Source organism: Tetrao urogallus (genome assembly GCF_951394365.1).
Source record: "Tetrao urogallus genome assembly, chromosome: 3".
NCBI classification, from domain to species: Eukaryota; Metazoa; Chordata; class Aves; order Galliformes; family Phasianidae; genus Tetrao; species Tetrao urogallus.
The window spans coordinates 89,448,945-90,025,660 of record NC_136815.1 but is presented as its reverse complement, the minus strand read 5'-3'; the positions used below and the strand labels follow the sequence as shown (position 1 = coordinate 90,025,660).

Genomic DNA, 576,716 nt, shown 5'->3' with positions numbered 1-576,716 from the left:
TTCAAGGCACTTTTGGCATAATTTTTTTGCTGTGAGTTCAGTTTTGCAGGAAGTAAAAGCTACTTTGGAAATACTGAACTCTGCTTTAGAACCTTCAAAATTTCAGATGGTACACTAGCTGTACAAGTGAGAATTAGTCAGCTTAGACCTTCAGTTACTTTAAGCCCTCTTTCCTACTGTGTTTATGGGAGCAATTCTGCAATTTCGTTTACATACATAAGGATCTGAATTATGAATGGTGAATGGTTGAAATACTGAATGCTGTGAGGAAAATCTTCCATCACAAAGAAAAGTAGGCAAAGGAAGCATGGTATATGTACACAGCTTACACAAAATTCAGCTATTCTGAGTAAGCAACGTATGCAAAGTTATGGGATGTTTTATGCTGTTGCTAAGTGAGCAGGGAGAAAAACATAATGAAGAGGAATATTGACATAAAGTGGATTTGCAAAGACCTAGAGATTTGGGAGAAGTTTCCCAGTCTTGTAAGCTATTTTAGGGGTCTTACTGTGTCCTTCTCCCACTAAATGGAGAGTTAGTGAAACCCCACTGCATTCTGTCAGTATTGGCCAATAAACTCTCCATATCGCTCATGTAAGCATTATAAATTTGGGATAGTGCAAAGCTTCATAGAAAGTTAGAGATCAGTAAAAGCCATACAGAGTTTTTAGAAGACGTCTATTTTCCAGCTCTGGCCAAGTTAAGGTGTGAACACCATCAGAGGAACAGCCACTCTGCAGCCATGCAGCTCCTGAAAGCCTTGGAAAGTGTTGCTAATAGCATGAAGGTTGGGACAGCATAGGCAGCAAGAATCACAAAAACATGAGGAGAGAAATCAGAGATACGTAAGAGCAACCACTTATCCATCAGTAAGAAAAGTACAACAGCAAATGGGGAAACTGGGATAACTTGGTCCTCTTGAAGCACAATGAACCTTTTTGCAGTTTTTGGACAGTATCCTTGATGTGCATTTCAGTATTTTTTTGTTGTTGTTGTTATTATAATATATAGGACTTGAAATGGAAAAAATTTAGAAGGAGCCGATCCTTTTTCAGGAAATTAGTGTAAGAACCGAATTATGCTGAAAAAGAAACAAACAAGCCAAAACAAAACAGGATTTTACCTTTCTTAGGTGAGATTTCTGGTCATAGCCAGCGTTGGGCCTGGTTTTTGACCAATTTCATATGAAAAAAAATAGCCATCCAAAACCTTTGCCAAACTTCAAAAGCCAGAAAAAGTAATGAGTATCTCACTGAAACTCTATCTTACTGCCGTTAAGAGATGGTCACTGTTTTTTGAAGATAAAAGTAAACATTTAAATAGTTGGAGTGATGGCTTGAAGGACAGCAGGGACACCACAGAGATAAATAACTTGTCTCTTCTTTTGTGCTCTTATTAATTATCTAACATAGACAGTAAAGGACATATCAAAGGAAGTTCCAGATATATTAAACTGAGGGCAATTACTAATAAAAAAAAAGGAAAATAGGAAAGAATTCAACCTGATAAAGCACGTAGGGACAAAATGAGAAGATAAGATACAATTTATGGAATAAAACTCAATTAAAACTAAAAAGCTGTTCTAATTCACAAGGGGAAAGAATAACCCAAGATGTGCACAATCAAGCCTGCAAAGAAATTTCATATAAACAATGTTAGGGGACAGTTTTTTGTAACATAGGATAGCGAAACAAAGAAGCCAGAGCAGCATTTAATGAAACTGGAGTATGTAGGCATAATCTTTTCAAAGCCCCATGTGGGACAGTCTGTTCATTTCTGTATCAAATAAAAAAGAATCTGATAAATTCAGAGCAGCAAAGGTACTCATTGAGGTGAAAAGTAAGTTTGACTTATAAGGATGAATGAAAAGACTTAAAAACCTGTAGTTAGATCAAGAGATGAGAAAAAAAGGAAGAGTCTTGAAACGCATTACATTACAGACATTCTTGGGAACAAGCTGGCTGGGCTGGTTAGCAGGGCTTTAAACTATATATTTAGACTGGGGAGAGGGGTGCACCGGGTAACACAGAAAGCTGTAGGAAGGGTTCCTCCAAGAAGGCAGTGAGGCCAGTAGCTGAGCTGAAGTGCCGCTGTACCACTGTATGTAAATTAACAGGAGTTAGAAACTGCGGCGCAATTGGGAAAGTATGACCTAATTGCTGTCACGGAAACATGGTGGGATGAATACCTGATTGAGGACTCCAGGCTTTTCAGAAGGGATAGACAGAGTAGGGAACTTCTCTTCTTCACACTCATCCAGCCACTCATCCCCAAGCCTGCAGCGCTGCCTGGGGTTGTTGTGCCCAAAGTGCAGCACCTGGCACTTGGCCTTGTTGAACCTCATCCCATTCACCTCAGCCCAGCAATCCAGTTTATCTAAACCCCTCTGCAGGGCCTCCTTGCCCTCAGGCAGATCAACACCACCTCCCAGCTTGGTGTCATCTGCAAACTTACTGAGGGTGCACTCAATGCCCTCATCTAGCTCATCAGTAAAGATATTAAACAAGATGGCCCCAGTGCCAACCCCTGGGGGACACCACTTGTAACGGGCCACCAGCCTGACTTCACTCCATTCACCACGACCCGCTGGGCACGGCCCTCAGCCAGTTCCTTGCCCAAAGAAGGGTAGACCTGTCCAGGCCACGGGCAGACAGTTTCCCCAGAAGAAGCCTTTGAGGACCATGTCAAAGGCTGTGCTGAAGTCCAGGCAGCCTACATGGACAGCCTTTCCCTCATCTACCAGACTGGTCACCCAGTCGTAGAAGGAGATGAGGTTGGTCAGGCACAACCTGCCTTTCATGAACCCGTGCTGGCTGGGCCTGATCCCCTGCATGCCACGCACCTGCCGTGTGATCTCACCTGAGATGATTTGCTCCATAACTTTCCCTGGTACTGAGGTCAGGCTAACAGGCCTGTAGTTCCCCAGATGCTCCTAATGGCCCTTTTTGTAGATGGAAGTCACATCAGCAAGCCTCCAATTCTCTGGGACCTCTCCAGATAACCAGGAGCGCTGCTAGATGGCCAAGAGGGGCTCAGCAATCAGCCCTACCAGCTCCCTCAGCACCTGAGGGAGGAGCCTGTCCAGTCCCATGGACCTGTGGCAGTCCAGATGGAGGAGGAGCTCTCTGACTGTCTCTGCCTGAATCGCCAAGGGTGCATTCTGCGTAGCATCCCAGACTTCCAGATCAGGGTGTGAAGTGCCCTGAGGATAACTATCTGCCTATTAAAGCAGGTGTAAAGAAGGTGTTGAGGACTTCAGCCTTCTTATCTTCAGTGATCACATTCCCTGCTGCATCAAGTAATGGAAATTTTCCTTGGTTCTTCTCTTACCGTTGATGTATTTGTAAAAGGATTTCTTATTCTCTTTTACTGAGGTGGCCAATCTGAGTTCAAGTTGGGCTTTTGCCCTCCTAATTTCCTCCCTGCATACCTTAGCAACTTCCTTGTAATCTCCCCAAGTAGCCTGCCCCTTCTTCCAGAGGACAGACTCTTTTTTTCTTCCAGAGTCTCAACAACAGTTCCAGATTCATCCACACTGGTCTTCTTCCCCTACAGCTTGCCTTATGGCATGCAGGAACAGCCTGTTCTTGGCCCTTTAAGATTTTCATCTTGAGGAGCGCCCAGGCTTCCCAGGCTTCCTGGACCCCTTTACCCTTAAGGAACAACTCCCAAGGGACCCCTGCAACAAGCACCCTGAACAGAAGGGCATCAAGCTGTGAGAGTGAGTCCAGAGGAGGGTCACAAAGATGATCAGAGGGCCGGAGCACCTCCGCTATGAGGACAGGCTAACAGAACTTGGGGCTCTTCAGCCTGCAGAAGAGAAGGCTCTGGGGGCACCTTATAGCTGCCTGCCTGAAAGGGGCCTACAGGAAAGCTGGGGAGGGACTTTTTATGAGGGCATATAATGACAGGACAAGGAGAAATGGTTTTAAAATAGTAGATTTAGACTAGATATTGGGGAGAAATTCTTTACTGTGCAGGTCGTAAGAAATAGGTTCCCTAGCGAGGTTGTGGATGCCTCCAGGGAGGGGGCCAGGCTGGATGGAGCTCTGAGCAACCTGGTCTAGAGGAGGTGTCCCTGCCTGCAGCAGGGGGTTGGAACTAGATGAGCTTAAAGGTTCCTTCCAACCCAAACCTTTCTATGCTGATTCTGTGATTATCTGCTTGCCATTGAAGCTTCCTGTTGAAGCTTAGTGGGATGGAATTATTCTCTCACAAGTGCAGGGTTTGCTAATCAGCAGCTGTCCAAGCTTCCTGTTTTTCCTGCACTCCTGTGGCAAAATGTCTCCTGAAGCACCTGCTGCTTGCTAGCAAGCTGAGAACAGTCCAGGATAGGTGGTGGAAGTTTGCACAGCTCTAGCTCTTTCATCCCTCTTGGGGAAAGGAACATCTGTAAAGACTAAAAAGGCTCTTGTTGGATGCTTCTTACCCACACTGCTGCCCCCTTTAGAGTTGTGATTGCACCAGGAGCTGTCAGAGCTCGTCCCAGTTCAGGTGACCTTCCCCAGGCTTGTTGTAGTTTGCCTCCCCTCTAGCTGCACAAGCTTCAAACTTTACATAATTTGGCTGGTTAAAGGTGCTCCCCTTAATTTTCCAGGCAGCCCGAGCTGCTGTTGCTGCTGCAGCACACTTAGAGGCCCTGCAGCAACCTCAAAGTTGGAGTTATCATCCATGGAGTGAGTAAAAAAAAGCTCACCCATGCCTTCTTGGGTTTTGAATTGGCCACTTAGATATTCAGCAGAGCAAAAATAAAAATGATCCCTCTAGATTCGCCTAGGGATGAGGAAACGTGTCCTGCTTTTTTTAGGTACTTTTTGAGTGGTCCTGTGATGGAGCTGGTGATCCTTGTGGGTCCCTTCCAACTCAGGATATTCTGTAATTCTGATTAGAATTACAAATTTAAGAAGCTAAGAGTAACACTACAACTCAGTTAGCTGGCAGTACTAAAATGTCTTCATGTTGATGAGCAGTTAAGCAGTGCAGCATAAAAAGTGAGCTTGTGGGAGGTAATGCTCACCACTGATTCAAGGGGATACTTTCCCTCAAATCCTGGGCTAGCATTTCAATACCAGCTCTGTGGTAAAAGAGTATCTGCCCATTAGCACAGAAAACCCTGACTCACATACAGTGTACTTCACCACACAGTTTCTGTTTTCCTAAAACTACTTCTCTGTTGTTATTGCTAAGGATATTGTGTTATTCATTAAACCTTTTATTAGCGTGCTGCTGGCTTTCACTGTCTAACAGCACCCACTGTGTTAATGATCAGTGTAATGTTGAATATTCACTGTGGGAAATAATGTGCATAATACATGCAGAAGGACAATCGAATGGGCATTTTAATCTACTAGTTTATTCTTCCACTGCTATTTAAAAGTCAATATCATTGAGGGAAATTGCCAAGGCATCATCTTACGAGGAATCTTGCCTTTGAAGAGATTTAAAGGAGCAATGAAAAGTGGAGAGAGCATTAAAAGTAAAGCAGTACTTACATTAAACTCTCCCAGATCCAATTACACTATTTGCAGGTAGATAGATGTGTCAGGCAATGCATTTTAACACTGGCACTGAACATCTTCCAGCTTCATTTACTGAATGAAATAAATTGCAGTGACCTTTCAACATTTTTTTTAATATAAGCCTGAATCAAAATCCAAACCTAAACACCTCCAAATGCTGAGGCATTAGGATCTGATAGACAGATTAGGTAGGTAGACAGGGATAAGTTTAGGTATTTGTGGAGGAGGAAGTAGAAGTCTTGTAGTGCATTACAGCGTGCGTAATCATAATATCTGGATGGAAAGAAATACATTTGAACAGGAGAGAATTACTAACTGAGGCAATAAACAATAATGAAGAAATGCGTGGGAAAGCAATGAAGTTTTCCAGGTATTGGAAAAGGCACTGTGTGGGGCATGAGCCACTGGGCTACAGCTAGGTGCTGGCATTCACAGAAGGGAAGCACCAGGTGAGATACAGACCAGCTGAATATCAGCAGGGCCCACATCAGGGGTAGCTGCTTAAGCAGGTTTGCTGCACGGTGAGAAGCTTGAAAGCAACAGCCGTGGCTGGACTGGATGCTTGAAAAGTCAGCTTATTCAGTAAGGGAAAGAGGAGGGACATCTCCCCTCAAACCCTTTACAATTCTGCCTTTGCAAATATGTACCATAAGCATGTCTGTGCAAACAGCCACATTAATTACATAATTCACACTGCATGAACTACATAGAGAAGTTATCACAGGGGCATTGTCTGAATCCAGATGTATCGCTTTGGGAGCACCCCTTCCTCTTCTTGGCTTTATGATACTGGGCAGAAGCTGCGAGCAGACCCTAAAATGTGAGCAAATCAAAGTGATCACAGAAAACCACGTTCTACCAAAACCACAGGATGGGAACTGCGGAATCACAGCCTGAACCTCTGATTGAGCACCTGAGGCGAGCCACGAGTCAGCCCTGGGAGCACAGGTGAAGGCAATGCTCTTGTGCTACTGGAAGGGATGGAGCCTGGCTGCACCTCTCCAAAACCCCATTGAAGAGCTGAGTATGAGGAGGGCAGGATCTTTTTTGGAGATCGCTCCTCTTGGAGCCTTCTCAGCGAGCCCAGGACAAGGGTAAGCTTTCCACCTGTTCTTCTTTGGTGTGATAACCTGTTTAGCCTAACTTCCCTGTACGTTTCTTAATCATAACATCTGTATATTCATTGATTACACAACCACAGAAGCCAGAAATGTGTGGCTGTGACATTGAGAGAGTAAAGCAGAAGATTAGCAACTGTTGTAAAAAAAAAAAAAACCAAAAAACTCCACCCTTAAAAGCTATCACAGAACTACAGAATCACAGAATGGTTTGTGTTGGAAGAGATCTTGTAGATCACCCAGCTTCTACCCCTGTGCTATGGGCAGGGACAGCTCCACCAGGCCAGTCTGCCCAAAGCCCTGGCTTTGAACATCTCCAGCAATGGGGCAACCACAACTTGGAGCAGCGCATGCCAGTGCCTCACCAGCCTCCTAGCAAAAAAATAATTTTCTCTTAACATCTAATCTAAATCTCTCTTAGTTTAAGGCCATTGCCAGTTGTCCTATCACTATGCTCCCTGACAAAGAATTGTTCCCCAGCTTTCCTGTAGGCTGTGTTCAATGACTGGAAGACTGCTATCAGGTCTATCCTGAGACTTCTCCATGCTGAACAAGCCCAGCTCAACTTTTTTTTTTCTTTCTGGTTAAGGTGTTCCAGCCCTCTGATATTCCCAGTGGCTTTCTATGCACCCGCTCCAACAGCTCTGTTTTTCTTCTGCTGGAGATTCCTACTGCTCCAGCTGGGGCCTCATGAGGGCAGAGTAGAGACAATCACCTGCCTCATGCTGCAGGGCAGCACTGTTCTGGCACAGAAAGGGATACTGTCACTCTTCCAGGATGAAAGCACACACTATTGACTCGTGTCAAGCTTTTCATCCGCCAGAACCCCCAAGTTATTCTCCACAGGACTGCTCTCAGTCTGCTCATCACTCAGCCTGTGTCCATGCTTGAAGTTTCCCCAATCCAGGTGCAGGACCTTGCATTTAACCTTCACGAATCTCATTCAATTCCTGTGGGTCCACCACTCATGCCTCTCAAGGGCCCTCTGGATGGTGTCTCTTCAGAGTACTGAAAGCACTACTTGACATGAACGACACAGTTCCTCATTTATTGGGAGGAAAGGATTTCTTGAGCATCATGTGATGTCACTCCAGCAAAATATTCCAAGGAACAACAAGAGGCTTTTTGTGATTTCCTCTAAGTATATAAACAACTAAAAAATATATAGCAAATCTGTTCGGCAGTAGCAGTGAGTAAAAATTAGTGTATCACTGGTAACAACACTACATTTTTAAGAAAGTTTCTACAATTTCTTTGTGTACTGTTGGATATGAACTCTGCCTATGAATACATATATGCAAATTGGTAAGGAAAGACACCAGCACAAGCTTTTCCTTTGGTATGACATCTGTAGGCAGCCCGTGGAAGGGGTGACCCTCAAGCCAGCCAAAGCAGCCGGGGGCAAAGCTGTCAGCGTGCAGATTGCACAGCCACACTGGTGACACTAGAGAAGGCTCCCAGCTCCCAGCTCCCAGCTCCCACTCCGAGATGGAGCTCGGAGGGAGGAGGACCGGGCTTTCCTCCTCATCTCCTCACGCAAGGTTTCTGCCTTGGATTTCAGCACCCTCGCAGCACGCTGTGGTGCCCGTGCAGCTCCGGGTAGCCCTGCCAATGCAGGCCCGGGAACCCTGGGGAGGGGAGCACCTGGCTTTACAAGGCCCCCTCTGTAAAGCGCGCGTTTCACGGCGACCAAGGAAAGACCCACGGTGTTTGGGGATGGGGTTGGGGTTTATTGGGTATAGGGAAAGGGTAATAGGGAAAGTGGCGACGCCTTTAACAGTGTCACCGTGAGCGTCGCCAACAGTGAAAGGTGGTCCTCGTTGAGCTGTTGGGTGACACTTAGTGGATGTCTGGCTCCAGAATCTCACTGCTGCTGGATCTCTCGTGGTCCTCGTCGACGTGCCTGATCACGACTCTCCGGACCTGAGGAGTTCAGTGTAAAGCTCAGTAGTTTTGTGAGCGCAGAGACACGCAGCGCAACGCTGCCAGTCTCTCTGCAGTACGAGAGAGTGGTTCTGCTAATGCAGGTCTAGAGAGAGCAGGCTCCTGGTCCCTGTGATGTAACTGCAGCCCTTGTGGCCAGTCCCGATCTGGGGTAGCCTGCTGTGGGGCTGACTGACCAGGCACTGAGTCAGGCGGTGGCTGAGACTTCGGCCCGGGCAGATACAGGCTGTGGGAGCGAGGTGCTCGGGGCTCTGTATTCTGGGAGGAGAGGGAGGGACTCCGGGTGGAGAACGGAGGGCCGCCAGACACTGGCCGACACCTCAGAGCCTTCCGCCTGCAGCTGCCTGAGCTGCACTGGGAGCCTTCGTCCCCAGCGCCCGCTGGCTGGGTGTCTGTGCGGAGGTCTCCAGCTCCACCGCCAGCCGCTCTCCCTCCCACAGGCCCAAGAGGGTCTTCCCTTGGCTTGCTACGGCTAGCTGTGACACGCTGCTTACGGGAGCCCACTTACCACTCTGCGTGACGCCTTCTCTGGCTTTGGTCCAGCAGGGGGTGCAGGTCTGTGCTCCGCTCCTGGCAGATGGAGGAGGCCAGGCGCGTGTGTGGATGGCCGACTCCACCACAGCACTGCAAGCTCACTGTAGGCACAGAGCGGGAGGGAGTGTGAGCACAGGGAGACCGGCCTCTGGCTGGGGCTCCCAAGCTTGGTGCCTGCCACCACTGCTGCAGGTGGCCGTGCCGAGAGCCCGCGTCCAGGAAAGGCCCCTCTTTTGCCCTGGTGCTGCAGGGGGTGGGAGAAGGGCAGTGTGGGAGAGCAAGCTGCCTGTCTGGAGAGCTTTACCTCTGGAGCCGGTCCTGCAGATCCTTCTCTGCGTCTCTCCGGCCCTGCTGCTCGCGGGACACCTGCCCCACAATGAGCTTCACCACCTCCCGCAGGGCCTCATCTGTCCTTGAAGAAAGCTTCCTGCAACAGCGAGCACAAAATCCGTCTCACTCTTCAGCCGTGACGCCCCTGCCTCTTTCTTCACCCAGTCTGTTCCGCGCGTGGCCCCACTTGGCCCCACAGCCACTCTGACGCAGGACGACTTCCACGCGTGGGCTGCCTTGGGCTCCAGAGAGGCTCGTGGCATCGGGCCCTAACCACGACCGTATCCACGGCCTCAGAGCTCTCAGGGCGCTGCGTGCGGCACCACGACTCAAAAGCTGGCTTCCCTGATCCACAGCACAGGTGACTCACCACCCCCCTGCCCCTGGCCTCGGGTGCAGTTGCTGCACGCTTACCGTTTAGGCAAAGCAGCGCTGTCCCAGAAGACTGCGCGCGGCTCTTCCTCGGCCTCTTCCTGCTTCCCCATCAGCCTCTCCCTCAGGCTGGGGGTGGAGCTGGAACTCTCTGTCTCGCTCCCAGACAGAGAGATTGAGTATTCTTCCTCGGTGACAGAGGTTTCCTGCATAGGAAAAGACACTCAGCGCTGTGGTGCTGCTTCCCAGCATGCAGCTCCCCGCAAGACCATTCCAGTGGGGACTGCAGTGGGGCAGGAAAAGAATCAGGAGAGGGACCTCAGCACGCTCTTGAGGCCATGTCTCAGCGTGACCAGGGCTTTGTTACAGCGCCCTGTTGGGTCCTCTTGCTCACAAAAGGCAGCGGTCCCCCACCCAGCGCTGCTGCACCAACACTACTGCTCTGGCCCAGGTGCCAGAGGCACCATGCAGTCTCAGCTCCCCTGGATGGGAAAGTGCTGCTGCTTTCTTGCAGGGATGCAAAGTACCTGGGCCGCTGGCAGCTCCACTTCTTCCGGCTCAGCTTCCGTGTCCTTCTCTTGCGACTTTTGCTGCTTGCCTTTTTCTGCTTTCTTCCCTTGCAACATTTGCTGCTGCTTTTTCTGCGTCACTTTTGGAAATTTCTTCTCCTGCACCTCCTTCTCCTGCTTCACCTCCTTCACCGGCTTCACTGGTTTCACCGGCTTCACTGGCTTCACCTCCTTCACCGGCTTCACCTCCTTCACCTTTTTCGCCTCCCTCTCCTTCCTCACGTTCTTCCCCTTCTCCTCCTCCTTCCTCACATTCTGCCCCTTCACCACCTTTCCTTTCTTGGTCTCTAGAGCCTCTGCTTCGAGGTCGGCCTAAATGCAACAACAGGCAACGTTAGTCTCTGTGGAGGCTGAGGGCTTTCCCCTCCTGACTCCATTTCACCCTCTACCTCCCGCCTTTCTGGTCTGCTGCCAGGCTCCTGCGGACTCGACTGAAGAGCCCTTCTGCAACAGCCAGGAAAATAAACAACCGCTAAAGGGCTAAAGGCAGTCTGGCAGCTGGCAGTTCTAGACAAGCAGTCAGGAACATCCCCAGATCAGCTCCTGGGGTGGCTTTCGGGAGGCTAACGGCAGTGAACAGCTTATTCCCAAACGCCCTCGCTACTGATCTCTCTTCAAGCGAGGTGTCACGTGAACGCGCAGCAAAGAGCGCTGTGAGAGTCAGTGATGCTCTTCTACAGTTCACTAAGACAAATGTGCTGCAGCAGTCTGTGCCACGTACCATTCTCTTCTTCTCCCTCGCTATGGCAAAGAAGTCCACCATCCTGGGACCCACCAGAGGAACTACTTTCTCTTGCTCTTCCTTTTCTGGCAAGGATCTCCTCGGGATGGCCGGTAGCTGCCTGTAAAGACACGGTGGGGAGAGTTGACAGGAGGGCAGGAGGTGCTGGGTCTGCGTTGCGTGCTTGAACGTGTTTCAGCAGCCTCCTCAGCAAAAAAAGTCTGCAAGAGCCCCCAAATGACTGAGCTGGTCTCTACCACTTCCCTTGGAGACCTGGGAACAGCCTGCGGCGCTGACAGCAGCCCGCAAACACGCTCACTCCTGCTCAAACGCTCCTAGGAAAGGAACACCCTCATCCCTTCCCGGGGCGTTTCCTGTCCCTTTGGGCACCGGGCTCGGCAAACAGAAAGGCCCGGTTCGCTTCCATCTGAAGGGAAGCAAGAAAGTCTCTGCGCTCTCGCGAGGAGCACTTGCCATTAGTTACCCAGCTCAGAAGGGATGCTACGGGGCGTTGGTCATGCAGAGCTGCTTGAATCCATACAGCCTCTGGATCCGGGAGAAACTTCGCTCCCACGCAGGCAAGAGCGTGGCACCGCCCGCATTTCTTTGGCCAGGAGTCTCACCTGGTGCGAGGCTCTTTCTCCTCGGCTGCCTGGTCTCTGCCCCGCATTCCAGTCAGTGCCGGTAACCTCTTTGGAGGAAGCGCTGCACGATGAAGGAGGCGCGTCTCGCAAAGGTCCCCTGGAAAGAGGAAAGGGGAAAACTTCAGAACAGCTGTGCTTCTGGCACGGTTTTGGTCCGACTCCTCATGGCTGTGGGGCAACGCTGTTCCCTGGGGAACGCTACCTGAGGCCTTCATCTGGTCTGTGTGTTGAAATGGGGGAGGCCCTGGCAGTTGCCGGTGGTCTCAAAGAGCCATCGTGGGGAGGGGACTCGTTTAGCACAAGAGGAGCTGGCTCTTTCATCTCTTGATGCACGTCCCACGCACACAGCTTTGCTACTGGGGCGTGCTCACACCAGAGGAATTGCTTTTGAGACATCGGAGAATACGAAGGCAAGCGAGGGGAGGGATTTCCAGGGCTGGCAGGACAGGCAGCCGAGTGGAGGCCACTGGGAAAGTGTCCTCTGCTGGGATGATCCCCGTGGCCACTTGTGATGGAGGGCTGCCCCGAGAACTCTCTTCGCAATGGATCACTCAGGCTTTCCCATAACGGTACAAAGAGTCACCGGAAGCGTCTCATGCTCTTCCGGGCGCCCTGTGGTAAGGTCAGCTCTAACCGCCTCCAGACGAGGAGGAAGGCAAACACAGAGTCCCCCGATGGCAACCCACGGGTCCCTCACCTTTCCTGCCTCTTGCCCAGCCTTGCCCACGTCTGGTCTTCACGTGGTACTTCAGGTCCACCTTTGCTGTGTCGGGCGTTTCAAGTTCGATCTCGTGCGTGTACCTGGAAGAGGAAGCAGCGGGCTGAAGGAAGGGCAACGCTTCCCCTCGCAGCGTGACCCAATAGCGGAGCGACAGAGACAGAACGCAGAGACGCTGTAAGGCCACGCTTCCCAGAGCAGCTCATTCTGGAGAACCGTACCAGGATCTCCAGCGCCTGGAGGGGCAGGTGAGGCCCGTCGGTACGTGCCAGTGTTCTTCTGTCCTTGCTGTGAGAGCAGATGAGCTCCCAGCCAATTCCCCTGCCTGCTCCAGAGGAGGAAATATTCCCCTCTCGCTCAGAACAGACCGGTTGCTCCCCACCCAGTTATACCCAACAGCCCTTTTTGCTCTCTTCTTGCCCTGCGAGTTTCTTGCAGATTAACGTCCTTGCAGCTCTGAAGGCTCAACTCCACGCCCCCCGCCCGCACCTCTTTTGGGTGGCACTGCGCAGCAGCGACGGTACGAGACAGAGCTCTGCGGAAGCCCACCACGCTCGAGCTCCCGTCTGCACAACCATCTGTTCCTCCTCCAGCCCTTGGGTCCTTAGCGATACCCACTCTCATTTGCCGGACAAAAGAAGCCCAGGGAAAACCAGAAGGAAGACTGGCCTAAATGCCCCCCCAGTTTCGACTCTGGCACGGACGCAAAACGTCACTTTGCCACGCCACGCTCCTCCAAATGCCACCCAACTGAACTAGAGCGAGCGGGGAGTTCCCTGCCCACTTTTCAGGCCTCTCAGCACCGCAAAGTACCGTGGCGAGTACCATCTCACTCAGGCGCGGGTGGCAGGAGCAAGCATACTCACATTGGAAAGACAGTAACGTGTCCGGAAGCCGTTAGGGAAGCCGCGCAGGCATTGCGTGAGATGACCGCCTTGCTCATTTCTGGCATCTGCAATCAGAACGGAAACAGACGATGGGAGGTGGGGACACTGGCAACGGCTGGCAGCTCCAGTCTCTCTCAGCCCAACACGACGAGAGCCGCCACAGGGAAGGGTCCGGGCCTCAGCAAGCCTTGCTGTGCCTGTGCCTCTGCTCCGTGCTCTGAGCTGGGGCTGAGCAGCGACGCGCACTGTTTGTCCCTTGACAAAAAGCGAGGCCTTTTGAGGGCGCGTATCCCGGCGCAGAGCCGGGCCACCTCACGTACAGGAAGAGCTCTCCAGAGCCCGCTTTCCCGCACACCGCCAGGAGCCCGGGTGGCTGGAGAAGCATGGCACGCCAGGAGAAAGCAGTCCCCTCGTCCCCGGAAGGCGTTTCAGAAGAATCAGAGGTAGTGCTGGGAAATCGCAAGACCTACCCCAAGAAGAGCCTGCAGCGCCTCGGCAGTCCCACTGAGCTTCCCCAGGAAGTCCTCGTAGAACTTCATCTGGACACGCTTCCCTTCGATCAGCAGCATGCCAACATCCCACCAAACGAAGGCAACGTTCTGCCTCTTCCCTATGCAGGCGCTGAACTGGCAGACGGTCCTTTGCACGCAAAGCCGCGCCGCGCCTTCAGAGATGCCGGTTTCCGAGGCTATCTCATCATAAGGAAGTTGCTGATACTCGTCGTGTCCTGGAGAAGCGAGAGGAGAGGAGCGTGAGCACCTGGGGAGCCATGGGCAGGCCACGCTCAAAAGGCAGCAGCTTCCAGGCCCTCGGGCAACGCACTGCTGTTCTGTAGTCTTTGAGACTGGGAGGCGGAACCACTGGTACGTCTCTGTGGAGACGCTGAGACGCGGAGCCGACGAGACCGGAATGAAACCTGCTGCTGAAGCAGCTGAAGGAGTGTGCTGTTACCCTCTGCCGCCATTTGCAATGGCAGTCTGTCACACTGTCCCCACCAGAGTGCCAGGGCAGGCTCCTCTGTCAGACCCCACTCTTCCTACCTGCAGCGTCTATGTAGTCGTATCGGAGGTCGTGGTCCTGCGCAAGAGCCTTTGCCAGATGAAACACGGGTCTGTCAACAAGAACCACACTGTTCTGCTGGTTGACCACGTGCTCTCTGACAACGGTGAAAGCGCCCAGTTCAGGAATGCTCACAGCCTGAAAGAGGAGAAAGGGCGGATCAGAAGAAGTCGTGCAGGGAATGACGGAAGACTGTTTCCCTCTCGCCCCTCCTCCCCGTGAAGAACCAGAGAGCGCCGTCTTCTGGCTCATAAAGACACAAGCGGGGCTCCCAAACTTGCAGTCACCCCCACAGGATCCCTCTGACTCTGCCGGCAGAGGAAGGAAGCACGCAGGCCCAGAAAATGCCCAGCCCTCTTTCCATCATTAGGCCTGGAGCCCCTGGCATTTCAGAGCTGACGGTGCAGCCAGCCTGCGGCCCCCGTCTCGCATCGCGGTGCCCCTCTGGGGCGCGGGTCCTGCTTCCACGGAGGGCAAGAATAGCTGCGCTCCGTGGCAAATGGGCTCTCGGGGCTGAATCAACCGCGAGAGGGAGGAAGGGAGTAGGAGGCAAGTCCCACCTGGTAGAGAGCCAGCTGTCGGCCGAGGTAATAGGATGTGCTGAACCAAAACTTAGCGAGCTCTGCAAAACAAAAGGAAAGACACGTCATGCTCCCAGGCGGCCACCTCCAAACCCTTCAGCACGCCCAATTCCCGCCACAGGAACGGCGCGCTGCTGAGCCTTCCGAGCCATTCGGTTCCGCCGGCGGCTTCTGCTCGCAGATCCCCGGGAAGGCAGGGGCCAGGCCGGGAGCAGAAGCCAGCAGTCGCGCCCGCCCGAGCGCTCCTCGGGCCCCCGGGCTGCCAAGGCAGCCGCCTTCGCGCCGCAACCCGCCCTGCTCAGCCGTCCCCGCCTCCCTCCCTCCCTCCCTCAGCAGCAGGGCTTCCACACGTGCGCTCAGAGCTGTCACCGGCCCGACAACACGCGCGCCGCCGGGCCCGAAGGCCTTACCAGACTTGCGGATCTTCTCCGCAGTCGGAGTCGAGCGGGGTCTCGAGAAGAGGGAGTTCGCCATCTTCCTTCCCCCCCTCGCCGCAGGTCAACGACCGCGGCGGGCGGGCGGCCGGCCGGCCAAACGGCCCTCCTCCTCAGCCCTTCGCCCCTGCCCTCCTGCTTCTCTCTGCCTACTGCTCCTCACGGAACGGCGGATCCTCCAGAGCACGGCGGCGAGATCAGCTCCTCGGCGAGCGCCCGGAGCCTCGTCGGCCTCTCTGGCAAATGGGGGGTCGGCGAGCTTCGAGGCGGCGCTCACCGCTGCGACGCGCGCCGTGCCATTGTGAGCTCAGGCCGCGTCACAGAGGGGCTGCCGCGCCGTGCCGTCAGAGCGGGCTCCGGGCAGGGACGCCTTCTGGGAGCGGGCCTGCGGCAAGCGGGCTCTCCTGAGCGGGAGAGCGGCGAGCTGCTGGAACGGGCTGCCCGCCCGGAGAGGCTGCGGGCAGAGGCCCCGTCCGGCCCCGGAGGCGTTCGAGGCCGGCTCGGAGGCGGCCCGCTCCGCCGTGACATGGGGAGGTCGGCGGAGATCCGCGATCCTCGGGGCGCCTTCCGAGCCGGGCCGTTCTGCGCTTCCGCGGGCCTCCCGGCGCTGCGTCGCGACCGACGGGGCCTTCGCCTGGGCGCGAAGGGGCTCGCCCCGCGCTCCTCGCTCGCTCCGCGTCCTCGGACCGAAACGCCGGGCCGGAACCGCCGACGGCTTCTGGCCGCCCTCCCGCGACTCCTCCCGCCTTCGCCTGGGACTCGGACGCGGCGGGCGGAGGGCGGAGGGCGGAGGGCGGGCGGGCCCCGGTGGCGGCCCGCGGGAGCGGAGCCCCGCGGCTTCCCCGCGTCGGATCGGAGCAGCCCAGGCGGCTCTGGCGCGAGGACGCGGGGGGGAGGGCGCGGCGCGGCGCGGCCTCTCGTTCCGGCGACGGGTCGCGTGCTTTGGAGCCGCGGGCCGAGCGCGGCCCTGCCCGGAGCCGAGGCTGCAGCGCCTGAGGCGCGGACTCAGGTGTGACCGATCCTCAGCGTCTGCTGCCAGTGCTCACGTCACTTCTGTACCTTCACGGCTGTTCTGTTCCTGGCTTTGCCATCCGCCCCTACACCTTTCCCAGCCGCCCTTAGGCGCCAACAGAGCGTTCCGCAAACGCCCTTCAGGCCTTCGTGCGGGCGCTCATCCACTCACAGCCGCTCGCTCTTCTTCCTCGGCTGTCCTCGGTTCTCGGGCCGTTTAGCTTGCTCCACAGCTGCTGCTCCGAACGGTTCTCCTTGTCTTCCCACGGTTCCCCCCCTTCTGTTTATTTGCAAACTGCAACATAATAACACCAATTATCTTGCTAAAATAATGGGTGTAACTCAATCGAGCCCTCGACTGACAGTACTCTGATCGTGAGAAAGGAGGCAAGGCAAACACAGCATAATGACAAGAAACACTGCCAGCCCACTGAAAACAACACACGTTTGGCTGCAACCTGGAAATAAATCCCTGAGGGTCCCGTTCTGTGTAACTGGTTAGGAAAAGGTCTTCAACTTTTGCATATTCTGATGGATTCCCATTCTGAACGATCACTAAAGGTGGATGGGAAAGTTGCAGGAACAGAACACTTGTGAGGGTGCAGAAGTGACGTGAGCACTGGTAACGCACGATGAGGATGCATCAAATCCCGTTTAACTCACATTCGATCCACTACTGAAATAAAAGAAGCACACAGCAACCTAGATAACGCCTAAGAATTCCAATTCTTGAGACCGCATTGACAACACAGGGAAATCACCCGCTACATCACACCATTACTGACGTTGTTATGTGCAATGCAACACACGTTACAAAGCAGTGCCAGCAAGTAAGAAGCAGACAATCCCAGTCCTAAGGGATGATGCTACTTTCTGCCTTGAGAGGAGGACGAGCACATCGTGCTGGAACCCACGTGGGGCCAGTCCCTGTGGAAGCACAAGCATATCCACGAGCCCAAGCTATCAGCGGACAGGGACCTTCCCAGCAGCGCGGGGCCGTGCTCCGAACGTTGACCATTGGCCGTTCCTCGAGCACTGGGCAGGCCCCGAAATGACGATCCACACCAGTTGCATCTGTGTGGTGACGACTCAAAACATTCAGCGCAAGCAAAGCCTTGCATAATCTTTCTCGTGGCGCGTGTCCCGTATTCCCCTTCTTTGTTCATTACGAACGGACTGCAGCGTTTGATGAGTGTGCTCGATGATAGCTTGTGCAGCGGGAGAACGAGGGATGCCTGCAATGCGCCGAATTCCCACAGAAGAGTGTGGGAAAGCAGCTTTGCGTTCCCTTTGCTGAAGGAACCGGAGGCCAGGTTTCAAGATTGCTGAAAAAACGGTTTCGTAGAAAGGATAACAACGAAAATTATCCTTGTTAGCCCGTGTCCACCAACTTCATCATATATTTGCCTGTGGCCCAAGACAATTCCTCTTCCTTCATTCAGGGCGTTCTTATCTTGCGCAGTCCTAAGCTGATGACCAGCTATTCTGCCTTCCACATTGTCAAGACAACATGAGTGCCAAGCAAGGCACCAAGGCCAGTAGAGAGGATGGAGAAATGGGTAAGCAAATTTTCCAACGTTTTCTGCCAATCCTGTGTACGTGGCCCCTTCGTATCAATGCCTTTGCTGTTTCCTGAGCTTCTGACCTCAGCAACTAGCAGAAGAATTAACTGAACGTGTGATATCCATGCTGTTCTTTCTGCTTCTTGCGGGTGTAATACGCTGTCCTTGCTGTTTCTTGCAGAAATCATCCTTTGTTGAAATTAAATAGCGCCATCATAACCCCACGTACTGGAACTGCAACAGTTCACCCTGGCGTCCTGGTGGACGACAGGTCGGCCGTGAGCCAGCAGTGTGCCCTTGTGGCCAAGAGGGCCAATGGCATCCTGGGGTGCATTAGAAAGAGCGTGGGCAGCAGGTCGAGGGAGGTGATCCTCCCCCTCTACTCTGCCCTGGTGAGGCCTCATCTGGAGCACTGCGTCCAGTTCTGGGCTCCCCAGTACAAAAAGGACAGGGATCTCTTGGAAAGAGTCCAGCGGAGGGCCACAAAGATGGCGAGGGGCCTGGAGCATCTCCCTGTGGAGAAAGGCTGAGTGCACTGGGTCTGTTCAGCCTTGAGAAAAGGAGACCGAGAGGGGACCTGATCCAGGCCTATCAGTATCTAAGGTGTGGGGGGTAGAATGGCGAGGCCGGACTCTTTTCAGTGGTGAGTGGAGACAGGACAAGGGGAAACGGCCGGAAACTGCAGCATAGGAAGTGCCGCAGCAATGTGCACAAGAACTTCTTTAGGTGAGGTGACGGAGCGCTGGAACAGGCTGCCCAGGGAGGCTGTGGATTCTCCTTCTCTGGAGATGTTCAAGACCTGCCTGGATGCCAACCTGTGCGACCTGCTGTAGGGAACCTGCTTTGGCAGGGGGTTGGACTCCATGATCTCTGGAGGTCCCTTCCAACCCCTACAATTCTGTGATGCTGTGATTCTGTGTGATTCACGCCACCCACGTGATGACAGAAGCAGCAATAGCAAACCTGTCAGAAGTCACGGAAGCGGGGCACGGGATGGGTTTGGCTTGATCTTCTAGAGCTGGGGTGGAAAATCAGTGTCTAGCAAATGGAAGGAAGTAAGGTCAGGTGACAGCAGTGAACTACAGACACGCTGTTCACCTCTGTAGGAGAAATATTCACGTGGGCAGAGCTCACCTGGAGTTGAAGGGGGCCCGTACTGTGGGAGACAGGTATCAAAAAGTGTGTTTTAAAATACGTCCGTAGCGGGAGGAAGATGAGATTTTTGTCTGAGTTACTGGAAAACACACGCAAGACGGGAAACAGCAGCCCAAAGAGGATTGACAGGATGCTGTCTCAGAACTGACTGAGAGCTGTTGAGCCGTTAAGCCTGGGCTCAGAAAGCCCCACTGGCTGAGCACGTCACCTTTTGAGCACAGGCATTCCTGGCTTCAGCCGTGGATCTGCCAGCAATGGCAAGGGGCAGGATGTGGAAGGGGCCGCCCTCAAGCCAGCCAAAGCAGCCGGGGGCAAAGCTGTCAGCGTGCAGATTGCACAGCCACACTGGTGACACTAGAGAAGGCTCCCAGCTCCCAGCTCCCAGCTCCCACTCCGAGATGGAGCTCGGAGGGAGGAGGACCGGGCTTTCCTCCTCATCTCCTCACGCAAGGTTTCTGCCTTGGATTTCAGCACCCTCGCAGCACGCTGTGGTGCCCGTGCAGCTCCGGGTAGCCCTGCCAATGCAGGCCCGGGAACCCTGGGGAGGGGAGCACCTGGCTTTACAAGGCCCCCTCTGTAAAGCGCGCGTTTCACGGCGACCAAGGAAAGACCCACGGTGTTTGGGGATGGGGTTGGGGTTTATTGGGTATAGGGAAAGGGTAATAGGGAAAGTGGCGACGCCTTTAACAGTGTCACCGTGAGCGTCGCCAACAGTGAAAGGTGGTCCTCGTTGAGCTGTTGGGTGACACTTAGTGGATGTCTGGCTCCAGAATCTCACTGCTGCTGGATCTCTCGTGGTCCTCGTCGACGTGCCTGATCACGACTCTCCGGACCTGAGGAGTTCAGTGTAAAGCTCAGTAGTTTTGTGAGCGCAGAGACACGCAGCGCAACGCTGCCAGTCTCTCTGCAGTACGAGAGAGTGGTTCTGCTAATGCAGGTCTAGAGAGAGCAGGCTCCTGGTCCCTGTGATGTAACTGCAGCCCTTGTGGCCAGTCCCGATCTGGGGTAGCCTGCTGTGGGGCTGACTGACCAGGCACTGAGTCAGGCGGTGGCTGAGACTTCGGCCCGGGCAGATACAGGCTGTGGGAGCGAGGTGCTCGGGGCTCTGTATTCTGGGAGGAGAGGGAGGGACTCCGGGTGGAGAACGGAGGGCCGCCAGACACTGGCCGACACCTCAGAGCCTTCCGCCTGCAGCTGCCTGAGCTGCACTGGGAGCCTTCGTCCCCAGCGCCCGCTGGCTGGGTGTCTGTGCGGAGGTCTCCAGCTCCACCGCCAGCCGCTCTCCCTCCCACAGGCCCAAGAGGGTCTTCCCTTGGCTTGCTACGGCTAGCTGTGACACGCTGCTTACGGGAGCCCACTTACCACTCTGCGTGACGCCTTCTCTGGCTTTGGTCCAGCAGGGGGTGCAGGTCTGTGCTCCGCTCCTGGCAGATGGAGGAGGCCAGGCGCGTGTGTGGATGGCCGACTCCACCACAGCACTGCAAGCTCACTGTAGGCACAGAGCGGGAGGGAGTGTGAGCACAGGGAGACCGGCCTCTGGCTGGGGCTCCCAAGCTTGGTGCCTGCCACCACTGCTGCAGGTGGCCGTGCCGAGAGCCCGCGTCCAGGAAAGGCCCCTCTTTTGCCCTGGTGCTGCAGGGGGTGGGAGAAGGGCAGTGTGGGAGAGCAAGCTGCCTGTCTGGAGAGCTTTACCTCTGGAGCCGGTCCTGCAGATCCTTCTCTGCGTCTCTCCGGCCCTGCTGCTCGCGGGACACCTGCCCCACAATGAGCTTCACCACCTCCCGCAGGGCCTCATCTGTCCTTGAAGAAAGCTTCCTGCAACAGCGAGCACAAAATCCGTCTCACTCTTCAGCCGTGACGCCCCTGCCTCTTTCTTCACCCAGTCTGTTCCGCGCGTGGCCCCACTTGGCCCCACAGCCACTCTGACGCAGGACGACTTCCACGCGTGGGCTGCCTTGGGCTCCAGAGAGGCTCGTGGCATCGGGCCCTAACCACGACCGTATCCACGGCCTCAGAGCTCTCAGGGCGCTGCGTGCGGCACCACGACTCAAAAGCTGGCTTCCCTGATCCACAGCACAGGTGACTCACCACCCCCCTGCCCCTGGCCTCGGGTGCAGTTGCTGCACGCTTACCGTTTAGGCAAAGCAGCGCTGTCCCAGAAGACTGCGCGCGGCTCTTCCTCGGCCTCTTCCTGCTTCCCCATCAGCCTCTCCCTCAGGCTGGGGGTGGAGCTGGAACTCTCTGTCTCGCTCCCAGACAGAGAGATTGAGTATTCTTCCTCGGTGACAGAGGTTTCCTGCATAGGAAAAGACACTCAGCGCTGTGGTGCTGCTTCCCAGCATGCAGCTCCCCGCAAGACCATTCCAGTGGGGACTGCAGTGGGGCAGGAAAAGAATCAGGAGAGGGACCTCAGCACGCTCTTGAGGCCATGTCTCAGCGTGACCAGGGCTTTGTTACAGCGCCCTGTTGGGTCCTCTTGCTCACAAAAGGCAGCGGTCCCCCACCCAGCGCTGCTGCACCAACACTACTGCTCTGGCCCGGGTGCCAGAGGCACCATGCAGTCTCTGCTCCCCTGGATGGGAAAGTGCTGCTGCTTTCTTGCAGGGATGCAAAGTACCTGGGCCGCTGGCAGCTCCACTTCTTCCGGCTCAGCTTCCGTGTCCTTCTCTTGCGACTTTTGCTGCTTGCCTTTTTCTGCTTTCTTCCCTTGCAACATTTGCTGCTGCTTTTTCTGCGTCACTTTTGGAAATTTCTTCTCCTGCACCTCCTTCTCCTGCTTCACCTCCTTCACCGGCTTCACTGGTTTCACCGGCTTCACTGGCTTCACCTCCTTCACCGGCTTCACCTCCTTCACCTTTTTCGCCTCCCTCTCCTTCCTCACGTTCTTCCCCTTCTCCTCCTCCTTCCTCACATTCTGCCCCTTCACCACCTTTCCTTTCTTGGTCTCTAGAGCCTCTGCTTCGAGGTCGGCCTAAATGCAACAACAGGCAACGTTAGTCTCTGTGGAGGCTGAGGGCTTTCCCCTCCTGACTCCATTTCACCCTCTACCTCCCGCCTTTCTGGTCTGCTGCCAGGCTCCTGCGGACTCGACTGAAGAGCCCTTCTGCAACAGCCAGGAAAATAAACAACCGCTAAAGGGCTAAAGGCAGTCTGGCAGCTGGCAGTTCTAGACAAGCAGTCAGGAACATCCCCAGATCAGCTCCTGGGGTGGCTTTCGGGAGGCTAACGGCAGTGAACAGCTTATTCCCAAACGCCCTTGCTACTGATCTCTCTTCAAGCGAGGTGTCACGTGAACGCGCAGCAAAGAGCGCTGTGAGAGTCAGTGATGCTCTTCTACAGTTCACTAAGACAAATGTGCTGCAGCAGTCTGTGCCACGTACCATTCTCTTCTTCTCCCTCGCTATGGCAAAGAAGTCCACCATCCTGGGACCCACCAGAGGAACTACTTTCTCTTGCTCTTCCTTTTCTGGCAAGGATCTCCTCGGGATGGCCGGTAGCTGCCTGTAAAGACACGGTGGGGAGAGTTGACAGGAGGGCAGGAGGTGCTGGGTCTGCGTTGCGTGCTTGAACGTGTTTCAGCAGCCTCCTCAGCAAAAAAAGTCTGCAAGAGCCCCCAAATGACTGAGCTGGTCTCTACCACTTCCCTTGGAGACCTGGGAACAGCCTGCGGCGCTGACAGCAGCCCGCAAACACGCTCACTCCTGCTCAAACGCTCCTAGGAAAGGAACACCCTCATCCCTTCCCGGGGCGTTTCCTGTCCCTTTGGGCACCGGGCTCGGCAAACAGAAAGGCCGGGTTCGCTTCCATCTGAAGGGAAGCAAGAAAGTCTCTGCGCTCTCGCGAGGAGCACTTGCCATTAGTTACCCAGCTCAGAAGGGATGCTACGGGGCGTTGGTCATGCAGAGCTGCTTGAATCCATACAGCCTCTGGATCCGGGAGAAACTTCGCTCCCACGCAGGCAAGAGCGTGGCACCGCCCGCATTTCTTTGGCCAGGAGTCTCACCTGGTGCGAGGCTCTTTCTCCTCGGCTGCCTGGTCTCTGCCCCGCATTCCAGTCAGTGCCGGTAACCTCTTTGGAGGAAGCGCTGCGCGATGAAGGAGGCGCGTCTCGCAAAGGTCCCCTGGAAAGAGGAAAGGGGAAAACTTCAGAACAGCTGTGCTTCTGGCACGGTTTTGGTCCGACTCCTCATGGCTGTGGGGCAACGCTGTTCCCTGGGGAACGCTACCTGAGGCCTTCATCTGGTCTGTGTGTTGAAATGGGGGAGGCCCTGGCAGTTGCCGGTGGTCTCAAAGAGCCATCGTGGGGAGGGGACTCGTTTAGCACAAGAGGAGCTGGCTCTTTCATCTCTTGATGCACGTCCCACGCACACAGCTTTGCTACTGGGGCGTGCTCACACCAGAGGAATTGCTTTTGAGACATCGGAGAATACGAAGGCAAGCGAGGGGAGGGATTTCCAGGGCTGGCAGGACAGGCAGCCGAGTGGAGGCCACTGGGAAAGTGTCCTCTGCTGGGATGATCCCCGTGGCCACTTGTGATGGAGGGCTGCCCCGAGAACTCTCTTCGCAATGGATCACTCAGGCTTTCCCATAACGGTACAAAGAGTCACCGGAAGCGTCTCATGCTCTTCCGGGCGCCCTGTGGTAAGGTCAGCTCTAACCGCCTCCAGACGAGGAGGAAGGCAAACACAGAGTCCCCCGATGGCAACCCACGGGTCCCTCACCTTTCCTGCCTCTTGCCCAGCCTTGCCCACGTCTGGTCTTCACGTGGTACTTCAGGTCCACCTTTGCTGTGTCGGGCGTTTCAAGTTCGATCTCGTGCGTGTACCTGGAAGAGGAAGCAGCGGGCTGAAGGAAGGGCAACGCTTCCCCTCGCAGCGTGACCCAATAGCGGAGCGACAGAGACAGAACGCAGAGACGCTGTAAGGCCACGCTTCCCAGAGCAGCTCATTCTGGAGAACCGTACCAGGATCTCCAGCGCCTGGAGGGGCAGGTGAGGCCCGTCGGTACGTGCCAGTGTTCTTCTGTCCTTGCTGTGAGAGCAGATGAGCTCCCAGCCAATTCCCCTGCCTGCTCCAGAGGAGGAAATATTCCCCTCTCGCTCAGAACAGACCGGTTGCTCCCCACCCAGTTATACCCAACAGCCCTTTTTGCTCTCTCCTTGCCCTGCGAGTTTCTTGCAGATTAACGTCCTCGCAGCTCTGAAGGCTCAACTCCACGCCCCCCGCCCGCACCTCTTTTGGGTGGCACTGCGCAGCAGCGACGGTACGAGACAGAGCTCTGCGGAAGCCCACCACGCTCGAGCTCCCGTCTGCACAACCATCTGTTCCTCCTCCAGCCCTTGGGTCCTTAGCGATACCCACTCTCATTTGCCGGACAAAAGAAGCCCAGGGAAAACCAGAAGGAAGACTGGCCTAAATGCCCCCCCAGTTTCGACTCTGGCACGGACGCAAAACGTCACTTTGCCACGCCACGCTCCTCCAAATGCCACCCAACTGAACTAGAGCGAGCGGGGAGTTCCCTGCCCACTTTTCAGGCCTCTCAGCACCGCAAAGTACCGTGGCGAGTACCATCTCACTCAGGCGCGGGTGGCAGGAGCAAGCATACTCACATTGGAAAGACAGTAACGTGTCCGGAAGCCGTTAGGGAAGCCGCGCAGGCATTGCGTGAGATGACCGCCTTGCTCATTTCTGGCATCTGCAATCAGAACGGAAACAGACGATGGGAGGTGGGGACACTGGCAACGGCTGGCAGCTCCAGTCTCTCTCAGCCCAACACGACGAGAGCCGCCACAGGGAAGGGTCCGGGCCTCAGCAAGCCTTGCTGTGCCTGTGCCTCTGCTCCGTGCTCTGAGCTGGGGCTGAGCAGCGACGCGCACCGTTTGTCCCTTGACAAAAAGCGAGGCCTTTTGAGGGGCGCGTATCCCGGCGCAGAGCCGGGCCACCTCACGTACAGGAAGAGCTCTCCAGAGCCCGCTTTCCCGCACACCGCCAGGAGCCCGGGTGGCTGGAGAAGCATGGCACGCCAGGAGAAAGCAGTCCCCTCGTCCCGGAAGGCGTTTCAGAAGATCAGAGGTAGTGCTGGGAAATCGCAAGACCTACCCCAAGAAGAGCCTGCAGCGCCTCGGCAGTCCCACTGAGCTTCCCCAGGAAGTCCTCGTAGAACTTCATCTGGACACGCTTCCCTTCGATCAGCAGCATGCCAACATCCCACCAAACGAAGGCAACGTTCTGCCTCTTCCTATGCAGGCGCTGAACTGGCAGACGGTCCTTTGCACGCAAAGCCGCGCCGCGCCTTCAGAGATGCCGGTTTCCGAGGCTATCTCATCATAAGGAAGTTGCTGATACTCGTCGTGTCCTGGAGAAGCGAGAGGAGAGGAGCGTGAGCACCTGGGGAGCCATGGGCAGGCCACGCTCAAAAGGCAGCAGCTTCCAGGCCCTCGGGCAACGCACTGCTGTTCTGTAGTCTTTGAGACTGGGAGGCGGAACCACTGGTACGTCTCTGTGGAGACGCTGAGACGCGGAGCCGACGAGACCGGAATGAAACCTGCTGCTGAAGCAGCTGAAGGAGTGTGCTGTTACCCTCTGCCGCCATTTGCAATGGCAGTCTGTCACACTGTCCCCACCAGAGTGCCAGGGCAGGCTCCTCTGTCAGACCCCACTCTTCCTACCTGCAGCGTCTATGTAGTCGTATCGGAGGTCGTGGTCCTGCGCAAGAGCCTTTGCCAGATGAAACACGGGTCTGTCAACAAGAACCACACTGTTCTGCTGGTTGACCACGTGCTCTCTGACAACGGTGAAAGCGCCCAGTTCAGGAATGCTCACAGCCTGAAAGAGGAGAAAGGGCGGATCAGAAGAAGTCGTGCAGGGAATGACGGAAGACTGTTTCCCTCTCGCCCCTCCTCCCCGTGAAGAACCAGAGAGCGCCGTCTTCTGGCTCATAAAGACACAAGCGGGGCTCCCAAACTTGCAGTCACCCCCACAGGATCCCTCTGACTCTGCCGGCAGAGGAAGGAAGCACGCAGGCCCAGAAAATGCCCAGCCCTCTTTCCATCATTAGGCCTGGAGCCCCTGGCATTTCAGAGCTGACGGTGCAGCCAGCCTGCGGCCCCCGTCTCGCATCGCGGTGCCCCTCTGGGGCGCGGGTCCTGCTTCCACGGAGGGCAAGAATAGCTGCGCTCCGTGGCAAATGGGCTCTCGGGGCTGAATCAACCGCGAGAGGGAGGAAGGGAGTAGGAGGCAAGTCCCACCTGGTAGAGAGCCAGCTGTCGGCCGAGGTAATAGGATGTGCTGAACCAAAACTTAGCGAGCTCTGCAAAACAAAAGGAAAGACACGTCATGCTCCCAGGCGGCCACCTCCAAACCCTTCAGCACGCCCAATTCCCGCCACAGGAACGGCGCGCTGCTGAGCCTTCCGAGCCATTCGGTTCCGCCGGCGGCTTCTGCTCGCAGATCCCCGGGAAGGCAGGGGCCAGGCCGGGAGCAGAAGCCAGCAGTCGCGCCCGCCCGAGCGCTCCTCGGGCCCCCGGGCTGCCAAGGCAGCCGCCTTCGCGCCGCAACCCGCCCTGCTCAGCCGTCCCCGCCTCCCTCCCTCCCTCCCTCAGCAGCAGGGCTTCCACACGTGCGCTCAGAGCTGTCACCGGCCCGACAACACGCGCGCCGCCGGGCCCGAAGGCCTTACCAGACTTGCGGATCTTCTCCGCAGTCGGAGTCGAGCGGGGTCTCGAGAAGAGGGAGTTCGCCATCTTCCTTCCCCCCCTCGCCGCAGGTCAACGACCGCGGCGGGCGGGCGGCCGGCCGGCCAAACGGCCCTCCTCCTCAGCCCTTCGCCCCTGCCCTCCTGCTTCTCTCTGCCTACTGCTCCTCACGGAACGGCGGATCCTCCAGAGCACGGCGGCGAGATCAGCTCCTCGGCGAGCGCCCGGAGCCTCGTCGGCCTCTCTGGCAAATGGGGGGTCGGCGAGCTTCGAGGCGGCGCTCACCGCTGCGACGCGCGCCGTGCCATTGTGAGCTCAGGCCGCGTCACAGAGGGGCTGCCGCGCCGTGCCGTCAGAGCGGGCTCCGGGCAGGGACGCCTTCTGGGAGCGGGCCTGCGGCAAGCGGGCTCTCCTGAGCGGGAGAGCGGCGAGCTGCTGGAACGGGCTGCCCGCCCGGAGAGGCTGCGGGCAGAGGCCCCGTCCGGCCCCGGAGGCGTTCGAGGCCGGCTCGGAGGCGGCCCGCTCCGCCGTGACATGGGGAGGTCGGCGGAGATCCGCGATCCTCGGGGCGCCTTCCGAGCCGGGCCGTTCTGCGCTTCCGCGGGCCTCCCGGCGCTGCGTCGCGACCGACGGGGCCTTCGCCTGGGCGCGAAGGGGCTCGCCCCGCGCTCCTCGCTCGCTCCGCGTCCTCGGACCGAAACGCCGGGCCGGAACCGCCGACGGCTTCTGGCCGCCCTCCCGCGACTCCTCCCGCCTTCGCCTGGGACTCGGACGCGGCGGGCGGAGGGCGGAGGGCGGAGGGCGGGCGGGCCCCGGTGGCGGCCCGCGGGAGCGGAGCCCCGCGGCTTCCCCGCGTCGGATCGGAGCAGCCCAGGCGGCTCTGGCGCGAGGACGCGGGGGGGAGGGCGCGGCGCGGCGCGGCCTCTCGTTCCGGCGACGGGTCGCGTGCTTTGGAGCCGCGGGCCGAGCGCGGCCCTGCCCGGAGCCGAGGCTGCAGCGCCTGAGGCGCGGACTCAGGTGTGACCGATCCTCAGCGTCTGCTGCCAGTGCTCACGTCACTTCTGTACCTTCACGGCTGTTCTGTTCCTGGCTTTGCCATCCGCCCCTACACCTTTCCCAGCCGCCCTTAGGCGCCAACAGAGCGTTCCGCAAACGCCCTTCAGGCCTTCGTGCGGGCGCTCATCCACTCACAGCCGCTCGCTCTTCTTCCTCGGCTGTCCTCGGTTCTCGGGCCGTTTAGCTTGCTCCACAGCTGCTGCTCCGAACGGTTCTCCTTGTCTTCCCACGGTTCCCCCCCTTCTGTTTATTTGCAAACTGCAACATAATAACACCAATTATCTTGCTAAAATAATGGGTGTAACTCAATCGAGCCCTCGACTGACAGTACTCTGATCGTGAGAAAGGAGGCAAGGCAAACACAGCATAATGACAAGAAACACTGCCAGCCCACTGAAAACAACACACGTTTGGCTGCAACCTGGAAATAAATCCCTGAGGGTCCCGTTCTGTGTAACTGGTTAGGAAAAGGTCTTCAACTTTTGCATATTCTGATGGATTCCCATTCTGAACGATCACTAAAGGTGGATGGGAAAGTTGCAGGAACAGAACACTTGTGAGGGTGCAGAAGTGACGTGAGCACTGGTAACGCACGATGAGGATGCATCAAATCCCGTTTAACTCACATTCGATCCACTACTGAAATAAAAGAAGCACACAGCAACCTAGATAACGCCTAAGAATTCCAATTCTTGAGACCGCATTGACAACACAGGGAAATCACCCGCTACATCACACCATTACCTGACGTTGTTATGTGCAATGCAACACACGTTACAAAGCAGTGCCAGCAAGTAAGAAGCAGACAATCCCAGTCCTAAGGGATGATGCTACTTTCTGCCTTGAGAGGAGGACGAGCACATCGTGCTGGAACCCACGTGGGGCCAGTCCCTGTGGAAGCACAAGCATATCCACGAGCCCAAGCTATCAGCGGACAGGGACCTTCCAGCAGCGCGGGGCCGTGCTCCGAACGTTGACCATTGGCCGTTCCTCGAGCACTGGGCAGGCCCCGAAATGACGATCCACACCAGTTGCATCTGTGTGGTGACGACTCAAAACATTCAGCGCAAGCAAAGCCTTGCATAATCTTTCTCGTGGCGCGTGTCCCGTATTCCCCTTCTTTGTTCATTACGAACGGACTGCAGCGTTTGATGAGTGTGCTCGATGATAGCTTGTGCAGCGGGAGAACGAGGGATGCCTGCAATGCGCCGAATTCCCACAGAAGAGTGTGGGAAAGCAGCTTTGCGTTCCCTTTGCTGAAGGAACCGGAGGCCAGGTTTCAAGATTGCTGAAAAAACGGTTTCGTAGAAAGGATAACAACGAAAATTATCCTTGTTAGCCCGTGTCCACCAACTTCATCATATATTTGCCTGTGGCCCAAGACAATTCCTCTTCCTTCATTCAGGGCGTTCTTATCTTGCGCAGTCCTAAGCTGATGACCAGCTATTCTGCCTTCCACATTGTCAAGACAACATGAGTGCCAAGCAAGGCACCAAGGCCAGTAGAGAGGATGGAGAAATGGGTAAGCAAATTTTCCAACGTTTTCTGCCAATCCTGTGTACGTGGCCCCTTCGTATCAATGCCTTTGCTGTTTCCTGAGCTTCTGACCTCAGCAACTAGCAGAAGAATTAACTGAACGTGTGATATCCATGCTGTTCTTTCTGCTTCTTGCGGGTGTAATACGCTGTCCTTGCTGTTTCTTGCAGAAATCATCCTTTGTTGAAATTAAATAGCGCCATCATAACCCCACGTACTGGAACTGCAACAGTTCACCCTGGCGTCCTGGTGGACGACAGGTCGGCCGTGAGCCAGCAGTGTGCCCTTGTGGCCAAGAGGGCCAATGGCATCCTGGGGTGCATTAGAAAGAGCGTGGGCAGCAGGTCGAGGGAGGTGATCCTCCCCCTCTACTCTGCCCTGGTGAGGCCTCATCTGGAGCACTGCGTCCAGTTCTGGGCTCCCCAGTACAAAAAGGACAGGGATCTCTTGGAAAGAGTCCAGTGGAGGGGCACAAAGATGGCGAGGGGCCTGGAGCATCTCCCTGTGGAGAAAGGCTGAGTGCACTGGGTCTGTTCAGCCTTGAGAAAAGGAGACCGAGAGGGGACCTGATCCAGGCCTATCAGTATCTAAGGTGTGGGGGGTAGAATGGCGAGGCCGGACTCTTTTCAGTGGTGAGTGGAGACAGGACAAGGGGAAACGGCCGGAAACTGCAGCATAGGAAGTGCCGCAGCAATGTGCACAAGAACTTCTTTAGGTGAGGTGACGGAGCGCTGGAACAGGCTGCCCAGGGAGGCTGTGGATTCTCCTTCTCTGGAGATGTTCAAGACCTGCCTGGATGCCAACCTGTGCGACCTGCTGTAGGGAACCTGCTTTGGCAGGGGGTTGGACTCCATGATCTCTGGAGGTCCCTTCCAACCCCTACAATTCTGTGATGCTGTGATTCTGTGTGATTCACGCCACCCACGTGATGACAGAAGCAGCAATAGCAAACCTGTCAGAAGTCACGGAAGCGGGGCACGGGATGGGTTTGGCTTGATCTTCTAGAGCTGGGGTGGAAAATCAGTGTCTAGCAAATGGAAGGAAGTAAGGTCAGGTGACAGCAGTGAACTACAGACACGCTGTTCACCTCTGTAGGAGAAATATTCACGTGGGCAGAGCTCACCTGGAGTTGAAGGGGGCCCGTACTGTGGGAGACAGGTATCAAAAAGTGTGTTTTAAAATACGTCCGTAGCGGGAGGAAGATGAGATTTTTGTCTGAGTTACTGGAAAACACACGCAAGACGGGAAACAGCAGCCCAAAGAGGATTGACAGGATGCTGTCTCAGAACTGACTGAGAGCTGTTGAGCTGTTAAGCCTGGGCTCAGAAAGCCCCACTGGCTGAGCACGTCACCTTTTGAGCACAGGCATTCCTGGCTTCAGCCGTGGATCTGCCAGCAATGGCAAGGGGCAGGATGTGGAAGGGGCCGCCCTCAAGCCAGCCAAAGCAGCCGGGGGCAAAGCTGTCAGCGTGCAGATTGCACAGCCACACTGGTGACACTAGAGAAGGCTCCCAGCTCCCAGCTCCCAGCTCCCACTCCGAGATGGAGCTCGGAGGGAGGAGGACCGGGCTTTCCTCCTCATCTCCTCACGCAAGGTTTCTGCCTTGGATTTCAGCACCCTCGCAGCACGCTGTGGTGCCCGTGCAGCTCCGGGTAGCCCTGCCAATGCAGGCCCGGGAACCCTGGGGAGGGGAGCACCTGGCTTTACAAGGCCCCCTCTGTAAAGCGCGCGTTTCACGGCGACCAAGGAAAGACCCACGGTGTTTGGGGATGGGGTTGGGGTTTATTGGGTATAGGGAAAGGGTAATAGGGAAAGTGGCGACGCCTTTAACAGTGTCACCGTGAGCGTCGCCAACAGTGAAAGGTGGTCCTCGTTGAGCTGTTGGGTGACACTTAGTGGATGTCTGGCTCCAGAATCTCACTGCTGCTGGATCTCTCGTGGTCCTCGTCGACGTGCCTGATCACGACTCTCCGGACCTGAGGAGTTCAGTGTAAAGCTCAGTAGTTTTGTGAGCGCAGAGACACGCAGCGCAACGCTGCCAGTCTCTCTGCAGTACGAGAGAGTGGTTCTGCTAATGCAGGTCTAGAGAGAGCAGGCTCCTGGTCCCTGTGATGTAACTGCAGCCCTTGTGGCCAGTCCCGATCTGGGGTAGCCTGCTGTGGGGCTGACTGACCAGGCACTGAGTCAGGCGGTGGCTGAGACTTCGGCCCGGGCAGATACAGGCTGTGGGAGCGAGGTGCTCGGGGCTCTGTATTCTGGGAGGAGAGGGAGGGACTCCGGGTGGAGAACGGAGGGCCGCCAGACACTGGCCGACACCTCAGAGCCTTCCGCCTGCAGCTGCCTGAGCTGCACTGGGAGCCTTCGTCCCCAGCGCCCGCTGGCTGGGTGTCTGTGCGGAGGTCTCCAGCTCCACCGCCAGCCGCTCTCCCTCCCACAGGCCCAAGAGGGTCTTCCCTTGGCTTGCTACGGCTAGCTGTGACACGCTGCTTACGGGAGCCCACTTACCACTCTGCGTGACGCCTTCTCTGGCTTTGGTCCAGCAGGGGGTGCAGGTCTGTGCTCCGCTCCTGGCAGATGGAGGAGGCCAGGCGCGTGTGTGGATGGCCGACTCCACCACAGCACTGCAAGCTCACTGTAGGCACAGAGCGGGAGGGAGTGTGAGCACAGGGAGACCGGCCTCTGGCTGGGGCTCCCAAGCTTGGTGCCTGCCACCACTGCTGCAGGTGGCCGTGCCGAGAGCCCGCGTCCAGGAAAGGCCCCTCTTTTGCCCTGGTGCTGCAGGGGGTGGGAGAAGGGCAGTGTGGGAGAGCAAGCTGCCTGTCTGGAGAGCTTTACCTCTGGAGCCGGTCCTGCAGATCCTTCTCTGCGTCTCTCCGGCCCTGCTGCTCGCGGGACACCTGCCCCACAATGAGCTTCACCACCTCCCGCAGGGCCTCATCTGTCCTTGAAGAAAGCTTCCTGCAACAGCGAGCACAAAATCCGTCTCACTCTTCAGCCGTGACGCCCCTGCCTCTTTCTTCACCCAGTCTGTTCCGCGCGTGGCCCCACTTGGCCCCACAGCCACTCTGACGCAGGACGACTTCCACGCGTGGGCTGCCTTGGGCTCCAGAGAGGCTCGTGGCATCGGGCCCTAACCACGACCGTATCCACGGCCTCAGAGCTCTCAGGGCGCTGCGTGCGGCACCACGACTCAAAAGCTGGCTTCCCTGATCCACAGCACAGGTGACTCACCACCCCCCTGCCCCTGGCCTCGGGTGCAGTTGCTGCACGCTTACCGTTTAGGCAAAGCAGCGCTGTCCCAGAAGACTGCGCGCGGCTCTTCCTCGGCCTCTTCCTGCTTCCCCATCAGCCTCTCCCTCAGGCTGGGGGTGGAGCTGGAACTCTCTGTCTCGCTCCCAGACAGAGAGATTGAGTATTCTTCCTCGGTGACAGAGGTTTCCTGCATAGGAAAAGACACTCAGCGCTGTGGTGCTGCTTCCCAGCATGCAGCTCCCCGCAAGACCATTCCAGTGGGGACTGCAGTGGGGCAGGAAAAGAATCAGGAGAGGGACCTCAGCACGCTCTTGAGGCCATGTCTCAGCGTGACCAGGGCTTTGTTACAGCGCCCTGTTGGGTCCTCTTGCTCACAAAAGGCAGCGGTCCCCCACCCAGCGCTGCTGCACCAACACTACTGCTCTGGCCCGGGTGCCAGAGGCACCATGCAGTCTCAGCTCCCCTGGATGGGAAAGTGCTGCTGCTTTCTTGCAGGGATGCAAAGTACCTGGGCCGCTGGCAGCTCCACTTCTTCCGGCTCAGCTTCCGTGTCCTTCTCTTGCGACTTTTGCTGCTTGCCTTTTTCTGCTTTCTTCCCTTGCAACATTTGCTGCTGCTTTTTCTGCGTCACTTTTGGAAATTTCTTCTCCTGCACCTCCTTCTCCTGCTTCACCTCCTTCACCGGCTTCACTGGTTTCACCGGCTTCACTGGCTTCACCTCCTTCACCGGCTTCACCTCCTTCACCTTTTTCGCCTCCCTCTCCTTCCTCACGTTCTTCCCCTTCTCCTCCTCCTTCCTCACATTCTGCCCCTTCACCACCTTTCCTTTCTTGGTCTCTAGAGCCTCTGCTTCGAGGTCGGCCTAAATGCAACAACAGGCAACGTTAGTCTCTGTGGAGGCTGAGGGCTTTCCCCTCCTGACTCCATTTCACCCTCTACCTCCCGCCTTTCTGGTCTGCTGCCAGGCTCCTGCGGACTCGACTGAAGAGCCCTTCTGCAACAGCCAGGAAAATAAACAACCGCTAAAGGGCTAAAGGCAGTCTGGCAGCTGGCAGTTCTAGACAAGCAGTCAGGAACATCCCCAGATCAGCTCCTGGGGTGGCTTTCGGGAGGCTAACGGCAGTGAACAGCTTATTCCCAAACGCCCTCGCTACTGATCTCTCTTCAAGCGAGGTGTCACGTGAACGCGCAGCAAAGAGCGCTGTGAGAGTCAGCGATGCTCTTCTACAGTTCACTAAGACAAATGTGCTGCAGCAGTCTGTGCCACGTACCATTCTCTTCTTCTCCCTCGCTATGGCAAAGAAGTCCACCATCCTGGGACCCACCAGAGGAACTACTTTCTCTTGCTCTTCCTTTTCTGGCAAGGATCTCCTCGGGATGGCCGGTAGCTGCCTGTAAAGACACGGTGGGGAGAGTTGACAGGAGGGCAGGAGGTGCTGGGTCTGCGTTGCGTGCTTGAACGTGTTTCAGCAGCCTCCTCAGCAAAAAAAGTCTGCAAGAGCCCCCAAATGACTGAGCTGGTCTCTACCACTTCCCTTGGAGACCTGGGAACAGTGACAGCAGCCCGCAAACACGCTCACTCCTGCTCAAACGCTCCTAGGAAAGGAACACCCTCATCCCTTCCCGGGGCGTTTCCTGTCCCTTTGGGCACCGGGCTCGGCAAACAGAAAGGCCGGGTTCGCTTCCATCTGAAGGGAAGCAAGAAAGTCTCTGCGCTCTCGCGAGGAGCACTTGCCATTAGTTACCCAGCTCAGAAGGGATGCTACGGGGCGTTGGTCATGCAGAGCTGCTTGAATCCATACAGCCTCTGGATCCGGGAGAAACTTCGCTCCCACGCAGGCAAGAGCGTGGCACCGCCCGCACTTCTTTGGCCAGGAGTCTCACCTGGTGCGAGGCTCTTTCTCCTCGGCTGCCTGGTCTCTGCCCCGCATTCCAGTCAGTGCCGGTAACCTCTTTGGAGGAAGCGCTGCGCGATGAAGGAGGCGCGTCTCGCAAAGGTCCCCTGGAAAGAGGAAAGGGGAAAACTTCAGAACAGCTGTGCTTCTGGCACGGTTTTGGTCCGACTCCTCATGGCTGTGGGGCAACGCTGTTCCCTGGGGAACGCTACCTGAGGCCTTCATCTGGTCTGTGTGTTGAAATGGGGGAGGCCCTGGCAGTTGCCGGTGGTCTCAAAGAGCCATCGTGGGGAGGGGACTCGTTTAGCACAAGAGGAGCTGGCTCTTTCATCTCTTGATGCACGTCCCACGCACACAGCTTTGCTACTGGGGCGTGCTCACACCAGAGGAATTGCTTTTGAGACATCGGAGAATACGAAGGCAAGCGAGGGGAGGGATTTCCAGGGCTGGCAGGACAGGCAGCCGAGTGGAGGCCACTGGGAAAGTGTCCTCTGCTGGGATGATCCCCGTGGCCACTTGTGATGGAGGGCTGCCCCGAGAACTCTCTTCGCAATGGATCACTCAGGCTTTCCCATAACGGTACAAAGAGTCACCGGAAGCGTCTCATGCTCTTCCGGGCGCCCTGTGGTAAGGTCAGCTCTAACCGCCTCCAGACGAGGAGGAAGGCAAACACAGAGTCCCCCGATGGCAACCCACGGGTCCCTCACCTTTCCTGCCTCTTGCCCAGCCTTGCCCACGTCTGGTCTTCACGTGGTACTTCAGGTCCACCTTTGCTGTGTCGGGCGTTTCAAGTTCGATCTCGTGCGTGTACCTGGAAGAGGAAGCAGCGGGCTGAAGGAAGGGCAACGCTTCCCCTCGCAGCGTGACCCAATAGCGGAGCGACAGAGACAGAACGCAGAGACGCTGTAAGGCCACGCTTCCCAGAGCAGCTCATTCTGGAGAACCGTACCAGGATCTCCAGCGCCTGGAGGGGCAGGTGAGGCCCGTCGGTACGTGCCAGTGTTCTTCTGTCCTTGCTGTGAGAGCAGATGAGCTCCCAGCCAATTCCCCTGCCTGCTCCAGAGGAGGAAATATTCCCCTCTCGCTCAGAACAGACCGGTTGCTCCCCACCCAGTTATACCCAACAGCCCTTTTTGCTCTCTCCTTGCCCTGCGAGTTTCTTGCAGATTAACGTCCTTGCAGCTCTGAAGGCTCAACTCCACGCCCCCCGCCCGCACCTCTTTTGGGTGGCACTGCGCAGCAGCGACGGTACGAGACAGAGCTCTGCGGAAGCCCACCACGCTCGAGCTCCCGTCTGCACAACCATCTGTTCCTCCTCCAGCCCTTGGGTCCTTAGCGATACCCACTCTCATTTGCCGGACAAAAGAAGCCCAGGGAAAACCAGAAGGAAGACTGGCCTAAATGCCCCCCCAGTTTCGACTCTGGCACGGACGCAAAACGTCACTTTGCCACGCCACGCTCCTCCAAATGCCACCCAACTGAACTAGAGCGAGCGGGGAGTTCCCTGCCCACTTTTCAGGCCTCTCAGCACCGCAAAGTACCGTGGCGAGTACCATCTCACTCAGGCGCGGGTGGCAGGAGCAAGCATACTCACATTGGAAAGACAGTAACGTGTCCGGAAGCCGTTAGGGAAGCCGCGCAGGCATTGCGTGAGATGACCGCCTTGCTCATTTCTGGCATCTGCAATCAGAACGGAAACAGACGATGGGAGGTGGGGACACTGGCAACGGCTGGCAGCTCCAGTCTCTCTCAGCCCAACACGACGAGAGCCGCCACAGGGAAGGGTCCGGGCCTCAGCAAGCCTTGCTGTGCCTGTGCCTCTGCTCCGTGCTCTGAGCTGGGGCTGAGCAGCGACGCGCACTGTTTGTCCCTTGACAAAAAGCGAGGCCTTTTGAGGGCGCGTATCCCGGCGCAGAGCCGGGCCACCTCACGTACAGGAAGAGCTCTCCAGAGCCCGCTTTCCCGCACACCGCCAGGAGCCCGGGTGGCTGGAGAAGCATGGCACGCCAGGAGAAAGCAGTCCCCTCGTCCCCGGAAGGCGTTTCAGAAGAATCAGAGGTAGTGCTGGGAAATCGCAAGACCTACCCCAAGAAGAGCCTGCAGCGCCTCGGCAGTCCCACTGAGCTTCCCCAGGAAGTCCTCGTAGAACTTCATCTGGACACGCTTCCCTTCGATCAGCAGCATGCCAACATCCCACCAAACGAAGGCAACGTTCTGCCTCTTCCCTATGCAGGCGCTGAACTGGCAGACGGTCCTTTGCACGCAAAGCCGCGCCGCGCCTTCAGAGATGCCGGTTTCCGAGGCTATCTCATCATAAGGAAGTTGCTGATACTCGTCGTGTCCTGGAGAAGCGAGAGGAGAGGAGCGTGAGCACCTGGGGAGCCATGGGCAGGCCACGCTCAAAAGGCAGCAGCTTCCAGGCCCTCGGGCAACGCACTGCTGTTCTGTAGTCTTTGAGACTGGGAGGCGGAACCACTGGTACGTCTCTGTGGAGACGCTGAGACGCGGAGCCGACGAGACCGGAATGAAACCTGCTGCTGAAGCAGCTGAAGGAGTGTGCTGTTACCCTCTGCCGCCATTTGCAATGGCAGTCTGTCACACTGTCCCCACCAGAGTGCCAGGGCAGGCTCCTCTGTCAGACCCCACTCTTCCTACCTGCAGCGTCTATGTAGTCGTATCGGAGGTCGTGGTCCTGCGCAAGAGCCTTTGCCAGATGAAACACGGGTCTGTCAACAAGAACCACACTGTTCTGCTGGTTGACCACGTGCTCTCTGACAACGGTGAAAGCGCCCAGTTCAGGAATGCTCACAGCCTGAAAGAGGAGAAAGGGCGGATCAGAAGAAGTCGTGCAGGGAATGACGGAAGACTGTTTCCCTCTCGCCCCTCCTCCCCGTGAAGAACCAGAGAGCGCCGTCTTCTGGCTCATAAAGACACAAGCGGGGCTCCCAAACTTGCAGTCACCCCCACAGGATCCCTCTGACTCTGCCGGCAGAGGAAGGAAGCACGCAGGCCCAGAAAATGCCCAGCCCTCTTTCCATCATTAGGCCTGGAGCCCCTGGCATTTCAGAGCTGACGGTGCAGCCAGCCTGCGGCCCCCGTCTCGCATCGCGGTGCCCCTCTGGGGCGCGGGTCCTGCTTCCACGGAGGGCAAGAATAGCTGCGCTCCGTGGCAAATGGGCTCTCGGGGCTGAATCAACCGCGAGAGGGAGGAAGGGAGTAGGAGGCAAGTCCCACCTGGTAGAGAGCCAGCTGTCGGCCGAGGTAATAGGATGTGCTGAACCAAAACTTAGCGAGCTCTGCAAAACAAAAGGAAAGACACGTCATGCTCCCAGGCGGCCACCTCCAAACCCTTCAGCACGCCCAATTCCCGCCACAGGAACGGCGCGCTGCTGAGCCTTCCGAGCCATTCGGTTCCGCCGGCGGCTTCTGCTCGCAGATCCCCGGGAAGGCAGGGGCCAGGCCGGGAGCAGAAGCCAGCAGTCGCGCCCGCCCGAGCGCTCCTCGGGCCCCCGGGCTGCCAAGGCAGCCGCCTTCGCGCCGCAACCCGCCCTGCTCAGCCGTCCCCGCCTCCCTCCCTCCCTCCCTCAGCAGCAGGGCTTCCACACGTGCGCTCAGAGCTGTCACCGGCCCGACAACACGCGCGCCGCCGGGCCCGAAGGCCTTACCAGACTTGCGGATCTTCTCCGCAGTCGGAGTCGAGCGGGGTCTCGAGAAGAGGGAGTTCGCCATCTTCCTTCCCCCCCTCGCCGCAGGTCAACGACCGCGGCGGGCGGGCGGCCGGCCGGCCAAACGGCCCTCCTCCTCAGCCCTTCGCCCCTGCCCTCCTGCTTCTCTCTGCCTACTGCTCCTCACGGAACGGCGGATCCTCCAGAGCACGGCGGCGAGATCAGCTCCTCGGCGAGCGCCCGGAGCCTCGTCGGCCTCTCTGGCAAATGGGGGGTCGGCGAGCTTCGAGGCGGCGCTCACCGCTGCGACGCGCGCCGTGCCATTGTGAGCTCAGGCCGCGTCACAGAGGGGCTGCCGCGCCGTGCCGTCAGAGCGGGCTCCGGGCAGGGACGCCTTCTGGGAGCGGGCCTGCGGCAAGCGGGCTCTCCTGAGCGGGAGAGCGGCGAGCTGCTGGAACGGGCTGCCCGCCCGGAGAGGCTGCGGGCAGAGGCCCCGTCCGGCCCCGGAGGCGTTCGAGGCCGGCTCGGAGGCGGCCCGCTCCGCCGTGACATGGGGAGGTCGGCGGAGATCCGCGATCCTCGGGGCGCCTTCCGAGCCGGGCCGTTCTGCGCTTCCGCGGGCCTCCCGGCGCTGCGTCGCGACCGACGGGGCCTTCGCCTGGGCGCGAAGGGGCTCGCCCCGCGCTCCTCGCTCGCTCCGCGTCCTCGGACCGAAACGCCGGGCCGGAACCGCCGACGGCTTCTGGCCGCCCTCCCGCGACTCCTCCCGCCTTCGCCTGGGACTCGGACGCGGCGGGCGGAGGGCGGAGGGCGGAGGGCGGGCGGGCCCCGGTGGCGGCCCGCGGGAGCGGAGCCCCGCGGCTTCCCCGCGTCGGATCGGAGCAGCCCAGGCGGCTCTGGCGCGAGGACGCGGGGGGGAGGGCGCGGCGCGGCGCGGCCTCTCGTTCCGGCGACGGGTCGCGTGCTTTGGAGCCGCGGGCCGAGCGCGGCCCTGCCCGGAGCCGAGGCTGCAGCGCCTGAGGCGCGGACTCAGGTGTGACCGATCCTCAGCGTCTGCTGCCAGTGCTCACGTCACTTCTGTACCTTCACGGCTGTTCTGTTCCTGGCTTTGCCATCCGCCCCTACACCTTTCCCAGCCGCCCTTAGGCGCCAACAGAGCGTTCCGCAAACGCCCTTCAGGCCTTCGTGCGGGCGCTCATCCACTCACAGCCGCTCGCTCTTCTTCCTCGGCTGTCCTCGGTTCTCGGGCCGTTTAGCTTGCTCCACAGCTGCTGCTCCGAACGGTTCTCCTTGTCTTCCCACGGTTCCCCCCCTTCTGTTTATTTGCAAACTGCAACATAATAACACCAATTATCTTGCTAAAATAATGGGTGTAACTCAATCGAGCCCTCGACTGACAGTACTCTGATCGTGAGAAAGGAGGCAAGGCAAACACAGCATAATGACAAGAAACACTGCCAGCCCACTGAAAACAACACACGTTTGGCTGCAACCTGGAAATAAATCCCTGAGGGTCCCGTTCTGTGTAACTGGTTAGGAAAAGGTCTTCAACTTTTGCATATTCTGATGGATTCCCATTCTGAACGATCACTAAAGGTGGATGGGAAAGTTGCAGGAACAGAACACTTGTGAGGGTGCAGAAGTGACGTGAGCACTGGTAACGCACGATGAGGATGCATCAAATCCCGTTTAACTCACATTCGATCCACTACTGAAATAAAAGAAGCACACAGCAACCTAGATAACGCCTAAGAATTCCAATTCTTGAGACCGCATTGACAACACAGGGAAATCACCCGCTACATCACACCATTACTGACGTTGTTATGTGCAATGCAACACACGTTACAAAGCAGTGCCAGCAAGTAAGAAGCAGACAATCCCAGTCCTAAGGGATGATGCTACTTTCTGCCTTGAGAGGAGGACGAGCACATCGTGCTGGAACCCACGTGGGGCCAGTCCCTGTGGAAGCACAAGCATATCCACGAGCCCAAGCTATCAGCGGACAGGGACCTTCCCAGCAGCGCGGGGCCGTGCTCCGAACGTTGACCATTGGCCGTTCCTCGAGCACTGGGCAGGCCCCGAAATGACGATCCACACCAGTTGCATCTGTGTGGTGACGACTCAAAACATTCAGCGCAAGCAAAGCCTTGCATAATCTTTCTCGTGGCGCGTGTCCCGTATTCCCCTTCTTTGTTCATTACGAACGGACTGCAGCGTTTGATGAGTGTGCTCGATGATAGCTTGTGCAGCGGGAGAACGAGGGATGCCTGCAATGCGCCGAATTCCCACAGAAGAGTGTGGGAAAGCAGCTTTGCGTTCCCTTTGCTGAAGGAACCGGAGGCCAGGTTTCAAGATTGCTGAAAAAACGGTTTCGTAGAAAGGATAACAACGAAAATTATCCTTGTTAGCCCGTGTCCACCAACTTCATCATATATTTGCCTGTGGCCCAAGACAATTCCTCTTCCTTCATTCAGGGCGTTCTTATCTTGCGCAGTCCTAAGCTGATGACCAGCTATTCTGCCTTCCACATTGTCAAGACAACATGAGTGCCAAGCAAGGCACCAAGGCCAGTAGAGAGGATGGAGAAATGGGTAAGCAAATTTTCCAACGTTTTCTGCCAATCCTGTGTACGTGGCCCCTTCGTATCAATGCCTTTGCTGTTTCCTGAGCTTCTGACCTCAGCAACTAGCAGAAGAATTAACTGAACGTGTGATATCCATGCTGTTCTTTCTGCTTCTTGCGGGTGTAATACGCTGTCCTTGCTGTTTCTTGCAGAAATCATCCTTTGTTGAAATTAAATAGCGCCATCATAACCCCACGTACTGGAACTGCAACAGTTCACCCTGGCGTCCTGGTGGACGACAGGTCGGCCGTGAGCCAGCAGTGTGCCCTTGTGGCCAAGAGGGCCAATGGCATCCTGGGGTGCATTAGAAAGAGCGTGGGCAGCAGGTCGAGGGAGGTGATCCTCCCCCTCTACTCTGCCCTGGTGAGGCCTCATCTGGAGCACTGCGTCCAGTTCTGGGCTCCCCAGTACAAAAAGGACAGGGATCTCTTGGAAAGAGTCCAGTGGAGGGGCACAAAGATGGCGAGGGGCCTGGAGCATCTCCCTGTGGAGAAAGGCTGAGTGCACTGGGTCTGTTCAGCCTTGAGAAAAGGAGACCGAGAGGGGACCTGATCCAGGCCTATCAGTATCTAAGGTGTGGGGGGTAGAATGGCGAGGCCGGACTCTTTTCAGTGGTGAGTGGAGACAGGACAAGGGGAAACGGCCGGAAACTGCAGCATAGGAAGTGCCGCAGCAATGTGCACAAGAACTTCTTTAGGTGAGGTGACGGAGCGCTGGAACAGGCTGCCCAGGGAGGCTGTGGATTCTCCTTCTCTGGAGATGTTCAAGACCTGCCTGGATGCCAACCTGTGCGACCTGCTGTAGGGAACCTGCTTTGGCAGGGGGTTGGACTCCATGATCTCTGGAGGTCCCTTCCAACCCCTACAATTCTGTGATGCTGTGATTCTGTGTGATTCACGCCACCCACGTGATGACAGAAGCAGCAATAGCAAACCTGTCAGAAGTCACGGAAGCGGGGCACGGGATGGGTTTGGCTTGATCTTCTAGAGCTGGGGTGGAAAATCAGTGTCTAGCAAATGGAAGGAAGTAAGGTCAGGTGACAGCAGTGAACTACAGACACGCTGTTCACCTCTGTAGGAGAAATATTCACGTGGGCAGAGCTCACCTGGAGTTGAAGGGGGCCCGTACTGTGGGAGACAGGTATCAAAAAGTGTGTTTTAAAATACGTCCGTAGCGGGAGGAAGATGAGATTTTTGTCTGAGTTACTGGAAAACACACGCAAGACGGGAAACAGCAGCCCAAAGAGGATTGACAGGATGCTGTCTCAGAACTGACTGAGAGCTGTTGAGCCGTTAAGCCTGGGCTCAGAAAGCCCCACTGGCTGAGCACGTCACCTTTTGAGCACAGGCATTCCTGGCTTCAGCCGTGGATCTGCCAGCAATGGCAAGGGGCAGGATGTGGAAGGGGCCGCCCTCAAGCCAGCCAAAGCAGCCGGGGGCAAAGCTGTCAGCGTGCAGATTGCACAGCCACACTGGTGACACTAGAGAAGGCTCCCAGCTCCCAGCTCCCACTCCGAGATGGAGCTCGGAGGGAGGAGGACCGGGCTTTCCTCCTCATCTCCTCACGCAAGGTTTCTGCCTTGGATTTCAGCACCCTCGCAGCACGCTGTGGTGCCCGTGCAGCTCCGGGTAGCCCTGCCAATGCAGGCCCGGGAACCCTGGGGAGGGGAGCACCTGGCTTTACAAGGCCCCCTCTGTAAAGCGCGCGTTTCACGGCGACCAAGGAAAGACCCACGGTGTTTGGGGATGGGGTTGGGGTTTATTGGGTATAGGGAAAGGGTAATAGGGAAAGTGGCGACGCCTTTAACAGTGTCACCGTGAGCGTCGCCAACAGTGAAAGGTGGTCCTCGTTGAGCTGTTGGGTGACACTTAGTGGATGTCTGGCTCCAGAATCTCACTGCTGCTGGATCTCTCGTGGTCCTCGTCGACGTGCCTGATCACGACTCTCCGGACCTGAGGAGTTCAGTGTAAAGCTCAGTAGTTTTGTGAGCGCAGAGACACGCAGCGCAACGCTGCCAGTCTCTCTGCAGTACGAGAGAGTGGTTCTGCTAATGCAGGTCTAGAGAGAGCAGGCTCCTGGTCCCTGTGATGTAACTGCAGCCCTTGTGGCCAGTCCCGATCTGGGGTAGCCTGCTGTGGGGCTGACTGACCAGGCACTGAGTCAGGCGGTGGCTGAGACTTCGGCCCGGGCAGATACAGGCTGTGGGAGCGAGGTGCTCGGGGCTCTGTATTCTGGGAGGAGAGGGAGGGACTCCGGGTGGAGAACGGAGGGCCGCCAGACACTGGCCGACACCTCAGAGCCTTCCGCCTGCAGCTGCCTGAGCTGCACTGGGAGCCTTCGTCCCCAGCGCCCGCTGGCTGGGTGTCTGTGCGGAGGTCTCCAGCTCCACCGCCAGCCGCTCTCCCTCCCACAGGCCCAAGAGGGTCTTCCCTTGGCTTGCTACGGCTAGCTGTGACACGCTGCTTACGGGAGCCCACTTACCACTCTGCGTGACGCCTTCTCTGGCTTTGGTCCAGCAGGGGGTGCAGGTCTGTGCTCCGCTCCTGGCAGATGGAGGAGGCCAGGCGCGTGTGTGGATGGCCGACTCCACCACAGCACTGCAAGCTCACTGTAGGCACAGAGCGGGAGGGAGTGTGAGCACAGGGAGACCGGCCTCTGGCTGGGGCTCCCAAGCTTGGTGCCTGCCACCACTGCTGCAGGTGGCCGTGCCGAGAGCCCGCGTCCAGGAAAGGCCCCTCTTTTGCCCTGGTGCTGCAGGGGGTGGGAGAAGGGCAGTGTGGGAGAGCAAGCTGCCTGTCTGGAGAGCTTTACCTCTGGAGCCGGTCCTGCAGATCCTTCTCTGCGTCTCTCCGGCCCTGCTGCTCGCGGGACACCTGCCCCACAATGAGCTTCACCACCTCCCGCAGGGCCTCATCTGTCCTTGAAGAAAGCTTCCTGCAACAGCGAGCACAAAATCCGTCTCACTCTTCAGCCGTGACGCCCCTGCCTCTTTCTTCACCCAGTCTGTTCCGCGCGTGGCCCCACTTGGCCCCACAGCCACTCTGACGCAGGACGACTTCCACGCGTGGGCTGCCTTGGGCTCCAGAGAGGCTCGTGGCATCGGGCCCTAACCACGACCGTATCCACGGCCTCAGAGCTCTCAGGGCGCTGCGTGCGGCACCACGACTCAAAAGCTGGCTTCCCTGATCCACAGCACAGGTGACTCACCACCCCCCTGCCCCTGGCCTCGGGTGCAGTTGCTGCACGCTTACCGTTTAGGCAAAGCAGCGCTGTCCCAGAAGACTGCGCGCGGCTCTTCCTCGGCCTCTTCCTGCTTCCCCATCAGCCTCTCCCTCAGGCTGGGGGTGGAGCTGGAACTCTCTGTCTCGCTCCCAGACAGAGAGATTGAGTATTCTTCCTCGGTGACAGAGGTTTCCTGCATAGGAAAAGACACTCAGCGCTGTGGTGCTGCTTCCCAGCATGCAGCTCCCCGCAAGACCATTCCAGTGGGGACTGCAGTGGGGCAGGAAAAGAATCAGGAGAGGGACCTCAGCACGCTCTTGAGGCCATGTCTCAGCGTGACCAGGGCTTTGTTACAGCGCCCTGTTGGGTCCTCTTGCTCACAAAAGGCAGCGGTCCCCCACCCAGCGCTGCTGCACCAACACTACTGCTCTGGCCCGGGTGCCAGAGGCACCATGCAGTCTCTGCTCCCCTGGATGGGAAAGTGCTGCTGCTTTCTTGCAGGGATGCAAAGTACCTGGGCCGCTGGCAGCTCCACTTCTTCCGGCTCAGCTTCCGTGTCCTTCTCTTGCGACTTTTGCTGCTTGCCTTTTTCTGCTTTCTTCCCTTGCAACATTTGCTGCTGCTTTTTCTGCGTCACTTTTGGAAATTTCTTCTCCTGCACCTCCTTCTCCTGCTTCACCTCCTTCACCGGCTTCACTGGTTTCACCGGCTTCACTGGCTTCACCTCCTTCACCGGCTTCACCTCCTTCACCTTTTTCGCCTCCCTCTCCTTCCTCACGTTCTTCCCCTTCTCCTCCTCCTTCCTCACATTCTGCCCCTTCACCACCTTTCCTTTCTTGGTCTCTAGAGCCTCTGCTTCGAGGTCGGCCTAAATGCAACAACAGGCAACGTTAGTCTCTGTGGAGGCTGAGGGCTTTCCCCTCCTGACTCCATTTCACCCTCTACCTCCCGCCTTTCTGGTCTGCTGCCAGGCTCCTGCGGACTCGACTGAAGAGCCCTTCTGCAACAGCCAGGAAAATAAACAACCGCTAAAGGGCTAAAGGCAGTCTGGCAGCTGGCAGTTCTAGACAAGCAGTCAGGAACATCCCCAGATCAGCTCCTGGGGTGGCTTTCGGGAGGCTAACGGCAGTGAACAGCTTATTCCCAAACGCCCTCGCTACTGATCTCTCTTCAAGCGAGGTGTCACGTGAACGCGCAGCAAAGAGCGCTGTGAGAGTCAGCGATGCTCTTCTACAGTTCACTAAGACAAATGTGCTGCAGCAGTCTGTGCCACGTACCATTCTCTTCTTCTCCCTCGCTATGGCAAAGAAGTCCACCATCCTGGGACCCACCAGAGGAACTACTTTCTCTTGCTCTTCCTTTTCTGGCAAGGATCTCCTCGGGATGGCCGGTAGCTGCCTGTAAAGACACGGTGGGGAGAGTTGACAGGAGGGCAGGAGGTGCTGGGTCTGCGTTGCGTGCTTGAACGTGTTTCAGCAGCCTCCTCAGCAAAAAAAGTCTGCAAGAGCCCCCAAATGACTGAGCTGGTCTCTACCACTTCCCTTGGAGACCTGGGAACAGCCTGCGGCGCTGACAGCAGCCCGCAAACACGCTCACTCCTGCTCAAACGCTCCTAGGAAAGGAACACCCTCATCCCTTCCCGGGGCGTTTCCTGTCCCTTTGGGCACCGGGCTCGGCAAACAGAAAGGCCCGGTTCGCTTCCATCTGAAGGGAAGCAAGAAAGTCTCTGCGCTCTCGCGAGGAGCACTTGCCATTAGTTACCCAGCTCAGAAGGGATGCTACGGGGCGTTGGTCATGCAGAGCTGCTTGAATCCATACAGCCTCTGGATCCGGGAGAAACTTCGCTCCCACGCAGGCAAGAGCGTGGCACCGCCCGCATTTCTTTGGCCAGGAGTCTCACCTGGTGCGAGGCTCTTTCTCCTCGGCTGCCTGGTCTCTGCCCCGCATTCCAGTCAGTGCCGGTAACCTCTTTGGAGGAAGCGCTGCACGATGAAGGAGGCGCGTCTCGCAAAGGTCCCCTGGAAAGAGGAAAGGGGAAAACTTCAGAACAGCTGTGCTTCTGGCACGGTTTTGGTCCGACTCCTCATGGCTGTGGGGCAACGCTGTTCCCTGGGGAACGCTACCTGAGGCCTTCATCTGGTCTGTGTGTTGAAATGGGGGAGGCCCTGGCAGTTGCCGGTGGTCTCAAAGAGCCATCGTGGGGAGGGGACTCGTTTAGCACAAGAGGAGCTGGCTCTTTCATCTCTTGATGCACGTCCCACGCACACAGCTTTGCTACTGGGGCGTGCTCACACCAGAGGAATTGCTTTTGAGACATCGGAGAATACGAAGGCAAGCGAGGGGAGGGATTTCCAGGGCTGGCAGGACAGGCAGCCGAGTGGAGGCCACTGGGAAAGTGTCCTCTGCTGGGATGATCCCCGTGGCCACTTGTGATGGAGGGCTGCCCCGAGAACTCTCTTCGCAATGGATCACTCAGGCTTTCCCATAACGGTACAAAGAGTCACCGGAAGCGTCTCATGCTCTTCCGGGCGCCCTGTGGTAAGGTCAGCTCTAACCGCCTCCAGACGAGGAGGAAGGCAAACACAGAGTCCCCCGATGGCAACCCACGGGTCCCTCACCTTTCCTGCCTCTTGCCCAGCCTTGCCCACGTCTGGTCTTCACGTGGTACTTCAGGTCCACCTTTGCTGTGTCGGGCGTTTCAAGTTCGATCTCGTGCGTGTACCTGGAAGAGGAAGCAGCGGGCTGAAGGAAGGGCAACGCTTCCCCTCGCAGCGTGACCCAATAGCGGAGCGACAGAGACAGAACGCAGAGACGCTGTAAGGCCACGCTTCCCAGAGCAGCTCATTCTGGAGAACCGTACCAGGATCTCCAGCGCCTGGAGGGGCAGGTGAGGCCCGTCGGTACGTGCCAGTGTTCTTCTGTCCTTGCTGTGAGAGCAGATGAGCTCCCAGCCAATTCCCCTGCCTGCTCCAGAGGAGGAAATATTCCCCTCTCGCTCAGAACAGACCGGTTGCTCCCCACCCAGTTATACCCAACAGCCCTTTTTGCTCTCTCCTTGCCCTGCGAGTTTCTTGCAGATTAACGTCCTCGCAGCTCTGAAGGCTCAACTCCACGCCCCCCGCCCGCACCTCTTTTGGGTGGCACTGCGCAGCAGCGACGGTACGAGACAGAGCTCTGCGGAAGCCCACCACGCTCGAGCTCCCGTCTGCACAACCATCTGTTCCTCCTCCAGCCCTTGGGTCCTTAGCGATACCCACTCTCATTTGCCGGACAAAAGAAGCCCAGGGAAAACCAGAAGGAAGACTGGCCTAAATGCCCCCCCAGTTTCGACTCTGGCACGGACGCAAAACGTCACTTTGCCACGCCACGCTCCTCCAAATGCCACCCAACTGAACTAGAGCGAGCGGGGAGTTCCCTGCCCACTTTTCAGGCCTCTCAGCACCGCAAAGTACCGTGGCGAGTACCATCTCTCTCAGGCGCGGGTGGCAGGAGCAAGCATACTCACATTGGAAAGACAGTAACGTGTCCGGAAGCCGTTAGGGAAGCCGCGCAGGCATTGCGTGAGATGACCGCCTTGCTCATTTCTGGCATCTGCAATCAGAACGGAAACAGACGATGGGAGGTGGGGACACTGGCAACGGCTGGCAGCTCCAGTCTCTCTCAGCCCAACACGACGAGAGCCGCCACAGGGAAGGGTCCGGGCCTCAGCAAGCCTTGCTGTGCCTGTGCCTCTGCTCCGTGCTCTGAGCTGGGGCTGAGCAGCGACGCGCACCGTTTGTCCCTTGACAAAAAGCGAGGCCTTTTGAGGGCGCGTATCCCGGCGCAGAGCCGGGCCACCTCACGTACAGGAAGAGCTCTCCAGAGCCCGCTTTCCCGCACACCGCCAGGAGCCCGGGTGGCTGGAGAAGCATGGCACGCCAGGAGAAAGCAGTCCCCTCGTCCCCGGAAGGCGTTTCAGAAGAATCAGAGGTAGTGCTGGGAAATCGCAAGACCTACCCCAAGAAGAGCCTGCAGCGCCTCGGCAGTCCCACTGAGCTTCCCCAGGAAGTCTTCGTAGAACTTCATCTGGACACGCTTCCCTTCGATCAGCAGCATGCCAACATCCCACCAAACGAAGGCAACGTTCTGCCTCTTCCCTATGCAGGCGCTGAACTGGCAGACGGTCCTTTGCACGCAAAGCCGCGCCGCGCCTTCAGAGATGCCGGTTTCCGAGGCTATCTCATCATAAGGAAGTTGCTGATACTCGTCGTGTCCTGGAGAAGCGAGAGGAGAGGAGCGTGAGCACCTGGGGAGCCATGGGCAGGCCACGCTCAAAAGGCAGCAGCTTCCAGGCCCTCGGGCAACGCACTGCTGTTCTGTAGTCTTTGAGACTGGGAGGCGGAACCACTGGTACGTCTCTGTGGAGACGCTGAGACGCGGAGCCGACGAGACCGGAATGAAACCTGCTGCTGAAGCAGCTGAAGGAGTGTGCTGTTACCCTCTGCCGCCATTTGCAATGGCAGTCTGTCACACTGTCCCCACCAGAGTGCCAGGGCAGGCTCCTCTGTCAGACCCCACTCTTCCTACCTGCAGCGTCTATGTAGTCGTATCGGAGGTCGTGGTCCTGCGCAAGAGCCTTTGCCAGATGAAACACGGGTCTGTCAACAAGAACCACACTGTTCTGCTGGTTGACCACGTGCTCTCTGACAACGGTGAAAGCGCCCAGTTCAGGAATGCTCACAGCCTGAAAGAGGAGAAAGGGCGGATCAGAAGAAGTCGTGCAGGGAATGACGGAAGACTGTTTCCCTCTCGCCCCTCCTCCCCGTGAAGAACCAGAGAGCGCCGTCTTCTGGCTCATAAAGACACAAGCGGGGCTCCCAAACTTGCAGTCACCCCCACAGGATCCCTCTGACTCTGCCGGCAGAGGAAGGAAGCACGCAGGCCCAGAAAATGCCCAGCCCTCTTTCCATCATTAGGCCTGGAGCCCCTGGCATTTCAGAGCTGACGGTGCAGCCAGCCTGCGGCCCCCGTCTCGCATCGCGGTGCCCCTCTGGGGCGCGGGTCCTGCTTCCACGGAGGGCAAGAATAGCTGCGCTCCGTGGCAAATGGGCTCTCGGGGCTGAATCAACCGCGAGAGGGAGGAAGGGAGTAGGAGGCAAGTCCCACCTGGTAGAGAGCCAGCTGTCGGCCGAGGTAATAGGATGTGCTGAACCAAAACTTAGCGAGCTCTGCAAAACAAAAGGAAAGACACGTCATGCTCCCAGGCGGCCACCTCCAAACCCTTCAGCACGCCCAATTCCCGCCACAGGAACGGCGCGCTGCTGAGCCTTCCGAGCCATTCGGTTCCGCCGGCGGCTTCTGCTCGCAGATCCCCGGGAAGGCAGGGGCCAGGCCGGGAGCAGAAGCCAGCAGTCGCGCCCGCCCGAGCGCTCCTCGGGCCCCCGGGCTGCCAAGGCAGCCGCCTTCGCGCCGCAACCCGCCCTGCTCAGCCGTCCCCGCCTCCCTCCCTCCCTCCCTCAGCAGCAGGGCTTCCACACGTGCGCTCAGAGCTGTCACCGGCCCGACAACACGCGCGCCGCCGGGCCCGAAGGCCTTACCAGACTTGCGGATCTTCTCCGCAGTCGGAGTCGAGCGGGGTCTCGAGAAGAGGGAGTTCGCCATCTTCCTTCCCCCCCTCGCCGCAGGTCAACGACCGCGGCGGGCGGGCGGCCGGCCGGCCAAACGGCCCTCCTCCTCAGCCCTTCGCCCCTGCCCTCCTGCTTCTCTCTGCCTACTGCTCCTCACGGAACGGCGGATCCTCCAGAGCACGGCGGCGAGATCAGCTCCTCGGCGAGCGCCCGGAGCCTCGTCGGCCTCTCTGGCAAATGGGGGGTCGGCGAGCTTCGAGGCGGCGCTCACCGCTGCGACGCGCGCCGTGCCATTGTGAGCTCAGGCCGCGTCACAGAGGGGCTGCCGCGCCGTGCCGTCAGAGCGGGCTCCGGGCAGGGACGCCTTCTGGGAGCGGGCCTGCGGCAAGCGGGCTCTCCTGAGCGGGAGAGCGGCGAGCTGCTGGAACGGGCTGCCCGCCCGGAGAGGCTGCGGGCAGAGGCCCCGTCCGGCCCCGGAGGCGTTCGAGGCCGGCTCGGAGGCGGCCCGCTCCGCCGTGACATGGGGAGGTCGGCGGAGATCCGCGATCCTCGGGGCGCCTTCCGAGCCGGGCCGTTCTGCGCTTCCGCGGGCCTCCCGGCGCTGCGTCGCGACCGACGGGGCCTTCGCCTGGGCGCGAAGGGGCTCGCCCCGCGCTCCTCGCTCGCTCCGCGTCCTCGGACCGAAACGCCGGGCCGGAACCGCCGACGGCTTCTGGCCGCCCTCCCGCGACTCCTCCCGCCTTCGCCTGGGACTCGGACGCGGCGGGCGGAGGGCGGAGGGCGGAGGGCGGGCGGGCCCCGGTGGCGGCCCGCGGGAGCGGAGCCCCGCGGCTTCCCCGCGTCGGATCGGAGCAGCCCAGGCGGCTCTGGCGCGAGGACGCGGGGGGGAGGGCGCGGCGCGGCGCGGCCTCTCGTTCCGGCGACGGGTCGCGTGCTTTGGAGCCGCGGGCCGAGCGCGGCCCTGCCCGGAGCCGAGGCTGCAGCGCCTGAGGCGCGGACTCAGGTGTGACCGATCCTCAGCGTCTGCTGCCAGTGCTCACGTCACTTCTGTACCTTCACGGCTGTTCTGTTCCTGGCTTTGCCATCCGCCCCTACACCTTTCCCAGCCGCCCTTAGGCGCCAACAGAGCGTTCCGCAAACGCCCTTCAGGCCTTCGTGCGGGCGCTCATCCACTCACAGCCGCTCGCTCTTCTTCCTCGGCTGTCCTCGGTTCTCGGGCCGTTTAGCTTGCTCCACAGCTGCTGCTCCGAACGGTTCTCCTTGTCTTCCCACGGTTCCCCCCCTTCTGTTTATTTGCAAACTGCAACATAATAACACCAATTATCTTGCTAAAATAATGGGTGTAACTCAATCGAGCCCTCGACTGACAGTACTCTGATCGTGAGAAAGGAGGCAAGGCAAACACAGCATAATGACAAGAAACACTGCCAGCCCACTGAAAACAACACACGTTTGGCTGCAACCTGGAAATAAATCCCTGAGGGTCCCGTTCTGTGTAACTGGTTAGGAAAAGGTCTTCAACTTTTGCATATTCTGATGGATTCCCATTCTGAACGATCACTAAAGGTGGATGGGAAAGTTGCAGGAACAGAACACTTGTGAGGGTGCAGAAGTGACGTGAGCACTGGTAACGCACGATGAGGATGCATCAAATCCCGTTTAACTCACATTCGATCCACTACTGAAATAAAAGAAGCACACAGCAACCTAGATAACGCCTAAGAATTCCAATTCTTGAGACCGCATTGACAACACAGGGAAATCACCCGCTACATCACACCATTACTGACGTTGTTATGTGCAATGCAACACACGTTACAAAGCAGTGCCAGCAAGTAAGAAGCAGACAATCCCAGTCCTAAGGGATGATGCTACTTTCTGCCTTGAGAGGAGGACGAGCACATCGTGCTGGAACCCACGTGGGGCCAGTCCCTGTGGAAGCACAAGCATATCCACGAGCCCAAGCTATCAGCGGACAGGGACCTTCCCAGCAGCGCGGGGCCGTGCTCCGAACGTTGACCATTGGCCGTTCCTCGAGCACTGGGCAGGCCCCGAAATGACGATCCACACCAGTTGCATCTGTGTGGTGACGACTCAAAACATTCAGCGCAAGCAAAGCCTTGCATAATCTTTCTCGTGGCGCGTGTCCCGTATTCCCCTTCTTTGTTCATTACGAACGGACTGCAGCGTTTGATGAGTGTGCTCGATGATAGCTTGTGCAGCGGGAGAACGAGGGATGCCTGCAATGCGCCGAATTCCCACAGAAGAGTGTGGGAAAGCAGCTTTGCGTTCCCTTTGCTGAAGGAACCGGAGGCCAGGTTTCAAGATTGCTGAAAAAACGGTTTCGTAGAAAGGATAACAACGAAAATTATCCTTGTTAGCCCGTGTCCACCAACTTCATCATATATTTGCCTGTGGCCCAAGACAATTCCTCTTCCTTCATTCAGGGCGTTCTTATCTTGCGCAGTCCTAAGCTGATGACCAGCTATTCTGCCTTCCACATTGTCAAGACAACATGAGTGCCAAGCAAGGCACCAAGGCCAGTAGAGAGGATGGAGAAATGGGTAAGCAAATTTTCCAACGTTTTCTGCCAATCCTGTGTACGTGGCCCCTTCGTATCAATGCCTTTGCTGTTTCCTGAGCTTCTGACCTCAGCAACTAGCAGAAGAATTAACTGAACGTGTGATATCCATGCTGTTCTTTCTGCTTCTTGCGGGTGTAATACGCTGTCCTTGCTGTTTCTTGCAGAAATCATCCTTTGTTGAAATTAAATAGCGCCATCATAACCCCACGTACTGGAACTGCAACAGTTCACCCTGGCGTCCTGGTGGACGACAGGTCGGCCGTGAGCCAGCAGTGTGCCCTTGTGGCCAAGAGGGCCAATGGCATCCTGGGGTGCATTAGAAAGAGCGTGGGCAGCAGGTCGAGGGAGGTGATCCTCCCCCTCTACTCTGCCCTGGTGAGGCCTCATCTGGAGCACTGCGTCCAGTTCTGGGCTCCCCAGTACAAAAAGGACAGGGATCTCTTGGAAAGAGTCCAGTGGAGGGGCACAAAGATGGCGAGGGGCCTGGAGCATCTCCCTGTGGAGAAAGGCTGAGTGCACTGGGTCTGTTCAGCCTTGAGAAAAGGAGACCGAGAGGGGACCTGATCCAGGCCTATCAGTATCTAAGGTGTGGGGGGTAGAATGGCGAGGCCGGACTCTTTTCAGTGGTGAGTGGAGACAGGACAAGGGGAAACGGCCGGAAACTGCAGCATAGGAAGTGCCGCAGCAATGTGCACAAGAACTTCTTTAGGTGAGGTGACGGAGCGCTGGAACAGGCTGCCCAGGGAGGCTGTGGATTCTCCTTCTCTGGAGATGTTCAAGACCTGCCTGGATGCCAACCTGTGCGACCTGCTGTAGGGAACCTGCTTTGGCAGGGGGTTGGACTCCATGATCTCTGGAGGTCCCTTCCAACCCCTACAATTCTGTGATGCTGTGATTCTGTGTGATTCACGCCACCCACGTGATGACAGAAGCAGCAATAGCAAACCTGTCAGAAGTCACGGAAGCGGGGCACGGGATGGGTTTGGCTTGATCTTCTAGAGCTGGGGTGGAAAATCAGTGTCTAGCAAATGGAAGGAAGTAAGGTCAGGTGACAGCAGTGAACTACAGACACGCTGTTCACCTCTGTAGGAGAAATATTCACGTGGGCAGAGCTCACCTGGAGTTGAAGGGGGCCCGTACTGTGGGAGACAGGTATCAAAAAGTGTGTTTTAAAATACGTCCGTAGCGGGAGGAAGATGAGATTTTTGTCTGAGTTACTGGAAAACACACGCAAGACGGGAAACAGCAGCCCAAAGAGGATTGACAGGATGCTGTCTCAGAACTGACTGAGAGCTGTTGAGCCGTTAAGCCTGGGCTCAGAAAGCCCCACTGGCTGAGCACGTCACCTTTTGAGCACAGGCATTCCTGGCTTCAGCCGTGGATCTGCCAGCAATGGCAAGGGGCAGGATGTGGAAGGGGCCGCCCTCAAGCCAGCCAAAGCAGCCGGGGGCAAAGCTGTCAGCGTGCAGATTGCACAGCCACACTGGTGACACTAGAGAAGGCTCCCAGCTCCCAGCTCCCACTCCGAGATGGAGCTCGGAGGGAGGAGGACCGGGCTTTCCTCCTCATCTCCTCACGCAAGGTTTCTGCCTTGGATTTCAGCACCCTCGCAGCACGCTGTGGTGCCCGTGCAGCTCCGGGTAGCCCTGCCAATGCAGGCCCGGGAACCCTGGGGAGGGGAGCACCTGGCTTTACAAGGCCCCCTCTGTAAAGCGCGCGTTTCACGGCGACCAAGGAAAGACCCACGGTGTTTGGGGATGGGGTTGGGGTTTATTGGGTATAGGGAAAGGGTAATAGGGAAAGTGGCGACGCCTTTAACAGTGTCACCGTGAGCGTCGCCAACAGTGAAAGGTGGTCCTCGTTGAGCTGTTGGGTGACACTTAGTGGATGTCTGGCTCCAGAATCTCACTGCTGCTGGATCTCTCGTGGTCCTCGTCGACGTGCCTGATCACGACTCTCCGGACCTGAGGAGTTCAGTGTAAAGCTCAGTAGTTTTGTGAGCGCAGAGACACGCAGCGCAACGCTGCCAGTCTCTCTGCAGTACGAGAGAGTGTTCTGCTAATGCAGGTCTAGAGAGAGCAGGCTCCTGGTCCCTGTGATGTAACTGCAGCCCTTGTGGCCAGTCCCGATCTGGGTAGCCTGCTGTGGGGCTGACTGACCAGGCACTGAGTCAGGCGGTGGCTGAGACTTCGGCCCGGGCAGATACAGGCTGTGGGAGCGAGGTGCTCGGGCTCTGTATTCTGGGAGGAGAGGGAGGGACTCCGGGTGGAGAACGGAGGGCCGCCAGACACTGGCCGACACCTCAGAGCCTTCCGCCTGCAGCTGCCTGAGCTGCACTGGGAGCCTTCGTCCCCAGCGCCCGCTGGCTGGGTGTCTGTGCGGAGGTCTCCAGCTCCACCGCCAGCCGCTCTCCCTCCCACAGGCCCAAGAGGGTCTTCCCTTGGCTTGCTACGGCTAGCTGTGACACGCTGCTTACGGGAGCCCACTTACCACTCTGCGTGACGCCTTCTCTGGCTTTGGTCCAGCAGGGGGTGCAGGTCTGTGCTCCGCTCCTGGCAGATGGAGGAGGCCAGGCGCGTGTGTGGATGGCCGACTCCACCACAGCACTGCAAGCTCACTGTAGGCACAGAGGCGGGAGGGAGTGTGAGCACAGGGAGACCGGCCTCTGGCTGGGCTCCCAAGCTTGGTGCCTGCCACCACTGCTGCAGGTGGCCGTGCCGAGAGCCCGCGTCCAGGAAAGGCCCCTCTTTTGCCCTGGTGCTGCAGGGGGTGGGAGAAGGGCAGTGTGGGAGAGCAAGCTGCCTGTCTGGAGAGCTTTACCTCTGGAGCCGGTCCTGCAGATCCTTCTCTGCGTCTCTCCGGCCCTGCTGCTCGCGGGACACCTGCCCCACAATGAGCTTCACCACCTCCCGCAGGGCCTCATCTGTCCTTGAAGAAAGCTTCCTGCAACAGCGAGCACAAAATCCGTCTCACTCTTCAGCCGTGACGCCCCTGCCTCTTTCTTCACCCAGTCTGTTCCGCGCGTGGCCCCACTTGGCCCCACAGCCACTCTGACGCAGGACGACTTCCACGCGTGGGCTGCCTTGGGCTCCAGAGAGGCTCGTGGCATCGGGCCCTAACCACGACCGTATCCACGGCCTCAGAGCTCTCAGGGCGCTGCGTGCGGCACCACGACTCAAAAGCTGGCTTCCCTGATCCACAGCACAGGTGACTCACCACCCCCCTGCCCCTGGCCTCGGGTGCAGTTGCTGCACGCTTACCGTTTAGGCAAAGCAGCGCTGTCCCAGAAGACTGCGCGCGGCTCTTCCTCGGCCTCTTCCTGCTTCCCCATCAGCCTCTCCCTCAGGCTGGGGGTGGAGCTGGAACTCTCTGTCTCGCTCCCAGACAGAGAGATTGAGTATTCTTCCTCGGTGACAGAGGTTTCCTGCATAGGAAAAGACACTCAGCGCTGTGGTGCTGCTTCCCAGCATGCAGCTCCCCGCAAGACCATTCCAGTGGGGACTGCAGTGGGGCAGGAAAAGAATCAGGAGAGGGACCTCAGCACGCTCTTGAGGCCATGTCTCAGCGTGACCAGGGCTTTGTTACAGCGCCCTGTTGGGTCCTCTTGCTCACAAAAGGCAGCGGTCCCCCACCCAGCGCTGCTGCACCAACACTACTGCTCTGGCCCAGGTGCCAGAGGCACCATGCAGTCTCAGCTCCCCTGGATGGGAAAGTGCTGCTGCTTTCTTGCAGGGATGCAAAGTACCTGGGCCGCTGGCAGCTCCACTTCTTCCGGCTCAGCTTCCGTGTCCTTCTCTTGCGACTTTTGCTGCTTGCCTTTTTCTGCTTTCTTCCCTTGCAACATTTGCTGCTGCTTTTTCTGCGTCACTTTTGGAAATTTCTTCTCCTGCACCTCCTTCTCCTGCTTCACCTCCTTCACCGGCTTCACTGGTTTCACCGGCTTCACTGGCTTCACCTCCTTCACCGGCTTCACCTCCTTCACCTTTTTCGCCTCCCTCTCCTTCCTCACGTTCTTCCCCTTCTCCTCCTCCTTCCTCACATTCTGCCCCTTCACCACCTTTCCTTTCTTGGTCTCTAGAGCCTCTGCTTCGAGGTCGGCCTAAATGCAACAACAGGCAACGTTAGTCTCTGTGGAGGCTGAGGGCTTTCCCTCCTGACTCCATTTCACCCTCTACCTCCCGCCTTTCTGGTCTGCTGCCAGGCTCCTGCGGACTCGACTGAAGAGCCCTTCTGCAACAGCCAGGAAAATAAACAACCGCTAAAGGGCTAAAGGCAGTCTGGCAGCTGGCAGTTCTAGACAAGCAGTCAGGAACATCCCCAGATCAGCTCCTGGGGTGGCTTTCGGGAGGCTAACGGCAGTGAACAGCTTATTCCCAAACGCCCTCGCTACTGATCTCTCTTCAAGCGAGGTGTCACGTGAACGCGCAGCAAAGAGCGCTGTGAGAGTCAGCGATGCTCTTCTACAGTTCACTAAGACAAATGTGCTGCAGCAGTCTGTGCCACGTACCATTCTCTTCTTCTCCCTCGCTATGGCAAAGAAGTCCACCATCCTGGGACCCACCAGAGGAACTACTTTCTCTTGCTCTTCCTTTTCTGGCAAGGATCTCCTCGGGATGGCCGGTAGCTGCCTGTAAAGACACGGTGGGGAGAGTTGACAGGAGGGCAGGAGGTGCTGGGTCTGCGTTGCGTGCTTGAACGTGTTTCAGCAGCCTCCTCAGCAAAAAAAGTCTGCAAGAGCCCCCAAATGACTGAGCTGGTCTCTACCACTTCCCTTGGAGACCTGGGAACAGTGACAGCAGCCCGCAAACACGCTCACTCCTGCTCAAACGCTCCTAGGAAAGGAACACCCTCATCCCTTCCCGGGGCGTTTCCTGTCCCTTTGGGCACCGGGCTCGGCAAACAGAAAGGCCGGGTTCGCTTCCATCTGAAGGGAAGCAAGAAAGTCTCTGCGCTCTCGCGAGGAGCACTTGCCATTAGTTACCCAGCTCAGAAGGGATGCTACGGGGCGTTGGTCATGCAGAGCTGCTTGAATCCATACAGCCTCTGGATCCGGGAGAAACTTCGCTCCCACGCAGGCAAGAGCGTGGCACCGCCCGCACTTCTTTGGCCAGGAGTCTCACCTGGTGCGAGGCTCTTTCTCCTCGGCTGCCTGGTCTCTGCCCCGCATTCCAGTCAGTGCCGGTAACCTCTTTGGAGGAAGCGCTGCGCGATGAAGGAGGCGCGTCTCGCAAAGGTCCCCTGGAAAGAGGAAAGGGGAAAACTTCAGAACAGCTGTGCTTCTGGCACGGTTTTGGTCCGACTCCTCATGGCTGTGGGGCAACGCTGTTCCCTGGGGAACGCTACCTGAGGCCTTCATCTGGTCTGTGTGTTGAAATGGGGGAGGCCCTGGCAGTTGCCGGTGGTCTCAAAGAGCCATCGTGGGGAGGGGACTCGTTTAGCACAAGAGGAGCTGGCTCTTTCATCTCTTGATGCACGTCCCACGCACACAGCTTTGCTACTGGGGCGTGCTCACACCAGAGGAATTGCTTTTGAGACATCGGAGAATACGAAGGCAAGCGAGGGGAGGGATTTCCAGGGCTGGCAGGACAGGCAGCCGAGTGGAGGCCACTGGGAAAGTGTCCTCTGCTGGGATGATCCCCGTGGCCACTTGTGATGGAGGGCTGCCCCGAGAACTCTCTTCGCAATGGATCACTCAGGCTTTCCCATAACGGTACAAAGAGTCACCGGAAGCGTCTCATGCTCTTCCGGGCGCCCTGTGGTAAGGTCAGCTCTAACCGCCTCCAGACGAGGAGGAAGGCAAACACAGAGTCCCCCGATGGCAACCCACGGGTCCCTCACCTTTCCTGCCTCTTGCCCAGCCTTGCCCACGTCTGGTCTTCACGTGGTACTTCAGGTCCACCTTTGCTGTGTCGGGCGTTTCAAGTTCGATCTCGTGCGTGTACCTGGAAGAGGAAGCAGCGGGCTGAAGGAAGGGCAACGCTTCCCCTCGCAGCGTGACCCAATAGCGGAGCGACAGAGACAGAACGCAGAGACGCTGTAAGGCCACGCTTCCCAGAGCAGCTCATTCTGGAGAACCGTACCAGGATCTCCAGCGCCTGGAGGGGCAGGTGAGGCCCGTCGGTACGTGCCAGTGTTCTTCTGTCCTTGCTGTGAGAGCAGATGAGCTCCCAGCCAATTCCCCTGCCTGCTCCAGAGGAGGAAATATTCCCCTCTCGCTCAGAACAGACCGGTTGCTCCCCACCCAGTTATACCCAACAGCCCTTTTTGCTCTCTCCTTGCCCTGCGAGTTTCTTGCAGATTAACGTCCTTGCAGCTCTGAAGGCTCAACTCCACGCCCCCCGCCCGCACCTCTTTTGGGTGGCACTGCGCAGCAGCGACGGTACGAGACAGAGCTCTGCGGAAGCCCACCACGCTCGAGCTCCCGTCTGCACAACCATCTGTTCCTCCTCCAGCCCTTGGGTCCTTAGCGATACCCACTCTCATTTGCCGGACAAAAGAAGCCCAGGGAAAACCAGAAGGAAGACTGGCCTAAATGCCCCCCCAGTTTCGACTCTGGCACGGACGCAAAACGTCACTTTGCCACGCCACGCTCCTCCAAATGCCACCCAACTGAACTAGAGCGAGCGGGGAGTTCCCTGCCCACTTTTCAGGCCTCTCAGCACCGCAAAGTACCGTGGCGAGTACCATCTCACTCAGGCGCGGGTGGCAGGAGCAAGCATACTCACATTGGAAAGACAGTAACGTGTCCGGAAGCCGTTAGGGAAGCCGCGCAGGCATTGCGTGAGATGACCGCCTTGCTCATTTCTGGCATCTGCAATCAGAACGGAAACAGACGATGGGAGGTGGGGACACTGGCAACGGCTGGCAGCTCCAGTCTCTCTCAGCCCAACACGACGAGAGCCGCCACAGGGAAGGGTCCGGGCCTCAGCAAGCCTTGCTGTGCCTGTGCCTCTGCTCCGTGCTCTGAGCTGGGGCTGAGCAGTGACGCGCACCGTTTGTCCCTTGACAAAAAGCGAGGCCTTTTGAGGGCGCGTATCCCGGCGCAGAGCCGGGCCACCTCACGTACAGGAAGAGCTCTCCAGAGCCCGCTTTCCCGCACACCGCCAGGAGCCCGGGTGGCTGGAGAAGCATGGCACGCCAGGAGAAAGCAGTCCCCTCGTCCCCGGAAGGCGTTTCAGAAGAATCAGAGGTAGTGCTGGGAAATCGCAAGACCTACCCCAAGAAGAGCCTGCAGCGCCTCGGCAGTCCCACTGAGCTTCCCCAGGAAGTCCTCGTAGAACTTCATCTGGACACGCTTCCCTTCGATCAGCAGCATGCCAACATCCCACCAAACGAAGGCAACGTTCTGCCTCTTCCCTATGCAGGCGCTGAACTGGCAGACGGTCCTTTGCACGCAAAGCCGCGCCGCGCCTTCAGAGATGCCGGTTTCCGAGGCTATCTCATCATAAGGAAGTTGCTGATACTCGTCGTGTCCTGGAGAAGCGAGAGGAGAGGAGCGTGAGCACCTGGGGAGCCATGGGCAGGCCACGCTCAAAAGGCAGCAGCTTCCAGGCCCTCGGGCAACGCACTGCTGTTCTGTAGTCTTTGAGACTGGGAGGCGGAACCACTGGTACGTCTCTGTGGAGACGCTGAGACGCGGAGCCGACGAGACCGGAATGAAACCTGCTGCTGAAGCAGCTGAAGGAGTGTGCTGTTACCCTCTGCCGCCATTTGCAATGGCAGTCTGTCACACTGTCCCCACCAGAGTGCCAGGGCAGGCTCCTCTGTCAGACCCCACTCTTCCTACCTGCAGCGTCTATGTAGTCGTATCGGAGGTCGTGGTCCTGCGCAAGAGCCTTTGCCAGATGAAACACGGGTCTGTCAACAAGAACCACACTGTTCTGCTGGTTGACCACGTGCTCTCTGACAACGGTGAAAGCGCCCAGTTCAGGAATGCTCACAGCCTGAAAGAGGAGAAAGGGCGGATCAGAAGAAGTCGTGCAGGGAATGACGGAAGACTGTTTCCCTCTCGCCCCTCCTCCCCGTGAAGAACCAGAGAGCGCCGTCTTCTGGCTCATAAAGACACAAGCGGGGCTCCCAAACTTGCAGTCACCCCCACAGGATCCCTCTGACTCTGCCGGCAGAGGAAGGAAGCACGCAGGCCCAGAAAATGCCCAGCCCTCTTTCCATCATTAGGCCTGGAGCCCCTGGCATTTCAGAGCTGACGGTGCAGCCAGCCTGCGGCCCCCGTCTCGCATCGCGGTGCCCCTCTGGGGCGCGGGTCCTGCTTCCACGGAGGGCAAGAATAGCTGCGCTCCGTGGCAAATGGGCTCTCGGGGCTGAATCAACCGCGAGAGGGAGGAAGGGAGTAGGAGGCAAGTCCCACCTGGTAGAGAGCCAGCTGTCGGCCGAGGTAATAGGATGTGCTGAACCAAAACTTAGCGAGCTCTGCAAAACAAAAGGAAAGACACGTCATGCTCCCAGGCGGCCACCTCCAAACCCTTCAGCACGCCCAATTCCCGCCACAGGAACGGCGCGCTGCTGAGCCTTCCGAGCCATTCGGTTCCGCCGGCGGCTTCTGCTCGCAGATCCCCGGGAAGGCAGGGGCCAGGCCGGGAGCAGAAGCCAGCAGTCGCGCCCGCCCGAGCGCTCCTCGGGCCCCCGGGCTGCCAAGGCAGCCGCCTTCGCGCCGCAACCCGCCCTGCTCAGCCGTCCCCGCCTCCCTCCCTCCCTCCCTCAGCAGCAGGGCTTCCACACGTGCGCTCAGAGCTGTCACCGGCCCGACAACACGCGCGCCGCCGGGCCCGAAGGCCTTACCAGACTTGCGGATCTTCTCCGCAGTCGGAGTCGAGCGGGGTCTCGAGAAGAGGGAGTTCGCCATCTTCCTTCCCCCCCTCGCCGCAGGTCAACGACCGCGGCGGGCGGGCGGCCGGCCGGCCAAACGGCCCTCCTCCTCAGCCCTTCGCCCCTGCCCTCCTGCTTCTCTCTGCCTACTGCTCCTCACGGAACGGCGGATCCTCCAGAGCACGGCGGCGAGATCAGCTCCTCGGCGAGCGCCCGGAGCCTCGTCGGCCTCTCTGGCAAATGGGGGGTCGGCGAGCTTCGAGGCGGCGCTCACCGCTGCGACGCGCGCCGTGCCATTGTGAGCTCAGGCCGCGTCACAGAGGGGCTGCCGCGCCGTGCCGTCAGAGCGGGCTCCGGGCAGGGACGCCTTCTGGGAGCGGGCCTGCGGCAAGCGGGCTCTCCTGAGCGGGAGAGCGGCGAGCTGCTGGAACGGGCTGCCCGCCCGGAGAGGCTGCGGGCAGAGGCCCCGTCCGGCCCCGGAGGCGTTCGAGGCCGGCTCGGAGGCGGCCCGCTCCGCCGTGACATGGGGAGGTCGGCGGAGATCCGCGATCCTCGGGGCGCCTTCCGAGCCGGGCCGTTCTGCGCTTCCGCGGGCCTCCCGGCGCTGCGTCGCGACCGACGGGGCCTTCGCCTGGGCGCGAAGGGGCTCGCCCCGCGCTCCTCGCTCGCTCCGCGTCCTCGGACCGAAACGCCGGGCCGGAACCGCCGACGGCTTCTGGCCGCCCTCCCGCGACTCCTCCCGCCTTCGCCTGGGACTCGGACGCGGCGGGCGGAGGGCGGAGGGCGGAGGGCGGGCGGGCCCCGGTGGCGGCCCGCGGGAGCGGAGCCCCGCGGCTTCCCCGCGTCGGATCGGAGCAGCCCAGGCGGCTCTGGCGCGAGGACGCGGGGGGGAGGGCGCGGCGCGGCGCGGCCTCTCGTTCCGGCGACGGGTCGCGTGCTTTGGAGCCGCGGGCCGAGCGCGGCCCTGCCCGGAGCCGAGGCTGCAGCGCCTGAGGCGCGGACTCAGGTGTGACCGATCCTCAGCGTCTGCTGCCAGTGCTCACGTCACTTCTGTACCTTCACGGCTGTTCTGTTCCTGGCTTTGCCATCCGCCCCTACACCTTTCCCAGCCGCCCTTAGGCGCCAACAGAGCGTTCCGCAAACGCCCTTCAGGCCTTCGTGCGGGCGCTCATCCACTCACAGCCGCTCGCTCTTCTTCCTCGGCTGTCCTCGGTTCTCGGGCCGTTTAGCTTGCTCCACAGCTGCTGCTCCGAACGGTTCTCCTTGTCTTCCCACGGTTCCCCCCCTTCTGTTTATTTGCAAACTGCAACATAATAACACCAATTATCTTGCTAAAATAATGGGTGTAACTCAATCGAGCCCTCGACTGACAGTACTCTGATCGTGAGAAAGGAGGCAAGGCAAACACAGCATAATGACAAGAAACACTGCCAGCCCACTGAAAACAACACACGTTTGGCTGCAACCTGGAAATAAATCCCTGAGGGTCCCGTTCTGTGTAACTGGTTAGGAAAAGGTCTTCAACTTTTGCATATTCTGATGGATTCCCATTCTGAACGATCACTAAAGGTGGATGGGAAAGTTGCAGGAACAGAACACTTGTGAGGGTGCAGAAGTGACGTGAGCACTGGTAACGCACGATGAGGATGCATCAAATCCCGTTTAACTCACATTCGATCCACTACTGAAATAAAAGAAGCACACAGCAACCTAGATAACGCCTAAGAATTCCAATTCTTGAGACCGCATTGACAACACAGGGAAATCACCCGCTACATCACACCATTACTGACGTTGTTATGTGCAATGCAACACACGTTACAAAGCAGTGCCAGCAAGTAAGAAGCAGACAATCCCAGTCCTAAGGGATGATGCTACTTTCTGCCTTGAGAGGAGGACGAGCACATCGTGCTGGAACCCACGTGGGGCCAGTCCCTGTGGAAGCACAAGCATATCCACGAGCCCAAGCTATCAGCGGACAGGGACCTTCCCAGCAGCGCGGGGCCGTGCTCCGAACGTTGACCATTGGCCGTTCCTCGAGCACTGGGCAGGCCCCGAAATGACGATCCACACCAGTTGCATCTGTGTGGTGACGACTCAAAACATTCAGCGCAAGCAAAGCCTTGCATAATCTTTCTCGTGGCGCGTGTCCCGTATTCCCCTTCTTTGTTCATTACGAACGGACTGCAGCGTTTGATGAGTGTGCTCGATGATAGCTTGTGCAGCGGGAGAACGAGGGATGCCTGCAATGCGCCGAATTCCCACAGAAGAGTGTGGGAAAGCAGCTTTGCGTTCCCTTTGCTGAAGGAACCGGAGGCCAGGTTTCAAGATTGCTGAAAAAACGGTTTCGTAGAAAGGATAACAACGAAAATTATCCTTGTTAGCCCGTGTCCACCAACTTCATCATATATTTGCCTGTGGCCCAAGACAATTCCTCTTCCTTCATTCAGGGCGTTCTTATCTTGCGCAGTCCTAAGCTGATGACCAGCTATTCTGCCTTCCACATTGTCAAGACAACATGAGTGCCAAGCAAGGCACCAAGGCCAGTAGAGAGGATGGAGAAATGGGTAAGCAAATTTTCCAACGTTTTCTGCCAATCCTGTGTACGTGGCCCCTTCGTATCAATGCCTTTGCTGTTTCCTGAGCTTCTGACCTCAGCAACTAGCAGAAGAATTAACTGAACGTGTGATATCCATGCTGTTCTTTCTGCTTCTTGCGGGTGTAATACGCTGTCCTTGCTGTTTCTTGCAGAAATCATCCTTTGTTGAAATTAAATAGCGCCATCATAACCCCACGTACTGGAACTGCAACAGTTCACCCTGGCGTCCTGGTGGACGACAGGTCGGCCGTGAGCCAGCAGTGTGCCCTTGTGGCCAAGAGGGCCAATGGCATCCTGGGGTGCATTAGAAAGAGCGTGGGCAGCAGGTCGAGGGAGGTGATCCTCCCCCTCTACTCTGCCCTGGTGAGGCCTCATCTGGAGCACTGCGTCCAGTTCTGGGCTCCCCAGTACAAAAAGGACAGGGATCTCTTGGAAAGAGTCCAGTGGAGGGGCACAAAGATGGCGAGGGGCCTGGAGCATCTCCCTGTGGAGAAAGGCTGAGTGCACTGGGTCTGTTCAGCCTTGAGAAAAGGAGACCGAGAGGGGACCTGATCCAGGCCTATCAGTATCTAAGGTGTGGGGGGTAGAATGGCGAGGCCGGACTCTTTTCAGTGGTGAGTGGAGACAGGACAAGGGGAAACGGCCGGAAACTGCAGCATAGGAAGTGCCGCAGCAATGTGCACAAGAACTTCTTTAGGTGAGGTGACGGAGCGCTGGAACAGGCTGCCCAGGGAGGCTGTGGATTCTCCTTCTCTGGAGATGTTCAAGACCTGCCTGGATGCCAACCTGTGCGACCTGCTGTAGGGAACCTGCTTTGGCAGGGGGTTGGACTCCATGATCTCTGGAGGTCCCTTCCAACCCCTACAATTCTGTGATGCTGTGATTCTGTGTGATTCACGCCACCCACGTGATGACAGAAGCAGCAATAGCAAACCTGTCAGAAGTCACGGAAGCGGGGCACGGGATGGGTTTGGCTTGATCTTCTAGAGCTGGGGTGGAAAATCAGTGTCTAGCAAATGGAAGGAAGTAAGGTCAGGTGACAGCAGTGAACTACAGACACGCTGTTCACCTCTGTAGGAGAAATATTCACGTGGGCAGAGCTCACCTGGAGTTGAAGGGGGCCCGTACTGTGGGAGACAGGTATCAAAAAGTGTGTTTTAAAATACGTCTGTAGCGGGAGGAAGATGAGATTTTTGTCTGAGTTACTGGAAAACACACGCAAGACGGGAAACAGCAGCCCAAAGAGGATTGACAGGATGCTGTCTCAGAACTGACTGAGAGCTGTTGAGCCGTTAAGCCTGGGCTCAGAAAGCCCCACTGGCTGAGCACGTCACCTTTTGAGCACAGGCATTCCTGGCTTCAGCCGTGGATCTGCCAGCAATGGCAAGGGGCAGGATGTGGAAGGGGCCGCCCTCAAGCCAGCCAAAGCAGCCGGGGGCAAAGCTGTCAGCGTGCAGATTGCACAGCCACACTGGTGACACTAGAGAAGGCTCCCAGCTCCCAGCTCCCAGCTCCCACTCCGAGATGGAGCTCGGAGGGAGGAGGACCGGGCTTTCCTCCTCATCTCCTCACGCAAGGTTTCTGCCTTGGATTTCAGCACCCTCGCAGCACGCTGTGGTGCCCGTGCAGCTCCGGGTAGCCCTGCCAATGCAGGCCCGGGAACCCTGGGGAGGGGAGCACCTGGCTTTACAAGGCCCCCTCTGTAAAGCGCGCGTTTCACGGCGACCAAGGAAAGACCCACGGTGTTTGGGGATGGGGTTGGGGTTTATTGGGTATAGGGAAAGGGTAATAGGGAAAGTGGCGACGCCTTTAACAGTGTCACCGTGAGCGTCGCCAACAGTGAAAGGTGGTCCTCGTTGAGCTGTTGGGTGACACTTAGTGGATGTCTGGCTCCAGAATCTCACTGCTGCTGGATCTCTCGTGGTCCTCGTCGACGTGCCTGATCACGACTCTCCGGACCTGAGGAGTTCAGTGTAAAGCTCAGTAGTTTTGTGAGCGCAGAGACACGCAGCGCAACGCTGCCAGTCTCTCTGCAGTACGAGAGAGTGGTTCTGCTAATGCAGGTCTAGAGAGAGCAGGCTCCTGGTCCCTGTGATGTAACTGCAGCCCTTGTGGCCAGTCCCGATCTGGGGTAGCCTGCTGTGGGGCTGACTGACCAGGCACTGAGTCAGGCGGTGGCTGAGACTTCGGCCCGGGCAGATACAGGCTGTGGGAGCGAGGTGCTCGGGGCTCTGTATTCTGGGAGGAGAGGGAGGGACTCCGGGTGGAGAACGGAGGGCCGCCAGACACTGGCCGACACCTCAGAGCCTTCCGCCTGCAGCTGCCTGAGCTGCACTGGGAGCCTTCGTCCCCAGCGCCCGCTGGCTGGGTGTCTGTGCGGAGGTCTCCAGCTCCACCGCCAGCCGCTCTCCCTCCCACAGGCCCAAGAGGGTCTTCCCTTGGCTTGCTACGGCTAGCTGTGACACGCTGCTTACGGGAGCCCACTTACCACTCTGCGTGACGCCTTCTCTGGCTTTGGTCCAGCAGGGGGTGCAGGTCTGTGCTCCGCTCCTGGCAGATGGAGGAGGCCAGGCGCGTGTGTGGATGGCCGACTCCACCACAGCACTGCAAGCTCACTGTAGGCACAGAGCGGGAGGGAGTGTGAGCACAGGGAGACCGGCCTCTGGCTGGGGCTCCCAAGCTTGGTGCCTGCCACCACTGCTGCAGGTGGCCGTGCCGAGAGCCCGCGTCCAGGAAAGGCCCCTCTTTTGCCCTGGTGCTGCAGGGGGTGGGAGAAGGGCAGTGTGGGAGAGCAAGCTGCCTGTCTGGAGAGCTTTACCTCTGGAGCCGGTCCTGCAGATCCTTCTCTGCGTCTCTCCGGCCCTGCTGCTCGCGGGACACCTGCCCCACAATGAGCTTCACCACCTCCCGCAGGGCCTCATCTGTCCTTGAAGAAAGCTTCCTGCAACAGCGAGCACAAAATCCGTCTCACTCTTCAGCCGTGACGCCCCTGCCTCTTTCTTCACCCAGTCTGTTCCGCGCGTGGCCCCACTTGGCCCCACAGCCACTCTGACGCAGGACGACTTCCACGCGTGGGCTGCCTTGGGCTCCAGAGAGGCTCGTGGCATCGGGCCCTAACCACGACCGTATCCACGGCCTCAGAGCTCTCAGGGCGCTGCGTGCGGCACCACGACTCAAAAGCTGGCTTCCCTGATCCACAGCACAGGTGACTCACCACCCCCCTGCCCCTGGCCTCGGGTGCAGTTGCTGCACGCTTACCGTTTAGGCAAAGCAGCGCTGTCCCAGAAGACTGCGCGCGGCTCTTCCTCGGCCTCTTCCTGCTTCCCCATCAGCCTCTCCCTCAGGCTGGGGGTGGAGCTGGAACTCTCTGTCTCGCTCCCAGACAGAGAGATTGAGTATTCTTCCTCGGTGACAGAGGTTTCCTGCATAGGAAAAGACACTCAGCGCTGTGGTGCTGCTTCCCAGCATGCAGCTCCCCGCAAGACCATTCCAGTGGGGACTGCAGTGGGGCAGGAAAAGAATCAGGAGAGGGACCTCAGCACGCTCTTGAGGCCATGTCTCAGCGTGACCAGGGCTTTGTTACAGCGCCCTGTTGGGTCCTCTTGCTCACAAAAGGCAGCGGTCCCCCACCCAGCGCTGCTGCACCAACACTACTGCTCTGGCCCGGGTGCCAGAGGCACCATGCAGTCTCAGCTCCCCTGGATGGGAAAGTGCTGCTGCTTTCTTGCAGGGATGCAAAGTACCTGGGCCGCTGGCAGCTCCACTTCTTCCGGCTCAGCTTCCGTGTCCTTCTCTTGCGACTTTTGCTGCTTGCCTTTTTCTGCTTTCTTCCCTTGCAACATTTGCTGCTGCTTTTTCTGCGTCACTTTTGGAAATTTCTTCTCCTGCACCTCCTTCTCCTGCTTCACCTCCTTCACCGGCTTCACTGGTTTCACCGGCTTCACTGGCTTCACCTCCTTCACCGGCTTCACCTCCTTCACCTTTTTCGCCTCCCTCTCCTTCCTCACGTTCTTCCCCTTCTCCTCCTCCTTCCTCACATTCTGCCCCTTCACCACCTTTCCTTTCTTGGTCTCTAGAGCCTCTGCTTCGAGGTCGGCCTAAATGCAACAACAGGCAACGTTAGTCTCTGTGGAGGCTGAGGGCTTTCCCCTCCTGACTCCATTTCACCCTCTACCTCCCGCCTTTCTGGTCTGCTGCCAGGCTCCTGCGGACTCGACTGAAGAGCCCTTCTGCAACAGCCAGGAAAATAAACAACCGCTAAAGGGCTAAAGGCAGTCTGGCAGCTGGCAGTTCTAGACAAGCAGTCAGGAACATCCCCAGATCAGCTCCTGGGGTGGCTTTCGGGAGGCTAACGGCAGTGAACAGCTTATTCCCAAACGCCCTCGCTACTGATCTCTCTTCAAGCGAGGTGTCACGTGAACGCGCAGCAAAGAGCGCTGTGAGAGTCAGCGATGCTCTTCTACAGTTCACTAAGACAAATGTGCTGCAGCAGTCTGTGCCACGTACCATTCTCTTCTTCTCCCTCGCTATGGCAAAGAAGTCCACCATCCTGGGACCCACCAGAGGAACTACTTTCTCTTGCTCTTCCTTTTCTGGCAAGGATCTCCTCGGGATGGCCGGTAGCTGCCTGTAAAGACACGGTGGGGAGAGTTGACAGGAGGGCAGGAGGTGCTGGGTCTGCGTTGCGTGCTTGAACGTGTTTCAGCAGCCTCCTCAGCAAAAAAAGTCTGCAAGAGCCCCCAAATGACTGAGCTGGTCTCTACCACTTCCCTTGGAGACCTGGGAACAGTGACAGCAGCCCGCAAACACGCTCACTCCTGCTCAAACGCTCCTAGGAAAGGAACACCCTCATCCCTTCCCGGGGCGTTTCCTGTCCCTTTGGGCACCGGGCTCGGCAAACAGAAAGGCCGGGTTCGCTTCCATCTGAAGGGAAGCAAGAAAGTCTCTGCGCTCTCGCGAGGAGCACTTGCCATTAGTTACCCAGCTCAGAAGGGATGCTACGGGGCGTTGGTCATGCAGAGCTGCTTGAATCCATACAGCCTCTGGATCCGGGAGAAACTTCGCTCCCACGCAGGCAAGAGCGTGGCACCGCCCGCACTTCTTTGGCCAGGAGTCTCACCTGGTGCGAGGCTCTTTCTCCTCGGCTGCCTGGTCTCTGCCCCGCATTCCAGTCAGTGCCGGTAACCTCTTTGGAGGAAGCGCTGCGCGATGAAGGAGGCGCGTCTCGCAAAGGTCCCCTGGAAAGAGGAAAGGGGAAAACTTCAGAACAGCTGTGCTTCTGGCACGGTTTTGGTCCGACTCCTCATGGCTGTGGGGCAACGCTGTTCCCTGGGGAACGCTACCTGAGGCCTTCATCTGGTCTGTGTGTTGAAATGGGGGAGGCCCTGGCAGTTGCCGGTGGTCTCAAAGAGCCATCGTGGGGAGGGGACTCGTTTAGCACAAGAGGAGCTGGCTCTTTCATCTCTTGATGCACGTCCCACGCACACAGCTTTGCTACTGGGGCGTGCTCACACCAGAGGAATTGCTTTTGAGACATCGGAGAATACGAAGGCAAGCGAGGGGAGGGATTTCCAGGGCTGGCAGGACAGGCAGCCGAGTGGAGGCCACTGGGAAAGTGTCCTCTGCTGGGATGATCCCCGTGGCCACTTGTGATGGAGGGCTGCCCCGAGAACTCTCTTCGCAATGGATCACTCAGGCTTTCCCATAACGGTACAAAGAGTCACCGGAAGCGTCTCATGCTCTTCCGGGCGCCCTGTGGTAAGGTCAGCTCTAACCGCCTCCAGACGAGGAGGAAGGCAAACACAGAGTCCCCCGATGGCAACCCACGGGTCCCTCACCTTTCCTGCCTCTTGCCCAGCCTTGCCCACGTCTGGTCTTCACGTGGTACTTCAGGTCCACCTTTGCTGTGTCGGGCGTTTCAAGTTCGATCTCGTGCGTGTACCTGGAAGAGGAAGCAGCGGGCTGAAGGAAGGGCAACGCTTCCCCTCGCAGCGTGACCCAATAGCGGAGCGACAGAGACAGAACGCAGAGACGCTGTAAGGCCACGCTTCCCAGAGCAGCTCATTCTGGAGAACCGTACCAGGATCTCCAGCGCCTGGAGGGGCAGGTGAGGCCCGTCGGTACGTGCCAGTGTTCTTCTGTCCTTGCTGTGAGAGCAGATGAGCTCCCAGCCAATTCCCCTGCCTGCTCCAGAGGAGGAAATATTCCCCTCTCGCTCAGAACAGACCGGTTGCTCCCCACCCAGTTATACCCAACAGCCCTTTTTGCTCTCTCCTTGCCCTGCGAGTTTCTTGCAGATTAACGTCCTTGCAGCTCTGAAGGCTCAACTCCACGCCCCCCGCCCGCACCTCTTTTGGGTGGCACTGCGCAGCAGCGACGGTACGAGACAGAGCTCTGCGGAAGCCCACCACGCTCGAGCTCCCGTCTGCACAACCATCTGTTCCTCCTCCAGCCCTTGGGTCCTTAGCGATACCCACTCTCATTTGCCGGACAAAAGAAGCCCAGGGAAAACCAGAAGGAAGACTGGCCTAAATGCCCCCCCAGTTTCGACTCTGGCACGGACGCAAAACGTCACTTTGCCACGCCACGCTCCTCCAAATGCCACCCAACTGAACTAGAGCGAGCGGGGAGTTCCCTGCCCACTTTTCAGGCCTCTCAGCACCGCAAAGTACCGTGGCGAGTACCATCTCACTCAGGCGCGGGTGGCAGGAGCAAGCATACTCACATTGGAAAGACAGTAACGTGTCCGGAAGCCGTTAGGGAAGCCGCGCAGGCATTGCGTGAGATGACCGCCTTGCTCATTTCTGGCATCTGCAATCAGAACGGAAACAGACGATGGGAGGTGGGGACACTGGCAACGGCTGGCAGCTCCAGTCTCTCTCAGCCCAACACGACGAGAGCCGCCACAGGGAAGGGTCCGGGCCTCAGCAAGCCTTGCTGTGCCTGCGCCTCTGCTCCGTGCTCTGAGCTGGGGCTGAGCAGTGACGCGCACCGTTTGTCCCTTGACAAAAAGCGAGGCCTTTTGAGGGCGCGTATCCCGGCGCAGAGCCGGGCCACCTCACGTACAGGAAGAGCTCTCCAGAGCCCGCTTTCCCGCACACCGCCAGGAGCCCGGGTGGCTGGAGAAGCATGGCACGCCAGGAGAAAGCAGTCCCCTCGTCCCCGGAAGGCGTTTCAGAAGAATCAGAGGTAGTGCTGGGAAATCGCAAGACCTACCCCAAGAAGAGCCTGCAGCGCCTCGGCAGTCCCACTGAGCTTCCCCAGGAAGTCCTCGTAGAACTTCATCTGGACACGCTTCCCTTCGATCAGCAGCATGCCAACATCCCACCAAACGAAGGCAACGTTCTGCCTCTTCCCTATGCAGGCGCTGAACTGGCAGACGGTCCTTTGCACGCAAAGCCGCGCCGCGCCTTCAGAGATGCCGGTTTCCGAGGCTATCTCATCATAAGGAAGTTGCTGATACTCGTCGTGTCCTGGAGAAGCGAGAGGAGAGGAGCGTGAGCACCTGGGGAGCCATGGGCAGGCCACGCTCAAAAGGCAGCAGCTTCCAGGCCCTCGGGCAACGCACTGCTGTTCTGTAGTCTTTGAGACTGGGAGGCGGAACCACTGGTACGTCTCTGTGGAGACGCTGAGACGCGGAGCCGACGAGACCGGAATGAAACCTGCTGCTGAAGCAGCTGAAGGAGTGTGCTGTTACCCTCTGCCGCCATTTGCAATGGCAGTCTGTCACACTGTCCCCACCAGAGTGCCAGGGCAGGCTCCTCTGTCAGACCCCACTCTTCCTACCTGCAGCGTCTATGTAGTCGTATCGGAGGTCGTGGTCCTGCGCAAGAGCCTTTGCCAGATGAAACACGGGTCTGTCAACAAGAACCACACTGTTCTGCTGGTTGACCACGTGCTCTCTGACAACGGTGAAAGCGCCCAGTTCAGGAATGCTCACAGCCTGAAAGAGGAGAAAGGGCGGATCAGAAGAAGTCGTGCAGGGAATGACGGAAGACTGTTTCCCTCTCGCCCCTCCTCCCCGTGAAGAACCAGAGAGCGCCGTCTTCTGGCTCATAAAGACACAAGCGGGGCTCCCAAACTTGCAGTCACCCCCACAGGATCCCTCTGACTCTGCCGGCAGAGGAAGGAAGCACGCAGGCCCAGAAAATGCCCAGCCCTCTTTCCATCATTAGGCCTGGAGCCCCTGGCATTTCAGAGCTGACGGTGCAGCCAGCCTGCGGCCCCCGTCTCGCATCGCGGTGCCCCTCTGGGGCGCGGGTCCTGCTTCCACGGAGGGCAAGAATAGCTGCGCTCCGTGGCAAATGGGCTCTCGGGGCTGAATCAACCGCGAGAGGGAGGAAGGGAGTAGGAGGCAAGTCCCACCTGGTAGAGAGCCAGCTGTCGGCCGAGGTAATAGGATGTGCTGAACCAAAACTTAGCGAGCTCTGCAAAACAAAAGGAAAGACACGTCATGCTCCCAGGCGGCCACCTCCAAACCCTTCAGCACGCCCAATTCCCGCCACAGGAACGGCGCGCTGCTGAGCCTTCCGAGCCATTCGGTTCCGCCGGCGGCTTCTGCTCGCAGATCCCCGGGAAGGCAGGGGCCAGGCCGGGAGCAGAAGCCAGCAGTCGCGCCCGCCCGAGCGCTCCTCGGGCCCCCGGGCTGCCAAGGCAGCCGCCTTCGCGCCGCAACCCGCCCTGCTCAGCCGTCCCCGCCTCCCTCCCTCCCTCCCTCAGCAGCAGGGCTTCCACACGTGCGCTCAGAGCTGTCACCGGCCCGACAACACGCGCGCCGCCGGGCCCGAAGGCCTTACCAGACTTGCGGATCTTCTCCGCAGTCGGAGTCGAGCGGGGTCTCGAGAAGAGGGAGTTCGCCATCTTCCTTCCCCCCCTCGCCGCAGGTCAACGACCGCGGCGGGCGGGCGGCCGGCCGGCCAAACGGCCCTCCTCCTCAGCCCTTCGCCCCTGCCCTCCTGCTTCTCTCTGCCTACTGCTCCTCACGGAACGGCGGATCCTCCAGAGCACGGCGGCGAGATCAGCTCCTCGGCGAGCGCCCGGAGCCTCGTCGGCCTCTCTGGCAAATGGGGGGTCGGCGAGCTTCGAGGCGGCGCTCACCGCTGCGACGCGCGCCGTGCCATTGTGAGCTCAGGCCGCGTCACAGAGGGGCTGCCGCGCCGTGCCGTCAGAGCGGGCTCCGGGCAGGGACGCCTTCTGGGAGCGGGCCTGCGGCAAGCGGGCTCTCCTGAGCGGGAGAGCGGCGAGCTGCTGGAACGGGCTGCCCGCCCGGAGAGGCTGCGGGCAGAGGCCCCGTCCGGCCCCGGAGGCGTTCGAGGCCGGCTCGGAGGCGGCCCGCTCCGCCGTGACATGGGGAGGTCGGCGGAGATCCGCGATCCTCGGGGCGCCTTCCGAGCCGGGCCGTTCTGCGCTTCCGCGGGCCTCCCGGCGCTGCGTCGCGACCGACGGGGCCTTCGCCTGGGCGCGAAGGGGCTCGCCCCGCGCTCCTCGCTCGCTCCGCGTCCTCGGACCGAAACGCCGGGCCGGAACCGCCGACGGCTTCTGGCCGCCCTCCCGCGACTCCTCCCGCCTTCGCCTGGGACTCGGACGCGGCGGGCGGAGGGCGGAGGGCGGAGGGCGGGCGGGCCCCGGTGGCGGCCCGCGGGAGCGGAGCCCCGCGGCTTCCCCGCGTCGGATCGGAGCAGCCCAGGCGGCTCTGGCGCGAGGACGCGGGGGGGAGGGCGCGGCGCGGCGCGGCCTCTCGTTCCGGCGACGGGTCGCGTGCTTTGGAGCCGCGGGCCGAGCGCGGCCCTGCCCGGAGCCGAGGCTGCAGCGCCTGAGGCGCGGACTCAGGTGTGACCGATCCTCAGCGTCTGCTGCCAGTGCTCACGTCACTTCTGTACCTTCACGGCTGTTCTGTTCCTGGCTTTGCCATCCGCCCCTACACCTTTCCCAGCCGCCCTTAGGCGCCAACAGAGCGTTCCGCAAACGCCCTTCAGGCCTTCGTGCGGGCGCTCATCCACTCACAGCCGCTCGCTCTTCTTCCTCGGCTGTCCTCGGTTCTCGGGCCGTTTAGCTTGCTCCACAGCTGCTGCTCCGAACGGTTCTCCTTGTCTTCCCACGGTTCCCCCCCTTCTGTTTATTTGCAAACTGCAACATAATAACACCAATTATCTTGCTAAAATAATGGGTGTAACTCAATCGAGCCCTCGACTGACAGTACTCTGATCGTGAGAAAGGAGGCAAGGCAAACACAGCATAATGACAAGAAACACTGCCAGCCCACTGAAAACAACACACGTTTGGCTGCAACCTGGAAATAAATCCCTGAGGGTCCCGTTCTGTGTAACTGGTTAGGAAAAGGTCTTCAACTTTTGCATATTCTGATGGATTCCCATTCTGAACGATCACTAAAGGTGGATGGGAAAGTTGCAGGAACAGAACACTTGTGAGGGTGCAGAAGTGACGTGAGCACTGGTAACGCACGATGAGGATGCATCAAATCCTGTTTAACTCACATTCGATCCACTACTGAAATAAAAGAAGCACACAGCAACCTAGATAACGCCTAAGAATTCCAATTCTTGAGACCGCATTGACAACACAGGGAAATCACCCGCTACATCACACCATTACTGACGTTGTTATGTGCAATGCAACACACGTTACAAAGCAATGCCAGCAAGTAAGAAGCAGACAATCCCAGTCCTAAGGGATGATGCTACTTTCTGCCTTGAGAGGAGGACGAGCACATCGTGCTGGAACCCACGTGGGGCCAGTCCCTGTGGAAGCACAAGCATATCCACGAGCCCAAGCTATCAGCGGACAGGGACCTTCCCAGCAGCGCGGGGCCGTGCTCCGAACGTTGACCATTGGCCGTTCCTCGAGCACTGGGCAGGCCCCGAAATGACGATCCACACCAGTTGCATCTGTGTGGTGACGACTCAAAACATTCAGCGCAAGCAAAGCCTTGCATAATCTTTCTCGTGGCGCGTGTCCCGTATTCCCCTTCTTTGTTCATTACGAACGGACTGCAGCGTTTGATGAGTGTGCTCGATGATAGCTTGTGCAGCGGGAGAACGAGGGATGCCTGCAATGCGCCGAATTCCCACAGAAGAGTGTGGGAAAGCAGCTTTGCGTTCCCTTTGCTGAAGGAACTGGGGGCCAGGTTTCAAGATTGCTGAAAAAACGGTTTCGTAGAAAGGATAACAACGAAAATTATCCTTGTTAGCCCGTGTCCACCAACTTCATCATATATTTGCCTGTGGCCCAAGACAATGGGTGCGTGCGGCAAGGGGTCGGAGATTCGTGCTGGAGCTGAAAGATGGAGCCTGTGATGCAGAGCCATGTTGAAGCAGTCCTTGTAGAGGTGTAGCATGTAGGAAGCCCGTGCAAACTCCATTCAGGCAGGGAGAGACTGCATGTGGAGCGTGCATAGGGAAAGACAGTGACTGTGAGTAGTGGCAGAGAGAAGCTATCATGGATTAACACAACGTTCTCCCCTGCACAACTTGGGTATAGAACATAAGGAAGGATTGATTGTAGAAAGATGTTTTCAGTTTGCTTTCAGTTGACACTGCTCAAGTCTGCTGTCAATATGCAATAAAACATGTAAATCTCACTGCTCTGAGTCTGTTCTTCCCATGACGGTAACTGATGAGTGACACCCTATCTGTTTAAACCTCAGATCCATTTTTCATTGTTTTTTTCCCCCTTCTCCTTTGAAAATGCAGAATGAGAAGAGCAGAGTGGAGTCCAGCTTCGCACCCATATGAAACCACCAGAAGAACCTTTCAGTAACAAGATTGCTCTGAGTGTTTTGGTACTAGAGTGGGAAATTGTTGCCATGACTGTCTTGCTTTCTCCCTTCCTCCTCTGCTTTGACAGGGAGCAACTTGGTGCAATCACAGCAGTGCTCTGTCTTACACAAACACACGCACCTGCTGCACAGAGGGCATGGGGCTGTAACCCCAGGTCACCAATGTGGTTCTGGCACAGTTCATGCCAGCTTCCACTGGACAATCATGGCACAAGCGCTGCCCACTTGCTTTGCTGTAATTAGTGAGATGGCAGTCCTGGGCTTGGCAGGAATTAAGAAATGTAGAAGATATGACAGGCATTATTTTACAGGCCTGAGTAACTCACGCTGTAACCCTTCCAAGCAAATGTGCTGATTCAGGGTCCATTGAAGTATCCCTCAGCAGTAACAGTAATTACAGTAGTAAGGGGGTGGCACCAGTGGGATGGTCCTGCAGGACCTGCCTCTGAGCCCTAGGGGCCTGCAAACAGCCCCACCAGCTGCTGCCTTATGAAGACATCTCCTAGGTTCAAGACACTCGGTGTTGATTATCAGCAAAAGAAAAAATAACGTTTTGTCTGCCCACGTGTCCGATCTTCCTCCTGTCATGAACTTTGCTGCTTGCATTACAGGTGCCTCTTGCCTTGAGGGACTTCATACAGCCCTCTGTGCAGGTTGGAAAAGTGACTGTGCTTAGTGCAGAAGTAGGCAGCAAAGTCGGTGCTGTGAGGGGCAGGCTGCAGCACAGGAGCCTTGGACCAGATCTGTTGGTAGGGCTGCTCATTTTCACGCTGAGAGGGGTCCCTGCATGATGCACCATGAGCTGGTCTCACAATCCTGAAAAGGCCATTGCAGTCCCCCCATGATTCTGAGCCTCGCTTCCTCTGCACTTCAGTTTCTCCTCTGTGAGCAACAGCAACTTCCTCCTCAGCAGTGAGCCTGTTCAGGGCTCCTCTGGCACTTAGTGCCCCACGAAGAGTGGCAGAAGGAAGGAGTGTGAAGCTGGCAAGGGGACACTCACATCCAGGGATTTGCCTGCAGTGGGCTTAAGATCCTGCCTGGGCTCACAGCCCTTGCTGCATTGTGATTTTTTAGTGAAATAAGTGGCTAGAGGAAATGGAATAAAATATAAATCAATTATGCTGTTCAAAGTCAGTCACTAAATTAATCCAATTACACTGCAGCAATCTTTGCTTAATGCCTAGAAGCTAAGAAAAGATTGTTAAAGCAGTGGTTTGGGAAATTAGTTAATCACAACAGTAACCAACAATGGAAGATGCTGGAGAGGGAGTAAGGGGGAGGAAAAGGACGCCTTATTATTCATCCTTCAAGTGAAGTGCTCAGCTATTAAAGGATGGAGCACCTGAGCTTACCAAACTGTGCTGGCTGCAGGTCTCGACAAAGAAGAACTCAGAACTCACTGATTGTTCTTTACTTTGGAAACCTTACAGCACTGTTATTATGGAATCCCAGCTCTCAATAACCGCGTTTGTCTTTTCACCCACACAATCTCTCTGCCTCTCTCAAGTAGGTTGCCAGAAACCTATTTTATGTTTTCAAAATTAAGGCTTCAAATCAACTTGGCAACACAGCTCATCTTCAGGATGCTGGTATTTTTAATACAAGCGGACACGTCGTACTTCCAGGTTGGGCTTGAGACGCTCGAGGAGTTGCAGGTGTAAACAGGAATAAACTCTTGCTTTAGTTAGTCAGCTCGTCTGCACAACAGCTGAAGGGCTGAACTTGGAACTTCTGAAGGCATATTGAATTACGTAAGATGGGACATGGAAGATGTTTTAAAACATGAGGTCCACAGTGCCTGAGTAAAGGGTAGCGAATATGAGTGTGTACTTGGCTCACTGCCCACGACAAGCTTTGCTCTGAGCCTGTTTCTCCAGTGGTCTTTACAGAGGCAAAGCTTGACTTAAATCATGAGGGACACTCGTGAATTTTGTGAGTAACTCATATTCATGCCTTATGTATTGTCATCATCAGTACTTGGCTTGGCTTGCATGCCTCTAAACCCAAGTATCTCTGAAATTTAGTCTAGTTGTTCTGTTCTGTTTGCTTGCTTGCTTTGTGTTACTGGTTTTCTTTTTTCTTTTTCTTTTTAAAATTTTTAATTTATAAAGCTGCTGGAAAACTGGTACATCCACCAGTGCCTGGTCTCCCGTATCAGAACATAAAGAATATATTTATAAGATCCTCTGCTCTGAAAAGGCATAATATATTTTCTGAAGCAGGGTGCCCACTCCTTAACACTGGAAGAACCCGTTCCCAACACTGCATCCCACATGCTGCTCAGAAGTTTTTCCTTTGAGCTGTGCTGAGATTTCACAAAAGGAGTCTCATTTCAATCCAGCTGAGAAATCCCATAGTTTACACCTTTTTGCCTAACTGCCTGGACTAACAGTTGTAGATTCTCATATTTGAAATTGCAAATAAAAGCTCACGAAGCCATGAACTGAGCTTTAAAAATCACCAGGTGTACTTGTTGCTGCTGTGCAGCCAAGACATAGTTTCTGTTTCACAGCTTGAAGGAGAATGGAAAAAGTTACCATTTTCCTGAAGTATAAATGGAAATCCTTATAGATACTGGACTGCAGGAACTACAGTTGTGGATGGAAAAAAAGAGGTGGTAACAGCAGGGGTTGTAGGAAAACCACATTGCAAGTTGTGCAGCCATGTTCACAGATACAAATATATGTTGATTAACTAAATACCTTCAAACAGAACCTAGCAAACATCAAAACACAGGAGCTAAAAGCATTAAATCATTAATTTCATATCAGAAGTTTGAGCAATGAAGGCATTTTCTCCTTTGTGTTCCCATGGTCTCAAAAAGCTGCACGCTTCCACAGTGACACCGTGGAGGATCAGGAATGAGCTCCAGCTCTCGTTGCTTCTCCAGAAAGCTGCACACAGCAGCTCCCAGGGTGTCAGCCAGCCTCCCCTGCTGCAGGCCCAGGGCTCATGGCAAGTGGCCTGGACCAGAGCTGTGCTTACAAACCCACGGCATCGTGCAGCACGAGGAATATGCAAAATACAGCAAGCAGTGGGGGGAACCTTCAAAACCAACCCATTTTATAGAGCTGATAGCGAGAGCTGGATTTCAGAGGCGGGCATTCAGAGAGCAGCCTGCAGCTCATACTGATAGTGCGGACTCGTTTCACTCAAACCCCCGCAGGGATCTGAGCACAGGGGCTGTCAGTAGGTCCCTGCTCTGGCAGCACTCAGAGGCTGCTCCAGGTCAGGTGCTGGAGGTAAAAGAGCTGCTGCCCAGTCACAACCCACACCTCTCCCACATGGTTTCTGATGTCAGCACGTGCTGTGTTACAGAAAAACAGCATGGCCAGGGGTGGCTCTTTGAGCATCTTTAATCTTTGGTATTCACCTGCTGAACCGCAGTTACAGGGCGTTTGGGTTGTCCTCCAGCATCACTGCAGCCTGGACACAAGTACAAGTGACTTGACGTGCCTCATCAGAGACCTAGCTTGGCTAAAAGAAGGATGTGGCACTGAGGCATGTGAAACCTATTAACTGAGTAAGCAAAGAGCAGCTGAAGACAGCAGGCAATACTGTAACGAGGAAAAATATGTAAGATGGAGAGAAAATGAGAATTAGTGACTTATTCCTCAGCACTTCCACTGCAGCCATTTCTGCCTTAGCCTCAAAGTTGTCAAACGCAGACAGTTAAGATAAAAGTCATGTAAGGTCACATCTGCAATTAACTGCTGCTGTGCACCGGTTTGCACCCATTCACTGCAGGGAGAACACGTATGAGCTGAGTTGGTCTCCTGTAATAGAGCAAATTAGCGGCCTCTGCTGGATGGCCTGTAATGGCTCAAGTAATTTAGGCAGTAGCAGATGCTGGGTCAACACCAGCTCAATGAACAGCAGCCACCTCCTTTGTGTGAATATAAATCCAGCCTTAAGCCTCCCTGGCGTAACTCCTATCCTGCTGCTTGTTGACTGGAAAGCCTCTGGGGGAACCAGGGCACTGCTGCCTGCCGGGTCCCACAGTGATCCCTGGGTGGGGTCCAATAGAACCTGCATTCAAGGACAGAAAGGAAGAAACAGAGAAATAAAATGAAGCATTTTTCATACGGTATTTGATGTTGAGAAAAATAAAGCTTTTACTTTGGACTGTAAGTGTAAGATCAAGAGGCAATGCCAAATTTTTAAAGCATTTATTTCACTCATGTACACGTGGAGCTCTCTGAGGATGAAACATATCCACTTTATTAAAACAGAGACCTTCCCAAGGGCCATTTATATTGGCACTAACTGACACACATAATACTTTTGTCCTGAAAAGGTCATACATCTCCATAGCGGTAGATCTGAAAATATAAAAAGCTTTTATGACTTTTTGCTGCACTCCTTGCCAAGAAGTATTGGCACCTGGTCTGCAGGCAGCATGAGGAGGAGGAGGCTGCCTCCAGGCTGTGCTGCTGACAGTTGATAATAGCGGCAGTAGGCTGTGCTTTGGTGAGAACAGCTTGCCTGTTGTGAAAGAGCAACAACATCCAGATCTGGCAGATGAGGCAGGCAGATACTCCTGTGGGCTTAGAGATGCTGGTCTTCTTTGACAAAGGGGCAGGGAACATAGCCGTAGGAAGGACTTCTTGCTCTTGAGAGCACAGACCTGTTGCAGTGATTCACGTTTGTCAGGACTTTCTGTGGCAGGCACAGAAGGAGCACAGGAGAGATGTTACATTGCTCAAGTCCCGCAGCAAACTCAGTGCAGGACAGATGTTTTGTCACAACATGACTTCGCAGCGCACTTGCTTTCTATCGGCTATGGTGAGAGTTTGGCTCTGGGGGAGAGCAGTGGGAAGGTGGGTAATTAGGCCGACCTGCAGCAGGGTGCATCGGGAAGAAAACTCCTTCCATTTATTTTTTTCAGACTCCTGATGAGACACACTGGCTCACAGAGGACAGCCCAATGGGAGAGGGCAGCTCATAACAAGCTGTGGATGCAGATGTCCATCTCACAGAGGTGGCAGCAAAATGCAGTCACACGAACACAGGTTAACTAACATCAGCTTCACCTTTAAAGCGCCTCCAAACCTGTCCAACGGCTAAATTGTTCCATCTTCTTCTGGGGATGGAGATTCTCAGAATGTGCCTGTGTCTACAGAATGAGGTTCCTTATCTTTTTAGGGAACGGAATTAGGAAAGAGAGTGGAAAGAATAAAGAATTCATTACAGGGAAATCATCTTCTGCCAAGAAAGCTCTTTCTCATGGAAATCAGTCACCACCCATCAGTGTGGCAGCATAGGCTCTTCGGGCCTGAAAACTATGAAGTGAGTTTAAAAAGTGGGTGGGTTTAAAAAGTGCTGGGGCATTTCAGCAATGCAGGGTAATGCAGTCACATCAGAACTGTCCTCTGTTGCACAAGCACTGTACAGAATCTATGTCAAAATCAGCCTCCACCTTGACAAGTAAATGGTTTTAATGCTCAGAGTGTGTGAACAACCCCATCACTGGGCCTGGGATCAGGTCACAGGTCGTCTCTGCTCCTCCAGTAAGGACAGAAAGTACCACAGACTGCAGAAGGGATAATTGGCTGTACTGGAAGCAGCATTTATGCAAAGTAGGGCCACGGCTTTTAGCCCATTTCTGCTCCTTCACAGCTGTAGCAGTTCTGAACTCCAAGTGCTTGGCAAACTTCTCAAACCTTGTTCTCATACAGAGATCTCAACTGGCCCAAAAAACTCACCACATGTGTTAAAATCCACATAATATTTTCTCTTTAGTAGAAATGTGCTGGGGAGGATCAGTCACCAGTCACATAGTAAAGGGGATCACTATAAGAGCCTGAATAGAGCCAACCCAAGGCAAACATTCATCTCGTAACGAAAAACTGGAAGGCAAAATGGAAGGAATAAATGTTAGATCTAAAATGCAGAGAAAACTCTTCTTCCCAACTAGACACCGTGGTCTCAGAAATGGCAATCTCACTGGGTAGAGAGGAGATATAAACAACTGAGACATTAGGATGTTAGGATGGAGTCCTAAAAGAAGACAGAGTAATGCAGTGGCTCTTACTGAGAAGTAAAAAAAAAAAAGAAAAAGTTTCTTAATATGAAACAGGTTCTGTGTTACATACCATAAAGCACTTACCTTAATGCTTAGGGGGGGTGGAGATTTCTCCAGTACAGTGCTTAGTTCTGGGCTGGGAAGACAGTGGGCTTCTGGCAAGCATTTATACAAACCTTCAGCTGAGAGAAACCCCAGGGTGAGGATTACACCTGCCTTGTACCTCCTCTGTCTTGGTCGGCATGGAACAGTTAAGGGCATTGTGTGATGTTTGCAGCAGAAATCCTGCTCTTTGTGCTCATTCTTTTTCCCTTGCACACCTTCTCGCGGATCATGAAAAAAATCTTACTGTGAAGGGGGCCTGAGCAGTGGAACAGGCTGCACACAGGCTGTGGAGTCTTTGTCACTAGAGACCCAAAATCTGCCTGGATATGAGCCTAGGAGCGACATGCTCCAGGTTGGAGCAGGCAAAGCTCAAAGGTCCCTTTCCCAACTCAGCCATTCTGTGATTCTGTTCATTTCTCTGTTATGTGCATGTATTGATGACAACAGATTCAGACTTTGTCCTTTGAGGAGAAAGATTACTGGGGGACGTGTGATCCCACTGGAGATCCAGGAAGGCAGCTGGCCTAGCTCTTGGAAAGAATGACCACACAGCTACTGGGAATAAGCCTGCTGGAGGATGGAAGCCCAGAGCAGAAGTGAGTTTCTCCATTTATGATTAAGAGCTGTATGACAATGAAGAATAAAGATATTCCCCTCTCCATGAGAGCATTCACACCTAGCCTAAAGAATATTATAGGATAGGATAGGATAGGATAGGATAGGATAGGATAGGATAGGATAGGATAGGATAGGATAGGATAGGATAGGATGGGATAGGATAGGACATAATGGAATGAAAGAGGAGAGGAGAGGAGAGGAGAGGAGAGGAGAGGAGAGGAGAGGAGAGGAGAGGAGAGGAGAGGAGAGGAGAGGAGAGGAGAGGAGAGGAGAGGAGAGGAGAGGAGAGGAGAGGAGAGGAGAGGAGAGGAGAGGAGAGGAGAGGAGAGGAGAGGAGAGGAGAGGAGAGGAGAGGAGAGGAGAGGGGAAGGGAGGGGAGGGGAGGGGAGGGGAGGGGAGGGGATGGGAGCAGAATAATAGTTATATTAGAAGGAGGCTACAAAGATCAACTGCTGGAGCCCAACTGCTGACCACTTCAGAGATAACCAGAAGTTGAAGCACATTCACGAGTTCACTGTCCAAATGTCTCTTGAACACTGTACACATGGGAAATCAACCAGCCCTCTAGGAAGCCTATTCCAGTGTCTGATCACACTCATGGTACAGAAATGTTTCCCAGGGCCCAGACTGATCCTCCCCTGGTGTAGCCATGTGCTACTCCCAACTTGCCATTGGTGCCCAGGAGCAGAGCCTGGCATTTCTCTCTGCTTCCCCTCCTCAGGAATCTGTAGAAGCAGTAGTTTCCTTTGTTTGCACTGTTGTTGCTATTGTTCATACATACGAAATAAAGACGGTGTAAGTCAATTAAAACAACTGTAGGAGCTATCTGCCCACCTGGAAGAAACAGAGACTTACCTAGATTGGGTTTGTGAAGTCCCAAGCATTTCAGAAGTGAATGTGTGTGCAACAGGTGGAGCAATGAGGTCTCCATCCTTCTGTTGCTTCTGAGCAGGAGCACCATACCTGCATGGCCATGCCTGAGAAATGTGTTGGTACCTACTGGGCTCATTCTTGGGGAACACAAGGCTGGGCCAGGAGCTGGGAGAGCAGCAGTACACCATGATGAGGAGGATACGTTCCTGGAGCTGTGCTTGTTTTGACATGTAGGTCTCTTTCTGATGTTTCAATGAGGAGAACAGTGAGGTGATGTGACAAGAAGAGGTGCTGTATATGGTGCTGTGTATGCTACGTGTCCTTTTAGAGTGCTTTAGATGAGGAGATGAAAGGCTGGTATAATCAAAACAACAGGGTAAATTAATAATATATGAGCAAGAAGAAAGATCACATTAGAGAGTGTGCAGAATGAAAACAAATAGCCAGCTCAGGCTCAGTACAAGCACAAAACAACAGCAGAAGATGGTATTGGATAGGAAAAACAAATATTGAAAGCTTTCATGCAGGTAGTGGGGGCTGGGATTTAATGGATCTAGACAGTGATGGGAGAATGTTACTTCAGTGACAGAGCTGGGCACACCATGGCGAGCATTCACTGAAGGCAACAAATGGAAGAGAGAAGCCAACACAAGACATGGAGTAGCCTAGAGGGCACAGATAAACTGGAATTGGACAAGGAGAGGAAGGAGGACTTGGGAGTAGCTGAGGAGAGAAGCACAATAAATAATGCACGGCTCTCCTTGTCCTTTTTAGCTTCCACATCATGTAAACATGCCTTTGTATGTATGCTAATAATTTGATTGACAGGCTTAGCTGCCAGGGAAAATTTCTACTAAGAAAAACCGTTTTTAAGAACTTCTATCTGCACTTTTGCTTTTTAGTTAGAAACGGTTCACAGATATTTTTATTCTGGTTAAATCTGATTTAGTAATTCGTAGGAGAATTCTTGGGCTGAATTTTCAGCTGCATGAAAAGATGCAATTTCTTAACAGGACCACTATAAAATCACTCTCTGACCTGTCATCTACTGCAGCGTTCACTGTAGTAAAATTAGGCAGAGCTGAGAAATGTTTAGGTACAGCTCCAAGTTTGTGTGTATGGATTTTCACGCTCGTAAGACAGTCCGCTCTTTTACAAGCGTTAGTGCCAAGAAGGAAACATGAGACTCCCACCCTCTGCAAAGGATGTTACTATTTTGCACCAAGAAGACTCCAGGGCCCACTCCACACATGCACAAAACCCAAGGCTGGAGGTATTTGCGTGCTTAGTGTTCCTCACATCTCAGGGCTAAGTGACACCGTTCCCTCACCTTCCCCTTCATGCACACACGCACAGAGAAAAGCTTGGCCACTACCCAGTGCTTTTTGCTTTTATGACAGGTCCGCTACCTACCCCCACACAGAGCCGTGCTGTCTTTCCAATCTCTTAAGAAGTGCTTAGGGCAAATAGAGAAAGAAAAACCCTTGGTCTTTAAACTGAAGTGACTGCTCTTCCCTGTTCTTAAACAACTGTGAGACCTCAGGGGCTATGCGCTGTAGTCAGCAGGAATAGCATGCACTGAGAGAACTTAGTGAAGTGAGGTGCACTGCGTACCTCTTCAGTGCTCCCTCCTGTCCTGGTGCCCCTTCAGAAAGCAGCACAGCAGTAAGTGCCACAGCCTGACTAGGAGTCCAGGTTTGGAGTCTGCCCTGAGAGCTGTTCCTGTGGGTCTGAGTTTTGGGTCTGCTCCAAAGCCCTTCCTGACAGCAGGTCCTTGCTGGTGCATCGATACGTATGGTAGTAAGAAGTCAGGAGATGTGGCTCATTTAATGAAGAGTTAAAAGGTGTTTCACAAAGCACGTTTCTGGTGTTTCCTAGGATGCTCCTGCATCCCAAAGAAGTGGAGGTGAGCAACAATTTCATAAACCAAGACTTCCTGCTGCAAGGTTAGCCACAGCATTCCACTCACATCTACTCAATTTTCAGGTTCCATTTCTCTCCTCTGCCTGTGCAGAGATAGGGTCTAATGACTAGGGTACCAGAAATCCAAATGAGCACAGTTCTACTTTCAAACAAAAAGCAGGCCGAACGCCTCCTGCAGCGCCTCCCACAAGCCCCCATACAAGGTCCCCCAACACCGCGAGGATCAGAAAACAGGGGTTTTTAGAGCTACGTGAATAATTAGTGTCCAATTAAGAATCGTCTGTGACGGGGCAGGAACTGCCCAGCTGCAATCCCAGCAGTGTGATAGTGCTCCCTGAGGCCAGTGCATGCAGTGCTCACTGCAGGCTTTGGCTAAGCCCTCGCAGCAGAGCTGTCTTTGTGGGTAGCTGACCCCTGGATGGATGCACTGCTCCAAGTTGGGAGGAGAGCCCTCACGTGGTGTTTACACACAAGGCCACACGGTACTGGGTTTAGCAGAGGGCTGACTGCTTTCTCTTGCCCAGACACATCTGATATGAGTTAAATCAAAAGTGGAAGGCACTAAATAAAACCAGGAACAGGATACAGCCTTTCACACCAAAAAGCTTTTCAAACTTTGCGTGTATGGAATCACTCCACTCAGTACTAAGAGACAGCTGTCTGCAAGGAACGTGGCATCCAGCAAGCAGCTTAAGCCAATATAGAACATTGCTCAAGCCATAGCAATCTACCCATTTTTCTTTGCTGGCTATTTACAGTCAGAGCTGTCTGACTGACAGAGATCATCAGCCAGAATAATTCCCTGCTGCAATTCATACTGTGAAATCATTTGCAGCATCACACCGACCTGAAAACTTGCCATTATTTCATATTATTTCAACTGTACTTAACTTGAGAAAACACTGAAAGGACCCACAAACACTGACATTTCACTGCTTCATTGCAAGGATGCTCGTCCTCTTCTACACGAGGAGGCTGCACTGTATTTTGACTTCCTTTGTTGCACTTTTCTTTAGCCTTTTCTAAAGGCTATTTATTATTTATTTATAAATTATTATATATTATTTATTTTGTTACGCAGTTCAGTCTCTTGGAGAAGTGCTGCTTGTTTTCATGGACAGCTCTAGAAAGCACATCACTGCAGAATTCAGTTATGTGGTACCTGTAGAGATGTCCTGTAAGGTCAGTATTTTCTTATTGAGAACATTGTATCACAGATGATGGCATTGCATTCTGAATGGAAAAGCAGTAATAACAGTAATAACTGGAGACGATTCTCCTGTTTTCTCACTCTTCCTTTTACTGCTGTTACTTACAAACTAGCCAGTTCTTTCTATAGCACCTGAGTACTAAAATCTTCTCTGATTTTACTGTTAGGTGGCAAACCTAAACATTCCTGCACTAGAAAGTAATTTTAACCACAACATCTGAATTAATGAGTCTTCTTTCGTTAATGTGCTTTGGAAGAATCTCAGTCTGCAGTTGGTGGCAACTGAGAATAAATGTTAGTTCTAGCCTCAGAAATTCAATACTGCAGCAGTAATCAGTATCTTCATAGGTCAGCTAAGGAGAGAAGAGAAAATGTGTATTTGGGAATGAAATAGCTCACACACTTCACACTTCAGTGTTTCTCTTCCCTTGCACAGTTAACTGCCTGAATCTCTAACTCTGCAGTTGTTCTCAAAGTTTTTTCACTGTTTTCATGCAGAGAAAAGGAAAAACAAGATGGAAAGATGCTCTACGTTTGACAGAAGCAAACAAACAGTTGTTGCAGACTTCCATGATACAGCAAAGGGAACCAAAATCTACAAAATGAATTTTTATTAAATGAAAGAAAATCTGTTTTGTGGGTCAAATATGAAATAGAATATACAAAAACTTTACATCAGATCTCTTTTCAAAGAAATTAAATCCTATCTAGACTGAAGTAGCACTCGTTCTTCCCAAGAACAACACAAATGGATGAATATGCTTCTTACGGCAGGACAGGATCACACAGTTTGCTGTGCTAAATTTCTGCTTACAGAGAAGAAAAGTTAAAAATCTAAACGGTGTCCCTAAAGAATCCAACTACTCCACAAAGCAACTTAAAAACATGACCTCTGATCATCATCTCAGAAGCAAATGACAAGTGAGTCAAGTGCAGAGTTCACAAAGCTTGCATATGATGTTCTCTGTTTCTATACAAATATAGACTGTTTTTTTTTTTTTTTTAAATTTTAAATTTTAAAAATCCTTTTATATTTGATAGCATTTATTTGTGGAAAAGGATGATCAGTTCATCAGGTTCCTGCTGTACCACTCAAGCAATTCCATTTAGTTTACCTCATCCTGCTTTTTAGGATCGTTACCAATAAACCACAGACTGCAGCGTTTTGAAAAGTTGCTGTATGCTGAAACACAAATCTCTGTATCACCGTCCTGTATACGGAGGTTCTGCAGAGCTCATAACATGTCTTTGGCATAGCACACCAAGTCCCATTTAATACTTTTTTTTTGCTTAAAAAAGTATATTTTCCTTTAGTAAAACACCTTAAAAACATCTATTTCTGATTTTGTAAAATAATGTGTCACCTCTTGTGTTGCTTTGCAAAATATACACACACGTTTTGGAAAAACATTGAGCACTGACATAAGGGACTCATCTGAAGTCTGATCTGCTTATGAGAAGTAAAATAGAATTAGAAATTCCATCTTCTGCGTGAATGTCACATGAAGTCATTCAGTTCAGCTTCAAGTGCTGCTGCCATTTCGTCTGCTTCAGAACTGCTTCCTTCCTCATCTTCATTGCTGGATTCTTTACTGGATTCACTGGCAGCATCGTCTTCATCCAGTTTGCGCTTGTGGCCCCTGGAGGACACAGAGACAAAGCCCACGAATCAAGAATCAAGGCATCTGACTGCTTGTAACACAGACCACCATTCTTGGTCAAAAAGAAAAAAACTAGGCCTAAGGACTCACGTTTTTTGAGCTCCAGACAAAAAAGAAAAGCACTTACTTTCGCGTGGACAAACTACTGCCCCCACCGTTGTTAACTGCTGTTGTTTCGTTCCAGCTGTGGGTGCAAAGTGCTGTTAATTTCATTTCTCCCATTCCTCTGAACAAGGAATGAAAACAAAGTTTAAAACAGTAAAAAAAAAAAACAAAAAACAATTACTTTAACTTCTTCTCACATAACAAAAGAAAATGCAAGTCTGCCATGAGAATGAGAAACTATCAGAATTCACTGTATTTTACCATATGATTATGAAATATCTAAGTACCTCCTAAGTTTGTGAAGATTAACTTAACTGCTCAACCACTCTCACTGCACAGCTGCTCAACTTGCGTGCTTCATTCTTCCTTGCTACGTCTCTCTGAAGCAGCACTGGGGGTCTGAACACCTTTCTGCATGTCTCCAGAGAATGAGCCACACTGCACAGGGAGGCTGTGGATTCTCCTTCTCTGGAGATGTTCAAGACCTGCCTGGATGCCGACCTGTGCGACCTGCTGTAGGGAACCTGCTTTGGCAGGGGGTTGGACTCGATGACCTCTGCAGGTCCCTTCCAACCCCTACAGTTCTGTGATGCTGTGAAGCTGATGTGCACCATGCTCTGCCAGAAGAATCACATTCCTGGTTGTGAAAGATCTCCAAGGAAAATCTAACACCTCAACTGGGACAAAGCCATAAGCAGAAGAATTTGGATCTGTGGAACCCTAAAATCCCTTCTTCTCTTTGCCAAAACAGAATTTTATATCAGACATATACTTCTGGCAAAAATAAAGTCGAGATCTTGTACAGAATTCAAAATGAGCTGTAGAAATACCTCCAAAAATTACTCCTTGATCATTTGATCAAATTTCAGACAAATTTGCTCAAAGTGGGTCTCTCTTAAATGTCCCTTCCAACATTAGGTAAGGTTTCATTACGAGGAGAATGCATCCACTTGCTAGAATGAAAAATCAACAAAGTATCTTCAGCAAAAAAATGTAATGATTTAGCAAGGGCCGCTTTGTTTCTAAGAGTACAGACAAGTACCACATAGCAAGAAAGATCTTTGATAATTCTGACTTGAAATACGCATACCTAAAATAGACTGATAAAAAGATTAAAAGTCAAACTCATGAGCTTCCAAGCAAAACTGGAATACAAAGCAATTTCTACGCACACACAGACGTTCTTCTTGTCATTCTTCCAGAGCCATTAGCTCTCAGAAGACCAGACTACTTGCTACCTGTTGGCCGGCTCAGTGACACCTGACCTTCCTCGTTTCACCTGACGGATCAGGGTGTGATGTCAGCAGTGGGTCTGAATCAAAATGCAGGAGAACAGCACTGTGTTCTCTGCCTTTCAATTATGGGTTCCACTGGGCCCAAAAGATACGCTGCTGCTGATTACTGCTTACTTCCTCACAGTGATGTTAGATTTATTTTTCCTTCTGTACAGGGAAGGAAACAGGAACAAGTTTGCAGATGACACAAAACTTGAGGGGCAGCTGAGATACCAGAGTCATGGTACCAGCCAGGGGGACTCAGGCTGAAGAACGGGGCTGACAGGAAGCTCCTGGAGTTACAAGAAAAGGTGCAGAACCCTACACGTAGGGAGGGACAGCCCAGGCATCAGACGTGCTGGGAGAGGGGCAGCTGGAAAGCAGCTTGGCAGGAAAGCACCTGGAGGGGCTGGTGGCACTGGCACGGAGCACTGCCCTCCTTACAGACTCTCAGAAGCTGTCTGGACATGATGCTGGGCAGCTTGCTGTAGGTGGTCCTGCTTGGAGCATGGAGTTGGACCAGGTGACTTCCAGAGAGCCCTTCTGACTTCATTCAATCTGTCACTCTGTGCTTTTGTGAGTGATAACCCTGCGAGGTGAGGCTGAAGCCCTGGTTTTCAATCTGGTGTCTGAATTCTTAAGGAAAAATGGGTTGAGGTGAAAGCACTTCCTGCGTATTTTGCTATCTGAACTAAAATGTGCCAAGGGAGTTATGGGGCACTGAGTGCAGCTTAATACACAGGGAAAAGCAGCCTCTCAGGCATTGCAGTTATTTCTATGGATCCTACATTACAGCCCTGTATTAGTGCACAGCTCAGATGAAGAAGCAGCCAGAGTAAAGACGCTCAGTTGAAAGAAATCTTAGTGTATTTCCATTAAATGTTATGTAAACGTATGGGGTTTGTGTTTTACCTGTTTACATCATGATGATTTCAGCCTTGAGAGATACCACACAGTTCAGTTTTAGTCACTAATTACACTACTAGCTGGAGAAAAGCTAACTGCTGAATAAAGAAAGCTGAGTCTTACTCTGCAAAATCAGAAAATGTTACTGTTGAACATGTAGTGAATTAGAAATACATGCTTGGTGCTAAGTGAGCAGTAAGATAAATAAAAACCCAGGAGGAATCTATAGGACAACGTTTGCAGTAGAAAACAATCACATTTATAACATTTCAGCTATGGAAACTGATTGAACCGGCTGAAAAATAGAATTCAGTCTGACAGCACATACTGCAAGTCTGCAGGTATCCAACCCAATACCAAAGGAGCTGCAGGAAAACATCCAGTAACTCACTGCTAGTTCATTGCTCCTAAAAGCGAGGAGCTGCTTACTGAATAACCAAGTCAGAAGCCAGCAGGAAATGCAGCAACACCCCTTCCACTTAAATTTACTCCAGAGCAAATACATTTCAGGGAGGACAATCAACAAAAGGCAGCGGCCTGAAATGCTCAGGGTGACTTGGCAATTCAAGAACGGGGTGCCCGTCTACAAAAAGTCCTTCCAGAAAACCTTAAGGGAAAGTCCTGACGTGTTCCCCCCTCTCACCCAGCTGTATTAAGCAGCACCTTCTGAAATACAAAAAACCAAATGCCATCTGTTTTGTCACTTCTTGTTCTTTTGAAACAGAACAGCAGCTCTATTCTGCCCTAGACTTCTCCACTTAACAGAAAAAAATGTTAAAAAACCCAAAGAACACACAGGTACATGTTAATCCTCTGCTATAAAAAAGGAACAGTCTGAATGCTGCTTTTATTAAGATACAAAAACCTTTTGCTGTTTGTGTACTGTAAACTGCATCCTTGTGCATCCTAAGGATTTATATGCATGTACAGTGAAAACACATGCAGAGCTAACTCAGATAGAAATGTGGAAGGAGGACATCAGTGGAACAATGCTGCATTTTTTACTTGGGCCTTCAGAAGACTGGTAGCAGACTAATCATTACTGTCTTAAGAGAAAAACAGTATTTTCCCATATTTGTTAACAGAATAAACAATTTCAAACACGCATTCAAATTTTATGCCCACTCCTTGGTATTTCTAGTTTCTGTGACATGCTGCATAACAATTCTGAGTGGAAAAGTGATGCACATAAAGAATCCCTTCTCCATATTTAGGGAGAACGATCCAGCAGCACGTTACAGGCTTCCATCAGCCTCATTTGCATTTTTAAAGGTAATTTTGCTTGCCTGGTATTAATAGAATAACTGAGTGTCATTAACTTCATCGACAGACAAACTGTCCATAAGACTTACAGCTGTAAATACCTGACAGCTCTGTGACTAATTTGTACCATTTACATTTCCAATGCATTACACATTTATCTGTTGTAACAACCAGTCCTAGGAACCCCATCAGCTCATGTCATCCTAGCCTACAGCTTTCCTTCTCACAGCCAAGTTCATCTCAAAGTTCTTGAAGCCATAATTCTAAAGCCTCTTCACTTTTTAAACCATATCAAAAGAAGCTTTTTTTTTTTTTCATCTGAGACTTTTTTATCTTTTTCATATCTGGGATGGGGAAATCATTTAAAAAAAAAAAAAAGAACTGCATTGTAGAAAAGCATTTAAATGAATTATCAACATACTGAAATAAAATTTGGCTGTAATTTGTGATGATATTAAAACAAGAAGCAGTTGCAGTTGTACATACATAGAAGTTACCTACAGAAAAAATCTACAGAATGCTGGTGAGAAATTTACTTGGTGATATTGCAAATGCAGAGACAGGAACAGAAGACAAAACTAAGTTGTAATAGGGCATGGTACGTGTATGTGAAAAATCAACCAGGAAAAAGTCTTCAAAATAAACACTTGCTTACTCCATCTATGAAAATGATCACTAAAATATGATTGCAAAATAGAACTACAGGTCAAACAAAAACTCCTCTTTCATCATTTAATTAGCAAATTTAGTTCTCTGAAAGAGCCACAGAGAACAAAGCAGTGAAAAGTAGTCTAGTGTCAGTTGCTTCTTCCCCTCCATGTCTGTTGTTTGTAATTTGTAGCTGAAAAAGAATAATGCTGGATTTTTTTCTTTATTACTGAAAAGCAGATTTTATCAGGTCTGTTTTGCATCCCAGTGGCATCCTTTTAAGAAATACAATGCAATATAAAAATAGAAACATCTAACAAGCAACACGAATGGAAGGGTAATGAAACCCTTACTTTCAATAAAACCAAAGAGAATCTTTTTTCTGTACCTTGTTTCAAACAACTGTAAAAGAGGTCATACCATAGAACCACAGAATGACTTGGGTTGGAAGGGACCAACCACAAATCTACAGCTAGTATTTAAATAAGTCATCACTTACACTCTTAAACTCCAAATGCCCACATCTTCCACTCCTACTTTGCTAAGCAGTGAACTTCTCAATCACTGACATGCAATTACAGCCCAGGCAGTATTGCTGTAAGATTGACTATGCTGCCCAGGCATGCTTCTGAAATGCAGCATGAAAGGTCTGTCCTGGTTTCTGCACACACACGGTCCAGTGTTCTGCAAATTCCTGTAACACCAAGAAGGTGATGCCAAGTCCTGAGAAGAGACGGGAGTCTGACTGCCGCTCTGACTTCCACTTGGAGAAATGTATTTAGGTACCATGAACTGGAACTCATCTCAGCAAAACTGCTCTTTAACCAATTTTGAGGATGCCAGTCCAGTGCCTGCCTAACAAGATGAGAGGATGTGAGAGCTGAGAACATGTTAATTGAAAATCAATGCTGTGGGCATTAATATATTACATAGGGCAGGCGAGATGATTACGCTTTCATTCAGATGTTCCAAGTTGTGCTTGAAATAGCTATTTCTTGACATGAGACACATCATGTTTTATGCATGGTTGGTAAAGTAGTAAGCAATTGCCTACAGCAGACCTATAAAACCTAAGGCTCAGGTACAACCTGAGGCAATTTATCTCGTGCACCTGTGCAAGCATACTGAACTGTCCTGGCACAGCAGGCTGCCAAGCACATGGCTGAGCACAGTGAGCAGTGTCAGCTCCATTTTCACAGACTGGAGCCTATGTCTGTACCTCACCCTAATGCTATCACAGCAAAGACAACGCTTAGCAACACAGGAAAAATATTTCATGAACTCTTCCAGCATTCTCTGCAGCACTACATGATGAACCAGCCATCTGACACAGAGAGAAAAGCACAGAAGGCGTTTATCGCATAGCGCCGGGGTGCAAGAAGGAATCGTGGAGTCGGATCTCACCCAACACCACTCTGTCAGTGCTGCTCACAAAGATGTTAGAGGAAGCCCACCAATTCCAACCAACAGCTGGATGACTTTGAACTTACCAACAGTGCACTGTGATCCAATTCACTGCTGTTGTAGCAATCCCAGAGGTAAAAAAAACTATTCTGAAAACTTCTAAAACTGTTTTAACAGCAGCTTTCCAGATCTGTGAAATACACATGCTAATGTATGCCTGAAACGAAGCTCTTAAAGACAGAAAATCATAGAGAGTATAAAAGAATTTCAGGAATTATAATGATACATCAGTCGGAAGACTTTGTAAATTTCACTAATATTGTCCATTGGCATGGCAGTATTTTCAGGATAGTTGGGCCAATCTAGGAAAATCTAGTAACTCCCCCTCCACTGAAAATCGTTATTTCTTAACAATTTAATGTTTGTTCAGGTTATTTAACACACTGAACTAATAATAATAATTACACTGAATAAAGCAAAACTGGAAAGCTGGATCTACAGTTTTGCTCACGCTGTGAAATCAGAGATGAGTAAACTATACCTATTCTCCATTATTTCATTAACTCCAAATTACTTGAAAATGATTCACGCAGTTGTTATAAGGAAATGATATAAAACTCACAATGTGGATTATTTCTTCCAAAGACAAACAAAAGCTTTCTATCATGTTAGTAGCCCTCGTCATTACTTTGCAGAAGACAACAGAAAATTAAATACCCTGCTAAGTATGTGGAAAGCAGATTGCTACGTGACACTGCTGAGATGGAAAATGCTCCAATGCATTCTGGCGTGTAATCTCTCAATTTTATTCTAAAGTAACAGAAGCAGAATGATCTGTTCACTTTTCCTGAACAACCTCTTTCTAGACTGACTGCATTTGAAATGAAACCTCCCAACAGCACATCAGTCAACATATGAGTACTTTAAAAAATTGAAGCAGACCTTTGTTATTTGATCCGAGTTCTCTCCCCAGCTTTATCTAGTTTACAAACATTACTGTTCTGACAACAAATGTAATCGACTTGTGCTGCTAAACTAGTACTGGAAGTAGTCTATATGCTTGCACAATTATATAAAGCCCAGAGTCTTGTGCCACTCCAAGTTTCGTCACAGGAAACACTGAAGGAGGCAGGCAGTGAGGTCTCACAGTGTGATGAAGAATAGCCCTGCATGTTTATCTCTAATGATTAGAGATCTAAATGTGAGCGACTGCTTTTAAAAAAGGTAGCATAGAATAAAGACAAAAAATTGGAAAAAAGTGTGAGATGTTTGAGCAAATGAGAATGTCCAGAAGCGTACACTGAAATATACATTTTTATATGAAAAAGCACCTGATTCCTCTGGGGAAATAAAACGTCCTTCATTTTTTGTTTTCAAAGCAACACACTGAATATGAGGTGGAATACTTGTATCAATGTAATAGAGAACACCTTAAGTTTAAAGATCAAATAATGCGAAGTCATGGTTAGAATTCTCCTTTCCTGTGATCTCACTTGGGTTTGTTCTGCCACCCAGACACTGAGGAGGAAACAAATTAGGTACCATTTGGCATCTGAATAACTAAACTCCTAACAGCTTACGACTCAGCAACTTGCACTAACCAAGGCCACTGGAAGCAGGATTTGGTGCCATTGGCTTAAATAATCATTTTGTGGATTTCATAAAAACTGAATAATGGTGTAGAGTTTTGTTAATTGAGGTTATATTGTAAATGTCAATTGAGGTTAATTAAACCTTAAGTTATATCTCAAGCAGCTGATTTTTTTTCCTGTACTTTGAAAAAAGTTCAATTATTACTGCTGTATCTCTATGGAGAGATAGGAACAACTTTGGGACGCAAAGATATTTTGAAGGGAGCATGGGAAATGCCTCTCTGTAAAAGAAATCTCTGCACAGAAGAAAAACGTGAAAAAGAGGAAGAAAACACTCTTCAAATGCACATGAAGTGACTGTTTACTCCTGTAAGAAGAATCACAACAGTTTCCTTTGTATCTGACACGTTAAGTTCTATTTGAAAAATAGAGATGGACAAGCAGAAAATAAATGGCAGCTTACCTGCTTGACTGAGCTGAATTTTTGTTGCTTGCAATTGCTAAATCTAAGTTTGTATTCCTTTTCTCACTGATTCAGCAGCTTTTTAAATTAGATATTCACAAATTACTTTAACATGTATGTTACTATGCATATGTTATGGGCGAAACTAGTTTACAGAGAATGCTAAGATGATTTTGTCAAGGTTTTTAACTCTAATTTTTACTTTCACTTTGTTTGTCATCGTTTTAAACAAATTACTGAGTTTAAATTGCAAATAGCTAAACACTGCATTAGTTTAGAATGTTCATTCAATAAATGATGGCTCAAGGACATCAACTAAAGATAACACAAAACACATTACCCACTCTGTATGGATAACGGAGCCATCTCAATGGGTGCACAGAAAAAACTTAAAATGTTGCACTCGGTCCAAGGGAGGAACACATGCATGCTCCCACCATGTAAGTATTCTGCTTCATGAAATGAAGATCCATTTCTACTAGCTTGCTCCTGATAAGAAAGGGAATCCTTCATTCTCCACATGACTGACACTGGACAGTCCTGAATTTATTGTGTCTGCTGCCTGCCTAGCAGTGTGGTGAACCAGTTAATTTCTCCAACAGCAACAGAGCACAAGTTACCCACTTTTGCTATGTCAGAGTTAGCAGTTAGTTTTCAATGAGTAGGTCAGCTTAAGTACTTACTTATGTAGATGCTGCACCATTAGAGCTGTTACAAGTTGATGTTAGGGATGTGAGAGTGACAGTGCCTGGCAATGAGCTGCTAGACTTGTTCTTTGCTATCATCCTACTGGAATGCTTGTTCAACGAGTAGTTCTGTTTCTTTATCAGAAAAAAATCTATCACCCCCAAGGGCAAGGTATGCTGCAGACTACTCAACACTTTCCTTCCCCCCATCTCTTCCTCACTCAAATTTACCTGCGCTGCCACATAATTTTTGCTTTATTTATTGACAGAAGTTTCACGCAATAAATCTTTTCTCCCTGTAATAAAATTCATTTGGGAAGATTTTGTTTTGGAGATAAAACAGCCGTGAAATACAAAGCTACAAAACATGGATCCTAGAAAATAATTTATCCCCATTAAAAGTTATATTTAAAGTTAACATATTACTTCAGACATTCCTTCAAGATGTTTTAGAAAAGCCAGTAAATTACAAGATGAAAGGCAGAAAGTCAATATACAGTGGAAAAAAATTTAAACATAAATTTGTTAAAAACTTGGGCTAGAAATTGTTGGCTTTCCATAAAAAAAAAAAAAAAAAAAAAAAAAAAAAAAAAAAAAAGAGGGAAGCAGTGCCAAAGCTTGTTTTACAAATATAAATAAATTGCATTAAAATTGTAGAAGAGCTGCATCACTTTTCCATCATTTTTTAAAGACCTGTTTAAATGATATACACAGCCATCCATCAGTTAGATAAACAGCCATTGTCAGTTTGCTGATGGTACAAAGCTGGAAGGAGTGGCTGGCACACCAGAAGGCTGTACTGCCATGCAGCGAGATCTAGGCAGGCAGAATTGGTACAGAGGAACTTTCTGAGGTTCAACAAGGACAAATGCAGAGTCCTACACTTGTGGAGGAAGAACTGCATGCATCAGTACAGGACAGGGAATGATCTGCTGGCCTCTACTCTGTCCTGGTGAGATCAATTCCTGAAAAAAGACAGGGATCTTCCAGAGAGTCCAGTGGAGGACCAGAAAGAGGCATGGAGCATCTCCAGTACGAGGAGAAGCTGAGAGACCTGGGACTCTTGAGTCTGGAGAAAAGAAAGCTGAGAGGGGACCTCATCAGTGTTCATAAATATCTTAAGTGAGAGTCAGATGGACAGGGTCAGGTTCTTTTCAGTGACAGGACAAGGGGTGATGGGCAAAAACTGGAACACAGGAAGTTCCATACAAATGAGCTGCCCAAGGAGATTATGGAGTCTCTTTTTCTAGAGATATTCATATCTCCACTGGTTGCTTTCCTGTGCAACCTACTGAAGGAATGTGCTTTAGCAGGGAAGGTTGGGATGATGATCTCCAGAGGTCCCTTCCAGCCCCTAAGATTCTCTGTGATTCTGTGATATGCTACACCTTTTAGCCACTTTGTTATCCATCTTTAACTGTGCAATAATAAGAAACTTTACGTGTATTAAATCTGTATCTCTACACTACGGGGTCACTGACCATCAAAAATTCAATCTGGTTCAAAAAGCATACGCTAGCCTATCTGCCAAATCCAATCACACAACAGATACACAACTGTATCAGTTGCTTTTATACTAGCTGCCACATGATAAACTACCCAGTAAGCAGATCACAGCTCTGCAGACTAACAATACTTCATCCCATATATAGTCTACAACTTTCTTCTGTCAATATTTCTACAATACTTATTATTAAATATATTCAATATGTACCTTCTGTTGTGCAACTGCAATTTTTTATTGTGCTGTCCAGAAACTCAGATCCACTGTACTGTTCATCTGCAGCCTGCCCATGATTCTAGAGAAGATGTCAGCAGTAGAAAATGCTTCGTATTTATGTAGGTCACTCTGAAAGTAATGCCTCCTATCTACTTCCATGGAAGCTACAACAGATACAAAGAGCACAATAACACTATTTGTGAGAGCAATTTCTCAGCTACAAAACGCTGGTTTTCAACAGTCACCACTATTAGTTATGCATTTTTGCAGCCATAAACACGAGCCTGCATGCCATGCTTGTAAAATTCCACACAGCAGAGGCGACCCACTGTCACTGTTGCCACTGTTGAAATGCAGCACCCACTGCCTCGCTATGCTCACATGCATTGTTTGGTCTCCATAAATGTTCAGTAAGCACACATGAATATCAATGGATGCCATTTCTTCCACATGGAAGAATTAAATAACATACTTTTGTTTCATCTGCATTTCCATGTTGGAAGCCATTTTGTCAGAATGCCACTCTGCTGCCATCTGTCACAAGACAAAAGCATGTAATGGAATACTGATGGGAAGCTTCAACCTCTACTGCCATACCACTAACAGATGCCTCTGACATCATGGGCCAACATAACAAAATAGGAGGCATTACTTTCAGAGCAGTCCTTGTATTATCAATCCAGAGCAAGAAGTTTCTGCTGAGCTTTGCCTTATGAGTGCAGTGGTGCCAGCCACAGCTGCACAGGAATATGATTAGCAAGTTACATGGATATACAGACACATGCAAGAGGAATATGCACAGTTACTTCTCCACACTCTAAGCCCTGTTAATTCTACTGAGAGAGCCTCATACTTCAAAAATAAGTTAACAAAAGTTGGGACTGCAACAAATTGTCCCCTTTCTAGGGCTCCTCTAGAACAAGACAATAGCACTGGAACAGACTAGAGAAAGGTCTGACATGCTAACCAAACAGGGCTTGACTGGAGGGGAGACCGGATATTTGCCTCTATGTGACTACGGAAATAAAGTGGCTTTGCAGAGCCTCTCTAAATGGTGAGTAGTATACAGCTGAACCGTCTGAAGCAAGGGCTCAGTACTTTGTGCTACTGCTCATCTCTTCTAGTCACTCTACCTGCCCAGCAATGGCAGAGGTAGAGGAGCCTGGACCACGCAGTAAGGTTTTGCGAGCAGTTCTGGTTCCTTCAGCTCAGTTTTTCCGCTGTTGGTTAACACCTGGAGCCCTAAAAGTCTTCTTATCAGACTTTCAGATGTTATCACTTCAAGGCAAAGACACAGATGCCTGATGTGAACTACAGTATCAGTAGATACATCTATCTTTCAATTTCTGTTGACTACATATGCAGGCTCTACAGCTTGTGTGCCTAACATAAACACAAACGTGTTTTCAGGAGATCTGGTTTATCTGATGGGTTATTTAAAACTGTCGTCTATTAAATTCTCTTTCTATACAGATATTTCCTAGGATAGCTAAAGGCACACTCAAGCCACACCAGCAAGTCTGAGAAGTGGCAAAATAAGTCTCTGAAAGGGAGATGTGAAATTCTGACTCTGAAAGTAAAGAGGAAATCCTTCTGTACGGTGCGGTGGCAATATGCACAAGACACATGGCAAAAGATACTTTTCCCACTGGGACATCTTCTGTGAAATGGGTACTTACAACATCCATACTGTGCTTTTCACATGCTGAGCTGATAAAAATGCACGGGCAATTTCCCACAGTCAGCTTGACACAATGTACTTATCAAGAACACTCACATTTTATACAAAATTTGATCTTTTCCAAATGGAAAAACCTACCAGGAGTTCAGATGATGGATGAAGAGCTCACAAGTGGAGTGACCTAACCATCTTTATTTGTTTTGTATCCCTTGCATTAAGAAGCAGCACTGCCCTTCCTCCATCAGTGTTCTCAGCACAGGCTTCAAGCAACCCTTTTAATTGTTGATATACACTGCTGCTTTGCAGCCATTACAGACTTGCAGAAGTCAAGATTTATGTGCATTAGTTGTTGTGTGAAATACACTTTTTTTTTCTCCTTAATAGCAGTTTACAATGAAAGATTTAAAATCTTTCCTAATAGTTGTTAATGTACTTCTTGGTTTCCTTATTCTCAAGAGATATTTAAATATCCATATATTTTACTAAGGGAAAACTTCAATTGTTTAACAGCTTATGAACTGTACTGAAGATTCACTGATGGGAAAGACTCTGATTAAATTACTGCATGGCATATACTAGGCAATCCATCAGAGACTTCATGTCAGCTTTCTCACTGGTATGTAAATTGAAGCAGCACGTTACCAGCTTTCCTCACCCTGAACTTCTACTTCTTTATCCCTCACCATTCCTTTCAAGTCACAGTTGCAAAAGAGTACTAATATCTATAGATGGCTGAAATGGGGGTGGTGGTAATAAGAAGTGCTTAAATATTCACCAGTACTGGGGGAGCTGTTTCACTGATGAGAATGGGAACAGGGTATTAGGGCTGATTGCTCCTGTGGAGAAGCAGAAGCAACTCTAATTCCAAAACAATTCGATACCTAGAGCTTTTTACGTGAATTAAATCCTGCCAAAGAAAGGAATTGGAACCGCTCCCTGCTTGTAGCACAAGTGCTCTGAATTATAAGATAGAGCGAAATGGTTTTCCTACTGTTCCCCTCATGGGGAACACTAAGAACACAGGATGGGTTTTAAGGACTGGTCAGAAAAAAACACTTTGCTTCAGAAGAAAAGGTGACATTTCTTAAGCATATAGCAGATGTTCACTGCCCTTGTCCTCCTCCCCAGCATGCCTCATCAGCTGCCTTTAGCTGTTCACCGAGCAGCATGTTTTTTTCAAGTTGTTCCAGCAAAGCTGAGTTGGAGCTGCAAATAATACAAGGTGGCAGAACAGTACACATCCTTAAAGCACATCCTTAAGCAGCTAAAGCTGGGAATTCTTCACTCATTTCTTAGTTACTTGCAGCCCTAATTTCTGCAAATATAATTTGTGCTTTTGGAACTTTTTTGATCCACATAAGATATCAGAAGCACATCTCTCAGCTGGGCTACAGAGCCAGTTATCCCATGGGATACTCTAAACAAAGCAACAGACAAGAATCTTAAGAAGCAGCACTACATATCAAGAACTCCCCCATCTGGGAGCTCAGACTGTGTCAACATCCAGCTCCTGTTTCCCTGGGTTGGGGCTACGCTGGGATCTCATCAGCACAGGCCTGACTCCTCTTTCTTTCACCTCTTTTACAGGTTTTAAAGACTTACCCTGGGCTCTTCTGCCTCCCAGGTACCAACACTCCTTTCTTTCAACTCTGACCTCAGCAATGCTCATTTTACAGTCGACTTAACAGTGATATGCTACGAGGCAAACAAACATTTGCTCCTGATTCTGAGACAAACTCATCTTTACCCCAGAAGCACAAGAAAAACAGAGCTAGATAAAAAGTTCACTTAATTTTTCTCCCCTCTCATTAGTCTAGAATGCATCTTAAGCTCAATCTTGAGGTCCTGGGATCAATCCTCCCACTGCAGAAACACTGCTTTCAGTGCTTTGCACTTTCTTCTTCAACTGGTCACACAATCAGAAAAGAATCCTCTGCTACAAGGCCCATCTTTCTACTCTGCCCTTTCTCTCTGATTTTGTGAATCTCTCTCACTTTTCAGGCCTCACTGTTTCTAAAAGGACAGTAACAAATACTTGATTTCTATAGTTGGCTTCTAAGAATGCCAGCTGTTGCAGCCTATTGTTCTTGCAGATGTAAAATTATTTCTCCTCAGGTTCTAGACTCCATTGTCCCAGGGTAAAAGCTATTAGTTAATGGCCCTGTAGTGATGGAAGGCAATGACTGCAGAAAGATTTCTACTTCAAATGCGGTGAAGCATTAAGGACAAATCAATTTAATTACTTCACACACAACTCCTAAGTTATACCGACACACACCAAATCATTACAGGTGGTAAGTCAGAAAAAGGAATGTTTAAGAACGAGATTCCTATATAGACTTTAGTATTCATTAGGACGTTTGACAAATAAAACAAGGTAAATGCTCTTATGCTTGATGGCCTACATTACAGTTCCAAACTTCTGCTGCTGCAGACTAGAGAAAAAGAGCTATGTTAGATTTCAGTGCATTTTGCAAACGCCAGCACACTTCTTATAGAATGTATAAGTGAAGCCTATTTAGCGTTAAAGCAGTCAAGAAAATAAAGATCTTTTGTGACAACACTTCCCTAATTTTAGCAATATGTAGAAGACTTCTAATCACCTGTGCAGGCATTGCAACAGAGAGTAAAAGAAGTCAAAGCACACGGTCGTTCTAATCAGTCTGTATTTCAAAGCGTTTTGGAAGTTCCCACCTGACGTAGTCCAACACACAGACAAAGCAGTGATTTCAAATAGCTGTATGAAAAGTATTGCTGTGTGGTTTACAAGTCCTTTAGCAATTCACAGTGATTTGAACTCTTTGCATTGAGGACAGAAATGTGAAGATACCGCAGAATCACGTTAAAATACCTCACACAAGTTCAAATCACTACTCTTCAGCTTTTTTATTGAATAGTTTAAAAATGTTTAGAGAACTGTAATAACTTACACTGGTCCTAATGTAAGATTAAGTAGATTTGGAATTTAGGTCATCGTTAAGTGGGGAAAACCTTGCTTATTATACCACCAAATGCTAGAGAAACTTGGCAAAAGTAACATCATATCCATATGGAGAGAGAACTACTTTGAAAAAAAAAAATCCCAGAAAAATAAGAAAAGCTTTAAGAAAAATCCTACTGCTGTTTAAATTGGATAGGTTTGATTTGGAAAAAAAAAACAAAAAAACAACCAAACAAAAAAACCAACTATTTTAATATTATGTTACTTATTATGTTATTTACATCACAATGTTAATGAGGAACAATGTAAATTCAATTGCTTAGGAATACTATGTACGAATAGTAGTTGAGATGCTCTCTCCAAGAAGAACCACCCTGGGAGAAGCTACCAAAACTGAGTGACATACAGCCAGTCTCCTTAAACTTCAGCTATGGTACAGCCATATAAGATTTCTGGGGGGAAAAAAAAGTACTAGTGATAATACTGAACTTTATAACATCATCACTGACCGCAGAATAATAATTAACAGCACATTCCCATAGTAATTACATTCTCCAGTCACAATTATTATTAGGCTACAAGCACCTGTGAAGGCCTAGGAAGCATTAATGCTGTGTGCTAAGCAGCACAGCCAGCTGTCACAGGTCAGGTGCTGTGCAGTAATGTGTAAATCACATCCACGAGTCACTTATTACAATGTAACTACACCATTGTACAGTTTCTGGAATTGCCCATCTACACTTTTCAAATGCTCTGCTTTTACACAACCAAAGCTGTAGGGCAGTTCCACAGTATAATCAAACTACTTGTTCTGTGCATTAATTCTGCACTAAGGTTTGCTTGGAAGAACCAGAGAACTTTTAGACTGTACAGCTGGTTTTCTAAGGGCCTTAAGGAGAATGAACATCTCTATTTTAGTGGTGAAAAAAACCTCTATGGAAACTCAGCAGCCTGACACTTCTTGCAAACATGCATAAGGTGTGCATTTAGGAAATAGAGAAGCAGGAGACCCGTTTCAGTCTCTTGATCTAAATGTGAAGCAGCACCTTGGTTAATTTTAGCTCGAGTTAATAGTCTAAATGTAATAGTATAAATGTGTGAAAGTTTACACTCTTACTGTTCTGAAACTTTTTCTTATCCAGTTAATGATCTGATGCTTTCCAAAATGCATGTTCCTCTTTAATTAACAGATATTGTGCTGGGCTTTTGAAATAACTCATCAGTTAGCAGCTCAGAGTATTTCAGAATCTGTAAGCAGCACGTCCTTCTGTGATTTCCCAAGGCAGACTTTCTATCTCTTAAGCTACTTATCAGCAAAGTGTGCTTGCAGTCTTGGAACAAAGACTTTTAGCTTAAACAGTTGAATAAGTACACGTTTGTTTCTCGACTGTCTGTGTCTCTCAACATGTAACTAGGTGTATCTACATTTCTCAATAACCTTTCAGTATTATCTTTAGTCTGAGAATCAGTAATTTCTACATGGAACTACTTTATGAAGCAAATAAATCAGGCTAAGAAAAGAAAAAAGAAAGAGACTTGTAGAACGTTAGCAAAAAATACAGTTAGGAGATATACACACACGTAAAATGTTTCTCCATTTTGACATGGTTGGTAACAAGTGCAATAACTGAAAACTAGAATTTCTGAAATTGCTGAGTTATTTCTAATTTATAGCTTATATATATATATTTATAGCTTATATATAAGCTTTACTCATATGCAATGACTTTTTTGTGACACAGAATTATCATTCAAATGCATTTTTGTTGAATGTTAAGATTCAAAAAAGTTGAGTGCCACGTCACAGAAGCATCACAGCACAGACAGTGACATTTCAGAGGGCTAGTCATACATATACATAATTTGCATTGTTCTGATGCTATCTTACTTCCTAAGTAAGTATCTACATTTAAAGATTCGCCCGCTTTCCACACGATTAGTATGCTTTGTGCAAAGGAGAAAAGAAATATATGAGTATGAGCAGCATTTACCTCTGGATAAGTTGTAGCTTGCCATCTCCTTTTAAAAGCATTGTATTTCTTCCTTGAAAACTGGTTGGAGAAACCTGATATACTTTAGAGGAATTAAAACTAGATGATGAAAAAGGGGCTTGGTGGACAGCAAGCTGAACATGAGTCACCACTGTACCCTTGAAGCTGTCTTTGCTGTGTATCCTGGGCTGTGTTAAGCAAAATATTTACCAGCAGATTGAGGGAAGTGATCCTTCCCCTTTGCTCAGCAGTGGTAAAGCCACAGCAGTACTGTGTCCAGCTTTAGGGCCACCGGTTCAACAGAGATGCAGACATACTGGAGAGTCCAACAATAGGCCACACAGCCAACAAAAGCACGGCAGTATCTCTCTACAGTGTGCTGAAAGGCGGCGACAGCTGCATCTACAAGGAGTCTTGGGGATGATTTTATGTAGTACGTACATCTCTGAAAGGAAGGTGCAGCGAGGATGGAGCCAGGCTCTTCTCAGTGGTGACCAATAACAAGACAGAAAGGAATCAAAACAAACTAGAACACAGGAGGCTTCATCTGAACACCAGGAAGCACTTCTGTATGGTGTGAGCGACTGAGTACTGACACACAGGTTGCCCACAGAGGTGGCAGAGTCTCCCATACTTGGCGAAGCCCAAAGCTATCTGGAGATGGTCATGGACAGCTTGCTGTAGGTAGCCCTGCTTGGGCAGGGGGTAACGGACTACAAGGCCTCTGGAGTAGTTTCAGAAGTCTGTCCTCAACTGGAATTTGGGAAGTCAAGCAGAAGCAGGGCTACCTGCAAAATTCTGGAAGTGAGAAAGTTTTTTCAGAGGCTCACGAAAGCTTCTGGAACAAAGTCCTACAGAAATTATGGAATACAAACTTCCACCAGCTTTCTTTCCAAGTGAAACATCCCCTTTGCTCGCCTGGGCTTCTTTAGGATCTCTCTAGTTTCATACCTACATTTCTGTACGTAGACAAAACAGATTTTCAAACAGGAACACACAGTACTACATCACTGAAAATACCAAGCAGAACTACAACAACGCAGTGACAGAACTGAATAAATTGATCAATACATGTTCATCTTTCTGACTTTTTTAATACTGCAGCATTCAAAAAATTACTCACGGATCTAAAACTGAAGATAATACGAATTGCCTTGCCCTTGGTCCCTGTTCTGGTCTTTCATGAAATCTTAAGCCACTGTGAGAGTCACCAGAGAGGCACACAGAAAAAAACCACAAACCTCACTGTAAATGTCACAAGCAAGAAGTATTGTCTGTCTAAAACCCAAACCTAACTTTTTAGTAAAGATCCAAATTCTAGATCCCATCTGATTTGGGGCTAAAAATCGAATGCACCTTTGACAAAGTCAGATAGGTTTTTAAGATTACATCATACACAAGCCTAATATGTATGAAATAATGAAGACAACATTTTACTCAAACAATATCTCAGGATAAGTGAATGCTTATACAATTACAAATAGCTTGTCTGAAAGCGTAACTGAAAATAAAACCATGTTTTGTACATCAAACTTCACATCAAAACTTCTGCTAGGCTGCTTGTTTTCCCAGGTAAACAAGGACTTATCTAAAAGTGAATTCTCTATAAAACATGGCAGCTTTTCTGGAAAGTTGGGGACTGGGTCACCTTTAAGTCTTTTTGAAGACTGCAAACGTGGTTCAGATAGACAGCAAATTTTCTAATGTCCATGTAATTTACTCTATGTAACTGGATGCTTTATGGCTAATAATTCTATCATTTTCTGAATACAGAGCATATTTTATTTATGCTACAAGTATTATTTTGTCTATGCTAAATCAAAATTAAGAAAAATAAACAGAAATAACATGCTTACATGCTTGAAAGACATTTCATTTAGAAAAATACTGTCTGCCTGTCCATCTAAATACTTTACAGTTTGTACTTTTCATTGCTTTAGGATCCCATAAAGAAAATATAGTAGGCAAGCTTCATTTCAGAACTGCAAAGCACTTAACTTCAGTCAGCTACAAGGTTAAAGAGGGTAATGCTATGGCATATTTTCAAGCACAAAGATTTGGGGTATATTTGATGCTGATGTTTTTGATACAACAAATTCTTACAAACAATATATTGCAGGGGTAAAGCCAATTGTAGTATCACAGAAAACAAAGCTATGAGGCCAGCTGTAAACCCTTCTAACCTCAACTTACGATTCAGATTCACTTCTTCAACTCTCTCTCACTATTTTCTTAACATCCAAATGCACATTGTGCTCCAACGTGATTAGTGAGCAGATGGAAACACAACTGTAATGTAATGTGCAACATAACTAAATTTGTAGTAGGTAGATTTTTAATAACAGCTTGAAAATTTAGGTCATTAAATTCATTAACAAGCTCGAAGATATGAATGTCTCATCTACGTAATTGAGTGCTCATGTAAAAAACTAACTGATGCATACATTTCACTATGCAGCTGATCTTACCATTCACCAGTGACACTTTTACAATTTAAGTAATTTCCCACGTGAAATGTTAAAATAGAGTGGTGTACTGCAATGTGTCAACATTTAAATGACCAAAAAGAAATACAACGCCACGGTCTTTGATGTAAGAGACTACCAGAAATGATAAAATTGGGTAAAACACTGAACACACAGCAAAGCTTAAGTAGAATATCTGAGTTGATTTACTTACAGTTGCCCTGTTGACACTGTATGTACTGAAGAAATTCATTCAGCACTGATGCATATGAGCCTTATGACTGATTAAAGGCAGAAATAGCATTTTATCCTGGACTAGCTCTAATCTCATCGTGCGGCTTGAACATTCATTAGCGGCTTGAACAGAGCATGGAAGTTCTTGCAGCTAAATCCCAGCCTACATTCACGTAAAGGAACTGATTCATGTACTATATGGCCTCCCTGGGATGTGCACCAAACCATGGCAAGCACTGACAATCTCAAGAGTAGCTCCAAAGACACACTACTTCTGATCTGAGCTTAACAGCAACGTAGACAGAACCCTTAAGTGCCAGAGCGCACTGCTGCCTGCTCCTCCTAAGGGCTGTGTGCCACATACACACACATGGCTGCTTCCATTTTCACTTCTTTCAAACATTTACCATCACGTGTGCTAGTTTCCTCTGCAGGATGTTTCTGAAGAAATTTGAAAGAAATCATGTCCCTACACAACTCTAGTACTACTGGTTTACTCCATGACAGTTCTGTACACTGTCCTTGTTAACCCTTGTTGTGACTTACACCACTTTGGAAGTGGTTTGAGGTCATCCAAGCATAAAATGAAAGATGGCTAAGAGCTCCACGGAGAAAAGAACCTGCATTTCATTCAGTCCCTCACAAGAAGGTGGCTATTTTACGCAGGTTGCTTCTATTTATTTCCATGGAAACGACAACAAAGAGCACAGTAACATTGATAGAGCAAATTCTCAGCTACAAAACATGATTTTTTCCATGTAGTCATCACCATTAACTATGCACTGCAACCAGCAAAGAACAAAAGCCTGCATGCAATGCTTGTAAAAATCTGCACCAGTGCAGGTGACCCACTATTTCCCAGTTGCTGTGACAGTGTCATTGCTGGGCAAGTGTTGCCCACACAGCAGACATTACTTTCAGAACAGTCCTCATAATTTTCTGAAGAAAACAATATTTTTATATTATACTTGATTATAATACATGTTGGCAATGATCCTAGGACACTTGGAATATGGATTATTACATTGATGAAATCACAGTTGAACACGTGATGTGGTAGCATATAGAATATCCAAATTCTGCATAGTACAAGTGAAAGCAGATGAAGGAGCAGCAACAAAACTTTTCCTTTTTGGAGATGGATGACATTTGGAGCATTTAAAACTATGAATTACTGATTTCTAGACTTGTCCACGAGAGCTTTTCTATATGAGGTCATAAAACTTAATTACTTTAAACGAGGAATAGAATAGAAAAATTCTTTACCATAGCAGCAGAGAAAAAAATAAAAGCTAAAACTGGAGGATGCACAGATCTGCTGTGAAGGTTTAAGATATTAATGGAAAGATAACTTCTCTCTAAAAACCAAACAGATTCGGATAGCTCGTATCTCAGAAATCCCCTTATGGAACAGTTTGCAATTAGATAGTGTGTAATAGCAAATAAGGAGGAAAAATATTTTTCACTGAGAACTTTGAGTTGTTTTTTTTTTAAACTAGTGTTATCCACTCGGACTTACTGGAAAGAAATGCTTAGTTTCAACATCCTTTTACAAAACTACTGTCTTTTTTATGGCAAGTCACACACTGACTTCTATTTGTTGAGATTAATTATTTCAAATTTTTAATTTTTGTTTTAAAACACAAATTAATGCTCCTTCAGCAATCAGTTTAGTCAGGCATGCCTGACTTTTTATTGACAAAAAGCTTTAATTTCAAATAAAACAACACACGAAAAATATCACCACACATTTATGCACCTTACACCTTGTCTACTTCTCTACTTTCAGCATCTTGTCATCCACCTGCAGGTTTATGAAGGTGTTGAAAACCCCTCCTCTGTACCTTTACTTATTACTGGCAAAAAACAATGCTCCAACCCCGCTACCCCCCCCCCCCCCCCCCCCCAAAAATAGTATTACATACCTATTTCTCAAACCAGCATTTTCAGAAGATCTAGATAACCCCTTAGATGTGACGTACCATAGGTATTCTTCCTAGTTTTTTTTTGGTGAATGGAAAAAGGGAAACATTACTCCCATTTTAAAGAAAGATAGGAAGGAAGACCCAGGAAACTCCAGGCTGGTGAGCTTCACCTCTGTGCTTGGGAAGATCATGGAACAGATCCCTCCTGGATGTTATGTTAAGGCAAACGTGACAGAAGGAGTTGATGTGAGAGAGCTAGCATGGCTTCACCAAGGGCAGGTTGTGCCTGACCAATCTAGTAGCCTTCTATATGGAGTGACAGCATCAGTGGACAAAGGAAAAACAACTGATGTTGTCTACCCTAGTTTCTGTAAAGCCTCTGATATGGTCCCATACCACATTCTTATTTCTAAATTGCAGAGGTATGGATTTAAAGAGTTGATAACTCACAGGAATTGGTTGGATGGTTGCAGCCAGAGGGTTACAGTCTATAGATCTGTGTCCGGGTGGAGATCAGTAATGAATAGTGTTCGCCAGGAATCTGTCTTGGGATCAGAGCTCTTCAATATGTTTACCAATGACACAGACAGTGGGATTTAGTGCACTCTCAGCAAGCGTGCTGTTAATGCTGAGTGGTGCAGCTGATTAAACAGAAGGAATTATAGAGTTTTTTGAGTTAGAAGGGGCCTTTAAAGGTCATCTAGAATCTAACTCTCCTGCAATGAACGAGGACATCTACAGCTAGATCAGGTTGCTCAGAGCCTGGTCCAGCCTGATCTTGAATGCCTCCAAGGACAGGGCACCCAACACCTCTGTGGGCAACCTGTTCCAGTGCCTCACCATCCCTACTATAAAAAACACTTCTTCCATATGTGCAATGTTAATCTCCCCTCTTTTAGCTGGAAATTGCTTCCCACTGTCCTATTACCAAAGACCCTGCTAAAGAGTGTGTCTTCTTTCTTATAGCCCCCCTACAGATACTGAAAAGCCACTATCAGGATGCCATGGAGCTTCTCCAGGCTGAACAGCCCCAGCTCTTTCAACCTGTCCTTGCAGGGGAGGTGTGTTCCATTCTTTGGATCACTTCTGTGGCTCTCCTCTGGACACGTTCTAATAGCTCCATGTCCAGGTGAGGTTACACCAGTACAGACTAGAGGGGCAGGATCACCTCCCTCGACCTGCTGGCCACACTTTTTCTGATACAGTCCAGGATACGATTGGTTTTCTGGACTGTGAGGGCACACTGCTGCCTCATGTCCAGCTTGCCATTCACCAGTACCCCCAAGTCCTTTTCTGCAGAACTGTACTCCATCCTTAGATCCCCCAGCTTGCACTAATAGGTAGGGTTGTCACAACCCAGATGAAAGACCTCGCACATGGATTTACTGAACCTCATGAGGTTTCACAGCATCACAGAATTGTAGGGGTTGGAAGGGACCTCCAGAGATCATTGAGTCCAACCCCCCCTGCCAAAGCAGATTCCCTACACCACTGTTTACCTGACGATTACAATTTGATGATTACAAGCCTGTCAAGGTCTCTCTGAATGACATCCCATTTCTTGGGTATGTCAACCATACCACAAAGCTTGGTGTTATCCACAAACTTGCTGAGAGTGCACTTGATCCCAGTGTCAGCATCACTCATGCAGACGTCTAAGAGCACAAAGAAGGGACCTGGTCAGGCTTGAAAAGTGGGCCCTTGAGAACCTAATGAGATTCAACAAGGCCAAGTGCAGGATGTTGCCTTTGGGTTGGGGCAATCCCACATATATGTACAAACCGAGAGAAGAACTCATTGCGAGCAGCCCTGTGGAGAAGGATTTGAGGGTTCTGGTGAATGAAAAGCTTGGCATGAGCCAAGAACACGCCTTCAGCCTAGAAGACCAGATCCTGGGCTGCACCAAAAGAGGGGTGGCCAGCAGTGTGAGAGAGGTGATTGTCCTGCTCTGCTCTGTCTTCACGAAGCCCCATCTGAAGTACTGGGAATATACCTGGGGCCCCCGGCACAAGAAAGGTACAGAGCTGTTGGAGCAGGACCAGAGGATGGCCACAAAGATGATCAGAGGGCTGGAGCACCTCTCCTACAAAGGGTTGTGGGAGCTGGGCTTGTTCAGCCTGGAGAAAGCAAGGCTCTGGGGAGTTCTCAATGTGGCCCTTCCAGTACATGAAAGGAACTCATAAGCAAGACAGAGACTGACTTTCTACGTGTTTTGACAGTGATAGAACAAGAGAAAATGGTTTTCAATTAAAAGAGGGGAGAATTAGGTTAGATGTTAGGAAGAAGTTCTTTACTCAGAGGGTGGTGAGGCACTGGAACAGGCTGCCCAGGGAAGCTGTGAATGCCCCAACCTTGGAGGTGTCCAAAGCCAGGCTGGATGGGGTCCTGGACAGCCTGATCTAGTGGATGGTAACTCTGCCCATGGCAGGGGTGCCTGAAACTAAATCATCTTTGAAGTCTTCTCCAACCAAAGTGATTCTGTGACTTCTTGAAGAGAAAAACTCCTCTACTTTTACAAGGCACTCATTGTAGCAGATTGGAAATCTACTTTAATACTGAAAAAAAAGCAGAAAAAACTAATATTTGTCAAAAGAAGACTTCCAGAGAATACTGCTTTTTTGTTACCAAAAGTTTGTAGGAAGATTATGAACAACACAGCACAGCTAATTTGGTATAATCTTTTCTCATAAATCAGTTTTGAATCCTTTGTAAAGAGATTTATGAAGCATTACAAATCCTTTTGTGTGTCTAACAAAGAAAGGAGAAATGAATGAGGTAAGTATAAGACATAGTCCAGGCAGGACTACCAAGCAGAATATTGTTACTATTTTACAAATACTGTTATTGCAAATATGAGCGTGTAAAAGAGCCACATGATTCAATCTCGAAGGACAAAGAGATTTTTTTAATTATTTTTTCATAGAACTTACAATCAGTGTAGTAGCTTTGAAATAGCAGAGTATTAAAACCTTTAACAAAAGCCTTTAACAAGCCTTTTTAAAGCCTTTAACAAAGACTATTTTCAAACTAATTTCTGTATGCATTTATTTTAGATAACTTCAGAAGATTTGAAAGCATACCCAGTTTGGGCAAACTGCCTCAGCACATACATTTTAGAAAGAGAAAATAAAGGGAATATTAAGTAGCAAGATCATTCATCATTTCCATGGTGTGTGTGTATGGGGGGGAATTCTATAAATTGGGCATGGAAATATGCATTTAACTCACTAAGCCACCTGAAATTTCAATCTGAAGACAGAATACATCACTGACTTTCACCAAGTTTGTGTTCTTCATACTCCTTAAAAAACAAACACACACCAAAACAAACCTAGAAACAAACGAGAAAAAGCAAAACAGTTTTTCTGCCCAGATAAGGAAAAAAGGTGCAGAACAAAACCATACTTTAAACAGAAGTGCACAGAGCTCTAAAAACAGCCAGAGGCTGATTACTGCCTGAGTAGGTGGCAGGGATAGCACAGGGATGCAGTGACTCAGGGGGATCTTTATGCCATCAACTCCCGCCATTGAGCCCAACAGACCTATTCAGAGTGAAAATTTTAGATAACTCTGCTCAAGATCTTTTTTAGACGACAGATATTTCCTAGTAGAAGAATGGAGGAATATTAGGCTGGCAAAGAAATTCCTGTAATCTGCTCCCAAAGGACGCACTCCTTTGCCTTCCTTAACTAAATTACTTGCCCTTACTAAGGCTTTCCTAGAACACAATGTATATTTTCTGTTATGAGACTACAAGAGCAGTGAGTGGTCAAGATATAACTTGTCTTCCCAGCCAGGTATAATAAAAAATCCTTACATTTCTTCTTGTTGCTACAGAAGCAATGAGTAGTTTTGCTCTGACAGTATAATCTAACTCCACGGTGAAAAATACACCCAAGGGTTATTTTGAGTTCACTTCTGTCCCAGCCTTCTCCTCTGAGAAATACCCAGATTCACGCACTGCCTGCAGCTGACACTCTTCAGGGTAAAATTCACACTAGATCTCCCATTTTTCTCCAGTAATCAGAAGGGAGAGATTAAGAAGACAGATTAAAAAACCTTAAATCACAGAATCCTGGAATCACAGAATGGCCTGGGTTGCAAAGGAGCTCCATGCTCACCCAGTTCCAACTCCCTGCTGTGTGCAGGTCACCAACCAGCAGCCCAGGCTGCCCAGAGCCACATCCAGCCTGGCCTTGAATGCCTGCAGGGATGGGGCATCCACAGCCTCCTTGGGCAACCTGTGCCAGTGCCTCAGCACCTCTGGGGGAAAAACTTCCTCCTAATATCCAACCTAAACCTCCCCTGTCTCAGTTTAAAACCATTCCCCTTGTCCTATCACTGTCCACCCTTGTAAATGGCTGTCCTCCCTCCTGTTTCTATGCTCCCTTCAAGTACTGGAAGGCCACATGAGGTCTCCCCACAACGAGTTTTGGCATAACAGCATTTTGTAAGAAAAGACAGAAGTGCTTTACCTCATTACTGAGGAGACAAAACTCCTCAATCATTCTTGTTACACTGCTGCGGTACTAAAGAATTAAGCATACACAGAAAGATCAGATGTAAGAAACCACTGACATGAAAAACCGAAGAAAAGCTTTAAGTGAGTTAAATCCAGAGAACAATCCTTCAAACTGATCTGGATTAGCAAACTGCAACACTGCTTACAGTTGCAATTGAAACATGAACAATTCTATACAGTTGCTGGTAAGAACACAGAATAAGTTTTCCTAAGTATATTTGTGGTTAAATGGCATCCTTAAAAGAAAGAAAAAAGTACCTAGTTTGGAGAGAGTGAGTGGGGTAGAGAACAGAAGTATGCTGCTAGGAGGAAATTTTAAGACTAGAATTTGCAGCTCGATTCTTTCTTCCATTTAAAAAAGAATTCTGCACTCACAATCATAAAATGAATCCAGTATAACTGATTTTGACAGTGATTTTCTAGACATTTTTAATTACTTTCCAAAACTGTTGAAACCCTCCTGCTAAAAAAAGAAAATAATTTTCAAATAAATGAGTAAATACACACCAATAAAGCAACCCACCAGTATATACTGGAGTTTTATCATAAAGATCTCTAATTAAAATCACTTAAAGGTTTGGACAGTATTTCACTCCAATCAATTCTACTTTCCACAGAATAGAAGGACTAAAAAACACACATCTTTGATTCACAGGCCATGGCCACCCATTGCCTGAGATCTAGTACCCTAAAATCAAGGGTAACCAAATAATTCTTTTCAAATAATGGTACCCCACCATCTGATCCACTTGCCCCTCCTTTTTTCTTTATAGAACGTTTTCCCCTCAGCTTAAGTGGGGAAACCATTCTTACTGAACTCTTCCAGAAGCAAAGAAGTGTGAGGTGTGGAGCAAATCTAAAAGTGTTTCAGCTCGAGCAGTTTGTCTGTCAAAGACACAAGCCACTGCAGTGGAGTTATGTAAGAAAGAATCATTGGGCAATTCAGTGTCACTGATTCTAACTGAAAATATTTACCTGAAGACCACTTCTGAAAAGAAAAATTCTTCAATCAAAGTCCGAAGTCTCCCTTCTGTCCACTTTGCCTTTTAAATCTTTTAAGGTAGGTCTGGAAGGACCAGAAATCTAACATGCTAGTAGGTATGACTGTATCATGATCTCTAGTTGATACAACTGCAAAGAGTTTGGACAGGTATTTCAGGTCTTTGTATCAAATGAAAAAAATACTGTAACAGGCTGAAGTTAAATAATTATGCAGCAATCCTCCACTATCTACCTCCTCACATTACTCAAATTCATCATAACAAGACATAATTGCATGCAGACCAAGAAATATTTTGACAGTTTTATAGCTGTAGTATTTTACTACAAGCCTAATTAAGGATAAGTAAGATTATTATTCCGAGAACAGTAGTCAAAAATAGTGTGAATAGCTGGGGTGAGGACAGTGATACCGTGCTCACCCTAGAAAACACTTATTACCCACAGCATTGATTTTGTCACGTAGAAATTTTGAATAACATAAGAGCTTTCAAGTAAAAATATTCCCAAATGGAAGCAATGTTTACAGTGCATATTCATTCAATACTGAACATTAAGTACAGAAACAAATCATGTTTTGCATGCCCAGAGAGGCCTCTTCCTTCTTAGTCTTCACAATTACTTCCAAACAGAAGTGACCTTAAAACTCTGCAGAACATCCTGCTTATGTGAAAAGAATAAGATACACTGCCAGTGAGAGCACTTGTTTTAGAAGCTGATCCTGGATTTCAGTCTGGAATGTTTCATTGCATTTTCTAGAAAAAAGACTACATGAAGCTGCGGTAACTTTTAATTGCCTGTATCCACTACATACAAAGAATGTTTACTTCATAACTGTTAAAAATGCATTCATTCCTGTAAATGTCCTCTTCGCTTGTCTGAATGATGAGAACTACTGTTATACTGGTGTAGGGAACCTGCTTTGGCAGGGGGGTTGGACTCGATGATCTCTGGAGGTCCCTTCCAACCCCTACAATTCTGTGATTCTGTGATATTAATTTGTGCCACAAGGAAGCACGCATTATCTTCCAGGTGGGCACACACACAGTGCAATACACACCTGTGTCGAAGAAGGTGGTAGAAGTTTCAATTCTTGATAACTGAAAATATCCTTTTGAATTTCTGCTCTTAACAGAAGCACTCCACTGACTCAAAACACACTAGTTCACACGTTGCATTACCAGCATCAGTTAAGTTTGAAGCCAGAAAAGTACCTGTGATATGCTTGAGAAACTTTTGAGCAATGTTTTTCATTACATAAAAAGTATTAACTGTTTTCTCATTACCTGAAACATGTTTTCTTCTTCTAGTTTTTGAAGTCTTCAGAAAATCAGACTGATCATGCTAGTAACTACATACACAAACCTGGCTGTTCTGTGTAAAATGAAAAGCTTTCCCAACAACTTTAAACTTTAGAAATACAACTACCTACAAAATTGGAGCCTTAGCATATAGAAGCACATGTTTCCTCTGCTTGCCCTACCTTACCAATAGGAATTCCCAGGAAAATACAGCCAAAATGACAAGCACTAACAGTGTAAATTTTCCAAGTGAATCAACACTCCTGATAATGAGGAGAGGAGGTGGTTGCTTATCAGGGATCTTCAATTCTGTACAGCTTAGGACTGCATTTGTTTTTGTTTTTTTGTTTTGTTTTTTTTTTCTTTCCCTACTCAGTGACTACACCTTGCTTTCAGTGGTGGGTTTGGTGAGGAACCTTCTTAAAATGGATTAACGATCAGTGTGCCTTGTAGCATTCAAGTATGGAAACGGCATTTCTTTACCAAACTATAGCAAGGAACAGTAGCAATGAATATTTTGCTTGATTGTGGATGCATGATCTCACTGGCAGCATCAACAAATGGGCTGTATTTGCTTCCTGAAGCTTTCCAGCTCCCTTAATTCCATGCAGAGAATTCAAGGCATTGAAATAAGCTTCAAAACTCAGACTAATTCACAAGCGTCTGACTGAAATGTTGTTTTTGCAATGCAAAGACAGATGTAACAACAGCTTGGTGGGAACACATTTTTTAAGCTGAAACATTTTCCTCCATAATCCCACAGCCATTGCCATGAAAGGCCAACAGCCAAAAAAAGTGTAGTCTTAAAAATTCACTGATTGACCCAACTCCAATACTTAATTGCACTTCTCAAAGTGGGAAATCTGAACGCAAAACTTACAAAAGGACTTACCTATTAGGTGTGACTAAACTCAATTCTGCAAGAAAAAATTGTTGTTCAGAACCACCACACACCAAAAAGATTCAGGTTAGATGTCTGAAGGAATATAAATGAGAGCAAAACAACGTTGAATTTTGCTTTCAACAAGATGTTCCTATTACCTACAATGGGGAATAATTGCTTACTTTATGCTTAATTCTAGAGAGAGAGAATCCTAATGTTTTCTTGAACGTTCAAGAGTTGACAGAAGACAGGAGTACTGATTTTCATTTTGCAGTTACCTGCCCCTTTAAATAAAAATCTAGGGCAAAGAAGCAATTAAAGATCATTCTTAAAAGTTAATATTATCCTTTTGTGTATCTCAGCAGGCAGGTTCTTTATCAAACTGCCTGATGATTAAGTGAGCTACGCTGATGCAGCAAATGATACAGGAGGCAAGAAAAGATGAACTGAAGGCACAAATATTTAAAAATTCATATCTTTTCCATATCATAAAGATTAAACCAACACTATATGCATCATTCAGAGAAGGATTCTGGAAGACTATACAGTGTAGTAACACTAAGACTTCACTCAATTCAGTGAGTTACACAGATGATAAAAACACAAGACTCACATTCCTTGGCAAAATGTTTAAAATCCCACAATTTGTCAACTACATTTGAGACGTGCTGTTGAAAATACCTTAATTTTCAACAAGGTCTACACCATATGCTAATAACAGTTAGTCCTATAAAGCATTTTGAATAGAAATAGAGCATTAAAAGAAAATAAATCAGAGAAGTATGAATTACTAACATAAGGATTACTGTCTGAGAAGCACTGATATGTGGAAGCTTAAGACCAAAGACTGTAAAAGTAGAATGCCTCCAGAGTGGGAGCTGAAAGAAAGTTATAGGAACAGCAGCAAATACACTGGCTCAATTAGCATGAGATGTGTCAAACAAGACTTTTTAGAAGAGTTTGCAGGAAATTTTTTTGGCAGCAAGAAAGAAAGCAGAAGTGTCATTTCCATCTTCTAGCACAGTGGCTATTAAAAGAAACTGCTTTTATAGTTGGAAAAAGAAATCACATAAAAGAAGCAAAGACATTCTGAAGGAAGTGCAAAAAAAACCCTTTCCTTTTAGAAATCTAGACTCTTGGAAATACTTCAGATGACTACCATGCTAGCTAGCAAGTAACTTAAAATACATACGTCACTCCAGAAGTAATGCTTCCTATTTATTGTCATGGAAACTACAGCAGATACAAAAGAGTACAATCATGCTATTTGAGAGAGCAAATTCTAAGCTACAGAACATTTTTTCAGCATAGTCACCATCATTAGCTGTGCAATTTTGCCATTCTTGAACAACGGCATGCATGCTGCACTGTACAATTCTGCACCAGCAGAGGTGACCCACAGTTGCTGTCAACACTGCAGAAACACACCACCCACCAGCTCCCTGTGCTCACATCCATCGTTTGGTCTCCATAAATGTTCAGCAAGTACTGATGAATGCCAATTGGTGCCCTTTTTTCTGCATGGAGGCATTCAGGGACATGCCTTTGCTTCTTACATGCCAGATGCCATGTTGTCAGACTGTCCCTCTGCTGCCACCTGCTGCATTGCCACAGATTGTAACAGAATACTTATGGAAAGGTTCAACCTGTGGTGCCACGCTGCTAACACTCACCTCTGATCTCACGGGTCAAAATAATAACATAGGAGATTACTTTCAAGACAGCCCTTACACTTTTTTCCTGAATTGTAACATAGGCACAGAAACTCATAATCTATATGCAAAATAGAAGAAAGCATTTCAGAAAATAAACTACTCTCAAAGCATAAAAAGTACCTTTTCAGATACTTGATCCTTAGAAGCATATTTTCACTATCAGTCAGGAATATCAGCTACTCTGGACTGATGCAAAAATTACCAGCAAGAAATTTTGCTAAAGGAAACATTTCACTGATGTATGCTTCTATAAAGGAAGCTTAATTTTTGCAAGAAAACAATGTTGCTAATGAATCAGATATTGCTTCTGGTTATTAGATTTCTTCTATTTAGTTATCATACTTCCCTCTTAAGAAAAAAAAAAAAAAAAAAAAAAAGCATGTTCCAAATGCACAAAGTAGTGAATCTTCTATTCCAAAACCGAGTCAGCAGAACAATTAGACTTCACAGATGTTTTACAGAAGCTGAAATTACTTGAAGGAAACACTGCAGAAACACAGGACCTGGTACCGTGATTTGACAACAACCAGAAGTTTTTAAAAAAGACACGGCACAAAGCTCCTGATAATGAACTGAGAAATCACAGGATCAACCTAGGTTTGAAGAGACCTTCAGATTATCAAGTCCAAGCATTAACCTGATCTCCTGAGTCTCATCACTGAACCACAGCTCTTGGGACCACCTCAGTGAGCGTATTACAAACGGTCTGATGCATGCTGAGTCTAAATAAGATCAGCTGCTTCATTGAAGCTTTTCATTAACTATTTCCAAAATCTTAGTAGCACCAGTAGGAAGGCAAGCACATGGCAACAATTGTATTTGCTGTTCAGGGCATCACTTCCCATTGCAGATTTCCAGAATCTAGAAACTAAACCAGGCAAAAATCTCACCATACACGTTTCACTTGGCAAGTTTTCTTAACAAGACTGTTTCACACTCCTGTCCATTCTACCAAATATATTCTTCTGACATTGCTTGCTGAAGTCAGGCACCTGTCTGCTTCAACAAACAGTGGATCAAAGCTCTAAAAGCAGTTCCTCTATTCCAGAATACCTTCTACAAGCAACAGCTCAGAATAACACAAACTGCATAAAGATCAGGAAGATTTAAGAATAAAAACTCATTTACCTCACTTTGATTTTCTAAATAAAAGTAACTTGAAGATGTGTTTTATTGCTATGCAGTTCATAATTGCAAGAGGCAGATCAAACATGACTGATATGAGCTATGTTATTTTTAAATCAGACAATATGACTGCTTGGTCTATGCAGTATCCCTTTAACATGACATTTGTGAGATAAATGCAAGCATTTCATTGACTTATCTAAGAAGCAGGGACTAAAAGAAAACAAAAATCACCCCATTTGGAATCAATATGAGAACTTTCGATGTGTCCTATGAGTCAGGGAAACTGTAATGATATTCTGTAGATTTCCAGACCAAAGCCTAGCTAATGCCAGTCTAATAATAATAATAGAAGGGCTAGATTTCTATACTAAAATGCTACAATCTCCATGTCAGTAACTACTGACAAGGTATAAGTGGAGCATTACTTACAAGAGATCTACAGTCTCTGCAGGCTGCATCTCTTGTAGGAACAAGATGAGCTACAATATGGAAGTACTGGATCATGGAAAATATTTTTCTTCATTTAAAAATATAATTTTTATTTTATATATTCTGGAGACATCAATAGCTAAAATATGAACACAAGAGCGATCACGGGAGATGTGAAATAAAAAGCCAGTTCAAGGCCTTTAAATAATTGGGAATAGTTGGTACTGGCCCCTACAACATGAACCCTTTGTTTACTTAACATGGCAAGAGGTAACGGTGCTCATAGCAACAAATAAGTTGCAACTCCAGGCTATGTAACTGAGCAGAAAAAAATGAAAATTACAGCCTTGCACCCCAAGGACACCAGTTTTCAGAACAGAAGTTTTAAGCTTTCCAGAACTTGCATAGTGCTTCATTTTTAGCCAGGAGGTAGTATTTCTGTGTAGTGGACTAAGCTCTTGGGGGTTTTAATCTTACTCTATAACAACCATTTTTACATTATCCCTCTTGCACAGTATATCATTAGCACCTACAACACCAATTGACCATGAAGACATCAATGCAAAACTTAAAACTAAAAATGTAACTAGGATGACAGAATCATGCAGTATTTCCTGACTTGTAGACACTGAGTCAGCATCTGAACTTGCACTTTGCGCATATGTTTGCTAGCATTCCATTCAGGTTCAATCTTGGATGCAACTTAACAAAATGACAGTGGTCTTCTTAAAAAGCAGAAAGGTCAAAAATAGAAAACCTACATAGGAAGCCTCTCAAAGACTTTATTCTAGCAGCAACACTACTAGATACACACACGGCTCTGCACTGTTTTGAGTGCAGAAGCGTATCCACGCTCACATACAAGCTGTCCTAAGTACAGCAGAAGTTAATTACAAATGTACTTGCTCTTTGTAAAGCAAACATGAGGAAAAGTATTAGAAAATAATCCTTAGCATGTTCTTTTCTTTTCTTTCCAGATAAATTAACAGAGATATGCCACCAAGTCTTGCTACTTCAAACGGTGTTCTAAAAACATTTGTTGTTGGATTGTCTTTCTTCTTCCAAACTCAACTCAGGAGGCAATTTATTACAATTCCAATTTAACTATATGAAATGGACTGAACTTTTATACCTTTCTTATGCCTAACAGACTTTTTTTTTTTTTAAACAATGTTCTAATGAACATTGTTTATGAATAATGAACATTAGCAATATCAATGATGAGCTAAATGGTTTGTGCAAATTTCCCCACGTAGCTCATTTTCCGAGAACCCCTGACACAGCGCAACCAAAACTTCCTGACGAGTACTGCTGTAACAAATTATGTGGTATTTTTCTGTTTCTCTCACATATCATTTGCGTGGTAGAACATAACTGAAACTCATGACTAGCTCTTATTGTGTGGAATCCAATAACTTTTACTTGGATTGTGATGCTTGCTTTGATCTGTAAGCCAATGCCTCTGATTTATCACTGGATCACAAAAATCAAAATAATATAAATCACTTAAGTCCTAACCTGAACAGTTTTTACAAGGTTTAATAAAAATGGACAAAGTGAATTCCTACTTGAAATTAATGTCCGCTTTGTATCCATAAATGATTGCTTGCTTGAAACCTATGGAATTTATTCTTAAGCCAAAGAAATCTACCCACAGACAATAGTGAGCAAAGTCTCTACATTACCCATTTTACCCACCAGTAAGGAAAGCTATTAGTTTATGCCAGCTATTCGGTTTCAATAAACAACTAGAAACAATTGTAAGTGAGCAGAAAAACTTCAGTGCACATCTAAGTCATGTTTGCATTTTTAGTGCTTGGTGGTACAGGATGACAACCCTGCAGTTCTAAATTATAACTAGCATGACCTTCCATCTTATATTGTCCTCTCTGCATTGTTTTTCTCTGTGTTCTTAGGCTTAAAAACTTGAGAGACTGCAGACTGAGAACCATTAAACAATGTAGTTAAAATAGACACTTAATTATCAAGTTTCGGTTCACCTGCAAATTGGCTGACAGTCATTAGTCAACAATCTATAGTGGGACATACAAATCATTCTTGCAAAAGAGACTAGTAGGTTTAATTTAGTTTTTAAGGGACTAAAGCATAAAATCATCTTAACCTCATTTTTATCAATTTCCCATTGAAAAACTCTCCATAATGCAGAACTAAAAAAATAGTTTCTCAAACTGTTGGGAAAAAAAACCCTCACTCAAAGTAACACTGCAGATTACACTGTCTAACATCCGATTCGAGATTATGACTACTTAAAAATTGGCACAGTTTAGCAATCTTCAGTTCTTTCAAAACAGATGAGACTCTGGTTTTCAACAGATAGTTATTACGACCATTTGGTTTAACCAATCCCAAAACACTGCAGAAACAAGCATGACAATTTCACATACTTACAAAAAAAAAGTTAGCTACAAACTAAGGTTGACAACAAAGACTACGAGGTCAAGAAACATACTGAATAATGCTGGAACACAATGAAACATCATCAACACTTCTCTTTATGTTTGACGAACTCATACCTGGGTACACTGCCTGTTAAGCTTTTTTCACTTGATGATGATGATAATGATGACGACGATGACCGAGGTCTCGGATCCGTTTTCACTCCTGTAGCCTCTGTTGCACTAATCTGAGGTTTTTCACCTTTCTCTTCTGGCTTTTTTTTTTCACTATCACTTTCATCACTGCCTTCTCCTAAGATGTCATCAACCTGCCAAAGAGCAAAGAGTCAGTGTATCCTCTAACAGGCTTTAATATAGTCAATATTACGTAATTATTAGACAGTTAAGTAAACATTAAGAGTATGCTTCCAGTTGTCTTGACTTTCTCCATGAAAATTCAAATTAAACACAAGCACACAAGTACCTTAAAGGCAACTTCTGAAACAGCTCCAGTAGCATTCTATTCAAATCAAATATATTTAGTCTGTTTAACTTGACAGATACATCTATATTCACATGCAGGATTCAGTCTTAATTATAGTAACACTGAAGCTGTAAATAAGAAGCATAATATGGAAAAAACGTTGTCTTTTATCCACAAAATGGATAGTATTCTGTAGTCACAGCATGTATTTATATGCCTAACACAAGTGCTTCTTTAAGACTCTGGCTAACAACTATGCACATACTTATCTATTTAGGAATATCTGGAAGTAACTTCAAAAAAGTGCATTTCTAAATATCTCACTATGAATGGAATTAAATGCAAAGAATCCTGCTGTAACCTATTTGTCTGCTCATGCTAATTAATAAAGGCAAGTCTATGAAAACATTTAGCCACTTCATTGAGCAGTTGTTTCCTTTTCTGAAAACTCAGCACAAGATTTCAGACTCTCTCCAAATCACATCCATTAGCTCCATCACGTCCAGAACTAGTGAAATTAACACTAAAAGCAAATCATGCTCATGATCTGATCATGAGACGCCGAGCTTCTCTTTTAGTCAGCGTGAACGCTGACTTCAGAAAAAGATGAAAACGTGAGAAAATGTGTGAGGATCCCACAGGAAAACATGGAAAGAAGCTGAGTGTACTTATCTATGGATATTATTATTTTACAGAAAGCAGTTTCTCCCTCAGCCTAAGTTGAAATATCTCTCTCGGTTCTCACTAATGCCATACCTGCTTTATCAAGACAAAAAACTCCATATATGAACATGCTCAGAAAGAGTTTACATTGGTTTGTAATGGATAATTCCAAAAGGCAAATGAAGGCTGAGAAATAAGAAGGCAAAAAAAAAAAAAAAAGCGAACTCTTGCAAATGCTCTACTGCAAATATTGCAGAATTAAATGAAATAATTTTTCATGGAAAAATCTCAAGAGACATCTTGCAAGCAAGGAGGGAGAGAAAACAGGAAATACAGAATTTTGTTAATAGCCAAAAGAAAATGCTGTTTCTTTTTCCAGCATTCAGACCCCTGACAAACAGATGGATTTGGGGGTTTATCATCTTTCCACAAGGTGTAGTCACAGCTGCTCCTACCTGACTGTTGTAATGCTGCTCAAGTTGACAACAAACTGGTTTTAAAAGTCTGTGCTATGCTTAGATAAAGTGAGTTTCAAACAAAGTAATTGGTTAGATTCTCAGATCAACAGTTGGTTTTCCATTGGTATTACAGTTTCTGGGATGAGATCAGAGGAACACACCTTTACTAAGAAGGCAACCAGTGTACTAACATCCAGCAACTGACAGTGAGAGGACAGCAGAGATGTACAGCTCTGAACAAACTACTTTCCAGCAAGACCAGTATTTAAAACTGCAGACCTTCATTACTAAAGCAGTGTTTTTCCAGAAAGATGTTTGTCACAGATGTTTCACAAACTGACATTGTATATTTATATAAAATACTTTGTACAAATGACTTAGCCAAACTAGCACTCCAGCTATTGCTATGTCTTTTTTATTTCACACTTCACAAGGATGACATTTCTTGCAAGTCAAGAACATCACTTAATCTGTAGAAGCAGTAAGTTACACTAACTTTCATGTCGTATTTCACTGAAAAGCATTTAAAAATGCACGTGTGAGCTACATAAATACAGCCAATTTTGAAAAATGACTGCTTATGAAAATAATCAGTAAGGGATGATCCTTAGAAGCCACTCAAATTAGGATGGCATCCAAACTGCACACTTAAGTAATGTAACGAAACAGCCAACTGTGCTAAAAAAAATATCAGGACAACCATTTTCATCTTTCAGAATTCTTATTCTGAAAAGAGATTGAAGCCCTTCATTCAAAGAAATCGATAGGCTAAAAAAACCCCAAACATTAATATTTAAGAGACACATATCTAGCTTCTGCTGCACTGCATTTATTTTACTGCTCTTCCAATGAACTGAATAACAGAGTCTCGATGTTTCTGGTCAGGCTAGTGTGTCTACAATTCAAACATGACCTGAAACGATTTCTTGTAGAGTATCTCAAACTGTACATACATAATTGAGATATGATAGGACAGAAGTGTTAAAAAGAAGTTATAAAATGTACATGATGTCTTTTATTATTAGTTTTTGAGTATCTTGAGTTATATTGCTAGCATCCTGCAACTCCAGCATACTCAGAAGTATCCCTAAGAATCAAACAAATTCAGTGTTCAGGGCTGCTTTGGCTTTTTTGTTTTTTTTTTTAATACAAAACATGTTTTGGGATTGGTATCTCCTTAACATCTGAGTGATCCGTATGAAGATGAATTATTTGTTACAAAATGGAAAGAATTAGCTGTTTGCACTTACACATTATTTCTGAACTACAGGACACAAACTGCACAGTGTAGTTAAGTATACTGTATGTGGTTTGTAAATTTTCAAGCAAATCTGCGTAACAGACAGAAAATGCAGATGGTGGCTTTTAATTCTATCATCATTTATTTCTAAAGCATCTGAAGCCACATTTGCAACACAGCTAGCCCTGAGACACACGCATCTTCAAAATGCTGCTGATCATCCTAGTTTTGCCAGAATGAGCACTTCTATTAGCACTTGTATTTCTCTTCAGAGCACAGAGGCAATGCTGCCAAAAGACGTTCTTCCCCTGGAGAAACAGTGAATTATGTGGAACAGTTTGGCCTGCTCTGTGGAATATGAGAAGTCTCCCTAGAGGACAGATGGCTTGTTTTCATACACCCTCATAATTCTTCATTTGATCCCATTATCTTTCCAACCCTTCCTTTACTTCCAAGATCCCATTCTGCTTTATCCCAAACTATGTTCTTTTAGCAGGACAGTGAACTTTTAATACCTATTTCACATTAAACGCAATAGAAATCAGGAGCCTATTAGGAACTTTAACGCAGTAGTAGAAATGAGAAGCAACAGAAATGAGATGGGGGAAAAGTAACATCAAATAACTGCAAATTCCAAGCAGTACTTCTGCGCCTACGAGATCAATGGTAAATGATAGCAGAGGGCTGTAAATCAAACCAGACAGAACAACAGTTCCATCTTCTAGCAGTTGGGAGTTGAACTTCTTACTGTGGTAGCACAGAGCTATGAAAACAAAACTTCTAAATACTAATACTTAAAACTTGAGCAAAATCAGGTGTTGGTTAAATAACTTCTTTCTGAATAAATTGTCTATGATGACTCCCTACTTTAATGTTGAGATGCCTTCTACTAGAATTCAGTATTAGTCTAATTTTTACATACACTTTTAAATACACTTTTTACATACACATCAGTTTGTTGCATTTTACACTTGATAAAAAAGGCTGAGTTTTACAATCTCTCTTTCAATGTATCTTTTTAATTTCTAGTGAAGACAGTAGCAAAATAGAAGCATAACAACACTGAAGGGTCAAGGAAATGAGAAGGAAGCATAAAGACAGAATTCTACTAAAATTCCAAAGGCAAAGAAAGCTCTTACAGAAAAAGAAATAATATCAGAAGCTGGCTGCAGTTATTTTTATGGTTATAGGCAAACACTTCTATTCACACAGCAAAAAAATCTGAAGCAGAATCCTTAGGGTATTTATGATAAGCTTTCAGAGTAACCAATTAGCTATGAAGTAAGAAAACCAAAGCGAGGCAGAGCTATTTTATCTCTGCCCTCAATACAGTCATATTCTAGGAAGATCCAAACCCAGCAGGACGGGTAGTTTCAAAAATCCACACATCAGAGCTATCAGAAAGACTGGTTTTGTAGGTAACTATGGAAGCTGCAAATAGCAGGACAGTTAATCACAAGCTTTGAATGGTCTGTTACTTCCTTGCAATGCTGCATCTCCATAAAACTCAGCAAAAATAAAGGAAAACAAAACCTGAGAAGACAACAAATGTGCCTGGGTGACTCACTCACTGCTCAGTAAAATTTTTTGACAATCAAAGCAGAACTCTACAATCAAGTCAGAATTAGATGAGTAGCAAAAGAATGTAAGTTTGTTCAGTAAAATAATAATAATAATAATAATACTTTCTACCACAGTTTATCTGGTCATGGAGTTAAGGCAGTAGTTTCAGAACCAATCTGCAAGGTGATTCACAGCAAGAAGTGGATCAGTTGCGAAAGACCAAACAAAACAGCACCTAAAGTGCAAATATCAAATCACAGTCGAAAACTGGGGAAAAAAAGGACTAGTTCATCAGAAAATAGGAGAGAAATTTGAAGAAAAAGAAGTTACAATTTCTGCAGGCAAGTAAAAGGACTAGATGCAGAGAAAAATGATTAGAAGAAATGACTGACTGCCCTCACTACAACTTCTACAGCATAAAAGCTGTACCTTCTGAAGAAGGAACTGGAAAAGTACTGCAATAGCAGAGATAAAAATGTATAAAGTTCTCTACAAGTTTATAAATACATGAATATACATTATAATCCACACATATAATATTCCCATATATAACATCTACATATATTATATAGATGCATATACAGAGATAATAAAAATATTCTGTATATAAATACCTCCATAAAATATTTGTATAATTTTACGTAGCACATAACTTATGATGTCTTTCACAGGGAGCTGGAGGGAAGGTGGAATCTCACTACTTAGAGTTTGGATGAATGAATAGTACAAGTAAAAAAAAAATAATGTGGTAAACACAAAAACCAGAAAAAAGGTTTATTTATAATTTTATCACAATAAATTGAGCACTGGATCAAACAATACCTCATATGAAATAATCACTTTATCAATGAAGGGATTAGGAGAGGGAAGAAAAAAATAGTGATGACAGGCTTTGAGTGCTAAAACTAAGATTAGTGTTCCAGACAGAAAACAGCACCGACCAGAAATTGCCTACCAGAAATAACAGCATAAAGGACTGGAACAAAAAGAAAGGAAACGTGTATAAAGCAGAATTCTTGACAATCAGCATACAAGGACAGTACAAGAGAATCTAAAAAAACACCAGCTCAAAAACTGTTGATTTTCAAACTGAAAGCTATAAAAAAAAAAAAAAAAATCAGCGTTGATAGTCTGGCTTTCTACACAAAGTTATTTTAAAAATGGAACTGTATTTTATTTATATTGTTTTCTTGATATAAATTATAATTGCTATAAGAACCAAGAGTAGGAATAACATATAATAGTTTTATTTCTTTCAATTATTCATTCGGTCACCTTTGTAAGCTGAGATTCAGACGTTATACTTGTCTGCAAAACAAATGAAGTCCACAACATAAAACAAAACCAGCTTCTTTGCTAGCAAATGAGAATAAAACATTTCACTGTGCCTTTCTAATACAACAGCATTAACAATAACCAAGACTCCACCCATTACTGCTGTGTTCTTCTGCAGCAGAAGTACTTGAAAAGCAATCATCTTTCTCAAATTGTGTTATGTAAAATGTATCTTATCTTTTCTAAACATCCTGTGGCACATTTGGAAAGGAGTTGCACTCAGGGATCCTCATGGGTCCCTTCCAGCTTCAGACACTGCGTGACTCCATGATATTTCTGTGAGGGAGGTGTTCCCTTTTTTCTCTATCCACAGACAGCTCTTCTGGTTTAGGGAGCAACCAGATTTCTGACTTGCATAAAAAGTCAGACCTTTACACTAGAACAGAAGTATATCTGTAATGAGTGCTTCCTGCTCGCTGTGATGTGGAATTCTGCGTATCCAATGTTACTGATCTGCAAACACAACAATTAGCAGCCTCTAGTAAAGTCTACCAGTTACAGTATGAAAAAAGCAATTGTGAGGAAAAAAGCTTTAAGCCTTGGCTCTTCACTGAGAACAGCTGCTATAATCAAATTTGAGTCTCCTGAAAAGAATCATTCCTCACTTAGAACACTAAAGGAACTTCCTTCTTATTAGTGAACAGCTTTTCAGTTCCATAAGGTTGCTCTCCACTGTACAGCTTACTTTTGCAACATCGCATTCATTTTTCATCCATTATCACCTTATCCTGTCATTAAACAAAGTACAAATGTAGTAAGATATGGTCAACTAAGATCCCTCCCTTCTCTGCAAGTTTACATGGAAGGCCACATAAAACTTCCTAGAAGAGATGGAGACCTCATGACTGAGCTACTTTGACATACTCTACGGCACTTGTATGATTTAGCAGCAAGATGTTAAACACAAAAAAGATTAGCATCACAAATTTATTCCAAATATGTTAGCTAACATTAGTTATTTTTTTTTTGTTTATAAAAAACTTCTTGATTTGTAATTTTTGTTTCACCTAATGGAATAGCTTCTTATGTATATTCTTATCAACACTTATTTGCCATTTATGAACAATTACTTGAGAATCAGGCCATTACCTTCCATACCTTTAAGAACATCTAGTAAGACTTCTAAGATGCAGTGAGAAAAGATACTATGACATGATGCATGTGCATAATTACTCTTTCCTACAACACAATGAAAGTGTGTATTAGGAGATCTGGACTTGCACTTTGAAAGAAAATATTTTGTTCTGTAAAAACATCCCTATGTCACTCCTCAGTACATGAGATTTAAGGGATAACATGCACTGCACGTCAGTCTCATTTCTTCTGGGCAATCATAGAAAATATAAGAACCATTAGCAAGTTCTTTCTTTGGCATCACAGTGTTTTCTCATTTCAAATTTCTGACGATTTCTAGTCACACACTACACACATGGGTTCAATGCTCCTTGGTCTCTTTGTGTACAGATTTTCTCCTCTGTCACAATTAACATGAGCTCATTCAGAAGGTGGTGAATCAGTAAAATAACAAACAACAAAAAAGCAGTCTTGCTTACTGATATCATATGTGATTTGATGTTTCTATTTAAATCTACCCCGCATAACGAAAATTTTAGTATTAACCTGTTTTTAATAAAGTATGTTGGAATGCTTCATGTTTGAATATCATACCTGGCAGCTCTATTATAATCAACAAGGGCAGCTCCAAAAGTAACCTATTTTATTATGCTGGCCTATAACAGCAGAGGCAGACGTTGGTGGTATAGCAGTAAAGGTTGAATCTTCCCACCAATATTCCATAACATTTTGTTTCTGTGTTGCCTCCTCCTTGGAGACTTCAATGGTGAGGCTAGACCAGAGCCCGAGCAACCTGACCAAGCTGTGGATGCCCCTGTTCATTTCAGGGGAGTTGCACCAGATGACCTTTTAAAGGTCCCTTCCAACTGTAAGGACTCTATGATTTTATGAGGGATGGTAGCAGAAGGGCAGTCTGCCAAAATAGCACATAGCTTGGAAGTGTGTATGAAACAAAGGTGTGCCACTGAATTCATCCATGCAGGAAAAATGCACCCACTGACATTCATTAATGCTTGCTGAACATTTATTGAGACGAGTGAATGCTGCCACAGTGAGACAGTGGGCGATGCATTTCAGCAGTGGTGACACGGACACACAGGACAGGCCACTTCCTGGACAGCCATGCACATCTTTATGAGCACTCTCTTGTTCACTGCTGGTGAAAATGGTGGTGACTGCTGAAAAACTGCTTTGTAGCTGAAAATATGCTCTATCAAGTAATGCTATTGTGTTCTATCAGTTGTAATTTATACACCTTCGCTTCAGAGACACTTGTCAAGAAGTTTAGGTGGTCTTGAATTCATGTTCCTTGTTCTTTCAGGTTAATATGCTTTTTGTTTAATGCTTACCAGTTGTCATCTATTGTATAACACAAAAGTACCAAATAATCTTGCATTCAAATTTCTAATATTTGTCTTGCAAAGCTACAGATACTTTAAAAGACAGACCAGTGGTCTGCAAAGTAAAAAACCACACCATCAGAAAAGTTTTATTTTGTTTTAAGCATAAATGGTTTATGTGGAAAAACTAAAAACTGAGTTTTCTTTGACTATCACCCAGAATTCTCATTATTAATAAAATCAGTATTGTTAAGACACTCCACCAACAGTGTACAAGTGACATTTAAATGCTATTAAGTGCAAGCACCAGGAAGCTTTTGCCTTGAACAACACAGTCTGACAGATGGAACAAAAATAAGTGGCAAGAGACACTAATTAAATCTCCAAAAACCATTTCCTTCTGTAGACATCATAGTATTCTCACAGAAATTAGATTAACTGGGCAGCAATACAAACTATCTATAGAACCCATATAAGCATACTGCTCTCTGTTGAACTGCAGTATACTTAAGTCCTTTACTTTGAAACACACTCTAAATCTTCCCCCTGCTCCCCAAAGAAAAGGTTTTTCTTCTCTTAGTACAATTTATAAAGGATGCAAACTCTCTGTACATCTGGTTGTGATAGGAGAAAGACCTCAAGCCCACACTCCATTGTCCAGCTGTCATACACAGTTACTTCTTACAGCATTTCACTTATATAAAATAAGTTGCTATTCTGCTTCTCTAAGTTTGCAGATATTTTTCTCTAATTGCATCCAAAGCAAGTGCTTACGCTGACAATTTAAAACAATCTGAAGATTCCTCAAACTACCACAGAACTTGAGAATATCATCCTTCCTCTTATTACAAATATGATATAACTTATTCAAACAACTTTGAATAGATTGCTTCTAGTTTTTTCTTTTTCTTTTTTTTTTTTTTTAAGCTCCGGATATGCTTTGAGAACAGACAGATAGGCTGTTGTTTAAGAGAGATAGTACAGGCACAGAGACGAAGTGATCAGAATTCCCTTTCTAAGTATAGATACTGAACCCTCTTGCAGCACTTGGAACAGATCCCACTGCAACTGAACAGAGCAGAATGGCTGGGTAGCAGCTCTACTGAAAAGGCCCTGGGTGACAGCAAACTAAACTAGGGTCAGCAGTACCTTAGCAGCAAGGAAGGATAACAACCACCTCTGTTCTTGAGCCTAGGACTTACACACAAAACAGTAAAAATAGTAACTGACACCATGACATTCTTAGCTATGAAAAACTTACAGCAGTTATTCCTTGAATTACTAACATATGACCATACTTCAAAATGCAGCCTTCTCTTTTACCTGTCTACACTTTTCTCTCCATTCCCTCCCAGTGTGTGTAGGCCTATTTAAGATGTGGGCAGAAACTAGCTGCTGAATAGTTATGTAGAAAAAGGAGGAGTGGTCCTGTCACAGACCACATTTCTTCCCGCTTTAAGTGTAAAACTCAAGAGACAGAACGAACATAATTGGTTCATGCTCTTAACAGCCTAGAACTCTTTGCCAAAACGATTTTTCTGGTATTCTAGCATTCTGTATGCCCAGTTCCCACTACTTCTCTCATAACATTGCCTTATGACTTAATAGAAATCACTATCTTTTTTCAGTCCAAATGTTTTTCTTTCTTAAAACACTACCCCTATTTGTACCATCTTTGTATTTCCTTTCCTCCAAATGTTTTCACCAAGAAAAAGGAGAAACAGTTTCTCACATAATGGATTTTCTGAACTGCTACTACACTGGAATCAGTGCACAAGAAGAAGGAGCTAAATTGGAGAAAATACTTTAGCTTTTGCTTTAGCACATATTCTCAGAGGGTTTACAGAAAATATAAGCATTTCAAAAGTAATGATCAGAACTTGAAGTATTTATACCACAGATGCAATTTTCAGTTTTTGATGTCATATTTGAGCTGTTTTTCAAACTCTCAGATAGAAAGCAAAAGACTACTGCGCTAGCTTTCCAAAAGGGAAACATTTTAAAGTCCTCTAACATTTTACTGATGACTCTCCAAGCACACTTAAGAAGTCTAATAGGAGTTCAGTTTGCTCAAAGGCTTAGGGACATAAAACTTTCTAAAACACTGTTCCAGTAAAAGTTCCCTTGATAATTCTCACAATGAACATACCAAATTAACTTAGACCACACATTCACTTGATCTATTCAGAATAAACACCTGTTCTCAGTTTAAGATTTTTTTTTTTTTTACAATCTTAATTCCAGCTTTGTATTATTCTATAAAGCAAAGTTCTTCTCCCCTTTATCTTACTTTTTAAATATCACCGAAGGTCATTCTAGAACTATTTGAAATGATTTTTTTCTTTTACTGACACTGTGCATTTTTCTGTAAAAACTCTAGTTTGAATCTTCATTGGCTCTACGCCTTGCTTTAATACTGCAAGCTTTCTTCTACTAGCACAGTATCAACCATTAAACTTCATAAAACTTTCACTCCTGATCTGACACTTGAATGTCATTTCAAATAATGTTATCAAGATCATGAATTTACACCATTTTTAGAGGGAAGCAGGGCACTGAAGTTTCACTTCACCTTCACAATTTCAGAAGTCGTATTTGCTTTTTCTTACAAAGCCAAATAAAAACACAAATTACTGGATGAAAACTGGACACTGAAAAGGAGGTTTCCTTTATCCCAAGATTCTTCTGCTCCCATCGATAACATCACTGAGGATCAAGCTGAAACTACACATTTAACAAGTAAGTATAAAGTTTAAATCTAGGTACAGATGTCCTGGCCTTGCAAGAAGACCTTCAGAAGCAAGTATGACAATCAGTTTCAGCATCCTGCAGCTAGACTGATTCTCTGGTGAACAGGTAACCTCAGTGATATTAACAGCTCATTTATTTACCTTTGAGTATCTTTTTAAGGTGGGCTACTGCCTAGCTACACCAGGCTACCCTGTCCCTTTTCGCTTTATGTCTACAGAGGCACCCATGCCAGAACAGTATATGAGACGAGACGTAGAATGTAGATAAGGATCTCTATTAAATGTACAGCCACAACTTGAATAGTGGAACGACTTTGGACAACGACTTGGAAACCTATGGTTAGGAGTGTTATCATATGCTTGTGACCAATTTAATTTAACTGATGGATCAAACCATCTGCTTTTATTGTATCTTACTGGTATTATCAGTAGATTACATTAAACATAGTTCAATTTGTGTCCCTGAGTAACCTTCCAATTTTTTCCACAATTGTTAATCTTAAAACAAAAATCCTGCAGTAGAACAAAAGAACCATGCTTTAGTAACCTTCCTGACTTAAAGCTTAGGCAAAACCTTGGAAGAAAGAGTTGATGAGCAAACCCACAAGTAATACAGTCCCTAGCAAAAATTCCACATTTTCTTTGTGTATAAAGCAGCATTATCTAAATATGAAGAGATCAGAAAATCTAGAGAAACACCTGTTGATGCCAGAAGGGTAGGAAATGGAGCAACACCAATATACTCTTATCCCAGGCAACAGAAAGAACTGGTAAAATCCAGAACTGACTACAACTGTTAAAAGTAGCAGAAGTAGATACTTCAGGGATCTCAGCCTGCTGCGAACAGGCACTAGAAGAGCACCCATCTCATAAACCTTTATAAGTAACTGGGGAAAAAGGTCATACCACATCTGCACACAATCTGCCAATATGCAATAAAAAAGCTTCATTTTACAGTTCCACAAGTCTCTTCCATCCCTCAAGCTATTAGCTAGGGCGTAGTTCTGCCAGAAGTCATAATACTTCTCTTATTCCTAAGTACTTACCAAGAGACATGCAAAACTAGACTAGTGATCTTGACTTTTATTAATAAAAATGATCTAATTTACTAACAAAAGAATACTTGTGAAAGGATTTTAAATACGATTAAAAAATGACATGAAGTTAGAAATCTTACCATATTATTAAAACAACACCTTGCAATTTGAGAGGGCACACTGCCTAAACCCTGAGTTGTTTCTTTTGATGTATCTCAATGCCAAAGGAAGTAGCCAGCAGCAAGATGCTAATGAAGTGCTGAGAGCAGCACAGTAACATTATCAATGAATCATCCCTAGTACTCGTGGATGGTAAGCTAGATATGAGCCAGAAATGTGCCCTTGCAGCCCAGAAAGCCAACTGTATCATGGGATAAATCAAGAGAAGTGTGGCCAGCTGGCCAAGGGAGGTGATCCTGTCTATCTCTATGCTGGTGAGGCCTCACCTGAAGTACTGCATTCAGATGTGGAGACCTCAGTGCAGAAAAGAATATGGACCTGCTGGAGGGCATCCAGAGGCGGGCCACAAAAATGATCCAAGAGATGGAGCACCGCCCCTGCAAGGACAGGTTGAAAGAGCTGGGGCTGTTCAGCCTAGAGAAGAGAAGGCTCCATGGCAACCTGATAGCAGCCTTTCAGTACCTGAAGAGAGGCTGTAAGAAAGGAAGGGACAGACTCTTTAACAGGGTCTTTGGTAACATGACAGTGGGAAGCAATTTCCAGCTAAAAGAGGGAAGATTAACATTGCACATAAGGAAGAAGTTTTTTTACAATAAGGATGGTGAGGCACTGGAACAGGTTGCCTAGGGACGTGTTAGGTGCCACATCCCTGAGACATTCACACACAGTCAGACTGGATCAGGCTCTGAGCAACCTGATCTAGCTGCAGACGTCCTGTCATTGCAGGGGAGTTGGACTACACCACCTTTAAAGGTCCTCTCCAACTCTAAGAATTCTATGATTCTATACTGCTTCTGAGCTCCAATCTTGGTTTTATTATGTTACAAAAAAGAATGGACATCTGTGAATAAATGTAAAGAAGTGTTAAAAAAAAAAGTGTAAAACCACCATTCTGCCCACTCTTGCTTCCACCATTTGCTTGCTCAAAGCAAGCTTTCTCTGCACAGAAGCTTCATTTTGTATCAACTTTCTGATCCTCAAAATATGTTCAAGTCCCTTCTTGACAGCACTTATTATTGTACAATTCCACCAAGAAACACAAAACAAACAAAAAAAATCCACAGACAATTATCACATCTCTCTCACAGAGTTTATACCCTCACACATTCTGTAGAGGACAGTGCCCAAACTTAACAAGCAATGGGTTTCCTAGATAACAAAGACTAAGATTAAGTGCAATCTCTCCAGTGGATATCATGTTGCTTGACACAGAGGTCAATAATTTTAACCTAAGTTTAGCATAAGCATTACCAGACATCAGCTGGTAGTAACAAACATTTGGGAAAACTATTTCTGAACTGGCTTAACTGGAAACTCAGAGAAGATGGCAAAGCCAAGACAGTTTTGAAATGGTTTCTGTTGAACTAGGCAACGTGACTGCAAACAGATTAAAGTGTGTATCTTAATCTGCACGACTAAAGCGTGAGGCTTTTAAACAAAGTAGTAAGCAACACAAGCACTGTACAAGCGCCCTGCATAGCCAGACCACTCATTCCATGAGTAATTTTGGAGATTAATAACAAAAATAAAATACTTTAAAAAAAAAATAAAACAACAACAATACAAAGCACAACAAAAGATAATCCCAGGCACTAAAACGTGGTTGGTTTTACAAGAGGCCAGTTCCATATGAAGCCAATGATTATCAGGTGGGGTTTGAGATTATAGCTGTGTTGCAGTAGGCCAGCTGTATCCAGCCTTCAATACTTCTGTGATGAAGCAAGTTTGATGCTGGAGCACTAAAATATCTGAGACAGGCAGCTGTCTGTGCTCATCACAGACAGCAGTATCATCATGCTTTCTATGAGGAGCGAGTGATAATATTGCCTACAGCTCAAACCCTGGCAAAGAAATAGTAAGTAAGCTCACATACAAAGAAACCAGAACTACGGAGATTAACAATTACATTCTCTCAAAATAAAAATTTAATACTGCTGTAGTAGACAGTTTTAGCAGCATGGCTATTCTGGTAATTATTCCTTTTGTGAGTGTATCACAGCAGGGATTTTTTTGCTGCCATCAGTTGGGGGGCTCCAGTTCATCAGCTTTTCGTAATTATGTTGAAGTTGTACTCAGAGTAAAAATATTCCTGGTAGTGCTGACCCAGTAGCTCCCTACTTGCAGGTGCTACACCATCATAGACAGAGCTGAGTGGCTGTACTCACTGCTTGCTGAAGATGGCAGCAGACAAGAGTTTAGACTCTACCAAAGTGAAAGAAAGCTATTTTGCCTCAAAGATGTACTAGAAATGAGCAACTTAAATTATGCATATTTTCAATTTAAAAGTAGGTCATCTTATGACAATCTATTGAGAACTGCGGACTAAACACTAATGGTACAAACTGTTGCTTAATGCAGATAACAGTATCTAGAAATAACCCAGTCTTTATGTCACCAAAGCGGACCTGCATTTTTATAACCCCAGAATTCCAAACTAATTACAGCTCTAGATAATTACAGCAGACCAGCACTGTGCATGTTTCTAAAGATTCTTCAAAGCACTTAGCATATATGCTGCTATACTGCATCTTTTTTTTTTTTCTTTCTGTTGAAATACAAATATTAGAGTACCTTTTGATAAAACAAAAACAGGTAGGAAAGAGTAGTCCAGGATTAGACCAAGACTTGTGCGGGCAAGTTTAAATATCATTCACAGATAACAGTGGCTAGAATTCAAGTGTAAAAACATGCTAAGATGTGCGATGAGGCTGTAAGGCTGTATACACAGAAAGCTCAGAATTATGTTAGGGACAGCTTGAAAATTGTTTTACATGGCTCAGTCAACTCGTTTTTAACTATGTCAAATTAGTGTTGACAGCCTAGATGTGTTTGATTTAGAACATGGAGGTAGATGCATATGTCAAAATGAGGTTATTGAGCTGCATTTAGAAACATTTTGCCCCATTTTCAGTGCACAAGCAGAGCTGAAGGCGGCTTATGGTTTTCTTCATTAGGGCTAAACACAGAAAGTTGCAGATATCTCACATACTATCAGTGTTGCTCAGAAAAAAAAAAAAAAAAAAAAAATCAACATATAGAAATGCTTTCTTCTTTATACAACATTCAAATACATTCTAGAGGTGGAGAATTTATAGATCTAGTTTCTAGTTCAGCTGAATTAACATTAGAATAAAGCATTTACTGCACAACAGGCATATTTTAGAAGTCAGCAAGAGAAGTTATATATGCAAAAAATACAAAGAGGTTGGATTTGATCTTATTTGCAAGATAATTTTTAGCAGAAGTGCTAGAATGGTATCACATAAAAGAAAAACGAAACATTTCTCAGTACATCATGAGAAAATCCTCTAAAATCCCAACATTACTTGCAAAAATAATAATAATAAAATAATTGTAGAAGAAAGGAATCTGAACAAACTGTTGATTACATCAGAAGAAGTATGAAGACGACAGCTGAAACACCTTTATTGGGAAATAATTACCTTGAGTGCTGTGTTCAGTTTCGGGCCCCTTGCTACAAGAAGGACACTGAGACCCTGGAGAGTGTGCAGAGAAGGGCAATGAAACTGGTGAGGGGTCTGGGGCACAAGGCTTATGAGGAGCAGCTGAGGGAGCTGGGATTGTTCAGTCTGGAGAAGAGGAGGCTCAGGGGAGACCTCACTGCACTCTGCAACTTCCTGAAGGGAGGCTGTGATGAAGAGGGGTTTGGCCTCTTCTCCCAGGCAACAAACAGGACCCGAGGAAACGGCCGCAAAGTTGTACCAGAGGATGTTTAGGTTAGACATGAGGAAGAACTTTTTCTCTCAGACAGTGGTCAGGCACTGGAATGGCTGCCCAGGGAGGTGGGGGGGTCACTGTACCCGGCAGTGCTCAAGAGGCGTCTGGATGAGGAGCTACGAGATCTGGTTTAGTGCTTGTGGTAGTAATGGTGATAGGAGGATTGAGCTAGGTGATCTTGTAGGTCCTTTCCAACCTTGTGATTCTATGATTTTATAAATCCAATTAATCACTGACTGATTGTCAATGGAATAAACGGGGAAATCCAGACACAACCCTTACTACTCTATGTTTTATCTGATTCCTGAAAGAAGGCTAACTCTGAAGTAGGCATAGATGCTTCTTTAGTTGATGTCCATTTAGTACAGCCCATAAGTAATCACTGCTGTAGCATAAATTTTAATTATCTAAGCTACCTGCTATCTGAATATAACAGAAGTGAATCAGCCTCAGTCATAATTTATCTACATTTTCTCCTAACAATGGCTCAATCAGTGAAGAATCTGAGTAATCCTATTCATTTCACGCAAGACTGTGCGTAACAGGCAACTTCTTAAGTATCATCTAGCTTTTCCTCACATATAGGTAGTTACAATTTTTTAGCTACAAAACAAATGTCATAAATTGTCATCTGAATGTGACAACAGGTTCAAGTGTTTGTTTTTCCCCCCCCCAACGGTAAATAAAAAAATCAAAATGAAAATAAGATGTGAAAGTACACAAGAAACAATGAAACCGAGCTTGAACAATGTTTTTCTAGGCAACCTGAGTAGAGAAGCAGATGAGGTAAGAAAAAAAAAGTAGTTATCTACTTGAGGCAATAATGAAACAGGTAATAACTTATCACCAAAATGGGAAGGAGGACTAAGTAAAATATAACATCAAAAGACAAAAAAGAAAAATCCATCCCCTTACTTGAATCTGCCACATTTAGGGCAAATTTGTGCCACTATGTTCTCTTAATAAACATAAAGGCTATCAGAGAACTGGTTTAATGCAAGTAGTGGGAAAACAAAGGCTCTGCAGACAAATGCTTCACACGCTGATACTTAATTTAAATTTCACTAGCTTTTTCTACACTGCATTTTCAGTGTTATTTTAATTACCCGACAGTCAGTCTCAATGCTTCTGATCAGGATGATGTACCTCCTACCTGACCACGACCAATATTGATTTTTTAAGAATAAATATGACATCTTCTGCAATTGAAGAAAAAAAATCATGATCTTATTGGAACTGCTTCCACTTTCAGTGAAAATAAGTTACTTAAAGCAAAATAAAATGTAGAAACAAATTCTGATATACAGCTTCCTTTAAATGTTTCACTTTCTCCTCCAGTGCAGTAAACTCTTTCAACTCTACACTTAGGATTCTTGCTGCTGAGCTGTTAAAAGTAGTACCGGGCAACTTTAATCAGTTTTTGCTGCTAATCAGGTAAAACACGGCTGAATAAATTGCTTAAATGTTATTTACCTCTAACATTAGAAACAAGTGAATATCAAAACCCTATGCAGGCGAAAGCAGTAAGAATACCCTCCATATTTTACAACAGCTTTAGGTTACGTTCATTACAGTACAAATTAAGGTTTCTTGGTGCATCTGTCAGCCACCTCTCAACAGCAAGTACTCGTGAACATAAATAGTAGCAGGTCACAGATTCCTAGCATCACAGCCTTACTATTTCTCTACAGAAAACTAACCACGGAGCGAGGAAAATTACGTTATTGGTTAGGTCTTACTGGTCTAAGCCAACTGTAATTAAAGTGCTTCACACTGAAAATGAGAAGTTGATTGGATGGGAAAACTAGAGATTCTCCAGCTTCCATGCTACTTTGCATGAGAAGCTGTTCAGAGCACCACAGCTGGGATGGATGAGAGCAAAGGACACAAAGGAAACGTGATAAGGGCTGCAAACAACAAAGAAAGCAAAGGACTAGGAAATAACAAGGCCTATGAAGGTTATATACCAGAGTTATCTTACTACCTTCCCTCTGCTTATTGCTCAAAATACTTTGGTAATTGCTTCCCTACCGGCTGCTACTACCTTGTAAGTTTTTGATAAACAATAGCATATTTATCTTTGATACTTTTTCATATGTATATTTTCACCCATAGCTTTTCTTTTTTATAGTTTTACTTTTTTCCTCCCTGAAGTGCAAGTAGTCCACATCTTTTGAAGCATACCTTAAATAAAGGGCCAAGACGCTGTATGACTGCTGAATTACTGACAACAGTAAGTGCGCGCAATCATATGCTTTTAATTCCAAAAAATGCTATAGTATTTAGGAAGAGATTGCTATCCAAATTTATTATCTCTATGATTTATGGTATTTTAAGAAGTAGTATCATATGAAATTCTGTTTGAGAAACTAACTGTGGAAATTCAAGGAAGTGTTAATGTACAATGCAGTGCCCAAGCCAGCCACATGCAGCTTCTATTTTGCACCAGGGAACACATCCATTGTATCAAATTAGTATTTTTAAACTAATCAAGAGGATACCACTTACACAGATAATAACTATCAGTAAAAAGAACAAGAAAAACACTGCCTCTTAATGCACTGCATAACGTAGTCACTCAGAATACAAAACTGATATTCAGGAATACAACTGTACTTACAACAACACTCAGTAAAGTAGAGCTCTTTCCAGCTCTCTACCAACTCTTACCCTTTCAAATGCACCTCAAATCAACAGAATGATACTGAGGCAAAAGAAGTTTGGTAAATCCCACTAAGAAAAATCAACTGCCTACTTAGATCCACTGATTCACAGAGCATACCTTTGCAATGTGGTCACTTTGCAGCTGCTAAATACATATCCTGACAGATGGTAGGAATCAGTACAGCTCTAAGTGAGAGATGAGAAAGCTGGAGGTCTGACTGGTATCAAATTGATTTCCTCTCTTCCCTTCTCCCAAGTCCCAGAGAGGGTTTTAAACCAGCAAAATATTTTACATTACAAAGGCAGATGGTGACACTTGACAAGACACAGATGCTGCTTTCAAACACTGACAAAAGAGGGTAATAAATATAAAAGCATAATGAACATACAACTAGTAGATTACATGTACGCAGAAGTTCCAGGACATTAGTAATCCCAGGCCATGTTGGATGAAAAGTCCCTGCAAGATGCAATTAGAAATGTTTCTACCATGAAGCTTTCCTTACTCAGCTTTCCACTGGTGACACCCATTTTGGATATCTACCTAAGATGCTCCCCTTCTGACCTCAAGTGCTGACAGTGACAGATTAAACATTCACAGCTGGCTGCTTTTTGCTGTCATCTCCAGTCTACCACAGATTTGTCGTCGGCAGGCAGGAGCATTGCAGCGACTTACAGGGAGTGACTGTAAGTGACAGCATACTGCAAGGACAGTGACCGTAGTCAGAAGCTTTCACCTACCCTAGAAGAGAGATTACAACTCCACAATCACACCAAATAGATACAAGGAACAGTTCTGTACCTCCATGACAGGACAGATACATCTTTGTTCTCTGGCAAAAAAGAGGTCTGCAAAGTCACTTAAACTGAATCATAGGACACAAGAAGTAGTCTCACTTGCACCAGAGAAGGTTTAGATTTGAACACCAGCAATTTTCTTCACTGAGCGGGCAGCTGAGCACAGGAACAGTTGTCTGCAACATTTACTTTTCAATAGTCAATGAAAGGAATAGTGGATATCTCCATTGGAAATGGCAACGTTAGTTTTATGGAAAAAAAAGCAACACACAGGAACAGGTATTACAGGCAAGAGATACTTCTAGCTATTTGCTATAGATTGCAGTTAATCATTTGTAAGCCTCTTCAAACACAGTCTTGAATTCTTGCCCTTGAGTGAAACTGCAGTGTATCAGCATACCAAGTACAGACCAATATCAGTACCATTTTTTACAAAGCAATTGTTTGCAAATAACATAGCTACTTATTTAGAAATAAAACTTTCTCCCAACTTATAAATAATTATGAGGCCTGCTGTGAAAGTAACGCCCCCCATTTTATTATGTTGCTCCATGACACCAGAGGTGGATGTTGGTGGGATGGTTGGTGGGATGGCAGTAGAGGCTGAACCTCCTCGCCGATATTCCATTACATTTTGTTGCTGTGATGGCAACAGAGGGGCTGAATTCCTCCATGTGGGACAAAAATTGCACTCACTGATATTTTTCAACATTTGCAGAACATTTGTGGAGACCGAACAGTGGATGGGAGCACTGTGAGGCAGTAGTTGGTGCACTTCAGCAGTGCTGACAGGAGGTCACCTGCACTGGCGCAGATGTTTGAGTACAGCATGCAGGCTTTTGTTCATTGCTGGCAGCAATGCATAGTTAATGGTGATACCTATGCTGAAAAATAGTGTTTTGTAGGTGAGAATTTACTCTATCAAACAGTGTTATTTCACTCTTTGTATCAGCAGTAGTTTCCATGGAAATAAATAGGAGACATTACTTTTTGAACAACTTACGTATAAATAAACTAAATTATTCCCTAGCAAAGAGGGAACAGCAGTGAGACAAAAGCATTTGTGCATAGCTAGCATAAGATAAGAAAGAGGGAAAATTTTTTCCAATGGAAGTATCAGCATTAACATGCTTTTTATTTCTCAAGCGTGGACTCTCTGAGTATGCACCATGATTGGACATTATCCCTTTGCATAGCAATCCTAGCACATTTAACTCTCCTGTTCTTGCACTTCTCTAATACTCAAGCAGCCTCCCATGCAGTGGCAAAAGAAGCTACTGCTGGATACAGCCTTCCAGATCTTTGACACCAACAAAGGTGCAAAAGACTGAGTGATTCCAAAACTGGTGTCCAACAGCTGGAATGCTTATTCCCTTTGACTTGATGTCCAGAGTACAGCCTGCACAAAACACTAAAAGAACAAAAAAAACACAAAGGCAAATGTTTGTGATAGATGTCTACCTGGGGAAATTCTTTCTTCTGTAATACTGTTTCAATAGGTTAATGATAGAAAGTGATTTAATTTAGAAATAATTATAATTAAACCCCATTTATTGGCTTCCATCTTGAAATACCTGAACAAATATTTCTTGTGTGACTACGTGCAAATTCTGTATTGCTTTTACCTGTGTGGCTTTTTCAGAGATTTTTTCAAAGTAAAAAGCAAGATTTTTTTGTAAGAAATCAAACTCAAAGCAGTTGCGTTACATGGCTTTTTACATCCACAGTGACAGCATAAACCCCTGCATTCCCTACCTCATTTTATTGAGAATAAATCCCAGTGACTATATTTAAAAGACATCTTTTGACCTAGTAAAAATCCTTATCTAATTTTGCCAGGGAATTCAGGAGAAAAAAACCTGAGGATGCAGTTACAAATACAGAGCAAGCTCTGAAGTTGTGGCCTCACGGCTCATTCCCAGTTTTTCCTATCCACAGCCTGCTGCTGGCATTAGTGCTCATGCTGCTGCAATGGCAAGTTATCTCAGGAAGCTGACAATGACAAAGATTAACCTTGAAAGTCATCTCTTCAGACCAGACCAGCTCCCAGAACTGGCTTACAGTGTGGTCCTGTAATCAGCGGTGGCTCAGGGGCAGGAACACAGCAACTGAGATTTGGCTTACACTACAGCAAAGCCACACAGGAAGGATCTGTTTTAATCCTTCCTAGACCACATATGATCCTCAACATACCATTTCTCAGTCCTAGCCTTGCTGTTTTAAAGCAAGCTATCAGTGCTGTGACAGAAATGTACTCCCCTACTCCCCCATGGTGGTTTGGCAAGCAGCTGATGGCACAGCCATTACATCACTGCAACAGCCAAAAATGGTCCGAAAGCATCTTTATGGCAGGGAGCAGAAATATCACACTTCAGTGACCTTATTGCCAAAAAAAATCTTATTTTTTTTTTTTTATAACAAATTTTGACAAAGATTGGAGTCGACAGAGCCATCTGTGGAAAACAGTTACAGCATTATCAGAGTGAACTGAACACTAATAGGAAATTCCTGTTAAGCTTATTTTCACTTCAGTTGATGATGTTCTTGAATCTCTTGGTTTGTTCCACTAAGTTTCTAGATTTTATAGACTATGCACATACTTCTCTTTTGCATAAGAGGTACTTCCGTGACACCACAGAAATACATTTTATTACTTAAATTACATTTCTTCCTCATGATTACATTATCTTCAGCAGGATGAGGGTAATGATCTCAAGGCCACATTAGTCTCCCCTGACCTCTCTAGTCAGCTTTCAGGAGATAACCTGCAGACACTACCATGTTCAATTTAACCTTGTCGTGATCTGTGCCCTCCTTCCATGTCAGTGCTGATATTTGATTCCTGGTCAAAACACACAGGGGAGCCAACACAACAGGAACACATCCTCCCCATCAAACAAAGCCAAGACGTACACTCCTGCCAAAGCCAAATGAAAAGTTTCTTCTGATTCAGCTGCTTGAAGATCAGAGAACTGTAAGTGTTTCAATAAAGACAGAGTGGGAACATAAACTGGTGGAAGAGAAATCTTTTGGCAGCATCTGTAATCTCAAATCACATTTCTGAACCAAAGCTAAGTCAGCTATGAAAACAATCTACTGAAAATGAGGCTTCTTTTTTCCAAATTTCATCCAGTCTAGTTTTCCAAATATGCAGTTCAAGTAAAAGCATAATTCAAAGAAATAAATCATCATAATTTAAGATGCAGAATACTTAGAAAAAACACTAATTTATTTGGCAATTCCTTTCTGTAGCAACAGAAGCATAATCAATCATAAAACAGCGGCAGAATATTCTACCAAGATCCCTGAGGAGTATCTTTTAAAGCAAAATACTTATTGAACTAATTATGAGAAACATGTACATTTCCTTTTGGATCAGTTAATACACTGCATACAACAGCAGTTCACAAGCACCTTCCAAAAGCCACACCACACTATTCAAAGACTACCCAGAAACAACAAATTGCTGTAAGTATCACTGAAAACACAGAAGAAAATAATAGATAGGTTTAGAGACTGGGTACCATGACAAAACAATATACTGTTTCTTGTGAAAGCCTTATGTCTAATGGGCAACATACTTCAGAACAAAAGCCATGAGAAATGAGAAGCTGTTAACTTCGAGAGTTACTACATAGAGTTAAAAGCTTGCATTGATAGGAAACTCAGAGCAGATCAGAGAGGAAGAAAGTCACTGGACATGAGCTTGAACTTCAGCTTGAATCTAGGACCTAAGAACAGCACATCTCAAGGTTATGATAAGCAGTAAATAAACCTTTTTTTTTTTCCTTGACAAAATGCGCAGTTTCCTTCTCACACTTCTATTTTCTGAAAGTAACACTCAAAACCTACTACGGCTGGAATCTCATACACAACTTACTGCCAGAAGTTGGTAAGTTACACATGCTTGCATCCACAACTTGTGACTGAGCTGGGCTCAGAGAGGAACATTCAAGATTAGATTTACTATGAACCTACGCACAGTGTAATGAATTCATGAGAACGTAGCATGCTACCATACCGTCCCCCCTGCTCTGTCTCGTTTAGTATTAGAAGAAAGTGGCTCATTTGAAATAAGTGCAAAGATAACTGCAAAATAAGCAGCTAGTAGAGGTCTACAATGAATTGCAAACAATGTATTTTGGCTTGAAAGAAGTACAGTTATTTCTTTAACAGAAAGCTCCCATCATCTCCAGAATGACAAAAGCTTTTTAGCAGTGCTGAAATTACACATCTATGGATGAATGAGGCCACATCCTCTCCCTTGGCGCTCTGACATTCTGTACAGCCTGTGCTCTTTATAGCCACAGACCTGTATTCTTCCATCCAGCCCTAATTTGGTCCAAATTATTTGAAGATGTACTTTAAAGTGACACCTAACAAAGCTTAACACACAGCAAATACAAAGCTGCACTAAAACAAAGATCCGCTTTCATGCTTGAGAAGTCATTCCCTGAACTGGATTTTGCCTTGCAGAATGTAATTCCTATTTTAAACTGTATCTCAGTCTGCTACAGCTTTTATTTCAGGTTACTGTAGAGGCATACAAGGTCAGTTCACATACATGCATAATTTAATGGAAATTAAGAAGTTAAGTATAACTAACAGTCATTGTTAGAAACACGTCACAGTTAGTTCAGCTCACCTCTTTATCCATACTCTCTAAATCCTCTTTACATAGGGTGTACAGGGGCATTGTCTCAGACATACTTGGCTGGCGTTTTCGCTTAGATGGACCAGGTTGCTCTTCATTTTCAGTCACTGGTAGGTCTTCTTCAAAGATCTGCTGCTGGTGTGGTTGAACAACTCTGAAAAATTTCAGGGGTCTCACATAAGACTTACTTGATTTATAATTTGTCTAGAATAAAATCCTATATACAGTTTATGACTGAATATGTATGACTTCATTTAAAAGGCTTTGACGTTCATCAACTCAGTAGAAAGAAAGATCAAGTCTTTCAAAATACTGCTGCTTTTATTTTCAGCCCTATAGGTTAAGGTCTTATTTTGACACGATACTTACTCTGGTTTTCCCACTGTTTTTGTAAACACCAAACCTTTCCTGTAATTTAGAACTTTATTAGCTGGAGATGTGTTGCCCTCAAAAGTTCAAGGTTGGTACTCAAAACGTGTCCTTTGTTTGACATGTTTATCATTTACGAAACAATTCTTACATTCCTTTCTTGTATTTGTCCTGATCCTACGTTGTGTTTGTATTCTTTAGTCTTAAATTACACTTTTCTAGTTCTCAACCTCTCAGACAAGAAATCTGCAGGTAGAAACCTCATTTCTGTGGCCTCAATCTTCAAATACTTCCCAGATGCTAAAACTATATAAGATGCAAAACAGACCGTATTCTGTTTGGGTTTGTGTATTTAGACAAATCAGTACTTTCAACTTGAATAACATAATCTCCTTAGTTACTGTATTTAACCATATACACAGGTAGAAAAGTGACAGAATGCATAAAAGAATAACTTCATGGGAATTGCTATATGATGGTAATAAAATGCTTGACAATAACTAGAACAGCAGCAGACATCCATCTTTCTGAGCTAACTTTTCTCCTCCATTACTACCTAGCTAATTAAGACTCGCAGAAGCTACAACTGCTATGCAGAACTTTTATGGGCAGATATCGAGTTTATCACCACACTAACCTCCAGAAACACATCACAGCAGCTCAGGACACCCCAGGGTCACATTTGAAAGATCTCACAGTCAGAAAGAGCTCCTGTGTCACAAATTCTTTACGCAAGCTAAAAGATCGTATGTGAGGAGAGCAATTAGCAAAGTTTAAAAGCAGCTGTATATCTGAAATCTCAAGCTGTTTTGAGCTGTAGCCACCAGGTGTGACACCAGTATCAAGCTGTGCATGACAGAGATGGCAATTCAGGAAGGATATAGCACAGTACCTGCTGGCAGGTTTCAGTGCAGCACGGCTGCTCATTATCAAGCTTGTGTTTCCATGCTGTAGAGCTGTTTCTTGAACAACAGCTCTATGCAAAAAACAAAAATTCCACCCCACAACCAAATATGCCTTAAAATTATGTAAATTCAGATACATGAGGTTCTAGAAAAACCATTTATCTTATCATGAATTTAACAGCTTCACGAGAACGCCATATAAACATGAAGATTTCTTTCTACATCAGTATTCCATGAAGCCTGAAGCTGTTGATAGAACTCCTTTAGAGGATTTGTATTTCCTAAATAATATGCCTCCTTCCTGCCAATGCCCACGGACAGGTACAGGATATATGAATTCATATTTTAAACTGGGGCGGAGGACAACACGATGACTTAAGTCAATTGCTTTTTTGCCATGAACTGCATTGCGTGCTACAGAAGATGCACAACTCAACACTACTCAGCACCACAGAACAATTGGTGTCCTTGCATTTTGTTTCTTGAATATACTAGAATTTCCTATGAGGGAAAAAAACTGACTTAGATGTTATGTAAATAAGTGAACCAAACTTTTTCTCCTGTTAAATACAATTTAACAGCTGCATCTCTCCCCCTCAACTAAAACTTTCCATTTAAGACTACATACATTTTTGGTATTAGGTTCCTCTGCCTGGGCAATCCTTTTCATTCTTAAGAGGAAAAGAAGTAAAATAAAAATAGTATACCACTCTATTTCCCAAGAGGGTCTTTAACAATATGCCTCCTGTATCTTTTTAATAGCTACCCTAGCCAAGAGAAAGGTAGTGATGCTCTTCACATTGCTTGTAAAGCAGTGAACGGAAAAATGGAAGATACGAGCCTCTTACCCAACTGTATTAACATGGCAAGTTTGACTATGTCAAGCATTATATACTTGGATTATATGCTGCATGCAGGCAGCCAAGTAGATTTTTTTTTAGATTAGAAAAAAACTCATCTATTTAAGAACACAGAATCGTACCGATGACAGAACTCCTTCTGCAGTATCTGCATCACTGTATTCTTGTTTATATACCTTGAATATTTTGGAGAACATCGCCCTCACCTCAAATGTTGGTAAAAGCAGGTACTATTTAGCATCTTTACTGAATGAAATCTGATACTAGATTTCAAGATCTATGCAAAGCAGTAACATGCAGCAATAATACAAGTCCCAGATTAGTCTTGGAAGACTCCACCACTGGTTAAAACAGTCAAGAATCCATTGTACACACATGGATTAGCTGTAAATAATGGTTATTAGCAGCTTCTAAATACTTGTCAGATTTTTCCATTATTTTCCAACAGCTACCAGGTAAGAAATACTACACGAAGTACTTCAAAAGGCAATACAAAACAATGACCTCTTTGAGGTTTGTGACAAGCATTTAGATTTTATCAAACACATTTATCAAGATTTGCTTTTTCATTTGTTATATAAATTGTAATTAAAGAACATACAAATACAGGAATTTACATTTCTTACCAGATTAGATTTATGAGCACTTTTTCAGAAGTAAATATGCATGTATTTAAGCCTATATCGGTTAGTTGGTACTTGCTCATCTTACAGGTAGAGCTACATACACGTGTATGAGAAGTCTATGAGAAGGCTGAGTTCAACACTTGTGGAAATGATCAGCATCTTAATATTCCCACTGATAGAGCACTGAGGCCAAGAATTGTTGTGAAAAGGTTAAAAAAAAAATAATATTGACATCCCATTCACTCAATTTGGTACTTCATGTTTTTGTTGTCAAGATTGATATCATTAGTTAAGAAAAACTGTAATACTGAGCATGTAAGTTAGACATGAAATGTTGTAACTTGAAATTTTTTCACTTTAATCTAGTCCAAGAAGCCACCTGCATTTCTTCTCATGGATAACACTAAATTACACACCTCACCAGTTGTCACCATTTCAGTACTTTCCATACTTCTGACAGAATACTGTTCATATTCTGAAAGTGCAAACTGGGACACACATGTGTTGATAAAGCTCTTACACTAGTTATTAAAAAAAAAAAAAAAAAAAGCACCCTTGCTGCTCTCCAACAGGAAAAAGAGATCAATTGCCACCTATCAGGAACAATCAAGAAGCATCCCACTAATTTCCAGTACAGCCACAAATTCTTTGCTGTCCTTCTACTTCGACTGCAACAGCCATGACAAAAAGCAGGTATTTACACCTCATAGAACTGAGCAGCGTCCATATCTACATCTAGAACACAAAATGCCAAATAAGTTACAAGAGTCATGTGTAGTTCACTGGTGTTGATTTCACTATAAAGTCTGTAGATATTTCAACCTGTCATATCCCACTTTAAATTAATTTCTTTGTGGAATTCAAGTTGAGCAAGAATGTTGAATCCAAAATTAAAAAACAAGAACTGGCACAGTTAGGAAATTCCATTCAGATAATTCAGAGCACTTCTTAGTTAGCAGTCTTGCAACTAATTATTTCCAAAACTATTCTTAGAGTAAAAGACAAAAATATTACTGTTATGTGTGACTACTATTTATTTCTACAATAGCTTCACTGCATGCCAGAAGGACTGTTGTTGCCTGTTGTCTGAAATTGAGAATCCATTGAAGTTTTTAGAAGTTAACAGAGAACGTTACTGCAGGCTTTAACCGCACACCTATGACAGAAGCAGCTGAAAGTATTAATTCAGAAACTCGTATCTGCAGCATTAGAACAAAACAGCACAAAGTCTGTGATGATACAAGATACGCTGCCCTCTATCTAAAGGTAACTGCTCTAACATCACCTCTGTGAAATATTACACTAAGGTTCTCAGAACCCTGAATACTTTGAGGATGCAGTGAGATAGCATCTCCTTCCCACTCCCTTGTTTTATTTCATTTCAGCAGTTTTTAGTGTCAGATCATCTAGTTCATCAACTAGATCATCTAGTTCCAGCCCCCTGCTATAGGTGGGACGCCTCTGTCTACATCCTCAAAGTATTCAGGGTTCTGAGAAACTGAACTAAGATAACAGTTGATTTTTAAGGTTCTTTCAAACTCCAGATATCTCAGAATTCTGTTCTCCCATAAAAGGATTAAATGAAAAACCTCTGTGTTAAAGAGAAAAGGAATATGCATGGACATAACTTTTCTTTTAAGTTGTTGACAAACATAGAATGAGCACCAAGGCCTTTACTTTATAAAGTGATTATTAATATCAGTGTAAGCCATCTTAGAAGCATCATGACAACTATAAACACATACAGCCTTATTGACAGTATTTCTACACAACCTCCTTTCCACAAGAACTGGCAAACAAAAGCCAGAAGCTTTTCTGGATACATACTCAGTATGTCTACATACATGATGTCCTTTGCAGATGACACGAAACTGGCAAGAAGTGCTGATCTGCCCAGGGAAAGAAAGGCCCTACAGAGGGATCTGGACAGGTTGGACTGCTGGGCTGAGCCCAATGGGGTGAAGTTCAACAAGACCAAGTGCCTTTTGTCCTGTGCTTCGGATACAACAACCCCATGCAATGCTACAAGCTTGGGGCAGAGCGGCTGTTAGACTGTAGAGGAAATGGACCTGAGAGCATTGGTCAGTGCTTTGCTGAACATGATCCAGCAGTGTGCCCAGGTAGTCAAGAACCCCAACGTCATCCTGGTTTGTACCAAAACAGTGTAGCCAGCAGGAGCATGAAAACAATCATCCCTCTGTACTCTGCTCTGGTGATGCCGCACATTGTGTACTGTGCTCGGTTTTGGGCTCCTCGCTACAAGAAAGGCTCTGAGACCCTGAAGCATGTCCAGGGGAAGGCAGCAAAGCTGGTGAGGGGTCTGGAGCACAAATCTGATGAAGAGTGGCTGAGGGAGCTGGGATTGTTCAGTCTGGATAAGAGGAGGCTCAGGGGAGACATTATTGCTCTCTACAACTTCCTGAAGGGAGGCTGTGGTGAGGTGGGAGTTGGCCTCTTCCTACATAACTAGTGATAGACCTAGAGGGAATAGCCTTAAGTTGCACAAGGGGAGATTCAGGTTGGACGTCAGGAATAACTTCTCCAAAAGAGTGGTCAGGTGCAGGAACAGACTGCCCGGGGAGATGGTGCAGTCACCAACCCTGGTGACATTCAAGAGATGTTTATATGTTGTATTGAGGAACATGGTTTAGTGGGAAGTACTGGTGATAGTTGGGTGGCCAGACTGAATCATATACAGGAGGTCTTTTCTAATCTTAGTGATTCTATAATTCTTCTTCCTGTTCATTTAACATACTGTAGTGAAATAAAATATAGACTTCAAAGACAGTTGGAAAAGAGCTGAAAACATGATGCGTCTCCACAAACTACAGACTGAAAAAGCCCCTTGTGTTCCCAGAAACAATATAAAAATGTCTATAAAAACATGAACAGAAAAACACCAACCAAATAGGCCAAAATAATTTAGCTACAGGTATTGAAAGAAAAAAAAAAAAAGCTATTCTACTGCACAAAATCTTTAGAAATGATACACCTCAAAAGGCATGGGGTAGAGAACTTTGCATTAATGATTGTATTTTTGTAGTTGATTAACTGAATTGCTTTCTAGCAACTGTTTTACTCTGATCACACCGTGAAAAGGAATGTTCATCACATTTTGCAAAGATAAGTGCTTGGCCTACAGCCAGATACTTCTTTACCACTGGTGTCAAGAAGAAATACTGAACTGTCAGCATTCCAGAAAATAAGGCGTCTTACACAGGTACTCAGGAATACATTTCGAATATTTTATGCATCCATAAGAAAGAAATGTTTTTGTTGCTTAACCAAACCCACACGTTTTGAGAAAGTCTAGAAGCTAGCCTTACACTTCAGGCCTCCTCCTGCTACCAGTGTCTTGATTTAGTGCTGCTAGGATTACTAACTAGTACTTAGTCTATGGCTATACTAAATAATACTCAATTAACTACAATCTTCTACCACTTACATTCTTCAGAACAGACATCTATGACATCTACAAGAATTATTAGACAAGGAAGAAAATTTTTTTTTTTTTTTTTTACCAACAAAAGCCAAATCCCATGAGATATATTTCACAGAGAAAAAAAATCTTCCTCTCCCCAGTCCTCCCCCAAACACACAGCACACAAGCTACACACTGCATTTATTTATTACAGTTTCTACGTACCTGTATGAAGCACAAAAAGCACCTACAATTCTAGGATCCTGATTTTGCTTCAGTTGACTACTCTTTCTTTCATTTCCTTCAGCTAATTACTTAAACAGTCCACCCTTTTTAGAAAGCAGAAAACTGAAGCAAAGATAACCATGTGATCAACAGCAAAGATAATCAAATTTCCTACAACATCTGAAAATACAGTTGAAGTGACTCATAGCTATGCTTTATGTACCTGAAGGATGAGTGTTCACCATGGACAGGTAAGGTGATGGGAGGAGCTGGAGACTGGATGTACATAGACTGGCCAGATGTTTGAGAGCCTCCTTTCCTGATTAGCTTTCCAGTGTTAGGATCATAAAGTCGAACTTCAGGACCAGGTTGAGACTTGGGATGGATGGGTGTTGGGTGAAACAGAGCTGTCTGAAATGTGCTGTGGGTATCAGGAAACGTGGCAGGGCTATTTTCTCTGTTGGATGAAATATAAAAAAAAAATTGCTTTAAATTTAAATGGACTACCTAAGGAAAATGTAAGAAGTGTGCATTCCTTCTTGCCTGTGGGAGGGGAAAAAACAACCAATGCCTTGGAAAACATCTGAGGAAACATTCCCTTCCCCACCTTCCCCCCCAGTTAAAGTCTCACTGAATACACAAAAAAGCAAGACAATTTCATACTTATGTTATTAAAAATATAAACTGAAATGTTGTCTTAAAGTTACTGAAATCGCTTCCGTGTGGAAACAACTACACTATCAGAATAACAATCTGCACATATGTAACAAAGAAAAAAGCATACTGTGTCATATCTTAGCATTTGCACTTCAACACGGCTCTGAGACAAAATAAACAAGCAGCATTAATTTGCAAATTCCCCAAATTCATTTGTTAAAATATTAAACCACATCTGATCGCTCTGCTGCATTTTGTAACATTTTAGAAGGATTAACAGAAATACGCAGATAAGTCTGCAGGAATAACTTACAGCAAACTATCCAACCAAGATTGAGTACCACAAGAAAAGGAAGCAAATCGACTCATTAGGAATAAACAACATCAGATAAATCATTTAGATAAATGTGCAACTCACTGAAGTTTTAGGGGAAAACATACAAAGTTAAGATATATTTTACTTGAAACAAAGTGGGAAAAATTATCATCATGTGTCCATGAAATGGAAAAATAAAATCAGAAAAGGCATAGAGTGGCTTAGTTAGGATATATTAATGATCATCCAGTTCCAACCCCCCTCGCAGGGGGGTTGGCAGGGTTGCCAACCATTAGATCAGGCTTCCCAGAATCCCATCCAACCCTGCCTTGAATGCCTCCTGGAATGGGGCATCCACAACCTTCTCTGGGCAACCTGTTCCTGTAACTCATTACCTTCTGAGTAAAAATAAAGAAATAATAAATAAAAGAAAGTTACCTAACATCTAACCCAAATCTGCCCTCTTTCAGCTTACAGCCATTCCTCCTTGTCCTTTCTGTATCAAACTGCATAAGCAGTCAGCCCCCTCCTGTTTGTAAGCTCCGTTCAAGAACTAGAAGGCCACAATGAGATCTCCCCAGAGTCTTCTTTTCTCCAACCTAAACAAGCCCAGCTCCCTCAATCTTTCTTCATACAAAAAGCACTCCAACTCTTTGATACCTTTGTGGCCCTCCTTCTCACCCAATCTAGCAGCTCTTTTTCCTCTACTCAGCTCCCCAGGCTTGGCCACATGACTCCAGACAGCGCTTACAAGGACAAGGCAAACGGGGATTGTCGTCTCTCCCTGCTGGCCGCTCCTTTTTTGATGCAGCCCAGGATGCTGTTGGCTAAAATGAGTAGAGAGTCCTACATTCTCCTACCTAGACATAAAAAAAACTACGCAAGCAAGTTGCTATCCAGATTACTGGCAGTTACTACTAGTTTTCTAGTAGAAATAATCTCTGAATTTGATTAAATAAGTTAATAGTACTTTTTAAAAACAAATGTTCTAGTCAAGCACACATTTGCAGTTAATCTCCCATCTGATAAGTGACCTTATGCTCAGTGTTTCTGCTTTTGCTGTCTTTCGTATATACGAGGTGATTACACAAGCACACTTTACCCTCATAAAGGAAATCTCTCACTTGCTCAAGTCATTCAATCACACTTCAAGGGAAGGTCCTTCGATAGGCTTGCAAGCTGCTATTAGTGCAAGTTTATCTAAACAGACCAAATGGAGAAGCTGAAGCTAGCTCTACAGTACATGCTGCAAGTTATTTTAGCCCTGTCACTTTCCCCACTAGGTCTGCCCTTTGGCTTCCTCTGCATTAGTATAGCTTTTCACTGTTCCTTCTATTTGGTGGCATTCAAGTGCATGCGTAATTTTTAACCCCTTCTCCTTCAACATACCGCATTATCTCCAAACTTCTCGTTCTTTACTACCTTTCTTCCAGTTTTAGCTATCTTCACATATTCCCCCTTTACGTTTTTCTCCCCCCATCCTCACCTTGTCTCTCTCCTTTTCTTCTTTACTAAGCGTCAGGAAAAAAATGCAATACTTTACCAATTTCTCATGTTATGGGAGTGTACAATAGATGTTATTTCTTGATTTATCAGCATGAATGCTCCCAAACCTTGGTGCATTCCTTATGTTACATGAGCGAGCTAACAAGGTCAACTGCTCCAGCTGAAGTAGCCAACAAAAACTACTGAAGAAACCAAGAGCACAACTGATTTCTCCTGCTAGTCACTGGACTGCCTCTCATTAGTAATTTTCAGTTTAAGCATCATAGAAATAGACAAAAACAGTTTTCATAAACTTGTAAGCATTATACAGTATACTGGGCTTATCAGAAACTGGTCTGCATAATGTTTTCATACTCTGCTCCCTCAAATTTGCATTTACCTGTGTGTTTTGATGTAGTCATCCTTCAAGGGAAACAGCTGTTCCTCAACCTTGTCCCAGCGCTCCAAGCAGCTCCACAACCAGTCAGGGTTTACAACATGGAGGTCTTTGCAGTCCTGAGCTTGTCGTACTTTTTCTGTGCCTATTATGAAGTTAAATGTAACATTACCATATTCCTGGGTATATACACAAGACAGTTTTAAGTACAAACTGGTTTATGAAAAACATTTCTTGCCAACAATAATAAGTAAATAAAAAACAAAATCTCTAAGAAAACAGTTCTAACTAGTACAAGTGAGCCTCTGCACCACATATGACGCAGTCCAACTCAATCTGCATGGGAAACTGGCACAATGGAAGTACTCCAAAATTAATTTGTACAGAAAGTTTCTACACTTCTACGTTAACTAAATAAACAACCTAAAGTTTTGCCTTACATTTCCTTCACTTGTATTTGTCAGATCCAAGCAGCAACGGCTCTTCAACACGGTTAAAGACTAGGAATAACTTACCACACTTATGCAAGGTCCCCCTACACCTACCTTTGTATGGTGCAACACACTGCCATTTAACAGCCATCCACCTACCCCATCTATTTTACAGAAACATGGTCAAAGCAGACAAGTAGATTATTTAGTGCCAGAGAGGAACAACAAACACAAAGTTTGTTGGCTAGCAGAAAGTCCATACGAAACTATTCGCAGTGCAGCACGTAAGCAACAACCCATCACAAATTCCATCCTCCAGACAAGCCACCATAAAAGAAACTCTATAATGTTGCAACACATCTTTGCCAAGAAGCTTCAGAACCAGTGAGTAAAAACAAGCCAATAAAATAAAAGGTGAAATTGACCCTGAAGTCTGGCTGTCAAAACATATCAAGAATGCATTTCTTCCTTACATTTGACTAGGTGGAAGACAGACAAATAAATAAATGAACGAACAGCAGTATTTGTTTCATATTTATGTCTACAGTAGGACTTCTGGAGATAAAGTTATAAAACTTGCTAAGAAGTTGTTAAATATAAGCTACATAGAAAAAAACAACCATGATTCTGACCTGCTGTGTGCCTCAATTGTAGCACCATTACACTACAGAGGGTATTACAGTTGAGAATCTTAGGATTTCAGAGACCTATATAAGATGAACAAAGATGCAAGACAAGAGCTATTACAGAAATTGTACTGAAATCAGGTTCATAAACATAAAAATTTCAAGAAAAACAACAAAACCAAGACACTTATTTCAAGTTTAGGTGTTTGTGCCTGGCTTCAATACTGAATCAAATATTAGACATGACTAGCCATGCTGTTCTTCATATAACAACTCTGGAGCTGACAGAACACGGTGTACATAGGTCACTCCAAAAGTAATGCTTCTTATTAATTTCCAGAGAAACTACAACAGATAAAAAAAGTGGGATAACACTACCTGAGTGAGCAAATTCTCAGCTACAAAACACTACTATTCAACATAGTGACCACCAATAGCTATGCATTTTCATCAGCCACGAACAAGAACCTGCATGCCATCTCATAGAACTCCACACGGCTGTCCTGAACCGTTACTTGTCTTTCGTGTCACTGTCACCATTGTTGAAACACAACACACCACCCACTGCCTCACTGCGCTCACATCCACTTGTTTGGTCTCCAAAACATTCAGCAAACATCCATGACTTTTTTCTGTGTGGAGGAATTAAATTGCACACCTCTGCTTCATATGCACTTCCATCTCAGATGCCACTTTGTCAGACTGCTCCTCAGCTGCCATCTGTCACACGGCCACAAAACACAATGGTGAAAAGATCCAACCTCTACTGCCCTACCACCAACATCCACTTCTGCTGTTGTAAGGACAGGCTGTAGCAGACATAGCTGCTTTAAATCAGTTTCTGATCACCCAAGAAAGGTACAGGTCACAATCTGGTAATAAAGAAGGAATTCTTACCCCTTTCCAAGAATCAGGGCTTGCCTAACACGCCAAAGAAGGCAATCTCTGAATAGAGATGCTTCTCTTGTGCATGCCAGCCCTTTAATGAGGTTAGGGAGGCATAGGCCCAAGGTCCATCCCTTCCAGTCACAGAGGTGAGTTGCTTCCACCTGCGCTCCCAGGGCCAGCTATACCCCTTCATGAGGTACTCAATCACTGGTTCAGGCCATGACCTAACAGTTTCCATTGGACACAATAAATAGGAGGCATTATCTTCAGAGCAACCCTTGCAGAATAGCAACAAGTGCAATTTCTGTAATAAGCATACAGAATAGTTAACCAGAGCTGTGATGAACATGGATCATGCTTGGAACATCTAAATAAAAGCTTTTCTGCTTCTGTTGCACATCTACTTCTCCAACTCAAGATACTGCTGCTGCTTTTGAACTGCATCAGAAGGAACCAAAATATAACCACGAAACACTTAACAGATAAAATGAGGTGAAGGTGTATATGAGAAGACATCTTCCTCGAGATATCCCTAAAGCTGAACTTTCTGTATTGCCAGCCATTTCATCTTTTTGCCCTTTGCATACACGTATACATTTCACATTTGTGCATATCGGATCATTTCACGTTGGACATAGCTACTGAGGTTCTGCATCAATTTCTCCTCTAGTCAATAGGATTGTAATGAAACAAACCATTTTCCAGTGCTGGGTTAAGGTGCACTTGGTGACGTGAATAGCACTGTGTAACCACACCAACTCCCTATACCCAGAAGTCTTACCTTTCTCAGCACTGTAACTTGCAGTTCTTCTGCTTCCTCCCTATTTTTGAAGGGCAGCTGCCTATTGCAGCATACTGGAAATAGCATCAAGTAATACGACTGTCATCTCACAGGCTGTCTTCTATTTCTAGATGACATCTTGAGAAATCAAGATTTCATAGATATAAGGCTCTTTGCACAAGATTTGATGGAACACCAAATTTAACTGATAGAAGAAATAGTACTGCAATATTTAATATCCTTGCCCTGTCTTCCCCTCTCTCACCAGTGTAACTTTCTGTTTTGGAAGCTTATCAAGGAGAAACAATTAGTCCAGAAAAAGGATTTTAATGTAAATAATAGTAATTCTGATGCATCTATAATATCTGAATCATCCAGCTGGCTAAAAATCAGAGAATTTTTGTTTCCTGGACAATCTTTTGCATTATTTTCCTTTATTCATCTTTCTTTACGTCAAATTCCAATCTAAAATCGTTCCAAAAAATTGTCAAGAAGGACTTTCCACACAAAGCAGCTAGGGTTTAAATTTATTACATCTACCCCCTATGGATACAGCTGGAAGCACTTAATATTAGTAAAAGATTTTCAATCCTGGAGAAGGAACTAACCAATGCTACTACTGAACTTGCAAACAAAAGGTTAAAAATCAAACACAAAAAAGCCACAATGAAGCAACAATAGAAGAACGCGAAAACCCCACCAAAAACCCCATCAACCACCTCCTACTAAATCTATTATTAATTGATCAACACCCTCAACGCTGCAATGAACTTCTACAGACATTCTTCACAAGACAGTTTTATTATAGCACTTTACTTGGGCTTATCCAAAGTATGAAGGCACTTAAGCACAGAAGACAAATGAGACTTTGGCTGCATGTTTATGAAGCCCAAGAAATGTTATACGGTGTACTTGGCCACGTCCTCATTACCAAACAGCACAGCCCAGCAGAGCAGAACAGAAGCTGGAGGAAAGATGTGCACCTCATCAGCTTTCATGGACCTTTGCTTTGGCTTAGCTCTGCTTTGTCCCAGAGACCAAATACCTTTGAATGTTCATTCATTTGCACTTTCTAATTCAATTTCATCCTAAAGTAATTGAGCGTGCAAGCTTGAGACTGCTCCAGGGTTAGCCAAAGTACACTTCAGAATTCACTCTCAGAAGACCCCTCAAATTGTAACATTAGGAAGTCAGCGTACCCTGAGGGCAGCTTATATAACCAGGTGATCAGTTGGCAGCTTTCTCTGTTCTCTCAGCATCTCCAAGCTAGTCTCAGCCATAAGCATTAAGAAGATAGATGAGGACGAATAAAAGGAGATACGGTCATATGGCAAATGACATTTTAAACAACCTTAACATATACTAAGCCACCAAGAATAATGAACTGATTCCCAAATAGCTTTCAAAACATGGGAAGAGGCAGAAAATGAAATGTAATTTAAAAAAAGAAAAGTTAAGGGCCCAGACTGAAGTATACCCATTTCTACGTAAGAGAGGGATTTTCAAATGACCTGAATAGCTTTTACCTTCTTCAACAGCAAAAACTTAGCTTAAAAATCAACTACAGTATCTTCCATTTGTTCAGGAAGCAACATACATAGGTCACTCTGAAAGTAATGCCTCTTATCTTCTTCCATGGAAACTACAACAGATACAAAGACTGGAATAACACTAGAGCAAATTCTCACACACCACAGCTATTTGCTTTTGCCAGCAATGAAGAACAGCCTGCATGCTGTGTTCAGAAAACTCTGCACCAGAGCAGGTGACCTGCTGACACACATTAACTACTGCCTCGCTGTGCTCACATCCAGTTTGATCCCCATAAACATTCCACAAGTGTTGATGAATGCCAGTGGGTGCTACTTTTCCCCCACACTGAGGAATTGGGGGACACACCTTTGCTTCATGCACACTTCCACGCCAGATGCCACTTTGTCAGAGTGCCCCTCTGCTGCCATCTGTCACGCAGCAACGACGTGCAATGGAATACTGTCAGGAACGTTCAACCCCTACTGCCATCCCACCAACATCTGCCTCTGATGTTGTAGGCCAACATAATAAACAGGAGGCATTACTTTCGGAGCAGCCTTCATAACAAGATTTATGAAACATTGCAGCAAATGGTTAGCCAAGTGTGTGTGTGTGTGGCTATACCTAATTATGCAGTGCTGTTCACTGTTGCTCAGATCAAAGAACAGATGTTTTACAAAAATGAAATAAGATTTATGTGGCATATAAATAGAGCGGGAAGAATTACATGGTAGCCTTTTCTCAGTCACTCAGATTTAGGAAAGCTGATTAGATGGCCAGTAATCCAGGCAGACAGCATTTTCCTCCCTATCTAAGAGAAAATTAAGACTCTGTTTTCTAGTTAAGAATGAGGATTTATTCATTTTTTAGAATCTGAAGTATCTGTACTGGAAAGAAACAAACTGCCTGTTTGCAGAAAAACAGACAATCACACACATACTCAAACAAATTTAAACTATTCACTGCAGCAGGCTGCAAGGACACTGTAAATACAACCCCAAATAGCAACTATTTGCTTTGCAGATGGAGCAATTAGTTGTGCTATGTTCACAGGTGGGGAAACCTTCCCTCAACCCTCCCAGTCTTGGGGGTGCACTGTTTCACACTGATTTCCCCTTCCTATTTTGTTCGATAAGTCCTTCCTCTGTTCATCACTCTCAAGCTAGCACTGCTTACCCCCACAAGTGCTGAACATGCCATCTTACACGCTCAACTAAAGAGCAGTCATCACGTAGCTTAACTTTCTTGGTCTGAGTGCTGTCTGCCATTCTCAGTAGCATCATGCAGAAACACCACGCTGACAGCTATGCTTCAACATCACCTTCCATGGCCGGTGCAGGGTGGTGCTGGTGGAGAACAACTCGTCTAGTTTCAGCACTGAAGGCACAGGCTTGCAAGTAACACTACAGAAGGAACGTGCTCCCCTCCACCATTTCACAAGCAATTAGATAGGAAGCAGAGTTTCAGACATTTCTATTTGCGTGGCTTACCTGCAGCAAATAAAGACTTGCCTGATTTGCCTTCTAACCACACAAGAATCAGTATGAAAATTACATTGACAGCTGAATTATCACAACTCCAACTCAGAGGACACAATTTATATCCTTAAAATCTGATTAAATTTCAGAGATTCCCTCATGAAATCAGGATACAGCAAAAAAAAAAAAAAAAAAAAAAAAAAAAAAAAAAAACCAAAAGAAAACACCTCCAATCCAAACAAATGTGAGGGGGTCTTCAGTTGAAAAAAAGGAATGAACTTCTCCCACACAACAGCAAAGCCACACACAGTGAAAATCTTACATGAAAAAGAAATAAATAGGAGAATATAGTTCTGTCACTCTAAATATCCCTATCTCACAGCCATTGTTACAGCAATAATTAAGAGTGCTGATGACAGATGACAATAGCCTTGCCTGTCAGGCAGAAAAGACCTCCAAGTTATACTTGCTTTGAATTGATGCAATTACTTTTCCTTAGTAAAGATGCAGGTCAGCTTCCAAATACTAACAATAAATGTTTTTCAGCCCAACAATTCACGAGTGGCATTACTCCTGCTATTTCTAGCTTTAATTCACTTGCAATATTTGAATGTATTTTCCTGTTTTAAATACCAAGAGCAACAACAACAACACAAGAACATCCTATAAGAGAGTCTGGGTCTTGGCATGAAGTCAGAAAATATGAACTGCTCAGTGAAAAATAATAATAGCTTTGATTCAAATACTCTAAAAATAATACACTGAAAATCTAAAGATAAGATAGTTTATACTAAGATCTACATCAGTGGACCATCACTAAGAATGTGCAGGCAGCAAAGAATTTGCTTAAGCCCCCTCTCCCCAAAATAGAACACAAAATGTCTCTCTACATGTAATACTGCTCCCCAGCCCCAACCTGCTGGATGCCTCAAAGACAAAAACCATTTTCAACTACTTCTCATTTTCTCTTGCTGTGCATCTTAACCTAATCTCAAGTAACAGCTTTTCCTCCAGAGATGTGGGGAACAGGGGATGGTGTTGGATTCATGCACATTTATCCTAACAGCCTGACACATCACATAATAGTTGCACACTACGTACAGCCATATTCAGGAACCACCTAGTGCAGGTCACACTGATGTCTCTTCTTGCTGCAGTTTTGCTAAACAAAGTTTTGATAAAGCCTTCCTAAATAAAAAATGTTTTGTCACAAGAGCTCCATATGGAGATAACCAATATGAAGTAGGTTTACACTAACCTTGCAAAGACACTTTGTTGTTTAGAATAATGTATCAAAAACAGCTTATTAGCATATCGCATTATACTGATGATCATCTGTGCAGTTCTACTTTTAGATCCCATGTTTTTGATCACTAGATACTCAGATCCAGTGCAACTTCTAAGGTGAACAATAAGGGATACTTTTGTGTCCTCCGGTGAAAGGACACAAAAATTTAGACTGGAAGCAAGCCATGGCCTCTTAGTTCCTCCAGTGAAGCTCACCAATAGCACTTCCTTATCTATTAGAACAATGTAAAAATAGTTGGCTTTGTAAAATAATTAACAATGCAGAAATACTAACGTAAAGCTCTCATATCTGTTAATGACAAAAACATGCAGATTACAGGACTGACAGGGTATCACCAGATTCCAGCCTCTTCAGATAACTTTTATTCTATACTAAATGAAACAACCATGTCAGGTTAAATCTGAGAAATAGAGAAGGAAGTCATCACTACAGCATTAGAGCAAGATCACTAATATTTGTAACAGAGAAAAGTTCATAAAGCTTTTACTCAACATACCTTAGAGTCAAAAACCTGGTATCATCAGCTCTTAACCAAGACGACATGAAATGCTACATAAGTAATTTAGAGGGTCTCCCTTTCAACAAATCACAATCAAAAAGCAGAAAAAAAAAAAAAAGATGTTAAAGAATGTCTCACCCAACTCACAATTTAACATCAATTCTTTCATTTAAATCCTAATCCCTTTTGCATTAAAGTCTGTAGCTTATACAAAAACAGCCCACAGAAATGAATGAGTTGTCACAGAGAAAAAAGCTGATAGAAAACTTGACTTTTTTTTTTTTTAAACCTACCTGTCCTTGCTGCAATGAGATGCGTTGCTTTGTCAGGATCATCAGCACTCAGTACCAGATTCTTAACAATTTTAGCTCCAAGTGCTGTAGCATGATAGTGTTCCCGTGTTTTTTCAATGGGGAAGTTTGTTGGGTAGAGTCCACTGAAGATAATGGTTACATCTGCCAACACTTTACTTTTCAGTTCCGGTACAATTTTTCTGATGTCTGGAATTTCCTCTATCTCCTTTTTCAAGTATTTATCATACTTGGTGTAATAATCAGTGTGAACCCGCACAAGGATCTCTTCGAGATGCATTAAATGGTCATCATCATCTGTATCATCCTCCTCCTCCTCTTCCTCCATACTCTGGTCTAAGGACTCACCCATTGTAATTCCAGACTGTTCGCTATTCTGAGACTCAGTTTCAGCTTCTTTCTTGTCTGCACACCCATTTCCCAAATCACAAACGCTCTCCTGTTCACTTTCTTCTTGAGCATCAGTATCAGTTTTGTCAAGAATATTTTCACTCGGTAGAGATCGTGTCCCCTCAGAATGATTCACCTGACCATCTTTTTTCTCACTCACATCAGTGCAACTCCCTTGATGTGGATTTTCGTCCTGCAGAGGTTGTTTGGATTTCTTCCAGCTTCTCTTTTCCTCATTCTCACTATCTGATACAGAAGTAGATGACTTTCTGGTATCCAATCCACCTTCGCTCTCACTGTCACTAGACAGTTCAAAGTCCAAATCACTCGTTTTCTCTTGAGTTTGCTGTTTCTCTAACACCGTCCTATCTACTTGTTCAGAAGAAATCTGAGATTCTTTAGTACGTGACAAATTGTTAGTGACCTCACTGTCTGTTTTGTCATCAGTGCTGTCACTTAGAGAGTCCTGAGTGTTAACTTTACCATGAGAGCTCAAATCACACCCAGGTGTTTCACTGCTTACAGAAGTGTTTCCATTTGCAGGGCACACGTCCTTTGTAGCTTTCTTGAGACCGTTGTTTTGTTCTTCTATACAGGTAGCATTCTTCACTTCATCGGCATCCTTTGCTAATGTCACTGCTGAATCCTGTGCCTCTGCCTTAGCAGAGTGGTTTACTAAGACACACAAAAGAAAGAAACAACATATACATGTTTTCTCAGTACGGAGAACTAAACTTTTCAAGGCTGCAAAGATATTTCAGGAGTCAACTGCTACTAGAATTAACACACTTCACCTTTCTAAAGAAGCTGTGTAAGATTATTATGACTTATGATCAGTACAATTAAAAAGTAATTCATCAAATTTGCAAGCACAAAAAGGGCGTATGTTGTAGCATGACTTTCATACTACATACTACATACATACTACTATCTCAGAAGAAATTAAGCTACTGAAGAAAAAAACCCACTACACTTCACAAGGCCCTAACCCAGAACCTCAACAAGAATTCCCTCTATAAATTTCCATCACTTTTATAGATTTCCTAATTTTCATAAGCAAAATATCTGCATGTTTAGAGTTCAAAAGAGATACATGTTTTAGCTAGACAAACATACTGATCAAGGCTCATTTGAGATGTTGCTGGAACACAAGCAAGTATAACGAACTCAGAACAGAAAAAGCTTTAGGATATGTCTTCATAAGATATCTGTAGACAAAGGGAGATAAAGAAACTGTAGGTGTTCAAACAGTGCACTCAGATATTGATCAGGAATGAATAGGAACGAGTGACTAGGACAAAATCATAAATCATCCTAATTTGTCCCACTTTTGAGTGCACGTCCCTGCTGCCCTGTACCTAGAGATACCAGTCAAAAAAAGACCCCATGTCCTGATTCAGCATGAATAACATAACTGTTTCCATGTTGGATATTTCAAGCTTAATGGGGGGAAGCTTAAGGGGAAAAAACGTTATCATATTAAATAATAATAATACACACACAAAAAACAAAACAAAAAATCCCTTGGCTGAACTAGATAAAAGCAACACCATTTCTTATTGTATTGCCTTTCAAATACTTGCCCCCCACCCCAAAGAATAGCAGCAGCTCTTCAGCTGTATCAACCAAAACGCTACCACTAAAGCTCCGCTCCTGTTCAGTGTCTCACCAAAAGGGAACTATTAAGAAACAGTCCAGTTTTACAGAGCTACTTCCATATGTGCTTCAAGAGCACTGTGTCAGCTGCAATAGCCTAAGATCACTCACCTGAGTGCCACAGTGATAGCACTGAAATAAACACAATCAATCGCATTTGAAAAATAAAACAAAAGAATTATGAATAATTACTTTTCTTCTTCATTTGAATTTCTCTTGATCCAGGAGGTGCATTAATATCACCTATCCCCTGAAAGTATACGTATTTCTTCACGGTTATCAAGTTGGGTGCAAACTTCCAGACATCCTCCCTGTCATCAATGATACAAACCATGGAATCCCCACATGGGAAGAGATCTCTAAGAAACAGAAGAGTTGAAATAGTTAAAATGAATTCAGTTTAGAAATCGACACTATTGCTGAACTTTTTGTTTATTATAGGTATGTCTACAAGATGTGGACAAACTCACAAAAAAAAAAAAGACAGCTATATTAAAATTACAAAATCTAGAATACAGTATTTAAACTAAAGTTAATTAAAAAGGGAAGGCCTGTTCTGAAATCCTTATCCCATAGGCCAGAAGCAAGAACTACCAAGTTTCAGCAAGAACAAAACATCACAAAGTTTGTCTAGTTTTCACATTTTACACTGATTAAAAAAAACAACACCACCACTTATAATCCACCTGGATTATAAGTAAGAAAAAGACATAAATACACTTTTAAAGAAAGTAGACTTATTCAAGCCAAGACAAAGCCAGCAGTATTAGTATTTATATCAACCAGTCAGTGCAGTAATCAAGACACATGCATATGAAAACACCAAGAAAAGAGAAAAGCTTCTCATCTGCTATGCTCTGATGAGGAGCACACAGTTATTTTTAATATAGCTTTATGAAAAACCAAAAATCCATTCTCTGTTCTCTGGGAAAAAAAAAAAGTCCTTATCACATTATAAAGAATATCAGGATAAAATCTGAGGTTGGACTAGAGTATGAATTCAAAGAATATGAATTTAAAAAAAAAAGAAATAGCCCTCCACCACTGCACAACAGAAGCTTCCAACACGTACAGCACTTCTGAAAGCCTGAATATTAAGTGTACATAACTGAACTAAGAATACTGAGGTATTCCACTATTCTTCAATGCAAGTCATTACACAAGGCCACAACAAAAAAAACTGAGATAAAGCTACCGCGAGAATACAAACTGTGAGAGAAAAATAACATCATTGGTTCACATCCTTGCTTTTCCATCACCACAGAACACAAACAGATGAAATGCTGCGATATCTAACATCTCAGTCTTACTGAGGCAGAGTTGATATTTGAGAGGCAGGTAAGGATTAAGAACATGTTGACTACAGAGGAAGTACATTTTATCAAACTGACAGCATTGCCTCTTTGTCCTGTTTTGTTTAATGCAGATACTCACATACATACCTAAGATTCCCAGTTTTAGAAAATGGATCAATACATTCATCCCTTGATAATATTCGATGGGAAAAAAGCTTCTTTTCAGGATCCAAAAATCCTTTTGAAAGAAGAGAGTAGAAGATTAACACTTGAGATATGTGGTCCTTTTAGATGTTCCATATAATTCAGCTATTCTAATCTGTGCAACAGCAGTTTAATAAAGAGACAATTTTGAGATAAGAAATACTATAGGAGTTAAGGCTACATACAGCAAATCAGATTTGTAAGGAATGCAGTGGGATTCATTTAAAAAAAAAAAAATCCATCTCGCTTTCCTTCAACACAGCAACAAATCTGATATCAAAACAACTAGATTTGTGACATCCAAACAGATCAGGCTGAAAAACACAGTGGTGATAGATGCACGTTCTTGCAACTTACATTTATATCTCTACAGGTGATTCTTTAACACTAAATGCTTTCCTCAGCTCATTATGCCTAGGGACTGCAAAGAAGTCTCACAAGAGTCGGCAAGGCGCTGCAATACTTTAGCACAGCAGGCAGCTGATGGGACCATTCCAGCCGGAGCTCTTGCATTTGTAGGTTTTAAGTTTTACCTCTAACACTACTTCAGTACTTTCACACAGAACGAGTGGGTCCTATGATTCTCTGAAATATTTATGCTCAGTTGCAGTTACAAGTCTGACTACACTCTTATAGGGGGAAAAACAAAAAAAAGGGAAAAAAGAAATAGGAGAAGCTGTGCTAGCTGACTTTAAAGCAAGACAAAATACCATTATTTAGGAAAATAGTGACTTTGGTGTACAAACACACATGCACATGCTTCTGAACCTATCCTCAGTAATGAAGTTGGTCTTCATGAACAGATGTCACAGCTACATAATTGCATGCTAACCTGAATCTGCAATCTCATCAAATTTGCTCAACTTCTCACTATTCGTATGAATAATACAAGGCACTAAATACTTAGTGGTTTTGTTTTTTATTAAGACTTTATTCTAGTTAAGTTGTGGCCATCTTCTAGACAGAAGAAGAGTTCAAAATGACTACTGACTCTAAAGACCCACACTAATTTTCTTTCAAGGAGCTCAGATTTTTACAGAAGGAATGTTCTTTTTTTGTTTTTAACCATGGGGAAAAAAAAAAATCCAGCTCCCAGGCATATGTTCAGTTGGGTCTTCTAAAACAGAGGGTACAAATAAAAAAAATAATAAAAACATCAGTAGTCACTTCTACAGTGTTGATGTGTATGTATTACTGTGTAATTGGAATAACTTAAAACCCATAAAAGCAAGAAAATTCCGAGTTAAGGACAGAGGTTCAACCTTAACTCACCCGGCTATGCTTAAGAATTGCTGCAAATCGTAGCATCATCCCCTGTAGTGAGACCCTTGCAGTACCTAGGCATAATGAATTGAGAGAATTAGCTACAGAGATTTATTGCTGTACACACAGATACTTTGACAAACTACATAAGCTGTCACACAAGTTGCTCTTTCTCCAAACCAGCATCTCTTCTACTAATGACCCGAACACAGAGGGACTCTACAGTGCATTGGACTGTACTGCTTATATGGCAAAACCCAAATCAGGCATTTAGTTGCACTGCTGTCTAGCTAGAACTGTTCAGAAAAGAGTAAATTAAGTTGAAACAGCCCAAACACGTAAGTCCTGACTGTTGGGGATTACCCATGAAGTGGTGTTCTAAAGCTATTCCAGGGACCTTTAATGAAAATTCTACAATTTCTTTTTTTTTCTTCCCTCTCCTAATAATTCACTGACAATACAGAAAATATTGTTAACCAGTGATGCTCCAGAGTTGGGCCTTCCAGAACGAATGTATCTGAATAGCAGTAAGATAAAACAGTACTGGCCTTGTAAAGAACTTCTTTATATGATTCATTATTTGCTTGATGTCGCTTACCAAATAAATTCAAAGTAATAAACACAATCTTAATTTTGTTAGGTTTCAGGGAAAAATCACAAAGCTAATCTAAATCTAGTCCAATCACCCACCTACCACCAATGCTGCCCACTGAACCACGTTCCTTAGCAGCACATTAACATGTTCCTTGAAAACCTCTAGGGATGGTGACTCCTCCACCACCCAGGGCAGCTCGTTCCAGTGCCTGATCACTTTTTCACAGAAGTTTTTCCTAACATCCAACCCAATCTTCCCTGGTGCAACTTGAGGCCATTCCCTCTAGTCCTATCATGAGTTACATGGCAGAAGAGGCTGAACCCCTCCCTGGCTTGCCACAACCTCCCCCTCATACAGATCAACACTAGAGATACTAAAGAAGACAGGCACCAACACCAACCCCTGGAAAACACCATCTGTGACTGACTGCCAGCTGGATATAACTCCATTCATTAGGTACCAACTGGTCAAAATAATAACGAAGAAAAATACTACAAAATCTTTTAGATTAGAAACCCCAAAACTATTTCATTAGCATACAAGAAACCCCTGTGCGAGTGTGCCAAATTAAGAACGGGTTAGTGATAAATGACTTGAGCAGGTAGAAACCATATCTGCAAATATCAGCTAAGTCCACCCAGCAGGTAACAGTCATCTACTTTCCACCTGAGGGAAAAGCACTCCAGGATGTGGAAGCAGCAGCTCAAAGTCCACGGATTTCATACAAGGAAAATAATATAGGATGTATATGGAGAAGCTGAGAAAGCATAGAGGAATCTCACAAAAAGATTCCTGGCATTTTATTAGAAGCCCTTTCCTTATGTAACGTGGGATAACGGTTAAAAACAAACACGCACCCCATCTAGCGCTTCCTGTGAGAAATGCCTTAACCGATACTGCCCCCAGGTGGTGTGTGTGTGCAATAACACATCGCCACAGCACCTTGCTCATAGGAGGGCAGCACGGGCTTAAGGTCGACCAACACTCTTCTACTTCTCCCCATACCAACGTGTTTCAGCAGAAACGACCATCATCACTGCAAAAATCCTCTGTTGTTTTGAATGATTTGATGAGATTAGACAGACGCAGGTAACATACAGAAGCCTGGAAATGTCTGAAAGCAGCAATACATGCATTTGCTCATTTTGTGGCTAACTTCTCTATGGAACAGATGGAACAGCTCAAGTATGGCAACCACAGAGATGTTTGCCACACTGTAAGCATCAGTCTGTGACAGCATGGGGACTGCAGGGTGATCCAAATTTTAGCTCAGAGATGAAAATAAGCAAAAACAGAACCACGTTCAGATAAGAGCAATCACCATTACTACCTCTACAGCTCCTCCTCCTCCCTTGCTCAGAAGGGTATTTGCTGTATAACTTCTGACTATTTGGTATTCATCTTCAGAGCTTAGGCCAAGGAAAAGTTTTGGCACAAAATCCAACTCAAGAAGGTAGGCCACCCACTTCCCTTATGTCAGGTATCCAGATGCAGTATGTAAGTACTCAGTATACAAGAAGTTCTGTTTTGCTATAGGAAATAACCACACTCTAAGGAAGAGAGCAGGGTAAAATAACAAAAAAAGCACTGCACGTTAGCAGTACAGAGCATGTACTCCAATAGTGAGACTGACAAAGCCTTAGGAAGAACTTCAAACAGTGCTGTCAATATTGAATAATGTGGACATTTGGACACGTCTCTCCTGGAATTTATTTTGAGGGGATAACAAATAGCTGTCACTTTTCAATAACAGAAATATCTTGTCAGTACAAGTATTTCTTATGGCACATTAAACACACATATAGCCCTCAGTTTATACAATTCCTTATGAGAACTATGACAGATAACTAGAATAGTTCTGCTTTGAAATCTTCCTTTCTTGATAAGAAATAGTTGCTTTTCATTTATACCATTTATCAAGGCAATCACAGCAACATGACAAAAAAGTGGAAGACAACGAGGGTGAATGGGGTAAGCTAGGTAACATGGAAGAGCAGCAAACAGTTTGACACGTGGAGACACAGCCTGAACATTCTTAATGACATTGCATTACACTTACAGGCTATTAACAGAGGGAAATCTGTTAATCTGTCAAGGAATGCTATGGAATGGAGTAAAAGCTTTTTTTCCCCCCCAATTAAAAAAAAAATAGTTTAAAATGATCACACCCCTGCCATTCATTACCTTAACTTGTGATGGAATCAGGTGGGTTAACTTTTAAGCATGTAGGAACAATACACATTTCACACAATGACCCACACCACAGCCTACTACTGCTAAAAGCTTTAGAATTTCAATGCTGATTTTACAGTTACAAGGAGAAAACATTTACAAGTTTTTGAGAATAATGCATTAAAATACTGTCAGATCTGTGCTTTTCTCTCTAGAAAGTAGGTATCAGGACACAACACAGAACACAGAATTGCTTTTAATTTATATAGCAGACAAACTTCCTCAGGTGAAGGCAAACAGTAAATTTCTTTTCCTCCACAGGAGATCCACACTGTGGATTTTCATAGATAAACATCTAAAGCAGCAGTTCCATCTAGAGCTATCTGTCTACCTACCTATTTCTCTAGATCTTTTAGATGTTGGAGATCACTGTTAGAGCTCATCTGTGTGATTTCTTAATTAAATAGGAAGGCAATAGTTGCCACGCCACAATCTGATCCCTTAACTTTTCAGGGAAGCAAAAAAAAAAAAAAAAAAAAAAAAACAACAAAAAACAATACCACCACCACACATCAGATATGAGAAAAAAGGGACTGCTGCTAAAATTACAGGCTGTACACACACAGCACCTAAATTCTAAGATGAGAATTCTGCTTACAGGAGCACACATGAGTTATTTTGTGCGAAACTAAAGAACAAATAGTTGAAAACAATCACCAAAAGAAAATAAGTCATGTGAGCATTAAGTCAGATCACTGAGCCATTGCTAAACATAATACACTACTCACCTGCAATTGTATGTGCATAAAGTCTGCTGCCAAATGTGAAAACATGCAGCTCATACAGCTTGGCAATTTTTTCCAGGAATTCCTTACAGTGAGGACGCAAACGAGTGTGCAGCATAGGCTCACCTCGACCTAACTGAAAATGAAATATGCCCTGGAAGAAAAAGCACGTTTTATGTTATCAAACTGCCAAACAGTAATGCCAGCATTCAAAAAGTACCCTCTCCCATCTCTTCCACTATTTTAATTCATACAAGTAGGCTAAAACAAGTTTTTACCACAAAGGTTATGTGGAGGAAAAAAAAACCAAACATCTCCTAACCACGTATTCAGTCTGTGAGCTGTAGAGGAAGAAAGGCTCACATTAAAAATAACTACCTGAATATTTTTTTGCTCAAAGTAACTGGAATGTAAAACTGAAAAGAAACACAAATGAGGAAAAGCTATCACTTTAAACAGAGATGGGAGAAAAAGGAGTATTTCACAGAACATGTTCCTCACATTTTTTTATTATTCTTCAGTTAGTTTTATCTATTTAACCACACAGCGTTTTTATTATTATTGCTCTTGTTATTTTTCATTTTGTTTTAGAAGAGCCATCATTTAAATATTCTTAGAAATATTTCTGTCATGACTCTGGTTTGGAAGTTAACACCAAACACATACCTTATTAGACATCTGCTGGCAGTGCTGCTCTGTAGTATGGATCAGTGTCTGATCCAAATCTACCATAAGCACTAGTTTCCGATTTCTGTGTAGTCGTTGTTGATCTTCTCTTCCCAGCTGTTCAGCTTGCTGTAACAAAGCATTCATAGAGTAAGCTTAGTTTGCAATAAATGAACTAGGGTTACTGGCCTCTGTATACTGTGAACCTGAGAAGAAATGCTGCGATAAACTAGCTGCAAAGGCATTAACACGTAGTAACACTGACCAGATGGCAGCCAAGTCAGCAACTTTTCCTATAGAAAAGAAATATATATCCCTAATATCTATGCTGATCTATGTGACAAGAGCAACTTATAATCTATAAACTCAGAACAACATTCATCTACATACATAACAAACATCCATCTAATCATTTGAAGACCAGAACTGAGTTCTGAGGTACACAAATAAGAAGTTCATCAGTAGTTCTGAAAATCTGACTACTATGTTCAGCAATTTCGTATCAATTAAATATAAAACAGTTGACAACATTGTTGAATATTAAATTAAAGCTGCTAATGACAGAAGCCATCATAACTCTCGATGTAGCCTAAAGAACAAATCATCAGACACATTTGGATTATTTAGTTCTATGCAGCTCTATTATGAACCCTATGCAAAACCTTCTCGTTCCTGTAATTGGAGCTGAAGTCTGCTTCTTTTCTGTGTATTTGTAACCACTCAAAGCATTGTGCTCACGTTAGCCACTTGTAATGGTAAGCTGCAGTACCACCAGACAGTAACCTAGAAGTAAAGTAGAATATTCTGAAGAAGCAGGGGTCAAACACAAACTGCCCTTTGAAACACTCCTCTGCAATGAGGATGGTTTCTAGCTGCTTTCTACTCCACACTTCTTCTCACTGGCATGTTTTGAGGAGTTACAAAAAAAACAAAACACAAAGAGAGCAAGCATCAACAAAGTAAAGAAATAAAAGTAAACCATGAATTTGCTAGGAAAGATTAATAGGATATTTATTTTTAAAATAATCATGCCTTTTTCTCTAAATAATCTAAATGTTGAACAAGCACATTTTGGTAATTCATCTAAGTGGAACCTTTGAAAAGGTAAGGAAGTAAATTTAAGATGGAGGTAAGACGTAAAGAACGTGTCTTGACTACATCTCTTGGGCCCAATTTCAGGGCTCCTGACTGACCATGGTGAAGCTAGGTTTCACAGACACTGCAAACACACAGTAGTAACAACTGAACTTTTGACAAACTGTCAGTTTTCTGACACACAAACACTTAAGTAACGTATTTCCTACGTACTATCACACAAGCATCATATTCTCAGCACACAGGCCTAAAAGAAATACTATAAAAGCTGATACAATCAATCTGCATAAGCACAAAAACCTCTAGGCTACTGATGTTCATCATCAAACGTCCCCTTACACTTTATGTAAGAATGATGAAGAAAATAATTATATAATTAATAAGCTATAATTCAACTTTCCAGCTGTTAACCTAAAATGAAGGTTAGGAACATGGAAAGAAGAATTATACTTACCTCAGAGCTCACTTTCAGTTCTGGGACACTATGAACCATAGACACAGTTGCTGTGGATAATGGTACATTCTGTTTTCCATTCTTGCTTCGAATCCTAACCACAAAGAGAAAAGAGGCATCAGAAGAGAGCAAAAGTGAAGTGAATTAAAAGTTGAGCAGTAAAGCCTGCAGTACTGAAGCAGTCACATTCAGAACACTGAATGATTAAGAGCAGTTTTGCCTCATCAGTAATTTCAGGTTACTGTTAATGCAAGTTACTGAACAAAATGTATAAATGTATCAAAGAAGCTCTCCATGTAAACCTTGCAGAAGAATTCAATGTAACTAGTTGTTCCGTACAGCCATACATAAAGACACCAAGGTGAAGAAAGCGTCTACACATTGATCAATGTGATGAGTTATAAGTTGTTAGCTACCAAACCATTCACCCTTAGAACTTATTTTCCCTTTTTGCAAACGCCTAGCACACAATTACCTACTCTTGCAAGCTGGACTACGAAATAAATCTATGCAAACCATATACAAAGTTACTCTGTGTGTAGCAGAGCAACTTACACCTGACTGCTGCTTCAAAAGAAGAGCCACAGACCACGGAGTTGGTGCCCCTATTTATGTATGCACATACTATACACACAAACTCAAAATCATGTATGTAAGAGGATATGTGTGATGAGTACATCTACACACAGGCATGTACAAGTACGAAGTTCCTTAAAACAGACCAACCAACTCCACACTGTTTCAGCATTCCTAGCTTGCAGCAAACAAATTTGTTGTGAACAACCATTTTTTAAGACTTATTTCTGACTCATCAACATTAGAAAAATCACTGCACAAACTCAGTGCTGCGTGACACACGCATCTTTTGATTCTTTTATGTACCTCTCTCCAATCAGGGACAAAGTTTTCTATCTACAGCCAAAGTTAAACTTTGTCCAGTTTTCATTTCATGAGAACGCAGCACCAAGTAATTTACACAAGTTCCCAAGAAAAAAAGAGTATTCTTCATCTGTGCTGGGGCCTTTAAGCAGTGACAAAGAAACAAGTCACATACAGACGTGTTTCTACAGTACTGCAGCATTTGGAAGCACTACCTGAATCCAGGGAAGAGAGAGTTATCACTTGGTCCACTCAAACAAGCAAAGAAATTGTGTAATGGAAAGGATGCACTGCTGGTTAACACCTAGCAGGCTGCTGGTGAACTGTCTGTACTGGCTTCTCTTCAACCAAAAAAAAGCAATGATGCTTTTAAACTGCCTTGTGATGTAGGCTCAGATCTAATGCCTCATTCCAAAGGTGTAAGAAATTCTGTGTAAAATAAAGATGCTCTCTGATGCAGACTATATTGAGAAAACTGAATACACCAAAAAACCCAAATTTGTACAGATTTTCATGAAATAATAGCAACATTTAGACATTACTATATTTCAGCCTTAATTCAAGTATTCCTTCAGGGCAGGAAAAGTCTTATTTGCTATTATCCTAACTTCATGTTAGGTTTGCTTTGTGCCAAGTACTTGTCTATAAAATATCAACAATCAAGCTTTCATTTAAAGTTACATCCTACCACTATCTGGGCTACGTAATCTCTAAGACTTCCAATATTCAATGTATTTATTCTGGTTTATGGTATACTGCTCAAAAATAATCCCTAATGATGACAATGAATTAAAAAGAAACCCCAGTATTTCCTTCCGAAGGGAATGAGCACTCAATGTTCATTTATAAAATGTTATACCAGTCTACCATTCAGTTCATTTTTGAAAACAGATGCTGAATCAGTAATTTGCATAAGAAACATTCTCTTTACCAACTGTACAAGAAACGAGAGAACAAAGGAGAAGAAAATCAAATTCTGAACTTGCTTTTTTGGCCTAAGGCTTAAATTCCCTTAGTTCCACGGCAGAGTATTTCATAAAAAATTGAAAACAATTCTAAAGCCTTAAGTTAAAAGCACTAAAGATAAGCTAGCTCCCTTTCAGACACACTGCAAATGAAGAAAGGTGACATGAATTATACTGATCCTTTCCCACTGTTATTTACACCTGCACAGATGAAATTCTCATGTTTATATCATGGTCAACACAACTTCTGCCTCTCAGCTCCCCTGTTACAGACATACAAAAAGCAAAGCACACACAACAAGGACAATTTACACCTTTACATTTACACTCTTGACGTTTTCTCCTTAAGATAGTAAGCTTCCCTACATTCATCTTCACCAAAAGAGAGAAAATACGCAGTTGACAGAGTTGTAGATGAGCACCACAGCTGTACCTCAAGTACCACATGGCCTCTTATTGGCTTGCATCCCAAGTTATGAATCTCTGTAATAGTTACAAGTCAATATAGTTCCAAACAATGCATCTGTGACCACAGCAACGTAGAAATAGGTCACATATTTGAAAATCTGCTTCAGGTTAACAAAACAAGTGCCTTGTGTAAACAATGAATTATAGCAGCCTGCAACAATGGCACAGCCCTTGCCAATTTCTTTGAACACTGACTTTATCCATGAGAAACACCAGTTTTTGCCTATGAATGCCAATTTCTCACTTAAGAAATACACTTCTTAATATAATGACACTACTAATGATGTGACTGTGAAACAACATGCTCAGGTCACTCAATTTAAAGCAAGAATTTCACTAGATAGTCCAAACTTTTTTTTTTTTCCCTTTTTAAAAAGAGTGCTTTATGCTGAGATTTGAAAATTAAGTTGCCCTGTCTATGCTAGGCAGAGTGAACACTGTCCTCTCTCCCTACTAGTTACTACTCCAACTTCACAGGTGTACTTACAGATATGATTCACAACTACCAAGGATCAGAACATAGAAGCAAAGCAAATGACAGAAGGAATGTGAATTCCTAATCACAAGCAAGGATAAGCTCAAAAGAAAGCAAATTGTAATACTTACTGAGTCAAGTCCTGGCCACATTCTGCACACAAACCTTTCATAACCACCGGATGGCTACATCCTTCCAGTCTCACCAAGACACCCCTGGAAAAGAGATAAAAGCATCCAATTTATTGCACGTTGATTTCAGATACCTAGATTACTGATTGAAAACTGAAAGCCAGATACGTGCTTTTGGCCTCAGCGCAGGAAAAAAGGGACAGAAGCCTTCTTTGTACAGAAACAGGTTATACTCAGCTAGATATAACTGCCCATTTATGTACTACTGAAAATCAAATACATAAATGTTTCTATACTGATTTCATCCTGGTTTGTGATTTTCTTGTGCCATGGAAGAACATGAATTATTTCAGCCTTTTCACAGAAGTGTTTTGCTGTGCTTCTTTTACTCTCTCAAGTACTCCTATTTCCTTCAACAGAGTTTAGAAGAAGTCCTAAGGATTAAGCGTAACAGTCACATTTAGTTCAGATACCACAAAGCTTCTCCAACTGCATGACCCCTGCTGTTGCATCCCTCTAATTTTTCAAAAACACAGAACAAGGAAAAAAAAAAAAAAAAAGCCAGTCCAGTTCTATAACCAACTTCTGAGTGAAAGTGTCTTCTCTTTGGTTTCAAATGTGCATTGCAGCAAGACAGCAGCACCATGAAAGAAACCTTCATCTTTGTTCACATCTCTGGCTCATAAATTTAAGTACTGTGCATTTGAAAGTTACAATAATTCTCCTTTTCAACAACACATGCAATGGCTTGCTTCCACTGTGCTGCAAGTCTCCTAGTGACCAGGACTGACAACTGCTAACAAAACTGCAGTTGTTGCACATACTGGGATTTCTCCCCCATCTGTGGAAACTAGATTCAGATCAGGTGTACTTAAATAAAAGCTTTCATATGCCATCCTGCTGCTATTGCTTTCATTTACAAAAGGGCAGATCAGATCCTTCCACACTGGGGCCCATCATCTGCTTGGCAATTATATCTTGTCTTCCTCTGCAACCATTTAGGACCTCTGTTCTTCAAATAGTGTATATATTTCATAGAACACAAGCAGTCAGTGGATCTTCACAAGAAGACAAAAAGAGTGATCCTTCATTATAGGCAACTTTTTTTTATTGCTCACTCAGCTCTCCTCTCATCTCCCCAAATACACACTCCTTCATTTGACTCACCCTCCCTTCTCCTCACTTTTACAAACAGGTTTGCCTCGCTCTCCTTTACCTTGGTTCATCTCTGAAGTTCCTTCTTCATCTGCCTTACTCAGGCTCCTGGCTCACACTAAGGAGCAAGCCAGAACTGCTCATCTTTACCTACACTGTATTCACTGCACGAACCTGAGGTTACACAGACACTGGAACAGTCCAAGAAAACCCTTCAAAATCAACTAAAGACTCAGAAACGTGCATGAAAGTTTACAATGACCAACTATATTGTAACTCAGTGCCCATTTAATTGTTTTCAATAGCCTGGTGGTCACTTCATGCAACCTTGGAAAGCAGAAGCATCTTCAGGCATTCTCTACCTTGCATCTGACCTAACATCATCAAGGGGCTGGTATAATCCTGAGCTAAGGTGTGATATAAATTAGGACATGCAAAAGTTTCTGTTTATGTTAAACTTATGATCTCAGAGGAAGGATTCTCATTAAAAAAAAATTGGGACTTCTAAATTACTCATAGATACTTTTTCCTAAGCATCACCTCCCTAACTTGTCACATACTCAACGACACCACTAATAACCAGTTTTGTTCTTGCACATGTAAACACGACCAGAACATATAATTTTCTGATGCTCACTAGAGTTCAAAAGCACCTGACAGCAATCTAAGCCAAAGGACAGAGAAAGAACTCTGGAGCACCAGCAAACTTGTCAGCACTGTACAACTGAGCTGAGCAAACTTCCAAGCACAGCTGCCAGGATCTGAAGCAGACTTCTCCCAGAGGAAAACAAATGCAAACCAACAACATATACTAATTGCTGAAAGAAGGCCTGAACTCTACTCAAGCACATTGAAACACTTCACCCACTTACGTTTTAGTGCGTATTGTAAATGTACATTAAAAAGTAGATTTGCTACAATCATACTGTGGAACTCAAAGTGGCTTTTGTGAATCTCAGATCCAGAAACATTCCCTTTACTGTTTAGCTGCTGATTCTCAAAATATAAGAGCCAAGATCCAAGTTGATTATCAGATGTTAGCGCTCTGAACAGAAGTCTGCATATTTGTCTTAAATGGCTGCCCACACCAAAGAGCTTTGGGTTCTTTTATCATCCAACTCATGTCAGAAACCTGCTAAAAGAAAAGAGCTGCTCCCTACTTCACTTCTGCAGGAGAAATTAATCCCCTCTACATTCAAATACATTCTATTGCTGGCAGTATTAACAGCACCTTACTTTTTCTTCAGAGAACTTCTTCAGGAACCACTTGGTGATAAGCAGAATCCACGAGCTCATTAAGCAATAATTCTCAAAGGAAAACTGTCAGAGAAAATACAGTCCCCTTCCAAAAAGCCTTTTTTCCAGATCTGCAGAGTTGAGACAGTTAGCGAGCAAACCAGGCACTGGGGAGAGCAACTAGGCTGTGAATGGCACATGTTTTATGTGTGATAGGGTGAGAGGGGCTAGGTCACTCCAATAGCACCCAGATAACTGAAGGATTGCAACAAGGCACCAATATGGACTGTGCACACTATTACATATATATATATATATATATATACACACACACACACATATATACACACACACATATATACACACATCTATACAATGACTGAAGTGATTCTGTGAAATAAGGAAACTCACTCTAGGATCTTATTCACATTCTTCCCAGGTGTGTTTGTAAATCAGAAACAGACACTAAATGTGCAACAGCAACAACATTTTATTTGCGTTGCAATAATCATGGTCAGGGACAAACATTTACTAATGGCATCAGGATGCAAAGGACAGCCCTGAGGCCATCGCTGCTCTCAAGCACTCCCAAACTTACACATCTTGTCTATTTCTAAAATAAGCCTTTTAAAAGTACCTGTTTTCTCACGCTGCTGATTGAAAAAGCATGGTGGAAGGAAAGCTTTCATGAAATTCGATATCAGCATTTTGCTCTCATTAACAGAGGAAGTCAATGCCAGTACTAATCCTAAGGCCTGGTCATTAGTGTTAACTCAAAAACATGCCAAGTCCGTAATGAATGCAACCATGGTTATACTTCCAGGTAGGTTAATTTCAACGGGAAAGTCAGAGTAGAAGATTGTCTCATCTGTGATCCAATTTGCCACGTCTCAGTTGCAACAGTTCACTGAAGCAAGGCGACTACAAACAAAAAACACCCTCCTAAAGTTTTTTTGTATCAGCCTTTCCAGCATAATCACACATTTCCAGCAATGAAAAACAAAGGCAGCAAGGCCACTGAGGGGAAAAGATGACAGTGTTGCAAGCGTTTATAGAAAATGGCTAATAGCCACGGAGGATGCAGGCAGCATCAGCAACTCACCCCACAGAACAGCCTCCTTACAGTAGAGAGGTCACTGCCATTAGCATTTATCTTGCCTTTTTGTTCAGTGCTAGCTGAACACCTCCATGCCAGGGAAATCAAGTCATGGCTCTGTCTTGATAGTCCTTTTAATTGTGTTAAGTCTTTCCAAAGGAACCAAGCAATACCACAGTACTTACAGTGTGATCTGTCAGATATACAAATGGAAAAACTGACTGCTCGTATGCCATAAAGCTACTGCCTCCTGCTTGCATGTCACTTACATAAATGAAGAGCCCAAAAAATTGTGCATTCCTCAGATCATTTTAGGATAAAGAAATACCACAACAGTCATAAACAACCCCCAAGTTGTCACAGCTGTCACTTAAAGCTGCTGACCTCAATTTGACACCGTATGACTTAACACTGAACAGCACAAGATGCAAAGTTGCACTACTACAGCAAAATAAGGTTCCTACAAACTAAAAGCCTCTGCCCCTACCAGTTTTGCAGCATGCTCAAGAGATTATCATCAAGTAATTGTCAATAGGTAAAAATGAAAACATGCTAGGTTTGTGATTATTAACACCCAGCACAATTGAATCATCCAACCAATCTCCACCACATAGTTGTGAACAGTATTTTAGCCGTCATTTGACAAGATTGGCAAACAAGCAAAATCTCATTCAACTCGAAGCCTGCTTCTGCAGGTTAATTTACCCACAATTTCTGCAAAAGTGATGTTTTTAACTTACACCAGAGCACCACTTTGTGGTGTGCGGCTGCAGCATTTAGAACCACCTCAAAGGGCCCTAAAGCCCAACTTACTGTAACAACCAACCACAGCTTCTGTTATACAGGACTCTAGTTTCATAGCACCAATTTTTCAAAGCCCTAATCACCTTGAAGGTGAAGGATCGCCATGAAGGATTAATTCCTTAGATATTTAACTATGAAATTAAAAAAAACAAAAACAAAAACACAAAACTCTCAAAAATATCTGCCAGGAAGCAGGCAGAGTCCTTGAATAACTCATGAAAAATACCATGGATGAGAAGTACAGTTTTCTTGAACCACAGACTGACAGACTTTCACGTCAGTTACCCAGCAACATCAAGTCACAGATGAACTGCTGCAAAGCCAAGCAGTAAGGGCTCGGGCTTACCCATCTCTGATCCCTTCAGATTCTTTTGAGGCACATTCCTTCTCAAGCTCTCCACTCCTGTAGGTAAAGGCACACTGGGCAGCCTGGTCAGGTGGTTGGTGACCCTGCACATAGCAGGGGGTTGAAACTAGATGATCATAGTGGTTCAACTCAGGCCACTCTGTGACTCTATGATATTGCACCAACACAGCAGATTTCTTACAATCCCTCCAACTCTGCGCTTGTTAATAAAGACTGTTACATTATCTTCCAACTTCCAGCCACTTTCTCCATTCAGAGATCACATTTAAGCTATGTTCCCTCCATCCACTAGAAGTAACCTACACAGCATACTGCAGAGTTCTATGCTGTATCATATGAAGTGGAAAAATTCCTTCTGGATGTAGGCAACACCAGTGAATGACATCTTGTACAAATCAACCAGCATCAGCCCAGACACCCTGAATCTTTCAGCACCATCAGATAACTAAAGTAAAAGTCTCTTCCCATTGTGCTGGAACATATCCACAATGACAGCACAAAACAGCCTCATGAGCCATCTCACTGCTGGCCCACGGGATTCCACACGTGCTGACAAAATCCTTGAGCTCAAGTAAGATAACCAGCTCACAGCAAAAGCTCTGACAATGGGAAATACACCAGTTTGGGAGAAATTCGGTAAGCATAAAAGCAATTCATCACTAAAGACAATTACACAATATGTAGTAAGGGAGATATGCAACCTCATTACTGTTATTTCTTGATTTCACCTTATAATTTAAACCCTCCAACACCTACAACCACTTTGATCTGACCAAAATGCCAGCTACTGCTGAAATTATGTGCTCCCTTTCCCACATTGCCTTCCTACTGAGGCAACCAAGTTAGATGAAGGTATTGGACAGTCCAGATTATTTAGCAGAAGGTTGGGTGGGAAGGATGAAAAGCAGGAGATCAGGCCAGCTTCCGCTACACGGCTTCCAGCACCCAGATAGGTGAAAGCTGGAGGCATATTCCTTCCAGCCAGCTCTCCTGTAAGTTGGAAGCAATCACAAAACCCAGATGCAGGGAAGCCTCACTGAAGAGAAAGACACACACAAGGCTTCTACAGCCACACTACACTGCCTCGCCTCTCTATCAGTGACTTCTGAACTTGATGTCTGATTCCAACCAAACCCTGCCGAGCAGGCTGATTCATTCCCCCTGATAACGAAAAACCTGGAAGTTTGGGGAAAACAAATGGTCACATAAAGAATAGAGAACTCAATCCTCTCACAGGGTACTCAACCCTTCCACACAGCTACCTGTAACAGGTGCTTTTAGGTGCCAGAGAACTAGGAAGAGAAGAAGAAAGCAATGAAGGAATGAAAATCAGTTGGAGCTTGAATCCTTTTCAATATCAAATTCAAACACCCGATAGATACATTAAGAGCAGCTTTCTTAGCATCAGCACTCAGAATATGAAGGGGAAAAAACAAGCACAGGAAACAGGCTGGAAAGATGGATACCATCACTTATAAAAACAGAATGCATCCAAATATAAAAAGGAAGTAGGTAAGAGATACAGTAAATAGGGATTTCTAGGTATTATTCAACATTCCTCAGTATTTGGCAACTTCTGCAGACTCTAAAAAGCTCATTAAATATTCAACAGGACACTGTGAAAACATCTGTGTTTAAGTGAAACAGCAAGTTGTTTTTTCAGTATTTTACTACAACAGTCACCACTTCAAAACCTGTAACTGATCAGTGCTTCATTCCTCTCCAAGACTCCAAGATGAAAGGTACTGAGGTCCAGCTTAAACGTCTGCCTCATCTTGGGTGGTAAATGAACCCTGAGGCTCTGTGACAATAGATAAACAAACGGTGATATTGTAGATAAAAACCAACCAAGTAACAACACAATCTACAGTGTTAGAGAACTCACGCCCATCTCTTAGAAAATAAGCTCTGACTGGAATCCAGGCACATTAAGACTTTGATTACAACTCTCAGCTATTTTACGCTCTGTAAAAGAATTCAAGTTTTAGCTACTACAGCTATTTAAGACAGAAAGGTATTTAACCTAAACGTACAGGGAATAAATCTTTTGGAAGATTCTGCATGAACAACGCAAGAGAATTTCAGCAGTTGATCCCATCATTAGAACCCCAAAGAGGACAACTTAATCCTAGAAACACTTCACGTAAATATTAACATAAAACAAAATATGGTCCCAGTCCAGAATCCTAACACACCAGTCACAGCTTTGAAACAATTAACTCTGATGACTAACTAGCATTAATTATACACAGAGCAGCGCGGCAGTTCATGAAATTTTACTTGTTGCTTCTGCCACCCATGAAAATTTTGCTTTGTTAACATCAAAGACCTTCCATTACCTGCTTGCTGTCATCCCTGCTATTTACAGTCCTAGCAGGTCATACTCAGTCAGCCCTGGCTTGGCATTTGATTGCCCACGTATGCCAGCATAAGCAACATCCACCTCCTGCTTGCCCCAGGCTGCAATCTTCACCCCAGCCACCCCCTCCCTGCCGCCCTCTGCACACCAATCCAGCAGGCTGGAGCAAGGGATGGGTACTGCTGAAGAATCAAGCAGCAGCTTCCTCCTGTAGCATCCAGGTGAGTCATTTCAGCAGCTTCTGCCAGTGCAATACACACCAAGGCCTTCAGGGAAGGCCATACAGAATGAAAGGGAGGATTGCTAAAGCCACTGCCTATGCCAAGAAGTAGGAAATGAAGCTACAAGAAAACTGAGTGCTGCACGTGGCATGTTATTTTCATACCCTGGAAGATTTTTATCTGAGCCCATATGCGATTAAAACAAAAAATACAACCAACCATGAGCAGGCATTAGAAACACATCTTAACAGAAAACATTACTGTAAAAAAGTTAGCCAAAATGACAATGTAGAAACTTACAGCAAGTCACATTATTTATCCTCAAAAAGATTTAAGCAATTTACATTCTCACGTTCTAATTAAAGTAAAAAGATTTGAACTAGAACTAGTATGCCTACAGTGTTTATGTGACTGGCAAATATTTGCACATATCTTCAGTTTACAGAGAATTAGGGGTTAAACTGGCCAAGCCCACTTTTCTCAAAGCAGCAAATGGCACCTAGGATCCTGGATAGCTTGGATTGGGAATGGGACAAGAGACAAGCGAACCCTCTGGAGACAATGAAAAAGTTTCAGCTGCGTTACTACGTTACCTACAGCAGCTATTACTATAATTTAGTCAACTACTATTACGTGCAACTACTACATATAGCCAACTACTTTCATGTGCAAATATTGCTGATAGATGGTGAAATGTTTTTACTTTCATTCCACAAAATGGGAAGCTACAGGCAAGAGATAAAATGCTTGCTAACATATCTTATAAGTTACCGAACACACGCAGTTATGTCTGCAAATGCTGACCAGCCCTACTCCCTTCACGTCATGCTTTTTCTACCTCTTCATTTGAATTTTTCTTCTACATTTACCCAAAAACATTGCAGTGTGTAAGAAACCATGCTGAAAATTCAGAACTCCAGAACAGTTCAGCAAAGGTCAGTACTAACAACTAACTGTTATCAGTTTAAGACAAGTATTTTCAGAAGCTAGGGACAACAGTAATAAAAAACAGTATTCATTTTCTGTTTCAAAGCAAGCGCTTGCTTATTATAATCAAGTGAATCAAAATTAAACAAATCAACACAAGAACTGCCTAAGAATTGGTGCATTCAAGTCCAAAGTTCTTACCACATAAAGCTGAACCTGAAACGCTGCTATACCACAGCCAGTATATTTTTAATTCACATTGGGTTTCATTTTCTCCCTCAACTTCTTAGTTAAAAATACAAAACAACACAAAACTTCACCTCTCAGTCCACACAAATGCTATCAAGACGAATTTCATCTCACATACACTATTTTAAAATTTTAGTGTGCTATTTTTACACACGTTTTTATTCTATTTTATTCCTAGCATTTGTAGCACGTCGCTCTGAACCAGACACCAGGAGATCGTTCACCTTACACCAGATGTAGCAGCTGAATGCTGATGTAGCATAACAGAATGACACAATCTTATCTCAGAAAGAATAATGCTTTCTGTAGCAGGAAAAATACAGCTTCACCTCCTTTGCATTATCTTCTATCACCAATAAAGTTATTGTTCTTTTTCCCGAAGCTTTGAGAGCATCTCTTCACACAGATGTTGCCTATGTGCTGGTGATTTTTCAATCAAGAAAGTTTAGGCCCAGCTGCACCCACCCAGCAACCAAGAGAGCTGCAATAAAAGAAAATAACTTGTTGTCCTAAAACAGAGGAAGTAGAGGGTTTCGATGGTTTCCTGTCAAGAAAAAAGAAACTGCTTGAAGTTTAGGGTAGCAAGCTCTTAGCCCAGTTCAACCTAGAAATCTGAGAAGCCGTATCTAGCTGTTGGCATTTAGGAAATTAAAAGTTGACCAATACGCAATCTTACAAAGACAGAGCCATAGTTAAACTAGAAAGCCTCTCTCGTTTAACCCCCTGCCCTTCTTAAAGTTTGAATTACAGCATTTGGTTGATACTTGTGAAGCTTTACACACTGACACACACATAAGGTTAACAGCATTTAGGCTCCTGATGGTATCTGCACCGTGCCCAGCAACTACAACAGTTTGCTGCAGCACTTTGCTAGTCACATCTTTCTCATCAAGCAGTAACTTGTCCCGGTGGTGTCAGAGTTTTATGCTGCCTTACGGCCGAGCCGCCAAACTCAAGCACGCTATTTCTGGGTAGGTTTGAAGCTCAGAGCCGCTTTCACGGCACCCCGCAACGAAGACGTGCGGCTCTCGCGCGCGGAGTCGGCGCAGAACGGCTCCGTTTGGAACACCGGGTTCGAAACAACGCGGCGCGTCCCGAGCTCCCACAGGTGCCTCGACACAGGACTCCGAGAGCCCGCCAGCACCGGGCGGAAGAAGCCCCGCTTCACGCTGCGGACGAGGCGGCACAGCTCCCGACAAACACCTGCAGCCCGCGGCTCCCGCCGGCACCACCCCGCTCCAAGGCGCCGCGCACTCACCCGGGCGCGATGACCTGTCCGGGCCGCGCGCACAGCTCCCGCACGACGCCGGGCCGTTCCGCCTTCAGCTTGCGCTCGGTGCCGGAGCGCTGGGGCCGGGGGCCGGCGCCGGAACCCTGCGAGGCCGTGGCGGGACGCGGGGCGGGCGGCAGCGGGGCGCAGAGCGCCAGCACCGACCCGATCTGCACCGCAGCCCCCACCGACACCTTCCACTCCAGCAACCGCAGCGGCCGCGGGCCCGGCGCCCGGATCTCCGCGATCGGCCCCGCGGAGCCCTCCGCCGCGCTCCCGCCGCCCCTCTCGGCCGGTCCCTCCATCCCGCCGGGGCGGGTCGCTATGGCGACACCCGCGCCGCCGCCGCCGCCGGCCTGGCAGTGGGCCGCGGCCTGCCGCTGCGGGGCACGGGGCGCCACAACAGCCGCCGCCACCGGTGCCGACCCCACTGCGCAGGCGCGACACGCCGCGCGCCCGGCCGGGCTTAAAGGCACAGCCGCGCGGCTCCGCGGGAGCGAGAACGGGGGAAGAGGAGGGGGCGGGGAGAGCCCGCGCCACGCCCCGTCCCTGCTTCAAAGACGTTTCCGGGTCGGCGAGCGCCCTCTCGCGGTCTGGCTGCCTATCCGCGCCACCGCCGCCGCTGAGGGGCGGGCTGCGCGAGCGGGGCGGGCTGGGGGTTGCGGTTCTACTTTCGGGTCGGACGCTGCTGTGAACCTGACGATAATACTGTTAGTAGTGACCAGATAGACGGAAGTTCTTGAATTAAAGTTCCCGTGCGTCTTTTATCAGCTCCTCACCCACACGCATAACGACACGCTGTGGGATAACGTGTTTTCTACACTTCTCTCGTGCGGGAGAGCTGACAGGAGCAGCTTTTTGGGATGCTTTGAGGTAACAGAATCAGAGAATCACCAAGGTTGGAAACGACCTACAAAATCACCAATAGTTCTCACTAAACCACGTCCCTCAACTCAATACCTAAATGTTCCTTGAACGCATGTGATGTGATGGAAGAGGCTGCTGACTGTATCGTCCTCCACTCATTTGTTACAGAGGTTGGAAGGTCTTTATAAATGAGATGAGATAATTTTTAATGTTGACGTGACTGCTGTAAAGTTGTGTCATTAGAGGTGAGCTGTTTTCCTTCTGCCTTACTGTTCCTTCCTTTACAACGCTAGGCAATTCTTACTATAGGATGACTGGTAGTGTCCCTCTATAATCAATGTTGTTACTTCCTAATATAAAACAAAAATTATCAGCACTGAAGATACATATCCACATCATATATGTGTACATGTCATACATAAAAACTGAATTTTACATCACCAGTGGATGGCAGTGAGGCCAGTAGACTTGATGTAGCTCACCCAGTAGCTCCACCAGCAAGTTCTGGCTTGCAGCATTTCCTCTCACTTCTTGTCTGGCCAAGGCTTTTAGCTCGAATCCAAGCTTCTTCCTTTTGGGGTGGATTATTAACGTTCTGCTCCAGGGTGAGCAGGCCAAGGACAGCCTGACGGCAGCTCTCCCATTAAGGAGTGCAAAGAAAAGGAGAGATCCTCGAAGAGCAGGAGAATTGATGAGGAACTTCCCTTTTGCTAAAACCTTTGTAGACCTCTTAGTCCAGAAAATCCCTATAATGCCAAGTGTGTTAATCATGATGGTGAGGAGAAGACTGAAACAGTAGTTGAGGTGGGAATCTTTGGAGATCATTAATCCTGCTCCTCTAGCTCAAAGCAGGAAGACTGGCAGGTTGCTCGGGGGCATGTCCAGATGGATTTTGAGAATCTCCGAGGATGGAGACTCCACAGCCACTCTGGGATACTTTTTCCAATGTTCAATCACCCTGGCAGTGAAAAAAGCTGTACATCTGTCTGTGTTCATTGCCTCTTGTCTTGGCAGAGGGCACCACTGACATGAATCTGCCTTTGTTTACCAATCTCTCTCTTCACCCATAAACACAACCTCGATGATCCCTCTGGAATCTTCTGCACGTTGAGCAGTCTCAGCTCTCTCAACCTCTTCTGATGTGACAGATGCTCCAAACCTTTTAACAAATACTGTTTATGGCCTTTGCAGCAGGTGCTCCAGCATGTCTATGTCAGTAGACATACTCTTGTACCAGCACACTGTGTCTGATGGGGCATAACAGGATGTTTACCTCCCTTAATCTGTTGGCAGTGGTCTTCCTAATGCAGCCCAAGATGCTGTTGCCTCTTTTGCTGCAAAAGCACATTTGCTGGTACACGGTCAGCTTGGTGTCTACCAGGTCACCAGTGCCTTTACTGCAGAACTGCTTTAAAGAGCTTTAAAGAGCTGCCTGTCCCAGTTCCAGCCTTGGGTCAGGACTTGGCATTTCCTTTTCTTGAACTTCCTTATCTTGAATGTAACGAAGTTCCTGCCTGCTGATTTTTTCAGTTTGTCAAAATCCCATGGACTGCCACGCAGTATGCAACTATCTGGCCTCCCACCCGCTCCTCCCAGCGTTCTATCATCTGCAAAACTGCTGAATCATCACCAAGATCAGTAGTATTTGCCACAGTATTGGCCCCTGAGCAAATTACCAGTGAATGGGTAACTACTGACAGGACCCTCATAGCATAATACGAAGCAGTAGGGACTAGATTCATATTCATGCAATGCTTTTTTCCTGCCATAAGAAATAACCTGTGTAGGGAAACCAGAAAGTACTGTAAATTATCTCCAGACTCCCTGAGCACAATCTTGCCCTGTATTTCACAATGACCTCTGTTAAACAAACTATGTTTACTGGTACTGAATGACCTCTTACTGTATGTGGATATGAGAATCTTAGCAGTGGAACAGAACCAAAGCATAAAAATGATATGGCTTTGTTTGTTCTGCAAATATTTCAGCCCTTTGATTACTTTGCTTTCCTTTTGCTGGCTAATCTCCCACACCTAATACATATTTAAGGTCATGCAGCTTTCTGAATACGTGTCATTTTTTCAAAGCTGGCCTACCACACACAGCTTTATTATATTTTGACATAATATTTATCCAATCCATCCTCCTTGGATGGACAAGGATAGAAAATATTCGATCCTTCACTGACAGGCTTGATGCATGTAAGAATTTAGAGACTTCTAAGTCTTACAATGCATAGCTACACAGGGCTACAGTGGTGGCATTATAGGCAAGGAGCGAAGTAAGAAGAACTTACCTTATCTTGCCAGCTCTGATACTGCTAACTCTCACCTTTGAACAAAGTGTGTGTGTGTCCTGCACCTTATACGTTAGTGTCAGTCTCAGAAAGCTTTTGCAGTCTCTCGTTTCATGGAAACTATTTTGTTATTTTCTTTGCACCTGTAATTGTGCAGGAAGAAATCTCAGCTGGGAGAATAACAAATGAAATCTACATTGTTCCTGCTTACTTTCAATGCATGGAGACAAAACTTTACAGAATGAGTGCACTCATCAATCCTAGATAGGTGCAAGTTAAAATCTGGGATGACGGGTAATGAGAACATTAAGGGAAGAACTTGCAGTTCTCTTAAGTAAGTATAATGCTAAGGAATACGCTGTGTTAAAATGCTTGACTTCATGTCTGGTAATACCAGATGGCTTCCATCAAGAAGCAGATGTTTTTCCCAGCCTTCTCTTCAAAAAGGTCATCAGAATTTAACCAGTGATGTTAAGTAAAGTAAATGCTATGGATATCAACTTCATATAACTGCTTGAGTGAAAGCACCAGGGTGCTAAATATAGTTCTGTGGGGAAGCGTTTCTTAGAAGTGGTAGATGAAGAATTTTGAAAATATGTGCCTAACTTCTAGGAAGGCAGAGGAGAAATGCTGCAGTTCGTTTACTTAAGTTAGAAATATGCTTAGGTAAAGATCTCTTAAAATATGTTACCCCACCGTGAGTGTTGCGGCTTTAATGAATATTCAGAATGCTTCTTAAAGATGACTTGGCTGAGTATTTTCGTACTCAGACTGATGATTTTAATGCTGTAAGCCTGTCTCAGCATATTTAAACAATGTTAGTATCTGTTCCACAGTAATTGTAGGGGGCTATAGAATGTAAGGTAGACAAAGTCCTGAAGTCTTCAAGCAGCTTGCTGAAGTCTGCAAATGGAAAAGAGCCACAGAACAGACAGCATATATCTCAGTGCTGCCACGAAAGCTGTGGGATGGTTGGTGGCAGGATGTGGCAGCAGCTCACTGGGGATACAGCAACCTCCCTCCTGTCCAAAGGTTGGGTGTGCAGCTGTGATGCAGGTTGTCTGAGCAAAGTCACTCACTCTCACTAATCCCCTCCAGCTGGGGATTTGCAGCAGCAAGCTGCCCTGGTGCTAGACAACCCCATTGCCAATTACATGATGTAATCTTATAGTGAGAGCTGCATTTGGACTACTCAGGAGCTGCACAGAAGTTGTTACAGATCAGCCGGTCCCTATAGCAGGGGTTTTATAGTAATGTACATGTCGTTTCTAGGTGCAAGAAGTCTGTGAGATGGTATTACCTTTAGATATTTCAAAAAAATTTGGAGACATTTAAAAGCTGTTGCAGCACTTCTGTGTTGTACACACGCAGGTACCTCACTGCAGCCATTGTGATAACCAGTCAGTTGGAAAAGTGAAATAACCTTATCTTATTTTTGAGGTTTTCCAGTAGGAAGTGAAGCTTTAACCTCCTCAGAAGCCTGTAAGACTAAGCATCACAAGCCAGAGCATTTTTTGCTATGTGTAAGCACCCCGTCTAGTAGAGGTTTGGGTAGTTTCCATTGTGGCAATCCTTTCCTGTTTCTAGATTCTTGAATGCTCAGCCAAGGACCTTCTGCCAGGTTTTCTGCTGGCTTTTGCAGATGCAACTAAGGGAATGAATTTAACACAGAGAATACAATAAAATACACATCTGGTGCTTGATCTCACTCTCAGCAAACAATTACAAATATTGTTAACTGCCTTCAAAAGGAGACAATTCAAATTCTTAGCATCACAATAATCAATTAGCAGGCAGCTTAAATGTTTACTTTCACCAACTTTTACATCACCTGGTTCTTTGCATTGGAAAATGCAGTCTTCACTCTCTGATATTCCTGGCAAATATCTTTGGCAAAGCTCTATGCTCTTCAATGGAAATATAGCAGAGACTAATTTAGCTTCTCAATTTTTGTTTTTCTTGGGCAAACTGAAAGAAAAGGATATAAAAAAGAAATAGTCTGTGAAAGTTACTTTTTCCTCACTGCTCCTTCTCTACAAGAGGAGTTAGTTTTGCACTGATGGATGTTCAGATTTACGTTTTCAGAAGTGTATATATTTTTGCATGGGTATTTTTGTGTGTCAGTGTACAAACAGGACAAACAGGATCAAAACAGCTCATCCATATAAGATTGACGCATACGCACCTACGTGAGTGTGGCTACTCATGAAGCCCCAGCATAGATGCATCCTTTGGGTCATATTCTTGAAATCTCTTCAGGTAGTTGTCTATACTCTTAAAGTAAATCACTATTTACTTTGTTGGGCCTGCTCCCATGGTTCATTGGCAAGTCAGTCATCTTGAAGCTCACATATTTTTGAAATATATGACTTTGAAATGTGAACCAGCACTTCTCCCTGTCCTGACTGGGGATACGTACAGCTGCACATCCCTTCCCTCCTTTGCAGAAGGAAAATAAGCCTAGGCATTTTCTCACTGATTCATTTGGGAGAAAAATGAACAGTAGTTAATAGCAGGGATTCCTGTGCCATTGCAACAGAAGTTAATTCAAGCTCTTCAACCAGAAAGGCCAGACAATTTGTCAGAAAGCTGAAGCTCTGTGTGACTACACAGCCTCAGAACAACTGTGTCCAGCCTGTGCCTGTAGGCTCCCAGGCCCCAATGGGCTATTAAAAAAGGCACTTTGCTGCCCAGTAATCTATAGGTGTGAATGTTTTAGGCCCCCCACCTCCACAATGTTCAGAGATGTTAAGCAGTGAGCAATTGAAAAGATCTGCCATCAAGAAAAGAAGCTCTGCCCTTCTTCACAGGGGAGTCAACTCTTTGAAAGGGTAGCTAACAGCAGGACAAGGGGAAATGGCTTTAAGCTGAGGGAGAGAAGATTGAGGTTGGATGTCAGGGGGAAGTTCTTTACTATGAGAGTGGTGAGGTGCTGGAATGGGCTGCCCAGACAGGTTATGGATGCCCTGTCCATCCCTGGAGGTGTTCAGGGCCAGTTGGATGGGGCCCTGGGCAGCCTGGGCTGGTATTGAACGTGGAGGTTGGTGGCCCTGCATATGGCAGGGGTTGGGGATTCATGATCCTTGAGGTCCCTTCCAAGCTGGGCCATTTTGTGATTCTGTGATTTTGTGATTCTGTGATTTTGTGATGCTGTGAAATGTTTATGTGGCTTTTTACCCTTCTGTTCCCTTTCAAACCACTGCCACGCGTCTTCAGCCGAACGAAAAACCTGTGTCGGACACCCTTGTAGACAGGCAGGTGGCAGCAGTGCGACCGATAGGGTCAGCGCTGAGCTCCGTCCCCGCGAGGTGGCACGGCAGGGCTGTTGTTAGGGTCGCTATTGCATCGTCTCATCTGTAGGTGCCTTCCAGCCAAGTGATGCGGTGCTCCTTAAGAGAGTTGGACATACTAAGAATAATGTCTCTTGGTTATTACAGAGGGTGGGAGGGTGGGGAAAGTAACCCTGCTTACAGCAACAGGGAAGGATCTACTGAGCTGGGAAATTAGAAGTATACTGTTTCATCACAAGGAATGGGTAAAATTTAACAGGTAAAATCAAAATCAGTTCAAAAGAGGAGCGAAGGTGATAGGTTTGTGCTCACGGTGGATCAAGCAAAGTTCAGGAAAAGTGAAAACGAAGGGCAAAGAGGAAGAAGATGTGTGCAGTGATCTTTAATCGAAAAGAAAAATCATAGCACTGCAAAAGAGATGAACCAGTCAGAAGTGATCAAGATCAGAGCTGCTGATAGAAGTGATACCAAAAATCATTTAGTTTGGATCCTGCTGAGAAAGGATGTGCCTGGTGACAGAACAGCCTCAAGCAGGTGAGAATGAGGTGAGGAAAACACCATTTCTTTTCAAAGCAGAGATGAAGCACATCCAAAAGAGAAGGGGGAAGATGGTGCAGCCATCAAAGAGGACATGCCACATACTGTGTTGGTGTGGTAGCTTTGTAAGTTGATCATACAAACCATACATTAGGGCAGTAATACTAGGTGTAGGTATCTGAGCTGGTGAAAGTGGAGTTCCGTGCACATTAAAAAGAAATCCAGAAACAACTTGGGTGCCCGCACAAAATGAGGATTAAGTCCTTCTTCCAGCTTTATCTGAAAACCTACGTGGTGCTGAGATTTTCCTTTTTCATTATTTCATAAATATCTTACAGGGAAAAGATTTTTATATTCTGTTCTCTTAATGAGAAATGTCCTGAAGAAAATCTCCTGAGAACGAAGAAGCCACAGTATCCTGGGCTATTCCGTCACTTAGTTTTTGGACAGATGTGTGTACTATATGCATTTCAGTCCGACAAAAAGACCTCTGTCTTAGAGATGGAAATGAATAGGATATCTGTCTGCTGCAGAGCGAAGATGATGTTCAGTATACTAAATTTGCGTTTCTTATAGTATCAAAATCACGACTTATTAGAAAAACAAGCCTGAAATGTGAATGCACATGCCAGAACCATCCTCACATAGAGTTCAATTACAATTGAGACTTTCTGGTAAACATTTTAGTTTTCAGCTGCATATTTTGCACGCTATTTGCATGAAGTGTTTCCCTCGTTGGCTGACTTCATGCCCTTTTGGCTTGTCCTTTTTTTTGTCTTTTTAAGCCTGTGGTGATTCACTGGAAAAAAATCCATTTAGCCAGCGAGCAGGAATTTATGACCTATTTACAAGTGAACTTCACCATACTATTAGTAGGCCCAGACCAGCCTCAGGAGCAGTCCCCAGACTACCTTTCAGCTGACTGTCAGTTCCCAGTGGTTCCCAAGGGCTCAGCTCCAGGCCACTTACCTTGCCTGGCCTGCCGTGCCACGGGTGGTATTATTCACCTATACGGTTTTCTCTTCCTTTGGCCAAAGAACCCATATTCTCAGGGTTGGACAGCACATCTTCTGAAAGGTCTCAAGGAGACACTGCATGCAAAAGAGCTGAACGCTGGGACACCACCAAACTCTGCCTGGCTTAGCAGCAAGCAGAAGGAGCCCTTAGAGTGCTGCAGTATCCAGAAGCTGCTCACAGCAATCTCTCGTAGCTCAGGAAGGCTGTAATTACAGCAAAGGTGGCAAGGCCCATGAGGCGCTGCTTGTGAGCAACGCATACAACAGGCGAAGTATGCCATCTTGCCAGCATTTCCCCCTGCCTCTTCTAGAGAGTGAGGTGCTGAGTGCCATCACTGCAGAGCTGGTATTCTGAGCTGCTGCCAGCTGTGCCACACAGCCTCCAGATTTCTCAGAGAACAACCTGCCATCCGCCAGCGGGACAAACTCATACTCTCCCGACTTTCTCCACAGGATGGCAGTGCGAGATTTTGATTTTTAGCGTCTGCTGACGGCGTGTACGTGCATGCCTTGTGCGTGTGACAGCACAGTTAGGCTGAAAATTAAAAACAGTAGTGCTATTTTCCATTTTGAAAACAAAGATGCAGTAGCTTCCTTTGAAATAGAACTGAATTATGAAAACAAAGAGCCAATAAGAAAGCAATGCTACTGCTGAGCTAAGGTGTTGCCACAAACACAGTTCAGAAATGCACCGCAGCTTTGTTTCTATGCTGACGTATACATGTGTATATATATATATAGAGGGAGAGATATACATACACTTTTCAGTATAAAATTCATATTGAAAAGATGATGTATTCCAAATGGCCTCTGAATTCAGGGAGCTAGTGTTCCAAAATGGTCTCTTTGGCCTGCCGTGCTAGTGCGCACTCACTGCCGGTGCAGTCCCAAAGCTGCAAGCGGTTGCCAGATCTGTCCAGCCCTCCTCCTCTGACCCTAGCGATACACCTCCATTTTCCTTTTGCAAGGCAAACCAGGGCCTTCGATTGATTTGAAAACACAGCTGAAAAAAACAAACAGCATTCAATGGGAGTTGGTGCCCCGAGTTGTGGCATGGGCACTGGGAGGCAGCGGTGGCCCAGGCCCTTCTGCTTCAGCCACACCTGGTTTGTGACAGCAGGGCTGGAAGGAACTCTGGGGCACAGCCTTGCTGCTGGGCTGGTAATTAAACCCACCTGCCAGTGCAGGTGCTGTTTGCTGGTGTGGCAATCACAGCAAAATGTTGATGGCATAACATTCCCTGTGACACTTTTGTCAGGATGCAGTGCCGTAAAATATCACTGGGTCTATATGAATGCCAAGGGCAACGAAGGTTTTAATCAAAGTATTCTGCTTTGAACTACTGCCAAAGCACACCCCCATACTCAGTTTTTTAGTGATAAATAAATAGTGAATTGCACCAACTGCACAGATAAATCTGTACAAAAAGATTATGCAGATGAGCTCCAAGAGTTTGAATGCCACACTGACATCTTCCATAATTTCTCAGATTTTATGAGATGTATGTCACCAAAAATATTTCATAGCTTAACAGAAGTGTTGAGAATATGAACTCACTGGCTTAAAAAACATGAAGACACAGTTAATTTTTAAATCCATCATCTTTAGGGCAAAGCTTTGAATGCTAAGTATCCAACTTGTGATTTTTTAATGCTAAAGACTGCCTGCCCTGTGTTTTTATTCTTGGTCCACCATCCTGGTGGCTGAGGGATGAGGTGTGTTTGGATCTCAGTTTGAAGGCAGGCAGGTGAAGGCATTTTCAGCTCGGGATTCTGTTGAGCAATATCTCCAGAAGGGACTACCAGTGGTGTGGGCAATGCTATCTTATTTGCTCAGACTGTTGTTGGAGGAATATAGTTTGAGATTTTGTTTTGATGTTAAAGGACTCTTCAAATGGCAGCTATCTGTCAGTGCTGTTGCTTTTTTAAAGCTTCTGTACATGTGTTAAGTGGTCCCAGTAGCCCACTGAGGGATAAACAAAGCACACAGTTCAGCAGTGCTGTTTGAGGTGCAACAATAGCTCCACATAAATGCAGCAGGGTAGCACTTCTGATTTTTCCCCTTCCCTATAATGGGCAGCTTTATGTTTCAAACAGCTTCTTGGATGACTGATATAATCTTGCTGTCTCTGCTACCAGCCTGTTGTAGTGGGAGTGTACACTGGAAGACTTAATGGAGGAAAAATTCATTCTCCATATCTAGTAATACCTAGCAGGTTTACCTATATCTGAGAGATGTGCTTTTAACACTGTCAGTCTTGCCCTTTACCTCATGGGTGTCCAACCTTTTGGCTCTACTGGACCACATTAAGTGAAGAGGAATTGTCTTGGGCTGCATATAAAATACATAATAAAGGTAGTGTAGTTAAGCAAAAAAAGTTTTTTTTTTTTTTCTTTTGTCTTTTTCTTTCTTTTTTTTCCCACATGACATTCCTTACTCTCTATCTCTTCTAATGGCGTAGTGGTAACTGAAAGAAATCTTTGGTGGGACAGCTAATACTCTCATATGTTTCAAGCTGCCGTTTTTCAAAACAGAGACACTGCAGTCTCACAACCAGATAGACCCCAAATGTCACGCAGCCTGGAAAGATCTAAATTTTGTGAAAAATTTGTGGCACATGGAAATGGTGATGTTTTATATTTCCAGTAACAAACGGCAGGGCTGGCTGCAGGCAGCGAATGCGCAAGGATACAGGGAGCATTGCTTCCTGCAATGTGTGACCCACTGCACGAATCCACTACTGCGGGATGGTGAAGATTTGTGGGGTGCTGAATGGGGGAATGGAGGGCAGGAGGGTTGGGGCAGCCTCCTTGTAAATCACCATTAGGATGGAGATCCCACCAGGCTTCATGTCCTGCAAGCACATAATGCAAGCAGTTATTCTTCCTCTGCACAGTTTTCAATGAAACAGAGTGCAGATTGGTGGTGCAGGTTTGGGGCTGCAGCATGGCTACCAGCAGCACAGCACAGATGACAGCACTGGAACCCCAGGTCAGAAGGGTGCAGGCAGTGAGAGAGAAGGCAAACACTGCAACTAGAAGGATATCTGACTTTGATTTTGTGAAACCAATGCATCAGGCTAGTTTGATAGAAGTGGTTGCCATTCTCAGTGAGTTCTCAAGGTGTGTGTCAGAGATTTTTGGTGAAACTTTTCTCTTCCTGTACTTCATCCTTGAAAGCTGTTGATCACAGTTGTGCATGCTGCCAAAAAGTGACAACATGAATAAGGCATGATTCTGAAGCAAAATATATTTTTCTCTGGTAAGACAGAGCTTATACAAGTCTGGTAAAGAGACGTGGTCAGTGTTATTGATTTTGAGTTGAATATCTGACTTCAACTGTATACACATCATTTGAAAATTTGCAGGTAGTGTATTTATGTCAACTGAAAATGGAGTAGCAAATATAAAAAAAAAAAAAAAAAAAAGATAATTTTTTCAGCAGTCTTGAAACATATTCTCAAATTCCTTTATCAAAAGGGAAAGCACAGCTGTATGTTTTTTTGTTTTTCACATGACTGTTTAGCTGATATATCAAAATACATGAAATTATCTGTTGTATGTTGAGTTAGCACTGCAGTGTACCCTTCCCTCGTCCTCTTTTCAGCTGAGAAGGGTTGGACATGCCTGCTCTAATGCTTTAATGACTTGAGCTGAAGCTGAGCTGTCCCTCTTGGAAGGGGAGGGTGCTACAGCAGGCATGATTTTGCCTTTTCATCCACATGGATGCATTTCACAGTGCATTTCTCCCAGTGCTTTCCTTTGGCAGTGGCAACTAGGGGCTGAGGAGGTGAGGGGAAGTGGAACTGAAAATGAGCGAAGGGAAAAGGAAAACGGAAAGGAGGAAGAAAGAGAAAGGTGGAGGGCAGAAAACCTTGAGGAAATGGAGACTTTAGATACTGACTGAAGACGTACGGCAGTGCAGAGGGTTCTCAAAAAGAGACAATCATCAAAGAGCAACAGATCAAGTGGTATTGCTTGTGCACAGGCACATGCTCACACATGTCAGAAGGGACAGAAAATGGATGTAAGAAGGGGGGAGGCTATCACACACAGAAAGAGGCAGGGTTGAGCCTTCTGTGGCCATCTTGGTTACAAGAAGACCCCGGTGCCTCTCTTCAGCATCCAGGGAAGATGATGGTTTAGCACCAGGGCTCTGGAGGCCTCTGTCCTGGAGCTCCCATCCGCTGCAGCACCAATGTGGAGAATCAGGAGGGCTGAGCTGTGTATCTGTGGAAGCCAGGCAGGGCCAAGAATAAAACCCAGTTTTTCTGTGCCTCAGCTCTATCCATACAGCCATTGCTTCCCCACGCAATAATCTGACATTACAGAATGTATGGTGATGCAAAGCCACAAAGAAACTAAATTCAGAGAGTAGTGGGTGTATGAGTTGCATGCAATGTTTCCCTTTCACTGCAAATTTCTCGTTTGCTGTTATTTTTGCATGGGGCTGTGACTGAATTCCCATAAAGTGGTCTCCCACACCTCAGGCAGTTATTAGAGAAAGAGGCAGTCACCAGAGTGATCTGCGCCTGGAAATTAGAGAGAGAGGGACACAGAGCAGGCATTTGAGAAAGAGACTGCAGCATGGGAAGGGATATATGAACCACTCCGACACAATTCAGTTGTTAGGCAAATGATTAAAGCTAAAAAGGAGAAAAAATGAACTGCTTCCCCGGTTGTATATATAAGCTGGACGTTTGTGGAGAGCGAGTGAGTGCAGTGGTTATCAACAATAAAGGAGTAATAAAAAGATAAGATCTTTGCATTCCAATTAAAAGAAAAATTGTTGCCACAGAATCAGATGTTTTCCCTGGCAAAGAGGCAAAGAATTTCTCTAAAGGCAAGAGACAAATACCTACCTCTTCTGTTTTATCAAGTATTAACCCAAAGGCCTCTGATAGTAGAGGGCAGAGAAGCAACATAGGAATTTCTATTGCAGATGAGAAAACATTCTTTTTTTCTGAGCACAAATCTGAAGAAAGATTGAACCAATGAATCAGTGGGGTGAAAGGAAGGAAACCAACTTATTAGGAGATTAACACTGGGTAAACTTAAGAGCAAGATAGCTTTTCTGAGCAGCAGTGTTAGAAATTAAGGAAGCAAATATCAGCCTTGCTTCCCCTTCCTGCCACCCCCACATTAGCCACATTTTTGCAAAACATACCATGATGCATGTGCTAATTCAATGGTGAGGCTTACTTCTGTGATAATAGCTTTTCTTACTGAGACTTGCAAAGCTTCAAACCAATGAAAAACAAGTATCAGGATAAATGATCCAATGGCAAGTTGGCAATATTAAGCCTCTAGTGGACATACATACAAGTGCTTCAGTTAATGAAACAAAAGCAGGTTTGTATTTTCTTTGCCATTTTTTTCAAAATTGCTCTAAAGAAATTAGTGATGCTGAGGGTTTAGCACACAGTGTCCCAAGAATTTGAAAAGACACGCTCAGGTTGTGCTCTCTCTCTCACTGCCAGGCAGAAAGATCATCAGAGAGAAAGTTGGTTTCACTGACTAACCTTAAGGAGTCATTATGAAGATTGCTGCTTTGTACAGAGTTAAGAAGTGTCACTGATTCAGCTCCTACTAACGATATCACTAAAATTTCAGACATTATTTGGAAGAGAGAAGTGCTTCATGAAACCAAATATAATTTTTAGATCTGATTGTTGGTTGATATTTTTCAAGTCTGTTTTCAACGGAAAGTTGAGCTTCCCATGTCTCTTCCACGAGCAAGTTTCCCATCCAGGCTTCAGCCCCCACTGTGCTTTGCTCATTGCATGACAGCCATCCAGTAAATGGGAGGAATGGTCTGACAGGGACACTTGCTCAGGCAGGTGGTGATTCTGACCTTTAATGAGATACTGCAGTCACATTTATAGATCTCAGATTTGGAGTCACCATTCCTCTGATTAAAGATGACAGTTTTTCTGTGGGAAATTCCTTTTCCAAATTTTCTGGCCAGAACTTATGTTTGTCAGTCTCCTGATTCCAAAGCCTCATCTCCAGCACTTTCCTTTCCGTTGACAATCCAGTAATAGCTTCATTCCCTTCCCTATCATTGGCTCATCTTTCTTCTTATGTGCAAGTGCAAGTAGATCAACTGAAACATGTATATCTTGTCTCCTTCCAATAGCAATCTGATTCTTTACATTAACCTTAAATTTCAAACATACTGAGGAAAAAGATAAGAGGTTTTTGTAGCCATCATTTGTTTCAGTACTAGAATTCAACTGAAGTTCATTACATCCCTCACTTTAACATTATAAAATAAATATTTTAACAGCATTTGGAAAAAACAGAGATTAGCAAGTGAACAGACTTTCCTAATAAATATTCACAGGCTCTAATCTGTAAGCATATGTTAAGTACAGTGTCTTAGAAGTGCTTCAGCAGGTGTTTATTCTGTAATAAATGTAAAAAGGTATATATACTTGTTTGTGTGTGTGTATATATAAATATATATACATATACAAATCCAGCTGTTTTTCCAGACAAAGATTTCTCATGTAGGTACCCAAATGGTGTCTTTCACTCATTGCTTGTGGTCAGCCAGAATGATAAATGCATCCTTAGTAGCAAGACGACAGTAACATCCTCATGCCAGGGGAATGCCCAGAACTGCATTAATAGATGTCAGTTGCATATTGATGTTGCATGCGTTTCACGAGGAATGTCTTTTTAAAAGCAGGTTTCCAGTACTGCATAAAGTATTTGACCAAGTAACTTTTTACTCGGTTGTTAAGGATCTTGTAAAACACCAAGGCTCACCTTAAAATAGGCTGAAAGGAAAACTTGCCACGGGTGTCTGCTAACCTAGGTAATTCTAATTTAGTCCTAACTTGGAGCCCTCACAGCCTGACTCAGCCTCCTGGATTTGGGACTTGCAGTCAGCTGAATGCGACCATCTCAACCACACAGTTTCAGATGTTTGATTGCAGTAGGGTGTTGAATAGGTCTTGTAGTCTAGGTGGCTGCCTGGATGAGTAGGCTACTTGCTAATATGGGATAAATCTTTCATCCTCTCTTGTGAGGTGTGTTCTACTTAATAATTAAGTACTTACTTGAGAAGGTGTTTGAACTCTGACCTCGACTATATTTCCTAACTAGTGTCTGGAGAGTTAGGGCATCTCCTCTCTCCTTGCTCTCTTCCCTCTACTTTCATTTCTGGTTCACTGGTAGTTAATAATTTATATGAAATGGAACATTTCCAACAGCAAATATGGAAAGAAACCAACCCCCTGTACTGATATCACCCACGAGTTATGCCACTAATTAAAGATTTGAGAGAAAGAGTTTGAATGCAAGAGCTATCTTTAGGTGGACCAGAGCTGGTATCAACAACTTTTGCTTGAGTTCAACTTGATACTTTTTGGGTCCGTCCTCCTCTGCCAGCTCCCTCACTCTACCAAACTCTGTTCTATATACTGAATACTGGGGAAAATGAGAGAGACTGAGCTATAATAAAATCTATTAGAACAAAATTATCCCAAAAAGGAATGTTCATATACATACTGCAACTGAGTTGACTTTCCATAATCTTTGAAAAAAAAATTCATCTGCACTCTTCAGTTCATTTTAAATGTTATGCTTCCCTGGTTATTTTCATTAACCTAATTTTGATTTTAAAGTAGTGCTTTTAAATATTAAAAGTTCATGGTTTCCCTTCTCTTCTTCCACCCCCCTACCTTTTTTGTTTAGCATAAATGCTAGCAGAACAAAATGCACACTCAGACTTTACTCATCCATGTGCTGTAAATATTCTGTACTATGTTAAGTACAAAAACAGTCAGCTACCTGGTACTCTGGAAACATGGCTTCAGCCAACAGAACTGTGATGCACCAACAATCAGCAAGAACTCTGTCCTGATGAGTAACGGGACAGATTTGTCATTGTCTTCTCCCAGGGAAGTATTTACAGATGTACTCTACTTTGAGAAACAATTATGCATCATATGTTTTTGCACACAGGCACATTTTCCTGAACAATATGGGAAAGATAAACTTTTGAATGAAAAAAAAAAAAAAAAAGAGAAGTTCAGATTAATCACGCTTATTTTCAGCTTGCTTTAAATGTGCTGTTTCCTTTTTATCTTTTAATAGTTTTCTATGTGGTTGCTGAAACAACTTTGTGAGAGAAGCAACAATATTCACACGAGGAAAGTCCCTGGTGTTTTTTAAACACCATTTTATTAAGGGTTGTTTCTTTTTCAGTTAAAGAAAGAAAGCTTTAACGAGCTCATCACTCATAGACAACTCTTATCATCACAATGACAGTTTAAGTTTTAAGAAGAGTATCTGAAATGACTGTCTTGAATTAGTCTATGGAAGTGCTGAAAGTGGTTTGAGAAGGTGCATTCTGAAAGAAGCATTATTATAGGCAGATGAGATAGGTCAGAAATTGCATTCATCAGACAAGGAGATCATCTGTGCAAATCACAGATGATTCTACGATTCATAGAATGGTTTGGGTTGGAATGGACCTTTAAGCTCACCTAGTTCCAACCCCAAGGTTGTCCAAGGTAGGGACACTTTCTTTTTCAAGGAGATGTATTCACAACATTGCAGTAAGGCCACCGTAATTACTGAAATGTTAGTCATGGTAGACAAATGTCCCAACAGTGCAGACACGCACATATAAGATCCCAGTTAGGAACTTTTACAAAGTCTCTGCAATGTTCAGAGAATATTTTGGAAATTTAAAATCTATCAAACCTTGCTTCCTTCAGAGAGGACACAGTATCAGATTATTTAAAGTATGCCTTTTTTTTTTTTTTTACTGTAGAAATCATAGCCAGGTTTGCAGGTACTATTTCTTTCATTTGAAATAAAGTGCCAGAATGTATATAATTTGAGAAGTAACTGAACTAGACATTTTGTCATCATTTTTGCGGGCTTTGTTTGCAGACCAAGGTGTAGCACAGAAGAGCTAATCATTGGGATAACTCTGACAGACAATTTTTGACTAAGTGAACAGCAGATGTTTTAGGTGCCTTGTGATGCCACTCTTAGATATTGATAACTGGATTGCATCAGTTAGCCAGGCTGGAGTGCAGCCATTTCTCTCTTTACCTTTCTGGAAGATCAAGCAGCTGAATTCAACCAGACAAATCTGGGAAATGGATTAAAGACAAGGAAGTCTAATGTCATCTATATGATGGCTTCATTCCTCTCATAAGTGGTTTGACTCAAGGAGATTTCCAGCATTTGAGACAGCATTTTTCATCTCATTTGATCTATCTACCGACTAAATACAGTTAGAAATTTCACATATAGTCAGATAGTACTTTTTCAACTTAAGCATTTTGGAAGATATGCCTCAATTCCAGATTTATATCACATGGATTCAAATCTAGTAGTGCTGTGAAGTCGTGATTGCTGTAATGCACTGTGTGCTGAGCTGCCTTTGCAGACCACAACAGTGTGGCTGGATGGCAGCGTGCAGCACCTCTGGCTGTGAATCAGCAATGTGGCACAGCTCAGAAAGCTATGCTAACTAGCTGCCACTCTGATTGTTGCTAGCCAACGCAGTTCATGACCACTTCAGCATGAAAAACTGAAAATAATACTGGGCAAATGTGTGGCATTGCCTGTTGACCTGTGTCTTGCTGCGGTGATTAAGATCTGCTCAGTTGAAAGGCAATCCAGCCCTGGTACCCTGAGAAGACACAGTCTGAAGCCACCCAGATGACTTCCAATGATATTTAACTGTGTTTTTAACACATACATATACAAGCAGACAGATTCCTTTCTCCTTCCCTGTGGAGCATTTGTAACTAGAGGTGTAGAGCTGTTGTTTTAAGCATCCTCTGGAAAGAGTTTGTCTACCTGGAAGTATAGAATAAATACGTGATTGTTCTGCTTAATGAACTAGGTTGTTTTTTTCCTTTAAATTTTTGTTTTAAATTATGTTTAGCTATGCATTCGGAGGCCTTTGCTCCTGAATCTTTTATTTCCTTGCAGAGATAATTAGCCCTGATTGGTCCCTTTTGTTTCTATTATGAATAAGAAGCACCAAGGCTCAGAGCATGGAGTGTTACGTGATGATTACGCAGTGTCTTTGCAACACGGGAGAAAAAGCACAGACTCCTAATGGGACAGCTGATCCCAAGACACAGTGCTATGTGGGGCAGAGGAGCACAGTGCTAACTCAAGTGACAGCAAATAACTGTATGCATTTTGATACTTTGGCTAAACACAGGGCTCTGAACAGCGAAGCATACACAGCCATGCTTTCCCTTTTGATAAAGGAATGTGAGAAAAGGACGTGAGCACAGTGAGGCAGTGGGTGGTGAGTTTCAGCAGTGGTGACAGTAGATCATCACCACTGGTGCGGATGTTTATGAGCACCACGTGCAGGCTCTTGTTCATGGCTGGAGAAAATGCACAGCTAATGGTGGTGACTGTGTTGAAAAATAGTGTTCTGTAGGTGAGACTTTTTCTCTATCAAATAGTGCTACTGTGCTCTTTGTTGTAGTTTCCATGGAAATAAATAGGAGGTATTACTTTCAAAGCATCTTCTGTATATGCAGCCCAAGATGACTCTACTCACAGCGGCCCAGGCAAGCCAAAAGGTTGGACACCCATGTTGTAGCATTTTGTTTTCTTGATTTTCCCTCAGGCCATACTCTATTGCCACTTTCCGTGGGCCTGACTCTTGTGGTTCAGCCTCTCTTCAGCATGGCTGTAGTTAGCAGTTGGCTGAACACCCAGTACTACCACTTTGTTTCATAGCTTTCCCATCAGCGAATGACAGTTATAAATCTGTTTTGTTAGTTTTTTCTTTTCCCCGGGTGCCTGCCTGACACTGGAAACCCAGCCTTTGAATCAGTAAGGTTTTTATCTATATTTTTAAAATTCGCATTCCTAAAAATAATAAACCACCACAAAACAGCATTTCTGAGCATGACTGTCCCAGCTGCCATGCTCTGGCCAAGGAGACTGGGCATAAGCAACAGACTGAGCTGAGTACTCATAATGTGGCAGCAATGGGAGATGCATGTTACTTCATGTGCATGGCAAATCAATCTCCTAGAGCATTTCTAGCAACTGAAAAATTTTACAGCTCATAGATCTTTGAAGTGTAAATGGAACAATCATCATCTCATCTCAGATTTCTCCTACTTTGTGTTGCATTTATTCAACTTATGTTGAAGTTGAATATTCATTTATTGTTAGGACGTTATGTCCAGTCTCTAGTGTGCAGAGATCTCCATGCACCAGTGCTCCTTGCCAGCTGTCCCTACCTCAGTTTCAGAAGACTGTTCCAGACATAAGCGTCTGTTGGTAAGCCATCCTTGAGCTGGGACAGTGGTTTCCATTGGGTGTATGCTAACCATAAAGTAACTTGCCTTCACGTGGCAAAGACAACTCTTTTCCTGTGGCACATGTGCACTGCCAACTGAGGTGGTGCAGTTTAAGTTCGCCTCTCCTCTTGCTTCCCATGTTTACTGCTCCTCATCTGAGTGTCAATATTGACAATATGAGGGCTCCGTATCTGCTTCAGCACAAAAGAACACCACAGCTGAACAATATCATATCATTAATAATTTCCAGATAGTATTTTCCAGTGATGAAGTACACATGACTCACCTGCTGGACCATCAAAATGCCTGGAGAGGTTAGATTAAAACATAGGTAAGATAGCATCAGCATTAGGTGATTAGATAAGCAATAATTACTGAGTTAATGAAAGCAATAATTCCCATACGAAGGGAACAAAATGGGCTGCATACCTCTTCTATTCTGCATAACCTCATCCACCCAAGTGACTTTTCTTTGCACTATCTGTGTTAAGTGTGGGGGTTGGGAAAGGGAAATGTTCAACTTGCTCTTCCTTCCAGCCCAAGTAGAGGTAGATACAAGATGTTGTAAAGAGGAAAAGATCCCAAACAATGTTAAGCCTGCAGCACATCCAAGCACTCCAATGACACTAGGAAATTCAGATGCCTATTCTAGAATGTTGTTGTCTCCTATTTTAGCTCCCCCACCACTTCCACACAAAACATGTTCACATATTAGAGTTCCTGCCTTCCTTTTCCTGGAGCAAAGGTCAATGTCAGGTCTTTTCTCATAGGATTGTCTGTACAGTCCCTGTGGAGTGCCTGAGCTGTTGCCTCACTCCTCTTCTATTTCTCTCATCTTCAGCAGACAAGTTACTCTCCTCCCTTCCTCTTTTTCCTGGTGTTTTTCCAATATCCTAGTTTCACTGTTCATGACTCTTCATAATGTGAAATTTCAGAGTATATGAGGATAGCAGTCCTTTTACATATATTTCTGAGTGTCCTTACACTGAAAAAGTGAATCTCATTTGTGAGTGTTGGTGTGAAAAACATAAATGCAATTTCCTGAAGTTTTGCATGAGACATGTGGGAACAACAATGTACCTTTCACATCCTGCCAACTTGACTTCATAAGGTCCTGGAGAATACAGACTCCAGGGACTACTGATAGCCAACTTGTTATTCTATTTAGCTAAACCTTTCCATGGGCAGGTCTTCTCTGTATTGGAATATGTAAATGTCACTCTCTCTACCAATGGCCTACATCTTAAGTAGACCCTTTATGAAGCAGATTCACTAGATCCAATCCTTACTTTGGGACAGCCAGTTCTGTAGGAGTTGTAAAGCAGAGTGATAATGCTAATTCCTGAATGGATTACCTCTCATTGAGAGGGCCTAATAACTTTAACTAAAGCTTTTCCCCTTCACATATGTATGGGAACTGTTGAGTCATGGCCTGGACTACTGATTGAGCACCTGGGGAAAGGATATGGTCAGCCCTGGGAGCACAGGTGAAGGCAACTCACCTGTGCAACCCAAAGGGTGGAGCCTGATTGCACCTCTCTTAGACTTCATTTAAGGGCTGACTGCCACTGGGGAAGGGTTTCTTCCTGAAGATTACTCCTTGGTGAAGGTTTTCCCTGTAAACTTAGAATCTTCTGATACAGCTGAGCAGTATCCTTTTTTTTTCCTTCTTTCATTAGTACCTTTCTATTGTGCCCATTCTTTTGTCATCACACTTTTGTTCTAACGCCTTTTCCATTGTATTGATCTGTCTAATTGCTACAACTAATATCAAAAACCAAAATTTATTGGTTGCTAGTTGAGCACTGCCCAAGCATAGCCTGCTGAAGGAGAGAGGTCATGTGTGACCAGAGAAAGAGATGGAGTGTAGGTCTGGTAGCTGCCCTCTTGTCGGTAACATGCAGGCCAGATAAGGACGTAGCTATGTCTCTGTCACTCCCCTACCCTTATCTATTCCTAACAATATGCAGCCTAGTTCTCACATCAAAGATTTGAGCTATGGCTGGAAGTTGTCAAGGAAAAGAGAAAGTGTAGCTTTTGGCAAAGGCTCAGAGCCCATGCAAGTGTGTGATGATTAGCATAGAAACAATTCTTCGCATTTTTGGGACCTGAAAACAAGGCCTTAAGAAACTAATGGATGTTTATCTGCTTTTCTGCAAAGTCATGTTTTTTTCCATGCCTCTTCTTGTATCTTAGTTTACATACCTTGTAACTGTTTGACATCCCTACCCCCTTTCTCCCACCCTTGCTTATCATGGCAAACCATGTGTAAAAGCAGTATGAATCAGGACAGCTTTTGGAACTCCCTTCAGCCAGACTGAGACACTCCTGCTTGTAAGCTTCCCCTTCACTGAATACCCCATCATGCAATGGCTGTGTTGACAACAAAGGTCATATACCCTTACATACCCTAATTTATCTCCCCCTGTATGGAATACTGATTAGTCATATTCTAATACATTGTTTGCATAGAATACATGTTTCCTTAGAATGCATAGCTCACGTGTAACAGCTTGCTCAGAATATATCTAATAAATTGTTGTGGTGCACCTGGTCTGTGTCAATGAAGTGTGCCGTAGTCGCTGTCTTCCAGCTGGGTAACGTAAACCAGGGAACAGAGTGGGACATTAGGTATGGAAATCTGCTGTTCTAAGCAATGCCGGAGTTAAATGAAAAGAAATAATTTCTACTTCATGTTGTACCTACCTACTGTGTGTGTCCTCCCCTTACCTCTCCCTGGTTTGGAGTAAAAATTTTTGTATCATCATTGTTAGGTAGGCGACCTTATTATCCTTACATCACAGAATGAATGAAATGAGGCAGAAGGAGGTTTGAGGCTACTTTTACACTTTTTATTCTACATCTATGCTAACTGCATAACATGCAATAATTTCTTAGAGAAAATAATAATAAACTTGTCCACTGTCCATTTCTTACTCCAGCATGACTGGCACAGCTTAGCTTGTATCCTTACAGGTGCTGAGAGTCTTCAGACAAAACAGGCTGGACACTTTCAAATCAGTTATTGGGAACGGTTCCTAGACTTTGTTTATATCCAAAATATGTCTATGAATTGTTTGGGAGAATGTTATTTGGCCCAGGTCAAAATGTGCCACAAGGAACCTCACAGTGTGCCTTGACCCATAGTTTATCAGTACACACGTCATCAGAGGATCTTATGTAGGTGCTTGCAACAACTACACTGCAGAGCATGGCTTGCAGTACTGTTCTTCGCTCTTAGTATCATCTCTTGCTTTTGTGAAAACTACCTCTTGCCTTTTTTGCCTCTGTTCCTGCCTCTCCTGCTCTTTCAACCTACATAGGATGTGGTGGCATTGCAGGCAGGCCTCTAGAGCAAACAAGCATGTTACTATGCTGCTGTCTTACTTCTGACAAGGCAAAGAGATTGGCAATGATTTGGCATTTTGCAGCTATTTTTAACGTTTGTATTATGGTTAACTGCAGTTTTTGTTTAAAGGACTAGACTCTATCATCAGTGCAGTCTTGAGGTGATATCTGTATGTAGTGCTCTGCTGAAAGCAACAAGGCAAGATACTGCTCATCGTTAGAAAGGACAGCAGATTCTGGCCATGAAGTTTATTACTGTAGTGGAAAATAAAACCATGGACAAAATTCAATGATAAATTGATGCACCAGACCTCTGCCATGATCTCTGCAAAAGGCTCAAATCTGAGCAACTGGAAACTGGTGCAACTACGTGCTGAATGAATAGGAGTCCTGCAGCACTGTATTATAAGGGAGTTGAATATCCTTCATTACGTAAAGTATGCATACTTCATTTGTATAAGGTGGGCCAAATTAATCTGCAGCTCAGTTGTACCCTATGCATTCAAGTCCCTTGGTTTATTAATTAGTCCCAGAGCTAAGTATCTTTCCATCCCTCTATCAGCGTTGTAGGAGCAAGATTTTAATTCATTTTGATGCAACACAACAAATTGCTTTCTACAATTTAGGCCCCTACTTATTTTGTAAAAGTCAGTGGCCTTTGGTGAACAGAGGAGAAGAACCAACATTAGTGGAATATTATTTTCCAAAAAAGCTTTGTCTAAAAAAAGATGCACATTTTGACACACAGTTCATCTACTGCTGTGAGAAACACACAAGTCTGTAAAGTGTGAACCTTTTCTGAATGCCTGTTGTAAGCAGCTGGACCATTAGTAGCAATATGCTACTGGAACACAAACAATCATGTGTGTCTATCCTGCAAAACAGAACTTGCTATGCTTCTTTACTGTCTTGTCACCTCAAGATTAGGCTTCTGCAATATGCTTTGCTCTTGAGATCATTTAGATCCTGTAGTGAGCCCGTAATGCAACAGTCACAAATTAATGGGAGTTTAGGCTGGCAGCACGTGATGCCAGCAGTCTACAAGCTGTGCTGGCTGCTTCTGGGACTCAGGGCGCTCAGCTTTACAACTGTGGATGTGGGATTTCTCCTCAAAGCGCTGCTAGGAAGCCGTCAGCAGAGGCATCTGGGTGGGAGCTCAGTGGGCAGCAGAAGCTGCCACAGTGCACACATGGCAAGAGCCGCCCAGGCTTAGCAGGCCAGTGCACAGAGTTGCCAGGTGTGCTGCTAAGGCCATATGGCTTTTTTCTTGAGAATTTGATGAAAGGTGATCTGAGGGATGGATTGGCTTTCTCTTTTATCAACTAATTGCAGAATTTAGTATAGGTGTGCCTCATTTCTCTGAGCTCTATAAACAAGCCTGCAATAGCCAAAGGAGATCAGAACAAGTCTGCAGTCAGCACTTGATCTGTGGGCTCACTGTAATTGCAGGCTTGACATACCTGCCTAAGTGAAACCTTTGTTTTACCTTACAAAGTACTGAAGAGCAAATCTAATTACTGTGCTTCCGTGAAGAATGTCTGTATCAAATCAAGGGGACACAGGAGACAAGCACTGAGTGCTTGTTCCAAGCTTCCAAGACTATGGAAACAAAGAACTAAAGCTAGTTAACGTAAAGTCCAGTAATAATGCCAAGCTTTCTCTGAGGCACAAGAAATGGCTGAACACTCCAGCATCTGTATGCTGGAAGTAAGTGAATTGTGTAAGTGACCCCAGCTACATTACTGGATTTTACCATCCACAGTGTTAATAGAAAATGCATTCATGCGTATTACTGAAAGAAAGCCATGAATATGAAGTAGCAGTAGAGTTAAAAACAATTCTCAAGTTATTGTACAGGGTAGAAATGAACAGAAATAATGGAGATTTCTACTCCCTAAAACTAGCTTTTCTTTGGTGACAAGTGCAGCTCAGTGGCAGTTGCACACCAAAGCATGCAGTGGCACCTAGTTACCAGGATGCAGCTGTGACAAAATACTATTTGTAATGGAACAGAATTGAAATGTGAGGTCATCCTATAAGATGTTTGGATCTTTTGAAGGGGATGGTTTTCATCATCTGAGACTGTATGTTGAGAAGACTCAGGAAGTACTCAGATCTTGTTCTGCCCTGTACCTATGTGACCATGTCTGCGAGAAAATAATCACAAATTCTCTATATAAAGGAATCGCTGCTGTTCTTTGCAGAGCTCTGAAACTTAATGAGGGTGCTACAATTGATAAATTGATGTGCTGCTTACACATTCACAGAAACTCATATTAGTGTTATGTGAAATACATATTTCAAAACACTTTGTTAATTGCTTAACAGATTCCTGTTTAATAAACAGTTATGTATTCATACACAAGCATGTATTCATAAAGTTGTATTTTAGGAGTGGGTAAGTATGACATTTCATAATGAAGCCCCACACAGGTAGTTTAACCAATGATTACCTACTATTAAAAGTTCCATCACTCCAGAGAAATTGGTGGTAGCGACGCTAGTGCCCACAGCTCTCCTTCTCCTTTACTATATTGATCTATTTCATCTTTTTCCACATTATAATACTCATCACTAAGGACTGCTTGTCTTTCCATTACGGAAAATAATAAGTAGGTGTTACTGCTAGTCCCCCTTGGTCCTTAGTTATTGTCAGAGCAGCTCTTGTATTCTCAGTTACTGGTATGTCAAAAATAAATGATCCATCTGACAGATTTTAATGTATGTGGGTACCCTGTGGGATTATTCAGAAGTGCAGAAGCAACTTCAAAGATCTATCTGTTCAAGTATGAAAAGAACAGTAGTAAAATGAAGAAATGAAAAAGATTGGGTTCTGTGTGACCTCTCCCTGTCACTGCTGGCAGCCAGCAGCACTCCACAGCCTGCAGGAAGGGCTCTGACACAGTGTGCTTCTGCAGCAACTGACACGAACACTGCCTTCCTGCACATCTCAGCTGATCAAGAAGACGGCATGTCTTTCAAAGAGCAAAAAGCTTCACTGCAATCTGAACAAGGTACTCTATTTACAGATCAAACCCCTGCTTAACTACGGGAAATAGGGAAATCTCTCCATTTGAGACTGCAGCGCGATTTGTACAGAAATGCTTCCCTATTTTTGAAGCGATAGAAACAGCCTCTTGTTTCTTAGAAATAAGGGAAGAATTAGAGGCTAGGCCACAAAATATTTTATTACAAAACCGCCAAAATGTGATTTCTCACCAGTTTAACTGGCAGTGAGCGTATTTCACACAGCAGTATCATGCACTGTTTCTCTCCTGGGGAAGCTAAGCAACAGTAACCTTGGCCAAGCATTAGGACTATTTCTGGAAGCTTCAGAAGTATCTAGGGAAAATAGTTTTCACTTTTATTCAGGTAAAGAGTACATCTATTTATTAAAAAAGTGCGAAATGTCTTCTCTCCAACTTTAAATGGCTTTGACAATAAAATTCTGCTTATATCAAGGTCTTAGGAGACACATGAAGCCTTCTGATAAATGGAGTGTTTGGGTGATGAAGAGGTGACTTGAAGACTTCGGGTGCTTCACATTCCTGCTCCTAGAGCACAGTGAAATAAAGGTGAGGTCTCTCGAGACGCTAGCGCTGTGTCACTTATCGGTTTAATCTCTCACATGTCCACATCTGCCCATATGGGGGATAACCATGTAGCTTTTTCCATCTTGCTGAAAGGCTGTGCCAGTCCTGCCTGCTATGAAAAGAAGGGCAAACTTATCTAAATGTCTAGGTTCATAAGTATAGACATGTATCGTTGAAGTCCACGTAATGCAAGTAGATGCTTAAATGTTCTGCATGATTGTTGAATCATGCCAAGACTTCTTTAACTAATTTACCGATTCCCAAGAAATTACTAAATATGCTCATTATCAATCCTGTACTCTAATACTTTAAGGGAGAATAGAATTTTTCAGGACTTCTGACTCATGGCCTGCAAAATATCTGGCTGGATCGGGGATTCGGAATAAAGCTGATGAGTGAAATTGTTAAAATAAATTTTAAAAAATCCCAATCAGAGCAGAAGATTGAAGGATGAGCCAGAGCAAGACTTCTCTAGACAAATAAGCTGCTATTGACAGCTTTGAGGTTCAGTGCATTCTTCTGTGATGCTACCTCAAATTTGGAAGTTTGCTCTCCAGTGAGCAGAAAACAAGATCAATCATTTTACTGGAAATGTACCATCTTATTTGGTATAAACTGCCAGTTGTCCACTCCTCTGTGTCCGTCACCTAAGGATATACCCAAATGTTTGGGGTTTTTTTGGTAGCAGGTTAAAGCTCATAGCGAAAACAGGAAGCAATGCAGTTTAGCCTTGTCTTGGAGCTTTCAGTGGCACTCATTGCCATGGGAATCCTGTATTTCATTGGTTAGTAAAGACTGAGCTGAATCTGCTACCACTAAAAAGCTTCTCTGCTGCCTCAAATCTATGTGCATGTACAGGAACACACACAAAAAAAGTCTGGTCACGTTTCTGCTAGCTCCAGATCCTTGTGCCTCACATACTTGATCCACATCCCATAAAATGAGTAGAAAGTTTACCATGATTGTTAGCTTAATTTTAATTTATTTATCTAATGTGCGAATGGATTGCATTCTTCTATACAGTGCACAGAAAGAAATAATACAGCACAGGAAGCCCACTTCCACGTTCCTTGTTGCAGTCCTGCTAACATGAAATGCTGGTTACTGGTTTTTTGAGAGAAAAACAATCAGAGCAGAGCTGTGGCAGGAAGAAGCTCTCTGCTCCACATTCCTGGGGCATTTCTGTCACCTCATCGTGGTGCAAGAAAAATGCCTCCAGAACTTTGGGCTGCACACTCCTCCAAAGCATGGGAGCAGCACCAAGTAAAACTCATGACGAAGCCCTTAGCCAGAGACTACTTGGGATGATCTCCTCTTGTACTTTGCTAATAATAAACCACACATCACTTGCTGCATAGATGCCAAACAGGGCACCACCCATTCTTTTTTACTTAGCAACTGTTTCTATATTGTGCTGCTTTATCTAATTTTAGCTCTTATAACCAAAAAAATCTTTTAGATACTTTTTTTTAGGATCAGTAAAGTATTCCAGGTCTATCTAGAGTAGTTTAAAGCATTTCAGCTGCAAAAAAATTTAGGAATTGGATGTCTACTGAGAAGATTGGTAGATAAAAAGAACTAATACCTCTGTGACAATCTCAATTAAATGGGAGGAAAAAAGGCTATTTTATGAGGGCTGTTCCAGAAGTAATGTCTCTTATTTTACTACATTGGCTCATGATATCAGAGAAGGGCGTTGGTGATATGGCAGCAGAGACTGAACCTTCCCACTAATATTCCATTAAATGTCAGCGTGGAAGCAGAGGGGCAGTTTGACAAAATGGTCACCTGACATGGAAGTGCAGGTGAAACAAAGCTGTGTCATGAAATTCTTCCGTGCAGGAAAAAATGGCACCCATTGACATTCACTGATGCCTGCTGAACATTTATGGAGACCAAACTGGATGTGAATACAGTGCAGTGGTGTGCAGTACTTTTCTATATGTAGAATTCATCTCAGGCCAGTGTGAGCTTTGTCCTAACTACACAGCTGAGTCCACATTTGCAATAGGGACTCATTACTTTGCAGGCTTGAGCCTGTATCTCATGATTAAACAAAGCTCCTCTGAACATGAAGAACAGGAACTCTGTCCAAGAAAGAAGTTTACAGCCCTCAATGGTTACTCAAGTTTTCTTTTCTCCCCATCATTTTAGAACAATTGGAGAGCAGCAGCCATGAAGTAAAATAAAATAGATTCAAAAGGAATTATTTTTGTAGCATTTTATCTGAGAAGTTTCACCACCACCATGGTACAGTGGAAGTGACACTGAAGTAGCCAGTGGAGGATACAGCACAACTCAGAGGAAAATAAGAACTAAAATTTCCAGGAAGTGTCTGTGACTTGCTTCGTATTTTAACTGGAATGGTAGAAGAGACAGTAGGAAGTGCAGTTCATTTGCAACAGAAGAAAAAAAAAAAGTATTTTTTGTAGAATACCTAGAAGATACTGTGTTTACTAAAATCTCTGAGATATAAGACTAAAGGCACAAACTGAGGTATGCACCTCATGCCTGTGCTGTGGCCAAACAGCCACTTGAAGTACCTCGATGTGAAATGCTGATTTGGGATAAGAAAGTTGATGGTTTTACATTCTTAGTTTTCACTTGACTAACCATGGACACCATGCATTCTCACTGAGGGATCCTACATAAATTTGTGTCTTTTCCTTTCCTATTCCCATTCTTGATCTACAGATGTGTAGTGTAAATCCTTCCCTGCTATGAAGTCTAGCTGTCCCAATGGCCCTGGATAGACTTCCTGCAGATGTAAACCATGGACACCATCAGACTGTCCCTCATTCCAACTCCTTCAACATCCCATACTGAATTTCTAACCTTTGCTAGCCATTGAGATCATTTCTTGGTACTGACAGAATATTGGTGATTTCCATAATTTTTGAAAAATATCTTCTGGAAGATGGTGAGAAGACACAGAAGGAGATAACGGCCTTTCCCTAGCAGGGATCGTCGGAACCAGCATCATCTTAATTTACTGATATTTTATGGAACCTATGATTTTTTTGCTTGCAGGATATTATGCCAGCCATCCAGCTCATATGCTGGTCTTGAACATCCTGGGCATGGATAGATCACAGCCTCAATCCCGTGAGTAGGGCTGATCCTTTTGCTCAGTTCTCTCTAAAAGCAGCTTCAGAGAGACACGGTCTGAATGACCCTACCATGCTGGTTACTACTTACTGCACTACCCAAAAGGCCTAACTGTTGAGAAGGGACAAATAGTAGAGCAGTACTGTAGAATCGGAGTCATAGAATGGCTTGAGTTGGAAGGGACCCCAAGGGTTATCAGGTTCCAACCCCTTACCACATACAGGGTTGCCAACCTCTAGATCAAGCACTTGATCAGGTTGTCCAGGGCCCCATCCAACCTGGCCTCCAACATGGGACATGGCATCCACAACCAGTCTGGGCAGCAAGTTCCAGTACCTTACCACCCCCTCAGTGAAAAACTTCCCTCTGACATCTGGTCTAAATCTTCCCCCCTTTGTTTTAAAACCTTTTTCTATCTCTATCTACACATGTAAAAAGTTGATTTCCCTCATGCTTGTAATCTTCCTTGAAATACTGGAAGGCTGTAATGAGGTTTCCCTGTAGCTTTCTCTTCTCCAGACTGAACAAGCTGAGCTCCCTAAGCCTGTCTTCACAGGGGAGGTGCTCCAGCCCTCTGATCATCTTCATGGCCCTCCTTCAGACCCTCTCCAAAAGCTCAGCATCTTTCCTGTGTTGTGCAACCCAGCCCTGGACGCAATACTCCAGATAAGACCTCACGAGGGCAGAGTAGAGAGGGTCAATCACCTCCCTCGCCCTGCTGGCCACAGTTACTGGACTGTTTATTTCTCTGTCAAATAATCTATGTCACACTCATAAATAAAAGTGATTTCAGGCTGTCACAGAAAGTGTCACAGTACAGTGGCAGAGTACAGGGTTTCCTCTAGCAGGATGTTAAAACACTTGAATCACTTGAGTAGCATTTGTTTTGCAGCCTGTGAACTTGTCTGGTAAATATTTGGTGGTCCCACAGCCTTAGCAATGTCTATAGCCACACCTGCCAGCCAGGAGGGCATCAGTGATGGGAGGTGAGAGCTGTGTTGATCCCTCCCAGTAGCTCTCATAGTGGAAGCCACTGGCTTGATGCAGGATTTGGGAAATTAAAGCAGCAGAAGACAAGAGTGGAGAGCAGTCTGCAGGAAAGGCTAGCAGAATGCAAGAGATGAGAGGATGGTTTTGGAGAGAACAGACTGAAACTGTGTATGAATGGTCCAACTGCAGCTGTTCACAGAGGAGGGTTAAACCACATATGCCTAGTGATGTTACTAAAGCCATGGTCCTTTTCTGCACATCTCATTTTCAAACAATAGCAATCCAGACACGTACTCGGTGCACGTATTTCCGTTGAGTTGGCTGCCTTTTTGAGGAGCAGTGGCACTTCAGTGAGAGCCAGAGCAAACATCCTTTCCAGCACTGCTGAGACCGGGGCTCTGTACCTCACTGGTGTTCACACGTGTGATGTTATGCTGACAAACACCTTTATAGCCCTTCCTCTTTTCTCAATTTGCAGTGCCTTGCTCCAGAGCCACATGTATCTGCCATCACTCCTGCTATCAGCCGTTGTATGATACAGGCACCCACATTTACACATGTGCTCATTCTCCTTTTCCTGCCTCTTCTTACAACACTGCCAATGCAGTAGCAATCACTAGCCCTCCCCTTGTGGTTCCTATTCCGAACTTCTGCTTTTTTCTTCTTAAATGTGAATTGGAGGTATTCCATCTCTGTTAACTGGACTCGGAGAATTACTCAGGTGATGCACTACTTCCAGACCCCAGTAATGTTGCTGAGCAGATTGAAAGCAAAATGTGGTTTGAAAAAAAATGGGACCTATTCTGTTTTCCTGCATATCAACAGCAAAACTGCCAATAACTTTTGTATTTGCAGCATCAGAACCTTACCAACCTGCTGAACTTTGCATAATCAGCCCATGGTAATGAAAGTCTCATTCAGCCCATCTGGAAAACACTTCATTGGAACAATTTGGTAGCACTTCATAATCTCACTGGGACCTGTTGCTTGCATTTGCTCCTGCGGTCAGTTGGAAAACATCTGATGTGGGAAAAAGCTTTTTTCTTCTCTACTGTCTAATACACAGTGTGTTACACTTATTTTAAGGAGACTTGCACTCCAGATGCCACTGACTCTAGGACGGGAAGTCCCCTCACAGTGGCTGTCCCCTACCATGGAGGCTGAATTACCTGCTGTTCTCAGAGAGGCAGGTGCTGTGTGCACTCTGTGCACAGGAGGGAGAGGTTACTGAGAGGACAACCAATAATAATAGTGGAGCTACTTCTGGACCACATCTGGCATGTGCAGTTTTTTGCTCTACACCTTTCTGATTTCCAGGCAGCACTAACGTATTCTCCTCTCCAAGCAAATAATAATTATTAAAAAAACAGACTTTTTCAGTACAATAGAGATGTTATTTTTCTGCTTTTGCAGCAGACAGAGGTCTGAGTGCATGGAGTGCAACAGGTCACAAGTAAAAAAGCTGCACGAGCCCACAGCAGGGCTGAGAGAAAGCTGTCGAGCATTAATCGTCCTTCAAGTGATGCTTCTACTGCAAGAAGGGACTGAAAAGCACACACTGGTTAGAATGGAAGGGGGGAAGCATTCGTTAGTTGCAAGAAGTGTTTTAGACTGGTCATGAGAGGTGTGTAAACCAAGAGAGAGCTTCCATGGCTTGTAATGGGTTATTTCCACTGAATATATATGCTCTGAAAAGATTCTGAGGATGTACAGAGCTATGCAAGACATCTGCTCTGGAAGAATTTTAGTCCTTTTGAAATACCAAAATTTCAACTGGAATTAAAACTTCCAGTTCCTTTTTGTGGTGCCTTCTTTGGGATGGATAGTGAAAAATATTTTACATTCCGTTCCAAAACTACTGAGTCTAGACCATGACTTAAGGAGACTCTGCACGGAAACACTAGTCAGCCCTGGCTGTGTTCCTATTCAGGATGGAATAAAGGAAAGCTACACAAATCCAAGAGAGTGAATAAAGGTTTCCCTCTAATGTGTATTTTTGCAGTCCGGGACCGAGTGACTCACACCATTCAGCATTTGCCATACCAGCAGATAGATAAGCTGCGCTGTTCTCACCCAGACCTTAAACGTGAACTGCAGGGGTCCTAAAGACTGTCTGTGTGTGTCGCACAAGCATTTCCATAGGTCAGAAAGCACTGAACAGAGCCTGAACTCATTAAATATTGAATTGCTGCAGCTGTAGACATAAGCAAGTCTGTCCATTCACTGAAGTCCCCTGGAATCCGTGCTGTTTGAGAAAGCAACTATCCTTTTCAAATTACTCTAACATTCATCTGTCATGCACTGATTTTTTTTTCTGACTCTGGTAATAGTTACATGAACAGTTAAGTAAGATTAGAAACGTAAAAGCTTAAGTAGAAACATGAAGAGAAGGAGACTCAAAGTGAGGGGGGAAGTATTTGGCTTTGTGGCTTATCACAGTGCGATGCTGGGTCACAGTTAGTCACCTTAATTGTCATCTATTGACACTAACAAGTGCAACAGGAGAATAGCCCTGGGAGAACAGGACCAGAGACACTAAGAGACAGCAAGGAAGATATCAGAGCAGAGATGGGGTGAATGGATATGAAAACATCAGAAGTAAAGAAGAAAGGGAAAGAAAAAGTGGAAGCGCTGCAGAAGCAGAGTAAATTAAGGACAAGATTTTCAAGTGTCTCACTGTCCCCCAAATTGTAATTACTTTCCCATTGATGCTGGCAACAAGAATAAGGAAAGATGGCAGAGTTAGGCTAGCAATGAGCACTTTAAAAACTTCTCACCTCAGAATTACATTGCTTTCTTACAACTTCTCCTGGAACAATGATGTCAAGCAATACTTGTGGCTACTAAATTATACTGAGAGTCTGCTTGGATGTTCTGGAAAATGTAATGTATCTGTGGCATTAGGACACGCCGTGGCAACTGCAGCACAGGAAATTTTTGAGGCCATCAGAGCCTGGTGAAAAGACTCGCTTGTTTTAAATAATAAAAAAAAAAAAAAAAAAGGAAAAAAGAACAAAAATTACACTACTGCAGAGCTTAGAAAATTTTTTTTCAGAATAATTCAAATGAAACCGCTACAAAGTCAAATCAGACTTGCAAACAGCTCAAGTTTCTATGTGTTCTTTCATTATTCCAGTTTCTGTTCACAGCCAAAACGTGTGTCTCTGCAGACCAGGCCTCTCCCTGTTTACCAGAGGCTGATGAGAGGAGGGAGAGGCCTTGAGATGCTTCCCACTGCCCTGCCAGCCCCAGCCCTGACCTGCAGGGACCATTGCTGGGCGTGGGAAGGCAGTGCAGGCTCCACACCTCTGAAACCTTTGGCATCTTTGCTGGACCTAATGAGAAGGAAGGCAGTGCGGCTGGTGATGTTTTTGGTGGTACTTTCATACGTAGGAGACCATGGCCATTTATTTCATTTCACATTTTACATGGGTTACTCAATAACTGCTGACAGCAACTGTTTCAGTCTGCCTTGAACTGGGTTCATCCTCCTGGTTTAGTGTCTCACTTCTAATCCCTGAACTCAGATGCTCAGCAAGGATATGTATCCAGGTGGATGCGCGTGGTGTGAGGAGAGCTAATGTCAGTGCAACCTTATTTTGTCTGTCTAGGGTCCTACGATAATTTATTTGCATTTCCATTCGGGCCAGATCTTAAGTCTCACAAATGAAATATTTACCACTTGAACACGTTGGAAAGCTCAGATCCTTACGTTTATTAGTTCAGAGTGCAATAATTATTAGCTGGAGAGAAAACATAACTGCAATAAAAAAAGCAAACTAAATAAAACCCACCTACACAGATTTCTCACACTGGGCTCAGGGGCATGACTCACTGGTTATGTATTAAGCACTGTGGGTGGGTACCCTAATTTTTATGTGTTCCATTGTTTAGATGTGTTTTGGATGCACTAGTTCTGACTTTGTGTTTTGGCAAAACCTTTTAAAAACAAACCAAAACAAAACAAAAAAAACCAAACCACACAACCCTTGCAGGTCACAGTCATGAAGTGCAGCTGCCTTTCTTTACCTGACTGCCACGGAATCAGGGTGGGCTGCATGGGAGGAAGAGAGGGGAGCAGCATGGGCTCTGGCTGCCAGGTGGAGGCATGCCACCAGCAGCTGCAGAAGCTACCTGGCCACCACTGGGCTTCTGCAACACCTGACCCACTCCATGGGGAGTCATTTTGCACCCTTCTCCAGCCAGATATTCAAGATTAGAAGAATATTTCTTGTGCTCTACAGCACCGACAGAGGAAATAACTCAGAAATATATGCCAGCAGAAAAGAAGGAATACATTAAATGTCAGATGGATACTTTTAAGACTGAAGAAAAAGAGCATAATGCCAAAATATTGTAATGCCAATGCATGCCTGAGCATAGAAAGCAAATGATTTGAAAAAGTCATGGGACGATTAGAACTGGTAAGAAACAAAAGTGTTTTCCTTGAGCTTAAATTCTAAACAGAAGTTTAAATGCAAAACACGTAGATTATATATTGTATAAATTATATGATGCATACAGTATAAAAATACAAAGACATACATTATCTTCTTTTAATAGTAAGACAATTTATATAGCAATTGCCAGTGTGAAGCTAGAGGAGCAAATAGGGAGATTACATAGAATGGAGCGTGAAGGCAGCTAAAAAATATTCAGGACTCTCTGGGAAGATGCTAGAGCTGCTAGACATGCTGATCACCTGGGGAAAACACAAGGCTCTCTCCCACTTTCACTCAGCTTGTCTCCACGACAGCCTAGTGCACATCTCCACATGCATCCTGAGGAGAGCTTCCTGCCCAAGTGAAGTTTGGCTGACACCATCAGCTGCTAACCTACTGTGCCTGTCCTGCCCAGGTGCACTGCGCTCTGGGGTAGCTGCAGGAGTGCGAGCAAAGGCAGCACCACGCGTTGCAAAGACGTTCAGCTGTGTGATGCCAATGTTAGCACTTGCCCCTTTGCTAGCAGTGTGGCAAGCTACACAGCTGATCTGCTTTCTCTCACCCCATTTAAGGAGAGCTGCTGCAGCAGTTGCTTCAATGGTTTCTGCCACCCACCAGCCCTCCAGCTGCCTGTGAACCTCCCACAGCCCTGGGCCTGGCATCCCGCTGGTGCCTCACACCCAGAGATGCTGCAGCTGTGGCTGCCCTTGCTGGCAGCCCTGGTGGTGGCAGTGACCAGCTCTGCGGGAGGCAGAGGCTAAATCAAAACCTTCAGCCTTGGCACTTTGCAGCCAGTATAAAGGAGGTACTTGAGACACCAACAGTGCTTCCCTTGTTTAGTTCACTCGCAAAATATGCAACTTTCTTGACCTTAAGTACACTCCTTAGGAGTGTTCAGGCTGAAAGGGGCTCCACATTGGCCAAAAATAAGCATGGCTGACCTTAACTACTTGCTTTCAATCACAAGGGAAACACCGCTCCTGCCCCATTGCATTCACCGCTTTTTCAACGCCTACATCAGCAGTGAAAAGACTGCTTGCCTTAACCCTCTCACTGCTGTTACCAATGCAAAAGCTTCATCAGCTTACAGGGTCTTTAACATCCCCTCAGGTTTATTTTCAAGGGGATACCTGTGGGATGTGCAAGTCTTTCAGACTTTCCACTACGTCACAAAATGACACTCGTGCCTGTTCCTTCTAGCTTTTAAAATAGGAAACAATGCTCAACTTTCCACCAGCAGTTTCCTGTTTAACAAGTATTTAAATTAATGGTTCTGTAGGTTTTACCAAGCACGCTCGGCAGCACTGGAGGTGTGCAACTCAGCACAAACTAAACAGTAAACAATGCTTACAGGTGCTGGTAAGGGAAGCAGTGGGTGGAGGAGCGGGGTGACACCGCAGTCCCATGCATGTTACGGGCAGAGCTTTCTGGCACATTGCAAGTAAACAGGGGAAAGTGCAGAAGTATAAACCAGGGAGATTATATGGCCCAAAATGAATTTAGGAGAGTTTAGGAACAGCAGGCCTCCATCTTACTCTACGAAATGCAGCTAAAGAAAGAAGCTGGCTCATTGCTCAAACACTGAGTGGGAAGAAAATGCTGCTCTTTCTCTTGCTGCTGCCTGTGAATTTGAGGCATTGGCTTCTGAACTGCACCCTGACCTGCACTACATAGGCTGGGTGAGGAGGAACTTAGGCCAACAGAGATGATAAATTTTGGCTTCTAAGGGTGAGAGTCCTCTGTGTTTCTTACTTTTACACCCAGTGTGATTTCTGTGAAGTCTTAGAAATTATGCCAGATATTATAAGGAGGTACAACTCGTGGCAGAATTTCATCTTTATTACTTTATGCTGATTCTCCCTAATGAATTCTTTAAGCCAGGTCCAAAAGCATGCTAGGTGCGTATAACATTCTCATTTACTTCTTTATTTCTTATAGTTTTACTTCATACTGCGAAACCATTTCCTGTAATTGAACCTCTGGAATACCTATTGACTTTCTGCAAAACTGGCTGAAAACTACCATGCAGTTCTTACATTTTTCACTGTTATTTATTCATCTCTAGGTTCCTTAATGTTTTAATTGCTTGCAACAGCTCGTCTATATGAAGGCCTCACAGATGGAAAAGATTCTTTCAATGATATTTCGCATCAGGGATGTTACTGCACTTGAATGAGATCAGCAACCTTAGAGTCATAGAATCAAAGAATATACCGAGTTGGAAGGGACCCATAAGGATCATCAAGTCCTGCTCCTGGCTCCACACAGGACCACCCAAAAATCAGAACATCTGACTGAAAGCACTGTCCAGACGCTAGCTGAACTTCAGCAAGGTCATTGCTGTGACCATTTCCCTGAGAAACCCCTTCCATTATCCAGTCTCCCTCCGGTAAAGAAACTTTTCCTGACATCCAGCCAGAACTTCCTCTGTCACAGCTCCATGCTATTCCCTCAGATTCTATTACTGGTTGCCACAGGGGAGACCAGCGCCTGCCCTTCTGCTCCCCTCATGAGGAAGCTGTGGGCCACCATGAGGCCTCCCCTCAGCTTCCTCTTCTCTGGATTGAGCAAAGCAAGGGACATCAGCTGCTCCTCAAAAAGCCTTCCCTGCTAGACATCTGAGCACACAGTACTCAAGGTGAGGCTGCAGCAGTGCACTGTGACTGGGACAATCATTTCCCTCGACCAGCTGGCAGTGCTGTGATGCAACCCAGGAGAGCTGATTTATCTAGATCTGTTTGCAGGGCCTCTCCACCCTCGATGGGGTTAACAGCTCCTCCCAATTTAGTGTCGTCAGCAATCTTGCTGAAAGCACCTTCTAGTCCTACATCCAAGCTATTTATGAAAACTTTAAAGAGGATTGGCCCTAAAATCGAGCTCTGAGGAAGCCCACTAGTGACTGGCTGCCAGCCTGATGTAACCCCACTCACTACAACCCTTTGGGCCTGACCCATCAGCCAGCCGCTCATCCATCACATTATGTTTTTCTCTAGCTGTGTGCTGGACATTTTGTCCAGAAATACACTGTAGGAAACAGCATTGAAAGCTCTACTGAAATCCAGTATTATCAACTGGCTTCCCTTGTTCAACCAGATGGGTGACCTTGTCATAGAAAGAGATTAAATTAGTCAAACAGGACCTTCCCCTCATGACCCTGTGTTGGTTATGACCAATGACCCCATTGTCCATTTGCTGTTTTTCAGTAACTCCCAGCATAATTTTCTCCATAATTTTACCAAGCACTGAAGTGAGATTGACATCTTTAAGGGTATATGAAATTGAAATTAGCGAAACATATATGGCACTATATCAGTTGTATTGCAGGGAGAGAGCAAGGTGTTGCTGGATGTAAATAGATAGTAATAAAATAGAAAATGTCCTGCAAAATCCAATAGTCCAAACTAAAACAAAGTGACAGAATTTCTGGAACTGGAATGTAGTGGATGCAGTGCAATACTAACACTAAATGGATATGGTCAGTCCCTGACTTTTTTAATTACATTCATCACTGGAGTCTGCACAACTCCCTTCTAAATGATTTATCATTCAACTTCTCCCAAAAAAGATTTTTATGCCATATCACTATGATGAACATAAACTACTGATAAAAAAAGAAAAGAGCAATATTTGGGAAAGCAGCCATTGACTCCAATTTAGGTCGATGCCTTTTTAGGTCTGATATTATCACATTTGAGCTATAAGAATTTCTCTTTAATTTGCTGGGAGCATACTGAGGGAGATACCAAAAAGTAACTGACTCTCCAGAACTGGAGATGTTGTTGATGTGAACTTGGAAGACAGTAGATACTATGTGTAGACATGTCTTTACCTCATGTTGCAAAGTGAATTGCATGCTGCTTACAAGTGAGTTCCTTATCATTAGTCGCACATATCCAGAAATAAAATTGCCTACAGCCTTATCACATCTCTCAAAGTTTTTTTTGTAGAGAAAAGGGTTCATGCCTGTCTGATTAAAATATATCAGAACCTTTATGCAAGAGGAAAAAAAATCTCGAAATGTGTATTTTTAAAATCACTCTTTCTCTCTTAAATTTCCATGGTCTGAGGTATTGCTGACACGTTGCTCTGAGCCAGGCTGTCTTCATTGTGGGAGGCTTCTCATGACCACTCATAGCACTGATGTGTTGGAAGATGGAAACTGTATGGAACAGGCTGTCAGAACTCGTATTTTGCAGAGGATTTTTTTGGATGATTGACTGACATATATAGCTTCACTGTCCTGTGCCTCTCAATCAAGGGGGACTTGCTTCCAGCCAGCAAAACACAGAGTGCTGGGTTACCAATGAAATTGGTTTGTTGATTCATACATGACAGATAACTAGCTTGCATCAGCTTGATCTCGATGATCTGAGGGTTTTATTGTGGTAAAACCTTTAAGCTTACTGAATGTTTGATAAACTTTGAGGTTAAAATGTTCACTATTAGATCACCCACTACGAGGAGGCACAAAGTGCACTGATAGAGGCCTGCTGGCCTCATTACTGTGTGATGGGACGAGCCTGTCATCCCTGGGGTGCTGTCAAGGCCTGAGTGCTCTTGCCTTGCATGAGGGCTACAGCACAGCCACGTTGCCAGGCTCATGGATGCGAGGGATGAGGAAGATTCAGTGTTGCGTTATGAGTTGTATGAGGGAAGCTGGCAGAAGCAGCTCAGTCTGCAAACAATGCTGGGGAGAACTGGACACAGTTGTCCAGTTGGGGTCTCACAAGAGCAGAGTAAAGGGGCAGAATCACCTGCCCCAACCTGCTGGTCACACTTCTCCTGATGCAATCTGGGATATGATTGGCCTTCTGAGCTGCAAGCACACACTGCTGGCTCATGCTGAATCTTTCATCAACCAACACCCCCAAATCCTCCTCAGAGCTGCTCTCAAGCCATTCTCTGACCACCATCTGTGCTTGGGACTGCACTGACCAAGGTGCAGGACCTTGCTCTTGGCCTTGTTGAACTTCATGAGGTTGGCATGGGCCCACCTCTCAAGCCTGTCCAGGTCCTTGGGTGATCAGAAGACTGGAGCATTTTTCCAGCAAAGAAAGGTTAAGGGAGCTGCGCTTGCTCAGCCTGGGGAAAACTCTGGGTAAACCTCAGTGCAGCCTTCCAGTACTTAAAAGGAGCTGATGAATAGGAAGGAGACCAACTTTTTACACCAGCAAATAGTGATAGGAGAAAGGGGAATGGCTTTAAAGCAAAAGGAGGAAATTCTTTACTCAGAGAGTGGTGAGGCACTGGCACAAGTTGCACAGATAAGTTGTGCACGCCACATTCCAGGAGACATTCAAGGTGAGGTTCAGTGTGGCTTTGAGTGGTTGGCAGCCCTGCACACAGCAGGGGGGTTGGAACTAGATGATCTTTAAGTTTCCTTTCAATCCAAGCCATTCTATGATTCCATGATACATGGTTCTGTGATCCTATGTCTGTTCCCTTGATCTGGAGGCAAAGCATGTGCTCCTTCCTCTGTACGTCAGACAGCCTAAGCAGCCTAACTTACCTTCAGCATCTGTGGTTTTAGGTGCCATGACAATGGCATTCAGGAAAGCAAACTGACTTTTAAATTGGAGTTATTTAAAAGAAAAACATACGAGAGGAAATCAGTTGGTAAAAACATATCAGTGCAATCCACATGCATACCTCCCTTTTCCAGGTACTCTCTCGTTCCTGGAACCTGGAGAGCACCTCCTGTATCTCAACAAGATATGTCAGCATGTCTCCCTAAAACTCTTCAGCAACTGTCTTCATCTCACAAGAGAACTTTTGTAAGTATTCAGCAGTCATTCACAATCTAGTTTTTCTACTAAGCAATCCATACTGTGCATTTGACAGGAGTCAAGAAACCATGACACAGCTGTCCAGCTTCGCTTACTACTCTTTCATGTATAAAACAGTGTTAGTATCTGCAGAGATGACATGCTGGAGTCTCAGCCAGTCTTCCTGCATCCCCTGTTGCATTTACCAGCATACAGGCATAAAAGAAGCACTCTAACAATCTCTGTGATATCCTGAATCCAGCTCCTGGATAAGATGCATACATTATTACAGTCTGTTATGTTGATTGCTACAAATCAGCTTCATATCTGCTAAATCACCCCTTTGGACAAGGGGTCCTCTTTTAAAGGAGAGTGAGTCCTTAAAAAAAAAACACATGATGTTAAGATCATCAATTAAATACCATGTGGTACAGCAGAACAAAAGAAAATCAAACATAAAACAAAAGCGTAAGTATATGGATTTAGAGAAGGAAAAAATGAAAACAGAATCAGCATGGGTAAGAAAGTTACGTGAGGAATTTGAAGTTTATCACTTGCAGTGATGCCACCAATGAAAACTGGCTTGAATATATATAAAACCAGCATTTTTTTCTAATGGTATATCAATCAGGAAAAGATTAGATTTCTTTTCCTCAGATAAGTCAGAAACTCACAACACACCGACAATGAACTTCAGCTATTTGCTTTTGCCTGCCATACAAGAGTTCACCTATCTTAGTGAGCTGAACGCAGTCAGTATAAAAACCTTTAAAATACCAGTAGCAGTACTGGTGTTGTGCCCTTGCACAGTGTTAAGTGAATGAAGGAATCACACTTGAGCAGCTAGTTTGCAAGCAAGCACATTTAATAGCCTATGTACATGACTATCTGCATACAGTGCTGCCCTGCCAGACACTGGAAGTGTGAGCCTTGCAGACTCAGTAGACGGCCCCCAGTTACTGAGAGATCCTTCCCAAGAGGACAGGAATAAAAGCAGTACTTTCTGCAATGGCACTTATGCCAAGTGCATCTCGACTTTCCTGTTTCTTTGTGAGATTCACAGCATCGTACTTTTTAAACACTTTTCTCTCCCTTCCTGCATGCAGAACAAGGGCAACAGGGAGAACTGGGAGACCTGGCTGTGAAAAGACGGCTGTGAAGGAAAGCAAGAGAAAGAAAAATACGCAGCCCTTTCCCTTTATCATTCAGTTGGTAACACCAGCATGAAAACGTTCTCAGAAGGCAGCGTCATTTCTGACTGCTTCCCTTTACATTTTTCACCTGCAGTACTTCTGCAGTCCCAGCCAAATGGTTTCTGTTTCATGTTTCTGTCCTTAATAAGGGCTATTGTATTTTTGCTTGCTGGACATATACAATGCCTTCTGACTTGCCTCACTTGTTCTAAGCCCGTGGGTTTCCTTGGTGTAATAAAGGTACCCAGCAAGCAGGTGGTGTCGCTGACCCACCTGTGCCACCAGCAGCAGGAAGGCATCTTCCCCAGAGCTGGTTTCCCAGGACCAGCTCACTGCCAAGCCGCTCGGTGTGGTGACATGCTGCCACTGGAGTTCAATTGTACCTTTAATTACACAGAAGTGGCTAATTCATGCTATAAATCATATCCCATCACGCAAACTTCTGGCATCTCATTTACTTTGTGTGAAATTATTTAATGCATCTGACTTTGAGGTGAGGAACTCTTTAATCTTGCTGATGTTTGGAAAAAGATTAATAGATTATTTGTTACTGTTTTAATATGTGCACTCCACAAACAGCAATCAGCTGTCTCCTATTGGCTTCATGGCTGCTAATTGGCTCAGGGTACAGGTTTTATTTCCAGTCTGAAGCTCCAAGCTTATGTTTATTAAAACATAATTACTTTAATGTAATTGTTTTGAGTTATTACATCTCCTTACTAAGTAGGACATAGTTAAAACAACTGAAAGTGTTTCTTGATCAGAGCTGATTTTCTAACTAATTATGGAAATGACTACAGGAAAAAAAAAAAAACACACACAAAAAACCCAAACAAAAGCAAACTCCACGTTTCAATGTAGGTTGCTTTCCTCATGTGAATTAATTGCAGTCTTTGTACCTGCATTAGGGCAGCTCTTAAAAAATAAGATTTTTCAACTATCGTTTCTGCTTCACCCTGCAAACTTCAAAATACATAATTTGCAATTTTAGGGTCAGCAGTTCAAGGTCTGCCCACCATTCACAAGACTTTAATAGCAAAGAGTGGACAAAGTGAAGACCTCATATATTTGTATCATCGGCACAAACTTTAGGCTCAGACCAATTTCAGAAACCTCAAAACCTCCAGCCAGCATGGGTTCATGAAAGGCAGGTTGTGCCTGACCAACCTCATCTCCTTCTACGACTGGGTGACCAGTCTGGTAGATGAGGGAAAGGCTGTCCATGTAGGCTGCCTGGACTTCAGCACAGCCTTTGACACGGTCCCTCAAAAGCTTCTTCTGGGGAAACTGTCTGCCCGTGGCCTGGACAGGTCTACCCTTCTTTGGGCAAGGAACTGGCTGAGGGCCGTGCCCAGCGGGTCGTGGTGAATGGAGTGAAGTCAGGCTGGTGGCCCATTACAAGTGGTGTCCCCCAGGGGTTGGCACTGGGGCCATCTTGTTTAATACCTTTATTGATGAGCTAGATGAGGGCATTGAGTGCACCCTCAGTAAGTTTGCAGATGACACCAAGCTGGGAGGTGGTGTTGATCTGCCTGAGGGCAAGGAGGCCCTGCAGAGGGGTTTAGATAAACTGGATTGCTGGGCTGAGGTGAATGGGATGAGGTTCAACAAGGCCAAGTGCCAGGTGCTGCACTTTGGGCACAACAACCCCATGCAGCGCTGCAGGCTTGGGGATGAGTGGCTGGATGAGTGTGAAGAAGAGAAGGACCTGGGGGTGTTGGTTGATGCTCGGCTGAACATGAGCTGACAGTGTGCCCAGGTGGCCAAGAGGGCCAACGGCATCCTGGCCTGCATTAGAAATGGTGTGGCCAGCAGGAGCAGGGAGGTGAGCATCCCCTGTACTCAGCACTGGTGAGGCCGCACCTCGAGTGCTGTGTTCAGTTTTGGGCTCCTCACTACAGGAAAGACGTTGAGGTCCTGGAGCGTGTGCAGAGAAGGGCAACGAAACTGGTGAGGGGTCTGGAGGACAAGTCTTATGAGGAGCGGCTTAGGGAGCTGGGATTGTTCAGTCTGGAGAAGAGGAGCTCAGGGGAGACTTCATTGCACCCTGCAACTTCCTGAAGGGAGGCTGTGGTGAAGAGGGTTTGGCCTCTTCTCCCAGGCAACAAACAGGACCCGGGGAAATGGCCACAGGTTTTATCAGAGGAGGTTTAGATTAGACATGAGGACGAACTTTTTCTCTCAGAGAATGGTCAGGCACTGGAATGGCTGCCCAGGGAGGTGGTGGAGTCGCCATCTCTGGCAGTGTTCAAGTGCCTGGATGAGGAGCTACAAGACATGATCTAGTGCTTGTGGTGGCAATGGTGATGGGAGGATGTTTGGACTAGGTGATCCTGTAGGTCCGTTCCAACCTTGTGATTCTATGAATCTATGATTCTACAAAAGTTTTGAAGAGTATTCTGCAAGGAGAATTTATGTATTTCAGTACTTCGTGGTTTCCAAAGTCAAAATTGATTCCAAATGTGTGTTTTGCAGTTTTCTCCTGTCTTCAATCATTGGCAGAGGCCAAATCATTAATAGATTGGCAGGAAGATTGAAAAGAGAAACTGATCAACGAGGCTAGACTTTGGACTGCTTAAATACTGGCTTACAGTGGTGCAGTTTGAACTCATTTCTAATTTCCAGGAAACTTATCTGCTCAAGTTCAGTTGCTTTACATAAATTTAAATTCCCAAGTAGTCCATATTTGAAGAGTTGGCTGAATTTTAACTTGCACAAAACCTCAGAAGTAAAATTCGGAAACTAGCCTGCCTTACTGCCGGTGATGGATCCAGTCCAGTGAGACTCCCAGTTCCTATGGTTATAGATGTCCATTCAAAGACCTTCACTTTAAAACCCCCTTTTTCTTCTTGGTCATTTTTAGCATGGCCTTTGCCCTCTTATATCCGTGCAAAGCTACAAAAGCAAATTAAATTAAATTTACACTTTTTATACCCCCCATGGGATAAGCATTCCCAGCATGACACCAGTGTCCACTGCATTTTAGATTGGGTTCTTCACATTGCAAAAATGGTAAGTACTGGGCTGGAAATGTAGAACTGCAAGAAAAAATCTCCACTGTGCACAGATTCAGGTTATATGGAAGTAGTGAGAACTGGCTTGCATTCTTCAATAGGGACAACCTAAGGGAGGTCCCAGCTCCAGACAAGCTTTTTTATTTTTCTGGGTGCACTGCTCACACTGAAGATGGCACTAAGTCACATAACTTTAAAGTTGAGCTGCATGAAACAATATGAACTGTTGTGATTTCACATGTGTTTTACCTACAAATCAGAGCACTCAATGTTTTTAATTAAAAATCCAGATCCTAGATTTACATCTGCTTGCAACCCTCATGGGTAAGGAGAAGAACTTTGAACATCGATCAAAAAGCTGCATAAAATTTTGAAAGTAAAGTAATAATAATGAAAAATGTAAGCAAATAAAAAGAAATCTCATTATGATTAGGTTAGTCCCACCTGATTCATGCATTTTGAGCCATAGGGTGTAGTTAAGGAACAACTATGAATTAAGGCTCACTCGTCCCACCTATTGAGCTGTGTGACAAACTAAGCTGTGCTAGCCCCTTGCACTTCTGAGGTGCTGAAGCTGACTTGGGATAATTTAAAACTAAAACATAAGAGCTATATAGAGACCAGAAAAGGAATGTCAGCAAAGAAGGGAGCAGTGCTTGGACCAAGCTGCAAGAGCAGTTGCTTTGGCAAGGGTACTGCAGCAGCATGATGCCTGGAAGGAGTGCTGTGAGCATGATGCAGTCTTGCAAGGAAGAGAGAGCAATTTCCTTCTCTTCATGGCAATTTTAAAAACTGAAATAGAAAAGGGCAGCTATCTGCCAAAAGAGCAGCAAGGGATTCCCTGGGCACCTCCTCCACCCCCACAGGTATCCCAGACACAGCAGGTGCAGGTTCAGCAGCCACTTGAATCTCGTCTGCAACAGATCCATAGCTCTTGCAGCATAAGAACTGAGTTCCACATTTGTGTGCCTCTCTAAGTTATTACCATCAAAAAGAAAGATTAAATCTGGACCTGGTTGTGAATTCCAGTTTTGCCTTCCTAATTAACTGTTTTTGCTTTTCCATTCTCTAGTCCTTGTTTAATTGTTTGTTAGCTTTGGTCTCGTGTTTTACTTCTCAGTTACTGAAGATTTAAGCTTTGCAGCTAATGAATGGTTTTCCTCACTGAAGATGTATAGAAGTACAATGCTCAAGTCAGCCTACTCAGTGCTACCATAATATCAGCAAATCATACTATTCTCTGTTCTTTAAACTGCAGTGCAATTTTGCTGCTGCAAGAATCAAAGCCCTATCAAATATAGGGCATTTATCTCATTTCTGCTACTCCACAGAAAAGGTGACTTGGTCATTCAATTGCAGACCACACACCAGCAGCATCCTCCCTTACTTTTGTGCCATGTAATGTCTACAACCTGGAGTTCCTTTCTGTGCTGAACAAGCATCTGTTGGAAGGAATACCTGTATATTAGTAACATCAAAGCACAGATGCTATGGTACCCTTACAAAGACGGCAGCTGGCAGCAAATTATTTCCAAAACAATTTGTTAAATGGGAATGTGCTCTAATTTTGATTGGCTGTGGGGAAAGAGATTGTCTGAGAGAAAGATGTGGGCTCAGTGAACTGGCCCAGGTGACCTAGGACAGCTTGCTGTGCTGAGGTTTGACCTTCCTGCTGCATGTTTTAGCACTTCCATTTTCAGCAGGCTCTTCAAAGCTCTTGAGGAAGATTGAGTGCACTGCCAGAAGGGAGCTTCTTATGCCATTATCTGTCTCCTAATTCACACCCTACTATTTTCCCTTCCTCCTTTAACCCTGGAGGAGGGGAGGCTGGCAGACACAAAGAGCAACACACAACAAGGTGGAAGAAACCCTGAAGCCACCGACATGGTGGAGCCACCCTCTACTGGAGAAGTCAGCTTCCAGTAAGGCTTGGTGTGTTCAGAAGAGACCTGTACATTTCCTCCCAGCAGCAGAACTTTGTGTGATCATCAGTGGTGCTCTGGAGCAACAACAAACTAGCACCCATGCATTGTCAGACACGTGGAGATCAGCACCTGCCAAGGTTTAAATAAAATGAATATAGGACCTTAATAATTGCTGGGGGAACTCTTCAGCACTCACTAACTCTAGTTGGCCAGCTCAATTAAACCTTTTGCAAAAAGCAGAAAGTTCTTTCACTCTGGCTTTAGGTGCTGCAGTGTCTGACTGACCTTCTGCCAGTGGGGCAAGAAGAACTGCTTTGGGGAGCTGCAGCTACTGAATAACAGGTAATAAAATCTGATGTGGATTCTGCTCATAATAAAAAGGACAAAAAACCATGACCCCAGCCAAATTACTCTGTGGGTTGCAAGGATGGGTGATTCTAGGAACCATAGTAACAATTAACTCAAATTGCAGCCATCCAAATGAAGAGGAATACGCAGAGACTGTAGCAGAAGAGAGGCTTGCAACAATGCTTTCTTCTTGTAGAGAAAAATGGATCAGCAAGAAAACCTGGGGAGCAAGTTGGTCGTCTCAGAGACACGAAACAGCAATTTTTCTAATGACAACATAAGAAATGCATAACATGATGTAATTCAGAGAACCTTCTGGAGAATTTAGATGAAAAAGAGAAGTTTCAGCTTCACGAAGTTATAATGATAGATCAGAAGGCTCCAATGCAGCAAAAAAGTCCCCTCTAGACAAAGGTATAAGAATTACAGGTTGCTATCATTTTTTAGCATCTTATGATAAAATAATAATAATAATAATCACAAATCAGCTTTAAATCAAAGGATGAAAGTGTTCTAAGAAACATGAATGGTCCATATCCTCACATATGCTGCCCAGAAACTCCACAGTGAAAAACAAAACATCATTTGGGCTGTCCAAAAAATCTGTGCATTTGGTCACTTGTGGAAAGGAGCGAAAAAGAAGAAAAAATACGTGTTGTACAAGCTGGTCATTGGGAGATTTTGATTTAATTTTAGCAGCACTAATTTGGTTTGCTGTAAAATAATACAATTTTAGAAGAGCTGAAATGTTGGAATTTGCTTAGAGGTTTAAACTGCCATTTGCTTATGTTATAGATGACCCATTTCAGAGAAGGTGTTGATGATTTATGTTGCACAGCTTCTGAACAAGTGATTTTCAGTTGCTGGGGCTGAGCGCTGAGCTCACACAGGCCTGTACAAGTGTCACTGCCCGCCTGTTCCGAGAGCCTGGCCAGCAGCAGATGTGCTGCAGTGCAGCAGGAGAGCAGAGGCAGTGCAGAAGTGCCCATGCTGAGCTGAAGCACCTTAACCCTTCTGAAATGGAACCCAATCTTACAGGGGGAAATGCTGGGATAGGCTACTCCGCCAGTTAGAGAAACTGCTTAACTCCTAGGAGCACCTTCCCGACAGTCTTCCAAATTACTTCTGACTGTCCTAAATGAAGTAACAATGACTGTTTTTCATAGAAGCTGTAAAATCACACACTTCATAAAGACCCAATACCACACTTGAATGTGGATGGTGAAATCTTCAGCAAGGCATATACAAATAGCCTAGCACCTTTTCTGACATCCATTATCCATGCTGACCAGTCAGGGCAATCCCTTCAGAGGTAGGCCAAGAACAACATAAAGAGGTTATTAAATATTATTCATTACCCTCCGTGGAACAAAATAGAAGCCTACTTAGCACTTCTGATTCCAAGAAAACGTTTGATAGGATCCCAAGGGATTTTTTTGTTCTTTACTTTAGAAGTTTTTAATTTTGGCTCTGAGTTTAGATCACGGATAAAAATGTTTTCCCAAAAAACTGTGCCTTGGAGAGAAAAGCTTGAAATCCCTCCCATCGTCCCTTTTGATTTAAGAAGAATGAGGCAAGATTGTCTCTTCTCCTGCTCTGTTTGCTATCCTTGTCACACTCACCAGGTTATAAGGGATAATAGCTTAGAGACAGGGATACTAAAACTCAGTCTCTGAGATTGTTTGGAAAACTAACTCAGCTTCTCCCATATCATTTTCCATGTATACCCGTGTCACAGTTGGGACTCAAAGCCAACTTACTGTAGATCAGCGGCAATTCCTATGGGTCAATTTAATTAAAAATACATGGAAGCAGCAGATTCTTAAGTGAAATGAGTTTGAAATATCATAAAGAGTCCGGTAGAACTGTGACTTACACTTTTTTTTCAAGAAAATGTGCCAACTCTAGTAAAAAAAAGCCAAACAAACAAACCAAAAATGAGCCGAATGGTAGATGTCTGGAAAAAGTTTTCTAACAACCTTTAGCCTCATATTCTTTTCAAACCAAAGCAATTTATTAAACTCTTGCTCGTCCACTCAATACAAAAAAAAAAAAAAACAACAAAGAAAAAACCATAAAGCAAAACTTTTTTTTTTTGGTTAGAAAACCAAGACCCAATACGTAGCACACTCGAAAGAACTACCTTCCTACTTTCTCATTAAGTTAAAAGAAAGAAAGAAGTAGAAATGAGCTGAGGCCATTTTGGGTAGTAAAACCCCACCCTCCAAGGCTTTTTTTCTTTTTTTTTTTTTTTTTTTTTTTGCATTTTCCATTACCAGTATTTTCCTCTTCTAAAATAAAATGCCCCTGCTCACTTCTGAAAACCCAAGAGAAACAAATGGCTGGGAGGCTGATGAAGAGTCTGATCCTCTAAATGCAAATCAACTGCAGCAGCTGGCATGAATGAAGCTCCTTAGAGCTAGGACAAATCCTGTGCTAATGGGACCCCTCAACTACTCACAGAGTGGCCCAGGTTCAAAAGAAAACCCTAATAAGCTTTCCTCAGCTGTCACTGTTGGCCTCAGCAATATTGTTAAGAATGGTGGAGAGATGGTGAGGTGTTGCCTGATGTTAAGAAGACCTTTGTAACCTTCTTCTTGGAGGTCAAGGGACCTCAAGAGCAGTACAATAGAGGCCTGGAGCTGTCAGACTTGCCTCCCTGCTGCAAACCAGCAGAATTACAAAAAATAGCTAAAGACAGAAAGCTTTCTTGGAGACTGTGCACTAACTGTAAGGCTGACTGTACATTACCCAGCTGATGGTACATTACTATTACCAGAATCAGATACTAAATTGGCACTTGAAGAAGCCAGAACCACCTTATGCTGTTTCTAAATTGATTTGGGTCAGTTCTGAAAACTCCAAGTATAGATGAAGGGAACAATACAGTGCATGGCTTCAGGCCCGAGTGGTCACTCTTAAGGCAACATTTCCTTACCTTTTAATTTGATTTTGATGGTCACGGAAAGTATTTATACACAAAGTTGTTGATATCATCGACTCTTTCTAAGGTTCAGTGATTAACACATGGCAGCATACTCCAGCAGTGCACAAAGAAATTTCAGAGGATGAAGAAACAACAACAATACCTTCTAAGCTCCTGGTAACATTTCCAGATGTAACATTTTTGATCCTACAAAATGATTCACCTTCATCAGGCTGTTAAACAACATGCGGTCAAATCTGATAGAGAGTTCAAAACACTTATTTTAACTGGCTAAATATTATGCACCATATTTTAACTAGTCAGTTTCAATTCTGTCATTATCCAAACGAACAGACATCGTCAGAGGAAATAAGCCACCCTTAAAGCAACTCTCTTGGGTAAATCCCTGTGAGGTGAGTGGCATCGGTAGGCTTTGCTGGGCCAGCTGCTGATGCAGCAGGTATGACAGGCATCCATGCTGCTCACTGCAGCTCCCTTTCCAGACAATGACTGCTGAGGCACAGCAGCCCAGTACAGCATTATAAAGTCATTTGTGACTGTCCATTACGTGGGCCGTTTACTTTTGTCTTCTGGATCACAAGCTATGAATTTGATGATGTGATGACAAGAAAGATATGCTGTGGGGTTTAGCTGAATCTAATTATGAATGATAAATTGTTAAATAAAAACTTTCACTGGCAAGATTTCACACATAAAAGAAAGCAAACCTTTGCTCTATCAAAAGTAATAGTTAAATTTTTGTTTGTTTGTTTTAATGACTGAAAATAAGAGCTCTGAAAGGAAATATCCCATCAAATTATGAAACTTTGACTTGGAACAGCTGAATCCAAGAAACCTGAAGTACTCTGCATTAGTTCCAGTGATGAAACCCTTTATGAATAGAAAACTGTACTATACTATGTTTCTATTGCACAGTGGGTATCTGCATAAGCAACCTTTCATCACAGCTACGGATAGCTCAATTCTATGGAAGTGTATCAGCAGAAGCAGCTGTCCAGATGACCTACATTTTAACAGGACATTAATAGGAAGCAGATCTTACATCTGTATACGTGTCAGGGGACAGATGCATTATTGGCTTGAACAAAGTTTCAAAGAACAGTATTTCACCTCACCACACAGATGAAAGGAATGGGCAATTTCCCTTTGGACACCTTTTATGAAGTGGTCTGTTTAATGACTCGGTGTAGATGGAGGCAGACCCATTCAACAGAGTGTTAGAGGGGAGAATAGGAAAAGACAAAGATGAGAAGGGAGAGAGAAAAAAAGTGTTTTTATTATAGAACTGAATGTAAAAAATGCTGGGAGTTTAGGGGAGGGAGGAGATGGACTGTGCATCTTAGTAACTTAGATTTCTCATTCCAGTGTATGCGTTAGCAACAGGTAATTAGGAGATGAAGACTCTCCCAGCCAATCATACTGCAATTTATGTATATTTAGCCATTCCTCAGTGATGAGGAGTTCTGGGCAAGCATTCTCAGAGCTACTGCCTTCTCTGCGGCCCTTGCATCACCATCCAAACTCTGCAGTCATCGTATTGAAATTTATAGTTCGCAGCTAACTACTGTTTCAGTAGAGCAAACACTACACTATTTTTTACCAAGCAGACAGCTTGTGATGATATGCAGCTTTTAAAAGTCTTCTGAGATCCTGTGTGTACGATAATGCATTGCTGGCAGCATGTCAAGAGAGAGCTGCAGAAGCAATCATGTTTTGAGGAAGAGGCAACAATTAAAGTCTGGTTTCTGCAGCTCAATGAAGAACTGACAGACAGAAAAAAGTTACTACATTAAATTACCAGCACTTTGTTTACTGATCCTCCAAACAATCACTCTTGACCTCTTACTGAAACAGTTAAAAATAAAACCTCAAAGAATATTTGAAGAAGGCTGCAGGCATTTCACAGAAGTCGGTGTTTCCCAGTGCCCCGTAAGACATTAGAGCTTTCCTCCTACATATTTCAGATAGAAGCAGCTGAAGGCACTTTTAAACAAGAGGCTATTTGCATGAGGCTTTTTGGTGACACTTTTCCACTTGCTCTGACAGTGATCAGAGTCCAAGCAAGCAGGGCCCCAGGCAATTTAAGCACCATGTCATCTGCCCTCACTGAGAGCGCAACTGCATGGGATGGTGCTTGAAAGGCTGGCAGCCTGGGAAGCTCCATTTGCCTCGCCATCCTTTCTGTTGTGGCTGATTCTGAAGGCAGGGGAATAGAACGGCAAAGCAGAGAGAAATGAGCCTCAGGACTCAAGGCCACGCTTCTGGGGAATGGGTGGATCCTCTGGTCATACTGGTTCTGTCTCCAAAACAGGCACACTTGGAAGTGTACGTATTCCTTGAAAGCAGTTTCCATTGCTGGTGTTCTTATTCTTCGAGACAGCAGTTACAACATACTGTGCTATAGGTACTCTTCTGCACGGAACGACAGCAGGTGTTGAAGGTACACAACTGTACAGATTTTGTTCTTAATAACTTTGAATCAAACTGTCAAACGTGGCAATTAAAAACACAAGTGATAAATATTTTTAACTAAAGATTTTTGTGACAGTGACTAGACAGTCTCTGTGGAGACAGAAAACCCTCACCAAAGCTGTGTCCAAACTCAGGCATTTTTGGATCCATCTATCTGCATTGCTGTGTTATTGTTACGAGGGGCTACAGCCCTGCTGACCTTGCTTTTCTAGTTCAACCACAAAAGTGATTCAGCCACTTTTGATAGCCCTACATTATGGCCTCTAAAGGGCTGTAAGAAAAGTGGAAGTGAGCCCTAGCTGAGGTAGTCAGGAAGAAAAGGTATGGGCATCTATTGCTTTTCAATAGCTGTATCATCCCTTTACCCTTTACTCCTACAGAGCACTTCTCCAGTAGATGTGTCAGTTATGTCTTTTTCCATATGCTCAGGGTATGCAGAAGGTGGAAGAAAAAGCTGTTGAGAAACTGGTGAATGCAGATGGTTCACTTGGCCTAACTAACTGCTGCTCATGCACTTGCTCTGAAGATCTCCAAACTTTCTGATACGACCAGATACTCTGGCTGAGTATTGGCACAAATTAGACAGAAAAGGAGAAACATAGGAAAGAGACACAGAAGAAGGATAGAAGTCACAGCTAAAGTGAGGGAAAAAGGCAGAGGGAAATAGAAAGAAGAAGTAATTAATACAATACAATATTCAGCAAGAAAGAAAATTATGTGTAAGGAAAGCAGACATTGGAAAAGGCCCGAGAAAGGAGAAGAGAGATAATGCCTTGGCAAGGGAGATAAGCAACAGTAACAAAAGTTTTTTTATCTTCTAGAAAATTGCTGCCAAAATATGATAATATATGCATTAATAACCATAACTATACGTAAGTATGTGGACAATGTGAAGCTGCATAAGAGCATGCCAAAGCATGTAGACTCTGGCTGGATCCAGGTACCAAGGAACCTTGCTGGAAGAAAATCTCACCGTTTTCCTGAAGGTGGATGGAAGCTCCAGGGCAACCTGAGCAGAAAGCCCATAGAAGAGGCGAAGCTGTTAGCCTCCACCTTCCTGTGGAGCAGAAGGAAGAGCTGAGCAGATGATTGAAAGGAGCCTGCTGCCTCTTCCAGTCTCATGGCAGGTTTGTGTGCAGATGTCACGGTCAGAAGGAACAGATGGTTCTCAAAGCGTACTATAGATCAGAGATACACAGTTTTCCTTGTAGTTTGCATGCTGGTAATTGATGACAAATTAACAATGTTTTTGCATGAATTTTAGCTGAATACAGCATTTGGAGGTAATACCATCCAGTGGATGCAGCACTGCAGCACGATGCTGGTGTTGCTTCTAGCTGGTATACTGGGCAGCCGTGACCACATGACACTGTCTGTTTTTGAATTTCCCCGTTAGTAAATCAGATAGCATAGTAACTGATTCACTACAGTTCTTCAAGATCCACAAGAGAAAAGAATTCTGGACTATTTTTCTGTAGCTTAATACCTAAATCAAGCTGTTAGAAATATCTTCTCATTTTTGTTTCTACTTTGTAAAAATACTGATATTTTATAGCTTGTTTTTAAGATAAAAGAGAGAAGAATATTGAGTCCTGCATCAGAGCAATAGCAACATCACCACTGTGCCCAGAAAAAATCTTTCCCTTTAATGTAGGCATAATTTTCTCATTTTATTTACTCCATTTTAGAAATAATTACTGCATCACACGGCTCAATAAGGAGGATGGAGAGGTCAGAGATTACCCATGACACACAGTGCCAATCCCACATTCAGGTATCTTCATGAATCATGGGAAACATCGTAAGCTATGAGCAATTTGCTTAAATTTTAAATTCAGTGATGTACTTTGCAACAGATTTTATTGCCCTTGCATTTCAAAAGTATTAGGTTGTCAGGAAGTCTGTAATTAAAAACCACTTAAAAATATCCTCCTCGCTATGTACAAACACCTACCAAAACCTTCTTTTCCTTTTCCTGATACTTCTACATTAGTATCTGAAATATCTTACCTACTCGTCCTTCACATGTGCAAGCATTAGTGAAATCTAATGTCCTCAACTTAACCTTTGCAAGTAATAGACAACATTCTGGCCACATTCACCTATAAAAATAGGGATGTAGTTCATCTCAACAGCTGCTGCATTTTGTAGGATTTTCCCTAGGCAGTCCCTAGGAGGACTATCAGGTTCCCCTTTGTAGAAGAAAAGATCAGTGTCTGTCTGAAAAAGGGAAAAAGGGACTAAAGAAGCAGACCCCCCTCCCCCCCCCCCCCCCACCACACCATGATAATGTGTTTGTAATTTAAAAGTTATGAGTGACTTCCAGATATCAAAGAAGAAGAAAGTAATTATTGGCATTTGACATGATTTTCAAAGTTGTCACTGTACCTATAGGTTCCTTCTGAAGTCATCATAAACTGTGGGTATTCAGCGCCTTTGAAAACCTTGCCAAAATTGCCTTTAGACTGTAAGCTCCTCAGGGCAGAGACCTGTTACTCATTTGGCAAATTGTATTGCATAGCTCCTTTGCCTAAACCAGACTGTTTGCGTAATAATAGTAATAATAATAGATATCAGATTGGTGCTGGAATCCAGAAATATCTGATGTGGTTCTATAGCCTTCTTATTATCTCAAAACATTAAATAAAAGCTAATTTTATAGGCAAATCAGCAAGGAAGCATGACGAAAGGAACCTTGATGAAAACAATTTAAAAACAGAGAGGTGTTTGCCTGGATAAACGTGGAACTTCCCTGCCATTGTGCGTTTAAGTTTTGAAGTATTTGACTCATAGGCTGTCAGCTTGGTGAACAGGTAGGCTATGAGCATTTGCTTGCGGTTATTTTAGAGGGTAGAATCTGATAGACGTAAGCACATACATCAGTGCACACACCTTCGGCCCTGGGGGTGTTGCTACACTCCCCAAATTCATGTGCAATCTCTCTGACTGTGTCAGAGACGTGTTGTCTCGGTTTGCCTGGGAAATGTTGGAGCATTACCTTTCAAATTCATAGAATATCAGCATAACAACTATTATTCTTTGCTCTTACTTCAGAAATCCTGCTCCGTTCAGCAGCACTGTGCTTTTACTCTAACCCAGCTATAATTCACTGTGGTATTTTGCAGTTTAATTTACAAATTAACCTAATTACACAGCTTCTCAACACATGTACAAGAATCCAGCGGTGATAGAAACGGCACTCTCACTCTGAAAGTGTCAGTAAAGCTGTGAACAGCCCACACCTTCCCAAAACTGCCTGCTTATTTCTCTAAGCCCTAGTTTCCTCCAGCTGTTCCTCGTCTGCGAAATGGGGATAATGATACCTGCTTTTCTGAAGGGACTGGAGACATGTGAGGAAGAGTGCTACCTAAGGAAGGTGCGTTATATTCTCACAGGAATGTCTGCTGCCCCAGCGAATTAGCACCACCGTGGCTCCAGGTGCTGGCTATGTCAGCAGACAGCAATGCAAAACCTCCTTCACAGTACTATTTATCCATATGATAATTATGAGAAAAAGTAAAGAAAACTGGCCACTCCTAATAAATACCAGCCCTTTCAGGAATTAGTTTGAAAGCTGGTTTCCCTGGTATTAGATAATACAAATCATAAAGTTAAGGCATGTACTTACTCTAATGAACCTGGTCAAAAGTGCTGTCTGGAGTGTTTATTTATTCATTAATTTTTACTTGAGTAGACAAAGTAAATCTGTTCTTGTTTTTCATAAAATCTTTCTTGTTACATTCTATTTAGTTTAAATTGGCATCTATTTGATTCAACCTGGAAAGCCCAGCCAAATCCAATTAGTGTCATTGAAACTCCTGGAGTTCTTTTATTTATTTATTTTTTGGCTCAGTTTAAAGGCTGAGAGGAAGGATCCCAGAACTCTGAATTTGAAATTGATCCACTTTTTCACTTGCAAGCGGGACACGATGGAAGGGAGTGACAATAGTGTCACAGATGTAAAAGAACCTGGTTATGGAGCCTATTTTGCTTGGCTTGTTGGGTTTCCACCCTTGCTACAATACTTTGGTCTGAAGGCATTTGCTTTGTTAAAACTTCTGAGCAGCCCAGATAAAATCCTGATGGACTCGTTTGCAACTTGCAAGTAACACCACTTACTTTACTCACTGACTTCAATTTGCTATTTGCAGGCAGAGAATTTGACAGAATATCTTCTGCCTTTTGTGCACGCTGCATCCTTTTGCTGCCCCTGGGAACGTCAAAATGGAGCCTGGGCAATGAAGGCAGCTGATCAATGAGCTCCTGCTGGGATATGGAAAGGAGCATGCAGTGCCTGCCTCTTGGCTCTGTCACAGATAGCACTGGCATGTGCTGCTCCCGAGGGAATCACTTCTCCTGTCCATACAAACCAGATGCTTGCCCAGCCAAGGTGACTCCTCTTTGCTTTCCAAAACAGCATATCTGGATAGCTGCGGGGCAGCGCACAGTGAAGAAACAAGTTAATTCTGCTCGCAAAAGCCTGTTACAGAAAAGAAGCCTTCAAAAATATTGCTAAAATATGAATGTTTTGCAGGGGTTGCCACAGAAACATGTAGAGCATATAATCCAAAATAGGATGTCTAGACAAACTCCTACTGTCTGACCTTTTATGTATTTCCTAATCCAGCCAATCTTGCCAAGCAAATTGGTGACTAAGCAGCAATTCACTTTACACTGTGTCATAAAGGCCTGACAAGGCCCAGGTCATGGTTATAAATTTCAGTCTGGCTACTTCAGCAACTCTCAGCTTTCTTTACCAGCACACCTCCCGTGTGGTTTTTGGGCTGTGATGTGTGCTCTGGATCATCGTGAAGTAATTTTGGGGCAGTAAAATCCAAAAGCCACAGCTCTGCTGAGAAACAGAGAGCACTTTCATCCGGTAGGACCCCAGAGTTTACATAAAACTGGAAGAGGGAGGCAGGCGAGAGGCTTGGGCAAGAGCAGAATGAAAGGCAGCAGTGCTGGGGCCCAGAGCAGCCAGCTGTGCCCAGTCTGCGCAGCCTTCCTGAGTTGGTGAGGGACCAACAGAAGGGAACCCACAGCACCAGGACTGGATGGTCCCAGTGGTTGCAGTGGCCTGGGTGCCCTTTCCTCCTCCCAGGAACAGCCCCTTTGCTGTCCTTTGTTTTCCAGAAGGTGACTCTGTGTAAAAAGCAGCTGGCTCCAGTTCTCCTACTGCAGCAGCAAATTCAGAAAATGATACTCATAGGCATATCATTTATCAGCGAAAGCAGTTTCTCATGAGTGTGAAGAATGGCATGAAAATGGGAAGGTAAAAGGGGGATTTGACTCAGAACTCGATACTTCTCGAAATATTATGTGTAGTTAGATGGACGCATCTATGTACATATATGCGTATGCACACGTATAGAATCGTAGAATCATAGAATTGCTCAGGTTGGAAAAGACCTTAAAGATCATCAAGTCCAACCACGACCTAACCATCCTATCCTCACTCTAACAACCCTCCGCTAAGTCACGTCCCTGAGTACCACATCCAAATGGTTTTTAAACACATCCAGGGATGGCGACTCAACCACCTCCCTGGGGAGCCTGTTCCAGTGCTTAACAACTCTTCCTGTAATGAAGTTTTTCCTGATATACAACTTGAGGCCATTTCCCCTTGTCCTGCCACCTGTCACCAGTGAGAAGAGACCAACCCCGCTATCACTGGCCATCCAGCCAGTGTTTCACCCAGCAGAGCACATGGCCACCCAAACCGTGGGCAGCCAGCTTCTCCATGAGGATGCTGTGGGGGACAGTGTCAAAGGCTTTACTGAAGTCCAGGTAGACAAACCACATTGACAGCCTTATCTTCATCCAATGAGATGGTCACCTTGTCATAGAGTGAAATCAGGTTTGTCAAACAGGATCTACCATTCATGAACCCATGCTGACTGGGCTTGATGCCCTGGTTAACATTTAACTGGTTCATTATGGCTCCCAAGATTATCCATTCCATGACTTTCCCTGGCACTGAGGTGAGACTGACAGGTCTGTAGCTTCCAGGATCATCTTTCTGGCCTTTTTGAAGATGGGTGTCACATTTGCCAGTCTCCAGTCCCCAGGACATCCCTGGTTAGCCAGGACTGCCGAAGGGTGATGGAGAGCGGCTTGGCAACCACGTCTGCCAACTCCCTCAGCACTCCAGGGTGCTATCCATCAGACCCCATGGACTTGTGAGTGTACAGCTTTGAGCAGGTCCAAAACCATCTCATCATGGGTTATGCAGGGCCTACTCTGTTCCCCATCCCTATCTACCAGTGCAAGGGGCTGTGTGCCCAGGGAGTAACTAGTCTTACTATATGTATGCATTTGTGTACATATAGATGAAAAGAGATGCACCAGCTCACAGAATTGAGTATATTTTACAGTAAAAAGAAATCAGAGCAATAACTTTTTCTAGTTTTCACCTCTTTCCATGTTGCCCATTCTTTACTCCCCACAGAACAAGACTTCAGGTCATGCTTGGGCTGAAGCTGTGAGGGCTGCCCTGGGCAGGAATTTTAGGCTGAAATCAGTAGTGGTGCTTCTTAGGTTAGCTGATCCCAGTACGTGTTCTGATGAGCTTAAGGAAATCCTGCACACAGGATTTTGCAGGGATAGCTACAAAACGCAGATGTTATTGCACAGAAAGAAAGTAAGAGAGAGAAAAGAGAGCAGCTGTCAGAAGGAAATGGGGTAAGGACCCAGAACATTTAAGGAAAATAAATGAAATAAATTACATTTTGCTCAGCACATTAGGAGATCTGTGTGCAGCACAGTATTATACAGTGGTAATTATACACCACGTATTATACAGTGGTAAGAATTAACGACTTAATATCTAGCTACTCCTTAGAGCTTGTTACAGAGAGGTGTTGGATTTTATATATACTTTCTGTGAAGTTTAATTTTCCATGTGGCGTTCAGTCAGGAAACGGAGAGCCCCTCAGGTGGTGTGCCAGGAGAAGCCCTTTGAGGAGAATGTGTGATCTGATGTGTGGGGAGGGTTCCCGAGGGCTAGCATTTCAGCGTCCAAGCTGCTTGCCTTGCGTTCTACGCCAAATGTTGTTTCTATCCCAGAGGCTTCATTCTTAAGAAAGATTCCAAAAAATGGTGAAAAAAAGATTTCTGAAATGAACGGACATCAATTGGTGAGGAAAGTGCAAAAGATCTTAATAGCTTGTGATTATTTAGAAATTAATAGGAGGCACTTGGGAGAAATGCTGCACTGAATCCAAGTACCATATCACTAGGAAAGAGCTGCTCTTTTCATCTGAGAGTTTAGAAGTTTCCTCTTCAAAGGGCCATTATTGCCACTGCTGCAGCCCAGAGAGTCAGAAGAGCATCCCTTGACCCTTCTGCTGTCCTGGTGCTGTGTGGCTGTGGTCCAGTTACTTTACCTCTCTGGGTCTTTTCTTTCTGTGTCTGACTTTTCTCTGTCTGATTTCCTCAGCTCTTCAGAACAGGAAACTCCTTTCCTATGAGCTCGTGCAGTGCCTAGCACAATGAGACCCTAACCTGGAAGCCCTCAGGTGAATTAAGCACTCCACACTTTGTAAAGCAGACAGCCCTTCCTCTGATGTAAACATACAGGAACAAAATAGCACTCATGCAGCCTCTGTGCTGTGATCCACATGCAAAACAGGTGGGGCAATAGTGAGGAAGATGAAGGGGCTATGAATGCCAAGGAGGGACACTTGAATTAGCTGTATAAAGAATCACAGAACTGTAAAATCAACAAGGATGGAAAAGAGCTGTATGATAATCTAGTTCAACTGTCAGCTTACCACCAATGTTCCCCACTAAACCTTGTTCCTTATTACTACATCTGCATATTTCTTCAACATCTACCAGGGACAGTGACTCAACAACCTTCCACTGTTTCAGAGAAGAATTTTTCCTAGTGTCCAACCTGAACCTTCCCTGGTGCAACTTGTCGCCATTTCCCTCACATCCTATTGCTAGTTATCTGGGAGAAGAGGCTGAGCCCACCTAGACAGCTTCATTGCCCTTCTCTGAATACACTCCAGGGCCTTGATGTCTTTCTTGCAGTGAGGGGCCCAAAGCTGAACACAGTACTAAAAATGCAGCCTCACCAGAGCTGAGTACAGTGGAACAATCACTTTCCTGCTCCTGCTATCAACACTATTTCTGATGTAAGCCAGGATGCCATTGGCCTTAGCTGGGCACACTGCTGTCTCACGTTCAGCTGAGCACTGACCAACACCCCCAGGTCCATCTCCTCTGCACAGTCTTCCAGCCACTCTGCCCCAAGCCTGTAGCGTTGCCTGGAATTGTTGTGACCTGGCACTTTGTTGTGCTGAACTTCATCCCACTAGGCTCTGCCCAGCCATCCAGCCTGTCAGATCCCTCTGTAGGGCCTCCCTTGTGTCATCTGCAAACTTACTGAGGGTGCACTCAATCCTCTCATCCAAATTATTAGTAAAGATATAAAACGTTATGAGCTCCAGTACCAATCCCACTCGTAACTGGATGCCAGCTGGATATAACTCCATTCATCATCACTCTCTGAGCCCAGCCCTCCAGCCAGTTCTTTACCAAGCTATGAGCTGCCATCTTCCCCAGGAGAATTCAGAGGGACATAATATCAAAGACTTGGCTAAAATGTTGCCTGACTACATCAACAGTCTTTCCCTCATCCACCAGGGGGATCACCTGATGGTAGAAGGATATCGGGTTGGTCAAGCAGGAAATGCTTTTAATGAATCCGTGCTGACTGGGCCTGATCCCCCAGTTGTCCTGCATGTGCCATGCGATCTCACTCAAGATGACCTGTTCCATAACTTTCCCTGGTACCGAGGTCAGGCTGACAGGCCTGCAGATCCCTGGATCCTCCTCATGACCCTTCTTGTAGATGGGAGTCACACTGGTGAACCTCCCCTCTTATGGGAAGGGAGGAATTCCTTGGTTGACCAGGAACACTCATGGATTATGGAAAGCAGCTTGTCCGTTCACCTCCACCAGCTCCCTTTGCACCCTTTGCTGGGTTGTATCTGGCCCTATGGACGTGTAGCCATCTGGATGGAGTAGAATGTCTCTAACTGTCTCCACCTGAATCGTGGGAGGCTTTATTCTGCTCCCAATCCCAGACTTCCTGAGGAGAACTGATCTGACTATTAAAGACAGATGTAAAAAAGGCATTGAGAACCTCAGCCTTTTCCATATCCTCAGTGATCACGTTCCCTGCCACATCCAATAAAGGATGAAAATCAGCATTTATTTTTCATAGCAGTTTCCTGAGACTATTTTTCTGGCCAAGTTGTGTTACGGTTCCTCCGCCTTGCTTGAATCAGGGAGATGAGAGTGTGGTATGGTTCTCTGCTTTGGAGATGTTTTAACTTGCAGTGATAGAGAATTGTGCTCTTGGAGCTTAATACATCTGGTTTACTCCTCACAGTTGGTGAAGATGGCAGTCTGTACAATATACTCAGTGAAATCATTTTAGCAATTGGCTGCAGAGAGAAAGAGCTCAGTGCCTGGGTAACAGCACTACTGCACTACTGGCATTTCTGAGCAGTTGCTACATAACCTCTCATTCCTGCTCAGCTTCTTTCCTCAGAAAAGAGACATATTTTTTGGAAAGACTCCAGTTTCTTTGCAATAGCAAAACGGCCAAGAGAAAATTGCAGCCTGAAGTCTCTCTCCTTATCTGTCCCATCTCACGTGCAGTTCTTAAGTATGCACACACATCCATAGTTATATCATAAGCACCTGTGTATGTGCTCTGTCATTTTCTGTTATGCAGCAGTCGGCTCCACCATAATCACTCACCTGAGGAGTGGATGACTATGTATGATGTTTTCTTTTAAGTCTGAGCAGAGGTGCTGTGAGTTGCTGTACTGTTGCTACTGGCAGACTGACATCCAAGTACATCACCTGTCAACATTTTCTTCGTTTACTGTTAACGATCACAAGTCAATAGTTAACAGATAATAGTTATAAACAGTTATAGTTAATAGTCCAGTCAATATTAACACTCCTCTGGAAAATATGGATAAGGGAAAGGCAAAACAACATGCTGTGACATTTCCTAACTTCCAAATCAGCAAGCTCACAGTGCTCCAGGATCTAATACTTCTACTGTTTTTCTCATTTTCTTATTATTAAACAGAAAATGCAGTTGTGCAAAATACCATGGTATGCTTTGTTACAGAGAGCATAAAATGTATACTGATGTATAGAACGAATGTACCTTCATCTTTTGAGCATAATAGTGAAGCAGGTGGCCAGCAGGAACTGCCGACACCGTCCATCTTTATCCTCTTTTTATATCTTAGAGAAACAAACGTTCTGCAAAATTGCAAAATTTAATTTACAGACAGTTTATATTGTTCCATTTCCTGTCACTGTTAGCCTCATCAATTTTCTTCTACTCTTTCTACTTGTGTATCACACAACCTGTTGCATTATATAATAATTTTGATTTTCAGCTACAGAGGAGATGGCTATCTCACTGTATATGTTAATTGGTGCCTTAATCTAATGAGAACACAATAGAGAACAGCAAATCCCATCATGACCTCAAGCAGACTGAAACAGAAACATCCTGGCTTTCTTTTTAATTATATATATTTTTAAATAGGGCAAGTAGTTTTTTTGTTTTGTTTTGTTTGAAAAATTAGTTTTACCCATACATGCAAAGGCAGCTTATACCTGTGATTTTGTGGATTATACAAAATTCAGTGGATCAGTAGGACTAAGTGATATTAAAGTTAGTTTGGAGTAACATTAAATTAGACAGTGATCAGGTCAACTAATCAGTGCTGACTCCATCCCAGAAACAGACACAGACTCTTTGGAAATCTTTTGAAGATACTAACAGTATCAACTCTCCAGGAATGTCTCAGTGCTGTCCGCACACACAAATGGTCTCACTTTAAGTGTTTCCCCCATCCAAGCAACAGCTAACCGAAGGCTGTTTGGTCAGCAGAAAGGAAGCAAGCACACAGACACGGACCAGCACTTGCTGTTAGTTTGTTTAATGGTTATAGTCTCTGCTCTCTTCATTAAAATCATTAGAAATTAAATTTATTTTGTCTGAAAATATGTGCCCCTTATCTTCTGTGGCAGAATGACTCATTTAGATTATACATCATTCCGCTGAATGGTTCCACTACTTTCAGTTACAGGCCAGTAGCAAGCCTTCTTTTCACCTCAGTGACATGAGGAGGACTAGGCCAGGGTGCATTCTGACAGGACAGTAATCTTTCTTCTTTGAAAAATCCACAATCTTCCACGTGTCCTTCAGCATCTCTCAATCCAACTGCATCACCACCGTACACGGCCTGTAACTCTTATGTTACCACACAATCCACAGGATCACTGTATTGTACAGGACAGTTCCCTGGCGAGGAAATCAGTTTCACCTTTGGTCCTTTCCCCTGCGCAAGTTCAAGATGTTCATCATTACTAAATAGGGCACAGCAACAACACAGTTTTGTATAGCAAATCTCTCTGTCCACAAATGTGCTTATGTCAGTGCCTTACATACTGATCTTGCTGAAGGTCTGCTAGCTGAATCTTTACATTAAAACAAGAAAATGAAAATTTAAAAACTGGCGTTGTTTGTGGGTTCTGAGATTTTGAGAACAAATTTGATCTGAAAAAGAAAGCAAATTGAAACTGCAACTTTTCAGTTACTTTGTGAACAAATTCAGTCATTTAGTGCTTTTTAATCTTTGACACCATACATAACTCATTGAAAGAGTAATCAACATCATTTTTTTATGCTGCAACTAATGACTGTTAACAACGTTTCTTGCAGATTTCCATCTAAAGGTCTCAAACTTGACACCCCACTGCATGAAGTACTACCAGCAAGGGTTGACTAAGCTGGCCTGGCAGTTCTGAATTTTTTTTTTTTCAAAGCACTTTATCTTTAAGGCGCATTTTCTATCAATCCCTATCTATTAGAATCATCGAATCATAGAATCACAAGGAAACGACCTACAAGATCACCTAGTCCAACCTTCTCCTCATCACCATTGCCACCACTAGCAACAAACCACATCATGCAGCACGTCATGCAGATGCCTCTTGAACACTGCCAGGGTTGGCGACTCCACCACCTCCCTGGGCAGCCATTCCAGTGCCTGACCACTCTCTGAGATAAAAAGTTCTTCCTTATGTCTAATCTAAACCTCCTCTGATACAACTTGCAGCCATTTCCCCGGGTCCTGTTTGTTGCATGGGAGAAGAGGCCAAATCCGTCTTCACCACAGCCTCCCTTCAGGAAGTTGCAGAGTGCAATGAGGTCTCCCCTGAGCCTCCTCTTCTCCAGACTGAACAATCCCAGCTCCCTCAGCCGCTCCTCATAAGACTTGTCCTCCAGACCCCCCACCAGTTTCATTGCCCTTCTCTGGACACACTCCAGGACCTCAATGTCTTTCCTGTAGTGAGGAGCCCAAAACTGAACACAGCACTCGAGGTGCGGCCTCACCAGTTTTGAGTACAGGGGATGCTCACCTCCCTGCTCCTGCTGGCCACACTATTTCTAATGCAGGCCAGGATGCCGTTGGCCCTCTTGGCCACCTGGACACACTGTGGGCTCATGTTTAGCCAAGCATCAACCAACACCCCCAGGTCCTTCTCTTCTTCACACTCATCCAGCCACTCATCCCCAGGCCTGATCCCGTGGACACCACGCACATGCCGTGCAATCTCATCCAAGATGATTTGCTCCATAACTTTCCCAGGTACTGAGGTCAGGCTAACAGGCCAGCTTTCGCCTTCCTAACTTCCTCCCTGCATACCTTAGCTACTTCTTTGTAATCTCCCCAAGTAGCCTGTCCCTTCTTCCAGAGGACATAGACTCTCTTTTTCTCCCTGAGTCTCAACAGTAATTCCCGGCTCATCCATAGCAGTTGTCTTCCCCTACGGCTCGCCTTACAGCACTCAGGGACAGCCTGTTCTTGTGCCTTTAAGATTTCAGTCTTGAGGAGTGTCCAGGCTTCCTGGGCCCCTTTACCGTTGAGAAGCGACTCCCAAGGGACCCGCGCTACAAGCACCCTGAACAGGTCAAAGTCTGCCCTCTGGAAGTTCAAGAAGGTAGTTTTGCTGCTCACTCTTTTGACATCCCCAAGAATGGAGAATTCTACAATTCTGTGGTCAGTCTGCCCAAGACAGTCCCCAACCTTCACTTCTCCCACCAGTCCTTCTCTGTTAGCGAAGACCAGGTCCAACAGGGCACCACCCCTGGTAGGCTCTCCTACCAGTTGCGTAAGGAAGCTATCTTCCATGCAGTCTAGAAACCTCCTGGACTGCTTCTTCTGCGCTATATTATATTTCCAACATATATCAGGGAATTTGAAGTCTCCATTAGAACATGTGCTGGTGATCGCGTGACTTCCGCGAGCTGCTCATAGAATGCCTCATCCAACTCTTCATCCTGATTAGGCGGTCTATAACAGACCCCCACCAAGATGCCGCCCCTATAGGCCTTCCCCCTGATCCTTACCCATAGACACTCCACTCTATCATTCCCAACTCCAAGCTCTTCAACCTCAAAACAGTCTTTAATATAAAGGGCCACACCACCACTCTTCTTTCCTCGTCTATCCCTTCTGAAGAGCTTGTAGCCATCTATCACAGCACTCCAGTCATGGGAGCGGTCCCACAGGAAATTATTAAGTTAAAAGTTAATATTAGTAGTTTTAAGTTAAAAGTTAATTATTAACAATTACCTTTTGGAAATCCAAGCAAATGGGAAAGCATTACCTCATGCATATGTTCAGATCTTTACCATATAGTTTTTTTTCCAAATTGTTTCCTGAGGATTGAAGAAAATTCAATGAAGGGGATTTAGATCTCTTTCATAGCAAGGTAGAGACTTGGAGAAAGACCTTATGAGTAGAAGCTCAGTGCATTACTCCAGGAAGGAAAACTATTTCATACAGACAAAGTAGGAAAGGCAATGATGCTAACAAACATAAAAACAAGAACATCCACTGGGACTTACAAACTTGCTTTTGGTCAAAAAAACCCAGTCCTTCATCAAGAGGGATACCTCTGACACATGTTCAGTGCAGAAAATGGCCACAGGGCTTCTTGCCAAATCTTCTGCAAAGGGAAAGAGTCAGGATTAAGGGTAAATAAGTGCCAGGTTGCAGGAAGCAGGTAATGCTACAGAGTCCAGACATTTGTTAGCTGGAAGACTGCCACAATTCACAGAGGGTATCCAAGTGCTTGCTGACCTGACAAAAGGATGGTGTGTTAGCAGCATTGATAGACATATCTGTGATAGCTTTAGTCTGGCAGTTTTACTCAGCAATAGCAAATAAGACATGCTGACAAAGACATCAGCACCTCTTTAAGACACAACACTGCCTTTGGGACCATGAAATCTCTCCAGATTTTTTTTACTGCTGTATTGTGGGGTAGTGTTTGCTGCTCTTATTGCCCAGGCTAACTAGATTCGGTCCTGGACAGATGTCAGACCTTCCATATCCTGCGTAATCAGGTCTGGAATTTTTTCAATTTCTAGGTAACTGGAAACCATAAGATTAGAAGAAGCTCCCCAACCCTCATACATCTGGGTTTTTATTTTAATCTGCTATTCCTGATTTTCACCTCAATCAAGGAGAGAGAATCAAGAAAGGGCCACTTTCAATTAAACAGTAAGCTCCAAAAATCAGTGCCTTCCTTTGGATTTTGGGTAGTACTGAGCACAGCGCCAGGTCCACACAAAAGGCTTTGTGAGATGTGAACATGTTTGAGAACTATGTAGGCCTTATTCTGTTCCTACTAATTTGATACTGTGATCACACTGAATTTCTCAAGGGAACTGACAGCAAAGTCAAGCGCTGCACTCAAATCATGTTATTGTGCTGAGCAAAGCAAAGTCATTAATTTTTCCCTTTCCACTTCCTTATTTCTAATTTTGAATAAGGAAGCTGTCCTAGAGCTTCTTCATCCCATTTTTTCCCATTTTTCTTAGTGTCATAATGTACGTTCCTCTTTGATGGATGAGTAATTTTCTCAGGCTGATGATTTTCTGGTATCTCCCCAAAATGTTATTCACAGCTGTCCAAAAATGCTAAATTCAAAAAACATTACCAACGTGGAACTTGCTTAATTTCAGAGTGATACAAATTCAGCATTCAAATCCTATGAATTTAAAGATTTTGTGAGTTCAAGTTTATTCAAATCAGGAATTCAAATCAATGTTAAGGAATGCAGAGTGGTGAGGAAAGTAAATCATACATGCTATGAAAATATCCCCTTCCATCCCCCATATTTGCACGAGTGCTAAAGTAATAAGTTCCATGTAGAGCCAGCTGTTTCTTCTATTAACTTGTCTAAAAAATATGGACTTGCAACATGCAATTTTGCTCAGGCTTGCAGCTCCATTCCTCTATAAAAGCTCACTACCTTATTTACTAACCTGAAAAAAAAGTCTTCCCAGATTATTCCCTTTTTCTCTGATTTGGCTAAATCCAGCCTATTTGGGCTCCACCACAACATTCATAGGGCTGGAAAGAGCAGGACTGGAAGCGTGGCAGGGGCTTTAAGACAAGAGCTACCATTACTTCTTCCTGCTCCAAGAAGAGATACCGAAGTGGTACCCTGCTAAAGCAGTTGAATTATGCTGATCTGGTTGAAGCAGTCAACAGTTGTTTTTTTTTTTTTTTAATAATTAGTCCCATCTTCTTTTTCACGTCTTTTCAACTTGGTCTAAAGCTGGGAAGCTTGTTCTTGTTCTCCTCTATGTGGGATGTTACTTGCACAGAATTCTTCTGTCTACCCACCAGAATTCCAAAGCACAAGGTACAACCTATTCAAAATATAATCAAGAGGGGATTTAGACCTTATGCAGCAAGAAAGCACTCAAAAGACTCCAGAAATACTGCCTATATTTTTTGCAAGTAAGGTGAGAAAATGTATAAAACAGAATGGTGATCACACAAGATAAACCAGAGTTCAAAAGGGTCCGGTTGCTCTTTGCTGGGACAAGGTGCCACCACCATCTCTGTTTGCCTGCACTTTTACAGCACTTCCCCTGTACTTCTTTGTTCTGTCCTTTCTATTTGCATCAAGACATCAGACAAATTTCCCCTAAATAACCACTGTATTATTTTATAGATTTAACCTTGTAACTCTTTCCTCTTATTTTCCTCTAAGTCACACGTTATCTCTTTCACAGCTAAATATTTCCTGCCAGTTCATTCATCAGCTTATTTTAGTTTCTTCCTTCCTCCTTGTTGGCTGCCTGCCACCTATATGTCTGCCTTACTTGTTTATACTCTTACCCATTGTTGCTTGTTTTTTTGGCCAGCATATTGATTCCCATTCTTTGCCATTGTGAAACTCTCAAAGAACAGCCAACTTACTTCACTTTTTTTTGTGTGTGTGTGTGAACTGTAACTCTTGTGGCCTCCACCATAGCTGTCTTGCTCTGTGACAGCTCCTTGGAGACCACCTCCACAGTGAGAGTAGACTCACTGGGGTCAGCAGACCCTGATACTTCACACTCAGTAGGTAGCTACAGGTCTCATCTACAGTTTCTGTAAATTCTGTAATTTCCTTTCTCTCTTGAAAATATACAAAACCTAACCTTCCCTTCTTCTATAAAATGCATATCGTGTCTCCAATGGGAAAAAACAATCCTAAACTTTAGAAAGCTTTATTCCTGCTATTCCTGGTAACCCACCGAGAGGAAGCAGCAGTTCCCCATGGTCTCAATCACTGTCCTTGTGTCTGTTAAAAAAACGAAATAATGTGTCAGATTTTGTTTGTGCCACCAAGCTCTGTATTAACAGCATACAAACATCATGATGCTAAATGCCTTTTCTCTTAAGTCAAACTGATCAAGAAGGCACAAGAATTTTTTTTTAGTACAAAACAGTTACCAAAAGAGGAAGAAAACATCTTTTTCAGTCCACAGCACCCTGATGCAATCTGCTGTAACAAATAACAATAAAGGAAAATCACCTTTAGAAGTTTAGATGCATACATATGAGATGCATACATACTAAAGTGATGCCTCCTATTTTATTATATTATTGGCTCATGATGTCTGAGGTGGATGTTGGTGGTATGGCAGTGGAGGCCCACCAACATTCCACTACGTTTTGTTACCATGTGATAAAGGACAGCAGAGGGGCAGTCTGACAAAATGGTGTCTGACATGGAAGTGCGGATGAAGCAAAGGTGTCTCACTGGATTCCTCCAGTGTGGAAAAAATGGCACCAACTGACACTCATGGATGCTTGCAGAATGTTTCTGGAGACCAAACAGTGGATGTGAGCGCGGTGAGGCAGCGGGTGTGCATGTTGGCAGCAATCTATGTACTTTCTGTTGATTCTTAAGATTTGCATTTCTCCCTTTTTCTAGGTGTACTCACCTGAAAAGACTGATAATTAATAAGGCAGATCTCCCACATACAAAAACGCTTGCTGACAAGGTATAGATATCACATACACATATATATTCATATACATACCTTTTGAAATAAATGTAGAAGTACTTCCATCCTTAAAGAGCATTCTATTTTCTTCTCTTTCAGTGTGTCAGCATGGTTGCAGCACTTAACTTGTGGCTTTTCTCTCAGTCAGTGGATTTTAGTGGTGAAGTGACATGTATTTTTCAGTTTCTCACATGTAAGCTGATATTCATTCAGATCACCATAAAAATTTACGGCATGATTTATTGTATCTGAAATTTCAGGTTTGCTAACCACTTTGTGGGACATCATGAGAAGCCAACACAAGGCTACTTTTTTGGTAATTATCTACAGAAAAGCATTCATTGGGAATCCCAGCTATAAGCCAGCTCATCACATGGAATGCACACACTGGAAATCTTGCATCTTTGGCATCCGCAAAGAGGAGAGAAAGCTCCTCCTTAAAAGAGGTGCTATCACAACTCAGCATCAGTCTCAACTTCCATGCTGATGAGTTTTCACTACAGGACTGCTTTATATCACTCTAAGGGGCTGCTAATACATAAAATGGTAGGAGAGAGCCACCAGCAATTGGTCTCTATCTTAGACAGTTCCTTGCTTTTTCAGGATTAATAAAACACATTATTGTGGACTGCAATTCAGGTTCCTCTAGCTACCTTTTGCATTAGCTCTTGAGTTCTCAGCAGCCCATATCCACTGAATTCTCATGTTCTTGCAGGCAGCTTTTCATAGTCTTTTCATAGCCCCCAAGACTTCAACTCCAGTTCATGGTAGTTCTCTACTGCAACACACCACGTACCAGTCTGGTTTCTTATGTTAACCCTGCGTGCCTTATGCTAAGTGCACTGAGATGAAGTGTCATTTCATCATGCTGTTATTCAAATTACTTTTAAACTGGTCACGACCCAACTATTGTGGATTTTCCTACGCATTATGTCTGCTTTCATTATGGTAGCCTTCTGTGATTGCTCAGATAAACCCTTTCTGAAGTTAACAGGGAACACTACAACCCACATTCAAATAATAGAAATCCACCTCATTGACTGTGCTATGGCACTCAAAGTGAAGCTAATTCACTATACTGATAGCGTGGATCCTCCCATCCAAGAAATGCAGTGTAACTCACCATCTTTCACTACTAGCCCACAGTGAAAATCAGATCCAGCCACTGGAGGGTGGCTGGTCCAGGAGGACCATGTAAGAGGTACTAGAGTTTACTGGCACTCAGGATGAGTCTATTTCTAAGACTCTGGTGCTATCCTAGGCCTATTTTAAGTTCCCTTTCACAACACTCAAGATTACAGAGCTGTTCATTTCTACTTTACTGCTGTTTCCTGGCACAACCAGGTTATCTGGCCTACTTAACCACCTCGTGGTTGTGGATGCCGTGTTCAGATTCCTGCTGCCTTCTTTTCACATTTTCTTCTGGTACATTAGACAAAATCCTGGCTGATCTTCAGAATCATGAACTTTAACAAATTTAATAGAGTTGCACTCTAATGGAAAAAAAGAATGCAAAGATAGCAATCAAACTCATGGAAATTCTTCAGAGCTGGAAAACAACTTGAACTGTTTTAGATATTGAAACAGCACTCAAACCTAATCCCCATCCTCCTTCTAACCACAACATGGGGATGGGTTGATACACGAAGGCTGCCATATCTCCAAAGAAAAGAAATACTGGATATCTTTCACAGGAAAAGGCTGCAGGAAACCTTTCAGAGACTGAAAGTTTGATTCAGGCTCTGTTTACTTATCTTCGTGCTCTAAATACTCACTAGGTCTACTTAAGCATATCTACATATTATAGACTCCAGCCACAATGAAAAGATCCATTCAGCACAATGTTTACCACTTTCACTAAAAGCAAACAAATATGTTCTCAGGAAGCAAACCACCACTGTCAAAACACTCCACCTTCAAAAAAGTTACACATTTTATGTCTGTGAGATGTGCCTAGGATATTAATGAAATGTGAAATTTAGCACCTATTACCCATCACTGGTAAAAGTCTGTGTTATACAGTTATATGTAGAGTCATGCATGCATTCAGACTTCTATTCATACCATTTCCTCCAGATACCTAATTTATGTGCCATGCAGAACCAGTTAGAATTTCAGTTTTATTACAAAAGGAGAGAAAGACACACATCTTCAGACAGCAGTTCAGAGCATAGATAAATACCTGAAAAGGTATTTGGTCTTGCAGTCAAACTGCAGTATTCATCTCAGCCTCTATTATTCTTGATCGTCATAATCCTATACATGGGATCAGATAATTTACATCTCAGGTGGACTGGGTCAATCTAGTTTCCAAGGCAGGCAAGGCAGTAAGGCAGAGAGCTACCTTGAATCCAAGCTTCTACAAATTATGCAAATCTCTTATGATTGAGAAAGTTAATTTATCCAGGTCTCTAAGTGTTCAAAGACTAACTTGGTATTTGACATTTACAACACAATTCACAACACAATTCTAGTTTGCAAAAGCACGTAAGTGATAGCAATGTAACATCCTTACCTTTGCAGAGGACAAACACAGAGCGTATCTTCTGATGGCACCTATAGAATCAAAAATATTTCTTCGTAGCGTAAGAAAACACACGCCTTTGTTTTGGTGTTCTCCTATGCTCACTGGGGAAAAAAAAAGTCCTGATACTGATGCTGAGCTAATATGCAAACATACCTTTTTCACAAAGGCACGGATCACTAACACCATTAGAAAGCAATTCTGAAAGGTCACTAAAGGCTCCTCAGGCACTTTGAAAATTTCTGTTGTCAGTGACTTCTATGTCCAGTGGTCTCACCTGGACGGCAATCACCTTGAAAAACATAAAACATTCTTCAGTCATCACATCAGCCCACTCCTGTATGAGCAGTTTTGACGAAGTGGAACAACTTCTGAATTACTGTAACAGAGAGCTTCTCAAGTGTGGAGGCTTTAAAATACCCAACTAATTACAACTGCTTGAACTCATGGAGAGAAAAATTCAGTCAGCTGTTCAGCACGGCCTGCAAGTCTTTATGTTCTGAGGGACTTAAACTGCTTCACTGAAATTGAGAGGAGTAAATGGGAGGTTTCTGGAAGCCCAAAGGAAATGTATTTTGTCTTGGCTTTTCACAAAAGCAGTCATAAAAGTCACTTTGCATTCACAACATTCTTGCTTAAAAGAATCTTGCTTGTTGTCTAGGTATTGTACAGGTGGAAATGGGTGTGATTTGGTAAAACACACTATCCATTCATTTTCTAACTGACAATTTCCTATTTGAACTGGACATTTCCATGGGCCACTGCCATCTCTTACCTATAGAAGCAGCACCGAATAGCTGCTTTTCTGCCAAGTGACTCAGAGAACAAGTTGCACAGGGCAAGTATAATGTAAGAGTGGACTATGTGTCCTGCACGTCTCTTACCAGCTCCTCCCTGCTATTCCAGTAGGCAGGGAAATGAACTTGCTTCACGATTCAGCAGCTTTCCCTCTTCAGACTCTTGTCCAGGGCCCTGTCAGGATGAAATCACTGTTCTCTTTCTCCGAGTAAACTGGGGGCTCTGGAAATAAACGAGTCCCAGACTTCAAAAACAAAAATGAAAAATACAAGGAAATTCATCAGAGGTACTGGGCAGTGTGTGCAGCTGGTAGAAGAGAGGAATTTTAACTTGGAGAAAAGGTTGTGTGACTCCTATCACTTCTTCCATCCTTGCCCACTTGGTTTCTACAGCGCTATTCCCTTCCCAGCCTCCAAGGTGGAGGAGAGCAGCAAGCTCCTTTGTGCACAATTACAGCAGTAAGTGCAGTGTCCCGGGATCACTTAAATCCCCTGCATTCTTTAAAAAAAATGACCTTTTTAATCTTTGACATTTTAAGTCAGAAATTAAAGCAGTCAAGGACATTATTAAATTCAACCTCAGTTTCAAGAAAGGGATGGGTGTGGGTGTGTTTAACCAAGTCTACACTGGGGAGATGATAACTGTTTCTAGGAGAAGAGTGTCAACTTTTATTTTTGGGACAGCAGAATTGGCAGACGCTCTTGGCTTCCACCACACAATTCATGTGAAATGAGGAAGAAAAAAAAAGAAATTTAACTGGTGCTGCCCAAAAAAACCAGACAGACACACACGAAAAAGGAATGATGTACCATATAAAGCATTAAATACACACACACGCACACAGAGGCAAGACTCTGCTTTACAGGATTTGAACCATATGGGCATATGCACATACACACACACTAACTCACACCCGTAAATCATTTAGCCAGACTATCTGTCTGGTGCAGAAACACACTTATGAAATCTATTTTCTTCTTTTAGCAGCAGGCTAATAATTGATAAAGAGCCAGAATGGGGGCTCTGAGTTTTACATGACAGATATACAAGGCTGCAGTTCGTACTGCATGCGCTCTGCCTGTTCTCTTGACAGCAGCAACTCCAGCCTCAGAGCAAGAAAAGCCCCTCACCGGCTGGCATGGATCAGGTTCCTCAGGCAGCTGCCAAGTTGGCCTGTGAGAGCATCGCGGATTGCCTGATTTAGCCAAAGAAAAAATAAAAAAAATAGCCCGTGGGGTGACTCAACAGGCACTGGAGCCAGCCCCGTGTTCTGCCCCACTTGGGAAGTTCCAGCTGCCTGTCCAGGCCTCTGGGTAAGGCCTGGCCACAAGCATATGATTGCAGCAAGATCCCAAGCCTCTTTTAGCAGCAACTACAGAAGCCATGAGTGGAGAGGGGGTGGCAGCGCAGTCTTGCCGTAATGACATAGTAGGCAAAGCTGCAGAAACATAAATGCCCTCTTGGCCTTTCTGGAGCCACCCCCGTCGGCTCTCAGAGGCTTGTCTGGAGGCAGGGATGCATGGAAAATACAAGTGAAAATAATGGGCCGTTCGAAGGGGCAGGGCTTTTCTCCCTCCTATGTGCATTGCCTGAATTACAGTGCCAGTTCCAGACTCTGCATCAATGCAATACTGCCTACAGCTTATTTTTCCAGGGATTTTTACCTCTGTCTCATGGATGTTTGTCTACATTCCCAAACAAGCTCTAAAGCAAATTTCACCCTATTTCTGGGTGCAGCAGCACCAAGGTGCAACTTTGCAGAGTAACTTTTTGTGAGGGTAGTACTGTTGGGCCCTCACACATGCTTTTAATTGCCCTTTGTGAGGCATTTGCTTCGCTGAGAAGGAAACAAGACTCAGCTCAACTCTTCAGAAATAAGAGCCTACAGGTGTGGAAACAGTATGAAGAGTGGGTGGTTCCTCGGTACTGGCGCTTCCACTGGGTTAGACAACTTCTTCACTGGCGCCTCCGTTTTCTTATGCATTAAAAGGAGGATAGCAGCTAGAAGATGAAGCGGTGCGTGCGTGGTGCCAATACGCATCACCAGCTGTGTTTAGGATAGAAGAAAATTATTCCGATTCTAAGTTAGGACTCTAAGGATGTTGATCACTCATCGTTCTCATCTTCACTCATCTTTCTGATTGAAGGAAAAGAGCTGCTGAGAGCTCCTACCTCTGACACGGCTGGGTCCTCCCTACACAGCACGGCTGTGGGTAAAGCAACTCTTCTCTGGGAGACCTTTGTGTGAGGAACAACCTTCCTTCCCTTGAGCCACCCAAAAATTGGCGAGCTTTCTGTGACCTTCTCTCAGCAGCTCTTCTTTACACAGCACTGGCACTCCATTCTTTTAGCATACAGCGAGACTGTAAAAAGAATTAAATGCAAAGCAAAACCCAGAGTTAAAATGTAGTGAGATTATGAAGAACGAAACCAACAGTGAAGCACAATCCATGCTGAAATTATTTCCACATTGCTTGGCATAACTAAGGGCCATCTTTTTTTCAGGCCGTTCCATTTCTGACCACTTCATTCCCTCTCACTGGAAGGGCCACAACCAACTCCTTAGAATATCCTGAGAGCCATGACAGAGGAAAGTCCCATTTTGGTGAATCTTCCAAAACAGAGAACTCATTTGCTTCAGTGACGGGAGCCTGCCAAGTAAGTCTGCCAACAGGAGGTGTTGCTGGCACAGAAAGAGCATTTACCAGGCTTCCTGTTAACAGAAATACCTAGTGCTTGTAGTGATCTTCCTTCTGTTCCATTGTAAGGAGTCCAAGGCTCACGGGAAGCTGTTTTGTTTGCGCTGAGCCCTGCATGAATGCAGACAGTCAGAAGCAGCACTGCAGTTTCTGATTTTCACTAATTGCACATGCCTTAATTTTCTCCCCCGCATCATTCCTGTGTAAAAGGACCAAAGCCAGCTCAAGGATATGCCTCATTTTTTGATTCTACAACAGCTGGAGCACAATGTTCAGCCTCAGGAACATAGGAGTGCCATGCACACCCTGTTGAATAAAAGGAAACAAGATTGTCATCAGAAAACTAACTTCATTTCCACCTGAGGCACAAAACCCAGCAGAGAAATAAGAAGAAATAAAACCTCACCTTGGAGATCTACAAGCTATTCTAATAATCCGGTTCTAGTCAGAGAACCATCAGGGCTGTTTGCAAAACAATTGCTTCACATACACCTTTCATTTCATTGGCATAAGCATTCTTTATTTGACTACCAGCATTCCTGTATTTTAGTTTAGTGTCACTGAGAGCAAGGCTAAGTGGCACTTGCTCTGTGGGACTCTGGGACTAGGTATAACAGCGTGTAACCAAATGACAGCACCAGTCAGCTCCCTGCTTAGTTACACCAACAGGTATAAATTATGCTTAATCTGCTCAGAGAGTTTTGTTTCAGGCTAGCTTTGTTTTTAAACCCCACCATTGGTAAAAAGATGAACGTGCAGCTTGCTTTAAATAACAGACCAAGGAAAATCCTCTGGTATACCAGAAAAGACTTTAGTTTGTAGCCATAGTGTATTTGCACTAATTTAGTCTGAAGGACATGTACCAAGCAGAAGGCCTGTTGGAAGATGCCAGCTGGTTATAGCTACTGCACAGTGGTACTGGGAAGAAACATAATTCCTTGTGCTTTGGTGATGACATGTTAATGTTAAATCACTGTAAATTATGATGATTTTGTGATGAGCAAGTACAGACTGGCATCTGTTTATAACAGGCAAGGCAAGGCAAGGCAAAAGGAACAAGGCTTAGTCTTTAACTTGCATCCTTTGGGTTGATGTTTTTCTACCCTGTTCCCTTTTCCCACTTAGTCCTTGACTGCCATCAGCATATTACACTGAGTTCCTAAAGTTGGTCCAACTCAAACTACTTCTGACTGACTTCAGTTCAGGTAGTCTTGTGTATATCTTTAAGCAGTTTGATTCGCAATTTCATGGGAGCTTTACGTTATGACTCCAGGCTACATTAGGCTAAATTTGGACCTGCAAGTGGGAAAAACCCTTTGGAGAAGTACAGTAGTTACTGTACATATGCAGCTGCTGTTTTTCCAAATGAAACACAGCATTTCATCTGTTTTGATGCTGTTTTAAGTCAAATCAATTTGGCCCATGACTCGCTCTGTATTTCTTTTGCCAGATTCAATTTCTGTGTTTGGAGTTTAGGCTGGTAGGTAATAATGACAACAAGGTGCTTGAGATGAGAAGTTACTAACTCTGTTTATACCAGCATAAGTAGAATTACGAAAGTCTCTCAGTGCCAAATTTCAAGCAGGGTTTGGTATGCATAGAATATATTCAGGAGAAGACAGTTTGGCAAGTAAGATGCACCAAGGAATTGAGAGGAATGACGGATGGAAAGAAGATCTGGGTTCTTGCTGTGGTGTGGGGATTTGAGAAGACAAGCCATCTTGTAAGAAGAGGAATAGATCTGGTCTTTGTGCCTAGACCAGCCATGAGCATGTGCTTAGTGCAACTCCTGTGGCAAAGCATTCTTTCTGTGGCACACAGGCAGTACTGCCACTACTAATTCCAAAGATGAAATGGTTAAGAGAACTGTGGAGCTGCTGTGTATGCATCAGTGAAGTATGCAACATCTTACCAGCTGAAATATCTGAGGCCAAACATTCAGTTCTTTCTCAGTGGGAGCTCTGCCAGTTAGCTCCCTCTCCTGATAATGATTAACACTTTAAAACATCTGCATTGCCTTTTGACTCAAATTCCAGTTGAAGGAAACCAATTTTCTGTGGCAAAGTTTCTGGCTATTACGAAAGAGGAGACTTTTTGTTTGGGAATCTCTGTCATCTACTACTACTGGATCACAAAACAGTAAATCCCTTTTGGGAAGGAGGTAATATCCAAGTGTCCCAGCTCACAATTCACAGAGCTCTGTACAGGCAAGCTGCAGAGGGTGTAAGTCTGTCTGCAGCTCACCAAGAGCTAGTAAGTGCTAGCCCTTCTTGGCGTTCCAGGCTACTATAGGCACATGAGCACTGCCCTCATATTCATGACTCTCTTTTTGCAAGATCAGCCTTAGCTTACCCAGCCTTAGCCAGGCTGCTGTGCTGTCCCTTAGACAAACTGGAATGGAAGACTTGCAGGCAGCAGAGGCAAGTCTGGTTAGGGAAAGCAGCTGTGGACAGCAGGCACTTCTGATTCTGGGACTTCGATTGCAGCTCCCAAGAAAGGGAAAGTGATGTGTGTATAAAGAAGAAATGGAGACATACAAGTGCAGAAGCACCTTAAATATGAAGAGTGAATGTTTTTTCTTTCTCCAGACTCTTCCTAACTGAAAGAGGAAGGAAGTGGAAAGTACTTGAAAATGGGACTTACGGTTGCAGAGCCTCATTTCTGAAATACAGATCTCTTAAGTATCAAACTACACTGAAGAATGACTAATTGTGGGGTGACTAATCCCTGTCTTCCCTCCAGAGCTATTATTTCACAGTGGCCAAGAAAACATACCATAAAGATGGTGTTATCGAATCACTCACATTTACTTATATTGAGAAAGACTGAGCCTTTTACAGTACTTGTCTGATTACCAAGTTATATGCTTCTTTCTCAAAAGAAGGGACTATTTAGTCTTCATAGTCCATCCTGGACAACTGTGAAGGTGTTTGGCTAAATGTCTAGGGATTGGGGAGTTGGCTTTCAAGAAAAGAAAAGAAAATATTTTTTTTTTTGGGGGGGGGGGAGGGGGAGGGAGATGGCAGAAGCAGATGGATGTTCAGGTTGACAGAAAATGAAAACCTGCCTTCATCTTGCTTTCATTAGTCTTCATTATATGGCCACGACAGCTTTAATTGCTGCCCCGCATACATAAGTAATAAAAATGTAAAATCTTTAAATGAACTGTGGCTCCCAAAAGCCATTATAAAAGATTAATGATGAGTACTCTTTGCTAACTTAAACGTCTTCAAGAATCACATCTGAGCAGCCCTTGTGGTTAAGATGATATTAGAACAGTATTTGATAGACCACTTGTCTCAAAGCACTATGCACCAAGCTTTGACAGTTTTGATTATTCCATCTTTAGCTAGTCAGAATTCTAGACATATTTGATTCCAATTTACTAATTCTTGACAAGTTATCCCTCCCCTGTAATCCAAAGAAAAAGCCTTCAGTTACTCATATTCTGTCTTGAAGAATTGCTGATGCTTGCTTCAATGGTTTTTACCACCAAAGACACTGAATGTAGGGTTTATTAGCAGCACTCCAGAAATTATTCAGCTAATTAATAAAATGTTCAGCTAAAGGTAAAACATGCAATCTTTTCTATTTAAATTGGAAGCAGTACTAAAACCTATGTCTGAGATGTCACTATTCCTTGAGGGGCACAGATTTGATTCTATTTCAATTCAGATATGAGAGAAGAGTTTTCTCTCTAGAAGGGCATCAAAGCAAATTCAAGTTTTAATATAGTTTGGTCACTCACCTCTTATTTAAATTAGAAACCCATCTTTAGGTTTAGGCAATACTTAAGCAGAGGTGAAGGTACCAACCCTCACCTTCACTGCCATCACTTAATCTTTCATTTGTGGTTTACCAACATATTTACCAATGCATCTCCTTAGCAAAAAGAAGTGCCGTGCAAAGACTTGTAAGTTTGTTCACTAATTGTTGCAGTGAAGATTTCAAAAGCAGTATTTCTGCTCCACTAAGCCCACAAAAGCAAGTTGTACCTCTCAACAAAGCTTAGCTGTGGGACAGGCCCAGCTAGCAGCTTTTCACTGTGTGGTCAAAGAGTCAGCCTAAACCTTGCACGTGTGTCCAAGAGAGCAAGGGCAGGATGACAAGGCTAAGACGATTTTCTGTATGCAACAACAAAACATCTTAATTGGGCACTCACAGCTTTTCCAAGGATAAACATCTCCTTTGTGAAAGCAGATTAAGTACTCTTCACAGCTATGCATCAATGGGCCTGAAGAGATGTGCACAGGAAGCTGAACTCTTTCTGTATGGTGTACTTTTTGCTTGGCTATCAGTCCAATTTTCAATTAATACTAACAAATTTGGGAAGACTTATAAAACTTGATGCTCTCTGGTGTAAACCTCTCTCTTGCTATTTGGGATTGACCTGGGATTTTCACAAATGGCAGTAATTTACTGGTTGCAGAGATTCTTTATGTCATTCCTTCCAAGGTCACTCGTGGAGGTCAAAGACTGGATGGGGCAATCACCAAAAGGATCATCAGAAAAGGATGATCAGAAAGTTCCTTTCTGCCTTAATGCTCACCTCACTCTACTTCATTCAGTGTTTCATAATATGGTCCCCCCTATTAGGAGTGAATTACACTGGCTATGTAAGATCTTCCAGGCATTCACCAGGTTTCCCACACAACGATCCCCATTTTTCCTATTTCCTGTCCTGTTTCCAGTCGCTTTTTGGGCTCAGTTCTGTGAACACGGTCCCATTTCTTTTCCCTGATCACTGTCTGCAAGCTGCTTGCCTATTGGTTTGGCTCCTGGGCCCTTGATTCTTCCTACACGGTCTTTTAGGCTGGCCCCATTCCATCCTGCTTTACCAAGACAACTCTCCTCTCCTCAGTATGGCAAAAAACCCCCCCTGAAACAAACTGTGAGATCCATTCTCTATTCAGCACTGCAGAATAAGCATACAAATAGGACCTCGGGGATAACTGCGTTCATGGTGAGCAGGAGAAGACTGCTGTCCAAGGGACAAAAACAAGATGCTGGAGAAAGAGGAGTGTGGGTCTGTGTCATTATTTCTCAGCTGGCTAAGCAAGAACTTAGATCTACTTTTTGTAGCCTAGGAAGTAGGAGCAGGAGCCCCACATGCAGAGAGACTGGTTTGCCAGGCCTTTTACATCTGTGACAGCGTGAGCAGGAGACGCTCATTCCACTCTCTGCCTCCTTCTGCTGTTGGGGAAACTCCTTGGATTTGTGCTCCGTCTCTCTCAGCTCTTCTCCTGTTGTTGCAGCTGCCCTGGAAGCCCCCAGACATTCCCAGCAGAGTCTGGACGGCTGCTTTGGTGACAACCTGGGCTCAATTTAATGAGAACGTTCTCGTTCACTTGCTCTGCTGGCGGCCTGCCAGTATATTTTCTTGAGGCACATAAGAGAGAGAAGGGAAATGGTGATTTTTAACTGGTTTTTTTTTTTATTATTTTTTATTTTTTTTTTAATTTTTTTCATCCAGCCAAACCTGACTGGAATTTCATGGATGAAAGAAAAGGCACTTCTTTAGCCCAAGGGCTTTGTTCCTGCCAAATTATAAGGGCCTGCTGCAAACAATGGAGGTGTTAGAGCTTCTAAAAAAATAAGAATGCTGAAAGAATCTTTTATAATGGAAAATATTAAGCAACCTAAGTCTAGGGCCAGCTGGTAGTGGGCAGTATAATATAAGATCTTTGGAGGAGAGCTGTCCAAATAATAAATTTTCAGAATTTCTTTTCTCCCGCTCCCCCCAACTTTGAACTATTTTAACTATTTTCTCCAGCTAGAATTATTTGCCAAATTCAGCCAACTGCTAAATTTTCCTTAATAGTTGTCTTTTTTTTTTTTTTTTTTTTTTTCCCAGTCAATAGGTTTCTTGTAAAAACAAACCCACTCTCCCACCTCTGGTTTGGACTTATGCTGTTCACTGATGACGCATTTAGGAAGAAATTTGCCTGTGGTCAACTTTTTTTTTTTCCCCCTCATTTCTTGTCAGATCTCACACATTACAGTAACCAAGCTGATCTGATAGCTGCGCCTGGATCCAGAACCTGGCAACATTCACGGGAGGCTTTTCATTAGCCTCTGCCATCTCCTCGTCACCCTGCCCCAGCCTGGAAGCTTGTGCACAGTGTGGGGCTGGAGGTTCAATAGGCAGCAGCCTTTAGCCCTGCACTGGGCCAGTGAATAATTATCGTGTTCCTGGTGTGCACTGCAGATGAAATGCTGTGCCTTGGTGCCAGGGGAGGATCGTGCTGCTGGAGAGCAGAGGCTCCAACCGCTTGAAGCCATTGATCCCACAACACTTCTTGTAACTGTGCAGGTGTGAGCCAAGGTATCCTGGCCAAATCCCCTTCTGGAAATTCACCAGCTCTGGCAGCTTATTCACTTAAAGTCATCTCTGTGTTTTTAATTGCAAGAGGTGCTCCTCACTTCCCTTCCTTAGGAGCAGACTTGTGCCACGTGCTCCTGGCTCACAAATACCCACTGCGGCACTGCCTGGCTCAGGGCCGGGCTCTCCCGGGATGGCGGTGCACTCCTCACACGTGCAGCCGTTAAGAGCTCTGAGCCCTTTGGGGCTGCCCTGCAGAGAGCCTGAGGCAGGGCTGCCCTGGGCTGTGGGGAATTGTAAACGTGCTGCAGCAAACTGCCTGAGCCCCAGAACACAGCTCCAAACTAACAAAACTTGGTTGTTTGGCAATGGCGGGCTCTGCCTTGATTTCAGAGACTGTTTTATGGCTGCTAGCATAACATCACTGCTCCAAAACCTTCCCTGTGTGTGTGTGTTTTTTTTTTTTTTTTTATAATATATTTATTAGCTCTACCTTCAGAGAGGCAGTGCCAAATTTTCAAATAGAACATTCAGTCTGTTATTTAGGCATTTAAGTGAATAGTGAAAGTGCAAGTGATAGCTATCTAGAGCACATAAAGTGCAGGAACAGACAGGTAATCCAGGTACCCATGTTTGAAAACAGAATGCTGAAAGCGTGGCCAAGGAACAATACTAAGGCAAATGGTAAATGTGGCAGTGCAAAGGGAAGGAGAACACCTGGTGAAAGCGGCCTCTTTTAGCTGGGGTGGTGTTACACCTTGGTTGGATGTTGTTGCTCTACCGTGAGTTGAGTTTAGCAGGGCCTTAGTTCATGTCTAAGTAGTGCAAATGAAGCTGGCCAAACACTGGCTCATGCTACTTCTCACACCCACAGAGGCTTTGCCAGGGGAAGGCTCTGATCTGTCATGTTTCATTGCATCTGCACAGCAAGTGGGCTTGAGGCCACCAGCAGCACCTCTCAGAGCTTCGGTAGCGTTCATGAAATTCAGCCACACAGGAGAAAAGAAGGCGTAACCCAAAACCTCAGATTCAGTGATTTGGCAGTAAACTTTGTACGTAAGTGAAATAATAGTTTTTCCATTTTCGTCATTACATAGCCACCTGAAACAGTGCAGCCATGCTCCCATCTTTTCATTTAAATCTAGGAACCATGATGCATTCTGTGTCCTGAGCTCTGGATAGGAGCTTTCTTCTGAAGCTTCCTTTTGCCACCTGAAATCATGATGAAAGCTGTCCAGAGGAAGGGTTGTGCTGCAGTTATGGGCATTCTAACATAATCCCTTTGTGTATGAACATTCATAGACTGGCACATCAGTGGTGAATCACAGCAAGGAGTCAACTTTCAGGAGAAAAAGTGCTTGTTGTGAGCATGAGGCAAGCGCATCTGTGGTGGAAGCAACCTGCAGCAGAGGTACCCTGGCCTCTGCAGAACTTCCTTGCAAGGCTGGAGCTGAAACCTACAGCCCTTCAGCAAGGCATGGGGGGAACCAGGGCTCCTCACAGGAGATGACCCATGAGGTGGTGCACCCGTTTGCACACAGGAGCAAGGGACAGGGATACCTGCTCAGTGTAATACCTGGTTTAGGAACTTGCGATTCAGTAGGGCTAGAGTCTGCAGCATTTCTCCTAACTATCTTTACTCAAATCTTTTCAAATGCGACCATTGCCTCTGCACTGAATTTTCCACTTCACTCTATTAGTTCCGTAGCCAATGTATCTTCCTCCGATGAGAGAAGGGTGGGATCATCTCACCACGTGGGCATCTGAGCCTAGAGAGCCTTGCTGGCTGGAGAGTGTTACCAGCAGTTTGGAGAAAGTCGGTATGGTGATAAGTCCCTGAATCAGTGTGCGCTGGGTGTCTCACCTGCCTCCCACCTACATCCTACTGTGCAGAGCTGATGTCAGAGCCTTTCACTAGGAGCTTCTGGTCCCTCCGCTCAATACATCTGCATGTGCTTTGCACCAGCTGAAGTGAGATCCTTCAGAACTGCTGTGCAGACATCTGTCCTTCAAGATTTGTCTGTCTGTGATGCAAAACAGTTGAAGCCAGAAGCAGGAAATTATGGGACTGCCACTGCAGTGCTCCCTGTGGCATGCAGATAAGTCGCTGACATGCTGAGGGAGGAGGAACAGATTGGGAGGCCAGCTGGAGCAGGCATGACCTCAGGCCCACAGGTTCAGCCAAGTGTCCTGGGTCAGGACAGATGGTCAGTGGGCCTTGCAGCACTGATAACTGGCGTTCATGGGCCCAACTGCCTGGCCAGACAGAGACTGGAAATCAGCTGGGAGATGAGTGATGCAACTTCTTCTTCTTCTTTAGACAGCCAAGATGGGGCTAGAACACATGATTTTTTTCCTTTTCAAGGCAGCCAAAGTGCAGTGTGTGTAGTGCACTGACATTTTTTTTTTTTTTTGGCTGCAATAAGCCAATTGCCCTCTATTCTTTTTACCTCCTTTGTGTTTCTTGCACAACTTAACTGATTGCTCTAGAGAAACAGGATTTTGAACCCAATTCTCAGATGACTTAATCTGGCATAATTCAGGAGTAACTGTAGTTACACTCGTACAAGATCAAAATCAGTCCAGTTCTTTTTGCAGTGCAAAATCTGTGGTTTGCTGAAAAAAGAAAATAATCAAAGATGAGAACACTAGAGCCAGCTGAAAAGGGAGAATGTTTTTTTTTTTCCCTCCAAATATCAATATTTTTTGGCTAGCTATTTAAGTAATGGAAAATAATAGCTTTGAGGGAGAAAAATATTGCATGGTACCTACATATTTGGTAATATGATGCAAAATTTTATGAAAGAAAACAAAAATTGGAAAATTCCCATCAACTGAAGATAGTGCTGATGTCTCTAGTGGCATTTGGTATTATCAGAGCACAAACATAATACAGCAGTGATGGGATGTGTGGTTTCACTTGTTTAAGAACACTGACTGAACTCCATTGAATAATGTCAAACGGATACTCAGAGCTGAAAGATGCTGCTAGTATTTCACATTCTAGTGTGGAACATCAGTGCTGGGACATGGCATTCAGCAGGCAAAATTTCCACACACAAACTTGCAGGACTACAAACCTGGGCTGTAGTGACCAAGCTTTGGCTGAGTTCATGATCTTGAGGAATCTTGGCCTGGCAAAGATCAAAGTCAGGAGCCTGAACTTCAGGATAGCCAACTTCTAAATGTTTAAGGAATTGTTGGATGAAATCCTCTGGGAAACTCTCCTTAGAGACAAAAGAAAAAAGCCAAACTGGCAGCTCTTTAAGGACACCTTTCTGACTGCACTAGAGCTCTCCATCCCACAGGACAAAAAATTAAGTGAAGGAGGCAAGAAATCAGAATGCCTGATCAATGATCCAGTGGTTGAACTGAAGGATAAGAGTGACACGTATAGGTAAGGGAAGCAGAGATGTGTGGCCTGGGGAGAATACAGGGATGCTGTATAGATGTGTAGAGATCGGGTCAGGAAAGCCAATGTATAGAACTGAACTTTACACTGGTTGTGAAAAATAACAGGAAGGGATTCCACAGGTACATTGGTCAGAAGAGACGGGCCAAGGAGATTGTCCCCCCTGTGATAAATGAAAAGGGAGAACTGACTACAGCAGACAAGCAGAAGGCTGAGGTACTGAGCAAGTTATTTGCCTCTATCTTCACTGGCAGGCAGGCTTCCCAGAGACCGACTCATGAGACTGAATGTGTATATCTCTGCTGTGTCAGACTACACGCATCCCAGGGTCCTGAAGGAACCACCTGATGTGGCTGCCAAGCCCCTCACCATCAAATTTGAAAAGTCAGGCAAAGACCCCAGTGACTGGAAAAATGGAAACATCCTTCCCATTTTTAAGAAGGGGAGACAGGAAGACCTGGGGAACTGCAAGCTAGTGAACCTCACCTTTGTGACTGGGAAGATGATCCTGGAAAATCCTCCTGAAAGCACATGTGAGATGAGGAGGTTATCCGAGCCAGCTAGCATAACTTCACCAAGGGAAGATTGTGCCTGATCAATCTGGTGGCCTTCTGTGACAGCGATGGCTTTGGTGGACCAAGGAAGGGTAACTGATGTTGTCTACTTGGACTTCTGCAAGACCTTTGATATGGTCCCACAGCACATCCTTATTTCTAATTCGGACCCTCAATATAACCCTCAAGTGTTAGAGTGAAAGTGATTCTGCTATATCTGCAGGTACTGGTGCAACACCTGCGGCTCCTGGAAACCCTTAAATACAAGCCATTCTCTGCAGCTTGCTTGCCTGAATAGTCAGAGAGCATACATGCAGCTCACTGAGGTGTGTGCAAAGCAATCAATATGCTGACAACTAAGCTAGTGAGCTAGAGAAGCTGCTGACATGGTACAAGGCGAAAGTGTGCCTTTCTGCCACACTACAGGTGCTGTGGTAGGAGAGGGAGGGAAGAGAGGAGAATACCAGGCACTGTCTGGATTTATATTCCAGCTGAATATTGGTACAAGTTGACTGCTTGTGTGACCAGAGAGGCTTACATTTGTTTCTAGTCATGGTAATGAAGCATGACTATGAAACACAGAAATCCTGAAAATGAAATGAATTATGTAGAGCCTTCACCGGTATAATCTACTGTAGTGTTGTGTGACTTGCTGGTTTCAGTAAATGTGAAGCTTTATGTGCAGTCAGTCCTTCCAAGTTCATTTGAGAAAAGCCTAAGATCTTGATTTCCATAAGCATTGTGGTCCTCAGATAGTCTCAAAGAGTGTTGACCAAGCACCCTGCTAGTCCCTGGCACTCAGCAGCATGCCTGTAGGAGCAGGTCAGCAGCTGAGGTGCCCTGATCTGGGTGGCCGTGTGCCCTTCTGAGAGGTGCCCTCAACCTGCAGATGCCCAGCCAAGGTAGCCATGAGAAGGTGGATAGAGCACGATCAAGTTAAACTTCAAAGCCCATGGTCAGGCTAGCTTGCCATCTTTCCTTTTGACCCCTGTGGTTCAGATATTAAGCTGATAAAGATCTTCCTAGAAAGAAAAGGCCCTTCTGTATTTTCCATCACCCAACAGTGCTGGCAGGAGCTATATTCTACAACACTGTACTGTAATCTGAATCGGGACTGAAGTGCGTCAGCAGACAGCATATGGTATGTTTATTATTCTACTCTTCACAACCCTGCCTGTGGGGAAAGGGAAATGTTGGGGTTTAGGTCAACCACTGGACCAGTAGGCAGCACTGATAAGTGACATGTCATCACTGCACAGTAACTACTGCTTTATAGCTTAGATAGTGGTCTGAGCTACATATCACCAGAAATGTATGTACTTCAGGCAAGAAACGTTTTAGGGATATATTTTTTTATATAAGAAATTACTTAACGTTATTAGTTAATCAAGCACTCTGTTTAACTCTTTAGGCTTGTAAAACTCATACAGGCCAAGTACACTTGAACTACATAAATACAGTAATTCTTTTCTGCTATTATTTTTAGCAACAAGAAGTTTTACTTCTGCACTTGACTTTTGGTACGTGCGTGTATTTCAGAAGGAGTTTGGTGGAAGGAAAATTTGTACTGGATCTAAGTTCTTATTGTTATTCTCTTTACTGTGTTGTAACCTGCTTTGCTGAGCATCCTCCTAAAGCAGCGGTTTCTGGCCTTGTTGGCTGCTGGCAGCAATAAATACTGAAGGGTTCATCTGCCATCCCTCCATACAAGCAGGGCTGACAGCAGAAAATCTTGCACCTGTGAGCATCACCAGAGGCACCCTGTGTGCCAGATGATCACGGCTGCTGCGTGAGCACAAGGTTCTCATTCCAGGGGCGTGTTGGTGCCCACTCTTCTTCCCCAGGGAGCTGCCCTTGAAGCTCCTGGCTCCCTCCAGGCTTATAGATTTAAACTTGAAACTACTGACTTTATAAATTGAGAGCGAGAGTCTTCTGATCTTACTTGTAACTCTCAAAATCAACTTTCTGAAATGTCATAGCTACCATCCGCTGCAGGGAAAATCGAACCTGAAACTCCTACGTAGGCCTGTATCTTCACACAGACACCCGGCTCGTCATCTGCATGGCTGAGGTCAGCAGCAGATGTAAGTGGCTTCACCAGAGCACTCCTAAAGTACCCAGCACCTCCTGTTTATGGGGATGCTGTTGTGCTGGAAGCACGGTTTGGCTCCAGTGGTCCCGGAGGGGCAGAAGAGTGCCTGGCCTACCCCCTCATCAACCTCTGCCCTGTCATGCAGTTGGAAAGTTGAAGGTTTCATACACCCACTTGTGCAGACTCATCCCGGGAGTCGGGCAGGGTTTGCTCCCTCCCACATGCTGCTGCTACGCAGCCTTGGCCCTACGTCCCCTTCAGCCCTGATCCCCGTGCTGCCAGGTGGAGAAACTGCGACTGAGGGAGATGCTGGGCCACGAGGCTGGAGCAGGGCGGTGACAGCAGCCTCCCCAGGGCACTGCTCCGGGGCATGCTGGTGCTGGGTTTGTTCCCACAGGTGTGATGAAGTGCAGCTGCTCTCAGCCCACACTGCTGACCCCTGAGCTGCACCCCTGTGCCTCTGCCTTCCCTGGCAGCGTGCTGGTGGGGTGGTCGGGGTGAAAAACCCGAGCTCTGCTGAGGGGCCCTGTACTGCACGCGGCTGTGGGTAGAAAGCACAGGAGAACCTCAATCAACCAGCCAATAGATGTGTGCTCAGGGTAGTGTCATTATCTCACGAGGGCTAATCCATTTTATAGGATACAACGTGCATGAAAAAATAAAAAAAATAAAAGGTTGCTAGGATAGTGAGAGGAGGGGGCTGGATCAGCACAGCTCAGGCAGAAGCCTTGGAAAGAATCCAGGGAGGCAGGAAAGATCCATGTGGAGTTTCCTGCAAAGAAATCATTCAAGAAACTGGGCAGAGGCAGCAAGTATGTGATGACTGTGTTGCTCTGCTTGGGTGGGGGGAACCACCGCCTGGGAAAGCAGCCCAGCCTGGGGACTTGGAGGGGGGAAAAAAGAGAAGGCTCAGTTTGGATCAGTCTGATTCAAGATAATATGTGGTTTGTATTTTCTAAGCAGAAAGCGAAAAATTAAAAAAAAAAATTATAATCTAATGTTGGAGGAAATGTCATTTTTCCCATTAGAAACCAAAACAAACCAGACCATAAAAACCCCAAGCCTTGCAGTTACAAAGCCAAGCACTGACATCTTTTCTGGTGAGGCACAGAGAACTCTCCCTCGGTACCATGAAACCAGTGTGATTGGGATGTCCCCTGGCTGGACAAGGCCAACACTGTGCTGAGTTCCAGGACTCCACCATGGGCATCCTTTGGCGGGTGAGGTTTCACACTCAGCGCTCAGCCTTTGGCACCACGGGCCAGCTGCCCCAGCGCCATATGTAGAGTCATAGAATCACAGAACCATAGGGGGTGGAAGGGACTTGTAGAGATCATCGAGTTCAACCCCTCTGCTAAATCAACCTCCTTATAGTAGGTTGCATAGGAAAGCATCCAGGCAGACATGTAGGACATTCACAGCTGGGCAGACTGAAGGACAGCCCTTGGGTTGGCTCAGTCTGGATGCCCTGGAACAGGGCTTGGATGGCTCTATCTCTGGCACTGCTCCCAGCCTGACTTTATGTTATTTCCAGCCCAGAGGCCCTGGGCCAGTGGTGCTGGAAGGAGACTGGGTACAGGAGCTGTGGGTGTGAGATCAGTTCAGAAGAAGCACTGGAAACTGATGCTGACGGCGTTTTTGAAAACTTTTTCCCTGCGTTATTAAAAAAAAAAAAAAAAAAGGATTTCCTAAAATGACTGAAAATGAATTTGCCACATCTGCAAATAATGGCTCGTGGGTTGCCTGTATCTGCAAGCTGGTAGGAATAGCTACAGTCAGCAACTTTCTGGTTTAAATGACAAAAGCCCATGTGCCCACAGGCTGTGGTAAGTGCCAGGTATACCACCAGTCACCTTAAATCCCAAATGCTCAACCATTGAATTGTTTAAGCTCTGGGAGCTTGCACTCTCTTTGGCCAAAAAAGAGTTGTTTTTGGAACTGAGAATGGTTTGTAATTAAAGCCAACAGTATGAGAATCTGTAACTGATCTGCACTGAACAAATTATTTGGCTACCTGAAGAAAATCAAAACCTTTTAATTTTTTTGGAAAGAGGCTCAAAAGATTGAATAAGAAAAATATTAACTTGCTGAGAAAGAGGACACAATGCAGGCAAATTAAAGAAGGAAAATGGTTAAGTGTGTGCAAAAGTGGGGAAAATAGGACTAGCTTCAGTTTGATAAAAAGTCCATTCAGTGATCATGGCATAAAATTAGACCATTGTTAAAAGAAGCAGTTATAGATACTAAGAAGATCTTACGCTGTTGACCTTGACACTCCACAGTCACATGCTTGATGAGAGAGATTTTGTTTTATTTTTACTGAAACAAATTTCACAGATTTACAGTGATGACTGCAATTAAAATACACACATGGTGAAGGAGAGCTCAGGCAATGCTTCAAGGCAGTGCAGTTCTTTCCAAGAAATTTAACTCCTTGAAATTTACCATTTTCAGCTGTAAAGAAAATGTCAGAGGCATGACTCCAGGAAGGGTATTTAGTCAAACAGTACCAGATGGGTGTGTGGGATTCACCTTATGCTTTGGTTATGAATGAAAGGAGTCAGCAAGGGGTTTGCTATAGGCTCTTTTTGCTTGAAGAACTCTGGGCAAGATGTGGTTAATGCAGCAGTGCTTGGGCCTGCTGTGTTTTGACGAGGAGATTTGTTGAAATAAGAGGAAGCTCACAGGAAGCCAGGTAGCACAATGACTGAAGTATGTTGCTCAAATGAATTCAGCATGTGACCAGACATTTTGCTCTGGTATAAAGGATGCCACTGTCTCTGGAAGATATAAAGAATGTGTGACAGCATTTTCAGTATTTTCCTTTTTCCAGGAACCTCATCAACAACAAGGCTTATGCTGTCCACATGAGGAGTAATATCAGTATTTCCAACCCGCAAACAGGGAAGCAGAGAATTCTGACTGATGTGTAAGGAGTTGGGCTGTGTCTGGGTTCAAAGAGGTTTGGAGCATATGACTCTCCTTGAGGGAGGAGGGATTCAGCAGTGGACTCACTGAAGCCTGGTGTGATAGTGAGCAACGTGTCACCCGATACAGGAAAACAAATGCAAGGCAGAGGATGGTCCTTGTTCATCAAAGACTTACATACACATCTGTGCCTTCTCTCATGGTGTGGAAGGGAATTCAAGGAGTGTCACCCATCACGCTTGTCACACGCACCTTTAAACAAGTCATCCCTCTCTGCCTCTCTGTGAGTAGCCCTCCCTCCAGCCTAACCAAAATGTCTCTTGAATGTGCTGCATTGAAGAATGCAGACCCAAAGCCTACCCTTAGCAACCCACACATTTCAGAAATAGTTCAAGGGAGAGCAAAGGAAATTATTGTACAAGCAGTCTACATAGATGCAAGTAATTTGCTGCATAAGGTAGCCTGTTTTACCACTTAAAATTCATCCAGAGCGCTCTCTTTAATAGTCAGAATTATCTATGGCAAAAGCCTTTTTGAACACGACTGTAAGGGCTGTGCTTATATTCAAAGCATTGTGGCTTTCTGGTTTTGCTTTGTTTTCGAAAGGGGTCAGTGAAAAGTGTTTTCATAAATTGAGAGCAACAACCATAACACACGTTTGAAAACAAGATAGTCTCATACAGGAAATATTTTTGCTTTCATTTTATTTTATGAATACATATACAAGAGATGCATAATCTTCCATTATCCAGGCTTAAAGGTAACAGTTCTTTTTGTTTTGTTTTGTTTCTTTATATAGGTTAAAGAGGAAAATAAAAATAAGGGTGAAGGAGGTGCAACATATCCAAACCATACAATTGAAAACCTTGCTAAAATTACTGCTGAAATGCAAACATGACAGAGGATGTGTCTGTGTGTTGGCCTGTACCAAAAAAGCCTCACCCACGGTATTTATGCACGTGAAAAAAAAATGCTTTGGCATAGCCAGAGATTCCTCCATGCACACTTTGTCGACAACTTTGAAACACTGAGATAATAAAATCTGATAATTATATCGTATATCGATTTCTTTCCTTGGCAGCAGTGTCTTTAAGTGCAGGGGGGAATAAAGAAGAGTCTGTTGACAAGAGACTTTTCTTCCGTACTAAGAGGACTATATTAGCAGGATGCAGGATGCTTCACATAGAAGAGATGGAGTTATATGTTCATATATATGTGTATAACGTAAAAATGCATATTTTATATGAGAAAGGAAGATTTGTCAAGATAACGTAAAATGAACCACTCTAAGACTAGCTTCCAGCAAAACATTTTGCTTTATTGGATCTATTTTCTAGCTACAAGTCAAGCTGACGTCTGTCAAGCTTTTTACTTTTCGTATGGCAGCCTATAAGAAATGTTTCATGCAACGTCTACAGTGGTAAATACAGGGTAAATAACTGGGATTAAACAGGTGAGCAATAACAGACTATTATAAGGACCAATAACAGCATATTATGTACATATAGCCATATTATATTCTCATGTCTTCACAGTAATGTGCAAATATGACAAATATGGCTTTCGTTTTTTTTTTTTTTTTTAATAAAGAAAGTAAGACATAATTATGCAGAATAATGTTTTAAAATGCTTAATAGGGTTTCACCTTTTTGTGAAACCTGTTCCATCTTTACTGTGTCACGGTTAATGAGCCACCTCAGCACGGAGGTGTAGTTCAGGCCGAGTTCCGGAAGGGGGCACAGATTCCTAAGGCACAATATTAATGTTAAACATTTTTAATTTAAGTCATGCTATTTTATTTACTTTTACTTTTTGGTTATACGCAAGAATAGGTTGTTGCTATTCATATAATAAGCAGCTGATTGTAAAAAATACAATGTTGAAGGCTACACTACATGCCTACCTGTAGCTTCAGGAACATTAGCTAATCTGAAAACACACTATACAGCGCTGCATATTAAACCCTTGTGGTTTTTTGGTAGTATTCTTTTTCGTACATGTAGCAGAGAATGATAAGGCTTCTGCGGAATAATAACATTATAACTGAACAAATATTTTACACTCTTCCGTACTGCTATTTACAGTTACTTTAACTCATAATTTGCCATTTGGTAAATAACACGTATTTTGTATGCATCCTCCTTGCCTATGTAAAGTGCTTGCTTAACTGCATGAGGAAAGAAAATGCATACCTGCTTTAGGTTCAACAAACCCTCAAAAGAAGGAGCGGAAATATTTGTTGTGGATCTGAAATGCATTATCAGAAATTGAAATTATTGCTAAACTCAGTGCCCTGACCAGGCAATCATCTATATTATTTGTCATATATAAATATATGCATATATACCAGTATGTATGTACATGCATACACATTCATCTATCATGTAATAGATAGATTTCAATTTTTTGTCCATCAACCTTTTTTATTTTGTGCTATTCAACTTGTGCTACGACTGAAGCCAGATTAAAATTAAAACCTTAACATGCTACTACTAACAATCCTATGATTCATTAGCACATAAAGACAATATGCTAAAGAAAGCTGAGATGATGACAAATGAAGAGAATTTGAAATGCACTGAGAATAAGGCAATAAGATATACATTACAACAAAGAAAAGGCAAAGAAATTCTGGAATTCATAACCACATCTTGCTGGACAGGGATTTCACTCCCTACTTTGCTGCACAGTCCTAAGCGTCTTTACAATGTCACTCTCCAGAATGCAAGCTCTACATCTCTACACCTACCAACACTTTTAATGGTAGTAAATTCAAAGCTTATTTCAAATGCCCCGATGCCACAACCTGGTAAAATAAGGCACTTCCAGGGCTCTATTCCAGTGGAGCCATGCTGAAAGGATCAGCACTGGGAAGAAGCACTCAAGGGTTTGCTGAGTTTTCTAGTTTTGTCCCATGAAACCAGCAGTCTTGGAGTATACTCCCTCCTTTTTCTTTTGAGATGATTTTCTTTAAAGCTATTTCATCAGTTGAAGTTGAGGAACTACTTCTTTGCAAGCAAGAGGTAAATCTTCAGTTCCTGACATTCAGTAACGTGGAAGATCAGAGTGCTACCAGGTTAACATCTTCAGTATTTTCGGAGTCTCTGCACTCGAGCTGACATGCCAGCTAAGTCAAAAGTGTGTGGATTTCATAGTAGGCCCGTATGGAAAGCTATGAATGGACATTGGTGCTGGAAAGGTCATTCCTTATAATTTCATTTACTGCAAAGAAAGAACACAGGAAAAAATGACTCAATTAGCATCACTATGCTGCAGGAGCAGAACTGCCCTGCAAACCTGCATCCATTTGATAGTTTCAGTGCAGTTCTGAACATTAAGCAAAACATCACGAGATAGCTAGTAAAGGCTGATCACAGTGCAAAACAGCAAGATTAACCACGGTTATTGACATGCTAAATATTCAGTAACACCAGACATCACAAGAACAGCAGCATCCTAGATCCTCGATTGCATCAAACATATTTAACATTTTCAATCACTTACATTTCCTCTAGAATTGGCTCTGAAAAAATAAAGAGAACCACAGGAAATCACAGAATCATAAGAGCCCTTTGGAACTTAGTCACTGTATGTGCTAATGGTACAAAGCTGCCAGCTGAACTGGGCATTTGAGCAGCAATGCCTAGGTAGGATACGATTTCACATGCTGATTTTTTTTTTTACTGTAGAGCAGCATTAAAAAAAGAGAGAAAAGAAACTCATGCTGCCCCATTCCCCATAGCTGATAACATGTGTAAATGCTCCTTTCATAGTGCCCAGCACACATGGACATACAGTCCTTGCTCCCATCTGCACAGACAGGTAGCAGGAGCGAGCACAGTAAAGCCCTTGGCAAGAGTTAGAGAAGAGATTAAACAAGGTCCACTATCACAGCATCAGACAGTCAAACTGCATCTCTGATAAAGTGATGTTTTCTTTATTCACGAGCCTTCTTTCATTCTTTTCTCCCTCCCCTGTTGTCATCAAGCAATACAGTTTCCCACACTCGCATTATTTCCATTTATCAGCTTGTGATTTTTGGCAGATGGACAGGAAATGACAGAACCTGGCAAAGGTCGTCTACAGTGGACTACACAACATCCCTTTCATTTCCACCCCACCTCCCCGCAGCGACTGCCACCACCTGATTTACATGAAGATAGACCAAATGCCATCAGCTATGCTATCACCGCTTCTGAGTGAGAGATGCTGGGAGTGGGAAACACATGCTCACGTCATGGAAGTGCCACGGAAAAGCCCAAGTTTCCCTTTGCCTGTGGGCTGCTGTTCACAGCCATCCAGATAACTCCATGTGTTTACTGGAAAAGACCAAACCCGCCTAAAACCAACTTCCTGAAACGAGTGGTTGGTTTTTATTTTTTATATGCATATGCTTTTTTTTTTTTTTTCTTTAGACCTATTGCCTATTTTGTAATTTTAGCACATGAATCAATCAGGATTAATGTCACAGGTCCTGGCCAATGCAACCACTTCTGCCAGTGCCATACTTAAGAAAGAAATATCAGTTGCATTTGTAACTAACTACATATTTATGGCAGCAGACTAAGCAGCATGGAAATGAGATGTGAAGGCAAAGCAACTCATGAGGGTGTTGCAGAGTTTATCTTTAGTATTGCTGAACAGGGGAAGAAAATTTAAGCAACCAGCCATTTTCTGTGACAAAGACTGCCCTGCCATGTGAACACAGCAAGAAATGCTACTCCATTTATGTGCTGTAAGGCGCTGGACAACTTCCTGAACTGAATCTCTACCTTGAATGCAAACGGTGCACATTTTCTGTGGGACAATTCTTCCATGATGCTTTTGCAAAGATAGATTCTTTGATACACTTCTCAAACTAGCACTGGGTACAGAGCAAAACTCACAGTGATATCTTTGTGCCAAGTGCAATGATGAAAACAAATCCTCATATGGGTCAGTCAATATTACATTTTTTCCTAACTTTGCACCAAGTTTCTGATTTTGTTTCCACGAAATAAAATTAGAACACTATTCAGGGCAATTATCAGATGTTAGATAGCAAATCTTCACAATGTTTCTATACAGTGTGAAAGTAAGCATCACAACTGTGAGGACAGGGAGGTGGAGAAACAGAGGTGATCACCACCAGAGTGTTTGCATTCAGGTATCTCAAATCTCAGGCTAAATGCTTGGACATAAGCTGAGGTGCTCTATATTTGTTCAATAAAATTCTCACATATAATATCCCCCAGCCCAACAGCACGAGATTCTCCCCATTAAAGTGTTTAGAAAAAGTATTTTGGAAGCAACTTGGTGACACAAACACCTAAGAGCTAGAAGTCCATCACCAAAACCAGCTTAGGCCCTTAGAGGCAGCCTTTCCAGCCCTCCGATGAATCATCTGTCACTCAAGCCCTGTAGACATGACTTACTCTAGAGGTGACATGACTTTTCATTTGGGAGCCCATCTGCTTTGGTTTGTTGCTCATGCTCTCTTCAGCTCTCAGCAACCAGATAAAGCTGTCACCAACTCGTAATTTGATCACTGACCTCAACAGGATACAGACTGGATCTTTGGCTTTATCGTGCATTTTTATTATATACTTCCTAACAGGTAAATTTTTGCTATCTTGGTGAGTAAGTCAAGTTTGGTATTCTTCACATAACAACATCTGACAACTTTTCAACATCAGTCACTACAAAATGACAGTGTTGAACTGAAGTGTAGCCATTGCCACCAAATCTCACAGAGTCAAATTAGCTATGAGTATGCTCAACATCAGCTTCATCCACGTCGGCTCACAGACAGCAGGGCTGTCAACAGGTCAACAGGTCACTTCTGTTTCTTCCCCTTTACCCACCACTGCGCTTAAGAGGCAAAAATTCCCAATAGTGAAATGGAAACAAAGTCACAGAGATAGACGAGGTGCAAGCCCCAAGTGGGGGAACAGGTAACTCAGCAAAGCAGCTGATAGCGTAGAGGCAGACTGCTCACAGAGAGGGCTAAACACAAGAGCTGAAAGGGGAAGTGTGCCTAGAGCGGGCTTCCCCAAGCTGCCCACCAAGGCACCTGAACTGGAAGGAAATGCCTCCAGAGATGAGGAGCCTACAGAACAGGCAGCAGGCACGCGTGGGCTGTGCACTGGGTGAAGCTTGCTGGACTCAGCTTGAGACACGAAACCTGTTTCCTCCAGCATTCACATGAAGATGCTCCACTCTCACTCCAGGTCCTACGGACAGAAGTTGGGCCGAAAACGCAGTTTAGTCAAAATAACATGCAAATTTGGATTACATTCCTCAAATGGTTTCCGTTTAGACATAGAAGTGTCTTCAACATTTTTTAATTTTGAATTTCTGGAAAATTTGCTTCCTTTATACTCCAAATTTTATTAGCCCTGCTGGATGTTCAGGAAAATATTTTATTTGGAAATTCTGTTATTGAAAGACTGATTTTTTGAAACATCCCGTATGTCCATCTGGTCTGTATTTGACAACTGCCAGAAGTCCATTATTCTGCAAGAAAGAGCACAGGAACCAGGCATGTCTCCAGTGATTCTTTCTTTAACACCCTTATACCTCCTGACTGCTGGAGGGCTTCAGGAGTAGGAGGAGCTCTGGGTCCTTGTTTCTTGGGAACTTAGATGGACTTTCTTCCATGAAATCCTCTAATAGTCTTCCAAAGCTGTTCTGGCCTTCATGGTTTCCTGCAGCAATGGGTTCAGTGGGTTCCTGCTGAAGGATGTGTTGATGGAAAAAGTACTTCCTCTTGTTTTAAATTTGCTTCTTGATAGTATCATTCATATGCCATCTGAACAAGATGGTCACTTCGTGTTCGGCAGTGCCTTTGCCATCCATCACTTCCTTTCCCATAGTATCCTCAGGGCTCTGCTTGGTCCTGTAGGACCAAGAGCTAAGAAAGGTAAAGTATGCTGTTGGTGCAGAGAAAACAATCTATATTTTTCTCTTTGCTCCTGCATTACCAACAAAATGTTTATTAAAAAAATGAAAGGGAGTCTGTTGCTTTGAATGATCTAGTTTTGGCTTACAGACCTGTTACTACAACAGGATTGTGTGTAAGACACAGAACAGCAGCATTCAGTGCAAGCAACGTTTTGGCCTGGGTTTGAGTTTCTTTTTCTAAAACAAGTGCCAGTCTTTGATTCAGCAGCTGCTTGGATACATTCATATCTGTAGTACCATTCCAAGAGTAGTTGTGTTTTTCAACAAATATAACATTTTTCAAAAAAAAAAAAAGGTAGCAAAGGTTTTACACTCATTTTTAAAACACAAACTGAGTATTCATAATCCTCAGTGTTATTCTCGGGGGAGAGAATGGGTATTGTTGCTTTTGTCACTAAAACCTACAGTTCCCCACAGTGCCTTCCCTCGACTGGTATTTTCCATCATCATGTTCAGCTTTTCCACTGATACGAACTCAAGAAGTAATAGTGCTGAGAAATGCAGGTAACATGTGACCTCTCTACCTGTCAAGCCGTCTGAAAGCGGAACCTTTCCTTTTCTAAACAGCAGATGCCACAGTAGCAGGATGTGGTGAGCTGTTACACCACATTTTAATTTAATAGCGAGGATTTTTTTTTCTTGTGTTTAATTTCTCTTTAGAATGCCCTTGCAATGGAAACTCTTGCTTCACTAGTTAGCAAAATCAGTGCCTTACCGATGCAACAGTTTGGGTTTCTGCACTAAACAGGATGACCAGATATATCTAAACTTGGATTCTATCAACTAGAGAAACTGCAAATTTCTAGCGACTTCTGCACTCCTTCTATCTTATGACTAATTTGCCTATAGATAGCATTATGGCTTTGTGTTTTAGTAACTGTTCCTTTGAGACCCAGTTCTGCCTTCTGTCTCAGATATTGATCCCACTGAAAGCAAAGAAGTTACAAGGTCAGAGGGGCAAGAAGTGGAGAGAAGCTACAACTGGTGAGCTCTCTGGGGGTACACAAAGATGAGAGTCTGGAAGACTTAGCCATGTGTCATTTAATGCTACTAAAGGTAAATGTTCCCAGGAGTCTGAAAAAAAAATGAAAGGTGAGCTGAGAGACAGGATTGAAACCACAATTATAAAGAAATGAACCTCCAGTTTTGAGAGGGAATGTTGGCACTCTGAAAACATATCCTATCTCTGCCCACACTGCTAATGATGATAATGCCCATGGCTGCAATCGTGAGCTTCTGCACTATGAAGTTACCAATATTCTTACATGGAAATGGATCTACTAGGCAAACACCAGTGAGTGGGCCATGGCACAGTGAGTGGCCCACGCTTTGGAGGACAGTGTGGCAGCACTGGCCTCTGCACAGTCCTGACTCGTGGTCTACGCTCCAGTCCGACCTTCCTGCAGCTCCCATCTTGCCAGGCAGATTAAAGCCAAATTTAAACAAGAAGCAGGTTCTTTGTTAACTGTTTGAAATACAAATGTGCTCTCCATTCACAGAAGCTTTTCTTGCAAAACCAAAAACCAACCAAACAAAAAAAGCGCACCTTTTAAGTAATCTTGAGAGCCTTCTGAAAGAGAAACTCTGATGCTATTATGGAGCTTCCACTTTCACCCATTATTTTTCTCTCCTTTCTTAATTAAGGCTCTGATGTGTGGTCAGCAGAAGCCTCAGACTGCTCACACATCACATCCCAAAGACTCTGGAAATCAGTGACCATCTTTTTGTTGACTTCAGTCCACTTCTGCAATGTCCCAGAGAGGTTTGGACAATGAGTATGGGGTAATTGGTGCTGAGGCTGTAAATGCACAGAGTTCTTTGCTTTGGGCAAGAAGCATTTTTTTTTCTTTTCAGTGACATCAGTGCACAAGTATAAATTAATGACTGGGATGCAATACTACAAACTAAATGGAGTCCTTTATTTTCCTTTATTTTAAAACCATTCCCCCTTGTCCTATCATTATCTACCAATTATAGTTCCCCGTTAGGAACAGCCAAGGCACCTCCACAATTGACAGACCAACTTTTCCTTGTTACTTCTTGCCCACCTGTGACCACCTGTGACCACCATCTCCGTGATGGTGCAGAACTGAAGCAAAAGGTTCAGAATAATGTAATGCTCTCCCACCAAAAAGGAACAAAAAGTGACCTGCTCTGCTCTGACTGGTGCACTTGTCATGGAAAATACAAATAGTACCAGCTGCATCTTTCAAGATACATGTGTGAAAAGCCTGTGTGAATAATACTCTTCACTGCTCAAGTGGGCAGAACTAAGCAGCCAATGCACTGCCATGTTTGAACTCCACGGCTTGGCTCTGATCAAACTGCATATCTATGTCTCACTTTTGAACAATCTTCAGAAAAGAGGTGCAGTCCAGGTAGCAAAACTGTCTAATTTTTGCCTTTCAACAGAATCTATCACTGTTAGTCAAGCCTAACAACTACAGAGGCTCCCAGGCCAGTGATATCTTCATGTACTGCTTTGCACAGTGCAAACACACTCCAAAGTGCTTTGCCTGCAATGGTTCATTGGCCACAAGCATCCTGGAGAAAAAACCTTGTTTTCCTGTCCATTAAGCACAGCTCTGAACACGCTGTCACTATGCAGCATATGAACGGTGATACAGTAACACAACTCTGGAGGGAGTTTAGGAGTTTGACATTAACATCATGCTACCTGTAGCATAGTATGACATTCACTTTGATGTCTTCAATTACTGCTCTCAGATTTTTCCACAAATGATGACACACATTGCTTCATCAGGCTTCTGTGCTTCTGCAAGCCCTTTATTTCAGACCAAATGCCAAATATTAGCATCACTCAAGACGAATTCAAATTCACTAAAGAATCCAGATCACATGAGTAAAATCCCAGTTTTTATCTGGGTCCCTACTTTCCCTCTACTAATAAACCTCTCTGATGCACAAAAGTTGCAACAGAGAATACAGACTTATTACTTAAGTCATTGAAAAGAAGAGAGTTGTCTTAGATAATTAATATTTTCAAATCTACTATTATGCTAAGAATTAAAGAAAATTTCAGAAAGGACAGAGACAAATTCCGAAGACGCCAGTTTGAAATGCAAACCTATAGATCGTGTTGAAGCTTACTGAATTAAAAATGAAACAAAACAAGTCCTGTGAAGCTATGGAAAATATAACTTCACACGTTCCATAAGAAGTCAGATCTTGTATTATCTCAGGTGTCCTGGATGTGTTAAAACCATAAACTTATTTTTATCTGTTTAATCATAATAAACTATCACCACAAGCCATGCTATTTTTGGAGACTGAGAATGGGACAGTGGAGCAAGTGAGTGACAACAAGTAGCACGTTTTTTATAAAATGTGATCCTCCATACAAATGTAGGCTTGACAGGATGCAGGGTTTGTGCTTAACAGCCAATAACATGGAGCCATTATCCTACCTGCTCTGTCCTTTGCCTTGTTTATCTCAGTACCTCCAATCTCCCCTACCTACTGTTCTGTAGGGGTAAGGATCCTCACTGCAGTGTGGTGACAGCACTGTGTGGCAGCAGTCTGACTGTGGCTCTTGAGTGTGGCTCAGAATAAACGAATCTCATCACACCGCACACTGGGGATGGATTGTCCATCCCTCCCATAAGCAACCCTGCCAATGTCCTGCACCTCCTGCTCTGCATACACTTAGGGCTGAATCCCTGGCTGCTGGTAACTAACACAGGAATCATCAGAGAGGAAGTGATTCTCAGAACAGTGGGTTCCAAACCTTATATTGTTTTTAAGGCAGTGCTCACCGTTTAGCATTTAAGCCAAAGAATCTGAGTCCACGGGGAATTTTTCAGTAGCTCTCACTGAGGCTATCCTCAACTGGAGCTGCTGGGGTTCAGGCTGCACAGGGGTGCAGGACTAGCCCTGCTATGGTACAAGCTACATTTGACACACACATGCACGTATGAGGGAAGGGCTGAGCAACAGACCACATTTTAACCAAAATTATGTGTTTACGTTCCTAAAAGCATCTGTAAGGGAAACAAAACAGACGTGTTTTACATTTCATGCAAAATTTCCACACGACAGAAGAACTATGCAAATACTACCTAAGACAGCCAAAACCTGAGGTCAGTATTGTGGAAGCTTTGTGGGTACGAGAGAGGAAGAAGTAAGGAAGAGCAGACACTGTTTTGCTAGAAACAACAGAAATTTGCCCCTCTTGTGTGAAACACAATAATACCAATTCACTGTCACGATCAGTGTTACTTTCCAGGTTAGTCCCCAGCAGTAAAATAATCCTGTCAGATGCTGGTGCACGAATCACACCCTGAAGCATGACAAGAGTGTATACAAAATCGACTGAAATTGAAAGCAATTCTTCATTTGCCTGTTCTTAGCCTCCAGTCATCTCAGGCAGCATTTGTCAAGCTTCAGACGCAGCATAAGGAAACTTCCTTTTCTTTTTCCTCTCCTATTTCTGATCCCATCCCATGATGGTACCACCCAACTGGCAGACAACTGAGCTGAGGGCAGCACTCAAGACCGTGCAATCAGAGCATACCAGGGCTGGAAGAACAAGGCTGAATCCACCTGGTGGTCCCAGAGATGGCAAATGGAGAGGGGGCAGCAGGTCAGGAGCAAGGCTGTGAAGCCCTGAGCCTGGCGCAGGAGCTGTCTACCAGGGAAGCTCCTTCCAACATGCGTGGATCAGCCCTCAGTGCTGGGCCTGGAACACGCTGCTGTGAGTTGCACATGAAGCTTGTGCCACTGGACTTGAGAGGAACAATGAGGCTGCTGATGTACTCAGGCACTTCACTCGCCATTTCTGGATCGATTTATCATTTCTAGCATTTCCGTTTTACATCTAAGTTACGCACTGGGAAAAATACTTTCAGTCTAGTTTACAGAGCTTATCAAGAAATCTCCTACCTCAGTGCTACAAAGACAGCTGAGGGCAGTTATGCTACGAAAAGAATTGATCTTTATTTCTACGTTTCAGTAGGAAGGGTTTTCTCCAAATTTAGAAGAAATGACAGATTAGCTTTAGAAAAAAAATCTGGAGGTACAGTAGGGCAATGGGGAGCAAAAGAGAATCCAAAATCTCATTTCAGAGTTTTAAAAAGCCAAATAAGACTGAATTTCCATATTGATTATACAATTATAAATCTTTATAGGAGCTTTCCAGCATTGCACATGAGCAATTCATCAAAGCATATTAGGTGCCAGAAAAGTTGCATTCAATATAAAGGGGTCATTAAGTTTCTTGTAATTGCACATTACTGAAACTTTCATTAGTTCTAAATCAAATAAATGGCATTAGCACATATGCTCCTAAATTGACTTCATAGAATAATACTGTGGACCTCTGTGATCATTTGGAATCTTCCAAAGCAAGTCACTTTGCACTTCTGTTTGCAAAAGAATCCCCAGCTCATGTTCAAATAAAGCAAAGAAATAAGAACTGGAGGGAAGAATGACACCTCGGGGTTGTGCACGGGCACTTGCTGAGCACCCCTTTCTTTCCACAGCAGAGAATCACCAAAGGAGTCAGTTCTTTTTCCACTGAATCAGCCTCCAAGTCTGATGGACATCAGATGGTGGGAGAAGCATTGAGCCTCAATAGTGGAAATGTCCTGGCAACAGGTTAAAAGATACAGCATAGTCTATCTGGTCTGATTCTGAGTAAGGAGAGTGTTGGGTTTGTCAGGAACTGGACTCATCCCATTATCATCACTGTCATCTGGACCTTTTTCCTTTCTAACCCTTTTCATCAGCAAACCTCAAGATGCACGCGGAACAGAGAAGATCGATGTGAAGATGAAGGACCAATGTCAGTATCATTATTTTTACCTGCTAGCAAGCCGGTACCAATGTAGGGACAATGCTAGGATGCTCTACGATCTGTGATGTGCCTGTGTGCTTCTTTGGGGGCAGTGAGAAATGTTATGAGCCCAGTCTGGGTCACGTTCCCACGCAGGCCTGCTACAAAGGCTGAGATTTGTTTTATAAGCCCAAGCTCACAGGGCTTTGTGCTCAGAAGATACAATGATGGATGTGATGTGGCTCGTTGAGCAGCCACACTCTGCTGATGGGAGATGAAGGCTGGGTGGGGCTGACAACATTTTTGAGACCCAGATGTGTCCGTCAGCTTTACACCTCACTAGCTACACTAGGAGAAGACCTTTTCTTCATAAATTTTCTAGTTTCTCTGGGAGGGTTTGAGCCAACAGTTGATTCCACAGATCTATACTTGAGGTCCTTTGATGCAAGCAGAGCCAAAGAGCAAAACTAAACATTCCTGAGCTGCAGTGCGTAACCACCAGCAAGGTGTTATGAGGTGTTCTGCCCAGCACAGGAGGCACAGCAATGAAAACCACCACATTTAGGCAGCTGCTGAACTCTCATACTGCTTGGATGCTAACGCTGCCTATAGCAAGCAGCTTAAATTAGAGCAGCTGGAAGAATACTCTTGTTTACACGTGGTCCCAGTGTGACAGAGCTGCAAATATGGCAAAGCATATTTTCTACTCATCCTCTCTCCCACACACTGTGTTAAGCTACAGAATTGTTCTTCAGAATGGATCGACAGAGCAAGGTCAACAGGCAACACCAGGCACAGCTGCAGGAGTCCACTAAGAATCACAGGTGCATTCCCAGGGAAGGAGAAGTTCTTCCCCCTTGCAGCTTGATTCGTGCCACAAAAGCTGTGCTGAGCTCAGTGCTCACCACTAGAGAGGACCTCAGCACTCAGCTGTGGGCCTGCAGATGTGTAATATTTGGCTAAGCATTCAGACACAATGTTGTGACAGGACCCTGCAAGGACCCCCTTCAGTCTCCGGGCTTAGGCTGGTGGCCTCACACAGTAAAGGGCACCTAACTGATGTAACCAAAGGAAAACAGTTAACTGCAACAAAGGTTTGGATGAAAGGCTGTGCAAGCTGATTGCTGTTCATTCTGCACAGCAGCCTTTCCAACGCACCACACCTTTTGTAAAACAGTTACATGAAACAAATGATTATCTCCAGTAGCTTCCATCCACACACATTTCTGAAATACTTTCATTCCAAACTGTTTTGAGAGGAAACATTATAAAGAATGGAAACCTGGCATTCAATCGGATGGAAACCTCTGTTTCCATTTTACAGAATAGGAAAAAAAAAAAAACAAAAAAACCAAAAAAAAAACAACAAAAAAAACAACTGTAGAAAGAATACCTAACATTAACTGCTAAGTAGGGAGATAAAAGATAACTGGAGGCTGGTGTCGGGGAGCACTCTGAGGCTGCATGCACATACCTGCATTTGGACAAGCTTCTGAAGGGTGGGTCAGAGCTGTGTTTGCCACATAAACTTCTGGTTAGAAACTGGAGTTTGACAGACGAAAATTCTGTTTTCTTAAAAACTCACAAAATAAATACTTTTTTCTTTTTTTTTCTTCTTTTTTTTTTTTTTTTTTTTTTTTTTCCCCAAAGCATGGATGAAAGGCTTCTCTGGTCAAGACACAGAGCAAATATTTACAGGTACTGGGGAGACACCATTTCCTCCCTTTAGGCTTCAGCCTAGTGTCTGCCACATAATTTCATCCATTCAATGATTTTTTCTTTCCAGCCATCTGCCAAGAGGAAATAACTTTGCTGTATTGGGAGTCTGGGAATCCTAGAAAACAATCTTAAATCCATAAAATAATAGAAGTGCAGTTTTACTGAGCTGTTCAATTCTATTCTGATTTTTATTACAATGTCAACAAGAGTTTAATTTGTTTTAAAGTTTAGGTTCTTAAATCTGAGTGATATACAGTAGTTTACGGCTTGCTGGCAACAGCTACTGTGGAAAAAAAAAAAAAGGAAAGTGCATATAAAGGCAGTTCTAAGTTTGACATTGTGAAAGCAGGGAGCAGTGCCAAGAGCAGCAAACAGCATGGCTTTCCCAATCCTGGCTGGCTTTAGGGACTGCTTGCTATTGACATCAGTCGCTATGGGATACATTTCCCTGCTCTAACAAATTTCATCTGGAGACTGTAATTAAAAAAGAAATGTCTCAAAGTGTAATTTCTTCCCCTAAAACATTTACAGATGTTAACTAGATTGCTAATGGTGTGAGATGTCTGTGGGCAGAAATCTTCCTCCTTATCTGCTGTGTCAGAGAAGATTTCTTTATTAAAACCAGTCGTGAAGGTAGCGTTGTATCTGTGTGTGTCACTGTGGGTGGGGTGGTGGTGGTATTGGTGGTCGTTTTTTTAAGCCCCCTGCTGAACTGAAAGCTTGGGAGGTGTTTTTTCTTTATCATTTCTTCTTCTTTTTTATGATTTGGAAGTCATTTCCAGTGTTAGCCTGATGGAAAAGTGAAGGTACTGAAAGTGGCTAGCCTAGCAGCCGTCTTTGCCTAGCAGTTAAGAATTCTCCTATCTGAGCTTTACAATTATAATAATAATAGTAGCTGTAACAATAATAATAGTAGGTGACGTAAGTTTTTCTTGCTCCAGTGACTTTTCATCAGTCCCTTTGGCTGGTGCTCCTTCCTAAGCACTGCTAAAAGCATTTATGGGAGCACAGCAGACAAAGGGGAAACCACGAGCGGGGGAACACAGGGGTGGCCGAGCAACAAGGATGCAGCTCCTTGAGAGCAAGAGGCTTCTCCAGCAGTGAAGGCAGGTGCTGCCCATGTATCAGCTGCACCCCTGTGCAGGCTGTGTGCCTGCTGGGCTGCTCGAGGGACTTGTCCCTCCCCAGCACCTCACAGAAGGTGATGGCTGATGGCTGGCACACGTAGCCCAGGCACGGCTGGTTGCTCAGGCCTTCCTCCTGCACTCCCCGCTTGTTTATTTATTTATTTCTGTAACTGGCTTTGATTGGAGCCAGAGCCTTGGGTAAATCAGAGGAATTTCTAGATTTTTCTGAGTGCTGTGAGCTCTTGCTGTTTTCCGGTACCTACTTCCTGCCATATCTAAAATAACAGCAGCTGCATGGGCCTGATAGAGAAGTGCTCCAGGGGACAAATTCTCACAAATGGGGTGGGAAAGAAAAAAAAAAAAGAAAAGAAAGAGAGAGAGACAGTTATTAGGGAGCTGATAACATGCACAGCCAGCATCAGATTCGTTGTTAAGAGTCGATAGTGCTGTAGGCTGTGGATGTTGCTGTCAGAACAAAACAATCCCTGTAAAATGGTCATGGGAATGATAAGTCTCCATGTTTACCGGGATAACAGAGGTAGCTTTACACCACTTGTCCTATTGTATGGAGTATCGGGCCTCGATTAGCTAATGTCTCCGAGGGCCAGATAAGCCAGGATGAATGTCCTGTGCTAGAAGCTTTCATGCTTTCTCTTTGTCATGGCTATCTATGGATAGCTGCTATAGAAAGCCTTGCACACATAAAGAAAGCCCCCATGTCAGAGACAAACATTACAGAAAACGGAAAACTGTTGAAATTATCCAGTTTTCCACAGAGAATGCATGGTGCAGCGCTGTCATTGCTTCATGACGGACTGCAGCACGAACGAGTGCAGCAAATCAGGAGACCTCCATCGTGGCACAAATTGACCTGTTCTACAATGCACAGAGCTAAAGAGGATGCCTGGCCTCAGCCACACAGCCAAAGCCTGGGCAGAACTTTGAGACCATCTGCCAGACATTGCTGTGAAACGATTGCTTAGTAACTGCTTACTCCAGGAGAGAAATGTCTCTTTCCTACTGGTATAAAGGGAGACAGAAACAGGTGTGGTGCATTCATCCCAAATATACCCTATATTACACCCTGTTTAGCATGAGAGCACAGCTCTCTCTGAGATCCCTTCAGCTTAGGCCATGTAACCAACACAAACATTGCTTTAAATATTAGCACACCCAAATAACCAAGAAGAGCCCAGTGAGGGTTTCTGAAACCTCTGCAGGTCAGCCACATTACATACACGATACAAACAGCATTTCATATTGTTGTATCACTGTTAGCCTTTACATTTTAATGTAATAAAATCTTTTATAGTTGCTCTGTGAACTATAATTTGTGTCTGCAACAACTTCGGCGCCCTTACATTTTGACCCAGTGTTAGAATTTTTCATGCATATGTTGGTGGTTTTTTGTGTTGTTTTTTTTTTTTTTCTTTCTGCATAGGACTTTTTAAAGAGCATTCAATGATAGGTTATCTTGTCTGAAAATAGGAGTTTGATCCAAAAAGCGCAGAAGAATTCCTACTGACTTAATTGTCTTTGCATCAAACCCTTACTAAACACAGGCAGACGTGAAGTAGGTCTACAGAAATGCAGGGTACAGGTCTGAAAGCCTGGCAAGAAAGAATCACACACTGCAATGCAAATGTGCCATTTTGCTGATTATCCCTTAAGCATCACTTAAATCACAGAATGGTAGAACCACCAAGGTTGGAAAAGACCTCCAAGATCATCTACCCCTACTGTCCATCTACATTAAATAACTGTTCTCATGCTGATATGGAAAAAAAAGAAAATAGATTAGTTCTCTTCTTTGTGCAGGAATTTTGAATCACATGCAATTTCTGATGTCAGGAGACCTACTCCTGATTCTCAAGAAGTACTTCTGATTTGCAAGAAGACAGCTTTTCTGTTGTTATTTCACCGTGTTGGCTTTAATGCTGGTGCACGCTGGTGCACTTTAATCATAGAGCCCTGCAGGTTCTAAATCATATCCCTAGGCCTAAAAGTCTTTCTTCCACTTGCTTGAGTGCATAGTTCAACTACCAATTTTTGTTAAAATGATGTTCTGCTAGGTAGTTCTCCCCTTCCCTACAAGAGGCTCCTTAAAACACAATCTCTGGCTCATGTTTTGTTAGTAACAATTAGAATTACACAAAGAGGCCAAGTTTAGACTGAGCAGACAACTCTTTCTAGCCTGAACTCATAAAGCCTGAATCTATTACAAACATTTTTCTTCCAAAGAAACACAGTTAACAATGCAAGAAAGTGAATTTGCATTTCAAACGAAGTACAAGAAGTTAGAAATGATGAGGTTCCGCTCAATTCTGTTTTAAAAACTGTTACGGCTATGCTACATGTAGCATACATGACATTATATGTCTATATATATGAGTACATTAATGGCAAACTTGTTAAGGAATTTGGGAAGAGGACTGACAAATTAGATTAGACTAGGTCACAAAAAGAGATGAATCAATCATGATTTTCAGCTTTTGCTCAAGAAAGGGCAACCACAGAGAAGGTCAGAGACAGACTCGAGAGCAGCACTACAATTATTTACTGACATGAGACTGGAAAGAACAACACATAGCTTCAAGTAATGCAACTTGGACTTCAGACACATAGGAAAGAATGGTTCATTTAATGCAACTGATCATAGCCAAATATTAAAATCTTTTGGAAAAGCCCTACCTTTTCTTATTCTACAAACCAGGAATTCGTTATTGGTATACCATGAAATATATGACATCCATTCATACAAATTAATTTCCTTTAGTGATTTCCAGTGGCATATGAGAAACAAATACAAGCCTGTAATGGAAAGAAAAAAGCTAGACAGAAAAGTCTGCTTGCACTTAGAAGTGAAGTAATCTCAAGTGTGCAGGTAGCTAGAACCATCTCTGCAGCTAGAACATTCCTTCTTAAGTAAGTATTAGTTATGAAAGGTGGAAATCAGTGCAGATGCACTGCATCTCAATGAATAAATGCTGATTTACTGTAGTTGTCTCTATCAAGAATGACTTTCCCATGCTAAGATTTTCACTTTCAGGAGCAATGTGCCATGCGGATATCTTTTCCATTTTCTGAGAACTATTCATACTTAGACAATTGGAAGAATTCTTGCAATCATTTAAGGTGTGGGGTTTTTTACTTCTCGAGGTGCTTCTCCTCAGTAAGAGCTTTTCATACAAAATTTAATGTCTTTGAATAACTTTCTGGACACTGACAATTCAGAAAAGAGGCACAGGAAGGCAGTGACCAACACTGTTCAGGGGACAATGCACAACAGAAAGCATAATACAGCCTCATTTGAAGTCGTGTTGATCTGTCAGCTGCTCCCTGAAATGAGCTCTCAGCACAAAAATCACATTGATTGTTGCAGAAATTCGGATTTCTTTATCAGGGAAACCATAGATTTTGCCACTGAAACGTGTCTAGCTGGTGATGTCCACCTCCTAGCTGACTAGAAGTTGAGGTCACAGCTCCCAGGATTAGATAAAGACAGTCTTGTCTCTACCACTTTCCTGACTAAAATACAAGAGAGTAAGTTTCTGTTTCAAATTTCAAAAGCAGACTTTTTTTTTCTTTTCTTTTCTTCTGAATATTCATTTAACAACCAAACAAATGGTCCATCCATTTGAAGCTTTCTTAAAGGGGAATCTTGCAGCTCTATCAAAAGTCCATTTACTTGTCATACTCTATTTTGTGTTGAGTGCTCTATAGTAATAAAATCTGTCCTGCTACCTGGTCTGTTTTACATGGGCAGGCTCTGCTGCAGTAAACTGGCTGACGAGGACAGAAGGTGCATTTTGCAGCAGCCAGCAGGATGAGACCTCAGACACCAGACCTTAATAATAGACAGAAAACTTCCAGATCAACTGTTGGTTACTGCTCTGCTTTAAAATGGCGATGCTCCCCACAATGCAACCCAATGGTAGGGATGAGATGGGAGAGGAATTTTCTCTTTTAGTTGAGTAGATTATTTTTATTACTTTTTTTTTAAGTATATGAGTGATTTTGGTCTGGAAACACAATTTTTTGATGAGATGCCATTCAGTCCAGGTGTTTTTCCCAAGTTAATATTAAATATAGCTCTGGAAAATTCAGCAGATGTTTCAATTTTTTTCTAGATCCAAACTTTTATTTTTTATTTTTTGCTATCACTTTGTCTTTATTTAAGTAGTTGATTCTAATTGATTCTTTAATGCAGTAATTCACAATGTGTTTTGAATCTCCTGTTAATTTACTTGCAACTTTGCTATTATTTCCCGTGATTTAACACATCCTGTTTTAGAACATCCATCAAAGTTGATGGAAAATTTTTTCATGGCATTTGGATCACATCCTGACTGTAATTTTAATGCCATCTTTCTAAAGTTCCAAAGTAAGGGGATTTCCTGTTTTATTCTTCAATCATATAACATTGAAAATGAACTTCTAAAAATCCTTCCCTGCCTTGTCAAAGGCCAATCACTTCTACTCCTCCTAGCAATGTTATTTTCTCTACATAATTTCTATTGGGGAAGAGACAATGAAAAATTCTTTCTCTAATTTTTTTTCTGATTTTTTCCAGAACGCCCTGTTATATTGTAAAGAAGTCTTAATATAAAAGATTCTCACTAAGTTCAGGTGGTGTGACTGTATTTAGTCAGAGTACTCACCATCCCCTCGTTTTTTAACATGTTTTTGAGGATCTGTGGGCTTCCTGCAGGAGCCCTCTCCATTCAGTGGTAATTCTGAAGCTGTCTCCCTGACAGGAAAGCGCAGAGAGAACTCCCATGGAAATGCCCAGTGGAGCTGCCCCTGTGCAGTGCAATAACCTCACTGCAGATCAGTATCGGCATCACACTGCTGCTTCATGAACGTTTTTTTAGGTCTCATCTAACCTGCTTAAGGTTAATGCTTATTTCATCATCTCCTTTCATTTTTCTCTACTGGTAAATTATTTTGGGGCAAAATGGAGCATTCTTTAAATATACTCCCATATGGCACGCAAATCCTGGGCTATTACTACTCATTTCTACTATTTCAGTTTTAGACAAACTTCTCTCACACCCACACTCACCATTTCTCCTCTTCTTCCAAAATCCATCGTTTCTCTTTTTTTTTTTTTTTTTTTCCCTTGAATGAGCATGCTGTATTCAACTTTCCTCTCATTTCTCTTTTTCTCAAGCCTTCTTTTGTTCTAGTTATGTCACCAAGTATTTTCGCAGACAGACTTTACATCTGAAACTTTCAAATATGTGCTAACCATTTCACAGCGTCATGAGAAAGCTTCCCTTTTTTGTGTGTGTTCCCCACGTAAATGTATATACGTTGCCTCTGTTGCAAAAGATGCTTTCACACGACCGTGTCCTTCCAAAACCTTATTCCTCAACATCATCACAGCTGGTTCATCATTAGTACTTTAGTTTACCACATTTGAGACTCTGAATACCACGAATCCAAAGACATACCTCTGTAAGGGGAAGCTGCCTGGACAAGTTGTTTAGGCTTATGCAGATGCACTGAGGTGAAAGCCCTCAAGCAACTAGCTGAGTCCAAGTGCAGCCTGGAATGTGGTGGAACACAGCTAGGACTGGAAAAACGCCAACTAAGAGACAGGAGCTCATCTTGATCTGTTGCTGCAGTTTACAAAAAGAGTAGCTGAATAACAAGCATTTAAATGCCTGAAAATCATTCATCAATAATGACAACTACAGCTCAGAAGCTTGCAACAGCATGGAGTCAGATTTCAGAGCTGCAAAGGGCAACTTGGTTCAGAAACTGAGCACAATGGAAGTCCCAACAGAATGGGCTTCTCCTCTTGACCTCATGTTTCTAAGAAGTCTTACTTGAGAGACACCTGCATGAGCCAACGTGGAGCAGAAGGGCAAAAGCTCGCTTGATCTTGATTTTCAGTACGAATACAGACCGTGAAAGCAGGGCCTCACGATCCTTCTGACTTTCCTTATAGTTTAAAATATAAGTGGCTCACAGACCAGAAGCAAGGTGTGTTTATGGCTATTTCTGTGCTTCTGAGTTAAAAGTGGATGGCTACACCTTGAAGAAGAGGAAACACTTTAGCTACACATGGATTTGGACAGTAGGTGAAGGGCCTTAACCCTAGTTGTAATTGAGTTCCATTGACCTTGCCAACTCTTATGGACTCTCAGCCAATGCACCTTAAAGTAGGCAAAAGAATTAGTATACTACATCTTGTATCTCACTACATACGCACGTAGGTTGCTCCAAAAGTAATTTCTCCTATTTATTTCCATGGAAACTACAACAGATATAGGAAGCACAATAACACTATCTGATAGAGCAAACTCTCACCTACAAAACACTTTTTCAACACAGTCACCACCATTAGCTACGCATTTTCACCAGAGCCTGCATGCTGCACTTGTCAAAAACCTGCACCTGCAGAGGTGACCCACTGTAGCTTCACCACTGCTGAAATGCAACACCCCCATCTCACTGTGCTCGTGTCTTCTGTTTGGTCTCCATAAACATTCAGAGGGCGTTGATGAGTGTCCATGGGTGCAATTTTTTCCAGATGGAGGAATTCAGTGACATATATTTGCTTCATACACACTTCCATGTCAGACGCCATTTTGTCAGACTGCCCCTCTGCTGTTGTCTGTCACACAGCAACAAACTGTAATGAAATACTGGCAGGAAGGTTCGACCTCTCCTACCTCTCCTACACTGTGGGTCAACCTAAGAAAATAGCAGGCATTAGTTTCAGAGAAGCCTGTTGTATATATGCACACATACTTATATATGCACACATGCATACATTATGTGTTTGTTTATGGATTTGCATACACAGGATAGAAATGAACGTTTAAATATTTTGCATTTTCGCATTTTTGGAGGCTTCACTCATGACCCCAAAAGGCTTTTTTTCTACTTCTTAAGTAGTTTGCACAAGAGTTTATTCACAAGATGGCAATGTAATACATATTTTCCCTGAAGCACTAGAAAAAGAGCTGACTGCTGCTCCCAGGATATCAAAATTAGTTAGTTATATCTATTGCAATATCTATCCTGGAACCACAAAGATATCATAGCAGGTATGAAATGGAATAAATCTTTAGCCTTAGCTCCTGCAGAGAGCTAACATCAAGAAAAATCTGGACAGCAAAGACATGAAGAGTAAATTCCCACATGAATGCAGAAGGCTAAAACTAAGTAGAAGAAAATAACATTTGGGCAAAGGAAGATGAGAGGAATGTTCTTCTACAAACATGATGCTTGGAAACACAAGTCATAACTACATAAAGATGAAAGAATTTAGTCCACTAAATGTGGACTTTAACGGTCTGTATAATTGCTTCCCAAGATCATTCACATGCACATATTCATGTGCTTAGGGCCAATACAGTTGAGGATTTTTTATGTACTTTCAGGACCATCTCACTTCCTGATACTTGTCTTGTAGCAAACTTGAAAGTATGGAAAATGTAGAAGGCCAACCGACCAAGCCAAGCCAGCAGAACAGGGCTGGGCCAGCTTTCTGGTTTGCAGACAAACCCAACCAAACTGGTTAACAAGGAATAAGTCCATAGTTTCCTTATTTCTTACTTACCAATAGTTTCTGAATATTTTCAACATTTAGACTTCACAGGCCTTTTCAGTTACAGAGGAGGAGGAGGGGAACATTTTGCGGGTCTGTTTTTTTTCATAAGCTTCCTCCCAGTCCAGTGATAAGCCTCATGTGGAAAGCACGTTCCCTCTTTGTTGCAATCAGCACTAGCCCCTCAGAGAGGAGAAAAGATCAGGAGCCAGGTTATCAAACAGCCCATTCTTAACAGTGATGGTCAAGCTATGTGCCCACAGTTGTCCAGCAGATGCAGATGACACAACTGACCGTGCTGCACTTGAATCTCCTAGAAAAATTTCCTTCTCTGCATGTCTATCTGCGACCAGATTGCAATGAATGCAGCTATTATGCGTTTTAACTACCAGCCATATGCCTGGTCCTGTTCCCAATAAACCCAAAGGGAACAGTGTTATTGACTTAAGTGGGAGCAGAGGCAGGCCCTCTGCCACTCTGCAGTCTAGCAACATTACAGCTTGCTAACACTCAGCCAAGAGCACTGTACGTGAAGTCAGTGAGTTTGCTCATGAGAGCACTTCCTCTGACACGTATATGTTTTCTGGGCTAAGTAAGAGACTTGCTTCAGCCCAAGTCTTCTATTTGCAGCAGAGGTCTCTATGACACTCTCCATGCAGAAGAGGGATTTTAAAAAGCAACTTCCCCAGCAGTGTTTTGCCAGGAGGGATTCAAGACATGCGAGCACGGAGGCCATCACACAGCCACACAGCCACACCTGGCCAGCTAACACTGCACAGCTCAGCAGAAATGTTTCAAACAAACAACATATTCCTAAAATGAATTGCATTGGAACAAAGCTTTCTCAAGAAGCTTGTGCTTCTGCAAGCCACATATTTTCCTTGGCGCTCCTCCAGGCTTAAAAGCAGATGTAAATGTTACAAAGGCTCAGATACAGCAACTTCTTCTCCCCTGATCGCCAAGGAAAACTTGCAGAAAATAGCCCACGAAACCTTTACCATTTGAAACAGCAATGCTTACAGCCATTACGATTGAAATAGGAGAATGAAACAGACATGGAAGTGGGGGGCAGTTTTTTCCCCAATTAATTGCACTATGACTACAAGTGTGAAGTTGGCATTCAGAGGCAGTGTAATGCTTCGTGATCTGTACACTAAAAATTTGAAACACTTGATGTGAAGGTGTGCATGCAGATGCACATCAAACAGAGGCTGGCTGAACTTTGTGCACTGCAAATCCTCTGGGGTATCAAAACAATGCAAAGCACGGCCTATGGATTTCTACAGCTTTCCCAACACTTTACCACCCTCCTGGTCCCAACTTCTGTGCCTCCTTAAGTGTCTACAATCACCGAATGAAGGTGGAGGCACTCAGGACTTCCCTGAAGAAGCTAGATCTGTCTTGAAAGCCCAAGAATCAAGGGCCTCCCTGGGTATCTAAGCGCTGGTGATAGAAGAAAAAGTTCAGTGGTAGATTGCACAGGTGCTGCAATTAGAGGCAGTCAGATCTGCTCTGAGAGCACCCACGCAGCCAGGGCTGGAGGGAATCAGGATGTGACACCTAGTCTGATCACCTGCTCCTCTGGGGACTTCCTTCTGGCGAGCCTCTAGGGAGACTCAATTCACTTAAACTCGCTGGGGGCAGCTAAACTTCCTCCCTAGTCCAGGAGCGTGGTTTTGTGTAACAGGACACCCCTCAAATTCAGACGTGCACATCCAACAGAGATCTGACACTAACAAATTACTTCAGTCCTCCCTTACTCATCGCGCACAACCCAGGCCCCGAACGTTAACAACTCAGCATGTTTTATCACAGTAGCATGTACACTTTCAATCATCATTAGAAGTGAGGAGGGTCTTGGGGCAGGCACTGGGCCAGATTAAGTAAAACTTTCCATGAGGACAGCTATTTGTGTTTTTCCCAGAACTGCTACTCCAGGCCAAGAAGGAGGGAGGGAAAAGCTCACACAAGCCAGACTGAAGTGTAGACAGTGTTACTGGACTTTGCAGACTACCTGCATGTTGCTCTAATGACATCTGGACTACTGAAAATCACAGAGTGCGCTCAGGAGTTTTCAAAAGCATAATTGTGGCAGCAGCAGACTAAACTTAATGCCTTAAGAGCCAATCACTTTAATCACGACGCTGAGATGTATGAAAAAGGATACATTTCAGCAAAAGAATAATTCTGTCTGCTATAGTTCCTGTTCAAATAAACTATATCACCAAACCACGCGCATTTGAAGAATACAGAGGAATAATAAGGAAAAGAAAAAGAAGAACATATGGTCTAGAGGCAAAAAAATTTCATATATACAGTATAGGAGATATATGGACTTGTCAGACATCTAACAGTTCAACACTCTGTAAGCAATTCATGGGAATGACATTAGCAATAGCTCATATTACGTCCAGGAGTTACAGCTTTTACTGCAAAAGTTATTTTTAAAAGAGTCATGTTTAAAATGAAATGACTGGCAGGGCTGCAGCTTTCAGTAACACTTTACCTGTGGTTTTGCCACTTTTACATACTTATTGGGGGCTTAATGCTCCCAATTTACCTTTTCAGACTAAAATAAAAGTTGCAATGAGTGCATTCATTGGCACAGCACTATAAAACTCACAGCTGTGCAAAGACAATCACAAGAACAAAAGCCTCCTTGTTTTAAAAAAGAGGATGATATGGTTTTGATACTTTCTGTTAGCCGTGTATATAAACATCAGATATCTTCGTTTATGGTTTATGTATATCCATCTATCTACATGAAGATTTATAGTTCAGATCAAGTGAAGATCAGGATAGCGACTTTTACGAATGTGTCTGTGTGGAGTGGAGGAGGCTGACTTAATAAACAAAACTTCAGACAAGCGATCTGTCTTTCAGATATTGTTATTCCAGCTCTGGCATTTACACGGGACCTGGGGCATTCTGGAAAAGAGTTTTTAAACTGAGGGTGAAATTCTGGTCCCACTACAGTCAGTGGTAGCTTGCTGCTGCCTTCAAATGGCTGGGACTTCATCTCAAAATTGGGCAGAAGTTGAAGAAGCCGAGGCCTTCTTCAGCTTCTTAACTCAAATGTACCTTTACTAAAGAATCCTCCAGGTTGCTGTTTCACTTTTCATTAAAAATTGCCTTTGTAAAGTTTTATGCATTCATATAGCAAATTCAGATCAAAGCATGTACCCTGATATCTGCTGAGAACATAAATAATACACCTTTTTCCTGTTGGTACCAATGTGTTTCCCACTAGCTTTTTAGAAATAGCTTCATTTTCATCTGTAATGAAAATGAATTTCTTTGATGTTTCTAATGGCAGGAAATAATTTCACAATTGAGTATCATTCTGCTGCAGGTAAAAATGCCATAGCTTTTGGGAGTGCCAGTTACAACCTGAAAAATGTTTCTTGGCATTAACATACCTAATTGAACTCTCCATCCTGGTGAAATAAAAAGATTTGGAGATTCTGTGTTACACCCAGACTACACTAGATCCAGGAAAGGGAAATGGGGATAAGGTAGATGATTTCAAGTCACCTTTAGCATCCCCTGTTGTGAGCCTGGCTGGTCCCCAAGCTGCCTGAACATCCTGAAAGCTGTGTGAACACAGCTCCACCACTTTTGGCTTGGAATTTCTTCTACCACTAAGAAAAGTAATCAAAATTTGGGAAAATTATTTGAGTTTCCCCAGACAACAGAAAAGAAGTAGTATTATTTCAGAAACAGACTGTCACAGCTTTTGACCCAGGTCCCTTTTAGAGGGCTAGTGAGAGGAGCTACTCAAAAGTGAGATATAAATTAAGGTAAATTTTCACATCCCCTTGAAATAATGATGGTTCCAGGGACTAGGGAGAGCTCCCATCAGCTCACACTTTCCCCAAACTGACTGTCTCTTTTGGCAATGTCAATTCTGCTTTATCCCTCCAAAGGCTGTACAGCACTTTAGACTCATTGATTCCCTCCCCCCCAAAATGTTGAGTCTTAAAAGCAATTATCTGCATGTATCTGTACTGAAGATGTCCTGCAGGTAGACAAATCAGACTGCCTGTCTGCCTAAGGATTTTCCATGGGCTCTACCACCCTACACACCCAGTACTGCTCCTGGGTTGGATTTGTAAGGGGAAAATCATGTAATCTGTGCTGCCTAGAGCAAGGACAACATAGGCACGTGGAGACAGTGTTAGCACTGGAGTGGTCTGCCAGGGTGCTGCAGTGTGCTGCAGGCTGCTGTGAGAATTCCTGGCAGGGAGGACAGGAGACAACATCTCTTCTATTGCAAAGAACCAGAAGAGGAACAGCACGAGGCATAAATGTCACATTTCAGCTCCTTCATCAGACCATGCTTTTAAACAGCACATCAAATCTTGCTGTGAATGCAGCAGCAGAAGTCAGCCATAATCTTTGTTTGGAGGTTGAACTCATAATTATTTGAAATGAGTGCTGGTATACAAGCCAGATAGTTTTCAATATCAAGAGTGTAGCCATAATATATCAGGTATCACTTTATGGGGTGAGTTTGAAATCTGTTATACATTTTGAATCATATATGCACATATTGAAATGGACAGCGCATTTAATGAGTAACCCAGGTGGCTACTGTGGATTCTGATTTAAAACAAGATTGCCAAGACCAAAGCTAACTTGCCAAAATGGAAATCTCTTTGGGTGCTCCCTTTATATCAGTTCAGCTGCCCACCATTACAGAAGCAGAGAAGTGTTATGTACAGGATATATATTATACATATACTCACTGACTGCTTTTTTCCATCTTTACACTCCAGTATAGATGGTCTATATTTGGAGTTACTCCAGACCACAAAGAATGAGTATTGCTTTGATCCCATAAACTGAAACCAAAAAATTTCTGTTTATACCTGTTCCAAAATTGCTACATATATATTAGTTACATAAATTAAACCTCTCCAGATTTTTTTTTTTCTAGGAAAACAAGCAACCAAAACTTTACCAAATATCACCTGGCATAGCCAGTTAGATATTTCATTTGTCCAGTAGTCCCATAAGTATGTCAGATGTCTGTATCTCACACTTTTTGTAAGTACCTTCAAGTAAAACTGGAGGTATGAAGTAGTTACAAGACACTACGAATGTTTATTTATTTATGGAATTAAGCTTTGCAAATTTAATTTTTAGTGTCACCTCAACACTGCATTACTTTTAATCTACCTTAAGGATGAGGGAAAGAGTTGATAGAGTAATATGGAAGGAAAGGAAAGCAGTGAAGTACATCTGACATCGCTCTAGCTCTCATATTGACATCAGGTACAAATATTTAGAAAAACTAAAAGTAATTTAAATTAGGCTATGTAATTTAAAGATGGATACAACTGAACAACAAACAATGGTGATGCTTTAAAAAAAAATCAGGCACATGTAAAATCCATTCTCCCTCTGAACAGTGCCTTATTCCACAATTAGTACCAGAGGTCTGAATGAGACAGCCCCAGGCACAAAGGCACTGCACACATGGGGTACATATCTCACTGAACATCAACTACTGGGACACCAACTGCAATCACATAAGTTTCTAGGCAGTCCCCACAGTGGCCAAACTGAGACTGTGTCAGGAAGGCAAGACATCAGCCTTTCATAAGTTGGGGGTGAGCATGATATGGGGATTTTTTTGCTGAGACAGGATGAGCCGATTAGATAGATATTTGCTGGGGAAGATAAAATGACATCAGATGTGGCTGCAAGTCTTGCACACTCTAGACTACCACCCAGTCTGCCACTCAGTGTGGTCCTACTGCAAAAGGCTTTCTGCACATCTGACGGGCTGCACCCACCAAATGCAGTTCAGTGAGCTGATCCAATGGAAAACTGTGTAGATTTTGCTATTCTTGTAGAGATAATTTTCTATTAGCCTGTTCTGCTGCTACATAATTAATTGATATTACTCAAAGGAAGCAGCAAGAGCATGTGGCCTAGATGGACTGATGCAATCCTGACCATGGAGAGCCTATAAGTTAATCACATCAATTGTAATGCGAAAACATTATCTGCACAGGTTGTTCTTAGGTTGCCTACATGAATGCATAGATGTAAACCGGCTTTGAGCCTGACATACAGTTTTGTGCTTCTGTGCTGTGTCTGAGGTACGTCAGTGTCCTGACCAGCACCTATCCCACAGGATGTGGTTCCAGCCTCCAGCTCCTCTGCTGCACAGTTCCTGTCTCAGACCCAATATAGAGATGAACAAGAAGACAGTAGTACTCTTTTCCTGACATCATCAAAGGCAAGGCACAGAGCAGATGGCCTTTTCTTTAGGCAGTGAGATAGGGCACAGACGAGTAACAGTAAGTTCATGTGGACAAGGCTGCATTAGTCTGTGACAGACCTAAACATCAGTTTAGTCACAGAAAAGGTAGGTCCTCTAGTTACCATTTCTGCTTACCCATAGAGCAAACTGCTGTTGCTTGATTTTTTGAAATAACATACATTATTCTATCTTCTATTATACATCGTTGCCATGTTACATCTACACATTATTTTCTTGGCTGATAGTTCTTGTGGTCAGCCATGGAGTGATTTTGATAACCTGATGGATGCCAAAGAGAAGTGTGTCTGAATTTGGTGAGCTGAATAGATCCTCAAAGTCAGCTTTAAGTATCAGTGCAGATGTACATGATGGTTTCTACAATTACTTCTGTCTGTCAGATGACTGGTATGCATGTGTGTCCGGAAGAGAGAACGGAACAGAAATGGGTAAAGATTAAGCCACTTATGCTTTGTCAGAAAGAACGCATGTTGCTAAAAAAATTTAAACTTCCATTCCAGATCAAAGCTCCTTGATCCTTCAGGAGAGACCTGAAGTAGATAGGGTTGATAAGCTCTGCTCTCCACATCTGAGCTGCAGTCCAGTTCCTCCGCAGAGATGAGACAAAGGCGGACTTGGTAATGCTGCGACAAAAGTGCTTGCTGGATTTTGGAGAGGTAAGGCAGAAAGACTATCCATTCTTTGTGCTCTTCTAGAAAGACAGCTGTAGACTAGCTTTACAGAAATAACTTCCAGTTTCTCTCAAAACCAAAATCTGGGCACGATTTTCTGTTCTGGTTTGTGTCCACTTCTTGTTTGGTTTGTTGAAAATTTTACTCCTCACTGTGCAGATATGTGGTGAAAAATGTACAGTACATGAAGATAACACAGTGTCAAATAAGTGTTGGGCAAAACTTCAGTGAACTGAACTCCTAATTAGGGAAATTCCTCACAGCTGTCTATCATGTAATCAATAACAACTTCTGTTGCAAAAAATGATTTTCCCAGAGTCAAAAATCAAAGGACTGCTCCTAAAGCTCCAAAACATTCATTTATAATCCTAATTCAGTGAGTATCATGCTGTTTAAAATAAATTTTTTGTTTGTTTGTTTGCTTTTGCAATGAACTGTCTTTAAATTCTCCCTGAAAGACAGTTGCATTCAGAGGTTCCTTGGCACTAATTGGTTCCAATGCAGCCATTTCAAAGGCATTTCTTTTTCAAATAGCATGGCATGGCACGTTATATAAAGTTATATGGCTATTGGAAGGGAACTCACGTACTGCATTAAGGTGAGGGTTCAGAATACTTCTGGGATACTTACCAGCATGTGCTAAATCACAGTTCAGTGAGGTCACATAATCAAATTCCAGATTACCCCTTTTATTATGCTCAGCTAATAAATCTTTGGAAGCTGGAGTCTGACAAGTTCATCGCAGCATTTTAATATTTCAGTGGTGCATGTAGAATATATATGCATAGAAAATCTTACAAGAAAAGAAAAAGAAAAAAGTGGCAGCAAGTCCTCAACAAGAATAAGAATGGAAGAAAAAGAAGTAGTATCAGATGCCACCAGACTGAAAAGTTACGCTGAAAGATGTGTCACTATTTTTTATTTAAATTTTCACAACTGAAGGAGAGCAGTTGATCATTTAGTTCCAGTGAGAAGATTTGTGTATCAGAAATTTTACTTCATTATGGACAGAACAATGTTAAATATGTTTTCGCTGCAGTTTCATGAGTCACTGACATAGGCATAAGCCAAGACCATATAGTTAAGATTATTGCAGTGTAGCTGTTGGTCATGCAGCCAGCTCTATGGTAACTGATAGCATTAAAGGCTTAGATAATATGGTTTCATTATTGCAAGTGAAACTGAGAACCTTTTTCCATATAGAAACAAACCGAGCAAACTCAGCATAATTCCACCAGGCTGTTAATTATACTTTTTTTTTTCCACCCGAATTCAAAAGGAGGAGGAAGTTAAGGGAACTCACTGATAGAGCAACATGGTTGAATGCAAACCTCTACGCTCTGGAAGACTTACCATCATCCAGGTACATCTGGTCCAATTCCTCAGGTTCTCGCTTGATCGTTACAGGAATAGGGGCCAAATTATGATTACTTTCCTCATGCAACTCTGGCAATGACAGTGGTTGGGTTGTTGGAGACTCATTTCTGTGAACCTTCGGCAGTTGCTGCTGCTGTTGACCCATTATGGATGAGTGAGTTGGACTGCAGGACTGCAAATAGGTTGGCTCTTGGGTAACAGATGGAACTGGAGAAGAGGGACTGTTGGGATAGAGTGTTTGTTGATAACCAAGGGGACAGCTACTGCTCAGATGTTGACTCACCTGCGGCTGCAGCATGATGTGAGATGATTGCTCGGGGGAGCTTGGGTGCACAACTATAGACCTTGGCACTTCCTGTATGGTGGGGACACCTCCAGCGGGCTGCTGAAGTCCGAGGTGACTGTGGCCTGGGTTGGGGATGCACTTGTAAGGAGAGGATGAAAGGTCGTGCAGCTTGGGGCTTGCGTTGGGAGAGGGTGACATCACCGTGTTCCTCTGCTGACAGGAGGCGAAGCCAGCCATGAGGCACGAACCAGGATCAGGGGGCATCATGATCTGCTGGTTGTAGTATGGTTTAGAGAGAGGGCTTAAGCCTTGGTTCATTGGTCCACAGGTTTGAGCAGGCTCATAGTCATCTGTGGGTTCTGTTTTTATAATTGGAACTGTTAAAAGAAAAAAGTTTTAAATAAACATGAGCTGCATATTGGTATGATCAAGTTGGCTTGTGGCTAGGATACCCTTTGCAAAACAAACAACGTCTTGAATAAGACTCTGTGTGTCTTTTGCCTAGTTCTCCCACCCTATAAAAAAAAAATGAATGAGTCATCAGCACAAGAAAGTCACAGCTGGTTCTAATATTGAAAAGGACTATTTTCTTTGGACTCTCCTCCAGCACTAATGTGCTATAAAAATCTATTTGCAAATAGCTGTGCTTCAGTGGAAGCTTTGGACCCAAGGGCTCCATGTATTTGTAGTAATCAAAGCAAGAATTTTAACTTGGACATACTACTGCATTTCTACGGCTACCGATGGCCCATTTGACAAATGTCTGCCCATTTGGTAAACTGGTGCATAATAAGGTAGAAAATGGAGCTTCAGAGTTTAGCAAAAGCAAAACTGCAAAGTTAAAAGACAAAGTACTACGTACAGTAAATTTTCAATTATAAAGATATTTTTGAAGGAGTAGAATTTGACTTGTTTAGTTTTTACACTATTGTACGCAATCTTGCTAAACAACAAATGAGTGTAAAATACTCAAGAAGTCACATCCAACTTTTTGTGATTCTAAGTTGGATCCAAGTCCCTAATGCCAGCTCCTAAAAGGTGTTAACTCAGTCTCTGGATACCAAGAAATACTGATTCCTGTTCTACATCTCTGCTTGCTCTATCTGCAGTCTCAAAAGAGGTCCTAATTGAGCTGTTAAACCACGTCTTGAAATGGCACCAGCTCATGGACAGAATGACTCAGTGAGTATCAATCCAGTCATGAAAAATACAGAGCTGCTTTCTCAAGTCAGAGGAAAGATCTTCCTTAAATCAACGTGCCTTTTTCACATCAGCTATCTGTCTCAAACCAGAGAGGTGCATTTCCTGCTTCTCCCATAACAGATGCAGTTCATAGGTAAAAGATGCCTACTTTCTCTGTCAGGAAAATTATAAACAATAGGGCCAAGTCAGTATGTAGATGCATTTCTTCTAGTCAGATGAAACTACAAGACATACAACAACTGACTTCGGATGCCTCGTGGCATTTAATCTTCTTTCTCAAGAGATTCACGGAACAGCCATAGCTTAAGTGGATGTTGGAAATGTATGGTGACACCAGAGAATGTCTGTTAGAATACTAGGATAACAAACCTGTTGTGGCACAAAGTTACTAATGAAACATGTTTCTACACCTCAGCTCAGAGCACATGCTTGTCATGAGTGTTTCTGTGTCTTTATATGCATGTTTTTTACTAACATCCTTGTCCGTAGGTCACTCTGAAAGCAATGCCTCTTATTTATTTCCATGGATCTACAACAGGTACAAAAAGCACAATAACAATATTTGATAGAGCAAATTCTCTGCTACAAAATGCTTTTTAAACATAGTCATCACTGTTAGCTGTGCATTTTCACTAGTCATAACACGATCCTGCGTGCTGTGCTCATAAAAATCTGCACCAGCAGAGGTGACCCACTGTTGCTGTCACCACTGCCGGAATGCATCACCCCCACCTCATTGTTTTTGCATCTATTGTTTAGTCTCTATAAACATACAGCAAGTGTAGATAAACGTCAAAGGGTGCAAATTTTTTCCTCATGGAGGAATCCAGTGACACACCTTTGCTTCATGTGCACTTCCAGGTCAGATGCCATTCTGTCAGACTGACCCTCTGCTGCCATCTGTCACACGGCAACAAAATGCAATGGAATACTGTCAGGAAGGTTCACCCTCTGCTGCCATACCACCAACATCCACCTCTGACATCACAAGCCAACCTAATAAAATAGGAGGCATTGCTTTCAGAGCCGCTCTTATATTCTCCAATCATTTGTTTCTGTATTCGTGTATTATCCTTTTCAACCCATCAAAATGTATGCGTGAGCATGTGTACCTAAAATATCTTTTCTAACACTCACAAATTTTGCTGCTGGTGGATGCAGTTCACTACCCTTGTTTTACAGCCCCCCGGGCTCTTGTTAAGTTTTGTCCTTTTATGTTCTTTTACATACAAACGCTTGCAACAGTTGTTTCAAGATTTCCATCACCCCTAGTAAAAACATGTCTCTACATGTCTCAAATGCAAAGGTGCCACTCAGGATGAACGTATTAAGGATAATGGACTGTCATTGGATTCCTCATAATCTTGTTTTCATCTGCTTGCATGCTGTACACTGGCTAGCACCACTACTAATACACTTGGTTACAGAGAAGCAGAATCCAGGTTTGGAGACAGCTTTATGAAACCAGTATCACACCCTTTATGAAAACGCGAGACCAAAGAAACGCACCTAGATAAATATAGCAGCACAGATATTGTAAGAAAATACCTTTAACAAGTTCCTGAGCTAGCAAATATTCTCATATGTTTTATATTAGGTTCACTGTACTAGCACTAACCACAGCACAGCTGGAAATATGATGGTTGTTGAACACTGAATTTTCCCAATATATCACTGTTATAGAAACACCTGTGCTAAATAATTCCGAGCTCAACCACTGGCAATTCAACTGCAATAAACCCTGGTGCTGTCTGACTTGTTATAACCCAGGGAAGGATTATAGCCCTGGTGGCACACAGGGCTGGAGGGAGGAGGCTTTATGGTTCCTGATCTCAGGCTGGTTTTCATTGTAGCCCTTCACAGCACATCTCTGGCACTTGGCTCACCAGACACTTTTTGTCACTGCACTTTTGATATTTTTCTATATGAAAAACCAGTGCCATGGAGTCAAATGAATGACTGTGAACATCAAAATTCTGTACATCGTTTCCTTATCTCACTACTCTGAATACAGCTGACACAAGCAATGGTCCACAACCGCTAAGTCCTACTCTGCACAAGGCAATTATGTGCAACAGGGGCTATTCCAGACCTATTAGTCCCCAAACTCCTGAAGGTGGTGACAGTAACCGAAAGTAAGTTGTGTAAGTTCAGAGGCAAAACAGAGACTGGCATTAATTACAGGCACTGGCCACAGTAAGTCACAATAGCTTGGTCTCTGACAGTACTTTGGTAGGGGGAACAAAGGGGAACAAAGGGGAATTTCATTTGACATCTGTTTACCCTGTCCTCTTGTATTGCTCTGAACTGATAATCTTGAACTCAGTTATTTCATGCACCTTGAAGTAAGTGTCTGTAAACGAACAGATACTGCCTGCAGCTAGGCTTAGAGCAGTCTGAGCCAACTCAGTCAAACCATTACCCTTTTTTGTGTTTTTCAGGATTGGTTTCTTTTGCTAGACTAAGTACTGATCTGAAAAACAACAACAAAAGTATTAATTCTGAAATGGCAAACGGGTTTGTATCTGGCTTTTCATTGCTTTGAAGTTTGTGTAGACAACACTTTAGAATGAACATATCGATCATACCATGCTGGCACCGCAGCAACTCACTACACTTCAGAAGAGTGCAAACGTCTTTATGAGGTAGCAGTTAGCAAAAGAAGGCTCTGCAGGACATTTTTTCCCTGTAGAAACCATTACTAATGACACAGATGATCTGGAATCAAGCATTCAAAGCTGTGTACGTTAGCAGAAATGTAAGATCCTAACACTTTCCCTTTTGAGCAGACTTTAGCTACTGTATTTCACATGAATAACTATTACTTAACTTACGGGCAACAGAAATACCACTGTTCCCTACCTCACTCCCTTTGTGGAGGCTGAGAACCTTAGCTGGGGGAATAGTGGGAGCAGCTGTGGATACAGCCCTCACAAGTCCACCTGAGCTATCACAGCATCTTCCCCGAGGTGGAATTGGGTGGGTTCCTTCCAAGCAGGCAGGAACAATTACAGCCATCATTGGCTTAGCGTTACCACTTTCCTACTGACTCATGTTTGACTGACTGCACACCTTTACAGATCTGAGCTAGGAGTGTTTTCATTCTCAAACACATCCCTTTGGAAGCACAGTACACTGAGTGCCACAAAGCACCTGTCACTCACATTTGCACTGTCACTCACCTGCAGAAGTGATGCACTTCACACATGATGTGATGTGATACACAGAGCACCATTAATTTTCTCAGAATTAATATGTAGCAGACAACATTAGTAGCGTGACTAACATATAGCTCAAAGACTTCAAATTAGTCATCATCTTAAATGACTTGGTAAGAAAGCTGCCAGCTCAAAGAGCCGCTGTAGTCACACGGCAGGCCTGGGCTGGCACTTAAGTGAGAGCCCCACAGCTGCTCAGGATCTGCAAGCACTTTTAGAAAAAACTCAACTATTTCTACGATTCAGTAGAGCCATAACAAACGACCATAAGCTTTCTGTCTTAAAGCTATGCTGTGGTGCAGAGATAACACCCAGTTTCGCAGGCTCTCAGCTGACTAGAATGAAGAATTGTGACTGAATTTGCCCGAGATTTGCCAATAATAAATTTCAGCGATGATGTCAGAATTGGTGAAAATGCAAACAGAAGGACAATGCACAGTTTCTACATAAACTCATACTCAAAAGAATGCCATTCATTTCAGAGACCCAATTGAAGAATCAGGCCCTTGCTATAAACAGGAAAAATGTCTGTAAACTTGGCTGGTATGGTTAATTTTGAAATGCTTCTTACTTCATAATGCATAAGGTCAGATGACAGATGATTTTAAATTTTCCTCAATTTTGAATATTAAAATAAGACAGAGCTCAAAGTTCTAAATTAGTCTCATAAGCGACTTAATCTGTGCTAATTGGTTTTAAATGGTTCAATAATGCCTTCTTAGGCTCCGGACTTGTGTCATTATGTCATCTAATTTAATATGAAGTTCTAAGAACCGCATGTTGGCAGCAGACCCAGCTATAAATCAAAGCTACCTCCAATTCTTACTCAGAGAGACCAGGGTTATGACATCATACCGGGGCACCGGGCTGAAGACAATGGCCCTCTGTTTGGGTCTGAATGTGAGAAAAATATTTCAGCCAGTTCTTCAAGCCCGTGTTTAAATGAAAGGCTTTTCTAGCAGGTAGAATGCTAATATATCAAGCCTCGAAGAAAAATAATAAATCATGGACATTCAGTAAATGGAGTCAGAAAGTGCTTGAATATAAATTACATATATTTTTGACAATTCTAACAAGCCCATTTGCTTTCATGCTTTGGCAGTCCAGATGGGTTTTAAAATTTTTTTTGGGGGGTGCTATTAAAATATGCGAACTGAGAAAACATAACCATATAAATTAAACAGATGTTTGTCCTGATTAACATTAAACTAACAAATCCCCGTTTCCATGTAGTATTATCAATGCAGGCATTTATGGCACTATAGCACATTTGTTTTGCCCTCGGTTTGACTGAACCTATCAAACAGAGTAGTCACTTTTCACGCTGCAGACTGTGATTATCTCTGAAGGTAAGGATTTCAGTTAGCACACGAAAATCAGAACACCACTTTTTTCATCATGCATTTCTTCAAATTCTGGAATAAATATCTCATGATTGCTAAGAATTTGGGACAAGGCTTCGAAAGAGCATCAAGGAATTAGATGGTCCAAATCTCTACTACTGAGCTGAGATCTGAACTGCCATTTCTGCCCCCACAAACTTCCTTTGTAAGTTAGTTTTGATGGAGGCAGTACATCCTCTTGACTAACAAGCAGACGTTCCCTCAGAAGAAGCTGCTTCAGTTAACACAAATGCTACTGTTCCTCTGCTACTGGCTGACTGAAGGCATGCACATCTCCACGTGCATCTTAAATGCTCTGGATTTGTGCACGACAAAAACTTGGCAGTTTTGGCAACATTGGCTTAAGTGGAGAAAAGACCTTGCTCCATGTTCTGATTCTGGTCTGCTGCTGGGGAGAGGCAATGGGCAGGCTACCTCAGAAACTATAATCTCCTTGTTCTGTAGCATCAGAGCAGCAGTAGCCCAGCAGAGCCTGCCAACTTGTCTGCAGCCCTGGCAATCTCAGTGATGGAGGACTGGACGTTCAGACTCAGGGATTTTCTGGGGCAGCCCTGTGAGGGTCTTTCCAGATACTGTCTGTGAACTGGACGTATTTCCCTAGGCATCAATTCAATCAAAATGTTTTTTAAAGGTCAAGCTAGTATGAGACCTTTGTTTTTTAGTTAATAAAGCCAGTGCACAGTGTGTCAGAAACAAAGAGACCTGTAGGTAGGACGTGTGCATTTTCAGGTTTTTTCTATGTAAGTATCTGAATTCACTCACCCTTCCCTGACTGTACGTTAACAAACATCCCACAGACCTTCACTGAGTTATCACACACTGATCACACAACTGTGGCCTCGTTCCCTGTGTGTGGTTGCAGGGATGGAGCTATAGAAGGTCTCATGGGTGAGATCTCCTGGGCATTTTAGCTCTGTGCTACTCTGGGAGCATGTTCTGCCTCTCCAGAAGAGCATTGGCCAACCCACACTACTGCTCTTCCTGCTTGAAATACATGAGTTGGATGTCCTGTCTTACTTTGCCTAGACAAAATGGGGTTTTCAGTGAGGCCAAATTAAAGATTTTAAAAACTACCATCAAAAAAGCACAAATATACACCATTATACCTAGCACCGGGAAATTTATAAAATTATCTGAAGGAAATGTTGTGAGAAATAACAGAAGGAAATCTTTTCTTAGTACAGGTAGTTCATTAAATCTTCCTCTACATTATCTGACAGAAAGATGCACTTTCTCAGTGAGCAAGTGGCACACGGGGAAGCACTGAGCTCTCACCCTGGCTCAACCTGCCTGTGCCCACTCTACCACCTGTTGCTACCTTGCCCCTCACCAAAATGCGGGTTGCCAGAGTTTAGCTGCTGAGCGCCAGTGTTGTGCGTCCAGCCAGCCCTGCTGCATGCAAGCACCAGCCCCTCTGCTGCAAGGCAAGCTGGCTCAGCAGTGGAGAGGCTGGTGAGTGAACCACGGTGCTGTGGGAGCACAGAAGGGTGAGGTGTGGGGTGATGTTGCTCTGGGATGCTTCTTCTGTTGTGTTCCCTGCCACACAGCGCTGCTCTCTGACTCACTGGCCAGCTGTAGGGAGGGAGCATGGCTCTGCAGTCTGACAAGCTTTTCTGCTGCTTACTGGGAAAACTGCCTCCTACAGATCTGCCTGTCCTCTTTGGTTTTACATGTGTATATTTTTATGTGAACAAATGCATGTGTATAGTTTCATACAGTAACAGCATCCAGGTAGATGGGAGCCTTGTGCATGGAAGTCTGCCTATGAACTTGGACAGTGCCATTATCTGATTAGAAAGCGCTTTCCTGGTAACTCAATTACCAAATGCTTTTCAACAGCTGTTAAACTATTAGGCTGTTCGATGCATATTTATGAACCAGAAGATTTTACACAGTTGGTGTATACACTGTAAACCAAAGTGGGAGGGGAGGAAGGTAGGTAGAGGGCAGTTGATTCTTAAGTTAGCACAAAAGACAAGAAATGCATTAGATTTCTTTCAAGAGAAAAGGGAAATATTCTTATTCCTTTTCTATTTTTTTATTAAATCCCAAAATGATGGAAAAAAATGAATCAAGTAAAATTATCTTTTCTTCCTCTAAAGAAAATGCAAGACCTGTGAAAGAAGTTACAACTTTACTTGCTACTTGTTTTTTAAAGGCAAAGTACTGCTGTTCTTGAATCTCTTTGGACTCCTTGCCTGTATGAAACTGCTGCAGTTGAGATATTATGGCTTTACCTGTTGGGATGCTGCTTGAAAAACAGGGTTTTAATCCAGATGCCCGACTGATTTAGATTTCTCTTTTAGATACAAGATGAGATTTCTCAAGATCTCTTAAGATTGTACCTCTTTATGGCAAATATTCCTCTTTGATGCAGGGGTGTAGATGATGAGGGAAAACCAACACCAGAGCTTCTACCTGCCGTATTCCTGCTGACAGGAGACTCAGCTCTCCCATGCTGTCCCACATGGGCTGACCTACTGCTGTTCCTCCAGCACGATACCTGACCCCGTGGAACACCTTAAGCTGGAGCTTTTACAGTACACACCTTGACTGCACTGGCAGAAGACTTATATGTCATTTCTGCCAGGCATGTTAAAATTCACTGGAGCGAAATCTTTTCAGCCTGACAACATGGCATGGCGTTACACCACCAGTGCTGGCATTGATTCTGCTCCCCTGACAAGGAGATGAAGCAGGGAGGGCAGGGGCTGTGGGCAGAGTTCTGCAAAGGCAGCAGTGGGACACAACCAGGCATTTCAACAACTCCTGTCCCCCAGCAGCTGTGTGGGAGGCACTGTGGGGACATGCTGGCAGGAGGGCATCGTCACTGCCCAAATTCTGGTTAACTGGCTCACAAAACTCACTTTGTATACTATAAATGTTTTTGTGCTTCCAGGCCTCTCCTCAGCTCTCGCAGAACTTGGGGGCCCAGCAGCGAGGGGCTTGAAGGACTTCTGCCCTGCTCAGCTTTCCTCCCCCAGACCATGCTGTGCAGCCTGGTCAGAAGACTGGCTCTTGCCCCATGCTCAGCATTCTTGCTCTCCTGCAGAGTAGTTTGGGTCTGGCTGACCTCAGCCATTTTGGCTCTGACACGCTCCTTGTTTTCAGGGAGTGATGCAGTCCCTCCCGCAGCTGGGAAAACACATCGCTCCCATGTATTTCACCTACAGCGACAGTGTGAACCATACCCTCTTTAGGATCAATCACTGGGCTAGATTAATTATGATGATCAGCCACTTGAGGAGAACAGAAATAGCCATCTCTGGTAATCCTGCCCATGTAATTCTAAACCTAATTCTCCCTTACACCAGTTTTGGCTTTTAAGCTAATTGGAAGATCCTAAAGCCCGATGCTCGCTAACGTGTACACGTAAAATCACTGGGGAGTGAGGGAGGGATCCCCTAAAACACTCCTGCAGAGGGATCTGGCGATCAGAACCATGAATCAGAACGATGGGGAATATTTGAAAAGGGGGGGTCCTGCCTGAGGACGACCTCATGTGCTGGAACTTAACTATTCTGAGTGATTGTTTTGGTTGTGACAAGTCTGATGTCAGACAAACTCAGTGGCACCTATATATTGCATGTGCATCCCTGCCCTTATCAGGGGCATCACAGCAGGTAAAGCTCCTTCTTGGTCTTCCACAGAGAGGCAAAGCTCATCTTTAGTCAGGGATCAGGATGACTGCATCTGCAGGTCAGATGCACCTGGCTGGGCTCTGTCTGTGACGGTCAGGACAGGCAATCACCCAGACAAAGCATGGGCAGCTTCAAAATGAGCAACTGGAGAAGTATTTGACAGAGTAATGCTGGAGTGAATGAGGAGAACGCAAATGTCTCTCCTCTGCTGCCACCATGGACCTTGCTTTGCTGCTGGAATGGAGTAGCAAGGCTGATGGGCCTGGTGATGATGAATGTAGCTATCCTCTTAAATGGAAACAGGACTCTGACAAAATCTTGCCTGCTTTTTGTTTCTCTGTTAAATGTCAAAAGTAGCAATCAGTCATCTAGCAGCCAAAATGAAATAAACTTAACAGCACATACTGTAAAAATGAGCAACCATGATTCATATTTTCACCTTAAAAAAAATAAAAATAAATCCCTCGTGGCCAACCCCCCCTTCCCTTCCTGCTCTGTGCAGGCTTTGCAGTGATCCAGCTGTTCCCTGGGCTCAACAAAAGGACTCGCAGCAGGTCCAGGGCTTCAGGCCTGGCTCCGCTGCACCGCTCGTCCGGCGCAGATCCAAACCAGGTCTGCGTGTGATGCACACCTCCTCACTTTCACGCCTCCTTTCATGCTCCTCATTTTCACTTCCTCATTTTCATGCTCCAGCCAGTCTGGCTACAAGATGCTAGGAAGGGTCAGTGCCTGTGCTGCTCAGGGTTCTCAGTGGTGGGCACCCACTCCTCCCCACCGTGCTCTGGAGTTCACCTGGCCCCATGGGCCCCACGCCTCGGTCAGCAGCATTGCTCTATTCCTTCTCATTCCTCTCCTCATGCTTTCTCCTGCCTCGCTGCAGCACAGAAGCACTCCTCCTTGCAGTGGCTGTCCCACATCCTGCAGCTTGTGATCCTCTCACAATCCAGCCCTGCTTCCCCTTCCTTCCCCAGCCACCCCCTTCGTATGGCATTTTTGAAGATGCGGCTAATTAAGTAATTTTGCCAGCTTTGATATGATAATTGAGCAAATACTCAGAGCTGAGAGGTGTTGGCAAACGATCACTAAAAAGTGTGCTCATTGTCACATTAGAGCAGCAATGCTTTGCATCCTCGTTTTATTGTTTTCTGCTAATGTGACCAACGTGGTCGTGTTGTCACTTAGAAAGTGAGCTGTGGGCGGAAGAAGTGAGGTTAAACAGAGGCACATCTGCTAAATGTAATCACTAGAAAACTGCTGAATATCTCATCTATAACACACTCAAGAGATAATTTTAGAGCCGAGGCAGGAAGTTAGTAAGATGCTTACAAAAATGTGCAGTGGGCACTGCTCACCATTTTCAGAAGCACACTAAGAACTTTCTTTGCTTTCCCACTGCTGGGTGGCAAACAATAACAAGGCACATCCAGTCACCACAAGCAGACGCTTGGCACAGCTCAGCACACATGCATCCAGAGAAGCTCTGCACCTACCAAGCCCCTAGTCTAAGCAGCCAGACTTTCATACGTAAGATTCCACCCCAGCTTATGGAGCTGCCGGCACAGAAGTAAAGAAGTTTCAGAAAAGCTAATTGTAAAAGTAAAGGCTATGCTCTTGAAAATGTGGCCCTACAGATGGCAAAACACATATCAAAGTAAAAACTGCAAGCAAAGCAACACCACTGTAATACTAGAAGTAGTGGATTGATTTTTTTTAATAATGATTTGAAAATTAAGAAGCCTGACAGAAACAGAAACTGGAAATACTTTATCTTCTACACTTTGCAAAAGCTAATTTTTCATTCCAGTGAACAAAACACATCAACTCGCTTTTTTGCCCATGTATTAATTTCTTCCTGGACAAACTAGCCTATCTTTGCTTTGTCAAATACCATCACTATCTGTCTGAATAAAATACAAAGAACACTGTTCTATGTTCGCTTCTCTTTGTAGTATCTGCATAGTATTTGTCGGATAACAGAATCATAGAGAGCATTAACATCTATCTGCAAAAAATAAGTTTTTGAACAAGTTTCCTCTGTTTTGATGTACCTACTTAAAAGATATCTTTAAAAAAAACAGCAAACCAACAGAGATTCAACTCTTATCATTCAGTGAATTATTTAAAATCTTCTGCAGTCTTGCATCTGTGCTGGAGAACTCCTTCAGCTTTCTTAGCAGATGAAAGCCCAGGATTTGGAACCACAGCATACATATCAGATTGTGTGCTTCTTCATCTTCTGGTTATACTTCAAATGCTACCACTTAAGCCTAGTGATTTCAGAAGAATATTCCTCCTGTTTGAGAGGCATATATATGCCATTAGCATGATCAGTTCACATAATAAAAATGACACAGTCATAAACATGAGGGAAAAAACAGCATTTTTCTACAAGTTCAGTAATGGCATTCTGAAATGTTCTGCTGTGCATAGTAGAGTCAACAGAACACAGAGCTACAGCACTGGAGGGATTCTAAGGTAGAATGTCCAAGCATTCGTACTTCGTGCTTTGCACAGGTTTCTGACTGCAGTGCCTGGTTCTGAGCCTTGCTCCTCGTATTCTAATGGGATGAGGCAGTGCAAGACACATTAGTACTTACCATATGAGCTGTGGGGATTCACCTGTGCCAGAATGGTAAGGAAACAACTTTTATTTCTGTGCCAAGCATGCCTGGGGAGTGGCCTGGGGAACATAAGGCTTGCAGGCGCCAGGACAAAACTGAAACGCAATTGCTCTGTGATGCATAATAGTGAAACACTACTAAAAAAATGATACTGCAGCCACTTACGTACAATACAGGCACATACAGGACTGGGGATAGTTCAAATTCAGCAGAACTGGACCCGTAATTCAAAATTTCAATGAAAAGTGGATTACAAGCACTCAGGTTTACAGTCTGTCCCCAACCAAAGACTTAAGCTGGCCCCTTCCCCAGACCTAGTCTCTTACTTTTGAAGCCTCTACTATGTTTTGTTCTGGTTTTGAAACTTTTCAGTTATGGAACTTTTCATTTATGGAGCAAGATTTTCATTTATGGAATATTTCTTTTCTCTGACGCAGGAACTTGTTTTCACCAAGTAAGCTCCTGCTCTACAAAACGTTTGAGTGCAGTCCTGCCATATCTCTGCAGCACAGGAGAAGCCTTATGGCAGCGAAACCATAACAGTCTGCTGGAGAGGGCAGTTTGTGCTGCCTGCGTGTCACAGAGCTGTACTCCAAGGAGACACTCCAGGACCATCCACTGGGGGTAGGATGAGTGACGTCACATGTCCCTGGATCCACTGGCTGTTTTCTCCTAGGGAATGAGGAGAAACAGGAGCTACAGGAAAGCAAAACTATCACTCTGCAGTCTGGGTGGCAGCCACACAGTGAGTCCCTAAGCTCTTCACATGTGTTCATTCTGCTGGTTGCAACTGCCTGCACTTGCACAAAGCCACTCCAGGAGTGTGGCCATGGGGTTTGCACAATATCTGGGCTATACGCATCCATACATGGTATTTCGCTTTGGCACAGTTCAATTGGGCTGTAAAATATATCTAATGTGTATCACGCCATTTTGACAAAATCCCCAATGCAGAAAAACCTGCAGAATTATGGCAGGCAATTAAATGTTAGCACTTGAACTAAAGCACCGAATGAGAAGCTTACAGGGTAACATCTATGTGTTAAAAATCTTTTTGTATGTGTTTATAATCATTTTATACCTGATGATCCACTTTGACATTTGCTCGTCAAAAAAATACATCACCTATATTTGTGGAATTTATTTAAACAAGAGTCAGTGTTACCTGGACAAAAATACTGCTTATTTCTCTTCATTTTTTGTACCCAGATCACACAGTGGGGGTTTACTCAAATATCATTTTCTTAATGAGCAGAACTTTGTTTCTTTTATAATGCCTTGAAACTTTAAAATGATATAGCAACTGAAATCAAATAAAGCAGAATATCCTAAAAATCATTGCTAAAAGCACAACAACTCAAGAGACTGATTTAGTCATTGTGACTGATTCCTGAATATGCAGTCAAGCCAACTGCATCATCTTTAAGAGGCACAATAGAAACAATTACTACCAACACAGGGCAAAACCAGTCATAATACAGCTAAATAAATAAATAAATATTTACTGATTCTGATGATTACATTCAGTCTTACCACTGTTATGAGAGTTTGTAAAGAATGTAAGATATTTTTCAACTATTTATGTGCACATATGCATATATGGAAAGGGAATGTCAGTGTCAGTGGGCAACCAAACAGGAACAGGGAAAGTTAAATTTGCTATCCAATACTAGCTTCCATTTCCCCTGCTCTGGCTTTATATTTGTTCCTTCAGGTTTCTCTGCACTGAAATGGAAAGATTTCACAGGAATTCAAATCAGCACAGCAGGCTAAATATGACTCCCCATGTTTTCAACAATTACCATAACTAAAGGTGTCTGCAGAATAAAGCCTAGGCTGGGTCTCTGTTGCCTATCACTAGGTAGCTATTCTCATCACTTCACATCAAATGAAATATCAAATGTTTCAACCATGTATTGGTGATACCTTAAACCAACTCTAATAGACAATATTATTCCTATGGTTTAGAATAAAATGATTAAAGAAGTCTTGTGTAAATTCTGGAGAGGAAAGATGGTGCTTAACTTCCATAGTATCATAGAATCCTACACTTGTTTGAGTTAGAAGAGACCTTTAAAAGCCATCTAGTCCAATTCCTCTGCAATGAACAGGGTCATCCACTGCTAGATCAGGTTGCTCAGAGCCTGGTCCAGCCTGACCTCAAATGTCTCCAGAGACCAGACATTCACCACCTCTGTGGGCAACCTGTGCCAGTGCTTCACCACCCTTGCTGTAAAATAACTTATTCACTACATCCAGTCAAAATCTCCCTTCTTCTATTTTGAAACCATTTCCCCTTCTCCTACTACAACAGACCCTGCTACAGAGTTTGTCTCCTTCTTTCTCATAGCCCCCTTTATATCAAAAGGCTGCTTTTAGTTCCCCCAGAGCCTTCTCTTCTCCAAGGCAGAACAGACCCAGTTCTCTTAGCCTGTCCTCACAGGGGAGATGTTCCATCCCTTGGCTCGCTTTTGGGCCCTAGTCTGGACACATTCCAACAGGTCTATGTCTTTCCTGTATTGATGACTCCACATGTGGACACAGAACTCCAGGTGAGGCCTCACCAGCACAGAGCAGAGGGGCAGGATCACCTCCCTCAACCTGCTGCTCACGCATCTTTTGATGCAACCCAGGGTACAGTTGGCTTTCTGGGCTGCGAGGGCATACGGCTGGCTCATGTCCAGCTTGCCATCCACCAGGACTCACAAGTCCTTTCCAACAGGGCTGTGCTCATCTCTTTTGTCCCCAGTTTACTGGTAGTGGGGATCAATGCCTCGATCCAGGTGCCAGACCTTGCACTTGCATTTGTTGAACCCCATGAGATTCTTCTGAGCCCGCTGCTCAAGCCTGTCTGGGCCTCTCTAGATGGCGTCCTACCCCTTGTGCATGACAGGCTGATGGCTGGACTTGATGATCTTTAGGTCTTTTCCAAGTGATAAGCTTCTATGTATTTGAAATACTTATTATGGTAACCTGGGTAGCACTGCAATACCTTTTGGCCTTTGCAACAGATTTTAGTTGTTGAAAAGTGCCGTGCAATAGAATAACAACTCTTTTCAACTTAAGAAATGAGAAGTCTTTAAATATACACAGATGTACCCACTGAGGATGAAATTTGCATAAGCAGGCTGGTTCGGTGAAGCATAACTACTCAGCACGTATGCAATAAGCAGTCAGCTGCTCATGTCAGGTTTCTTGTATTCTTGTTTTAAAGTCCTGATAAAAGTCTGGAGTGTACGAAAACTAACCAGATGAAATTCTAAATATGCATTTTATGGGATTTCATCTGCAAAAAGTTGGCAGGTCTCTTCAAGCCACGTGGCATGACCTAAGGATTGTTTTGTGGGAATTACTCTGACAGAGACTATTTTCATCGTCTACAAAAAGCAAAAACCCAATCATTTTTCTCACTCCACTCACTTCCAGAACAACAAAAACAAAACCATCACCCTTTTCTCAAAAAAAAGTGCTCTCAAATAAGAACCATTGCAAATTATAAGAAATAATCTAAATTTGCTGTAACACAAGCCTACTTAGAATTCAGCTAGCATGAATATTTTATTGTCACTTTGTAGTTACCAATAAAATCTTCCAAAAATAAATTGGCATACTTGTTTCTAAACATTTCTGCATGAAGCATTTTTATAAAGCACTCTGATCTCCATACACACTACACTTTTCATTGCTGCCCTAGGGTGGGACCAGTGCGTAGCACTACTTCTACCCTGAGAGAAACAGCCGTGTAAAAAATGACTTGATGAGGAATCTCCACACCACCTCCAGCTGAGCCCAACACATTATGATGGTGTGATGCAAATTCAGATCTAGTACTCAAATCCAGTGTACCATCTGGGGCCAAAAGTCAGCCTGAAGGGTGTCAGCATCCCAGCAGAAAACTCAGCAGGTTCATGATTTGTGGGTACACGTCAGTTTGTGCAGGAGTTTGTTAGCTCCAAAAAGCAGAAGATTCCTTCTTATACCAATACAAAATAAAATAATCTGCAGAGGCCTCTTGGGCAGGCAGTAGAGAGAAAGGCAACCCTTGTGGTCTCTTCCTCACTCTTAATGTCACGTATGCCTGCAAGTTACTCAGGATACTAAAGAATTATCAGTGCCATGTATTTTTCTAAGCAACCCTTGTTATCTCTTATTTTTACTAATAGATAATAAGGAACATATTTTATTACCATTAGCAGGAAGATAGGTGAAAAGCTGGTACTGGCTTCTCTTTCTCTTTCCATTGCAGACATAGAAGTTGACCTGAACAGGGCTGGTAATTCTCTGATTGCGGAAAGGTGGTATCTCAACCACCAGTGAATTCTGCAAATACAAATAAATCAGAAAGTCAGGGCGTGACTAAGGCAGATGAACTGTACAATAGTATTTATATGTTAAATCTGAGAAGACTGGTCTCCCAAGGAGAAGTGCACTCTCCCTGTGGAACTGGTGGGTTTCATGCACAGGGATTGCCTCCTGCTGCCCACAGTGTCCTTTTGCGGACAATGGCTACAGCGCCTTCCAGCTCTGAGCCATCCAGCATAAGCACCCAGCACTGGTGGGCAGGACAGGCACCCTTGATGTGGGGGTGAGATGCTGTGAAGGACTTGGCTTTAGACTGATCTGCACACTAAGGGGGCACAGGTGAGGTCAAGCACTTCAAAATCACTTGAACAAAACATGACCCAAACAAAAGGGTTTTATAATTGGAAAAATGAAATAGTAGCATGGCTCAGGTCTTTACAGGTTACACTAGCCATCAGCTCTTTCCTTTACACAAAAATTTGGGCCCAAAATCAAGCTATGGTCTCTAATAAGGCAGTAGAAAGAACAACCACTCAGCTGGCATAGCAGGCTGTCCTTAGTATATCCTGCTTCCTTTGAACGGAGAATTAGGACAGGGATACAATTATTCTTGTAAATATACTTGTAAATATATAAGTATTTACATTTTTCAAAATGAAATGTATTTGGTGTTTTTTTAACTAATACCTTGGGAAGTTTTAAGCATGCTAATTTCTGGGAGATCTTTCAAGAACATCTTGTTCTACACCAGGGAGCTCTGAAGATCATGCAGATGATCTTCCACTGTCATAAAACAATTACTCCAGCATGGGGCTGGGGAGACTTGGTTTCTAGGGCATCAGCTTCCACAAATGCACAGCATAATCTGCTGTGATCATCAAAACCTCTCTTGCACTTTGATGGAATAAAAGGGAATGGTAATCTTAACATTTGGCCTGTTTTCAGATGAGGTCTTTCAAATTGTGTGCCTGCCTGTCTCCAGTAGGTTCACAGCTAACAAACTATAGCATATTGCTACAGAAGTAAAATAGTTGCCATAATTCCCATTTATAGTCACGGCTGAATGAGCCACAGTTCTCCAACCCTGGGTTTGATCTCCTGTGAGAGGACTCAGATTTCGTCTGCTGAAGGTATAGGAAAGCCAGGGAAAATGATCAGAAATTGTTTTGGGAGCAGAGAGGAGAACCAACCCAGCAAGACAGAAGATGAGCAGACAGGGCTGGCCCATCCTGGGCAATGAAAAAATATTTTCCAAATGGTCTCTTCTACTTTTGGGACAGCTTCCAGTAAAGGCTTTTTACTCCATGCTCCCATTAAAGAAAGATTTCCAGAAGGGGAGGCCCAAGTACTTGTTCTGTTTCAGTGGGGAGACACACTGCCAAAGCCTTGGAAATCCCTCTTTAGTAACAGTGCTAGAGAAGGCAATATATGTTTTTCATCTTGATGTTAAAATATTTAAGGCAGACTTACTGGCTTGCACATTTCTTTGTCAGTTTTGGCTTCCATTTCCCACACATGGTGACCATCTAAAAGACAAAAGAAAAAGATATCTAGTTCTGTCCTTTTTTTCTTCTCCCAAGCCTAAAAAAGAAGGACTTTTCAAAAGATCTCTTTGATGGAAGGGGCATTGCATATATGAAAAAAAGCTCTCAGAACACACATCTCAAGCTTTGCCCAACCAGGAAGCCATTTGGGTAACCCACTACAGAATCCCATTTAGCATTCTCTTAGGAGAATACCGTACTCTACAGTACAGCATACTGTGATGTGGGAAAGCCACTGAGATGTTGTTCTGTCACTAATTTGAACAATATGTGAAACTTTTCTACAAGTTAGTTTCCCAAACATTTTGGCAAAAATACTGTTACCTGTAAGTTCTTTTGATCACTTACTATGCAGTCAGTCGTGTTCAACATTAATATTAAACAAAACAAAAATATAGCATTAAGAAAGCTCCTCAGCCATCCAGTATTACATTTTATTATAACCCTAGTCTGGCTTGACATATTTTTGCTGCTTGGAACAAACAGCAAGACAATGCACAGGGAGATGCAGCTTCTATGCAACATTTAGGTCCTGAAGAGGTCCACCCTATAGTTTGCCATAGCTGTTTTGAGTGGTGTGTTGGGTACTCTTAATTCAATGCATTCATATTTTCAAGCAAAAATGAATTTAAGCCACAACTATCAGTTTCTACTGAGTACCTGCCCATTGGAATAAATTGGTTTCATCTGGTCTCTTTTTCTGTGCTTGACACAGAAGTACTTGGTCAGTAGGAGGTTATTTCCTTCTCCCTCCTGGCTTCAAGATGCAACGGAGAAATTTGAAACAAACAAACAAACAAAAATGTAGGGTTTCCATCTGCAAACCTAGAAAAAAACACGTGTACAGAAGGCCACAAGCAGACTGCTGTCTAAGTTCAGCAGGAGGGACACATACAGCTTAACAAGTCCCACCACTGTCAGATGTCACTGGACTCAATGGAAAATCAGACTTTATGTTATCTCTATTGTGCATTTATTGCAGCATCAGGACATACAAATGTAAATATTAGCTACTTTGAACTTCATCGCACAGATGAGTGCCTGCCTTTGAAAAGCAGCTCTCAGCAAGGTAGAAGAGTGAATGCACTTTCTCTTCTCTCTTCACTTTCATGGCCAGGATGGAGGTGACGCATTTAGAACTGTCTGATTTATTACAAATGTCTGTAAACAGTATTTTTGTGTACAGCTGTCCTACTGTGAAAGGAATGTTGCTGAGGAACTAGCACTGGCGATTGTTTTCACATCCAAAACCGATTCTTTTTAACGTATGGAAAGAAGTGCAACGTGAAAGCTGCAACACAAATAGCACAGTGGATTGGCAGGTATTTCTGTAGGAAACAATTAACAGATCTAACCTTTGTTTCTTCCTACATTTTAAACCATGACACTGGAAAAGGAATCCTTTTAATCGGCACTGCCACGTTTGGGTTGGGAAGAAAAGCCTCAGCCAAACTATGCTCAAATCTCCTTAGCAAAGGCTGTAGGAGTGCCAGCACTGAAGCAGAGTTCTCTGGAAGACGGGTGATCACAATTTATCCAACAAATGCTTCCCCCAAGCTGTCAGTAGAAAAACCTGACCAATATTCCGCAAGCCATGACATACCTGTTGGCTGGGAGTGGGCTCCTCTACCTCCCTCTCCCTCTCTACAGAGAGCCTGCAGCCCCTCACTTCCTCCCCACCCAGTTAATCAATTGGTTGGAAAGGCGACACAACACGGACACTTATCACACATTCTGCAAAGGCTAGGAACTTTGGCTTTGTAAGGGTTTTTGTGTTGTTGGTTTTTTTTGTTTTTTTTTTTTCTTTCTTAAATCTAAGGTGTCCAGACTAGTAGTTAATGTGTTCCATTTACCTTTGTAAATGTATTACATTACTTCAGTCTTTTTGCAGTGTTTAATTTCTGCTTTGAGAGACGAATGATCTGATTCAGGTTTCTGGTTTTTATTTCCTGCCAATACTTCAGTAAAATTCAAAATGACTCCAACTATCGCTAATCTTTCAATTACTTCATGCAGCAGTGCCTTTATGTGCTCTTGAAATTTTTATGATGACAAAGAGAGTTTGTTCAGAAATATTTTAAATGCTGTAAGCTAAACTATTAGGAAAATAAAAATCCAGAGCCGTGGTTTGTCTCTGGAAGCTAGTTAAGAACAATACAGTTTTTGCTCCAATAAATTCTCCTGAGACTGTGCAGATCATTGCTGCTTGACGACTGCAGGGAAGGTGAAGAGAGAGAAGGACTGGGGAATAGACAACTCATTAACAGCTAGCGACATTTCATTTAACAAAAACACACGGAGGAAAAATTGTTATGAAGCAGAGACTAAAAAAAAAGAAGAAAAAAAAAAAGACAATTCCTCATATTACGTCTGGTAAACCAAGAGGGAAATCTCAACGCCCACGGACTGGGATCAGCTCCAGGAGGGAAACCTTAGACCACTACGTCAACCTCTTACAGTAAACATGTTTTGCAGGTTTATACAGTTCAGCTGAAATTTTTTAAAAAGAGAAATTAATAGTGGCTCTGGAACGGTTTGTGGGAGCTCAAAGCACCAGGAAAATCTGCCTCCACCAGAGAAAACTGCATTGCCCCCAGTGCCACGTGTGCTGAGGACCCTCAGAGGCAGGCGGGATACCGTCTCCCATCAGTGTGCTTGAGGAGTGAGGACTGCTCAACCACAAAAGTTTCCATTGTACGCCTGCCACATCTGCAGCAGCCTGGTTCAGAGCCCAAGGCAACTCCCTCCTGGCTGCCGGCCAACCAAAGTACACCAGAGCAATTTATACCTTTCCAAAATGCAAATAATTCAAATTACAGACATAACACAAAGCTGAAGCAGACACATTTCAGGCATTCCCGTTAAAGTTTACTCTCTGGAATTACTGTACCCAAATGGGCAGTCGTTATATGGGGAAGGGGGAGGCAGAAGGAGGTAGAAGAGGAAGGAGAGGAAGAGGCAAGTAGGAAAAGAGAGAAGGGAGAAAAAGGCTTTTCCAAAGGTCTTATTTCATTCTCTCTCACTTTGCTATTTACTTTTACCAAGTAATAAGAAGTGTCTTCTCCAAACCAAATGTCTGGCTTTGTTTTGGTGTTTTAGGATTTATATTTCAATGTTTTCAACGGAAAGACTTCCCTTTATATAGCTAAAAAGTCAAGGTATTCTTTCGGGTTGGTTTGTTTGCTTGTTTGTTTAGGTTCTTTTCTTTGTTTGATTTACAGAAGGAAAGGAAAAACAAAACAGCTGCTCCCAGAATCACAGGGAAAAAGCCAGCAGAGAGCCCCTCTCCCGTGATGGCCAAAGCAACTGATTTGACAAACCAAGACTCCCACAGGGAGTTCCTGTGCTCATGCCATGGGCTTGGAGGAGCTCTGAATCCCTCTTCTTCTGAAGAGGCAGCACAAGCCCCATCTCACAAGAGCTCTCGGGCTGTGCCCACCTGACCCGGGTTTGGCACTGAGCTGTGCTTCATTCACAGGTGGCCATCAGCACTGTTGGCAGCTGAAGACATTGAGCTTTGTCAGAAAGCCTCATGTTTAAAGACCCATCACTGCGCTGTGCTGGTATCTATAGCAGTCTCTGCTTTGGGCGTACTTCACCATGATTCATTTTTTTCAGCACTCAGAGCACCTGGGATTATGAATGATGAAATGCTGTGAACCTACCATGTTACTTGGGGTGGATTTTCAGCTCTGCAAAATACAAACATCCAATTTTGAAACGGAGCAGCTCAACGATGAATGGGTCTTTGTAGGCTGCTCTTATCAAGTGCCCACTCCAATGTTAAAGGAAACTGCGCAAAACTCCAGAAGTAAAAATACTCTAATTCATTAGGGAATTCCCTGCAGTATGAGTCACTGAGCGGCTTCCCCACCACACCCAGCTAAAAGATTTCCACATAAAAATGCACTGTAGGAGCTTGTTTTAACACAGAAGCAGCATGAAAAAAGTGGTGTAAACTCAGACATAAAACCTAGCAGACTGCAACATATGTACGAGGGCTGCTCTGAAAGTAACGCCTTCTATTTTATTATGTTGGCCCGTAACGTCAGAGGCAGATCTTGGTGGTATGGTAGGAGAGACTGAACCTTCCCGCCAACATTCTGTTCTATTTTGCTGCTGTGTGACAGATGGCAGCAGAGGGGCAGTCTGACAAAATGACGCCTGACGTGGAAATGCGCATGGAGCAAAGATGTGTCATTGAATTCCTCCCTGCGTAAAAAAATGGCAGCCACTGATATTCATCAATGCTTGCTGAATGTTTTTGGATATCAAACAGTGGATGTGAGCACAGTGAGGTGACGGGTGGTGTGTTTCAACAGTGGTGACAGCACCCTGAAAGACCACCCATGTTCCAGATGGCCATGCTCAGCTGTCACACCATGAAAAGAAGTGTCTCAATCAGCTCATCTGTGTGAATCATCAAATCATAGAATGGCCCGGGTTGAAAAGGACCTCAAAGATTATCTAGTTTCAACCCCTCTGCCATGAGCAGGGTCACCAACCACCAGACCAGGCTGTCCAGAACCACTAACCAGGCAACTGTGTGCAGAACTGAATATTGACTTCAGTGTATTGCAAACAATGGTGTCAAGTGCTGGAATATCACAAAGTTTGCAAACGCTTACACAGGACCAGAAAGAACAGCATATGCAAGTTTGTCAGGAACTACTGAACCAGTATGAGGCTGAAAGTGACATTTTCCTGGATCACATTGTTACTGGTGATGAGATGTGGTGTCTCCACTGTGAGCTGGAATCAAAATATCAGTCCATGGAGTTGTGACATGTGATTTCCCCATGGAAGAAGAAGTCCAAGCCATCAGCAGGTGAAGTGATGTGCACTGTCTTTTGGAAAAGGGCTCTGACTGCTACATCATGACACTGACTAAGCTGAAGGCTCAATTTTCCAGAATCATTCCAGAGAAGACGACAACCTTTCTCATGCAACATAACACCAGGCTCCATACCAGTTTGAAGACCATGTAGCACACTGCCAATCGTGGCTGGACTGTCCTACCACACCCACCATATAATCCAGATTTGGCATCTTTTGACTTCCACCTGCTTTGACTCCCATCTGACTTCCATCAGATGGACTGCATGGGCATTTTCCAAGCAGTGACACCATCACAGCAGCTGTGAAACAGTGGGTCACCTCTGCTGGCACAGATTTTTACAAGTGTGCCATGCAGGCTCTTGTTCATCACTGGCAAAAATGCATAGCGAGTGCTGGTGATTAAGTTGAAAAACAGCATTTCGTAGGTGAAATCCGCTCTGTCAAATAGTGTAACTGAGCTCTTTGTTGTAGTTTCCATGGAAATAAATAGGAGGCATTACTTTCAGAGCAACCTACAGTACATAGGTTCTTCAAAAACAGCCACACAGTCAAACAGCTGTAAAGATTTTTTCAAAGAAATCTTGTACTGTCTTCTACTTCTCACTGCCCATCAGTTTCCAAGGGTTTCCAAAACTGATTTACCTTCTTTTCTCTTACAGGGAACTGTAAGAATAGTGCCAGAGGTTTGCAAGCTCACAATAGTCAAGTCACCAGTATAACTTTCATCACAGGCTGAGAGATGACAGAAAGGGAAAACGATATACAAAACTGACACAAACTCCAAGCCCGGAAACCTGGGAGCGTGTAACGTGCATATCTGGCAACTAATTATACCCTGGATCAATGAAATGGGCATAAAGGGAGAGTTCTGATGTATTTAAGCTATCTTTCTTTATTACAGTGGGTAAAAACAGGGTATACCCTTTAGCAGCACTGTGTTCATTTGAGATACAAGAAGAGTAGACATCACCTGGGAGTTCACTGCCTATCCACAGTGTACGTTTTATATTCTTTCAGCCTAAAGCTCAACAGTTTGATTGCGCTAGCTGGACTGTAAATCTGTATTTACATTCATATATTGCAAGCAAGACAGTGAAACTAACTCTATACTCCCAAAGGAATCCACTCCTTGATTAATGTGCTGTGAGACTACCCTAAACAATAGCGCCTATATTACATACCAGATTACTTTAACATGTTCAGAACAGGTAGGACACAGATGCAATGGAAAATGCTCTGCAAAGTCTGTCTACCTTTGTATTCAACTGCATTAGCACATATTCAGCTCCTTTAGCACTGAAGGATTTGTAAAGTTTTAATTTGCTTGCCAACCCCTTCTTCCCTCAGATGTATACTCCTGGTTCTGACACTACTGATCCGTGAGTATGTCCAGAAGGAAAGGATGGGCCTCCAGTGAGAAAAGAGGATGAAAACTAAGGTAAAGACCTGTCATTCAGACAGTCATTCAGCTTTGTGCGAAGATGCAATCAACTTCCACATGAGGCAGGTTAGGCCAGGTCTGTGCTTGGGCTGAGGATTAGAGGCAAAGGCAGCCACTCTGATTTTCATGGATTTTATTTCCCTCCTCCTTGCCAGGAAGATCCCAGTTACTTTTCTTACCTCTCCTCACAGCCTACTGTCTCACTACAGACATTGATCCCATAGTTTGGTTCCCTATCCAGAACCAGTCTGTGCAGCAAGGCTCATGCAGAACTTGCCTAATTGCAAAGCTGCTGTATCTATTTGTGTCCCCTTATAAGCATTTGCAGCATATGCATTTTGTGCATTCCTTCAGCTACACATTTTTGCAGTCTTGAACTTATATATAAATATTATGTATACTTGTGTGAGTCTGTCATGCGTGTGATGTTTTAAGTTCCTTTTTCTCTCTTTTTTACACTACAATTTAATTGCAATTTACATTACAATGAAAGTGTCATGCAGCAACCTGGTGATAAAAACGCAGTACAAACTGTACCTTACAGTGCATTGGTATCTGTGCCATACATGAACTTCCTATCTATATGGTTCCTATCTATCCCCCCAGAATTTGAGGGAATCACTTTGCCTAAATAGCACACTTCTTGCTGCTTTTGCCACAGTATGTCTAACAGACTTAATTATTCCAAGCTCAAGCATTTTGAAAACAAGAGTAATTTTAGTCCAGGTAATTAAAAGGAGGCACTGTGCTGAAAACAGACTGATTAAGGCTCATTTTGAGCCAAAACCATCTGAAATGATCTGCCAGATCCTATTTTCAGCAGAATGGGGACCAGTTACACAGTTTGTGCTCTCTGGCACCTCCCTCTATTTAAACTGATCTTAGTCTGAGGGTTTTATTTAAAAACTCTCACTAATTCCAGGTTTAATACACTCAACTTACCAGTAAAACTGCAGCTTGACATGCCTACAAATTTTCTCTAGAGCAAGCATGGAGAACCAAGCCTACCCACCCATCATCAATCCTGCATTCTACCTTTGGTTACAGCTCTCTTATCTCCTTGTCTTCAGAATTTTATTTCCTCTGGGAACCTCTAGTACTCAGAACTTGGGTCTCTGCAGCTAACAGTAGATAGAATAATCCTGGCCCATTTTCTTCAGTTTCATCTTCTGTCTTGTATTTTCTCAAAGACTTTCAAACTCAAAAACCTCACAGCCAGTTTCAACCAAATTCTTAATTTTCTCTCCAAGAACAACTATTTTTTTCTACCTCTTCTGTGTTTGATGCCGACACCACCACTTGTACAGGCCATCAGATTTGAAGCTACCTTCCACTACTACATCCTTCTCATCTTGTCTCATTTGGACATTTGGTCCAAATGTTTTCAATTCTTCCCTCTTGTTTGTTTTTAAGACACAAGCTCTCCATTTTATCTACGTGGCCACAACTTCTCATTTTCCAGAGACACCCTGTTATCAAGACTTATCAAGACTTTGTTTGGCAGTGTTCAAACAGTACACTTCTGAATGGCATTTTCATTTTTCTATCTCACTGTCTCCATTGTGTCCCTTATCTGGTTTCTCCTGTTCAAAAAGACTAGGCTTAATCATAGACGTGTAACAACTGTGGAGAATTTGTGTTGCTGTAACGTGATGACAGGACAAGGTGTAGAGTGTCCAGTTTTGTTGTTGTGATGATATTACGTGTGAATCTATGATTCTGTTATTTAATATACATAATAATCCCTGATTATTTGTCTTGATATCAGCTTTCTTGCAACAAGGCACGCTTTGGAAATGTCTTAGCACTATTCCTCTCTAAATATCATTGTACTTCCTTCCACATTGCTCTTGAAGGTGTAATCTTCTTCCTTCAGCAGATCTAAAAGGACAGGCTATTCGTCTTCCATTTCTCTTCCCTTTTCTTTCTGTGATGTCTACTTCAGACATGAACCAACACTTAATGACCAACTGAGGGAGTAACAGCAGAGAATGAATTGTGCTTTAGCAGAAGATGCAGACAACCAGTGCTGGCTGTGGGGCACTACAGGGTTGACCCCTGTGGGAAAAGGCCAGCAGTTGCCATACGTGGAAACAGCCAATTCAAGCTTGGCTCTGCAGTGGACCCAATGTTGGTCAAAGCTGAGACAAACAGTGATGCTGATGGCATCTCTGTGATAACATACTTAAGAAAGGGTAAAAAGCACTGTGCAGCAGCTTTGAGGAGCAAGAAAAATGCAAAAGAAATAATCCTACAGAGAGCAGGTCCAGAAAAAGAGGGGGAGGAAGTGCTCCCAGTGCCAGATCAGAGATTTCCCTGCTGTCCATGGAGAATACCACTCTGAAGCAGCTTGTCCTATTGCAGCCCATGGAAAATGATGGCAGAGCAGATGCTCGCAACACAGGCTATGGATTTACCCTGAAGGAAGCTGCAAGCCCAAGGAGAGCTCATGCAGACTAAGGCTCCTGGCAAGAGCTTCAGCCTGTGAAAGGAAGTGCCCAGGCTGGAGCAGTCTTTTCTCGAAGGACTGTACCCTGTAGAAAGGAACCATCTTGAAGAACTGCAGTTCATGACAAGTCCTGGAGCAGTTCATGAAGGACTGTCTTCTGTGAGAGGGACCCTATACTGGAGGAAAGGGAAGTGTAAGGAGGAAGGAGCAGAAGAGATGAAGTATTATGTCTTGACAGCAACTCTCATTCCACATCCCTCTGAGCTACTTAGGTGGGAAAGAGGTAAGAAGAGCCAGCAGAGAAGTTGAATATGGGTGATTTCCCTGTCTTTATCTTGACCCAAGATGTTTGGAATGTTTTCTCCCAGTCCTGCTGAGGAAGAGGAGGGAGGGAGCAGCACAGTGGGAGCCTGGCAGCCAGCCAAGGTAAACACCCCTTTTCTCTCCTATCTTTGGGCACTGATTGCTTCATTAGACTGTGGACTTGAAGGGCTCCTGTATATTTGGAGGGTACTGCTGGAACATTAGTAACTAGCTGAAATCTTGTGCTAGTTATAAATGCTCATAGACAAAGCTTTGATTGAACAGATGCAGCTTGAAGCCACTCAGTTTGGCAGCGGCACAAAACAATAAACTTCAACCATCCATAGTTTCTGTAATAATTGAAAATTCACAGAATTGTAAGACAAACTACTTTGAACTAGAGACTGGATGCTTATTCCTTGTTTCTCTGTTGTGCACAATAAGTATCCCTGATTGATTCATCTTGTTCTTAACTGCAAGAGCAACTCCCAGGATGAGGCTTGCTGCCGCTGATACCATCTCATGCATATGGCTGCTGTCCCACTCTATCTTTGCCATTCCCTATGCTAAACAGCCAGGAAAAACTGAAACGTGCTGACATTTCCTACAAGCTACATCATGGCGCCTGCGTGCGCGTGAAAGGGTTCCACCACCAAATGACTCTGCCATTTGATGATACTACTCACTCAAGGATATCTGTTTCTGAGCAACGGCCAGAAACCCCTTCAGCTATCAATACATCTCCAGGAAGCAGGTTCAAGTGACCTTCACATGAACTCCACGCTTCCAACTCGTATGCCTTTGAAATTTCCAGTTTATCTAGTTTCCAGAATTTTTAACCTCGCTGCACATGAGTCAGAGCATAACTGCTCACTGCCAACTGGAACATGTGTCCCGAACTTGGAAAAACAGATAGATAGAGACCAAATTATGTATTATCTGTCCATCTGACTAGAGGGGAAAGGGAGTTTTGTCACTTGCTTATTTATTATGTGAGCTACAATATGATTACCAGTGGGAAACTTGACCCCTTTTTGGCCAGTTGCCCCCTAAACTGTGACTGCTACTGGCAATGGAAAGAGCAATGGAAAGATTGCTGAGAATGTAAGATCTTTTACCAAGTGGAATTCTGCCAAGACTCAGGTCACCCGTCTCCCCATCACATCACATCACGTCAAAACAGACTCCAAGCCCTGAGTTCCAGAGTACAGCTGAGTCAAACCCCAAAGCCCACATGCTTCCCCAACGCATCCGTTCCATCCACATGCTACTCAAGTGTTTTGGAACATAGGATTTTCCAGAACTTTCCGTAAGTTCTTTGGAACTTAAAATACTGCACTTGAGTGTCTACCATGCAGTGAAGTAAATTTTTCTCCCACAGTGTACAGGAATTAGAACTGAATTTCTCAGCATCCTTCCGAGACTTTGAACTGACATTTGCACCCTAAAGCAGCAACTGATTGATTACAATCTTTGCTACAGATGGTGAAAATCGAGAGGAACAAAAAACCTGCTACATGCTTCAGTGGACACTTAAATTCATCCAGCTTTCTTCTTTTCCATATTGCATTTTCTCTGTGCAAACATTTGGCTGACCAAACTTGACCACTCTTTCAACATAAAGGAAGCTTCAGGTTTTCCTACTTGAAATAGTTACAGAAAAGAGAGATTTTCTTTGGCATATACGTCAAAAATTTGGTGATCTCACCCAGCTATCTCTCATCTGCTCCAGCATAGCTATTATCATGCTACATCAGTGTCTTAATGATCTAAGAGCGCAACCTGTTCCAGCAGCAAAGACAAACAGTTTTGACAGAAAAATTCATTTAACATAATAAAAATGACACTACAATGATCAGTTTGAAGCTAAATCTGAGAAACTGTTTAACTCTTTGAAAATGCCCATAAACAGGAGAAAATAATTGGAGGAAATGTTGCTTAGGTGGTGTTTACTCCTCCATCTTCCATGAACTTGAGTTTCAAATGCTTCAGGCACAGTAGCTGGGGATATTATGTAATTAGGTTACAGGTGCTAGGATCATTGTTGATTTGAAGGCAGAATAATTAGCAACATGTTCAAAGCCACAGAAATCCATAAGCCTGGAGTTTCTAAGAGATGTAGTGCTACAAATATTATGCCCACTAAAGACAGTGATGCATCTTCAGGGTTGCATACATAAAGGACAAAAAGGCCGTCAAATTTAACAGCACAGAATCAGAATTTCAAAGTCAGTGTTATCTGAAAATCTAATCCTGTGATGAAGCTGGGTGTTACATTTCTGCCTTTCTGTTCTTTAAAACTCTTGCCTTGAGCTCTGGTCACTAAGCACAAAACCAAATAAGTGAGTTTGGTGCTCTAACTTAAAGAGTGGAGACTCAATTGAATGACAACCAGTAATAATACACTAAATGAATATCCAGTTCTTCCTATATATCAAAACCTGTTAATAATGAGGATTTCAGTCATTTTAGCCTGATCTCTGAAGTATGTCTTGACTTGGACAAATCAAGGAAGTCCAGAAATACTTGAGCTAGCTCTAGTGCCAAAAGTATTCTAGCTACAGGAGCAAGGGGAGATTTTTGGCCTAACTGGATAAGTTAACTCCTTCGGATCATAGTGCAAGACTTTCCAAAACCCAAAACACCTTGTGCAACTCTACAATATCCTAGAAGGAAGGACATGGATATGTGCCAAGAAGATACACCTCTGTCTTCACTATGCTTTGGTGCTCGCAATACTACTTGGCTTGTGTCTCATTAGTAAATTTTCATTTGTCAATTACAATAAACATTTTTGTGAACTGAGTTATAGAGAGACTTAAACATCACTAATCATACTCTGATACACAAGGAGACAGAAGTCCAGTTGTTTCTGTTAGGTTCTTTGTGCTTTTTTATGTTCTCATAAAGGTAACTCTTGTTACCTTTCAAAAATGACTTTGTAGATAATGTTTGTAAACATTGTTATAAGAGAAAACAAAAAAAGGAAGGTAACTGCCAGATATATAGTCTTTAAAAACTTTTCAAACATCTCTGCATTTTCTTAAGTTCCCTGAAGGTTTTTGCTGCCTGGTACATTCACACAACCTAGAAACTACGTAAAAAGATTAACACAGGTAAGTCAATAAATCATTGTCTTTTAATATAGATCCAGATCACAATCTAAGCTTTTCCAGATGAGTGTGTTAGGAAGAAAGCATTTTGCTGATCTTAGTTCAAACACCTCCTTGCATAGCTAACATCAATTTCACTTCATCCACTTTCATAACCAAAATGCACACCTTGCCTCCACAGTGAACACCAGCATCAACTGTCCTTGTTTCTAGGGTGCTGCAAACATCTATATTCATATTTCAGATGAAAAAAGATTTCTGCCGTATCCTAAATCTAGCACCCAACAAGCGTGACGCACAGACTCACAAGACACTTGAAAATCAGGAAGAGAAACCCATGACTATAAGGACAGAAACTGAAAGAAGGTAATTATTAGTCAGTTTGCAAGAGAGAAGTATATTGTGAGATCCTTCTGTCATGCTAAATTCAAATGCTGAATTTAAAAGAGCAAATTTCTCAAAGTTCATTCAGCACTTACATCTTAACTATCCCTACGTTTCTGGGATGGTTGCTTTATGCCATCGCTCATCATTGGAAAACATGGTCTGATGTGCAAGCAATAAATCACTGAACAAAATTCTGTGAAATAAAGTCTCATTTCAACACGTGAGAACTTTTTTCAGGTCCTGCAGCAAGTTTGAGCTAACTTCAGTCTGCTTCTGAAAAGGCCCATTGTTTATCCAAAGCGGTGCCCTCTGCCTCAGCACCACGCCATATCACAAGGGGTTCTTCCAGATGGGGTCCTCACAGCCCTGCTTTCACAGTCCTTTCAGCAAACCTTCACCCTGCAGCTGACTAGTTTCTCCTCTGTGTTGCACTGCTGCAAAGAATCTTTTGCTCTGGTTCATGCACTCCTTGGCTGAAAAGAAGCCAGTGAAGGGTTAAGCTGAAAATACCACGTCCTGCCTCCCCGGCTCAAAGATTGATTTGATCATTCTTCAGGGATTCCCTCTTGTATGAGTCACAGTTAAGACAGACTCCCTACGCAAGGAGGCCAGGATAATGCCATTCCTCCAGAGATTACAACAGCTGAGGGCTAGCCTGAAGACGGAGAGCTTGGGACTCATGCTTGGAAAAACATTCAGCATACCACAATGCACTCAGCAGACTTAAAGAAATTATTCAGACAGAAGGAAAAAAACCACAGAAGCCAAACACAACGTGTTCTCAAACTCTCTGCGTTAACCAATTAAGTATGCAGACTAGCATAAATTAGACAAGCACACAGAGGCTGCCTGCTGGCTTGGGGACTCTGCCTGAATAAAGACTGAAAACATGAACTCATGTAGTGTAGTGTTTAAATTTCAAATAAAGGATATTTTCCCTTTATAGAGTGCAATTATTCCTGTGATCTATTACTTTGTAATAGCTGTATTTGGCTGTTACTCACTAGGAACGTGATTAACATTTTGAATTCAAAAACAAAAACAGCAACAGTGGCAAAACTAATGAATGTCTCCAGCTAATCACAGAAGTTCATAACTAACTTTCTAAGAGAAGAAGAAACTGTGCTGGTGTTCCTTCTCTTGACCTACTTTTATATACATGCAATAGCTGAGAGGGAAACACTGCTTGCTGATTTTCAAAAGTAAAGGCTGGGAATGCATTTTCATTTCATATTATACACAATGACCTTGCTCAAAAAATGAGCTGGAACAATCTGTCACTGGGACAGTGATGCACTGGACTTGTTTGTTTTAAATGCATCAAGCTGTGTTACACAAAGTAGCACACAACTCAGAGTCCATAGAAATTGCCCTGGATTTGCTGGCAAAATTCTTTTTTTGTGAGCCATTCCTAGTGACACAATTGCCTTACAAATCAGCAGCTGGGCAGCTCAGAGATTAATGCAGGCTAGGTGTTCCAGGAGATGCTTTTAAACCATAAAGGCTCATCCCCATAGTGTCCTCCCATGTGGCAGTACTGCCTTGCAATCGCACCAAATCTCCTGTGATCACACTAAAATGAAGCAGGCTGTCTCAAATCAGATCTTCTACTACTGACTTAATCATACTGATTACTCTTCAATGGCAACAGCTCACTGACTGACTCCTACAGCGTTTCCATCCGCTTTGCACCCAGGAGTAGAGAGCAGGGGGACCTCTGGTGATGTCTTCAAGTAGAGGAGACACTCCTGCATGGGTCCATCCTACCAATCCATACACCCAAGCAGGGTTTTCCAGAGTGACAGGCCTTTAGATCATCTAATTCCTCACCAGCAGACTCAGTGTGCAACTGTAGACTCCTTCATTTCTCATGATTTTTCAAAAATGTTGCATATATAATTTTTTCTTGATCTCTGTGCTGTTTTTGTATGCTGCCTTTGTGCAGCCTCCAATTCCTTTTGCTTGAGGGAGATATCTGGCTAGACAGAGCAACGCTGGCCTTGTTTTGTACATTTGTAATTTAAGTCAATATAGTGAGCATCCTGCTTTGTCCAAATCCACCCTGTGGTACCTGCTAGTGAGCAAGGAGCATTCCCATTATAGTTCTTTGGTACAGGATAGTTCAGAAATTTTTCGCAGTCAGTAAAGGATGAGGACAGAAAATAAATAGGAAAGAAAGCACAGTTGAACACGTTTTCCTTCCTGTCATGAGAAATATCCGGGACTTAGCTCCTGAAATGTCACACTAACCCAATTCTGTGCAGGGAATGAAGTTTAAATATAAAGTACGCAGAACCACTCTTCTATCTCATCCCTCTATACTCAGATTTTTATGCTGCAATACTGCCCTTTTTTTTTCAATTTAAACTTTCTGAAGAAGCCAAAAGGGCATCCTGCTCACTCCCTGAGTGCAGTGTGGCACCTGGGACTGCAGGAGGGGCTCAGGATTGCTCTGCCTCAGCCTGATGCTTACTTTCGGTGACTTAAAGCATGATGGGAACCTTCAGGAAAGCCCCACACTTGTCCCCTGGGAGCCTGCAGGTGCTACAGTGGTGTGGGGGGGAAGCTCTCGTGCCTCCTCAGCCCTCTCCCCAGCGGGGCTCCCCTTCCTACTGCTCTGCTGACACCAGCAGGGCTGGCCTGAGGAGTGCCCAAGATGCTTGAAAGTGCAGGGGGGGGTTCAGCCGGCAGCTGAGGAATCCATGGCTTGAGCCAGTGCCACGGAAACCCTTTCCAAAACAAGACTCCGAGCTATCCTTAACTATCTCATTTCAGAGCCTGACTTTGACTCACAGCCCTGCTCCCACTCCACCACGCAGGCATTACAAGGAATGCCACTGAGGGCCTCCAGTGCTCTTCCACTGTTGCACTGCTGCAGAAACAGCCTCACTGCTGCCTGCCTGTGTCTACAGCTGCTGCAGCACGAGGCCTCCACACAGACCTCTCTCACAGCTTAACCCAGAAATGTGGAAAACATACTATGCACAGAGGAAAATGTGATTATGGGGATGATGCTATCACCATTTGGCCAGGATTTTGTGACAGGGGGAAGAAGGCAGACAAGAGTCTAAATTGAAAAGACATACCTGGTGCTTTCTCCAAAAAGATGACTTTCGAGTCTTGCAGAAAATTATGGCCAGTCAGAACCATCTTTTTCCCTCCAGTAACAGGAAAGCTGTCAGTACTTTGCTTCTCCACCAGAGGCAGTTCTTGGGCAGATCTCTGAGCTGGAGAGGCATATAAAAGAAAAAAAAAAAAAAAAGCAACCACAAACACACAAAAAGAAATAAATATTACATTAGCAAGGGACCTAATGCTTGCAATCCTTACTCTCATAAGATGAGTTTGACATAAAAACAAGAACAGCCAGAAGATTTGTAGGAAACACGGTTTCTAAGCGCTTTCATCATAAACAATACTCTTATCCAATACAGTGGCACAGATTCAAAAAGCTCACAAAAAAAACCCCAAGATGTTTAAGTTGAAAACTCAGCTTGATCTGTACTGTGCCAAAAAGAGTATTTTTAGAGAAATTTGTTTATGTAGAGTATCTTCTCCGAGAGACAAAATAATAGTTGCTCGCATATATGCCATGCATTTACAAGGCATACATGAGAACAAGACCATCCACATCCAAACTGCATTTCTGTCACAACAGCCATAGCTGCAAACTGACTTTTATCATTAGCTACGAGCCTCACGATCCAGCAAAAGTTCACAGTTTAGAAAGCATATTTCCACCAACACCTGAGTGCCAAAGCACACGTGGACTCATGCAAACAGAAACTGTATTCTCGTGGCAAATATTTTATCATCTGAACTGCGACATGGAGTGAGCATGGCTGAACTTCAAGGGATGATGTGACATTTTATCCAGATTACATGGTTACTCCTGGTGTCACATGCACTAAGAGATGCATGAAGTTTTTGGCACCAGCTTATTCCACATTCTGCACTGGAAATAACACTAGCACTCTTTTTTCCCTCCTGTTTTCCATTACTTTGAGGAGGCATGTACCACGCTTTTGCTCATTACACGGTACTTAAAATTGCAAGTCACGGATACAAATCCAAGTGGCTTCATATTTAGTGGCCTCTTGAACTTGGCATATTGGATGGACTCTTCAGGATGCATTAAAACTGTGGCCTTATCATGCTACACAGCAACTGAAAATGTCTCATCAGCTACAGCAAGGAGCAGGATAAAACCATGGCTCCTTTTTTTTCCTTCTTCCTTTTTTTCTTGATGTTTATTAATTATTAGAGCGTTTTCAAAAAAGAAACGGGGGAAATTCTTCATCTCACACAGATGGCTTTATGTCAGTCTACTTGTTATAGGTATGGAGGCTCTGCTACTCTTCATAATAACATCGGGATATCTTAATATAACTTCCTTCCCACCACCACCACTTGTTCGTTTATTTAAATGGATGACTATGAAGGAAGAAGGCTATAAACTACTGGTATAACAGCACTGCTCTTTCCTACAAAGCTTGCTTCTCTTGTAGACTCAGACTACCAGAATGGCAGCAGTGCTGCCCTGCAAAAATGGATGTAGTTCTATCACTGGTCTTAAAGTCTGTCACTGATGACACTGCTTTTGCAAGAGGAATGCAGGGATGCTCTTTCCTGGAGCTTTGCTATTAACAATCCCTAGAAAAATACCAATGCCAAGCAACTGGAGCCAGGGTGTCACCTCTAGTGTATTGCTAGCCCTTCATCAAAGCATTCAGGTCCTGTTTGCTGATTTTTGCTTTATGCTGGGGAGAAAGAGTGACTAGGACACAATAACTGCTTTCCAAAACTATCACAGTTGTCACCTGTATGATAGGAAGTCACCAAAAAAACCCAAGTCTTGCCAATTTCAGGCCTACTGTTAGCTTAGCAGTACTCTATTTTTGTTCTAAGTGTGTTCTTCCTTATAAAGGGAAAAAGGCAAAATACTTTTGCTTTTTCTACAGCAAAAGTATTTTGCCATCAATACAAACCACGCATTTTTGCAAAACAGAGCATGGTTCACTGGCTAGACAGGTGTGAACAAGTGTTTAGCACACTGATGGACAAACACTGCGTGTTCAGTGACACAAGAGCTAGCAAGAGAAAAGACATCTGTTGCTACTTACAGCACTCGATAGGGTTGGAAGCTACTTGCAAAGAGAGGGTCCTCCCGTTGGACTGTGGGATGTGAACTCGGAAGACCAGTCGCACACGTGTGTTCTTCCGCCCAATGTCTGTTTCTCCCTTCCGCAGCTCAATGTCAGAGTTTCTGAGCTTTAATATTCCAGCACAGTCAATGCTACCCAAAAGGGAACACAGAGCAATTCAATTCATTTCAAGCAGAATTCAGAAGGACACAAGAGTGCAGTTTCTTCCCTCTCTCCTGTACATCTTCCGTGTCATACACAGCCTCAGAACCAAGCTAAACGCAGTAGCCTTCATCCACAAGTAGCTCAGTTCAGGCTATTGGTAGTAACACATAGCAGCTGAAGTTGAGCACACAAACCTAGGATGTTACTTCAATTGCCAGAGGGAGAAAATGTAAAAGATCCTCCCACCCCACACATCCTGAAAGGATGGAGCTTACAGACCAGCTGAAGTGCAAAGAAATGGACTAAAGGAGTCCAGAGGACAGGTCATTACCTGCACACTGTGCTACTAACTTAGAATGCAGGTATACTAACAATTTCACATGTTATGGCTAATTCGGATAAAAATATTCCATGATTTTTATTCTAGAATCCTGACAATACTCATTATTGAGCACAGTTCTCACAAAGTCAGTCCCACTGTCAATGTGCTTCTATCAGTGAATTTCTAAGAGTCATAAGCTGAAGTGAGCTGAAGCTTTGCAAGAAAAAAATAAACTCAAGGTTTCCCCTCTACATTAGAGAAAAATGTGCTGTTTGTCCAGAAAGAACTCCTGCTATTTCTGACCTCTCTCACTCCTATTTTTCAATTTTGGTTTTCTTGTGAATGAGTCAGAATTTCTGTCAAAGCAAATTCCGACAGAGAAAGTTCACAGAACAAAAGATAAATAAACATACGCGCTCAAAAACCCACTGCAAAAATACCTCTGCTTTGGTTAAGACTACAAAGTCTGCATTGCAGTTTATTCTGGGTACTGGTCTCTGGCATGCATTTTATTATACTAAATACATATAGTTTAATTTTATTTTGAATTAAAGAGTTTAATTCCTCCTCCAGACCTTTGAAGCTCAGTTCTGAAGCAAACAAAACTGCAAACAAAAACTATGGCAGCCTGGTTTTGACCTGCATTTTTTTTTGAAGTATAGATTTCAGAGTAACAAAAATACCTTTGCTGGTATGATCAAAGAAACTAATGAACATATTAATGCTTCTTAACAAAGCATATTAGCAGAGGAAGTCATAAGAATTAAGAAATATTTGTACGCATGTCAAGATTTTATGCAATAATCCATATGACAGAGAAGAAATGATGTGCATCTCACTATTGCCTCTTCAATAGCAAGAGTTGTAAAACAAAACAAAAAAAACCCCTCAACAATTTGTTCAGACTCTGTAAGGTACAGAGGAGCACAAATCAGGCTTGTAAAGTCATAGAAATTAACATTTGAAATCGATAGTAGTAGTTATATGTGCAAAGTTAAAATATGCTGATAAGCTTCATTGCTTCATTATACGAAAGCCAAACACACAAAGTGTTTGTGAGAAAAGTCCTTGGCTCTAAATTTCATTTCATTGTTAGCCTACATGGTGTTTTAGAGCATTGACATAGAAGGCTTATATAAGCCAAAGCATTGTTTGTGGTTCTTGGGAGAACTCTACTATGATCTGGCATATGTGTCATGAAAATACTCAGTTTGGTTCCAAAACTGTGTGACTACCTTTATTCTATAGGGAAAGAAATAGTATTAATATTCCCATATGGCAAAAAATATCATTCAAACTGGATAAAAGAAGGACCAAGAAATATTCTCTGTGTACAAAGTGGTGACATTTCAATAACCTCAATGGAATTGTGCCAGCTTCCAATGACAGAAAATGGGGCCGCTGATTTTGCATGCTCATCACAACTTAACACAATGAAGTGACAGAGGTCCTCATATCTTGAGTGATGATCCTAATCCCAGCTGGCAGTGCAGTTAACCACATTCTAGTTCTTCTATTTACATGATGCACTCCAGCACATGTTGCAGATGACACTGCAAACCAGCTTCTAATAACTGCTACATACAGTAGTGTTCAAGTGTCCGTTTTTCACTTCATTAAGGTGCAGAAAACAGTGTATGAATAACCAGGAGTAAAATCATCGTTTTTGAAAGTTCCCTGGGATTTCCCATGGTCTTTGTTGTGGTGGGGCCTGCTTTCTTTTTGTCTGTTTATTTACTTGTCCTTTCTGTCTCCCTATAAATGCACACAAACGTGCACACATCCATGTATACATAAATGTACACATTAATACATCAGTAGATGCACATACAAAATCCTCCCAAGGCAGGTGATTTGGAGAAGGGTTAGCATCATTGAATGAGGGTAGAAGAAGGGAGTGGATTAAATCATACTGAGGGTCTTGCTTATGTCACATACACAGCTTGATATTGGATGCCTTATGCACAATCCTGTAATGAAATTTACCACTAACACTCAGATTCCTATTAATTCAGAAGTTCTAAGGTGTGGATGCTTTCTTTCCTGCATGGGAAAACTCATTCCAGTTTAGTAACTGCATTCCGTAAGCTTTAACTCCTTCCCTAAAAATTTTGCTTCTAAACAAACGTGGATTTTTATTACATAAGAACTAAGAATGGCTTTGTTTGTCATGAAAAAGGCTAGGTTACTTGGAAATGTCCTCTAGAGGAGGTTCCATTGACATCCAAAGATAAATTTTAATAGGCCCCGTTCCTTGGGCTAGCACATACAGGAGTAAGAGGTGTCATATTTAGAAACTAAATGCAGGAGCTGAGGTAGGAGATATTTAGAGCTTGGTAACCGAGACACTTCTTTTAAATGGCAAATAAGCACATTGGCTGAAACTCTAGAATGAAAGCAATCAGTTGTCATAAATATTTGCAAAGTTCATTTTGTTGTTAAGCTGATGAGAGGCAGTTTGTGCTAGTGAAGTTGTGAAAACTTACTACTACTGAGTGGAGTTAAAAAAAAAGGACAGAATAAGGAAAACAAGGAAAAAAAAAACAAGGAAAAAAAATCACAAAACAGAAGAAATGAAGTGGGAAACAAGAGGAAACTGCTAAGCAGTCAGGCATAGTATCTGGGTCTTACGTTGCTCTCATGTTGTTCTCTGGAAGAAGTGGGATCTCCAAGACTTTGGTGTTGGAAAGTATTGTTTCGTGGCTGGTGGTGGAAACAGTCTTCCCAGTGATTCGATGAACCTGGTAGAAAGCATGGGGTCGCAGCAGGCGGTCGTCTGCAGTCCCAATGAACAGCTGTAGCGTCAGGGGCTCGCTTTCTAAGTAACCATGGAGCTGGCAAGAGAACAGAAAACGCCCACTGAGCACCACGGACATAAACTGCTAGGAATCAATTAAATTTTTATAAGCAGGAGAGCCTAATTCAAGGAAAGAACTTGTGACAGGTGCTATGTGTTAAGTTTCCCCCTTCCATTTTTCCTGTAATGTAATATTGGTACAATAAAAAGGTGCACTCAGAAAATGTCTCATTATCCCGGAGGACCTGAGGCATTCTAGATGCGGTGAACTTTAGTGCACTCTTGCTATGTCCACAGAAATCTTTGCATAAATTCTGTCGCAGAGTTTGGCAAAAAAAAAAACCCACAAAACAACACAGTCAATGTTTATCTGCAGTACTGAGGATAGCAATTGCAAGGTGGTTTTGCATGTGGAAAAGAGCATAGATTATCCACCCCTAAGCTTCCTGGGTTGTTCCACATGTGGAGGATGTGTAGGACACTTCCTCTCACTGATTTTTCTGCCAATAAAACTGGAACAGAATGGAGACAGATCACGTGTACATAACTTGATGCTCACCATGTGTGCAAATTCTTCTTACAATTGCACAGAAATCTCACTGAAGCTACTTGGCCTGACTCGAGCCTCGTTCGTGTTACAGTGACAACTGTGATGCCAACGAGAGTTATTTCTACTGCATGTCAAAGCAGTAGTGCCTACCCTCAATACTGTTGCTCTGAAGAGGCCACCCAGGGTTTATGCCAGTGCAAAGCCCAGTCTGCCTTGGGAGAGCAGACAGCACATGAGTGAGCCACATGCATCCCACTCCTCTGTCATCAGCAGCCCTCTGCTCCAAAGCACGAGGCCTCACGGCTCTGTGTGCTGCTCATATTTAAGGTGAGGCCAGCCTAAACTGTGAAAAACAAGAATGCAACAGATGCTGCCAAGTAGAGGGTGTCTTTAAGCTGACACAAACTGAGCTCCATACCTGCCATTTTGGCTCACCTGGCTAGCTTTTCATCTTCAGACTACAAGGCTCTTTAAGACCTGGCTGCAGAAAAGCCCAGGATGAGCAAGCTCAGTGAGCCCAACAGCCTGGCAGATGAGGGGTGCACTGAGTAGCAGGGAAATAATTGAATTGAATACATCTGCTCCAATGCCTGGCAAAAACTGGCAGGTAACAGACAAGCCAGAGCTCCTGGCTCATACTGCCATGCCATGCAAAGGGAGCTTGCTGCTGCATGCAGAATGCGTCCCAGGCAGGCAGAGAGGTTTTACAGTTTCCTCTCCTCACGCCTCCTGACTGACCTCAGTGTGCCTGCCACACCATCACTACAGCCAGTCAGCCCAGGCATCTATGCCCTTTGCAGTGAGCCATGGCACAGAGCTCACAGCGCAGTGGCACTCAGAAGCAAGCTCAGGGACTATGCCTGCCACAGGGCCCAACCACTTCTGTTGCCCTCACCCATGCTGAGTCAATCCCAGCCACACGGGCATAGCAGTCCCACAACCCCCTTGCTCTTCCATCTCTCATCACTCTGCCATTTCTTCATGCTACCACCTGATGCTGGGAAGCAAGCCCTCAGAATAGCTCTTCCACCTGAGAGCAGTGAAGCTCTGCACTGTGGGAAGGGAGGATGTGGCAGCTGCAGGAAAGAGGAGCATGAAACCAGGTGGGCAGTTACAGGAGATACATAGTGCTGAGAACATGTTCTCGCTGCTATAGATGTACTTTTCTCTGCTAATGATTCAGGTGGGAGAGGCCAGGCTTTCAGGAGGTGTACAGCATCACTACACCATCGCTAACTCAGACAGATCTATTTTATACCATTGATGACATCTTGGCGAGCAGGAACAGTTTTAATTTATGGTGTAGGAAAATGCAAACAAAGCTACTTCCCTACAGCTTTTTATTTATTTTTCCACAGAAGATTTGCTGGGTGGGCCTCTCCCACGATCCTAGATCAAGCAGGAGGATCTGCTGCCATTCCTTTAATGTGTGTAGCTCTTTGTGGAGGAGGCTGGAGGCTCTGATGCTTTCATTAACTCCTCCACATCTCTTCCCTGTCTCCAATACAGGCATTGTCAGAATGGTAGAAACAGAACAGCAGATCTCAGCCTCAGCTCTCACAGAGGTGCTATGGACTGTGTCTTTCGGTTCAGCTGCCAGCCTCAGAGCCAGGAGCAGCAGGTGACAGGCTACTTCTCTGCCGGGTCACAAGCAAAAAGTGGCAGTGACATTCTAATTTGCTGCTCGAATAACTTCAAGAAGCTGCATTTCCAAGATTTCAGTAGGAGACCTTAAAAAAAAAAGGTGTTTTTCTCCAGCAGGAGTTTGAAACATGCCTGCCATGAGGCTGAGCTTTGTCATATTGCAGCAGTCCTCAGCTCTCCTGCCTCTGACCCCACTGTCAGCCATCTCTGTAGCCAGTGCCTGTACCAAAACAGTGTACTTCCCCTTCCAAAACAAGGTAGTTCTCAAAACACATGGCTCCTATGTCTGGCAGCAGAAAGATTCTCAACACCAAGATCTGTGCTATGCTGCAAAAGCATAATTTTCTGGTTTTGACTCCCAGACCGTTGAGATGCAGTCTGAGCAGCTCGTGTGCTCCCAGCACAGCTGGCGACCACGGGGAAGCCACCGTCTTACTCAGCACATCTCTGTCCCCGCGTGCCTTGAGGCCATAGCTGTTTACTACTGCCACGGACTTGAGTAGGGCTAGCAGAGTGACCTGGATTCAGCCCGGACTGATCTCACGCTGCGTCAACATCTCCAGAGCCTCAGCATTGAGGCCACGGTGACGGAGGAGACATGGGGTACTGTTGGGTATTTTCGATCGTGAGCGTAACACAGGTTCACAGAGGAAAAAGTAATAAAGCGTGACACACAAACCGATTAAATTTCTACAGGAAGCTGCTGGAAGAAAAAACTACGTAGCTATGCATTACCAGCAGTGACTTCTCCAGCTTGTTACGGAGGGTGCTTTTTATGGAGTGTGTAAAATTAAAATAAACCTATATTGAATTACAAGGCCGCTTAAAAAGTAAAAATAGACCAGCAAGTAACTTAAACCTCAATTTGTCAAAAGCAAAATCACACACTGAGATAACCGTGTGTTTTACTAAATCAGGGCGAACGGGTCAAAAAATCTTAAGTCTTGCATTGGGTTTTGCCATTTCAGGCTTTATCTTGAAATCAGAACTTAGCTACTGCTGTACCTCATAACCTACTTGTGAGTCTCACACGGTATTTTTCCCACAGGTTTTTTACTAGGAATCAACCTAAAATGCAAAGCCCTCACCTTTCATCATCCTCACCCTCACCTCATCTCTGCCTTCCTACAAGAAGAGTTTAAATGCTAGAAAATAAATATTAAGACATCAGGTGCATATTCTGCGTTGTTCTTTAAACTGTGTGATCTTCAAACTAGATTTATGGTTGTATTTCTTTTCCTTTAAGGTCCTGTTGTACAGCTCTGCTGGGCTTCACTAAGCCGTGAGCACTCTCTGGATACATCACATATTGTTAATCATGCATTCTCTGGGAGCTCTTCCTCATCTGGTAGTTCTGAATCTGAAGAGCAACAGTGCTCAGCATGATGAACAAACATGAGATTTCAAGAGAATGGAACGGTCAGAAACATCCAGGAAGATAAGGTTGTTGGTCCAGTTACTATACAGTTGATTTTGCAGCCAACAACACAGGCAAAATCCTTACCCAACTGTAAGTTTTGTGCTCTGCAGTAGAAGGCTTCGGATCTCAAATACGAATTTCCCTTTGTGTTTTCCTCAATGCATCATATTTGTTACTTTCACATTATGTGACTTATATTCCAATAGAAGCAATAACAGACAACAGCGCAAGGATTAACATTTGAAGGGGCACATACTGTTGACTAAATTTAGGTCATTCTCCCAGCATGCAATTTCTGTGACAGATAATATTGAACTTTGGAAGACTTTTTGGCATGCTGTAGATGTCTGGAAAACAGGCAAGATCCTGCACACTTTCAGCAGGTACAGCAAGAATACTCTGTGCCTCCCTCAAAATGTAGAAGAGTGACATTACTGTCACGTCATTCAGAAGAATGAAAAGGGGAGCACTGGCACTACAGGAAGAGCTGTAGTACTCCGGGCTATTACATTTGTCAACAGGTAAAGGAAACAGAAAACAAGGTGAACGTGAAAGGGGAAGGGGTAAAGGGGAACTGAGTATTTCTATTAGTTAGGAAAGATTTCACACATTCATATACACGCATATTTTCCATGCATGCTCTGGAATACTGTACTTGGTATAAAGATTCTGTTTCCTGGCATGCAACACGGGATGCGTGCGTCAGACACCCTATTTTTATCTTTTTCTCTGTGTAACACAGTCCCAAAGCTGAAGCTCTTCTCATAATACCTCAGTGGCTGAGTACGGGTGACAAAGGCTGCTCTCAGCTGCAGGGTTCATAAAAAAGGATGTGCCTTTCCTATCAAGCATGCTGTGCTTGGCAGTACCTACATCCAGATGGAAAGAACCATACATTCCCCTGATGTGAAAGTGTAAAGGGACATCACTCCAACTAAGGATCGGGTGCACTCAGTTATTGAATGAGCTATTCTTCCCCAGTAAAGGTGAGAATACAGTAGCCACCTGCTTTAAAGTACTACAAAGTAGAGATGCAGGACAAACTTGAGTATGTAGATAAGACCACTGTGGTCAACATCACTGGTTTTGAAGTGAAAGTAGGTCATGTTCTCCTGTTCTGACTGACCACTGACTAACCTGCTCTTTTCCTTTTTGAGCAACACTGTAAAAATATTTGAACTAGTCTCCAAAGACATTTGCATATATATTGTCTGAAGCTGCTAAGATCAAAATCAGACTTTAATTGCGGGCCTGTTTTACACTCCTCTCATTCTATCAAAAGCAATGCAGTCACCAGTAATTAACAACCAGAACAGGACTGATCACAGTTAAGCTCTTCATCATCTTACATCATCTTACGCAAGAGTGAGAGAAGACTGCACCGCCTGAGTGACTGCTGCACCACAGCAAGCTTTCTCTGGAATTCCTAAAGCTCTCAGTCATCGTTTTCACAACACCATCTCTCACCAACACCTCTTGGCTCTCATTAGTAAATTGCTGCTCATCTTGATGCATGGTGCCAAAGCAAATCCCAGTCTTTCCCTTGGAGTGCTCAATGTGGAATGGGCTTATTGCTCCAGCACGTCCAGGCAGTGTGGTGCTGAATGCCAGAAGGTGTTCCTCTGACAGCCAGCAAATCCCAAGGAAAACAGAACCATTCCTCCCAAGCAGCAAACATCTGACTGCAAGGTAGCACCTGATTCAGACACATATCAATCATAAGCTGAGGTTTATCACAAACATGAGCATACCCAACCACAGGGTGTTCCTGTTGTATCCGAACAAAGTGCCTGGTACATATCTACAAAATTTGGCAACCAGAATTGAACAGACCTGAAAATGATCAGCAGAAGAAGCTGGAGTGTTTTTAACATAAACATTAGAAAAACAACAAAACCTCTCCAAGCTCACTGAGGCTACTGAATTTTGAGGAATTTTTTCAGATGTTGTGTCCCACATTTCAAATGCTATTTCAGAAACAATGGTTCTCCTAGAGACTGCAAAGAAAACTTCTACTATTTAAGTTAGGACATTTATTTTAAGAAAGGCAGCTGAAATATCCTGCGTGCTTCCGTCAAAGTACTTTGTGCTTTTGGCATGCTGAATTATCTGTTGAAATGCTCAGAAAGCTACCTGTCATAACAATAAGCTCTCTGTGCCTGGAAAGGCTCCCAGAGGCCGCTGAAAGAATGGTCCCATTCTGGTGGGAGCCAAGGAGGCCATCATGGCCAGGCACACCAGCCAGGTGTATATGGAAGACTGTTCAGTGTACTTGCAGGGAGTTCTGCAAAAAGACCACAGGCACACCAGTGCTTCTTTTTTTGCAGGCAACTAAACCAGGACATTCCCCAGACTCTTAACTCTGTAAATGTGTTAAATGAGTGCTCCTGCTGAGTTAGGGCTTAGCCCATTCCAATGTTTTCAGGACTCCCACTAATATCAATGTGGGGCACAACCAGGGACTTCATATCCATCCTCTAAACTAGTCAGGAGCTTGTGCTTGATACTGTCCAGGCTATCAAGTACTGCGTCCTTCACGACAATGATGTGCAAAAATCCATATGTAACACCTGTGTCAGCAACAAATTTGTAAATGTGCGTGCCTGTCCTTTGTACATTCAATACATAATCAAGTCTGTGTGAAAACAAACACATCTATGCCTCTAAAAATAATACGAAAAATATCTACCTTTTTTTTATCTCTTCTTGTGCCCCGTCCCCGGAGGCATTCAAGGCCAGGCTGGATGTGGCTCTGGGCAGCCTGGTCTGGTGCATGGTAACCCTGCACACAGCAGGGGGTTGAAACTAGATGATCTTTGAGGTCCTTTTCAACCCAGGCCATTCTATGATTCTATGATTCTTCTCCAACCATGCCACTGATGGCCATACTGCTTTCACTCAGCAGTGCTTTACACACCCGTCTGTCTCACTCTTACTTCAGAACCGTTCAAGGAATAATCTGTGCTTAAGTATTAGTCTGGAGAGAATCATTAGCAAGAATAAACAGTCTGATGAAGGGGGGCTTCTTTTGCTTATTCTCTCATCAGTGATTTGGAATGTAATTGCTAAACGCTTTCAAAACAGGAAAATGTGATAAAATGTAAAATCTATAGAATAGTGAAATCTTTGAAGTAATTGCTGCTTGTCTATTCAAGCTAGAGCTTCAAGAACTCCACGAACTAGCTTTATTGCAATCTTTCTCAATCAGTAGGTTTTTGTTGTGGTTTTTTTTTTTTTTTTAATGGTAACTGCATGTGATGAGTGGTAAAATAAAACAAATTGTCACATTTAAAAAATGTACCTAATACACAGCCTCAAAAACATAACATCAGTGAGTATTCAGCATCTCAATTTTTCGAAAACAAATTGAAGATCAAGCTGTTCAGCTATAAAGAAAGCACATAAACATTTTGGGTACTGATTTCAGCTATAAACACCAAGCATGCATAAATATAGAACCATCACTTTTAAGAAAAAAAGATTTTTAAGAAAAAAAAAATACTTTCAGCTACCATACAAAAGTATCTGGAGATGTAAGCTGTTACATCATGGGTTTAAATGGATAGAAGGAAAAGTTGGTTTTCCAGGCATTGATTGTCATGTGAAGTAAAGGCACTGAAACCAAGATCAGGAGACCTGGAGATCTGTTCTTGTGTTCACTGCAGGGATCCTGCCTGACCTTCACTTGGGCATGTCCCTTAGCTCCCTTGCCTTGGCTTCCCCTCAGCTGAATATGCCCAAGGACCTTTTGCTGAAGGACCAGAAAGCCAGGAAACTCCTGCTCTGCCAAATATATATATATATTATATACATATATATATATACTCAAAACTGGTTCATGAACTGCTGTGGTCCCAGCCTCACAGTGGGCTCTTCTATCATCCCTGTTTCTTTCCAGCTTTGGCTCCTCAAGTGGACGTGTTTCATCCACTGCTGTACTACTTGAGTGCCCTCTATTCATTTTAGGGCTCCAGCACACCTAGGACCAGAAGTAGCACAACACAAGAAGGAAACTCACTTGTTGACTAACAAGACAGGCTCCCGTTCTCTTTGCTGGGAACCAAGCGAGCGAGAGAGCTTGCCAACTTTTTGATTAGGTGCAAAGCCCAGGTCCAGACCACATGTCAATGTGGATGCAAATCAGAGGTGCTAAACTTGGGCCACTTGGATGCTCTTGTACACTGCGTTCTCTAGTGAGAGCACAAGGCAAAAAAAGGGAGTCTCTTATTTAAAACATTAGAACGGAAGAACTTCAGTAAAACAAGAAGAAGAATAAGAAGAAAGACCACAGGAACCAAAACAGCTGAGCTGTTCCCTAAGAGCTCTCTGGTCATAGTAGCTTCTCTGAATTTTATCTGACGTGGTTGGCCAGATTAAGTGTATAATTTATGCCCTGTATGACATAACATCCATGCTACTCTCCACAGTCCCTCACTCACTCCACATAAAAATGTAACAGAAATTCCTACAGTTTTTGTGCTGCTTTCAAGATTTATTTTTCCTTTCTGAAAATCCACTTTCCTTGGATTCACTCAAACTCTGCTTTAAGATCCAAATGTAGTTAAGAGTTGGTTCACAAATAAAAATAAGATGGTTTGTTCCTGCAAAGAGCTAAGCCTAGGCAGAGAGTGAGAGCTGGATGCAAGAAGGAGTGAATGAAAAGCAGCAGGAGTGTGTTTTATGTGGCACTTTCTAGTGCTGCCACTTGGACTTAAATTCAACAGTGCAGCAAAAGAGCAGCTGTTCACATCATGATGAGTAAAGATCTATATAAAACTTCCAGCTGCAAATACGCTGTGAGGAATTATTAATCTTAACATAATGGAGATGCTGTATACTCAGTCACTGGCTCACAAGTCATTTCTGTCTCCATCCAGGGAAAAACAGCCTTCGTGGCTGCTGGCTCCCGTAACAGCCATGAGATCTCCTTCTCTAAACAGCCACAAGATGCTGCTCCCTATTTCTAGGAAAGCTATTCCTCAAAAACAGGTGTTCTTGCTAATGGTTCTCTCCAGACAAACACTCAAGTACCAACCCAGTTCACAATCCTCAAAAAATCATAATCATTATATTGATGAGGATGATGTCCATCACAGTAACTAACAGGCACCTCGTGCACTGGACCACTGGACCACATCATTATTATTCTTGTAACCAGCACAGAGCAGGTAGCAAAGCAGAAGGCAATCTTCTACCATGAAATCAAGATGCCCCTTCCCTGATCATAGCTGTTCCGGACCTGCTTTCAGGTGATCAAAGGCAGCCAGCCAACTCTGAGCCATATCACAACCCATCTCCAAGAGAGCATCACCCAACTGTACAGCTGTGATCTCTTAAAACCTCAGCACAGCTCTCTCTGGAGAGGGCTATGAGAGTTGTCCTCTGTGGAGGGAAGGATACAAAGTGCAGGCTGCCCACGTAAATCAACTTTTCCTTCTCTTCAACAGCCTTGTGCTTCCCTGTGGTGGCTGCAGCTGGCCCTGTACTCTGCCCTCCTAGGTAGCCTGTGTACAAATTGCAGGGGTAATAGGTTGCCCAGCTACACTGGGCATTATCTGCTGAACAATCAAAGCTTTTTACTGCACACCAAGGTGAATCTTGGTTCACACGGGACAGGGGCAACACACTTCTAGGCAGAATACCTCTGACGTTCACAAACAGCAGTGGGACAGTATTAGACTAGAAGTTATTACCTTTCGCCTCTATTTTTACAACTATTCCAATGATATTTATTTAAACTACCACTGAAGGCAGAAAGCTGGGGCTAAGCTTAAAGGCGTTATCTCTGTAAATATTTGGAGAACTATAAATACTGAACCATATTAATAATATGAATATTGGACTATGTGTTTTGTTGCCATGAAAATTGGCATAAATACTCTTTTGATTTTTAATTTCTCACTGTGTGATCATTGATTTCCAGCAACTCCTTTAAAAAGACAAAATAATTCTTATGTAAGACTTCATACTGTTTAGTTAGCAAATAGAATTAAAGACCACAGCACAGAGCAGGATCTAAAAATGAAAACTCAGTGCCAGAAGCAGACAAAGCATGTTGTGCAACAACAGTTGCATGTCCCATGTTGGACACAGTATAATTAGGCAGTCCATGAGTTAAGCCCAGACTCTGTTTAGGGAAAGGAAAGAGCTGGAAAGGAGGCTTTGTGAAGGTCTGAAATAAAACTTCTTGCTTCTTCTGTGAGTAACATGAATATTGACGGCTTCCCAGTTTCACAGCACCTCCATCCCTTTTATTTATGTACAAGTGAGTTAATGAAGGAAAGCATTTTTAACAAATTATAGAAATGTAAAGTGAGGATGACTTTGCCAACAAAGAAGCAGAGAGCTGGTCACGGAGTTATGGAATTCTCTGCTAGTTTTTGCTTCATCAGATACAGAAACCTATGAGATTAGAGACAGAAAATTTCATCACAAGTTTTTACATATTTGGAGCCTGCTCTATGTTTACCCAATTTCTGCTTCATCCTTCTTAAAAATCAGCATCTGTGCTATGTGGTAGAGTAACTCCTTCTCCACTGTGAAAGGTACAGCACTTCCCAACCCTCTGACTGTAATCCTTGTGCAGAATTTACACTTCCATTCCTTGATAAATAGAACAGAATAATGCAGCTCTCTTGTTCTTTGGAGTCAGAAGAGTGCTGTTTACAAGCACATCCTCTTCAAGACAGGTTCTGCTTCCATTTTTTTAATCCCCCAAAAGGTACAAAAGTGTTGTCACAGCACACACAACATTCATAAAGGTGCTGTTCATGGCTCCTATCTTAAAGCAGAAATGGCAACATGTTTTGCACTTTTGGTCCTGTTCTCCTTCCACAAGCCACCTTTGATCCAATTGGTCCTAGAGCTCTAATTACTCTGAACTTTTATCTGAGAACATGCCTTCCACAGAAAGCATCTTAATGGAGCAATAAAAATAGGCCAGGTATATTTTATGTCTCAGCTTCAAGGTTTTGACCTCCAAAACAGTCTGGTTAAAATGTGAAAAATTCTGAGATTGGATTCCACACTGTGAGCTGTTTGAGAGCAATGGTGATACCACAGATTGATGTTACCTGTTTTACAAAAAAAACCCAACAAACAAAAAAACCTCCAGACATTTGCACCTTTCTTAGAAACAAAGTAGTCTTTAGATCTTTTAATTTTGATAGGAACAGAATTTTAGAATGGATACAGCAGACCAGATTGCCTATCTAGCACAGCATGAGCATGAGCAGCTCTGCCCAACAGACCACCAGGGCTAGAATAAACTGAAAGGTCTGTGATCTGTAACATCAAGTAAATCAAATAGGTAGGAGAAAGTCTTATGACACACTTTGTCAAGACCTGTGTACAGTTTTCAAGCAGTCATTCTAAATACCCATGTTGACCAGAATTACTTGGCAACAACTGTTGCACTAGAATTTCTCTCAAATACTGACAAGCTTAGACCACAGCCCTGTTCAAAGCTAATAAGATAAATATAAGTAAAACACTGAAAATATTAATGACCGAATTTGCAAATAAAAGCTTTGCAGAAGAGATTATTTGCTGCCTTAAATGGATGACACTTCACTGCAGTTGATGCAGTAGGATGTTCTTACATGAATGGGATTTGAAGAGGACACTGAGGGTACACCATCTTCTCAAAGGGAGTCACAGTGAGTACCAGTGACCAGCACCTGTGTGCTTTTACACCAAACAAGGACAGTATTCAGATCAATCTGTTGAAGTTAAACATGGCTCTGGCATGGCTTAAGTCTCAAGCCTGAGATAGGAACACCAATGTCTCAAAAGCCATCAATCCTCCCCACCATACTCAAACCTAACTTGGGTATCTCAGTTAAGAAGCAAATCTTAGTCCTGGCTAACTGGTAAGGCTATAAAGCCTGTTAGGCCCAGTGATACCTAATTATATATAGCACATCAAGCCAGAAATAAACAGGGGAAAGTTGGGTGATTCACGCCACCTAACTAACATCTACAGGCTGGACAACCAGGAGGAGTAAGTAGTTAATCGTGACTGCCTTCACAGCCAGCAAAAAGAAATTTGCACTCTGAAGGCGTGACTTACCTGAGCTACTTCAGATGTTCTCACCAGAATAAAATTAATAGCTCCCTAAACTCTATAATGACAAGCTTTCCCCTGATGACAGAGAAAAACTAAAGCAATTAGCTCACTTGAAGACATCAACGCTTAGCCAAATAAAACTGAAACACAGAATTGCCCCGCAATCGACCTGGGGCACAGTTCAAAGCATGAGTCTCTCACAAACCCTGGCAATACTGGAAGAAAGATGCACCGCACCTAACCTGAAGAGACATCCAGAATACTTTCTGTGAGAACATTCCCACAGTGGCACAGTCTGCTACAGACATGATGTTTTGCACTTTACTGTCATGCATTTTGGGCATTCGCTCGTAACTTTTCATGGCAGTGGTACAGGACCATCAACTTGAACCACGGCTAAGGCTGGAAGGAACCTCTGCAGGAAATCTAGTCCAACTCTGTGCTCAAGTGCAGACACCCAAAGCAAGTTACCCAGGACCATGTCCAGACAGCCTTTGAACAAGACTCCAGAACTGCTCTGGGATAGCAATTCAGTGCTCAGTCACTGTGCTCAGTAAAAAAAGTGCTTCTTGGCATTCAGGGGGCACCTCCCTTGCACTTTGTGCACACCACCTCTTGTCCTGTCACTGGGAAACACTGAAATCTATATTTATTGCACCCGCACTTCAAGTATTTGTGAACATTGTTAACACACTTCTTAGTCTTCTCTTCTCCAGGCTGAATGTCCTAGCTTTCTCAGCCTTTCCTCATAGGTGAGATGCTCCATTCAGTCCCTTCAACATCTTCATGGCCCTTTGTTGGACCCTCTCCAGTTCCTCCATCTTTGTCTTGTACTGTGGAATCCAGAACTGGATACAGTGCTTCATGTGTGGCCTCATTAGAGCTGAGCAGGAGGAGAAGAATCACCTCCCTTGACCTGCTGACAATACATAAAGTAGACCAGAATACTTCTGCACTGGTCTCTGTGGCAAGGTCACCCTGCTGGCTTATGCTCAATTTGGTGTCCAACAGGCCCTACCAAGCTGCTTTCCAGCTGCACAGCAGCCAGAACATCCTGCTGCTTAAAACTGCTCTTCCCCAGGTGCAGGATTCTGTACTTCCCCTTGTTTAATTTCATGAGGTATCAGTCAGTCCACTTTAGCCTGTCCAGGTCACTCTGTATGGCAACACATCTCTATGATGTATTAGCCACTCAGTTTCACATCATCTGCAGACTTGCTGAAGGTACACTCTGTCCCATCATCCAGATCATTAATGAAGATGCTGAACAAGTCTGAACCCAGTACTGAGTTCTGGTCTTCACCATTAGTTACTGGCCCCTAAATAAACTGCACTACTGTTCACCACCCTCTGGGCCACTCAGACATTTAACTGCCTGCTCATCCAGCCCAATCAGTCCATAACTCAACAGTTTGTCTGAGGATCTTAAGAGTGACACTGTCAATGACCTTATTGAAGTCCAGGTGAACAACATCCTCTCAGCTATCGGGACACTCATTTCATTGTGGAACCTTGTCAAGTTGGTCAAGGATGTCTTCTTGATAAAATCACGACTACTGCTGATGATTTTCTTCTCGTTCTTGTGCCCACAAATGGTTTCCATCAGTCACTCTCCCCAAGACTGGCATATAAACGCCTTTGTCTTTTTTCTTGCTCTCCTTGAAGATAAATCTGATGTGCTTTCCTCCTGTCTTAGGATAATTCTACCTTCTGTCATGATCAATCAAGTCATAGGAGCCATCCTACCATGCCTCCATGACCCCAACAAGACCATCTCCCTGCAACTGCACGCACAGCTCTAACTCATCACATTCATTCCCCACACTGTGTTCATTAATTAGTATACAGGCACTTCAGACAGGCATCGTAGCCAGTTGAGTTCCTAGAGAGAGTTAGGTGATTTTGCTGTTATTATGCCTGTAGGCACCTCCTTGATTACATGCAATCTTTGGTAGCCTCTCCACAGCATATATGATGCGTGTTCCTGGAACAGTGGTACTTTGCAGCCCTCTGCACTCCCAGAAGGAAATACCAAAGCCAGCATGATCAGTGCTTCACTGTGTTCCTCCGCTCAGATTTCTGTGGGCCTCAGCAGCAACACATGGCTGGCAATAGGTGGTCACATGTACCAGTTTCACCTCAGCCTCACTCCGCTCCTTCCCCACGGGTGAGTTGGGACTGACAAAACAGCCCTCCCTCAGATGGGAGGTACTCATCTGCAGGGTAAATTCACTCATCTACAAGGACTGCAGTGGTCCCACTCATTCCAGCAGTGCTCCAGATCTTACATCTGGAGCACAGCAGAAATTCTGGAGCAGTTTCAAGTGCATTTCGCGTGCCTTGCTGTTGCTTTTATTTTGTGTATGATATTATATTAAATTAAAGTTTGCATTACATACCTTTCTTATACAACAGGGCAAAAACCATTTGCTAACAACTGAAGAGATAGGAGGCTGAAGGTCAAATTTAATCATATTTTAGTTTATTGTACTCAAGACTGGAGGAACAGAAGAATTCTTGTACTCATTAGATTAATTGGGGTTGGACTCGATCTCTGAAGGTCCCTTCCAACCCCTACGATTATGCGAATTCCCTAAAAACATCTGCTCTTAGCTACTAGGATTCTAAGTTAATGCTGGCCTGTGACTAGAGCAACTATATGTGTAAAATCCATTTGATTGAGAGCTTCAGGAGCTTTATTTACACTAGCAAAATTGCAGAGCCATAGCTTACTGTCAGCATGACCACTGTGCTGTTTGGCTGTTTGGAAAAAGCTCTCAAATGTGCATCCATTTCAGCTACTGTTCTTGTGCTGGCAGTGGGGCTATGCGAGTTCACTTATTTCAAGGTTTTCCTCGCAACCGAGAGGGATTAGGAAATGGGGCTTTGATGTGTTCAGGACATGTGCTTGACATTACTTGTATACCTAGATGCTGGCACATGTGCCTGCAAGTTGTGGTCTGAACTGTTTGTCCCTGTCAGCTCATATTTTCAGCTATGGGTGGAGTTTGTGTAAAATTCTACTACCACATGCCGTTTTATATTCAGTAATAATCTGCAATCTATATTCAGTAACTATATTTGGTTCTACATTCAGGAATATGTTATTATTGTAGAATATGAAATGCAACACACAAGGCCCGTGTGATGAAAACAACATCATCATCACAGGAGAGGAGGCTGAATACTCAAGTTACAGCCATTTGGAAAATATTTGCAGAATTTTAAAGGATTATTGATCAATAAATGCCATCCCTAAACATAAAAAAGAATATATACCCATTCCAAGTCATTTTATGATTTCTTGCAAATATGAGGAGGCATTTATGTATTTTATGCAGTTTTTAAAGCATTCTGTGATGGCAGGTGCTATCTAAATATCTAAATAGTGTTACACACACAAAAAAGCCTGCATGGCATTGCGTTCTGTTTCAACCAAACAAAATACTCTTCTATGGCATAGGAGATACAAGATGTTAAAACAATGAGCTCTGCAAAGAGTGGCAGCGTTTTGTATGCCTTCCCCCCTCCCCTGCAAGTGTTATCTTCTGGGGACTTATCCAAGGTGGAAAAACTAATCTGACCCATCCCAGTTACCCTTCTTCAGCACTTCATTTGGCTTCTAGACATGCTATTCCTCTTCAAGTCAATGAGTTTTACTGTTAAATCTAACCTGAATGCGCTGCCAATTTTCTCTGGTCTTTTTCTTCTAGAAATGAAGGCACTCGATACATATACAGCAGTGAAACTGTATTAAAAGCCACAGCAGGTGGAGAATAATACAACCCAGGGAAATTTTTGTTTTTGACTCTACTCACTATCAAAGCTATGCACAAAGCACACCAAGGCACAGTAAATAAAGACATTTCACACAGACAAGCACGAAATCTTCCAAAACAAAGAAAATTAAATTATCTTTCAACTAAAGAGCACACTGCAATGAAACACTAACTGAGCAATTCTAATTAAAAACACGCTGCGAATCTCCTACTTTCCACCAAGAAAAAAAAAAAAATCACACTAGTGCTTATGCATGTATAGCCACTCTCTAAAACCAGTCAAGCAGCTTTCAAGCCAAACAATGCAAGACACAGCATCTCAGAACTACAAAACATATTGAAACTATTTCCAGAGCAATCATAACAACAACATGCTAGGCGAGGATCTCCAGGGAGGGGGTGGCTCCCTGGTGCTGCCCACTGTGTTTGGCGCAGTGCTAGCAGCACCCGTGCAGCATCCCATCCCTCGCCCTTAGCCAGCAACCTCCCAGTGTATGCAGCCCTGTGTACCAATGCTTGCCTTGGCAATGGTTAGTCTCATCCAAAACACAGCTTGTAAACAAAGCCTTATGTACCCACATGCATACGCAGGAGAGTTGAAGAGCTGGTAGTCCTGGCCCCAGGCAAGCATGGGCAGCTGCTGCGCAGGCTCTTCCATGCAGCTCTGTTCAAGCCTCCTAATCCCTACATGCTGCAATCATCTCAGGCTCAGATCCCTGTCATGGCCGTGCTAAATCAAGCCACAGCCTCAGATGAACACGCTGAGATGGGAATGAAAAGTCCAGGCTAACTCTTTGCCTCTAAGCAGGGTTAGAGTTTCACGTACAGCTCTCAGTTCTGAGCAGCTCTCCAGAAATGAAACGCAATCCCTCTTCCAACCCATTTCCTTCTATTTATTTACCTTTTCTCAGAGCCACAATACGCTGTGGGCTTCCTAGACACTAGCCACTGTCCTTTCATGGGCAGAGAGCCAACAGGATAGAAATGAATGGCTTGTTATGTACAGCAAAGATGGATAACCTGTGCAGAACATGTATGATATGCTGATACTGCTATTCTGATGCAGGCACAGAAACAGGAACCGGCTAAATATAGCGGGCTTCAGTGACTGATCTAAATTACAGACTTAAACAATATGAAGAAAGGTGAAGCTCTCCCAAAGACAGAGAAAAGTAACGGGAAGATTTTGCTAAGTGAGGAGAATTTTGGTCGTACCACCATTATTCCTGAATTGCTATCAGGACATCCAGTTAAAGCTTCAGAGACACAGAGACCTCATGCAGAAATTAGATGTTTACAGACAGGTGAAAGAGCATAATGATGGAAGAACGAAAGATGAGATCATCCTGGAGAATCTCTAAATCAAAAGGACTGGGGAAAAGGAGGATCCAGGTAACAGCTTTCACCTGAAAACCACCAGAAGGAAACAGGTACAGGTGGGGCGAGCCCTGAAACGGATAGCCACAGGTTTTTAAGAAGGAACAACTATTAAACATCCTGAACACCATCAAAGAGGCCTGCAAGGGCAGAGCACAGATTCTGCAGCCTGAACCCTTTTTTCATGCTGTTCTCAGGCAGCTAGCAGTCTCCCATGCTCATGTATGATGCCCACCCTCTTGTAGCTCTGGTGCAAAGCAGTGTGTCTTAATCCACATTTTGCAGCTGAGTAACGTGGGTGACAAGGAATAACAACGCCACTTTATGAACATAGACTTGTTTGGTAGAAAACTCAAGCTCACGTTAAACCTTTAATCCCACTTTATTAAAATTTAAGGATGCACAGCTGTGCTCTGCTGCATTGTAACAGAAAGATCACTTTGCTCAGTCTTGCTTGCCTGTTTTCTCTTACTTTTCACAGAACTGTATTTTTGCACAAGTATGATTTCGAGTGGGAAGGGAGGATGGCTCTCTCCAGTGAGACGGATAGGATTTTTCCTATTAACATCAGTGGGACTAGCTTTTGGTGGTGACACTGTATTACCAATGTAACAAAGAACCAAAACTTGTTGAAGGGGACTTGGCTGTAGGTAGCTGAAATGTTGAGGAACACCCAAAAGTGTAGCATTGCCATGCCTGCAAGTGTTGTTTACTTTTATTGTGGCTCCAGTTGAAACCCATGGAGTAGACTTTTAATCCTTAACGTACATTATGTCTGCATGCAAACCACAAGCAGGAGTTTCTCTGTTTTATTGGGTACTGAAACATTAAAAACAGGTGTTTAAAATCCATATTACAAATCTGTCTGCAACCTGTATTATTTTTACTACGTGCAAGTAAATTGATCACTAGTGTATTTCAATTGTTTTAGTGAAAATATACAACTGCTGAATTGTTCCTTACACATGTGGAGAGAGGGAAAGTTTATTTGATTTTGCTCCACTGACAGCAGACAACATACTTCACTTCTATATCTTTATATAGCAGATGCTGTAATGGATCATCTCTTTCATGGCATGTATCAAAGAACATCTCTTGAGCTGTTCTTCATGGGGAAAGTCGAGATAAACCCCTGCTCATCATGAAAGCTGCAATGTACTTCTAGAGAGCAACTGAGTAATTTGACACCATATTTTCCACCGATTCAGTCTGTTAGTTGGAACAATGACTGATTAAAATGGAAAATCTGCACTATTACCACATATACCGACACTCCAGATTATAAGGTATAGTACAGATGTGATTTTACTCTTCTTACATACAAAAATTAGAGAGCATAAACCAGAAATTATTCCAAAGGAGTTACCCTGATGTGAAAGCGATCTAAAATATGAGCTGGCCCCACAATACCTTCATACAGAATGCACTCAATATAATTTTTGTGGCGTTCTGTGTAATTTGGAGTACTAAGAAGGAAAATAAATTGTTTGCCCTGAGATATTACTTTTAGGAATAGAGGACAGATGTCTGGTTGCTGAAGCAGACTTGTAAAAAATTAATCACTTGCCTCATACAGGTTAGCAGTGTTTGGCAGGTAGGTTAGCACAGCTCATAATGAAGCATCTGGCTTTTGGTAGAGCTGCATTTTAATTTTAACTGTGTTTTGTTTCAGCTTTTGGGCCCATATAAATGTGCAATAATCTGACAAGTCTGGAGCGGATTTGCTGATTGATAACATTGGTGTAGATCTTCTAAATTGCAACCAAAACTGCAGTCAACTGAATTAGTAACTGTGCCTCAAGCTCAGCTCAGTGCCTGGGTGACCACTGCTGAACCTTCCTACAAAGTCATTTTAAACCCAGTCCTCAATCTCTTACCCATTCAAATTATTTTCTTAAAATCAGCTAAATTAACTACAGTAAGCAACTCCTAAGCACATACTTATGTAAGAGAGAAGAATATCCTTTGCTTCACAATCACAACCGACTCAAGCCATCACTTTTGGGCAGCATGCACATTCTAAACACAGCACACAAGAGTAAAATTTCATCGACGGTCTCCAATGAACACCTCGAGCACTAAGAACTGCAGCCCCTTCAGATCTGCTCTGATGTGCTGGGTTCGCACAAACGGGATCAAACACCCTGCTACTTCCATTGGTTCTCTTCCTCTTTTTTTTTTTTTTTTTTAAAATGTTTTAAACAAAATATTAAAAATTAATTTTTTTTTTAAGTTATACATTAACGATATTGTATATTTTATAAGGGCTGCTCCAAAAGTAATGCCTCCTGTTTTATTATGTTGGCCCACGAGGCAGATGTTGGTGGTACAGCAACAGAGGCTGCACCTTCCCATTGACGCTCCGTTACATGTTGTTGCTGTGTGACAGATGGCAGCAGAGTCTGACAAAGTGAGGTCTGACATGGACGTGTGTATGGAGCAAAGACGTGTCACTGAATTCCTCCACACGGAAAAAAGGGCACCGACTGACATTCACTGACACCTGCTGAACATTCATGGAGACCAGAAAGTGGACGTGAGAACAGGGAGGCAGCGGGTGCTGCATGCCAGCAGAGGTGACAGCAACAGTGGGTCACCTTTTCTGGTGCAGATGTTTATGAGCACGGCATGCAGGCTCTTGTTAATGGCTGGTGAAAATGCACAGCTAATGGTGGTGACTATATAGAAAAATAGTGTTCTGTAAGTGAGAATTTTCTCTGTCAAATAGTGTTACTGTGCTCTTCACACATTAGTTGTAGTTTCCATGGAAATAAATAGGAGGCATTACTTTCATTACTTTTTCATTACTTTTCAGAGCAACTTAGGTACACACAGCCTAAGACATTTCCTCTTCACCCAGTGAAGACAAAAGGTTGGACGCCCATCTATTAGAGCATGAATTAAACAAGTGCTAATTTTGTTTTTACATCATAACCATTTTTTAAAGGGAGCAGAAGAGATGGTTCTATGAGATAAAGTTGACTTCTCCACTTCTTTGCTAGGTCTAACCAGGATGGAAAATATTCACTCATCCATGTAAAAGAGGTACCATGAAACAGCAACAACACAGTTTGCATCTTATCAGTAACTGCCAGAGGACAGATGCCACAGAATGACCGAAACATAGAATATCCTGAATTAGAAGGGACATACAAGGATAACTGAGTCCAACTCCTGGCTCCACAGAGCAGCACATAAATTCAAATCTTACGTCTGAGAACACTGTCCAAACATTTCTTGAACTCCTTCAACTTCAGGCCATGTTCCAGGGCTCAATCAGCCTCTCAGCTAAGAATTTTTTCTAGATATCCAACCTGAACCTCCTCTGCTACAGCTCCATGCCATTCCCTCGGGTCCTGTCGCTGTCACTACAGGGCCAGAATACTAGCAGTGTTTAGCTCTGTGCTAACAGGGACAGTGTGCGTCCCAGGCTGCAGCAATCTATGTGGTAAGCAAGAAATGGAGGAGAGGAGCCTACATGAAAAAAAGAAGACTCAAAGGTGCTGAGGTGCAGAGGCCATTCCAAGCACACGGCTGGCCTTCAAACACCATTACTAAACCGTGCTTTTGGAGCTGCCAGTGAGTGTGAACTGAAGGCAAACCCAGCAAGCTGTTCTAAATCCTTCAGGCTGGAAAACCAGATTAAATACCTTGTCATCCAAATAGTCAGGATATGTCCTATAGCATCAGCCAGGCTGAGCATGGGTGAGGTATCATTTTAAAAGGAGAGTGGAGTGCATCACCCGAGCGCTGGCTGGTGGAAATTTTGTTTATTCACTTGCAAAGGGCTGATGCTCTAAACAGCAGAAGCCTGTCCCGAAGATCACTCATAAATCAGAGTTGAAGTTGCATTTTCAGGGTCATTAAATTCTCACTGGCTGACAGCAACACTCTTTCCAGAGTGGCTCCCTTCTGGACTTGGCCCTTCCTAGGTAAGCCATAAGCTACCTATATGGAAGTGCCCTGTGGGACCAAGCTTTATATAAAATACCAAAAAAGAGAAACTCCCTTCTTCCCAAAATATCATCTTCTAATGATGAAAAGCTGCGGTAAAAAACTTCCAGTGGGCTTTCTTCCATTTGTTGGATTTATAGAAGCAATAACAGCCTTAAAACATCTGCCATATCATTCTACTTTTCAGTTTTGATTATCTGTCTGCTAGTTTGAGGTTAGTGTTAACTATACAGATGCAAGAAGCGAGAAAGCCATTCTGCTTAGATTTATTCTTAGGAAGAATAAGGCTGTCCAAAGGAAGGCAATAAAACATAGGCTCCTTGTTTGATTTGTTGTATGGTCGCATGGCTTTGTGCTATTAGTTGCAACCTGGCTAACAGGTGCTTGCTAGTGTTTTTATATTCTTCTATAAGAAAGGATTATATTTCCATCTGGATAATAGGGTGACACTCTTCTATAAAGAAGTTAAAAACAGCACAGAACAGAAGTCCACTCTGGTACAACAAACTAAATCTTCTTTTACTAACAAGAATATGGCTTTGCTCTGCTCTGACCAATGAACAGTGGTAAAGGGAAATTGGTTAACACGATTTTTTCCACATCCACTCCTTTTGGTCAGGCATCAGGCTGCCAGGAGCTGAATCAACCACGGACTGTTCTTCCTCCAGCTCCCTTGACTCACCCAGAAATGGTGGTGACCCTGCCTCTTAAAAACAAACTCACAGTGTTTTGGGTCCCCTACCAAGGAAGCACTTATGCACGTACTCCAGGTATGTGAGACATCCCATACTGCGTGCTTAAAAATGAAGCACAAGCTCACCACAAGCTCACTGCATTGCTGGGAAGGACTTGCCCTGTTCTGCCTGGAAGAGCCTTTATCCCTTCATCTCCTTCCTGTCATCAGCTACGAACACCACTTTCCAGTCCTTTCCTTTAGCTGTTTATTTCTCTCTCCCTCCCATACTGTTTGTGTAACTGCACAGCTCTATTACCTCATGCTGTCAACTATTTGTGAAGCATTACGTGTGATGCAGTGGTACATGAGGCTGTGAGGTTCAAACATAATACCCCAATTTGAATACACTTGTAGCTCACTGGACTGACTACAGCCCCCTGAAGTTACAATGGTTTCATATTCTGTAAGGGGTTCACGCAAGATATTCATAGCTCTTGAGTCTTGAAGCTGAAAGGACTCAGATGGGTATCTGTGGTAGCCAGCTGCTGGACTTCTGCAAGGCCTTTGGTAAGGTCCAGCATCGCACTCGTATCTCCAAATTGCAGATATATGGATTTGAAGGGTGAACTTCTTGGTGGATAAAGAATTGGTTGGATGATCACAGCAAGAGTCTTCATGTACAGGTGGAGGCCAGTGAAAAAAATCATAGAATCACAGAATCACAAAGTTGGAAAGGGCCTACAAGATCACCTAGTCCAACCATCCTCCCATCACCATTGCTACCACAAGCACTAAACCAGATCTCGCAGCTCCTCATCCAGACGCCTCTTGAACAGTGCAAGGACAGCAACTCCATCACCTCCCTGGACAGCCATTCCAGTGCCACTCCAGAGGCAGTGGCTGCCTCTTTTCTGGAGGTGTTCAAGGCCAGGTTGAATGGGGCCCTGGGGAAACTGGTCTAGTGGATGGCAGTCCTGCCCATGGCAGAGGGCTGGAACTAGATAATCTTCAAGACCCTTTCCAATCGAAGCCACTCCACGGTTCTGTGATTCTATGTTTTGAGATTTTCTGCAGAAAGGACACAACCCAATTCTTTTGTGTAGGTCTCCTGGCACAGATATTTTGACAGTGCAAATCAGCAGACAAATCTTTCACTTATTTATTTATTTATTTTAACCTATAAAATTAGGGAGTTTAGGCTTTTCATCTGTTCACAGGCTCAGTCAAAGATCAAATTCTGCACTGGAGCACACAAACCACAGGCAGCATGTAGTGTCCCGCTACAGAGCACATGATACAGCGAAAAGCAAAGCAACATTCACTGTATCTTCAGTGTTAACACATTTTTTCCAATAAGAACACAAATCCAGGCCAATGCTAGGTATCTGGATAACAACAACAACAAAAAAACCAACAGAAATACCCACCCCTACAAATCATTTTCTCCCCCTTTCCTGACTGATTTATCTATCTCATACTGAGGTGGAACGAGGAGAAAATTCCTGGCATATTTTATGTAAAAAAAAAAAAAAAAAATTATATCATAATCAGAACTTTTGAATGTGCTTATTTGACTATTCTGTGAATTTTTTTCTTTCACCTTTCACTCCACTCTCCTATGGGAGTAATTCATATGCTTTAATTAAACATTCTTGAGTATTTGGACTTTATCTCACAGATATACCACACCCTGCTTGTAAAAATTCCATCTCAAGCAGCCGAAGTAGTTGACTTATCCCTAAGAGGAGTTATTAATTAGAGTGACTGCAGACCATATATTTATAATCTGGTGCCATCACTTCCCATGGATCCCAAGCTTTTATCTGCAGATGACTTACCTGCAGCTAAAGCAGAATCATACCTGGCTGGAATGTAACCCCCATCTTGTGCAACTGTTCATCGCCACTTTTAAAATGAAGAATGGAAGACAAGTCCAAATGGAAGAAATATTTAAGATGTTTAAAGAATTTTTTAAACATATTCAGGCTAGCAGGCCTGATTTCACTCCCAGAGTGGTCAGGCCCCCAGGTCTAACTAGCCTCACCTGACACCGTGTGATGCTTGCAGCCCAGTGGGGCACTGGCTGGACGCTGACTTAGAGGGGGAGAGTACCCCAGTCTGAAATCACCAGAGGAAATTACAAGCAGCAAAATACTTCCACAAGCCAGCGGATAAAAGCTAGTGCCAGCCATGAGCTCACCAGCATTGCTCCCCAGCACCCCTCGTTTGCCAGTGCTCTGCAGCATTTTTAGCCTCCTAGGTGAGCCAGCTCCCCTCACTCTCAAAATGCTTAGCAATCAAGAACACGGTTCAGGGCTGCTGCGGCAGCCAAACGTCCGCACAGGCATGGGGAAAACATGTGAGAGGGGAATATCATGCTACAGGACTCAGCAAAAGCACTCACGGGCAACTTTACGCTCCCAAGCGCAGAAAGGAGGGTGCAGCCATCCCTCAGAGAAACATCCAAAGGAAATCCTGCTGGCACGATGCAGACTGGGAGACAGCCCGCAGGAGTCCCCTGTAAGCAAGCCCTAGGCAGCTGATGGAGAGATGGCAAAAGCAAGTGTCACTTCCCAGCAGTAGGGACAGGAGTGTGCCTCTTTGGGCAGCCCACAGAGCCTGCCGGGCTTGTTGCTACAGCGGGTCAGCAGTAGTCCTCACCTGAGGGCGAGCTTGGAAGCTTGGACTCCTTTCTGTATAACTGAATTGAGTAAAACCCCTGACACAAACACTTGCGACACCTGGAAATATGTCGGTTCAGAGCTGCATTTTACAGCTTCAAGTCAGTCACAGAATTACCAGAAGTTACTCCCCAGATTACCTCCTCTTCCTTTATTTCTTTGCAAGCTTTTTCTTTTTCTTTTTCTTTTTTTTTTTTTTTTTTTTTTTTTGACATTCATCCATTTCTGGTCTGAATCAGAAGCTGTTAAGTTTTTCCTAAAACAGATAATTCTGGCTGGGATGACAATGTCAGTATGGAGCAACTTTCTCTGGCCCTCTTTTTAACTTTTCTCTTTTCGTAGAAAAAGATGTTCAGGTTGTAGTAAAAGTACAAAAACATACATCAGTCTTTGTTAAACCGGTAGAGTCAATTGACATGGCTCGGACTGGTGCTTCCTCCCTTTTCCCTTAATGCCCATCCACAGCTTCCTCCCTTCTCCTCTCTTCGGACACTGTGTTTGAAAGCTGCACGCACACTCCCTGCAGGCTGGGACAGAGGATGATAGGGGAAACGTCTGGATGCACTTAGTCCAATTAAGTGTTGGCATCACATTCAGTCTTTCTGAAGAGCACGTAGGAAACTGTAAATGTCAGGCAGGCCACTGTGAATTGATGTGTCCCCATTTACATTTCCTTGCATCAAGCCACGGACAGAGTAGGTATTAATTGTCATCAAGTGCACTGTCACAAAACCCTCTTTAATATAATTCACAAGTGTTGCGCTAAAACCTTTAGTCTTTCAGCAGATCACTTCCATAATCCCATGTCACTGATGGGTTTTGGCAGAGATGAAGAGCAAACTGTGTTTGCTGCTGACAACTCTGCCACACTTTCCGTTTTTAGCTGCCGCACCAGTACACAAAATCTGTAATGGCACTCCCTGCTGAATGTCATTTCAAACTGGCAGCATTCCTCCAAGCTGTGTGCTTGCTAAGAGAGCTTTAATGCAAACAAACAGGCACACACGGGCCCTGCAGATCACCCTTGTGCCACCCGGCCTTTCCTAACACCGCTCCTCTGACAGGAACATTTGTGGCATAAAGCCAAGCTGAACGCAGAGCCAGCTTGTGCCTCACTCCCACAGACGGTGCCATGACATCCGTGGGGCCGTGGGGCCAGGTCACTGCGCCAGGGTAGTGGAAATACCTGGGCTTCCCTGCATGGAGACTCACAGCCCAGGCGGGGAGCACTCACAAGTTAACTCTGGGATAAGAAAGCAGCCACGGAGGAGGGGCAAGCACAGCTAGCTCTCTCCCACTTCTTTCTTTTTTTTTTTCTAAACAACTAAATCTTGTTCTTCCTGCTCCTGAGAAAACTCCTTTAAAAATGAATGAGACTAGTCATGTAACTGAATTAAGGGTCAGCTTACAGTGTTATTAAATTAAACGCTTTTATATACAGTAACTGAAGAGCTTGGTAGCATTCATGAAACTGGATTCAGACTTCCTCAGATATTTTCCAAAGTGGCTAGAAGGGTTTAAGGATCTAAACAGAACAAACTCATGAAACCATGCTTTGCACACTGCAGTATCTAAACCAGCGACATACTTCCACATTGCTGCTATGGCTTTGCCCTCCAACATGTGTTCACAGCTCTGATTAGATCCAACCACAAATTCAGGACTAAATGTACTGAGACACATCCCCAGCTGATTCCAGTATAAACTGCATGTCCGGAATCTGACTGCACAGACAGGTCCATGGTCACAGCATTCCAGCTATGCATCTCCAACTTGTGTACTGATGCACAAAAAAGCAAGAATGCATTTGTGCCACATTCACACTGCTAAGACTGCTGAGTGAACAGTGAGGAGAAGGAAAGGAAGAGAGCAAACAGATGCTATTGCCTTATCTGTAATAAAAGCTTAGTCTGTTAAGTTTAAAATATGTAAAATACACTGCACAGGCATGCTCACACACAGTAATCTCTGAGGATGTGAAAACCTCCTATCACGCTTTTCAGATTTGGAGAATACATGGTGCTAATCACAGAGTGCCATGACAAACAACCTGTGCTTCCACTGCACATTTTGGTACCTGTACAATAGGGTGGCCCCCAGCAGATGCCTTCACAGCCCCTCGACTGCCTTCTGTCTCATAATGAGCTCGGTGGTGGGATTTAGGCTGCACTTCAATACGCAGTTCATAAGGTCCTGAGTGAGATGGCAGCTGCCAATCAAGGGCAGGCAGGGATGGGCTATAATGGAAAGGAAAAAGTATTAAAAATTAGCATCAAGTACAATATCACAAATCACAAGCGTCCAGCACTACTACTTTAGAGACCATGTTTCACAGTTCATCCTTCACCATCTTACATTCAAAATGTCATCACAATGGATAATGTCATGACATGAGTAATTTGGGAAGTAATGGTTATTTTATGAAGATTTATGGGTTGAACTTAGTTGATAGCCCAGATGCTTTGTAAATAAAAGATAGTTTGTAAATAAAATGGGAAAACATTAAGAGGCGGCTTACAAACATCTTAATATATTAATTCTTGAATCAAAAGGTAGGCAGAAAGACAGAGGGGAACTTAGGGAAGAGTATTTCAGCTGCGAAAGACAATGCCAAAACAGCTCTGGAGAAGTTATACATTTAACTAATCCAATGGATTTAAACAAATCTGCATAGTTTACAGGCAATAACAAGAAGGCCATTTCCCAGCTTTCTTGCAAACAAGAGAACATTTCACAGGGTCTCAAAGCAAAGCCGGTCTCTCACCACAGGGAAGCAAGACCCGAAGTCAAAACGTGGTTACACATCCCACCAATGATGACGCACGAGCCAGAAGAAAATCCAGCTCACTCTTCCGGCTCTGTATTGACTCAGCAATTACTAAAATATTAAGGACTCATTACTATCACAAAAGCAAGCAGAACTGACTGTATGTAATAGGGAGGGAGCGTCATTCTTAGAAACCCACATCCAGAGTAAAACCACACTTGAAAACATTGGCAGGAGAGCTCAGCTGCAAGAAATGCCACACAGATGCTCTGGGGAAAATGAGAAAGAAATGAACAAATGTCGTTGAAAAAGTACACCAATGTATTGATCTTAAAATCAAAGCAGTAAGCTTAGTGATCTGGAGCCCAGTCACAGGCTGGTGGCTGGGATGTACCAGCTCCCTGCCCTGCCCTCAGGCGCTGGTGCCAAAGTGGTATGAGCAGCATGACAATGACCACAGGAAGCTGGCTGGGAGGGAGAGGATGCAGCAGAGCTTCTGTGCTGGGTACATTTATTACAGGCACGTATCCATTTCATTTCATTTTGTAATGTTTATCCAGTACTTATCACCAGCATATTTCATTTGTATCTGCTGGAGTACAAGTGCGTGTGCACTCATGGGACTCAAGGTGGTGCCAAGATTTTCAACATTATCTTCTTCACTGCCTATAAATTTGCCTGTTTGAGTAACTTGAATGCCTATGGACAAGCACTACATGCATTACAGAAATCCCCAAACAACTTGAATGTCTACGAAACAAGCACTACGTGCATTACAGAAATCCCCAACCTCTGTAACTAAATTTCTGTAAACGTTGGCTGCTTTACACTCAGTCAGTCATTATCTCACAGCTAACACTTTCCACATACTCCATCTGTGCCACTGCAGCCAGTCATGCTGCTCTGGCTGGCAAGAGAAAGCTGGAGCCTCTGAGGGCCCACTGGAGACACTACAGCCCAGAGCTACACACACTCCAAGCTTCCTGCTGCTCTGCTCCCCAGCCTTGCCCAGAACAGACAGGGCCCACCTTGGGGACAAGGAGATGGGTGTTTTGACTCAAGTCCATGCTCCTGCACAGCGAGGCACTGCTCAAGGCACTAAGAATGAACAATTCGTGCAGGCAAGCTTTTAGATAGGCAACAAATGGTGTCCAGGAGAGGCACTAGCACTTCTTGCATGCTCTTCTGCTACTGGACTCACAGCAAAAGAGCTAAGAGCCACCTAAAAATTGTAGGCAATTGGCCACTGTTAAAGCCACTCTTCCTTGTCTATGCTCTAGGTACACATTCTTTAGTCTGAAAATCTCTAAAACAAAATCTGGACAAGCCTTATTTGAGCAATGATGAGTGACAAGGCATGGAGCAAAACAGCTGTATCTCTCCTGGTGATGATCACCATACATTTTAAAACAGATGTTTCTGATTTTAAGTAAATTCTCACTTCATGGACTTTTTTTTTTCTTTTTTTTTTTCTTCTGAAAACACAACATCTATCCAATTAAAAAAAATTAACATAACATTAAAAAGGCCTGCTCTAACTGGCAGCATGTAGCCCACAAGAGCAGACAGATATTTTTTACAATTTAGGGAACCATGTAATAGTTCCATGACTAATTAGACCTTTTAAAATAACCAACGCAACACACTTTCAAATTAGCATCTGAAAATGTCAGTGTAATTAATTTATGAATTTCATGTTTTCAAACAAAGCATGAAAATAAAGATACGTTTGCTGCTGGTCTGCAATCTGTCATCAAAATTCCAAACTACCACCTGACCAGTTATAAATTGACAATTAATGACAGTTTTCCTGATAAAGGAAGCAGAGTGATGCATTTGACAGTGCCACTGGCTGGGGCTGTAAGAGCTATTTCCTATGTTAGGTTATCTTCACCACACACTTAATTTCCTGCAGCTAAATGTGGTTAAAGAAAAAAAATCACCTAGCAAACTGTGTGGTGGTAAAGTGAAATCTAGTTGCTGCAAGCAGACTTTATCAATTTGAAAACTACTTCAACTAGCAAGCATCATGTGGAAGGGAGATGAACTGCTCCACTAGCAAGGGGAGAGAAAGAGAAAGAAAAGATCTTCATATCAAATATACAGTGGTGCATTTCCCTCTGATTGAATTTTCCACCAACTGAAAATCTGTCCCATTCCATTCCGTATCATAATAAATCTTACAGCATTCATTCAAAATGTTGTAAAGAGAGATGATTGTTTCGAGGCAGGTTCACAAAACCCGGTGTGAGACTGTAAAGAACTTGCTCAATGTAACTACGTCCTACATAAATCAGATTAGAAAACAGATGAATTGTGATTTATTTTGCATACGCCAGATACACAACGTGATTAAATCATAAACAGATTATCGAGTCTGGCTGACTTCTGCCTTTAGCAGAAAGATTTATCAAGTTACAGGGTAGAAAAAGAAAAGATATTAGGCAGCACACTGGAATATAGGCAGAGAGGAAACAAAGCCAAAAACTTCTATTAAACTTTGCAAAGGCGTTTAAGCCCTATTTTGATGGTTGTGCATTTGGGAATTAAATTGACACTACACTTTCACCGCATGAACTGCTAAATGTGCAAGGTCATTTGCAAAACACTCGCAAGCATTTTTGCTCTTGGCTATGCAGCTCTGCAAAGGGCTTTGGAACGACTGCTGGTCTTGAAAAGAGAAGAATCCTGCTCCTTCACCAGGTGTCACAGAACGAAGTCACCTACTGAAGACAGTGGCATGACAGCAGCAGAAGCTGCTGCCCCAAGGAGCAAAGCGGAAAGTGCTTTCCAGCAGCTCAAGTAAAACAAGTGACGTAGCCGAGTGTGGCTGAGACTTCATGCCTTCCACCGAACTTCAGAAACAAAGGCATAAACCAGAGAAACCACAGGGCTGCTGAACCTTCTAACATGCTGCTAAGTTCGTCCCTGCTTCAACTGTACACCAAATGCAAATATGGTTATGATTTATTGCTTATTACATGTCTCATGTTAAAATGGATGGCTGTTTAAAATCCTTGCACGCTTTTCAGAAGCATAAGAAAACAGCGCAGGTCCCACTGACTTGTGGCCTGAGAAATATACTTGCTTTGTATTTCACTTTATATTTCACCTCTGAGAGGACTTTTTTTTTTTTTTTTTTTTTTTTAATTTCCTGTCTGACAATTGAGCAACCTGGCTGTGAGCTGTTAAAACAAATGCTGCATCCCACCCCAGACTTGGCTGTGCCTTACTGGCATGCAGAGCAATTTGCTTCACTGTGCAGAGCTTTGGCATTCCTCACACTGAGCTCCAAGAGTCATCATCATGCTCACGGACAGATAACACACAACACAACCATCCTGAAACATAACATTCAGAGACAGATTTGCATAGGAAATGCTTCATTTGTTGACTTAGGTTTAGAAACAGAACAAGTACCTACTGCTGCAGGAATGGCAGCAGCAAGTGGCTCCTGTTGCATCTCTGCTTGTTCTGAATTTAGTATCACATGGTGCTGAAATGAACTCATGAGGGCAGACCATTAATAAGGAGCTCACAGGGGTGTCTAAACAACTGAGAAGCAGTCAGAAGAAAGTGCTGGGAGGATTTAAATCAAACAAACAAAATGGTTTACTGAGACAAGTTTCCAAGCAGACCTACACAACTAAAAGTTGGTGCCACATGGTGGCAGACTCAACTTGTTGGAGCTTGAAGATGCCTCTACCCAGCATGAATAGAGCAGGGAAGATGAAAAGCCTGGATAGGTTCTCCCCTGTCCCCTCCCTCTGCCCCTCAGTTAACACCAGCTAGTCCTGGGAACTGGTTACCAGCACTTGGCCAAAAGTCTCTGTCTTACCGAGCCATGCCCCAACAGCTCAGCATTTGCTTTGTCTGAAGAATTTCCTCTGGTTTGCAATAAACACAAGAGCTTGCCATAAATACACAGTTCAGCAAAAATGGTGTTGCTGCGCTTGTGATGGTCCTTCTCCATCTTCAGAAACACCAATTTTGTGGGAAATTCAAATTCTCCCAAGTAAAGTTATCCTTTCTCTAGAACAAATCCTTTCAGCTAGACCGAAATATCTATTTAAGCAAAAACAAGAATATCCGAAAGTCCATAAATCAAAAGAATAACGAGGAAAAAAAAAAAAAAAAAAAGCACATTAAACCCTTTTTTTTTTTTTTTAAGTAAATCATACAATTTGGGACCTCAGTGAATCATTTGGAATGCTTGAGTTTAATACTGCTACAGTCACAAAAGTGGAATAAAAAAAATTAACAAATAATGAACAAGCCCAGAGACACAGATAAAAGCAAAATGTGCTTTTGAAATTGGTAGACAGATACCCAGCCACACATTCTCTATATGCAAATCACAGACTCTGTATGTAAAACTACACGTCTCTCTCTGTGGGTTCAAGAACTTCTATGCATTATTTTTCAGGCTGAAAAAAAAAAAAAAAAAAAAGACTGCAGCGAAAACAGTTGTGGATTTCAGCTTTAAAAAATATATACATATACAAAAACATACAGTAGGGAGCTTTTATAAGCCACCTGGAACTGTCTGTCTATTCCTGGAAGCTCCTTTTGGTGGTAGACCTCATACATGCCAGACCAGCAAACCCAAGCGTTTCTCTCCTCCCCTTTCCCCACTACACTACTTCTGAAGAAAATTAAAGTGTTACATGCCAACATGCTTCTTGTTAAACTGATTAAAGTGTATAGAGAAGCTGTTACTTTTCAGTGAATAAGAAGTTGTGTTAGTTAATGAGAGTAGCTGAAGAGGGAGATGTAAAAAGATGTAAGACACTCAAAAATCCAGCATTTTCACGAGTGCCAATCCTTTCTGCTAAAGTAAATAGTCATTTGGGATATGCAAATGGGCGGGTAAGAAATAAAAAGCAGAATCTTAATTTTGGATAGAGTCCCAAATACGACGTTGTTGGTTCTGTTCTCATATCCAAAGGGAAGTCAAGCTCTGTAATTCCACGTTGCTTTTGACATTTTTGCCTGTGAGAGGCTCTCAATCGCAGAGTAAGAAGAACTGATATAACAGTATCAGAGAAAAGAAAGCAGTTGTTTTAGGGATGTTGAAAGAAAGTACAGAGTATCGCCTGCCTGTACAACAAATGGCAGATAGAATGCTTCTCATGGTACACAGAGGTCTGGAAGAGGTATGACTGCTGCTGCCACCTCACAGTTGGCTCTGAAGCTTCCCATGTAAATCTCTGCTTGGTCTGTCAATGTTTTCTACATCCAAAGCCTTGGACCCAAGACGACGAGTTGCAGCTCACAAATGGAGACAAAGCCCAGTGCCAACTCCATGGCAGCCCTTGGATCTGCCCTCCCATTCTCCCTCACCAGACTCAGCACCTGCGTGCCAACTGCCATGCAGCAATTCGGCTGCATGCTGGTAGCCCTTGGTGGAGGCCTGTCAGCCAAAGCCTGCTCTGAAGAGCCCAAAGCTGGCAACCTTGAATGGAATGAGCTTCTAAGCTGATGGGTTGCACAGAATCTTCAGAAATCAGAAGAAAGAGCATAAAAAGATTGTATTTCCACTGAGCCAGGCATTACTCTCTACTCTTATTATTTCCTGTTGTTCTAGCACCTGGAAATACAAAAATTGATTGAGTCTTAATTGTGAGAAATAAAAAAATACATCAGCTTCAGACATAATATTAAAAAAAAACTCTTTCTTTTTTAGATTAACGCCTGCCATAAAAACATGGGTAAAGAGACATCCACGTGCTCAGCTGGTGCTGCTGGAGCTCTCAAATACAGGGGAGAGGAAGAGAAGGAGGGAAAGTCATCAGTGATTTTCCAAGGCACGCTTGCTTTTGATGAAAATGTTATGTGCATTCAGGAAGAGACTGAGGAGGTAATCAAATATGGTTATCTCAAAATCATTACAATCGGGTAGATTTTGGAGCCTGAGTTGTTTGTTGGAACCTAACCCTAAAGTCCCAGCAGTTGAAATAGAACAGATGTGTAAAATAACAGGAAAAAAATCCAGATCTGTTGTGACAAATTCTTAACCAATTTTTTTGGAAAGATTTAAAATAACACAGTTTGTGTTGCATCGGCTGTGATCCTGTTGACGTCTGTGCTCATTGCCCAGCACTTTCATATACATAAAATTAGAGGTATTTTTGGTGGAAGGAAGCATGGTCAGTGTATCTGATTGGTAAAATTACTTAAAATCACATTTCGACAGTAACTTCCAACTGCCCTAGAGCACGAGTTAATGAGATCACATGGAAACATATTGCGAACCAGGAAACATATTTTATACGAGACCAAAACAGTGGAAAAAATGTTAAATACACAACGTAGTGGGGCTCCGTTTTGTACACTTCACCTTTCTTGTTTGTGTTAGCACACAGGAATGCTGGGTGCCTTCTGACTGACTACAACAAAGCGCATAAGGGCGGCTCTCTGCAACAGAAAGATAAAAGCGTGTTTGGTCAAACTCTCGCACTGTTGCCCTTGAAGTCTTTGGCAAAAAACAGCCAGACACAAAAGCCAATGTCCTGTCATTCTGACAAACTCAAATTCCTTTATACCTTTGGAAGAAGAACGCCAAAAAAAAAAAAAAAAAAAAACTTTTTAAATACGTAGAAGGCTCTGAGAGATTTGCTGGGACTAAAAAGTATCCCAGTGCTCACGTCCAGGTGGCTCCAGCAGACCCAGTGGGATGGCCACATTTCCCAGTTCTGAGCTGGGCCAAAGCCCTGCAAGGAGCTTAGACAGTGCCGAGAAGAGAAGACCAGGAGTGATGAGGAAGGGTAAGGATAGTATTACACAGAATCACAGAGTGAACCTTAGAATGGCTTGGGTTGGAAGGCACCTCAAGGATCGTCTAGTTCCAACTCCCCTGTTGCCAGCCGCTAGATCAAGTACTAGATCGGGTTGCCAAGGGTCCCATCCAGCCTGCCCTTGAACATCTCCAGGGACAGGACATCCACAACCTCTCTGGACAGCCTGTTCCAGCACCCCACCATCCCCTCTGTGAAAAACTTCCCCCTGACATCTAATCTAAATCTCCCCTCCTTTAGTTTAAAACCATTTGTCCTCATCCTATTACTATCTACCCACGTAAAAAGTTGATCTCCCCCCTGTTTGTAATCTTCCCTTCAATACTGGAACGTATTGAAAATGTAATGAAGTTTCCCTGTAGCCTTCTCTTCTCCAGTTTTTGGAGAAGATCACATCAGAGAGGTGCTGGATGGAGAAAAATGTGTCTGGCAATGCTAAGAGCCAAGGACAGCTGTGCATCCACTTCTTTAGTGCACAGTCCTCTTATGATGAACAAATATGACAAGAATTATCAGCTTCCAGATGAAGTTTTCTTCTTTAAACAAAAAATGGAAGGGAAGGAAAGAAAAAAGAAAACCAGTGTCCAACACAGATTGGCAAGAAGCTTTCAGATAAAGTTTCAGATGAAGTAAATGCTGAAACAATGTGTAGAAGAACCACATTCCTATTCTGTTTGTATTCACAGTCTATAACAAACAAAATAATGGGAACATCTCTTAGTCCTGCAACAAAAATGTATTTGGACACGATGAACCACTGAAGTAAAACCTCAGTTTGATGGTACCAAATTGACCTAGTGCCTGACAAAATTCTGAATACCCCTGAATATCCTATTTCCACAATGGCTGAACTGGGGCCCGTTCTCATTCACAACCACCATACAATCAACTCTTGGAAAGGCTTTTTAATCTTTCAAGGATTTACTCATGGTCGTGCCATACCAACAACAGAGGCAGCATCACGATAAACATCTAAATGGAATGAGTCAGTGGGAAGATTTGACAGGTAGCAGATACAGGAAGGGGAAGGAGGAAAGAAAAGAATACAATAAAGGTATTAGCAGGATTGCCCTCCAAGCTAGAGTTGCTTACCTCATGTAGGATGTAGGAGACAGAGACTTTGGTTTGGCCCACTGGTACGGATGCTGTGGCACAGACAAGTACTGCTCGCAGAAGTTTCCTTTCCTGATATGCTGAAAGCTAGAGAAGTCTTCTGGTGACAAGTCGGCAGTCGGCGATATGGTCCCATGATCCTCGCCAGCCGGTTCAGTTTTGAGAGTCATGGACGGGGTGTGGTCGATGGCAGTCTTCCTTGACTTGATGGGGATCCCATCATTCATATCTATCGTGCTGTCGGTGGTGAGAGCATTTATGGCAGCCACAATGGCAGAGCTGGTGTACTGGTTGGTGTTTCCTAGCCACGTCTCATCCGTAACACTCACTCGCGGTGAGTTCTGTGGCGAAGGCGTGGGGGAGTGATGCGGTGAGTAGGAGGCCTGCCGGCCATTGAGGCTGTACTTTCTCTTGTTGCAGGGAGACGGAGGCCTGGAGCTGCGAGCCCCCAGCCAGTTCTCCTCTGTGATGCTCGTCCTGGGAGACGTCGATGGCGAGTGCCTTGGAGAATTGAGCAAAGTGCAGGCCACCATGCCGCGCTGGTACCCCTCCTCTGTGTCAGTGGTCTTTGGAGAGACACACGGGGACTGCCACGGAGAGGTCTGGGGTGAAGTGTATGGATACGAGTAGTTGGACTCGTAGGAAGACGCTTCAGAGTTGCAGCTTCTGGAAGACAAGCTACTAGCTGGGCTCAGGCAGGACGGGTCTCTGTATGCCTCAAGGTTTGGTAAGTTCAAAGTGGCAGTGGAAGGTGATCGCTTGGCATTTGGGATGGCCTCTTCCACCTCATCATGGAAAAACTGATTGTTGTTATGATGCAGTCCCATGTAAGAAGTGATTTCGATTCTGGGGCTCTCCAGAGCTGGAGCTCCGTTAGGTCTGATGTTTGGAGGCAGGTAATAGTCGGAGGCCCCGCTGTCAATGTGTCCTCCGTATCCAGAAGGATGATTTGTTGATGGGACAACTGAAATGATGGGATTTGATGTCTGAAGGCCATGACATGGAGTTGACAATGAGGAATGCGCCACATTTAGAGGCAAGCCAGCATTTACGTTTGAAGATGTATAATTATAGTGTTCTGGAAAACAAACAAACAAACAAAAAAGAATGATATGAAGCGCTGTACATAAATACTCACTTAATAACATACCAAGCTGGAATGGAGGGACATGACAAAACACACAAGAGCACAGCACTGCTTGACAACCCAGCAGCAATAAGGGAGAAACTGACGACTGCATCTTTGAATGTCCTACTAATTGAGCAGCACAAGACAAGCTGTCTTGGGAGGAGAATTTACATGGACTGAGGTTGTCTCAAAGACAATTATGTAAACCTTCAGAGCAAAAAAGGGTGCGTTGGCATTCAGGGGCAGCAGTGCTGCCCAAGAGATGTGCTTTTACATAAGCCAGCTTTATTCCCTCCCTGAAAAGCTGGAATACACAAAAAGCACAGAAAAAAAAGAAAAAAAAAAAAAAAAAAGCAGAGGCGGGTTACAATGAAGTCCGTGATGAAACGCATTCTACTAAAAAAATTATACACAACTGAAATTTCCATTACAGTGAGTTTCCAACCGGTTCCAGTTAACCAGGTTTTTGGAACAAGACGGATCTATTGACCTGCTCTGGTTTCTGGGACCACTTATCCTCCCGCCCAGCTGACAGAGACCAGGTGAAAGATAAACGTGGATGTCTTGCTACTCTGCGACAGATGAAATTCCACTGAAACTGCTGGTTCTTGCAGATGCCACACTTAAATGCTGCCAGGAGCACGCTCTGGGCCAACTGTCCAACTGTGTAACAGCTCTGAGTGCGTTAAAGCGATAGCACCATCGCTGTGGAAAACCTGAAAAGTGAGATCACATCACAGACTGGTGCCAATTCAGCACAGGGGACCAGCCAGATCTCTGCATGCCTCCGTATCTGCTGAGCAGATCAAACTTGGTCCTTACGGATCGTCCTCGCTTCAGCCCCCCACCGGCCTGCTGGCAGCCCACCATCAGCATGTGCCAGCTCCTCTCCCCTGCCCTGAGGCCTCATACAGGTCACTCTCTGCTTCCCAGGGACACCAGTGGGCTGTGCCTGGGCAGGTGGGCAGCTCTCAGTATACTCTGACTGATACTTGAGCCAGAGCCCCTCAGGCTGGTATCTCTTGCCATGCCAGCAAACCCTTTCTGTCAAGGATGAGGGCTGCTGAATCTGGGGGTTGGGTAACGCTGTTCTGTAGGTCTGTAGGTAGCAGGCTGGAAATAATCCCAGCTGCAGCTCCCCCTGGGTTAGTCCTGGCAGCGGCACTTCCCCACATGACAGAGGGAAACTCTGTGTCCCACAGCCAGAGCTGGCCTCCATGAAGAACTGGGCTTTGTCCCCCGTGGGAGGCAAGCTCATGGTGGAGACCGTTGCCCACCTTCCCTGTGCAGAGGGCAAAGCTCTGCTGATTACCACAGCTGTTATTCCCAACAAGAAATGCTCCCGGGAGCGCTGCGGATGCAAACGAGCCTCCAAGATGGTTATGCCAGCCAGTGCAGTCAGCTATTCCCTTTCTTTGTTTATCAGCTCAGCCCTCTCTGGTGTCATCCTCCAGCTATCCTGTGATCGCATTTCCCACTGGCAACGAATCCAAGACAAACAGCACTTACAAAAAATTAATGTGCTTTAGCAGTTTCACAGCTGCTCTGTGATGTTCCAGCTGATTTACACCAGGTCAGGTAATATTTACAAACAATGAGAAACAACGTATTTTCAACACACTTTCTACTCTGCCATCAGAAACCAGTCACTTAGTGAGGAACCAGAACATGCCACAAATAAAGCTGGAACGTTCAAAACATGATAGAGCTTCACATGTTGTTTAAACTATGGAACTATGGAACAAGAGGTGCTCCTTTGACAAGGTTCCTCTGACTGCAGTGGTCAGGTGAGACAGAAGTCCACCTGGGGGACTGGAGACCACTCTTTCTGACATGAGTCACCTTTTCTTGCCGCCTTACTGCATGGCAGCACCGCTCACAGCCACCACAAACACCACCACCTCCTTGTCATTCTTAATGAGGAAAAAACACTGAAGCAATCAGACCCTTGCTGTTCCAGAAAGGAACTCAGAGAAGGGGTCTAAGCAAGGCAGTTTCAGCCCCTTTCTGCTTTCTCTGGCTTCAGAGGAAGGCACCTCACCAGCTACTGGGATGCCGCCTGGCTCCTCCTGGAAACATCCCTGCATTGCCCTACTGCAGAACTGGTCCCCAGCATGCAGTCAGACACAGCAAGCAGATGCTCTGTGCCCACCAGGTGGGCTTCATATATCTGCTGCCTGCAGCATCAGCATCTTAGTTATTGCAATTAATAAATAAATAGGCAGTGATCACTATTACCTGAATGATAGGTATGGCATATTAGAAAATCTAATGCATAGCTAAGGTAAAAATCAGACACTGAAGTCTTCTGGAGATCTGCAGCCCAGGCCAAACAAGCAATGTGTAGAAAGTATGCCCAACAAATATAAAAGCCCAAAAGCAAGATCTAGGAACAAGACCAAGTCCTTGGTTTGTTAGCTAAAAACCACCAGCCACAATTTCTGAAAAAGCATGTTCCCGTCCTCAGTTTATGTTTTCACAAAGCACATGGAGCACACACAGTCAGCAGTCTTAACACACTGATGTTTTTCTCACCACGAAAAACCTCTGCACAAAAGCGAGTAAGACGCACGGAAATGAAATGCCTGTCTCAAGTGGGAAGCGGCCACAAAGGCACAAAGCTGCGGCACAAAGCAGCAGCCCACGAGCAGCAGGGTGTTTTGGCAGCACCGATAGGGATGAAAAGAAGGTAAAGTTTTAGCACGGATGGTCTCTGCTGTAACCATGACCCTGACCCATGCTGCTCATGGGCATTAACTTGAGCTACTTTCTACAAAGACATTTTCAAGAGTTGAGCCTAACATCCCAAGCCAAACATCAGCATCAGGCCGGCTAGTGCAATTCCACAGTAATTTTGTTGCCACCATGCCCGTACTTGCACTAGGTTTAACTAGGACAAGAAACAGGATTCCTCCATTTGTAAGCACATCTTCACGTGTTACATTTCACTTCGTGACAATGTAAAAAAAAAAACAAAAAAAAAAAAAAAAAAAAAGAAAAAACAAAACAGATTTTTCTCTAGTTAATTCCACAGAGCATAGGCTTTATTCCTTTCTATAATTAACAGGCTGATCCTACAAATCACTGGGCACCATCACAGTTCTTATTTATACTCTTTAAATAGGAGTGCTTAACACCCTCAGTTCTAAGGGGCTTCAGAGAAGCAGAGGGCTGTGTTACACTGCAATACATTGAGTCGCATCCCGTTCTGTGCTGAAATTCATGCTTTCAGCACTGCCTCTTCTCACCAGGACTTTGACACTTCATCTGTCCAGACTCCTGCTCTTTCTAGGTGCGTAATTCCTAGGAAACTACATCTGTAATGCCTGGTGTGACACTTTTAAAACCTCGTTTTCTAAAACTGAGAAGCTCCATACAACCGTTAGGAATCTGAAGGCTTGCTGGAGCGCAGAGTGACAGGAGAGCACTGTGCACAGCTGTGTCCTATACACGGGCAAGGATGTGAGAACCTGCGTCGATTTAAAGACAAAAGTTCTGCTGAACTGAGAAACTGAGATGGCATCAAATCGCCTGCTTACACATGAGCTTTTTAGCGTGACCAGCTAGCACTGAAACTGTGACAGCCGGTCTCGGACCAGGAAACGACGACAGCTTTCTGCGTGCGTCCGTTCTGGGCTCACTCACCTCGTTTCTACTTCAAGTACTGCTGAAAGTCACAGAACAGCAGCCGCGCAGAGGCTTGGCAGCGGCGACCCGCGACAAATCCAGGACCGTTATTTTGGTTTACAGATGACCTTCAGGCAACCCCGAGCCCAACCCGCTCCAGCTCACGGCGGGGAGGCTGTGAGCGGGCCCCGCGCTTCTATCTGCCGCCCCGCATCCGCAAACCCCCGCGCCCGGCAGCCTGCGGGGACAGCTCGGTCGCAACCTCAGAAAAACTCCGGGTGTTTGAAGAGCTCCGAACAACCCCGGAGTTTAAAAAATTCCTCTCCAGCCACCTCCCGCGCGGTTCCCATCCGAGTCACAAGGGCACCGAAAGAGAAAGCGTCGGACGGCCGCGGGCACGATTCAGTTCGGCTCGCTTTCTTCCCGGCTGCGCGGGGCACCCCGCCGCTCCCCCCTCCCCTCCGGCCCGCACACGCAGACATCGTTCGGGAAGGACCCCCTCGAAGAGCCGCCCCGCCCCGCCCCGTCCCGGCACGTCCCCGCCAGGACCGGCTGCCGCAGCATCCTTCCCTTCGGCGACGCTGCCCTCGCCGCCCCTCGCCGTGACCCACCTCCGCCTCCTCCCTCATCGCTGTGCTTGAACTCGAAGAGAAAATCAAAATCAAACTCCTGCTCGGCCTCCACGCCGGTCATGCCTTCCGCAGCCCGCGACGACACCCGCCCCGTTCCGGCACCCTGCTGCCGTCGCACGGGGACACCTGCTGCCGCGGCTGGGCTCTCGCTCCGCGGCGCTGGGCTGGGCGGCCGGCACGGCGGCCCGAGCTGCGGCAGAGGTAATGTGAGCTCTGCCCGACGGGCGGCCTCGGATCTCGCTATCGCCGCCGCCGCCGCCTCTGATCCGCCTCCCTCGCTTTGTTGATGTTTCCGGGTCGATGCAAACCACCCCCCTCCAACTCCCCTCCCTTCGGCGTCGTGCGCTCCCGGCGCGGTTCGCACGCCGTGGCAACCCCCCCCCCCCCCCCGAGCCCTCCCTGCGCCGGCACCGAGGGCAGCGGGGAGGCGGACAGTTTCACCTGTGGCCGCCCGAAGAAACGGCCATCGCCGCAGGTGCCAAGCCGCGGGGAGCCGCGGAGCAGCTGCCCCGGAGCAGCGGCGGGATACGCTCCGCTGCACGAAGCCCGGCTCCTTCCTCCGAGGGTCCCACCGCTCCTCGTCTTCGAACCGGGAGGCTCCAAGCTTGGCTTATTATTATAATTTTTTAATCTTACTTCGTTGCAGCACCCACTAGTGCCAACTGCGATAAAAAGTGCGGCGTAGCAGTTCCCCACGCGTGCCGCGGACGGACGCGTCTCCGGGCCGAAGGGGACCCGCGGGGCCTTGCAAATGGCCCCCCGCAAATGCCCCCCCTGCAAACGGCCCCCTGTAAATGGCACCTCGCAAATGGCCCCCGCGGCGGTGCGGCGCTGCCCCGACCCTCAGAGCACTCTGCTACTCGCGGGGGCTGAGGTCAGCCGGGCAGGAGGACAGGAGGACGCAGCGTCCACTTGTGTTCAGCAACACTCGCCAGTTAGAGCCCGTTCTGAAGGCTCCCATGTACAAACGACCTCCCCGACCCAGCAGCCGGGGCTCGCTGCCGCTGTAGAGCTCGCAGGATTTAAGGCCAAATTTCAAAAGGAATAGTTTTTAAAGCAGTTATGGAAACGGTATTCCCTTAATAAACCGAGGGAATACCATTTTCCAGGCTCATGGCTGAAATCTCCACTACAAAGTGCCAGGAAAACACACTTTTTTTCCATCCGAGCCTCTCGTGCTTTTTCCCCTTCCCGCAGGGCCGGGCCGTACCGCAGCCCAAACGCGCCTCAGGCGGCTCGACGGCAGCCGGAGCTCACCGATGGGCAGCACAGTGACCTCGGGGGAAGGCATATAGGCTGGGACAGAAGCGGGAGGTCGTCGGGCGGGCCGGGCCCAGGCGCCAGGCGCCAGGCGCCACTTCCCCACGCGCTCGGTGAGTCACCCGAGTGTGCAAAAGCCTCGGCAGCAGCGGAGCTCCTCCGCGTGGAGCTGCCGGCTCTGCGGGGCCGCGCTCCTTCGGGATGCGGAGCCGGGGAAGGGGGACGTTACGCGTCACCCGCGCACGGCCTCGGCCTGACAGCGCGGACAGCCCGTGCCGCCCTGCCCGCATGTGGTACCTGCACGTCGGTGACTTGTGCCACGCCGTGTACGGATCGTCTGACGGCCGGCACCGTTGCCGTCAGTAAAATGTTTTGATTGGCGCCTTTCCCCTGGGGGAAGATGAAAGGTGCACAGAGAGGTGGAATGAAAGCGATGTGTCGGATGTGGGAACAGAAGGAAAGGTTAAGGCGTCGCTTAAAAAAAAAAAAAAAACAAAACATTAATGCCATTCAAGCGGGCAGAGCGAAAGGAGCGAGCCTGAAACGCAGCCCCCAAGCGTCCCCGTGGTGAACCTGGACGGCCCCAACGCCTCCGGGCGCAGAGCAGCCCCACCCCGCAGGCCCGATGGATGGCACGCAGCGTTAAGCCCCGGCCGTATGCTGGGCTCCGCACCCCGCAGCGTCCTAGGAAAAGAGTGGGGTTTGTGGAGCCGTGCCCGCTCCTTCCGCTGGGACCTTCTGTTTGAGTTCCTTCCCAAACTGATGTCAAATTGCCCGTTTTCTTTGACTGTCATCACTTGGCTACCAAGAGGGACCTCGTTTTGCAAGCAGCGATCTTGACCTGTGGGGTTCCCTGACGCGTTTCCTGCATCGGGACACAGCTTTTGGCCTCATTCTCTCAGTCTCTTACAAAATACATCCACGTGGCAGAAAGTTACCGAGGAGGGCTGCTGACATTTTAACACGGGCATCAGAATTGCCAGAGGACTAAAGAGGGGGAACCTCTTTGACAGAAGACTTCACTACGTGCATAGCGTGAGCTGTGTACTTCCCACACGGGGGGACATTCGCTGCCTAAAATCTCGAGTGCAGCCCTCGGGGTTCCGGGGGAGGCGGGCGGGGGGGGAGGGGGGGCGAAGGAGACAACAGCCAACGCCATTGAGTTACAACAGTCATTAACTTTCTTCTGAAAATGTGCCTGCCTGCTTCAAAATTGGGGCTGCAGCTTCTGCCGCGCTCGTAGCTTTGGCATAGGCAGGGTCCCGAAAGGAACCCCTGCAGTGAAAACTTCCACTTTAAAAAAAAAAAAAAGAAGAAGAAGAAGAAGAAAAAAGAAAAAGTAAAAATAAAGAAATAAAAAGAGGGGTCGTGAGTGTCTGTGCAGCTCCCTGGGACCAATCCGGGGAAGAGCCGCGCTGTCCCCCAGCCAAGCTGTGGGATAAACCCTCGCGCTTGGACGCTTCCCAGCCCCAACTTCTTCCCAGCTTTCAGTCCCATAGGAGCGGAGGCGGCACCGGGTCGGGTCGGAGGCGGACCCGAGATCCCGGCAGCCCGGGGCGCGGCCCGAACCCTCCGGTGTCGAGGCGATGCGCAGGGAGCGTTTGCAGGATCCCCGGCGGCCTCCCCGCTCTGGCTCGAAAAGGCGACGTGCGAAAGCGTCGCCAGTGCGGTGCTGGGTAACGATGTTCCGGGGAGAGAAAAATGTTCCGACTGGCACAGGAGGTCGCAGCCGGTTCCCGCACCGGCGGAACGCAGCCCCTGGCACCGAGACATCCAGTCCGAACGAGAAACGACCGACAAAACCTTTCCCTAGCCCTACGCCCTCGTCCTTTCTCTCTAAAAACTTTGCCGGCGTGTTTGCAGCGCGCTCTTTGCAGCGGGGGTTACAGCGGGGGCACCGCGAGTGGCAGCTCGGAGCCAGGGCAGCGAGAACGGCTCTCCGCGGGGACGGGACAACCGTGTCGGCGGGGCCGGAGAGTGCCGCGGTGAGATGGGGAGGGCTCGGCGCTAGCGCGGCGCTGGCCCGGGCCCCTCTCGTGGGCGGCTACCTACCGATCCCTGAAAGAGAGCTGCGGTTACAGAGCACGTTCTGCCCTCCACCAAAGCGATGAGATCCGAGACTGCGGGGTGTTCCCCGGTCGTTCTTCCCCCCCCCCCCCCCCCCCCCCCCCCCCCCCCACCCCCGATCGGGACTCAGCGCTCCCTGCGCCGTCCTCCGAGCCGGGATCGGAGCCGGGTCCCGCGGGAGGCTCGCGGGAGCGGCGGCGCGGCCGAGCCGGCGCCGTGCGAGAGGCGAAAGAGACACCTATTGGCAAGCGGCCGCCGGCGAACCTGCGGCCGGCCGCGGGGAAACACCGGGGGACACCGCCGCCCGCCCGTCCGCCCTCCCGCCCGTCGCGCGTTACCTTCCTCCGCCGCCTTCATGGTGCTGCCGAGCAGGCGGGCTCCGTGCTGCGGGGCCGCCGGCGGCCTCTCTCTCCCGCTGGCTGCTGGATCCCGCGACGGCGGCGCGGCGGAGACCGGCGGGGCAGCGCTTGGCATCCACCCGGCGGGACGGCGGAGCCCCGGCGCCTCGTCCTGGCCGCCCCCGGCCCCTCGGCGCCCGCCCGCGCCCGCGCCCCCCGCCCGCCTTCACGCCCCGGGGGCAGGGGCCGCGCCGCCCCCGACGCGGGAGCCGCAGCCGCGAAGGCACGGGAGCTCACCGCCACCGCCCCCCCGGGGCCGGGGCATGGAGGGGAGGGCGGTGTGCGTGGGGACTGGGAGGCACTGCCCGCGCCGGGGCGGCGGGGCCGGCGGGCGCCGCTCGGCTGCCGGGTGCCGCAGGAGGGGACGGGGCGAGCGGGCGAGCGGAGCGGGGAAGTCTCGCTCTGACGCAGGGCTGCGCGCCCGGCGCCGCCTTTTTAAAGCTGGAAAACACCCCCCACCTCCCTTCCCCTCCCGGCCCCTCTCCCCGCCCCGGGATCGTGATGTCAGCCGGGCCTCGGCCCCGCCGCCGGCGGGCGGCCAGCGGGAGGCGGGCACCGGCGGGCACCGACGGCCCCGGCGGCCCCCCGTCCCCCGCCCGGTGCCACCGCCCGCGGATCCCCGGGGCCCTTCTGGGGGAGCGAGCGCGTCGGGGTCGCGGCAGTGGGGAGAGAGAGCCGGGGAGTCGCGGGAGTGGGGAGAGAGGGAGACGGGGGTGGGGAAGGGGGGGGGGGGGGGGAGGGAAGGCGGCCCTGCATGCTGAAATCATTATGTAAAAAATCGCAGGCTTCCCCCGCTGTGGAAATTTGGAAAAGAGCATCAACTGGCAGGCAAGAGAGAGGAAAATCCCATTCTGTTAAATTACTAACAGACCCCGTGGACTCGGTTTCAGTCGCTTCAGATTTATTCTGATTATTTTATTTATTATTATTCTGTAAATATCTCAGCAACGCAGTTGCATCTCATCACTTCATAGCGGGGGAAGGAGAGGCTTCCAGCCCGCAGCGGCTCCTCCTCCCGTCTCCCGCCTCCGGGATGCCCCGGCTGCCCCGACGGGCGCGCCGCTCCCGCTCCGTCCTCCCTCTGCCCCACAGCTGGCAGGGCCGGGCCATTTTCCTGTTGGGATTAAACGGCGGATAGAGTGGAGTTGGGGTGGTTTGGAGCGTATCTGGCATAAAAAAATAAAATCATAAATCTCGTGCATGACACCCATATGTGGTTGAAAATAAATCCAATGTAAACGAAATCCTGCCCGCTCTCGGGGAAACGGGAGGCCACGGCAGATAGTTGGGGCGAACTCGTCCACGAAACCATCGCGCAAAATGTTCCCCTCCGACGGGCGGGCCCTGCGAGGAACTTCCCTCCCCCAGACGGAGCGACCCGCTCACGTCAGGAAAGGCAAAACCAAACCAGAAAGGAGGACGCTCTCCTTTCGAGAAAAAAAACGCGGAGAGGCCGCCGCCGGGCAGCGGACATCAGCCGTCCCACCTGCCCGCAGCCGGCCGGCCGCTCCTCGCCTCGACGCGGGCCCGCGGGGGTGCCGCCAGGGGGCGCGATTTGCCGCGGGGCCGCTCGGCAGCGCCTCCTTCCTCCGGCCGCCCGCCGCCGCAGCCCCGACGGTCGCGGGTATCTCGGCACATCGCCCGGCGGCCGAGGCGAGCTCCGCGGTACGGCTCGGAGCTCGGAGGGAGTGAGAGGGGGTGCGAGCCGCGCTCTCGTCCCCGGGACTCTCCTTTCCTGCCCGCGCTCCCCCTCCCCCCGGCTCGCCGCTGAAATGACGGAATCCCCCGTCTGTTTCCTCCTGTTTAATGCCGTTGCCCGGACCACCGTGGCTCCGTTCCAAAGCCTCGGAGCTGTCGCAGGCGGTCGGCGGCGGCGGCGCAGCGCGGGTCTCCCCGGCCGCCCCCGGCCCTGCCGCTTCTCTGCTTCCCCCGACCCGGCCCGGCCCCGCCGCGTCCCAAGCTGCCGCCCCGGGGCCGCCCGCTGCCGGCCCGCCTCCGCTCCGCTCCTCTGCCCGTCCCCCGCTCGCCGCCTCCCCGGGTTTGTTTACAGCCGCTACTAGGAGAGACTGCTACACGGGTCTTATTTTAGGAGCTGGTGATGACTAACGGAGTTAAAAGGAGCTTAGGACAGAAAACAACCCTATTTTTAGACGGCTGTTGTTTCATTGAGTTATTGTAGCGAACGCTCCCTGGCCATTTTTAAAGCCGCTTCCCCGGTGCCGGATCCTCTCTGCCTCGCGGGGAGCTCACGTTCAGCCGTGCTCTCCGCGGGGACATGGCGGTGCCTCCCCAGCCAGCTCGCCTTGGTGACCGCCTCACGCTGTCCCTGAAGCCCCCCAACCTGCCGCGGGGCTCGGGCCGAACTGTTCCCTGCTCAGCAGCCCCTCAGAGAGGCGAGCTCTCAACTTCGTGTTCTGAAATCGACGGGGGGGGGGGGGGGGAGGGGGTCTTCCGCCTCCAGCGTTTGCCGATATGGAATATTTTCTTACAGTGTGCTCCCAGCATCCCAGAATCCGACGCGTGGATCGAAAAAGCAAACCGTTTGGGACACAGTCATTTTGTCCCGGGTGCCTTCCCTTCTATAGCTAGTTCGCTCCGAAAGTAATGCCTCCTATTTATTTCCACGGACTTGACGGAAGCTACAAGAACACAATAACAGCAGTTGATAGCGTTTTGTAGGTGAGAATTTGCTCTATTTTTATTTTTTCAACACAGATATGTCTGTTAGCTATGCGTGAACAAGAGCCTGTGTGCCATGCTTGTAAAAATCTGCACCAGCGGAGGTGACCCACTGCCATCATCACCACTGCTGAAATGCAGCATCCACCACCTCAGTGTGCTCACATCCACTCTTTGGTCTCCATTAATATTCAGCCAGCATCGGTGAATATCAATCAATGGCATTTTCTCTGTGTGGAGGAATTTAGCGACAACATCTTTGTTTCATATGCTTCCATGTCAGATGCCCTTTTATCAGGCTGCCCTTCTGCTGCCATCTGTAATACATCAACGAGATGGAATGGAATATTGGTAGGAAGGCTCAAGCTCACCAACATCTGCCTCTGACATCATGGGCCAACATAATAAAACAGTAGGTGTTACTTTTGGAGCAGCCCTCATGATATGTATGCTAACGTATCACCATCCATCTCCGACCATGTACTCATCTTTTGGATCCTGGCAGCTTCAAAAGCTTCAGTATCTGTTCAGGATTTCATCTGTTGTAACCAGAGGTTTGTAAGTCCCAAGTCTCCCTAACCACATCCGTAGTTGAAGCATTTCTAATCCCCTTGCTTTGAAAATCATAACTAAATTTGCTGGAAAATAAGCAAGCACATGGCTGGTGTTTTTGGCCAATATCACACCACTGTGAAAAGGCAACCATGAGGCTCTCACACAACCCATTAAATACGCACCAGCGATGGCCAGTTGCTGCCCCACATCCCCAGAAGGAACACATTTGGTGAAGAGGCAGGGATTTGGGTCAGCCTGACATCCCCCAGGCTGAGACTCCTGTGAAGGCTGTTAGAAATCACTTCACCACGTTTAAAGTGCATTGCACTTAGCAGGACAAATGCCAGCAGAGTGAATTTTGTGTGCTTGAATAATGTTGCAATTTACCCTGTGGCCGGTCTCATTACGGCACCGAAGGCCCTGTTGGTTTACTTGGCTTTTGATTTAGTGGGCTCTCGGTAAGCGACTGTGGAGGCACACAGCCAAGGACTGCAGGAAAACAGCCTTAATGCCTCTCTGGAGCTCCAGCCACCCATTCAGACACCGACGTCCTAAAGGAAGGACAGACATCAGACAGCCACACCACAGCCGTGTGCAGAAGGATGAATTAAACAGATGTGAGCTCAGAAAGGTAGCCCTGTGTGGGTGCCCCTCCCCATATCCTGATTCCTGAGCAGGTGGGAGGGTGCAGTTCCCACCCCAGAGATGCCCCAATTGAGGTCCCCCTCGTGCAGCTGTCTGATTTGGAAAGGTGAGCATGTGTTGGGCCCTGCCAGGGACACCCAAAATGCAGCGGGTGGCCTAAAAGTAAAGGCTGGTGTAACACACAGATCAGTTCTGTGTGGTAGCTGCAGAAATGTTTCACCTGTGTCACGCTCCCCAGCTGCTGGCGCTGAGCAGCCTCTGGTCTCACCTGTGAGCACTCACTGCTGGAGAGCTGCTGCAGCCTGCCTGGGTGCTGGGCAGGGGCTGGTGGCAGAGCTGGTCCCTCTCTGGGGGAAGGGGAAGGTGAGGTGTGCAATTTCTGGGAGATGCATGGGTTGCTGTGGCCGTGAGGAGCACGTGAGGAGTGCTCCCCCCACCCACTCTTGGCACGGGTGCGCACCTGGCTTCCTGGCAGCAGGCAGTCTGTTTGAGAGCAGGGCCTGCTGGCAGGAACGCGGCAGCTTTGGGTCACGCTGTAGCAGCAGTGTTCCAGCACTGCAAAGGCCACGGGGGCTCTTCTGCTGAGACAGGGACTCTCATTCTCCTGGTAGGCTCCATGTCCCTGGGATATCTGTTGTGAGAAACGGGTCCCTGCCACTCCTCACCCTCTCCTGTCTGCCGGTGGTCAGTCTGGAGCATCTGCCTCTACAGCCAGCAGACTCTGTGGTTCTGACTGAGAGCCGTGCACTGCTGAGCCATGGTTATACCACGTGCCCTAGGCAGCAAGCGTCCTCATGCATCCCCTCCACACGTGTGCTCCCCTTGCTCAGTGCTGAGCTGGCTGACACAAAGGGCTGCTCCAGTGGTGCTTGGTGCCCTCTGTAATCCCTCTCCCTGTAATCAGGCAGGTTGCAGGCACTGAGCAGCGTGCTGAGAGCCATCCCATTCGCCACATGATGCGGTGTGAAGCCCTGAGCTCTCTGGCTGCAGCAGGAGCCCTCTTCTCCAAAACCTCAGCTGCGTTGTTATTTGTTTGGCTGCTGCTACCCCTGCTGCTCCTCACCACCAGCCCGGGGCCTTTTCTTCATTAGTTTCTTCCTGCTCTGTTTCATTAAAGTTGCATTTAAGTGTGCCAGTGGTTTTCTCCAAATAAATAGCCTTCCATTCTGTGATATTGAATTTCTTTGCATTAGCCTATTCCCCCAGCAACTCCAAATCCTCCTGTAGCTGGTGCATTCCTGAAGTTTATCAGCAGCCTCCCCTTCTATCATGACATCATCTGTGTCTGGACACCCAGCAGCTTGCGCCAGCCTCATTTGTACAGAGCTCTGAAACACAGCGAGTCCCAGTGCTGAGCTCCAGGAGATCCTGGCTGTTAGCTCTCCTCACACAGACTCCTGCTTATCGCTCTTCTCTCTTCTCCAACCTGAGTTTTATCCTTTTAATACCAATGATCAATATCAAGACTTGCATACTTTTTACTGATCTTGTTTCCTGATGTGCTGTCAGCCTTGTTAAACTCCAGCAAACTCAAAGTTATTACTTGAAACTTTTCTGGGTTTGGCTTCACAGATGAATAGGATTTGAACCACTCTGGCAGCAATTTTGACTATGGCTCCTTGTTATAGACACTTGCAAATACCAGTTCCCACTCCCTCTTCCTCCAGTGTTTTCAGCAGGTGATGGGTATGGAAAGAGAAAGTATTTTCCAGGTGAGGAGAGGAGATACCAAACTTTTATTCACTCAGCTGGGACTGCGCACTGCTGAGGAGCATCCTTCACATCCCAAGTGAAGCGAGTAACGATGAGCTGCAGCCCAGTGGTGGGAAGCGCAATGGAAAGCTCTTCCCCTCCTGCTTTCAGGAGCTGCTCAGTATCTCCAGAGCCAGCAGCCTGGGACAAGGGTAGGACTTGGAGTTTTTCATCTACTAAAAGATGAACTTACAGGATGCTGCCTGCTACTGGAAACGACGGGCTGTGATGGAGATGCTGAATGCCTCATGGGTGATGGATTTCTGAGAAGCCCTTGGATCAGCTTGGCACAGCCAGCAGTTCCTCTTACCATGGTGATCCTGAAAGGCTGACAAGACTGAGCTCTCAGCATTTCCCTTTCCTTCTTCACACCTTAAATTTTATCTCCCTCATTCTTTTCACACCACATTTCAGGCACCAGGGGTGCTTTTTTTTTTTTTTATGGCAGGGATGGTTTGACTGAGGGGTCCAGCATCCTGAAGTACATTGCCAGACTCTTACAGCTTGGTCAAGCATGTAAGTGTCTAGCTCTTAGTGCAGCAAAATGAGGCATAAACCTGGTGCTTTTACTGCACTAGCCAGTGGCAACATTCCTGTTTTGTGGCACCCTTGTATTCTGAAATATCTATCTTGAAGAGCAAATGCTGAAAATTAAAATCTTGAGTCAAGCTTCCTCATTAGCAGCCTGCCTGGCTAGACTCTAGCTTATTATTTTTTGCTGGTGCATAGCTTTAAAGAGAAAACCTAGGAGAAAATAAGCAATTAAAATGCATTAAATTGATTTCCAAATGGGAATGCAGGATCAGAAAGTCTCAGGAAGAACCTCATCTCTTCTCTTGCATCTGTTCCTGTATGTGAAAGAATGAGAAAAGAATTCACCACCAACTAGAATAAAGCACATCTGCAAACATTAGCAGGGTCAAACTTCTGCCTAGTCAAGTCTCTGATACCAGGAGGACTGACTCTGAAACTGCTTGGCATGCATTGTTTGTGAAGCAGGACTTCTCAAAGGCCATGCAGCTGTTGTACAGTAGGAACTCCTCAGCTCCAGCAACTTACACGTCACGACACTCAGCTCTCCAAACCCAGGGAACTGTTCTCATTGTTAAGAAATAATGCCAGAAAGCACCCCAGTGTCCTGCTATTCTTAACTAGAACACAGTCTGATGCAGTTTCCAGCAGCAGGGAGATAGATGACAAGTGCTGTGAAACAGCACAACCTCTGGGCACCAAGCCCATGTCTGCTCTGGGGTGGGATAGCAGCAGCCCCTCACCTCAGGGCAGTGCAGGTGCAGAACACGCATGCACTGGGACAGATAGAGAAAAGCTGTGAAGATGTTACAAATGGATCCCTTCCTCTTTACTCTCAGGGCTTTCCTCTCTACTCCCTTCCTCCCAGGAGTCTGATTACATTTATTTTTGGGTTGCTTTTTAAGCACGTTAAGTAAATTACAAAATTAAAGAAACCTCTCAACTGTGCTGCGTGACGAAGAGGCTCCCCACGGATGTATTGAGTGTTGTAGGAGAAATCAAATTGCATTGTATCACAAAGTAGAGCCTTTGTCAGGCTAAGAGGTAAAGACAGAATAGCCTCCCAGACCTGCTGTTGAAGGTTGGACATGTCCACCAACCTGTAATATGGGGAAAAAATAGAGAAGGAAAAACTTGGCCTTTAATGTCAGAAAACAGAAAATGAGAGTCCAAGAGCTTATTCTTTTAGGGAAGGCAGCTATGCAAAGTCAGACTGAAGACCAGGGCTGACAATTGTCTCAAGGTACTTCAGGACTTCTTCTGAGGTCTAGAAAGCCCATTGCTGGAGGTGTGTCTTTGAAATTAAAGCTATTAACACTCAGTACTGATGCAGCTATAAGAGCTGTGCCACAACAAAATGCTTTTCTCACTGTTCCTCAGGTTCCATGAGTCAAAACTGCCAAGCCTGGATGTCTGGGATTTGGTTCTGGGTTCTGCTGGTTGCACTCAGTAAGTGGACACAGCTGGTTTTATGCAAGTGGCGAAGGGGTGAAGGCAGTAAAAGAGCAGTTTGGGATGAGCATGGGGGCAAAGGTCTGCACGCCCATGTTCAGTCTCCCAGGAGCTGCAGAGCAGCCATCCAAAGCAGGCAGGGTCAGGCCAGGATGGGCTGCCAGGACGTTGCTCTGGGCCTGGCTCTGATGTCTGTCACAGTGGCTGCATGGAATTGCTGATTCAGGAGTGCCAAGGAGGAGAACATCTGAACATGGGGAGATGAAACATCGAGCACTGCAGGAGCACAGGAGCTCACTTTTTTTTCATGGAGCCTGATACCTCCTGGCCAGTCTGGCTGTCCTCACAGCTGCTGAAACACTGGCCATGGGTTGTCGCGGTAAATGCTTCTTGTGGTGGCCTTCCATGAAGTGTCCTTTTCCTCCCTTCAACCCAATTAAAAGTTTGCAGGAAGCCACAAACTCACCTCAGAGAGCGAGGGTCCCAGGTGGCCAAGACTGCTGCTTGAGTCCAGCATAGGTGGACTGCTGTCTGAAACCCCCTCTGTGTTACAGCACCAGCACTGATTAAAAACAGCCTGTCCTGTGCAGTGCAGCCCCAGATGCAGGCAAAGAGATGCTTTTGTTTGACAGCGACTGCTTTGGATGAAAAAATATCCTTTTCATGCCAATGATTTCTGCCTTGGCTAAAAGATTTAAGAATAAACCAATAAAAGATATATATATATATACATTTCTCATACTACTAAAACACAGTTTTTGAAAATAGGTACCGTGTATCTTGAAACAAGAACACTTTTGTTGGTTATTATCGCAGCGGAGCGATGCTGGTTATTTGTAAGCTCCTACTGCCCCCTTCTGGTCGATGTAAAAATAGCATGTTTCACATGAAACTTCCTGTAGATACCTTCTAGAAATATATAATCAATTTAAAAAAAAAAAAAAAAAAAAAAAAAAGCCCCACCAAAATTACCCACACCAAACCAAAAACCTATTTACTATTGTTCACTTTGACTTCATCATAGAAACGTAAAATCACAAAATCGCGGAGGTTGGACCTCCAAGATCATGCTGTCCAACTGTCCACCTATCACCACTATTTCCCAGTAAACCACATCCCTCAGTACAGCATCCAAACGTTCCTTGAACGCCTCCAGGGCCAGTGACTCCACCACTTCCCCAGGCAGCCCATTCCAGTGCCTGGCCACTCTCTCGGAGAAGAATTATTTCCTAACATCCAGCCTCAATCTCCTCTGACACAACTTGAGGCCATTTCCTGCGGCTAGTTTCTCTAGTTTTTTCTTTCTCTAGTTACATGGTAGAAGAGGCTGAACCACACCTCACCACAACCTCACTTCAGATAACTGTAGAGAATGATAAGGGTCTCCCCTGAGCCTCCTCCAGACTAAATCATCTCTGTTCTCTCAGCCGCTCCTCATAAGACTTGTGCTCCAGACCCCTCACCAGTTTCGTTGCCCTTCTCTGGACACGTTTCAGGGCCTCAGTGTCCTTCCTGCAGTGAGGAGCCCAAAACTGAACACAGTACTCGAGGTGCAGCCTCACCAGAGCTGAGTACAGAGGTACAATTGCTCCCCTGCTCCTGCTAGCAGCACTATTTCCAATACAAGCCAGGATGCCATTGGCCTTCTTGGCCACCTGGCCACACTGCTGGCTTGTGTTCAGCTGAGCATCAGTCAATACCACCAGGTCCATTTCCTCTACACAATCTTCCAGCCAGTCTGACCCAAGCTTGTAGCGTTGCCTGGGGTTGTTGTGGCCGAAGTGCAGGACCCAGCACTTGGTCTTGTTGATCCTCATCCCAACTGGCCTCATCCCAGCTATCCAGCCCATCCCTCTGTACAGCCTCCCTACCTCCAACCAAACTGACACTTCCTGCCAACTTGGTGTCATCTGCACTTATTAAGGGTGCACTCAATGCCCTCATCCAGACATTTCAACAGGACAGGCTGTAAAACTGACCGCTGTGGAACACCACTCGTGACCGGTTGCCAGCTGGATGTAACTCCATTCACCACCACTGTGGGCCCAGCCCTCCAGGCAGTTCTTTACCCAACAAAAAGCGTACCTGTCCAGGCCATGGGCTGCCAGCTTCTCCAGGAGAATACTGGTAGAGACAGTGTCAAAGGCTTTGAATTGTATCAGTCATTCAAACAGAAACTGAAGTCATTTTTTGAAAATGCTGATGCTGAATTAGAAAGGAAAGGAGTTGGCAGTAGATGCAGATGCTTTTCTGTCTGGGTTAAAAGGCTGGGCGGCACTGATGGCAGTCACCAGGAAGATGGGAAGAAAATCCAGCAGCAGGTATGGAATTACAGGGAGGCTAACCAGCTGGCTTCTAGCATGACCTTGAGCATCACAAAAAATCATACCACATGTTTATGCTCATGAAAAATAAATTAATCACAAGTGAAGCAATCCCTAAGATGAAGTGGGATGATCCAGTCTCCAGCTAAAATCCATGTCCTCCCTTTATGCTTGGTGTAAACGAGACCACCAAGCTCCCATGTTCTTAAGATTTTAAGTTAGCAGGTCTACCACGTTCCTGAAAGCTCTCCCTGTAAGAAAAAGGATACTGCTCCTTTCCTCCAGCGTCACCAAGAGGAGCTCTTAGGACCCTTCTGTCTCACTGGACCTCATTTCACTGCATTACTTCTTCATTGAAGTACTCTCCAAGTCCCTGTCTTCACTATTCTTGTCATTTTCCCTCACTTCCATCCATTCTCAGCAATGGCAAAACCTCCTCCTATATATAAATCTCTCAATTATTAGGCAAAGTGGCTCTTTACCTCTCTCTGAATAACCTGTATTATTGCTGCAAGAATTCTGCTCGGGGTCCATACCTAATGTGGTAACAATAGCAATCATCTGTCTATTGCTCCTATACTTTTCTGCACCTACAGTCTTCTTCTCTTCATTTGGGCTGATCAACTTGAGATTTGCCAAGGGATGTGGAGGAATGTGAAGTGACTACTCTGCATGGTCTGGAAATTGGGCTCCTGCTCACAAAGCAAACATTTTAAAAACAGTGGCATTCAGAACTGCCTGTTACTTCTAGTGAAAATTCCCTTCAAACGGGAATGCAAGTTGTTGTATATAAGAAAACATGGAAATTATTATATTCTTCCCACTTTACCTGCTTTATATCTCTGAGCTCTTAGTTACTGCCTCAAATTCTGATACTCACTGAGATTTGCCCAGTATGAAGCTGATTAACTGCTTCATTCCAGACTCCCAAGCAGCTCCCACTTTTTCTCGCTCCTAAAGTTCCTGCATTTCTCCTGTCTTGGAAAACTATCAAACCAGAAAAAGAGTGATGAACATTGGAAGAAGTGAGAGCTGTCTGGGATGGAAACTAGCAGGTAACAAGACAGCTACAGAGAGGCCTCTGTTTTCATGTTTTCCCTTGACTTGCTGGAGGTCTCTTTACCTGGTGTCTTCCCACCACGTTTAGTCCTCAGTTGCACTGGAAGCGTGCATATTGCATTCAGCTTGCCCAGAGATCAGCCCTGAGCAGCTGCTCAGTCACCCTCTTCACATGATCACCTGATGAATCTCTCCCATGGAATTTTTGAGTCCTGTCTTTAAAAATAAATGCTACAAAAATGAAATCTTGACTGCAGTCACTAACACTGAGCCACACACAGATGTGACTGTGTTTGAGTCAATAGCTACAACAGCAGGCTGCAGTTCCAAAGGGGCCTTCGTGCCTGGGTTGCTTAGAGGGGAATGGACAAGCAGGAATAGTGGGAAGGTGCTGAGAACAGTCAGGCAGTGCTGTGACCCACAGGGTAGCTTGTAGGAAAGACAGCTCTCAATGGAAAGCTCCAGGTGGCTCCAAGCTGCTTGCTTTGAGGGTGGGACCTATGTCTCACTGCTAAAGCAGCATCATGTGCATAGGGGATGGGACCTGCACACCCAGCATTGAGGTGCATGGGAGCAGAGCCTTCTGATTTTTTTCCCAGGGGTAGGGAGGTGCAGACTCTACTAGCCAACAGCAGTGAGCAAATCAGCCAGGCGGAGGTTGAACAAAGCAGGCAGGAATTCAGTACCTGCGAACAGCAGGCCCTCTCCCGGCCACGTGGAGGTGGAAGCTGCATAGAGCTGCACTGACACAGCACAGCACTGCCGGAGTTCTTCACCACAGTGAGCAATGCAGGCAATGGGGGATATTTCTGTAGGGCCTCAAGCGCCATTAAGTTTACCCACATACTTCCAGTTCTTCCCCAGCCTTCAAAAGGCATTTCCTGTGGCTGGCTTGCATGTTCCTTCAGGTCCCAGCTCGCAATGTGGCAGCAGCCCCTGAGCCCCAGGTAGCAGCCTGAGGGCAGCTGTGCTGCAGGAAGCTCCCCGGCCTCCAGCAGCAAGCCCCATCACTCTGTGCTCTGACGGCCGGCTGGCAGCGAGTTACCTGCCTGTCAAGAAGAGAGACTCCGGGTCTGAGAGTACTACATCAGTGCCTCCCACCAGCTCCACTTTACAGCTGAGGAATATCCTCCTTCTCCCACCTCACCTGCCATTTCCAAGTAATTGCTTTTGGACAGATGGCAAGCAAGTAGCGCGCTGCTGGTGTGCACTAGTGTGACTAGTGGCTTGGCTTTCTTCCCACTCCCTGACAAAAGAAATCTGCTTCAGGCTATACAGAGATAGCTTATTTTTCCTTGCTCCGCTTCCCTTCCAGCACTGCAAACCCATTCACACAGAAGCTGACTGCTTCAACAACTGGAGGAGCCTCTGGCTCAGCACTGCTTCCGTAGATTGGCCTGTGTTGAAAAGGACCACGATGATCATCCAGTTTCAACCCCCCTGCTACGAGCAGGTCGCCAACCAGCAGACCAGGCTGTCCAGAGCCACATCCAGCCTGGCCTTGAATGCTTCCAGGGATCCAATGCTCCCACCTGTACCTCTTGACGTGAGGGAAGGTACAGCTGGAGCAGAGCACCAGCTGCATTTGTGCTGGTTCTGTTCTTCAGGTTAATGCAGTGATGAGCATGCAATGTGACAGCAGGTGGACAGACGTTCTGGAATGCTGCTTGACTCTACTGGCAGAGCCCATCCTGGTCAAGGGCAGACTCAATAGTCATTTTCGTCTCTCAATCCTCCATTAATTTTAATATCAAAAATAATGTAAAAGAACCTAGCAGAATTATAATTAGCCGTGCACAAGTAGAAAGGTAAGGTGAAAGCCTTCAGGATACCTTTAAATACTTGATTTTATATATATATATATATAATTTATTATGTTTTATTATCTCAAAAGTAAGTTTATGTCAAAAGTGGAAAGGCAAAGCCAATTAATTCCAAAATGATCACAGCCACAAGATAGAAATCTCAGTATCGCTCAGTGCTGTTTCCCTTCAGCTCCTCCCCAGAATTTGGTAAAATTATATAATATTTATTTACTTATTTTTAAACAACAGTGCCTACAATTGCTTTAATTACACTTAGATTGGGATAAATACACGCTAGGCCAGGTTTGTATCACCTTCCTTGTTCATGTTGGAAAACCTCCCTCCTCCAGCCAGAATAAGTTCTGTCAGCAGTGATGGAGTTGAGCCACAGGCTTTTATTCAAAGGATGGCTGTGCAGAGGTCACTTCCTGACAAAGGGAGGAGGTACCCTGGGAACCAGAAGCTGTGGGCAGAAGTAGAAGCATATACATGACAGTGTCCCTGCAGATGAATTCAGAAGTCAATGGCAAGAGGAGGCAGCCACCAGCAACTGCTACATAGAGGGAGATAGAAGTTCATCTTCCTCTGTTGAGCAAACATGGCACAGAGGTTTCATCCAAAGGAAGCATTTTACCGTGGAATTTCCAAATCTCTCCTTCAGAAAGGCAATCGATGATTGCAATAAATGCATAACACTTGCACATGCACGTATTCCTTAAAGGCATCCTTAGAAAGCATCCGTTAATGTCCCTAACCTCCCAGCCAAAGTGGCCAGTTTCTTCCCCTCAATGTGTTGGCTTTGCAAAATCAAATTCATGCTCAGAACCTGGAGCAAAATACAGCAAAACAGAGAGGACCACAGACAAGCTGGATGTGTAGATTACAGAGAAACAACAGAAAGCAGTTCTCTCAGTGAGAATTACAGTGGACTATTCTGCATACAGCTTGGTTAAAGCTACAGAAACGTTATTTTGAAGGCCTTTTTATTATTACTTTTGCCAACGGGAGAGGAAGTAGACAGATTACTACTAGAGGAATAAAGCTTAGCTCATAAATACCTATCATGTATAATAATGTAAAATAATCTCTCTTCTTAAAGCAGATGATCTTTCTTAGAGCTCATAGGGAAGAAAATGTAAGTATTCATTAAGCCAGCCCTCTTCTGGGCAACTTACACGCTTAGCTTTGCTGGTTATGACATACATCCATGACAACAGTAAGTAGAAATCTCAGCAGCAATTTTGCTACAGCCTCATCAGGAATGGGAGAATAAAGCAGAATTTGAGAACTTAAATATGGAACACTCTCTCGTTGTGTTCAAGGTATGCAGTTTGTACAACTTCCACTGTAGAACATTTGAGTCAAAATCACGTTTTCGGTCGACGGAGTAACAAATAGGTCTGCGAGTGCAATTCCCTATTAGAAAATGATTTTGTTAGCAATTGGCTGTGCAAATTCCCCCTCGCAGTAACAGCTGTGAACCCTGCTGAGGGCATCTGCTGGGTAGTCAATGCTTGTTGGGAAGTATCTCACTTCAAGTGTGTTTTGTTTACAAAAGAAATTCCTCTGCTTTTTAACATGGCGTTAAAGATATTGTACCTCCTGTCTGTTTACATGTAATGTTCAATCTGTGTTGACTCTCTTTACTTGTACTGATTTTCCTCCCTACAGGGGGCTAAGATTTTGAAGGCCTTTTTTGATTGCCTTTAAGTTTCAATAGAATTATAATAGCAGTCTAGATGCAGACTGCTTATTAAATGAAGTGTGATAAGAGACTGCAGGCCCAATTCTTTCCCCTCTGACCAGCAAAAATAAGGACTGAAGCTGTGGAAACTATAATTCAAATGGATGTGAAGGAAAGCAGGACTTACAATAGCTTCTCTGTCAGCAGTGAGAGCAGAATGGCCACCTCTCCGCTGCAGCTGTCACTTTATAAGTGATAACCAGACTCCTGGCACTTCGCACACAGTCTGTGCTAAATTCTTTGTCCTGCAGGTGCTGTAGGAGCCATGGTTATAGCTCTGGACATGTGAAAGGATGCAAGCCTCCTTGAAGTTATCTTGCCAATATATAAAACTCAGACATAGAGCTCTGCAAGTGGGGAAGGAGATCATGTCTGAGTATCTCTGTTAACAGCATGGCTCTGGAGTCTCCAAGGAAGGTCTGTACTATCAGTCAGCATGCACACAAAGGTGAGCAGGCACAAAGAGTATCAAACTGCAGCAGTGTTCAGATGGAAGCTACCAGCATACCTGACATGAGCAGAGGTGCACTTCAGTCCGGGGAGTGAGGATGATCCTCGGAACAGACCATCCATCCCAGCAGCAGAGCATCTGATGCAGGTTCTGTCTAAAAGCAACTCAAATGCCTTGAGACAGTCATACACTTGCAAAGGAGTACAGAGGCAGTGCTGCTAACATGTACGAACGCACAAGCCAGAGCAATCTGCAGTGAAATCAACTCCCATGTTTCCTGAAGGTTATCCCCACGACAGCTAACTACAGAAGTGAATACTGAAGTTTTTGCTTAAATTCCTGCAGAACTGGTAGCCTAGATCTGTTTATGTAAGGTATACTTACTCCCCCCAAAATACTGATGTGAATGACAACGGAATGAGATTCTTTGGGAATAATTTATTCACCCGCACACCAGGCATGTTACCATTCTAAGAGCCAGGAACTGTGATGGTACTCAGTTTGTGCCAAAAATCTCTGCTATGTTAAAGCCTTCTACTGAAAGGCATCTATTACAACACTTACATTTTGTGTTCATGTTGTTAATTCCATACTGCTGTGACATGGTAGCACTACTCCCTTTGCAGGGCTGTGGCTGAGTGACACGAATGAACTCCAACTTCTCCGGTGTGCACAGGAACAGACTGAGCCTCCAAAGCAAGGTGAGTCACCTGAAGCAGATTTCTGCAGTCTTCAAAATAAAGGGCTGGCTGAAACTGGACACTGAAAATATTCTAGAAAAGCAAGCACTCTGGAAAATTGCCTCCACTTCTAAAAGGTGCGTGTTTGTGTGCAGAGTCTATACGTCTGCTGACACATTAGCCTCACAATTTTAGTGCTTAATGCATGTAAACTACATTCTGTACACGTGGGTATGATGGTATCTCATACAGCTGCATTTAAGTGATATTATCACTTCTACAATCCTAGTCTGATTTCTCTCATTTTCTGACTAATATCAAACGCGTGACGTACAGATGCAGGATGACCAACACTCTCAAGCATTTGCTTACCTGCTGAATTTTACTGTTATGGCTGAGAGCTCATAATTGTAAGATAATCTGAAGAAAACATCATCAATACCTCAGATCTGCACGTGCTGGCTTTTCTTAATGGTTCAAAGGGGAAAAAAACACTTTTTGGGGATAAAAAAACAACATCCAAGAAAATGAAAGCAAATCAGCAACTAAAAAAGAAAATGGGACTAAACTAAAACTATTAACCAAAGGTATCTTTCCAAAACCACAAGAAATGAAGAAGGGCTTCTGCTAGGATGCGAGAACAGTGACATCTCGTGGTGCTTTCACAGAAGTGAGTTCATAGAAGGACAGAGCAAAGTGCTGCGCAGTGTTGTGCAATTCAAAGAAACACTACCTCAGTAGTTTATTTAATACATATACTATCAATACTATTTAGTAAAAATTAGGCTTTATTGCTTTTTTAATGAGGAATGAAAATAAATTAAAAAGAAAAAAAAAAAAAAAGCAAGTAAAGAACTGCTAGGAAAAACTTTCAAAACAAAATTAATGGGGTGTAGTCCAAATATCTCTGCTGCAATCCCTTTTGCTCTCCCAGGAAGTAGATTTATTACTCAGATGTTACTTATCCAATATTATAATCGTACAAGGGAGAAATTATAAGGTATCAAGCAAGGAATTATGCTGTAAAGGCATAGAGTCAGACATGAAAATGACATAAATATTGTTTAAAAAAACCAACACCAATACTTAATAAATAAAGCACGGGTAGTTATACTAATCCTCTCCACTCATTATGAGACTATGCCAAATTTGTTATATGTACTTCTTCAGAATGAAAAATTATAGCACAACAGGAAACTAAAATACATCCTACTTTCCAGCACAGCACGTAACATTTGGACCCTTCAGGTTTTATCAGAGTAAGATCCTTTAACAAATCTTCAGCTGCTGTAAATGTCGTAACTCAGCAAGGATATACAACTGACAGTTGATAGCATGCAAAAAAAAAGAAAGATTTTTTTTTTTAAACAAGATTGCACTCAAACTGAGTTACAAAAACGTAACATTTACAGCTTGGAAGATGACATTTTCCTACCACAATGTTTGTGTGTTCATCTTTCATTTTTACCTGAGTAACCCAAGTAAACAGATTACAAGGCAATTTAAGTATCTTAGCTAATACAAGGTTTACTGGACTTTTCATATATAGAAATGTACTTTGACACTATTTGCAGTTTTACAAATACAAAATGAATAAAAATTTTAAAACATATTTACTGAGCAGCAATGTCTTTGTTATCTGTATAGGTCAACAGGTACAGTGGAATGATGTACAGAATTTGTCATTTTGTTTTCTACACAACAGCTTCTGTGCAATCTGGTTTTTAATGTGCATTGAAAGAACTGCTGTCAACATCACAGATCTGTAATATTTACTGGTGCCAGAAATAGAGTACAGAAATGGGCAACAGCTCCTAAAATAATACTGTGCTACGCAGACATCTGTACATAATTCAAATAGTGCATTTTTATCCATGTTTGATGAGGAATAATATTTAGCTGCTAATACAGACAATGGCATTTACAGGTATTACGTTTGGTATAGTAAGTATGGACAAATGAGTTTGTCCACATGGAAACATTAAAAGAAGATCAGGAAATTTTGTAATCACCGAACCTTTCATTTCAACTTGCAGAAGATCAGCACAGTAGGAAAAAATCCTTTACAGTAGCAAGGAAATAATTCACAAGCACTGTCAAAACAAAAGTAATTCAGCTTTATTTTATAATCAGCAGGTTAAAAAAAAAACAACAACAAAAAGGTTATTTCTGATAGTCTTGGTAGTGTACTTCTGTGTTATGTACCTGTCAGATGTTTCCTCCTCTGTTTGTGCTCTATTCACTTGATCGCTTTTATTTCTTAGTTTCTTTAGTCCAATGTAAATCCATAGACACTAAAGCACGGTGAATGTTTGATTTGAAGACTGGTGTGAGCAAAAAAAAGCCCCTAGGAATATATGTACTCTTACGAGGTAAGCTTGGAGTAACTTGGAGGAGAAAATTTGCGCTTCAAGTACTTGAGAATGTAAAGTGGAAGACAGCTTACAACAGTGATTGCTGACACTTTCCACAGGAAGGTCACAGTTGTGATAAAGGCAACATCTGCAGAAACAGAGAGCAAAAATTCATAATGGGAGCTGATAACATGGAAACTGGAGCTTTCGTATTGCAAAGTCAATCAATTCTCTTAAAGGTTTGCTTATGCAAATTAGAACAAATTAAGAACAGACAAATCAAGCAAAAGAAACAACACAGAGAGAAAGCTAACCTCAACATTTCATTTTTGCAGATTATTTTCTTTAAACGAAAGCTTCGGAGTCCCTTTATGCTCTTTGCACAGTTTTGCAGCACAAGGTGATTTCAGCAGAACTGGGATCTCAGCTTAGCGCCAAGAGTTTCTCATGTTAAAGGTTAAAGCGGTTTATCATTTTTCTACTCCTACAAACTACTCATAACTACTATAATTTCCCAACCAGAAATTCTGCTAATTTTCTTGGATGCTATATTTCACGTTCGGATCATTTTTCTCTGAAACAGACACAACGACCAGACCAAATGATTCCTAAAACTTCAGAAATTAATTCACAGCCCGAAAATGTAAAGAGAAAGCAATGTGATTATATTGCCACAAGTCACAGTCAGAAGCTACTTTCTGTGACAACTATGACAACAACAGTGGCATCCTACACTTGCCACTGAAATTTTGGACTGTATTTTGCAATGGTCAGGTTGTACTTAAGAATCACAGAACCCCCCAACCACCTCCCTCCACATCCCCCACCCCACAAGTTATCTTCCAGAAAAGTTAAACTTCACCTACCTAAGAAAGCTCCAAAAGACACTCTGCCTATACCTGTCACACAAGGGTGAGAACGAAAATGAAAGGATAGTTTTACAGAAAATACAGAAGTTATGTGAAAAGAATATTAGACAAGAAGACTAGCTACAAAAAAAAAAAAACAACAACAAAAAAGGAAATGGAAAAGACGTTAGTAGCATTAACTGGAATATTACTGCTTTTCACATGACAGTCAGAAGGTTTTAAACAGCAATTCAACCAAAAATTTGAAAATAGATTCGTTTGGTTATGTTTTGAGGCTGTAAGTAATTAGGCAGTTCTCTTGCATTTTGCCTGAGTCCTCTTTGAAGCATAATCAAATGTATAAGCAACTTGATTAGAGCTGTTTTAAATGTGAATGAAAATTAACTCCAAAATGATTCAGCTAAAGAAATGCTTTAGTGCTCCAACTTTGCTCATTTAAGAACACTTTCTATATTAGATTTCAATGTATAATTTTGATGTATTGTTTTAGCCTAAGCCTGCTCAGACATACTAAGAGCCCACGTAACACATCATTGAGACGTGCCTAAGGAAGTCACTGCATGCAGCTAATTCAGAAACCTAAAAACTGAGTTACTTCCAGGACTTGGAGCTGTAGAGCAGTATCAAGTCTTTTTTTTTTTTTTTAAAGCACATTTATGAACACCACCTAGAGGTGTTTCTCAATGAGAAATACCTAGAAGGGATGGAAGGACTTGCTGCTATCAACATTAATGGTGATGAGGAGATGGTTGGGCTGGATGATCTTATAGGTCGTTTCCAACCTTGTGATTCTATGATTCTATGTTTCTAACATGGATGATTTTAAAAGGCAAAGCACCAAATTGTGCTTTATGAAGTTCCTGGAAGATTGGAAGCAAAGAGCCAGTGCTTGTTCATGATCTTGCCAGCTGGCTGGGGACACTCTGGAATCAACCCAATGGTCTCTATTGAAGAATCTTGTATCGGTGTCAGAGAAATGAAAAAGGTTCTCTGTAAAACCTGAATTAGAGTGTAAAATTAAAATGCGACTCTTCATACGTCTGGAAGTTAACAGATCACTTGAGACAGGTGGCAGAGCATTTAGCAATTAAAAAAAAGTCGTGTACAACTGAACGCTTGGGACAACAGGGAGTGAAAGCAGAACCTTGCAATTACTAGAAACTACCATATAGCACATTTAATTCTGCAATGAGAAGTAACAAGAAAGGATCTTACTGTCATCTGTAAAACAGAGGAAGGAGGAGCTTGATGCTACTCCTATACTGGGGTATAATCACAGTTATTTTGTGTATTTCTGTAATTTACATGCATCAAATCACACAAAGACCAAGATAATTTTTTTTTTTAAGTGAAAGACAATTTGATATAAAAAGAAATATGTATTATTGACACTCAGATCCTTGGACTGTTAAAAGGAGAGAACTGTAAATCTTGTGAATTATGAATAATGAGAACCGTAAGACACAGTGTGGCAAAATGTACTTTAAAACAAAGCAAGTTATATAGAATCTCATTGTAGTTATGAAATAGACTGATTATATAAAATATCAATAACTTTCTGCCTCTGTTTTAGCCTGTATTGCTAAACCTTCTAGTTTGGCAATGCCTCAGCTCTTGGGCTAGAGGTAATGAGACAGAAAGATCACCAGGTCGGTGAACGATTCTCATTTTATCAAAACATATCCATTTCAAGTACAAATCTCAAGGACAGTTTAAGATGAGCAGCTTGGATTGTCGTTGGAAAATGAGATTAAGGAGGGGAAGAGCATGTGAGGTTTGATTTAAAAGTTTATCACCCAGATAAATCATATTAACAGGAAAAATGAGAATCAAACCCTGGGACAAGTAGGCAGAAGAGTATTTTAAAACAACATGAATTAAATCCATATTTTTACAGAAAAAGCTCTATTTCATAAAGCATAACATCATTCTTAACCAAAATGAGAAAAAAACACTTCAAAAATTTTGTTTAAAAACTTTGCTAAAACACTATTACTTACCAAAGTATTCATTTAGAAATGCAAGAGAGGCCACATAGCAGCCAAGACTGAGAAATTCAGCCACCACCATTAACCAGTGCCATGTTCGTATGGTCAGTGCAACCATCAAGAGCTCAGTCAAGATAAGGGCAGTGAAGGAAATGGCAACAACATGTACAAATTCAGATTCAAAAAGCAGCAGGGCTCCATACATCAGAATACCACCTGGGAAAGGCAAACAAATTTAACAAAACATTCTACAATGACATTTTAGTTCAACTGCACACTGAACATGTTATTGCTTATTAGAAAAGTTTACTCAGTGGTTTTTTTTATATTATTATTTATTTAAACTTTTATTTAGAAATTGGGTAACATGAATGTAAAAAAGAGATGTGATATTTACTGTGCTTTTTGCATGTGAAATAAAAGAAAACAGAGCAGTGAAGAAACAAAACTGTTAGAAAACTAAGCACCTTTTCAAGCAAAATATCTGATGAACTGCCAATTCACCTGATTTTGTCTAAATGACAAAATAATAAGTGAAAGTGTAATTACTTTTAACTGATTACATAATTCAGATTTCTTCAACAGTACTTCTGTCATTCCATGAAAGAAAACTACTGTGTAAGGATATGCAACGTGATAAGCGCTCGCTGAAATTTTTCTGCATTAGAACTTAATTAAAGTCATGTCCTTCTTTAGACGACACGCATCAATAAAAATAACAACCCATGCCAATCCATAGGCCTGGCACACTGCAGGAATCTCGATTTACAAGATAAACAGAAAGCAATATCTATAACTGCTGATGAAATGTTAAGCTTTGGGAATTTAACCTGCTCCTGAAAAACTATACACAGCAGATAAAAATACAATAGCAGATACAAAATTCTCAGTTCAATCAATTCACGACTCTCTCCTACCTTGGTAAATACTGATTAAAACCCAGATGAGGAAGGTCTTAAATGACAAAGATCTTCCCTAAGGGAAAGAAGTGAGAGGACAGTTAAACACTACTTAAAAAAAAATCTATTAAATTCATATATTTTAATAGTTAAGCACTCCAGAGACATTTTACAAGTATAACAAGCAGTCTTTGAAGTGATACAAGCTAAAAAGCTTCTGCTCATTTTTACGATCATTCATTGCAAATGTGCATAGAAATTGCATGCAGTTAAAACTGGGGGCAGGACAGTTAAGGTCTTAAATGGCAAACACACACTTTGGCTTGCAGTGCTACGGTTAGTTTTCAGAAGACCAATAAGTCATATTATACACTTTTTGTGTTTTTACGTCTTATCACAAAAGTAGTCTGCAAGAAAAATAACATTCTGCACCTATTGACCTAAACTTCAAGAAAACCATGGTCACAAGTCACTTCTCCATGTTGGATGAACTATTTTCAGTCACACCATAAACATGACTGCTACTATAAATTTTATGCAAGCACCAAAAATATTTTAAATCTTGTGATAGTTACAGTTTGAATCATATGCATAAATCAAACAATAAAAGCTGTACACATTCAGGACTCTTGTATTCTACAAGTATTGATGAAATATGGTAAGACTGCAAAGTTAAAAAAGATAAGCAGTTAGCCATTTTACCACAGAAGAACTGATCATCCTAGGATACACAAGAATCAGAACTTTACAGAGAAATTTAAGTGCTTCACTGCTGTAGAAACTGATTAATTAATTCATTTGAGATGGTTTCAGTATGGGCTAAAATATTTTCTTAGATACACAGAGTTCACAGGAAGCTGCTAAAAGCATTTTCACACCTCTGTATACAGTCTACTGGTTACCAACATACAGAAAAATACTCTGTTTTGTTGTTGTTTTGTCTGTTTCTTTTTTTTGTTTTTCATTTGAGTATCTACTCATTTTCCTTTCAGTAGCATGCATTATTTCCACTGTAGACCTTAGCTCCCAATTATTGAGATTTGTAAAGTAAGAATAAGCTTGAGTTTTGATTCAACTTTATGAAACTAGGATTATGTCACTTCTAAGACTCTAGCAAATGCTACACAACAGGCAACAAATAATTTTCAGATGAAAGTAGCCAGCCCTCACAGAATCATAGAATGGTGTGAGTTGGAAGGGGGTTCCAATCGCCATGCCTTGGGCAGGGACAGTTCCTACTAGGTCAGGTTGCCCAAAGACCCAACCAACCTGGCCTTCAACACCTCCAGGGATGAAGCATCCACCACGGCTTCTCTGGCAACCTGTTCCTGTGCCTCATCACCACTGTAATGAAAAATTTCTTCCTAATAACTAATTTAAACCTGCCTTCTTTCAGTTCAAAGACATTACCTCTTATCCTGTCATTACAATCCGTGATAAGGACTCTTTCCTTGTCTTTCTTCTAGGTCATCTTTAAGCACTGAAAGGTCTCTATAAATTCTCCCCATGCATTTCTCTTCTTTGGACTGAACAACCCCAACTCTTCAGCCTTTCATTGTAGGAGAGGTGTTCCAGCCCTCTGATCATCCCCATTGCCTTCTCAGGATCCACTCCAACAGGTCCATTGGCCATCTTATGCTGGAGGCTCCAGAGCTGAATGCAGGTCTTCAAGTGGGGTGTCATGGGAGCAGTAGGGATGGGGACAATCACCTCCCTCAACCTGCTAGTTACACTCCCTTTATGCAGCCCTCAATACTGTTGGCTTTCTGGGCTGCAAGCACAAACTGCTGATTCATATGTAGTTTTTAATCTACCATTCTCAATCTGCTGCTCTAAATCCACCCATCACGAAGTCTGTACTCATGTTTGAATTTGCTCTGACATGGGTGCAAGACTTTACACTTGGCCTTGTTGAACCGTATGAAGTCCCTATAGGCCCACCTCTCAACCCTGTCCAGGTCAATCTGTATCACATCCAGATTGAAGTAATTTTAATAATTGCTAATTTTCGCTTGTTCTTGCAATAGAGAGTCTGTCAATGAGTTGTGCAAGCATATTTTAATCTTAATATCCTGAAAGCTCTTTCACCATCAGCATATCCTAGAGAAGAAACCAATTCCTAGGAATACAATTCTAGTCTATGTCAACACGCACTTGAGTAACGCTAGCTGAACAGCATTGCTAGAGATCTGTGTTATAATACAGAATTTGCAAAGTAATGTGCAGAAACAAGTACACTCCCTAGTGTCACAACCAGGACACCATGATCATAAGCTGTTCCAATAAACACACACAGTCAGATTACCTTATTATAGTGAAGTAAAATGTAGCACGTGTAAAGCACTTCTTGTCTATTCATCCATAATCATTCACTGATCATCTTCTGCTTGGCATGTACTGAACCATTAACGTACTCCCTAGTTGCTCCACATTTTCATTTTTATTATTATTATTTTCTAAAAGTAATTTGTGTTCTACAATAACATTTACAGAGGTACAATGTAAGCTGGGAAAGCCAGTAAATCATTACCTCCTAGAACTGTCATTTATGCTTGAAAAATCTTAAGTCTGCCATCATCTACTACGCATCCTGGGCAGTTTCAGAGTGCAGGTTAACTTCTTTCTATCTTTTGAAACAGAAAAATCCCATCAGCAGGTTTCCACAGACTAGCTTACAACTACCCATAGGAACTGAGAGATACACCTCCTGGAGATAAAATCTGCGATCTCAAAGAAACTTAAAAGATACTGAAGAAGACATCTCCAAATAGAAGAGAAAAAAATTGTCATGGACTAACATAGTGAACAGCTAATTTAGTACAATTCAAATGACAAAGGATCTGCAGTGTCAACTCTATGACTGCAGTCTACTTTTGAAATCTTAGATACGTCTTTGAAGAATACACTGTCCTTAGAACATCTTTCTTCTTGCTTCTGCTTTGTATCATAACACTTCAAGCAAACAGTTTAAAATAGAGCTGGAGTGCTTTTCAGAAAAAAAACTTAAGAAAACTCTTGTGATTTAATCCATATTTGTGGGTAAAGAAACAACACCCTTCTATTATTTGCAGATACATGTACGGAAACTGAAAGTATAGAATCACAGAATCATTAAGTTTATTATTAAGGAAAAGATCTCCAAGATCATCTAACCCAACTGTCCACTTATCACCAATGCTGCCCACTAAACCATGCTCCTCAGTATTACATCTACACCTTTCCTGAATACCTCCAGGGACAGTGACTCAACCACCTCCCCAGCAGCCCATTTCAGTGCCTGAACACTCTTTCAGAGGATCAGTTCTTCCTAATATCCAATCTGAACCTCCCCTGGTGCAACTTGAGCCATTCCCTCTTGTCATATTGCTAGTTACCTGAGAGAAGAGGCTGACCCCTGTCTCGCCACAATCTCCTTTCAGGTAGTTGTAGAGGGAAATAAGGTCTCCTCAGAGCTTCCTCTTCTCTGGACTAAACAATTGGCTCGGTTCCCTCAGCCACTCCTCCTAAGACTGATGCTCCAATTCCCTCACTGGCTTTACTGCCCTTCTCTGAACACGCTCCAGAGCATCTACATCTTTCTTGTAGTAAGCAGTAACTGCATGATGATTCAGCAAAGACATTTCAATCATTGATACCCATTATTTAAAGAAAGTCAGCTTTAGGAGAGAGATCAGTAATAATTTTCAGAAGACAGGAAAAATCAATCCATAAATTAAATCTCTTAGTTAAAAAGAAAGGAGCTGTGAAAAAATAACCATGAAAAGCTCCTTATCGAAGCTCCTAAGGTCAGACTAAGAGCAAATTTTGTAACAATATGCCTTTATGACTGAATTATTTCAGTCTGAAGTCTGGTGACTTAGAAATCTATTAACAAAACCTAGTGGAACATCTGGGACCACAGATTACTTTTGCAACACAGAAGTCTGCATTACATTAGTTACACATTTATCTTGCATGGAACACCTTACAAAAATGATTCTAAGAATTCAGAGTTTTTCACACCAGCAATATCAACAGTTCTTCGTATTTCAGCACTGAGAACATTCATACCTTTGTGAGATCCTTATAAAGTTCTGGATACAGCAGTGCCATTTCTGGCTTCACATCCTGATCCAACACCAGAGAGAAGACTGGAAACATAGTATATATGGTTGCATACCTGTGGTAAGGAAAGCACAAACTAGCATTTTTGTATCATATGATTTTAAACCAATCTATTGCGTTCAACTACTGTTTTAATGTGAGTGAAGTGAAGCTGGCAGCACTGAGACAGCTTACCAATGCAGCTTCACAAATGTAACCTGGTCTTGGGATTCTGAGAGCTGCCATTTGTGAGAAGAGACTTTATATGTCAAAAAAAAAAAGTCTTTTTTTCCCATGCATATATCACTCCAAATTTATTGTCTGTTACACTGCACTTCTGCATTTTGATAACAAGTTCAAAGACCTTGCATTTGAATTCATCAACAGAAGATGGCATGAAAACTAAAGAAAAAACAAGCACTGTTTTTCTGACATCACAGTAAAGCAGGAGGATGAACCAAAGTCTTAGCAGCTAAGAAAGAGGCTTTGGGTTTTATGCACACATTAGTTGTGCACTCTCAGAAGGACAGCATAACTATTTACAAGCATTTTGGAGAAGTTTACAGTTTGCAGTGTTTGGTGAAAACAGACCTTGATTTGGCTACAATTTGAGTCATTACTGTTCAAATAAAGTAAAACAAGAAGTATGAAAAGAAGCTCTTAGGACATAAGGGGCAGAGAAAAAGGACAAACATGAATCTGTGCATGTATCTCAGATGCATGATTCTGGGAGGTGTATCTCTAAAGAAGCTTTTGCAAAAGGATCAGTGTGCTCCTAATTCTACATACATGATTCAGAAAGAAAAGTAATGTACCGGACTTATTTAATGGAAATTCCATAGTAGCTTCAGCTCCATTTTTTAACAAACAATTTGTTAACGGTCACTGAGGCTTGTCTTGCAAGTTGTATAACATCTGACACTGGTTTGTCACATTTCCTCTAATGTTTTTGCTCTGAAAGTCGAAAGTATTATATGATATCTTCTAAAGCTATGCAGTTTTCTGTCTTCAGAGAACTTTCCCACCTCATATAGTGGATATAACAGCACATCCAAACTAGTTTGAGGTTTTTCTTATAGGCTCATTCCAGGTCTTGTTAGCATACCAATGATAAATGTCTAAGAAATGGGGCAGACACCAACTATAAGATGCTGTTTAAAAAGTCGTTTGGATGTAATTATTAATAGATATTGTAACTGCTGGTGTGAACTTACCCTACCATCAGGAAACCTTGGTACAAGGGAACCGATGCAAAATAGAAGACTGATGAAAACACAGCCTACAAAAAAAGAAAATAATTACATATTTAATAAAGTTCTATATATGAAACACTACAACAAGGAAAAAAGAATACTGCATAAGATTTTTTGACATTTCAAAGAGATGTAGTGATTGTAACTGTTCTGAAAAGAGTTTTAAATACCTGCATAGTTGAAATAATAAGGCCTCGGTGCATGACAAATTGACCAAGTGCTGCTGATCTTTTGTAACTGTTTCGACCATGTACCATCAGCAGCCTACCTATGTGTTTAAACTGTGTGATAGAAAAGTCAGCTGCTAGGGAGGCTTGTTTTCCTTCCTAGAAACAAAATAAAAATATTCAAAGTATAAAACCCTGTGTAGAAAATATGCTTCAAAATTCAAAATTTGAAATCATAGTTCATTTTACAAATTACAAACTTTGCTGCTGTTGCTTCAGAAATCAATTCTGCCACATGACACAAAAGACAGTTTTTTTGGTGCGTGTCATAAAAACAATACAGTTTCTATATCAAGTATGTTTAATGCCTTAGCTTGCTTCTTTCAGATAAATTAACAGATTCACAGAGATAACTGTAGTATTTTCTGCTTTTCTTTATGTATTTAAAAAGAAAAAACAGAGAACATAGAAGCAGAGAACTTACAGGTTCAAAGAATAAGCATTTTCTATCATCTCACAGTATGCTTTAATTCAAAATGTTCAATTTACTACCATCTAAGAATCACGGTACACTTGACAGTGAGACTAGTAACATTACCTTGCCTTCAATTCCAATCCCGCAGTCAGCTGCTTGGATCATGCTGACATCATTTCCTCCATCACCTGAAAAATGCCACTGCAATATTCAGCTCTTCAGAGGTTTTACTCTCTTGACCTTCACAATGTTTTAAAAACTTCCTACTATAGCTTTACATTCTCACAGATAACCTATGGATTAATGATTTCAGCCATCAAGACTTTTCCCTGAGGGGGAACAAAGAAAAACACACCTTTCTCGTGGTATTTTCTTCTACAGTTACGTAACTATTTCAAATACTTGGTGGCTGATAAAGACATCTTTTCAGTTTTGTTTGAATTCTTTCTCAAAGGTGCCATCTACTGTGTAAACTTATTACAGATCTACCTACTGCAAAGGAAGATAGTGTCAACAGTTACCTATTGCACATGTGCGTTTTCCAGTGTGATGCTGTAGCAGCTTGACAATATGGGCTTTTTGGGTGGGAGAACATCGGCAGCACACTACGGCGGGACACTGGCAAGCCAACTCTACAAATTCATGCTCATAATATTTCAGACAAACCTAAGGGAAAAAAATACGTGGACGTTTATGTTAAAGGTGAAATGATACAGCATGTGCTCTAACACAAAAACACAGTGTAAAGATCTCTTCTATGGGGTTTTGCTCGCATGGTATCTTTCTGTAAGAGATACCTGAGAGAGCTGCTGTCTTCCAAATGCAACCTATTACTTTAAACTGACATTCATTTCATTTAGACAGATAACATGCTTTAGACTCAAACAAAGAAACAGTACCATGGCATGTTACCATGAGATTTGGTTCATCTCATTCTGTTACTGTACAGGAGACCAGAGAAATGTGAACGTGTATCACTCTGTCACTACTCAGTGAAAAACAGTAGTGACTCTTACAACATGGTCAAATACTGGAAAAAGTTTAAGAGCACGAAGCCACCAATATCCTTCATGAACACATTAATCTTATTATCATGAAGTGTAAATACAATCTGATAGAAACCAAACTCTTACCTCCAACGAATCCCCAGATATCACCAAGGCACAGTCATGCTTCCTCCTAAAGGCATTTAGTTCTAAGTGAGCCTCTCCTCGAGTGGTAACCTTTAATAAAAACCACTTACTCAAAAGATTTTTTTTTGTAAGAGCAAACAAAATCTAAACAACAGCACACCTCCCTAAACAAAACAAGTGTTGAGAAGTCATACCTAAAAGGCTTCAATGTTAGGATTGGATACAATCAACAAATCAACAAATGTTTTATCTTAATGCAGTACCTGGGTGGCTGCAAGTTTCTAATCCTTATGGACTAAACAAGTAATCCTCAAACTAGGAAAATGCGTGTAGTCAACCTAACTGGTTCCTCACAGAAGTAGATCAGGTCTAAAATATCACTACAATTAAAATACTTTAACTTCAAGTTGACCCGAGTCTTTCCATCTTGGTCAAACCAAACAAAGAAACCGTTCCCAAGTCAGAAAAAAACAAAAGCAGAGACTTTTTAAACCAATAAAGCATATTCTTAGAATAGTACAAAATGCTGATATTAGTAGTTCTTTCAGTTCAGATAAGTAGACAGAATTCCAGAGACACAGAAAAATGCTCACTGAATGGTACAGTTTAGAATAATTACATTATAGACAATTTTTAATTAAATTTTCATGACTATTGTTCCAGAGAGGCCCAGCTGTCATATATGCAAAACAAAACCTCAAACCAAATGGTTCAAAGCTTACTAAATGGATTTTGGAAAGTTTTGAGCTAGAACACAAAGCATAAAAATTTAAAGTAAAACCAGATTTTGAAGAGAGGGTTTTTTTTCCCCTTTCTTTCTTTTACCTTTATTAAACTATTCGACTTCTTTTACAGCTACCATGTAGGACAAAGTTAGAAAACAGAATAAAAGCAACAAGATTACGCCTCTAATTTCGGATCTGTCAGCACTTTAACTAAAGATTTAAAATATGCAAGTCTTAATTATTACATAGAATCAGATGGAGTCCAAAGACTTCTCATCCTCTGAATGGGCTCCACCACACAAAATTTGGGTTACATTAAAATGCACGTAATTGGAAGCCACCCATACACAAACCTCAATCCAGATTCTTTTTATCTACCTTTCCTACAGTGAAAGCTGCTATTTCTGCATTACAGAGATGACAGCACTTGGCACAGACTGATGAGCTTCAGCTTTCACCTGACAAGAGGCACCTTTTCTTTGTAAATATTTTCAGAACAATAGATCAATTAATTTCATTACAAAATAAGCAGGCTGAGTAAAAAGAACATGAAAAAAATACATCTTTTTTGGGAAGCCATATTAGTAAATAATTTATTCACTAATTTGTAGGTAAAATAAAAGTGTTAAAGTGCTTGGTATCTTCTTAAATTAATCCACTAGTTCTTTCTTTGCAACAAACATAGCCACAGAAATAATGTCGTATTAATCTGTTTTCTAACCAATTTAAAACTTCGTGTATTCTAAGTTAACACAGTTTTTATGCTGATCTTATTAGCCAAGGTAATGAAAATAAAAATCTGACTCAAACTAAATAGATTTTGTTCAGGAAGACTTAATTTGTAATGTTACAATGTGGAAAGGTCAACAAAAATTGATCTGAAGTTTTATCAGAAGCATTAATAATTTAATTGCAAATAGTGGTCTGCAGGGCCTAATTTGCCATTCTGATGCTTCATAAGAAACTACATTTACATGTAAATTATATTCATACAATTATTTCTTTAGGTGCAAGTGGTTCATTTGGAGCAAACACAGACATTATGTGTGATAGCACGGCATCAAAGTTTGGAAAAATCCTTATTTTTGTTTGAGTTCAGTGGAGTTGGCACCATGTAAATAGAGCAAAAACGTATAGAGACATTCAGCTTACTTTTCTAACAATTATCTTAAGCAGTGTGCTAATAAAATGCAATATTTATTAGAAAAATATTCATGGACAAAAACTTCCAACTTGCATTTTGATTCAAACTGTGGCATCACAGCTTAATTCAAAAGTAAGTCTGCTCAAGTCTACAGAGTGCTGTCAATGGAAATGTTACAACAAGCTAGAACCATATTCCTAGAATCCTTCCTATGTCTCAGCATCTTGCAAAGACTTTTCTCCATCCAAGGGGTGACTGACAATATCCACTGTTACAAGTGTGGAGTGTAAAACGCCTGTAAAACCCATCAACTTTGTAACAAGCGGCCAATACCAATCAAATGAAGCAATACTGGTATTAGCTGTATTTTGAAGAATCCAACAGTAAAGCTGGACCTATACTTACAGGTCTGAAAATGTGAATATCCTGAGTCCTAGACACTAAGTGAGAACTTTTTGCAATGCAAGTTGCTGTCTCCAGTTTATCGCCTGTTAACATCCATATCTGTAAAAATAATGTAAAAGTTAATTCTTTTGGATATTTTTGGTCTGTTGTCCATACCTACCTAACATGTCACTCCAACCTTCATTTGATACTGTATGAGATCAGACTACCATGGAACGTATACCAACGTATGACTTTTTAACTAAAATTAATGGGCAGTTTTTACTGCAGTAACTCACACAGAAAAGAAGTGTGTGTCTTTAAACAGCTCCCATTCTGTTCTGCCTCACACAAAGTTTAGTCTCAATTTACATGAAGACAGGGGGAAATCGTGGCAACCCACTGGCAGTTGAATTGCAGAGAAAACACAAAAGCTTTTCCCTATCATCCCGAATGTGCTTAGGACTCAGCATATTTCTTACTCTGGATGAACCTGAATGTACACAAGTGTAAATAATGTATTGTAAAAAAACATTAAAAAAAAAAGCCTTCAAAAAAAGCCCCCACAAAACCAAAAATACTCTCCCTCATGTTAGTATGTGATAATCTGTATGGCACCAGTTCACATTCATTACCTTTATTCCAGCATTTCTTAGCATCTCTAGGGTTGGTCTAACATCTGCTTGCAGTTGATCTTCTACTCCAGTGAGACACAGCAATTCCATTTCCCGCTCCAAACTCTCTACAACAGCAGCAACTTTCAGGTTTCTATCATGTATGCTTAATTTTGCTTGGTTATATCGACTCTGCGCAAACACAAAACCACTTAGACTTGGTTGTAACTCATAAAAGAAAAAGAAACATTTTGTCTATCAATTGGTTATAAAAAAAGGTTGTATTTAAACACCTTCAACAAAGAACAAGGTTAAAAGTGAATTCTACACATTTCTTCTGATATGTCATCTCCAGAGAACCCTCTCAAGAACCTATTCTGAATCAGGCATCACAGCATCTGAACAGAAACTGCCCTGATCTTTGAGAACAAGCAGATTGCTTAGTCATACTAACATACAGAATTAACATAGAATCACAGAATCATAGAATGGTGTGGGTTGAAAGGACCACAATGTTCACCCAGTTCCAACCCCCTGCTGTGTGCAGGGTCACCAACCAGCAGACCAGGCTGCCCAGAGCCACATCCAGCCTGGTCTTGAATGCCTACAGGGATGGGGCATCCACAGCCTCCTTGGGCAACCTGTGCCAGTGCCTCACCACCCTCTGGGGGAAAAACTTCCTCCTAATATCCAACCTAAACCTCCCCTGTCTCAGTTAATGCTGAGACATGCTGGCTTCTGGGGAAATACAATCCAGTGAGGTAATCCATTTAAACAGTATCCTGCATCTAACTACAGAACAGTCACTGTGGATCTATAATAGCGTGTTGTACTTCAAATATTGCTATTTTTAATATGAGTCATCTTCTTTATTAATAGAATAAAAAAGAGGAATGTTCCCCTTGAAGTAACTAAATAAGGCAAAATACAAGAGGTATGCTAATAATATTGATCATTTTGTTTCTCCATACCTCAAAATCTTGATACTGTTCTTCAGTCAGTGACTTCTTGGCAACAACCAGAGTACGCAGCCCTTCTCGAGCCATATTACCACACTAAACAGATCAAAAGAATAATTATGCCAACACGTAGCTGTATGCTCGTATTTCACACTATATGACTGTATGCTAACAGAGTATATCTGTAGCATACAAGCTGATGTTTCTTCAGACTGCAGATGAGTTAGGAGAAACCACAAAAAGCACAAAAAATATTCACTTCAGTTTTCCCAATCTGGTATACTACTGGCAAGCCAATTAGATTTTTTGTCCTACCTTAAAGAAAAATTCTTGTAGGTGAAAGTTTAAAAATAAAACTGTTTTTAAAGCATGCAGCAGGGCTAAATTTTTGTTTTCACAGAAATGCACTTCTTGTCAGCAAAAGGCCTGAAGATTAAAATAGCCATGCAATAGCACGTCATAATGAAAAACAAGGCTGTCCACCGCTGAACACGTATTGATTTGACCTCATAAAGCTAAATAAATTAAACAAGTATTTTACGATTAATTGTGCATCATTATCGCCAAAAGTAATTTTTATGACATTTTGCTAGGTCTTCAGGGAGTTTAATTTATTCATGTCCCTGAATAAATCAAGCTGCCCTGCAGCAGATATTGATTCATATTGCCAATACCATTATGAACATACATGGTGTAATCATTGTATTAACATATTGTCTGTATGTAGGGTCAAAATAAGATGATTGCTGGTACCTACTACAATGACACAGTGAAAAACACTAATCAGTTTTGAAGCTTGGTCAGTAGCTATTTGATATTAAATTTAACTAATATGGTAAAAAGCTATTTCAGTGTACCTCCATCACATATCAAATTTTGTAATTCATATCACTGCAGAATTTATAAAAGGTTATTTCAGGATAAACAGACTTATGAGAAAATACTTCTCAGAAGTAATTTGGTTTCATGTGAAAGATCAGTCAATGAAAAACAAATTTGCTTGTGTTAAGTATGAATACGTTCTGCTATGACTACTAACTTTGTTCTTCTCTACGTATTATACAAGAATATGAAAGCACTCTAAACCATTAAAACTCATTCAAGGTGTGATTAACTGAACTTGAAAAGCCATTGCATTGGCTCAGGATCTCTTAAATCTATTCCAATAACATCTGATATTTTAGTTACATTTTTTAATATATATAGATACACATATATGTCAAAAATGTATTTAACTGTGTTTCTTACCTCTTCTTCTAACCAATCATTGTACTGTACAATAGTGGACATTGCAACATCTGCACCCTTCATGTAAAATGTAATTTCTCCTGAAGACTCATCCTAAAATTTCGCAGAAGAAACAGAAAAATAGATCTGTTTATACAAACAAAAAATCACCTACAAACAACCTGTCTTCTGAAGCAGTCAACAGAATATCATTTATAAAAGGCAAAGTAACTTGCAAAGGGTTGGATAAGTTTTACTTCATGTTTACATTTCCAGACACTTCTCTGATTCCACAGAGATACATGTTCCCTGCTTTCCTGGATTAGAAGACCAGTTCTAACTGAAATCAAAGCATCAGGTTCTCGGCATCCATAACATTCCTGTTCTTCCTAAATTTTAAAATGTCATTGTGATGCCCACTCTAACTACTGAAATATTTGTTTCTTTTGTGGCATTCATTCTTAATTTAAAAACAGAAAGTTTGCTCTGTATCTTTCAAGTAACTGGAAATTAACAAATAATGGTGTTATGCATGTTACAGATATTTTAATGATTAAACATTCATTACTTAGTCAAACAGTTCACACTCAGGCAAGTATTACCTAAATCAGGAGTTTGTGACGCGTGGTCTGTTGCTGAAATAACAGAATTCACCTGATCTGCAGGCTTCTCATAGTAGCTCTGAACACACTGCTAAACAGTGTTAAATAGTGCCAACTGCATTTAATGAAACACAGACATGCCAAGTTCTCTTCAGACCCGAGCACGCATACATGCTGTCTGAAGTATGTCTGCCCAAGGCTGAGGGCATGCTTGGTTTGTCATCTATTGGCAAATATGGAATGGGATGAGTCTGATAGGTAGTTAACTAGCATGTAGCACTGATCTAAACACGCAGCCATGTCTGACACTGTTCTGCCTGTCTGCTTTCAGACAGGGAGAGGCAGAAATACATAACATGTGCATGTCTTGATATTAGCAGAGATTTAAACCTTCCTTTTCATGGTGTGGTGGCTTCCTTGCATTTGAGGTTTTAATAATCATTACTGTGTCCCCACCTGGACATTTAACAGACAACTAAGCATGCATCTGTTACACTCAGACCCAGTGGTGTTTCAGCTGTGTATGCATTCCTGAAAAAGCAACAGCAGTTTTAGCAAAGAAAGATGAATTACTGCTGCAACAGACTCCCCACACTAGTTTACCCCTTGAACAGGCAACATATTTTGCATGAGAGCAGCAAATTGAAAATTGAATTAAAAATGAAGGCTTAACAGTAAATTGCAGCATCAGACATTAAGCACAAAGTGTTGAAATTAACATGTTTCCATGTGAGATAAGAGTTTGTCCTTTACGAGGCTCACTGCAAAATCCCGTCAGCCTAAATTTCACACAATTGCTTGTCTAGTCTAATGTTTGCTTTCCATTTGAAAATCCTGTGAAATGTGTTCCTCGAAGGATCAAGTTTCTACTAAGAAATATCAAAACAAACATGCAGTTAAAGCAGCTTTGGAGAAATGAGAACCAACCGCCTGCCACCCAATTACCCGAACTATGATTCCCATGCGCTTGCTCTCAGAAGTGAAGGGGAATATCTGCAGAATATAGTATGTCAGAATGTGTCCACCAGGGGTCTTCAGTTGCATGGAGGTCAAATCCCTGTTAACTAGAGTAAGACCAACACTCTCTGTCCACTGCACCAGAGCAACCTAAAGAGAAAAGAAAAAAGGACTTGTAATTGACCTTTCACTTTTAAGGAATGTTATCTAAATTAAGCTAAAGCCAAAGAGCTGTTAGAGTAAAACAGAATAGAACTTTTGTACTAATGACAGCACTAAGTAGAAGATGTTGGGAGTATTTACATGCAAAACTATTTCAGATCTGTATGAATGTATACTTGGACACTGCAAATCTGTGATCAATAAAGAAAGGATCTTAAAAGTCTTCAGCTTACTTTATACATTTGCATTGTTTTATTACTTTTTATGTGAACAATAATAAAATTAAGTTGCTATGTAAAATGGGATAAAAGCCCAACTTACCATTCTGCATCCCATGAACATATTTGTAAAATTTCCTGTACAAACCCAGAAAAGCTGCATTATAGGCAGGTCACACACACAAAAGTAGTGCCTCCTATTTATTTCTAGGGAAACTACAACAGATACAAAGAGCACAATGACACCATTTGATAGAGAAAAATTCTCAGCTACAAAACAGCATTTTTCAACAAAGCCACCACCATCAGCTGTGCATTTTCACCATCCACGAACAAGAGCCTGCATGTTGTGCTTGTAAAAACCTGCACAAGTGGAGGTGACCCACTGTCAGCATCAGCACTGCGGAAACGCAGCACCCATCACCTCACCGTGCTCACATCCACTGCTTGTCTCCAGAAGCATTGAGCAAGCATCAATGAATGTCAGTGGGTGCTATTTTGTTCCGCATGGAGGAATTCAGTAACACACCTTTTCTTCATGTGCACTTCCATGTCAGACAATATTTTGTCAGGCTGCCCCACTGCTGCCATCTGTTGCACGGTAAGAAAATGTAATGGACTATTGGCAGTAAAGTGCAGCCCTGGTATAATGATCACTACTAGCTGCCATTACATGATATCTTAAATGCACACCTCAGTGATTCCAAATTTATTTGTTTATTTATTACATTTTGGTGCTGTTGAGCACACAGCATCTAGCTTCTACTTCCTTCTGTGCTATTTTTTAAATTAACGCATCAGATACTTCTCACCCATTCGAAAGGAAATTGCTTTGGGCAGCTTAACAAATAAATAAGTAATATTCAATTCTATTTTCATTTTTCTAAGTGTTAATCATAATTAGAAAACAGGTTTTTAAAGGAATAAAAAGGTAATTATAATGAAGATTCACATTCATTTGACTGAACCTGCTTCTGCTGTTAGTCTCAAGCACAGTGATAAAAGACAGGCAAGCAGTAAAATATTCAGGCAAGTTCAAAAGACATGATGACTAGTGCCCAGTAAGAATTTCATCTGAACTGAGTCAATAATCACCGTGTAGCTTCTAATGAAAATTTTAAATAGGGAAAAGTAAGTTATACAAACCCCCAAGAAATCCCAATAGTGCTGTCTATGTAGGCATCAACGAACAGAAATATGCTGTGATGCAGTTAAAGAAGGGGAAAAGAACACACTTTAAATAGCACCATTTGTAAAGCCCCAAATCACAGGAAGCCTTTTTAGAGTTTTTTCCTCTTCAATAAGAGTACCATATAAGCTGTAAATGATCCAATACTCTCAAGGTTAATTTTCAATTTTCACAGTGAAAGGTTACTATTACATTCTGACCTGTAAATTGCATCTTTCTCCTGATACCCTATCATCTCATTTGTGTCCCTTTACAGCTAGGACTTAGATGTTCTATATTTGGTGACTCACATCTGTTTAATATTTCACTTATGCTTGGCTTCACCAACCATTTGAACTGGCATTTTGCAGCACAGTCATTTTCGATTCTTATATCTGGCCTAGTGAACATATTTGTTCTCTTTTAAATTGATCAGTGCAGGTACCATAGCAGAAATGGCCAGTAATTATCAAACTCAAACAACTGTCTAAAAAGTAACTGCATAAACTTGAGAGCAATGCATTAAGTTTAACTCCTGACATTCAGAATTCACAGTTAGACCTTAACAGTACCCCAAACGACACAGTCAAGTCATACCATTACATATCTGCAGATTTTACAATATGCAAATATTGAATAGATTTATTCCACAGAAGGCATGAAAATCCAAATTACTGATCTGCACAGATATGTATACAATGGATCACTCTTTGTACAGAGTTCAGAAAAAGGATTCTCAGATAACACTCTTCTTGCGTTTTCCCCTCTACACGTATATTCCATTCTCATTCAACAAGTTTCTGAAAACTTAGATTAAAATGGTCTTGCAATTCAGCATGCAAACATCAAGAACCCTGAGAATGGCGTGCAAACACAGCAGCTGGAGCTTCTACAGCTCCTGACATATAAGATGGAGTCAGATAAAGCAACCGAAGGATGAGTAAAAAAAAAAACTTAGCTGGAGATGCCACCATTTTGCTTTGATAAAATACAAAACATCAACTCTGATTACAAATATTTGCTGATAACCATTCGTTTCTTAGTATGTGCAGATAAATGGATCAGAACTCCTGAGTCCCGCTTACGGACTTGTGGCCTGTGCCTCAGCTCATTAACCATGTTGGGTTCCCAGGAGGGGAAATACGGGGAGTCAGAGAACTTCTATCATCTCTAACTTGTGATTTCCTCCTTGGTAGACCCCAGCAGGCAGGACCAGTTACCCACCTCTGATGTGACAGGCTCCAAGTAACACTTCCACATTAGGAAAAAAGGTAGCAAACATCTGCATAAAGATCTGACAAAAATACTGAGAAACATCTTGTTCAGCATTTCTTACCTCAAATCTTCCTGATCCTATGCCCATTGATGGGGTCCAGTTGCCCCTGTAGGCTGTCTCTCTCCATTAGAAGCCACCAGACCTTAACAGCTGCCTCAGTTCACAGCCCCAAATACTAAACTTTTCAACTGTCATAGCACAGATTGCCAAAATAAAATTCAGTGTCTTCCTAAGGAAACTCTCTCAATTAGTGATCAAAGCAGTATCCCTAACCTGTTTCATTTTACTCCTATCCCAGTAGGTAGAAGTAGCTTCTCTGAGTATGACCCTGTGTTCAGCTCAGTTCTCCGAGGCACATCAGAGACAAAGGGAGGCTTCAGCAGCACTCTTGTTACAGACCTTGTTGGCAGCTCTGCGTGTTAAGTCAATGGCTTGGGGACGATCATCCCATTTGCTTAGAAATGTTCCTCTACTGAACTAAAAGAATTCGGTTTATAAACATATTAGGCAGTTTCTATAAAGTTATATAAAATACACAAGACTTTTAAATGACAAGGATGCAGTTACCTATCCCATCAGTGACGAAACACAATCACCTAATAAAGGAAAATGAATAGTTAGGGACTTCATAGGCCCCATATGGAGCACAAAACAAAAATCTTTATTCCTGAAGGCTCAGGACATTCTATTTAATTAGACCATTAGTCTAACCTAAAACTAATACTAATCAACAATTTTAAACAAGAAAACACTTCAGAAAACATGAGACCCAAGAGGTCACTAAAACTTTGGCAACTTTAGTTTCATCATAAGCCAATTCCAGATGATCATTTTTTAACCGATTCAAATGAAGTCATACCTTTATTTTCAACTTAGAGGACGAGAGAGAGAAATACCTCCCTAACAGATGACAAAGAACTTCTCTCTCAAGCGGTGTTGAATAGCTTTATGCCATTCAATCAATAGGTGCAAGAGTGCCCCTTATTCAGCTCAGCTCAGCTCCAAGACCCTCTTTGAATTCTCCTCACCTTTCCCCAAGAGGGTGAACGGCTTGCACCTCAGAAGACTTTCATTCCCACTCAGGTTAACATCTGCCCCATCTTCCTCTGGATTAGTAGGAAATACCAGGTATTGCCCAAGTGTCTTACTGCCTTTTATTTATGGCAATTGCAGTTGAGTCCTTTTGCTCTGTGTGAAAGATAACCACCTCTTGTTACTTGTCATCTTGGGACCCTGATGGCAGGAAGAAGTCCCAGGTGATGTATAACTGACACAGTCACTCGGATAAGGAAACGTTACTAAATCCTGAAGGCCTTTACTTAATAGTTCCATCCTAAAAGGTTGTTGCTACTAGGCCTAAGACCAAAAGACGTCCTAGACTGTTCTTGCTTGCTTTAGGTACTACGTCAGTCAGGACTGGAAGGTGGATGGTTGGACTGGATGATCTTGTAGGTCTTTTCCAACCTTGGTGATTCTGTGATACCTGAGTACGCCTTTCTTCATAGGAACAAGCTTACTATTAAAGGTTGTGGTAAAGGAACAATAAGAAGCCTTCACAGAGACTCCCCCTGGCTTTCACTTGGCTACATCCAGTGCTGCAAAAGTCATTTTGCAGCGATGTTGCAACTGTGTTCATACTTGGCTGTCTATTCTGCTGTGGATTTTGGACGTAGCTCATAGCTCTTACAACTATCGGACTGTGGCTGATGCTGGCTATTGCTTTGGGAGCTGGTCCTGACTTTCTGATGATTTCCTAGCTTGAATTCAGATATGTCTTACCACCATGGACACGCAGAGCAATGCAGACACTCAGCTGTCTCTGCCATCATGTGACCTGCTCTGCTCACTGTGCTTGGATATTGTGGGACTGCAAAACTCAGCACTGTGGGCCCTGGCAGTGCTGTCAGTTTTTGGCTTCCCTTTTCTTGCAGAGAAGCTCACCACTGCTGCACTCTAGCAGAAATACTAACAAAACTCAGTATTTACAGAGTTTTGCTGAGGCAATTTATGATCAACAAGTTGCCACCTTCAATATGCAATATTCACTTTTAATGTAATATGTTTTAGTAGACGATCCACCACCTTACAGCCAGTGTTAGCTGTTCATCTCTACCTCATTCAGCAGTTTCAGAGTCCCCCTGGTTTGTACCAACACTGCTTTTGTGAAGCCATGGTATGAACCTGACCACTTAGGTGGAAAATGTGAATAAAACCTTTAAAGACTTTGACATAAGTGAGCGAGCAGTTTGTAGGATGAGTGAAGAACTGTGGGTGGAAATTTAAGTTGGTTTCATTGCTTAAAAAAATTCTCATGTAGGCAGCCTTCCTTTCGGAGTAAATTAAGGGCACGTTCATTTTAGACAATAGGATCTGCTTTCAGAATCAGTCTGCCACATAAGGGATACACAGGCAATATAATAACAATAACGTAGCAATTAAAGTTAAGACTATTGGTATGATAACACAGAAGTAGCTGGGAGCTTTGTTTCTCCACCACTTGAACGATCCCAACAGTTGCTTTCAGGGTTGCTCAACAATATGTTTCCAATGAGCATTGCTTTGTTTGTATTTATGAACAATGATTTGGTAGTAAAAATTCACAGTCTACCACTTTTCATCAAGAGAGTTCAAAATTAAAATAAAATTATTAACTTAAAATACAGCTTGATCATGTGAAAAAAACTGCGGATCGATATTCAAGACAAGCTATGGAGTAGTTATTCTTTGTAGGTCTCGAAGGTCAGGAAAGTGATGGTTTTATGCTACTGAGTGATTTGCTTTTCACAATACATTGACAAAACAACACAATTAGTCTTGCTTCAATAAGCACACACAATAAAATGAATTAAACAATACAACATGTCTCATACATTACAGCTTCAATTTTGTAAACACAAAAGCTGCTTCACTAAGGGCGTATCATTTCCCTGTCTGTTTTTAAATGATTGCCTACGTATCATTGTAATTAATTTTAGAAGCTCTCTTGACTTTGGACAGAAATGTTGGAACTAAATAACTGACCACACTTGAAGGTAGTATTTAAATATTCAAAACGCTGGATTGGAAATGCTTGAAAATATATTGGTGCAGGACAAACTATAACCAATAAATAGCTGGTTTATGAGAGCAAGCAGTCATTAAAAATTGTGGCTGATCAATCTTTTCTGACCAAAGGGGAGCAAAGGTCTTCAAAGGCTCCTGTTCATAGCATGCCCCTGAATTGCTTTGGTCTGTGACCTTCGAACTCCACTGCTTTACCTACTTGGATTATATCCTTTTATGATTGTTCATTACATTAGGGTAGCTGGTCTTCTACAGATGAGCTGAACCCACATCTAGGATTGTTGAGTAAGTTCTTTTTTTTATTTTTATTTTTTTTCAGCAAGTTCTAAGTGAATATTTATTGTTTGCTATGCTACAGCTGTAGAGGACAAATGACAGACAAATGAAAGTTTCCACTCTTTCAGAGAAAATGAAATATTGATCACTTATCATAAGAAACAAAGAGCCTGGCATAAGTAGGGTTCACATTATGAATACAAAATCAGTTACTTATCTCAGGTTGCTCTAGCAAAAGAGAAATACATCTTTTATGATGAATGTACCTACTTCTAAATGTGCATACTTTCCTTCAGTTATCTTTTATCTCTATATGGATGCAAACATACGTAGATGCAAAGAATTTCAAATGAATTCAAGATGTTTCATTAACTATATTATGTGTCTATACAATGCTGAAGTGCTTCTTATACTTTTCTACATGGAAGAATAGTTTATACTTACACATTATTCTCTGGTCTTTATATGCTACCATGATAACATGCAATATTATATAAACAAGAGACAATTGTGCAGATAACATCTTTCAGAAGACTGCAATCAAGCCAGTTCCATTACAAAAAATTGGAGAACAGAGTTGTAACATTGAGGAAGTACAATGCATAAAACTGGTTAAGTCTATTAAATGATAATGTTGCTTATTAACCAAATATGTTGTGATAGGTCAGTGATGAGGTTAAACAGAAAACATCAATTGAACCATTTCCCTAAATAAAGCTCCAGGGTGCAATATTCAAAGCACTTTATTCAATAAAAAATGCTTTTAAAATGGTACTTTGGTGATTGGGAAACATTGGCATCATCCGTCAACCTAACTGCAGTAAAGTTCAATAAGCTAAATAATGAACCATTTGCATTATTTTCCTTAGGCTCCAGTGATTTGCAAACACTGCGTCAATAGAACTCTTTAAAAAATTATGATAAAGACCTGCTAGTCTTTCAACTCTTAGTCTTTCTGCTGTCAGGATGCAATTTTTATGCTATTTAAATGCTTTTTGTAGCTTCATTGTTTAATATGACTCCACTTACTATCCATTTCTAATTGTATTAAACTACAGTTGTTCAATATAATTTTAGCAGTTTCTAACATTACATTAGAAAAACACAGGAAATGTAATACTGTCAGTTCTAAACCATGTTCCCAATTTATCATTTAAATTGCATGTAGCTTGAATTTGTGAGTTGAGGTGATAAAAAATCATTGTTGAAAATACCTGTGCATTCTCTTAAAACACAAATGGTTTCTTTGTTGGTGTCTTTCTTCCCCGCTTTGCTTTTTACCCTGATTTCTCTATCTGTCATCTAAACACTCTATCAAATTTTCTTTCCTTTTCTTTTTCCAAGGTCAAATTCTCTACTGTCTTCCTAGAGCAGCACCTGCATAATTTTCCAGTCTTGCAGATGTTTTCTTTAGCAAACGTAGGAGGAGAATTGATATTTGAGGTAATATTTTCAGATACCAAACAACTGAATGAATACACAGAAGCACAGATGTAGAGAAAAGCAAGTGCGTGAAAAAACCTAAATCTCTCTCAATTGCACATCTCTTCATCTGCTTTAGGAATATATCACTGGCTATTAAAGCAGTTTATTTACTCTTTAGCTGTCATCACATCCTGCATTATATTTACCTTGCAAGCTCATTACACTAACGCATTTAGCAACTATGATTACGTAAATACACATATGAAAATTTGTACATGGTCACAAATGTAAGTAAACATCACACAACTACAGCAACAGATTATATTGTCAATACATCTCTGGAGTGAACAAATGCTCTTGCAACATTCTCAACTCAAAATGCGGATCAACTGGTATAATATAGCACCACATTTGGCATCGTGGAGTTCAGATTTGAGCCAGAGAGCAGTCTCAGGTCCCACCTCCGGTTTATCTTTAAAGTGGATGCCCTAACTGCCACTTTTGAGATCACTGAGAACCAGTCCCTTCTCTATATTTTGTAATTCCATGACACCGAGCTGTGTTTGTAGCATCTGACATACATGTAATTCCAGCTTGTTCTGCATAAAGACAGACTTCATCTTACGGCTTGCATTACTGAGAGTGCTCATTATAAACTTGTGACTTTTATCAAGTAGTTTGCATTCTGAATCGATAATATCTTGATAATATTATGTATGGCGATATGGTTGATAAGCTAGCCATGCAAACAAGTTGTACACCAAGAGGAACAGCCCAAGATGACATTTATGGAAGAAATACTACCGTGTACTACATCAACTTGTAAAGTCAGAAGAACACACAAGCTTTCATGTACACACCAGCTTCTTCACATCTTACCAAAAACTTGTATGGATTATGAATAAGTTACTATGACTACATCACTAACAGTATATTCAACCACCAGGCACAGCTAGCATTTCTTTAGAACAATGCCACTTCAATCTGTACACTTTCAGAGGCAAAGTGAACTCTGAGTACTCTACTTCCAAGGGTACACACATATTTTTTGTGAGTGGACTATAATAATTTTTATGCTTACGTTGCAGTATCTTGAAACTCGAGCTTTGCTGCTCTCTCATAACATCTTTAGGGATTAAGTCTAAGGCAACCACCATTTCTGATTCTGAAACAGGACTTTTCAGGACAGTAACTTCGACTGAATTAAAGCAGTGGGATGTTGAAAACTTGGATTTCAATGGAAGTAAAATGCATGTTTTACTGAAAGAGGGTTTAAAATTTGTTTTAAACATCATGAAATTTTGACTGAACCAGAAAATTATGCGGCTGCTTAGGGTGAAGCTCAAGAAGTTTTCAACAAGGATATCTGAGGTTCAGGCTTTCTTCCAGTTGTGAACCTTTATAATTAACTAATTGGTAGTGTCACAAGCTAATGTACTTGGTTGTCCATCATTTAAAGCTGATTTTCATATTCCCCCTTGTATATTTGTGCTATAATCTATGCATGGATTAATGTTTTGAGAATAAACCTAATAACTTTAATTACAATGCAGTATTGATTGCTCTCAAATCACTGATTTCAGAGAAGCCTTAGTCAAATAACTGAAAAAAGCTTAATGCAACTCTAGATCTACCCTACAACAAGAAAAGAAATAAAACCAGACCACTGTTAGGTTCAAAGAAACACTTCACCCAAAACACTGTTCTGAAAGTAATGCCTCCTATTTTATTATATTGTCCCACGATGTCAGAGGCAGACATTGGTGGTCTGACAGTAGAGGCTGAACCTTCACATTAGTATTCTGTTACATTCTGTTGCCATGCCACAAATGGCAGCAGAGGGTCTGACAAAATAGCATCTGTCATGGAAACGGGTATGAAGAAAAGATGTGCCATTTAATTCTTCCATGTGGGAAAAACTGCATCCAAGGGGAATGTGTTCATTCATCAATGCTTGCTGAGCTTTCATGGAGACCAAACAGTGGATGTTGGTGAGGCAGTGGGTAGCGTGCTTCAGGAGTGGTGACAGCAACATGAAAGACAAACTATGCTCTGGATGGCCACGTACAGATGGTCACCACAGAATGCAGAGTGTCTTGATCAGCTCATCTGCATGAATGGGCTAGTGGTGGTGGCTATGTTGAAAAACAGTGTTTTGTAGTTGAAAATCTGCCCTATCGCTGTAGTTTCCACAGAAAGAAATAGGAGGCATTATTTTCAGAGCAAGCTGCATATCTCACAGTTCCATTCTCTTTAACTTAGTTAACCCTCTTGAGGGGGAGAAGCTTATTTTTGCTCTTGCATACTAACCTCATCAGGGCTGGAAGCCTGGTAAGCTCGATTTTCATCACTGAAGTCCTGATCCACCTCTGCATATTCTGTTTCCCCAGACACACCGGCACGAGATTCATACACGGGGGTGACGTTGTGGCACAGAGCAATGGCCTTCACTGCTTCGTGTATGCGGCTGCTGACGCTCTTGCGGACTTTGGGTGCAGAAGACTGAGGTTTCCTGGACGGTGTTGAACTTGTACTGTTTCCACTGTTCTGAGAGTGAACCTTTAAGACCCAACACAACGAACAGTAAAACAGAGTTCAAAAATTGGAACAGAAAATAAATGCCGATATATACTTGTTTTCTTCTTTTTTACAGAGGGTGAGAAACTGTCAGGAAGCAGCCATTTATTTCATAAAACTCATTCTTTTTTTGACATATAAAAACCCTCATCTGCTTTCTCTAGAACTAATAAGTGACTGGAAGTTCATCATCTCACCTTTACATATAAATTTCAGTAACAGAGGTTTCAAGCAGCAGATAACAGAGAAATATGAAGTTAGAACAAGTATCCAATGGAAAAGGTGAATAGACTGACATGGACTTCACATCCCATGCATTATTTTTAAAGAAGTACTAAAGTCAGCAACCAATTGATGAGTTTAGAAATACCAGAACGAGAGGTTCTGCAAGGGAGGAATTTTTTAAAATTTATTTATTTTTCCTTCTTTATCTTGTCACCTATGTACATCCTGAGATTGGAAACCCAAATCCCACAATCTAACATCGAAAAAATCCTCCTTCTTTAAATCTTCAATGAAATCTTCGGTATTTTAAAGAGCCCTACATTACTATGGAACAACAGACCAAAAGCAAGTATCATTAAGTACAACAATTTGGACTGATTAAAAAATGTTGCTGATTTAATTCAAGATCTATTTAATTTCTACACTGCTTGTAAACCAATGCAGTTAGTAGAGTAGCTTCTTCTGCTGCAGGTTGGAATTTTTTTGTTGTTCTTAGCAGAGTGTAATCATTTAATAAAAAGATGTTGCTAAACAATAGTCTGACAAATACCTAAGGATATTATTGCTGGGCAGCTGCCAAACTAGCACCACTTTAAACTGTCCTTCAGAAATGGTGCAGCCCGTGACTGAGTTTGTCTTTTAAGATAGTATTGTATGATTCACTGAAAGTAACTGGCTTTGTTTCTGAAATCAGCATATGAAATATATCTATCTGTAATAGTGGAAAAGTCTTCTGTTCACTCTGGGGTAACTCAGAAAACCTCTTCAGAAACCATGTGGTTTTTTCCTCCTGACTGCTGTCTGCTGAACCGTGAACATTCTGCCCATCAAATTACAGTGCTGTCTAATAAAGGGTTTAACTTTCTGCTCATCTGGCACTGCTTTTCAGCTACTGCTTTAAACCTCTGCATTTGCATTCTGCTAACGCTGATGCCATTACAGCCTCAAATAAATTAAGCTGATTTACTCCTTCTGAATTATGTTATGTTTATTGATGCTTGTATAATTTAATTTCACACAAATTCCATTAAAGATTATGCCCTCTATCACAAAATGCTTCCAGTGGGGAAATATAATCAGGTTATAATAGATTTGTGTGTTACATTAAGATGACAATAGTCTAGTAGGTCCACTGTAATAATAAAACAGAACACAAACAAGGGATAAAATCAATGTCACACAAGAATCGCTGCCTGGCTAACTGGCAGCTTCTATTACCACAGATTAAATAAAAACCTCACCACGGTTTTGAGGTTGAAGCAATTGTTTAATAGTTGCTGGTTTTGTTAAAGAAACTCCTTCATTTTTCTGTTTTAAATAGTTGCTAGCAACGCACGTAATTAAAGCATTATTTAGATGTTGAGTAGTGTTACATAAAGGTGGAAAAATGAAAAGAAAAAGTTCCAAGAAAGTTCTTTTCATCATTCAAAAGCAAACCTAGATTTGGGAAATTCTTGCCAACAATTGCTGAGGGGAAAAAAGCTTCCTTTGCTTTTTGCTTCCTTTAAAAATTCCAATGCCAAATCTGCTACAGTAATTAAATCTTAATTAAGCATGGGTACCACTCATTAAATTTTACAACGAACTAGTAAAACCTTTAAGCAAATAGGAATTGCAAAAAAAAAAAAAGCAATTCTTTTTGGATGGAATATTTAACATTAAAAACTGAGAAGAGTGTTAATGAATATGCATCCTCTAGAAGACGACTGGCACTTCGTCTTCAGACTCAGTCCTATGTGTGTGTGCTGAAGCTTATCAGTTGATACGGTTGATACAGTGAATACTCAAACAATCTACTGTAAGAAAATGATGGTCAGATGATTTTTATAATCATTGTCAGGTAGTGATTACTTTCAGTAGCCCATCCTGAACAAAATCTGGATTACCAATCTTCGTATCTCAGATTCAGGCTTATTGCTGCCTCTCAGTGACTATTTATGGCTGTATTCATAAGAATTAAGCTGAAATGAATTCCTTTTTCTTGGATAAATCTAAGAAGTGGATTTCTTGGTTTGTTTAGATGTGAAGTAGAGAAATTCAAGTTACTGAAGACTAAAACCAAATATTCATTGTTTTGTCTTTGCTTTCCTTTCTGCTTCTTTTTCCCAAAAGCTACACAGTCCTGAGTCCAGATTGGTGTCAAACTTTCAAAAAACACTAAAAACAAGCAAACAACAACAACAAAAAACCCAAACAAATGAGAAGGAAACTATAACTCAAAAACACCACACAATAAAGATTTTAACTAGCTGTTCATTCTCCAGTACTTTAACACGAGAAAACGAGCACACAGATAAGGAGGTCAGTCTACAAACTTAATTGGGTCAGTCAGTCATGTCGTTTATCCTGGAATCAAGTCCTTAGAAAGGTTTGCAGAAGGCCAGATACTTGTACATGGGAGATGCAAGTGATATTGGCAGAATTCAAACATCCTCCTCCATCCCACAGCTCACCCACAAATAGACTAGGAGTCTCAAATCTCTTCCCAGACCAGATTCCTTCATATACTGAAGGAACACCACTGAACACTTGCATCTCAACAAGTAGAGAGTTCTCAATTTTCTCTCTCATTTTACACTGTTTTCAATCTTATCTTTAAACAAATGTTTTTAAAACATTCAAAATACGCTTTTAGGAAAAATGTTTTATGTTGATGTCTATTTTTTACTTTTTTTGTTATGCAAATTCATGTGGTTTTCACTGTCAATTCCTGATGAATATATCTTCAAAGATGTAATTACTGTTTGCTGTGTTCTGGGTATTTACTCGCAATTTGCAGTCTCAATAATGAACAGCTTATTCTGAGATGATTTGGCAGAAGACAAAGTACACTGCACAGACGAGTTAACACAGAGTCCTTCCACTGAGGACTAGAAAAGTAAAGTCCTTTATGCTGAGAGGAACTTCAGAATCAAGAGAGAACAACATACATCTTCCCCTTTCATCATATCTGTTAAGAGATAGCTACAAATGGAAGAGCATCCCTAGCATCTCAAATTTCTTGACATGATCAGTGCTTCGATGCTGTACAAAAATCTCAATATTAAATCTAAGAAATTATAAATGAGATACCTGTGAGTAGGAGTTTATAATATGACTCTGAATTTCATCCATTGTATCTGTTCCATAGGACACGGTGCCAAGGTGGAGGCGCTTAAATATCATTTCATTCTGTGTGAGTGTTCCTGTAATAAAGAAGAAGCGGTTTACAAAGCAGCAAAAAAAGATACCTACAAGGCTAGAAGAAAAAAACTTTTTTTTTTAAAAGAGCAAATCGTGAGTTAGCATCAGTTTCATTAATAAAAATGTCTGTGAAGAAAGATCAGTGTTAGTCGTATGAAACTGAAGAAATCCCTGGTTCAATCTTCAAGCTGATTCTGCCAACAGAACTAAACATAGAAACAGATAAAAATATTTTCCCCAGTAAAAACAGAGAAAATGCAGTGTATGAATAGTGACTCTCAAGCACCAATGCAATTTTACACCATCAGAAACACTAAAGGGAAAAAAAACTAAAACACGTACAAAAATCCAGCACCTTACGTACAAAATCAGATATGATGGCAAACAGGCATGCTCAGCGTTATCCAGAACAAGTCATTAAAAACTAACATCACTTCCAAATTTGACTTATTTGCTTCCAAGCAGAACAGGCCAGAATGGATGAAATCAGTGTTTTCAGAACTCAATCCCCATTTGTGAGAAACTACACAAGTCACAGCTTGGCACTTTGCATCTACCTCAGCCAACACATCACACTGCTGCATTTGGAAAAGCTCTAACCGAGGACTGAAGGTTCAGACTTGCTTGATGAAGCCCATGAGGCAAAAAGGTCACTGTTGTCTGGCTTCCCACGGGATGCTTGAGGAAGATAATTCTGATAATGATCCTTCTTAAAAATTTGGTTTATCGATACTCAAAGAGAGTGAAATTAATTAGCACAAAGCTTTGGGTTCTCCAAAAAAATAAAGATGACTACATCCTAACGATAAAAACAAACATACACATGATGCTAGAGTGCCATACTTGAAGCCTCTACAATATTTTTAACAGAGAGCATATGACAGTTACCTACAAATAAGAACTGCAGACATGTCTTCACACAGTTTGCCTAAGGACACAAGACACAGGAAAAGAAAAGGCAAAAAGCACAATTTATGCTATAATTACTATATGGAAAAAAACCAAAGAAGCAGTTTGGTCAGTTAGCATCCAGTTTATGCATCTAACAGGGCTAGAATCATTAGTGATATTCAGAGATTCAACAAGGCTGTAAAAGTCATGTCTTTTTCAGCTACACTTGATCTGTCTGCCACTCCTGCATTCTGGTAATACCTGTGTGGTTACCTTCATCCCATTTTTGCATCAACAGGCTGCAGTATCAGAACGCGTCTTACCGTATTACAATACTAGCATGAGGTTATCATTCCAAATACATTCCCTTTTCCGCCCTTATCATTAAGAACTGATACTTCACATTCACTTTTCCTTACATGTTGTTCAGAATTTTTTACTATTGTCATGTCATTTGAATTCTGAAAAATGTTTAAAATAAGGTTTATCTGAAACGCATGCGTTCTACACAAAACATATAGCACCATAAAATTGCACTTGATAAGTAGAACATTCCCAGGTCTGGAAAGCAGCCCACGAAGACAAGGTTCTTCATCTCCAGAATTAGCAAGTCAGAAGCTTTAGGTTACTTCTGTACAAGGGATAAGACTATTTTGTGGTTACAGTAATCATGCAAAACCATGAGGAATTACTTTTTTGCTTTCACAAGTTCTATTTTTACTCAAAGAACTTCTGTTACTTTTGATGATATTTGTGATGTAACTGTGGACTAAGAAAAAAAGAACAAAATAAAACAGTCTGCAGTTTGACGTGGAAACTTGCAAACACGAGGAACTAAAATCTCAATTTAGGGCAAAAAAAATCCATAACCAAAACAAAAAGCCCAAATATTCACTTTGTTCAATAACGTTATTTGGAAATTTCTTGCAATAAAATTTGCATAACGTTTGTTACTTTCCAGGAAGGCTAAGATATTCTCACTGCCCTTAGCTTTGCCAAGCCTTTGAATTAAAATAAACGCTCCCCAGGGGCCGTGAAACTAAATGCCACTCAAAAGCTGAGACAGCAGCCAAACCTGTTTCCCACTCGTTCTGTAACTGCTGCTTGGGAAAACTGAGAGGAAACAAAATTGGCCCTATGATTATTATATGGAGAGATCATTTCTTCTGACATCACTAGATCAGTTCAACTCCAAATCACGCCTAGGGAGAGAACCGTAGCTAGATGGAAGAATTTGTGTAATTCCCTCCCACCTCAGCAAGCAGAGGAGAAAAGCTTTTGAGCTGAAAAGCAGGGATTTTTCTATCTTAAAAGAACTGCGAACCAATGGTGGAGGTTCAGGAAAAATGGATGAGAGTCAACAGCACACAAAGACATAAGCTTAAACACTAGCAACCCTGATGTAATTTTTGAATCTTATACATTACTTAAGGTCAGCATCCTTCCATTTTAGCAGCTACAGTGACAGGAAACATCTATGGCAGACAAAAGCAAGCTGCAAAAATATCCGTACCTGCTATTCACAATTCTAACCAGCAGAATAAAAACCACAGAAACAATTACTTTTTGCTCATGGATTTTCAAGACTAGCCTTAGGCTTTCAACAATAGCCACGACAGATCTGAGGCTTTGTTAGACAAACGTAGGTAGCAGCACTTATGAATGCATAAATCCCCCAGATTAAAAATAAAAATATTCCACTAATCAAAACGGAAGTTAAAAGTCTTCCTGTGCATGAAAATTAAGGCTTCGTTTCTACTTCATTCTCCTAATGAACAGAACACCAGAAAGGACAAAAATATTCCCAGTTACGCAATCAAAATATTTCGTAATGCCAATCAGATGTTACTACTTCAGAAGCTCTTAAATTTTTGTCTTCTGGAACGAAACTAATAAGCAGTTCCTTGACAAAACAACACAGCTTCTACTTTATCCACTAATATATAAGCCCTTCAATCATATAGAAGTAGATTTTCTTATATAGCCCAACGTAGGAATGAAAAAGGACACCAAAAGAAGCCATCTTTCTAGTCTGCTCAAGGCGATAAAAGCACTTATGAACAATATGAGAGCTTTCCATTTTTCATAATGCTTTTTTATCACCTACTTATTGACACCATGCTTTCAGGATGCTGCTAATACAAAGAGTTATCAGATAAACAAAGCTGTTATAGAAAAGCTTCCAGAAATTATGCTAGTCATTGTATGACCTACTACTAATACAACAGGTTAACAAACTTTGTTCTGGAATGCTGTGAGTTATTTCACCAGGAAAATACCCTGACAAAAAGTTAGCGTACAATTGCTGAAGAAAAAATTAGCACGTTCTTTAATGAAACCAACAGCATTTTTTTATTTTTTTATGTTTTTTTTTTTAGTCTAAAATTGTATCATTAAACACAGAGTAAAGCAGGCAAAGAGGAAATTAATTTCTAAGGAAAAAGTCCTGAAGGCATCATTCCCTGAGTGGCAACAGATGTGATTCACAACAGAGCAGTAGAGTATTTTTTTTTTTGGAGAAGTAAATGCAGATCTTTCTGAACCTACATTGCTAGATGGTAATTGAGACTAATACCAACAGTCTAAAAAGGACAAAATAAAAGAGCAGGCGAATATGTACAACAGAAGAATTAATAACTTTATCAGAAATTGAGAAAGTGAAGAATCTGCCACAAAATAGGTTCTCTACTTCAACCACTTGCTTAAGCAGATAAAATGTCAGTGTAAATTTGAACACTTCTTTAGAAACTCTAAGATAAATCCAGTTCATGACTTTTAATGAAGAAATTGTTGGCAACAATCCGGAGACAAATATGCCTTCTATAAAACCTGGAAAACATATGGTAAGAATACAGAAAGAAAATGAAAGAACTCATCTTAAAAACGTCCGCAGAGTATGTCTGCTCACTCAGCTGCTCCACTTGTGAACAGGCCACAAACACAACAACCATAAAACCTCAAGCCAAACCACAGGATAACCTGCAGTCCACTAAGAATGAGGGCAAGGAGCTGAGGTTCGCTTATCCTGAGCAGAATGTAACAGTACTTGTACCATTGATAAAGTCATGAATAGCAGTAGCTATTTCCTCTCTGCCTTTTGCCTCCTGCCTGTTAAATCACATACAAATTATAGCAATATTTCAGAGAATATATCCATGTTCATTGGATACACAATGGATTTTCAGTAAATGATTGTGCAAAAAGATTCCTTAGAATGATATGAGTGCATGTCTTGAAGCTTCCTACACTCCACATTTCCTTTAATTTCTCTCTCAGTGGTAGCTTATGTTGAACAGAAAAATAGAAGTATACCTCAAAATATTAATTTTCAGAAATAATTAGTGAAATAATTACTCAAATAGTGCTTTACATCAGGCATATTTAATGAAAATGCCTATAGACACCAAGTTCTAACTAGTTTTTTCTCAGAAAATCAAAAGTCCCATTGCTCTGTGCATCTGCTGAAGTATTATATCTGACCAGTATCCCATTTGGTCCAAACACCCACTAAAATGCTAATTACTGAACGCAAATACAAGTCTGTGCACTGGTAAATAACTATGCTTGCAACACTGCACACATTTGTTATAGCTGAATAGAAGCACAGAATGCCTGGGGTTGGAAGGGACCTTTAAGATCATCTAGTTCCAACCCCCCTGCTATAGGCAGGGACACACTAATACCAGCTGAATAGTTGTGAACGGCAGGAGGCTTCCCATCCCAAATCCTAAGCAACAAAAATGTTCAGAAATACTGTCAAATATCTTTTTTTTTTTCTTTTCTGTCAGACTTAGAATCTTTTTGTACACTGGGGAAGATATCATGCCCAGCCACCCTTGGAAACACTGGAAAACAGCCCTCCCTATATCTGCACCCCCCACCACACACACAACCCCATAACAGATGACTCCTTTCTGTCAAACTTATATGTGATTCAAGTCCAAACAACATGGCATTTTGGGTAATGGATGCTATAATTAAAATGTGAGTCCTAAAAAACCTGTTGTTTTAGTGGGTGTTTTTAGTAATGGCTTTGTTCTACACGAAGATAAAAACTCCCTAACAAAGGAATTAATGTATTGCTTTAATAGGCTGCACCCTGAGTTAAGTTTTAAAATTTATGAGTTCTCTGCAGCATTGTTCTTTAAACAATGGCATTGTCAAACGCAACCAGTGAGAAGATTAAAGTTCTCCCACCAGATTAAGTACAAATTATCTGTCCTCCTGTTTCAGCATCATTTGTTCATTTATCACATAACGTCTAGTATTTCTGGTCAGTGTCAATATGCTCTGCATCCTTGCAGTTAACAGATGTCTTCTCTCGTCGAATGAATTACTTTATGTTTCACGCACTGGTGGCCGCAGATGTGTCACTATAGCAACATCATTAATTTCAGATCTTACCGGAAACATGCACTCCAATCAAACCTAATTATACCACATTGCTTTCTTGTCCCACAATAAGGAAACTATAATGCAATTATTGGGATAGTTCATTTTCTATTCTACTGTGGCAAATGAGAGAGCCACTGTGATGGACGCTTCTTGTCAAAAAGCTTATTGATGAAGCACAAACCCAATTTACAATCATACAAAGGACTACCTTGCAATTATGTTAGTAAGGCAATGCTCCTTAGACTCAACAGCTAATTCTCAATCATTTCCAGTGAAGCTTGGACCACAGTATAAGATTTGTGCAGACTGCTCTCTGCATTTCCTTTCAATATTGAGAAAATTTTCACTTGTTTATATCTAACTGGATGAGTCTTTTAGCCCTTCATAATAGCACCCACACAGATGGACAGATATAAAACTAGCTCTCTCCTCTCTGTTTTGAACAGGCAAGCGTACAGAATCAACTGGAAATTCCAGAGAGAAGGCTCTGAAACCAGCTCTCATGAACAGCGTATAATCATGCAATGGCAATTCTGGATTGACTGCACAGAATCTGTTCATTATGTAGCAGCACGCTTCATGTTTATGATAAAATGCAGAGTAAGACCAAATATATTAGGGAAAGGAAAAGGAAAAAAGCTGATAATATACTCAGGTAAAGTGCATGTCGGTGTCATGTTTGCCTACATTTAAAATGTTAAAAAATTTTAGACAATTAGGACATTTTAGACAATTTAGAGCAATGCTTTGCATCATGGTCTCAGGAAGAGCAGAAGTCTGCAAGGCCACAATTAGTTTTCTGAAGTTTGTCAGGTCTATGAGACTCCAGGCTTATTTTCACTTACAGAACAAAAGCGACTGCAAGTGGCACCATGCAGCTTGAAAAAAGCAAAAAACTGTCCGTAGAAAACTGGGCTGTTTCTCTTTTTATAAAGAAGTCTACTAAATGTTTCCTTTCAAGATTTTATAAATGTAACAGAAACGTAACAGTATTTTTGCTTTAAATAATGCAGTTCCACTGAATTTTATGTTAATGGAAAATCCTTTTTTTTTTTTTTTTTTGTATGGGAGAGTAGTTATATTTTTAATTACTGTTGTATTAGGTTAAGTTTATCAGATAAAGCTGCTGCACCTCTTTTTTAAACTAGTTAGTAGGTATGTACAAAGCCTTGAGGAAAAGAACACAGTTTAGTGATCCTTGAGCTTCAGAATATAAACTGATTACCAGACAGGGTGAGAATATAACTCCTTCATTTCTATGGTATGACTTCAGGACTGTAGAGTTGACTGAATAGTTAGTTTCTTAAGATTGTCAATGCAACCTAAGTGCAAGCAGACAACTCATATAGATCATACACATGATCAGACACTCATACAACTAATACATGAATCATAGCTCTACATTGAAATGGAAACTGCATTCTGTATCAGAAAAGCTGACCCTTGTTTTTGCTCAGCAAGTAGAATTCATTCACCCAAAGCACCATGTACTGCACTGCATTGTTTTGAGGCTTCATCACATTTTTTTTTTTTGCCTTTTCCCAAACATATGCTGTAAATTACATATTTCCAGACTATGATGAGACAGTGCTCCTAAAGTTACATAAATTGTCACAATAAAGGGTGCAATTAAAATCAACAAGCAGTTTCAAACAGCACAGAAATTATTAGCTAATTGAAATAAAACTTGGTAAAAGAATTGTTCACTTGCTTTGAAGAATTACCACATTGTAATTAAGAATACTTTTCTACATGTTAAGGAAGATGGCAGTTGTCTTTATCTTTTAAGAAATGGAAGAACAGCATTCAGCAGCATACAAGGTTACGTAGCTATCCATAGAAAAAGAGGAAAATGTATTTGCAAGGATGCCTATATATGCCTATATACACGTTTCATTTCAAAATATGCACTAGAGGATCCACTCAGCAAGAGAGTGAATGTGGACTCATTTCAAGCAGAACGATTTAAAATGGGTATTATGCTTTCTGTACAACAGAAGGCAAACCTCTCCAGAAACTTTCTCACAATGCAGAAGTAGATTTTATTTGAAACTGCAAAAACATTCCTTCAGCTGTTTGAGAAACAACTCTCTCATTCCAAAGGTAGCTCAACTCAGCTTCTTTAATAAAGAATACAGCTACCTGAACTGATTTACTGAAGCTCAGCTAAAAAGAACAAAAAAATCCCCCCAAAACAAACAAACAAAAAGCAAAACAACAGTGTAGAAAAAATAATGCATTTGCTAAAGGTCTTTCTATTGATTATGATATTTTCAAAAATAAACTTTAGGAATCTCTCAATATTTCCAAGGTTTAAGAGCATGGTAAGACTGTAACAAATTCCAGTTACAGCAGTATAGAATGCAGAACAAACTTACTTCTGATCCCAGTAGGGACTGGGGTTTTCAGTACACTAGGTCAAGTGTATTAATACACTATAGTTAAGAAGATGAAATCATACAAATTGGCCTTTGTAAAGCATGCAGCATCCAATTTCATAGGAATAACTAGTGTAATTTGAGATGATGCTTTTATTAAATGAATTTTGGAAATGAGTTGCCCTGTTGGAAGCCATTATTAACTGCAGCTATCATACAGTACTGCAATAGCAATAAGAAGCAGAATAAAGGAGCATCCTATGTGCTAATTCAGTCTTTTCAAAGTAGGAGACCTGTTAATTTATGTTACTCTTAATAATGCCTTCAAACATCCTGTTACTGCCAGAGTTTTCCCACCAGAATAAAACAGGGAAGTACCAAATACAGACGTTCATGAGTAAGTAGCAGCCTAACTAAGCTAATGGGCACTGGTACAACAAAACCCTCCAGCACATGCTTAACATTTTACTGAAAAAATAAAAATCAGCACTCTAAATCTACTCTTACGTTAACATATCAGATAAGAATAAAGCTTAGAAATTCTATAAAAGCCATCATATTTCAGAATTGTAACTTGATATACCTGTTTTATCCGTTAGCAAATAAACCAATCGTCCCAGCTCTTCTGGTATGGTGCTAGTTCGAACAACTGTTCCAGGAATGTTGTCATCTTTCATAATCATCCATCCATAGGCTGCCTTACCCATGTCCAAGTTCACACGTAAACTGCAAAGGAAATGTATACCATAATCAGTGTGAATATTAGGCAAAGTGTAATTTAAAACCATAACAACAATACTGAGAGCTGCTTTTAGAGTTCTCGATAAAAAGGTCTTAAAAGTACATGCAGCAAACATTTTGGAACATCACTGTTATCTGTTTGTAGGATACACAGTATGTTAGAAACTCATGTTGCATTTCAGACTTTTAGAAAATACTGCAATGCAAAACAAGTTGATACCATGCCTTCTACATGAGACAGCATCAACTCTTTTTGGAGGTTGTTGTGCCTACACTACTACAGTTACACACATTAGAGTGTTACACATTTCATCGACAGGATCAGATTCTGCTGGTCAAAACTGAACAAACTTGTAAAAATGTAAAATATGACTGTTTTCCTTTCAGAAAGTACAGATATATTTGTCAACTTTTTCTCACTGCAACTAATCAGCAGTGTCTCTGTCCTTGCCAAAACGTAATTACAGAGGCTCTCAACTGCAAAATGAGAATAGTGCCCAAGCAGCGAAATCTACCTTCCTGTGACAGCATGTGTGCCAGAGTTGCTACTGCCAGCAGTAAAAAAGAGCCTTTGAGTAGCTCTGTACTAGAAATATGAGTTTGCAGCAAATTTTGCTAATTACAGAAGTACAAAATCACAAGAAGTATTTTTTTTTCAATTTGTTCTGTGCCTGCATGATTTTTTAATACTTTCATGACTGTGGAGCACAAGAATTAATTGCCCTGGTCCCTAAGTCATTATACCCAACTCTTCACTCACACTGGTCAGAGACAAATAACATTGCTCTTGCCCCAAATTAAATTTTCTAACTCAAAACCAGTTCATAGAATCACAGAATGGCCTGGGTTGCAAAGGAGCTCCATGCTCACCCAGTTCCAACCCCCTGCTGTGTGCAGGTCACCAACCAGCAGCCCAGGCTGCCCAGAGCCACATCCAGCCTGGCCTTGAATGCCTGCAGGGATGGGGCATCCACAGCCTCCTTGGGCAACCTGTGCCAGTGCCTCAGCACCTCTGGGTGAAAAACTTCCTCCTAATATCCTACCTAAACCTCCCCTGCCTCAATTTAAGACCATTCCCCTTGTCCTATCACTGTCCACCCTAGTAAACAGCTGTTCCCCCTCCTGTTTCTACGCTCCCTCCAAGCACTGGAAGGCCACCATGAGGTCTCCCACAGCCTTCTCTTCTCCAAGCTCAACAAGCCCAGTTCCCTCAACCTTTCCTCACACAGAGCTGCTCCAGCCCTCTGCTCATCTCAGTGCCTCCTCTGGCCCCGCTCCCAGAGCTCCACGTCCTTCCTGTGCTGGGGGCCCCAGGCCTGGACGCAGCGCTGCAGATGGGGCCTCACAAGAGCCGAGCAGAGGGGGACGATCACCTCCCTCTCCCTGCTGGCCGCCCCTTTTTCATGCAGCCCAGAACACAGCCGGCCTTCCGGGCTGCAGGCGCACACTGCTGCCTCACGGCCAGCTTCTCGTCCACCAGGACCCCAAGTCCTTCTGCACAGGGCTGCTCTCAAGGAGATCTGCCCCCAGTCTGTTGGGGTTGCACAGCACAAGTGCAGCACTCCGTACTTGGCCTTATTGAACCTCATTAGGTTCACATGGGCCCACTTGCCCGTTCTGACATTTCCCTCTTATTCACCACAATCATGCCACCACACCAGGAAGAAGACCGATGACCAGGCACACATTCCTTTCTGTTGACCATACCAGAAATACAGAAAAGACAGATAAATGGTGGCAATGCAAACAACTTGTGGGCAATCTGCCAAAGGTACAGGGCAGAGTCCCAAGTTTAATATCAGGTTTACGATAACACGACTCTCACAATTGTCCAAAGGTATTTCAAGGACAAAATCCTGCTAATGTACATCAGACCTTTTTTTTATTATTATTATTTTTTTTCCCTAAATAAAAATATTAACAGTAATAAAAAAAAGGGGTTTGTTATACAGCATAACCAAAACTGCAGCTACAGTTTTCATCTCTCCTCTTGCAATTGCAGTGACAGAGTGATTGTGAATTATCTGAGGTAACAGTGGAGATAAAAATCTGATGAAGAGAAATGTATTTAACTAGAACAGTGGAAATATCCAGTTTATCCCTCCCTTGACCCATATCCCTCTCCTTGAATCCCAAACATCCATATCCCTCTCCTTGAATTTGTGCGGCAGAATAAAATGCATGTTGCAATAGAAGGAAGCCTTTTTGATAAAATATTACTGACCATTAAAGAAGTAAATACCATCTTGAATTACCTCTTATTAGGTCTAAAATCAGCAACAGGAAAATGTGCCTCTACTTGGTAAAGTATCCCAATTACTTCTGGAATAGCACATCTAACTTCAGACACAAATACATTAAAAAAATCAAGACAGACGACAGGAAGAGGACTCTATGAGGTTCTTTTTGATGAAAATGTATAATATAACAATATTGCAAGCCACAGCTTTACCTTTCCTTAGTCAATACAGAGCCAGCAACAAGCTACCTGCATTTGTCACATGTATGTTTTGTCAACTTCGAAACTCAGACAGAAAATACGAACCGTTGTCACCAGGCTACATACTGAGACATGTAACAGTCAACAAAAGAAATGACAGAAGATTTACTCCTGTCAGGGACAAGAATCTGCTAATTTGTCAAGTACGAAGGGCAATCTCTAACTCAAGAAGAAAAAACAAGAACATACTTTAACAGTGGCTAGACATTTGCTCTAGCATGCATTCTATGTGAAGCATGAAAGCTCTCATGATCCTGTGCCAAAGAGATAGTTGGTCTATCAAGATTTCTTGCCTGGCCTACCAAGATAGTTATTCTGTGATGAAAGCTCTATTTAAGAGTGGCAACCTCAAGCACAAGGCACACAGAGGGAAATCCACATGGCTGCTCTGCCAGTGGAGATCTCACTGCTTCAATGAGATCAAATCACAGAACTCTCAAAGCTTAACAGTGCAGTTTATATTTTCACAAGCAGGTGTGTTGCCTGATTTTGAATACAGTCTGTATGATTTTAGTAATAATTTATCAAGTGTAATTTGAAGGTAAGGAAAAAAAGATACCTTCTCTTCATAAGAAGTGAAGAAAAATCCGTAATTCAAAGCCTGGAAACATTTTAGGAATTACCCTATCTTTCTAGCATGCATTGCTAAGTGGAACAGAGTGAATCTGCAATTCACTCTGCAAATGCCTAAATAGCAACTGGCATCACTGGTCTCGAGAGGCCAGTGATATCTGCACAATCTTCCATAGCAGCATGAGCATACACCTTCCCCCTGTGCTTGCTAAGTGATAAATTTACTAGATAGCATTGGCAAATCTTGTAAACTTATGGAGAATGTATTTCAAGCAGTGATTTTATTTAAAATCAAGTAATTAAATCATCTGAGTGATACTCGAGGAACGTAGAAACTGCCTTAACGATTCTCCAATTGGCGAGAGCCAATTAAAAAAAAGCTTATTGAGAAATGTGGGACACTCCAAGAAATTCCAGAACATCTGGAAAAAAAACCAAAACTGAATAGCCGAATGTAACAGTTTTGAACAGCCTGTCAAGGACTTGATTTCTATACTCTGCTCCCTGTAAATTAAGAAATTCAAACTTTATATGGAAGCAAATTGCAGGGAGCCTCTCTATACTATGCTCCCTCCATACAGAAAAAAAAGAAACCTAGGTGCAAAGGAAACATCAAAATACACTGTAAATATACTGTTTTCTTAAGGGCAAAACATTTCTTGAGATCGGGGTGTTCAAAATATCCTGTGCATAACTGTTCCATTTTATAACCCATGAAGAGCTAGGCTAAGCTCTACATATTGATTTACTACTTTTTCTCCATTTTACTTAATTCCTTGCACGCTACTGAATGCATACCTTGTCTTCCCAATTTTATTCATGACATTGCTTTTATGTTTATATTTCTGAAGTCTGACATGCGCCATCACCCACCACTCTACAGTCATATTCAGAATGCAGCGTGGACAACCAGCTGATCCCTGGAGGATAAAAAAAGAAATGTTCCTCTTTCCATTAATTATAGGAGAGGATGTACAGGGATCAGTTAAATTCTGCTAACAGTTAGTCATTCCCTTCTGATGATCTGCACCAAACTTGTCTGGAGATGTAAACTTATTTTTACTGCACAGCTGGATTTTCCTTGTCCCACAAACCAAAAAAACCAAAATCAAAGAAGTTCCATATTCAGAATCTTTCTGAATTCTCTAAAACCATCAATCAACTCAATCAACAGCTCTCATGCATGAATGCAGGTATGCTTTGCCTTTCCCAGTCAATCCTACCCTCCCACGTTCAATTCCTTTACCTGTACAGCACAGTTCATTATTCACCCGATACAGCTATTTTAGAAATAAGGAGAGGACACAACACCTGGTGCTCCAGCTTCATTAGTCTTGCAATTTTAATTGCCAAGAGTTTACGCTTCAAACACAGTCCTAAGAATAAGTTATTTCCATGCTTAGCTCTCCCAGAGGAAAGTAAGAAATGTAGTACTATCTGAACATCATCATGACTGGAGTTGTTAAATTTGCTGGCAGTCTAAGAAGCAGCTGTGTATATACACAATCTGAGCTGAAGAAAAATTGGTATAGGAATAGATAAACATAAAGTGGGAAAAAGTACTCTCTGTTGGATACTTGTCTCATCTTCTACGGTGGTATTTCTGCATTGCTTATTATCTTCCACATACAATTGAAAAACTGGATTAGGCTTATCCTAGAAATTATTTTTGCATAAGAACCTTCCCTAAGTCCATTAGGACACGAAAATTGCTTTCCTAAGAATTCAAAATGAAAAAGAAGTTACTTTTTCAGTGGCACATAATGATTTGCCACTATAGAGTCAAATTTACACTGTATGCTCTTAGAATCATAGAATTGTTTGAGTTGGAAGGGACCTTTAAAGGTCATCTACTCCTGCAATCCCTTGCAATGAACTGGGACATCTACAGGTAGATCAGGTTACTCAGAGCCTCGTCCAGCCTGACCTTGAATGTCTCCAAGGATGGGGCATCCACCACTTCTCTGGGCAACTTGTTCCAGTGCCTCACTACCCTGATCATAAAAAAAATACATTTCCTTATGTCCAGTTTCAATCTCCCCTGCTCTAGTTTGAAACCATTTCTCCTTGTCCTGTCACAGCAGACCCTGCTAAAGAGTCCATCCCCTTCTTTCTTATAACTTCACTTCAGATATTGAAAGGTTACTATAATGCTTCCCCAGAGCTTTCTCTTTTCCATACTGAACAGCCCTAGCTCTCTCAGTCTGTCCTTACAGGGGAGGTGTTCCATCCCTTGGCTCATTTCTGTGGCCTCTGGATGCACTCCGAAATGTCCACATCTCTGCTGCACTGAGGATTCCACATTGGGACGCAGTACTCAAGGTGAGTTGCTGGATGCAGCGCTGTTGCAACCAGTAACAAAGATATCTCTGTCATTTATTAATTTTAAAAAGTTTGGACTTTTATTTACTATGGAATTTATTACTTTTATTTATTACAGAATAGCACAGTGAAAAACAAGTGATTATTTATACTCTTAGCTCAGTTTTTCCTTGCTGTCTTTGACGATGAAGAGTGTCTTTAAGTACACCTCACCCATCACTTGAGTGTAGCTCGTTTAGCCTCTACACATGAATTATTTGCTTAATATTAAATAATCAAAGGGTGGCAACGACAACACAACCCGAACAACATCATAATGCAAACAGAAAGGGAATTATGGCAATGATAGTGTTTGGAGAAGTATCACAACACTGAAACATGGATGTGTAATAAAACCAGGAGCCACTCGCAGAATCATAGGATCAATTAAGTTAGAAAGAAAGACCACTAAGATTATCTAGTCCAACCCTAAATTCATCACTACCACGTCACTCAGTGAGACATCCACACTTTTCTTGACAACCTCCAGGGATGGTGACTATGCCCAGTGATGGGCAACGTCTTCCAATATCTCACCACTCTTTCAGAGAATAAATTTTTCCTAATAACTAACCTGAAACTGAAAAAGCCCCGCCAAAATTTGAAGCCATTACTTTTTGTCCTATTGCTAGGTACCTGGGAGAAGAGGCTGACCCTCGCCTCGCTACAACCTCCTCTCAAGTAGTAATAGAGAGTCTTCCCTGAGGCTCCTCTTCTCCAGACTAAACAACCCCAGTTCCCTCAGCCTCTCCTCTTTAAGTCTTGTGCTCCAGATGCCCATCGGCTCCACTGCCCTTGCCTGGACTTACTCCAGAGGGCCTCAGTGAGGTGCCCAAAACTGAACACAGTGCTTGAGATGCGGCCTCACAAGAGCACAGCACAGGGGGACAATCGCCTCCCTAGTGCTGCGGACTGCACTATTTCTGATACAAGCCAGGATGCCATTGGCCTTCTTGGCCACCTGGGCACACTGCTGGCTCGTGTTCAGCTGGCTGTCAGCTAACACCCACACATCATTTTCCTTTGTGCAGCTTTCTAGCCACTCTGTCCCAAGCCTCTTGCAATGCGTGGGGTTTTTGAAACCAGAATGCAGGACTCGGCACTGGATCTTGTTAAAGCTCATACAATTGGCCTCAGCCCATCAATGCAGCCTGTCCAGATCCCTCGGTAGGGATTTCCTACCCTCAGGCAGATGGACAGTTCCTCCCAACTTGGTGTCATCGGCAAACTTACTCAGGCTGCACTTAATCCCCTTGCCCAGATCATCAGTAAAGATGAGTCAACATAATAACAATAGAGTCAGCCCCAGTACTGACCCCTGAGGAACACCACTATGTGTGTGGCTGCCAGCTGGACTGGTCAAAGGAAACTGAAAGGAAATGGAAAGTCCACAAACTCCTGCAGATTTGCTGGAAACTTTTCTGCATCGTCACAACAAAACCAGCTGCTCTTAAAACAGAAAGTACCATAAAGTACAAGTCCTTAAGACTCTTAGCGAGTATCAAACTGGTCAAACATGACATTTTGTTTCACACAGACATACACATACAAAAAGAAATGTGAGCAAAAGTCAGACAGCTCAGGTAAGCTTAGGTTCAGAATGTAACAAAATTCTTTTTTTCTTTTTTTTTTTATCTCCTATACTACATGAGTTTAAATATTTTGTACAAATCCCAGGGAACAGGTATAAAATTTAAGAGACAGCTGCTAACTGTGGGTAGTCACTGGACTGATGTATCTGAAAGTTCCAGAGAACATCTAAAATTAATAGACACCTTAATCTAAACGCTGGGAATTTTTACAGAAGACAGTATTTCCATTTTGCAAAGGCAATACCCACTCAGAAAAAAATAAAATCATTTCAGAGTCAGTGTTCTAACTATTCTATCCACAGCGGACATGATTACACAGATGGATATTATTTCCTGTTCCAGTTTATCTGCAATTTGAATATACAGTACTCATGCTTAATGAATTAATTAATTCATGGCAAGTCTCTACTTGGTTACACCTGTTAAAAGTCTTGCCATTGCAAAAGTGCATTCAATCTAAATTAATCATAGCTGTAGTAAAAATAAAGCCAGTATTAGAGAAATTGAACATTTTCAGTGCTGAGGCAGTAAAGAAGTCAAATTCTAAAATACACCAAGCACTTCATTCAAATGCATGTTTCCTAAAACCACATTCTCAAATATACCAAGATTGTATCCTTATTAATACATTTATGCTAGCAAAGGATTAGATATCCTGATTACTCCAGCAAGATGAACATTATACAAAAAGAATACAACAGTATTGTTTTCTGGATAGTGATACCTCAAGAATCAGCAGATTTGTTGGCACCTTCTCCTTCAGCTTCCTGATAAGATCAATTTCCTTCACAATGAGCAGTGAGTATAAATTTCAGCAAAGCCACATTCAGTGAAATTAGACATCTGTGTTTTTCTTTCATTCTTATACATACCTGATGGGGATGATATAGGAAAACAGGAGGAGGAACCGGAAAAGGTTGCGATACCACGGGCCTACAAATCCTTGCAAGGTTACCATAACAACTGATAATGCAACTAAAGCCAAAAACAGTGCCTTGGTCAGTTGATTCAACTCCAAGTCCAGCAAGCCAACCTAAAGGAAGAAGTAAAAATCAGGTAAGTCATGACTGTTGCTTTTTCTCATCGACTCTTCTGCAGTGCAAACAACTAGCTACTACCAGGTGGTTTTCTTTTGTACCAGCTAAAAAACCACACACTTGTAACAAATAACTACATTTTGATAACTGAATTGATTGCTGTTCCCATGCTTGCATCTAATAGATGCCCCATGGCTCCAGAATCAGTGTGAACCATCTCAGTCAGGCCATTTGAATGTCTTCATATTCAGCATATGCTTTCCCCTGTCCTCTGATCCAGGAGAGGAACAGAGCAAGGGAAGAACAGAAGATGAAGAAGAACAGATGAACAGAAACAATTTCCTTCTGTCATGTATGCAGCAAAAATCCTAGCAGCGCATTTGATGTTTGTAGGGTGGCCACTGCTTGTTTACTGCATGGTAGAATCAAGAGTAAATGGACAAATACAGCTGAGCACTGTCTTGTCCATACAATGAGCATACCGTAACTTATAGTTACATTCCCATACCAGTCTGCAAATCCAAACCCATCTCATCAAAACTGTTTCTGATTACATTCTGAATAACTGAAAGTTTTCTAAGTCAAAAATGGCATAACCATTTTCGAACCAAAACAGCAAAACAGAACTTCAACTTTTCCTGAGTAAAAAGATATTTAATGTAGAAATACCGCAGTGAAAACACTGAGTTGCTATATTTCATCCACTGTTTCCCATGAAAAAGTATTTCAAACTATGCAACTAAGACTCTCACCATTTCAATAATGCATACTGCAAGGTAAGTATTTATACCCCACTTTTTGAGAAGTTCTTGTAGTCAGTAAAATATGTGGGAAAATTATGTCAAGAGCTTCCTAGGCCCCGTCCCAGATGCCCTTTTATCTCCAAGTCCCGCCAGTAAGACCAGTAAAACATAACCCTTCCTTAGATAACAAACCATTTAAATATAGTACTTAAAAATGTCAGCAATCTTGCTTATACATGGGCGGTCCCTTCCCTAGAGAACCAGGCAGCTGAAGACCACAGCGGCTGATTTATCAGCTGCATTTAGAAAGCAGCACAACGAGGACAAATATCTTGCAATTTCCGCTGCTTCAACTACTACATAGTTTATGCTTGAATTATTGAGAAAAATAGGTTTTTGGATTAAAATGAAGAAAAATTAAGCCAGGGAAGTAGAGCATGTTTCAAAGCCCAGATCTTTTTGCGTTGACAAAGGCAGCCTAAGTTTCAGGCCTCGCTGAGGATCAGATGAAGTCATTATTCATTCAGTCAGGGAAAAAAGACTCAATTACCTCAACCTAAAGATGCTATCAATGAATGCAAAGTGCATATTTTACTCTATTCATCCAAATCCCATTAAAAAGTGAAAGGAATGATTTAATCTGGCCTTCCAGAGTTGGTCTTTTTTTTTGTAATAAAATAAAGAATCACTGTCTTGCAATATGCATAACCACTACCTCACACTTTTTTTTCCCCCCTGCATCATAGCAGTGAAAGCCTATCTTTCCCCTAACCCCAGTAACGTTCCCCCCCTTCACTCCCTGTAAAAACCACACCCCATAAGAGAAAGGAATAAAGAGCTTCTTTGGAAAGAATGCCACTTTTGGGACAGAAACATCAAGTGTAGTTCACTGCACACTGATACGTAGCTAACTCAAAGCATTAATACCTTTTCAATTAATGAAGACATGTACATTTGTGTTTGGAATCAACAAAAGTGTTTCTGGAGAGGTATGAAGAGGATAAAAACTTGATGATGATTTTTCATGGAACAAATCTCTTCTCCCAGAACATCTGCCTTTTTAATACAGAACATACTACTGCCCATACAGTTTTATCTTTTTTTTTATCATTTACTATAGCAAGTGAAAGCAATTGCAACCCCCTGCTTAAAGTGGTAAACAAAAGAAGCTTTATTATAAATGCATTCTTCTTTCCTCAAAAACTTGTTGTTAGAATGTACTGAAATAAACTTAATTCTGTTTCCACTTAGACAAATTCTGCAATCTAACCAATGAAACTCTCAGATTATCCATTTTTCAAGTAGAAATGCATTAGTATTCTCTAAAATTCACCTCCATACTGACAAAGAACATGACTGAACTCTACTGTTTTATCAAACCGTCTGCATACTGTATCATCCTATTGAAAATAATCACGACCAGAACAATTATGACTACACAAGGAACCGATGAGTTAAAACTGGAGTAATTTTCCATATTGATTGCTATTTCTCATACTACCAATTTTTCTTCCGCTTGTCATAACATTTGTGCTGTCTGAAACAACCGTGTTAACAAAATTAAACACGGCTGGAAATTTTAATCTCCAAGGGGAGATTTGTACATAACGTCTAAAACAGCCACAGCAGTTTTGCAAAGGGGCTGCACGATCATAATGAACGCAGTAATTGCCTGTATCATCCAAAATGCTACTAATGGCAACAACTGCAAACCCATTTAGCTCCTTTTTAATTTATGTGGGAAATTTTAAATAGCTGACAGTACTCAGTAAAATAATGGCTAACAGCACCAGTACAAAGTATGGCGCTGTGTCTACTTGTACCAAATGCAAAAAAAGCTACTAGCTTTTAAAATACAGCATTTGGAATCAGGAAATTATTAGGACACTGAGCTTTGTGCTTGGGACTACAGTGCTGAAATTATCATTCTATTAAAAAACAACCCACCTTAATTAGCAGAAGTTGAAAGCAACAGCAAATCTTTCTGACTTCTGAATAGAACTTGCACAGCAATATTGCTACGGCTGCCCTAGGTGCTTAACTACTAGGAATGGTTTTGTTCTGAACCAGTTATTGCAGTAACAGAACAAACTCTATCATCAGAAGTACACGACTTAGAAATTTAGGAAGATACATTTCTTTAATGCTGGAATACTGAAATGCAAACTTTAATAATTAAATGATGCATTATTGACAGTAAAGATTTCTCACAAGGTCTAAACTGTAACTGAATTAAAATGATTGCACTAAAGTGCACATGACACTTGCTGATACACTGTTGGTTTATTTTAAGCTAACAAACTAAAGCACCAAACTTAAGTACTAGCAAAGTATGAAGAGAGAACTGTGGCATCCCTGCCCTAAACTCCTCCCCAAGCATAATTTATTTTGGGTATCTGTCTGGTTCTGCACTGACAAACACCACACTGAACACAATGAAGCTGCATGGTACATCTGACTTTGGTTTCAGTTTGCACTCTGAACATCTAAATGCTCCTTAGCATTCCTTAAGAAATACTCTGAACTTTTACATTATTCAGACTGAATACTTGTCAATTATTTATGTTTTCATTCATTGCAATTAATTACAAATATTTTTTTTTCTGGATAAGAAAACGGATTCAGAACACTTTTTCACTTTTAAAAAACGTGCATATAGATGAATATACACAGTTAGCTGCTTATATCTGAAGCTCTATGGCTTTTGTCCCCATCTGTTAAAATTCTTCTTATCATCCCTAGAAATAACAGATTACTAACCGGAGCTTAATGGTTGAATAAAAAAACCAAACCCATCACTATCTGTTTACCTTAATTTTTGACACTACAAATGTACACCAAATGTAGAATCAGCCAGTGTTTCTTCTAACTCCTTATTTCTACAGGTGTTTCTGTGATTTGAACTCTTGGCTGCTCAGCAGTCTGAGTGCTCACACTGGGCTAGCACAACTATCATTCATAACAAGTACAAGTGAATTTGTGGTTAGAAAACATCTTTCCTTAGTTGCTTATACTCAGCTAATGGTATGACAAGTGTTTTCCTACAGGGATGCCTTGATCAATGTAAAAAAAAAGGTTTGTTATACTTTCATATCAGTAACTCACTCGTTCTTTTAAGCAGTAGATACAAAGTAGGAAAAGCAAAGCAAACAGTGAAACACATAAAGTGACCATTTAGTGAAAAATGTCACTTTCGCATGCTATTTCTTAGGCTGCTCTTCAAACTTCCTTATCACGTTTGGTTATGACAGCAAACATGCCCAAAGCTGAAAACACCTTTTTGAAGCACTGAAAACATCTTGTTTATTCCTTTTTGAGTCAGAGCAGTAATTGTGGTGCTGTGATGTCCAGGCAGGAGGGGGAATGTTCTACTTGGCTGAGTAGAACTGAAATAAACTTTAGCAATTCAGTCCACTCCAGTGGTTATACTAAAGCAATAACCAGGAAATGGTTCATTTGATTCCAACAACATTTTCTGTATCCTTTGGCAGAAAAAAAAATAATATATATATATACATTATATATACAATGCATTTCTCATACTAGCTACAACCACTACTACTACAACCCAATGTCACTTCAACCAAACTAAATTATTTGCACTATATGAATTCTGCAGGCTTCCAGAACAAGTCTTATAACATTTTTAAATTCACCCTTCTGCCTTGCTTTCACTTACTTTAGCAAGCTATTCCTAACCTCATATCTACTTTTGAAATAAACTGATTACTTTAGATAAACAATTCTATTCTGTATCAATGTATCAATTCTATATCGATAATGCTAAGAGAAAACTGGAACTCCAGCATTTGCTCCCTCTCTGCTTCCTCCAGTCACCTATGCTGCACTGCCTTTTCCACAAATGCACACTGTCAGTAGAAGCATCTCGTTTGGATACGGAAAGTGAAACTTCAGATTCCTCTCCAGATTGTGGTGGTGCTGTCTGCAGCTCAGTGCAGTACTACAGAACCTGTAAATCAGATACACGCACATCTTCCCATAGACAGTGAGCTGGGTTGTGCTCGTTTGGGCAAGTACCGGCACAGCTTCACAACATGCTCAGCTGTGCTTTCTCTTTCAAATGTGTTCTGACTCACTAATGACACATGGTACCTGTAGTACAACGTTATTTTCAGCAGACTAGAATGAGAAACTGAAGGCGACTCATTCTTAATATTCACTGGACTATAAAATATCCCACTCAGTCCTCATCAACACTTATATGGTTGGTCTACATTTAGCACTGTCCCACCATCTCTAAATGTCCTTCAACTCCTATCACTCTTTAAAATTAATCTATACATGTAACAATGAAGCTAAACTGCTGCACTTTCCTTATTTCAGTATTTTACTCTGATTTACTCAAGTCTAGAAAGGGAAACGCGCTGAAGTTAAAGAAATGCCATGTGCAGTTTGGTCAGCAGAGGGGGCTCAAGACTGGCAGTAGCACCTGGTTTAAGCAGCTCAGGTGGTGCAGTGCAGTACCAGCTGTACCTTAACGGGGTGACCTGTATTTCTCTACAATCTTACCAGTCCAACACTATTTACCCCCTGAAATGCTTAATAATACCGAGATGTATTCTAACAACGCGGGTCAAATGGAAACACAGCATTTCTTCTAAGCAAAAAGTTTAGTATTTTGCATTCCTTCATGTAGTTACCATCTTCAGTCATCTGTGAACGCTGTGTGACCATTCCTTCTCCATCCTCACCATGTATTTGTCACGCACAATAACAACGAATGAAGGCATCCACAGATGCTACTAAAAAACTGAAAATGTTAATGGCTTCTTATACACTGGCACATTCATACAGGAATTGTGTCTTAGTCAAATACTAGACTCTATTGCAAGCTATCAGCTGCAAACATTTTTTTCAAGACACCCATTAATTTAGAGTATTTCATTAATTTTAAGCCAACTGGTGATACTGCAGACCTCAACAACCAAAATAATTCATACAATGAAACTGTTCAGCATCCACTTTTTTAATTTAAAAGCACAGTAACAGGTACTACTTCCTTGAAGAAAAAATGATTATAAAGGGGATTAAATAGAAACTTTACTTTGCATAAATGTTGGGAAGTCTTAGTATATCCATACATCAAACCATGCATATCAGTCAAAAAGTATTTTCCATACAGAAAATCGCACACTTAATAAATGGTATCAGAATCCTCTAGGTTTGTTTGTTTGTTTGTTTGTTTTCAAAAACATGTTTGAAATTAAGCAAACACTTAAAACCATGCCTAAAAAGATTTCCAGCATTGGCTTACTGTTCTTAAAAAATAAGGCATTTATAACAACTCCTCACAAATTATATTATAGTATTAGTAGAGATTATTACAGTTCTATTTGAAGAGTTCACCTCTAAACAGTAGCAGGGGAAGAAAGGCCAGAACTAAGGTTATCAAAATACACTTGGAAATTTGTTCATTATGGACTCCATTAAAGAAACTGAGCCAAGAACTCATTAAGCTTAAACTTGAAACAAGTTCTAACAATTCATTTTATCCCCAATTAACAGTAGGCTTAATAAAAGGAAGAAAAAGTGTTTAACTGCCATCTTACTCAAGGTTAAACTGAGTAGCACGTTTCAAAATTTATTTCCCTTTAAATTACATAGGTTGTGTTTTATTAATGACATTTTATGATTCTAAGTAACACGGTACAGACAGTACACATTATTAAAATGATGTCAGTATTTTGAAGATGGATTCACCAAAAAATGCAAATGAATAAAGAAAAGCTGAAGAAGGAATGAAAAGATTCTGCAATGGTATTAAGCAGCAATTCTTTTCCTGGTGGAGGAATCTCACTCCTTCTCAGCTGTGTACACCTTAACTCCATCTTCAGAGCTCTCAGCACAAGTCTGAAAGTTAACAGAACACAAGCACAATCTCCTAGGTTTCCCACAGGAAATCAAGTTTCAATAAAATAAAAACAACACAAAGCACCCCGGAGTGCCTCAAAGCCTTTAAGGATGCTATTCAAGAATGCAGAGAAGCCTTTGAAAAGGTGGCTTGTAAGTTAGTTCATTTCTGAAGCCTTGTGATTGGCTAACAGAATCCCAGTTTAGATCATTTTAACTGCATCAGTTTTTCTCTCTTGCTGTTCTTGAGTTTACTCATCTTGTTTGCATACAAGCTGAAGAAATATTTTTGAAGTTTAATGCCTCAAGTTCACTTTGAAACAAAAAGTTGCGCGTGCTTTTATTTGCAGTCAAAATGTGAAGAGGAAGACTCATAAAATCACGAAGGTTGGAAAAGTCCTCTAAGGTCATCTAGTCCAACCATCAATCCACCACCACTATGCCTACTAAACCATGTTCCCAAGTGCCATAGCTACGCATTTCTTGAACACCTCCATCAAGGAGACATTTATCCAACATCCAACTGGAACCTCCCTGATGCAACTTGAGGTCATTCCCTCTTGTCCTGTCCATGGCTAACTGGGAGAAAAGGTAGCTGCAGAGTGCAACAGGGTCTCCCCTATGCTTCCACTTCTCCAAACTAAACAATGTCAGCTCCTTCCTCCACTCCCCATAAGACTTGTGCTCCAGACCCCTCACCAGCTTTGTTGCCCTTCTCTGGACATGCTCCTGGGCCTTTATGTCTTTCTTGTAGTGAGAGGCCCAAAACTGAACACAGTACTCAATGTGCAACCTCACCAGTGCTGAGCACTGAGGAACGATCACCTTCCTAGCGCTGCTGGCTCCACTACTTCTGACACAAAGCAGGAAGCTGTTGGCCTTTGACACAGCTTGGCACACTGCTGGCCCATGTTCAGCCAGCTGTCGACCAGCACCCCTGGAGAATTCCCACCTCCAAGCAGAACCTGCCTTTCATGAACCCACGCTGGCTGGGCCTGATCCCCTTGTTGTCCTGTACGGGCTGTGACCACACTCAAAAATGATCTGCTCCATAACCTCCCCTGGTACCAAGGTTAGGCTGATAGGCCTGTAATTCCCCAGATCCCCCTTGTGATCCTTCTTGTAGATAGGTGGCACATTGGCAAGTCTCCAGCCATTTGAGACCAGCCCAGTTGACCAGGACTACTAAGAAATTACGGGAATTAAGGAGCTGGGTACCCCGAGGATCACAGATCTGACTACGAAAGACAAAAGCTAAGAAGCCTTTGAGTACCTCAGCCTCTTCCTCATCCTTGATCATAGTGTTCCCCACGACATCTAATAAAGGATGGAGGTTCTCCTTGGCCCTCCTTTTGTTAATACTGTACTTGTAAAACAGTTTGCTTGGTCATCCTTTATGGCCAGATTAAGTTCTCACTAGGCTTTCACCTTTGCAATCTTCTTTCTGCATATCATAGCAGTATCCTCATACTCTTCCCGAGGTGCCTGTTCCCTTCTTTTGGATCTAGCAAACTCTCTTTTTTCACCAAGCAAAAGTTCTCCTGTGCCTTTAGGATTTCCTTTTTTGAGCAATGTTCAGCCTTCTTGGACCCCTCTGCCCGTCACAACTATCTTCCAAGGGACACTCCCAGCCAATATTCTAAACAGTCTAAAGTCTGACCTCCAGAAGTCTACCAACCTCTACCAATGTAGGTTTTGCTGATCTCCCACCCAGTGTCACAAAGAATCAGGAATTCAATCACTTTCTGGCTGCTATACCCAAGACAGCTTCCAGCCACCATGTTTCCTACCAGTACTTCTCTGTTTGTACACAGCAAGTCTAGTGGGGCACAACCCATGGTTGGCTCTATTACCATCTGTGTCAGGAAATTATTTTCACACACCCCAGGAATTTCCTAGACTGTTTCTTCTCTGCTGTACTGCATTTCCAACAAAATCTGGCATGCTGTCGTCCCCCATGCGGACAAGAGCAAGCAATTGTGCCATGTCTGTATGCTGCTTGTAGAATGCTTCACTTGCCTCTGCATCCTGGATGGGTGGTCTGTAAACAGATTTCTACCAGGACATCAGTCTTTTTGGACTTCCCCTTGATCCTTACCCATAAGGACTTAACCTTATCATCTCCAGCATTGAGCTGTGCAAAATTCAAACTCTCCCTAACATACAGAGCCACCTCCCACAATCTCTCCTTCCTTGTCCTTTTCTTCTGAAGAGGTTATAGCTATCCATTTGCAGCACTCCAGTCACTAGAATAATGTTTTGGTGATTGCAACTTTGTCACAGTTTTCCTGCTGTTCAATGGCTTCTATTTCTTCCTGCCTTTTGCCCATGCTGCATGTGTTGGTGTAGTGTAGATGCACTTTACATAGGCTATTATCTTACACTCAGCCCTTGCACACTGCCCCAACTTCATCTCTACTGAGCCTGGTTTCATTTCCTTCCCCCTTTAAACCTAGTTTAAAGGTCTCCCAATGAGCCCTGCCAACCCCTGGGCTAGAATGCTTTTCCACCCTTTGAAAGAAGTGGATCTCATCCATCACCAGCAGGCCTGGTGCTGTATTAGCCATCCTGTGGGTAAAAAAAATCCCACAAAATTCCTCCGATGGCACCAGCCTCTTAGCCACGTGTTGACCAGGTGGGTATTCCTGTTACTCTCAGTACTTTTCCCTGCTCCTGCAGGGATCGAGGAGAACGCCGCCTGTATTCTTGCTCCTTCAACTAACCATCCAGGTGCCCTGAGGTGATAATCCTTGCCTCTTGTGATAATCCTTGAAGTTCTTTCCACAGCTTCGTCATTGCAGACCTGATCAACCAGAAGTGGGTAATAACTTGAGCCACACTCGAGCTTCCCGGTAACATCACTCACACGGGCCCAGGAATGCAGCAGACTTCCCTGTGGGAAGGGTCCAGCCATCATATCAAGCTCTCTGCTCCCATCAGAAGGGAGCTGCCTACGACAGTTAACCTTCTTTTGCTCTTAGCAGAGACATGCTTAAGTGCTGGGGTTGATTGACTCACTATAGACAACCCCCTGGATGGACTTTCATCAACCTCATTTGCCTGTCCTTCAAGTTCCAGAGCCTCAATACAAAATGGAAGTACACCTGGGATGGCAAGATAGGCTGGGAAGATTCACCTGCTACCTCAAGCAGGGACCTGTTTCCATTCTTTTCTGTCTCTTAGGTCCCCTTCTTCTGCCTGATGTCAAGAACACAAGGGGATACCCCACTATTTCTCATAGGGATGGTAGGGTGTGGTTTCACTGATCCATCTCCCTTTCACACTTCTTGATACTCCTTAATTTTTCACCTCTTCTACATTCAGAGTAGATCATGCTGATAAAGTGCAGCTTGAAAGCTGCTCAATGTGATGAAAAATAAGCAGGAGTTTTCTTCAAGATTAACTGCATTGCAGAATACGGGGAAAATCACAACAGAGAGAAAAAGCCTTTTTCGAGTCGCAATATTGGTGGTAGATGGATGGTTGGATTAAATGACCTTAGAGGTCTTTTCCAACCTTAATGATTCCATAATTCGGAGATGAAACACCCAAATAGGTTCACAGTAAATGCCCACAAATATCTAAGGCATAGGGGAAATAACTTTTCTCCACGATGTCTTCTAGATCAGATATTATGTTCTTCTTGTTATTATGATGTAAAAGAACAGATGTTCAAACTCAACTATGTAATAAGTTATGACAAAAAATCTAGAAGTTATCTGCGTAATAAAATTAAGCTATATATTTTTGAATAAAAACAGCCTTCTGCAATGAATATCAAAATCTGTCGTAGAGGAACGTTAACAAAAAAACATCTGTTTAAGATGGTTGTTAGCTTTTCTCTCTCAAAAAATCCCCAAAAAACAACATAATTCATAGTTTTCTAGCTATCTGTACCTCCTGGTCCAAAGTTAAAAAAAAAAAAAAAAAAAAAAGTGTTTAGAGCTAATTGTGTGCAATGTATTGTCTTGAAATGATTCTTGCTGGGATTAAGCAAACAGATAAGGTTCCAGAATGATATTGCCCAAAGTCTTATTCATTAATACCAGAATGAATTCTTGTAGAATTCGTAACTATGCAGAGATGCATATATATTTAAATATTTGAATTTGCACTTAATTAAAAATCTGCTTTTTCCTACAGAGATATTTTTAAAATTCTTCTTTGTGTAGGCTTGAAAGCTGAAATTTACTTTCAGATGTGTGATTAATAGGTGTACGTGCACGTGCCTGTGTATGCACCTACGTGTGTGGTCGTGTTCTTTTAACAGAACCTCATCTGCAGCAAATGAACTTTATATCATGACATTTTTTGAGATTTTTAACATTGCAATATTTATCAGTTGAAACAGCTTTGTAACTATTAGGACAACAATAACAAAAAATCTTACAGCAAAAGTGAACTCCAACATCTTGTATTTCTATCTTGAAGACATGCCATGAAACATTTTGTTTCTTAGTGGTTTGCAAACCATCCCAATAGTTGGGAATTGTGTGAAAAGGTGCCCAGATTGACAGATAAAGTGAAAAGGTCTGTATTAATTTCCAAATAAAGAAATGCATGGAGTGGTGTTTCACTATGATTATACTCTAAAGTACCAATTAGAATGCATCAGAAACTAGAGCAAGTTGACACTCTACAATAAAGCAAATAATTTCCAGTTGGAGGGGCAGAAAACGTTAATATGCAATGTTCAAGACTACAAGAACCTTTGTAAAAGGAAGTAGCTAATAAGGTTTAATGATGCATGTCAGGAAGCCACAGTATGTAGGGAAACACAGCTGGCTTCATTTTGTAAACTATTTGATATACACATCTTTCTAGTTCACGATTATCAGCTGTGCAAGTGCCACAGGGGACAGTTTAGCCTTCAGAACAGGATATTCTTCTTGTTCTCTAAATTACAAGTAAAATACATTAATATAATACGGTGCTGTAGGCTAGCACCCTGACAAAAGCTTATCAGCATACAAAAAGGATTAAAGAACTCTTCTGCAAGATTCAGTTGGAACAATCTTACCAGAATAAATGGGTTAAAGAACACTGAAATAATAAATACATTCATAATCCTCACACATTCTTTTTTAATGTCAGGCTAAAAAGCCAGAAACAATCATTAAAATAAACATGAAAATGCCATTTATATTAATTCACGTCATTTCATGCTGTATGTACTTATTTTATTATTAAATTAATATTAATAAAGAAATGATGTGTATTATTGATGGACTGCAGCTATACAAAGCAATTTGCATCTTGCTTTACTGCAATCCAAGTTGCTCAGAGTGACTGCAACATGCAGGTGACAGCAATTAGCAGCAGATGACAGAAGCACTTTGAATTTGTACCAGATGGCAGCTAAGGGTCATTGGAAGCTAGCAAACCTTCCACATGTAAACTGGTGTGTAGTACAACTATAAAACTCCTGGAGTACTTAGAAATGAATTAAGATTCTTGAAGAAAACCGGAACGTCTAAGTTAAATATAAAATATTATGTAGGGCATTAAAAAAACTACTAAGAACATAAACTAATGTATTTGTTAAACAATTCAAATCTACATCACACAGGAAGGGCTAAATAAATACTCTTCTCGCTTATTTAAAGAATAATAAAGTGAATACATGCTTTGGTGTAAAGGGATAAAGAAGCACAGGGAAGACGCATACTTGCAATATAATTGCTGTGAGGGGAACCACTTCACACTTCTGCCCAGTGCTCTCATGAATACTGCTTCAGAGCTGAAGCACAAGTAGGTGCATCTCATTCTAAAAGATTAGCCCCACAACCACATCCCTGAAACCGCAAATGGACACAGATTTGAATGAGTTTTCTGTTTTACTTTCAAGTGCAGTTTGAGAGAGAGGTTCCCTAGCACGGACCATAGCTCTGTACCAGTTTACTGGTCTACTGTATAAACTCATCCAATCCTACCAACAAGGCAAGATGATTTAAGTGTAAAGAAGAAAGTAATGATATATAAATATACAAAATGCACAAGTTAGAATGAAAGATGGCCATAAAACCAGAGAATGTTCAGACAAATATGATGGCTAGGTATTTCAGTGATGTGCTTAGAGAAGATCAGTGAAATGCACTCAGCTGCTTGTTGGGTGCCCCTTCTCAACCCTAAAAATGTTAAGAAATAATCCATTGACAAGCTGGAGACAATAACAAGATAGCCGAGCATGACAAATACAAGTTGCACTGGCAGAAGTTGGAACAGCAAGATAACAGTAAGAGATGATTTAGGAAGGAAACAGCCCTCAGAAAAGGCAGACAAGACTGAAGACGTGAACCAGGATCATGATTTTCATAGTTGTTGCTCAATGGGTGAAAATGATCCAAGAAGAATTGGGTAGATGGAACTAGTAGAAATATTAGAGGACTGATGCTGGTAGCGTCACGCTGAGCACAATGAAGAGGACGTAGGCTATTAACACAGTGAATCAAAAAACTGACAACAGTAACTTAAAAAAAGAATTAAACTTCCTGATCACTATCAAACTTCAACTAGAAAATGTGCTCTGTGACAGGAGGAAGAAAAAAGCTTACGCCTCAAACCCTAAGGCAATACAGGAATTTGATTTTCAGCTGAGTCATCTATCCCTGTTTTCACAAAACAAAATATTTCAGCAGATTCCTTGGAGACTATGAGATTAAGAAAAGATTCCAGAAAGCCTCCAAAAAGAAATGAAACGGAACCCTGTTTTGTATAAATAACGTTTTAGGATGCTTTCCAAAAGATAGGACAGGAAGGGAATTAGCTTTAAAAATATGAAGAGCAGTCAAATCTTTCAAACTAACCCACAATCTAAAAATCTAAAACACTACAATTTTCATCCAGCAAAAGCTGGAATGCTGATTTTAATGCGAAATCCACAGGCTTACACACTGAACTGAGGTAGAAATGAAGGAAAAAAGTCATATTTGTTATAAGTATGACAAACCTGTTACTTTAATCATAGCTATGATTAATGTGTTCAACCTGTATAAAAACAAATACTGTGTCCTGATATGCACAGAACTTTCCCTCTAGATATGCATCACTGTAAACTGAGATTTCCACCATAGACTGAGTCTCCAGAAATCAGAAAATCAGATTTTGATTTAATATATTTAAAAAGTCCATGTATGAAAAAAGGCTTTTCTGTGTTTGTGCTAGCTACAGAGACTTGCCACTAAGCAATAGTATCTATAAAACATTCAAATAAATGACACAAATCAGATGAATTTATTCCAAATGTGCTACACCAACTGGGTTTCTGCAAGATACTATGTGCTGACATTTCAGAAAGCCATCTTTCACCATAATTGGAATTAAAAAAAAAAAAAGAAAAAAAATCCACAATTAATATACTTTGAACATACTCATACAAAAGTTCATCTCTGTTCCTCCCCATATAATTCCTTCCAACAGCCAAAAAATGTACGTAACTCTGGTTTCCAACATTTCGGCTGGCCCTGCTGCCAGGTTCACAGACAGTGCACTGTGAAGGTGGTGCAGCTCTATGCAGTCAGACGAGTGCTCTCTAAGTATCACCTGAAAGCCAGAGCCTATTTGCCCTTACCCTCTCCATCACACAGCAGCTGCTTTTTACTAATGATGTGATTAACTCTGAAAGGCAACAAAACCGTAAAGATCACCACAAGCGAAAAAGCAAACTCCAGTCACTGATTAGCAGCAGTGGAGGAGGCAGTTGAGAGGATGTGGCCGTGGACCGCCTCCTAACAGCTCATTGGGACGCATCAGTGTGCCAATAGACAGCAGATCTCCCTTCTGCATTATCTTCCGTAGAATCACAACATTTCAAATGCATTACATATTTCACCAGAAATGATTCTAGTGTGCTACAGGTAAAATACTCTATTTCTGGTGAAGAAGCAAAACACTATTCCATAAATTTATCTATTTCAAAATAATTGCTTGGAAAGTTTTGTGAGACTAATCTGTTGAAGGGACCACTACAGAAACACTGTACTTCATGACTGATCCTTCCTCAAACACCAGCATGAAGTGATGTTGAGCTGCTGAGCTGAGTTTTAACTTTAATCAATCAATTTTAAACTTAGAATCACAGAATGGCCTGGGTTGCAAAGGAGCACAATGCTCACCCAGTTCCAACCCCTGCTGTGTGCAGGTCACCAACCAGCAGCCCAGGCTGCCCAGAGCCACATCCAGCCTGGCCTTGAATGCCTGCAGGGATGGGGCATCCACAGCCTCCTTGGGCAACCTGTGCCAGTGCCTCACCACCTCTGGCTGAAAAAATTCCTCCTAATAAACGCAATTTACTACAACAACAAAAACCAGACAATTTTAAATAAGAGTCTCCAAAATGGGGAAGTGAAATGTCTTGGAACATCAAATAAAATTATTGGTGAACACAACAAAAATAGAGGACTCCAATTCACCTATGGCTTCTGGCTAATCCTCTCAATTCTGAAGCACATAATCTTTATTCTCCTGTATTCTTATAAGAGATAATGAAGTTAACATCAGAGGAATTCTGCAGCTACAAACACTGTTTTAGGCTTAGTAGCAAACTCATCCATCAATTCATCTCCAAAATATTTCATAAACCCAGAAATTTACCTGCAGTATTGCAGAATTCTAACTACCAAACCCATTTCCCTTGCTTGTTCCCTCTCTCCCTCCCATTATTATTTCATAAACAAAGATATCTAGGGTCCCTAAGTAAGCTCAAGAAAATTAAATACATACATAAACACACACACTCTTGAAATTCCATTCAAAACTGCTTTCAGTGCCAGTAGCTTAATAGAAGTTCAAATTTTCTAAGTGACCAAAACGGATGAATGCCAGTGCAGGGTGTTTTCTTCTGAGTTTGAGCCTTCAACGTTCTGAAGAATATGGGCTGCACTGCTTAATAAACAGTGAAAAATTAATGATAACTAAATCACCAGAATTTTCACTAGCTATGAGCTGCCTGGTATCACTCAGTGATATTACTAACGATCAAGGATGTACAAGTTAACATTTAATTGCTATAACAGTAATAGTTAGATAACGATTATTTTGTTTAGGACTACCTTGTACACTGTTGCACATAATTTGCCTTGCAGTAGGATGCAAACAGAAAGTGATGCAGAAGTGTTGACTCAACATCCATGTCTCAGCAATGCACTGTACCATGCTCTTTACTAAAAAATTACAGGTAGCCAGAAAAGATGTATCACACGATTTCACAAAATGTTTAATTGCTTTCAGAACACATTGGAAGCTAAGGCACAAGTTATTCTGGGACTCTAATTTTTGAATTGATAGCAGGTCAAAACATGGAACAACTTATTCTCTGTTCCAGACATACAACATCAAAGTAAATCAGCAAATGATGATCTAATATTACTTTCTGGATAGCAAGGAAAATTAACATCAGGTTTGCTCTGAGTCTACAGACATCATCACATCCATGCAAATCCAACAGAAATAGCACTATACCAGCACTATAACCATTAAGTTGGACGAAAAGCAAAGTCCAACACCTTAAACAGAGCCATTTACTTTTTTTCTCTCTCATCTTAGGTGCTCTGGTTTCCCATGTGTAGTGTTACCATTTTACTACTTTCGGAATATAAAGAACAGAAGACAATTAAAAAATACAGTACTAATGAAGTTAATGGATGTTACAGTTGGACTCCCCTCAACAATTTACCAAATGTTCTGGGAATCTGGGGAGGTCCCTGCTGACTGGAAGCTAGCCAGCATTAAACACATCTACAAAAAGGAAAGAAGAGAAGACGCAGAAAACGACAGACCTGTTACTCTAACATCAGCCCCTGGGAAAGCTATGGAGAAGATTGTCCTGGGGGTTACTGAAAGATATTTAAAGAACAAAGCCATCATCAGGTATAATCAATGTGGGCTCGTTAAGGGAAAGTCCTGCCTTAGCAATCTGACCTCCTCCTAGGACATGAGTGTGTAACATTTTGGCTCACCTGGGTCATCTTAAGAATTGTTTGGGGCCACATGTAAAATACATAATATCATTAATGTTTATAGGTAACATCTCATTTAAAAACATATTCTTTATTAAACCATTTTTAAAATGACAGCAACAAAAACACAAAAACAGTGGGAAATTTGAGGTTGTTTTGTTTCTGCGAAACTAATGAATGCACCATTCTCATTTGATGGAAGTGGCTGCCCTTCTTAGTGAGTTCTCAAGTTGTTCATCAGAGATTTCTGATGACATTTTATTCTTCCTGTGCTTCATCCTTGAAAATTATTTGCTCACAAGTGTACGTACTGCCAAAAAGTGGCAAGATGAATAAGGTATGCTTGTGAAGTGAGGGACATTCTTCTCTGGCGAGACAGTTTTATAGAAATCTGTTAAAGAGACATGATGAAATTTCTGAGTTGAATATCTGATTGTAACTCTACCCATTTCACTTGAAAATCTGCCTGCAATGTATTTATGCTGACTGATAATGGAGTTGCAAATATAGCAAAAAGTTGATTTTTTTCTGTAATCTTGAAACCTATTCTCAAATTTCAGTATCAGAAAAGAAAACAAGGCTGCATATTCACTGTTCAGAGCACTGCATTTAGCCAATGTTATCAACATGCAAATAATTTTTTGCCATCACTTGAGAGTTAGCACTGCACCCTCCCCATGTACTGGTTTCAGCCCAGACAATGCAATCACACACTGATGTTGGGTTGTTGCTGACCTATGGGTACATGCTTGGGGCTGGGCCAGACTGCTTAAGGGGGAAAAGCCACCATCATGATGGCACAAAGCAAGGAGAGAGCTGCAGTACGGGCTGTTCTGGGCCGAATCCAGCCTGCAGGTTGGACATGCCTGCCATAGAATAAGATCATCCACGTGGTGGATGAACAGAAGGCAGTGGATGTAATCTTCCTGGAGAATTCGTCCGACTGTGAGATGAATAGGTTCACGCTATGCTGAGTGATGAACTGGCTAAATGGTAGAGGTCAAAGTGACCTGAGAGTGCAGGTAGCAGCAGGGTCAGCATGAGCCAGCAGCATGTCTAACAGCCAAGGAGCAAACTGCATTTTGGGGTTAATTAAACACAGCACAGACAGCTGGTCAAAAGAGGTGGTTACCACACTGTATTCAGTGGTGGTGCAGTCTCACCTTGGATACTGTGTGCAGTTCTGAGCTCCACAATATTAAAAAAAGGTGTTAAGGTACTTGAAAGCATCCAGAGGAGGCACCAAAGCTTTTAACATGGCTGGAAGGCATGTCCTGTGAGGAAAGACTACGGATACTTGGGCTGTGCAGTCAGGAGAAGAAGAGGCCCAGAGGTGACCTCATTGCTCTCTGCAGTTCCGTGAGGAAGGGGAGCAAAGGGAGCTGCTGGGCTCTGCTCCTGGTCACTTATGGCAGGATGGGAATGGCACATCAGTGAGCCAGGGAGGGTCAAACTGAGCACTGGGAAAAAATCTGTGCCATGAGGTCAGATACTGAAACAGGCTTCTCAGAGAGGTGGTTGATGTCCTGTACGTGTCAGTGCTCAAGGGACACTGGGACAATGTTCTCTCATTAATACGCTTTAACTTTTTGTTAGTCCTTAGGTGGTCAGACAGTTGGACTAATGACCTGTCATCCAACTGTCCTACTCCAAAAAACCTGTACCAGTGTATTTGTTTGTATCAATTGAATACTTTCCACCTGTGTACTCAAAGGCATCAATCAAGATCTTCAGTCTTTACTGAGACACTGTTCTCCACTGGTAACATTTTTTGTATTGTTTTAATGCAGTGATATAAATGCATATTTGCTCTACTTTTCTATGTATAAATGAAAACATCAGTTCCACTATGTGGAATTGCACTTTTTCCATATTAGTCATCCAATGACTGAAATATCTGGTTCCACAACGCTGCTATTTCAGTTCATGGAGTTAATGGTAATGATAGCAATGAGATATACTCCTTCTGGCTGTGAGTAAAGGACACAAAGTTTGCTCGTGGTTTGATTCCTGGAAACTGTCAGTAATGTTTGGCAGCACTGCAATGTTCTAATCTGGGTTTTGGAATAACAAGGGTGGCTCATCTGCCATTCAGCTGTTCCTTTTCAGTCTTTTTTAGGAATGACATCTTTTGTCCCCTTCCTTATCTAACACTGTTCCATCCATCTCACTAAGACTCTCCAGCCCTTGGGGGAGGCAGTGCTGTTCAGTCACAGCAGTGTTATTAACACACCAAGGTTCTCCCTCCTCTACTTCCCACCTTATGAAACATTCACTCTTTTGTGCAGATAAGAGCATATCAAGAGAACAGCACCAAATCTATATTGCATGCATTTTCCACATGGCCCAATTCCAGCAGCTCTCCCTTCCTCTGACAGAGGTTTCTTGTACCTGTAAGGAAGCTGGTTTTCAGATATTTCTTGGATTGAAGCTCCAGGCAGAAGGGACACAAACTCAGTTTAATGTAGGAAACAGCATTCCCAGTTTCATCCTACACAGAAAGGTCTTTTAGGAGGATTAAGCACAGCAGACTATACTCCAATAAAAAGCAATATATAAACCCTTCTCTCTTTCTAAACCCTTGAAATTTGTCATTAGGAGTAAAGCAACATTTTTTCAAGGTGGTTCTGCTTTGTTTCTCTCTACTGTATACAACCAGAGCAAGCTATTTAATTCCCTCAATTCTCAAATCAACTACAGCCAATATTAAATTCCCAATTTAATAACAAAACCGTACAGGTTACTGGCCCTTATGCAACACTGCAGCAGCAGAAGTAAGTCACCATGTTTCTGAGGCTCTCCTCAAGCTCTCTAGGTAACAGCAAACTCGTCTGTATTATCTGATAGTGTTCCATTTGGGCACTTAACTACTATTTTTAACTACTTCCAGTCTCACAGGCGACTTTTTAGAGAACAAACAAACAACAAAGGGAGAACAACATCAGAACAACATCTATGGATTAGAATAACAAAAAAGCTAAATCAACAACGCACTAGATGTAAGGTATGTAGATTCTAGATTACAGGCTAGACAAAAAAACTGGAAAAAATGTAGTGTTATTATTTCAATGAATGCTGACTGCTTATTACCAAGTTTTGTGATGGGTGTTTAGATGCAACAGCAGACGTAGGCTTCCATAATAATGCAAAAAGAAAGGGGATGCTGCTAAAGATTAGCAATATCAAAACTATTTTTTGTACTATTCTGAAGCACAGCAGTCATATTCTGTATCTCGTTTACAGACGTTACTTATTTCACAGCAGTTTTATTTAAGATGATTTCTATTTGTTTTAATACATTCTAGTACACATTCATTACACAGACCAAATTATTTTACTGTTTCGATCTTGGTACACAAAATATCTTCCTTCAAATTCAATTCTGCATCCAAATATATAGATATGTGCGTGCATCTCTGTGTGTGTATATATATATTTAAAAACTCCAGCCCTCAAATCTGTTTCTACTGATGGAGACAGGTCACCTTTGCCAGGTGACTATACTAACATCGTTGCTTTTAATGAAAACCAAAAAACTGCAAAACCTATTCTAAAATTGGATAGCAAAAACAAACAAGCAACAACAAAAAACCAACAAAAACCCTGCAGTGCACTTTAAATAGGTAAGAATGAGTGAATACTGCAAAATGCCACACAAAATAAATAAATAACCTTAGTTTGTTAATTTCCCTCTTGGTTAATTAACACCTGTATATGACCTTTAGCACTGACAAGTCCAACTTTATCCAGAAAGCCAAAGTTTAAGAATATCTGTCCAAACAGGATTGATTACTGATTACAGCACTGTGAAGAACACAATTCAATCTGTTTGTATTTATTTATTAAGTTAAAAGGATGGAACTGTGTTCCTGAGTAAGCTGTTGTGACTGCCAATGAGGTAGAGAGCAGAGCCATTGCACCATAACAACGATGCTACCATTTCTACATTTATCTAAAGCACAATATAAGTCATTATTTTATACTGAAATTAAGCCTTGCTAGAAATCATTTTTCTTTATGTTGTTTGGAATTAGAAGTGTATTAAACTGATCCCTTAGGAAAATTCTCTTCTATCTTTGTGCTTTCTCAGACTACGTCTGCATCCTTAGGCAATGAAACAATTTCTATAATTGTAATAAAAAAAACCCACAAAGTGTTGACTCCACGTTAAGGAAACTGTTGCTTGAAAGACTAAATACTTCAGTGAACACAATAAATCCCTGCAAGTCTAACGCACAGAAATCACATGCTTGAACAGGTACACACATTTTATAATTTCTGATACCAAATTTTGCCTAAACTCATTTCAGTTTTAGCCTTTTGCTAAAAACTCTTTATGGAGTTGGCCTGCATCTCTACATTTTGATGGTGGCTTAGCTGAAAAGCATCTACGCTTAAGGGGGAAAATGAAAAAATTGCCATTAGAAAAACTCAGTTCATAGTACAAAGTACAGCAGTGCAGTTACACTACAGTAAGAAAGACAACTGAAGCATTTATTTTACAAGGAATATTTCAATGAAGAGAGGAATAATGAGTCATTTCTGGAGATATCCTGCCATAGAAGTTTCAGTATGGAAACTTCAGTAAATGGAGAATCCTAGATCTCCGTGTTTGCTTCCTCCCAAAACTACACATATTCTGAACAAGAGCCTATCAACACATTTTATAACAAAATCTCTAGAATATTATTTCCACTTCTTTTCAAAGGCAGAGAACTGCAATTTAAAAACAGTTCCAAAACAGAATTTGGACCAAGTGTTAGTTAAAGAATACATTTATTAGATATAGGTATATATGGGTGTATATATATATATATAGGTATATATATATATAGATATAGATATAGGCAGATTTATTTCCTCTGGACCTTGCAGTAATAATATGGGCAGCAATTCTGATTTTGTTTCAGCAACAATTAGGTGCAAATTTTTATTTATTTAATAAACATTTGCACATTTAATCTATCAATTGTAATCTCTTTTCTAATCTCAAGGACTGTTTTATGCTCCATCAAACATGCAAACATCATTGCCAGGCTTGGAAAAAAAAGAAAAAGAAAAAAAAAAGATAAGTCCCTTTCCCAAACACATACAGAAAGAATGAATTGGCTTCTGCTGTTCTCCTTGTATTGCCAGCTAGGACAGAACACTATTTATAAGCAATAAGTGCCTTACGTTACAGAAACATGCAAACTGATCTCAGCCAGTGGTAGAAGATGCAAACACAGAAGGATGTTAATTCCACAGAAAGGTAGAATTCAAAATGCATGTTAGAAAATGTTGATAATTATTTTCTATACCAACACACATTTTTATTACTTACTCATTTGCCATGGCAGCATTTTAATGTTTTCAGTTCCCAAATCCATCCTTGCTAATTACACTGCAAGTATGGACATCGTGTCCATGGATGGGGAAGAAATCCTCACCAATTGGTACATGCAAGACTCATTCACGCTTTTACAAAGGGACGAGAAAGGCAGCTGACACAAAAGGGAGGAAACTGAAGTAGCAAGTAAGCTCTACAGAATGTTTGCCTGTTCACTACAAATCTTCACATTTTTGAAACAGTCTACAGGAACGACCAAGGCAAAGACATTTGACCAGATACACGTACTATATGCCTTAATGCTTCACATTTAGTAGATAGCTATTAGCTAAACCATCTCTGAGAAACAAATAAATATACATGTTTAGAATACTGCATATTTTAACAGAACAGTCCGCTGGACGATAAATGAGTAACATTTATTTACACGAGCAGCACGTGGCTCATCAGTAGCAGATTAAATGCTGTATGAGAGCATGATTTCTAGTGGTTCTCAAGCTGATACTACACTATATGCCAGAAGATCTTACTAGAATTTGACTGTGTGTTTGTGCAGAATATTTTGCTTCAGTGCTTCATGAAAATTCAAAATTTATTTGCATTGCCATTGTAGATACAAGACCAAGTTTTAGATGTTTCCAGTTGTAATCTTAGGGCCTTATGCAAGTAATGGCGGTCTACTGTCCTAATGTTAAAAAGCATGCTGCATCTTCTCAACATGCCACTGGATCACTTCATTGTAGGTTTATTTGCAACTCAATATTAAGTTAAACTTAGAGCAACTGTTTCGATGCCAGCAGTAATTCAGAAAATATTCAGAACAGATCCTGTTATCCTTTAACATACTTCCCAGTGTGAAATAGTCATGCGAAAATTGCAGCAAATATTTACATGGAGCACATCTCCAGAATCTGTTTAATTCCAGGAAAGCATGTTATATTCATGCATGCAACCCTACGTATCAATTTACTATATTAAATACTTTTAAACACCTGTATTATTTATTAGTCAAAATCTGCTCAGAATTCCCAGAATTCTCTTTAGTAAAAGGCTCCTCTTTGTATCAGATAGAAAAGAAGGTAATTATGAACCATAATCATTCTACTTCAATTGAAGCCTATTATTTCAAAACATATGTTACATATATCAAAATAATAAAAGGACATTTTAAGCCGTGTAATGGTATATATCACCCGTCTCTGTCATTGAGACATTTATAAGCATCTCTATTACAAACACAAATCAATACACTCAGGGGAACAATAATAACTGCTTCAAGCCATTTGTGCTATTTCATTCTTGACGCTCCTACTCAGAGCCATCTACTAGGGATGGTGCAACCTGGCAATTATGTTTTTTAAATCTCTTGCAATATTTTTTCCCTTTCAAAATCATTAAATATCTTCCTACTAAACAGAGGTCTCGGTTGGAAGATGCAGCCTAAAGTTTTGTAGCATTATGACTGAGAGCCCTCCTGACCTGCTTTAGAAACCTCGCTGATGAAACTAACCATCTCCACTGATCTGAACTGAAATATTGCACACAGAGAAGTGTACACAAAACTTGTAATATTTTTCTAAAAGGCAACACCTCTCTTGAAGATGTTTACATTGCTTACGAAACTAATAAAAACCTCCGCAACAACATTCCAGGTACTCACTGAAACCTCCGTTATCCCACTCTACTTACTCTGAGATCCAGCACAAATTTTAGTAGCCTGTTTTGAACATTCTTTACACTTCCTGTGCAGTTTTAGCCAAATATTTTACAGTAAAAGAAAATAATCTAAGAGAAGTGAAGTGGGAGCCCATAATCTGCTGTGACGCAGAAATAGAGAAGTATAAGGATGCATATTCATATTTGAAAACAATATATTTCCATTAGTACCTGTAATAGGCCTAAATGAAGGAAGACTAGTTTTAATTATGGAATGAGACTGAGGCAGAATTCACTTCTTAAATCAACACTCAATTCAATCCAACACACACACAAAATACCTCAGAACATGTAGGTCTTTGCTTACAGGCACATCTATTTATGTTTTATGAAAATAAAAGAAGGAAACGACACGGTAAGGCTAACAGACCTTATTTTTTGGATTGGACGTGTTCATTACACTTCGAGTTTCCTTCCCCGTGTAGATGACAACACCAATTACAGTTCCTGGAAAACAAAGAAAAGCAGAGGTGCCAAGAAGTTAAGAAAAAATGGTCTGAAAGCAGTCATTTACGATCCTTCAAACAAATCAACTGTATAGAACAAACCTGTATGCACCATGCATAATATTTGGGATGCTGCTTTTGCAAAACTTATTATAAAAGGATTGCTATAACTTCTTTATATTAATAAAGTTTTCTCAACTTCTTTCCTGAAATTAACAAAGCATAAATAACTGTCCCTCAAATGAAAAAATAAATGAGTACAACAGTGCTGAACACAACTGGACTACATGATCTCAGTGGTCTTTCCAACCTTAATGATTCGATGATCATACACAAATTTCCAGCTAGCTCTGTCATTTATGATGATATAACGACCAGTTCACTCAATTCATTACTTCTAGACTCCCATAGATAAATCTCTCATTTTTATTAGCCTATTAAAAGAATTCTCTAGTTCCAATCGCCTTGTTGATTTTTACAGGATGTTGTGTGAAAACTGTGTTTCAACATCACCGAAAACACATCTCAAATAAAAATCCAGTTTTTTAATGCAGTTTAGATTTTTACTAGCATGCATCTCACATGGTAGTATAAATAAAGACTATTTCTATTCCTTTTTTTTTTCAAGTGATAAGAAGTGATTTAATGTTATTACAAACAATGTGGTCATTTTTGACATCTTAATGCTATAAGCAAATAATTAACATGACTTGTAGGAAACACCTAGCTGAGCTGGCTCTAAAGCCTCTAGAAGTATTACAATTCTGGCTGACATTAACTTAATTTACCTTTGGAACATCAAGACAACGTAAAAGATCTGTTATCAGTATTGCTACAACATAACAGGCTATAAAAAAAATGAAGAAATAAAAGGAAAACAAGATGAAGGTTAAAGAAAGGAAGTTTCACATAATTGAGAATGACAATGCCACTGAAAACTTTGAATCCTTGTACGAAACATCAGTGACTGTAAGTTACATCTTCTGAACCACCACAGTTTTTTTCTATCATTCTCATCTCTGCATTAAAGCTTTTCCATAAGAATTTGCTTGACACAACATTTTCCCCAAAGTGAGCTTGTCTTTGCTGACAGAGGGGGAAAAAAACCTCACAAACATGCAAAAAAAAAAAAAAAAAAAAAAAAATCCAACTGGTCTCAGACCAACATCAGTATCAGTTTGGGACATTTCAGGTTGGAGGGATTTTGTGAGCTCACCTCTGTCCAGCTTTCACAGCATGCTAGATTATAAACTAGATGGCATCCCCCCTACATACAATCTAGTTATCTCTGGCTTCAGAGCTGTGCAGCAAAGGAAAAGGACTCTTCCATTTCTCATGGCAAATTCCTCAGTGTTACATTTGGCTGGCTGGTGCAGTTCAGGGAAGCAAACTGTCCTACCTGTTCTTTCATTCTGCTTCTGGAAAAGTTGAGTTTGAAGACGAAAGTGAGACAAAAAGCAGTCTATTGAATTTTCTTCATAACTCTGGCTAAATCCAACAGACCTGATGCCCACACCCCATTAAGGGGAACTGAATCCAATTCAGGGTCTCTGGAAAGATTCCTGTCCTACCAGGGTAAAAACAATGACCACTGCTTTTATGTATGGACTTCTATGAGAAACAGCAAGCAGTGGTTGGTAAGAGTGAAGTGGGTAATGAAGAAGAGAGATGTTAGGGGAGATACAAACAGAATAAACTTGCTGAAGGAACTGGGCTTGTTCAGCTTTGAAAAGAGAAGGCTGCAGGGGAATCTCATTGCGGCCTTCCAACACTTAAAGGGAGTTTACAAACACGAGGGAAATCAAGTTTTTGCATGGGTAGATATGGGTAGGACAAGGGGGAGTGGTTTTAAACAAAAGGAGGAGAAATTTAGATTAGACGTCAGGGTGAAGTTTTTTACTGAGAGAGTGGTGAGGTGCTGGAACAGGTTGCCCAGAGAGGCTGTGTTTAAGGCCAGGTTGGATGGGGCCCTAGCAATCTGTCCTAGTACTTCATCCAGCAGCTGACAACACTGTCTGTGGCAGGGGGTTGGAACCTGATGATCCTTGAGGACCCTTCCAACTCAAGCCACTCTATGAGTCTATGATTCTATCACTGTGTGCTTTGATAGACTAATAAAAGTGGACTTGTATAGAATTAACAAGCATTTTTAGGCACACTCAGAATCCATTGCAAGATCATACTGTACTTGCAAAACAAAAATTATGTGAAGTGTATGAAAACAAGAGACAACTGAAATTCACTAAAATCCTATGGAACATGGCACAAAGTAGTGCTTTTTACAGTCATGCAACTATTCAAACTGTTCTGAATTTTAACCAAAGCCCAAATGATATCTGCCCAAATGACCACATTTTTCCATTAATACAAATCTCAGTAAGCACCTCAGCAGGTCTCTCAGAAAACAGAATTATCTTAGCAGTTTGAAACACACTGGTAAACGGAGATGAAAAAGTCCACACTGTTGTGCACCTTCTGAGGCTTTTTAAAATTTAACTCACTTTTTTCTTTCACTTTTCAAAAGGGAATCTACCAACATTTTCAATAAATACATCACCACAGTCAGCAATGATAAACAAATGCAGGTTTTGTAATGTAAATGAAGATAACACAGTAACATAAGAGGTTTTCAAAACACATAATGGTTTAAATTAAATGGTTTAAATTAAATGCTTATAAATTTATTTCTTCAGTGATGTTTTTTACTTTATTAAAAAAACAAGTCTTCAGTAACCTACAATTCCACTCCTCCAGGCACTATTACTAAAACAAAGGGCAAAATCTGAAGGAAACCAATAGAATATTCACTTATTTTAAAGACTGCTTAAATGAAGGACCAGCAGTAAAGAGAAAGGTAAGGCAGTGAACAATAGATCAGAAATTCTTTACAGAATTCCCCAGGTACTTAAACAATCGTATCATCTACATGCCATAAGAAACAAGCCATATTTCAACAGTAAAAATTTCACAGCAGTAATATACATATTAAGAACTGCACATAAATAGTGTATCTTGCTGTTATCTTTTTAAAACTCACTTGGATGTTGTTCATAAACAGAAGAAGTCAAATGATTTTGTCTCAGTAAAAACATTTACCTAATAACAACAAAAGGACGGCTGCATGGTTTGGATTTGAGAGTGAGGCTTCTTGTGTGAACCTGGCAAATTAGTCTTAGTACTGCCTGTACACACAGTACAGATGTCTGCCAGGGCTTTAGAGTAAGGAGCACAAAGCACTTCCGATTTACATTTCTATATCTGACTACTCATTCTAAACTCAGGGCATATAGAACATATTAGGTGTGACAAAGCATTCTGAATTCAACATGCAGCTGATAAACCTTTCTACACTTACATTTACTGTCACAGATCTGAAAGATGATTGATTTGTGGTGCCTTTCCCCTAAAACTGTCGAGGCATTAGCAACCAGAGCTCAAGTTTTCTGAGGTATTCCCCACACCATTCCCCAAACACTTTTCCTACCTGACCTCGACCTTCTACCTTACTTTGACTAACAGTAACAGCACACTGAGACACCAGGCTTGTGTAGCCAAAGCAACATGTTTTATGTACTGTGTACTAGGGAATGTCAGGAATTCAGCATATGAAAAGAGGAAAATAGGCTGAGACAGACAAACAGTAAGTTCAAGGAAAGGGGTCCTCAAGAGCCCAGAAGACAAAGCTTGAAAGAAAGACTCCAGTAAAACTCCATCCTGCAGTCCTGATTCTCTATATAGACTTTTTTTTTCTAAAAGCGTAAACTCAAATTAGTTCAGGCTCACTAGTGTCTAAAAGAGCTAAACCTGATTTCATTTCCCAGCAGACTCATAGGGGCAATATTTGTGATCACTACTTCTTTGGCTTTCCATCTTTCTGCCTCCCTCTTAGCAACCCTCTCCTAGGATGCACAATAAAGTTTTGAAAAGTAAAAGCATTTAGAACAAGGGGAAGAAAATAGGCCTGATAAAAATACTACTGAAAAAATATATATGTAGGAAGTCTTCATGGAAGCAAGCCAGCACTTCAAATGTGAGAAAATGGGGGGAAAAACCCACAGAACTCAGCTAAGGGCTGGCAATTGCATCACAGGGTGCCACGGTCAATGATGTCTTTACATACAAATCTGACACTGCATATCTTGTCAAACCAATGCCTAACGCCAGGAAGATAGAGAATGCCCTTGTCTGACAACTGCTCTTCATGTCCTATGCAAAACCTTTTTTGTAATTGAACGCAGTTTTGAAACTCACCTACATGCTCCTTTCCTGTGTGCCTGTGATGTAGCTCCCTGTCTCGGCAGCTCAGAAGGACAGCATCAGCCAGTGATATGTCAGAACAAATCACCCGACCCAGAATGTTCTGTAACAACCTTTAAGGAGTCAGCAAGGGCATGGCAGTCCCACGAATAACTGGTCGCATACATACTCTGTTTATTAACAGATGATGCCCAGGCTGCCTGAAGAGCACTGAAGGAAGCAGCCTTCTAAGCTCAGAGGCACTATGAGTGCCGTACTGTAATGGGCCTGGCTGGGATGACGCTTCCCACAGCAGCCCATACAGCGCTGTGCTCTGTGCTTGTAGCAAGAACAGTGCTGGCACTGCTCCGATGTTTCGCTATGGCTAAGCAATGCTGCCATAACATCAAGGCCCTCTCCAACAACCCCTCAAAGCCAGGAGGCTGTGAAGTGCCAAAAGGCTGGGAAGGGACACAGCCATGACACTCATCTAAACCCACGCAAAAGATATCCCACGCCATATGTGTCACACTCAGCAACAAAATAACCCCTACCGACCATCTTGGCACAGACTACAGACCCAATTTCTTGAAGCAAAGTGTCAAAGTAACAGAAGAAAGCTTGCACATAAACACGCTACTCTTTGGGTGAAAAATACCAACCTCCAACAAAACTGATCGCAGACAGTAAGGAAGACTGAAATAAGAGACAAATGACATGAGGTACCTATCTATAAATAGAGAAATTCATATAGAATTTATAACACAGACTTTATCCTGCTACCAGATGTTTATTCTTCTGTTTTCACGGAATTTGAGTGAGAGTCACCACCACAGAGCTCACGTGCAAGTAAACATTTTAGGTATAATCAAGTATTCTAAAAGGCCATGCTTAGGTGCAAGCACATTGACCTAAGACTACTTCTGACATTCTGCCACTGTAGGCTTTAGGCAAGGAGGTTTATATATGCTTATAATGGCAAGTGCTAACACAGCTTTCAGTTACCAGAAATCTTGTAATTCCAACTAACTAAATATATATACATATAACTCAGCCTTAATTATGCTAACTTACTCACGTATATTCACCTTGGGTGAAAATAATGATACATCAGTTATCATCAAACCTAGAAAACGTTATCTGTTTCGTAAATGTTCCATCCTATGGTCTGATTTATGACTATCCACCCACAGTGCACTTGTAAAACATTCTAAATTCCTTATTAAACAAGCAACAGACTTGAGGCAATCACTTGCTACTCTTTATTTTACAGACCTAATCCTGTCAAATACTAAAAATTACCTCCACAGATTTGCTGAGTAATTCTTGTAAGATCTGGACATACGATGACATTTTTAATTACTTCATCACATCGTTTTTTCCTTCAGAAGGGGCTGTGGTCATTCAGAATTATCTTTGTGCTTTATTCTATTGACATTAATAACAAACCTAAGACCTTCATAAACAATTATACCTTCACAATCTCCTTAAGAAGAAAACAAAAAAAATTACTTAATATATCCATTCTACATTTACTCTCCCTGGCAGTGGGCTAAGGAATAAATTAGTCCACTGTTTCCATTAACCTGGGTGCCAAGTTCAGATGGCAGACCAAGAGGCCTCAGGCTTCAGCTACACTTCTAAAGAAAATCAAATAATCCACCCTGGAAGTGAAAACACGAGCAGTTTTCAATTAAAATTCGAAACTGCTGATTCGGAATTTCTGCTTTTTGCATACTCTTTGGACGTGGTTATTCCCCATGTGTAAGTTTGACAAAAAATGGGGAAAAAGTCACATTTGTAATTAAAGCTTGTAATTCACCAGCAGCACTGCTTTATGCACAGTTAAAAATCTTGGCTAATGAAGTTAATAACCTAAGTGAAGACAATTGTAGGCACCATCCATTTGAAAAACAGTTTCATAGAGAACAGTTCACTAGTGCAGTGAAAACCAACACTAGGCTCTACTAGGCACTATGTACTAAACAACATGAGAACCTATTCAGACTCTGGAGAGGAGTGCTCAGTCACAGATTCCTTTGCCGACTTCTTAAACTGGATCTATTCCCCACAACCCTCCAAATATGTTCATTTTAATATTCTTCTCAACAACGTAAAGTTGGACCCTATGAGGAAGGCTTCTCCTTGCTACTTAGCTGGAGACTCAACCCACCCCCCTTCTTCTTCCTCTTCTCTTTTACTTCCTTCCTGTTCATATCCCTCCTCTTGAGTAACATTTCCAAATGTTCCAATTTTTGATCTTAAATTCTAGCTCCTTTTAGAAACCATGCTCTCCTAATTCTGTCCTTGTTCTTCTCTCCCTACTGTACTTTTAACTTCTTATCTGGGGCGAAAAATAAACTAATTTTCTCCTGTTTAATAACAAATTTTATAATGGCTGAGATCCTGAATACAGTGCCTACTTACTAATATGTGAAAGGCACAGAAAACATCACTAATATTTAAAAATTGATTGAAAATTACATAACAATATAGCTCGTTAATGATTTCTGATTAAGATTTGCCTGATAAAAGATTTTAAATAAGTTTTACCCTCAGCATGGTGTGCATATTAGAAAAGTCTCTCAACACATACAAGAGCACGCCTGCTTTTCAGCAAGACACTTATCCACAGTGGATTGAACATAACACTTTGTAGTATACAAGTTTTAATTAGAGAAAAGTTCGGTAGCTTTAGTGGGATACAAAAGACAGGGCTACTGAAAATGCGAAATTTAAGTATAAAAACCTACTAAGGAAGATTAAAACGATATGAAAATGTTGTCACTGATGTGAGGAAACTGATGGGAATGCAAACAAGGGAACAACAGATCAATAGCCTGAAAGACACAAAGATTTTCAAAACTCATTAATATTTCACTACGTAAAATAAAAATACAGCTCCACAGATGAGGTTTTAGATGTATTTGATGTTGCAACACTTACCTGAAGCAACAACAGTGCTTGCCCATAACGTATTTTCTATACTAAGGCTTTCATGAACTGCTGGATCGCTGTCTTCCTGTGAAAAAATAAGAACTGGTACATCAACATCACACATCGTCATACTTGTGAACAATGCAAAATCATCTGAAAAAAATAATCTGCATATGATGCCTGAATCCTTGCATCAAATCACTGTGTAACAGCAGTCACTGAAAGTACATTATCCAGATTCTGACAAAAAAATGCACTCGTGATTCAAGGCTGTGTTATGTAAACTTATGCTCTGAGAAAAAAATCAACTCAATGTGCTCTTTCCTCAGCTTTACAAAACTGAGGAGCTGTTTGCCAGATCTAAAAGCGAGTTAAGAACTCTAAGCACTAAAAATTAGAGGTTTAATCTCTATGACTACTTTAATCATTTCTAAATGATACAGTAAATCATGGTCATTATCATTTTGCAACCCAAGTGACATTACAACTTCAGGGAAGACTATTTGACTTGGAAATGTAAACGGACCTGCTTTTGCTTACAACGTGTACAAAATGCATACCCAGTGGGAAAACCCTTCCAATACAAAAACGTTTCTATGATTCCATGAACTTTCCTCACGCCTCCATCCCTCCTCGCCTCAGTCTACTAACTGTAAACAAACAATTTTTCATAATCAATCACGAGCATCTGCATATCTGTTATTTAGCAGTTATGAAATGCATTGTTTACAGCTACAGGAAACTTTAGCAGGTAGGGCAATCAAGTGCATTTGATCAGATCACAGATGGCACTCGTCATTTTGCAAGAAATGAGAGATCACTGATTACCCAAGCACACAAAAAATTTTACATTAGATTGATTATCAAAACTTACATCTCCATTTTTCACCTTCATTTTGAAAAAAATACCAAGCATGGGATGGACTGCTTACAAATCTCTATTCCTAAAAAGCCAAAAAACTCAAACATGCTTTTATATATAATTGCAAAAATCCCTAACAGGGATATTATAACTTTTTCCTCTGTATAAGATGCTTAGAAAACTATCCTGTCAGAAACAGGGAAAGAAAGGAAGGATGCAGAATTAACTAAAAGATTTAAAAAAAACCCCAAAACAACAAACCATATATTTTGGATCAAGACTCCCCAACGTAGTACATATTCTGTGAAGAATTCTCAGATGGTCTTTGACAAAGATTAGGCTTTGATAAAAATTAAAAAAAAGGGTTTTTTTTTTTTAATTCTTATGTAAGAAATTAACACTACACAAATCATCACCTTACAATTAAAATATATTAGAGACAACAGCAACTGGGAACACGCTAACCTTGATTCCATTTTATAGAATCGTAGTATTCCTTAGGTTGAAGGGCACCAAAAAGCCCATCCAGTTCCAACCTCCTGACATGGAAAGGGCGGCCAACCACTACACCAGGCTGCCCAGGATGCCATTCAACCTTGCCTTGAATGCCTCCAGGGATGGGGCATCCACAATCTCTCTGGGCAACCTGTTCCAGTGCCTCATCACCCTCTCAATGTAGAACTTCCCCCACACTTCTAGTCTAAATCTCTCCTTTTTCACTTCAAACCCATACCACCTTGTCCTTTTTCAACTACCTACCTGTGTAAAAGTCAATTTCCACCCTGCTTATAAGCTCCCTTAAAATATTAGAAGGCTGCTAACAGGTCTCTTCAGAGCCTTCTCCAAGCTCAACAAGCCCAGTTCCCCCAGCCTTTCCTCACACAGAGCTGCTCCAGCCCTCTGCTCATCTCAGTGCCTCCTCTGGCCCCGCTCCCAGAGCTCCACGTCCTTCCTGTGCTGGGGGCCCCAGGCCTGGACGCAGCGCTGCAGATGGGGCCTCACAAGAGCCGAGCAGAGGGGGACGATCACCTCCCTCTCCCTGCTGGCCACTCCTCTTTTAATGCAGCTCAGGATACAGTTGGCCTACTGAGCAACAAGCGCACACTGCTGGTTCACGTCCAGGAGGTTTTCGTTCATCAGGATTCCCCAGTCCTTCTCCGCAGGGCTGCTCTGAATTTCTTCTCCCAGTCTGCACTTATACCCAGGGTTGTGTCAACAAAAGTGCAATACTTTGCACTCGACCTTGTTGAAGCTCACTAGGTTCTCAACGCCCACTTTTTGAGCACATCCAGACCCCTCTGGATGGTGTCCCTCCCTCCTATCGTGTCAGCTGCACCACTCAACTCAGTATCATCAGCAAACCTGCCACTATCAGCCCACTTCAGAGCCTTCTCTTCTCCAGGCTGAACAGCCTCAGCTCTTTCAGACTGTCCTATGTCACAGGGAAGGCTACTTGATTTTTACAGCTCTGTATACATTTACAAAGTGGAGGGGAAAAGAAAAGAAATTCTGCTCAAGTACTCTAAATAAGAAATTTGTGGAGTTTCTCACTGCATCACACGGCCAACAGAAAACTCATGCACAAGTGTGCAAAAAAAAAAGCTTTTATTATATACACACTGCTGTATCTCAAAGAGGAAATCATGCTAACATTCGTCAGAGGAGCTGCCAAGAGACACATAGGATTATGCAGTCTATTAGGGCTGACCTCAAAGAACTCATGTTTCGGTCCAACTCTGCAACTCCATCAGCATTGATGGTTTAATCTTTGATAAGATGTGTGAAGATTGTGAAGTGACAATGCACAGCTGCAACACAGGAGAAATTTAAGGAAAAGATTCTTAAGGGAATGATGGAAGAGAGGCCCAAAGATAAGAAAATCAGAGGTCATAAGCTATAGATACAGCTTCCACAATTCTGGACATAAGTCATAAGCAAAAGGGAAATAGTGGGCCTGCAGCAGTGAATGTCAGTGGATGCCAATTTTTCCACATGAAGGAATTCAGTGACACACTGTTGCTTCATGCGCACTTCCACGTCAGATGCCATTTCATCCCCCTGCTGCACAGCAACAGAATGTAATGGAATATTGGTGGGAATGTTTAACCCCTACTGCCACACCACCAACATCCATCTCTGATATGCTGAGACAACATAATAAAATAATAAGAGGCATTACTTTCAGAGCAGCCTTCCAAAAATATATAATGTAGTTAACATACATAATTTAAAAAAACCCTTATTTTAAGCTTTTATATATTTCATTCAAAAAAAGAAACAAAATCAAAACTAGAGGGTTATTTGACCCTGTTTTTGTGAAACTAATGCATCAGGTTGGTTCAGTGGAAGTGGTTGCAACTCTCAGTGAGGTTTCAGAGCATTCATCAGAGATTTTTGATGAAATTTTACTCTTCCCGTAGTTTGTTTAGAATGTGCTTCCTGCCAAAAAGCAATGGAACAAATAAGGTGCAATTTGTTGATTTTATCAGCTCTTTGAAAGGGTAGATAACTACAGGACAAGGGGAAATGGTTTTAAGCTGAAGGAGGGAAGATTTAGGGTGAATTTAGATTGGGGGAAGTTCTTTACAGAGAGAGTACAGCTGCCCAGAGAGGCTGTGGATGCCCCGTCCATCCCTGGAGGTGTTCAAGGCCAGGTTGGATGGGGCCCTGGGCAGCCTGGGCTGGTATGAAATGTGGAGGTTGGCGGCCCTGCATGTGGCAGAGGGTTGGAGATTCATGATCCCTGAGGTCCAACCCATGCCATTCAGTGATTCTGTAATTTGTGAAGCAAAGGATATTTTCTTCTGCTAAGACAGTGATTATGAAAACGTGGTAAAGAGACAAGATCAGACTTTTGAGTTCAATACCTATTTGCAATTCTACACATTCCAGTTGCAAATTTGCAGGTAATGTATTTACACCAAATTAAAATGGTATTGCAAACATAATTTGATGATTTTTTTTTTCTTTTTTTTTTTTTTCAATCTTGAAACCAAGTCTTAAGTTCCTTTATTGAGATAATAGCCCTGTGTTTAGTCAAGGTATCAAAATACATACAGTTATTTGCCATCACTCGAGTCAGCACTGCTCTCCTTGCACCTTGGTTGCAGTCGATACAGCATTAATAGCGCACTAATGGTTTGGCTGTTGCTGAGCAATTGGAGCATGCCTGGGGCTGTTCTGTGGGAAGCACTGCCAAGCAGGCTAGGCCATGTGCAAGCTGCAGGTTGGACATACTTGCTCTAGAATGATGACTAGGATCCTTAGTTTCAGATGGGATGGAATTGTTTTTTGTTTTTTTTTTTTGTGAGTGCCTGGTATGATGCTATGCTTTTGGCTCAAGGAGAAAAAAGTGTTCATAACACAGTAATGTTTATAGTTGCTGCTAAGTAGTGTTGTACAGAGCCAAGGCTGTTCAAAGCAAAGGGCCCAAGGAGTTGGAAGGGAAGAGAATTAGGACAATTGACTTAAACTGGCCAAAGATATATTCCATACCACATGTCATCAAGTAGGAGTTTTGAAGAGGGTGAGAGTTCATCTCACTCTTTTCTGCTGCTCAGGGGCTAGCTGGGCATCAGACAGGGCGTGGTGAGAAATTACTTGGGCATCACTTACTATATATGAGTGTGTGTACATATATATATATATATATATATATATATATATATATATATGCACACACACAAATATACACATATTATTATTATCCTTCTTCTTTTCTCTACCTCAGCAAATAGTTTTATCTCAACCCATACGTTCTAATTTGTGGGGGTTTTTTTATTTTTATTTTTTTCATATATGTATTTTTACTGTATCCCCCATTCCATTTAGAAATGACTGTGTGGTGCTGAGCCATAACACTTGGTGCTTAAACCCTAATACTTATTATATCATCACGGGAGCATCTGATAGGTGATACACTGGTGTATCTGTAAATCTCTATTCTGTGCATTCTGTATTTCAAAATAAGCTCAAAGAATGGAGGATGCAAATAAAATCTCACATTTTCACAGAATCCAAGTATAGTTAATCTATTATTTCTTGGTAGGAGGAAAAAAATTTACTTATGTTATTGTTTAAGGGTCAGACATAATCCTTCTCACATGCCCATGCAAAGACACTCACACACAACTTTCATGTACTGTCTGCACATGATGCACCGAAATCCATGGAGGTCAATAAAAAATTACTTCATGTGGACATCAAAATGCAGTGGAGCTTTAATCTCTCTTGATGTAGTTATGCAGGAGTGCTCCAAAATCCATCTTCAATCAGCTACCAGGTTAGTTGTGAATACATTCCTCACACAGAATTACCTACAGAGAAGTTGTTCCCACATAAAAACACTACAGCTGTGCACCTAAGTTTGTTTTGATTTATGGTCATGCACGTTTCCAAATTATCTGGCTGCTACACTGTTAGTACCGTATTTTCATAATAAGAAAAAAAGAAAACTCAGTGTGCTATTACCCTGTTAACCTACCTTTGCAAGATTTCTTTGATCACCAATGCCTAAGTAGGAAAAATGTATGCATCAGCATCACTAAGCACATGACTTTTTTTTTTTTTTTTTTTTTTTTTTAAACTGTAATGCAGATCTGGGATCAGATGCAAAAACTGATTTAGTACAGTAAGGAAGGGCTCACAGAAAAATTGGAAAGATAAATCAGGAAGTGTTCTGAAGTAACACACTGAGATATTTTACTTTGTGGAAAGTAAACTGTCAGAACTACGTACAGTAAGATCCAGTATAAATCCAAATACAAGGGCACTGTCCTCAGATGCATGCATACAGAAATTTAAAACTACCTGAGCATTTAATACAAATCTAACTGTGAAAGCACAAGGTACATCACAGCAGGTCAAATCACATCACTCTTCTTATGTGTATAAATGGAACCCACAACAGGGAGCAACTGTTTAGTTGTGATTTCCCAATGCCTTGATCACATGTACTAGATTTGTTAAAAAGACTCCACGCAGTTCAAATTATGTTTAGAAAAGCACATGCTTAGCTGTTTGGGCAGGGATGAAAATATTACAGCTGTAAATAGTTGTATCTGGGCAATTGGTCAGTGCAGTAAAAACTGTCACAGATTCAGAAAGTTGGGGGAAAGGACATTTACTTTGTAGACAGCATGAACCATGTAAATGGTACAAATTTGTCTTTAAGACTCAACAACTGCAGCATCTCATAAGCTCACATAGGACTGTGAACTTGAATTCCAATAACTGAACAAAATCTATTACCAGTTTGAGTCACTTGAGTAAAAACCCACTTTTTCTGCATACCTCCCACATTTGTTAATTCTATTGAGATATCTTAAAAGCAAACTATCAAGAGGAATGAATCAACTGAGTGTGGTTGAAGTAAAAAAAAAGTTATCTGCTAATAGCATAGATAGTGTCACAAATCTATAAAGCAATATTTCTATTTATTATATTGTTACCAGCTGTTGGGATGACTTGCTTTAAAGCATTAACGTTAGCAGGCCACCCAGTGGAACAGAGAAAATCTCACAAAAATATTTGCAATGTCATCATATTTGGTCTTGAATATAGTTAAACCTGGAAAAAAAAGGATTTGATAAAGCCCCCACATAAGTGCCTTCTAGTTTTATTTTTCAACATAACTGAACTTTTCAAGGAAAAGCTAATACTTCCATAGAAGCTGTTAAACAAGGAACATATTTATTGCACAGAAACTGTCAGCTGCATTGTGTGAGGCTGCTGAATACATTAAACCTGACACTGTAACATATTAGACATGAGACAAACAAAATATGGTGCTATACATAGAATTTCATACAATATTATAGTGGTGGCAGCAAATATACCAGATCTTCAAATCTTCTCTTTGTATTAGATTTCTGGAATATTTCATTTACAAAATATTTTGGTAAATACTTCCATGACAGGAACATGTAAATATACTCTTGTAATGCTAAGAAGAGAGGAATAGAAACGTATTTATTGACAGTACTTACCCGTGTGAAGGTACCCTCAAAACTATGAATATCCAGCTGTGGCTTCTGAGCATAAACATAAGCATTGATTGAAAAGAGATCCTGTAAAACAGATTAATGTACTTACTATTATTTAAACTTGAATTTAATTATTTTGAAGGACCTTTTAATGTAACAACTTCAGCTTATAAGACTCTTAACGCCCCACCCCAAATTTAACGCACTGAAGTTTTATCCAAAAAACACATCACTTTCTTCAGTACATGCTGTTATAAAGCTATCAGATCCAAAATAGTAGTATAAGCACATCGATTTTTCATGCACTAAACTCTTTTTTTCTTAAGAGCTTGGTTTTAATTTTTTTTAAGCGTAACCTTAAAAATATTTTGCTGGTTCCTTTAAAAAAACAATAAAGTTTCTTGGTTTCATTTTATTCTTAAATGAAACTGGAAACAAATTACATTTCCAACAAGGCAAAAGCCAACTGAATAAAAGGTCAAGCAACGAACTCATCTTTTCTTGAATGCTGAAGCTCTCAGTATATCCACCTGCAGTCAACCCATGAAAACTCCTGTAGTTTTAAGAAAGTTTTGATGGTCAGGACCAACAGCATCTAAGATTTCAGAGTGAGCAGACCTCACCATCCAGCCTTGGGGAGGATTGATACCAATGCCCAGTGAGACTAAGACTCAACCTATGATGAAATGCAAGGATGTCTAGCTTCTTACAGTGTCTAGCTCCTAATTACTCAGGTTACTTCCATCCTTTATCTACTACTTGAATCTTGCAAAAAGCTAATCATACACCTTCCTCCGGGAAGCCAATTACAGAGTTATAATACCCTGTTCATCTGAGCTAGAATACGCTAGCTTCAAAATTGAACTAATTTTACAGCCTCTTTTATGGACATGTAATCAAATAGCCCAAACATAGTGATTTTCAAAAATACTACAATTATTTTCTGATCATAATTGAAATATAACAAAGATCTGAATTTGACTAAAACAATTAGAACACTACAGAAATGAAGTTGCAATTGTTCAAACATGTGTTAATGAGCTTTAAAGCCTACACGTCTGTACCTTTCTGTTACTCTGACACAACAATGATAGATTTCTGAATATAATCTGTCACTTTTCCAGGAAAGAGTGGAAACATTTTCTAATCTATTGTGACTTTATCAAGCATGTTTGATTATAAAATGTGTAGGCCTATAAATAAATCATTAGTTTGTATTTCAGCTCACATTCTGTAGAAAAATGTCTTTTACTTCATACCTTGCAAAAATAGTATTTAACATACTTTTTAAAACATGAATTTAATCAGACCTCTTAAGTTATCTTAATCTTTAAACTATTAATCATTCATTTTAGTCTTTCACACTGCTTCATTCATTGCACCCTTGTTCTTTCTATCTACGTTCATCAGCTTCATGAGAAATAATTCATATGAAACTAATACACAAGCAGCATCCTATACCCTCGTCATTCACTTCTTTTGAATCTGTTATCACCTACAATTTAGCCAATCTGGGTTATTATGTGCTTTATTATGTAAAGAAAAATAAAGTCTCAGTAATGGATGGTACGTCAGAAAATTAATACCATGCTCACACACAATACAAACTGCTAGTGAAATGCACCAACCCAGAACTTATCCCTTTTCAAAGAATGCCTTAGCAGGAAGCAAGATTAGAATAAAAAGCAGCAGAAATATCTGCCTTTAAGGTGTACAGGCATTTGTGCAGTGATATATTTTCCCACTTTCCAATCTTTCTACAGGTAGTTGCTTCTACTGTGACATCCTCCTTTGTTATACTTTAAATGTTAAAATTTCTACCACATTCCTTTTATTTTATTTTATTTGTTTTAATTCTCCTTCGGTATTTCTGATTTAAAACCCAAACTTTCCTGTTTTTTTTTAAATTTTTTTTATTATTATTTTTTAATTTCAACTTAACCTCACCTTTCTGAAATACTGAGACCTGCACACTGCCTACACACTTGTGGCATTATTCTAGACAGAACACCACAAACTGCAAGCAGCTGAGTATTGGGAAAAAAATAAGACAAAATCTTCTCCAGGAGAAATCTGGGATGGAAGTTCATTGATAGAAAGAAGTTACACAGCCTATTACATGTGCTCAGTAGCTTCCTAAATCACTTCTTCATTACTGGGGAAAAGGGAAGGGAAAAGGACGTTTTCTGTACTGTAGACCAATGCTCCATACAATGAATAGGCATCATTCTTTCGCCAATAAAATACAGAAGCTGAATTCTCATAACACAATGGTAAAAAGAAATCCACAGAATGGTTATAGAAGATTGACATTTACATATGAATTGCATTCAACAATACAGTTTACTGTAGGAGCACAAAGATGTCCCTTCACGCAGCGCTGCTTTCCCAGTAGTGCATTTCTCATCTCAATGCATTAAAAGAAAACACAATGGAGAATTCAGCCAGGAGGCTTCAAGATTTGTACACAATGCTAAGTGTAAATATAACTTTAGCTCTCTGAGGAAGTAAGATGTACCTGGTCAAGCTTGTGTCATTGCTTCCCTCTACAGAGAAGTAGGGAAAAGAGAAATTTCCTCTAACAGAGATTGAATGTTTTTTAAAAACCAGAGAACTATTAATAGTTTAACTAATAAGTAGCTTGGACTACATCAAGTTTAGCTTTATGAAAGAATAATTTGCATATTATAAACATCAAACCAGTACTTCATTGAAGCAGATTTACTCTACCCGTATGTTACGAGCAGGGGGATTGTAACGAGTGTAGATTAAAGTAAAAACAATAAACCTAAACCTTAGGCAATAAAAAGTTATTTTTATATAATTGTAGATCAGATGTTTAAAAAAATGACGTGATTACATCACGCATTTCATTCCCTGTAACATGAAAATAATAATCGAAAAGAAATCATTTCATCCTTTGCACTGAAATTCAGGAGATGACTTGATGATACAGTAACAAAAATGTTCTCCTTTGCTTTTCACAATAGTAATTCACCAATCACCCTGCAGCTACCGGTAACACAGAAAAAGCTCCTCTGTTAGGTCAAGGGCAACATTTGTTCACCTTACTTAAAGATCATTAAAATACATTCTTAATCATAACATGTAGTTCATTACAAATAAAATTGCTTTTGGTTCAATAAAACTAATTAAATATAAATGGCATTGTTTACTGCTGTATGGATCTTTTGATATAAATCAGCAAGTCACCATTTATTGAAAATTACAGTGACCTCATTGCTGTTAATAAATTTACTTGATCACTTAAGCCAGAAATGAATGCCCCAGAATGTGTACACTGCAATTAAAAAACCACTTCACCTATAGCTATGAAGCTGCAAGAAACCTAATCTAGTTTTCACAGTATTTGCAGCTCAGCCATCACTAGATGACCCGCTGAAATTTTAATTCTCTGATCACAGTAAGTGCTTTAGGAAGACAACAAAATCTGCACTGATCATCTTCGTGGTGTCATCTGTTCTTTAAGAAAAGGTCTGAAGGTCTGCAGGCACATTTATTCTGGGTGTCACAGCGGGTAAGGTTACAGCACTGCTCTCTTGGTGTGACTGACAGCTCTCAACAACACAAGATACTCACAGCATTTATGTCAGGTAACCAAAGAAATTAAAAATGCATGATTCTACGAACTACGCAGCATATATTACTTAAATATATGACCCAATTGTTTAGTCTGCTTTATGCACAACTTGCACGTGTTCCCTTACATGATTAAAAATATAATTTAATATGCAAAAATAAACTGTCGGATTTGAAAATGCCCTACAAACACATGGAGAAGACACTGTAATAGGAGTCAACACCTGGAAGTCAGAAAAACCACAACTGCAACAAATATCAGCTATCTCAAAGAGAAGTTTAGTTAAATCCATTTCATCCAGCAAAGGAAAAAATTCTGAAAATGATAAGAGAAAAAATAGATCTCAACATCAGCCTGGAGATATTGAGGGCAAAATGGCTTCCCTGAGACAGGACCCCACACCAGTCTGCATTTCTAAACAGATTCGTTTTGTGAATGGAACCTGTCCAGCAAATTACTGGTTTATCATAAAGAAATACAACTTTAACCACAGAATCCTAACCCAATATTGTACCCAACATAACAAATATGAGCACTTCAGTTTAAAATGGCATAGAATTCCAACACGTCTGCTGCATTTGAAATGGACAAACCTAAAAGACTTTTGTGTTCTCTAAACAGTTCTTTGTAGCCAGAGAACTCATTACACTCCATCCATTCTCTGTCCTCTACCAACTAATTTTACACGTAGCAAAAAGCAGCATAGCACTGCGGCTAAAAAAACACAACCTACACACAAACAACAACAAAAAAACAGCCAAACTCTGTCACACCAACCCTTAAAACTTGCACTCGGTTTGAGATCAGCTGAAAAGACCTGAAGGAAGGGCCCTCAATGTGCCAGTTTGCCACAGCTATTCCTCTGGCAGCCCAGCAGGTGGCAATCTAGAATTATGGCACAAGAGGCCCATTTCAGCCCTTCTTTTTTTTTAAATCTTCACACAATCTTAAAATTTGTAACATGTAAATTATAGGTACAGAAAGACAGAAGACTTTTAGTAGCATACGAACTGTGGAAGCAACAACATTGATAGAATGGAAGTGTTAGAAACATATTTATTGTAAATGAGTTGGTATATGAGCAGGCCTATTTCTCAAAATTCCCTAAAGCAAAGTAGGTTTTCATGAATGACAATATCAAAAAGAAAAAAGAAAAAAAGAAAAAAAGAAGAAAAATAAAAAAGTAGTATCAAAATAGATATTCCTTAACTGAAATGTTTTATTTTCATCACGCCAAGACTTGCGTTTTCAAGACAGGAAGAGATCCTCAACTATATATTTTAAGCATGCTTTTTTGAATACAGTTTGGACTTCAAAGAATGACAAAACCACCTACCTCTACAAAAACAACATTACATTGTTAAAGCATCTATTCTATTGCACCAATATTTTACAAACCATATTTTTATGCTAACTACTATAAAAACATGATTCTGCCCACTGCATTTTAATCTGACTTTAAAAAAACAACATGTGTAAGGTGTACACATATAGTGATCTTTCCACACTTTGTGACTCTATTAGGAACTACAAAAATTAATGGCATTTTTTACATGACTTTGAATTCCATGGTTTTCTTAGAGCTTCACATGAACATTACGAAGTTGCTCTTACAGTTTCTTCAGACGACAGATAGCATGTGCATGTTATTAACATCTCATTGAAGGCAGAAGTATCTGCAGAAGATAAGTACTAACTTGCTGCCTGCAGGAACAGACACAGCCGTCTGCAATGCATGCTGGACTCCATCTCTTGAGGTCTCTTCCAACCTCTGTAATTCTGTGCAATTTACCTTCTGTGAAATCTATGGGATCCCCTAAAAAACATTTGGCTGCCATTTTCCTCAAGCAATTTGAAACAAATTTCCCCAAACAATTTGAAGAGAGACAGGCCCTAGGAGTGAAGCACTGCAAGCAGTTCAAGACCAGTTAGGAATTAGCCATTTAAAATGGAGATAAAATCCCACACATTACAGAAATATAAAGGTAATCTAAAATCAATATTCTCTGAAAATAGTGGTTTGGGAAAAAATGCTATACTGATAAGAGTGAGGGAACTACCAAGAGACAATGGTTTGACCAAACCATGCAATTGGTAAGTTAAAAGATTGTTTAGTTTACTCGGCAGAAAATATCATATGAAGTGTCATGAAGACCAAATCTTGGCTCATGTGAGGTAAAGAATTATTACATCATAACTATGTGGATGTAGGAGAGAACACTAGCTGCTTGGTTGCTTCCATTTCCTGCTGGTAACCAGGTGAGGCTTGTTAAATGATTATGTGAATTCAGATTGTCAGTTACAGCTCACGAAAAGGGAGAACTTGAAAAGATAAGCAGGACTTAGGCTAACAGCAGTAACTATAAGTAACTAAGGAAGGAATGGTTACTATATTGGACAGTTAATTCATGCTGTTTCCAGTTTGAATTTCTCAGTGATATCTCGCTCTTCCATCCCCTACATGCCCCAAACAATCAGGACTTGAACCAACCTTCACTTCTGCAAAAACTTGAGGCTGCATGTCCTGCCACTCAAATGCAGATCCTCCAATAGATTCCAATTTATTCTCCATAAATAAAAACAAGTGCAATACAGATATTTACTTCCTTTAAGTCAAAGGCACAGGTTTAAACATTATTTTATGCCATTGTTGTAGATGATCAACAATATACTTCAGTCAAATCTATTCATAAACTTTTTCCCCTAAACAAAGAAGAAAACATAAAAGTTTTAACACAACAATTCTCTGTTGTACTGGGTCTCTTTCTGCATTGCTCTGCAGGAAGAACCGCAGTCAACAAATACAGTTAAGTGATCCTTCCAAACAGAAAGGGAAGTTAAAACAAAAAACAAACAAGAAACCCCACTTAAGTTGCACACAGCTGTGAGCCATAAGAAAAGACCTAATTAAAGAAAAAGAAGATAGAAAATAGACTGGATTTTAGGCAAATGCGTGCTCAGTAGATGTTCTGGAAAAATAACATTTTTATGAGAAAACAAGGTGGAGCAATCACTGTATGCTACAAACTGACAGAAGACACATTAGCACTAACACTGAATTCAGCCGCAAATTATACAATTCCAATTAAGGTCACTTTCTGCACTAGAACTGCTGTCTAATGCCTCATCTAAATACATCCCTGTCTGTCATCAATCTTCAGTTCCAGTCCTCATTCCCAATTCTCTAAGTTCAAGCCTATGGGATTTTTCTCCTTGTCGCATGTGAAGCCAGTAGCCCAAACCACCATGAACACAGGAAATTTCTCTACCTTTGACTGCCTTTAGTGTGGCAGGAACTCTATAGTTTCCTAACAATAATTGAACAAATCCTGCTAAGATCTGGCAGATCACCAGTCTCTTATTTGTACTATTGAGATGGCACATGCAACTGATACACTCTTCATTACAACCAATGGATCCAAATACCCAAAATTCTGTACAAACAAGCTTTTACAACCTTGCATCTTGAGTACCTTTTTAGAGGAAGCCTCTTAACATCAAGAGAACTCTTCTATAGAACAAGATTCTCCAAGATATGACACAATTTAGCATCTTATTATGAGATGCATCTATAAAAACCTATTTCTAGCAGAGATATGTCATATTTTGAACGTAGATGTATTTATATGTATTTAGTGTCCATTTTAACAATTTTAATAGCTTTATGTATTTACCTACACTTCAGATGTGCAGATATATTCAAAAAACTCACACTTGTAAACAGATATTCACATAAGTGCTAGGAAATTCCCCTTGCATGAACTTCCACACTTCATCTACTACATCACTTCATCAGAAGGTCTACTGACTTTACCATCGAAGAGCACACCACTGTTTCCCAAGCTTTCAAATTAGTGATAAAAAGCAATGATTTCTCTGGCAAGAATGACCTGCACTTGCGGGTGAGACTATGCACAAGTATAGCACAACTGTAGTATTTTCAGTTGAGTATGGAGCTCCACGCGGGGACCACATTGTGAATCACTAAGTTGAAAGATAAAAAATCAATTCAGTCTTTGTTTCCTTTCAGTGAGAATATCTGCATGAACAATTTATCATTCACCATTCAGTGGAATACCTACCCCCAATTCATTGCAAAAAATATGTATCTGTGGTAACAGATTTTCTTCTTACACATATACCTGCAACAATTTTAGCTGTCATATCTAAAAGGCAAATATGCACATGTCCAAAATATTTTAAAAGTAAATAAATGAAATGCTTACCCCCAAAGCTGGCAATCTTTGTGTGCAACTGACAGCAACCTTCAGTTTCCAATCTGTTTCTCCATCAAGCTGGTCAGTTCGAATGAAACACGAGCCTTGAAATTAGAAAGATATGACTTGAAATTACAAAGATGTAGCTAGTTTTTAGACCTCAAAAATTCAGTTTGAGTTTAAAAAAAAATAGAGTGAAAGTAAAATAAATTTACAAACATTTAAAATAAATGTACACAAAATAAATCACACTTTGGAATGTCTGACTGCTGATTAAATGCTTTCTGCCATGAAAACAGAACATTTTTTCCTGATAGAATTAACAACTGCTTGTTTACAAGCATGGAAGAAAAAAAAAAAAAATTACAGATTTCTTAATAGCTTCTAAACAAATTTTCAAATATTACCAGAGACAACACTTCACTGGATAAAGTTGAAAAAGGTTTAACCTTTTTCTCACTTGTGCAATTCTAAAACAAGAGAATAACAAAACATTTGTAGTTTTCGTATCATTGCTGTTTGCACTTCAGAGGGTTCCATCACTTCTGTTCTTACGGCTTCACTGAAACTTCTCCCCTCACATAAACATTAATAAGGATAAAATTCAAAGAACAATCCAGGCTCCTACATATCTGACCTAAAAGAATTAACTTAAAGTTACTTTTAGTTGTCGAAGACTCAAAACTAAAGAAACTGGTCAGTATGTGCACAGTAGTTACAACATGATGGAAGCTTAAGGTACAAATACACACTGAAGAGAATCAATGTGCTCTACAGACAGAAGACTAGTATTCAAGAAACTGAAAACGAAGAGCAGTAACATGATTTCCCCCACCACAATGTGCTCCATACAACTATTCTGATGGTATCACCAAATATGGACTATTACATAGGCTACTGATATAAGGCTGAAGATAAGACTAAATAGGATTTAAAATTAAACAGTATTCTTCACGGACTTTGTTCTAAAGTAAAATACTTTGTTATATTCATTCTCTTCAAAATACTTTGAAGAGTTCAGTGGTATATTCTGCATCAGTAAGGGTGAGATACCTAGCAGCACCTAGATATTCCACATTTCAGTGCACATTCTATGCGTGGCACTGATCAGCCTACTTTCCGTCATACTTTTCCTGTACAAGACATTTCATAGTTCTCCTTACCCCTCCTGTCAATGGTTGTTCTCTTCCATCAATTTCATTTAGAATTAATACTACAGATCAATGCAGTTCAAGACCAGAGTGGCTCCTGTGAATGGTTGATTGCACATATATTCATTTAATAGAGCTCACACTATGACATGTATTGGCCAGTCACATTTCCTCTCCACTTCAGCAGTTAATTTCATCAATAACTTATCTTGTAGGCTGTTTCCGTTCTATCCAGAAAAAGAGATTGCTTTCTGCTAAGTCAGCTTTCAATACTGATCACAACAGCAAAATTGAAACAATATAATCTTCTTTTCTACTTCTAATAATTCATCAGAGTTACGTAATTTGAATTATGAGATTTTTAAACCTCACTTAACTAAGTTATAAACACAGGAGTCTAAACATACGATTGAAAATAATGCATAAAAACAATTCCCAACTCCCATGAGTCCCACAAACCTTTAACAACCCAAATACTTCCCACTGCATGGAAGTTGTGTACTTCATAATTTTAGTCAGCAGTACCTAGGACTTCTAAAATCAATATCAATGACTTCTGGGAAAAAAAAAAACAAACAACTATTCCAACCAAACCATTTCAAAATGCTTTCATCTATGTCCAGCTCACTACTTTATGTTGTTACCCTCTATTTTTCCTGTTCTTATTAAAAAAAAAACAACCCAAACTACATGTTATTACTTATACACATTAACTATATATTTATTATGCAGCCCAAGACAATTCCTCTTCACTCAACGTGGCCCAGGCAAGCCAAAAGGCTGGCCATCCATGCACAATTTGTACACCCAATTATGACACTATGTATACATTCTTAAACTCTTTGTTTTATATATACTTTGACAGAATGTTTTACATCAAAGTTAATCTATTGCATTTCTAACATGAATATGACACGCAAGGAAAGAACATTTACACAAACATTATACATTGTGAATCCCTTTGTATTCAGTGTTAGTTACTGAACCAGGAAATTATTTTCCAGTATATAGAGAAGTTTATTGTATTCATACAAATTTTTAAGTTATTTGCTGCTTAAAGGAGAAGTCATGAATTTCAATGTTTACCAATCAAAGCAGAGCTGACTACAGAAAAATGAAATCCCACACTGAACACAGGGCATCTCTAACACAGGATATCTCTAAGAGCACAAGGGCTGAGCATCAAGGAAAACTGAGAAACTGAAGTGTTTTCTTTAGGCAGTGGGAGTGCTCAGATGCCCATTATCCATGAACAATAATCACCAAATATTAGAAGACAAATTTGAACATAGTTAATGTATCTAATTTATTTTTGTTTTTACAGTGAAAGAATAGGAACGATCGGAATTACAATTTAAGGTTAAATCTAAAGGAATTACACTAGGTTTGAACAATTCAATCATTTCTCTGAAGAGCAAAGAGGGGCCCAAAACTGAACACAGTACTTAATATGTGGTCACAGCAGTACTGAGTATGGGGGGATGAACACCTCCCTGCTTTTGATGGCTATGCTATTTCTGATTCAAGCATGCTACAGACCTTTCTGGTCACCTGGACTCACTGCTGGCTCATGCTCAGCCACGCATTCGACACCCCTGAGTCCTTTTCCGCCACACAGTTTGCCAGCCACTGCCCAAAGCCTGTTACACTGCATGGGATAATTATGATCAAACTGCAGGACCAAATACTTGGTCTCGTTGAACTTTATCCCATTGTCCCAGACAGTGAACCAGCCTGTCCAAGTCCCTCGCCCCTTCCTATCCTCAGGCAGATCAATACTTCCTCCCAGCTTGGTGTCACCTGCAACCTTACTGAAGGTGTACTCAATCTCCTAGGTGAGACTCACAAGCCTATAATTCCTCGTAACGTAGAATCTAGAATCTACAAGACTGGAAAAGACCTCAAAAATCATCTAGTCCAACTTTCCACCTACTAATAATATTTCCGCACTAAATTATGTCCCTCAATACAACATATAAACATTTCTTGAATACCTCCAGAGATGGTGATTCAACCACCTCCTTGGGCAGCCCATTCCAGCAAGTGACCACTAATTCTAAGAAAAAATTGTTTGTAATATGCAATCTGAACCTCCCCCGGTTCAACTAGAGTTCACTCCCTCTAGCCCTATTGCTAGCTATGTTGGAGAAGAGGCTTACACCCACTTTGCCACCCAACCTCCTCTCAAGTAGTTGTAAAGAGCAATAACGTCCTACGAGTCTCCTCCAGACTAACAATTCCAGCTTTCTCAGATGCTCCTCATAGGACTCGTGCTCCAGACCCCTCACGGCTTTGTTGCCCTTCCATGAACATGCTCCAGCGCCTCAATGCCTTTTTTGTAGTGAAGGGAACACAGTATTCAAGGTACTCAAGATATTAAACTGGACACAATGCAATTTTTTCTGCACAGAGGAATTCACTTACACACCTCTGCTTCACACAGACTTCCATGTCAGACACCATTTTGTCAGACTACTTCTCTGCTGCCATCTGTTGCACAGCCACAAATGGAATGATGGCACTCCTACAGTCATACCACAAACATCCACCTCTGATGTCGTGGGCCAACATAATAAAATAGGAGGTATTACTTTCAGAACAGCCTTTCTATTTTGGAGCAGACATAAAAAAGCTCACTGTCATGGTTTTCCATAGGTATTCCATATCAAACATCATGCAGTGAACTGACAGAGCTGGGATGCAGTTTCCAGCAGCTTTTGTTAAGCCCACATGGTACTGGGTGGGAAGCAGGTAACATAACCATAGCCTTACTTCTGGTCAATACCATCAGCAGCGTAGTTATAAAGGCATCTCTCTCTCATTTGTTTGATTCATTACCCCTGATTCCTTTCATACTGTGTTCTCTCTCATTTCTTTACCGTTTCTAGTAAAACAGTTTCTCTTTATCTCAACCAAGTTGTAATCCCTCCTTTTCCAGCTCTTTGCTGGCTTCCCACGGGGGAACGGTTGGTGGATGGAAACCCCCTGCCATGGTTCAAAAGACTCTCAACTGGTGACACTCATCCATGAACACAATAACTTCAGGCCTTGATATATCTGGCTAACATTTGCCAAAAAAAGGGCAAGTGCTAAATACAGAGTAAGCAGGGGGAATCTCACTTAGTCACATAAGGTCTTATTCAGCATGTAAGTGCATGACACGTACAGAACAAATATTTCTGCAGATGTCTTTTACTTAAACGTGCATCAATAACACGGTTATTCATTTGTGCACTTGCCTGCTTCTAGAAAATGTGAAGAAAAGCTCTCAAAATAAAGACAGGTTGACTCTGGAAAGTGCTTGAAAATATTTAGCCTAAAGTAAAAGAGAAGCCTACAGATGAGAAAGGAAGAACAGGAAGGAAAGCTTCTTAATGACATAACAACAAAATATATGTATACACGTGTATACATAATAAGATTTCTCTTACTTAATATTATGCCCTATGCATTAATTTCTTTACTTGCCGTTATCTTTAATTTCCTGAAGTTACCATACTGTATTTACATGTGTTACTACCGCTTCAATTGTATTTTTACATAAGCTCTTCAGAGAATTAATTACAATTTTTAATACAGTCTTCTGAAAACAATTTACTACTTAGGTCATTGCAAAGTTTTGTTATGTATACTAGCTTACAGGGTTTTTAAATTATGTCATTTGGAAGAGGAACAATTGTTATGTATTACATTCTTCATTCCTATTTCATTTGGAAATGTTGTTTTTGAAAAGCAGAAAGACAGACTTGCTTACTTAAACCAATCACCTCACTAATCAGCCTGCTTACCATGTAATTTGTAAAGAAGCGTTGTTAAAAATAAAAATCCAAGTAAGAATATGGATAGCAATCTGCTTTGCAAAAAGAAAATTCAATTCAAATTTTATACAAAACAGCATCTTTTGCTTTTCATTGAAGGCTATATAACAAAGAAACAAAAACCATTCAAATGATAGGAATTATATCAATATTTAATATTTCCTATGACTGTGGAGAGAAAATTATAGTTATGCCAGATAAGTTGGTTTAGTCTGATACAGAAAGATAATTGCAGGATGTGAAACATCCTTTGTGCATTATACTGCTCAAAGAGATATCAGGCAAAGGTTTTTCAGAATGGGAATGCAACAGAACTTCCTACTTATGATGCCCTAAAACAATCAAATAGAAGCAGAATATCCTGTTACATATGCATGGTTTTTTTTTTTAGGGAATAATATTGCTGTGAAAAGCAAGACTGGCTAACAGAACTGAAATACTTTATAACACATGCATCAACACATGGAAAGCCCTCGTGCATCAGATTTGAAAAACACCAATGAAAAAATTCAGATGGGTTGGCAAGATGAACAGACAGCTTCCTTCTGCTTTCTTTTTTAAGTCTACTATCAAACAATCACTCATCTTTCCAATACAGATGGAAAGATGCTGTGGGGGCCTTTGCCAAAGGCCTTCCTGAAGTCCCAGTAGAAGACATCACTGGCTCTTCCCTTTCCCACTGACGCAGTGACACCACTGTAGAAGGCTGCAACACTGATCAGACAGGACTCGCTCTTGATGAAGCCATGCTGGCTTTCCTGTATCACCTCTCTCTCTTCCACGTGCCTTAGCACAGCTTCCAGGAGAATCTCTTCCATGATATTCCCCAGCACAGAAGCGAAGCTGAGAAGTCAGTAGCTCCCTCGGTCACCCGTCCTACCCATGTTAAAAACAGGTACAACACTGCCTTTTTTCCAGACACAGGGGACTCCACGTGACGGCCATGACTTTTCAAATGGCACCGTGAGTGCCTCTGCAACTGCATCAGCCTCTTCCTTTAGGACTCTGGGCTGCATCTCATTGGGTCCCATAGACTTACGGGTGCTCAGGATCCTCAGGTGGTCACAAACCTGATCTCTGCTTACTGTGGGAGGATCACAGCCCCCCAGCCTTCCGACTCCTCCACCTGAGGGATGTGTGAAGAGCAGTTGCTGATGAAGACTGAGGCAAAAAAATCTGTGGAGTACCTCAGCCTTCTGCTCGTCCTTTGTTACCAGCCTGCCTGTAGTGCCTGATGGTCTTGAGGTGTGTGCCTCCTTGGACCTTCCTCTTCTGGTTGATGGATCTATAAAAGCATCTCCTTTGCTCCTTCCACCCCTTGCCAAGTATGGATCCAATTGGGCCTTGGCCTTCCTGACTTCATCTCTACACAGCGTACCAGAATCCCTGTACTTCACCCATGATGCCTGTTCCTGCTTCACCCAGGATGCCTGTCCTTGTGCATCTTCTTCTGTACTCTGTACTTTGACCACCCTGTCCCCAGTTTGTTTCCAGAGAGCCTTAGCACTATTTGTTACTAATGTCAATATACGCAGTAAAGAACAATGTATAGGAAGGCAAATAACAACACAGAAGTTTCGAAAACCTTATTTAAATTTCTCTTAGAGAATAGTAATAGATATTTAGTTTAATAGATTTCTGCCTGCTACATTTTTGCCAAATATCAGCAGGCTTAAAAAAAGACTTGTTATTAAGAACTGAAGGGAGGCTAAGGGTAGAATTAAAATATAGTATGAGACATTGTATTGTTTTCCTGTGCTAAAGATGCTTCAGAGGGAAACAAGTGCATTTTACTTGTACACAGTAGATATGCATGTGTATTATTTTATTATCCTGCATTCCAGTACAGATTTATCACCAAAAGCATGTGTAGAATATGTTCACTTAAATTAATCTCCAAGTGTATTAAATTACATTTACTTTCTCTAACGTGTAACTAATAGAAATTCATGTCAGTTATCCTCAAAGACAGTGTTAAACCGCCGCTATAGGTCTGGGCTCTTTTCAACAATCAAATCTAAATAAATGAAATTATGTCTGTCTTCTCTCTGAAGATCTGTATCCAATTAATTTTTTACAAATGAGAACAACAGCTACTACTAATGCCTTTCAAGCCTCAGCAAAACTGAATTATTAAATCTGTCTGCCTATATCCTATTACGGCCTACTTATGAATACTTGATTTTATTTTGTATAATTGACAACAGTTGTCAGGAAAGGAAGGCTTTAATGGCAATCAAATTAAGATCAACTCGTCTAAGTGTCACAGCGGAGAGTGTGCATGAAGTGCTGAATAAATTAATTGATGGGTCACTGTGAAATAGGGCATGTAGAACTGTGGTGTCATAAACCACTATATATCGTCTAGTAATAACACACCCTTGAAGACAAAAGCAGTGAGAGCAATAGGTTATTATAAAATAATCAAGAAAAAAATGACTTTGCATGCCTAACACAAGATCACTTACGAACAACTTAATTTTTAAGTAATTTATATTACTTAAGTGACTATGTGCATGAAAATTTTAAAGTGATGACAAGATGAGTAGCAGCACCAGGATAACACGTTAGACAGCAGAGTTTCATTTACCACTATCACAGAAAGCTTTCAGTTATGTTACCTACTTAAGGAATTCTTAGAAAACAAAACAAAACACACCAGAATAGCTGAACCATCTCAAACGTTTCCGTTATAACACCATCAGCTAGGATGCAAATAACAAATCGTAGTTGTACTTAAAGAAGAGTGATGAAATCGGTTTAAAAGCATTAATTTCTCTTAATACCATTAAAACAACTGTGTGTACTTGAGTTATTTGATCTGAATTAAGAAACTGATGAAGAAATTGATTAATTGGAATTCAAGCCATCAGTCACTGGATCCATCAACAGATTAATTTACATTCTAAACAATCAGCTGATGGTCTTATAGGATGCCACGTATTAATATGCAGTCAATATGATACCATCAAACTCATCAGAGTTCCTTACTGACAAGCACACAAATGCTTTTAATCCAAGCTTTATCCACTACATTTTTTTTTTTTGATTGCTGTATTGATTCAGTGTGATTTAGGAATTTTTACTTTTATTAAAAACATTACAGAATTATCTTACTTACAGCAAACAGTATTCTAAGGCAGAAAAGAAATAAAACATCCACATTTATGTTCACATTCTCAAATTTTAACATTATGATTTACCTAGAGGAGATTTACAAGCAGATGCTGAAAAGCATTAATTTACCCTTTGCATTTAATAGGTTTTGAAGCACCACTTTGCTCCCTTATTTTTCTGATGCACATTAATCTTTTTCTATACGATCACTGATGAAGTAAGATAATCTAAACTATTTAAATAATCTCCTGAAATTTACAACTTGTAAGAAATATGTATATATACACACACACAGAGTAATAATTCAAAAACTGCCATACGTAATACCTTGGTTACCTTAGAACTCTAACCAAAGTCTTGCTTCCCTTTTCAGATGAAAGAAAAACAAGGGAGGCCTGAATGCCCCTTTATTTATTTATTTTATATATTGGTTTTATAGATAGAAATCAGTACTATACTTGGCAGATACCAGCTCTACTGACAGATTTGATAAAAATAACAAGAATACTTATCACTGCCATCGCCCTGTTTCTACACCTGCTTTGTTTGCTCTATTGTGGCTATTTTTGACATTTAGAATTGAAATAACCTATAGGGATTTATCCCATAAATGATCCAAGCACAGGAACTATAAATATTTCCACCTTTGCTCATCATTAAACCAATTTTGCTAGTGCCAACAAAATATTAGAACTAGTCAGATGTAAATACATATGCTAGCACTAGAATTGCTTCTCAACAGAGAATAGCTGTCACATCTTCCTTCAGAAAACTTAAAGATAAAAATATTTTCCAACCTGAGTATTTTTAACATAGTAGGAAAAAAAAAAACCTGCCAGGTGGAATCCTACTTTAGCATAACAAGCTAATTTCACCAAGATAACAGACTGCTTTAACACAATGCATACTGTGCATTTGGAGAAACCAAAGGATGAAACTGAACTGTTTGCAATCAAAGAGACTTCAGCTGTTTTGAAGAACAAAGTGCCTGCACTGCAAACTATTTTAAGGCACCACTACAACAAGAAAATCGCACAATGTGGACACTGTTCCACAAGTGCAATTCCACAAGTATTATCCATGTTAGATTGTTTTCCCTGAATCGTTACTACAGTCTACTAACTGGGTTCAGCTGGCTTTTTTTCATTTTTCTTAACAGTGTTCATTGGGGGCCCACATGAAAACATTTTAGTTTACTCCTGGGAAACTGGTTCTCATTTGAAAATGTACTGTGAGAATTATATGAAGTGAAGTTTGCTTCAGAATTCAACATGATCCTTCTTCAAACCAGCAGTCAGACATGCACTAGGTATTTTATAGAGGACGATTCTCAAACCGCTGCCTGTTGCAACAAAAATGAAGTGAGGATATTTTAAGTAGCTTTTATTTTCTGGAATTGCCTACTGATATTTAAGCTAATCAAGTAATTTTCTAATCCTAGGGCAAAGCACATATTAACAAGTAAATATTCAGAACTCATTTCAAGAATACTGAATAGACAGGCTCCCTACTACTTCCAGAGCTCTGACTGGACAGTAACATTCAACAAAATGCACTATAATAATACACTTAAATATCTTCTGAAGACAGATACTGCAAAATTATATAAACATTTACACACCTTAAAAGCACAGTACCTGTAGATTACGTAAGGGACATTTCTGCTCTAGGTAAAAGCAGAGCTCATAAGCAAACCGATGAAAAGAAAAGTCCATAGCCAAATATACCAGAAACCATTGAAAGTGCACTTAGTCTCCCAGATTTTAGAAGCAGAAAAAGTAAACAACTTGAAAGACACACCAGTAACTAAATAAAGCGTTGATATCTTGATATCTCACAATGTTCGAACACAGAAAAGAAATCAAAGCAGCTAATAAATTCAAATTACAACAGGCATTAAAAATTCAGCAGAGAAAAGTACATTATCCTTTACCAAACAGGAGCCTAAAGAGAAGCAATAGACCACCCACAAAGACTGGACTTTGCCACAGGAAAAAGCAGAGGAATTGATCTTATTTTATTTCTCCCCATCCCCCTTTGTTGACAGATAGAGGAAAGTTCATAAAGCTAAAAGACCACCTGCAATCAGAACTGTAACTGAAACAGCTAAATAGAAGCTGAATTTCGTTTACTCTCCATAAATACCAAAAGCACTGACTGTGGATACACAGGCCTTAGCATTTGTATGGAGAAGCCAGCATTTTCTCAACTGCATACTCCATACAAGGCAGACTGACTCACATCAGTGTCTCCACTACTGAAGAGAGATTCAAGACAAGTTAGTTCAAGTCTACACACGCTTCTATTTCAGGTACAGATACCCCCACCTCAACTCTCAAGCAGAAGTTTGAGATGCTATGTTTTCATTATGAATACATTAAGACAGATTTGAAGATCATCTCTAAAATTAGGAAACAACTTTAAAACCATTGCAAGGTCATACCTCGTTAGACCTGATTAGCAGTGCTTATGCAAAAATCCCTTTTCCAACCCCAGGTGCAGGAAAACAGCAAAGGAAAGAAAGAGACTGGCAAAGGCTAAATGGGGACCAGCTGGTCAAACCAGAGAGCAGGAAGAAAACACACAGGCAACAGAAGCAGGGACAGATATCCTGGGAGAAGCATAGGCATTCTGGTAGGCTGTGTAGAGATGGGGTTAACCTCATGAGGTTCGCCGGGGCCCATCTTTTGAGGTTATCAGGGTCCCTTTGGATGGCATCCCTTCTTCTTTTTGCCATATCATCTGCAATGCTCAGACTTGTGTCTTCAGCAAACTTGATGAGGGTGCACTCAATCCCAACATCTATGCCACTGATAAAGATCATAGAATCACAGAATGGCCTGGGTTGAAAAGGACCACAATGATCATCTACACTCAACCCCTCTGCTATGTGCAGTGTTGCCAACCACCAGACCAGGCTGCCCAGAGCCACATCCAGCCTGGTTGCAATACAAATCCTTCTGTGGGACACCACTCATCACCAGCCTCCACCTGGACTACAACTCTCTGGCTTCAACCTTCTAAGCAATTCCTTATCCACCAAATAGTGCACCCTTCAAATCCGTATCTCTCCAATTTAGAGATAAGGATGTGGTAGGGGATCATGTCAAAGGCCTGGCAGAAGTCCACACAGATCACATCAGTTGCCTTCCCTTTGTTCACTAATGCTTTCACTCCATCACAGAAGGCCAGCAGATTGGTCAGGCATGACCTTCCTTGGTGAAACCATAGAACATCTACTCTTTCCTCACGCGCCCTAACATGTCTTCCAGGAGGATCTGTTCCATCAGCTTCCCAGGCACAGAGGTGAGGCTCACTGGCACGCAGTCCTCCAGTTCCTCCTTCCTCCCTTTCTTACAAATGGGAGTGATGTTTCCCTTTTTCCAGTCACTGGGGACTTCATCTGACATTCATGACTTTTCAGATATGATGGAGTGCAGCCCAACCAATACATCAGCCATCTCCCTTAGCACCCTAGGATGCACGTCATTGGGTCCCGTAGACATACGAATATTCAGTCTTATGAGGTGGTCTCAGACTTCCTCTGCCTTTACAGTGGGGGGCAGTTTGCTTCTCCAGTTCCCACCTAGAAGGATTTATGTGATGACGTGAGATGTGATGAATATAAGAATCCTGGCTGTCAGAGAAGATCAAGCAAAGAACTCACTGAGTACCTCAGCCTCCTCCATATCTGTTGTAGCCAGTTCTCCTTTTTCACTTACCAGAGAGGACACACTCTCTTTGGCCTGTCTCTTTTGAACAATGTACCTATAGAATCCCTTCTTGTTTTTATAATCCCTCAACAAGTTCAGCTCCATCTGTGTATTGGCTTTCCTAATCCCATCTCTGCATGTCCAGATACCATCCATGTATTCTTCCCAGATGATACACCCACGTTTCCAAGGACATGCCCTTCTTTTCACTCAGTGTGACTAGCCTGTCCTTGCCAAGCAACAATAGTTTCCTGGCTTCTCTGCCTGTTTTCTTTTTCTGAGGGATGGAGATCATTTGTGCTCTCAGAAAGGCATCCCCAAAGAGTAGCCAGCTTTGCTCCACTCTAAGGACAGCTTCCGAGGAGATCTTTTCCAGCAATCCCTTTAACAGCCTGAACTTCACTCTCCTGAAGTTCATTGTCCTGATTCCACTCTTTGCCAGGCTCACATTCCTCAAGATCACAAACTCACTCGGGGCTTGGTTGCTGCAGCCAGGTTGCCTCCGATCTTAATGTCTTTAACGGTATCTACTGCATTGGTGAACATCAGGTCCAGTAACATCTCATCTCTGGCCAATCTGCCAAATATCTGAACTAAAAAGTTATCATTGATGGACTACAGGAGTCTCCTGGATTGCCTGCAGCTCACCATGCTGTTTTCTGAGCAGGTATCTGGATGATTGAAATTCCCCATCAGGATAAGAGACTGCAAACATGACACTTGCAGCTGAAGCAGGAAAGACTTCTCAGCAGGCTCTCTTTGATCAGGTGGCCTGTAGTAGACCCCAGCCACCTGTAGCACTAGCTGTGATGAGTAGAACTGAGCAGTCAGTAGCAGTTGCTATTGAGAGTATTTTCTCTGACAAGAACAAAATCCCACAACCGAATGTCACTTCTGCCAATTTGAGAGTTGCTGTCTGTAGAAAATCATGTATTAAAATTCGTCTGTGAACCATCTTTTAACAGACTTGTCCTTACAGTGTTTCCAACTCCAATTTTGTTGTTGGAAGCCTATCTCAATGCAATGTTCTGACACTTGGGAAAACCTTTTTTCAGAAGCATTGGCATTGCTCTATATAGAGTCTAGCATCTGCCAAAAATGCTAATTCTGTGCAAAGACAGAGGGTTCAAATACCCACTCAGGAAAGCTGGAATACATTAGTAAAAGAAATTCTACTTCATCCTATGGAAATCAGTTTCTACCAAGGAAGGCTGAAAAGTAAAAACAACTCTCCTCTACAATTACAATGCAATATCCAAGGTAAGTATATACCCTTCGGGGAAAAAAGGGTTAAAATAAGATTAATCAATTCTTATCCTCCTGAAAAGCTACTAATAACAACAAAAACAACAATAAAATAACAGCACTGTCATTAGTCACCAGCCTAAAAACTAACTGTAGTACACAATAAACACTTTTTCTTAGCCCTGTTGTCTAAGGAGCACATCACATACCTGAAGATAGTCATCTGCTGGCTCTTCCAACTGCAAAGGCTCTAGCAAATAATGCAATTACCCTAATTTCTATGGCATATATTATGCCATTATCTTTCCTAGAGTAACTTTCAACCAGGTAGAGCAAGCCAAAGATATCAAGCAACTTTCTTCAGTTTTTTCTCAAAAGCTCAAGGTATGAAGAGCTCCTAGAGCATGTTAGTTCCAGCAGTCACCTACTTTTGAACACAGCAAAAATTGCTGGTAAAAATCAGCAACTATTAGCTCAGAGCCAATCACTGCAATGCCAGTTCAAGATAGAATAAGAATCTGAGGTTACCTTAGGACAGTAAATGAAAAGTTTGAAGGGAAAAAAAATAAGTACATTCACTCTTTCTTGACATAGTAGTAAAATATTTGTGTATTTCTCATAATTTCACATTTCAAAGTGAAGAGCACAAATATTACAGACAGTTTTACAAACATATGTACCAGGCTTTTGTAAAGGACCAGCTCTTGCTCATGTGAGAGCACATCTGCGTGTTAGAATAAGAGTACCTGACCCACACCAGAATCATCAGGTCACTGAACCAAAAGCAGGCACAATCAAGTTGGAGAACATGTATTTCAGCTCAAGAAATAATAGTTATAAGATAACATATAATTAGAATTCAGTTTTATCAAAATAATCCGTTAGGTTTGATCTTAAAATTAGCTCCTGCTACAAAAAGTTAAGAAACATCCTAAAAAGCTCTGCATTTCTTTAAGTGCATTTGGGAAAGGAGATGTGAAGAAAACAAGCACATGACACTGGCTCATTTCTCCAACAGAAACACACCCATGAGAAAACTAGCCAGAACTGTTTTTGGTTGAACTTCTATGACTAATGATTTATAACTCAAACTGCTTTTTCCGACTGAAGACAAAGGGTATCAAGTGTTACAAACAACAGTAAATACTGAAATTGGGAAATGTTGAAACAGAGTAGACTTGAAAATTAGTTCAAAATCTTCGCTTTTACTCTGTATAGATTTATGATAACAAATTAAAGTGTTTTATAGCACAGAAGATAAAAGAAAATCACATACAGAACATAAAACCATGGAAAAACTAATGTGTTCTACAAAGTATTTAAACTGTTGACTATAAACTAAACCATAAATCAGTCAAAACTACAACATTCAAGAAAAAGCAATTACAGATATAAGTCTTATTCTTTAGTCAAAAAAACAATTACCGCCATATGTTTGAAGTTCAGTGTTGGAATTTTTTTTTTGCTTGCATTTTTTTCTTGTTTGGTTTGGTTTCACTTTTTTTTTTTTTGAGAGAACAGCATCAATATAAGTAGCCAATATATTGCATGTTTATAGAAAAAGTATTGAAAATGCAAAAGTCCCATTCCGTGTGTGGTAAAAATATAAATGAATTATTTATATCCGAACTTTGGGCAGATTTCTTTGCATTTGCTGTGTTCACTTTGAATTATAATGGGCGCTTACCTTGCAGGAATACTTTAAGTGTGTTAACAAGCACATTTATTTGTTTAGGAACAGGCTAATTTTATATTATAAACCTTTAAATTGTGTAGTTTTATTTTCCTGATAGCAGATTACCAGAAAATTTTAAAGCTGTCTGAATTAAACCTGAACACCAAGATAGACTTGAACAATTTTACTTTCAAATCATGCTTTTCTCCCCACATCTTTTGACACAAGAATTCACTCGATGACCTAGATCTACATGGTCCTGTCAAGATACAGTGCCTGGATTGTTCATCGACACTGCTGTGGCCCATCCTTCAATTAGCAGTACTGTGAGGAGAGCAGACTACACAATGTCTTATAAATTTCCATACAGGAATTTACAAATTTAACAATCAATGCTGAGGAAAGCATGCCACAGAGTAGATATGCAAAACATAATTGAAGAAATTTTGTCATTGCAAGTTATACAGTTGCTTGACCGCACTTTTATTCCAGCAGTGAGAATGCTGATCCCAATTAGGGACAGCTTTCCACGTTTTCACAACAGCAAACACTACACATTACTACACAATGAGTTCTCAACACGTTTCTGCCATGCATACATCACTTGAAGATATCAGCATTGATACATACTCCTGCAACTGGAGATGACAACTGCTTCTAAATGCCCACATATCTAATACAATTTAACTGGTAAAGACTAAGACAAATTTCCATAAATGTACCTCTTATGCTAAGGCATAGCATGCAACAGGCCTAGTTTAAGGTAATTCTTCTACAGAGTCTAACTCATGTTTCTACTTTTCTAGCAGATGTCATTTGAGCTTTAACAGTTCTCATGATTCTAGCTGAAACACTTTTAGGCTTCAGTGGTTAAGACACGATACTGCAAGCAGCCCAAAAGGAGACATCATCAATCACTTTATAATCATGTTGCATCCAAGATCTTTGAGTTGTCAAAAGCATTATGAAATTTAGTACATTATGCATTCTGAAGCAGAGGATAGTTAACCAGGATTAAGATTATATGTACTATTAGACAACACTGCTGGTCCAGACCAGTTAAACATAATCTAGTGCACCTAACAGTCAATCACTTCAAAATCATGACAAGGCAGTGACTGCATAGTACTTGTAGCAATTTCTTCTAGTGAATACATAGCTCCAATAGTGTTCTACAGGCCAATCAAACATTTGACCTTTCTTGCAAATGATTTCTGAAATAGAACTCCAATGGGACAGTAAAACATCAAAGCACTCCTAACACAAGGTTAAGAGCTGTGATATTCCTACATGAAAGTTAGCACTGTCCAACAAATATCAGACAGCTCTTCATGATACAGCAATATAAAGAAGGCAAATTCTTTGAGTTTTTGTTTTGTTCTGTTTTTTTGGTGGTCTTTTCAGTTACAAGGGGACTATCACTTGCAAACTTTAATCAAAATAGCTGTAATTTATAGGGCTCATGTAAAGGAAATATATGTTCAGAGTTCAGGAGTACTCTTATCACCATATAGAGAGAAACGGAATTAATGAGAAGTTCTTTCCTTCTCCTCACTCAAGAAAAGTGTTTGTTTTTTTGGTTTTTTTTTGTGCTGTTTTTGTTGTTGTTGTTGTTTGTTTGCAGTTTCTGCAGGTTGTGTAAGGTTCTATATAATTGACTGCCCAAAGAGGATGTATCGCTTCAAAAGGGAAAAAAAAAATATTAGCTATCCCAATGTTTTTCAGATCACTTTAATACGTTTCTAAAGTAATTTTAATCACATCAGTGGGATATTGTTTCAGTTCTTTTCCATTAACTGAAAATCAAATCAAGTGACATTTAATGTACTGCAGTAATATCCAAAAATACTAAGTTATTATATTAGACAAATATTGTTTTAAAGTATACTGAACTAGTCTTGATATTTGCATTACCTGAAGTTTTGTTGTATCAGCCATCTATTTAAAAGAATGCATCTCTATAGGCCTCACATTCACAATTCACATTGAGATTTCCCAGTTTTAAGTCCAAGCACACTATTTTTCTCAGATATATACACTCCTGCCCCTCACCCCCCATTAATCTCACAAATGTGGATTTCCTGTTATCAGTTTGACCATAATGCACAATCTAAAATATTACTACAATGACCAAGTTATCATGTAGCCAACCTGAATTATCAAAACATACCAGTTTTTTCTGATGTTCTGAGAAAAACCATGTCAGATGGGATTCGTTGATTCTGAGGAGAGAGGAAGAAAAAAGTACATTTTATTCTACGTAGGAAAACAGCAAATTCCAATCAAATGTCCAGTTAAGATCCTGTCACCAAAAGGTCAAACTTGGATTGAAACTCAATTAAAATAGGATTTATCAAAGCACTTTACATTCAGTATTTGCAATTCAGAAATCAATATTTTCAAAAAATTATACAATAAGCAAACGACATCTAATCCTTTCAGATGTTCTTTATAAGTGAATCATAAATACCTGAAGACCTGGACTGGTCTTTTCATGACTAAAAACAGTGCATCAAGACTATAAATCACTGAATATATACCACTGAAATACTAAAAGTAATATTCTATTGAGCAAAACCCTGATAGTTAGCAGGAAAAAAAAGTAAACAGAAATTTCAAACATCTCAGCATTTAAGCTATATATGCAGTATATATCAATTTTTTCCAGGCATCCTCTTTCTCTCTCCCAACATACAAACAAATACAGAGAGGAAATTGCAAGCCATGAAACAACGTTTCCCAGTTTCACCTATTTACAAACCTCTCCTTTGCAAAGACAAAATTGAATAGACTAAGGCTCAACTAAGGCTCGTCTTTTATTTTTGCAGAGCTCAAATGTCTGCTTGAAGAAGGAGTAGAAAGGAAAATAGATATGTAGCTGACAAAGACCATCATATGGCATATGTGAACCTCATGGATTTTAGCCTTAAAAAGCTTACTGAACTTGCCAACTTAAGAAGTTAAGATATTTAATATATAAACATCTCAAAACTTATTATTTCACATTTAAATTATAATCAAACTGGAAAATTAATGCTGTGTAATTCAGTTGTAGCTCTATATTCTGCATAAACTACAAGCTATAAAGAACTTCAGTTATATAATTCAGAGAAGAAACAGCAGCACAGATGGGTTTCAAGCAGTCAGGAATCAAACTAGCCTGAAAATTTCAATTCAAAGCATGAAACAATGGAACATCTCAAGTCACCAACACAGTATATAGAATCCTGCCTGTAAATTTTACTGAGTGATTCTAATCAGAATAATGAATTGATTCACTGTATCAAAGCAGAAGATACATCTTTGTAATACCCCCACAAAACGCCTGAACTAATTACACTTTTCTGTGATAGCAATTGAAACACGTACAGTGTGTAGCAGCTCTAACAAACTCATCCCATTGGGAAATCACAGAATTATTTGAGTTGGAAGGGACATTTAAAGGTCATCTAGTCCAATTCCCCTGCTATGAACAGTGACATCTACAGGCAGCACAAAGACTGACTGTCTGACATTGAGCAGCTCCAGAGACAGGGAAGAGTGTGCTCCTTCTTTCTTACAGCGCCCATTTAGATACTTGAAGGCCACTCTCAGGTCTTCCAGAACTCTCTCTTCCCCAGCCTGAGCAGCCCCAGTTCTCTCACCCTGTCCTCATAAGGAAGGTATTCCATTTCTTGGATCGTTTTTGGGGCCCTCCTCTGGACTCACTCCAACAGGTCCAAGACCACCCTGTACTGAGGACACTGCATCTGGACATAGTACTCTAGGAATGGTTTCACCAGTGCAAAGCAGAGGGAGCAGGATCACCTCCCACAGCACACTGGCCACTCTTCTTTTGGTGTAGGCCAGGACATGCTCAGTTTCATGGGCTGTGAGGTCACAGGGCTGGCTCATGTCCAACTTGCCACATCTTGAGCCCTCTTCAAAAGGACTGTGCTCAATCCCTTCATCCCCCAGCTCATACTGATAGCGGGGGTTGCTGCAACTTAGGTGCGAGACCCTTGTACTTGCATGTGTTGAACATCATGAAGTTCTTCAGGGCCCACTGCCTAAGTCTGTCTAGGCGTCTCAAGATGCTATCCCACCCTGCCAGCATTTCAACAACACAACGCAGCTTAGTGTCATCCTAAAACTTGCTGAGAGCATACTTGATCCCAACACTGATGTCACTGATGAAAATATCAAAGAGCATCAGCCTCAGTCCTGCTTCCTGAGGGGTGGCACTCATCACTGGCATCCACCCAGACATTGAGCTACTGACCACTATTCCCTGGCTAAAGTCTTGCACCCAGTTCCTCATCAATTTAATTGTCCAGCCATCAAACAATCACTCTTCTTCCTGTGAGACAAAGATGCTGTGGGGGCCTGTGTCCAAGGCCTTCCTGAAGTCCCAGTAGAAGACATCACTGGCTCTTCCCTTTCCCACTGACGCAGTGACACCACTGCAGAAGACTGCAACATTGATCAGACAGGACTTGCTCTTGATGAAGCCATGCTGGCTTTCCTGTATCACCTCTCTCTCTTCCACGTGCCTTAGCACAGCTTCCAGGTGAATTTCTTCTATGATATTCCCCAGCACAGAAGCAAAGCTGAGAAGTCAGTAGCTCCCTTGGTCACCCATCCTACCCATGTTAAAAACAGGTACAGGTACAACACTGCCTTTTTTCCAGACACAGGGGACTCCACGTGACGGCCACGACTTTTCAAATGGCACCGTGAATGCCTCTGCAACCGCATCAGCCTCTTCCTTTAGGACTCTGGGCTGCATCTCATTGGGTCCCATAGACTTGCGGGTGCTCAGGATCCTCAGGTGGTCACAAACCTGATCTCTGCTTACTGTGGGAGGATCACAGCCCCTCAGCCCCCACCTTCCGACTCCTCCACCTGAGAGATGCCTGAAGAACAGCTGCTGGTGAAGACTGAGGCAAAAAAAACTGTGGAGTACCTCAGCCTTCCGCCTGTCCTTTTTTAACAGCCTGCCTGTAGTGCTCACTGGGCCTGAGGGGTGTGCCTGCTTGGACTTTCCTTTTCTGGTTGATGGACCTGTAAAGCGTTTCTTGTTTTTCTCTGCACCACTTCCAAAGCCTACTTCCAGTTGGGCCTTGGCCTTCCTGACCCCATCTCTACAAATCCCAACAACAAAAATCCATAGGTAATGGTGGCGAATGCACTGAACAACGGTATTTTGTAGCTGAGAATTTGTTCTATCAAATACTGTTATTGCATTATTTGCATTTGTTGTAGTTTCCATGGAAATAAACAGGAGGCATTACTTTCAGAGTGACCTATGCAAGGTGCTGTACTTTAAGCTCTGCCTTAGTTCTTGAGTAATCACACTAATAAAATTGTTTCTGACCAAAAAATATCCAAGATACTTTAAGATGTTCTAACACTAGGCAAAGTTTTCAATTCCTACAAAGAAACATTCTTGAGAGCACCATGCTGTCACATCAGCATCATTTAGAATAACGTTAGCAAAATAAATCTCAGGTTTTATTTTATAGAGGCTCACCTTTGAGGGAAGTTGGTTCAGAAATGGAAGCAACTAAAACTATTTTTTATACTTCTATTGATTCAGAGATAGGCTATGGAGAGGTTAAGCCAGGAAACACGAGGTTTCTCAAGCAAACATGAAACTGGAAAATTGAGCAAGACTCAAAACGCTCAAAAATAGGATGCATCTTTTTATTTTTATTTTTTTTTTAATCTGAAGACCCTACATGGTCAAAAACAAATTTCTAGTTGTACCTTAAAAATTACATGTTTTATGAGCAGATATGTCATAGTTTGCAGCAATTCTCATTCTTTGCTAAAAGCACAAACAGGTAACAATTTGTCTATATGTCAACAGTATTCCCCTTAAAGATGCTGGTCACGTGCAACTGGAGTGTATTTACAACTACAGTGTATTTACTATCTTACATTACAACTGAAGACCACCCACATTTATTATACATCACAAGCACAGATTCAACCAGAAATGTTTCATATTCAGATTTGAGAAAAATAATGCAAGACAAAGGGTAACCTTACTACATGCTGTGTGCAAATTAGCCCTAAAACAACAAACAAAAAGGATGGGGAAAATGCAAGTTCAAAATTAAATATTTAATTAAATGACAATAACAATTAACCAGATAAACTGCCTTCATATAGATTAACTATACATTTTTACAGCCTCCCTGCCAGCTCTGACATAAATCCATTACACGAGTTTCAGGTTACTGGCTTCATGCCTACAAACTTCAGTTACTTCTAAACAGGCCAAAAAACTTGACCAATAGTCTTAAAATTTTGGAAAAGTAACAGCGCAGCAATCCAATACGGAATTAAATAGAAGTTCTAATAATCAGAATGAGTTGCCATGTTTTAAAAGCCATTATCAGATTCAATGAAGAATGCGTGTTTCACATTCAGCACACAGATACTGAGCATCGGGTGAGTTTTTCAAGAGTCAAGTCTTTATATCTCACAAAACTGAACATTATCCAATTAGTGACATGACTATTTTCACATTTTAGAAGAAAACGTACACCTTGATTTTGTATTTTAAATGGGTTCTCTCTACTTATTTTTTCCTTCCTGAAAAGCAAATGCATTAAAGAATTTGAATGCATTCTTCCATGTAAGTAAGGGGAGGAATGGTACTTTGTTTACCTTATCTGTAAGAAAAGAAACGGTTTATGACTGACGTGTCTTTTTTTCCATCAGGTTTTCTATATTTTGGAAGTAGGTAGAAAGATTCCATGTGAGTATTAGATGAAAAAGTGTCACTATTATTGCTGACACTGCAAAGCGAAGATCTCCTTGCAAGTATCTGATACCTAGTCTATAAAAGATTGACTACACAAAAACAGATGGCAAGCACGCTACAAAAATCCTTAGCAAACCTCATTATGGAGAAAATAAAGTTTTGTTATATGCTGCCACAAACAGCAGCAAAATGTTAATCATGTTAATCCTCGTGTCATGTTTATCAAAAATGAAACAAGTTACAATGGCAACACATACGACTTCAAACATTCAGAAATCCATGAACAAACGACGTAATCTCAATTACCATGCAGATGAACCTAGAAACGTTTATTGATTACAGCAAAGTCTGAATATACAAGTCATAAAAACTATGATGACGCTACGTTTTTCAAAGTCTGAGCAGAATTACAGCTCCAAGACAGGTGTGTTCCCATTTCTCTTAGTGTTGGCTTATGCTGCTGATTTAGAGATTCTTTCTAGAGGCCAATGACAAGACAATAGTTAATGGAAGCCAAGTGCTTCTCCAGCTTCTGGGCTTCTATCAGAAGTTCCACCTCCAACCTAGAACACTAGTCTTACTGAAAAACAAGGAAACTCACTAATGCATCCACTCCTCCTTGCAGAAGAGACTACATGCCTCATGTGAAAGAATATTGAAGAGTCTAGCAGTGGTATTCTTCATTTCTCATGTTATTGTTGCAAAATCTTTATTAATATAAACTTCTGCAGCTCCATACTCATTCCTCCAATTCTCCTACAACTGCTCCTAAGCTACAAGACCATCAAGACTGTTACTGTTTTGTATTATCCATTTAATATGCACCAGGTACTTTTCTCATTGCCTGAAATATCCATGCTTAATTCTGAGTTAGAAATGGAAGAGGCACTCTGCAGTTGTTTTCTGCATTTTCATGCTGTGTATGTTAACAGTCTTTACAAATGCTGGTTATATTTCACTTTACTCTTGAGATTAAGGGAAAAAAGTTCTGTGCCCCTTTATCTAAGAGAAGCTTTTAAGTAAGATGAAGCTTTACTGCTTCACATTTTAAAAAAGCTGTTATCAATGTGCTACTAATATATCACTTATTAAAAAGCAAATCTGTTGTATTCTCCTCACACAATCAGAAATTGTTCCAGTCAAAAATCTACAGTAACTAAATAACGACTCATCAACTCTTCCAGTTATCTTAAATCTCTGCACGCCCATGCATTCACAGAAAAATAATATATCTAAAAACTGGACCAGGAGCAGCATGTCTGCTTGCAGCAAGAGGAGGGGGAATGTTAAAATGGCTTCCAACCTCTAAAAACTGATAATACTTCAACCTTTTGAGGCATTCTCCTGACCTAGTATTACCACTCTACAAAATTTTTACTTGAAACTAGAGATACAATTTACCCAGAGCTAAGTTGTTTCAACTACATTGCAGTCACTTAGAATGGATTCCAAATTAAAAAAATAAAAATGAAAAAATAAAAAAAAATCAGAGGATATTCAAAGATCAAACACAGAAAAGCTTTTCAGTTATTAGTATTTGTGGTGCAGTCGCTAGTTAACATATGGATCTCCAGCTCAAATGAGTCATTAATTTCACTGAAGAAATGCTGTTGATGCATCTTCTAATCAAATACAACGTTAACTTGTTTCTTTGCCATTAGAGTGAGCAATTGAACATTTCACTCCTGACTGGTTCTTCGGCTTAAGAGTCATACTATGAAATTGAAAAGTGCTTACTCTAGCAAAATACACTTCTAAACAGAATTAAAAAACATTTAATTTCATTAGTTTAAGGTACTCACACACCAAAAGCAAAAACAGGAAAAAAACTGACTTGGGGACAGGAAGGAGCTTGTGGTTGAAGTATAACAGATAAGTAATTGCATGCATGTCAACAAGATACTCAAGTAAAATCCTCATTAAAAGGAACTACACCTACGACTTCCCTAAATCCTTAACACTGCTTTTATTCAGGTACCCACAGCACATGGTTTATAAGTTGCTGCAAACAATGATGAAATAAATGCTAATAATCTACCTCAAACAAGACAGATTCATCCCCAAATTAATCCCAGTTTCCCAAATTCTACTAGAATTCAACAGGTGGATGAATCTTGGTAGGTTTCAGGGAAAGTATATTATCTTCGCCACCCCTATAAGCTTCCCAAATGCAGCATAACTAATTAATTCCAGGTTTAAAGACTAAAGCAAGCCTAAAAGTTTTTTTTTTTAATAAAAAAACCAAAATAAATACTTGCTTTAAGTGCCCTGAAGAATATCTGGAATAGGTTCAAGTGATCACTAAGATAGCAAGGTAAAAGACAGGGCATGCCTGTCCTGTATATCTGTAAATATTAATCTTGTCTATGCTAATATGTGCTGCTCAGAGGATCCCAACAAGACATCAGGTACAGGTAGCAGATAAAAGGTGTAGGGGGGGTGGTAGGGGAGGGAATGTGGGCAGAACTTAGCACTAACTACATAGAAAGAAAGAAAGCGGTAGTTCTCCCCAAAGCAAACAAGGGCTTTCTCATATGTGGCTGAACAAAGACTATAACAATTCATGAGTTCTTTAAATTCTCTAAGAAAAAGGAAGGATATTTACAACCAAAACAAAAGTAAAATGAATCACGAGGGGAGCATATCTGCTCAAGGCTTTTTCCTTCAATAAAAAGTCACTAAATAGTAATGATCCCATGCAGAAGTTTAGAAAAGTCAAGTCAAGTCACTGCCGAGGTTCCACATTCTCCTGCCTATCTACAACTTGCCACACAACACCTCAAACAAAACTGCATACAAGGACACAAACTTCAACTGGAAGTAACTTTCTAGGATTGAGGGATTACATCTTTTTTACAAAGTAAAATCGGAATCATTTGACGGCACTAAGAAATTAAGTCATTCTTCTGAAATAAATTTATGCGTTTGTTTTTTTTTTAACAAGAAAAATAAGTCAACTTCGTGGTTACAATAGCTTCTTAGTCTCCTACAGCATGGTATGATAGCAAATATAAACTGCACACCTAACCTATAGGGATATTTTCTTATTGTAGGAAAACCAGAGCTTGCATTATGATCTCTTTAGAGATGAGTTTTGCCTAGATCACTTCCTAAAACCAAATGAAGTAAGCAACACTGTCTTTATCATGATACTAACCTCAAGGAAAAAAGTTCACAGCTCTCACCCACCACCTAAAACCAAAGTAACTTGAACGATTCCTCTCCACTCCCTTTTTTAATAACAGAGATAGGCACACAACTTATCCTAGAAGGCTTCAGGCATCAAAAAAAAGATTTGAAGGGAGATACTAGAAGAAAGGTATTGGTAGTCAGCCAACTTAGCACACCCACCTAGGAGAGCACAAGCCAAAGAACATCATTCTGCACGCCTTTCACTAGTTAAGCATATTCCAATTTATAAGGTATAAGGGCTTACATCCAATTAAGATTATAATTAAACCCAAAAAGAGACTTCAAGTTTATCAAATAAGACTCAAACTAAAAGATTACTTACTTAGTACTTCACAGATAAGTACCTCAATATACTTCTCTCCGGAAGATTATTAGCACATTAATACTCTTTAGTCTCTAAAATATATTTTAAAAGTATCAACCTTTTCCACTATGATGAGGTCTCCAACTTGTATGTCTGAACTCTTAACTTGCACTTTACCTTAAAAGAAAAAAAAAAAAAGAATATTAATGCCTGCCTAGGTTGATTACAAAGAGTCATAAAAATATAAATGCAAGATGTACTTCAAGATATTACTGTTTGGTGAAAAAGTTACTTGCTTTTATTACTTATTACTTATTACTTACTTGATACAGAATTGATACTTGAAGAGCATACTAATGAATAGATGTAATCTCTAAATGGATCATTAATTATGAGGTTTTGAAAGTGTATAGTTTTCTAGGCAAGTAGCTACTGTAATAGTACTGGAGAGACACTGAATCTGATAAACAATAGCAATAATTGAGTTACAGAACTGGAAAAAATGATTTCGTGTCACCTACTATGCACCCCCTACGACATGTCAGAAGTGACAAGGCTTAGCCACAAAGCATCTTACACATAAATTGTTGATAACTGGGCTTTGACCAACAGGTAGCTTTACTCAGTCACAGACATCATCGACAACCAGCACTGCCTGAGCCTTGTTGGAAATCACAGTAGAAAAGAGGTAAGTTGTAAGTCAGAAAAAATGCCTGAATATTTCATTTTAGGAAATTAAAACAACAAAATCTGAGAGTTTTCACTTGCTGGAGCTGCCCATTCAGTGAACAACTCGTTCAGAACAGACAGCACATGTCAATTTTAATTCTGTATTTTCTGTAGGGAAACAAATATTTTTTATGACAGTTAAATCTTAGTATTATTACCTGAAAGACTGAGGAGAGGTTAAGCTACTGCCCAAAATGTGCTATTGTTAATCTCACTAGAATTGAGGATTTCTAGTCTTAGTCCTCGCTACAAATTCAGGAAGTGTTGCTTCCCTGAGTTAAAAAACAGCAAAACAACAGACAAAAAATAACCCTACAAACCAGCTACCAGTCATTCTCTTCGAAGATACATAAGCAGTAGTAAACTCAGATGTGTTAACTCAGGCTGTAAACATACCTATATATACATACACACACGTTTTTTACATGTATATATACACACATACAGCCTGATGAGCTGAAATGTACGTCCATATGAAATCTTTTCCCATCAGAAGCAGTGGGAGTCTTGTTAGCATGTCAAAACACAGACTCTTAAGAAATTAAAAATCAAACTGAATGGATTACAGAAGAGATGACCCACAGAAGCACTGCAGAAGCAGCAATCGGTAGTAGGCAGTATTATGAATTGCAGATTAATGTACATTCTGCTATTTCTCATTCATAGGAGGTATAAACAAACTAAGATTGGTCCCAGATCCTCGCTGTAACTCAATGAAGAAAAATCTGGCAGTTACTTTCACAAAATTCCTACATTTTACTACCTTTGACTGAATGTATCTTATGATTAAAGAGAAAATAAGTCATATTTATTGCAAAAACAGCAGCTTCAGTTTACTTAATGAATTTATTCCTATAATTGATCTAATTTTCAGTACACTTTCCATAGTATTAGCGTTTCCAATACAAGGAATGAATGTCAGTGGAGATCACAACTATTGTTTTAGCCTGTCTGCATAGCTATTTTAGAAAGCCAGTATTTGTTACTGAAAATCTTTTAAAACAATCCAATTTTTTTAAGTTGCCAAACACATCTTTGCTTCCCACTCTTTAACATATAACCAATCACATCTTCAGTCCGACTCCCAGTCTCATCATAACCCAACTGTGATGGTGAACACAATAGCAGAACCTCTGATTATAAAAGCAGTATCAAGAAATATGAGTAACCGACAGGAGTGTTTTACAGCTGGGACAGAAATCAGGTTAGCATCAATCTCACAAGTCAACATATTTAGACTGCCTAACTATAGAGGGAATTCACAGGTTTGCACCAAGTCCCCAGTTTTGATTAGAGGTGAACAGCACCTATTTTGTTATCAATTTATCTCCTGGGAATTTCCCAACAGACAAAAATCCGAGTACTTTGTGTTGCATCTCAACTCTGCCACCTACACAGTCAAACGTGACTAAAGCTATACAGCAGCGTTAACCAAATGAAACTGACAGCAATTTTATCAAATCAAACAACTGAAATCTCCAGTCATGTTCTAACAGCATCTAAAGTAAAGACCAGAAGAGACTAACTTTTGGATGACAAAGTAGAACTTCCATTTGTGGCACTCCAAGGCAGCAAAGACTCCAAGGACAAGATATACCAACAGGAACCTAGACATCATCTTTGCTTGTATTCAGCCTACTAACTTGGGGAATTTCACATTACAAATAGAAAAATTTCCTTAATCACCTGGAAAAATGTCTCTTAACACTTTGGAACACCTTCTTTATAATACACTTACATATCTTGTTGGAAGTCTGGTTATCTCTATAGATATGGAAGCCTATGACATAAGAATTATTTCTACAATGAATCTGAATAAGAGGACACGTTCCTCTAAAACTGAATGGTTAAGTGTGGCAGGAACTAAAAACGTAGCTTTGGATTTTGAAAAGCTGGCAAATATTGCCTTCCTCTAGATAAAAAAAAAAAGGAAAATTAGATATTTTCAGTTCAACATTTCAGAGAATATTAAAATACAAATTAGTAAAGATGCATTTAGAGAAAAAAACTCAATGTTATTTGCTTCATAAACTATTCTTGCTCACTATTTTTTCATTAGAAACATTTCAGTAGCAAGACACTCTTCACCACCTGTGTAATTATTAATAACATCCAAAGCAATCAGAAGTGGCTACACATCCAGACTTCATAGTCCACCAAAGTGCAAGGCTTTTGCCTAAAGCTACAAACAGAATTATGCAAAATTGGAGTACTGGAACATATCCGTAGTGATTCATTACGCTTTCAAGACAGTCTTCTGAAAAGCACTGAAATTATTTGAAAAAACCTAATAAACTTCTCACATGTGCTCAGTATTTCACATAATTTAAGAAATGAAGCGAACGAAACAAGGTATTATGTGTATTAGAAAGGACTATTAATGAGCATTTCTTTGAGTAGAAAAACTCCTGAAAGAACAACAGATGCTTCTGAGAGACCTTGAAAATAATTTCCAATTGCTCATCTTACACATTGTATCTTGAGTACTGTCTGAAAAGAACACTTTAGAACACTTTTGGAACTAGTAACAGATTGTTTCTAACCAGTAAATACCAAGCTCTGGAAAACAGTCAAGGGTAAAACATATCTAAGTCTTACCTAGTATTTATTAGCTTCAACAGTCAACATAATTACAGTACATACAGTATAATGGGGAACTGAAAGAAAGATTTCATTAAGTTACAGTGATGATGATTTTTTCAGTGAAAACGCTGCCCTTGAGTCCTTCTTTCACACTCCATTTTACACAGCAAACTGAGATCAGCCTTAAACCGCTAATTTAAAACTCCAGAGATGCTTCACAACTGACATTTTTTCTTTTCCAGCTTCTTTTTGAAACTCTCTTTAAAAATAAATTCTAAATTTTCTTGCTGTTGCTTAGAGCTCCCCTGATCAACCAGATTAAATGGATACAATGCTTTAAAGAAAACGTATGTGCTCCAAATGATCTAAATACCAGGAACAGACTGTAGGTTTGAAACACTGCAAGCAATAATGACCTAACATTACTCTACAGAATGGCCAGGGCTGGAAGGGACCTCAAGGATCATGAATCTCCACCCCCCTGCCACATGCAGGGCCACCAACCTCCACATTTCATACCAGCCCAGGCTGCCCAGGGCCCCATCCAACCTGGTCTTGAACTTCAAGAGATGGGGCATCCACAGCCTCTGGGCAGCTGTTCCAGCACCTCACCACTCTCTCTGTAAAGGATTTCCCCCTGACATCCAACCTCAATCTTCCCTCCCTCTAGATTCAGAAATACATTCTTCTAAATGCAGGACATTTTTAAGAAGCACAAGAATGACCTGTACTTGAAGAGCTGAAGTTGTATTATAAGAAGTTCCAACACAGATTTCAGTTAACTACAGTGTTACAATAATTATCAGGGCATTCTGATAAAAATCTGATTTTAAAGTTGCAGATAACTCAGGTATAAGTGACTCAAAACTGAACGCTTCTTAATGGAGAACACTCTGAAATTAAAAAAAGGTCAACTGAGATAAAAACCTCAGTAATGCAGCATTTTAGGAGCTGCAGTATGAACAGAATCGAAAAGTGAAACAAATCGTTCGTGTCACTCCAGCTCCCTAAAAGATTTCTCAGTGCTCAGATTTTCAAGCAAGCATACTAGCTTTCACACTTAGGTTTATCCTTATTATAGCAGTTGTTCATATTATTAAAAAGTTGACTTGCTGATAAGAACAAACACCAATTCAAGATCTTGTATCACTTAAAAAGCCATTACTTCTTTTACTAGCAACACAGCAGTCATAAAATGCTTATTTTTAAATGTCTGGGGAGTTCCTCAGGCCCAAAATGACTCCACAGAATGGCAACACCATCGAGTAGTCAAAGAAGTCCTGGTTTTAATGCACAGCAATGCCATGTAAGAAGATTTTAACTGACCAATCAGCCTACATACACTACTTTAATACAAGTAATTAACCACAGTTCAAGTAACAGCAGTTCATTTTCCCTAAACAACTACCAGTGACAATGAAAGATGGAATGAAAATAGCACAATTAAGCAAAGGGTAGAACTGAACATTACTAACTTTTATTTTTCCTACTGAGCCATTCATCTGAGCAAGGCAACTTGCTTAATTTCTCTATGTCAATTTCTCCATTGTTTGGAGGTGGAAAAATATCTATTTCAAAGAAAAGACTCTACAAAAGTCATAAAATCATTGGGGGGAAAAAATAAGATGTTACAGAAGTATGAAGTACAGTTCCACTCTGAAAAGCAACTCTAAAGAGAGGCATTGATTTTCAGGCTTTTAATTAAATCAGTATCAAATTTGCTCACTCACAAGTAACAAAGCCTTCTTTCTCTAAACCATTAGCCTGTAGCCTAGGAAAGTCTACCCGATTTCTTTTCCTCTCTTACAGAGTATCACCAAAATTCTGTAATTATTTGTAGTTATATTGAAAATTACTGACAAAAATAGCTATCTGAGATGTAGCCTTTATTAATTTGCATAGATAAGTTCCTAAATCCTCAAAGTCTGCAAAAATATTCATCTAAATTTATCAAAAATTTAGGAAGTTCATGGTTGGTTTTTTTTTTGCCTCAAAACAACACATTTCAGTTTCAGAATGAACTGTTTAGAAAAATCCTATTAATTATGAGCTGCAAAAGTTTTTCATTTATTGTTCTACATGTACGTTTAATAGTTTTTCATAAGGCTTAATTCTGAGTGGTGTTATAACAAAGCTTTCATTATTGAAAGCAGCTCCACCTCAAAACATTCAGAGCTCAGCTATCACACCACAGACAATGTGTGATTCAGAGTTTATTGCAAAGATCTTGAATCTTCTCTCCAATACCGCTGTCTTAAAAAAAAAAAAGAAAGAACACAAACAGAACATAAAACAAGTATGAAATCATGATAACACTGACACCAACATCTGAAAGTTGAAATAAACTTACACATTTCTAGGGAAAAGTACACTGCTTTTATTTTGTAAGAAAAAACATTCTTAAAACCTTCTGTTTGGAAGAAGGGACTGCTCTCCGTGCATCAGTTGCTGACATAATTACTTCACCTATATTATTTCAAAATCCATATTCCATGTGTATAAAATAGCAGCGTCAAGGTGACCAAAGAACGTTTTAATTCAAGAAGTTACTTATTTCTAAGAGAAGTTACAAAGTGAAATTTCTCAAATACATGTATTTAAAAATATCATACATACTGGGAATATGATGGAATCAGGATTCCCAAGCTGTTATTTAAGTGCTCTTAAATGCCTAGCAATCTATCTTTAAATAGCCACAATATTTGAAAAAATGTGGAAAACTTCCCATATTGTTGTTAGAAAGCTAGAGAGAAAAGAGACAGGCACAAAAAGCACCAAAGCAAGCTCTTAAAATTACTGGCATTGATATCACACTGATAACTATAAGCCATAAACTTCAGAAGTAAGGATTTCAGGTCACTACCACAGCTGTCGGATAGGACAGCACATGTAGGTTATATCAAAGGTATGTTCAGCATCACGCCATAACAGGTTTAAAAAAACTAGAAGCAACTAGCAGCTTAAATTACAGCTTTAATGAAAAACTGTAAGAGTCTAATTCTTTACAGACTGTATTAAAAATGGTAAAGGTCCAGATGCCACCATTGCAACCACCTGAGTTAAATACATAGCTATACTACTTGCAGATCGCTGCAGTGGCATGTCTAAAGGCTGATAAAGCTATTTCAGGTTGACAAGGAAGGGAAGAACAATAGTTGCTATGCTGCTCCCTGCTCTATGCAAATTCCAGGCAAAAATGCTAGCTTCCACATTGGTTACTATTCCTCACAGTTGTAGATGACATCATCATTAATGGGACTATTCACCATTTACTTACCTTTCAATTACTTTTTTAAATGGTGTTAACATGGCAAGATGTGGGTAACAGAAGGGGGCTGCATGGGTAGGCTCTGTGAGAAGAGAGCAGGGGCTGCCTCATGCCAAGCACAGGCAGGTTCCAGCTCCAAAAGGGACCCATCACTGGTCAAAGCTGAGCCAGTGAGTGATACTGCTTGTACATCTGTGATAACATATTTAAGGAAGGATAAAAAAGAGCCATGAAGCAGTCGTGTGAGGAGTCAAAACTGAGAGACACTCCTCTGCAGACACCAAGGTCAGTGCAAAAGGGTAGGAGGTACTCCAGGCACAGAACAGAAGTTTGCCTGCAGCCCAGGATGCTGTCTGTCTGTAGCCCATGGGGCACCATGCAAAGCAGATTTCCACATGCAGCCCATGGAAGACAGGACAAAGCAGGACGTCAATATGATCTGAATGAAGTCAGAGCATGTGGAGAAGAGCACTTCCAGAAATAGGCTGTCTGGTGGGAAATTCTGGCCAGTGTGGGTAACACACTGAAGTAATTCGTCCTTTTAAGACTACACTCCAAGGAAAAAACCCATGATGGAGCAGTTCTTGAATTGAAGACCAGGGGAAGACCACACTGGCACAGCTCCAGAAGGACTGCATCCCATGACAGGGACCTCACCCTGCAGCAGATGAAGAGCATAGAGGAAGGAGTGACAAAGAGAAACCATTATGGACCAGGAGCTGAGTCTGGGAAGAAAGTGAGTGGGAGAAAGATGGTTTCCATTTGTTTTTATTTCTCACTATTCTACTTTATTATTAACTGGCAACAAATTTTTCTTTAACAAATAGAATCTGTTTTGTCTCTGATTTGTTGAGCAACCTCCACGTTCTTATCTCAAGGGTTTTGGGTGGTTTGTTTTCCCCCCAATATTTTCCTCCCCCTGTTCTGCTGTGGAAGGAGAATAAGAGTGGCCTTGTAGGAATCCAGCAACCAAAGTTAACACACCACGGAAGAGTAAGATTTTTGAACAAACTTGTGTTACATTACAGGACTCATTCATATTTTTTGTGAGGAAAATTATCCTGAGCTACTCCAAGGGTTTCTTAAGATTCCCACATCTGGCAAAATTACTCTTCCCACAGACTATCAAAATATATTCACCAAGATACACTAAAAAGTGCAGTGAAACATATGCTGGGAAAGTGTGAACAGATTCACTCTCAGCAAAATATACACTATTACATTCTAACTGCTTGAGAAATAACCTCACATTACTTACCATGTTCATGCTTTAGAACTACTAAGGATTTTCCTTGGCATGAAAAGATTAAAAGAGACCCTAGAGAGTTGTAGGAAAATGACCTTCCACGGTAATAGCTACTTCATTTTGTTTTGTAATGTTATTCACTACTTTGACTTGATAAAATCTATTCATTATTTTTACACTTTTCTATGTGGCACTTACTTCTGAACCTAAATACTAAAATATGCTAAGCAACATAACAGAAAAAATATTTCTATACTTTTATGTCCATATTTAATATTTACAATAACCTATAGAATTCATTTGTCACTTCATTCTTGAAGTGCTTCTTAATAAAGACCTTTGTGAAAAATCAAAGACTTGCAATCCAAAAGAAGTCATAGTCATGCTTCCCCAAGGCTTCTGACACAGTCCCCCAGAATACCCTTCTCTCCAAAGTGGAAAGGTGCGGATCTGATGGGTGGATCATTCAATGGGCAGTGAGCTGGCTATCAGATCATACCCCCAGTGGTGGTCAATGGCTCAGCGTCCAGATCAGTGACGAGTGGTGTCCCCTGGAAGTCCGCACTGGGATCAACGCTCTTTAATAACCAAGCTGTGTGGTATGGCCAACATACCTGAGCAATGGGCTGTCATTCACAGATACTTAGGCTTAAGCACCGGCCCAGGTGAATCTCATGAGGTTCAGCAAATCCAAGTGCAGGTCTTGCACATGGGGTCCTGGCAATGGCGCTACCAACAGAAGGTGGGGGACATAAGGAATGAGCACAGCCCTGCTGTGAAGAACTCGGGGATACTGGTGGATGGGAAGCTTGACACGAGTCAGTCTTACGATCTCACAGTCCAGAAAGCCAACCATATCCTGGACTGCATCAAAAGAAGTGTACCTAGCAAGTCAAGGGAGCTGATCCTTATTCTGCACTGGTGAGACCCTACCTAGAGTACTGTGTGCAGAATCACCTCCCTCAACCTGCTGCTCACACTTCTCTTGATGCAACCCAGGATATGACTGGCCTTCTGGGCTGCAAGCACACATTGTTCACTCATGTTGAATCTTTTATCAACCAACATCACTTCCTCAGGGCAGCTCTCAAGCCATTTTACACCCAACCTGTATCTGTGCTTGGGACTGCCCCAACCCAGGTGTGGGACACTGCACTTGACCTTGTTGGACTCCATTAGGTCACCATGGGCCCATCTCTCAAGCCTGTCCAGGTCCATCTGGATAACATCCCTTCCCTCTAGCTTGTCAACTGCACTGCTCAGCTTGGCGCTGTCTGCAAACTTGCTGAGGGAGCACTCAATCCCACTTGTCCATGTCACCTACAAGGATGCTACATAACACCAGTCCCAACACCGATCCTGAGGAACACCACTTGTCACTGGTTTCCACTTGGACACTGAGCTACTGACTGCAACTCTGAATGTGACTATCCAAGTGAGTGGTCCATCCATCACATCCATTTTTCTCCAATGTGTCTTCAGTATAGAAGAGACATAGATCTACTGGAAAAGGTCCAGAGGAAGGTCACAGAAGTGATCCAAGGGATAGAACACCTTTCCTATGAGGATAGGCTGAGTGAACTGGGCCTGTTCAAGCTGAAGAAGACAGAGCTCCTGTAAGACCTGACAGTGGCCTTTCAGTATCTAAAGGGGAGTCACAACAAAGAAGGGAAGAGACTCTTCCCTACCAACGGAGATATTTAGTGTCAGGCTGGACCAGACTATGAGCAACCCAGTCTAGATGTAGATACCCTTATTCATCACAACAAGGGAGTTGGACTAGAAGGCCTTCAAAGGTCTAACTCAAATAATTCTATAATTTCACCAGCCTATTCCACTGTATAGGGTTGAGACAACAAGTGCAGAACTGACATCTCACTGAATGCCATACAAGTGGATGTAGCACAACAATACAGACCCCTCCATAGAGCATTTTTACCCTTAAGCAGATAACACTCTGATCTAACTTAGTGCCATCTGCAAACCTATTGAGGGTGCACTTGAGCCCCACCACCAGCCTCACTGATATTAAACAATATCAGTCCCAGTACTGAGCCCTGGGGAACATCACCGACTGTGACCAGACATAAGTCGTAACTCTGACTTCTTTTACTAATTTCTAGAAAGAAAACTTCAGATACTAAAGCTTTCTGTTCCTACTATGTGCTCATGTAATCTCAAATTATATGCAAAAACTGAAAGCAATACTTGATACATAAGCAGACTTTCAATGCAACAACCTTTTCTTAAACACAAATGCATAGGAAGATTCAAAGTCTCAAAATTTTGATTAGATTCATTTCTTAGTAACTGATTCCATACTTCATAGAACTGACAGTCCTACTGAGTTTTCATTATCAATTTCAGGGAACTGCAGTTTGAAGTTACAGTGCTAACTAGTAACGTGCTTCAAAAATATATTGAATATATGCATACACATTCCATTTATAAGTAGCAAAAGATTTATAGTACTTCTTCATCTAACAGTTTCAATTTTGAGTGAATCACACATTTTAGTTCTGTATCAGTTTCATTTTGAATAGTACGGTTTGAATCTATTAGATATTTCTCTGAGCTGAAAATAAATGTTTGAGAAAAACAGATGAAATATTTCAAGGATTTGTACAAGTGGTTTTGCTAACCTCGTACTGTCAGCTTGCTATATAACTGCGAGTTCATTTCCTTGTCTCTCTTGTAACGTCGATACTCATCAACAGCTTCCCGTGCCACTGTGACCGTCAAAACAAATCCCTGTTAGAGATATAAAGATACAACTCAGAATTAACAAAGGTCTAGAACAGAACCACAAGCAGGAGTACTACTCTAATTAAGAAAGTAAAAACTCTAAGTTCATGTTATTTACCAATATGTCACAAATACTGACAAAGAAAAAGGCTTTTTTTTTTTCCCCTGAAAAATTAGGTATCTAAATATTTCTGCTGAATTTTTCACAGGATGGTGCCACTGCAGCTCCTAGAAATACAGAGTTCTACATGCAGTAAAGAATACAAGACCGCACTGGGATAAACATGTAGGAGTTTCTTCTCTCCCTCCCTTTTCTGTTTCTTCTCAGACACAGTTTCTTGAACTCCAGTACTTAGTCTTTCTCCGTGAGTGAAAGAGGTGTACCATTTTCCAACAGTAAAGGGATCTCACTCTCAATACTCATTACTCTCATACAAGTAAGATCACTAAAAGAGGTTTAGATATTCACAAATCCTCCAACAGATAAGTCAAGTCTTTAGACTACTTATGTAGCTTAAGAAATCCACCAATACTCCCCCTCTTTACAGGAAGCTTTAAACCATCAGACTACTTGCAGCTTGCCAGTCTTCCCCCTACCCTCTCAATATCAAGACGTAGAGATTTCCTAAAACAATCTTGATTACAATTTTTCCTTGCAATAGCAAGGCTGTTTCCCCATTCCAGCCCAACATTCCAAGGCCCAATCTGTTGCAAGCTTGAATTACACACTTCTTGTTTGTTCGTGTTTGCACTAGCTGCACTAATCAAATTATAACTAGGTGGAAGAAACTACCTTCGTAGAACATATTCCTACTCGCACCCAGGGCACAGCCAAATCTCCTAGGCATGCTAATATTATTGAAACCCAATTTCCAGATCTCAATTTAGCTCTTTAAGCAGAAAGTTCAGACAGTCTTGCCTCAGAATTCCATTTTCAACCTTGGAAAATATGAAGTACAAAACTGGTCAACTACCCTCTGAATGGTCGGCGGTGCAATAGGACTGACATGCTGCTCTACTTGTGAAAGCGTTCTCTTGTCTGTGTTCAATTTCCTCACACACTTGAATGACAAAGCAAAGGAAAACTAAGTTATTGCTACTCTCCTGATTATTGAGCTTTTCTCAGCAATTTCTACCAAAAAGGAGTACTACTAGCACAAGCTGTGATCATGTTGCTTGATGGGAAAACTGGAAATGATATTCAAAATATCCTTTAATAAGAGCTATCAGTCTATACAGAACTGACCATTTATGTTATTAACAGATGATCTGCATTATGAAGTTTGGGGGAACTGCTTACTCTTTGACAAAGATGAGATGTCATACTAAGTGATTTTTTTATTTTTTATTTTCCTTACCATCCCACTAACAGATCTCTGCTTAACATTCCACAATGAAGAGATCAACTTCCAGACAAGGTTAACTTCTCTCTTGTCTTACTGGGTCAGCAAGAAAGACCTTCGTAAATACTCCCTTACGACCTCCTACTGTTGAACAACAGTCTTCCTGTCTTTGAATTGTTGGGTTTTTTTTCTTGCAGCAAAAGTTGTCTTGGAGATTCTTCACACCTCTGCGTCCAGACAACCTCTCCTCGATCAGTACTTAAATGGACACATGTTGCAACAATTTAAACAATGAAATCAATCCAGAATATTTACTACATTGACTTGTTAAGAATGACCTTTACTCAAGCAGTCAGAATGCCATTGTTCTCCAATACCTCTGAGAAGCAGCACCATAAAAAACGACTTCTTTTTAAAATGAATTTGGAAAACAAAGAATTTATTTTTCCTCATTTTTTTTTAAAAGGGGGGGGGGAGGGGGGTTGGGAGGGTGTCTTGGGAAGATGAATAAGAATTAATGGTCCTGATACAAATAAAATGAGAACTACAAATCACAATAATATAGCTGGCAGACCACTAAAAGGGTCTCTCCAAACCTCGGGATAACCAAGTCAGAGGCAACCGACTTGAACAGTTTCCCAAGAAAATACTACAGAGTGCTCAATAACAGAAAGACATATTGAAAAGAAACCAGTGCAACTGGAAGCGCAATCGATCAGGAAAAGCATGTTTAATAAGTAACTTATTTCCAAGACACCTTTTCCTTCTGCTTTGTCCACAGCTTAAAAAATAAAAAATCTTCATCAATTTTTATGAAAAAAGTATCATGACCAAAGTAGACAGAAGGAAAGCAAAAAATGTATGCTTTCAATTCTGCTATAGCCATAAGAAAAGTCAACACAAAAAAGAACTGGACCTTCCAAATGAGGTTCTCTATTAGCTAAAGTTCTGAGGTTTGTTGTTTTGAGATTTGTTTTGTTTGTTTTTTTCTAATCTCTCAGGTCACCAACTGCTAGAAAGAAGCACTACACATTCAGACTGGTCACTTAACAAAATGCATTATCAAACAACTCCACCTGCAATACCCAATGCGGTATGACTTACGCATTTTCTTTGTTCCATATTTATTCAGTGAAGCTTATCTGATGCAAATTTATGAGATTTTTTTATACATTAGCTTTTCACTTGAAGTTTAAAATGTAGTTAATAGCATTTTTCTGTTTACCAGAGGAGCCCAGTATGTATACAGGTAGCCTATTTTCAGTGCTGGTACAAACTGTGAGCAGGACACGACGAGAAAATAGAGATTCAGGAAAAACTTGAACTGTTCATACAAAACCTAAAATGGAAAAAAGAACATAAAACAGATAAATACCATGATTTTTATATGCACATAAATATTACATGTAGTATATAGAAAATCACCTGATCATGACAGTGGATACTGCCATACAAACATAGCACTGTAATAGTGTATATAGTATTTAGGATATTATATATTGTACATATAATACTATCATTTTATTATTAGGTAGCTATTTTTGTTGAGAAAATTTCTTTTTATCTCAACGACTTTTCAATCTGACAAAGCAATTTCCTGGATTTTTTATATTTTGAAAACTGAACTATGTGAGCTTACAGATCTTTAAAAACATTTAACATCTGTCAAGATCACAGTGCAAAAAATTTACTATGGAATTTAAAATAAATGTGCAATAATTCACATCCACTACGTTTGTGACGACAAGCAAGAAAAGTTTCTGAATTTTTCCCCCCTATAGTGGCAGTACAAAAGCAGACTCCACATGCTTCATTAGTAGGTGAGGATAACATGGTATCTCTGGCAGAATAACCAGAAGAGGCTACTGGACTGGAAATGCTACTGTAAAATTGAGACTGCACCACCTGAAACAGCGAGTAATCAACTGCTTCAAAGTTAAAGCATTCAAAACAGTTCAAATGCCACATTTGAAGAGCGTGCAATGCAATGACTTCTGTATGAAAATCAAAGTTGCTTCACAGATATATACTGCTTTCATCATCAGTATTATCGGTTAATTATGTAAAAAACTAAGCCCTAGGTGAAATAAATGCCCTAGAGAGTTAATTTTAAGGTGCCTGTCCATCAAGCACAAAGTACCAGCACCTTAGCAGTCAGCATCTTGCAAGACCAATACATTGCTACTGTTCTATTAACAGACTACCTAAGCAACCTCAAACCAGAAGAGATTTCAAGATTGGAAGTGATAAATACATAAAGGCAAAAAGTCAAATTTGACTTTGTAAGGAACATTGGAGCATTCTTCCAAAATGAAACTAATTCAACACGAACTTCTACCTCATGACAATAGTGATACAGCTCATCATTTCTTGCCTTATTTTTTTTCTTGCTGTTTACAAAGACTCGATCTATTTGGTCAAAGCAGAAGTCCACAGAATACTCTGGGAGCTTTGGGCCTCCAAGCACATCCATCCCACAGACTGGGTTGAGATCTGCAGGCAGAGGTTGAACAGCACTTTCCTACAAACTCTTTGAATATAGTAGATCATTGACAGCTTCTTCAATACAAACTTAAACACTTCAGTCTTGTTAAGGAAACTCAAAGTCTCCAGTTACATAAAACCAATAATAAAAAATAGATTACTGCTTTGAAGTTCATAAGAGGAATGATCAACTGTGGACCACTTCAGGTATTATAAGAATTTATACAGAATTCCTGAACAGGTGTCAAGACTAAGATGAAATAGTAAACAAACAGCACACACTAATAGAAGCAGGCTGTTTTGGTTTTGTTTCTTTTTTTGTTTGTTTGTTTGTTTTCTTTTAATAAATACAAGGAAATTAGACCTAAATTTGAAAACATCGTAACTCTTTCACCCAGTAATATCCTGTTAATCTGAAGTTACCTTAAGCCTGTACTTTGATATAAAAATCACTGAAAACTAGCTGTTGTCAGTTGCAGTGTTAAAAACACACTTCTAAGCTGAAGGCAGATTTCACATGATGAAGACTTCAACTAGGGTAACTCATTCAGGCCAACATTCAGCTACATCTATGGATTTGGAACCAATACAACTGTGCTGTCCACAAATTACTTCAGTGGAACAGAACAAAAACAGCTACAGCATACCTCCAATCAATGAAGACTGTTGATTTATGTCCAGAATTAAAATTCAAAAGCCTTTTATTTTCACCTAGTGTTGAACTTCATACTTAGGATTCCACTTTGTTACTACTGAATTTCAAATAATACTAAATGTATGTGATTTTGTCTACACAGCTAAATCAAGATTATCCAAAGAGGTGAAAAACAAATCCCTCTCAACAGAGAATTGCAAGAAGTGGCTGATCCTTACAGGAAACATGAATCTAATTTAAGATTTGTAATATGCACTGAAGACTTCTAGTCACAATAATCAATGGCTTATTATATGCTTAATGAATTTTGTGACCTTTAGGAAAGCATATGCACCTCAACCAATTTCTCTGAATTTAATAATTTAAACTTGAGAAGAAAACATTTACTTGGTTCGATAGAGATGAGAATATTTAATCTGCCTACGGTAAGCGGCATTTTATTTATTTGGCAGGAGATCAGTCTTAATTACAAAGCCATTTGTCTCTTTTTTAATAAAGAAATGCATTAGAAAGCATCTGCCAGTCACCAAAGGAACAGAATCAATACTCATACATCTGCATGATCACGGAAATAAAAAATTTAAGACAAAGAATGTTTGTAAAAAATGGATGCATTCTACATTTGAATGCAACAGGTCACAGAATGCTTGGAAAGTACCAGTAAAATATGGAATGTTGCCACACGTTTTTAGGCTTTATGTGCTGATGCTTCAACAGCTTTCTTCCCTAGTGCTGTATTTCATTATAGTAACTAATTTTTTGAGAGCGTGAACAAATGTTTCACCTTCATGTAAGCAACTAACTTGTGTAAGTAAGCAACTTACACACTGGAAACAAACAAACAAAAAAGAAGCCAACTATTAAGGCACCGTATAGCTTCTTCCAAAAAAGAAGGCCAAAAGCAACAAATCCACATTCACTCCATGACAGAAGTAGTGTCTGAAGGATTACAATCAAAACCAAGACTTCATTATTCTTAAGATATAAGAACTGCAATCAATAAGATTGTATTAATCAATTAGATTAATCAATTAATCAATTAATCGATAAGAACTACAACTCTGAAAAGTACTGGTCTACTAACCAAGGCTTGCTTATTTTCATATCAATAGATTTTTTCTGATGAGACGTTCTACAGTTCAGAGTGCATCATTTATTATGCTTTCAAAGGCAGTGAGTACAGTAAAGTACTTGCATGAGCACACTGATGTTCAACTGGTTGTATCTCTAGTTCGTGCTCTCTGGTATTTTCAGATCGTTCAGGAGTGATTCTGTTTCTAGACGGGGATTCTAAATTTCTAATTATTTACAGAAAAGTGCATGGAAATGCATCTCAAAGCAGAAATGCTTCACTGAATTCCAACCACTCAAATCATGCAAACATTTCTCATGTAAATATGCCTTTGAAAACACAACACTTAAGAAAATGTAGCCTTGCTTTCACTCACAGCTGTGCTTAAAGACATCAAGATAAATGTCGGAAAAGTGAAGAATCTGGGCACACAAAATTATCTTTTTGCAGAACAGACAAAAATACTACAGAACATACAGTTAGCCCAATATCAGAAAACCAGCACCTTACCCCAGGTATAAAGGTAAAGATGTTGTATTTTTGATTCTTAATGGCATTTTTAGGGTATTTTTCTTCACACTTTTCAGGGCACCCAAGCCACACCGTGCGAGCCTTCAGCTCTTTCTTTCTTCGGCAGATGTTTATGAGCCAATCAGAACAACTGAAAAGAAAAACATTTTTTGATTTTAAAACTATGAATTAGATGTATGTGATCTTTGTTTTCCAAACATGGAATCCTAAAGACAAATACATAAGAAAAACAGGTTTTTTTTTCCCCCCTCCATATCTACATTGACAAGCAAGATGTTTATTTCTAATATTTATTTACACTGAAGTCTTTATGCTGACACAAACAAATACACTGTTTTTAATCCGTGCATCTGTACATATATACACACATTTTAAATAAATATATATCTAAAACATGAAACACGTATGTGATTATAAATATAAAGTATAAAATAAATATTAGAGCAACCAAGTGGAAGGTGTCCCTACAGGGAAGAGGAAGGACAAAGGACATTAGATATCCTTCACAGTCCCTTCCAACTCAAACCATTCTATGATTTAAAAAAAGATATGGATAAATAAGAAATATATTTTAATATAGATTTTCACATTCTTTACAGGAAACTCCAGTAAGATTTTGTCAAGTTAAACACACCTCACCCTAACAAAAACTGAACAAATTGCTTTCTATGTCCAAGAAGAAAATAATGATGGGCTTCAACTGTGGTAAATAAATTAATGTTGGGAGGAAGCAGAGGCAGGGGACAGACAGAGGAGGAGTCCTCCTAATGGCTAGGGCGGAATGAAATGCTGAAGGAAGCTGGAATTGCTACTACTGAAGCTGTCAGACTTTGCTGGAGATGAAATATATGGTAGGTGCAACTTATACTGTGCAGGCAAGGAATTAACTGGATGGCCACTAAGATCCCTTCTTAAACTTCTTCCACAACGTCAGTGACATGGAATGCACAAATAAGCACTGAAGAAAGACTGATTACATCACTACACGCTACATAATACCACATCCTACATAAAATGCCATCTGTATTATCACAGGTCTATTTACTAAGCAATTTTGCCAAAGAAGAAATGCAATTCAAAGTTCTACAATTTTCTTATAGAAAACTAGACTATGCCAAAGTGAAATCATTCAAAGCAACTATGTTTTGGAAAAGCCACCACACAGTACTCACGAGGTGATATTTGAGAACTTCAGCTCTGAATGCGGGATTCCTAGCATTTCCTCCTTAAAGCTTTCACTACGGGAGGGACACCAGTTTGATTTGATTCTGTGCATTTCAGCTTTGTTACAATATACACCCATTCTGAATTTTTTCCCATCGATTTTAAATAGTGACAGTTACTCTTCTTTGAAAACTTGAACAGCATTAGTTGAACATTCCAAATGTGGTCATGCTTTTTAATAGCATTCAAAAAACCAAAGCTACCTTGATTATGACAAAAGTCTTTCCACTAACATGAGCAGCACTGCCTTCCACACATCACAGTTCCACAGACAGCTTAATGGCTGTGAACCCATCCTGCTAAAATGGCTAGTACCACCTTCCTTCAGTAATAAAGTTGTGCATTCCTGCTCCTTACCCTGAGCAGACACAAGTCTTTACACGACTGTGTGGGTAAATTCAGACCAAACTGATCCACTTGTAAACTCATAGGGAACAGAAAGAGGATCTGTTTTCAGACAGATTCAATCCCCCTTTAGAACTGTGAACATAGTTGCAAGGACTCAGGCTGCATCTACACTTGTAGCATAAAGTGAAACAACCAAAAAACAGAACACCTCAGATCTAAACTTAGTATAACTGCTCTGCTATTAAAGCTTTATACTTGTTAGTTTTCAGGGCAGGGGATGGAGAGGACAACACAAACACAAAGTTTATCACTCAACTGTACAGCTGATACAGACTTGCAGCAAAAGATGATTTTCTCAAAGAAAGCAAACAAAAGCATGATACCCGTCTGCCTGCCTACAAGCCTCAAGACAAATCTACTGACAGCTTTTGAAATCTTGTATTTTTTAAATCAGCCTTTGGATCTGAACTGTAAAAAGCCCAAACATTTCATTAAATGTAATGTCTTTTGCAGAATTTCCACATTAGGCAGCAGATGCCAAAAAGTACAGACAAAAGAATGAGAAACAACTGTGACACCTTTCAAAGAAAGGCCTGGCACAAAGCTAACAACGTCCAAATCCACACGCAAGAAAATCTTGGATGAAACTGACTCATGCCCAGATCAATACTGTAATGGTTCAGATGAGTTTTACTAACTTAAGAGTCAAAATCATCTGGTATTTCTAATTTACAGTCCCATCAGTAATCATTGCTACATCACAGGGAGATTGAGAGAAGGATGTTGGCCTCAAATCCAAACCGATTTACATTAATCCAAATTTTAAGGAACAATGAAGTCTAATTGGTATTTTTGAAACCCAAATTATCTATCAAAACCCAGCACACAATCTGTTCTCTAATATTCTATAATATGGAAACGATTCTTGTGCAAGAAAATTGACCTTTAGTGGGATTTTTTGTTCCACCTTCTGTGAAAGAAACATCAGGAGACGAATTGGAGTAACATTCTCTGAACTTCAAAAACCATAAAATCAATGCAAGGTAGAGCACGATCAAGATGCTTCAGATTTTCCTGAAATCTTTAATGAAAACACCTTACCCCATGAACTCAGTGATTACAGTAAAAGAGTAACACGTCTTTATTGATTTAAACATTTATTTCAAACACATTTGTCTAGGAAATTCAAAAAATGCATTGAAGGCTTCTTCTTTAAAAAGCAGTAGCTGTAAGATGTGATGTCTCCATCAATATCATGTTGTATGTATGCACAGGTGTACTAATAAATAAAAACTTTAAAGAGCTATATGGCTTTTTTTTTTATTTGAAGGAATTACCACAGCTGTCTCATACATTACTGATGCTATCCTCAAAAACATGCAGTAATTGTTAAATAAGAACCCTTAACTTGTTGCAAATACAGAGCATCCCACCAAGTCAAAAGCTAAAGCGAGTCTCAACTGACTCTGTAGTTCCAATAATAAGGACTTCTTTTTCCCCTTTTTAATTACTTTTATCCTACAAGCTTAACTGCCAGCATCTTTCACAAAACAGCATTTTCATCATAATGGAAAGATAATATAAAAGCTCTACATTGTCTGCAAGGGTCAGCTTTTCCTTATTAGGTTTTAAGTAGCAGAAACTAGTTCTGCAAAGAAAACATACTGTAATTATTGTACTCAACAGGTAGCTTCAGTAATCGGGCCAAAAGCAACACAGTGGTCATGTCACTCTTTAAAGATCAGCATTTTCCCATGCTTCTGCATAACAAATGCGTCGCAGATTAATTGAAAGTGTACAGGCCATCTTAGAGCCCAAATTAATCCGAGCATTTGATATCCCCTTCACTTCATATGGAAATGCCATTCAATGGCACCATTTTCATAGGGACAAAGTGTTTTTTGATAACAAGTGGAATGTAAATCTCATGAGAAAGAAATCAATCCAGCCCAAAGAACTCCAGAGTATTGATCTACGTGCATTATAATTTCACATGCTTGAAGAGAATTCGTAAGTTAAAGGGGAAATGATTACAGCCCCAAAACCACTGCTATATATCACAAAGTTTTCTTTTACCTATGCTATGAAAGCAAGAAATACACAGTTTCTGAATTTATATCGGTTGCCTTCAATTTGCTCAAAATCAGTGGCAACATTTGATGTACTTATATTTGGTGAGGTGTTGTGATTGCTGATTTTTTTCCTCCTTCTCAATTGTAAAAACTTAGAAAGACACAGATTTGCAAATAAAATCCACAGTATTCAGTTCTGGCCAACAATAGCCTATTGTCTGCACAGAAGTTAGAAGCTGAATAAAGGATTTTTACAAAATCAATTTTAATGAACACTCAACTTTGACAAAGCTGCCATATTTGCCCCTGCCAAGAAGGTGAAACTTTTTCAATTAAGCAATAACCATCAGATGATTTTTTAATAAGTAAATCTACGGAATATAAAATTGTTATGCTGTAAAAATAAGAGCTTCCACTCCTAAAAAATGAACAGCATCCCAATAATGCAAGACAAAAAAAAAAAATAGTGGGTTTGTTTGCCAAGCTCCAGACAAACGCTTGCTATTTGGTCTTCTTTCTAACATAGCTTTGAAAAATTTACAATATAATTTAAGGTACAAAACAAAGTTCTGAATGTGGAAACTGAAATTCAAACTTCACCTGGTCTCAGGTATGAGATTAACTTCCACAGATACAGGGGTTAAATTCTGATGAACTGAGCAAGTTTCAGACAGCTGTGCTGAATCAATCTGGTATTTTATCAGATATTACTTAGAATGCACCTTATGCAAGCAAGCACGTTTCAGTGCTTTGCAGAAGACATATCACAATCCTCTCAGTTCTAACTGTATGGACACCCAAACTGATAGCTTACACGCTACTTTTACACAGTATAATGACTACATACACAGCAATACAGTCAGTAGTTTCCATGTTTTCTATACAGTCCTTTCAGTAATCCTAGGAAATTTAAAGGACAGGCAAGTCAAAATTCTAGTATTCAGCGGGTCCCAATAAATATGCATGAAGTTTAATATGAGTAATGTTAACACTGAGTGCACCAATGACCAACCCCTAAGGTGCTTTCAGCCCAGAAGAAATCTCCTCAAGACCACAAAGGATATTCACACACCCAGAAGTACTCACCTAAGATGAGGTTTTTATATAGTTTGATTGGATCAGTAGATAAGATTTCACTAAGATATCATGGGAACCTCCTCCCAGCAAATGTTCCCAACTAAACAGATCTCTGCATCTATCTTGTGGAAGTATCCTCTGCCTGCTAAATTTCCTACTGAAATTCTAGGCTCCGATTCAGTTGTTATTCAATAGTATTTATTTTTAATGAAAAAGAAATGCAGCTCCCATCACATTCGGTTACAGAAAATTCCAACGTGATTTAAATGTCTCTGTGTACAATTCAAGACTAAATGGACTCTATCATCTGCATTATCTATCAAAATTCAGTTGAGTTAATCAGTAAGGCAAAAGACAAACTCCTTCAGGGCCTCTTGCTTAGGAGAGAATTTTCTTACAACTACCTCATCAATACAATATGGATACAGTGTAGAATCATAACATCATTACTGTTGGAAAAGACCTCTGAGATGTCCAACCACCAACCCAAATCAGCATCCACAAAACTATGTTACTAAGTACTACATCTGCATGTTTCTGGAACGCCTCTAGGGACAGTGACTCTAACTACTTCTCTGGGCAACCTATTCCAATGCCCACTCTTTCAGAGAAGACTTTCCAACCCAGACTTCCCACAGTGCAACTCTTGCCCGTTGCACTGAGCCACAGGGGAGAGAACAGCAGTACACAGACAGCAGTGATATTCCTTCTGTGAAGGCTGGGGGGAAAGAGGATGAAACGTTCTTCCACTCACCAACAGGGACGGGCCTCACTTCAGGCCTCACAGCTGACACCGAGTTCCACACCGACAGACCCACACCACAGCCACCATGCTCTGAGACCCCAGCAGGTGAAGCTCCACAGGCATCCCAGCTCCTAACCCAGGTATTCAATGTCTAAAGAAAGAGCATCTCTGGTCCATCAGGAAACAAGCTGAGGGAAGTTTGTAAGATAGAAGGCTACATGGAACACCCCGAGTAGAGGCAAGCAAGTTGAAACCCAGATCCATTTCATGTGAGAAGCTCATTTTTCTACAAAACACAGAAATTTTCAGTATTCTGAACTGACATACACACATACCTCATCCACTACCCACTGACAGCACAGAGAAGTGATAGAGTGTAGCAAAATAATTTATCCACAACGCCTTTTCCCTGCTTTTTTCCTTCTCAAAAATCCAAACGTCTTTTTTGATCTCTGCTTAAAGCTGAGATGAAACTATGAAGTTCTAAAATAAAACTGAGATTTTTACAATTCTCTTCATCAGTGAGTCTTTATGAAATTCCGCTGATTTTTATGAGTTCCAACAAATCCATCCTGCAGTTAACAGCCCTTCTTCACACACAGCGGATGCTCCAGTACCTCTGCCAGGGCAGCTCCAAGGTGCTCTCTTTACTGTTATACCTATTTTCATGAAACTTACAGGGGCATAACTGAAACTTCCTCCATCCTTCAGTCCGGTTATCCTCACATCATCAGAAAATTCAATAGAGGTATGAAGACTGTGAATGAGCACAGTATGCCTCGTTTCTTTAGAAAAACAAAGGCTAAAATGCATGGCAATTACAACTGGAATAACTGCACTCAGAACAGTTATTCAGTCAGACTGAAGTCCTGTAAAACATAGGACGCACAAGGACTGCTCATTCCAGAAATTAGAGCTACACAAACTGTCCATCACAGTAACTAATACCCAAAGATCTCAACTTCATTTTGAAATGTACTTCCATTTTTAGATATGTCCCCAAGAAATTGAAGTCTCTCAAAGTGCTTTCAAACACTAAAAAACACCACTTCCAAAAATAAATGACATGTATTAACTCTCATTCTGCTATCTCTGCTTCCCTAATTCCTTCCTGCTACTTTCTAACACTTGATCCCTGTAACAAATACATTTTTTTTCTGTTAAGACATTACAGAAAGAATAAATAAAAACCATCGGCTTTTTCTATAAACAAAGCAGCATAAAAAAGTTACTTCATAACTAAAAGTGCACAAAAACAGCTCTCATTTGGTTGGGTAGAACAACATTGTAAGGTCTCTTGCAATTTATTAAGTGCCAAGAAAACTACATATGAAGATGCCTGTCTAAATAAATTCTAAAATCACCTGCTAACAGAAAATTTCATCACTTAGCTGAAAATACATCACTCGTTCCAATGTTTTTTACATAATATTCAGATTTCATCATTAAAGATGAAAAGGTTATTTTTAACCACTCTGCAGTAATTGGAAACTTTCTAGCAATTCAGTTAGGAAGTTGCTGTTCCAATGTAACTATGTACACTGGACTTCAGCACAAAGTTTGTAAATAAGCAAATCACAAGAGCTAACTCCAGCTGCAATTCACTCTAAGGCCAACTGCTACACGCCTTCCTTAACTGTTAAAGCCGAAATTTTAACTAATCATCAGTTAATGACCTTTCTCTTTTCAGCAATATAATAAAATCTACATTTTTTTTCTGCCTTAAGAAATAAATGCCATCAAAAAAAAAAAAAAAAAAAAAAAAAATCAAGGAAAGTTTTAACATGTTTTACTCTGTGTGGTTTTGGGTACCACTGACAGCCATGCTTGCATGTTACGGACCTGGACTATTACAATTTCAGTATCTGATCTCTTAAAAGCCTCTTTTCAGCTCATTTCAGTTGAAAGTCAGCAAAGCACACCAGGAGAAATAAACAGCAGCAGTTGCAAAGAACTTTTATTAACTGTTAATAAATATCCTAGTAGAGAAAACGCAGGCAAAATAGTTAACAGGTGCACAACAAGCAAATTACAACGTTTTCCGTGATACGTGTAGAATACAGGGATGCAATCAGCACTTACTTAAATCATTGAATAGTTAAATAAAAACTTCTAGTACGAAACAAACCTAGTGCAAAGGAACTTCCAGCCACCACAGATAAACCATTCCAAGCCTCTCTTTCTCTGAGAGATTCTGGCTCTTGGGAGGGTGTGGTAATCGCTCTCATCGTTTTCAAAGCCTTCTTCTGACATCATTAGTGGCATTTCATCCAAATGAGAGGACTCATCTTCTACTTGATATCTGTAAACATGAAATAAAAACACTAAATAAATAATCACACAACATTTTTTATTACCAGGAATCTCAAAGTACTAAAAGGTAATTGTTGCTATATGGAATGACATTAGAGAGAGATTTTCAACCTAAACTTCTAATGTATTTGCCCTGACATCAGCATTTGCATTACACAGAGTAACACAGCAAGAAGGACTGCAATCATCCAAGCACTTTGATATAAATTCTTGTTGACTATTGAATTTGTAAATATAGAGCTGCAGCTTCTTACTTTTCAAAGGATTATTTGCAAGATTTTGTTAAAAAAAAATACTAATTTAGTGAGCTTTCACAGAAGCACAAACTTTGCATTTCCACTGAGCTTTTTCCAACTTGCTGTCCTGATATACCTATGACTATTTCTGCCAAGGCAGACCTCCAAGCCTGAATCTGTATCAGATCTGTACCACTCATCAGTCTACCAGCCTTAGTTAATAAAACATTAGTCACTTTTGTAATTCTTGACAGGAATATTCAGCAAATCAAAACTGATTTGACTGTGGACCTATGAAAACAACACTAGGCTAATAATGGTCCTTTCCTCTTCAGAAACTCTTCTCCCTGTTTTGCACTTGTGGAATGCCTATTAAGCCAAGCCAAAACACCTGAATGTTTGATAAGGAAATTCTCCAAAGTGCATGTAAATTGAGTCAATTCTTCAATTTCTGTTGACTCAGTGGTATGAAAATATGAAAGAACAGCACTACTACTCAGGTTCCCTGTTATAGGCCATTCAAAGGACTACTAGGATATTAGATGGAAGAAAATCTAGATGATCTACTTGCATGCAATAAATAATAAAATAAATAAAAAAAAATAGCTGATGGATGTAAATAAAATCATACAGAGATCAACCCCTACAAACAAAGTGGTCAGAAAGGCTGACTGCAAGAATGCTTAAAGAACAAAAGTACCAAATCCAACCAACATGCAAAAAAATTACATACATAAAAATATTAATACTACTGAGAATGGTAGTTAAGCAGTCATTAAATACAAACAGGTGATGAAAACATATTTGACTAGAATAAAAGGGAATTGTGCAATGTATGTGCAATGCACATACATTTTATTTTTTCAATTCTCAAACTAAAACATCTTTTATTCTTCATGTAATCTGCAATTTCTCTCTTGGATTTATTCTTGCATGGGGAGCAGTAAAGCATAATTCCTAGTGCTCAGAAAGTTAAAAAATATAATAAGGGCTGAGTCAGAAAAAAGCATTTGACAGATGCAAAGCTTAAAAATTATTGGATTGTTTTTGATGAAAGCTGTACTGTGTCTCTTACAATATGCATCCTAGGACCGTTCATTTTCCCCTCAGCAACCTAAAAAACTATTTTTTTTTTTTTTTTAACAGAAGCAGTGATTAAAAAAATCCAGTTGTTGGTATATTTGTACATATAAAAAGCATTGTGTAAGCTCTAATCTGAGTGCACATGAAGGCAATATCCACATCCACAAACTGAAGGGAAGCTCCCAAGCATCTGACCTCTAAACAAGCAGAAACCTGCCTGCAAGCTGTCTGGCATGAACCAAACCCAACCTCTAAGCTCTGCCTGGGGACGGCCCAGGAAGAGCAAGGGCTGGAACAGCTCAAGTTCACACCAGGACATACGTCAACAGTATGCAAGTACTGAATCCCAGTGCTTGGGAATGTCTGCAGTGTACATGAATTTATATGGCTATGGAGAATATTAAAAATAAAAAGCTCTCTCAGTGCAGAAATGCACTCCATCTTCTCACCTGGTGGGTGAGCTGGTACATTCAGTACGCAGCTCTGACTGAACAAGAGCTTTGTTTCAAACTGAAGTAAAATTTCCAACACGGGCAGAGAAAGTCCACGAACTGAGCAACACTAAACTAACCTGACAGGAAAGAAAGAAGGAAGGCGGTGTAAGAGCACGAAGGTATTACTGAGCATCTAAAGGAGGGCTACAAAGATGGGGAAGGGTTTGTCTGGAGGGAAAGCTGTGCGCGGAGCGGCTGAGGTGTCCGGGTGTGCTCAGCGCTGACGGGAGCCCTGATGGCGGCTGCGGCTCCTCACAGCGAGCGGAGGGGCAGCGCTGAGCTCTGCTCTGTGCCACAGCGCCAGGGCCCGAGGGAACGGCGCGGAGCTGCGCCAGGGGACGGCAGCCCACAGGGAAAGGGTCTGCAGCACAGGGCGGGGGGCACGGAGCGGGACGCACAGAACGCTCCCAAAGGGTTTGAATTTAGGGTGGCCCTGTGTGGAGCCTGCAGTTGGACCCGATGGTCCTTGTAGGTCCCTACAAACTCAGCATATGCTGCAGTTCTGTAGTACAGTATGCTAAGCAGCATTCAAATTACACCTGTCAAAACCTTGAACAAACCCAAGATTTTATACAAACACCGGGCATGAGAAAGCACCATCACTAGGTCTGTTTTTCCTCTATCTACTGTAGATTTAATACATAAAATCTGAAAGCATTACTTGTCCTCTGGTTTTTCAGCAATGCACATATGCATAGTCTGTATTAAAACCAGTATTCCATTATAAATCTTTTTGGAAGGCATAAAATGGGGGGGGAAGGGTGAGTTCTAGTACACAATTTCTATTGAAAAGACATCATCCACTATCTACAAACAGGCTTTGTAGATCTTTCTTCTTCCAAAAAAAAAAAATAATAATAATAATAAAAAAAATCATCTTTTTCAAATTATCAGAGAGCAACAACACAGCAGAAAAAAACGAAAGTAGTTCTGGGAAACCAAAAGCCACAGAAAATACTTTCAGAACTATTACTAACAGGAACCCCTTCAAAAATAGGCACGTGGAGGTTAAAGCACGGCAGAAGCCTCACAAGTGTACTTTGCAAACAATGTCGTTTGCAAAAGGGTGCATCTGGTATTTTTCTTAATATGGCCATCTGGCAACACTTTTTCCATTCTTGCTATTCTAAACAGTGATTAAGAAAAAAAGAACCTAATACAAAAGGCAGTTATTTACAGGTCACAAGGCGTATTACACAAGATTGTACGGATTACTTTCGCACTAAACTGATTTTAAATACTCAAATTTACACACTTGACAATAAAAGTTACTGCTTAAAACACTTTATTGCTTTATGCTGAATTCCAGTAAGTAAAGCCTGCGTTTAAACAGGTTCACATTCAATGCTTTTATATTCTCCCCTGGTTAGGTTTGCTAATTACATTATCGCAGTTACTCCCAATACAAAGCCTTGCACTGCATTGTATCTTGCTTTTAGACCTCAGCAATTAATGGTGTGCCACCACCCAGTGAAAACACAACTTGCCAGCCACACTGGAGCACGCAGCAACAGACCCCTCTGACTCACATAACTTGAACAGTGTCTGATTCAAAAGATCATTTGCTTTATATGCAGAGGTAACAAGGCAAACATGGCTGAAGCCTCTCCTGACGGAGCACATTAATGCAAGGCAATTAAGAGAAACAGATTCAAAGATCTGCTTCATACTTAATGCTACTCTTGCAAATGTGGTGATATTTGTAGAACGCACCAATGTTCTAACTGTAATCGCTCACGTGTTTGGTGGGTTTTGTTTTTTTTTTTTGCCATTATAAACAATTATTTTTTCACAATTAGTATCTAGTTTGCACTTTTAAATATGGAGCTTCACCAAGCAGTGAAGATAATGAGCATAAGCATCTGACTTCAAAATATAGCCTTTGAACTGACAAGCAATTTATTCTGTTTCAAAAGTAATTTTGGTATTGTGCTAGAAAATTATGCTTCAGTATTTAAAAACAATAGGACAATGAATAATGCACTGTTCCTAACTAGGAAGAGGACAAAAATCTTTTTGTCTTTGTTACCTAGTATTTTTCCACTTAATTGCTGGAAGTGTGGATTTGCCTTGAATGACAAATCAACTAAGTGCAATCCTAGAAACTTTTATTAAGATAAGGAAACACTGGAAGCCAGAGCAAAGACATCAAAACTCTCAGCATGGCTGCTACGAATCACGTATGAAAAGAACTGTCTGATAAAAATATGGCTTCCTATGCAAAAAGGAACACTAACACTGAACAACTTTCAACAAAATCCAGCTATTTTTAGGAATGAGATTTTACAGACTTAAGTGAAAGGGAATCATACACAATAAGCGCCTTTAAACAGGCTTTGATATCAATATCTACTACGAAAACATCATCCCAAGTCATCATTTTGCTTTGCTTCTGCTCATGGCCAGTACAAAGATAGGAGAGAGAAGCATCACCTGACCTGTCCCAGCTCTATCCTGCCCTATCCTTATTCATTCCTCCACAGTCTAACCCACACAAACACCTCTCAAGTCTGAGGATAAGGATAAGCAAACTGAGCAGGTGGAGGAAGAGAAAAACAGAGAAAAAGGCAGACTCAATTCAGACGAAGAGCAAGAATAGTTTAGAGGACAAACCAACAAAGCAGCAGCTACTGTATGCTGCATTCTGCACTGATCCAGCTGCTCAGATCCTGTTCCATGACATAAAAAGACTTAAGCATTCCACAGCAGCAAGAAAGATTACATTAAACATCCATTTAGCTTGACCAATCATACATTTTTATATAGCTGCTCCACAACAGTTCCTCATTCAAACATTCAGTATCTTCAGAAAATATTTTCTTTGCTACAAGCTACACCAGAAAAATCCAATTACAATTTTTTTTTTTTTTTCCAAATATTCCTCAACATTTCTAAAGACTGGAAGTTACTGTTTCCATTTAATTTCAAACATCACTATGATGACTTCAACAAGAACTCTGGTTGCATTACAGAGTTACGTTCTTCATAGACTATGACAGAAGTGAAGCCTTGTACAGGTAAATGCATGAGATCTGAAGAGTTTCCTTTAACCTCTTCCTGCAAAACCACAAAAATACTTTTTTTTTTTTTTTTTTTTTCTCAGAAATATACAAAATTGACCAGAGCTTGTCAATGTTTGTTTGTTTTTATTAAGCTGTAGCTGTATCTCTTTTGCAAGTGTACCCCTACCCAGTCTTACTTCCCAAATCTCTGAGTCCTGGCCTCATAACAAACACACAGAGAAAGCAATCCTGTTACAATTCATACACATCATCAGGGACAGGCCTGTGACACAACTCCATAAGGAAGAAGCCATAACCACAGTAGATCAATAGTAAAAACAACAAAATACACTTTTGGACACTTCTGGGGGAAGCTGAAGATCTGCATACCAAATATCTGTATTCAATTTCAACACGTAACTTTGTTTTCGTGTCCTTACGTAACACAATCATTAAAAACCTATTACAGCACTCCCATTATGGTGCACATTTGTCAAGTGGACAACAAAATAGGAAAAAAGTACTTCAACTGTACGTAAGGAAGTTCGTTAGTGAGTTTATCAAGTGAAATGACTAATAGTCACTGTAATAAGCTGAATGCCCAGCCTTTTACGAGCAATGCAGTTTCTGGAAAACTGTAGGGGAGCATTTTTGATCAATCACTATAGTGAAAACACAACAAACCATACACTAATCACTTCTGACCCGCAGAAATAAAGAAAAACTTTGTTGAGAGAAAGGTCTAAATGCAGACTGCACAGTTACTACCTTCCATAGGCAGCCTTTCAAGGATGACTTAAATGACAGCAGACTAGAACTGCAGGTGCCATAGCAAAGCAAAAGCTCTGAATGCCATTTGCCTTCCCTTTCCCCATGCCTACATCTCCTTGCCAGAGATGACAGAAGCAAATTCAAGAGACCTGCATAAGGAAGCTGTCATTTAAAAAACAAAGCCCAAACCATTCCTTGCTCCCCTTTCCTCACCTTAGAAAGCACTACACATGCCCCACCAGAATCAACATCTTTTTTCAAGCCAGGACAGGATGAGTGAACATCTACTTAACAAATAGCTATGACCAATAACAAAATAAACAGCAGGACCTGAGGAAACATCTGCATTTGCTAGAACCCTATTTTTAATTAGTAAGGTACATCATTGATCACAACAACGGGGCCATTTTATCACTGTCACTGGGGATTGTTATTGACACTGTAGCTTGATCAATTGTTTTTTCTCCCCATTCCAAGCAATCCAAGTGCCTGTCCAAGGAACGCAAATCACCATATTTGGATACTACAGACAAAAATCAGGAAGGCAGGCAAATATTGGGTCAAAACACAGCTTAAATACAAACAACCTTAAATATACATTTTATACATTTACTTGTCTTTGTGTGCAAAGTATATTGCTAGCATCAACAAAACAAAAAGTATTTTCCAAACATGATTCTAAGCAATGTTGAGTCAAAGAACTGCAACTTCTTATAAAAATTACTTAAAGTTGCTATGTCATCAAAACATACTATTGGCGATGAAGTACAATTTCCCAGGTATGACATCAAGAAAAATGTCACTGTATGTAAAAATACTTCACAATTGATACTGTGAGCAGCTCTACTTGTTACCTGTGTCACTAAAACAAACCTATCCTAAATCTTACAGTTATCAGTCCCAATAGGTAATATTACCTATGAATCAAGTCTACAGAAAACAGAGCATCATTCAATCCAGTAATGCAAATACTTTTGGTCGTTAACAGTTTACGATATTTCTGGGACATACAGATGAACCTCAGGTTACACTAAGCTGAAATTCATGTAGTTACCAGATCTGTCACACAAACAAAAATGGTCATCAAAAAGCAACAATTTCCTAAAACCTGAGTCCTCTATCAGAAGGCAAACTACAGAGAGGCAACAGCAGTTGATTTTTCCACTCTTGCTTTACTGCAGCCTCTTGATACGTGGCCATTCATAAGTACACTGTCATGATCCATATTACACATAATCATGATGGAAGATTTCTTCCTCAGAATGAAGGGTTTTTTGTGACAATGTAGGCATACCTCTGAATACTTGGAGCATAACTGTATTTACGTACTACTGGACACAGCTGGTAAGACCAGATACTCTGGCAGCAGCTCAGCTGTCTCAACACTTCGCAATGTAGCACCACTAGGCCAAACACAACATACTCTGACAGCAACAAGCACAGGACACCTTAATGAACTAGATAATTTGCTTACAGATAAATGAGGGTTGAGCACTGTTTAACTCAGTCCCTTATCAGCTTCAAAATTCCACCCAGCTTCTTGTTTTACATCCACATATAAGGTAGATGGACAACACAGAGCACAGTTAACTTTCTGTGCTCAGCAGTTGCTTACTTTTGGGCTTCTGACTATAAGAAAAGAGCGTTAGTCTCACTGCATATTCAAAGTGATCCCAGGAGCATTCCAGTCCTCTTTTTCCCATATGGTGCAAAACAAAACAAAAGCAAACCAAAGACAAACAAAGAACCCACAGCAACTGTCTCAGATCCTTTGTGCTGAAAGACAAAGTGTCAAAACAGTCAGAAAACAGTAGCTTTTTTTTCCTCCATGCATTCTACAACTATTACAGTATATATAACAAGATTGTTAATTATTAGAATATAAACAAGTGCTTACCTCAAAATAGATTTTCCTAGTTTCTAACAGTAGCACACAGCCAGTTTTCTGTTCAATTCTATATAAAAGCATGTGATTTCAGGTGCATAGCACCGCAGCTCCTTGGGTGTGTGGGGAAGAACACATTCCAGCTTTAAAATACAGGCTAATGGTCAGCAAAAGTACTCTCAAGGACACAAACACTATAGAGACACACTGGATGAGAAAGAATTTCTCCCTTCCTGCAGAACTAACAGCAGTAACGATAGCAGACTCCTACACACTACTCAGCTTAAGCAAAATAAGTCACTCCACAAATTAGCTTTGAGGCCACTACAGGTAAGCAACTGCTGAGTTGCATTAACTGAAGTTGCCAGTAGCAGGGAAATCAGCTTGAGTTAAATAGCATTACTATGCTAAAGGTAAGGACCTGTGCATAAGACTTGCAAAAGACACAATGTAAGAACTGTAAGTTCTTCACTGAAAAAAAAAAAATATGACAAGTCTCTTGAGAGCACAGAAACCTGGTTTGAGATTAAAAAAATATATTTTAATTAGCGCCCACCTCTAGATATCTTCTGAAGTATGAATTACGCTCCTTCAAACTAAAACTGTATGTATACACACTTCAATACTCATACACGCATTTGTGAAACCAGGAGCTTTCCTGCAGCTTACACAGGAATGCAAGTCCCCTTAGAAGTCTGTGCTGCATAGAAAGGTTAGAAAAGCAGGATGAAGCATTCCTAAAAGCTTAGGAGTCATAGATCAATCGTAACTTCAAGTCACAAGAATTACAAGTTGTACCAGCACTAAATAAGAGGAAAGAACTGGACACTTCAGACATGGAGAAGGCTGAAGTACTTAACGAGTTCTTTGCTTCAGACTTCACTGTCAGTTAGGCTTCCCACGCCTCGTGTTGCCCCTCTACATCTTAGCAGGGTTTGGTGAGCAAAATCCCTCCCAGTGTGCCAGTCCAAAACTACTTTGTGAGGCTGGATGCATACAAGTCTATGTGGCCAGAAACATATCCATTCCAGGAACTGACTGATGTGGATGCAAAGCAGTTCTCCCTCATATTCAAAGAATCGTGGCTGCCAAGCAAAGGCCCCAGTGACTCCCACATTAAAGAAAAAGGAGAAAGGAAGACTTAGAGAACTACAGGCCAGTGAGCCTGTTGTTGTGCCTGGAAAGATCAAGAAGCAGATACTCCTGAAAAAGCATCAAGGCATACCTGAGATGAGGATGTGATTTGGAGAGACAGCCAGCACAGCTTCAACAAGGGCAGATCATATCTGACCAATTTGGTGGCCTTCTAAGATGGAGTGACAGCATCAGTGGCCAAGGGCAATTGATGCCATCTACCTGCACTCATACCAAGGCCTCTCATACTCATATCAAGGCCTCTGACACAGTCCCAAACCACATTCTTCTCCCTAACTTGGAGAGATGTGAATTTGAAGGCTGAACTATTTGGTAGATTAAAGAACTGTTAGAATGGATGTCGCCAGAGGATGGCCATCAATGGCTTGATGTTTAGGTGCAGGCTGGTCATGAGTGGTGCCTGTCAGGGGACTGGTGCTCCTTAACTTCTTTATCAACAATATATACTATGGGACCAAGAGTGCTCTCAGAAAGTCTACTGATGACAACAAGCTGAATGGTGCAGCTGATACAGCAGAAGGAAGGGATGCCATCCAGAGGGACCTGGAGAGGCTTGAGAAGCGGGCACAAGAGAATCTGCTGAGGTTTAATGATATCAAGAGCTAAGTGTAGCACTTGAGTTAAGGTAATCCCAGATGTAAGAACACGCAGGGAGAAAAAAACTCACTAAGAGAAGACCTGCAGAGAAGGTCTTTGGGTTCTTGATGGATAAAAAGCCAGACATGAGCCAGCAGCACACTTTTGCAGCCCAGGAGGCCAAAAGTATCCTAAGCTGCAACAACAGAGTGGTGGCCAGGAGAGAGATGGAGGTGATTGCCCCACTCTACCCTGGTGAGGCCCCATGTGGAGTCCTGCATCCAAGCCTAAGGTTCCCAGTCCAGAAAGAAGCTGTCGGCTCAAAAATGATCAAAAGCCTGGAGCAACTCTTCTACGATAAAAGGTTGATGGAACCAAGCTTGTTTAGCTTGGAAAAGAGAAGGCTCTGGGGAAATGTCATTGTGGCTTTCCAGTAGATGAAGGGAGCTTACAAGCAGGAAGCTTTCTGTACTCTCTATTAGCGAGAGGACAAAGTAGAAGGATTTTAAAGTAAAAGAGGAGAAATTTAGATTAGATGTTAGGAAGAAATTTTTTACTCAGAGGGTGTAGAGATGCTGGAACAGTTGCCCAAAGGTGTGGATGTCCCACCCCTGGAGCATTCAAGGCCAAGTTGAACAGGATCCTGAGCCCCATTTGGTGGCTGGCCACCCTGATGATGTCACGGAGGTTTGAACTTGATAATCTCTAATGCCCCTTCCAAGCCAAGCCATGCTATGGCTCCATGATCAAAATAAAGAACCAGAAGTAATAAACATGGTCAAAATGCTTTATAACCGTACAAGTGGTTTGATGGAACTAACGAAGACTAATTATAATAATTTGTGAAGAGGACTGCTAAAATAAATATGCACTTACATTTCAAAAGCGCATAGATTATAAAAGAGAAACTCTGAAAGACGACTAGGGAATTCAATCTACAATCTTTGGAAGGTAAAGCTAATCAAATAAGACAGAGGGGACAAAGCATATCCATAATGAATCTCTATTTCCTTGCCAGATCTTACAGCTTACTGAATCTGCTTATTTGCTCGAGTTTAAACAGTTTGCATAAGTAACTGTAATTCTTGTGTTAAAATACGTCTCTGAAAAGCCTATGTACCTACATGCTATATAAACTTGTCGTACATCTATAGTATTTTTCAATGCTCCTAAGCTATAACAGAGCCATCCAATACCTTTGATGGCCTAGACTGAGGTTTTGCCAGAACAATAATCCTTCCCCTTCCTTTTCTTCTTAAAAAGGGGAACATCTATTAAAAAGCTTACAGATCCCATGTAGAACTTTCTCCTGCCTCAATTCTCTGAGAAATAGGGATGATAATGATAACACCACGCTTCCTCAGGGCAAAGAACTGACTTACAACAGATTGTCACACATTCAAGTATTAGTGAAAAGGAGAACACAGCTGCAGCAGGCTGTCCTATCAGAGGACTTCCTGTGAATATTTGCAGGCTTATCTTTTAAGTTTAAAAAATCAAGGCCATATTATTTAAACCTATCTTACTCTGCATAATTTTAAACTGTTTCTTCCGTTAGATACTCCATACTAGCAATTTATTTTCTTTTATTATTCCTAATGAACTGATTTCACTAATTTGACTTCGAACAGCAGCAGCAGTTATTCTGTGCTTAGAAAGCCCATCTGCTACAGCCAGCAAATCCGCTCCCTCCAGTCCTGCACCCCATGAGAATCAAGAAGAGGAGAAAAAAGCCTCAAACAACCAAATGCAACCATTCCCAACTTCAGGAGCACTGCCCAGAGGATGCACAGAAATTACAGAGCAAAGTGTTTCCTCCTGAACGATGACGGCACATTCCTTAGAGTTCTTCAGGAAAGCAGGAAGGCAAGAAACATTCCATCTTCACTCGGGAGCAAACGCTTCGAACGAATTTCTTCTAAGTCCTCTCACAATTTTAGAAGCCTAAGGTTATTTTTCACGCTCCGGGAAGCTCACGCTTTACTCTCTAAGATACGGCGGCTGTCTTATAGCACGTTCACTAACGACGCCCATAGCAGCCCTTTAAGGCGGGCACCCTGCCGGCCACAAACAGCAGCTACCGGCAGCCCAGGCCGCATCCGCGGGACACGGGCCGAGAGCGCATCCTCCTCGGAGGCCCCACAGCCAGCCGCTCTCACCGCCCGGCCCGGGGTCCGAGCGGGACGGCCGGCAGCACGCGGCCCTCGCACCGCCCTACGAGAGGTCGCAACCCGCCGCCAAGGGCTGCAAGGCGGGGCCGGGCGCCCGGCCCGAAGACAGAAGGCGTGAGGCCGCGGGGTGGGGATCGCCGCCCTCGCCCGTACCTGTTGTGCCTCTGCGCCGCGGAGGCGCTGCTGTAATAGGCCGCTCTGCGCTGGGCGCTGCGCGGCACCGGGTGCAGAGGGATCTGGTCCGCCATCTTGGGGGCGCCGCGCCGCGCCTCCCCACCGTGCGGCCGGCACCTGTGACGTCACAGCCAACACCAGCTGACGGCGGGAGGAGGAACGGGCGGCGGGGCGGGGCGGGCGACATTAAAGAAGGAGGCGGGGCGCCTTCGGTGGGGCGGTGTGAGAAACCTGGAGTTCGGGGCGGGTGTGGCCGCCTGGTGCTGCGGCTTGATAGTTCCTGTTCTCTGCCGTTAAACAGAGCTGGTTTTTGTGAGAGGAGGTTTCCATGTGGAAGTGAGAGCCTGTTGGCTCACGGATAACGAGCCAACGTGTGGCGTTTCACAAAGATCAGTCACCAATGGAAAAACGCGGCGTGGAAGAGTTCACAGACCTACTGTAGGATGTAATCCTTCCTATACGCCTCTGAAATGGGCTGCTGGGGGAAGCAAAAGGCCGTGCGCCATCATGCATGGAACCGTCCTGCAAAAATAGAAGGGAAACAAATTAATTTTGCCACGAGTATTCAAGATATTCTCATATCACAGCCTGAGCTTCTTCATCAAGCTAATTGCATTGTTGTGTCCATGTTTTCATGCAGTAGTAAAAGCTCCTTAGGTTAGACACCGTGGTTGTGTGGCATCCATCGTTGTGTGGTTTGCCTCAGGATTGTCATATAACCCTGTCTGGTGGTTTTGTGTTTTGTTTTGGTTTGGTTTTTTTAGAGAAAATTCTTAAATCTCTTCTTGGAGGATTTTTTAATGTAAAACTGAGGCTTTAGCACGTGATGTTTAGATGTGCGTAACATACCTGACTACATTTTAAAAATGATGTCTCCTATTTATAAATCCTGCAAGGTCATGAGTAAGCTGGCTGTTGATCTGTGCTTCTCTAGTCAGGCATCTGAGGCAGGTATTATTTTTCAAAGAGATAAAAGTTTCAGTAATTCGTTGGCACAGAAGCACAGAACTTGGCAGAAGAAGCACAGAACTACTTAATATCACAGTGCCGTGTATTTGTGATAGTATATTACTATCATTATTTATATTATTGTCATTATAAATATATTCTGAAGTACACTTTCCATGCCATCCTTCCTATAGTTCTATTTTGCATCTTTTTTTACTACAATTTACAAAAAAATTGGCAGGGATCCAGAACCTATGATTTATAGATCTTGTGAACTCTTGATTTAAATAAAAATGAGCTGGGAGGGAAACAATTCTGCATTGATTGCATGGGTGTAGATCCTATCTATGTCTTGTCCCCATAGGACCTTTTATAATCCTTCATACTTGTTCTGCCTTTCTACTTCTACGATAAACGTTCAAGGTTAAATGTTCACTTCCTCCTAATCCTGTGTGTGTATCTGGTCTGGGCTAGGGTAGAAGGAGGGGGAGACGAAATACCATTTGAAGACAGTTCATTCTACACTGTCATTCTTGAAGCCAAATGTTAAAGTCAGTTATACTAATGTGAATCTGTATGAGTACTACTAAAATCAATTGAATATAAAACAAAAGTAATGAGTTTCAATAAGGTTCATATAGTGTTATGTGAAACCAAATGTACATTATTTTTATATACTAGGTGTTTTCCCACCTCATCCTGCAAAGAGCCTCACATTTCCATTTTAATTGGGGAACTTGTATTCATCACTGATGATCCAGCTCAATATCTGCCTTCAAATTTTCAGCAAATTGCAAATCAGTCCAAGACACCTAGAGGCATAAAAAATACCTGGAAAGACCTAAGCAAAGCAACACAATGTGCAGGTAAGAATCCTGTTGATTTTAAAGGAAGAGCTGAAGGCAACAAGAAATAATTTCTTACACTGTAAGAGCAAGGGAGAAGAATATATACAAAAAAGAGGGAACTAAAACAGCTGTAGGTATCAGTTTTAATAATTCTAATAGCAGTGCCTCCATATCTTCAATTCTTATTAGTAAAACATAACAAAATAGTTCTCTTGCTATGGGAAAAAAAAATTAGAGATATTGTTTTCTCTGTGAGGATCCTTGTTTTAAAAGATTACCGCAGATGATGAGGCTGCAGGCAATTCAGGTACACAGCAAAATCAATAGGTTTAGAAGCACCACAAAGTAAAAACAATCATAGAAAACATTACTATACTATCAAAGCAAACACAAACATGATAGGTAATAGAAACAAAACACTACTTAATGTTTTGTCTACATAACTACAAAACAAAAAATTCTATTTCTATACACTGTGTTTTTAATATTCATGGCATTCAGTGTTTGTCAATTCATTTGTACTCCCAGCTGTTACTTTTCTTTCAGACCTTCAAGGTCTTCTGTTTGGTAAATATCAACTCTGTGGCTCTGAAAGAGTTACAGACTGCTAAATCTCTGTTTGTCCTTTTTAGTCCATCCTTACAAAAGTGTGGGTCGTGCACAACTGCACAACCGTGTACCACCTTCACCTGTATTTCACAAAGTAATATAATACCAGGAAGATCTCTTCCAAATAAAGCAGCAAAATCATATATATGCTGTTTTGGGGATTTTGCCAGAGCTATGTTTTCCAGCTAGTGTTAAGTTTGCCAATTCAGTTGGCACCAAATGAGGCAAAAAAATCCAAGCAAGTCCTAGATTACTTAAGCCAAATTGTTTTGGAAATAAAGATATGCTTTGGTGGCTTCTGATACAAATAATAATCATGTCTTCATTTAAGCTACTCGTTTTTGATTGTTGATAAACAAAAGGAGAAAAATAACAACACAATACTGATTATTTTACTGAGCTTTTACAGTGACTCTTCAGTGAGAACCACATAGTAACTGTGCATGGTATCTCTTCAGTTATATTAACCTTGAAGTTAAACGTTGCTTCAATGTGCATTAAAAATCCAATGCATTTTAATTTCTAGTTAGCTTCTAAGATACACTTTCTCATCCTTACAATGCATTTATGTTTTACACAAGACTTTTCTTTGTAGTTGGATGGAGAAAATTTTTGAGCTGGACTAGCAGCATTTTGTCTTGTGAAGCCAGAGACTAGGCAATAAAATGTTTCCATGATTCCTTGTGCAATATCAACAGCAGTGCACACCAGCAATTGGAAAGGACACAAATTATTTGAATGATCTCCATGGGTTTATTTTAACAAATTCCATGCTGTTGATATTTCAAATAAACAAATACAGCTGCTTTGACTCCTCCTTGAAACAGAGAGAAAATGCACCCATAGATTAATTACAAATCTTTTGTTGTTTCAGAGATTCTGAAAAGGTTATGGAAGGATAAACAAGACTTAAGCACAAATCTGAGTATCCACTTGTATTCTCTGCTTTCAGACTGAATAGATCTTATTTCCTTTTGCAGTTTTTATTACAACAGTGCCCAAAAGCTTCAAGTTGAATTAGGGGTCTTTGTTCTGAGAACCATGCAGAAGATAAAGAAAAAAGTTCCCAGATGATAAGTGACAAAATACATAGTGTCCTGTATACTATATTTTTCAAAAATCAGAAATGAATTACAACGTCCACTTTCTCATGTATATCCTCATGTCTGCCCCTACCACCAGATCAGACTCGTAGCAAAAGGGCTTCTTGTTCACCTCAGAGCTGCTTTTGGAACCCCTTTCAATCATTCTAAATAATGCTAGGTTTGTCTCCTGTTAAAATCCATCTGTATACTGGTTTCACTCTAACAATCATAGAATGGCTTGGGTTGGAAGAGTCCTCAAGGATCACCCAGTTCCAGCTCCCCTGACATGGGCAGGGTGGCCAACCACTAGATCGTGCTGCCCAGGGCTGTCTCCAACCTGGCCTTGAATGCCTCCAGAGATGAGGCATCCACAACTTCTCTGGACAGCCTATTCCAACATTTCACCACCGTCTCAGCGAAAATTTCCCCCTGACATCTAATCTAAATCTCCTCTCTTTTACTTTATAACCATTCTACCCTGTCCTATCACTACCTATCTGTGTAAAAAGTTGAATTCCATCCTGCTTATAAGCTTCCTTTATGTATACCGTCTCAGGTATCCTCAGAGTCTTCTCTTTCCCAGGCTGAACAAGCCCACCTGCTTCACCCTGTCCTTGTAGGAAGGGTGCTCCGCTCTCGTCAGCTTAATGGTCCTCCTCTGGACCCACTCCAAAAACTCCACATCTTTCCTCATCTGGGGGCCTCAGACTTGAATGCAGTAATCCAGAGGGGGCCTCAAAAGGGCAGACTTCAAGGGGACATTCACCTCACTTGTGCTGCTGACCACCCCTCTGTTGATACAGCCCAGGATACCGTTGGCCTTGCTGTGGGTTCACACATGGTTCATGTTAAGTTTTTCATATACCAGGACCTCAAAGTCCTTCTCTGCAGGGCTGCTCTCAAGGAGTTCTTTTCCCAGTCTGTTCTCATATCCAGGACTGCCTCAACCCAACTGCAGCACCTTGCACTTGGCCTTGTTGAACCTCATTACACTCACATCAACTCAATTCTCAATCCTGTTCAGGTCTCTCTGGATAGCATCCCTTCTATTGTATCAGCTGCAGTACTGCAGCTTGGTGTCATTAGTAAACTGACAGAGGATACGCTCAATCCCAGTGTATGCATCATTGATGAAGATGTTGAAGAGCACTGGTCCCAAGATGGACCACTGGAGGATGCCACTTTTAACCAGCCTCCATCTGGAATAGATCCACTGACAACAACTCTGGCTACAGATATGCAACCATCTTTATTCATCAACCTTGAAATCCGATTCTCCCCAATTTAGAGATAAGGATGTGGTGCAGGACCATGTCAAAGGCCTTGAAGAATTTGAGGTAGTTGACATCTGTTGCCCTTCCTTTGTCTACTGATGCTGTCACTCCATCAAAGAAGGTCACCAGATTGGTCAGGCATGATCTGCCTCTTGCGAAGCCATGATGACTGTCTTAGTTCACCTGCTCATCCCTCATGTGCCCTAACATGTCTTACAGAAGAATCTGTTCCTTGATCTTTCCAGGAACGGGAGAGAGTCCTGCTGTCACATATCTCCCCAGGTATTCTTTTCTCTTTTCTCCTTTTCTTAAAGATGGGGGTGATGTTTCCCTTTTTCCAGTCACCAGGGACTTCATCTGGCAGCCATGACTTTCAAATATGATGGAGAGTATCTTCACAGTCACATCAGCCATATCCCTCAGTACCCTGGAATGCATGTCATTGGGTTCCATCAACTTTTACGTAGTCATGAAGTGATCTCAGAATTCTTTTGCTTCCCCAATCCTTTCCTAGAGGCTCAGGAATACGAAAGTCGGGGATATGAGAAAGAAGAGAAGCCTGGCTGCCATAGAAGACAAGGCAAAGAACTCATTGAATACTTTAGCCTTCTCCATGTCTTCATGGCAAGTTTTCCCTTCTCATTTATTAGAGAGAATAGGCTATTTTTGACCTGTCTCTTCTGACCAATGTACCTGTAGAACCCCTTCTTATTATTTTTCACATCCCCAAGTTCAGGGCCTTGGTTTTCCTGATCCCGTCTCTGCATGTTGGACAGCATCCCTATATTCTTCCCAGGCAACACATCTTTGCTTCCACTGCCTGTACATGTCCTTCTTATCCCTCAGTTTGACCAGCAGGTCCTTGCCAAGCCGTGATAGCTTCTTGTCTCCTCTGCTCATTTTCCTATATATGGGGACAGAGAGCTCTTGCGCTTTCAGAAACTCATCCTTAAAGAATTGCCAACTCTGTGCCACTCCTAAGGATATCTTCCCACAAGATCTCACCCAATAATTTCTTAAACAGCACAAAATTCGCTCTCCTGAAGTTCAAAGTCCCAACCTTGCATTTTGCCAGATCCACCCTCCTCAAGATCACAAACCTGATCAGGGCATGGTCACTACAGCCTAGAATGTCTTCAATCTCTTGATGAGCCCCTCTGCACTGGTGAACGCCAGGTCCAGAAATGGTTTGTCTCTGGTCAGTTTGTCTAATGCCTGGACCAGAAAGTTATCTTCAACACACTCCTGGTGTCTCCTAGATTGCTTCCAGCATACCACATTGCTTTCCCAGAAGACGTCTGGGTGGTTGAAATCCCCCATCAGGATGAGAGCCTGCGAGCACAACACTTCTTTTAGTTGAAGCAAGAAGGCCTCATCCACAGGCTCCACCTGGTCAAGAATCCTGTAGTAGACCCTGACCACCAAGTGTATTTTAATGGTCTGGTCTCTGATTTTCATCCACAAGCTCTCAATCTGAACATGGCTGTTTGTCAGAGGCAGCTCTCTGTCAAACTCCTACTGTAGGGTGCAACTCTCTCACCCCTCCTTTCATGCCCATCTGTTCTGAAAAGATTGTAACCAGTTGTGCTCCAGTCACATGAAACATCCCACTGCATCTCTGATTGCAATTAGGTCATGGTTTTCTAAATGCAACTTCTGCTTATTTCCCAGGCTGCATGCGTTGTTGTAGAGACACTTCAGCTGGGCTATCAGTAGCTCTTTCTCAGAGGAGCTCTCTCAAGATCCTATAGGACAAGTCCATGTATTCTCCTGCTGTTTCCTGGAATGATAGCATTCACTAGCCCTTCTGTCACACAGAGATTCATCCCCTTCCCCCATCAAATCTAATGTAAATCTCTGGTAATCAGTTCAGCCAGCTTGCTTTCCAGAAACCTGTTGCCCTTTGAAGCAGTTTCCTTGAGTTTCCTTCATGCTTTCTCCTATTGCCTGTGTTCCCTGGCTTACTGTTGTAAGATTTCAAGTGTTCTGCAGTGTTGATGACATATCTCAGGGCAGCAGGTTGAGAGGCCCAGCCATCACCCTGTCCCTTTAACCTAGTTATACCTTCCCACATCTCATCATGAGCAGGTTCACTATTACTCCCCTCCTGCTTTGAACCTAGTTCAGAATCCCACCAATGAGCCCTGCTTGCTTTTCCCCAAGGACTTTCCCCTTTTGAGAAGGGTGAACTCCATTGGGGGCCTGCAAGCCTGCAACAGAGTAAACCACTCTGTTGTCAAAATATCCAAAAACTTTGGATATTTTTGTGGAAAGTTTCTGTGGCAGCAGCAGCCAAGTGTTTATCAATAGGATCCTTCCATTCATCCTTGGTACTGGGGGAAGGCTTCTCTTGTTTTGGTTTTATTGATTCCGTGTAGTGTAAGTGGGCTGTTGTCACCCACAAGAAGCAGTCTGAATCTTACAGATTTTCTCTTGTCCATGTAAGACGTATATTTTTATACTTTCTTAGCCCCATGATTGCTACCATATCCTCCTGTGTTGTTGGGAATGGCAGCTACTATCAGGCCAATGCAGCATGTGTTGAAGAAATCATTTTCCCAACTCATTATTGTAAATGTCTTGTATCTTCTTGCGTCCTTCCTCTAGCTTCTTCTCCAGTATTGCATGAAATATGGAAACTTTCCCATTACTAACCAGCATATAATTGTAGTGTTTTTTTTGTCTAGTCATTACTTTGAAAAATTGTCTCCCATTTTTTTCAGGAATTGCCTGTGTAAATTACCAAAAAAGGGGGTTCGTCATTTTTTTTCAGAATGAGGAAGAATCAGCTTCAACACAAACTGAAGTCAGAGTTGCCCTCAGTGGTGTTGGATGTAGAACATAAGATGTGGTCTCCAGACAAAGTGCTAGGATAAAGACTACAAACATTAGACAATAATTATATATCATCAAAATCCTAGGTAGAAGATGCAACAAACCAACAGAGCAAACAAGATTAAAACAAACAACTAAGAGAAGAGAAATAACTGAGAATTAAAACATGTTTTAAGAATTTCTTTTGCAGGCCATATGTATAGCTGTAAGGATGATAGAGTGAGTAGTCAGCTTTGGCTGGCTATTTATCAGTCTTTCAGTAGAAAATAAGATTTCTCTAGCCACAAATTAACTTTCTGTGAGAAGAATCTAAATGAATCTAGGTCTTGTACAGATTTCAAAGACATTTCTGAATTTGTTTTGATGGCTGCTAATACTGAAAGGACAGTAAGATGTGTGTATTGCACCATTGAGTTATAAGGCTATTGGCAAGAGGAAAGCAGAGGAAGAGTCAAGGAAGCTTTTCAGCAAAATAGAAATCTTAGGGAATTATTTTGCTTTCTGAAGTTTCCCCTTAAAATAAGCAAAAATTCTTATTATGAGTTATACTAATATTGCAAAATAGACTATTCTCTCTTGAATCTGAAGGTAGCCTTTAGTTTCTTGTTATAGTTTCTAGCTTCTTGAAGCTTTTATCATCTTTCTACAGATACCCTTTGAAACAAGCAAAGATAGGAGTGGTGGTCAGTTTTTACTGCGTAGTGGAAGTGCTAGAAAAAAAAATCAGAGTACTCTGATGTACTATGGCAACACAGATTAAAATAATCTGCACGCCATCAGATTCAGTTGCAAGTATTTTATGCTGTCCTTTCCAGATTATTGAATTATCTTTTGTTTTTATGAAGTGTGTGGATGATTTACCACATATCAGTATTAAATATTACCTTTTTAGGAAGTGTGTGAAATCTCAGGTTGTATCTAGTTTGCCTTCTTGAAATCATCAAGTTGATCAGTTTTAAATAACAGGGGATGGAGGGGGGTGGGATGGAAAGGTTTAAGTGTGCCCCACAAATGTTATATGACATTTTCATGTTACAGAATCAAAAATCATTTAGAGTAGAAAAGACCTTCAAGATCATCAAGTCCAACCACCAATGTGACCTACCAAGGCCATCGCCACAACAAGTCCCATAGTGCACACAGATTCTGCTGCACTGCTCCAAGTAATGACAAACGCACACTGGTAGAGAAGCATCCTCGATCTTGCCTGTTCTTCACTTCTAAGGCAGTGACATCCTTTGTAGACGACTTCTCTCAGTGATCTCCACTATATACAGCCAACAATGCAGGTTCTATTGCTAGATCTGCTGTGTTGATGTCATGTCAATGCCAAGGACTGGCAGAATACAAACTGCGTATCTAAAAGACCTAAATGGTTTCTCACCAGTATTTGCAGGCAAACAACTTTTGATAGTTCCTCTGGGCTAAGAAACAAAATAATAATAATGATTAAAATATCTCTTCTGTTTAACACTCTATTTTCAGTATGAAAACACACAAGTGGTTGTCTGCAATCTTGCTTGTATCTCTTTCAACAAGAATTTTAACTTAGTAAATTACATAATGAATAATATATCAGGCTGACTTTAAGGCTAAAGAATTTTTTAAAATTATTTTTTATTTTAATAAGAACTGATGTTTTACATTGGTTTTACCTGTGTAATAGTAACATGCAGCATAGTACCTATCAGAAAAGGGGAAACTGATGTTATTAGATTGTCCTTTGATAACTGGTCTGAAACAAAAGCATCGCTGATAAGAAGAAGAAAGGTATCCTTGTACCCTCTGTGAATGATGAATAGTTTGGATGTGGAGGACCATAAAAGACAGAGTTCAGGCCTGTGGCTTTAGGCTTCTGTTCAATAAAGCACTCAGAACATGCTTCAACCTCTCAAAGTTCTCTAAAGTGTCAGTGAAAATACTTATTTTTCCCTCAGTGCCATCAGAGGGAGCAAGCTATGAGACAAAAGTAAGTGTAAGGTGAATGGGGTTTATGTGGGTGATTTGAAATTCAGTCTCTCTTCAGCTATCCTGGTCAGCTCCTTGTTCCTGTATGGTATGGAGCTTTTAAGCTGATGCTTTCTCTTCCTTTCTGATTATGCAGCACGAAAGGATTTTGGTGGAGAGCTTTGATGGGAACACTGTTGATAATAGTCAGAAGCAGAAGCCGTAGTATAAGCAAGCTAAAGGGAGACTTGTGGAAGGCTTTCTTCAGTTCAGGTACCTTTGTTCAGACTATAGTTGTTTAATGGTTATAGGCAGCTAAATACTACACAGCCACTCGCTTATGGAGGATAGGCTGGAATCAGGACTTCCATTTATGAAGTTTTGAAAGTTAGCCTTGTCTGCATGCTGTGATGTGTACTTCAGAAAGAGGAAATCAGCTGAAGTACCTGAAGATCAACAGCAGCGTTTCTGAGACCACAAAAATTGCAATAATCAAAGTTGCCACAAAGTGTTGGCATCTGTTGTCATTCACTCACCTGTTGAGACTACTTCACCCTCAGTACTGGTCAAAGCATGACTAAAAGTCAAGATAAACAAAGAACTCCAAATTCTTGTTGTTGGAGGACAGACTAAAAAATATTCTACTGGCTCCATGAGGACACAGGATTGACTCAAGAATTTGAATATAAAGTGAAAGTTAGTATATGACCAGAAGGAAGTTAAATTAACTTATACCTGCTGACAAAGTTGTACCAGTACAACACATCTGATCTCCTTCCTCTAATTTGCCTGAGTAAATTGTTGTATAAAGCTGGAAGTTGTCTACAGCAAACAAAAGCAAAGGACTAGAACTAAGTAGTAATGTACACTAAGAAAATTTAGAGACAATGAACTGTATCTGTGTCCTTCACAGAGTGAAAAGCATGAGGTTTTGCTGGTTGCTGAGGGAACTGAGGGAAAGCCCTATGATGTAAAGAGCAGATTCTCTGGGAAGCAGAGTAGAATTTTTACGATTAGATACTAGCAAAAAAAACAACCCGAAACATAGTGCTTCTGAATGGTTTGCTTCAATGTTTCTGCTTATAAGAGAAAGTAATGAAGAGGAGAGAAAAAAGAGCCTACATGCAGCGTAATCTTTCCTGCAATTTACTAATCCCAAACCCTTGTAAATATCTGGAAAATACTCACCTCTTAGTACCAAACCCAACCCTAGCACACTGTACACACTGTTATCTCCTTAAATCCAAAGGGCCCAGGTGAATCTCTTGAGGTTCAACAAACCAAATAGAAGATCTCACATCTGGGTTGAGCCAACCCTCACTACAAATACAATCCGGGGGGATGAAAGGATTGAGAGCAGCACTGTTGAAAAATGCCTGGGGATACTGGTGGATAGGAAGTTGGACGTGAACCAACAGGGTGCCCTCATACCCCAGAAAGCCAACTGTATTCTAGGCTGCATCCAAAGAATTATGGCCAGCAGGTCAAGGGAGGTGATCCTGCACCTCTACTCTGTGCTGTTGAGGCCTCTCCTGGAGTACTGCATCCAGATGTGGAGTCATCAGTACAGGAGAGACATAGGCCTGCTGCTGTGCATCCAGAGATGAGCCATAAAAATGATTCAAGGGATGGAAGACCTCTCCCATGAGCACAGGCTGAGAGAGCTGAGGCTGCTCAGCCTGAAGAAGAGAAGGCTCTGAAGTGGCCTGATAGTGACCTTTCAATACCTAAAGGGGAGTTGTAGGAAAGAAAGGGACAGACTCTTTAGCAGGGCTTGCGGTGACAGAGCAAGGGGAATGGCTTCAAGCTCAAAGAGAGTAGATTTAGATTAAATATAAGGAAAAAGTCTTTTACACTGAGGGTGGAGAGGCACTGGAACAAGCTGCCTAGAGATATGGTGGACGTCTTGCCCTGGAGACTTTCAAGGCAAGGCTGGACCAAGCCCTGGGCAACCTACCCTAGCTGTGCATGTCCCTGTTCACTGCAGGGGTGTTGGACTAGGTGACCTTTAAAGTGCCTTCTAACTCTAAGGAATCTATGATTCTGAAGACAATTTTTCACCTCTGTTCACATTCAGGACACGTATAACTGAGATGCAACA

The 576,716-nt window shown here is 43.1% G+C and overlaps 3 protein-coding genes across 5 annotated transcripts; all 3 read right to left on the bottom strand.

The window, feature by feature from the left end:
* Positions 1 to 87,762: 87,762 nt before the first annotated feature.
* Positions 87,763 to 187,173, bottom strand: CTDP1 (CTD phosphatase subunit 1; the record flags this gene model as incomplete). Its single annotated transcript, XM_079533749.1, has 13 exons — positions 87,763 to 87,904; positions 122,735 to 122,925; positions 146,566 to 146,728; positions 153,204 to 153,437; positions 155,839 to 155,980; positions 163,674 to 164,756; positions 165,930 to 166,096; positions 167,180 to 167,270; positions 172,055 to 172,205; positions 172,718 to 172,846; positions 174,267 to 174,360; positions 177,185 to 177,268; positions 186,857 to 187,173. The coding sequence occupies 13 exons, from the start codon at positions 187,171 to 187,173 to the stop codon at positions 87,763 to 87,765; spliced, it is 2,988 nt and encodes a 995-aa protein (XP_079389875.1).
* Positions 187,174 to 281,238: 94,065 nt separating this feature from the next.
* NFATC1 (nuclear factor of activated T cells 1) lies at positions 281,239 to 392,745 on the bottom strand (the record flags this gene model as incomplete). 2 transcript variants are annotated; one of them, XM_079534000.1, is made up of 10 exons in its annotated part: positions 281,239 to 281,288; positions 309,529 to 310,215; positions 326,112 to 326,244; positions 327,697 to 327,752; positions 343,389 to 343,529; positions 345,426 to 345,598; positions 348,565 to 348,767; positions 374,957 to 375,116; positions 383,536 to 384,634; positions 392,610 to 392,745. In XM_079534000.1, the coding sequence occupies 10 exons, from the start codon at positions 392,743 to 392,745 to the stop codon at positions 281,239 to 281,241; spliced, it is 2,838 nt and encodes a 945-aa protein (XP_079390126.1). The 2 variants fall into 2 exon arrangements, with proteins under 2 accessions (XP_079390126.1, XP_079390127.1); XM_079534001.1 differs by lacking the exon at positions 392,610 to 392,745 and adding an exon at positions 388,924 to 389,005.
* A 17,966-nt stretch (positions 392,746 to 410,711) lies between these two features.
* ATP9B (ATPase phospholipid transporting 9B (putative)) lies at positions 410,712 to 565,143 on the bottom strand (the record flags this gene model as incomplete). 2 transcript variants are annotated; one of them, XM_079533223.1, is made up of 30 exons in its annotated part: positions 410,712 to 410,848; positions 411,567 to 411,599; positions 413,570 to 413,773; positions 414,475 to 414,532; positions 418,507 to 418,615; positions 419,754 to 419,818; positions 419,963 to 420,118; positions 420,558 to 420,622; positions 420,956 to 421,100; positions 421,568 to 421,657; positions 423,842 to 423,940; positions 424,456 to 424,626; positions 425,406 to 425,489; positions 426,642 to 426,734; positions 428,168 to 428,329; positions 438,078 to 438,326; positions 441,642 to 441,754; positions 450,000 to 450,142; positions 458,056 to 458,216; positions 482,206 to 482,282; positions 489,464 to 489,539; positions 496,304 to 496,384; positions 504,128 to 504,222; positions 521,008 to 521,059; positions 529,206 to 529,264; positions 539,556 to 539,664; positions 542,227 to 542,340; positions 545,723 to 545,873; positions 553,338 to 553,511; positions 565,049 to 565,143. In XM_079533223.1, 30 exons carry the CDS (start codon positions 565,141 to 565,143, stop codon positions 410,712 to 410,714), a joined length of 3,420 nt encoding a protein of 1,139 aa, XP_079389349.1. The 2 variants fall into 2 exon arrangements, with proteins under 2 accessions (XP_079389349.1, XP_079389350.1); XM_079533224.1 differs by lacking the exon at positions 411,567 to 411,599.
* Positions 565,144 to 576,716: the final 11,573 nt, after the last annotated feature.